Source organism: Schistocerca americana, chromosome 1 (assembly GCF_021461395.2).
Source record: "Schistocerca americana isolate TAMUIC-IGC-003095 chromosome 1, iqSchAmer2.1, whole genome shotgun sequence".
Classification (NCBI taxonomy): Eukaryota; Metazoa; Arthropoda; class Insecta; order Orthoptera; family Acrididae; genus Schistocerca; species Schistocerca americana.
In genome coordinates, this window is record NC_060119.1 from 1,123,209,591 (window position 1) to 1,123,758,851 (window position 549,261).

General features: G+C 40.2%; 1 protein-coding gene across 1 annotated transcript; it reads right to left on the bottom strand.

Annotated features, from left to right (window-relative positions):
• Positions 1–20,556: 20,556 nt before the first annotated feature.
• On the bottom strand, positions 20,557–425,179 carry LOC124551018 (serine/threonine-protein phosphatase 6 regulatory ankyrin repeat subunit C-like). The gene is made up of 23 exons (XM_047125868.1): positions 425,095–425,179; positions 360,461–360,549; positions 322,362–322,562; positions 317,583–317,882; positions 296,037–296,090; positions 272,711–272,827; positions 255,728–256,036; positions 229,093–229,194; positions 217,317–217,418; positions 217,148–217,228; positions 201,300–201,398; positions 172,382–172,483; positions 167,954–168,064; positions 164,545–164,643; positions 149,635–149,733; positions 134,690–134,791; positions 105,618–105,728; positions 101,278–101,376; positions 91,546–91,965; positions 81,026–81,316; positions 75,929–76,219; positions 45,384–45,485; positions 20,557–21,251 (listed from the first exon to the last, which is right to left on the bottom strand). The coding sequence occupies exons 2-23, from the start codon at positions 360,521–360,523 to the stop codon at positions 20,793–20,795; spliced, it is 3,714 nt and encodes a 1,237-aa protein (XP_046981824.1). The 5' UTR covers positions 360,524–360,549; positions 425,095–425,179; the 3' UTR covers positions 20,557–20,792.
• Between the last annotated feature and the right edge of the window lie 124,082 nt (positions 425,180–549,261).

Sequence of the window (549,261 nt, forward strand, 5' to 3'; positions counted from 1 at the left end):
CCCGATTATCATATTATGTCCGGCCTCTCCCTTGTGATCGACCTCACTATCCGCTTCCTCTCTGTCCACTCATTCTGTTTATTTTTACCTCAGCTCGATTTTCATTCTGCCTAACAGGATGTCGATACTCTCTCCTCATGCTGTCCTCCTCTTTTAGTACAGATTCTACACGTTCAAGATATTGCACCAATTTATCTACATTATCTCTAGGTGCAGATATAATCTTTTTCTTCCAATACCAAGGTAGCTTACTTTCTACCCCCATAACTATTTGTTCAGTTTCTACCTTAGTACTAAGGTAGGATAGAGTAGTTACCCACCTCTGTACGAATCTTTTTATCACTTCTTTCTTGGGCTCGTATTTTTCCCCAGACCAAATTGATTTAGCACATCCATTTGTTTACGCTTTTCCCAGTACACTTGAAAGAAACTTGCTTAAATTCCTGTAGCTTATTATATTTATCTGAGGCCAAGTTGCCCCAGATTCGTGCCTCCCCCATTAAGTTAGAAGTAATAAACCCGATCTTAGGCTTATCACTCCACACTTTAGGCAAGATATCCTCAAAGTCATTCCAAAATTCACGTGGATGTACACTTTTATTTGGATCAAACTTGAGAAACTGACTATGTGTGACATAAGCAGTCATGCTCACACAGTTGCTCATTCACACTGTTACTGAATTGTTTAAGATGGGTTTCCAAGCCATTGACTTTATTACATGTGCCCCAAGTGTTTCACACTTATCTTTACTTTCATTCAATTTACATTCTAATACTGCATGATTTATTTCACCATAGTTTTCCACCCCTTGGATATGTTCACGAGCCTTGACAATCTCTGATTTAACATGCACTTTAAACTGTTGGTAGTCATCAGTAACTTGTTCGATCTGTGTTGTTAATTCATGTTTTACTTTAACAATAGATTGTGTACATTCCTGTTTAACCTGATTGATTTCAATTTTTACATTATTGTTAAGCACTGCCATGTCATACTTCAAAAATTCTCTTAGATCTGAATTTTTTTATCCACTTTAGATTCTATTTCAACACACATATTACTCATTTTTTAATCTAACCCACTCATTTTTGTATCAATATCAGACCACATTTTACTTATTTTAGATTCCATCTCATCACTTAATAATGTACCCATTTTTGTCGTATTAGAATCCAACTCACTCATTTTTGTCAATAGATGTGTAACTTCAACATTTTTCACAAAATACTTACAGTGCCTCATAGCAGCTAAAATTTTGGCAGTGCATTTCTTTTATTGTCTTCTTCCTGTGTAAAAAATTTCAGGGTAGGTTTCAACATGTCTTATTGGACCATTCCCTGGTATAGATTATCATCTTTGCTGTGCCCATTGTTGTTGAGTATAACAATGACACCATTGTACCGCTCATGGGTAACTGTCTTTTTCTGCACACATTCAGTAAATAATTTTGCGAGTTTCTTTCAGGTACTTCAGCTCCATCTTTAATTATTTCTGTTGATACACCATTATGTTCCAGCACCTTCTCTTTCTTCATACCTCAAATGACATTATATACTGCATCTGAAATTACCTTTCAAACATCATTGTCATCATCTTTAATTATCTGAATTCTTTCATTTATCCAACTATGCAATCATTTCAAGAAATCTTTGAATTTTTGCAGAATGTTGTGGTTTTTGATAGCTACTATGTCATCTTAGTTCATGAACTATGATGTCTACTTAATATATTTTTATTTGCTCTTTATATTTTTGTTGCTTTCATTCATTTACCGAATCAAATTTTTGTTATGCCAGCTCAAGTCATCTCATAGACATTGTCAAATAGTTTATTGACTTCAGAATGTTCTATCATTTTTCTATTATTGTTTGCTCCAAACTCTTGCTTTTTCTTAAATAGCTCTTTTGTACATTTCAAGACTTTCTTTATATACAGTTTTTTTTTTTTTTTTTTTTTTTTTTTTTTTTTTTTTTTTTTTTTTTTTTTTGTAATTGCAACATCTATAGTGTTCCTAACTACTCTCACCGAATTATTGTACCATTTGTTTGTGTTTAAATAATCTTTATTTGCTTAGATGATGCTTTGTTGCTTAATTTAATCCAATTTACCTCCTAATAAACCCCCTTTGATATCCTGTCTGGTGAGTTCTTTTCTAGCACTGTATTCGCTTTTACTCTACAGCTCTACTTTTACTCTGCAACTTTCTAGTTTAATATCATTTGAAATTAAAAGTGATTTAGGAAAGATATGGTCTGTATGATTTCTTTATTGTTTGAAGAAATATTGTCAGTTGTATGTCCACTGATATTTGGTATTTGACAAATCAGTTTTCTGGTAGGCTTCTTATGAAAGAACTTGTTAAAGACAAATATGTTGTTTTTCTCTGCTATCAAATGTAAGATTTCCTTATGAAGACTCATTATTCAATCAGCGTCTTAGTGTGGGGACTTGACTGATTTTTATGGAATATCCTATATTTTTTTAATATAAGTCTTGTAATTCAGTCTGGTGTTCCTTATATTTTTATAAGGCTTTTTTAAAAATATTTATACTCCTCCGTGCATCATATTGTATGTTTTGATTCTAATTCTATCTGGACTTTGGTTTTCTGATCCTTAATTGTGCTACATCTCACTGTATGTCACTTAACCCTTCTAGCAGTTCCACTAAGCTATCCTTAGGAAGTTCTAAAGTTTATTGCTCCTAAATAAGAAATGGGAGAAGCTGTTGGACTTCTAAGTGCCATGTAGTTTCCAGACTCCCCCCAGTCTGTAGCTAAGCAATTTCTCAGCAGTTCCTTTATTGGAGAGAGGCACTGGCAGAAGCTAAGTTATGATAGTAGGCCATGAGTCATGCCTGGATTGCTCAGTCTGTAAGAACATTGGTCACAAAAGGCAAGGTTCCATGTTTGAATGTCAGTCCAGAACAAAGTTTTATTCTGCCCAGAAGTTTCAAGTCCATGTCATTATATACTTAGCCACATTTTATGTTGCAACACACTGGATACAAAAGTAACTTGGTGTTGTCATAAACTGGCCTGATCTGCTGTTTTTTTATACACAGTTAACCAACTTTATGCTTGTCAGATAAAAAATGTATGCAATGAAGTTGATGTGTTTGACAATATATGGACTTTGCAGCTAAGAATTTGATGGAAACAGTCACACAATTACATACAATACTTAACACTGTAAATAAGGAGTCATTTTGGCTGTGATATCATGTGCTCAATGAAATTTGCAATAAAACAAAATGATGGAAAAATGCTGATAGTAAATGAAAAGTTATATATTATTTTTCACACACTAATTTTTAAACATGTACTGCTACTGTTCTTTAGTGAACTGATGACAAATAGAAAGAATGGAAAACTCAGTTATTCGTGTTTAAAATGATCACATGATAATCATGGAGCAGCTCTCACTGTACAAAGCACATTTGTTACAAAAAGCACAAATATCCTTCAGGCTCAGTTGGCAGCCCTTATTGGCAAATAACACTGAGCAAATGGGTCATACTTTTAATTGTATGTTAGCTTTCTAAAAACCTCTCCTAACATTCATGTGGAGTTGCCTATTCTGACCACTCAGAAGGTCATTCCTATAAATGAAACACTTTGACGTTAATTAATGATTAAACCATTGGCCACATAAAAAAATGTAAGAGGAATTTTCATCTTACATTTTTTGTACATTCTTTGAGTGACATGCCCAAATAAATTAAAAGGTAATTGTGAATAACTTGTTTTTTTTAATAGATTTAAATAACTTCATTGAGAGTTATGTATTATGTTTTGCAAAGGATATTTTGGACAACATTGCTAACATATACTGGAAAAATAAAGCTTAAAATGTTAGTGATATACTTAAGGTTTTGTGATGGATGATCGAGTTATCAAATTATTTCCTTAGCAAAATTGTCAGTTGTTAAGCAATCACAAAACTTTTTGATAACTTGAGCTTATAATATTGGATTTTGACATGCAAATCCACTGAAGTAGTGTCAAATAAAGACTTTTATCAGATTGATGAACTCCCTGGAAGGGGATTCCCAGCCAACAATGCCACATAAGGGTTTCACTAGAGTTTGTAAATGTCTAGTTTTGTAAAAATATTGTTTATTTATGGGCTTCTGACCAAATTGTGTTACTTTGTCACAATTTGTAATATCAGATTGTCCATTTTCATATTTCATTAATATTATCAAAAATTAATTTGTTTTATTATAATGTCTCAGATCAAGAACCCTAGGCAAAATATGTTTTGTAAAACTTCAGACTGATTATAAATTGTAAGCCTTTATGGGATATTACTAGACACAGGGCACTGCAACATCATTTGCTACCATATGATGCTCCCTATATTCTGACACCATTACTCAAGTGCCCCTGGCCCTGTGTTTTCGAAGTTCTTTTAGCTGAATAAGAATCAATGGTACAATATGGGATACTGTCAACAAGGAGACTCAAAAAACAGAGATGAGTAGGAGCAGATGTAACTAAGAGGAAATGATCATTTATAACATATGTACACTGTGTTGGCAAACTTTTTAACAAACATTTCATAACTGTTACTGTAAAGACAGGGTTTTCAGGTCCACCAAGCTACCAAGGAATGTCTAATCCCACCCATAATGAACAACTTTAGCAATATGAAAAAAGTAATGTAGAAAATAAAATCTTTAAAAACCTAAAATTCTAGTGGTTATGATAAAACATCAACAAAGTTAACATGAGAGTGTGGTTCTAAGTTTGGTAACATTTTAATTCATTTGTGTAACAATTCATTTTTTGACAGAAATATGTTGAAGTTAAGTGTCTGTATAAGAAAGAAGATAAAGAAATGTCATCAGATTCGGTCCAATTTCCCTTTTGCTGGCATTCCTGAAAATTTTATACAAATTAATACACTTTCAGATTCTTAATTATATGATTACAAATAAATAGCAAGAAAAATTCTGACAGAATGAAAATGATTTAGGAGTAAGGGAAACCAAAAGCATTGATTTGGCACACAATAAAGGAAGGAGCACTTTGCTAGCTTTCAGAAGAAATCCTTTAACAAGCTAGTGTACAAATACATATGCTACCTCCCCATCCCCCACCTCCCCACACACATGCTCACTCCCACACACCTACATCGTGCTGACTGGACACACAATGCTGGGATTGCAGTTCAGCTGTGGTGGTAGTTGTCAGGTATAGTGGGTAGGAAGAGAAAGAGGTGAGAAGTATGAGAAGGGTTTGGGAGTGAGTAGCTGTGGCTCACAAGATGGTAACATGTTTGCAGAACAGGAAGTGGGGGAGATGCTACACACAGGCATTGGAGCCAGTGTGTTTATGTGGAACACAGTGAAGATGATGGGAAAGTTTGGACTGGGAGGGCTGGGCAGGAGAAGGGAAACTGTTGGACAAAGTGTTGGGGGAGTGGATTAGCAGAGATTGAGGCCAGGAGGATTATGAGAGCAAAAGATGTGTTGAGGGATAACACCCATCTACATTGTCCAGGAAAGGTGATGCTTAAATCATGTTCCACACCCATGAGAATCATCTTATTTATTGGGTCTATGGAATGAAAGCTAAATCTCATTTAATCTAATAGCCTACTGGTATATTCTATGATCTGTCAAATGCATTTCACTGTATAAATCACAATATCCTTTTATGTACATTAGGATGTTATGGCGTAACACCAGAAAAATGGTTCAAATCATATCCCTCTGACAGATAACAAAGGGTATCAATTTAAAAAAGTCCTTTACTGAGCAATCAGTCATCATTCAAATGGTAACTAATTACATGTGGTGTCCCACAAGGTCCCATCTTAAGGCACTTACTTACCATAGATCTGTAAGATTTCTGGATGTGAAGTTTATTTCACTTGTAGTATAGCTAACAAGGGAACCTCCCCATCACACCCCCCTCAGATTTAGTTATAAGTTGGCACAGTGGATAGGCCTTGAAAAACTGAACACAGATCAATCGAGAAAACAGGAAGAAGTTATGTGGAACTGTGAAAAAAAATAAGCAAAATATACAAACTGAGTAGTTCATGCGCAAGATAGGCAACATCAAGGGAAAGTCAAGGCTCAGGAGCGCCGTGGTCCCATGGTTAGCGTGAGCAGTTGCGGAATGAGAGGTCCTTGGTTCAAGCCTTCCTTCGAGCGACAATTTTTTTTTTTTTATTTTCAGACAATTATCAAAGTTCAGGCACTCACACATAATCAACTTCGTTCTCCAAAATTCTGGGACATGTTCAGATTTGCTTGGACATATGGAGGATTTGACAGTCTACACAAGGAAAAATCAGAAAACGTTAAAAACCGTTAAAAACATATGTTTTGACAGAGCATAGGGAAACCTCTGCGACAGTGAAACTGTTGCATTCATTTGTTGCAGTGTAGTGACACACTCTTATGTATTCATCACTTTTTTGGAAGTGATTATCACATCCACAAGAAAACCTAAATCGGGGAAGGTAAAACCCATTCGCCAAGTGTACAAGTTAGGTGGGTCGACAACATATTCCTGTCATGTGACGCACATGCCGTTACCAGTGTCGTATAGAATATATCAGACGTGTTTTCCTGTGGAGGAATCAGTTGACCTATGACCTTGCGATCAAATGTTTTTGATTCCCATTGGAGAGGCACGTCCTTTCGTCTTCTAATCGCACGGTTTTGCGGTGCGGTCGCAAAACACAGACACTAAACTTGTTACAGTCAACAGAAACGTCAATGAACGAACGGACAGATCATAACTTTGCGAAAATAAAATTTTCGCTCGAGGGAAGACTTGAACCGAGGACCTCTCGTTCGGCAGCCGCTCAAGGTAACCAAGGGACCACGGCGCTCCTGAGCTCAGTCTCGTCCTTGATGTTGCCTATCATCCACATGGACTACTCAGTTTGTATATTTTGCTTATTTTTTTCATAGTTCCACACAACTTCTTCCTGTTTTCTTGATTGATCTGTGTTCAGTTTTTCAAGGACTATCCCCTGTGCCAACTTATAACTAAATCTGAGGGGGGTGCGATGGGGAGGTTCCCTTGTAAGTAGTAGCTTTCATCATTGCAGCAGCAAACTGAAGCACACTTTTTTGTGAGCTAGTGCACTTTCTGATAAGAAGCAACATATTTCTAATTTCCTCTGTGCTTTTTAGTGCAAACTCCTGAATTTCAGATATGTTTGTGCATCTATCAGGAAAAATTGTTTTTATTAATTGTGTAGTGTATAGTACTGCTCTTGCATCACAAGAGGCATTTGTTTTTGTTTGAAGAGCCACTTACAGTTGCTAGTCTGTTCAGTAGAGTGGCAGCTTCCATCAATGCAGCAGCATGTCGAAGTATACTACACTCCTGGAAATTGAAATAAGAACACCGTGAATTCATTGTCCCAGGAAGGGGAAACTTTATTGACACATTCCTGGGGTCAGATACGTCACATGATCACACTGACAGAACCACAGGCACATAGACACAGGCAACAGAGCATGCACAATGTCGGCACTAGTACAGTGTATATCCACCTTTCGCAGCAATGCAGGCTGCTATTATCCCATGGAGACGATCGTAGAGATGCTGGATGTAGTCCTGTGGAACGGCTTGCCATGCCATTTCCACCTGGCGCCTCAGTTGGACCAGCGTTCGTGCTGGACGTGCAAACCGCGTGAGACGACGCTTCATCCAGTCCCAAACATGCTCAATGGGGGACAGATCCGGAGATCTTGCTGGCCAGGGTAGTTGACTTACACCTTCTAGAGCACGTTGGGTGGCACGGGATACATGCGGACGTGCATTGTCCTGTTGGAACAGCAAGTTCCCTTGCCGGTCTAGGAATGGTAGAACGATGGGTTCGATGACGGTTTGGATGTACCGTGCACTATTCAGTGTCCCCTCGACGATCACCAGTGGTGTACGGCCAGTGTAGGAGATCGCTCCCCACACCATGATGCCGGGTGTTGGCCCTTTGTGCCTCGGTCGTATGCAGTCCTGATTGTGGCGCTCACCTGCACGGCGCCAAACATGCATACGACCATCATTGGCACCAAGGCAGAAGCGACTCTCATCGCTGAAGACGACACGTCTCCATTCGTCCCTCCATTCACGCCTGTCGCGACACCACTGGAGGCGGGCTGCACGATGCTGGGGCGTGAGCGGAAGACGGCCTAACGGTGTGCGGGACCGTAGCCCAGCTTTATGGAGACGGTTGCGAATGGTCCTCGCCGATACCCCAGGAGCAACAGTGCCCCTAATTTGCTGGGAAGTGGCGGTGCGGTCCCCTACGGCACTGCGTAGGATCCTACGGTCTTTGCGTGCATCCGTGCGTCGCTGCGGTCCGGTCCCAGGTCGACGGGCATGTGCACTTTCCGCCGACCACTGGCGACAACATCGATGTACTGTGGAGACCTCACGCCCCACGTGTTGAGCAATTCGGCGGTACGTCCACCCGGCCTCCCGCATGCCCACTATACGCCCTCGCTCAAAGTCCGTCAACTGCACATACGGTTCACGTCCACGCTGTCGCGGCATGCTACCAGTGTTAAAGACTGCGATGGAGCTCTGTATGCCACGGCAAACTGGCTGACAATGACGGCGGCGGTGCACAAATCCTGCGCAGCTAGCGCCATTCGACGGCCAACACCACGGTTCCTGGTGTGTCTGCTGTGCCGTGCGTGTGATCATTGCTTGTACAGCCCTCTCGCAGTGTCCGTAGCAAGTATGGTGGGTCTGACACACCTGTGTCAATGTGTTCTTTTTTCCATTTCCGGGAGTGTATTTCAGTTGTGGGTAAACACAACTTCACAGAAGAGGTGACTTATTTTGAATTTCCTCTGCACACTTTAGTTTAACTGTTGGATTTCATGTGAGTTTATGTATTTATCAGGCACAGTTCCGTGTTTTAATAACTCTCTTGAGTATACTTCTTCCATCTTTAGTATGGATAGTGACTGTGATTATCAAGTTTAGGTGCAAGCTGAGTTAATGATCCCCAGCTCCAGGTGGTGCTAGTTTGTCACACAGTGGGGAGCAGACATGGGGATCCAAGAGAGATTGTAAAAAAGGCAGGTGGTTCTTTTCAGCTGTTATGTGTTTCTTCCCTCCAAAATTTTATTTTTTTGCAAATACCTTCAGTAGTCTCATTTTTATGACATGTGCAGATCACACAAAATCTTGGTTATTAACTCAAGGCTTAGCCAACTTGACTTTATTATCTATCACATTTGTTTAGTTAATGAGAAGCCATTGGTTTAATTAGTTTACCTAAAAGCTGTGCTAATTACAAACATCAGTAATTTCAGATTTTGTTAGCATTGTTAATACAAGACAAGGAACGTAATGAGGTCAAATTTTTATCTACCAAAGTTTACATTGTTTTTCTTCAAATGACAGTACTGTCCCCTTCAAATTAATTCCCTTCTGCAGTTGTACACTAGTGGAGTCTTTGTTCCCAATCTTGGTAGCGGAACTGAAAGGGTTGAACTGGTAGGGCCTTTAACATTGTGGCGATTCCTCCTGCTTTTAATTCTTCCTTTGTTGATTGTTGTCCTCAGTGTCAACATACTGTGTTGCTACACTGGCTGAAAAATGGGTTGTGTTGATTCTGACACTGACGCTATAAATTATGTAGCCGACATATGCACAGTTACGTTTTATAGTACTTCAATTTAACTGTTCACAACCTTCTAATAATACACAGTTATATGGCCAGTGCTCTATTCTTTAACTTTTGATAAGCCTCAGATAAGCCTCATTATTAGTTAGCAGGCGAAACTCCACATACCACTACAATAATTTCCTGTTGAACATCTACGAGCAGTAAAATCTAACCACAAAGTTCACAGTTCTTTAAAAAAACCAGGTATGTATGGAGTAGACACGGTCACTGTTTTTACACACAGCCTAATTGTTTAACACTTATTTCACAATTAATTTGAAGCATTGTTGTTGTTCTAACCAGCACAGGATACTTGTCTGAAACTCGACCGTGGACTGACTGGCTCATGACCAAACATCAGGCCCTTGTATATCATCACAATAATAGGTGCTGAAATAACATATTGTTTGAAGTTAAATTTACAGAAATTACAATTAAAACTTAAGTCATTAAATTAACTGAATCTATTACCTTATCAAAATTCGTCAAACATTCTGCTACATGAAAAATCTAAATATTGTTGTCTAATACTGCATAAGCTGTTAATACAAATAGTACCCAAGACTGGTGTGGTTTCTTGATTTGATTACATCTATTTTGTCACTGTCTGCTAGATAAAACAAAATAGGCCTTTCTAACACTGCAGAAATTGTAACACACACCAAATAAACGAGACTGTTTTGTCACAAATGGTCATTTTTATAACATGACAGAATATAATTTATGAAGACCAATATAAAATGGCTAATAGGCCTTCTACAAGCAAAAAGATTTATGTTAGAAAATAGTTTCATATTTCATTCATACGCTCCAGTTTCTCACGCATGAGATCAAAAAGTAGTAGTACAAAATTTTTATATAAATTTGGAATCGTCATATTCTTCCCTAATTTGTGTATGGCCCTGTTTCTTCTCCTTCCTTGTTCTAACAAACAATTTTGTCATGACTAATTCTGGAACTATTCCTGACTTTGTCAAAACTTATTCGCCGGTTAACTTCACTAACCCTGCCAGAATCACCAGTTTAGTTATCCCTGATTATTCTCCAGTTAGGCATTGTTATGTTCGTACAAACCATTTTCTGTGCTACTTCCAGAATAGAACTTAAGCAGCTGCTAGACGGGGACTATACAACTGGTCCTTACTAGTGTAGCAATCTGGCCAAAAATTTTCTGACAAAATTTCATTTTCCTTGATACACCGAGAGGATAATAGGATAATATGTAATCTTTCTTACCTGTTATTCCTGTCAGTCATTTATTTCCACTATGATAGTCTGCATCTGTGGATTTGCCTAGTAATTATAACAGTGCTGATCACTCGCAAACCCAATCAACAACATTATCAGACAGCGATTGGCATTCACTCCTTCGGCTTTACTCTGCTCAGCTTGTTTAGCCCGGTCCCCTTTTGCCTGCAGGAAAGTTTATTTCTAGATGCGATGATGATTCCTCTGACAGAGACATCACATACACCATGCATGCATTCAAAAATCAGCTTATGATTTTTTTTTACTGTGGGAGCAAACTGCTGATGTCATTGGTCCCTGGGCTTACACACTGCTTAATCTAACATAAACCAGCTTACGCTAAGGACAACACGTACATCCATGCCTGAGGGAGGATTCAAACCTCCAATGGGGGAGAGGGGGTGGTGATGGGGTGGGGGGTGGGGTGTTGGGGTGAGGGGGGGGGGGGGAGCCATGTAAACTGTGACAAGTCACCTTAGACCACATGGCTACCCTAGGTGGCTTATGATTCATTCAGAAATCAACTTACAGAGTGTGTTCAAAAACCAACAGGGATGCGCATCAGAATCAAATGAGTAATCCCCACCACCTCCCTCATAGATCTTGGCCTGCTGCACATGTGTGAATCTGGCAGTAAAATTTTTACCGGTTGCATCGAGCTGCATGCTGCAACTGCTTACACAGCCAACAGCCACATTTCTGTAGCCAGAAATGGGAGAAGGTACTACTCATATGCCACTCAACTGCGCATGCACGTGAGCTCACTCATAACTGCTAAAATTAATCTAATGTAAACAGTTGTGACATCATACTCATTGGAGGCAATTTGTTGTTATGAAGCATTGCATAGACTTCCTAAAGCCTTTGACACATTTTGCTATTGGCAAAAGTTTGTATGAGCATTGTGTTTTGTTGTTGTATATGGCATATTTCCCTTGCAATTTACGTTTTAATTTCGATTTTTTTCTTGTTCACGTTTTATTATTGCAGTATTATTCTGAGTAGCGAGATACAGTAGTATCCTATGTTAGAGTATCAATTCTTACCAGTGAAAGCCACAAAATTTTAACTGTAAACTAAAACAACAAAAAATTCATGGAATTCTAAAAAATTCCTTGGTTTTTCCTGGTTTTCTCTGGGATAAAAAAATTCTCAGGTTTTTCCCAGATCTCCCTGTTGTCCCAGGTTGTATACATTCTGCGTGAACACGTATATATATATGGATTTCCCTAGTAATTATAACAGTGCTGATCATTCGCAAACCCAATCAACAACATTATCAGACAGCGATTGGCATTCACTCCTTCGGCTTTACTCTGCTCAGCTTGTTTAGCCCGATCCCCTTTTGCCTGCAGGAAAGTTTATTTCTAGATGCGATGATGATTCCTCTGACAGAGACATCTCACATATATATATATATATATATATATATATATATATATATATATATATATATATATATATATATATATATATATATATATATATATAAAAAAACAAAGATGTGTGACTATTCTTTCTTCATATATATATATATATATATATATGAAGAAAGAATAGTGGCAAAGGTGCCATTCTCGGATCTGAATGTAGCTGATGGCACCTTTAGTGTGCTGAAACCGGTTATCCAGTAAACAGTATTTAAGCGATCTTGGCTTTTGAATTATTTCTACAACGTACAACAAGCTGAGGAAACTCAAGAACCAGCTATGGCCATGAGTTAGTAAAGAAGTGCCACACGGGGCTGAGGTAGTACACGCAACCAAAGCCCAAAGGGCAGCTTTATATGCTCAAAATGCGACTCCAAGTGAAAAACTAAACTCAGTACATTCTCAATTAAATAATCAGAGTGAAACCTTAAGTAGTCAAGTGACAAATATAGGTTTGTTAAATAACAAAGCAAAGAATTTAGTAATCCATCTCTGCCCAAACTCTTTACGTTTACAAATGTCTGCTTGTGACTGTGTCTGTGCGAATGGATATGCGTGTGTGTGCGAGTGTATACCTGCCCTTTTTTCCCCCTAAGGTAAGTCTTTCCGCTCCCGGGATTGGAATGACTCCTTACATTTACATCTACATTTACATTTATACTCCGCAAGCCACCCAACGGTGTGTGGCGGAGGGCACTTTACGTGCCACTGTCATTACCTCCCTTTCCTGTTCCAGTCGCGTATGGTTCGCGGGAAGAACGACTGTCTGAAAGCCTCCGTGCGAGCTCTAATCTCTCTAATTTTACATTCGTGATCTCCTCGGGAGGTATAAGTAGGGGGAAGCAATATATTCGATACCTCATCCAGAAACGCACCCTCTCGAAATCTGGCGAGCAAGCTACACCGCGATGCAGAGCGCCTCTCTTGCAGAGTCTGCCACTTGAGTTTATTAAACATCTCCGAAACGCTATCACGGTTACCAAATAACCCTGTGACGAAACGCGCCGCTCTTCTTTGGATCTTCTCTATCTCCTCCGTCAAACCGATCTGGTACGGATCCCACACTGATGAGCAATACTCAAGTATAGGTCAAACGAGTGTTTTGTAAGCCACCTCCTTTGTTGATGGACTACATTTTCTAAGCACTCTCCCAATGAATCTCAACCTGGTACCCGCCTTACCAACAATTAATTTTATATGATCATTTCACTTCAAATCGTTCCGCACGCATACTCCCAGATATTTTACAGAAGTAACTGCTACCAGTGTTTGTTCCGCTATCATATAATCATACAATAAAGGATCCTTCTTTCTATGTATTCGCAATACATTACATTTGTCTATGTTAAGGGTCAGTTGCCACTCCCTGCACCAAATGCCTATCCGCTGCAGATCTTCCTGCATTTCACTACAATTTTCTAATGCTGCAACTTCTCTGTATACTACAGCATCATCCGCGAAAAGCCACATGGAACTTCCGACACTATCTACTAGATCATTTATATATATTGTGAAAAGCAATGGTCCCATAACACTCCCCTGTGGCACGCCAGAGGTTACATTAACGTCTGTAGACGTCTCTCCATTGATAACAACATGCTGTGTTCTGTTTGCTAAAAACTCTTCAATCCAGCCACACAGCTGGTCTGATATTCCATAGGCTCTTACTTTGTTTATCAGGCGACAGTGAGGAACTGTATCGAACGCCTTCCGGAAGTCAAGAAAAATAGCATCTACCTGGGAGCCTGTATCTAATATTTTCTGGGTCTCATGAACAAATAAAGCGAGTTGGGTCTCACACGATCGCTGTTTCCGGAATCCATGTTGATTCCTACATAGTAGATTCTGGGTTTCCAAAAACGACATGATACTCGAGCAAAAAACATGTTCTAAAATTCTACAACAGATCGACGTCAGAGATATAGGTCAATAGTTTTGCGCATCTGCTCGACGACCCTTCTTGAAGACTGGGACTATCTGTGCTCTTTTCCAATCATTTGGAACCCTCCGTTCCTCTAGAGACTTGCGGTACACGGCTGTTAGAAGGGGGGCAAGTTCTTTCGCGTACTCTGTGTAGAATCGAATTGGTATCCCGTCAGGTCCAGTGGACTTTCCTCTATTGAGTGATTCCAGTTGCTTTTCTATTCCTTGGACACTTACTTTGATGTCAGCCATTTTTTCGTTTGTGCGAGGATTTAGAGAAGGAACTGCAGTGCGGTCTTCCTCTGTGAAACAGATTTGTAAAAAGGTGTTTAGTATTTCAGCTTTACGCGTGTCATCCTCTGTTTCAATGCCATCATCATCCCGTAGTGTCTGGATATGCTGTTTCGAGCCACTTACTGATTTAACGTAAGACCAGAACTTCCTAGGATTTTCTGTCAAGTCGGTACATAGAATTTTACTTTCGAATTCACTGAACGCTTCACGCATAGCCCTCCTTACGCTAACTTTGACATCGTTTAGCTTCTGTTTGTCTGAGAGGTTTTGGCTGCGTTTAAACTTGGAGTGGAGCTCTCTTTGCTTTCGCAGTAGTTTCCTAACTTTGTTGTTGTACCACGGTGGGTTTTTCCCGTCCCTCACAGTTTTACTCGGCACGTACCTGTCTAAAACGCATTTTACGATTGCCTTGAACTTTTTCCATAAACACTCAACATTGTCAGTGTCGGAACAGAAATTTTCGTTTTGATCTGTTAGGTAGTCTGAAATCTGCCTTCTATTACTCTTGCTAAACAGATAAACCTTCCTCCCCTTTTTTATATTCCTACTAACTTCCATATTCAGGGATGCTGCAATGGCCTTATGATCACTGATTCCCTGTTCTGTACATATAGAATCGAAAAGTTCAGGTCTGTTTGTTATCAGTAGGTCCAAGATGTTATCTCCATGAGTCGTTTCTCTGTTTAATTGCTCGAGGTAATTTTTGGATAGTGCACTCAGTATAATGCCACTCGATGCTCTGTCCCTACCACCCATCCTAAACATCCGAGTGTCCCAGTCTATATCTGGTAAATTGAAATCTCGACCTAAGACTATAACATGCTGAGAAAATTTATGTGAAATGTATTCCAAATTTTCTCTCAGTTGTTCTGCCACTAGTGCTGCTGAGTCGGGAGGTCGGTAAAAGGAGCCAATTATTAACCTAGTTCGGTTGTTGAGTGTAACCTCCACCCATAATAATTCACAGGAACTATCCACTTCTACTTCACTACAGGATAAACTACTACTAACAGCGACAAACATGCCACCACCGGTCGCATGCAATCTATCCTTTCTAAACACCGTCTGTACCTTTGTAAAAATTTCGGCAGAATTTATCTCTGGTTTAAGCCAGCTTTCTGTACCTATAACGATTTCAGCTTCGGTGCTTTCTATCAGGGCTTGAAGTTCTGGTACTTTACCAACGCAGCTTCGACAGTTGACAATTACAATACCGATTGCTGCTTGGTCCCCGCATGTCCTGACTTTGCACTGCACCCGTTGAGGCTCTTGCCCTTTCTGTACTTGCCCAAGGCCATCTAACCTCTCCCTCAAAACCCACATCCTTTCGTCTTTCCCTCTCCTTCCCTCTTAACTGATGAAGCAACGTTTGGAGACATGAGAGGCTTATGAAGCAGTATATATTCATATGACAAATGAGATTTGTAATATGTCTGAAGTTCAAATATACGTCATTACTTGATGCCAATGAAATTGGTATGTCTATTTTTATAAATAGAGAGAGTCTTAAGAAATTCCTGTACCTAGCAGCATACTTCAGAGAAGAAAGTGAAAGAGAGTTTGCAGCAGCAGGCTAACCAGCAAGGAAAGTCGGCCAAGCATGTCAAGTAAGTAATCTCGTAAAAGAAGATGAAGTTAGTATATTAACTTCACACTTAAATTGTCGTCCAAAGCTGTTAGATTATCTGTGCATAAATTATAATAGATGAGACTCAATCTGGCCATAAACAGTAGTTCATTCAGCAATCAAAGTGCAGGTAAAGTCTCTGACCTGCATATGGCTATGATTCACCTGGTCAGTCCACTACTGTGGATTCCCCTGGGTACCACCTGCACCACTCACCTTGGTCAAGTGGGAGGTTGTTCTGAGAAGTGCCAGGCAGAAAAGACTTCCCAGAGGCTAATCTAAATGCCTCCCTGGTTCATCTGATGAACAGGTTTCAGGAATTCTCTGTAACTGATAAATGTCCTGAGCCAAACGCAGTCACTTGCCCTGTTTCAGGGGATATGGAACAGATGCTTTTGGATGTCTCCAAGGGCACATGGTGCAGCCAACCATAGGTAGTGGCTCATAATGGTACTAATGACATGTCTCACTATTGATCAGAAGAGATCCTCTCTGGTTTCAGGTGGCTAATTGAAATGGTAAAGACTGCCAGTCTTGCATGCAAGATGAAGGTATAGCTCATGATCTGTAGCATCATTGACTGTAGACATTTGGTACAGAGCTGAGTGGAGTGTCTGAATCAGAGTGTCAGATGGTTCTGTGAGCATGTAGGCTGCAGACTCCTCAACCTGCACCATAAGTTGGTGGGTTTTTGGGTTCCATGTAATAGGTCACGGGTCCACTACTCACAGGAAGGAGTTACATGGATCGTAGGGGCTGTGTGGAGGGGACTGACTTGTTTTTTAGGTTAGAGTATCTTGGGAAACTACAGAAACAGTATCAGCCTAAAACAATGAAGGTCAAACACAAGACAAGGTTAGGCGTGTCAAAAATCAGCACTATAGTTGTAAATTCCTATAGTCATCTTGGGAAAGAACCAGAACACTAAGTGCTAATAAATGGCACTAGAGCTCAAATTGTTATAAGTATGGAAACCTGGCTAAAGCTGGAGAAAAGTTCAGCCAAATTTTTTACAAAGGATTTTGTTTTTATTTATTTTATTTACGCATCTAGTTCTGTAGGACCAAACTGACGAGCAAATCTCAAAGGTCATGGAATGTGTAAGTACATTAAATTAGAACATAAAAGTAATAACAGATAAAATAAAATGTTTATGAACCCAAAAAAGTCAAGCCTAAGTTTATGTAAATGCAATCAACCATATAGCATAAGAATCAGCTTAATTTTTCAAGGAACTCCTCAACAGAGTAGAAGGAGTGATCCATGAGAAAACTAACTGTGTTCAGAAAGGATGGATCAAATACAGTTGGTGGTAAGTGTTATTCCTGTCAGAAGCAATTTACCTTGTAATAAAATTGATGTAGATAGTTCCTGTGAGTTAGTATGGGTAGAGGTAATACCTGACAACTGGAATAAATTAACAATTGGTTCCTTTTACTGACCTCCTGATGCAGATGATACATTTGCTGAATAGTTCAAAGAAAATTTGTCTCTCATTTCAAATAAGTCCCCATTCACATAACATATATAACAGTTAGTGGTGACTTCAATCTACTCTTGATATGTTGGCAAAAAGACATGTTTAAAGTCAGTGGTAGGCACAAAACGTCCAAATCCATACTGAATGCTTTCTCTGAAAACTATTTTGAACAATTAGTTCAGGAGAGGTCAAATGATTGCGAAAACATACTTGACCTCTCAGCAACAAATAATCCTAGTCAAATAAGGAGCACCATGATGGATACAGAGATTAGCAACCATAGGGCCATTGTAGAAAAACTGAATAACATAACATACAAATCCACCAAAAATAAGGCAAAATATATCTAAAAAATGCCTTCCTAAGAGAAAGACTCCACTCCTTCAAATCTGACTGCTTAACTGTAGACCATATGAGGTTTAAAGTCAAAGAAATATATCAATAGCAATTGAAATATATATACCAAATAAATTAATAAGAGGTGGTACTGATCCCCGTGGTACACAAATAGGTCAGAACAGTATTGCAGAAGCAATGAAAAAAGTATGCCAAGTTTAAAAGTATGCAAAATCCCCAATATTGGTGAGGTATTATAGAGGCTCAACATTTAGTGTTTTTAATAGTTTCCACAGTGAAACTCTTCCTTTAAAATTTGGCAGAAAACCCAAAGAGATACTGATCCCATGTAAAGCATGTCAGCTGCAAGATGCAATCAATAGCTTCACTGTGCAATAGCAGTAGTAATATTACTGATTACAGTGCCACAAAAGCAGAGTTACTAAACATGGTTTTCCAAAATTCCTGCAATGAATAAGATGAAGCAAATATTACATGTTTTGAATCAAGAACAACTGTCAACATGAGGAACTTGGATGTAGATATCCTAAATATAGCAAAGCAGCTTAGATCACTTATAAATAGGAAAATCTTCTGCAGCAAAGATCACTTGGTATTTTTATTTCACAATGACTGGTTTTGACAGAATCTTGCTGTCGTCATTGGATACAATGCACCAAAGATACAGGCACTACAAAGTGAATTTATCACACTGTACAAACCAGCATACCAGTGATACAAGGCACCTAAGTGTTAGTTTACCTTCCTGCAGAATTTCGTATTCACGTCCATAACTGCCACCAACACAATGGGAACACTTCTCCTCATAAGAATGGATGCCATGTTGGCTTGTGAAGTACATAAAAAAAGACTACATAAAATACCCACTGTGCTAACTGTGTGCCCAGGACCATGGGTGATCAAGTAGAAAGTGCAGTCATGGTCCAAGGGCATCACAGGAAAAACTGAGTGATCAAGCAGCTGATGCCAGAGCTGGTGGAATATGCATGCACATTTCAATATTTAACATGTTACAGAAATACACTGGAGAATCAGTAATTGCCACTCTTACATAAGCTACACTGGAGACTCACTGCACCATGGAATTCCAGATTTATTATATGAGGCACTGGAAGTTTGACATCCACATAGATACTAACCTACAGTGGATACTGCCAGCTCTAGCTGTTGTTGTGATCCACACTATTTACTGGTGATCTAGTTATTTCTCCTGTAAGGAAGGGTGGATTTCTAGTCTGTGTGGTTATAATTTGTTTATGACATCTACGCTATGGTGTATGAATCATGGTATACTGCACTAGAATATGATGCATGCTTCGCCTGTTCACGCTAGAGCTGACAGTATTTGCCTTAAGTTAGTATCTATGTTGATGTCAAATACTCAGTGCATCACATGATATATTAATTGATCACACAAGAAATTGCAGGAAACTGGTATATTTTGTGATCTGTCAAAGGCATTTGACTATGTAAATCACAATATCCTTTTAAATAAATTATAATATTATGGTGTAACAGGAAATGCTGGAAAATGGGTCATCATGATCACTTCATAAGATGATCATGTGTCAGGAGTGCACTCTACTCTTACGTCAGTCTCGTCACTCTGCAATCAATCTGTGTGTTAGTGCCTCATTCAGTGCTAGAGGGATGCAGAAGAATGTCTTACCATGTTATCTGCAGTGTGGTTTGCTGTCCCACCTCATACTTGTTGTCCAGAAAGGAATGCATTGGTGTAAGTTCCTTATGGGTGATAGCAGTTGCACAACATGAAGATCTGCTACTCCAAATTACCTGCCAAACACGATTTTCATGAACTCAGCTGCAATGAGGATATATGTATCATCTCACTGCGACATATGAAAATATATGCTGACACAAACCTGGATTCCCTGCTTATTGTGAGTGATCACCTGAAGCACTTTGGCTATCCATACACACTTCCTGCTTATCCCTAACGACCATATGTCACTGTCCATGTCCTTATATCATAGTTTTTGTATGTCTTCTTTGAAGCTTGCAGCTTTTCATGATTGCCACATAAGGAGAATGTCACCACCACAAGGAATTGAGGCCATTTCTATCATCTTATGCTCCATCTCAACTTATGAAACTTACATTTGATTTTATGATCTGCAGCTGTATGAAATATTGTCCAAATTATTCACTGAATGGAAATTTCATGACATCAGTTGCAACTGGTATAGCTGTATTACCCAACTTTGAAATCAGCAACGTAAACATCATGTTCAAATTTATGGAATTCATGTGGCCCAGTTTCTTATGCTTCTCACAAGCACAGTTTTGCTAATTTCACAAAATTTACCAATTTTAATTAGGGTAAATTTGTAAAAATTTATGCTTTTTCTAGTTTCTTTAGTTTAATTTCACCTTTTATGTTAATTTACTGAAAAATCATGAATACCAGGTACAGAAAGAAATGAGATAGGAATTTCAAACATCATGGGATAAAATTTACCTCAAATAATGATTGCAGTACCTAGGGCATAATCTTGCTCACTACATACAACCTGTTTGTTAAATTAATGTACATTAAGAATTCATGTCTGTCTTTTTTGATTATTTACAAGAATTACATTAATTCATAAACATGAACATCAGAATGAGAATGTTAGACATAAAGATTAGTTATTTATTCAGGTGGCACTTAAATGTAATTAAAAATACAGAAACACCATGTACAGGTAAGCATACTGAAGGTAAAGAACTGCTTCCGTCCTTCAAAGGCATGCTGAACTTTTCCATTTCCCCTATACAATCACAGTCGAAATTGCATATAATCTAGTACATCATGAGTCATGTCAGCCCAAGCATAATATGCCAACTGGTAGGCAGTCTTCCCATATTTGTCTTTAGCATTAATATCTGCCCCCGCATTCACCAGAATCTCAAGCATGTCAAATACATCAGGATAGTACCAAGAATCACTGACTGCCAACATCAAGGCTGTTCTACCATCAGCATTCCTCTCATTCACTGGAACATTTGCATCTTCAAGCAAATATTTTGTGCCCATAAAATTTAATGATTGAACTGCAATGTGTAATGGGGAGAATCCCTTGTGGTCATGTGTACTTTCAGTGTGACCATTGTCTATTAGTTTCTTCAGCATTTCCACACTTGACTGTGCTGCACAGTGCAGCAATGTTGTCTCATGCTCAGGATCCCACCAGCAGTCTGACAAGGATATCCCCAAAGAAATCAAATGGTCCAATATCTGTAAATAGAATGTAAGTAAACTATTTAAGATTTCTATTTTCAGAATTAGTGATTCTTTAATAAAAAGTGAAAGCTAAAACAGCCATATGAGCAAGATTATTACAGGATTAATAACAGCTGAATGCAGGCTCTATGTAAAATATTACAAATAATTGTTTAAAAATAGCAAGATATTAAGAGATATGCTTTAAAACATTCAAAATTTATAACATAAATAAAGAAATAATTGACTAAAAGTAGGAAATTTTTTTTTTAAATTACAGCTAAATAAATAAGTGCTAGTTAATTATTTGCATTTCCACTAGATAATAATTGGGACCTCTCACTGTGACATGAAGAGAGAGTGAAAAATATGGCAACATGCTGACCATTACATCATTTCTTGTTTTTTTACATGCATGAAATGTTTTATATTTAATATCCTTAGTTCACACACACACACACACACACAGAAATTAATTTTATTCTAAATTAAATTCTTTAGAGAAGTTCACAGCAGATCAACGATTTTTATGATTGAATCTCTCTCCCTCCTGTCAATATAATGTAATTGGACGGATTAAAAAAACTATTCACCAAGTGGCAGCAGAACACACATATAAAAGAAGGTTATAATTAGGCAAGCTTTCAGAGCCAGTGCCTCCTTTTTCAGGCAGAAGGGGAAGGAAGAGGGGTGACTGAACAGAACTGGAGAGGTCTAGGAAAAGAGATAGATTTCACAAGTCACCGAAAACTGCGGGTCAAGGGAGACTTACTGGACAGGATGTTGGGGACTGCACTGGATGAGATTTGAAAATCTAAGATCTTAAAGATGAAAGACAGGGTAATATTCAAAACAGAGATTACTGCTAAAACATCATGTATGAGTTAATAAGCGTGAATAGCTAAGTGCATTGTATATAACACAGGTGGAAGGGGGGGACAGCGAAAAATAGGGAAGTAAGAAAATTAAAGATGTAGTAAACTAAAAAAGAGTAAAGACAGGAGTAGTTACTGTGAAGAAATGTTGAGACGAAAGAAATCAACGTAAATTAAGGTCAGGTGGTTGGTGAAAACAAAGACATGTTGTAGTAGCAGTTCTGACCTGCGGAGTTATGAGAAACTGGCATCTGGGGGAAGAATCCAGATGGTGTATGAGGTGAAACAGGCACTGAGGTCACGATTGTTATGTTGTAGAGCATGCTCTGCAACATGATAGTGTGTGTTGCCAGTATTTATCCTCTGCCTATGCTGATTCATCCTAACTGATAATCTGGTGGTAATCATGCTGATGTAAGAGGCTGAACAGGTTTACATAACAATTGGTATATGATGCGTCATTTCACAGGTGGTTCTCTCTTTGATAGTGTATGTTTTGTCAGTTACAGGGCTGGTATAGATGTTAGTAGAAGGGTGCATAGAGCAAGTCTTGATGCAGGGACGGCCACAGGGGTAGGAGCCATAGGGTAGGGAGATGGGTGCAGAAGGAGCATAGGGTCTGACAATAATATTGCGAAGATTGGGAGAGCAACAAAAAGCTATTGTAGGTGTAGTGGGCAAAATTTCAGACAGAATGGATGTCATTTCAGCAAAGGATTATAGAAAGTCATGGCCTTGACAGAGTAGCTGATTAATACAATGAAGACCAGGATAATACTGAATGACCAGTGTTGTGCTCCAAAGTTGTTTTTGGAGGGATCAGCAGTGATTGGATGTGATGGCCCAGGAAATCTGCTTTTGAACTAGGCTGGTGGGGTAATTATGTCCAGTGAAATCTGAGGTGAGAATGGTGGTGTATTCCTGTGAAGAGTCTGCATCTGCGCAAATACGTTTGCCTTGAATGCCAAGGCTGTATGGGATAAAATTTTTTACATGGAAAGGATGGCAAGAGTCAAAATGTAAGTACTGCTGTTTGTTAGTAGGTTTAACATGGGCAGAAGTGTGTAGCCTTCTGTGAGGATGAAATAGACATCAAGGAAAGTGGCATGGGATTCAGAATAGGACCATGTGAAATTTAGTTGGGGGGAAGGTATTCAGAAAGTCCAGAAATTTTAACAGGTCAGCCTCACCATGAGTCCATATGATAAAGCTGTCATCAATGTATCTAAACCAAACCAGGAGCTGAAGACTTATGGATCCCAGGAAAAGGTTGATATAGGAAGGAGCCATCCTGGCTCCCACAGCTGTACCCTGATCTGTTTGTATGTCTGCCCCTCAAAGGCAAAGTAGTTGTAAGTATAAAGTTGATTAAGGTGAGTAGGAAGGATCTTAGCAAGAAGGTAAGATGTGAGGGTGCACGGTTTGGATGGGGTGAGAAGTTCTATGGATTGATGTTGTAATGATCTTTAAAACATTACTACTTAGCATATCATTCTCAATGGAGAGAAGTCTTCTGAAGTAAGAGTGATTTCAGGTGTGCTGCAGGGGAGTGTCATAGGACCATTGCTATTCACAATGTATATAAATGACCTTGTGGATAACATCGGAAGTTCTCTGAGGCTTTTTACGGATGATGCTGTAGTATAACGTGATGTTGTAACAATGGAAAAATTGTATTGAAATACAGGAGGATCTGCAACAAATTGACGCTTGGTGCAGGGAATAGCAAATGAATCTCAATGTAGATAAGTGTAATGTGCTGCAAATAGATAGAAAGAAAGATCCTTTATCATTTAGCTACAATATAGCAGGTCAGCAACTGGAAGCAGTTAATTCCATAAATTATCTGAGAGTAGGCATTAGGAGTATTTAAAATGGAATGACCATATAAAATTAATCGTCAGTAAATCAGATGACAGACTGAGTTTCTTTAGAAGAATCTTAAGGAAATTCTGTCTGAAAACAAAGGAAGTAGGTTACAGTACACTTGTTCACCCACTGCTTGAATGCTGCTCACCAGTGTGGGATCCATACCAGATAGGGTTGATAGAGGAGATAGAGAAGATCCAATGGAGAGCAGCACGCTTCGTTACAGGATCATTTAGTAATCATGAAAGCATTAGGGAGATGATAGATAAACCCCAGTGGAAGACTCTGCAAGAGAGATTCTCAATAGCTTGGTATGGGCTTTTGTTGAAGTTTTGAGAACATACCTTCACTGAGGAGTCAAGCAGTGTATTGCTCCCTCCTATGTATATCTCACGAAGAGACCATGAGGATAAAATCGGAGAGATTAGAGCCCACACAGAGGCATAATGACAATATTTCTTTCCACGAACAATACGAGACTGGAATAGAGGGGAGAACCGATAGAGGTACTCAAAGTACCCTCCGCCATACACCGTTGGGTGGCTTGTGGAGTATGGATGTAGATGTAGATGTAGATAAAAGACCCCAGGAAGCACTTAATCGTATGATAAATACATGGATGCATATATGCATGGTATAGGACAGTTTATAATGATCCTGGGGTAGGCTGTTGCATTATAATGTGTTAGTCCTTGTGAGAGGCCTGAGGTTTTAAGGAGGGACTGAAGGTCACTTTGAATCACAGGGATGGGATCTTAATGGCAGATGCTGTATGTAGAGGTGTCATACAGCTGGCATAGACCATCACAAACATACTCCTTTTGGTCAAGTACCACAGTGGTAGATTCTTTGTCTGTTGTAAGGATAATGATAGAGTCATCTGCTTTTAGGGAATGTAGAGCCTTGTAGTTCTGCAGAGGACAGGTTACAACATGTTGTAGGAAACTGAGGAAGGGTTGTGAAGCAATGCTGGATGTGAGGAATTCTTTGAAGGTAGTGGTGGTGGATCAAGTTGGGATAATGGTTGGAACTGTTCAAGGCAGGGTTCAATGTCAGGTTTGCAATTGGAAAGGTTTTGGGATTTGGTTACAGTGATATTTCCAGTTGACAGTACATGTGTAGGAAAGTAGGTCCTACATGAAAGCAGCATGATCAAATGCAGGATTGGGGCTAAAATTGATACCCTTGGATAATTCAGGAGGGGAGAGTGCTTTAGATGAGAGGTTGAGGACACTGTACTGTTGTGACTGGTTCTTGCGATTATGAGTTATTATTGATATGGGTGGCAGTGGTGAAGGCTGTTGGCTGTCAAGGAAGTTGGCCAAGCCCAGTTCGTAGGAGTGGTGGTTGATGGTGTGGCTGTTTAGGGAGCTGCAGAGGGACAGGAAGGGAAACACCAATGTTCAGATAGTTTAGGAGAAGGTAGGATAGTTTTTGAGGTGGCTTTGTGGATGGTACTATCCAAGACAACATGATGAGCAGTAATTGCATGATTTTGTAGAAGGTGACATGTCTGGTGGAGTGGAAACTGGCTGATGAGGCATTTGGGTCACAGGTTAGCCAGGTAAGAGCAAGAGATTGCTGTATTTGAAACTATAAAAGAGTCTGGTGTAGAGTAGGGTTACAATAAGAAACAGTGACCTTCACTGTTAGGCCTTTTGGAGTAACGCCAAGGGACAATCAGGTTTCAAGAAACGGAATGTGGGACCTTAGTGAAAAAGCACGTTTATGAAAAGAACAGATGTGACGAGATTCATCATGGCAAGAGAGGATAGTTTGGAGTGTTAGAAATCATGGGAGTGGCAAAAGAGATAAGGTAGATAAAAGACAAAATGTGATGGACGAAAAGCAAGGGGAAAATCCAGAAAAATTAGAAAAATTTGTACGAAAATTGTGAGAATAAAAGTGGTTAACAAGGGTTAATGAGTGGGTGAGAATTTCTCGCCGTCAAAGTGGTCTAAATGATACACAAAAATGACCAGAAAAGAAAAAGAAATTGATTGGGAAAGTTGTGAAAACAGACAAAATTTTAAAAACTGGGTAAACAGAAAGAGAAAGTCATATGAGGAAATGTAAACTACTAAGCATGACAATTCTTTCTGTGCTACAAAACTGAGTGGTGGATAGTGCAAACTGTTCTCCTATAGTATTATATTTATTAATGTTACTGTGTTTTCAAACTGTGATGGTTCATTAACAACAGATTTCATAAATGAGTAAAGGTGCCTTAAAGCTGTTGTTGGCATGCCCAACCACTTAAGCAGCTGTCTACAAGAGGACCTAGAGTGTATGTAACCTATTATCCTTATCACACATGTCTGTGCAGCAAACACTTTTTCCTTAATGGCAAGTTATACCAGAATATGAATTGGTGGATGAAAATGGGTGCTGGTGGTTGACCAGAATGTTTGTCATCTTCCACAGATTCTCATCCTTCCTTGAAACACTGAAACCACTCAAATGGTGTTGCCTGACTCAGTGCACTCTCATCAAATGCCTCAGTCAGCACGTTGTGTTTCTCAGCAGCAGTTTTCTTCAACTTGAAACAGAATTTGAGGCAAATCCGTTGCCCCTTCACATAATCCATTTCACAATTTGTACAACCAATGAAACATGTTCTGACATGCGTGAACAAAGGTCACAACTGCATGCACCGAAGATGATGTGACTGTGTGTCACAGTAGCTAAGACCTGTATCTCAAGGTATCTAATGGCTTGTCCAATGCAATGAAATTCTCAGATATTCTGGGTAGCACCTCATACAGAAGGAGCAGTACCCATTGCTCAATGTCCATACACAATTCCATATAGTAAACAAGCCTTACTCAAAGAGATGATTAAAGAAAAGCTGGTAGTGGATTTCATTAAACCTAGAGAACTTTCAGGTCCAGCTTGGGCATCAACTGTAGTACTTGTAAGGAAGAAGTAACTTACACGAGAGCAGAAGCACAGGTTTTGTGTTGATTCCAGGAATCTGAAAGGTATATGTTACCAGATATCTGTCCATAGCCAAACTTTATACACTCCTTGGATTATCTTAGTTCATGCAAAATCTTCTCTATTTGTGACCTAACTATTGGCACAATCAGATGACTGTACACCCACACTACAGGGATAAAACATTATTTATTGTCCTACAGATGTACAAGTAGGACCATCTTCCTCTTGGTCCTCAGAATGCACCAGCAGCATTCCAGTGACTGACAGATACCATACTCACAAGATTAACACCCACTCATTGTCTGCTTTAGCCATGATAATATTATCATTTTCAGCAAAGACATGCAACAACATACTTAAAGACTACAAGCCATATCTGAGAGACTGTGCAGAGCAAATGTTTCCCTGTCCATATCAAAATGTCATTTTGCTGTACCTGAAGTAGCTGACATAACATGACCAATGACTCAACTATTTTTGGAGCAACTTTTACTTGCAGTTCTGAATGTTCACAAGCAACGGAAATACTGAAAACGGCTTTGATAATGACTCCTGTATCGTCTTATCCAGAGCTCTCAAAACCCTAAATCTTAGCTACTGATGCTAACAATTTTGCCATGGGGGTAGTTTTATCATAGGGAATCAATGGAGAAGAGCATCTAATTTCATTCATTTCCTCTCTTCTGAAAAGTGTCAAATGTGACTACTCAACAAGCAAAAAGGGATTACATGCACTTATCTATGGAATAAACTACAACCAGTGTTTCTTAGTTGGCTAAGAATCCACTGCAGTAACTGGTCACATTACACTGAAGTAGCAGCTCAATCTGAAGGACCTCAGCAGTACATCAACCAGTTGGGCTTTTCATTTAAGTGAGTACCAATTGAAGGTAGTTCAACAATCTGGCAAACTACACAGCAATGCTGATGCATTGGGGAGGACAGTCATAATATATTTCATAATTGGCAGGGGAGATGAATCAATAAATGTGCAAGAGGCTGACATGCAGCGTCAGTCATGGAAACAAGATCCTAAGTTTGAAGTTCTTGATGGGATACTGTACTGCTAAAGGGAACCACATCATCATACCTGAAGTCCTATAAGAACAAACATTAAAAGAATGTCATAGTATACTATTGGGTAGACACAGCTGCAAAAAAGTAACTAAAACTATAAATAGCACAAATATATTGGTGATTGAACTGGTAAGCTGATGTTTACAATTATGTTTCATGTTGTAATTCATGCATAAGAAGAATGGTATGGGCAAAACCAAAACACCTCTGCAAGAACTCCCAGAAAGAAGCACATCTTCTGAGCATGTAGATCTTGGTACTGCAGCTCTGTGATCAAAAACGAAAGTTGGAAATCATTATATCTTGATTAATTTTGGATCATTTCTCAAGATTTCTATTAATGACCCAGACCAAAGTCCTGACATTGTGGTGTGTGTGTTTGTTAAAGACTGAATTCTTAAATATAGTTCACATTGTTCTACAATTAGTAACCAAGGTTCCAATTTTACTTCTGACTTACTTCAGCAAGTTTGCAGCTTATTGAAGACTGACAATGCCAGTGCACCCATAGGGAAATGGCTGCATGGAAAGAGTTCATCAAATTCTCATCTAGATGATAAATCACTCCATTGGCAGAAAGCATGTTTCATGGGGGACCTATATACCATACTTAAGCAGTGCTTACAACATGAAGATCCACACCAGCATGCAACTCAGCCCTCATGGAATCGTCTATGACAGGCAAATGACCTTGCCATTTGACTTCATAACATCAGAAAGAGGCAGCAGCGATTTACATGTCAGGGACTTAGCCAGTAAACTGCATGAAGTATGGAAACATGTAAATGGTCAAAATCGTCAGTCATTTCTCCAGCAAGGCACTCATCATGACTGGGGAGCTGTTATACCTAAATACTGCAGTGAGACTCAGTTTATTTGTGCAATCCAGTACTGAAAAATGGTCAAGACTGAAAGTTTAAATGGCATTAGAAAGAACCTCATAAAGTCCTTTAAACCATCTTTCCAGTTGGATTAATAGTAAAATTGCCATTTCACTGCATCATAGTGCATGTGAACCATGTTGTTGTCGTCATCTTCAGTCCTGAGACTGGTTTTATGGAGCTCTCCATGCTACTCTATCCGGTGCAAGCTTCTTCATCTCCCAGTACTTACTGCAACCTACATCCTTCTGAATCTGCTTGGTGTATTCATCTCTTCATCTCCCTCTACAATTTTTACCCTCCACGCTGCTGTCCACCATATTGGAGCAAGTCAGCTACTGAACCAGATGATGAACCAGAAGAATGACCCCGAGGCAGACACTGGAAGCGGGTGACCCGCTAATGCCGAGATGTGATGTTCGATGCCGATAAGCCAGGATGCCATCAAATGAGTCAGTGTGTGGGCACAAGCAGCACTTTGACGTGGTATCTACTACACTCAAGACAATTCACAGTGTTTGTAACAGACTTGGGCTGTCATATGGTACATGTCAACGAATTCTAGCCAATGAAATGACCATGGGATGAATTACAGTGAAGTTTGTTTCTTGCCATGTGAACAATGACCAATGAGACCTCAGGATTCAGTCATTCTTTTTGAGCCACAAACAAGTATGATAGTAGCTAGTGACACTTTTAAACTTATTTTGAAATATTGTCTAATTGAGGTAAAAGAGTAATTTCAGGACATACATGAATTTGTGAATTCCCAGTTCGAGATACATGTCTGTAAATGTAAAAGTGAAAATTTGATAACTGATTTGCAATGCATTTTAAAATATTTATAACTAATGGCTGTATATTTTATGACACAGTTATCTGTTTAGCAATATCTACCTCTATATTCCAATATGGTAGTGATATGGCATGGAATTATTATAGCTGTTATGACTTCAACACCTGGTAACCTGGAAATAACTAATTCTTTTTTCTCCCTCAAATACTGTACACTTTCTAAGTTGTATACATGTGGAAGATGTTCAAACATCAATTAAACTGTCTCCCACATAGATTCATTATTCAAGATAATATTTTTGATGTGCTTATGTTAACACTGTGCTTAGTTTCAGAGGGAAATCTATTGACTAAAAGTTATACCAAAGTGAAAATTCCACTACATTATGTAATAAGAAAAACCATGTTAGATAATATATACAGGGTGGCCGATTGATCGTGACTGGGCCAAATATCTCACAAAATAAGTGTCAAATGAAAAAACTACAAAGAACAAAACTTGTCTAGCTTGAAGGGGGAAACCAGATGGCGCTATGGGTGGCCCACTAGATGGTGCTGCCATAGGTCAAATGGATATTAACTGTGCTTCTTTAAAATAGGAACCCCCATTTTTATTACATATTCATGTAGTGCATAAAGAAATCTACATCTACATCCATACTCCACAAGCCACCTGACGGTGTTTTAGTTTGACCACTTTTTTTGCTTTGTGATGGATGGTGCTGTAATAGTCACAAACATATGGCTCACAATTTTAGATGAACAGTTGGTAACAGGTAGGTTTTTTAAATTAAAATACAGAACACAGGTATGTTTGAACATTTTATTTTGGTTGTTCCAATGTGATACATGTACCTTCGTGAACTTAACATTTCTGAGAACGCATGCTGATACAGCGTGATTACCTGTAAATACCACATTAATGCAATAAATGCTCAAAATGATGTCTGTCAACCTCTATGCATTTGGCAATATGTGCAATGACATCCCTCTCAACAGTGAGTAGTTCGCCTTCCGTAATGTTCACACATGCATTGACAATGCGCCGACGCATGTTGTCAGGCGTTTTCGGTGGATCACGATAGCAAATATCCTTCAATTTTCCCCACAGAAAGAAATCCGGAGACGTCAGATCCGGTGAACATGTGGGCCATTATATGGTGCTTTAATGACCAATCCACCTGTCATGAAATATGCTATTCAATACCGCTTCAACTGCACGCGAGCTATGTGCTGGACATCCATCATGTTGGAAGTACATCGCCATTCTGTCATGCACTGAAACATCTTGTAGTAACATTGGTAGAACATTACGTAGGAAATCAGCAGACATTGCACCATTTAGATTACCATAGATAAAATGGGGGCCAATTGCCCTTCCTCCCATAATGCCGCACCATACATTAACCCGCCAAGGTCACAGATGTTTCACTTGTCACAGTCATTGTGGATTTTCTGTTGCCCAATAGTGCATATTATGCCGGTTTACATTACTGCTGTTGATGAATGATGCTTCGTCGCTAAATAGAACGTGTGCAAAAAATCTGTCATCGTCCCGTAATTTCTCTTGTGCCCAGTGGCAGAACTGTACACAATGTTCCCAGTCATTGCCATGCAATTTCTGGTGCAGAGAAATATGGTACGGGTGCAATCGATGTTGATGTAGCATTCTCAACACCGATGTTCTTGAGATTCCTGATTCTCGTGCAATTTGTCTACTACTGATGTGCGGATTAGCCGCAACAGCAGGTAAAACACCTACTTGCGCATCATCATTGGTTGCAGATCATGGTTGATGTTTCACATATGGCTGAACACTTCCTGTTTCCTTAAGTAACGTAACTATCTACATCTACATCTATACTCCGCGAGCCACCTTACGGTGTGTGGCGGAGGGTACTTATTGTACCACTATCTGATCCCCCCTTCCCTGTTGCATTCACGAATTGTGCGTGGGAAGAACGACTGCTTGTAAGTCTGGCGAATGGTCCAGACAGTTGGATGATGTCATCCAGGATACAGAGCAGCATACATAGCACTTGCCCATTGGCCATTTTGATCACAATAGCCATACATCAACACAATATCAACCTTTTCCTCAATTGGTAAACAGTCCATTTTAACACAGGTATCATGAATCAAATACCATCAGCACTGGCAGAATGTTACATTGTACCACGTACTTATAAGTTTGTGACTATTACAGCGCTGTCTATCACAAAGCAAAAAATGTGGTCCAACTAAAACATTCATATTTCTTTACTTACTACCCAAATATGTAATAAAATGGGGGTTCCTATTTAAAAAAATGCAGTTGATATCTGTTTGACCTATGGCAGTGCCGTCTAGTGGGCCAACCATAGCACCATCTGGTTTCTCCTCCAAGCTAGATTAGTTTCGTTCTTTGTAGTTTTTTCATTTGATGCTTATTTCGTGAGATATTTGGCCTGGTCACTATCAATGGACCACCCTCTCTATCTGAGCATAGTAACACCCTTACCAATCAAGATTGGAGATTCAACTTTCAAATAATGTATTTCAATATCTGTGAAATTGAATAATTTATGGGATATTTCTTTTGTAAATAAAACCACCTTCTCTTGCTGCAACTTAATTTATATTCCCCAGATGCTTTTCACCTTTTTATTACTCTAACGCATCTCCAGCGGGATGTAGAACAATGCAGTTTTGTTAGTTTTAGCTTATCAGACACTTTACATCATGTTTTTTTTATCTAAATAAGTAATTACTTACAGTTTCTTGGCATCTGTGTTTCCTCTCATCTGGTGTGGAGGTTGCATTGCACATTTATTTCCAAAAAATAAGCACAGTTTTGTACTCTGAACTTTTTCTTTCACACTGTTCACCATGTTTCTCCTTCTTCGTGGTGCACTGTTATTATTTCACCATTAGTTCTAGCTAGTTGTTTGAACACTGTCCTTTTAACAATGTAAATATTGTGACTTCATTATGTGTTTCCTCCTGTTTGGTTTTTGACACTCATGTTGCCAGCCAGGCTAATGAAGTATCTATTGAAAACTAATGTGTGTGTGTGTGTGTGTGTGTGTGTGTGTGTGTGTGTGTGTGTGTGTGTGTGACACAGAGAGAGAGAGAGAGAGAGAGAGAGAGAGAGAGAGAGAGAGAGAGAGCTGAAGAGTGTCTGTATGATTTTTTTATGATAATGACATCAACAAGGTACATAAAAATATAAAATTCTTAATTGAAAGAGAACAGAATAACTAAATTAAGTTTTTGGATATAACCATCAAACAACAAATCAATAAGCTTAAGTCTGAAAGTTACTGTAAACCCACAGAAACAGACATTCTCATTTCCCAATCCTTGAACCACCCACACTCACAAAAGAAAGCAACACTTTAACACACACTCCATAGACAACAAACTGCCATTCACCAAAGAAAACTACCAAAAAGAACTTGACGTAATAATGTGGACAGCATAAAAAATGTTTACAATAGTAGAAACAGTGTTGATAGGGATCAGGACTAAAATATGGAGTGGAACCTAGTTAGAAATAGCATCTGCAACAAACCATACAAATGGTAGCTTGGTTCCTGCTTTCATGCAGTATGATCAGCCCCACTTGCACATCTCTGTCAGGAGGGTCAATAGGGAGCTAGATCAGCTGCTTCGGGCAGCTACTTCATCAGGCATACTCATGGGAGCACTTTTTTAGGCTAAGATCAGTGTCCAATCAGCCAACATTGATTGAAATTAAGCTTAATGAGAAGTTCGGACAGGCAGGTACTAAAGAAGTTAAGATATCACAACATTCTCATAACAATACAGTGAAAAATAATGTTAGTGTGTCACAAAATCCACATAAAACCACAGTGAAAAATAATGTTAGTGCATTCCATTAGAATATTGTAAGTATATTGCATCAGAATATTGTGGTCCCAGGTTCGAATCTTGCTGCTGCTTAAATTTTGATTAATAATCAGCATTGGTAACCAAAGACTTCTGGCATAAGAAGTCACCCTCATTCTGCCAACAGCCTTGTCAAAGAGGGCAGAGGAGTGGATAGAGGTTAAGGGCACTCTCTTGTCCTAGGGGTGGGAAACTGCTCCTAAAAGTGGAAGAATCAGCAATGATCAATGGCATGAGGATGCAGAAGGCAATGGAAACTACTGCATGAAAGACACATAACATGTATCTGCAGGACATGTGGCCTGTAATTGCAGAAGTGTCATAGTGATCTCTTCATTGGCAAAAGATTCTGGAATAGTCCCTCATTCAGATCTTCGGGAGGGGACTGCCAAGGGGGAGGTTCACATGAGAAAAAGTTTGAATAATCAATGAAAGGGTAATGTTCTACAAGTCAGCATGTGGAATGTCAGAAGCTTGAATGTGGTAGGGAAACTAGAAAATATGAAAAGGGTTTTGCAAAGGCTCAATCTAGATATAGTAAGGGTCAGTGAAGTGAAGTGGAAAGATGACAAGGATTACTGGTCAGATGATTATAAGAGTATAAGGCAATATCAACAGCAGCAGAAAATGGTATAATGGGAGTAGGAGTCATTATGAATAGGAAGGTAAGGCAGAGAGTGTGTTTCTGTGAACAGTTCAGTGACAAGGTTGTTCTCATCAGAATCAACAGCAAACCAACACCGACAACAATAGTTCAGGTATACATGCCGAAGCTGCAAGTTGAAGATGAAGAAATAGAGAAAGTGTATGAGGATACCAAAAGGGTAATACAGTGTGTTAACAGGGATGAAAATCTAATAGTCATGGAGGACTGGAATGCAATTGTAGGGGATGGAGTAGAAAGTGACAGGAGAATATGGACTTGGGACAAGGAATGAGAGAGGAGAAAGACTAATTGAGTTCTGTAACAAGTTTCAGCTAGTAATAGCAAATACTCTGTTTAAGAATCACAAGAGCACTGGAAAAGACCGGGTGATATGGGAAGATTTCAGTTAGATTACATCTTGGTCAGACAGAGATTCCAAAATAAGATACTGGATTGTAAGGCATACCCAGGAGCAGATATAGATTCAGATCACAATATAGTAGTGGTGAAGAGTAGGCTGAAGTTTAAGACATTAGTTGGGAAGAATCAATTCACAAAGAAGTGGCTGAAAGGCATAGGCTCCGAATTTGAGTCTCGGTCTGGCCCACAGTTTTAATCTGCCAGGAAGTTTCATATCAGTGCACACTCCACTGCAGAGTGAAAATCTCACTCTGGAAACATCCCATAGGCTGTGGCTAAGCCATGTCTCCGCAATACACTTTCTTTCATGAGCGCTAGTTCTGCAAGGTTTGCAGGAGAGCATCTGTTAAGTTTGGAAGGTAGGAGACGAGGTACTGGTAGAAGTAAAGCTGTGAAGATGGGGTGTGAGTCGTGCTCGGGTAGTTCAAATGGTAGAGGACTTGCCCGTGAAAGGCAAAGGTCAGTGAGTTTGAGTCTCGGTCTGGCACACAGTTTTAATCTGCCAGGAAGTTTCATATCAGCACACACTCCACTGCAGAGTGAAAATCTCATTCTGGAAACATCCTCTAGGCTGTGGCTAAGCCATGTCTCCACAATATCCTTTCTTTCAGGAGTGCTAGTTCTGCAAGGATTGCAGGAGAGTATCTCTTGAGTTTGGAGGTTGGAGACGAGGTACTGGCAGAAGTAAAGCTGTGAAGATGGGGCATGAGTCATGCTTGGGTAGCTCAGTTGGTAAAGCACTTGCCCGCGAAAGGCAAAGATCCCGAGTTTGAGTCTCAGTCCAGCACACAGTTTTAATCTGCCAGGAAGTTTCATTTATTTAAGTAACTCAGGATATTCACAATACCTTTGCAATGCATATGTTCACTTATCAAATTCAAAAATAACAGTGAAGCACATGGCTACAACACAGGAAGAAAGGATGATCTTCACTATTATGGATTAAATGTCACTTTGGGACAGAAAGGGGTGACTTATGCTGCCACAAAAATCTTTCGTCATTTGCCAAATAGTATTAAAAGTCTGACATATGGCCAAACAACATTTAATAGCAAATTAAAAGAATTTCTGAATGACAACTCCTTCTACTTAATAGTTGAATTCTTAGATATGAAGTAGTAACTGTAAAAAGAAATAAAAAATAAAAATAAAAAAAATAAAATAACAAGAAAAACATAGTTAATTATTTTGTGTAAAGGAAACTTATGTTAAAGTGACATGCTCCACATCATCACAAAATGTCGTATTCATGATCTATGGAACAAGGATTAATGTATGTATGTATGTACATAATCACAAAGCTAAATGAAAAAATTAAAAGATGAAAGCACCAAACCACAGACAACAACAGAATAGAACCAAATACAAACACACCCATACCATAACAACTACACAGTATAATCAGAAAAATATGAAGGAAAACAGTAGATGCTGCACAATGACACACACACACACACACACACACACACACACACACACACACACACACACACACACACACACACACACAAATCACCAGCATTTTCAAAAGGCGTGAAATAAACATAGCATACACAATAGACAATATTATACAAAAATACATTCCAAAACTGACAAAAAACAGAGACATATACCAGAAAGCAGGTATATATCAACTATAGTGTAACAGTTGTGTTGGTAAATACATAGGACAAACAGGTGGAACATTTCATGTCATATAGAAAGAACGCATGAGAGACTGGAAGTATGAAACAAACCACATCACATTTGCAAAATACATAAGAGAACATAACCACAAACCAACTGCTAGAAAAGAAGATGTGAAAATAATTAGAGTCAACAATAAAAAACACCTCCTAACACCACAAGAAAATTACAACATATAGAAAACCAAAGCAGAAAGCAAAACCCTACTGAATGATCAAGTATACATGCGAAACAATTCATAATTTACACTAATAGGTAAAATAATAGAATACCACTCCAAAAGAGCATAATAATAATAATAATAATATCTCACAACACATTTTCACTCACTTGCCCATGAACCCTTTCCGAGAACATTTAAATCAAAACTCAAATCAATTGGTCACCAAAGCTTTCAACCACTCTCTAACAGCTATTATAATTCATATTCAATACTCTACAATTCAGACTTCCAATACCCCCCTCTCCAACAAAAAAAGAAACCAGTATGAAAACACAACAACACAAAAACATGAAAAACACAGACTCTGCAACACTCAGGATACTTAGGAGAAAACTTAAAAATGAAAATTTATCATTTCAAAAAGCAGACAAGGGGAACGCAGTAGTACTTATGGAGAAAGAACAATACATTGAAAAAATGCGAGAATTCATCTCACAAAATAATATTACACAATTAAAATCAGACCCAACAAACAGATTCTGCACAAAAGTGCAAAAAACTGTGTAAAGTATAGACATCATACTGTATAACACAGAGAAAAGAAAGCCGACACACATTAATCCTACTGCACCTGTCTTCCGAAGCCAACTAAAGATCCACAAGCCAAATCTTCCTGCTAGGCCAATACTGGACTTCAGAAAATCCCCCACTTACAAGCTTGCAGGATACATGTTAAAACTACTGTCTGAAAATTTCAAAGTGCAAGAAGACAGAACCATTAAAAACACAAAACAGCTAATACAACAAATAATAGGTACAAAAATCCCAGACACAGCAACACTCCTCACTCCTCTCACTTGATACAGAAAGAATGTATTCCAACATACCAATACCAGAAACAATATGAATCATAGACAAGAACCTGAAAATGTATAGTCAACTTCCTGATGAACAGATTAAGGAAGTATGCACATTAATAACACTCATAACAGAACAAAATTCTTCCAATTTGATACAGAATTTTATTAACAAGAAGGTAATTTACCAATCGGGTCCTTAGTTTCAGGACCCTTAGTAAATATTTTTCTAAACCACACTGAACACATCATTTTCACAAAAACAGAAGCAAAAGAATACAACATATTATATTGGTTCAGGGATATGGATGACGTCCTTTGCTTAATAGATGAACCTCAAACAAAAATTGAAAAACTACACAATAACATCAACAAGATACATATAAATATAAAATTCACAATTGAAAGAGAACATAATAATTAAATTAACTTTCTGGAAATAACAATCAGAAAACAAAACAACAAGCACATGTTTGAATTTTACTGCATACCCACAGCAACACACATTATCAGTCTGCAATCCTAGTGTATTATTTTTAACCGACAGCCATGCCAAAAACGTGACAAAACTTTTCAAAGAACACATGAAATGCTACTCAACAAGTATTGTTAAGCCTGGAGCAACAACAAAAAATGTTATTGGCATCAATATGGATGATAAATTGCTAAGAAAAAATGACTTTGTGGTGTGTATTGCGGGTTCAAACGATGTCGCAAAAAATGAAGCAGATAACTGCCTAACAGAGATAAAGAAATTCTTAGAACAAAATGAGCAATGTAATACTATTGTCTCAACATTACCACACAGATATGACTTGATGTATCACTCATGTGTCAACAAAGAAATACAAAAAACTAACATGAAAATAAAACAAATGTGTTTCTTGTTCGCAAAATGCAGCATCCTTGATATAGGCAAATTAGACAGATGCCAGCATACCAGGCATGGGATGCATTGAATTATGAAGGAAAGAACTTTATAAGTAAAATGGTAAACGAAATTTTTGAAAGCAGAGAGAAAATGAACCAAACAATTCCTTGTATGGGACCTCTGTGTACGTCAGCAGCAGATTCAAAAGTTCCATCTGCTGTTGATATTTCATCAGTGGCTCAGGACCTTTCATCAGTATTGCCCCTCCTCAGTCTTCAACTGTGAAAGACTTTTCAGCAGCTTCACCATCAGTAACAGAAGCAAACAGAAAAAGCACAAGAACCAGGAAACATACAACTGTGCAGGATTTTTGGTACCCGGCCTCAGTTCCAAGACTAAAATAAGGCAGATACCTTCAGGTAGACCTGCTATAATCTCTAATTGCAATTCACAACAAAGAAGTGCCATTGAATCAAAGAGTTTAGTAAATGACAAACTTTGCTTATTTCATCAAAATATAATGGGTCTAAGGAACAAACTGAACCAGTTGTCTGTTTGCATTTATGACAGTGTTGCAATAAACAGTGCCCATATTTTATGTTTTACTGAACATCAAGATTGAAATGCTGCAACTAGACAAGTACACCTTAGCAACTTTTTATATTAGTAGTAAAATGGACAATGGAGGAGTGATAATGTATGTTAGAAAGAATATAGTGTACAAATCTACAGACGTAAAAAAATATTGTGTTGACCAATATTTTGAGGCTTGTTGCATTGAAGTCCTTGTCAATACACTGCCTATTTATGTTATTGCTGTCTACAGAGCTCCCTCAGGAAAGGTCAGTGTATTCCTCAAGCAAGTATAATCACTTTTAACTTAATTGTATTCAAAAACCATAGAAATAATAATGCTTGGTGACTTTAATGTACATTTTCTTACCTGTAACAATGATAGAACAGAGTTTGAGAATGTAATGAATTCTTTCAATCTGAGGGCAGTTGTTGACTTTCCCACTAAGATAACAAAGGACTGTACAAGTCTGATTGACAATATTTATGTAGATAATAATAGAATCGAAAATATATTTGTAACAAAAATCTTAAATGGTCTCTCTGACCATGATTGGTAGCTGTTGGAAATACACGATGTAAGCCCTGCTAACAAGAGCAGTTCTATTAGTAGCACATATATGTTAATCAACAATGAGAATCTGGAAACTTTCACCAGGCATTTGGAGCAGTTAGATTGGGAGGCAGTGTATCAGGCTAAAAATGTAAATGACAAATTCAACCTTTTCCTAAATGAATTTGTTACTGTTTTTGAAGCTGTATTTCATAAGAAAATTTCAAAAAGCACGAACTGGAATGATTGTAAGAGACAGTGGCTCACTAATGGAATAAAAACTTCATGTAAAAAAAGTCAACGCTTTGTGTTTCACTCAGAAATTCTGATAAACCTCAGGATAGGGAACACTACAGATTCTACTGTAACATCCTAAAGAATGTTATTAAAAAATCCAAGAGTATGTTTATCAAATCCAAAATTGACAGATCAAATAATAAAATAAAAACAATCTGGAAGGTGGTAAAAATGGAGACAGGAAAAGTTTGAGAGGATACAGACAGTACCCAAGTGAGTCACAATGGAAGCATGGTAGACGAAGAGGAAATAGTTGCCAAAATCATCAACAATCATTTTCTGACAGCAGCAGATCAAAGTGGATGTAAAGGATATATGGATGAAGCCATGAACCTTCTACAAAAAGCAGTGCAGAGAAAAATTAGTCTGATGTATGTACCCCACATCACAGCAGATGAGATTTAGAAGGTGATATGCCAAATAAAAAACAAAAATTCCACTGGTGTGGACAATATATCTATCGAAGTACTGGAACATTGCCACAAATATATTCTTTAAGTTTTGTGTCACATATTTAATGAATCTCTAAATCAAGGTATTGTTCCTAATAGACTAAAATTTGCAGTTGTTAAACCACTCTTCAAAAAGGGTGATAAAGCAGAGGTTTCTAACTACCGTCCAATTTCATTGTTAACAAGTCTTTCAAAAATCCTTGAAAAACTTATGTACAATAGAATCATGGCTCACCTTAATAAATAAAACATCCTTAATAAAAATCAGTTTGGATTCCAAAAGGGTGTTCCAACTGAACAAGCTATTTTCTCATTTGTCAACCAACTTCTTGAATCCATAAACAAGAAAATGACAACAGCTGGAATCTTTTGTGATCTGTCAAAAGCAATTGACTGTGTAGATCACAAGATTCTACTAAGAAAGGCTGACCGTTATGGCTTAAAAGATAAAGCAGGGAATTGGCTTGAGTCGTATCTACATGACAGAAATCAGAAGGTAGTATTAAACATTTGTGCAAAGGCGCCTGCCAGTTCTGATTGGGGTACATTAAAATTTGGAGTGCTGCAGGGCTTGGTGCTTGGTCCCTTACTTTTCTTAATCTTTGTAAATAATCTCCCATGGTGTGTGAGCCAAGAAGCACACTTCACTCTATTTGCAGATGACACAACCATTATCATTGACATGGTACCCAACTGCAGTCTAGAGAACACTGCGATCACTATTTTCCAAGCAGTTCTAGATTGGTTCAGTGCAAATGGTCTGTCCCTCAATGTTAATAAGACTCATTCCATTCAGTTTCAAACAGTAAACAAAATATTGGAAAATGTTGAAATAAAATGTGGAGACAAAGAAATAGTGAAAGTTTTATCTTCCAAATTTCTGGGTTTACATATTGATAACAAACTAAACTGGTCTGTCCACATCACTGACCTATGTAAAAGACTGAATTCAGCACCATTTGCCATTCACTCGATTGCACCTGTTTGTGACATGGAAACAATAAAAGCTGCATATGTTGGTTATTTCCATTCACTTATGGCATGTGGCATCATATTCTGGGGAAATCAACCACAAGCAAATAAAGTCTATGTTGCACAGAAGAAATTTATCAGGATTATGAGTGGAGTGCATCTTAGATCTTCTTGCAGAAATTTATTCAAACAGCTGGGGATCCTCACCATGCCTTGTCAATACATCTTGTCACTAATGTGCTTTGTGAACAAAAATTGTGCAATTTGCAAAATGAATAGTGAGTACCATGATCACAATACAAGAAGAAAACATGATCTTCACAATGATTTTAAAAAATCTCAGCATGGTACACAAAGGAGTTCATTATTCAAGTATAAAAGTGTTCAATAAACTTCCTGTCCCTATCAAATCAGTCATTGGGGATCTTACTAAATTCAAAAGAGAGCTAAAACTTCATCTTTTGGATAACTCTTCCTATTCTTTACAGGAATTCTTTGATTATGTGTAATACTTCTTGAATTTTTGTTTAATTTCATGCATTTCTAATAGAACTGATTATGTAGATTAGCATATCACTTGTTGTCAGAATATTGTTTAGATGAATTACTTTAAATTTGTTTATGTAATTATCTATGTCATTACTGCAGTATTATTTATGCAATCATCTATGTCATTACTGTACTATTATCTATGTTGTTATCTCTATTTTTGTGTGTAATTATTTGACATGTGGATGTCCTTTTTCATGTATCTGCATATATATGTTAAATTGGTTACCTCATGATCATCTACATGTGGCTATTACTTTAATAACCTGACACATCTACATCCTAGCAATACATTCACATCAAGGATCCATGGAAGTCGAAAATAAATAAATAAAAGAATCATCGACACTCACAAAAGGAAGCAGAACATCAACACATGTTCCATAGACTTAAGAAAGTACCACTCACCAAAGAAAACTACTAACAATAACTTGAAATAATAATGCAGATAGCATAAAAATGGTTACAATAGTAAAATAATCAGAAAGCTAAACAACAAAATTAAAAGTAAAATTAAAGTAGAGAGCACCAAACCACAGACAACACCACTACACAACAGAACCAAACACAAACACTCCACACCACACCACAACAACTACGCAGAATAATCAGAAAAATATGAAAGAAAACAGTAGATGCTACACAATGACATATAAGCACAAGTGCGCGCGCACACACACACACACACACACACACACACACACACATCAAATCACCAACTTTTTCAAAAGACAGGGAATAAACATAGCATACACAACAGACAACTCTATACAAAAATACACCCAAACCCTGACAAAAAACAGACACTCATAGCAGAAAGCAGGTGTATATCAACTACAGTGTAACACTTGTGATGGTAAAAGGTAGAACACTTGATATCAGATACAAAGAACATATGAGAGCCTGGAAGTATGGAACAAACTACTCCACATTCGCAGAATACCTAAGAGAACATAACAACAAACCAACCACTAGAGAAAAAGATGTGAAAATAATTATAGTCAACAATAAAAAACACCTAACCTTGCAAGAAAAATTACGGCATATAGACAACCAAAACAGAAAGGAAAACCCTACTGAATGATCAAGTACACATGCCAAACAATTCATTGTTTACACAAATAGAGAAAATAATAGAATACCACTCCAAAAGAGGATAATAATAATAATAATATCACACAACACCTTTTCACTCACTCACTTGCCCATGAACCCCTCCCAAGAACATTTAAACCAAAACTCAAATCAGTGGATCACTAAAGCTTTCAACCTCTCTCTAACAGCTATTACATGCATATTCAACACTCTACAATTCAAACCTTTGAAAAAAAATGCTCACTCTTCAGGGAGAGGGTAAGGAGTCATTCCAATCACGGGAGCGGAAAGACTTAGCTTAGGGGGAATAAAGGACAGGTATACACTCACACACACACACACACACACACACACACATAAGTTGCAGCAAGGAAAGGCAGTTTTATTTATAAAACAAGTATTTTTGTGCATGTTGCTGAGGATAGCCACACAAACAAACTTGTTAATTTATGGAATTGTTGACATTCAATTTCAGGAGTAGTTGTTTTCCATTGAAGATTTTGCCTCTTTGCTTGTTAAATTCTGACTTTTGCCATTATATTTTTGTAGACCTGAATTTTATGTACAAGATGATTAAATCATCAATTAAGATTTTTGGATAATTTACACTAATTTTCGTTATCGCATTGGTACTTGTGAGTCAAGTATTCATAACATGCATGAATAAAATGTTTCTGTAAACTTTTACTAAATATCTAGACCTCCAAATTTTTCACAAACCAGATCTTTAGTGATACCCATAGTTCATACTGAATAGCAAAATCTAACCTAGCTATTTTTCGAATAATTGTACAGTTTCTGAAATAACAATTTGTTCATATGTCAGTCTTTAAATAGTCAGATACTACTGAAGCTTGGCAGTCTGTGCCCAGGCCCAGTCAAGTACTTGTAACACCTACGTTGAATCACCTCCCAGTCTTGGTTCATGCAATAGATATGCACAGTTTGATCATGAAAATACATGTATCAGTGTCTGCAAAAACTCAGTAATGTTGATGTCTAACATTTTCAAGTTAATGAATATTTTGACAGAATTGTGTTATGGTCGGTAGGAGGCATGAGCTGGCACTGTCATTAGAACAAACAATTTTTGAGAGTGATGACTTTAATTAAGGACTGAACTAAGTGACCTATTGCACTGTACTTTTATCTGATGGATTACTACAAGACAGTACGCAAACTCTGATGTTAGAGTAAATATGAACTTCATACTGAGCAACACTCAATTAGTTCGATTAGTGATTACCATTGATTCTTGGAAAGTGATTTATTAATTTGTGCTTCAATGAATTTATAATTTATTCAAAGAATTCTGCCACTGGACCCTTGATTGTTAGTGAGTACTGATCTAGTTTTCACACTGTTAATCTTATAAAGCTGAAAACCTGGTCATTTGCCTAACAATAGCACTTTGTGGCTAATAAATGTATACAGAAGTGAAGTAAAAATTGTGAGTTATTGAGCTAACAACATCAAGTGCTTCCTTAGATTTTCAGATTCAAGGTGATGGACTGATATACTACTGAAAAGGTGATGGAAAAGAGGTTACAAAAACCAAGCTGGTGAACTTACAAGTTAGTCCTGCTTAATTCTGCCATTTCATCTGGAAATTTGAAAATGGTTTCAGCTTGTGGACTTCTAAGCATGCGGGTTCTAGTGTTTTAAATGGCTGTTCACCACAATAATCACTTATATGTCAGGTTAGAAGTTTACATTAAATAATATACCATTTACATCATTTAAGTGTAACATAGTACAATATTGTTACATCAAGGATGCAAGCAGTTGAGGTATGTAGCATTACCGTAGGAAGAACTTGCTCTAACAAGGCTCTGATTACTTGTCGTGTGCCACAAGGCTCTGTTCTGGGTCCCTGTCTCTTTCTGCTTTTTGTTAATGACCTCCCCTGAACCCCCCTGAAACTTCTCCTGTACTATTTGATGATGATACAAATCTATTGTTCACAGTACATCAGTGCAACAAATGACTAACCAAATATCAGATAGAATGAGCAGGCTGCAGTCCAGGCTTCACAGAAATTAACTGTTGATGAATGCAAATAAAACAGCCTACATGGTTTTCTATCCATCAAAAAATCACCCTACTCAAATGGCACCAATAGTAATCGAAGTTCATGAAATTGTTCAAGTAGAAGAAACAAAAGTTTTGGGAATATGGGTAGATAACACTTTGGAGTCAGATGTACACAGGGATAAAGTACTGAATAAGCTGAACAGCCTCTGTTATTCATTTAGAATTCTCATGCAACATAGGTACATTAAAACATTGTACTTTGGTCTAGTTCATTCCATTTTAACATAGTACATCCCCTTCTGGGGATCAGCACACACAAAATCTTCATAAAGTAATGCAGAGAAGGCTATTAAAGATAATGAAGCAAGAACATCCTAGATCATCATCAAATTCAATTTTCAAAATACTTGAAAATTTTATCAGTACCAGTACCCTGTGTTTACATAGTGAAACCAATTTCATTCGTTAAAAAAAAAAAAAGCATCTCTTAACAATAAATAATGGTATACATGATCACAATACGAGAACAAATTTGAGCATTCATTTGCTGCACCAGGCACTAAGCAGGTATCAAGTTGGGTAAGGAATGATTCCAGCAGAAATAGTAAAGATATTACTGTCTATGTTCATTTTGAATAAAATTTAGGTTACCTCTTCATCTCCTGATTTTACAGCTACATGAACTGCTTTGATGCAATACTCCTGTGGAATATCCTTTAAGTTGCTTACTGCAGTCCACAGTAATTTCACTGCCTGGAATGAAAACACAGAAGGGGGAAAAGTAGAGTTGTGGTATGGAAAAGTTTTACAAAAGTCTTACCTCAATGTTTGGTTAGTAAAAAACTTATAGGAATCCGTTTATCCTTATAGTCATATTCATGTCACTGCTTTGTTGTTTATTTAATGTAAATTAAAATAAATTAAGAATTAATTTTTAATTCATGCAGCCATTTATGAATTCCTTATGAGAACTGCTCATTTAAAATTCAAATTATATCCTTGATATTATGAGAAGGATAGATTGCTACTCACCGTAAAGCTGATATATTACGTTGCAGACAGGCACAATGAAAAGACTGTTACACACTGAGCTTTTGGTCAATAACTTCTTCAAGAAGGGAAAACACACACATGCACATTAGCAGGCACCTTTCAAGCACACATGACTGCTCTCTCTGGCTGTCTGGCCAGAGTGTCTGGATGTAGTGGTCATGTCTATATGACGTGTGCCTACTTTTCTGAATGTGTTTGGGTTTTCATTTCTTTTCTGAAGAAGACTTTGCCCAAAAGCTCAGTATGCAACAGTCTTTTCATTCAGCCTGTCTATTACTCAATATGTCACTTTTGTGGCGAGTAGCAATATATCCTTTTCATAACTGCTGATATTTCAACCTGGGCTTTCCATCATTTGATATATAATATTATGATCTATAATGCATTAAAGTGTTTCTATGGTGCAGTACTTAAGTAGTAGACTACACATGCAGAGTTCTTGGGTTCAATCCCTCATCAATCTTTTTGATTCTTATCAGGACTTATACCTTCTTTCATCCAAGGTTGTGCCTGTTAATGTAAAAATTACCATGTTGCATCTTGGTTTCATCTCCTTGTTGAACTGAAGATCCAATTATAGCTGGTTGCACAAATCAGTTTAGAATTTGGAGAAAAGCAATGAAATATCAGCTCTAAAAGCACAATGCCTAGTAAATCACTACCTTTATGTTGATGACATCTTTATCTTTTACAGTACATTAAAAGTTAGAATTCCTGTAATTAATAATGAGAGTAGATCAGCACTAGTTACAATTGGTTGTTAGTATGCTTTGCAGATGTACAGTCAACTGCAATAAATGTTTCTGCCTTTTATGTATCTAGCAATTTGTTCCACATCCCTGAAGGTCCTCCTTCACAATGGGATGTATCGAACATAATGTATAAATAAATGAGTGACTCATTTAATCACTGTTAACTAGAAAATTTTGCATTGTATAGATATCTGCATAATATCTATTGGGACCAAGGAAAAAACTCCGGTCATGTGTACAAAAATTGTTGTGTGTATGCCTGCATACTGGCTATTTCTGGAGTACTAGCTACCGTGGTGGCTTAAGTGGAACAACAAAAATAATATTAGTCATTGGCACTACTTGTGCTATTAGTGAAACAAAAATTAAGCAACTAAAATTTCTAGCTCTGCAGATTGAATGGCAAGTGACATGTTAATAAATGGAACTTAGGAATGCAAGTCTTGCTAACATTAATACTTGGGACAAAATTTATTAATGTTTATTTAATTGATGCGGTCTCAGAAACTCAAAGCCTTAACCATAGTCCTCATACAGCTGAATCACAATGCAGGATTATACTCTATAAAGTATTCAGTAACAGTTGGTTTTCCTTCCTGTATCAGCCAAATGCATTGCTGATATTCCTATCTCCTTAATTTTTGTGATGACCAGTCCCACATATGATGTGACACATTCACATGGAACGTAATATTGACTCTGTTTTCAAACGTTTACATAGTCTTTAATGCTACAAAGTACATTTAAACTTTGTTGGTAGGAATAAAATGCTCAAGATGCTTTATTTCCTGAGAAACAAACTAATTTGTTTTTCTGGAGCACCACCTGGAATACACTCATGAAACAGATATGACAATACTGCAAGCTTCAAGCTCTTAAGACTGTGCAGTTAAGGAGTTTGTTGAATAAGGATGTTATAAAAACTTATAAATGTGTAGTGTAGCAGCAATTAATAGTCAAACCTAACTATAAATGGGGACACCATAATAACAATATCTCACAGGTTGGTCTAGATGGAAATTAAAAAGAGTGCCTCATTTGTTATGCTATCAATTTTCTGTTTTGTGGTACTACAAGTTCATGTCAGACAAGTAACAATGCTCAATAAAATAAGCTTCATGTTTATCTGTATGTGTATAACTAGTTTAACACAGTAACAGTCAGACTACAGGAGTCAGAAATGAATACTAGAGAACACTGTCTACTTTTTAGACTGTGAATGGAGAAGAGATAGTATAAATAGAAATGAAGGAAAAAGTTGCTGAATCTCTTCCAATCAGACAGACAGTGACATTGGGAGACAACAGTGGATCACTGGCTCTCTCTCTCTCTCTCTCTCTCTCTCTCTCTCTCTCTCTCTCTCTCTCTCTCTCTCTCAAGGAATTTTCTGGAGTCATTGGTCGCAGTTAGCGACTTGTGACTCTTATATCCACTACTAATGATTTCATCTATAATACATATAATTGTATATGTATGGTAATGCAGCATCTTGGTGAGCCAAAACATTATGACCACCTGCTTAAAAATTTGCTGGTCCACATCTCGAACAGAATACAGGAGCAGTTTTGCCTGACATGGATTCAGAAAGTCCTTGGTAGGTTTCTGGAGGTACGTGGCACCACATATATATGCACAGCCCATGTAATTCCCATACATTTTGGGTCAGTGGTTTGTGGGCACAAAGCTGGTGTCTGATATCATCCCAGAAGTTCTCATAGTATTCAGATAGTTTAAATTTTGTGGCCAAAATATCAATGTGAATTAACTATTATGCTCCTCAAGTCACTGCAGCTGACCTTGTGATATGGGCAGTTATACTGCTGGAAGAGCCACCATCATAGGGGAAGGCATCTAGCATAAAGGGAAGCAGGAGGTCCACAATAATGTTCATGTTGTCCACAGCTGCTATAGTGTCGTTGGTTACTACCAGCTGTACCATGGAAGCTGTAGCAAATTTTCCCCACAGCCATAACACTACCCCCATTGGCTTGCGTTTGTGGTGCAGTGCACATTCCAAGCAGCCATGTTACTGAATTATGGTATATCCAGGCATGACCATCAACACGGTGTAACAAAGAAAGCAATTTATCTTACCAGGTGCACATTTACACTGATCCAGGTCCAATGTTGATGACAGTATATGTACAGGAGTTGTATTTGGAAACATACAGGGGTTGCCCATTGTGGAGCCCCATGTTTAATGCTTTGGAGGCCATGCCCAAGTATAGCTTGGGTCATAAGTTTGTGTTAAAAAGATTGTGCACAAGTATAGATCAGGCCACAATTTCATTTCTGTAGGAGCCACCTATCACTCAAAAACTGAACTCATTTTGTATGACAACAATGTACAGATCATTTTGTATGACAACAATGTATGGATGTTGCTAACAGCCCCTTTACTGGTGCTGCCTTCTGTTGTCAACAACAGCAAATGTAGCAGCTGCTGTCGCAAATGTTCGAGTCAATCTGATCACACTGACATAATTTCATGCATGTACTCATGAGATTTTGCAGTTTTCTGTCATTTTGCTACTAATTCATCACATTTGCTGAGTGAGCAAAATATTTTGGAATCTCATGAGGAAGAAATTGCTCAATAACTCACGTCACACCTTTTTCTTCGGAGAATAATTATACTTTCTGTTATCATTATTTTAAACTTTCTAATCTATCAAAGAACTAAAGTAAATATGAAAACTAAATCATAAGCTATGTCCTTTTGTAGTACATATTACTACTGGAGATACATCAATTACATATTCTTGCAAGTTACCTGTCTCCAAAGAGTTAGCAATGTGTGCTGAACTGAATGCTCTGAAACATTTATGTCGGCACCAGATTTACAGAGTGAGCATGCCTCTGACTTCCATGGTCTGTGATGGGGCATTGATGTACTGCAGTTTGTCACCTACTGATAGCTTCACTAGTCTTCAATCACTTTCCATAGATGCTCACAACAGTTGCACCCAAACAGCCAGTAGCTTCACCATTTCTGGGATGTTCATTCCAAGGCACCAGGCCATAAAGATCTGCCCTTCGTCAAAGTCACTGATGTCGTTGGATTTCCATATTTGTGGCCCATGCCATCACTATAATGATTCCCACTTTGTCTTGCTCTCTTTATTTCATTTACTGTGTTACATATCTGCAAGTGCCAACAAGCAACATTCACTTTTGTGGTGGGCAGTGGTCATAATGTTCTGGCTTATGTGTATGTAGTGGAAGCAGTAAAGGTAACAACTCAACATATAGTTGAGGCATTGAGTGGTTGATAAGCATATATACAAGACTGAAAACATTGCTAAGATTTTGCATGATGCCTTCTTAACAGATAAGCAGCAAACCTACATCTACATCTATACTCTCAAAACCATCATGAGGTGTGTGTCCCATTGTACCAGTTACCAGGGTTTCATCCCATTCCATTCATGAATGGAGTGTGGGAAGAATGAGTGTTTGAATGCCATGCTGTGTGCAGTAATTATTCTAATCTTATCCTCATGATACCTATCTGAGCAATATGTAGGGGATTATAGTATATTTCTAGAGTCATCATTTAAAGCCATTCTTCAAACTTTGTTAATAGACTTTTGTTTGTTGGTTGGATGGCATGTGGATTAAAGAGACTAGACTGCATGGTTATGAGTCCCTTTTTCCTTGGTCACAAAGCACTTGAATTAAAACCATACCCCAAAAGAATCCTGTCACCTGAAATCAATAGCATAAAATGAACTGCAACCACACTGAAGGGGAAAACAAAAGAAGCAAACCAAAAGTGAAAACATTAACTAAAAAGAAAAAAGCTGTAGAAGGTGTTTAAACAATACAGCAGATGGCCTGGGCTGGCTGATCAAAAGAATATAAAAGGATGAGCCAACCATTCTGCAACACACCAGAATCTCCAGCCTAAAAACACAAGACAAGAGAAACACATATGGTGTAAAAATGAACACAATGTCGAGCAGACAGCACTAGAGGGAGTGAGGAAGAGTTAAAATGGAGGAAGGGAGAAGGCCTGGGAGAGAAGGCCACACGCCACCCTTAGTGAGTGATAAAAAAAGACCAGCCATTGTCACCTAACACCATAGGTAGTGCATCAGGAAGGTTAAAAGATTGCCACAGGGTAGATAGATTGGGATAGTTCTACAAGATATGGGCTGGTGTCAATCCAGAGCCACAGTGACACTGGAGTGGGTCCTCAAGATGGAGGAGGTGACTTGGAGTCAGCCAAGTATGGCCTTTGCAGAGCAGGCAAAGGACAACATAGTGCCTGTGAGTAGATCACATCGATGACCTCTACACATTCTTTGTCTCCTATATGGCACGTAATCTATTTGGCATACTTAGGGTGTACCATTCGATATTCCAGATTCCGAAAACTTTTGGCATAAGACCAATCGGATTCTCCAGTGCGCTGGTCTCTTGAGTCACTTTACTCATAGCCTGTTTGACCAGCCTGTCAGCAAGTTCATTTCCAAAGATTCCAATATGTCCTGGGGCCCAGATGAAGGCCACTGAACGTCCACAGTTTTTGATGGCATAAAGAGACTCCTGGATAGTCATTACGAAAGGATGGTGAGGGAAGTATTGGTCCAGAACTTGTAGGCTGCTTAAGGAATCACTATAGTTGAGGAAGGACTCATCTGTGCAGGAGTGGATAAGCACAAGAGTGTGAGAGATGGCTACCAACCCTGCAGTGAAAACACTGCAGCTGTCTGACAAGGAGTGCTATTCAGTACATCCAGCATGAGCATAAGTGACGCCAGCGTGACCATTGGCCATCGAGTCATTAGTGTAGACTATTTCTGAGCCCTGAAACTCCCTGAGAATAGACAAACATTGGTGGTGGAAGGCCTCAGGAGGAACAGTCTTTTGGGCCTTGTGACAGATCCAGATGAAGCTGTGACCATGGCATGGGCCATGGAGGTGTACATGAGTGGACCCGGAGGAAAGGTGGCAGTTAAGTGAGAAGGGACCGAACACAGACTGCAATTATAATCCTCAATGTGGGCCGCCATTGCAGTAGAAGTATCACTATGTTAGGGAAAAGAAGATGGTAATTTAGACTTTGAGACAAGCTGCAAATGTATGCGGTACAGTTTGCAAGCTGTTGTTGCCACCTGATCTGCAATGGAGGAATCCCATCTTCCACGAGTAGGCTGTACACTGGGCTCATTCAGAAAGCTCCAATCACAAGTCAAACTCCACAGTGGTGTACAGAGTCCAGCATCCACAATGCTGAGGGTGATGCTGAATGATACACCAAGCTCCCATAGTCCATACATGACTGTACAAGGGCTTTGTATAGCTGCAACAGTGTAGGGTGATCTGCACCCCTTTCAATATGGCTCAGGAATGCAAGAACATTAAGTTGTGGCCAGCACTTTTACTTAAGCTGATGAAGATGGGGAGCCAAGTTATGTGGGCATCAAAAACCTGTCCTAAAAAGTGATAAGTCCCAACTATGTTAAATAGTTGGTTATTGAGGTAAAGTTCTGGATGTGGGTGGACAGTATGATGACAACAGAAGTGCATGACATACGTCCTGGCAGCTAAAAAATGAAAGGTGAAGGTCCATGACTGAGCCTTTCATATGGCTCCTTGCAGTTGATTTTCAGCCACACCAATAGTAGATGTGCAAAAGGAAATACAAAAGTCATCATCATATACAAAGGATGATACAGAGGAGCCCAGTGCTGCTATGAGACCATTAATGGCCCCTAAAAGAGTGAGACACTCAGTGCAGAGCCCTGTGGGACCCCATTCTCGTGGATATGGGGTGACACACTGACCTGACTCTAAAGGTGTGGAATGGCAAAAAGTTCTGTATAAAAATTGGGAGCAGGCCCCAGAGAACCCACTCATGCAAAGTAGTGAGGATGTGGTGACGGCAACTGGTGTCATATGCTTTAGTCAGGCCAAAAAAGCTGATAATAAGGTGATGATCGCAGGAGAAAGCCATTCACATGGCAGGCTCTAGGTACACCAAGTTGTTAGTAGTGGAGGAACCTTGGCAAAAACTGCCCTGGGACAGAGCCAGATGCCCTGAGACTAAAGGAGCCAACACAACTGCTGGCTCACCATGCACTCAAGCAGCTTGCACAGAAAGTTAATGAGGCTAATACAATGATAACTATCCATGTCTAGCGGTTTCTTACCAGGTTTTAGCACTGGAATGATAATACTTTCTCACCACTGTGGTGGGAATTCGCCATTGCTCCAGATGTGGTTGCAGACAGGAAGGACGTGGTGCTGCTAATCCACCAACACTGGCCCAGGGAATGTTTCAGGACAATTGACAAGAGCACTGAGAAATTATATGGCTCAGGGTGGCATGTAGCAAAAGATAGGTGTTGTCGTTCCACCCACTGTTTCAGGGGATGAAAGACATGGTGGCAATTCTCAGAGGCAGTGGTTTGAGCATAATGTTTGGCAAAACACTCTCCGGTTGCATTTGGGTTGGTATATACAGCTCAATGCATGGAAATCCCAGGTATACGTGCAGGGATCTGATTTCCGTAAAGGTATCTGAGCTTACTGCAGATGTGGGAAGCAGAGGTTTTGATGTGTGCTGCTTATGACCTTGTACAGCCCACCTACAATCCCTAATGGCCACAGCAATTTCTGGCAACCACCAAGGCACTGTCTTCTACTAGGGGCAACCTGAGGAACAAGGGAGCAGATTCAGCTGCAGAAACAATGGTTGTAGTAACATCCTTGATCACTGCTTCAAAGTTACCAAACAATGGAGTTCCAATGGTAGCAGAGGTGAAAGCATCCAGATGAGTGACGCGGGGAAAGGGACAGGAAAAGTGGAAAGTGGTCACTACCACACAGGTCGTCATAGAGGTAGAAGACCAGGACTGAGATCAATGGCCGGGTACCTGCCATGCATCACACTGAAATGAGTGGGGACACCTGTGTTTACAAGGCAAAGATTGTGTTGAGTTAGTAGATTCTTGAGATCTTTATCATAGACGGTAATCTTGGTTCCACTCCACAAAGGGTTATGGGTGTTAAAATCACCCAGAAATAGAAAAGGTGGGGCGAGCTGGGAAACTAGTGCAGCCAGTACATGATCCGGCATTCCACCATCTGGAGGAAGGTAGATGTTGCAGATGGTAATTTCCTGTGTTCCTCTCACCACAACAGCCACAGCTACTAAAATTATTTTAAGGGGCACAGGCTCACTATAGACAGGAATAAGGACATATAGACATACTCCACCTGATGTCCTGCTACAGTCAGAATGATTTTTGTAACACCCCCCAATAGCCACAAAGGGTTGGAGGTCCACACTGCTGGAATCAAGGCTTCCTGAAAGGCAGTGCAAAAAGCAGGTGTATATGCCTGTGAGTTGTCATAACTCAGCCAGGTGAGGGAAAAAACCACCACAAGTCCACTGGAGAGTAATGGTTTCTAAAATCTGGGAAGGCATGAAGAGACCAAGGAGGCAGTTTATACCTCAGCAGTGCGATACCAGTGTTGTCAGGGGGCAATGACCAAAAGGGTACATGGTGACCCCCCTCCCCCCCCCCCCCCCCCCAACCACCACCATAAGGGACTGGCTACTGTGGCGGATATATGGTGTGAAATGATCCTCTATTATTGTGAGTGTAGGATATGACAGTGCACAATGGATATAAAGGATGCACAATGTAAGAAGTCCTTGCCCAAAAGGCTGGATTACAGGTGTAATTACAGTTCCATTACAATAATAGATGCAAAAGGTTTCAGTGCACAATGGGTCCATGATGCACAACATATGGCATCCTTCCCCAAATGGCCTGTACATCTGAAAAATTTTGAAAATGTGGAGATCAAATCCTAAAATGGGACCATAGGACTTGAGGCTGAAAAAGCTGAAACTCCTTTTAGTTACCTCTTATAACAGGCAGGAATACCTTGGGCCTATACTAACCTTCATTCCTGCAGGGGGAGTTAAAAGACTTTCTCAGGATAGTTTACATCTATCTTTAAGAGTCTTCCAGTTTAGTTCCTTCAATACCTTTGTAACAGTCATCCAGTTTAGTTCCTTCAGTACCTTTGCAACGATCTCCCATGGATCAAACAAACCTGTGACCATTCATGCTACCCTTCTCTGTATGTGTTCAATATCCCCCGTTAGCTCTAATTGGTATAGGTCCCATAGGCTTGAGCAGTATTCTAAAACTGGTTACATGAGTGATTTGTAAGCACTCTCCTTTGCAGAATGAGTGCTCTTTCTCAGTATTATACCAATAAATGATGTCTGCCACTTGCTTTACCCATGACTGAGCCATTGTGATCATTCCATTTCATAACCCTAGAAAGTGTTACACCCAGGGGTATTTGTATGAGTTGGCTGATTACAACAGTAACTCATTGATATTATAGTCATAGATAATACATTTTTTTTTCATTTTGTGAAGTGCACAGTTATAAATTTCTGAACATTTATAGCAAGCTGCCAATCTTTGCACAACTGTGAAATCTTATGAAGATCTGACTGAATATAAATGCAGCTTCTTTCAGATACTGTTTCATTATAGATAACTGCATCACCTGGAAGATCATTAATATATAACATGAGCACCAAGGATCCCCAACACATTTCCCTGGGGCTCACCTGAAGTTACTTCTACAACTGATGATGGCTCCCCATCCAAGATAACATGCCGTGTCCTCAATCCAATCTCAAATTTCACTTGATACCCGTATGATGATACTTTTGACAATAAGCATAGGTGTGGTAATGAGTCAAATGCTTTTCAGAAATCAAGAAATACTGCATCTACCTGGCTGCCTTGATCCAAAGCTTTCAATATGTTGTGAGAAAAGAGCGAGTTGGGTTTCACATGATCGATGTTTTTGGAATCCATGCAGGATGGTAATGAGGAGGTTATTCCAGCATTCCAGTGGTGATGTGTCTGTGTGTTGGGAAGGGGGGGGGGGAGGTTTGTTCCCCATACATTGTCTTTCCTTCATTTAAGACTGCCAATTTGAAACCTTTGACCTAGTCCTGCTTGGTTTGTGACTCTTAAGCACACACTGTTGTCACAGTGTAATTTCTGTCACATCTGCAATCCAGATAGCATTATAAGAAGCAAGGACTATCATACCTACCATTGACAGTATTTACGTGTCAAGACTGAGCTTTATTCACACTGCTGCTGGCATAGCTTTGTAACATAATTGCTACTGACCATGCACTTAGTGTTCACTGTATGGAAATGTTGTAGGTTCACAAAGAGAGCAGTGATTTTCATTGGGTACTTTTGCTGTTCTTGTTTGCAAGTAACATGACTCAGTCACAAGATGCAAATAGCCAAACAAATGAATTCATACACAAATGTATGACTTTCTTTGCAACCTTAAAGACAATCCCAGAAGAGATGAAACATAATCAAGTATACTGACTGCAACAGGAAAAGATCTACATTTACATGGATACTCTGTAAATCATATTTATGTCTCTGGCAGAGAGTTCATTGAACCACATTCACAATTCCCTAATATTCCAATCTTGTATAGTGGGCAAAAATAACAACCACCTATATCTTTCTGTATCATTTCTGATTTCCCTTATTTTATCATGGTGATCATTTCTCCGTGTATAGCATGGCATCAAAAAAATATTTTTGCATTCAGAGGAGAAAGTTGGTGATTGGAATTTTATGAGAAGATTGCTCTGCAATGAAAAACGCCTTTGTTTTAATGATGTCTATCACAAATCCTGTATCATTTCAGTGACACTCTCTCCCCTATTTTGTGATAATACAAAATGTGTTGTCCTTCTTTGAAATTTTGGCTCGCCTTCCCCACAATATTATCTATGTGGTCTTTCCAACTGAAGTTGTTCATAATTTTAACACCCAAGTACTTAGTTGAATTGACAGCCTTGAGAATTGTACTGTTTTTTGAGTAATCGAATTCCAATGGATTTCTTTTCGAACTCATATGGATCACCTCACACTTTTCGTTATTTAGCGTCAACTGCCACCTGCCACACCACACAGCAATCTTTTCTAAATTGCTTTGCAACTGATACGGGTCTTCGGATGACCTTACTAGACGGTAAATTACAGCATCATCTGCAAACAACCTAAGAGAACTGCTCAGATTGTCACCCAGGTCATTTATATAGATCAGGAACAGTAGAGGTCCCAGGATGCTTCCCTGGGGAACACCTGATATCACTTCAGTTTTACTTGATGATTTGCCGACTATTACTACGAACTGCGACCTTCCTGACAGGAATCACGAATCCAGTTGCACAACTGAGACGATACCCCAAAGACTCGCAGCTTGATTAGACATAGCTTGTGAGGAATGGTGTCAAAAGCTTTCCGGAAATCTAGAAATACGGAATCAACTTGAGATCCCCTGTCAATAGCGGCCATTACTTCGTGCAAATAAAGAGCTAGCTGCATTCCACAAGAACGGTGTTTTCTGAAACCATGCTGATTATGTATCAATAGAGTGTTCCCTTCGAGGTGATTCGTAATGTTTTAATACAGTATATGCTCCAAAACCCTACTGCAAATCGACGTCAATGATATAGGTCTGTAGTTCGATGGATTACTCCTACTACCCTTCTTAAGCACTGGTGCGACCTGTGCAATTTTCCAATCTGTAGGTACAGATGTATCGGTGAGCGAGCGGTTGTATGTGATTGCTAAGTAGGGTGCTATTGTATCAGCGTAATCTGAAAGGAACCTAATTGTTATACAATCTGGACCTCTAAGAAACTCATGCTAGCAGCTGTTTGTGTTTCAAATTCTGGAATATTCCATTCATCTTCCCTGGTGAAGGAATTTCGGAAAACTGTGTTCAATAACTCTGCTTTAGCGGCACAGTCATCGGTAACAGTACCATCGGCACTGCGCAGAGAGGGTATTGACTGCGTCTTGCCGCTTGTGTACTTTACATACGACCAGAATTTCTTCGGATTTTCTACCAAATTTCGAGACAATGTTTTGTTGTGGAACCTATTAAAGGCATCTCGCATTGAAGTCCGTGCCAAATTTTACGCGTCTGTAAATTTTAGCAAATCTTCGGGATTTCGCGTTCTTCTGAACTTCACATGCTTTTTCCGTTGCCTCTGCAACAGCGTTTGGACCTGTATTGTGTACCATTGGGGATCAGTTCCATCTCTTACCAATTTATGAGGTATGAATCTCTCAGTTGCTGTTGCTACTATATCTTTGAATTTGAGCCACATCTCGTCTACATTTGCATAGTCAGTTCAGAAGGAATGGAGATTGTCTCTTAGGAAGGCTTCTAGTGACACTTTATCCACTTTTTTAAATAAAATTATTTTGCGTTTGTTTCTGGTGGATTTGGAAGAAATGGTATTGAGCCTAGCTACAACGACCTTGTGATCACTAATCCCTGTATGCTCTCTATTAGCTCTGGACTGTTTGTGGCTAATAGGTCAAGTGTGCTTTCGCAACCATTTACAATTCACGTGAGTTCGTGGACTAACTGCTCGAAATACTTTTTGGAGAAAGCATTTAGGACAATTTCGGAAGATGTTTTCTGCCTACCACCGGCTTTGAACAAGGTTTTTTGCCAACATATCGAGGGAAGGTTGAAGTCCCCACCAACTATAACCGTATGAGTGGGGTATTTATTTGTTACGAGACTCAAATTTTCTCTGAACTGTTCAGCAACTATATCATCGGAGTCTGGGTGTCGGTAGAAGGAGCCAATTATTAACTTAGTTCGGCTGTTAAGTATAACCTCCACCCACACCAATTCGCACGGAGTATCTACTTTGACTTCACTACAAGATAAACCACTACTGACAGACACAAACACTCCACCACCAATTCTGCCTAATCTATGTTTCCTGAACACCGTCTGAGACTTCATAAAAATTTCTGCAGAACTTATTTCAGGCTTTAGCCAGCTTTCTGTACCTATAACGATTTCAGCTTCTGTGCTTTCTATTAGTACTTGAAGCTCAGGGACTTTCCCAGCACATTAGATTGGTTACATTTTCTAAGTGTCCAGCCAATAAAATGCAGTCTTTTATTAGACTTCCCCACAAAATCTTCTATGTGTTCCTTCCAATTTAAGTTGTTCATAATTGTAATTCCTAGGTATTTAGTTGAATTTACAGCTTTTAGATTTGACTGATTTATTGTGTAAGCAAAGTTTAACGGATTCCTTTTAGCACTCATGTGGGTGTCCTCACACTTTTCATTGTTTGAGGTCAATTGCAATTTTCACACCATACAAATATCTTTTCTAAATCATTTTGAAATTTGTTTTGATCTTCTGATTACTTTACTAGTCAATAAATGACAGCGTCATCTGAAAACAACCTAAGACGGTTCCTCACATTGTCTCCCAAATCGTTTATATACATAAGGAACAGCAAAGGGCCTATAACACTACCTTGGGGAACTCCAGAAATCACTTCTGTTTTACTCAATGGCTTCCCGTCAATTACTACAAACTATGACCTCTCTGGCAGGAAATCACAAAACCAGTCACATAACTGAGTTGATATTCCATAATAACGCAATTTCACTACAAGTGGCTTGTGTGGTACAGAGTCAAAAGCCTTCCAGAAATCCAGAAAAACACAAACAATTTGAAATCCCTTGTCAATAGCACTCGACACTTCATGTGAGTGAAGAGCTAGTTGTGTTTTACAAGAACGATGTTTTCTAAATCCGTGTTGACTGTGTGTCGAATAGACCATTTTCTTCAAAGTAATTCGTAATGTTCGAACACAATATATGTCCCAAAATAATGCTGCATATTGACATTAATAACATGGGCCTGTAATTTAGTGGATTACTCCTACTACCTTTCTTGAATATTGGTGTGACCTGTGCAACTTTCCAGATATGGTGTATTACGATGAAATTTATGGAGAATATGTATGGAAGCATAGGGAATGGAAAGTTGTAATAAGGAAACAAAGTTTTGACCACCAAAGAAAGACATTAGTTGCAGAAGATCCTCAATTTATTTGGGAAATTTCAAAAATGATGTTGGTCATCATATTTTACTGGAATTTTATGTTCAGAATGAGTGTCCCACAAAGGAAGAATTCTACAATGTTGTAGCAACTAGGGAAACTTGACCAAGAAAAATGTACATCAGGAAATAAAATCATTGTCACCACATTATTATTTTGATGCAGTGGTGTCCAATCAAAATCACATAGGAAGCACATCAGGATTTTAAGGGCAGGTACCAACTGCAAAGTATATATGGTCTTATTGTCTGTATGCAGCTTCATCCTAATGCAGCTTCATCAAAAGTGCAAAGCTAATATTTACATTACGTTTGAACTTGTCCACTAAGCAGGAAATATGGGCCATGAGGTTGTGTAACACCCCTCTTACAACTATCAATACAAGCCATCAGAAAATATGTGGGTGCTAGTGAAAGGAAATATCACATACAGAAATTGCACATTAAGAATTAAAGAATCAAAGAATTTACTTGAGGAAGTCATTGGCAATATTGCTGTGGAAGGTGGTTAATTAGTGTATGCCACACTGAAAATTCACAAGGAAGTGCCTTTCTGAAGGATGGAATATGAGAAAATTTAATTGTTGTCATTGCTTCAAATGACTTTGAATACCTGATCTTTGAATACACTTACTTCTGCAGAACAGGACAGTAGAAAAATAAAGTTACATTAACTGCTTTGTTTCTTGTTCTTAATCTTTGTCAAAGGTGGGTAAATCCAAGAAAAGTGAAACCAAAACTCAAAATTTTGAAATGCAATAGTTTTTGTTCTCCGGTACATGAATTTGAAAGTCAGAACATTTAATTTCTGAAATTGTACAATACTTTAGATCATAGTGGCGTATAGGTTATATTTTTATTCTTCATTGCAAAATGTCTCTCATTGTTTCAGATAAATTATTTAGACATCTCCAAAAAATTCAAATAATAATGGAAAGACATTTTACATTACACAAACAAATGAACAAAACAAAACTAGGAACTAATTTATTATTACATCCATAACAAATTAATTGTAAGAGTTTGCCTCAGATTCTTAATTTTATATTTAATGAAACAAAAATGATTATGTTTTTGTATTTAGCTATGACAGATAAAATTTCAGTGAAAAAAACATTTTAAAATGCATCACAGTGGCCAGATATGCTGTTACAGACATAATACTAGATTTTTGTCAGATGGAACAAGAAATTCCAAAACTTTTTCAAAAATACATCTACCTCATTCACGAACTATGGAAATTTAAAGAAGTAACTCTTGCCTCTTTCCTCAGATGAATTCATCAGCTGGTAGTGGTGGAATGATGACAAAACAGGAAGATAGTTAATGTTGTTGTAGGATGAGCAAATTGGACAATTTTTTTTTTATTTGTCTGTCTCAGTTGCATTGATCAAATTCTGCCGCAGTGATTACTGGTTTCAGGCTAACACACCTTTACTCAAACCACACACCTCACTGTTAACCACAATTATACATACAATATGATCCAAAAACACACGAACAACTTCTATACAGCAAAGTATACTGTGGGCAACAAGTACCCTCACTGACCTTAGCTTACGTGCCTGTTGCAACTGACTGACACTGTATGGTTCCATAGATGATGGTTTCAAAATGTTGCAGAACAATTTACCAATGTTTCTTATTCACTGTTTTATCAAAAATAAGCAACATTCCTTCCTAAAAATGTAAAACGCTGAAAATAGTTTGGATAGCATTTGTGTTCTGCAGATTAGTTTTAGTCCAAACTTCACTGTTGCTTATCAGGAGGATGTGTAGAGTGCACACTGGAGTAATCAACAAATCATTATTTACACATCAGTTGCTTACACAGTTACTGATCCAGTTTTACGTATCAGTATATCTGATTACCTGCAACATGCTAAGCTACCTGTTCATGCTTTTATCGATAAAATACTTCAGAACTGAAAAGCTAAATTCCCTAATCTTAAATTGATGGAAATATTCTCTGACGGAGCTAGTCAACATTTCAAACAGCGGAACACATTGCCCAATGTAACTCTCAGCAAACATGTTTGTGATCTTGTGTTAAATTCAAATTTATTTTGTTTTTCCCATGGAAAAAGAGATGTTGATGGCATTGGATAAATGCTGATGCACCTTGTGTGGCAGTGCATGAAAGCTAAACACCCTCTCATTACTGACTGATCACCTTTAGTACAATGTGCAAAATACATAAGTGATAAAATTCATATAATAGCAGTTTCAGCAGAGGTGGTCAAAATCTATGCTGACTAGTTTTTGCAGTGTTTGAGTGATTTCAGATTGCTTTCAAACATTCATCAAGTCCACAGTGTCCACATAATTAGGAAGCATACAGTTAAAACAGGTTTGTTGTCTGAGATAATTGGCACACACTTCCATTTAACCCTATTAAGACCAGAGTGTTCACAAAGAACCTCTCCTAACTTCTTAGGTAACCAGTTGTAATGATGAAAACTTTTCCATTTTTTGCTCAATGAGTTATTGTTGAACTAGAATTTGAATGAGAACATTTGCATAAATTTGTTGGGCAAACTGGCTGTGAAGAATGTGGAAAAAAAGAAAAAGTGTTTATTTAAATTTCTTAAGGATAGGGAATAAAACAAAGATACTAATGATGTCGACTTGTCCCAAGTGGTGTGTACATTACAAGATCCTGATGAAATAAAACAACCCTTTTGTTTTACAGTCCTGTTCTGAAAGTTCTGTAATTCCAATGGCATCTAATAAGTGATTTCGCGTAATACATTAAATCTCACAAAATTTATTATTCCATTTGTTTACTAGTAGGTCATGCTTGTCCAATATATGTTCACTAACTTTTGTGTTTACAAATGAAGCCATAATTAAGAAAAATAATGTAAGTATTGTTATCATTCAGTATTTTATATAATATGATGTATATGATGTAATAGACCTAGATGCAAGACCTGTCCCATACATCCTCCTACCACAATCTACTCCAGTCCGGTCACTAACATCACCTATCCCATCAAAGACAACCATTTTGCACTTTTCCTAATTTTCACACGAATTTGGGTGTATTTTTATGTAATTTTTTGGACGTAAGTCTACTTTCTTACGTAATTTTTCATATTTTTGCACCACCATGGGACCTTCCTCCGTCCATCTGCAACAATACAGAAATGTTTCCTTATCCCTGGCCAAATCCCAGTCCTACATACTGTTCTTGTGTTGTTGCTTGGCTCATGAAATGCCCCCTAATGGCCTTACCATCAAATTACCCATTTCTGGTTGCCACCCCTCCTTCCACAATGATCTCCACCTGTTCATATTCTGCCAATCCTTAGCCCTCACCAACATAGTCCTGCAAAACTATATCAACCAAGCCCAATCCCCCCTGCAGTACCTTCTCTCCATCCACAAAATTCTCCTGTTATGTAATCCCAAATTCCTGGAACTAATAACACACACTGAAACTCTTCCCCTGCACAAACTTGAGCAACATGCACAACGCCACCTCAAAAAGCTCTCCATCCTGCTCACTTCCTACTCCTGCCTCGGAGTACCACTGTCCACCACTTCTACAACAACCTCCAAACCTCCCCCACGCCCCCTCATAGCTGACAGACCCTGTCTTGCAGACCTACTACACTTACCCCACCCTCCAAATCTCCCTCCCACCACCACACAGAACCCAAAACCTAATCAGACCCACAAGACAGTCATGAACCTTTCCTCCAGAAGCCTTTGTCCCACAGAAATATCAGTCCTTTCCAAAGGCCTCACCTTTTGCCCCAATCCCAAATTCAACCATGCAGGACTAGCTAAAGACCTTTTCTCCTTCTCCCGGTCCCTGCAGTGGAAACACTTTTTCGCCATCAACCCATCCAATCAGACTCAACCAGAGACCAATATTGAACATTGGCTAAGTCAGTTCACTGCTCCATCCTACAGTGATCCACCTCCACTGCCTCCAAACCACCCCCTGTTAACTTTCCAGAATTTCTTATCCTTGAACCTTGCCTCAACATCATTCCCCAAATCCCTCAACATGCATACTAACCTTACATCCGCAGAAAGAACTGCAGTTCACCATCTAAAAACTGATCCCAATCTTATAATCCTACCTGCAGACAAAGGCTCCACCACTGTTGTTTTGAACGGCAAGGATTATGTGGCAGAAGGACTCTGTCAGCCGTCAGATACTTCCACCTACAAACCATGCCACAGTGATCACATTCCAGCAATTCAGCATGATATCCAGTCACTACTCAAATCCTTAGGCCCATCCCAGAACCACTCCTCAGAGTCCATCTCTCTACTTACCCCTACCACTCCCCACACTCCCACCTTCTAAATGCTTCCTAAAGTCCATAAACCCAACCACCCAGGACGCCCCATTGTGGCCAGTTACTGTGCCCCCACTGAGAGAATCTCTGCTCTCGTAGACTAACACCTTCAACGTATTACCCAGAACCTATCCTCCTATATAAAAGATACCAACCGTTTCCTTGACCGACTCTCCACAGTCCCTATCCCTTTACCACACGGTGCCCTGCTCATCACTATTGATGCCACCTCCCTGTACACTAACATTCCTAATGCCCATGGCCTTACTGCTATCGAACACCACCTTTCCAGACGCCCTATAGATTCCAAACCAACAACCTCCTTCCTAGTCTTCAAGACCAACTCTATCCTCACCCACAATTACTTCTCCTTTGAAGGCATTACCTACAAACAAATCCACGGTATGGCTATAGGCACCCGCATGGCACCATCCTATGCTAACCTATTCATGGACCATCTAGGAAAATCCTTCCTAAAATCCCAGAATCCTAAAACCCTCACCTGGTTCAGATTCAAAATGGTTCAAATGGCTCTGAGCACTATGAGACTTAACATCTGAGGTCACCAGTCCCCTAGAAATTAGAACTACTTAAACCTAACTAACCTAAGGGTTTCACACACATCCATGCTCGAGGCAGGATTTGAACCTGCTACCATAGAGATCGCGCGGTTCCAGACTGTAGTGCCTAGAACGAATCAGCCACCCCGGCTGGCTGGTCCAGATTCATTGATGACATTTTTGCTATATGGATTGAAGGTGAGGACACCTTATTCACATTCCTCCAGAACCTCAACACTTTCTCCCCAATTTGCTTCACCTAGTCCTACTCAACTCAACAAGCCACCTTCCTAGATGTTGACCTCCACCTCAGAGATGGCTACATCAGTACCTCCATCCATATCAAACCTACTAACCACCAGCAATACCTCCATTTCGACAGCTGCCACCCATTCCATACCAAGAAGTCCCTTCCATACAGCCTAGCCACTCTTGCTTGTCACATCTGCAGTAACGAGCAGTCCTTCTCTAAATATACTGGGGTCTAGGGTCTCACTGAAGTCTTCACTGACCATAATTATCCTCCCATCCTTGTACAAAAACAAATCTCTCGTGCCTTATCTTTCCAGTCTCCCACCATCTCCCAAAGTTCCACAGTCCGGCCACAGAGGGGCATTCCCCTCATAACTCAGCACCATCCAGGACTAGAGCAACTGAATTACATACTCTGTCAGGGTTTCAATTACCTCTCATCGTGCCCTGAAATAGAAATGTCCTACCCACTATCCTTCCCACCCCTCCTACCGTGGTATTCCGCCATCCACCGAACCTACACAATATACTCATCCATCCATACACAACCCCTGATCCCAATCCCTTACCGCATGGCTCATACCCCTGTAATAGACCTAGATGCAAGACCTGTCCCATTCATCCTCCTACCACAATCTACTCCAGTCCAGTCACTAATATCACCTATCCCATCAAAGGCAGGGCTACCTGTGAAACCAGTCATGTGATTTACAAGCTAAGCTGCAACCACTGTGCTGCATTCTATGTAGGCATGAAAACCAACAAGCTGTCTGTCCGCATAAACGGCCACTGACAAACTGTGGCCAAAAAATAAGTGGACCAACCTGTTGCTGAACACGCTCCCAAACATGATACCCCTCATCTCAATTACTGCTTCAACGCCTGTGCCATCTGGATCCTTCCCATTAATACCACCTTTTCTGAATTGCACAGGTGGGAACTTTCCCTGCAGTACATCCTACATTCCCGTAACCCTCCTGGCCTCAACCTTCGTTAGTCACTGTCCTCACCCATCCAGCCCCCTCCTTGTTCCCATTCCAGCATTACACAGCCGTCATTTCACCGCCACACCCAGTCTTTTAATTTATTTTTATTTCTCTCCTTTCTGCTACTTACCCCCCCACCCCCCCCCACCCCCGACACACACACCTTCTCTCCTGCCCTCCGTCTAAACTGCAACACTTCACTGTCCACCACTCCCACCGTACTATCACTCCCCCTCCCCGCCCCAGCCTCCTCCTTACCACCACCCAGTCAACACGCCCATCATGCACTGGTGCTGCTGATCGCAGTGTGGTTTCAGCTCTCTGAGACTGCAGATGTGTGTGCAAGTTGTGTTTGCTTGAGTGTGTGTGTGCGTGTGTGTATGTGTGTCTACTGCTGTGGCCTGAGCTCCCAGCTGATGCACATTGACAGTGCAGAAAGACACGTATATAGCTTCTTTTCTATGTTAACTTTGTAGATTCTTACTTAAATTGCATGTGAGTTTCATATAGGAGGTGTAAGTTTGAGTTTTAGTTACTGTAATCGTAAATTCAGGCAGATTGTAGTGCAGTTGTTAGGCATTTGTACAGGTTAGTTCATACATTCTTTGCGTGTTTCCCTTGCGTTACCTAGGCACGGACTCGTGTTTCAGTAACTGTTGTTCAACATCGATTAGAATGGACAGGGACTGTGATTGCTGTGTTCGGATGAGGGCTGAGTTGGCATCCCTTTGCTCACAGCTGCAGGTGGCGCTGACTTCAGTCACACAGATTGAGGCTGTTGGCAATGGGCACCACTGTGGGGAGCTGGACTTGGGTATCACGGGGATGTCAACCTCGTCCCATCTGTCCCCAGATCGGTCTGCCACTGTGGTTGCCCCGGTTGCTGCCCGCAGTGGGGCTCCGAGCCCTCGCCTGTGGTTGATTGGGAGGTCATACCAAGGCGTGGCAGGCAGCGAAAGATGTCCCCGGAGGCTGATCAGAAAGCCTCCCCATGCATCTGACAAACATGTTTCAGGTACTGTCTCTGGCTGAGCCAGTTGCAGCTGCCTGCCCGGTTTAAGAGGATGATTCTCAGCCTTCAAGGTCTGGGCAATCGCAGAGGGTGGGCTTATTGGTAGTTGGGAGCTCCAATGTTAGGCGTGTAATGGGGCCCCTTAGGGATATGGCGGCTAAGGAGGGGAAGAAATCCAGTGTGCACTCTGTGTGCATTCTGGGTGTAGTCATCCCTGATGTGGAAAGGATCCTTCCGGATGCCATGAAGAGCACAGGGTGCAGCCAGCTACCGGTGGTGGCCCATGTCGGCACTAATGACGTGTGTCACTTTGGATCTGAGGAAATTCTCTCTGGGTTCCAGCGGCTATCTGATTTGGTGAAGGCTGCCGGTCTTGCTTACGAGATGAAGGCAGAGCTCACCATCTGCAGCATCATTGACAGAAACGGCTGTGGACCTTTGGTGCAGAGCCGGGTGGAGGGTCTGAATCAGAGGTTCAGACGGTTTTGCAACCGGGTTGGCTGCAGATTCCATGACTTGTACCATAGGATGGTGGGGTTTTGGGTTCCGCTGAATAGGTCAGGATTTCACTACACTCAGCTGGCAGCTACATGGGTAGCGGAAGCTGTGTGGCATGGACTGGGCAGTTTTTTAGGTTAGAAGGCCTCGGAAAAGTACGGGGTGGGCTGCAATCTCAAAGGGTGCATGGCAAATACAGGACGTGCTTGGATCAAGGAACAGTCAGAATTGTAGTTGAAAATTGTTGTAGTTGTGCTGGGAAAGTCCCTGAGCTTCAACCGCTAATAGAAAGCACAGAAGCTGAAATTGTTATAGGTACAGAAAGCTGGCTAAAGCCTGAAATAAGTTCTGCAGAAATTTTTATGAAGTCTCAGACGGTGTTCAGGAAAGACAGATTAGGCAGAATTGGTGGTGGAGTGTTTGTGTCTGTCAGTAGTGGTTTATCTTGTAGTGAAGTCGAAGTAGATACTCCGTGCAAATTGGTATGGGTGGAGGTTATACTTAAAAGCCGAACTAAGCTAATAATTGGCTCTTTCTACCAACCCCAAGTTACTGAACAGTTCAGAGAAAATTTGAGTCTCATAACAAATAAATACCCCACTCATATGGTTATAGTTGGTGGGGACTTCAACCTTCTCTCAATATGTTGGCAAAAATACTTGTTCAAAACGGGTGGTAGGCAGAAAACATCTTCCGAGGTTGTCCTAAATGCTTTCTCCAAAAATTATTTTGACCAGTTAGTCCACGAACTGAGAGATTCATACCTCATAAATTGGTAAGAGATGGAACTGATCCCCCATGGTACAAAATACAGGTCCAAATGCTGTTGCAGAGGCAATGGAAAAATCATGAGAAGTTCAGAAGAGCACGAAATTCCAAAGATTGGCTAAAAATTTACAGACGCGTGAAATTTGGCACGGACTTCAATGCGAGATGCCTTTAATAGGTTCCACAATGAAACATTGTCTCGAAATTTGGTAGAAAATCTGAAGAAATTCTGGTTGTATGTAAAGTACACAAGCAGCAAGTCACAGTCAATACCTTCACTGCACAGTGCCGATGGTACTGTTACCGACGACTGTGCCGCTAAAGCGGAGTTATTGAATGCAGTTTTCCGAAATTCCTTCACCAGGGAAGACGAATGAAATATTCCAGAATTTGAAACATGAACAGCTGCTAGCATGAGTTTCTTAGAAGTAGATCGCTTGATATGGGCAAGTCTTCAGGTCCAGATTGTATACCGATTAGGTTCCTTTCAGATTACGCTGATACAATAGCTCCCTACTTAGCAATCATATACAACCACTCGCTCACCAATAGATCTGTACCTACAGATTGGAAAATTGCACAGGTCACACCAGTGTTTAAGAAGAGCAGTAGGAGTAATCCATCGAACTACAGACCTATATCATTGACGTCGATTTGCAGTAGGGTTTTGGAGCATATACTGTATTCAAACATTATGAATCACCTCGAAGGGAATGATCTATTGATATGTAATCAGCATGGTTTCAGAAAACATCGTTCTTGTGCAACGCAGCTAGCTCTTTATTTGCACGAAGTAATTGCAGCTATCAACAGGGGATCTCAAGTTGATTCCGTATTTCTAGATTTCCAGAAAGCTTTTGACACTGTTCCTCACAAGTGACTTCTTCCTCACAAGTGACTTCTAATCAAGCTGCGGGCCTATGGGGTATTGTCTCAGTTGTGCGACTGGATTCGTGATTTCCTGTTAGGAAGGTCGCAGTTCGTAGTAATAGACGGCAAATCATCGAGTAAAACTGAAGTGATATCAGGTGTTCCCCAGAGAAGCGTCCTGGGACCTCTGCTGTTCCTGATCTATATAAATGACCTGGGTGACAATCTGAGCAGTTCTCTTAGGTTGTTTGCAGATGATGCTGTAATTTACCATCTAGTAAGGTCATCCGAAGACCAGTATCAGTTGCAAAGCGATTTAGAAAAGATTGTGGTATGATGTGGCAGGTGGGAGTTGACACTAAATAACGAAAAGTGTGAGGCGATCCACATGAGTTCCAAAAGAAATCCATTGGAATTCGATTACTCGATAAATAGTACAATTCTCAAGGCTGTCAATTCAACTAAGTACCTGGGTGTTAAAATTATGAACAACTTCAGTTGGAAAGGCCAAATAGATAATATTGTGGGGAAGGCAAGCCAAAGGTTGCGTTTCATTGGCACGAAACTTAGAAGATGCAACAAGTCCACTAAAGAGACAGCTTACACTACAATCGTTCATCCTCTGTTAGAATATTGCTGCGCGGTGTGGGATCCTTATCAGGTGGGATTGACGGAGGACATCGAAAGGGTGCAAAAAAGGGCAGCTCATTTTGTATTATCACGTAATAGGGGAGAGAGTGTGGCAGATAGGATACGTTGGGATGGAAGTCATTAAAGCAAAGATGTTTTTCGTCACGGTGAGATCTATTTACAAAATTTGTCACCAACTTTCTCTTCTGAATGCGAAAATATTTTGTTGAGCCCAAACTACATAGGTAGAAATGATCATCAAAATAAAATAAGAGAAATCAGAGCTCGAACAGAAAGGTTTAGGTGTTCGTTTTCACTGCACGCTGTTCGGGAGTGGAATGGTAGAGATAGTATGATTGTGGTTTAATGAACCCTCTGCCAAGCACTAAAATGTGAATTGCACAGTAATCATGTAGATGTAGATGTAGACAAAGGCTTGACGGCCAAAAGCTATGAGTGTGTGAATCTTTTTAGTGTGCCTATCGCGACTCAGTATCTCCACTATATGGTGAATAGCAACTTTCCTTCTCTGGTATTGATATAAAACAAGGAAAACTTGATAGCTTCGGGTATTATCTTTTGATGAGCTGTAGTACAGAAGCGTGAGCGCACACTTGCACATGCACGCACACACACACATACACACACACACACACACACACACACACACACACACACACACACAAAATCTCTCTCTCTCTCTCTCTCTCTCTCTCTCTCTCTCTCTCACACACACACACACACACACACTTACATTAATGCTTCTACATTGTGCCACTTAAACTGATGCTATTTAGTGGCAGGTGGGCTAGTAGTGGGAAGGGGGAGGGGGGGGGGGTAATGTGGGAGGGGCTAGGTGGAGTGAGAAGGGAGGCAGGGAGAGGGACTGGGGGTGAGTTGCCAGCAGCCCACAGGGAGGCTTGTTTGTTGGCTACAAATGTGGAAGTGAGGGGTAGCGGGTATAGTTGCGGCAGCCAATGGGAAGCAGCACACACTGAGGGCAATGTGGGGTTGTGAGTTTGGAGGGTGTGACAGGACATAAGAAGGGGAATCTGTTTGGCAAAGGATGCAGGGACAGTGGGTAACCTAAGACTGAGGCCAGGAAAGTTACAGGAATGGAGGATGTGTTTAAGAGTGACTCCCATCTGCATAGTTCAGAGAAGGTGGTTGTGGAGCGAAGGATCCAAATGGCTTGGGCTGTGAATCAGCCATTGAAATTGGTCATGTTGTGCTCAGCTTCATGTCATGGCAATAAGTGGTCAACTCTGTTCTTGACAACAGTTTTGCAGTGACCAGTCATCCTGGTGGCAGCTGGATGGTAGCCATACCAAAATAAAAGACTGTGCAGTGTTTGCAGCAGAGCTGATACATCACATGGCTGATTTTCCAGGTGGCCCTGCCTCTGATGGGGTAGGCTAAACCTGTAAGAGGACTTGAGGAGAACGGACTGCGTGGGGGGACTGGGTAGGTCTTGCACTTTGACCTACTACAGGGATATGATTCCTGTGGCAAGGGGTTTGGAGTGGGAGTGCTGTAGCAATGGACTAAGGTGTTGTGTAAGTAGAGTGGGTGACAGATCACCAGTTTAGGAGGGTTGGGAAGGATCTTGGATAGGATGTCCCTCATTTCATGGCAGGATCAGAGACAGTCAAAGAACCTGGTGAAGGATATGGTTCATCTGTTACAGTCAAGGGTGATATTGAGTGATGAGGGTGCCACTCCTTTTTAGCTGATTCTTGGGGGTAGTGGGAGGATTGAGGGTGTGTAGGATTACATAATGGGACATCTGTTTGTGGTTTGGGGGATATTGCCTGTCTATGAAGGTCTTTGTGAGGGCTTCAGCAAATTGGGCAAGGGTATTCTCATCACTGCAGATAAGTCATGCATGGTTGGCTATACTGTGCTTTTCCTTTGAAGGGAAGGTTTACATACATAATTCACATCTCATCCACGGGCACCTGCATGGCACCCTCCTATGTTAATCTGTTTATAGGCTATCAATAGGAAACCCTCATAGCCTCCCAAAACTCCCAATCCCTATCTGCTTCAGGTTCATTAATGATATCTTCATGATCTGGACTCAGGGCCAAGAGACCCTGTCCAGATTTCTCCACAATCTTGGCACACTTTCTCCCATCCACTTCCACTGGTCATCCTCCACCTAATGTGCCACCTTTCCTGGATGTTGACTTCCATCTCATTTATGGATCCATCGACACCTCCATCCACATTAAACACGTCAACCATCAACAGTACCTGTATTTTGATAGCTGCCATCACTTCCACACCAAAAAATCCATCCCACACAGTCTCACTACCCAGGGATGATGTATCAGCAGTTACAAGAACTCCCATGCCCAATATGCTGAAGACCTCACAAAAGAATTCAAAATCAGGCAACAGCCCCCCCCCCCCCCCCTACACCGCCCCAAACAGATTTTGCTTGCCACATCCTCACATACACCTAGCCCTCACACCACCCCCTAAGATTAAGCTACAAAGAAGTGTCCCCCTCATCACCCAGTATCACACTGTACTGGAAGAACTGAACCTATTCTTCATTAGGGCTTTGATTATCTCTCATCCTGCCCTGAAATGAGGGTCATAGTACTCAAGATCCCCCCCCCCCCCCCCCTGTGCTCCCGCCCCCTAAAGTTGTGTTCCGTCATCCACAAAACCTATAAAACATCTTTGTGCATCCCTATACCACTCCCTCTTCCAACCCCTTGTCACATGAATCATATCCCTTGCCCAATCCACCCACCCAGCACCTCCCACTCCAATCCAGTCACAGACTTATCCTAGCCCATCAGAGGCCAGGTCTCCTATGAAAGCAGCATATCTTATACAAAGTCTGCCACAAACACTGCACAGCCTTTTATTTTGGTATGACTACCAAGGAGCTGTCCACCAGGATGAAAGACCACTGACTAACTGTTGCCAAGAACAATGTTGATCCCCCGTTGGCACAACATACAGCTGAGCCCACATCCTCAGTTTCAGTGGCTGCTTCACAAGCTGAGTTATCTGGATCCTACTCTCCACCACCAGCTTCTCTGAACTACACAGATGGGTGTCATCTTTACAACACATCCTCCACTCCATAATCATCCTGGCCTTAATCTCAGGTAACCCACTACCCCCACATCCTCCATCCAACAATTTTCCCTTCCTCCATCCTGTCGTCCCAATTCATGTCATCACATCACCATTAGTGTGTGCCACTTCCCACTAGCCCCTACAACTATACCTGCCACCCCTCCCTCCATTCCTAGCAGGCAAACTGGCCTACCTGTAAGCCACTAGCCAGACATCTGCAGTCCATATCCCTGCCTCCCTCTGCTGTAACACACCCTACCCAACACTACTCCCACGACAAGCAGCCCATCTGCCACTAAATAACATCAATCTAGCCAGCACTAGGTAGGGGCATAGGCATTTGTGTGTGTGTGTGTGTGTGTGTGTGTGTGTGTGTGTGTGTGTGTTTTACTGTATTGTAGCTTATCAAAAAGATAATTCTGAAAGCTAGAAGTTTCCCTTCTTTTATATGTGCCTATCAACATCTCAATACTTCTGATTTCAGTCAGATGGATGTGTTATGTCTTTAACAATAAAATGTTACATCCATAATGCTTAATTGTCTTATTATATATTAATAATGGTATATCTGTTTAATGCCTGATATATTTTCATAAATGCTGTCCCTTGCACTTTTTTAATGACAAATGAACACAGCTTACTTCATTAAGCTTTGTATTTTGCTCAGATTAAGGTCTACCTATAAAAATTATAGCTTTTGGGTTTTTATTTTCATATTAACACTTCACTTTCAGTTGTACAAATTTTACATCTGTAACAATGGGATTACTCAGCTGTAAACAGTTTCTTCTCCCTAATCCTTTCCATATCATCTTTCCATTGCCTCTCTTCCCACAAAAGTTTATCAGAATGAGGAAAAACAGCTGCCTGGTATACAGTATCTATGTGATCACCTTTGATGATGTTATTACAGCTGTGAGGAGTAGAATTACATATTTTCTGCTATGTAACAAGGTTAAAACTAACTCGCAGAGCTAATAAATGTTTTAGTGTAGTCATAATCAAAACTGAAGTAGCTTTGTAGAACAGTAATAGTGTGTTCTGCTACAGTGTACTTTAAAATTCACATGAGAATACATTAGTATGGAAAGACTCAAGAATCAATCTGTGACTGGTGTTTAGTACAGTATTTACAAACTTATTCTTGACATATTGTTTCATAGCCATAATAAATTTTTAGTATGAAGTTATTGTCCACTGTAGGTTGCAAAATCTATATTGCAATGTGCTATCAACCAGTGCAGAAATCATATCATTTTCATCCAAGTGCCTCATATCATATTGAATTTATATGTGTGAGACACCATTGTTTAATTACATAGTTTGTCGGATTCAGATGGATGACATATGTGGGACGTTTGGCTGAAGGCTTCCAACTTTTGATGACTGAAGTGTATGGTGACAAAATGATTGTATGAGGTGTGCAGAAAAGGGGCAGGAGTGTCTTCTATACAGCACCTCCAGCAACAAGATTCTTTACTCAGTAGTACAGCGAAGGAAATATATACATGCATATACACCTGTATGATTACATTATCTTGGTCAACTACACTGCACCAGCACTATAGCCTGACTGGAGAGAAGAGTTATTATACAAAGTATGTGCATGGAAAATCCAGGTGCAAGCCCCGTCCTACGCACCCATATTCCACTTCAGTCCAGTCACAGAATTATCCTACCCTATCAGAGGTTGGGCCACCTGTAAAAGCAGTCATATCACATACCAGCTCTGCTCTAATTTTGGCATGGCCTCTTAAGTAACAATGTCCACCTGAAAAAGTCTCCTCCACCAAACTGTCGTCAAGAGCAAAGCTGACCACTTGGTGATAAATACCCTGCTGGGTGCAACATGCTAGACTTCAGCAGTTGCTTCATGACCTGTGCCATCAGGATTCCCCTTCACCTCCCTCTTTCCCTCTTCCTAACCCCCCTCCCTCCCCTACCCCCAATTACCAGCTGAACTAAATAAATGGAAGTTGTTCTTACAACATCCCACAATGCTCCTCCATATCACTGAGCAGCATACACATCTGCCCCTGCCTTTGCCAGAGTGTGCACACTGATGAAACTTCCCAAACCCTTTGCACTTGCTGCCAATGCTTCCAGCACCCTTCCTTCAATACTGTTTCCCCCCTCCTGACCTCCTTTCTTCCTTAGAGCCTCCACCCAATACAAACCTTCGTTGTAGTGCTGATACAATGTAGTCGGCTGTGACAATTTAGCCATGAACAGTTATGTGTGTGTATGAATATTCTGGATTATTTAGCTTTGAAGAAGGACATAAACCAAAAGCTTAGCAACATTTTCAGTCTTGTTTATGTGCCTACTGACCACTTAATGCCTCAGTATATGGTGAGTTGTTAACTTTACTCCTTCCATAATGGTACCTCATTCTCACAACTTACTTTATTTTACCCTTTGTTAAAAACAGTAGCGCAGATTAAATTGTCTGATTTTGCCATTAATCTCAGGAAGGGAAAGTGCAACATGTGGGGGTCCCAAAATACAGGTACTGAGACTGCTCCTATCCTTGCCCTTTGAATGACTTTAAAGCATGCTCCAAAAACTGTAAGATTTGCTGATGAGTTAAGCACATTAATCAAGGATCCATCTGAACCTTACCAGATACAGCACAAATGATAACTGAAAAGGCATACAATTAGTTCACAGCAAACACTGTAAGCCTTTATCTCACATATATCGACATTACTAAGTTCCAAGAAAACACCCAAACCCACTGCCACCGTAAGTAGACATTGATATTCATATACTAAATGAAACAGTGTCTGTGTAATATCTTGGCATCTTAATTAATTTACATAGTTTCATAAAACACACTGCATCATTCAGTTCATATCATACTTAGTTTAGAATGTACTTAATTCAATATCAGTTAAAATCATACCTTAAAAGTGATAAAAAAATGCACCATCTGTCACCTGTCCCCCACGTTAGAATTCCGGTTTGTGTTCATTATTACAGTCACATCAGAAGAAATGCAAATATGACTTAATTAGAAATGGATCAGGACCTATTACTATAACCCTGTGTGTAAAACTTGGATATGCACTGCAGCATCAGGCCACCAGTGTGCTAAACTTCGTATATTATGCAAACAGCATCTGTCTGTGGCAGCCACCAGAGGCTGCCTGCTGTGGGCCACATTACTTGTGCACGCATCTCTGCATCTGCCATGCTGTCTACCAGAGCCCTCATCTTTATAATCACTGAACAGCAGGCTCTCACTCTCATATGATATTCATACTTGTTGTCAACATCTGCTTGTATCAGTATCTGGATTGTTTCTGTGTTTGTGTTTCTGGATGAAGAATGAACTCTGTTTCACTGGGGCCATGCTGTTGTTTGTGTCTTACAATACAATAAAAGAGTCTTTCTTTGGTGAGACTTGTGTAGTTTGAACTTACACCATGACTGCCATGATCCATTGCTTCTTCCAGGGCTGTCTTCCCAGAGTGATTTTTCACATTTATACTCGCGCCTTTCCTCAGCAGTAAATTGACTGCATTACTGCTACCAACAGCAAGCATCAGTGGAGTTTGGCCATCGCTGTCCTGTTCATCAATGCTTGCTGCCTTTTTCAGTAACAGCTCCAGACCTTCCACACTGTGTGCCTTGGCTGCCCAGTGCAGGGGTGTTCGACCAGTGACATCCTTCAATGTGACATCTGCTCCAGCCGCAACCAAGGCCTCCACTACCTGAAAATGATTTTCATTTAATTCTTACCCTGAATACATCAACTGAAGTACCACAAGTTTCATAATAATTTAAAGTCAACTGATAAGTTAAACATGTGAACATTCCTCTTTCCCTCAAGTTCACAACATGTTATTAGAATTAGCACTTGTAGACACAGTGAAAATTTTTGACGATGTCAACTGGAATACATTTTTTGAAATTCTGAAGCTAGCAAAATAAAATGCAAGATGCAGAAGATTATCTACAAGTTGTACAGAAACCAGACTGTAGTTGAAACAGACAAAGGATATGAGAGGGAGACAGTAGCTGAGAAGTGAGTGAGACAAGGCTATAGCCCATACCACATGCTGTTAAAACTGTACATTCAGCAAGTAGTAAAGGAAATCAAATAAAATTAATGAATTAACTATCTGCATAGATGAATTAGAGTCTTCAAACCCAGCTGACATAATCTGCCTCTCTGAACATCATGTGACCACTGGTATAGAACTTTTAAGTGTTACAGGGTTTAGGTTAGCATCTCACTATTGTAGATCAGAAATGGAGAAAGGAGGAGTTGCCACATTCATCAGGAACTGTCATAAATTTAAGAACATAGACATTCATAAATTTTGCCTAGAACAGCATATGGAAGCATGTGCAACAGAATTAGATTTTCACAAAAAATCTTTCATAATATTAAGTGTATATCGAGCACCTGCAGGTAACTTTAATCTGTTTGTAAACCACCTTGAAGCTGTACTGGCCCATTTAACAACCAAAAACAAAGAAATAGTGGTTGCTGGTGATTTCAATGTAGATTTCCTTAAAGACTCTCCCAATAAGAACCTATTTGAGTTAGTAACACTATCATTTCAACTTAATTCCCACAGTAAAGTTCTCCACTAGGATAACCACTTGCTCACAAACAGCCATTGATAATATCTTTATAGGAAAGTCAAATGAACAAAATTATATTACAAAACCAATAGTCAATGGCCTCTCAGACCATGACATGCAGTTCCTTCTGTTAAATGTTAATACTGAACAGGATATAAAATCTGTTAAATCTGAGCTCAAGAGGGTAATCAGTAAGCCAAAAATTGATTATTTTAGGACACTCCTCAGAGACATTCACTGGACTGATGTTTACAGTGCTCATGGCATGAATGAAAAATATAACATTTTTGCTAATAAAGTGCTTACCTTATTTGAACACTGCTTTCCCCCAAAACTTACCAAGGTTAGAGCAAAGTCTACAAAGAAGCCATGGATTACTCGAGGAATAGGGGTATCTTGTAAAACAAAAAGAAAACTGTATCTGTCAATCCGAAACATTTCCAATGTTGATGCTATAGCACATTATAAGAAATACTGCAAAATATTAAAGACTGTAATACGGATGTCAAAGCAAATATATTACAAGGAAAAGATAGTCATATCAGATAACAAAATAAAGACAATATGGGATATAGTGAAGGAGGAGACCGGTAGAACCAGACATGAAGAGGAACAAATAGCATTAAGAGTAAATGATGCATTGGTGACAGATGTGTATAGTGTTGCAGAACTTTTTAACAAACATTTTATAACTGTTACTGAAAAGATGGGGTTGTCAGGTTCGGTAGATGCTGCTATGGATTACCTTAGACCAGACATTTCAAGTAACTTCCATAATATGAATTTGACCCTCACTACCCCAACAGAAATAATGTCCATCATAAAATCTTTAAAATCAAAAACATCTAGTGGGTATGATGAAATATCAACAAAGTTAATTAAAGAATGTGATTCTGAGCTAAGTAACATATTAAGCTATCTGTGTAACCAGTCGTTTATCAGTGGAATATTTCCCGAATGGCTGAAATATGCTGAAGTTAAGCCACTGTTTAAGAAGGGAGATAAAGAAATAGCATCAAATTTCCGTCCAATTTCACTGTTGCCAGCATTCTCAAAAATTTTCGAAAAAGTAATGTACAGTCGTCTTTATAACCATCTTATCTCAAATAACATACTGTCAAAGTCACGGTTTGGATTTCTAAAAGGTTCTGATATTGAGAAGGCTATCTACACTTACAGTGAAAATGTACTTAATTCATTAGACAAAAAATTGCAGGCAACTGGTATATTTTGTGATCTGTCAAAGGCATTTGACTGTGTAAATCACAATATCCTTTTAAGTAAACTAGAATATTATAGTGTAACAGGAAATGCTGCAAAATGGTTCAAATCTTATATCTCTGGCAGGAAACAAAGGGTGTTATTAGGAAAGAGACATGTATCAAGCTATCAGGCATCATCCAACTGGGAACTAATTACATGTGGGGTCCCACAAGGTTCCATTTTGGGGCCCTTACTTTTTCTTGTGTATATCAATGACCTTTCATCAGTAACATTACCAGATGCCAAGTTTGTTTTGTTTGCTGATGATACAAACATTGCAATAAATAGCAAATCAAGTGTAGTCTTAGAAAGATCCGCCAATAAAATATTTGTAGACATTAATCACTGGTTCCTAGCCAATTCTTTGTCACTAAACTTTGAAAAAACACACTACATGCAGTTCAGAACTTGTAAGGGGTGTCCCAAGAGTATATGTCTAACATATGATGACAAGAAGATAGAAGAAGTGGACGGTGTTAAATTCTTGGGATTACAGCTTGATAATAAATTCAACTGGGAGGAGCACACCACAGAACTGCTGAAGCGTCTTAACAAATCTCTGTTTGCAATGCGAATTTTGTCAGACATAGGGGATATAAAAATGAAAAAGCTGGCATACTATGCTTACTTTCATTCCATAATGTCATATGGGATTATTTTCTGGGGTAATTCATCAAGCCAAGCTAAAGTTTTCTGGGCACAAAAACGTGCAGTAAGAATTATATGTGGTGTGAACTCAAGAACATCCTGCAGAAGCCTGTTTAGGGAACTAGGGATACTAACTACAGCTTCCCAATATATTTATTCCTTAATGAAATTTGTCATTAAAAATATATCACTTTTTCAAACCAACAGCTCAATTCATGGAATCAATACTAGAAATAAGAATAATCTTCACAAGGATTTAAAGTCACTTAGTCTTGTACAAAAAGGTGTGCATTATTCAGGAACACACATTTTCAATAACTTGCCAGCAGCCATAAAAAGCTTAACAACCAATGAAATTCAGTTTAAGAGAAGCCTAAAGGATTTATTGGTGGCCAACTCCTTCTACTCCATTGATGAATTTCTGAGGAAAACCAACTGATTTGTATATAAGTACAACATAACTTCTGCACAATTTCAGTGCAGTAATGTGTTCACTGAAAATTTGTGTGTGTGTGTGTGTGTGTGTGTGTGTGTGTGTGTGTGTGTGTGTAAGTATAATCTAACTTCTGCACCATTTCAGTGCAGTAATGTGTTCATTGTAAATAAGTATTACAGTAGTTGTATTACATGTTTCTTACCTTATAAATAAATATAAAACTTTTTTATTTTAAATTCAGTGCAATAGTATTTGTAAAATGACTCTTAGTGTTCATTAAAAAATGACGATCATTCCACTTGGGACCTGTGGAATGGTACATTAGCTTATTTGTTTTAGTTTAAATATTTGTCATGTATTGTTGTTTTTCTGACATGTTCCACATCCTGGAGGACCTCCTCACTACGGATCAATTGGAATGAAAGTAAATCTAATCTAATCTAATCTAATCAAAGAGAAATCTGGAATCAGAATCAAAATTCAAGGAGAAGGAAAAAAAAATTAAGGGTTGCCAATGACTTTGTAATCCTATCAGAGATGGCAAAGGTCTTGGAAGATCTTTGAATGGAACAGATTGTGTTTTGGGAAAAGGATATAAGATGAATGTCACAAAAGGTAAAATGAGGGTAATGGAGTGTAGTGAAATCAAGTTAGGTAACCTTGAGGAAGATAAATTAGGAAATAAGACACTAAAGGTAGCAGAGAAGCTTTGTTATTCAGGCACAAAAATAACTGACAATGGCAGAAAAAGAGAGACTATATAATGAAATATCATTAAAGACAAAGATAACTATTTTACCATCTTAGTGCAGGGCTAAGTGTTTCAAAGTATTTCTGAAAGTATTTATCTGGAAACTTTTATATCAAAGTGAAATATAGGTGACTAGCAGTCCAGACAAAAAGGGAACTGAAGGTTTTGAAATGTGGTGCTACAGGATAACGACAAACATTAGATGGCTAGATCAGATAGCTACTGAAGAAATATTGAAACAAACTGGGGAAGTGATAATGTTAAGGAAAACTTGATCGTAAGAAGGGATTGTTGGATAACACATAGTGAGGCATCATGGAATAGTCAATTTGGTTATGAAGAGAAGTAAACCAGCCTCCAGACTGAAGACCACAACAACAACAAATATTTAGATATTTACATTTACAAGACAATATACCATGCAATAAGTGTGAGTATGATAACAGAAATTTCTGGATGGAGTATTCCTAGAACCCTGTGTGTAATGCTTGGGCCACTGGCATACTACAATTTGTAAACTGCACTGTCCATCCACCACATGACTCCTGGACACCATACAGCATTTTCTGTGCCATTTCCAGAGCCCTCCTCTTTATAAGCACAGTGCAGCAACCGATCACTCTCATACTGTGTTGTCACTTATTGTCAGAAACTGCTTGTATCAGTGCCTGGATTGTTTCTATGTTTGTGTCCACATTCTCAAGTGTTGTTTACTTGCACATGGATGAAGAACAAACTCTGGTTCACTGTGGCCATGCTGTTGCCTCAGTCTTACAGTACAATACAAGAGTCTTTTTCTTTGGTGAGAATTGTGTAGTTTAAACTTACACCATGACTGCCGTGATCCATTGCTTCTTCCAGCACTGTCTTCCCAGAGTGATTTTTCACACTAATACTCACACCTTTCCTCAGCAGTAAATTGACTGCAGTACTGCTACCAACAGCAAGCATCAGTGGAGTTTGGCCATCACTGTCCTGTTCATCAATGCTTGCTGCCTTTTTCAGTAACAGTTCCAGACCTTCCACATTGTGTGCCTCAGCTGCCAAGTGCAGGGGTGTTCGACCAGTGACATCCTTCGATGTGACGTCTGCTCCAGCTGCAGTCAAGACCTCCATTACCTAAAAGGGTCTTTCTTTTAGATTTACTTTCATTTAATTCTTATCCTCAATACATCAACAGAAGAATCAAAACCTTCATAATAATTTTAAATCAACTGATAAGTTAAACATGCAATTACTACTTTTCCCCTCAAGTTCACAACATGTTATTCGATTTAGCACTTTTAGACCTGGAAAAAGCTTTTGGCAATGTTGACTGGAGTACACTCTTTGAAATTCTGAAACTATCAAAATAAAATACCGAGTACAGAAGATTATCTACAAGCAGTATAGAAACCATGCTGCAGTTGAAACAGTCAAAGGAAATAAGAGGAAGTGAGTAGTTGAGGAGTGAGTAAGACAAGATTGTAGCATATTACCGAGGCTGTTGAAGCTGTTCATTCAGCAAGCAATGAAGAAAATCAAAGACAATCTTGAGAAGGTTTGCTGATGGCATTGTTATTCTATAACATATGGCAAAGGCCATGGAAGATCATTAAATGGAATGGAAAGCATCTTGGGAAAAGGGTATAAGATGGATAATAACAAAAGTAAAACAACAGTAATGGAATGTAGTAAAATAATGTCAGGTGGTGCTGAGGGAGATAGATTAGGAAATGAGACACAAAAGGTAGTAGAGAAGCTTTGCTATTTGGGCACCAAATTAACTGACAATGGGAGAAGAATAGAGGATATAAAATGCAATGTCAATAAAGAAAAAGATAAATATTTTAACATTCTAATGTAAGTGTCAGTCTAAGTTCATGAAGTATTTTCTGAAAGCATTTATCTAGAAAACTTTACATCAAAGTGAAATGTACGTGATTAGCAATCCAGACAAAAATGTGTTGCTGCAGAAGAATTGCTGGAGATTAGATAGGTAGATGTGATAACTACTGAAGAGGTACTGAAGCAAATTGAGGAAGTAATAATGTTATGGAAAACTTGACTGAAAGAATAGATGATGCACAGACAGGGGCACCATGGAATAGCCAATGTGGTTAGGGACAGAAATAAATCAGTCTTCAGAGTGAAGACCACAACAAAATCAAATATTTAGATATTTACATTTACAATTCAATGTATCATGTAACAACTGGTAGTGTAACAGAAATATCTGGATGGAGTACTGTTATAACCTTGTATGTAATACTTGGTTACACATTCTGGCAAAAAGCCACTGGTCCGAAAAACTGAATATTCCAATGATGGAAACTGTGTGGGCTGTCTGTCAGAGGCCACCTGCTGGAGCCACAATATTAGTGCACACAGCACGACATCTGTCATGCTGCCTACTGGAGCCCTCCTCTTCACAAGTGTAGTGCAGCAGGCATTCACTCTCATATTGTGTTCATACATATTGTCAGCAACTTCTTGTATCAGTACCTTGATTGTTTCTATGTCTGTTGTACATGTTCTCAATTGTTGTTTGCTTGTATGTGGAAGAAGAATAAACTTTGTTTCATTGTGGCCATGCTGTTGTTTGTGCCTTACAGTAGGGTACAGTTGGTGGCAAGTATGGTGTTCACTTCCATGTGTTCAGTCTATTTGGTTGTTCCTTCAATTCTTCTGTCCATGGTGGTAGTGCTCTGATCTCTCTTCGACCATCAGCAGCTTCTTATGGTTGCAGTTACAAACTTGTGAGCCACACTGACAGTGGGGCTTCCACACTGTTGGTATATCTGCCACCCTTTCCTCCTTATGAAAATGCAGCCAATTACTGGGAGGTGTACAAGATGTGGCTTCAGGAACTCTTCCTTGCTTTTAATGTCACTGATGCAAACATGTGTAAGGTTTTGTTCCCTTCTTGGACTTCTCTTCAGATTTAGTTGTTGTGACAGCTAGCCACCCTCCAGGGTACTGTGCTGCTTTTGCTCATCAAAACGCATAAATTATCACTGTAAACACTGCATGCCATTGCAGTGCATCTAGAGTTCTATCATTATCATTAACAGCCCAACCAGTCCTACCAGGCTTGGGTGGCCGAACACCATGGCATCAGCCACAAATGTCAGGTTGTTATTGATGCTCATCATGGTCCAATTAAAGAGAAGTACTTACTATCTTCAGCAGTGGACAGGTTGAGGTAAGCGTCTGAAAATATGTTCTTCTAAAGAACACAAACAACATAAGTGACATTTAGAGAACCAGCATTTGAGGCTGACTGCAGTACAATTTTACTACCACCAACTTACATTTCGCGGAAAGACCACATGAGATAAGAGAGATTAGGGCTCGTACAGAGGCATATAGGCAGTCATTTTTCCCTCGTTCTGTTTGGGAGTGCAACAGGGTGTTGTGGTACAAGGTACCCTCCGCCATGCACCGTATGGTGGATTGCGGAGTATGTATGTAGATGTAGATGTAGAGGTGACATACATGTCCCTAACTGTGTGTGTGTGTGTGTGTGTGTGTGTGTGTGTGTGTGTGTGTGTGTGTCCATCCCTGTTACGTGCCTGATCACTGAGTTACTACAGGTGAATAATGAGTGTTGGACAGGTCGCGTGCTACTGTGACCAGCTGTGTCCTCGTGCCATGGCAACGGCTGTGGGTCCGCCACTGCTGCCTCAGTCTCTTCCTATGGTGTACCAGCCTTGTGAGGCATCTCTGCTGTTGGGGTGGACCCACCCTCCTTGTGGATGTATTTACTTATGGATTTCATGTATCAGGTGCATTTATTCCACAAACATGTCTATACCATGATCTTCCTGTATCATCAACCAATGCATTTCAATTATGCAACCCATTTTATTTACAGTTAATTGATGCCAGTACATAGCTATTGTATCTTCTCATGAGACTAACATTTTACTTTGTCTAAATGATATTACATGGACTGTATAATAGGAGTCTCTGGAATGTGTATAGAAGTTAAAGACCTACCATTTATTTAAGTAAAATGCTACTGAATTACTTTTTTTGGACTTCAGTGCAAAAATTGATGGCATTTATTTTAAAAGCCCCTGTTGAGTTTACTTACAGCAGTTTCATTAATTAACTGTTCAACATACAGGTTGGTTTTGGTTCAAGTCCGTAAGTATAATAATGATTTAGAAAACTGGCTGAGACAAAATAAAAGCTGACATCACAAAAGCCTTTAATCAATATTTGTATTGAGAATCAACTGTCAATATATTATTTTTTTGAAGAGGTCATTGGAGGATATTCTACAGAAGCTACAAATATTTTTTTCTTTCTTTCATTTACAGGTGCACAGGACTAATTTGTGTACATTTTCTTCACAAATCTTACTTTTAGATATTAGTATTCAGTCTTTTGACTGGTTTGATGTAGACCACCGAAATTCCTCTCCTGTGCTAACCTCTGCATCTAAGAGTAGCACTTACATCCTGTCTGCTGCCAGTAGCTGAGTAGTCAGTGCAACAGAATGTCAATCCTAAAGGCCCGGGTTCGATTCCCGGCTGGCTCGGAGATTTTCTGCACTCAGGAACTAGGCATTGCATTGTCCTAATCATCATCATTTCATCCCCATTGATGTGCATGTCACCGAAGTGGTGTCAAATCGAAAGGCTTGCACCTACCGAACGGTCTACCTGATGGGAGGCCCCAAGTCACACGACATTTACATGTTATGCTTATCCATTACAGATATTTTAGAACCATGACTGTATATTGAATGTAAATAAGCTATACAGAACTGCAACCAGTAACTTTTTTGAATAATTATGTTTTATTCCGTGAACCGGTTTTCGAACCTTTTCAGGTTCATCTTCAGATGGTTTCAGGAAGTTACATCATTGCTGGTAGTTGCATAATGCTGGGTGCTGGCTCTAAGGCAGAAAGATGGGTCACACTTTAATGTATCACCATGACTATAGCTTATCTGTCGATATGGATGTAAATTTTGTTTTTACTTACTGTGACAGTAAAGGTGGCTTTTTTCGGTGTTTGTCCGTTTGTCTGCCTCCACTTTGGTGTCCTGATCACAGTGTCCACATCCATAGCGACCTATTCAATATCCTCATAAACTTTCTCTATATCTTAACTGAACTATAATTGTTGGCACTGGTTTTCTGCCTATTCTGATGAGAACAACCCTATCATTGAAATGTTCACAGTAGCTTACTCTATGCCCTACTTTTCTATTCATAAAGAATCCTACTTCTATCATACAATTTTATTCTCGATTAATATTACCCTACATTCATCTGATCAGAAACCCTTGCCTTCTTTCCATTTCACTTCACTGATCCTCACTATATCTAGATTGAGTTTTTGCATTTTCTAGCTTTCCTACCATATTTAAACTTCTGATATCCCATGCTCCAGCTCACAGAATGTTATCTCATCATTGGTTATTCCACCTTTTTCCCACCGTTACCTTCCCCTTGACAGTCCCCTCTCAGAGATCCAAATGGGGGACTAATATGGAGTCTTTCTCCAAAGGAAAGGTCATCATGACACTTTTTAAATTATCAGGCCATATAGATACACATTGTGTGTCTTTAATGCAGTGATTGCCTTCTGTATCCACATGTTGTTGATTATTGCTGATCCTTCTGCCTTTTAGGAGCAGTTTCCCTTCCCATGGGCAAGAGATTGCTCTGAAACTCTGTCCAATCATCTGCCCTCATTGACAAGGCCATTGCCGGAACGAGGTTTACTTCTTATGCTGGAAGGCTTCAGCTGCCACTATCAATGATTTTTATTCAAAATTTAAGTAGTGGCTGGGTTTGAACTTGGGACAGAGTACTTTTGATAACTAGTCAAAAATGATACCCCTATACCATGGATCACTTGCCTTTATTAATCCCGTAAGCTTCACATTCCATTAAGTACTGATCTATGAAGTTTGTCCTGTAGAGATGAAATTTCAACACTCCCTTCATTTAGGATCTTAGTGCTAGGCCTATTTCAATTTTCCTGCCTGAAACAGGGTGTTGATATTTAATTTCTCAGAGAAATATTTAAGTTTTGCTAGTTTCTCAAAAATCCTATTTCTAAAAAGGTCAGATTGGCCTGCATGTTGGTTTGAGTTCTTCGTAATCCAATACACTGCTTCATCTGCTGTTGCTTCTCCTTGTTTCCATCATGCATAGTCACTGAAGGTATCTGGGAAATGCATTTCTGCATTCCAATAATTATGAGTAAGCCCTCTTCTATTGCTTTTTTTCTTTTCATTTCTTTCAGTCTTTCTATTATACTGTTGTTGGATTCTCTTCATATATATACTCCATCTTCACTTCTCATCCTCTACTTTCCTTCTATTTTTAGATCTGGGCCAAACGTCTTTCAATAACAATGGAATTAACAATGATTGCTGATATTCACACTGGCAATGTGTTACTTAGCAATACTTTGTTTTCTTTTTATTTAAAATTTCATTCCTCAGAAATTATTTTCACCATCAGCTATGCCAAACTTTTGTTTCAACAGAAATACACTTGTTCTTGTTGAATTTTTAGGTTTCCCTAAATTAATTAAATGAACATATTATTAACTAAATGTTCCATCATCACTGAGCCCAGAAACTTATCCATTTTGTCACCTACACAGTTTTCAGTAACAACTGAGAAAGAATAATATTCTTCAATTTTGTTTGTTTCCGATGAGTTTATTTCATGATTTTGTGGTAATTCTGCATTGTACTGTTCTCTAATATTATTCTCCATCTGTAGTATGTGGTTTTCAGCCATAACTTATTGTTTGCAGCTAAAATACCACACAATTAGATTTTTTAGACACAAACGCCATGTACCACACAATTTCTTTAAATGAATTTACAATTATTTTCCTTTGCTCCTTCATCTAACTGTCTGTCTTTCACAAAAGTCAATTTCTGTTAGACACATGAGGGTGTCTCAAAACTGTAACCACAACTTCATATTCTGCATGTATTGTTACTAAAAAAACTACAAATGATAGCCATTTCCTCAAAGTTAGCATCTAGTGTTCTGTCTTTTCTGGTATATTTCAGCTCAAAACTTTCAGTTAATAATTCCCAGAAATTGTAATCAGTTTTGTTGTTGTTACCATGCTCCATGTACTTCTACATTAATTATTTGTGTTTTTTGTATTTTATACTTCACTGAATTTATGTGATGTTCATCCAGTAGGACCTTCTTCTGAGCATATTGTCCACTTGTGTTATCTTAACTAGATCCCCACAATTTCCATGAAGTGGGTTCCAACAGAACTTGATAGCTTGAGCTTGCTTCAGAGAGTTGTCGCATAGTTCCAGCTGCTTAAATTTGTGCCATCTAATAAAATATTCTACATTTCCTGTGCTAATGTTTTAGGTTACATGCACTAGTATAGTTGGTTACCCCTATGTTATTACTTCACACTATTAAGTGGGAATAGTCCCATAAACTGCTGCGAGGACATAACGAAAGCCTCAGTTTGACAAGTAACAACAATATTTACAAATCATCTCCTAACTAACCAGCATAACGTAGAAAATGATGACAAAAGATCTTACAGAGGAAAGGAATTCTTGCAGATATAACTTGATTTTTATGTTTCATTTTGCCACCACTGGTACAGGGGGAAGTCTCATAACACATCTTCTTTGGTCATCTTCCTACTGTTAAAGACTTGATAATGATTTGTTAATTTAAGTACACAAAACTGCCACAACCAGTTTCAGATCTCTTCATATTTACTGACTGACAACTTTATCCTTTTGAAGATTAGCCCCCCCCCCTCCCCCTCCCCTCCTCTCTATTAAGCCCCCAGCCCCCCTGTCTCTGTGCTCATCTCATCTCCTCTTCCCCTCCCTTTCTCTGCTTTCTCTGCCCATCCCCTCCTCCCCTCTCTCTGTCCATCTTCTCCTTCTCCCACTCTTCCATCTCCTCCTGTCCCCTCTCTCATCCACTTCCTCTTCCACCTCTCTCTGTCCATCTCTTCCTGCCCCCTCTCACTGTCCATATCCACCTTATCTCTGACCATCTCCTCCACCCCTTTCTGTCAATCCACCTCCTCGTCCCCCTTCTTTGTCCATCACCCCATTACCACCCCATCTCCACCCAAATGGGAGAGTGGTGGTTTTCACCTTCACAGTATTTCTTTCCTTATAGTAAGTAACAGGTGTACCAATTCTGGCTGAATTTGATTCAGGGACTTAGGAGGAGTTGTTCAACATAACACACATGTGGTATATATTGCACACATGATTGTCAGATTCTCTTCTGTTTTACACCATATGATGCCACAGAGAATGCTAAATTTATCTGTAGTATTTGGCAATATGGCTTGATCTTATGTCCTGAAATACATTGACAAAATTCTTAGTTCAATGCAGTGCTCAGTGACACAATGAAGAGCACAGATAAGAGACAAGTTGCACTCATACTTTTTAAGGTATTGCAAGTCAAATCAATAAAGGATATAAATACCAAAAGCTTGTTTTTGGACACTTTTATGTCACCCCTTCTCATCCACACCCTGACCCCTAGTGGTAGTGCAGGGTTTCCCTCCCACAGTGTTTCTATAAAAATAATAAGCCACATAACTAACAAATTTAGTTGAAATTGTCCAAGATATTCCTTTTCATTCCTGCACCTATGGAATGTAAATGGTTCTTAATCCTATAGTGCTTTTTCCAAGATAGTAAGTAACCAGTACTCCCCAAATTCTTTTAAGAATCAAACTTCCTGGTATAAAACAGCTTCAAACTTCTGATCTATTTACCAATGAGTTAATGTGCTACATATATTCCATGTTATGCTTGTAAGCAAAAAAAAAAAAAAAAGTTTAGAAAATGTTTAAAATTATGTTTAAAGTGCATTGGAAGTCACTAAGGGCTCTTGTTATCAAACACTGCATGAATATAGTCTGGATAAATTGTGTTCCATTTTAAGGAAGTGGAGGTCGTTCATGCCTCTCATGCCAATAAGACATGTCGAAACCTACCTTGAAATATTTTACACAGGAAGAAGACAATGAAAGAAATACACTGCCAAAAGTTTAGCTGCTAAGAGGCACTGCAAATATTTTGTGAAGTTACACATTTTTGCCATGCAAAGAACAGCTTATAACAGCAGATTGCACAGCTCTGTCCGCCCAGCATGAGACTCAGCGAATCACTCCTGCAGCACTGCGTAGCCATGGACCACTCAGAAGTGCCCAGACAGAGGCTGCGGGAGAGGGATGGAAATTATATAAAGTTGGCATCCATCGGGGATCAATCAGGCACCAAGATCACCTGAAGATGGCAAGAAGTCGCCTTGTCAAAATATCACGCCTTTTGGACGGCGCTACCCGGCCGAATACCCGAGAAATTTTCAAGATTTCTGTGTGCTGGGAAAACCTCAGATCACATACAGTGATTCTCACTTATGTGGTAACATTTTGGCAGTCAAACACAGACTGTTAGTTACATTATGTTTATTTTTTGACTACATAGACTCCTGGCTTCTGACTGACTTACGTTTTGTGCACCACACTTATTTATAGATGCACATAATATGGAAAATTACAATTTGTTGAAATACAGAGCTATTACATTTCATATATTAACATGAAAATCAGGAAAAATAAAAAGGAACATAAACAAAATGACAGTAACATAATTTTGTTTAAATGACAGTACAAATAGAAAGTGGGGAAATCATTGGTACTACAGTTCATAGTGAAAGGGGTTTCCCAAAATTTGCTAGAAATTCTTTGGGAAGTGAAAATTTCTAATTGAAATAATTAACAATCTAGCAAGAAATTTTAGTGAAAATTTGCATTTTTTTAAAAAGATAAATCAGGCTGTAAAACTATGGTACTGAATTTTGGAAAGCAATTAGATTTTATGACTGCAGCATCCTAAAAATAAAAATTTTATATACAAATAACTTTTGAAGTACAAAGTTTTCGTAAACAGTAAAATGTTTGTTGAAAAGAGGAGAATGAGGGTATTCTAATAAAGTATAATGAGAAGCAGAGAATGAAGGTTTTCAAATAAGCTATATCACATTAGAAAATTACAACTTTTTGCTCATAAAATATTTTTACCTTCATATGGTTTGCATGTATAGTATTTCTTTCAAAAAAATATTTCTGGTGATCTAAATATGCCATCATCATCAGTAAAGATGAAATTACAAAGTGAATGATAAAGGTTTATGAATTCCAGCATGAATAAGATCCTGGATATCTTTAGTAGCTATTGTATATGTATTATTAACAAAGCAAGATGAGAAAAAAGAATACTGATATCAGGAGTGGTATAAAAACAAGTCAGATAGTCCCACCTTCCCCTATTACAGCTCTTGAATGAAAAATATTTCCCATTATCTTTCTTTCTTTCTTTGGTATTTAAGATCTCTATTGTAACACATCTCAAAACTGCTCTCATTCAGAGAATACATTTATACATTATTCAGCTTCTCCTTAAATATTATTACTGAGAAATATGCTGAAGTTATGCTGAAGAGAAGATATGCTGAACAGAAGGCAGTCATCCAGAAGAACTCAGCTGTTGGATAAATTCCTTCTTCAGAGTGCTAATAAAATGCACACACACATAGTGGCTGATCTTTCCTGGCATGGCAGCTTGACTGAACAGTGTCCTTGGCCGACTTGAGTGGTGGGAGCATAGAAGATACACAAGTTGGGAGACGAACAACTGCAGGAGAGAAAGTTAAGGGTGTTAGGAAAGATTGTGTTGATATGTAACATGTACATACACACAAAGCAAATTGATGGTGCCATTACAGAGGGGCAAGAGGCCAGCCCAGAGAGGCAAGACACCAGCCCAGAGAGCTGCTGGGAAAAGGATTAGGATAAAATTGCAGGGAAAACTATAGGATTCAGTGTGAGATGAAAGTATAAGGAAGAGATAATTTCACTGAGGCAGATAAATAAAAACAAATCATGAGGACTGAGGGTGGCATGAAGGTAGATAAATGAAGTGACGACAGGAGTAGGAGAGGAGATACATGAATAGCTAGAAATAGTACAGATTGTGGCTAGTAGATTTTCAGGAATGAAGAATATGTCACAAATATTGTTCAAATATCCAAAATTCAGAAAGTCAGAGGTGTATGAGTTGATATCACACTGACCAGTTGTGGAGCAAGCTGCACAGCATAATGTGATTCAGACTCTATGTGTAGGTGCTTGTTATCTGTTTGAAGTCAATTTTCAGTGACTGCTTAGAAATTTTATCTACCTTTCCTAAACTGCTCTCAGTTTCCCTACAGTACCTATCCTTATTTACATAACAGTTGTTGTTCTACAAATTAATTTTAATTTCATAAAATTATACTTATATCAAAAACTACTAGTACTGACTGTACCTTCACATCGCCGACACTAGCTGCGGTGTGCAGAGGCATTTTCCCATTGTTGTCCATTGTAGTGGGACTTGCTCCTTCTGTCAACAATATCTCTACTTCACCGTGTGTAGAGTGCGATTTACTACCGCGCTCCACAAGCATTGCTAGTGCTGTCTGTCCTTCCACATTCCTCTCATCTACAGACACCAGATTCCTCTTTAGGATATGCTCTATGCTGATCAGTCTATTTCTACGACTTCTAGCAGCAAAGTGTAGAACAGTATTTCCATGGCTGTCACAGCCCCATGTTGATGGCCACTTTTCCACAAGATAATCAATGGCTGTAGTGTCCCCAAATTGCGAAGCCTTATGTATGATTTGCTGACCATCTTTATCACTTGCTATTAAATTAGCTCCAGCATCAAGCAGTAATTGTGCAGCCTACAATAAACAGAAGTTTTTAACATTAATACATTTTCATTTATTGATTTTCTTTAACTGGTAGACTTTAGTTTAATTACATTAGTTGAATGCAAAGACACAGTAAAATTTCATGATTTAATCCAGAAATCTGGGTTTAATCCCTCCCGTGTGCATTAGAGAAACATTCCAATCCTGCAGATAATATTTTTACAAATTACCAATCTGACGATACAAGGAATTTTTGTCTAGATCTAAGAATATCTGATCATTCTGCTTTGTATATAGAGTGCCAAAAATCAGAATCCTATATGACAAGGAATTTTAGTAGAGAAATAAATAAATTCAAACAGACAGTGAAATCTCTTTTAATAAAAGACTGCTTTTATACCATCCAGGAATATCTGGAATCAAAATTGTCTTAGTGCATGATAACGTATCAAAGCTGAATGTTGTTAAGTCAATTTTGTCACATCATGTAACAATTCTCTGTAAAGCTGTAACTTTAAGTAACATAATTTGTAGGTAATGTAAAATAATCATTCTTCTGTGTTCTTGTTTACTGTTTTAGAGTCCTGTAAACTGTATATTTGTATTAACTTATCCAATATCAGTTGTACAAGCCATTGTACTGATTTGATCTACGGGACAAATAAATAATAAATAAAATAAATAAATAAATAAATAGAGAATATTTAGATTTTGTTTTGTGATACGTTAAGTGTCATAACCTAGCCTGTAGAACATGGTGCTTCATACTACACAACCTCTGTTAAATTTTTAGATTTTTTTTTTTTTAATATGTCTTCAATGAAACATTCCTCACAAAATCTTATCAAAAAAAGTAAAGAATAAAGTGAATTGGATTACACCAGGAATAAGAGTTTCTAGTGCCAGAAAAAAGCAATTACATAATAAGCTTAAAGTAAATAGAAACCCAAATTTTGTAATTTATGCTAACCACCACAAGACTAACTTTAAGAAAGTTCTGTTGTGTAATACCTCAACCCTTTTTGGGATCCTGTACCCTATTTCAGTCTCATCTCCACACTCCCGAAGGGGGATATATGTAATATTAGTAATTTACATGTACGTATTTGAACTGTTGATTTGACATTGTCTACATTGTGTCTCACCAATACATAGAATGAAGGAATCATGTTTCTGGTTATATGGATTCAAATACACTGAAGATTCTCCACTTAGTAATTTACACTAATTTGAACTATTATTTTGACATTGTTTACATTGGGCCTCACCAGTATATAGAATGAAGGAAACCTATTGGATTAAAAACTAATGTACCATCATAATTTACACACAATACAAACTACAGGCATGGTAGGAATAAAATTGCTATTGTAATTATGGAGTAATTAACAATGAATGTTCTGACATTTCAAGTTATTGAGAGATAGATATTTTAAATTGTTCATTCTCCTAATATATGACATGATGATTTTCAGTCAGAATCAAACATGCTCATGTTCTAGTTGGTGTTAGTTTATAGAACTGTACTTATGACTATATAGAAATGTAAAACTTTACTCGTAAAAAATTTAATTGATTGAATCTAGGCCTTTCATTCAATAAAATTAATCGCTCTGTTTGTCTGTAAATAATAGGATAATTCGCCTTTTAATTAGTATAGTAATATATACTGTTGCAATGATAAAACATGTAATGTATAGTCTTAATAGAAACAAATTCTTTCCTGTCTTTTTATGAAATTATTCACTATTATTCCATGTAATTTTCTATGTAATTTGGGAAGATGTATGTAAAAACTTTAATTGTTATGTATGCAAAATTCAGTATGTAACAATAACAGTAGTTGTTTAAAATCATATAAATAGAGGCAATTTGTACACTGCCATAAGTCAGTCTTGCGTCAGTCATACGTAAGTCCGTCTTGGAGCAAATTTTATATTAACAGCATGTAGTCAGATTTTGTACATTCGCCACCAAACATCTAGCATGCAAAGTAAAATTCTTTGTGAACAGGAATTACTGAAACTTATTTAAACCATTACATTATTCCCACGTGGTGATGCAGTAACATCAAGATGAACCTACGGCAGCGTCTAGAAGCAGCACCCCGGATTACACAAGATACGTATATTTTTTTTGGTGGAGGATATCCATAATAAGATGTGGTGTACTGAACATTGTTTTTCTTGTGTTAAGCAATGATACACATCCAAAACTTCACCACAAAACAACTTGAAAATTTTCTTATAAAAATGACATTATATCTAAAAATCAGTTTGGTTTCCAAAGAGGAAAAAGCACAATAAACGCCATCAGAGAATTCACAGAAAACCTAAGTACCCCACTGGACCAGGACAAAAAGGTTTCAGGAATATTATCTGAACTAATAAAAGTCTTCGATTCAGTGAACCACTCATCACTACTGTACAAACTTAAGAGCTCCAATACGAAGGATACTGCATTACAGTAGCTCAATTCTTAGGGCATGTGATAGAAATGAAACAAAGAGTTGTTTCAACATCAGATTCAGTCATCTAGTACTCCGAATGGAAAACAGTTTCCCAAGGGGTCCCACAGGGTTCAGTACTGGGTCCATACTGATCGTGTTGTATGTCAATGATTTACCATTGAATATCAATGCTCATTCAGTCTTGTTCACAAATGGCACCTCAGCACTGATAGAAAAGGACACAATTGAAAAAATTGCACACTCTGTACAAAATCCTGGTTCCATAAAAATGGAATAAAACTGAATGTCACCAAGACCCAGATAATGCAGTTTGTCTCTGAACCAGAGACAGAAATGGGCCCTGTAAAAATTGCTTTATAATACTCAACTGATGACAGAAGGAAGCCAAAAGTCTTAACAGGAAGACACATACAGACTTATTGTAAAATAAATTAAAATCCCTAGCTTTGTGATGTTTACTTTATCTGGTGCCACTAATATCAACACAAAAAGACTGTCTATCATAGTTACTCTGAGTCAGTTATTCAGCATGAGATAATATTCTGGGGAAATTCTACAAAGAGCACAAGGCTATTAATTATTCTGAAGAAAATCATTAGAAACATGTTTGTTGCCCATAAAATGAGTCATGTCACCCATTATCGAAGAAATTAAAAATACTAACCATTCCTTCATTGCACATTCTCGAAATTTTGATTTTTGTACATAATAACCAATATAAACTTGAAAAGTATTGCTTTAACCGCAGGTATGGTAATCACCAGAAGGAGAACTTCAAACTTCCCTCACATTACTTTAAACTTTATGCTGAGACACAAGTTTATATGAGGCTGCAATATGTAACAGACTACAAGGTAGGAAAACATTAAACATGGACACTGATTCTTTGAAAATATTACTTCATAACATTTTAGTAGAAAAATGTTACTATATTATTGAAGAATTCATGGAAGACAGTTGCACAGTTTGAACAATAGTAAGCTATAGACTACTAATCAATAAACTGTAAATATATAACAAATATTGTAGTGTTATATGTATTTTTATTAGATGCACTTGCTTAATTGTTAATACCGGTATATAATTCATAACTTTCTAAAAACAATGTAAAAAGATCTTTTGTAAATCATTATATTTATTTCAAACTTGACATGTCTTCTGTGCGGCACATCTAATGACCTGCACACGGTATGCAATGATTCTAATAAGCCACATTTCATATATAGTTCAGATCATGATCTTATTTCAAATTATAGTACAAGTTCAACAAGCAGCTTACAGTGAGTTCTTTCTTACATCCCTTTAATTTATACCTCTTTCTTCTTTCTTGCATTTTGGGAAGTTTCATCTCTCTTCTTTTGGTGAACAACTGACATGACATGACAGGAAGATATTTGTTCACACAAAGATGACGAATTTATATTCTTGAAATATGTGATGAATAAAATAAACAACATGTGAGGATGTAACTCACATTTCTAAAGAAAGAGATTAATCGACACTGCAGGTTATGTATTAACATTAGCTTTGTGCATTCTTTATGAGCTATTGTTTAGCACAACACTGGAGTAATGATGATTATGAAAGTGCAAATGGGCTAAATCAGAATGGATGGGAGAAGTATGTAAAGTTATAAAGAAAGATTTGGCTGAAGGACACATCTAAGAATCACAAAGGAAGATAAATGCAATTTAGCAGCACGTTCACATTGAAAATATTGTATTATTTGAAAATAATTTTATTTCTTATTGCATGCAATTTCATATCAGTGAACCATACTAAACGTTTGCTGTAAAGTAAACCACTCACTGAGCAATAGAAACATTGAGTTGCCAACATGCAAACAAAAAAGAACAAACATGCTAGCTTTCAAATAAATCCTTTAACAAGCTATCACAGTCCACAATTCTGTTATTAAGTTCTGCTTGTTGAACAAATTTAGTACCCACAAACATAATAGCTAAGTGAGTACATCAACAATATTATGAAAGGGACAGATTGCCACTCACTATAAAGATGACATGTTGAGCTGCTGAAAGGCACAATGAAGAGACTGTTACTCACTGAGTTTTTGGCCAGAGCCATCTTCAGAAAAGAAAGGAAGAGAAAAGAAAGGAAGAGACACACACATTTACACAAGCAGGTGTACGTCATGCACACATGACTGTTATCTCTGGCCTCTCTGCTCAGATTGCAACTGTTGTACTGCATAATATGAGTAATCTGTAGTGGTGCAGGAAAGAGGGAGGGATAGCAGGGTACAGGCAGGTGGAGAGAAGAGCACTGTCTGGTGGAGGGGGATCTTGAGTGGAAAAGGAGAGAATCAGAAGAGAGGAAAAGACTTGTTGCTGCACTGAGAGACAGCAGCAAAGAATGGTGGTGCAAACTGGGGAGAGGTGATAGGATAGAGGTGGCGGAAACTGTTGGGTGGAGGGTATGGGGTCAGTACGTTATAATAGGTTGAAGCCAGTATAATTTCAGGAGAAACAATATGTTGTAAGGATAACTCTCATTTATGCAATTCTGAAAAGATGGTGGTGGATGAGAGGATCAAATGGCCTGGGTTATGAAGCAATCATTAAAATCAAGCATGTTATGTGACAGAACTGGAGTAGGAAGTGCTGTGTGCATGGATTGTGCAGGTCTTGCACCTTGGTCTTCCATAAGGATATGATCCCTGTGGCAAGTGGTTGGGATTGGGACTTCTGTAAGGGATGGACCAGGATGTTGTGTAAGTTGAGTGGGCAATGTAACATCACTTTAGGAGGGGTGGAAGGATCTTGGGAAGGATGTCCTTCATTTCAGGGCATCATGATAGATAATCAAAGCCCTGACAAAGGATGTGGTTCACTTTTTCCAGTCTCGGATAGTATTTGGTGATGAAAGGGCACTCCTTTGTAGCTGATTATTGGGAATCATTGGAGAACTGGGTGTGTGTAGGGATTAGATTAGATTAATTATTCATTCCATAGACCCACAAAAGAGGGGATCCTCCAGGGTGTGGAACATGTCAGATAAACACATTACAAAAATGTAATTATGGAAACTTGAGTTTCATTAATTTTAATGATCCTCAGTCAATAAACAGTAAAATTGTGTACATGTATTTAGAGGTTTAATACTTACATCTGCTTTCATTAAATCCATCATTCACACAGTAGCTAGTTACTTGGCTATTACAACCAAGTATTGTCAAAAATTAAAGTAAATTATTCATTTCAATTATCCTCAGCTAAGAACAGTCAAATTATGTGCAAGGTTTAAAATTAAACTTCCACTGTTTACAGACTTAAGACTTACATTTGATTTCCATACATCCATCATTCACACAGTAGGTAGTTACTTGGCTGTTACAACCACGTATTGTCAAAACTTAAAGTATAATATATTTTCATTACAATGGTCTACTGCACTTGTTGAGAAATTCACGGATGGAATAGGAGTTGGCCACCAAAAATTCTTTTAAACTATGTTTAAATTGTGCCTTGTCTGAAACTAAACTCTTCATGGTTGCTGGTAACATATTGAAAATATGCATTGCTGAATACTGGACTCCTTTCTGGGCAAGAGTAAGTGATTTTAAATCTTTATGTATATTGTTCTTATTCCTAGTATTGATACTGTGTACTAAGCAGTTAGTTGGAAAAAGAGATGTGTTATTTACAACAAACTTCATTAAGTAATATATATACTGGGAAGCTGTGGTTGGTATGCCCAATTCTTTGAATAGTTTTTGACATGATGTTCTTGGATTTACACTACACATTACTCTTATACGTTTCTGTACTCTAAAAATTTTTTCTCGGTTTGTGGAGTTACCCTAAAATATGATACCAGATGACGTAATGGAGTGAAAATAAGCAAAATATGTCACTTTTTTATATTTACATCTCCTATGTCTGACATCATTCTCATTTCAAACACAGACTTGTTTAGGTGCTTTAGCAGAAATTCACGGATGGAATAGGAGTTGGCCACCAAAAATTCTTTTAAACTATGTTTAAATTGTGCCTTGTCTGAAACTAAACTCTTCATGGTTGCTGGTAACATATTGAAAATATGCATTGCTGAATACTGGACTCCTTTCTGGGCAAGAGTAAGTGATTTTAAATCTTTATGTATATTGTTCTTATTCCTAGTATTGATACTGTGTACTAAGCAGTTAGTTGGAAAAAGAGATGTGTTATTTACAACAAACTTCATTAAGTAATATATATACTGGGAAGCTGTGGTTGGTATGCCCAATTCTTTGAATAGTTTTTGACATGATGTTCTTGGATTTACACTACACATTACTCTTATACGTTTCTGTACTCTAAAAATTTTTTCTCGGTTTGTGGAGTTACCCTAAAATATGATACCAGATGACGTAATGGAGTGAAAATAAGCAAAATATGTCACTTTTTTATATTTACATCTCCTATGTCTGACATCATTCTCATTTCAAACACAGACTTGTTTAGGTGCTTTAGCAGTTCATTAGTACATTGCTCCCAACTCAATTTATTATCAAGTTGCAATTCCAAGAATTTTACACTCTCAACTTCTCCTATTCTCATGTCATCATATTTTATACACACTCTAGAAGGAAATACAATACAATACAATACAATACAATCTCTTGGAAGTTCTGAACTGCATATTGTGGGTCTTTTCAAAGTTTAATGACAGTGAATTGCTGCCCTTTCTAAATTTATATTTGATTTAATATTTATTGCAATGTTTGTATCATCTGCAAATAAGACAAACTTGGCATCTGGTAATGTAACAGATGACAGGTCATTAATATACACAAGAAAAAGTAGTGGATCTAGTATGGAACCTTGGGGTAAACCACATCTAATTTTTTTTTTTCCCAGTCAGATTATGTCTGATTGCCTACTGCTGAAGTGTTATGTAATGACACACTTTGTTTTCCATTAGTAAGATATGACTGAAACCATTTTGCAGCACTACCAGTGATGCCATATTATTTTAATTTACTTAAAAGATGCTGTGATTCACACAGTCAAAAGCCTTTGACAGTCACTGAACATGCCAGTTGCCTCTGATTTGTTGTTTAATGAATTAAGGACATTTTCACTGTAAGTGTAAATAGCTTTCACAATATCAGAACCCTTAAGAAACCCAAATTGTGACTTTGACAATATGTTATTCTCACTAAGGTGCTTAAGAAGATGCTTGATTATAACCTTTTCAAAGATTTTTGAAAACTCTGGCAAAAGTGAGATCAGTTGGTAATTTGATGGCATTTTTTTGTTCCCTTTCTTGTGGAGAGGTATAACTTTAACATATTTAAGCCAGTCTGGGAATGCTCCTGTGATAAGTGATTGATTACACAAATAACTTAAGACATGACTAAGCTCACATGAACACTCTTTTATTAACTTTGTTGATATGTTATCATAACCACTAGAATGCTTTGATTTCAAGGACTTTATGATGGATTCTATTTCTTTGGGTGAAGTAAGTGTCAATTCAATTTTACTGAGATTGCTCGTGTGCACTGGTCTCAGATATTCCATTGCATTATTTACTGAACCTGGCAACCTCATGCTATCAGTAACAGAGACAAAATACTTGTTTAAAGTATGGCATGGGAAATTTGTTTGCGGACTATGTCTGGGGGATAGGGCCTGTTTGTGAAGATCATTGGTGGTGGAGGGGGGGGGGGGTTGGTTCACACTTTAGGCACCTATGTTTTAGCCATAGGGAGGGATACTTTTCTGAACTAGTGCAGAAAGATGGGGCAGGGTTCTGCTGTGGCAGGGATGGGGTTGGGGAAACAGTAAATGACATTGGAAATGGGCAAATGAAGGCATAAGGTGGTTGTGAGTGGAGATGGAGAACAGACTTGTCTTGTTTGTCACTTTCCAGTCCCTGCATGCTCCATCAGACAGCACTCCTTTCTGTCCCTCCCCCTCCCCTCACCCAGTACCTTTCTACCCCTTCCCCTTACTTGCCCTACTCCAGACTGCTGCTTTCACTCAATGCTACAGTTGCAGTCTGGCTAGAGTGACTGAAGATAGCAGTCATATGTGCATGAGGTGTGTCTGCTTGTGTAACTGTGTATCAGCTGAGATATTTCACTGTGTGATTTTCACATCTTTGGCTACCAGAAGAATGACATGCGTGGACACCAGTTTCAGTCAGATGAGGAACTGCAAGAGTGCATGCAGTTATGGATCCATCAGTGGCTGACCACATTCTATGAAACAGAAATTGAATGTCTCATCTCTCAGTGGGATGAATGTCTTAACACAAGTGACGATTACTTTTGAATGGAACCATTCCATAGACCCATTGTACCAGATGCTCGTTTTTTATTTACCTGCACCTCCTATATTTGCGTGCGAATAGGACTGAATAAAACATAGTTCCAACGTGAAATTAAACAATGGAAACTCCAGGTTGGAATATAGGTAAAGGATAGACTGCTAATCACAACAAAGATGACCCACTGACTTGGGGACAGGCACAAAAAAAAACACTGTTACACATTATAGCTTTTGGCCAAAGTCTTTTTCAGCAAAGAAAACACACATTCACACAAGTAAGTACACTTAATGCACACATGCTACCAATGATAGCTCTGAGCAGTTGGTACCAGTCATGTGTGCATGAGGTGTGCTTACTTGGGTGAATGTGTGTGTTTTCTTTGCTGAAGAAAGCTTTGGCCAAAGGCTATAATGTATAGCAGTCTTTTTGCTGTGACTCTAACTCAAGGGGTCATCTTTACGGTGAGTGTGGCAATCTATCCATTACCTAATTTAGTTCAAAGTTGCTAGTGACTATTGTGCTTACATAGTCTCCTAAAAACAGTAAATATGGACAGTGTCTAGTAACATAGACTGATAAAGATAACATAGTACCTGCATAAAGCAGTGTTTAGATATCATGTGTAATGGAGTTGCACCATTCACATCCATGGAATTAACATCAGCTCCAGCACTGAGTAGAATTTCTATGAGCTGAAACAAGAGAATTATATTATGAGTTGTTCTAAATTGCAAGTAGTAAGTATTATTACTACAAAGTTTACAACAAAATTTAGATTTACTACCACACACTTTAATAAATACAAATAAGCATATGTATGTGCAATCACATAGTTCACAGAATACAAATGGAAGGCAATAAACAACAGCTTGTAATTTACGTGACTGACTTCTGTTTTTCAAGTCTTGCAATGGGCTTTGAAATTAAAATAATGTTTTCTTATAGTAATGAAAGGTGACAGTTAAGAAGCATTTAGTCAGAAGTGTCCCCATCGGTCATCAATATCAGCCTGTAATACACAATTCTGTTACCATCAGTCTGATGAAAATTCAGAACAGGCATGTTTTGTTGAATACGAGAGTTGTCCACACCATGCATCAGGGGCACTCCATGAATCAGGGGCTAAATGAATAGGTCAATAAAGTGAGATGGAAAGAGTGTAGAAAACTAGACATGTTACAGTTCTCAATGCAGCTGAGCATTACTCATCAGATACATTGCTGGCTGACAGTCAATCTGCACTATTTGAAAATAACTACACCAGTATTTTTCATGTTGCAAGAAGAACTGGAATAAGTATAAATACTTCTGTACTCTTTTTACAATTAGTCCCATGTTTTCTGAGAAGTACAGACACACTATGGTGGATGTGGGACCTATTTTTAAAAAAAAATGGCTCTGAGCACTATGGGACTTAACGTCTGAGGTCATCAGTCCCCTAGAACTTAGAACTAATTAAACCTAACTAACCTAAGGACATGACACACATCCATGCTCAAAGCAGGATTCGAACCTGCGACCATAGGAGTCGCGCGGTTCCGGACTGAAGCGCCTAGAACCGTTCGGCCACCACGGCTGGTGGACCTATTTCACTGTGGCTCATAATTCCAGGCAATGAACTGATAATGAGTGTCGGGATATTAATGCTAAAGCTGCTTATCTCAGACACTGTTTTGCCAGACAATCTTTGTGATACTATACTGCTGGCCATCAAATTTTCAACAGCAGGAACATTAGTCAATATTGAAATTTTACTTTTTGTGCATACATAATATAGTATGAAGAAAATATTATTAAATGTGTAGTTGATTTGGAGGTATACAGCATGCAAAATGTAATACTCAGGTGCAAACATTTAATTCATTATGGTTGTGGAAACTGTGATGGGAAGATTTCCAGAAATCTCCATCTACATCCATACTCCGCAAGCCACCAGACGGTGTGTGACGGAGGGTACCTTGAGTACCTCTATCGGTTCTCCCTTCTATTCCAGTCTCGTATTGTTCGTGGAAAGAAGGATTGTTGGTATGCTTCTGTGTCAGCTCTAATTTCTCTGATTTTATCCTCATGGGCTCTTCGCGAGATATACGTAGGAGGGAGCAATATATTGCTTGACTCTTCGGTGAAGGTATGTTCTCGAAACTTCAACAAAAGCCCGTACCAAGCTACTGAGTGTCTCTCCTGCAGAGGCTTCCACTGGAGTTTATCTATCATCTCCGTAACGCTTTCACAATTACTAAATGAAGTGCGCTGCTCTCTGTTTGATCTTCTCTATCTCTTCTATCAACCCTATCTGGTACGGATCCGACACTGCTGAGCAGTATTCAAGCAGTAGGCAAACAAGCATACTGTAACCTACTTCCTTTGTTTTCGGATCGCATTTCCTTAGGATTCTTCCAATGAGTCTCAGTCTGGCATCTGCTTTACCAACGATCAACTTTATATGATCATTCCATTTTAAATTACTCCTAATGCGTACTCCCAGATAATTTATGGAAGTAACTGCATCCAGTTGCCGACCTGCTATATTGTAGCTAAATGATAAGGGATCTATCTTTCTATGTATTCGCAGCACATTACACTTGTCTACATTGAGATTCAATTGCCATTCCCTGCACCATCCGTCAATTCGGTGCAGATCCTCCTACATTTCAGTACAATTTTCCAATGTTACAACCTCTCGATATACCACAGCATCATCTGCAAAAAGCCTCAGTGAACTTCCGATGTCATTCATAAGGTCATTTACGTATATTGTGAATAGCAACGGTCCTAAGACCCTCCCCTGAGGCACACCTGAAATCCCTCTTACTTTGGAAGACTTCTCTCCACTGAGAATGACATCCAGTTGATTTTTGGGATGCTTCAATTTTTATCTTATGACAATGACTTTTGTTACCTAGCAATTCATCAGACAGTTCATAGTTTTTAGTGGATGTAACATTATGAGGGTTTTTGTGTGGCTGTTGTAAGACAGGAAAAAATGTAAGGTGCAAGCACTGGTGTGGCGAGGTATCTGGAATTATTTATATCAGAAGGTCAACTTGTGTGTATTTGTGTGTGTGTGTGGGGGGGGGGGGGGGGGGGGGGGGGGTATTGGTGTGTGTGTGTGTGTGTGTGTGTGTGTGTGTGTGTGTGTGTGTGTGTGTGTGTGTGTGTCTAGGGCCTCCAGTTGGATAGACAGGTCACCTGGTACAAGCTGACAACACTTCAGCAACTTGATTGTTGTGTGTCGATGAGGACAAAAGGATGGTGAAGACAACACAACACCCAGTTCCCAAATGGAAAAAATCTTTAGCCTGGCTGGGAATCAAATTGGACACTTCATATGGCATTCCGCCATGCTGACCACTCAGTTATGGATGTGGACCTAAGGTCAACTTAAAGACTGTGTAATCAACATAACTGGAAAACATAAACCATATTTTCAAAATTGATTTGTGCACCAGGATTAAAACTAAGAATGTAATTAAATTTAAGTAATTCCTGGTGCAAGCTGCACATTCACTGTTGACTGGTTTCATTTTTTCTGTCTTGCCACAGCTACACAATGATGTACACAATGCCACAAACAATCACTAAAAACTGAGTATGATCTGATGACAAGTTTGTAGGTGACCTGAAACCAGTCACTGTAAAATGAAAACTGAGCCATCACAAAAGGCAACTCTTCGTGGTCATTTCTGAAAACCTCTATCATATAGTGTTACCACCTATGACAGCACAAGTGGTTCTAACCTGTCTGAGGACCAAGTCAAAATGAGCTTGGCTGGCAGATAGAGTTAAGTCATTTCATGGTACTTCAACTCTATGCCGGAGTTCATTGTTCACAATGGCTAGCAAGTGATCTAATGCCAGTCTCTCAGCAAACCATGACTAGACATTTTCAGTGGATGAAACATCTGGAGGACAGGTTGTACAGTGCAATAGCTGAACATCCCCTGTATTGAGGTAGACCAGGACAGCATGGGCAACATGTAGTCCTGCATTATCTTGTTAAAAAATAATGTTTTGACAACCTCGAAGAGAGGGCACAGCCACAGCCACAACAAATCAGAAATGTAAAGGCAGATGTTCAAATTACTAGCTATGAGAATGAGATGAAATTTTGTTGTGTATCCAATGGCACCCATGCCATCAACTTAGTTTCCGGGTCAAATGGTAATGACAAATGCAGTCTGGTAAAGTTTGTTCTCCTCTGAACCTCCACACATGGGTATGACCATTGTGGTGCTGCACACCAAACCAGACTTCTAGTGTTGTCACTAGGCATACCATTGCTGATATGCCTCTCTCTGCCACTCCATGAGCTGAAGCTGCAACAATGGCTGCCATGCTGTTAGTCGGCAGTGCTTCAGATGTCATCACACTGTTGGTGAAGATACTTGTCTTGCTGCAACCAAGCCCACTTCCTGACTCTAGGGACATGACCTGTCTTTAAAAACCTGCATGGGCAACTGAAGAATGCACCTGTCCTCTCAGGCACTAGTTATGTGCCTGCTCGAGTATGTAGTACACTTAATACCTATTTAACATTTGTTGCATCCCATCATCATGGTGTTGCTGTTTTAATGGCAAGCTGTGTACTTTACAGGAATCTGCTTCTGCATTAAGTCTATGACTGAGTGTAATATATCACAAGTTAATAAACTGTTGAAATGAAATGAAATGATATGATCTTATGGCATCGGTGGCCGGGAGAGTGCACCTGTGGAAATTTGGCCACTGTACTGAATCCCTTTCCAGTTGATGCTACATAGGGTGACTTGTACATCAAACATAATGAAATGATGATGAGGATAACACAACACAGAGACTGTGAAAGGAGAAAATCTCTGACCCAACTGTGTGCCGATCCCATACCTGCTCCATGACAGGCAGACATGCTGACCACTCAGCCAAGGGGGCAGACAAAAAGCTATTAATCTCATACCTTACAGTTTCCTGTCTTTGCTGCACAATGAAGTGGTGTTATGCCATTATGATCTTTAAGATTCACATTGGCTCCAGCTTGTAGAAGCCTTTCAGCAAACTTTGGAACATCCTGCAACAGACCATTCCTATATTATTCATTGTCAGAGTCATGTGAAAAAAGAATGTGAAAAGAATTGTGGGACACTACAATTACAATAAATGAATTAATTTGATTATAGTACCATCCAAGGCATTCTGTCAGCTGCAGACTTTTTCACATTTTGCCAAGCTATTAACTCCAGTAAAATAAATTTCATGGGCGTAAATGAAGTATTTCATCACATTTCAAGCACAATAAAAGTGGAGTCTCTTAATCCCCGTGTTCTCTGAAAAGACATGCCAGGTTTGTAAAGGGGCTGTCCATATGTGTTCTGCCTACAGATCATTATTTGATTATAAGGCTTGGTGGTAGCATTTTACATTGAACAAGAACATCAGCCGCAATGAAGAGAGTATCAGGTCAATGAAAATCCAAACAGTGTCATTCAGCACCCAGCCCATCTTCCTTAGTTAACAGAGTAGTATAATGCATCTGACAAGGACGTATGCAACCAAGAAAAATGAAGAAGGATTGGCCCTCTTTCATCACTTTTGTATAATTAGCTTCATGTTCCATGAACCTTTTTTATGATTAATTGCAATGATGTGGATGAATCATTTTATGGTTTTATTACACATTCATTTGTAAATATGGCTATATGTCAGCCATTTACAAGGTTTTTTACCTTCCTGATGTAATTAGTATATCACATATACCACCTTTTACGTATTATGCAAATAAAAATTCTTCCTTGGAATAGGAATCACTGAGGGAAACTTCATTCGTGTTTCTCAAATTTAAATTTGCTATCTGCCAGGTATCATATATCATGGGGTAGGTGATAAACATTTTGGTGGCACCAATGTGCATCCCTTTCTTGGCTAAAGTTAACCTTGATACTGAGTAACATCAACCATTTCTCCTGGTGTTGCAACTGTATACATAATTCTTCCTGTAATATGTTATTTACAACAAACATCATATACTGTGAAGCAATAGTCCTTAAACAGATGTCTATGAGGCGATCAGGAGTGAGTAACACATATTATTCTTAAAGCGCCCTTTCGAGCAATGAATACTTTATTTCTTAACGATGAGTCCCAAAGGGCATTATTGAATGAAAGTAGCACAAGTGTGTAATTTATTTCATTGACCAAATTTTCTATTGGTGCTTGGCAGAACATGATAATAATATTAAAAAGGGAACAACTTCCTATTTTTTGCAGAGCATTAGGAACTGTTTCCCTTTTTAACATTGTAATTTATTCATTTGTCCCTCATTAAGATTTGCAATGACTTGTAGTGCAACTGTTGCTGAACAGAAGTGTTTCGGAAGTTCAACAGCGTATTTTTACATTTTAAATTCTCATCAATAGAGACATCTCAAAATTGCGAAGTTTCCACCCTAGCTGTTTTAAATGAATTTATATATAGTTTGAGAAGTTTGCAGACTCACCAGCAGATGTCAGCAATACAGTAATGAGGTTTCCACTTAATAACAGGTTGTCCTTTATGAGAACACATGACCCATCAGTGCTCTGGGTAGAGATCTGTGGTGCAGACATCTCTTTAACTACTTCATGAGGTCTTGATGAAAGTCATCTGTCATCAAGGCAATGTGCACCCATGCATGCAAGTGTCACTGTCATGGCAAAAATAAATGAACTAAGATACAAATTGTTGTCACATCCACCTTATTTGCCTAATTTGACTCCATGAGACTTTCATCTCTTCCCTGATCTCAAAACTGTTACTTCAGTGGATGGGGAGCTCTTCAAATGGAAAACTGACAGCTTAAGTTGACACATATTATACAGTCCTGGAGGAACCTAATTTTCAAGATGAGATCAAGGCACTGGAACATTGCTAGACTAAATGCATTGGTGTACAGTATGACTACATTGAAAAATAAAAAGTTATCACTGAGGTGAGTTTTCCCTTTCTATTTAATCCAAGAACATTTCAAATTACCTGTACCCTCATAATTTCTTCATTTTAGTGAAACATTCATTCTCTACAAATTATCCCCTAAATGTATGCAGTTCTTTTACAGTTTATGTCACTTTACAACAAAATGCCTAACATTTTAGGCTGTTTATCAGCAAGGCAAGTGTATGTTCTGTAAATTCCTTCTTCTTGAGTGTTTAATAATACCATTTTTTCATTCACTATTAGTTTGTTGTACATGAGACCAACTATATACATTGCTCAAAGTTTCTGTTATACACTTTTCACGAGGTTTGTATATGTCAAAACTAGTTAAGATATTTGTGATACATGCAAACTGAACAGGAAACTGGCTATACTCATTTCATATCTAGGCATTAACACAGAATACTGATGAGGTGGGCTTGAAATATTTTCATTTATAGTGCATTTTTCTTTCTATGTCAAGCTCATCTTTCCACTGATTGCCTGTGAACTTTTAGTCTATAATTTGCAATAGTGGAAGTGCAGTAAAATATGAAGTGGTGGGCATGTTAATTAATAAACACTTACACACAGCATTTGTTATTTCTGGGCAATTTATTCCCCCAAAATATATAACCCTTGATAATGCCAAATGCTAATCACCAACATATTCTTGAAACACATATGCCACTGATAATAATGGTTCACAGCTTATTTACAAATCAGTGTATGATTCAAACATCAAGACATAATTTTGTTCATCCACCATTGATATTACTATTTTAACATAGTTATCTTGAGAATTCTAATAGTATTTCCATGCAGTACACTTCACTTATCAACATAGTCCAAGTTCCCAACTGACTCCAACTGTAGCTCCACTGAAATTCCTCCACAAATACTGGCTATTTACAGTGTCACCCTGTGGTGGGAATTTGAGATTACATCTTAATTAATCAATAAGTTTTGTATTACAGGCCATTAAACTATTGATTTCTCAGAATCATGAACAATTGGTCTACAAAGTTAGCTAAGTTGTTGGTTCTTATGTTTCAATTTTGATGGAAGTATTTTTATTTGGTAACGATATTGTGATTTCTTCAAATCCTGATATCTTCTGAATCAATGACACCACAATGTTTTGGGTTGGATGCAGTATGTATGCAATAATAAGAATGTAAAACCCTTTACCAAATGTTGATAAATTCTTGTACCCTTATGGTGCAGTCATGTTTTTATATTTGTGGGAACAAGATAATGAAGAGAGTCTGTAGCATGTTAAATGGTTGGGTTAAACATGCTTCATTGCAGGTTCTAGTACAGATGCTATAGTACATCATTATTAATGAATTAGTAGTCAGTATAGTGCCTATTTTAATTAGCATTTTCACAAAATTGCAACTGAATCATCTGTTTCCACTGATTTGGATAGAAATCAGCCAGTTGTTGGTTATGCTAAAGACACCTGCTCTGAGAAGTTCATTCATTTACATGTTTTGATAAATTACATCAAAAGCCTTGGATATGGTAGGCATGTCCCAGTAATACTTACTCCATTGTCCAACTTAACAATTTAACAAATGGCAGTGTCAGCTGAGAAACTTATTTTGAAACCATGTTGTGCTGTGGACAGGAATTGATATTTAACTGAGAACTCTGACAACCTATTAGAGAAAGTATTTTCTTGTGTGTTTTGGAATGCAAAAAGTATTCCAATAAGTATATAATTGGTTCCATTCCTCTGGGGAAGTTCCTGTTGTAAAAGAACTTTCAAACAAATGGAAAGTGTCTGATCAATAAAGTAATCACTCCTCCTAGTAATGTATTATTTTACACTGTTAATTTTTAGCAGAATATTTTGAGTTAAAATTTGTAACCCTGTAAAATATTTCTTGAACATTACTGGAAGAATAAAGAGAGAAGCTGGTTTTGATGTTTGAAGTTTCTAGTAACATATGGCTTGATATTATTTGAGTATTTCATTCCACTAACTAAATGTTCATATGTGTCAATATGTATTAAAAGGTCAATAATTCCTTTTTGATTAGTTTTATTTCTCCATTAGGATCCAACTGCAAGTTCCAATTTTTATGAACTATCATTGTCTTGTGGCAACGGCCTTGCTGCAGTGGATACACTGGTTTCCGTGAGATCACCGAAGTTAAGCACAGTGCCACCTGCTGTTGCCGTTTTTCGGGGTGCACTCAGCCTCATGATGCCAACCGAGGAGCTATTCGACCAAATAGTAGCGGCTTCAGTCAAGAATACCATCATAACAGCTGGGAGAGCAGTGTGCTGACCCCACACCCCTCTTATCCGCATCCTCCACTGAGGGTCCCCCCAACCCCCTCATTGTCTTTCAGTGGGCATAGGCATCCACATTTGGATGTCTGTGCGGTTGAGTGTGTGTGTGTGAGATAATGTGTTTACTTTTGCTAGAAAAAGAGCAAATTTTCGAAAGCTGGTGTCAATACTGTTTCTTGTTATATGTTTCTGTGTTCCATGTATTGGTCTACTTATAGATGAGTGGCTGTCCATCTCTAATTTTATGTATTTCTCCATCCTGGAAATTCCATAATTGTTACACACTGTCTGTTTTCTGTTTTATTATATTCGATACAGATTTCACCTTGTAATTGGCAGTTCTGATATAGTTATTTAATGTTTTATTTACCTCTTTTACAACATATCTGAAGTATAGTTTTTAACTTAAATTCAGAAGATGCATCTTTCAGTTCAGTTAAAATAAATATAAATATTTAGTCTTATGGGTGCTAGAGCTTTTCAAACCACAGATCACTTATTTTGGGAAACTTGGAGAACTGTCCAGCTTTTGCAGAAACAACAAGCAATGTGGAGGAAAATAAGTTTTGAGAAACAGAGTGATACCTGCCCTCTACCACTTTCCTACCTTTCATCTGATTTATTACCATGACGACATCAGATGTCCACGGTAAATGATAACAGCAAAACATTTGCAGGATAATTATTTATTGAAATCCTTGACCACTGTTTCAGAGTATCTAAATATACCTTCATCAGAAGCAAAAATACACTAAAATCACATCCTGCAGTGGAGGTGCATAAAACAATCATGCCAAACGCGCCGTCAGTTGCTGCTTCAGCCATATTTAAAATTTTGAAACATCAGATGTGCTTATGACATTGATAAAAGAACTAGGGGCACAAATTTTGAAAAGTACTCTATCCTTTTCAATGAAATACTGTATTTAAAAGGCAATGAATAAGATAACATAGTGGGTTCAACTTCCATGAATACTCTTTCTCATCAAAGGCTCCAACAAATGATAAAAGGTTGTATACATTCCCAAGTCTGTCATTATGAAAGTAGCTGAAGACCCATCTAGAGGATTAAACCCAGTACTAACCTAACAAATGAAAATGCTTATGACCCTTGAAAGTGGGCATCTACAAGCAGCATGAGGAACAGAAGTGGTAATATTGAACTATGTAAAATAAAATCATCATAACTTTGGAATGGTTTGCATTAGAGTGTTCAAACTGCATGGTTGGCTAAGGGGTATGATGAGAATTAGTGTGCACATGTATGGTCTGGTTTAGTTACGAAGTCCACTTTCATTTTGATGGGTTTGCCAATAAGCAAAATCGGTGCTTTTGGGGGACGGAGAATCTGCATTTCGTGATCAAGAAGTCTCTTCACACTGAACAGGTGACTGTGTGGAGTGCAATGTGCAGTCATAGAATAATCAATGTGATATTCCTTGATGGCACAGTGACTACCAAACAGTACATGAAGGTTTTGGAAGATGATTTTGTCCCCATTATCCAAAGTGACTCTGATTTCAACAAAAAGTGGTTCATACACAATGGAGCTCAGCCCTATCGAAGCAGGAGAGTGTTCGATGTCATGGAGAAGCACTTTGGGGACCACATTCTGGCTCTGGGGTACCTAGAGGCCACTGGCATGACCCTCGATTGCCCAACATATTTTCCACATCTGAACATGCACAACACCTTTTTGTGGGGCTGTATTAAAGACAAGGTGTACAGAAATAGCCTCCACACCATTGCTGAGTGGAAAAAAGCCATTCAGGAGGTCATCGACATAATTGAGTTCCAAAACATCAGCAGGTCATGCAGAATTTTCCTATTTGTCTGTGCCACATCATCACCAATGAGGGCAGGCATAATCTAAATCCGAATATGTGTAGCAATGTATCCATGTTGAATAAAGTGTGTGTACAACATAGTTTTTAACTAATTTATGTTTGTTTCATATAGTTCAATAATTGTCACCCTGTAGTTTGAAAGTGTGTGGCTTGTAGTTTTAGGACAGCCATGGGAAAATGGAAATGACATTGAATGAATAATGGATAAATGATCGAAATTCATATTCAAAAGACAGGAGTACACAAAAATTAACTCTGACAGTGTATAAAAAATTTTAGAGATGGAACTGAAGAATCAAAATTTGGCAAGGACACAGGGGGACTCATCTGAACTTTATGAGGAACACAGCCAGGCTGAATTTTCTAAATCAGAGTAAATTTATCAATTAAGAATGGACAGCTGGGTTTAATGATACTTTATAGTGATGATTCGTTATGGATGGGACTGCAGATTGAAATAAAAGAAGAGGCTGCTTCAGAAAGGAAAAGCCAAAAAAGTGTGAGAGGTTCGTGCCAACAGTTTGGGGAAAGTTGTTGTTGTTGTGGTCTTCAGTCCTGAGACTGGTTTAGATTAGATTAGATTAGATTAATACTAGTTCCATGGATCATGAATACGATATTTCGTAATGATGTGGAATGAGTCAAATTTTCCAATACATGACATAATTAAGTTAATTTAACAACATACTTAAGTTAATATAACAACATTTTTTATTTTTTGTGTTTTTTATTTTTTTATTTTTTTTATAATTTTTTTTGTTTTTTTTTTCTTACTTTATATCTAAAAATTCCTCTATGGAGTAGAAGGAGTTGTCATTCAGAAATTCTTCTAATTTCTTCTTAAATACTTGTTGGTTACCTGTCAGACTTTTGATACTATTTGGTAAGTGACCAAAGACTTTAGTGGCAGTATAATTCACCCCTTTCTGTGCCAAAGTTAGATTTAATCTTGAATAGTGAAGTTCATCCTTTCTCCTAGTATTGTAGTTATGCACACTGCTATTACTTTTGAATTGGGTTTGGTTGTTAATAACAAATTTCATAAGAGAGTATATATACTGAGAAGCTACTGTGAATATCCCTAGATCCTTAAATAAATGTCTGCAGGATGATCTTGGGTGGACACCAGCTATTATTCTGATTACATGCTTTCGTGCAATAAATACTTTATTCCTCAGTGATGAATTACCCCAAAATATGATGCCATATGAAAGCAATGAGTGAAAAGAGGCATAGTAAGCTATTTTACTAAGATGTTTATCACCAAAATTTGCAATGACCCTTATTGCATAAGTAGCTGAACTCAAACGTTTCAGCAGATCATCAATGTGTTTCTTCCAATTTAATCTCTCATCAATGGACACACCTAAAAATTTGGAATATTCTACCTTAGCTATATGCTTCTGATTAAGGTCTATATTTATTAATGGCATCATACCATTCACTGTACGGAACTGTATGTACTGTGTCTTATCAAAATTCAGTGAGAGTCCATTTACAAGGAACCACTTAGTAATTTTCTGAAAGACAGTATTCACAATTTCATCAGTTAATTCTTGTTTGTCAGGTGTGATTACTATACTTGTATCATCAGCAAAGAGAACTAACTTTGCCTCTTCATGAATACAGAATGGCAAGTCATTAATATATATTAAGAACAACAAAGGACCCAAGACTGACCCATGTGGAACCCCATTCTTGATAGTTCCCCAGTTTGAGGAATGTGCTAATCTTTGCATATTATGAGAACTGCTTATTTCAACTTTCTGCACTCTTCCAGTTAGGTACAAATTAAACCATTTGTGCACTGTCCCACTCATGTCGCAATACTTGAGATTGTCTAGCAAAATTTCATGATCTACACAATCAAAAGCCTTTTGAGAGATCACAAAAAATCCCAATGGGTGGTGTTCGGATATTCAGATCATTCAAAATTTGATTGGTGAAAGCATATATGGCATTTTCTGTTGAAAAACCTTTCTGGAAACCAAACTGACATTTTTTTAGTACTTCATTTTTACAGAAATGTGAAGCTACTCTTGAATACATTACTTTCTCAAAAATTTTGGATAAAGCTGTTAGAAGGGAGATTGGACAGTAATTGTTGACGTCAGATCCATCCCCCTTTTAATGCAAAGGTATAACAATAGCATATTTCAGTCTATCAGGGAAAATGCCCTGTTCCAGAGAGCTATTACACAGGTGGCTGAGAATCTTACCTATCTGTTGAGAACAAGCTGGAAATGCCATCAATTCCATGTGCGTTTTTGCTTTTAAGCAAGTTTATTATTTTTCTAATTTCAGAGGGAGAAGTGGGTGAGATTTCAATTGTATCAAATTGCATAGGTATGGCCTCTTCCATTAACAGCCTAGCATCTTCTAATGACCACCAGGATCCTACTATATCCACAACATTTAGAAAATGATTATTAAAAATATTTTCAACTTCTGACTTTTTGTTCGTAAAGTTTTCGTTCAATTTGATGGTAATACTGTCTTCCTGTGCTCTTGGTTGACCTGTTTCTCTTTTAATAATATTCCAAATTGTTTTAATTTTATTATCAGAGTTGCTGATTTCAGACATGATACACATACTTCTGAATTTTTTAATAACTTTTCTTAATATAACACAGTAGTTTTTATAATGTTTGATAGTTTCTGGGTCACTACTCTTTCTTGCTGTCAGGTACATTTCCCTTTTCTGGTTACAAGATATTTTTATACCCTTAGTAAGCCATGGTTTTTTACAATGTTTCTTACGAGTATATTTAACTATTTTCTTCGGGAAGCAGTTTTCAAATGCATTTACAAAAATGTCATGAAATAAATTATATTTTAAATTGACATCAGGTTCATGGTAAACCTCATCCCAGTCTAACTGCTGTAGGCTTTCCCTGAAATTTGCAATTGTTAAAACGTTGACGGAACGTACTACTTTGGAGGACTGTTTAGTATTGCTGAATGGAGCTATGTCATATATTGTACCTAGCCGTGCACCATGATCAGAAAGACCATTCTCAACAGGCTGAGCATTTATCTGGTTAAACTTATCTTGGTCTATAAAGAAGTTATCTATCAGTGAGCTGGTATCCTTTACCACCCGAGTAGGAAAATCAATAACGAGTGTCAAATTGAAAGAACCGAGTAATACTTCAAGGTCATTTTTCCTATTAACCTCTTTCAGAGAATCTACATTGAAGTCCCCACAAATAATAATTTGCTTTCCCCTGTCTGACAGATAGCACAACAAGGAGTCCAAATTTTTCAGAAATAGATGAAAATTTCCTGATGGGGACCTATATACTGTTACAATTATAAATGTGCCTTTATTTAATTTAAGCTCACAGGCACATGCTTCTATATGTTTCTCTACACAAAACTTTTTTGTTTCTATACTTTTTGCACAATGATAACTTTTGACATATATGGCAACTCCTCCTTTCTCCATATTTTCTCTCATTACATGTGCAGAGAGCTTATATCCACTTACATTTACCTTATCCATATCAGTAACAATGTGATGCTCAGACAGGCATAGTATATCTATTTCATCCTCAGCTTCTAAATCTTCTAAACAGACCGGACGCTCATCTATTTTATTCTTTAAACTCCCAATATTTCGATGAAATATACTTACATTATTTTTAATTATACTTTTATGAGAACCTTTCCTTATTCAAACATTTGCAGTACTCTCCTGTCTGAGTTTCTCATTGTGCTTAGGCCTAGTTCCTATACCAGCGTTCACACGGTGCTCAGACAGGCAGATTATGTCAACTGTGTTGGGTGACTTTAATTCATCAATGTAATTACCTAGGACTGAGATACAGGTTGGTGGAGATAAAATTTCTGGTGATTGGTGAAAATTTATAATTGACTGCTGTGATTGGTGATCCAATGTGCTAGAATTGTGCTGTTTAATTTCTTTCCTAAACTCAAGATTTGTTTCAATCCTGACCTCTAGTGGAACTTGACATCTTTCTGTCTTACCTATCCTAAAAAAGGTGCTGCTCCAACACCTGTAACCACTGGCATTTTACCTTTCATGGCAGTGCCTCCCCCCTTTAAATTTCCTGCTATTACCCCAGCCAGTTTCCCCTTCCCTTTCCTGTTGAGATGTAGGCCGTGTCTGGTATAGTCCCACCTACTGAGAGAATCAACAGGAACCACACCAATATGAGCCCTCACACCCGACCCAAGCAGCCGTTCCAACTCCAAATTAACTCTCCCAACAGAAGAGTTCAAATGAGGCCGGTCATGGCGTCTCAGGACAGATACAAATTCAACATTGGTGTGTCTCGATGCCGACGCAATCTTTACCAGGTCATACTCTATACTGTACCCAGGATCTCTGTCGATGCTGTTCCCTGGCCCTCCCACAATAACCACAGTGTCTTCCCTGGTGAATCCTTTACAGAGTGAACCTAAATCCTCTGTCACCTGATCCAGACTAGCACTTGGTTTGAAAAAATTTGTGACCTGGTATTCTGGTCCTAATTCCTCCTGCAGAAGGTGGCCTACACCTCTGGCATGAGAACTGCCTAACAACAAAACTTTCTTCCTTTTCGATGACTTTCCTACATTCTTTTTCAATTTCCTCTTGAAAGTTTGTTGTGTCCTGTCTACACCTACCTCTGCTTGAGGCTCATCAGTTTCTAACTGAAGCAATAGGTCAAACTTATTTTTGACATTCACCACAAAACTGTCAGACTTAGTTCTAGGCCTGTTCCTTCTGTTACCCGTTGCCACTTCCCACCTCTCTTTGCCCTTCTCCCTCCTTAACCTGTCCAGATCTTCCCTAGCCTGATCTAGCTCAGCCTGAAGGGCAGCAATTTTCCCCTCCTGTTCCACTATCTTCCTATCTCTGCTGCAAATCCTACATAACCACTGATGAGCCTGATCCACTTTCCTGACACCCACGCCACTGCATTCCCCCCAGTAAAAAAACTACTGCATCTATCACACCAAACCCCGGAACTAACAATTCTATGGCAAGTCAGGCACTTCTCACTCATGGCAAAAATAATACTTTAGCTAGAATAAAGCAATTAAATTACCGAAAATCAAACAAGACGTTACAAGAATTAAGCCTATTCACAAATGTATATAAGCAAGTTTCTGATATAAAGTTACGCTGTTTTCCTGAAATCTGTATTAAAACAATGAAGTTATATGCTATTTACGATAGTTTACTTATTTGTTACCGAGAAACTAGTTAAATTACCGTGAAACAAGAAACAAACACGTTTACAAAATTTAAGCCTAAGCGTGACTTCGCAAAGTTACGATCTTTTCGTGTTTTCTGAAAAAATACGTAAAGAAAAGTCAAACCTTTAACGGCAAGACTCAACCATACACTAATGCACGTATTTAATTCGTTGTTGACGTTAAACTAAATTATATTCCTGTCTAAATCACTTAACTTCCTGGAAATAGTTTCTGGCATCACTTACTCGGCGGCCATCTTGGAACAGCATATGATGCAGCTCTCCATGCTACCCTATCCTGTGCAAACTTCTTCATCTCCCAGTACCTACTGCAACCTACATCCTCCTGAATCTGCTTGGTGTATTCATCTCTTGGTCTCCCTCTACGATTTTTACCCTCCATGCTGCCCTCCAATACTAAATTGGTGATCCCTCGATGCCTCAGAACATGTCCTACCCTTTTTCTAGTCAAGTTGTGCCACAAACTTCTTTTTTCCCCAATCCTATTCAATACCTTTTGGTTAGTTATGTGATCTACCCATCTGATCTTCAGCATTCTTCTGTAGCATCACATTTCGAAAGCTTCTATTCTCTTCTTGACTAAACTATTTATCGTCCATGTTTCACTTCCATACATGGCTACACTCCATACAAGTACTTTAACAAAAGAATTCCTGACATTTAAATCTATAGTCAATGTTAACAAATTTCTCTTCTTCAGAAACACTTTCCTTGCCATTGCCAGTCTACATTTTATATCCTCTCCACTAAGACCATCATCAGTTATTTTGCTCCCCAAATAGCAAAACTCCATTACTACTTTAAGTGTCTCATTTCCTAATCTAATTCCCTCAGCATCACCCGACTTAATTCGACTACATTCCATTATCCTCGTTTCGCTTTTGTTGATGTTCATCTTATATCCTCCTTTCAAGACACTGTCCATTCCATTCAACTGCTCTTCCAAGTCTTTTGCTGTCTCTGACATAATTACAATGTCATCAGTGAACCTCAAAATTTTTATTTCTTCTCCATGGATTTTAATACCAACTCTGAATTTTTCTTTTGTTTCTTTTACTGCTTGCTTAATATACAGATTGAATAATATCGGGGAGAGGCTACAACCCTGTCTCACTTCCTTCCAAACCACTGCTTCCCTTTCATGCCCCTCAACTCTTATAACTGCCATCTGGTTTCTGTACAAATTGTAAATAGCCTTTCGCTCCCTGTATTTTACCCCTGCCACCTTTAGAATTTGAAAGAGAGTATTCCAGTCAACATTGTCAAAAGCTTTCTCTAAGTCTACAAATGCTAGAAACGTAGGTTTGCCTTTCCTTAATCTTTCTTTTAAGATAAGTTGTAAGGTCAGTACTGCCTCACATGTTCCAATATTTCTACGGAATCCAAACTGATCTTCCCTGAGGTCAGCTTCCACCACTTTTTCCATTCGTCTGTAAGGAATTCATGTTAGTATTTTGCAGCTGTGACTTATTAAACTGATAGTTCGGTAATTTTCACATCTGTCGACACCTGCTTTCTTTGGGATTGGAATTACCATATTCTTCTTGAAGTCTGAGGGTATTTCGCCTGTCTCTTACATCTTGCTCACCAGATGGTAGAGTTTTGTCAGGACTGGCTCTCCCAAGGCCGTCAGTAGTTCTAATGGTATGTTGTCTACTCCCGGGGCCTTGTTTCGACTCATGTCTTTCAGAGCTATGTCAAACTCTACAGGCAGTATTGTATCTCCCATTTCATCTTCATCTACATCCTCTTCCATTTCCATAATATTGTCCTCAAGTATGTCACCCTTGTATAGACCCTCTATATACTCCTTCCACCTTTCTGCTTTCCCTTCTTTGCTTAGAACTGGGTTTCCATCTGAGCTCTTGATATTCATACAAGTGGTTCTCTTTTCTCCAACAGTCTCTTTAATTTTCCTGTAGGCAGTATCTATCTTACCCCTAGTGAGATAAGCCTCTACATCCTTACATTTGTCCTCTAGCCACCCCTGCTCAGCCATTTTGCACTTCCTGTTGATCTCATTTTTGAGACGTTTGTATTCCTTTTTGCCTGCTCCATTTACTGCATTTTTATATTTTCTCCTTTCATCAATTAAACTCAATATTTTTTCTGTTACCCAAGGATTTCTACTAGCCCTCATTTTTTTACCTGCTTGATCCTCTGCTGCCTTCACTACTTCATCCTTCAGAGCTACCCATTCTTCTTCTACTGTATTTCTTCCCCCCACTCCTGTCAATTGTTCCCTTTATTTTACAGCTGCCATTGCTGACTTTAGCCCATAACAAGAGGTACTCATCAGCATTTAACTTCTTCTTCCTTCTCGTAGTCAAAACAAATGGCGTGCTTGGAACAAGAGTACCATAAGGCTGTTTAGCCAACGGTCCTGTAGTCTCAGAAATACTCCAAGTCTTCCAAGCCAAAATGTTTGCATCTGGAAATGCTTCAAGGCCACCATAACCTGCTTGATTGCCCCATACAGCAAGTGTCAGCCAGGTACTGCCTCCAAACACTGTTTGTACATCACAGGTAAAGTTTACATGGAGTCCACGGAAAACATTTTGACCTCCAATCAATTGCTGTTTATTAAACTGCCCAGCCAAGTCAATACCAATCGCCTTCAACCTGCGTTACACAGGTACACTGCGCCGCCAGTGACGACGGTAACCACGTCGCAGAGGCATTGCTGTGGCACACTTTATTGTCTATAATAAATCATACAATCACCATTGATCTTTATTTTACAGTTGCCATTGCCAACTTTAGCCCATAAAAAGAGGTACTCATCAGCATTTAACTTCTTCTTTCTTCTCGTAGTCGAAACAAATGGCATGCTTGGAACAAGAGTACCATAAGGCTGTTTAGCCAACAGTCCTGTAGTCTCAGCTATACTCCATACTCCCTGAAACTCTGTACAACCTCTGGTTTAGTCAGTTTATCCAGGTCCCATGTCCTTAAATTCCCACCTTTTTGCAGTTTCTTCAGTTTTAATCTACAGTTCATAACCAATAGATTGTGGTCAGAGTCCACATCTGCCCCTGGAAATGTCTTACAATTTAAAACCTGGTTCCCAAATCTCTGTCTTACCATCATATGATCTATCTGATACCTTCTAGTATCTCCAGGATTCTTCCATGTATACAACCTTCTTTCATGATTCTTGAACCAAGTATTAGCTATGATTAAGTTATGTGGGGAAAGTTATGATTGACAATAACACTGATTTCTTCCCCACCTTTGTGATATCAGGTAAATTTTATTTCAGTAGATTTGTATTAGCTCTGTTCTCAAGTTATCTTCTATTTCATGTGAAATTTAATTGATTGTGACAAATCAGCAGCATACTCCTCTGTGATGTGGACCTGTACAGTGCTGACAATCATTTTAGCCAATGGTCAATGACCGTGAGAAGATGGGGTCCATATTGTCAAAAGCTTTGTTATGATGTATTACAATAATTAAAATCAAACACTTTATGACTGAGCCTGCAATTAATATAATAAAAATATTGAACCTCTATTAAGAACTGATTGATGGCATGTATCGTCCTTTCACAATGACTATGTTTGTATTGAAAACTGCAAGAGAGCAATTTATCAACACATCAGATGGCCAATACAATTTGATCTGAGAAGTTTTATTAGCAAAGAAATGCAAGGGAATTACATGGTTTTTTTTAAATTTCAAGAATATTAAATAATTATGTTCTGGAACCCGAAAGCTTTGGAATTAATTAAAATGAATGTACTAAATATAATTCATGCAGTATTATTTACAGACATTGCTAAACTTTGAGAATATAATGTTTAATGCTAGGCATCTGTGTTCTGGTAGATTCTGACAGAAAGTAAATAATTTGGGGGTAAAGATAACAACTCAATAAATATGGGGATGGATGGTTGATGATTCAGAGAAAGGCAGCAATGGTACATGATAGAAATGTGGGTGTTTCCCCTTCCTCTGTTCTCTCACCTCCCACCAATCAACTCCTCCATGTCACTGTCATCTAGCACTACACGGACTTACAAGCCCTGATGCCTTTGTGTTCAATTCCTGTGCCATGCACCTGCTGTCTCTCCCTCTCACAACACCAGTTTTTTCGAGCTACACATCTACATCATCAATTCCTGTAATCTTCCTGGTTTTAATCTCCCCTGACTCCATGCCCAACATTCACCTCCACCCACCCAAGGACCCTAACCTCACTCATTCTGCACCCACATCCTATTCCTCAGTTTCCCCTTCCTTTTTTCTGTCACCTCTTCCAATCCGCTTCTCCATGTCATCCCCATCAGGCACTGCACAAATTCACTGGTGCCAGTGCCCCTGTGTCAAATTCTTATCCCTTGCACCAGCTTCCTATCCCTCCCCCAATTCCTATTTCACAGCCCTGCTGTTTCATTCTGAACCATCAGCTACCCTTCAACAACCCACTCTTTCACTCACCACCTTCCTCCAACTGACACAACCCCTCATCCCAGTCAAGCTGGAGAACTGCAGTCCTGACATTGTGTGTTGTAGCTGTGTTGATGTGTGTGTGTGTGTGTTTCATGAGCCTCTTGACAGTTCAGTGTCTTACGATTTGGCAAGTTGTTACCTTTATTCCAAGTTTGGTTATACAACTGAAAATAATTAACCTTGTTCTCAACTCATCAGCTGAACTTGGATATTTATGAAAAGATTACTTTGAAGCTAAAAAGAGAGCTAATATTTTCTTATAAGAATAATGGAAAATAAACTCTCTTATGAAACATTTCCAGAGATGTGGTGGTTCATTGACCTTCCTTGAAGTGCAGGGCCCATTAATCAATAAACACTGCATTAAGCACCAACACCAAAAAGAGGAATGCTGCATCATGTCTGGCTAGTACAGGACACCAATGAAGAGAGCAGGAGAAAAAGAAAAATCATCCATCAAGGACAAATCAAGATGTCAGTGGATCCTGAGGAAATTCTTGCAGCCACAGGAATTGTCCAGGTCCTGAATTAATGTAGGTTTTCAGTGGATTCTGAAGAAATCTCCAGGAAATTTGCAGATCCTGGATTAATGCACAGGTCAGCAGACATTGTCAATTCAGGAACTGAATTGCAACTCTATGTGGATTGGATACTCACCTACAAGTGTGGATAAAAATCATATTTTCTTTACTGATTACGAGCTTGAGCTCATTATTTAGTAATCTTCAGATATAAAATCACAGAAGATTTCATATAAGAAGTGAACCGCAAAAAATACATTCAGTACTTGAATCTCCATTATGCGATATGTAACATCATTAGGCCCTACACATCATCACTTTTTTTTATAGCTAAGTCACCATATTTAAATTTAAAAAAAATTCTATAGGCATAACAGGGAAATATTAAAATGTGACACAATAAAAAATGCAAGAAATGTGGTGAGTAATATGAAATACCTTACCTAAGATGAAACTTTAGTTGGTAATGTAAATCGACAATGTTAATCACTGATCAAATATTGCTACAGTGCCTATTTTGCAAAATATATGTACAAATGAGCACCAGCAATGATACTTGCAATGTCCATGGGTGGATGAATGAATCTAACATTCATATCTTGGGCAAGTAAGTGTCTGTGTGACAGCTGTGTAGCGTCATGGCTACATGAAAACTGCCAACCAGATAATGCTACCATCCAACTAATTTAATACAGGAAGGGAAAAAAGCATAAAGTGAAGGTTTCATGAGGAATGTTGGATGTTTTATAATCATTATTATTATTATTTATTTGTAAAAACTTTATTTTATCAAATGCCTACTCTGTTTTATCCTTCAATGTACAAAAAGTATTGCATAACAGGTACTTTTTAGCTGCCTTTTTAAATAAGTGTATTTTTGCAATTTCTTTCATCTCTTTTGGTAATTTATTTTACAGTTTTATTCCTTGGTAGAGAATGTTGTTTTGAGGTTTATGTTTATTTTTTCTTGGTAAATGTAAGTTGAGTTTATCTCTTGTTGCATGGTCATGAACAGAGCTGTTTGTGCAGTAATTACCAATGTTATATTTGATGTGTACAGCTGACTGGAGCAGTTAAAATCCCTAGTGTTTTGAAGAGATCTTTACAATGACTAGTTTTTTGGGTATTATTATTATGGCTCTTTTCTGGAGCTTGAAAATTGTGTTCATATTTTGTGTGTTTGTTCCCCAAAAAAGAATGCCATAACTAATAACTGAGTGTAGATATGAATATGTAACTAAAAGACACTGTATATTACACACTGATGATAGGATTCTAAGGGCATAACATGCTGATGACATTCTATTTGCAAGTACCTTTGTGCGTTCACACCACTTCAACTGCGAATCAATATTCATTCCCAGAAATTTTGCTTTTGTTACACACTCTATAGAGGTGCATCTACATTTAATTTAACATAGTCATTTTACCTCTTCAAACTGAAATTCATGGCATTAGTTTTCTTTATTTTCAATGTCACTTTATCGCTCATTGACCAACCACAAACTTCCGTGAGAGTTTCATTTTCTTTCTTGGCAAGGAGTTCTCTTGTTTTCTCAGTGACTATAATATTGCTGTTACCAGCAAAGAGAATTATTTTCACCATGAGCAACACTACTGGGAAAGTCATTGATGCATATCAGGAACAGTATTGGTCATAATATGCTACCTTGCAGAACCTCTATATTGATGTATTTTGATTCTGATAAGTGTTTTACTAAACGTTTAGATCTATTTGAAGTATGTGTTATCTCTACTCTTTGTACCCTATCTGTTAGGTATGATCTAAACCAGTCATTAGCTACCCCTCTTATTCCTAATACCTCTAATTTATTTAATAGGATCTTGTGGTTGACTGTTTCAAATGCCTTAGGAAGATCCAAAAATATGCCTGTCACAATCATTTTTATCAAGAGCATGAAGTACAACTTTCATGAATTCTATTATGATTGACTCCATATTTTGCCAAACTGTGATCTGCTTAAAAGATTGTATTTATTCAGGTAATTCATTAATCTGTCTTTCATAATTGCTTGTATTATTTTTGAGAATGATGACAGCAGGGAAATGGGCCAGTAATTTTCCATGTCTTCTGCATTACCTTTCTTAAGCAAAGGTACAACTCTTGCCTGTTTTAACTTCTCTGGAAATGTCCCTGATGTGAAGGATTCATTTATTATATTTGTTAAGGGGTCTTGTATAATCCCTATGCATTATTTCAGTACACATATTGGTACTTCATCTCAGCCTATTGACTTCTTATTTTTTAGTCTTTAACTTCATTCTCAGCGGTTGGAACTAACATCATTGTATTTAGTGCAACATTATTTGCAGATGTTATATTTGTTTTGGGGAATTGTTGCTGTAACTTCTCAGCAATATTTGAAAAATGCTCATTTATGTTGTGGTTCATTTATTACCTTATCCCCCTCCATTAGCAGTATGTTATTCTGCATTTGTTTGCCTCTCCCCATTTCCTTTTTTATAACATCCCAAAATGTTTTGCCTTTGTTCTCTGCATTATATATTATTTTGTCATTGAATGTCTTTTTTTCAGCAATCAGCAGCTTCCTATAGATCTTTTTGTATCTATGATAGAAATTTAAGAATTCTGGATCATTGTGGACCTTTTTCATGGAACTGAGGTGTTTAAGTGTTTGGGAGGACTTCTTAATACCTGCTTTTATCCATCTGTTTTTGTGATAAGTTGATACAGAGATGCTTACTTTTGGAAATGCCTTTTCATAGTTCAATTTAAACAATGTGGAGAATTTAGAGAATTTCATATTCACATTGGTTTGCTTATACACTACATCCCAGCTTTGTTTTTCTAGCTCTTTTGAAAAATCTTTTATTCTGATTTCTGATAGATGTAGTTTGTAGGCTTGTAGTTCAGGGAATGATTCAATGCCTGATTTTATTGTTGTTATTTGACAGAGATGATCTGATAGTCCAAGATCTTTTACAGCTATGTCACATTTTTCCCTGTCCATATTTGTGGCCACACGGTCAATTACTGATGCAGTCATTGTGGTAACCCTTGTTGCACTATTGACCAATAGGGACATGTCAAAACTTTGAAGGATGTTTATGAAAGTGCTGCTGGACTCATTTATGATATTAGTGTTGATGTTAATGTCCCCACACAGAATTATGTTGACCTTTGTACTTGAGACTTTATCTAGAACTTCCGTTAATTTATTGAAAAAAGTGTCCACATTGCCACTGGGAGATCTATACACACATAAAATGACTAATTTCTTGGTGATATCAAGCCCTATTAATTCAATAGCTGATATTTCAAAGTGTTTGACTTCATTTACTGTACTGAGGTCATGTCTTGATTTGAACTGTGTTCCTTTTCTGATATAAATGCATGATCATCTACCCCTTGAAGTAGTTCTGCAGTAAGAGTTTGCCTTTTCATACAATGACAATACTACATGTTGGATTTGTGTGTCTCTACACCAGTGCTCAGTAATACAAACTCCTGTGCAGTTCAAAGATTGGAGCTCAACTTCTAATAGTTGTATTTTATTTTTTATTGACTGCATGTTTTGATGGAGGATTGTTAAGTTTGTGGAATGCCCCATGTTACTCTTTCCAATGGTTTGTTTTTCTTTGTGACATCTGGTATATGTGATATTTGAAGTGTTAAAATCTGTTCGAAAATGGTTCAAATGGCTCTGAGCACTATGGGACTTAACTTCTGAGGTCATCAGTCCCCTAGAACGTAGAACTACTTAAACCTAACTAACCTGCCTGAGGCAGGATTCGAACCTGCGACCATAGTGGTCACGCATTTCCAGACTGTAGCACCTAGAACCACTTGGCCACTCCAGCCGGCTAAAACTCTGTCTTGTGAGGGACTGTTTGAGTATTTTTTAAACTGCTGGAGATACTCTTTAGGCAGGGGAACCTGTTGTCTGGATTTATTCTAAGAAAGACCTACTTTTCCTACCTATGACAAAAGGTATTTGACCATGAGTGGCCAGAGATCCACCCCCTATACTTTCATGAATCAGCTGTACCAATCTTCCCTTCCCAGTCCTGCTTAGGTGTAGGCCATGCCTAGTGAAACCCCATCAACTGATAGTCCCGATGGGCACCAGAGAAACATAAGCAAAGTTGGGTGTCCTCAGAGCCATCCATAACCCCACATTGATTCACCTCACAGCTCCATCAAGGTTTGGTCGACCATGATGCTGGAACAGCTCAACATAGTTTACATTTGTGCCATGAGTCAGGGAAGATATCTTGTCCAGGTCACCACCTATGTCATATGCCCCATCCCTGTCCAAACTGTTTCCCACCCCACCCACTATCACTACATGGTCCTCTTTTGTAAATTCCTTACATAAAGACCCTAGGTCCTCTATCACATGAGTTAGCCCTGCATCTGGCTTGAAGATACTGGTGGCCTGGTACACTGCCCCTAAACTTTCCTGTAACTAAGGGTCTACACGTCGCCCATGGCTACTCCCTAGCAACAGCACTTTCTTCTTCCTAAGACTTTGTACATTCCTAGGCTTCTTGGCCTCAGTTGAAGTGTGCTGCACATTTCCTACTCCACATTCTACCTAGGGCTCTTCTCACTTAACTCTGGCAATGGTAGATACCTGTTTTTGGTGTTGATGTTAAAACTGTCAGATCACGTTCCCTTTCTCCCTGTCCTCCTACCAGCTGCCAGTTCCCAGCCTTCCTCCTCCCCCCTGTTTATTTTCTAACTTTTGCAGGTCACATACTAGCCATTGCTTTATGTTCAAAAAAGTGATTTTATACCTTTTGTTACTGATCAAGGGGAAGATTGGGTTGCCTGTGGAAACCGAGTTCCTGATTGTAGTCATTTGAGTGTATTTAAATATATGCAGAGAGTTTATTTAATTTGTGATAGGCAAGAAAAAGGCCAATAATTAGTTTTAGGTGGACCATTGTGAAGGAGGAATATCTGAAGTTACCGTATTTACTCGAATCTAAGCCGTACTTTTTTCCCAGTTTTTGTAATCCAAAAACCTGCCTGCGGCTTAGAATCGAGTGCAAAGTAAGCAGAAGTTCTGAAAAATGTTGGTAGGTGCCGCCACAACTAACTTCTGCCGTCGAATATATGTAGCGCTACACAGGCATGCTTTGCAGGCACAAAGATAAATACTGGCGCCAAAACCTCTGCGTCGGTAAATAAATTAAAAAAAAAAGGTGGAAGACGAGATTTTTTTCTCCACCGCGAGTTTGGACCACTGCATTTTCATACATTATCCAACAAAGTAAATACAAATTCCGTATTGTTCATCTTCGAAAGTAGCATCATTTCAATGTACTACGAAAATCCGACTGGCAAGACTGTTTGGGATGTTTGTCAATATGGCCAACTCTACTTTCTGAATTTTTTCCTACCTTTGAGAAGAGATGGTTGCTAATAGGAACTTTTATGAATTGTGAATCACATGCAGTATTCTCTTCACCATAAGAATAATATGAATATAAACATTTTGCCATGCATTCTTTTCTGCTGCTATCTCATTTAAACCCTGTCTGTCTAATAAACTACAAAACTAGAGTGAGACAACAGCAAACGCGGACGAATATATATAGCGTGTCATGTTTATATTCGTATTATTCTTATGCCTAATAGTGATACAATCAGAAATGAAGCATGGCAATTGACTAGATTTTTAAATCTAAGATGACTCTAATTTCTGTGCAGAATGTAACGTACTAAAGAGGCGTCTGCAAAGATTTTCAAACAGAGAAAAATTTTTGCTAAACTCTCATTCAGAACATCTTCTATCACACGCAGTCTATTATTTGGTGCTTGTTGATCATTATCAAACAAACCATCAGTGCAAGTAACAACAAATAGCAGTCTCTTGCCATTGTTTCGCTAATGAGACGATTCCTCTCTTTTTTTTTAATTGTAAGTAGCAGTAGCGTGCACAAAAGTGAGCCATGCCGTGAGCGGCGACAGGTCGTAAACACACATCATCAGAATGTGACAAACAATGCGTGATACGGTACAATAATGCATTTTCAGCTTAGAGTGACATAAACACCTATAACAAAGAGATCGGCACTTATCAGATCAAAGAAAAGTAAGCAATCAATTCAAACCACACAAAGCACATGAAAAAGGAAGGATACCCGTATAAATAAGGACGGAGCGCCTGACGCAAAGCAATGGCTACCTGGTAAAGCTTAACTGTTAAGTTTACGACTTGAACCAAACTACTGTAGCTGTATCGTCATTCGTTCAACCTAAATTTTGTCTCATATTACAATGGACCAACTTGGTTTCGATTTGGAGGTGCGGCCTAAAACTTTTCTCTCCCCTTGAATTTCGAGTCTCAAATCTCAGGTGCAGCTTAGATTCGAGGCAGAAAACTGGGAAACAATATATGCAGCTAAAGATGCAAACACCAGATGGAACCAGTTTTTTGCTTCATTCAATTATTATTATGATGTTACATGTCCTGTTAGTAAAAGGCTTGTCAAATAGCAACAAAAAAAGAAAAGCTGGGTGACTGAAGAAGTAATCCGTGCCAGAAATAATCTGAGATTGTGTTATGACCTCTCCAAACAAAAAAATACTGAGGCCTACAACACACTATATAAAATAAAAAAGAAAGAGTACTGTAGTTTTATCAGAGAAACTAAAGCATCATTCATCAGGATGTCTATAGATAAGGGAAAGAACTACTCAAAAGGTTTATGGTCGTTCATTAATGAAGAGAGAGGAAAAGTAACAAATCGGGCAAGTATTGGAGAACTGGCAACTGCATGATGCAATTAATAAATGGGGCTGCTGCCACTGTATTATGAAGTCTTGGTACAAATAGGTAGAGGTCAATGCTGCTTCACTGGGGTCACAGTGAACCAAGAAAATAATAGCTTTTGTATAACTTGCAACATTTGTAACTGATATTTATATGAGATATCCAGTGTACCATGCATAGTGTCTCTTAGGGCAGATGACAAATCTTATTTTTATTGAAATAATAAATAAGTTGTATCATAATACTCATAGATATTGCATGACATAGGTCTGAAAATGTATGGAGGGTTCTCACTCATGAGGGAATAAAATATCTCTAATGGGTTGGTTGGTTGATTTTGGGGAGGGGACCAAACAGTGAGGTCATTAGCCCCATTGGATTACAAAGGAACCATACCAGCATTTGCATGAAGTGATTCAGGGAAATCATGGAAAACCTAAATCAGGAAGGCTGGACACAGGTTTGAACTGTCATCCTTCCAAATGCAATTAGAGTGTATTATATCTCTGCTTTGTGGCTGGAGTGGGTACTAGCATGGTACCAATGTTGTGTTCACATACCTATTGGTTAATTAAGCAATTTTCCACCACTTGTTTCTCTTTTATATGGAAAAGCTGATAATGATTGTACATTGAAAGAAAATGTTATGAAATTATAAAGTTTCATATTCTTCCTATCTCAGATATCTCGCTGTCAGAAGATATCTTGTCAGCAAGTGATTGTGCCCTTTTTACAACCAAGAAATGTAAAGAAAGGATTTATCAAATTACAAGTATTTGATTAATGGTGAATGTTAGAAATGTCACTGTTAAATAGTTATTGTGACTGGATGAACAACAAGTTTTTGCACTCAATGTATGTTGGATGCAGAGCGAAAAGTATTATACCACCTACAATTGACACTGGCGATCTATTTATTTAGACACATTGTCAGTATAAGTGATAAAATTCATTGTACCTTGGTGAAAGCAAATGTGCAAAAAATTATATTCGAAGAATCTGAGCATGATATGCATACACTTACATACTGGTAATAGAATGTAAGAAATGTAAAACTTTTGTTTATTATAATTACAAAGAGGTAGAAAAAACTGAGCACATGCTGTGCATTTATCCATTGTGTTGTCACTAAGCTGTAACATTCATTCCTATTGCATTACTAAAAGGGAAACAAACACTGGGGCATACTGTGCATATCCTCCTCTCACTGCTCTATTTTTTCCTACCCCTCTCTCTATCCACCTCATCCTGCTCCTCACTTTGTCCATCTCATCCCTCCCCTCTCTCTCCCTCTGCCAGTCTCTTCCTATGCCCTCTCTTTGTCCACCTCCTTTGTCTCTCTGTCCACCTCACCCTCCTACCTCTATCAGTCCACTCCCTCCTCCCTCTCTCTCTGCCCATCTCCTCCTCCTCCATCACTCTGTCCATACCTACCTCCCCCTCCCTTTGTCCATCACCTCCTCTCTGTCTCCACCTCTCCTCCTGCCATCATTCTCCCAATCCATCCCATTCATCCTGTCATCAATATCCTTATCTGTCCATCATATTCTTGTCCCTCTCTCCCTATCCTTACCACATGTGTGCCCATCTCTTACACCCATGCTTTTCTGTCCATCCGCTCCTCCATTGTCTACGTACTCCTGCACAACTCTCTATGTCCAGTTCCCCTATCCCTGAGCAACCCCTCCTACCTGTTCACAAAGCAGGAGCAAAACAGTACATTGTTGCCAATATCTCTGCTGCTATTGATACTAGTAGGTTATAAACTGCACAGTGGTTTTCTTGTGGTGTTTGCTGTTTGTGTGCCAAATTTGGTTGAAATTGATCAAGTGGTTTGGGAGGAAATCATGGACAGCTTTACACATACTTCTAGATAGATTAAAAAACATTGGAAAGTCCAGGATGGAATGTAACAATATTATGAAAAGGAAAGTTTCTACTCGCCATATAGTGGAGATGCTGAGTCGCAGATAGGCAAAACAAAAAGACTGTCACAAATAAAGCTTTCGGCCCATAAAGCCTTCATCAGAAATAGACAACAGACACACACACACCCTTCTGTCTCAGGGAACTGTAGCCACACTGCAGTGTAGTCACATTGCATTGTCTCAGGGAACTGTAGCCGCACAACATTGTGGCTACAGTTCACTGAGACAGCAGTCATGTGTGTGTGTGTGTGTGTGTGTGTGTGTGTGTGTGTGTGTGTGTGTGAGAGTTGCATTTGGGTGCGTGAGTGTGTGTTTGTGTTTGTTTGTGTGTGTGTGTGTGTGTGTGTGTGTGTGTGTGTTAGTTGCATTTGGGTGCATGACTGTGTGTTTGTGTTTGTGTGTGTGTGTGTGTGTGTGTGTGTGTGTGTGTGTGTATATGCATGCATGCATGTGTAGGTGTTGTCTATTTTCGACAAAGGCCATACAGGCTGGAAACTTCATTTGTGATAGTCTTTTTGGTGTGTCTATCTGCGACTTATCATCCATGCCATATGGTCAGTAGCAGATTACCTTTTCATAATACTTTTACAAAAACATTGGCCACACAGTGTACAGAGATTTGAATGCTGTATTGTAAAGAAATTTAAAATATTGATTTTGATGAATTAAGAAATGTTACACTATGCACCAATATGCACCAACGCTAATTTAAAGAAAAATACTGCAAACTTAGGCCAAGAAGAAGCCAGTGCAATATTCTGAATAACAAACATCTGATGTTATAGGATGAGGCTCATTTTTACTGTCTACAGGCTCATTTACAAGGTAGCAGAACACATCCACAAAAACATCAGTTATACATTAGGTATATTGGTGTCAAAAATGTATCTGAAAATGTGCACAGTAAAAAGGAAAGTTATGAAAATAAAGCTAGTAAATCTAAAAAGTGAAAAGATATACAAGCAAGAAAATTCTCGAACAAGCTTTATTGCTTGTAGTTGTAGCAGTACTGAAGCAAGAGCTACAAAACATTTAACACTGGTAAAAAACATTTAACACTGGTAGAGAACATACAGGAATTGTATGATATAGAAAAGCAAAGAAATTATATAGCTAGGCAAATATCTTCAAACAGAAGTGTCTCAGCATCAAGACTTCAATTAAGTAAAAGCGGGTACAATGGCTAAGTTCCATGTATCATTGTACACAGCTATAAACCAAAGACTACTGTTAGATTTGTACACAATGTTACCTTTGCCTGCTCAAAAACAGAAAAATTTTGATGCTGTAAGAATAATAAGTGGTTAAAGGGAAGACACATAGTTATGTTACTCAGGAGAAACACAACTGTTTAGTCTAGAGTCTGGAAAAACCAACAATCAAATGACAGCAAGAAACACTGAAAAAGAGAAAAGAAGAAGAAGTAGAAGAAGAAGAAAAAAGAAAAAAAAGATGCACCACGAAGGAATTATTCAAATTGGATGGAAATTGGTAGATGTAATGTACATACGAGGGGGGACCCAAAAGAAACCCGATTGTTGTCATAAAAAATTTATTGATGAACCTTTTTACAAAATTACTTCAGTCACCTTCAAAATACTCTCCATTACATGAAATGCACTTGTCAAGTCTCTTTTCCCACCATTGGAAGCATGTTTGGAACCCTTCAAGTTTGATACTGTCCAGTGCCCTTTGCGAAGCTGTTTTTACCACCTCCACATCGTCATAACACTTCCCTTTTAGCATTTTTTTCATCTGTGGAAATAGGAAAAAGTTGCACAGGGCTAGGTCTGACGAATACAGAGCATGGGGAATGACAGACCACCTCTGAGATGCCAAACAGTGGGTCACTCGTAAGGCCATGTGTGCTGGAGCGTTGTGATGCAGGAACCAGTCACCTGATTGCCAAAGTTCCGGGCATTTCCTCCTCACATCCTCTCGCAGACGCCTTAAAACATCCACGTAAAAGTGCTTGTTAACAGTCTGGCTAGGGGGTACAAATTCCTGATGCACAATTTCACGACCATCAAAAAAGATAGTGATCATTGTCTTCACATTTGACCTCACTTGCCTCGCTTTTTTTTGGTGTGGGAGAGTTGGGAGTCCTCCACTGGCTTGATGCTTGCTTGGTTTCTGGGTCATACCTGTAACACCAACTCTCATCCCCTGTAATTACTTTGTTCAAGAAGTTTGGATCACATGCAATCTCTGTTTTCAATTCCTGACACACATTCATGCGGATGGTTTTTTGCTCCTGTATGAGAAGGTGTGGAACAAATTTAGCAGCAACACGTCTTGTGTGCAAATCTTCACTCAAAATCTGCTGGCATGAGCTCCAACTGATTCCTGTCTCTGCTGAAATTTGGTCGATCGTTTGGCTACGATCCTTGTTGATCTTTTGGCGGACCTTTTCAATGTTCTCCTCATTTAGCAATGTTGAAGGGCGTCCAGAACGAGCTTGGTCTTCAACACACGTCTCACCACGTTTAAAGCACCCAAACCACTCGGAAACCTGTGTGCGGCTCATAGTGTCCTCCTGGAAAGCTTCCTGAAGCGTTTGGTGTGTCTCCATTGCAGTTTTTTTAAGCAGGAAACAAAATTTCACACACACTCTTTGTTCTTTTAAAGTTGGCATAACGACTTCGCAGAGGTAATCCGCCAACAGTCTGAGAAACACAATACCACACTTGCACATTCAGCTCTACACTGACGCTGTCTGCACAGCTGTCTCATGAAGGTCTCAACTAACACCATATAGTGTGAGAACCCTGCACTACGTCTACGAGTGGCAGCGCCCTCGGAGTCCAGTTTCTTTTGGGTCCCCCCTCGTATACAGACAAATAAATGATCACAGTTTCAGAAGAACTGTTTTATTTATTGAAGAGCAAGAGCTTCACAAATTGAGCAAATTAATAATTTGTTACTACTGCCATTTTATGTTAGATTTCTCTCATCACATTTTGTAATAGTTCCTTTCACCAAATAGCGGAAATGCTGAGTTGCAGATAGGCACAACAAAAAGACTGTCACAAATAATGTTTTGGCCAACAAGGACTTTGCCAAAAATAGATGACTGACAGACACACACACACACACACACACACACACACACACACACACACACACACATGTGACTGCAGTCTCTGGCAGTGTGTGTGTGTGTGTGTGTGTGTGTGTGTGTGTTTTGTCTATTTTCGACAAAGGCTTTGTTGGCCGAAAGCTTATTTGTGACAGTCTTTTTGTTGTGCCTATCTGCGACTCAGCATCTCCACTATACGATGAGTAGCAACTTTCCTTTTCATAGTACTGTTAATGTTCCATCCTGGATTTTCCATTGTTTGAGTCCTTTCATCAAATATTTGTATGACATAACTTTCCCACTTAATAGAAGGCTAGTGCTACTTCCACTGAGCATTTTCTCTCTTTTCTATGTAGAGGAATTTCTAGTTATGAATGCCAGCATTTAGACCATTTTTTTTAATGTGTGCTGTAACTAGTGTTTTATTCTAATTCTATTTTATTAGTTATTTGAATGTGTGTTATATATTCTTTATAACTGCATGTGGGTTTGTGTTGTGTTTACATTTCATGTGCATAATGAAATGAAATGAATAGTTAATACTTGTACTTTCATGTAATTATATTACCTCTGATTCAACAACCTTATAAACATTCAATAGAAAAGTTAGTTTTGGACAGTAATTCATGCTTCATCTTGTTACATCATATTTTTATATGCTTTCTTTCCCTGAGAGATATGTATGACCTCCTGATTAACAGGAGAATAGTTCAATTGACACAGAGTTTCCTCTCTGTGCCAGGTAGTGGAATTCCTAGTTATGCAATGCGAGCCAGCATTTATGGCATTTTTTAAAATTTGTGTCTGTATTGCTAACACTTCAAAGTAATGATTTTATTTTAGTGTTCTTGAAATGTGTGTCATATGTAGGGATTTAATAAATTCCATATCACATATCCGATATAATTAAACAATTAACAAACATTTTTTTCTGTTATGTAATTACAGTACCTTGGTATTCACAGGTCTACTTGACACAATGTTGAGCAGTGATACTCCACATTCATCTACAATATTTGGATCAGCACCAGCATCCAGTAGCACTTCCAAGGCCTAAAATATGAAGAGATACAAGTAAATAATAGAATCACATCCATTCACTCACATATTGTCATCATGAAGGAGAACCTGAGGGACATGAAAAAAAATCAAAGATATATATACTGTAAGGGTATAAACTTCAGTGACATTTTACTACTCAAATGAGTACATACGATACTGGTTGCCAGATCAGGAAATTTGAATAATGCTGATGATTGCAACAAAGTATGGTGTGCTGGTGTATGTGAATGGGTGTGTACCTTGTTAAACTGGAGACCAGGTGTCAAGACATCATTATAAAATTGCCACGGAAGAAATGTGTGACTTGTATTATGACATTACAATGAAGTGTCAGTGCTGACAAGACTCTGATAGCTTTTTCTGGTAAGCAATTGCCAGTCAGCATGAATGGGATACGTCCTATCTAGGACAATAGCTGTTGGATTGGGAAGGTGCATTTGGAATTGGAGAGCAATGGTTAACAGATTAGATACTCCCAGGAATGGACACTAATATGAACCAATTCCACAGCAAATGGTGTTGGTCAAGAGTTACAAAATTACACCTATATGCAAAAGATATGAATTATGGGATGCACTGCTTAAAATACAAATAAAACTAGCACACTGATTTCACCATATCATTGGGATGAGTGCAACAAGACCAAGATGTTATCTGTAACCTAATACTCTGAACTCTGCAACCAATGTAATTGAAATTTGTGTTATTTTTAACATTTGTACGTATATTGTGTAATGAAACATGATAAGGACATATGCAGTAAATCAGTTGATAACCAAAAATGTTATCCACATGATAACCAAAAATGTTATCCACAAGCTGCATACAAGACTACATTGTACCAAGCACACCATGATTGCTGGGTCACTTTTCATTGAAGAGTGGTGCATGAATTGGACTTAATTCCGCTGACTGTGAGTGAACACCAACTACAACAACATGGTTGAAATGTCATTGGACAGCATTTATTAGACAATGTTAGACATGTAAACACATACTGCATAGATGCAAGATATCCTGACACCACTCAATCTCAGAATATATGACATCACACTATCATACTGCACACACATGCTTGCTAGACTATTACAAACAAAAGCAGTTACACAACATTAAGATAAAATGACTTAACATATCCCATCAGGCCAAAAAGTTTAGAAACTGGAGTAATAAAAAATAGAGAAAAGTTAAGGTAATGGTTTTATTGCTTCTTATGTTCTACATACTGGCTGCGCACTTTAACTCGAACCCTCAGTAGAGGATGCAAGGAACAAAAGCTTGCACTCAGCCCATAGCACACTGGCTGCTGTGACAAGCCACACCTCCTTCTTCTAGAGTAGCCAGTTCATAGCTTATGACAGAAACAAACATGTAATTGATTAATACAGTGTATAAGTGAAACAAAAGTGGATGATGAGCTGCTAAAAGGACCAGCTACAGCTTCTTTTCTTGTTGATGTAAATAATATTAACAATCACTATGCACAATGCCACACGACTCGACACTAGATTCCCAATGGCTACTTATTGGTACGGCACCCTATACTTTTAGACAGTTAATGCTGGCAAAGAGAGTAAACATTCTGAAGTGGCACTAACTCAGCTAACTTCCACTGAGAGGTGTCAAGTTAAAATGTGCAATCTATAATCTCCTCCCATTTGAGTACAATGTACAGGACATGTAAAATTGTCAGAAAAACCCTTCTTTTGGATGATGTCTGATTAGCAAGTCACATTAGCTTGAATGTCAGTTATCTTGTCTGAGAGTTGACCACTCATGAATTTCTGCACTTTGTCATTTTGTGGCAGGTTCATATTGGCAACACCAAGTCTCATCACCTGTGATAATTTTTTTCTGGAAAAGGACTGTTCATGTTTTGCATTTCAATCAAGTTGTGACAGGTATCCACATATTGTTGCTTTTGTTTGGGAGTCAATGTACGTGGCACAACTTTGTAGACATTTTCTCTTCTCCAAACCATTCATTGGACACTTGATTTAGAGATGTTGCTCCATTGCAATTTGTACACAACACTGTTCACACTCTACAGCTGCACATCTACTACTTAACACTGCCTGCTCACACCTGCCTGGTCAAATGCACATTTATTGTTTACAGTTGTTAGTTCAAATAGCCACTGTAGTTACTTGCCACTTATATACCAGAAATAAAATCAGTCTTAGAACTTTTTGGAGGGATAGTCCAGAGTATTGCTGAAATGATTAGCAATGAGATACATCAATAATTAGTGTAAGCAACACTTTCACAATTAATTCAGGCTGTAGCTCAAAGCTCTGAAATCAATCACAAATGATGACCTTGTGACATTAAATACAAATTGTAATATTTCATTAGATAGTTGACAGTAACCATACAATAATCTCAAGCAATATACTTTAGATTTTAAATGAAATGTGATTACTTACATTAACTTTTATTAAAATTCTGTTTATTTCTCACCCAAAGGCACACAGTGTGCGGCACCAAAATATTCAGTGCACTGAGATACTTCATTCGAATCATATGATCTTTAGTATTAAATGTACACATAAGTATGTGATTTTGCAATCATGGCATAAGAAGCCACTGGAAGAGATGGAGTAACACAGACAAATAGGAGCAGACAGCTGCACCCTGGGGAGTGGGTATTTTTGAAGAGAGCAGTCTTAAGTAGAGGGTCAAGAAGTTTTTTGGAATAGGTCTTTGGGAGCAGATGTGCTGTGGTGCTCTCTTGTCACTAGAGAGTTTGAGAAAGCTGTTTGATGGTGATAAACCTTGTTAGATTTATTCATAGCAATATGAATTGCAGTATTCAGTAATGAATCCATGTAGCCTATTCAGTGATCTTTACCATTGGCTTGCAATGCTTCTGCAATGTCTGGTATGCTGAATCATGGATAAAGGCATAAGGCCTCACCTGTATAACAGCCACTTCTGATGAACAGTCTTGTGTCTGCTTACATTTACTGGTTATTACTTAAGGAGTACTCTGCAGATATTCTGTCTGTGCTTCAGTGGTGTTCACACTTGTCCACTTCATGTACTTCTGCTCCTTGTCACAGGGGCCATTGCGTGCACTGGAGTTTACTATGGTCTCAAGCTCCTAATCTACAGGGATGATGAGAAACAAGAAAGTCTGTATGGTTGGTGAAAAGCAACAAGAGCAACTGTCCCAGTTTTTCTTTAATTGTTGAAAGAAAACTAGTACTATATTTATTTATAAAGACGTCAGCATTAATTCCGAGCATTCAAGATAACTTCTCAGGAAGCACAATTCTCATAATTTCTAATTTATACTGGGTGTTTTATGTCAAGTTAATTCCTAGGTGACAATTTTTGGCATTTGAGGAAATGTAAGATATGCTCTCTGCCTATTATGATAATGATAATAATAATAATTTTATTGTCTTTAAGCTGTGAAAGAAGGTTGTATACATGGAAGAACCCTGGAGATACTAAAAGGTTTCATATAGATTATGTAATGGTAAGACAGAGATTTAGGAACCAAATTTTAAATTGTAAGACATTTCCAGGGGCATATATGGACTCTGACCACAATCTATTGGTTATGAACTGTAGATTAAAACTGAAGAAACTGCAAAGAGGTGGGAATTAAAGGAGATGGGACCTGGATGAACTGAAAGAACCAGAGGTTGTACAGAGTTTCAGGGAGAACATAAGGGAACAACTGACAGGAATGGGGGAAAGAAATACAGTAGAAGAAGAATGGGTAGCTTTGAGGAATGAAATAGTGAAGGCAGCAGAGGATCAAGTAGGTAAAAAGACGAGGGCTAGTAGAAATCCTTGGGTAACAGAAGAGATACTGAATTTAATTGATGAAAGGAGAAAATACAAAAATGCAGTAAGTGAAGCAGGCAAAAAGGAATACAAACATCTCAAAAATGAGATCGACAGGAAGTGCAAAATGGCTAAGCAGGGATGGCTAGAGGACAAATGTAAGTATGTAGAGACTTATCTCACAAGGGGTAAGATAGATGCTGCCTACAGGAAAATTAAAAGAGACCTTTGGAGAAAAGAGAACCACTTGCATGAAGATCAAGTGCTCAGATGGAAACCCAGTTCTAAGCATAGAAGGGAAAGCAGAAAGGTGGAAGGAGTATATAGAAGGTCTATACAGGGGCGATGTTCTTGAGGACAATATTATGGAAATGGAAGAGGAGGTAGATGAAGGTGAAATGGGAGATATGATACTGCGTGAAGAGTTTGACAGACCACTAAAAGACCTAAGTCAAAACAAGGCCCCGGGAGTAGACAACATTCCATTAGAACTACTGACAGCCTTGGGGGAGCCAGGCCTAACAAAACTCTACCATCTGGTGAGCAAGATGTATGAGACAGGCGAAATTCCCTCAGACTTCAAGAAGAATATAGTAATTCCAATCCCAAAGAAAGCAGGTATTGACAGATGTGAAAATTACCAGACTATCAGTTTAATAAGTCACAGCTGCAAAATACTAATGCGAATTCTTTACAGATGAATGAAAAAACTGATAGAAGCTGACCTCGGGGAAGATCAGTTTGGATTCCGTAGAAATGTTGGAACACGTGAGGCAATATTGACCCTACGACTTATCTTAGAAGAAAGATTAAGGAAAGGCAAACCTACATTTCTAGCATTTGTAGACTTAGAGAAATCTTTTGACAATGTTGAATGGAATACTCTCTTTCAAATACTGGAGGTGGCAGGGATAAAATACAGGGAGCAAAAGGCTATTTACAATTTGTACAGAAAGCAGATGGCAGTTATAAGAGTCGAGGAACATGAAAGGGAAGCAGTGGTTGGGAAAGGAGTGAGACAGGGTTGTAGCCTCTCCCCGATGCTATTCAATCTGTATATTGAGCAAGCAGTAAAGGAAACAAAAGAAAAGTTCGGAGTAGGTATTAAAATCCATGGAGAAGAAATAAAAACTTCGAGGTTTTGCCGATGACATTGTAATTCTGTCAGAGACAACAAAGGACTTGGAAGAGCAGTTGAACGGAATGAACAGTGTCTTGAAAGGAGGGTTTAAGATGAACATCAACAAAAGCAAAACGAGGATAATGGAATGTAGTCGAATTTAGTCGGGTGATGCTGAGGAAATTGGATTAGGAAATGAGACACTCAAAGTTGTAAAGGAGTTTTGCTATTTGGGGAGCAAAATAACTGATGATGGTCAAAGTAGAGAGGATATAAAATGTAGACTGGCAATGGCAAGGAAAGCGTTTCTGAAGGAGAGAAATTTGTTAACATCGAGTATAGATTTAAGTGTCAGGAAGTCGTTTGTGAAAGTATTTGTATGGAGTGTGGCCATGTATGGAAGTGAAAATGGACGATAAATAGTTTAGACAAGAAGAGAATAGAAGCTTTCGAAATGTGGTGCTACAGAAGAATGATGAGGAGGTATTGAATAGAATTGGGGAGAAGAGGAGATTGTGGCACAACTTGACTTGAAGAAGGGATTGGTTAGTAGGGCATGTTCTGAGGCATCAAGGGATCACCAATTTGGTATTGGAGGGCAGTGTGGAGGGTAAAAATTGTAGAGGGAGACCAAGAGATGAATACACTAAGCAGATTCAGAAGGATGTAGGCTGCAGTAGGTACTGGGAGATGAAGAAGCTTGCACAGGATGGACAGCTGCATCAAACCAATCTCAGGACTGAAGACCACAACAACAACAAGCCATTACAGCAATAGACAAAATCATACACATAATATGATACAGTACATGCTATAAAAGAACAGAATTGTTATTAATGTTACAGTTTAATATCACAGGTCATGAAATCCTTTATATTGTAGAATTGGTTTAAAACTAACCAGTCATAAAGTGTTTTTTTGTATTGTTGCTCTGGTAAATTTTGTATAGTTTGTGGAAGTTTGTTAAATAATTTGTGGCCCATACGTTCATAACTGTTAACTGATTTTGACAGTATGTGGTAGGGCGTATAGATACAGATGTTTGTTCCAGTGTTGTAACAATGTATATCTGTCCTGCGTTTTACTTTAGGTAAGTTATTTTTTGTGTAGATTAAAACATAATAAATATATAGGTTTATTACTGTCATGATTTTTTGTTGAGTAAACAAAGGTTTACAATGGGCCTTGTATGGTGAGCCTGTCATTATCCTAATAGCTTTCTTTTGCAGCAATAGTATATCATGCACACAAGTGGAGTTTCCCCATAAAATAATACCATAGGATATGATGCTTTGGAAAAATGAGTAGTAAGACACTCTAACATAATTTTTAGGTACACAGTGCATTAATCGCCTTAACAAATATATTACCCTAGACAATTTACCACTAATATACTTAATATGTGGATTCCAAGAGAGTTTATCATCCAAATATACCCCCAAAAATTTAACACAACTAGGATCATCTGATGGAAACTTGTCTTTTAAACTAAATACCATATGCTGGGTTTTGCTTTCATTAAGCAAGAACCCATTTGCCTTAAACCAGACTGAAGCTTGCTAAATTGTCTCTGTAACACATGTTTTAAGGCTATTAAGATCATTACTGCTGTTCAGAAACGTTGTATCATCAGCATAGAGTACTGTTCTGGATTTAATAAATGATGGCAGGTAATTTATCATTATTAGGAATAGGAAAGGGCCCAGCACTGATCCCTGCAGAACACCTACCTTAACTTGTTCTATACTGGACATTTCTTTCCCAACACTGATGGCTTGCTTGTGGTTTTGTAAATATGATCTTAATAGCTTAAGGTTGTTACCTTTAACACCATAAAAGTCCATTTTTTTGAGTAGTAGTGTATGGTCTACACAGCAAAGGCTTTGCTTAGGTCACAAAAAGTCACTTCAGCAAAACATTTATCTTCAAGTACTTGATGGATGTATTTTACAACATTGTCTATGGCATCAATGGTTGACAGGTTTTTCCTAAAGCTGTACTGTAATCCACTTATTAATCCTATGTTATCAAAGTAAACAGATAATTGTTGGTAAATTATGGATTCTAGAACTTCTGAAAAAACTGGAACTATGGACATTGGCCTGTAACTTGAGACAGAATTTTTATCTCCTTTTTTATGTACTGGAACTACCCTAGACAGTTTAAGCTCATCAGGGAAAAAACCCTCCAGTATACACTTGTTTATACAATATGTTAGGGGGTAAACTATACAGTCTATTACTTTCTTCAGCATGTTAAAAGACAGGTCATATATATATCTACACTGCTTCACTATTCTTAACACAAAAGCAGGTGAGACCTCAGAGAAATTGAAAGTACTTGTGTTTGTTGATGACCTAGCAACATATTTTGACAGTAACTGTGATGAGTTGATTTCAAGTTTAATTATAGCACTTCCTACTTCCTCAACTGATTTAATAAAAAAGTCATTAAATTCCTGGGGAGAGATACTAATTTTGTCACTTCTTTTATCTTTGGCGACACTATTTATTAGTGTCCATGCTGCTTTGCACTTATTGGTGGATTTCTCAATTCTTCTGAGATTGTGTGCTTGTTTGGCTTACACAATTGCTTTTTTGTATTCATTCCTAGATCTAACATAGGCTAATTTAGCATCGTTGGTTTTCAGATTTCTAACAATATTGTACAACAACATAACTTGATTTTTCATAGTAGACAGCTGTTTTGTATACCATGTATTTTGTCTATTTGGAACTTTTGGTTTTAGGACTCTGTTAGTTACTTTGCATTTCTTTATTGGAATGCAGTCATCAGAGTGTCCCAAAAATGCTTTAAGAAACCTATCAAATAGTACCTTTGCTGGTAGATAATTGCTTTGAGTATAATGTGCGTCATCATAACACAGGCCAAACTGATCTCTGTTAGAAAGGGACATACGAAACCCATCAATTTTCACATCTGTGACTGGTCTAGTGACCACAACTTCTGGGACAGGCTTATTTACGTTACTCTTATCAAGAGGGAACCTACTTGTATAATTTAAAGATACTGAATCATGATTAGAATATGGAAATACTGTCACACAACATGATTCTTCTGTTGTTTTAAAAGTTACAAAAATATTGTCAAGACATGCATGTTCTCTTGTAGGCTTGTTATTGACTGAATGTAAGTTGCACTGTCTTAGTAGGTTTTGGAGTTCAATGACAGTACGTTTTTGTGTTGTAACATCGAAATCAACATTCACATCTCCACCTGTCACAATATCATAATGTATCCATCTAGTATCTGTAAGTACATGTAACAGCAGGTCCAGTGTTTCTAAAAATACATTGTTTATACCTTTAGGTGACCTGTACAGGGAAATTACAACTAACTTAAAACAGTCTATTACTATACTAGCAGCTTCAGAGTTTTGTTCATCACACAGAAAATCTAGATCCAATCTATTGACTGTGCCACTAAGTGACTTGTTAATATAGATTGCCACACCACCTCTTAAATGCAATTTTCTTCACTAGCTACTGGCTAGATTATAATTGTCAAATTTAATAAATGTAAGTTCACTCTCACTAGCCCAGTGTTCACTTAAACAAAAGATATCAAACTTATTTTTGAATCCAAAGTCATTGACAATAAATTATTTATCCCTTACTCCTTCAATGTTAAGATAACAGATTATAAAATCAAACCTGCCTTTCTTTCCTAAGATGGCTATTATCACACGGATCACTACGGATGCCAGCGACATCACGGTGGGGGCAGAGTTGTAACAACGAAAGGGCGACATGGTTTCTCCCCTTCATTTCTTCTCCAAGAAACTATTTACGACTAATAGACAATATTCTGCATTCAACAGAGAGCTCCTTGCTGTTTACAAGGCAATCAAACATTTCCGCCCTGACATCGAGGGACGTTGGTTTTTGTCCTCACCAATCACAAACCACTGGCAGGAGCATTCTGCAACCCACCTGAGGACCCACCCCTTGACATTACCACCACTTTGATGTGGTTTCTCAATTCACAATGGACGTCCATTACATCAAGGGTGCAGATAACATCACTGCAGATTTCTTCTCACGGATCAGTGCTGTTTCCCGCATCATTGGTCTTTCCTATCTGGCCTTCCTCCGAGCTTCTCATGAAGATTCTCAGGCTCTCCTATGAGTCCCACAAACACCACTTTTTTTTTCCACAAACACTAAATTTCTTGGTGTTTCCGATGAGGTGTAGTGTGATTCTTTGGCCGGCACACTACGCCCTTTGCTCCCACCCAGGCTGTGCCAACAGGTTTTCGACACCCTGCATAACCTAGCCCACCCGGGCATTCAAGCCACCACACATCTTGTGTCAGAACATTTTGTTTGGAAAAATGTCAAATGGGACTGTCAAACCTGGGCATGCAGCTGCGCAGCTTGCCAGCACAACAAGATCAGCTGCCACACCTCCCCACCTATGGGCAAGTTCGACATTCCTGCAGGACAATTCCGTCACGTACATATTGATCTGATTGGGCCTCTTCTTCCTTCAGAGGGCCATAGATATATCTTATCAACTATAGACCATTTGTCTCACTGGATCAAGGCTGCCGCTCTCCCTAACATTATTTCCAAGACGGTAGCCAAGGGTTTCATTGGCTCGTGGATTACTCGTTTCAGGTGCTCGACCACTATCACTACCAATCAGGGTCGACAGTTCGAATCCTCCCTTTTCACCATCCTCTGCAATATCTAGAGTATTAAAAAAATACACCCACAAAGCAATGGGTTGGTGGAGAGATGGCACCACACCCTCAAGATGGCCCTTCAATGCCATGGCCGTCTCTAGTCGGAAGCTCTCCCGTGGGTGCTACTTGGTCTACGCTCGACCTATAAACCTGACCTACAGGGGACTATATCCGAATTTGTTTTCGGCAAGAATCTGGTCCTACCGGGGCAACTTATTCTTCCCCATGTTAGTGAGGATCTTCACCCCTCACCATATTTCCCATAAACGCGTATTGCCTGCTCCTGGCTTAATAAAGTTTGATGCCAAAATGTGATTATCATCAGTCACATCTTGCAGCAGAGACAACAGAATCTACCACCATCTGAGGATGTCAAACAGTTGCACTGATGAAATATTGTGGAAGTTGCACTACATGATCTGGTGGAAAACTCAAGACGTGTATTTTCAACAGATCTGCCTGTGTCCAATACCAGAGTTATTTATGGATCTGACCCATGACACAGTTCTAAATCAACTAGCAGTCAGTTAATAAATAATCTTTAAATGAATCAAATGAAATTTTTGAGGTTTTACCTAAAAATGCGCACACATTTTCAACAAAGGCATTTGCGTCCGCCCATCAGTCACTCACCGCCCGAGACTTACGTTTCCACCGCACTCTCCGACTGCTCCCACGTCATGCTGCATGATGATGTGGTTAGGCAGCCTCTTCAACCTCCTTATCTTCGCCTCTACAAGGTGCTGAATTGGGGGGGATATGACTTTTGATATCACGATTAAAGATTGCACATAGACAGTTTCTCTGCATGGTTTGAAACTGGCTTTCATTGATCCTGATAGTCTCACACCGCCACAGTTGGACTCTGCAGAGGATCCATCCTTGATCGATAATGAAGATGTGCTCCCATCAGCCTCACTGCACACCTCTTCCACTGAAGACCGTTCGCCACCGCACTAAGTGAATGATGTTTCTATAGTGATGTTCAATGACCAAGTGCTCATTCTTTTGACAGATACGGAAGTCCTGCCATCGGACGGTCCCTTACACGTCAAAATTGCACACAACCTCACACTCCCGCGTGAATGTGACCGAGCATCTCTATGTGCTTTCATTTCTACAGACAGCTTGATCTACTTAAGGGCCACACATGAGTCCACCACGTTGTCGACTGCCCACCAACTTACTCCCGGGCCGGCCGCCATCTCATCTGGTCATGGTGACTGACTGACTACAAAGTGGACCTGCCTCTCACCGCTCCGCCTGCACAACCCACCTCGTTCGAGATGGACGTACCTGTGCACACAATTTTCAATGACATTGATGCCCGCATCCCCTCACCTTTCGACATCTGTAGTACTCTGTACTGCGGAGACTGGAAGGGGGGGGGGGGGGGGGGAGGCTGTGTGGCATCAATAGTTCATATCAACCATGAAATATAATTTCTGTGAACCTGTGAACTCTAAGTGCTCTGTTGAGCCTCCATTTAACTTTACTTTAGTCAGTTCTTTGTTATACCTCATTCTGTGTGGATGCACTGTCAAGTGTAAATATATATGAGCTACGACATATATGGCAGTTAAGTTTTCTATATTCCGATTACCTATCCTGTTCTCATAACTGCATTCACCTGATTCACATGACCAGAAGCCCTGTTCCACCTGCCACTGAACTTCAATAATTCCTACTGTATCTAACTGTAACTTATCCATTTGCCTTTTGAAATTTTCTAACCTACCTGTATGATTAAGGGATCTAACATTCCATGCTCCACTCCATAGAAATCCAGTTATGTTTCTCCTGATGGCAACATCCACCCGGGGATGCAAACGGGGGACTATTTTAGCTCTGGAATATTTTACCCAAGAGAATGCCATTATCATTTAACCTTACAGTACAGCTGTATGCCCTAACCATACGTACAGCTGCATGCCCTTAGGAAAATTTATGGCTGTAGTTTCCCCTTGCTTTCAGCCGTTCACAGTACCAGCACAGTAAGGCCATTTTGGTTGATGTTACAAGGTCAGTTCAGTCAGTCATCCAGGCTGTTGCCCCTGCAGCTGCTGTAAAGGCTGTTGCCCCTCTTCATGAACTGCATGTTTGTCTGGCCTCTCAACAAATACCCCTTCATTGTATTTGCACCAACAGTACAGGAATCTGTATTGCTGAGTCACACAAGCCACCCCACTGAAAGCAAGGTCTATGGTTCATGGTGGAGGCAATCAGTATAGTGGTAGATAAGCTGTATTCCATATTAACAATTATCTAATTACTACAGTTGTAGATAACTGATAATATGTGATACAGATTACATTTTTATGATACTTTTGTCACATGTTAATGTATAATTACTCATTCCACATCTGTGAAGTTTCTCCTTTTGTAGGTGATCTATGAAACACAATGAATAAGTGAATGAATGAATGGCCACAGCATCTTATTGTGGAGTTATTATTTAGTACAGCTTAGTAAACAGATTATGATAACAGCAGCTATCTCTTAAGGTGTAGCTTAGTTCATTCAATGAATCCTGAAGCCTTCCTAATACACTCCTGGAAATGGAAAAAAGAACACATTGACACCGGTGTGTCAGACCCACCATACTTGCTCCGGACACTGCGAGAGGGCTGTACAAGCAATGATCACACGCACGGCACAGCGGACACACCAAGAACCGCGGTGTTGGCCGTCGAATGGCGCTAGCTGCGCAGCATTTGTGCACCGCCGCCGTCAGTGTCAGCCAGTTTGCCGTGGCATACGGAGCTCCATCGCAGTCTTTAACACTGGTAGCATGCCGCGACAGCGTGGACGTGAACCGTATGTGCAGTTGACGGACTTTGAGCGAGGGCGTATAGTGGGCATGCGGGAGGCCGGGTGGACGTACCGCCGAATTGCTCAACACGTGGGGCGTGAGGTCTCCACAGTACATTGATGTTGTCGCCAGTGGTCGGCGGAAGGTGCACGTGCCCGTCGACCTGGGACCGGACCGCAGCGACGCACGGATGCACGCCAAGACCTTAGGATACTACGCAGTGCCGTAGGGGACCACACCGCCACTTCCCAGCAAATTAGGGACACTGTTGCTCCTGGGGTATCGGCGAGGACCATTCGCAACCGTCTCCATGAAGCTGGGCTACGGTCCCGCACACCGTTAGGCCGTCTTCCGCTCACGCCCCAACATCGTGCAGCCCGCCTCCAGTGGTGTCGCGACAGGCGTGAATGGAGGGACGAATGGAGACGTGTCGTCTTCAGCGATGAGAGTCGCTTCTGCCGTGGTGCCAATGATGGTCGTATGCGTGTTTGGCGCTGTGCAGGTGAGCGCCACAATCAGGACTGCATACGACTGGGGCACAGAGGGCTAACACCCGGCATCATGGTGTGGGGAGCGATCTCCTACACTGGCCGTACACCACTGGTGATCGTCGAGGGGACACTGAATAGTGCACGGTACATCCAAACCGTCATCGAACCCATCGTTCTACCATTCCTAGACCGGCAAGGGAATTTGCTGTTCCAACAGGACAATGCACGTCCGCATGTATCCCGTGCCACCCAACGTGCTCTAGAAGGTGTAAGTCAACTACCCTGGCCAGCAAGATCTCCGGATCTGTCCCCCATTGAGCATGTTTGGGACTGGATGAAGCGTCGTCTCACGCGGTCTGCACGTCCAGCACGAACGCTGGTCCAACTGAGGCGCCAGGTGGAAATGGCATGGCAAGCCGTTCCACAGGACTACATCCAGCATCTCCACGATCGTCTCCATGGGAGAATAGCAGCCTGCATTGCTGCGAAAGGTGGATATACACTGTACTAGTGCCGACATTGTGCATGCTCTGTTGCCTGTGTCTATGTGCCTGTGGTTCTGTCACTGTGATCATGTGATGTATCTGACCCCAGGAATGTGTCAATAAAGTTTCCCCTTCCTGGGACAATGAATTCACGGTGTTCTTATTTCAATTTCCAGGAGTGTATATAAGACTTTAGGAAGAAAATGTATGAATGGAAGACTGAATGACAAATTTTAATTCAGTCTCCTACTGATTTCTGTAAGACTCCAGAACTGGTTTTATTCATACACAGCATTTCTGAAGTAAGGCAGAGCAAAGACACATATATAAACATAGGGAACAATCTGTAATGGTACTTGAATTATGTAACCATTATGGTACCTCATCTGAACCTCTCGATACCAGTAATATTCTACTGTATTTCTGTAAAGTATTTAACATATTTCTGAGACAACATTCAGATTTGATTTCACTTTTGATACATCGATAGGTTTATATTGCAATGATATTATTCTTATGTGTATTCTTTCTTTTGTCAGTATGATCTTTGATGTACTTGTAACTCTGATTTTTGGGCGCATAAGCAATTATTAGTTAGTTTTTGACTTGTTAGAGAGTCGGACCTTGAGAAAGTCTAAGTGTTGGATGTCATGTTGGTAAGACGCATAACGTAGTCAGCTTATAAAATGTGAACTTTAACAGTGACTGTGAGGAAGATGTTTTCAAGTATGTTTTGTATTGTCAAGTGATGTTTTGTGTTTACGTGATATTGTAATTAAAAGGAAGTGTAACTTAAATTCGGAGTGCTGATTGCTTATTTTTACATCATCATTGTCCTGCAAAAGTGTAACCTTGAAGAATGTTTTGTGAAGTGCATCTACATTTTGAATATAGCAGAATAAAACTTAGACCTCTTTGCATCTGAGCTTGGAATCATAACCACCTAGATTTTCAACGATTGAGCCATGATAATACAACGAGACCAGCGTGGGAAACACAAAAAGATGAGTGCCTAGTTTTTTGATTTTACATGAAATGACTTTATTAACTGTGCTCTAATGACACCTGCCACATAATATGACTGTTGTTGCCCAAAAAGGCAGTATTTAGCAGCGTGAGCAACACCACAATCGTTATTAAAATTTTGACCTTTGTTGTGGTAGGGTTGTTAGAAATCATAACCAAGGTCTACAGCAGAGAGATGACAGAAATCAAGTACTAGAAGTACACTATAAGAATACTGTATAATCATAAATACAAAAAGCATGTAATATAGCAGAATATTTTCATACCTATTGGTGTAATAAAAAGCTAATTATACACCTTGGTACAATAATCTATTATTAGAAAAAATAAGGCTGTAAAATTATGTGTAGCACAATTTGACATTATTTGTAGGATACAGTATGAGAAATAATACCTCAAAGTTTCTATTATCAACTGCTTTTTGAAGTGGTGAACAACCATGGGCATCTTTCAAATTCACATTTGCTCCAGCATCAACCAATAACTTGATTATCTGGAAATAATAACATAGTTTCAGCTATGCAGGCATTTGAATGGAGAGAGAGAGAGAGAGAGAGAGAGAGAGAGAGAGAGAGAGACCACAGAAGAGATGGATGCGGCAGGAGAGAGGTGGAACTGAGTGTGTGTGAGAGTGAGGGGGAGTTGGGTGGCAGGGGTAGGGAGGCAGGAGGAGGGAGGGGGAAAGAGTGGGAGGAAAGGGGCAGGGATGGGGAGGTGGGAGAGAATGAGGAAGGAGGGAAAGGGAGTTGGGAGAGAGGAAGGAGGGAGGGAGAATATTAAAATAAAAATAAAAGTTCTCATTAATATTTTCACGTGTTTCTTACCAATAAGATATCAGTGTGAGCACAATGTTGCAGAGAGGCTATTCTCTCTTTTGATCTTCTGACGAAGCGCCAGTTTATCACAGTCCATCTCCTTATATTGGTAGCAAGTATTTAAATCTCACAATGTCTGCTCCACTATAGATTAACAGCTGATTGTCCTAATACATGTATTGCTATGAAAGAGAGGACAGAGTTCCCAAAAACTTTGCACTGACACTTTGATCATACACTGCACAAAACCCGTGAAGATGTTACTGCACTAAGACATTGTGAAAACGTTGTTAGATGCTAACTAACTAGCTAAAGTTTTACATGCTTGGTTCACATTTCCGGTGGCAAATGAAATGCTATTACAGGTACTCACAAAGGCAACAGTAACCTTGCTGTTCTACAGACCTAATATAAAACTTTATCATTGTCTGCTTATGCAAGTGCATAAAGGAGAAGATCTTGACCATGGTGTAAACATCACCAACATTGAACGAGATGTCACAGACAGCATATAGGTAGATATTGGCTATCCAGTGCCTTCTTAAGCTGATATCCTCACCACCTCCTACTCAACATTTTTAGGTAAAACCTCAAAAATTTCATTTGATTTATTTAAAGATTATTTATTAACTGATTGCTGGTTGATTTAGAACTGTATCATGGGTCAAATACATAAATAACTCTGGTATTTGGACACAGACAGACCTGTTGAAAAGACACATCTTGGGTTTTCCACCAGATCATGTAGTGCAACTTCCACAATATTTCATCAGCGCAACTGTTTCACATCTTCAGATGATAGTAGCTGCTTTTGTCTCTGCTGCAAGATGTGACTGATGATAATCACATTTTGGCATCGAACTTTATTAAGCCAGGAGCAGGTAATATACATGTATGGGAAGAGACTTGTGTTTGGAGGAAAGTGACAAAGCAGTGGCAGCTGATCAGAGGCCAGGCCATCTCACTTTTCTGTGTTGAAGTAGTAGCAGCAAAAATGGTTCTTAAAATAGACCTTAACGTGCTTTTGTCAGCAAGCGTGAAAGACGTTAGCTTGTATTATTCATTCCAAACTACTGTACCAGACTGCAAGTGAAAGTTTGAAAGCTTAAACCAAGGCAGATGAAGGCTGAAGCATGTTCTATGGAGGCTAGGCACATTCCAGGCCACCAGTTAGTACTCAGTCATCATGGTAACCATGACTTCACTACTAGGAGTGGATGAGGGGGTACAGGTTGTTGTAGCTGTCACACTGTGCACTTCTGCCATGTGGGGGGCCAGTAGCTGTGATTCTGCCTCACTGGGTTTCTCTTACATTCATTGTGCTATGTGCAGTGAACATGGATGAAGCCCAGCCTTGTACAAGTCCTGATGTAACACATTCAAGTGAAGAAATCATTACTTCCTTTCAAGAGCTTTCATTTCCAAGGAAATGTGAAACTAGGTTACATTAAATTTTGAAGAAAAGACATCCAACCCCAGCATTACATTCACAAAGATAAGTTTAAAACATTTTTATTACAAAGTTCATGGTATGAGTAGCACAAGTTGTTATGTGCTGCCCCTTTGACAATGTGAAAACTCTGTCTAGAGGTTTAGCATGGCATGCTTTTTCTAAAGATCATCTAAGGAGTTTTATTTCCCATAAGGAACTATCCAAACAAGTGTTTAGTATATCAGAGCTGCTTAATGAACATCACAAACCGATAAAAATCAGACACAACAGTAAAGTGAAAGCTAACAGAGACATCATGAAAATTCTAAGTGACTTCACAGTCTTTTGTGGAAGCAAGAGCTAGCTTTCAGAGAGAAAGAGGATTGCCTGAATACCAGAAATTTCAGAGCAGTTTTTAAACTTGTGCTATACAGAAACAAAGATTTGATAGCACGCTGGAAGCAAATGTGTGATTTCCAGCAACTTTCAAAACCTATACAAAAAGAACTGATTGAAAGTATAAATAAATAGATTTGTGGATATATACATTCAGGTTTGGATAGAATATCATTTTATGTCTGCACTGTGCATGAAGCAACAGAAATTTCAGACAAGTCGCAATGCATTATTGTTGTGAGACTAGTGGACTCCATTGGTGACATTCAAGAACATTTTTTGGTTTTCATGATGTTACCCAAGCTAGAACTGCTGCTGCTTTATTCACTGTACAGAGTGACGAGTTGCAGAATTGTGATATGAAGAACAAACTGGTAGCCCAAACATATGATCATTCTTACTTTCTGGTGACAGAGCTAAGATTTGCCCCCCTCCCCGAAAGCTCTTTTTACTCACATTTTTGCACATTGTTTGAATTTAGTTTTGCAACAGAGTTGTTCTTGTGTAACACTGTTAAGGATTTTTTCTCCACCATTCATGGTATTCCTGCTTTCTTCCTCTACTCTTCCAAAAGCACAGCAATTCTGGACGTTATTGTTGGTCAACACACTCGTTCAAACAGGGAAACAAGGTGGAACTGTAACATCAGAACAATGTCTGCCATTCACGAAAACCATCCAGGGCTAATTGAGGTTTTAAATATAATCATTAACAGTCCAGTTTCTAGAGCAATGACTACAAGAGAAGAATTTGGTTTCAAAAATAGCCTCATAGACTGATTTCATTTTTCTTCTCTGTGTTTTCTAAAGCATATTTTTAAACACTGAACTGCTTTTCAACATTCTTCAGAAAAAAGACCAGTGCTGCACAGTTTTGCAAAAATACTGTCTCAGAGTGCATAGCTTATATGAGAAACTTAGGAACTGAAGATAAATTGGTCAATTTTATAAATTCCTCAAAACTCTCTACTAATTCGCAAGCTAAAGTTTCCATGAATAGAGCTGAAATGATGGATGAATACATTGGCAATCCATTGATGTCAAAATACAAATGATGTACTTCAAGGTATTGGATAATATTGTAATTCAATCGGAAATAAGACTCTTGCATTATGATAAACTCTGTAGACAGTGCAGATCATTATTTCAAATGTATAGAGTGTCCTTCAGTCACTCACATTTGCATGTAGAACTGAAGAATGTATTTTCTTCCCAGTATAAAGAAATATTTCACTCCATCAGTTTGGGAGAGGTCATCAAAAATAATTGAGAATGAAATGGACCAAATTCTCCCAGAAGCTTTCATATTATTTAGTTTAATTGCTACCATTCCTGAAACAAGTGATTTAGCTGATAGGAAGTTTCTTGCTTGTACCACAACTGAAAAACCAGTAATGCGAATACTTGAAACCCAAGACACATAGCATGATGATACCATCAAAAGATTTGGGAAGAAGCAAGCAGTGTCAGATAAACCAATAGCAGCAGAATCACCACAATCATCAGCAGAGCTGTCATCATCAGCAACAGCATCCAGAACAACAGACCCCATAATACTACCTCAAGGCAATGAAAATGCGTGTGAGGAAAACATACAAGGGTCATTAGCCGCAGCAGCTAACAAAGAAGGGCAGTCACCAAGTCGGGGAGCACAGGAGCCACAAGCAACAGCAACCACACAGAAGAGGTACCTGAAGCCTGGGAGATCAACAGCAGAAGCAGCTTCCAATCAAGACAGATGCCTGAGAACTAGGAGACCTGCTACACTAAGTGAGGATTTTTTATGGTACCGAGTAAGCAGAAAGAGAACATGGAAAAAGATGTAAGTAAAACTGTCCATCTTAAATACCAGTGTGACGATAGTGAGAGGAATATAAACACCGGACAAAGATACGATCCAGGTTTAATGACACAAACTGAAAAAAATCACTGCATAGTACCAGAAGCAAAGGGAGCAAGTGAAGTGCTTAGTATATTACAGGTAGGGGAACTATTACATTTAAAGCCAACTGTTAGAATACTTCACCAAAATGTTCAATACATAAACAATAAAACAGAGGAACTAGAGGTAATATTACAGGAGTATAGGCCAAACATTCTAGTAGTTACAGAACATGGGCTAAAAGAAAATCACATAGGAATGTACAACTTGAAGAATTATGTGAAAGTAGCCAGTTTTTGCAGAACTTCCTATAAAGGTGGTGGGGTTGCCATTTTTTCTAACTATAAATCAACTAAAGCCATAAATATAACAAAATATGCTATATGATTGAGCTTTGAAGCTACAGCACTGGAAACTAAAATTGCTGGTAATTTATGTTGTGTATTAGGTTTGTATCAATCACCAAATGGTATAATTAAAATCTTCTTTGAACAGCTGGAAGATATAATCCAACACCTCTCAAAAACATGCCGTATTTACTCGAATCTAAGCCGCACTTTTTTTCCGGTTTTTGTAATCCAAAAAACCTCCTGCGGCTTAGAATCGAGTGAAAAGCAAGCGGAAGTTCTGAAAAATGTTGGTAGGTGCCGCCACAACTAACTTATGCCGTCGAATATATGTAGCGCTACACAGGCATGCTTTGTAGGCACAAAGACAAATTCTGGTGCCAAAACCTCTGTGTCAGTAAATAAATTTTTTTTAAAAAAAAGTGGAAGACGAGCTTTTTTCTCCACCCCGAGTTTCGACCACTGCATTTTCATACATTATCCGATGAAGTAAATACAAATTCTATATTGTTTGTTCAACTTCAAATGTAGCAGCATTTCAATGTACTACAAAAATCTGACTGGCAAGACTGTTTGGGATGTTCATCAATATGGCCAACTCTACGTTCTGAATTTTTTCCTACCTGTGAGAAGATATGGTTGCTAATAGGAACTTGATGAATTGTGAATCACATGCAGTATTCTCTTCACCATATGAATAATATGAGTATAAACATCTTGCCATGTATTCTTTCATGTTTGCTGCTGTCTCATTTAAATCGTGCCTGCCTAATAAACTATGAAACTAGAGTGAGACAACAGCAAACGCGGAAGAATATACTCGTAGGTATCATGTCATGTTTATATTCGTATTACTCTTATATCTAATAGTGATACAGTCAGAAATGAAGCACGGCAACTGACTAGATTTTTAAATCTACGATGACTCTAATTTCTGTGCAGAATGTAATGTACTAAAGAGGCGCCTGCAAAGATTTTCAAACGGAGAAAAATTTTAGCTACACTCTCGTTCAGAACATCTTCTATCATACACAGTCTATTATATGGTTCTTGTTGATCATTATCAAATAAAGCAGCAGTGCAAGTAACAACAAATAGCAGTCTCTTGCCATTGTTTCGCTAATGAGACGATTCCTCTCTCTTTTTTTTTTTTTTATTGCAAGGCGGTAGCGCGCACAAAAGCAAGCCATGCCGTGAGCGGCGACAGGCTGTAAACACGCACTATCAGAATGCGACAAACAATGCATGACACAGTGCAGTAATGCATTTTCGCTTAGAGTGATGTAAACACCTATAACAAAGAATACGACACTTATCAGATCAAAGCAAAATAAGCAATTGATTCAAACGAGACGAAGCACGTGAAAAAGGAAGGGTACCCGTATAAATACGGACGGAGCGCCTGACGCATAGCAATAGCTACCTGGTAAAGCTTAACTGCTAAGCTTACGACTAGAACCAAACTACTGTAGCTGTATAGTCAATCATTCGACCTAAATTGTGTCTCATATTACAATGGACCAACTTTGTTTCGATTTGGAGGTGCGGCCTAAAACTTTTCTCTCCCCTTGAATTTCGAGTCTCAAATCTCAGGTGCAGCTTAGATTCGAGGCAGAAAACTGGGAAACAATATATGCAGCTAAAGATGCAAACACCAGATGGAACCAGTTTTTTGCTTCATTCAATTATTATTATGATGTTACATGTCCTGTTAGTAAAAGGCTTGTCAAATAGCAACAAAAAAAGAAAAGCTGGGTGACTGAAGAAGTAATCCATGCCAGAAATAATCTGAGATTGTGTTATGACCTCTCCAAACAAAAAAATACTGAGGCCTACAACACACTATATAAAATAAAAAAGAAAGAGTACTGTAGTTTTATCAGAGAAACTAAAGCATCATTCATCAGGATGTCTATAGATAAGGGAAAGAACTACTCAAAAGGTTTATGGTCGTTCATTAATGAAGAGAGAGGAAAAGTAACAAATCGGGCAGAGGACATCTGCCCACTGATGAGTGGGAAAAGCAACACAAACCCTCTAGAAGTAGCCAATACTTTTAACAGATATTATATTACTGTAGCAGACGAATTAATAAGTCAAAATAAAACAAATGCAGTAAGTAAATTGTTAAACCCCCCCACATACAAATCATACTATGGTTTTCATACCTACAACAGATGCAGAAGTGTCAAACCTAATAAAACAACTTAAAATTAAACATTCATCTGGCTTGGATGGTGTCACATCACATCTCATAAAGGAATGCAGAGAATGTATATTAAAACCATTGACATACATGCTGAATGCTGCGATAGAAGAACGTATATTTCCAGATTCACTGAAAGTAAGTAAAGTGAAGCCAATATTTAAGAAAGGGAACAGGGATGAATTAGGAAATTACAGGCCAATATCATTGATCTCAACATTTGCTAAAATCTATGAAATGATAATAAAGAATAGAATTGTAAGTTTTATAACAAAGATCAGTATAGTGCATTCACCGCAACATGGTTTCAGAGAAGGTAAGTCAACAAAAACAGCATCAACAGGTATAACTGAGCACATTCTTAATTTACTTGATAGGCAACAAAAGAGTTGTGGGATTTTTATGGACCTATCTAAGGCACTTGATTGTGTGAACCACTCAAAATTAATGATGAAATTATATCAGTATGGAATTAGAGGAAAATGCTATGACATACTTAAATCATACATTACAAATAGGAAACAATGCACAGAAATCAGACATACTAGTGGGGGAAATACAACAAACTACAGATCAGAATTACAAACAGTTAAACACGGTGTGCCGCAGAGGTCTATGCTTGGGCCAATACTATTTATACTCTACGTAAATGACTTCCCTAGCTATATAAATCACAAACTTATAATGTATGCTGATGACACAACAATCATTTGCACAGCTGACACAAAGGAGGAGCTTGAGAAGGAAGCACTCCTGACTATCAAAAATGCAAATAAATATTTAACACAAAACACCTGTTTATGAATCAGTCTAAAACAATGAATGTAGTATTTCAGACCAAGCATAGTGAAAATTATAATATAAATGTTAGTATAAATGGAAAGACTATTAAAGAAGTAACCAGCACAAATTTTCTAGGAACTATAACAGATAAACATTTGGCATGGGGGGAGCACATAGATGCACTGTGTAAAAAGATAAATGAACAGATCTTCGTCATGCATAAAACAGCTAAGACTGTGGATGATAAAGTCGTCAGATCAATGTATCATGGACTTGTCTTCCCACATTTGTCTTATTCAGTTCATATATGGGGAAGTGCACAAGCTGGCTACCTAAAAAGAATATTCACAATTCAGAAAAGGGCAGTGAGATGCATTGCAAAAATACCACCAAGACAGACCTGTAGGCAAGCTTTTGTACACTGCAGTATTATGACAGTATATTCACTGTACATATACCAAAGCATAATGGCGGTAAGGTCAAGTGATGAACACCTCCTAAATAAAGATGTACACAAACACAGTACAAGAGGAAATGAAAATTACTACATGATAAACAGAAATCTAAAACTGTCTATGACTGCCCCAGAAGAAGCACGCAAAAGGTTTTTTAATAAACTCCCCAAAATCATTAAAAAAGAAACAGACCTAAAATGTTTTAAAAATCATTTGAAACTCTATCTCACAGAGAAGTGTATATAGAGTTTGAGTGACTACTAAGATGGTGTTTAAATATGTTATATCATTTCTGAAATGTACCTTTAAAAATTATCATTTCTGTATGTTGTTTGGATGTGTGTGTACATATAATGTGAAACATGTAATACCTTTGTATGATTATGGACTGTTTCTGTTTAATTATTTGTTTCATTTATAAGTAATGAAATCAAGTTTGATGTTAATAGCCTATTGTATGACACACCCAATATTCTCAGCTGGATTCTCAGGTGGAGTCCATGGGTAAAGAATAAATAAATAAATAAATAAATTGAGTTAACTTGTTTTCAAGTAACAATGCTGAAACACCCACTTTACTAGTATGTTTCTAATACAAGTGTTGCTGTTATTATTATTATTATTATTATTATTATTATTATTATTACCAGTAATAGTTGTAGTGGTAGTCATTGCCACTGTCATCATCACCTTAGTAGTGATAGTAGTAGTAGTAGTAGTAGTAGTAATGGTCATTTTGAATGCTAGGTATGTGTACATTAAAAGGGAAGGAAAAGAGATTGACCAATGTATTTCCTGGCTTCTCTAGAATTTAGGTCCATAATCCAATACTGTTGGGAAACACTGATTGAAATTCTGAAGGAAGGAAGAATAAAATACAGTGAAATGAAAGTTACAAATCATACAGAAGGCAGACAACAGTCATAAGAACTGAAAGGCATGAAAGGCAGGCAGTTAACTGAGAAGAAGTGTTACTCAAACCATGTATTAGACAAGCAGTAAAAGAAACAAATCAGAAATTTAGAAAAGGAATTAAAGTTCAGAGAGAGCAAAAAAAACTTTAAACTTCACCAGTGATATTGTGTGTCTGTCAGAGACAGCAAGGAACATGAAACTTCAATTAAATGGTATAGATAGTGTACTGAAAATAGGTTACAAGATGAACATTAGCAGAGTAAATCAAAGGTAATGAAAGGTAGCTGAATTGTGGCAAATAATTTGGAGAGAATTAGATTAGGAAATGGAACATTGAAAGTTGTAGTTGAGTTTTACTATTTGGGGAGTGAAATAACTGATGATGACAAAAGTAAGAACGTGCACTCTTACAAATACTATAACATCTAATATAAACTTAAAGTATCAAGAAGACTTTTCTGGAAGTGTTTCACAGGAATGTAGTCTTGTATGGAAATGAAATATTGATTGTACACAGTAAAAACAAGAAGCGTATAGAAGCTTTTGAAATCAAACAATGGAAAATCCAGGATAAAATAATGACAATATTATAAAAAGGATGGATTGCTACTCATGCTCCTCTACATAAAGAGTAACAATGTATCCTTTACATAATGTTGAAGCTTTTGAAATTTGATACTGAAGAAGAATGCTGAAAGTCAGGTAGATAGATTAAACAACTAATGAAACATTCTGAACTGAACTAGACAAAAGAAATTTATGGCACAGCAACACCAAAAGAAGGTCAGCTGTCAGGAAACACCCTGCACTATGTGTCTATGTACACAAAATGAATATTCATTGATAAGCGTTGTTATTCCTGATGAGACCAAAACATATGACTGGACAGATAAATAATTAATGAATGGACAAGCTAAATTTTGTTGCAAGTAGTTCATGAGCCTCTATGTGCAACTGGATGAATAATAAATTTTAAATTGAGAAGCCACTGTTTATAGGACCTTCAAAATGTCTGTTTGGATTTTTTAAGTGTTAGCTGCAGTCTAGTGACCAACTCATCTGTCACATTTGACCAGAAAGAATTCAGTCACAAGGTCAAATAAATGAAGGCAAGAATGTTCACTACTCACAGAATTTCAAATTTCAACAAAACAGAGTTTATTTCAAATAAAGTAACATTTATCACAGTTAATAATGACTGTCTGCATGAGGGATTAAATGAAATGTAACAATATGTTATGTTCATATAAAGATCCAAAAAACAAATGAAACTAAATAAGTTCCTTTAGCATAAGTCTTAACTTAAGTTCCACAGTTGCTAACTAACTAAATTCTGACTGCAGAACACTCTAAATCAACTGCAGAAAAGTTTTTAAACTTCAGGCTAGATCACCTAACCCAACTTGCATGAATATCACAATGCCACAATGTAACCAGTTCGCTTGACAGGAAATCTGCTGTCACAAGGTTGAAAATATTTCCGAGTGTTTTCTATCAATACACACAAATACCACAAATCCACAAACAAATACTTAAAAATATTCTGCTTTGCTTATGTGGCAACTTACTACTGCACATACATACTTTCTGTTCCAACTCTCAACCCCGACTGACTACCAAAGAGTAAGCCCCATGCCAAAATGGGCACCACTATTTAAACCCTTGCATTTACATGAGTCAAGCACACACATTTCTGATTTTCAATATACACTTAAAACTATAAAGATAATGTTATAACATATATTATATATGAACTTTCACATAAATTTGCTCAGTTTTCTAGTGCTGTTCTAAGTTTTCCTCTGACTTAGACAGTTTGTTCATAAATAATGACTTTGTTAATGTAAATGCTACTTAGCATTGTTGTGTTACCAATAAATATAAACAGTTAAAAATAAGTAGATCCCTAACTAAGTTTATGTAGCTATGCAGCCATTACTTTCAATATTTTATATCTTATACTTGTGAAAATTTAGGTTTTTAGGCATGGATGTTATCCAAAATAGATATTTATAAAAAAAAATCTACTATGACAGTTCAATAGGACTCACAGATATCTATCCATAGATATTTTGATTGTAAAAATTGCTTAAGGCATTATCAAGATATTTAATTTTTAAACTTCAAGTTTCGAAATGTTGTGCAAAGAGGTACACTGCTCAGAATAACGTCAAATTTGAGCAGAGTTTTATTGATGCAGGGGGAAACATCATGGGAAAAAAATTATCAAAAATTTGACCAATATATGGCACTGTAAGCATCAGAATATGCACACGAACAGACACACAGCACATAGTTGTTCCTGAGTTTGTATCCAAGATGCCCAACATGACTGTCTCCATTAATGATCATGTTATGCTGGCAAAGCTCTTTTGCAAGAATGGTGAATGTGCACCAGTAGCCCTGAGAAGTTCCAGACACTCGAGGGTATGAAAAAAGACATTGGTCCAATGTCTCCTATGGGTCTGGACAAAACAATTACAAAATATGAAAAGACAGGTTCTTTTGAAGTGCAGTTTGGCAGTGGGAGGAAAGCAGTTGATCTTACATCTGTTGAATATGTGGCTACAGCACTGCAGGAGGGGTGGAATGGTGGTGTGCAAACATGCAATGTACAGGTAATAGCCCAAATGCTGGACATGACTGTGATTATGGAGCATAAAATCTTACAAAACATTCTTCATAGCATTCAGTTATATAGTTTAAAGAAGAAAACAATTGTTGCAGCAATTTACAGGTCACCATCTGGAGATACTGAAGAATTTGGAAGAAATGCTCAACATTTTCTCAAATGAGAACTCTACCATAATTCTTTGTGGTGACTTTAATATTAATCTATTGGTCCAGAGTCCAGTAAAAAACAAGTTTTTAGACATACTAAAAAGCTTCAACATGTTTCCCCACATATCAGCTCCAACTAGAACAACAGATTCCAGTGAAAGTCTAATAGGTAACATCTTCTCAAATGTGGACACACATGAAGTTGCAGTTACAAATGTGAATATAGGATTATCATATCATAATGCACTAACCTTTAATCTCACTGCAACTCCCAAGGAGGAGGAAAATAAAAAGGAATACAAACAATTTTTCTCCAGTGAAAATTGTAATCAATTCAAAAATAATTTAAAAAATGCAGTTTGGTCAGAGGTCCTGGCACAAACAAACACAAATGATGCTTACAATATATTTGCTTCCACTTTTATGACATACTTTGAAATGTGTTTCCCAAAAAAGCTTTTGAGTTATAGATCATCTGGATCCAAAGGGACCTGGATTACACCCGGAATTAAAAAGTCAAGTGAAACCATGAAATTACTAAGACACATGTCATGATCAGCAGTTTGTTGAGTATGTGAGGATATACAAAAAGACTTACCGCAAAGTAATAGCAAAAGCAAAATTATTAAGTAATGATAGATTAATAAGACAGGCTAGTAACAAGTCCAGAATGATGTGGAAAATGGTAAGAAAAGAAACTGGGGGTCAAACTAAAGAACAGGAAATCAATCTTAAAAATAATGAAAATATTCCCATAGAAAAAGATGCCATGGCAAACTATGTAAACAATTATTTTGTAAATATTCCCCTTACTTTAAGTAGTAAATTTAAGCAACAACCAACAGTGACAACTCCAATGGTAAATACCAGCATGATGACAATCCCAACAGATGAGCATGAAGTTCTAAAAGTCATTAAATGCTTGAAATCCAAAATGTCCTCTGGGTTGGATGATGTATCTGTATCAATAATTAAGAAAATTGCTCCATGTGTTGTCAAACCTATAGTGCACATAGCAAACTTGTCCCTTAGTGAAGGGATATTTCCGGACAAACTTAAAATCTCTAAAGTGATACCTCTATATAAAAATGGTGACAGACATAAAATAGAAAATTACCAACCTATACCTCTCCTCCCGGCCTTCTCCAAAATACTTGAGGAATTAATGAAAATCAGGGTTACAAAATATCTAGAAAAACATAAACTAATAAATAACAGTCAACATGGCTTTTGAGCAGGGCACAGTACAGAAACAGCCATATTGGACTACACAACAGTAAGAAATTTGGAGTAAGAAATTTGGAGTCAAATAAACAGGTTGATGGAATTAATCTAGATTTATCCAAAGCCTTCGATACTGTGAACCATGTAATATTACTAGAGAAACTTGAAGCAATAGGCATCAGGGGTACTGTTAAAAAATGGTTTGAATCTTATCTGCAAAACAGGTCACAAGTTGTTGAGCTGAGGTCATCCAACAATTTTCACAATTTTAAACTCATATCTGAACCAAAACAAATCGAAATAGGTGTTCCACAGGGCAGCATTCTGGGCCCATTGTTATTTCTAATTTATATCGATGATATACAGGCTCCAGACAGCTCAGCCAAAATTCTACTATTTGCAGATGACACGAGTATCATAATTAGTGATATAAAAGAATCATTGTGTACTACAGCAGAGAAAATGCTCTCATACATACAGTCATGGTTTTATTCAAATAAGCTGACATTAAATACAAAGAAAACAAACTTTATACAGTATGGAAGTAAGTGTCAAGGAGAAAATATGTGCCTTATGCTGGATAGCAAACAAATAGAAAAAGTGTGCACCACAAAGTTTCTGGGAATGCGAATTGACCAAGATTTAAACTGGAACGAACACAGTGTATATCTTACTCAGAAACTTAGCTCAGCATGGTTTGCCTTAAGAATAATATCCAAGGTATGCAGCAAAGAATGTATTAGAGCAGTGTATTTCAGTTATTTCCAATCAGTTGCAAGCTATGGCATAAGTTTTTGGGGAAAAACCAGGTCAAGACTAAATGACATTTTTATTATGCAAAAAAGAGCTGTTCATATCATGACACACAGCCCACCACAAACTCACTGTAGACCCTTATTCAGACAGCTAAAGATACTTACAATATCATCAATATATATTTTTAAATGCCTGGAAATGATAAGTAATAATAACTGCGATCTCCAAACCAACTCAAGCTACCATAATCACAATACAAGGCATTGTAAAGACTTCCACATTCCCTATGTAGCAAAAACTAGAAGTCAGAAACATGTTAGCCACTTAGGAATAAAGCTTTTAAATGCACTTCCATCTCAAATTAAAGAATTGAAAGGCAAAAATAATTTCAAGCATGAAGTAAAAAAATACTTGATGGAAAAATGCTACTACAGTGTAAATGAATACCTGTCACAGACTGTGGATTGAAACCTGTAGCCTACTTATTTTTTAAAAATTCAGACTAATTTAATGATGTTTTCAACTTTGTAATTATGATACTTAGGAATAATCTGTTAAATATCCGTAATACATTTTGTGTATATCCGTAATACATTTTGTGTATAAGGCATAGTTCATGATCTAAAATTGTTTATCATCAGCACGTACTTTTGTTTTTTGGGTAATAAGTCTTGTACACTACTTATGTACTATGTGTATGTAATTTGTTTGCTGTTTGTATATGTTTGTCAAATTATTATGTGTATGTGTTGTTATGTGTTACGTGTAATCAAATCCTATATCACACGTGTGATCTATTGGATGCTAAATAAATAAATAAATCAATATCCATACAAAATAATTCATGTTGAGGAGTAACTTTTGTTGACCTCCCAGCAAGTTGTTGGTCCTGAAATAGCAATGGAATTAAGTGTAAATGTTTTCAAACTTCACTGTTTAATAAGCTAAAGAATGTGATTTATTTCAGTTCACATTGTCATCTTCATGTCCACACTGTTTTTCCAGTTCTGCCTTAAGAATTAAAAACTGTACAAAATTAGATTAATTAGAAACACTAAATCTGTATAGAACATATAACTTTCTCTTCTAAGAGAAATTTGCTCAGAGAGAGAGAGAAAAATTATGAGAAGATATATTTGTGTACAGAGGACTGAAAAGAAAATAATTATTAAGTTAATGTCACAATGTTGTAAGGGGAAACCTTTGACAGTTACTTCCCAATTCATTAACTAGACAATTTTCACAGCACCTCTTAACAACAGCAATTTAGATGCAGTGTTTACTACCACAGACCAATAAAGACAATGCAGTACCTGTGTAAAGTGACGTTTATCAGTTATGAGGAGTGGAGTTGCACCATTCACATCCACCGCATGAACATTGGCTCCAGCACTGAGTAAAATTTTCACATGCTGGAAGAAGAAGTATGCAGTCAGTCATTTCTGGATGGCCAGTAGTAAGTCATAATGTTACAAAGTCTGGTGCAAAATGTGCACCAGTTACTAAACATTTTACTTATTGTGTGTATTTTCATCTACATCTAGTGAATAAACTTATGATGTATACAGTACAATGACAAGAAAACAAATCTGAGAAAAGAGAAAAATAAGAAAAACGCAAATGATTTTCTAATCCTTCAATATAACATATTCAGATCGGTAACAAAAAGATGAAGATGAAATGGGAGATACGATACTGCGTGAAGAGTTTGACAGAGCACTGAAAGACCTGAGTCAAAACAAGGCCCCGGGAGTAGACAGCGTTCCATTAGAACTACTGATGGCCTTGGGAGATCCAGTCCTGAGAAAACTCTACCACCTGGTGAGCAATATGTATGAGACAGGCGAAATAACCTCAGACTTGAAGAAGAATATGGTAATTCCAAGCCCAAAGAAAGCAGGTGTTGACAGATGTGAAAATTACCGAACTATCAGTTTAATAAGTCACAGCTGCAAAATACTAACGCAAATTCTTTACAGATGAATGGAAAAACTGGTAGAAGCCGACCTCAGGGAAGATCAGTTTGGATTCCGTAGAAATATTGGAACACGTGAGGCAGTACTGACCTTACGACTTATCTTAGGGAAAGGTTAAGGAAAGGCAAACCTATGTTTCTAGCATTTGTAAACTTAGAGAAAGCTTTTGAAAATGTTGACTGGAATACTCTCTTTCAAATTCTAAAGGTGGCAGGGGTAAAATACAGGGAGCGAAAGGCTATTTACAATTTGTACAGAAACCAGATGGCAGTTATAAGAGTCGAGGGGCATGAAAGGGAAGCAGTGGTTGGGAAGGGAGTGAGACAGGGTTGTAGCCTCTCCCCGATGTTATTCAATCTGTATATTAAGCAAGCAGTAAAGGAAACAAAAGAAAAATTCGGAGTAGGTATTAAAATCCATGGAGAAGAAATAAAATCTTTGAGGTTCGCCGATGACATTGTAATTCTATCAGAGACAGCAAAGGACTTGGAAGAGCAGTTGAACGGAATGGACAATGTCTTGAAAGGAGGATATAAAATGAACATCAACAAAGCAAAATGAGAATAATGGAATGTAGTCGAATTAAGTCGGGTGATGCTGAGGGAATTAGATTAGGAAATGAGACTATTAAAGTACTAAAGGAGTTTTGCTATTTGGGGAGCAAAATAACTGATGATGGTCGAAGTAGAGAAGATATAAAACATAGACTGGCAATGGCAAGGAAAGCATTTCTGAAGAAGAGAAATTTGTTAACATCGAGTATAGATTTAAGTGTCAGGAAGTCGTTTCTGAAAGTATTTATATGGAGTGTAGCCATGTATGGAAGTGAAACATGGACGATAAATAGTTTGGACAAGAAGAGAATAGAAGCTTTTGAAATGTGGTGCTACAGAAGAATGCTGAAGATTAGATGGGTAGATCACATAACTAATGATGAAGTATTGAATAGAATTGGGGAGAAGAGGAGTATGTGGCACAACTTAACAAAAAGAAGGGACCGGTTAGTAGGACATGTTCTGAGGCATCAAGGGATCACAAATTTAGCATTGGAGGGCAGCATGGAGGGTAAAAATCGTAGAGGGAGACCAAGAGATGAATACACTAAGCAGATTCAGAAGGATGTGGGTTGCAGTAAGTACTGGGAGATGAAGAAGCTTGCACAGGATAGGGTAGCATCAAACCAATCTCAGGACTGAAGACCACAACAACAACAAACAAAAAGTACAGCATTAAGATTATGAATTGGCAACTTCAAAGTAATACCTAATTAATCACCATAATGTATAGCCTTAGGAGATGCAACCAGGATGCCACCTGAGTTACCAATATAATATCTGATGGAGTACTCTTCTGTAATATGTCTGATGGTATGACTTTCTCCAGTCATACTGAGGTGATGCTAGCTTGCTACTTTTCTGAGCACCACACTTGACATGGAGGACTCTGATTCTATTCGGCATGCAACATATCTTGCATGAGAAGTTGAATTCCAAAGGATAGTGGGTGACATTTTCCTAAAATGGTGCAGACCATTATCAATGCCAAGCAGTGCTGAGATGAAAGCTTTCTTGTTACCTGTTCCATTTTAGTTGGTTGTCTTCTGCTTCACAGCTGATTATTATTGGTATTTCCAATATCTAAGTGGATTCGTGGTTCTTTGAACTCCTATATCTTTTTATATTCCTGTATAAGGCCATTTGCTATGATAAATTTTTGGTGACAGAAAAGGCAAGTCTCAAAGCAGAGGACAAAGTATTGAGTCAGATACTCCCCTTGCAATATTACACAATTTTAGGATTATTCCATTCCATCTCTTCAGTTCATGATAAATGTTTCTGAAATTACAATATCCTATTCAACATAACTCTAAAGGTCTTTGGCTTCACACTATGTAAGGCTCTTTTGGCTCCAGACAGTGTACATTGGCTTACACTAACAGAACAAGTTAATAATAGTCATCATACAACCTCTGAATCATTTGACTCCTGACTAAGATACACATGGTACACAATAGTATGCAAAAATGGCCCTTATTCAGGCAGCTTGACTAGAAATCTTTGTAAATACAAATAAGAAATAACTACAAACACAATGACACACATACATACACACACACACACACACACACACACACACACACACACACACACACACACACATACACACAAATGCATTGATTAGCATGTCTTGCAATACTTGGGACAGTAAAACTTGATGCTATTGTCATATAGTAATGAAAAGTAAAAGATAATTAGTATTAGGTCAGAAGAATGAGCTTTACAAAGTATGGTTTGCTTATTCTGGTCATATCCAATCTTTCCTTTTGCTTCAATAAAATGACAACTCCGTGCAAACAATTGCTAATGAGTGTCACATTTTTCGCAGCCATTCTTTATGTCCCAGACAAAATTTATCCAGACAATTTCTAGACAAATTTTAGGGTTCTATAAACACTATACTTTCTAAGTTTGTGCTTCTTACTAAAAAATATTACTTTGTGGTGTCAACAGGTCACATCGACCACACAAATTACAGTCTTTGGAATATTAACTGCTCTGATGAGCCGCCATGTTTAATTCAGTCTGCCTTTGTACTTCATGCAGTGTTCATGTGTATCAGTCTTTATGGTAAAATATATGTGTATATAGAAAACTTGGGAACTGTTTATTACATATATTATGATCCATATCCAGAATCCCATAGCTTATTATAATGTTGCACAGGTTAGTACAAAGCAATTTTATACCTTTGAATCTCCTCTTTTTGTTGCGTAATGTAATGGTGTTCTGCCATTATGATCTGCCACATTCACACTGGCTCCAGCTTGTAAGAGCCTTTCTGCAAATTTTGTAATGTCCTGCAATAGATCATACATATGTTGCTCTTTGTCAAAGAATAAGAAAAGAGAAATTGAAAATAAAGTAAGTTTGCATTACTATTCAAACAGGGGTTGTGTTATAGTACCTTCTATGATTTTCTGTCTTCACATGTTACAGGCAGTTACATTCCTTACAATAAATTTCATGCAAGTATGTAAAGTATTAATAACATTTTAAAGCAGTAAGTGGAGGCTCTACATTCCCTGGTTAGGTCATAAAGCTGCATGTCTACTTTTGTAAAGGAGTTATGAATATATACTGTAGCTATCAGAGTTTTATTATTTAATTTTTGGTCCAATAACACAGCACGCATTAATACCTTGACTTTTTTTTATGTATATTGTATAGTCCACATTTGACATAGTGGTGTAAGCATTGTATGATGTAACTACCACAGCCAGGTTTTATGTATCTGAGGATGGCATTACAACATACTGCTGAAGCTAGTAATCCAGTAATTATGTTAACACAATGATCTCAACAAATAAATTGGTTTTCAAAAGAAGACTACAATACAAAATTATAGATTGCCTCCAGCAGTGAATGATCATGTCAGGTAGCCATAACATATTAAAATATGAGAGAAAAGAGACAGCAGCTCCAGAACAGAAAAAATATGAAAACATGTGGGTGATTCAAACAGAAAGTGCAGAAAAAACATAAAAAAAGGAAAGGAAAAAAGATTGGATGAATCTAGAAGAGAACTGGAAAATTTTCAATATTTTAGCCTTGGAAGAAAGCATGTTGAATAATGAACACTTAAGGTTATAGTAAGATGCTCTGTCTTACAGGTTATAAGACTCATTTACAGAAGCAGCAGAAAACTTTTAAAAAAACTTAGTTATATCTGTCCCTCTGTTCTGTTGAGATTTGAAAACCTGAGAGCTTAAAGCTGGATGACAGTGTAACATGCGAGACAGAGATTACTACTAAACCATCATGCACGAGTTAATAAAATTGAAAAGCTAAGTGCATTGTATGTTACAGAGGAGGGAGGGGGATGTGAAAAATAGACCAGATCAGAAAATGAAAGATGTAGAAAACTAAAATGGAGTGTAGGAAGGAGTAGTTATTGTGTAGAAATGGTGAGACCAAAAGAATTAACATAAATTAGTACAGATGGGTGGTAAGAACTGAGGACATGTAGCACCATCTCCCACCTGGGAGTTGTGAGAAACTGGTGTCTGCGGGGAAAATCCAGATAATGTGTGCGGTGAAACAGTCGCCAATGTCATTACTGTCATGTTCTATAGCATGCTCTGCAACCCACAGAACAAAGACGTCCTCCTATACCAAAGATACCAACCATTTTATAGATCATCTGAAATCCGTGCCCACCCCATTACCATCACACACCTTGCTTGTCATCATTGATGCCACCTCCCCTCTGTACCAGCATCCCCCACATACATGGTCTTCAGCTGCTGAACATTTCCACAGTAGACGCCCACCTGATTCAAACCTACGAGATCCTTCCTGCTCTCCTTAATCAACTTTATATTTACCAACAATTACTTCACCTTTTAGGGGCAGACATACAAACAGATCAGGGGTATGGCCATGGGAACCAGAATGGCTCCTTCCTATGCCAACCTTTTCATGCATTGCTTGAAGGAAGCTTTCCTGGGATCCATAACCCTTCATCCCCTGGTTTGGTTTAGATACATTGATGACATCTTTCCATGTGGACTCAAGCTGAGGGTGACTTTTTAAAATTCCTGGGATCTCTAAATACCTTCTTCCAATTTAATTTCACATGGTCCTATTCTTAATCCCATGCCACTTTCCTTGATTTTGACCTCATCTTCACTGAAGGTGATGTTGACCTCATCTTCACCGAAGGTGATGTTGACCTCATCTACACCAAAGGCCAGCTACACAGTTCTGTGCACATTAATCTTAATAACAAACAACAGTACTTCTATTCTGACAGTTGTCATCCTTTTCAGGTCAAACATTCCCTCCCATACAGCCTTGGCATTTGAGACAAACATATTTATTCAGGTGCAGACTCTTTACAGCAATACACCACCACTCTCATCTCAGCCTTCACTGGACATAATCATCCCAATAGCCTAGTACAAAAGCAGATGTTTTGGGCCACCACATCCAATCCTGGTACTGCTAATACCACAAAAAATAAAAAATAAAAACATTCAGAGCACACCACTTGTCACACAGTACTATCCTGGTCTAGAATGTATTAATCAGCTACTTTGACAAGGCCATGACTTTCTAAACTCACGCCCTGAAATGAGATTTATTCTGTCTGAGATATTGCCTACAATACCTAGAATAGCTTTTTATCGCCCTCCCAATCTCTGCAATATCATTGTAAGACACTATGCTTCTTCTGAACCCATCTCCCTATCCTATGGTTCCTACTACTGTGCCCCCCTCCCCCCTCCCCTGCAAGACTTGCCCTATGAACCCTCCTGCCACCACCTATTCCAGCCCTGTAACTAACACAACATATTCTATCAAAGGGAGAGCCACCTGTGAAATGACACATCATATACCAGCTGTTATGAAAACACTGTTCAGCACTTTACATAGGCATGACTACCACCTAATTATCAGTCAGGATGAATGAGCATGCTGTACAACATGAGTCATGACCTTGGTGCCTGTTTCAGCACACTCACCATCTGGATTCTTCCCCCAGGCACCAGTTTCTCACAACTATGCTGGTGGGGAATGGAAGTACAACATGTCCTTGATCTGACCTTAATTAATGTTAATTCCTTCTATCTCAGCACTTCTTCACAGTACTCATTTCTTCACTCCATTTCAGTTTTCTGAATCTTGCTTTTTCTGACCTGTCTACTTTTCACCATCCCTTCCCACCTCTGTGGGAATGCACTTAGCTTTTACTCTTACTGACATTTTCATGGTATTTTAGTAGTAATCTTTGTCTTGCATATTACCCTGTCTTCCACTTTTAAGCTCTCAGGTTTTCAAATCTTGACTGGTGCAATCTCCAACAATCAGTCTTCCCTTTTCATCCTGTCCAGTAAGTCTCCCCCGACCCAGGGTTCTGGATAACTTTTCTGAACTGCAACCCTTCCCCTAAACCTCTGCAGTCCTTTTCTTTCACCCCACTTCCTTCCCCTTACACTCTTCTGCCAGAAGAAGGAGCCACTGGCTCCAAAAGCTGGTACAAGCTAAACCTTTTTGTGTGCGCGTTCTCCTGCCGCTGCTTGTTGAGTAGATTTTTGTATCCATTCATTTACATTATATTGTCAATAATTATTTATTTTTGTTAAAATATTTACACAGAAAGACTACTAAAAAAGCCTTTGGGCTAGGTCTTCTCCTGAAACATACACACACACACACACACACACACACACATTCATGCAAACATAGCACACACACACGACCACTGTCTTTGGCTCCCGAAGCCAGTGTGTGTGTGTGTGTGTGTGTGTGTGTGTGTGTGTGTGTGTGTGTGTGTGTGTGTGAGAGAGAGAGAGAGAGAGAGAGAGAGAGAGAGAGAGAGAGAGAGAGAGAGAGAGAGATAGAGAGAGAGAGAGAGAGAGAGAGCTGTATTTTCATGAATGTGTGTGTGTGTGTGTGTGTGTGTGTGTGTGTGTGTGCAAGTTTTTGGGGAGTAGCGAACTACCCTTTTCATAATATTGTTGTTATTTCAACCTGGATTGTGCATTGTTTGGTTTTGTCTTCAAAGAAAGGTATCTCAGAAACAATAATTCCATCAACTAAAAAAAGGACATGTTTCTGCTTGTCATGTCATTGCACACAGATGTAAATAACAGCCTACACAACTGTTATCTTTCATAGCCAAAGATGACTTCAACTGTCCAAAATTAGGAATAGTTTTGATGTTATAAGAACACTTATTGATTAAAAATGGTAATCACTGACAAATCACAGCCAAGAGAAATACAGACAGGCTAGATTATGGGAAAATCAGCAATGAAATGAAAGCAACAGACACATTAGCTATAGTCAATAATTGATGCTTCATATCCTCATATCATCTTTTGATATTATTTCTTTCATGGAAGGATGTGTAAGACTTTCTGTGTAACAGAAGAATAATTTGATTGCCTCCGAGTGTTTCCATTCTCTACCATGTAATGGAATACCTCGTTATGAATGCCAGCAATTATGGCACTTTTTATTTATGTCTGCATCTGATAGTATTTCCAGGTAGACATTTATTTCATTGTTGTTCAAATGTGTTTTAAGTGTAGACATTTAACAGATTCCATTCTCATATCTGATGTAATTAATCAATTTATCACATTTTTTCTATTATGTATTTACAGTACCCTGACATCTGCACATCTATCTGATAGTGTGTGGAGCGATGATACTCCACAATCATCTACAATATTTGGATCAGCACCAGCATCCAGCAGCATTTCCAGCACCTGAAACATAAATAAACACAGATAAATAATATGACCATTCATGCAAACTGAATTATGTTCGCTACACAATGTTTAAAGCTTATAAATTCAAATATAGATGAACAAGTAGATTCTTCTGGTCATAAAACCATCTTCAGCTTGCAAATTATGATTTATTAGCCTCACAATGCACATAATTTAAATCATCTGATTCAGGTAAAGGAGAAACATCAAAAATTTTGTAGTAGAACTTGAACAATTAGAAACTAATGGAAAGAACAGAATCCTAATAATTATAGTTCCATTTTTTCATCTCCCATGTATTCTTCTACCTAACAGTGGCATTTCTTCTGCAGAATCTGCTGCAGTCTACTTTTGAGAATATCTCGCTTCATATGAAGTATGTTTTGCCTCTTAATTTATAATATACTTTAACCTTCAGATCTTGTGGATTCTGTATGTAGAATTTCAATTTGTCTGTGGGAAACATAAAATTATCTTTCTTTTTCATGTTGTTTGTGTGGCTCCTGAAATAATTTTTGTTTGCTGTGTAAGAAGATGATAATTTCATAAATGTATAGGGAGGGAATAGTTAGGATTTGTGGTTTCCAAAATAACAAACAGCAAGATTCTTTTTGCTGTGCTAATTATTTCTAAATTTTATAAAAAATCAGCTTTGGTGAGTGTTGGGGTGAACATTCTTGATGAGGAAAGTGTAACATAAATGTTTGACATATAAACAGAATTTTCTATACCCCTTTGGCAAAAATGTTTGTAATTTCGAAGTCCACCTCAGCGTTTTGATATTCTAATATGTTACTGCAGACTATGGACAAATCTGTTCAGTAAAAAAAACACATACTATCATTATATCATGATAATGCACAACAATGAGTACTGCTCTATATTAGAAGTAATGGGAAGAGGTAATGCTTGCAAACACAGTTGATAAGTAAGAGTTAACTTTTTTATATCAAAGCAGACTTACAAAATCTGATTTTAAAGTTTTTCGCAATTTTTTTACTGCCACAGCACAATAAATAGGGGGCATTTTACAAGCACTTCTTAAAAATTACTTGATTATTGGGATTTGTAGACATTATATGCATAATGGTGCTTCCTGTTGAAACATTCAAGCGGTGTCCTGGAGACATTTTCGCTGGTGGCTCTGAAGTCCAACAGGCGGCTTGGCATCCACAAGCGAGGCAAATATGAGTCACTCCAGCAGGAGGGCTAGTCATAAGCTCATGTCTGCATGATTGTTTTGCAGCTAAGTCATTTAGCCATACTTGGTTATGCATCTTGCTTTTTCACTGAGTAATGTGCACCAGAGCAGACAGGAGTGCTCCATACGATGCAGATGTCTTAACCACCACAGGCAACGTTGCTTGAGCATGGCAGTGATACTCTGTTGTTTTGCAGTTTTCAGAGCCATATCATTTGCCACATGAACCTTCCATGATATTCCCAAGATGCTCCATAAGCACTGCAGGCAAAAGGTGTTGAGCTTTTGTTCATGTTTGGCATTCGACATCCAAGTCTCAGCTCCATACAGGAAAAAACTCAGCACACATAATGGTACACAAGTACTTTCGTTGACAATGTAAGATGTTTGTTGTCCCATGCTTGTGTGCGAAACTTTCCGAAAGCAATGACAGCCTTTCCTATTCTTGCATTTATCTCGTCATCCGGGGAGAGAGCTTCTGTCAGATAGCAGAATTTGTCGACTACCTTCAGCAAGGAGCCATCCAGTTTCATGCCAGTTAGATCAGTGTATCCCTGTGCCATGACAACCGTCTTCTTTACATTTATAGACATGGAGAGGAGGTTGCATGCAGTAGAGAATTCATCCACAAGCTCATGAAGATCATCTTGAGTATGTGCTACAAATGTAGCATCGTCAGCAAATAAAAGGCTATTTACAAGCAAGTCTTCTTGGAAGCACTTGGATCTGGGTAGAGAAATGATGTAGAGCTTCCCATCAACTCTGGTATACAGATGAAAGCCCAGGTTAGTTTCACCAAAAGTGAATGCTGACAAAAAATATTGAACAGAGTGGGAGCCAATATGCAGCTTTGACGAACCCCTCTTTTCACAGCAAACAAGTCAGATGTGATTCTGACAAAGACCACAGCAACTTCCATATCTCCGTGAAAAGCCTTGATCATCTTTAGGAGCTTTGGAGAACATCTTGGTCATCAAGATGGCGGCTAGTGTTAAAGTAAATCGTGTATCTCCGCGAAAACAAGTAAAATTCGGTGGAAAAAAGAAATCGTGTATGAGTTGTAAGGACGAGATATCAAAGCTAAATGAACGTATAAAAAGTCTACAATTCATAATCGTTACTCTAAAACAGGATATAAAAGAACTTCAATCGGGAAAATATGGGAAGCAAGAAGACATGCTCCACAGGAAAATGGGAATCAGTGACTGAAGAAAACTCTATCCAGGAAGATAAATCTCAAAGAAGCAGTGTAACTTTAATACAACAAAACAGTGTGCAAAAATCGAATGTAGTAAATCATGGAATACAGCCATCTCAAGAAAAACTGTTGCAAGGAACTGAAAGTAAACAAAAATGTGTGCAAACAAACAACTCTAGCATGGTAGCAGAAAAGCATGTAAACAGATCAAACTTTCCTCGAAATCGCGAACCTCCAAACATACTGGTAGTGAAAAGTAAACTGTCAAATTCTCAAAGAAAGTTATTGACTGATTCTAATATCGTGTGCAAAAACAGATTAAGTGTGCTATCAGAAAAAACGAACAGACAAAGTGAAGCAAATATACAAATGAAAGTTTCGGAACCGAAAACAACAAACGAAAACAGTCAACATAAAAAACAAGATGCTGGCATTATTTATTTATTTTCTGATAGTCATGGAAAAGGACTGGCACAGATCATGAACGAAAAACTAATAAATGAAAGTGTTATTGGATTTGTGAAGCCAGGTGCTCCACTGTGAGAAGTTACTCAGCATATTGACACACACAGTAACCATGGAAGTTGTAACTCTTGCATTATTTTAGCTGGCGCAAACAATGTCTACAAGAACAAGGCAAAATTCGCTTTGCGATCTTTAAGGGAAACATTGGCAAAAGTTATGGACATGAAAGTGTTCGTAATAAGCATCCCTATCAGACATGACCTCATCAAAACATCGTGTGTGAATGCAGAAATCGAAGCAACTAACCGAAAGTTCGAGAAAATATGCAAGCTCTTCAGCAATGTGACAGATATTAATGCAGACAGTCAAAAAAGAGAAGATTTCACTACCCATGGTTTCTATAGAAACATGAAAGGGAAAGTAGCACTGTGCGATGCAATCATGGAACAATTAAACCGAAATCAACCAGGCTTAGTGCAGCCTCCAATTGTAGCAGCAGCAGCAATGGAATCACCAATTTCAAATGAAGAGCATATTACTCCAATGACTTCAGGAAGTGTTGAAGTGGAAAGAAGAGGATCCCCATCTACCCTAGTTGCAGTTCCTCAAATTACAACTCCAAAAATTACAGCAGAAACGCCATCACACTACAAGTCAACTCGCCCAACACGAAACAGGAAAGAACCACAACGTTTTTTATGGCAAGTGATTCCAGAGAAATGTTGATTTCATCTTCTAAAACATCACTCTGGGAAGAAAACTTCAACTGTAAAAGTGTTAAAAATGATATGTCATGTGCAGCTGTCAAACATAAGGTAGGCCTAAACAACCTAGTAAATAAGTCATCGTCGAAATTTATGCTCCTGCACCAAAATGTACAATGCTTATCAAATAAAGTTAGTGAGATAGAAATATTGTTATCAGATGAACTAAAAGAAGTGTCAGTTATATGTGTTAGTGAGCACTGGTTATCAGAAAATATGTTACATCACACAAGGATAGAGGGCTTTACCCTTTCATCTTTTTTTTGCAGGTAAACCTCCATGCATGGAGGAACATGCATATATGTTAGAGAGGATGTCAAATACGATAATTTAAAGTTCGCTAACCAGCTAGGGGAAGAGCAAAACTTTGAAATTTCTGCTACACAACTGACAAATTTAAATATAATTGTTATTTGCATATATAGAAGCCCAGATGGAAACGTAACTACTTTCATTGAAAATCTTGAGAAGTCACTTAACAGTATAAAAATAGTTAGTAAAACAACCATCATATGTGGTGACTTTAATATAGATTTCAACAAGAACTCAAAAGACAGATTAAACCTTGAGGCCTTATTAAAAACCTACAATATACATACAACTACCAAATCCCCCACCAGAGTCACCAAATCGTCAAGCAGTGCTATAGATCAGATACTAATAAATACAGATAAATATTTATACAAATCTGGAAATATGAATACAGGTTTCAGTGATCATTATGCACAGTTTATTGAATTCCCAGTAGAGACTGCAGGAAATACTGAACAACAAACGACAAGAAGAGGTAGAAATTTTAGCAAGCACAACCTAGAACACTTCAGGCACTTACTAAAAAAAGAAACATGGAATGATATAGAAAACTATGAGGACACATGTAAAAAGTTTGACATGTTCATGGAAATATTCTTCCATTATTTCAATATTTCTTTTCCAGTTAAAAACCAAACGTTAAAAACTAGAAAAAGAAATGTTACATGGTTGACAAAAGGCATTAAAATATCATGTGCTGAAAAGAGGAGACTTTATGAAATCTCATAAACACAAAATGTTACAGAAGAATTTCTGGTGTATTTCAAGAATTATAAGAGAGTGCTTCACAAAGTCATAAAAGAAGCTAAAAAAACAACAAATGATTACCATATAAAAATGAAAGCCATGTGGAAGATAGTCAGAGAACAAGTAGGAAATGAGACCTCCCAAAATGTAAATCTCCAGGTAATTCAAGATGGCAAAAAAATTACAAATCCAGAAGAAGTAGCCAATGCTTTTAATACATACTTTGCAAATATTAGTGAAAAATTGCTCTCTGGCATAAAATCTTCAAATAAAAATCCTGCTACAACACCATCAAATCAAAATAGAAACTGCAACTCCCTATTTCTTTCTCCAACCAACCCTAAGGAAATTATACTATCAATTAGAGAGTTAAAAACAAAATTTTCAACAGGTGTGGATGAGATTCCAGATTATGTCTTTAAAAATGTGGGTGACCCCATTGCAATACCATTAGCCCACATTTTCAACAGTTCATTAACAAATGGAGTCTTTCCTTCCTGCTTAAAGACAGTGAAACTGAAACCACTGTTCAAAAAGGGTAAGAAAGAAGACATAGCCAATTATAGACCTATTGCCTTGCTATCTACACTTCCGAAAATACTAGAAAAAAATTTTCATAAGAGGTTGCTAGATTTTCTAGAAAAGTGCAAAATATTATCCACAACCCAACATGGCTTCCGGAAAGGCCGATCAACAGAAACAGCAATATATGAATTTCTGGGTGAATTACTTGAAAAAATTGATAGTGGACAAAAAGTAACTGGCATATGTCTTGATCTGTCTAAGGCTTTCGACATCATAGAGCACACCCTATTGCTGCAGAAGCTTGAAAGAATTGGTATCAGAGGTATGCCTAACAACTGGCTTAGATCACACCTTACTGACCGCAAGCAAGGAGTAGAAATAAATTTTCACAAAGAAAATAAATCAACAAGACACTATTCTGATTATAAAGCAGTAAAATACGGAGTACCGCAGGGCTCGGTACTGGGCCCCATCCTATTTTTGATATATATAAATGACCTAACATCAACCAACCAGTACCATAGCACTATCCAGTTTGCAGATGACAAAATCATATTATTCAGTGGGGAGACTGCAGAGATACTACAGACAAGACTGTCTGTAACAAATGTTGTAAACTGGTTCAACCAAAACAAACTAATAATTAGTAAAAGTAAAACAGTAGCATTAAATTTTCATAATGTCAAGAGAAACACTGAAGAGGATATAAGAATTCAGATGTCAGACACAGATATTGCAAGTGTGCCTAATACAAAATTTCTGGGGGTCTGGCTACAGGATAATTGTAGATGGGAAACTCACATTGGCAACATATTAAAGAAGCTAAGTACCATGTGTTATTTAATGAGAGTGCTAGAAAACTGCTGTCATAAGGACTGTCTAATGACAGTTTACTATTCTAATATACATTCTGTCCTAAAATATGGGATCACTTTCTGGGGTAACTCGCCATCCTGCCTAAAACTCTTCAGGATGCAAAAAAGAATAGTGAGAATCATGGCTGGAATAAGAAGGAACAAACCATGTAGACCATTATTTAAAAGGATGGGGATTCTTCCCCTTCCATGTATTTTCCTATTTGAAAGTGCAATGTTTATAAAGAAATATACAATAACAAATCCTAGTATCCTCGCCAAAAATGAAAATGTTCATCATCATAATACAAGGCAGAAAACTGACTTTCATGTACTCATACAAAAACCAGTTTGTGCCAAAAAGGAACATTACACCATGGAAAAATTATCTACAATAAATTGCCAAGAGAAATTAAAGTAAAGACTGATTTAAAAAATTTTAAAGCAGCATTAAAAGAATATCTGTTGACACATTGCTTTTATAGCGTGGAAGAGTTCCTCCAAAAACCTTGAGAGTCTATGTGATGATTATGCAAATACTGTAACCATTAATACTGTCCTATAAATACATTCAGATGTAATTCTCAAGTTTATAATGGGGTTCAAGTATAAGTTGTATACCGACTTGCCCAGTATATGAAGTAAAATTCTGTGAATGTAATTCTCTAGTGTACATGTCAATTCATAGTGTAGAAGAGTTCCTCAAAAATCCTTGGGGCTTAAGTGAGGATCATGCAAATACTGTAATCATTAATATTGGCTTATACATGTTTTCAGTTGTAAACTTCAAGTTTCTAATGTGGTTTAATTATAACTTACACATTGACTTGCCCAGTATATTAAGTGCTGTAAAATTTTGTGAACATAATTTTCTAGTTTCTAAAGTGTTTTAATTGTAAGATATACTTTGACCTGTCCAATATCTGATGTGCTGTACTGTACATGTAAGATTTACTGGACCAATAAATACAATACAATACAATACAATACCCTATCTTCAAAAATACTGCATACAGTCCTTCTCTGCTAACTGTGTCGAAAGCCTTGTTTAGTTTGATAAAGGCAATGAACAGAGGGGCTTTTCCTGAATTTTCTAGAGTGTGAAGATCATATTAACTGTAGATCATTGGGGATGAAACCCACATTGTTCATCAGGGTATATGCACTCGGCAAGCTTCTAAGTCTGCCCAACAACACACGGGCAAATGTTTTTCCAGGTATCCTCAGAAATGAGATTGCACAGTGATAGTAGTAATCGCCGTGATCACCTTTACCTTTGAATAAAGTATTAATATTGGCACCATGCATGTCTTGCAGCACAGTACCCTCAGCCCAACATTTCAGTAAGAGGTTGAAAAGCAGTGGAAAAACTGGCACAAGTTTTATAATTTTTATGGAGATGTTGTCTTTGCCAGGGCACTTCCCACATTTGAGCTGTACAATTGCTTTTTGAAGCTCCTCTATAGTAGGCGTGGCATCCAAGTCATGATAAGGTGTCATCTGAGGAATTTCATCCATTGCATTTGGACTAATGTTGATGGGATGTGAATAGAGGCTGAAGTAATGTTCTACCCAATGGTGTAATTGGCAATACGTACAATTTTTATAAGTAATAAGTTAGTGTATTTGAGATAAATACTGGTAGCTGCCACAAACTATGAGACAGTAACAATAATTTCATCATTTTCCAAAGATGCTATCTTGAAGACCTTCAGTAACTTAAAATGAGTGTAGATAACAATATTCAAAATGAAGCAGTTGCTAAGTACATCATCAGTAATTGCTGATAAACTTCTATGAACTAATTATCTTATTCAAAATACATACAATGCAGTAAAACTACCAGAAAAACTGCAAACAGTTGGTGCCTACTTATTTATATTCTACTGCTTAAGTACTATGACCATCTTAGTTTCTATTGGTATCAAACGAAAATTCAACTGAGAAAATTAATAACTTATTAGACAGGATTTCTGTCTACTATTTACCTTCAGGAAGCAAAATATGTAGTACTACCAATAGACATAGAAGTAGGAAAGAGAATTTTCCAGCTTTCGGAATGAATAGTTCCTTCCCTGATGAAGAACCTAATAGTACTGAAACCTGGGAGGGGTCTTACTTCTATATGGTTTTTTGCTGTAAGAAAAGCGGCTCATTTACAGTAAGAATTATCATTTATCATGTAACCAACAGGAACAATCAATCCACGAATCCAGACAATTAGATAATTTTCAGAAGGAATAACTAAACCATATATTTTTAGTTTTGCTGTGAATTTATGGAGTGTCTCAATTTATTACTTTACTAGCTGACAAACTTGGCATTGCCCAGGTATTCATTTTTTCCATTTTTCTAGTAGAAGCCAAAACAAAAAATGAACTGTGTTTGTAGTGTAATATCCCAGCCAGACTCTGTATGCTGGGCACAATTGCTTCACATGTCTACAATACGATTTTGTAAATGTTTCTATAGAAATGTATATTTACCATATGAAAGCTCTGGCAGGTCGATAGAAACACAAACAGACACATACATACACACAAAATTCAAGCTTTCGCAACAAACTGTTGCCTCATCAGGAAAGAGGGAAGGAGAGGGAAAGACGAAAGGAAGTGAGTTTTAAGGGAGAGGGTAAGGAGTCATTCCAATCCCGGGAGCGGAAAGACTTACCTTAGGGGGAAAAAGGGACGGGTATACACTCGCACACACACACATATCCATCCACACATATACAGACACAAGCAGACATATTTAAAGACCAAATAAATATATCTTTCCCGCGTGGATTGTTTCCCTCTATTATATTTGTATAGAAATGCCTATTCATACCTCTAAAGATTGCTTTTGTTTTCACCTACAGCCATTTGCACTTCGCAGTTGAAAGCTGTCAAGAGTGCAGGCAGGTGTCAGGGATTTCCTTAAGTTGACTCAACTGTAGAAGTGTCTTACTGGTGTTATAACTTCAAGTTGAACAAATATATTTTAAGGAAGACGCAATACATGAAAGCCACAGATCAAGTAAACAGAGTCAGACGTGTGTACACTTTAACAGTCAAATCATAACTGAGTCCAAGTCTAGCGGCCGCTGGCTGGCTGGCCACTTAGGTGACGCCGCTGCTGCATGACTGGCCGACAACGCCGCATGTAGAGGATGCGCGTAACTGCGCGGCAGCAATTTGAAAGATCAGCGAGTCACAACACTTTTCCCCCCTTTGAAGTTTTTTCACAGGTCTTGATGAAGGTGGCCTGTAGATTGCTAATGTCCATAGGTGTTGTTTGACTGGCTGTGAAGTCTTGAGGAGGAGGCTTCCCGGAAGTGTCCCCGATGATAACGGGTCGAGATGACAGGAGACATGGGGTTCAAATCTGCTGGGGACCCGTGCACCAATCTGCCCATTGCAGCAAGTCCAGTTTTTATAACAGGAGACGTGGGTGATGTAGCTGCGTCTGTAGGAGAAGGAGACGAGTAGAGTTGCTCCGACAGATGATGGTCATCTGGTTCCTGCATGGGCATGTCTCCTGGTGGCGTCAGTTCTTGTGCTGGCACAGATATAATGGTGAGAGGACTGCGTTGTGAGTAATGAGAGATTCCAGTATCCTGAGCATCAGGTAGAGCCAAAGGTAGTGTAGCGCATCCAGAACAGGTGTTGCCGGCACACGAGGCCAAAGCTGGTCCGAATGACGCACTGCAAAACCCGTGTCCATCTGGATTTCATACAGGCATTGCCCACGGTGTCATAAGATGCGGCCAGGACTCCATTTTGGCCACCTGCCATATCCCCGTACCCATACAAGGTCATCGGTGTTGAACCGGCAAAGCGAAGGCACCCGCGGCCATGAGGTGGAAGGCCACAGAAGATGAAGTAGCGTGTGGGGCTGTTGGCCATGAAAGAGCTCAGCCGGGCTGTGGTCGCCCATGGGGGTGAAACGGTAAGAAGCCAGAAATTGGAGAAGCACATCATCAGCAGCAGAAGAAGTCAGGAGTTTCGTCATTTGAGCCTTAAATGTGCGGACCAGTCGTTCAGCCTCACCGTTTGACTGTGGATGGAACAGAGGGGCCGTGACATGCATGACGCCGTGACAGGCACAAAAATTCACAAAATCGGAAGAGGCAAATTGTGGACCATTATCAGTAACAAGAGTAGAGGGAAGGCCTTCCAAAGAGAAAATGCGAGCTAGAGCATTGGTGGTTCCCGCAGTGGTAGGCGACGTGCAATGGACAATGAAAGGAAAGTCAGAGTAGGCGTCAATAACAAGAAGCCAATAAGTACCTAAAAAAGGTCCCACAAAGTCAGCATGAATATGCTCCCAGGGCTTCTCAGGCGAAGGCCATGGAGACAAAGATGACTTCAGGGTGGCGGCCTGTGATGCACAAGGGCTGCGGGCAGCGACCATGTGTGCGATTTCAGAGTCGATGCCGGGCCAGTACACATGACAGCACGCCAGAGATTTGTGCGAGAGACACCCCAGTGCCCTAGGTGAAGGAGGCGCAAGACCAAAGAATGCAAAGATGCAGGTACCACAACACGCAGGGAAGCATTTTCGGTGGGAAGGAGGATAACACCATCCCTAGCCGTGAGGCAGTAACGCAAAGCGTAGTAGTTCCGCAACGGATCAGAAGTCTTAGCAGACAGACGATCTGGCCAACCCTTCTGAATACAACGTAAAACCTGGGAGAGGGTAGGATCAGAACCTGTGGCAGCCGCCAGCCGGCCCCCGGTGATGGGGAACCCGTCCACAATCTGCTGCTCATTAACATCCAGGTGGAAACACAAAAGTTTGTCCCTATCGAATGCCAGATCAGGACCCATGGGAAGGCAAGACAGTGCATCAACATTCACATGTTGAGCCATCGGCCGGAAATGAATCTCATAATTGAAATGAGACAATTAAAGAGCCCAGCGCTGGAGGCGGTGTGCAGCCTTGTCGGGAAGTGACGTTGATGGATGAAACAAGGAAACAAGTGGTTTGTGAAACGTAACAAGATGAAATTTGGATCCATAAAGAAAACACCAAACTTATGAAGAGCATAAATAATGGACAAAGTTTCTTTTTCAATTTTAGAATACTTTTGTTGGGCATCCGTGAGCATTTTGGAGGCATAAGCAATGGGTTGTTCAGAACCGTCAGAAAAACGGTGCGCAAGGACTGCACTGACCCCGTATTGAGAGGCGTCCATGGCAAGAACAAGATGTTGGCCAGGTCGATAAGTAGCCAGGCACTGGGCCTGTTTCAGCACAGTCTCCAATTTCTGGAGCCGCATCGCATGACGCGGACCAGTGAAAAGGCACATTTTTATGCAACAGGCGATGCAACGGCTGAGCCACCAAAGGAGCAGATGGTAAAAACTTGTGATAGTATACTATTTTCCCCAAGAAGGCCTGCAGTTCCTTAACAGATGTAGGGCAAGGAAGGGCATCGATTGCAGTGACAGTTTGCTGAACCAGACAAATACCATCCCAAGAGAGTTGAAACCCCAAGTACGTGATAGATACCTGAAAAAATTTTGATTTCTGAAGATTACACTTAAGACCGGCAGTCTGTAAGACATGAAAAAGTGTGCGCAGATTTTGAAGATGTTCATCAGTGGTGGAGCCAGTGACAACAATGTCGTCCTGGTAATTTATACACCCGGGGACAGTGAGCAATAATTGTTCCAAGAATCGCTGAAAGAGAGCAGGGGTGCTGGCAACCCGAATGGCAATTGTTGGTATTGACAGAGGCCGAAAAGCGTGTTAAGGACCAGAAACTGCTGGGAAGCAGCGCCGAGAGGAAGTCAAAGATAAGCTTCTGACAGGTCAAGTTTAAAAAAATACTGGCCTCCAGCAAGTTTAGCGAACAATTCTTCAGGTTGAGGCATAGGGTAAGTGTCGATAAGGCATTGAGCATTTACAGTGGCTTTGAAATTGCCACAGAGACAAATATCACCATCTGGCTTAGCAATCACAGCGACAGGAGAGGACCACTCACTGGAAGTGACAGGAAGCAAGACCCCTGATGCAGTGAGACGATCCAGCTCCCAGTTGACCTGATCACGAAGGGCCACAGGAATGGGCCAAGCCCGAAAAAATTCAGGCCGAGCAGTGGGTTTGAGCGTGATATGAGCTTCAAAGTCATTTGCATGGCCTAACCCAGGAGAAAAAAGGGACAAAAATGTCGTTGACAAGGAATCCAATTGAGTAGAAGGAATAGTATCAGAGACGATATTGACAGCGTCATCTATGGAGAACCCAAAAACGCGAAAGGTTTCGAAACCAAAAAGATTCTCCACGTTACTATGGTCGACCACAAATATGGGAACAGTGCGAACGACAGATTTGTAAGATACCTCAGCATCAAATTGTCCCAAGAGAGAAATCTTCTTTTTATTGTAAGTCTGTAATTATCCTAGTGACAGGTGACAGGATTGGAGAAGCCAACTGAAGATACGTCTGAGAATTGATGATAGTGGCAGCAAAACCAGTATCCACCTGAATGCAAACATCTCGACCAAGTATTTGGACAGTGAGGAATAACTTCCCTGAAAGGGAAGAAGTACAATTGACAGACAATATAGCATCAGAATCAGCGTCATGTTCATGAACATCATGTATATGGGCGGATTTGCACATGGATGACACATGACCCTTTTTTTGCATTTGTGAAACACGGCCCAACGTTGTGGACAATCTTCTTGTGAATGTTTCGTAAAACACCATGGACATGAAGGAAGTTGCTGTGGATTTTGCTGCAGTTTCTTAGAGGTTTGTTTACGGTTAGGCCGACACTGCGCTTGGGAGCATACTGCAGCCACACCATCCGGCGGGGACACGCCACACGCTTCGTCAACATCGCACAGAGGTTGTATTTCCCCAACATCACCCCATGCCTCTATTTGCGCTCCAGCAGCGCGAGAAATTTCAAAAGACTGAGCGATGGATAGGACTTCATCTAGAGTCGGATTTGCGAACCGAAGGGCATGTTGCCTAACTTCTTTGTCGGGCGCCGATCGGATAATAGCATCCCATACCATGGAATCAGCGTAGGATTCTTCATGAACTTCAGTAACAAATTGACACTTTCTACTGAGGCCGTGAAGTTCATCAGCCCACGTGCGATAGGATTGATTCGGTTGTTTTTGACAACGATAAAAGGCAACACGAGAGGCTACGATATGCATTTGCTTTTGAAAATAGATGGACAGAAGTGAGCACATTTCAGCAAAGGACAAAGACACAGGATCTTTTGAAGGAGCCAATTGCAACAACAACTGATAGATTTGAGGTGAAATCCATGAAAGGAACAGAGACTTACATGTTTGTTCGTCCGCGACATGAAATGCTAAGAAGTGCTGTCGAAGACATTTTTCGTAATCAGACCAGTCTTCTGCCGTCTCATCGTAAGGAGGAAAATGGGGTAGAGACAACAACGAGAGATGCCCCGCATTTGATGACATGACGAAATCACGAATCGCATTTGTGAGAAGCGTTTGCTGTTCTATAAGACCTTGCAATAGTTGCTCTAATGTAGCCGTGGAAACATGTGGGTCAATGATGGAAAAGAAAAATCACTACCTCGTTGCCAATTGTTATAACTTCAAGTTGAACAAATATATTTCAAGGAAGATGCAATACATGGAAGTCACAGATCAAGTAAACAGAGTAAGACGTGTGTACACTTCAACAGTCAAATCATAACTGAGTCCGAGTCTAGTGGCCGCTGGCTGGCTGGCCGCTTAGGTGGTGCTGCTGCTGCATGGCTGGCAGACAGCACCATATGCAGAGGACATTCGTAACTGCACGGCGGCACTTTGAAAGATTGGCGAGTCACAATAACTAGTAAAGAATAAATATATTAAAACTTCATGCATGAAGCGGTACGTTTTCATGCATCTCAGTGTTTATGATGCTATATCTCTTGAACTATGTGTCATACAATGATATGTTTACACAAGCACATTTAGCAGCATATGTGGACACTGTCTGCAATTTGTGTTGCACACAGAGTTAGTAGCAAAGAAGTAATAAATTTAAACGTCATGCACAATGTGGCAGTTTTTCAGGTATCTCAGTGTTTATGACATGATATTGCCTGAACTATATGTGGTACCATGATAAAATTTTGTAGGTGCATTCACTGGTATATGTGGTTACTGTCTGCAAAATGTATTGCAAATAGAGTTAGTAGAACAGAAGTAATAAATTTAAATGTCATGCATGATGCACCAGTTTTCACACATCTCACAAATTATAATGTTGTATCTCCCCAACTATGATAGGTAGATGGTTCTTACTCAACAGGGTTTCTTGCATGACAGTAAGGGATATGTCTACCAAGTTTGGTTGAAATATGTCTAGTGGTTTAAGAGGAGATGTGGGACATACATGCACACACACACACACACACACACACACACACACACACACACACACACATACATTTTATAATATGTATGGGCGTCGCTTGAGAGATTGCTGAAGATCTTTGCACCAGTGTATAGAACTCTGTATAGACCTTATACAAGGAAGCAAGTTCTACATGAAAATTATTTTCTCAGTTTTATTGCATTTGTGGAAACCATTATTCAAATGAAACTGATTTTAATTTTAAAAATGTGCATATGGTATGGTTTGGCCATGAGTGCTCTTTCAAGGAGTACAACAACCTGGTGCACGTCTTTTTTATTTGTTGACACTTTGGTAACTTGCATGTGGGCCATTCCGTGCCAAGTGGTCTAATATCGAAAAATGTTCCCACATGACCATCATGGATTTTGATGAAATTTTGTATGAAGATTCACACATGTTCTCAATGAACACTGGTAAAGTTTCAGTTTCAGAAATTCAATACTTTCGGAGATACAATCACTTGTTTAAGACCATAGCACAGCTTTCTATAGTGCGTCCTTGAATTTTCAGCAACTTTGAGATGAGATATCTGTGTAAGCATTTGTATGAAAGAAACAAAACGTGGCCATCTTATACAACTTTTAGAGCTCTTTAAAGTAAAATATTAAGAAAAGGATTTCTGAGCAATTTTCATATAGATAATTTGAAGCAAAGTTGGGCAAAAAAATAGCTGTTTAAAAAAAATGTGAACTTTAGTTTTTTTATATCTCCAAAAGTAATTGTGGGATGTACATGAAATTTTGCACACCATAACTCACCAACACAAGGTCTTATATTATAAAATTTCATTCTCCTATTGCTTTCCATTATTTCACAAATCTAGGGTTAAGTTGCGATTTTTCAAAAAGTGCTAAAAATGGTGATTTTTAGTCAAATTTTTCAAAAAAGTGTTTCCTCCAAACTCTTCTAAACTATGGTCATTAGAAAGAACATATTCTAAACTATCTAGAAAAGTGGATTTGGTTTTGCAATGCAAGCATATAAGGCCCTAAAAAGTAGCATCATCAAAAAGGCGCACTGGAAGTTTGAACACATTTTTCTGGTACTCAAATTAGTGCCTTGAATAATTGAAATAAGAAGATCTGGTAAATAGGCAATGAGACTGTCAGAAAAACTTGAAAACTATGAGAAGTAGCCCTTCTGCTTTTATCGTAAGTGCTCATCTGCATAAAACTCTTCTCATTTGTAAAAAAATAAGAATAAAAGATATAAAAAGAATTCAATGAATAACAGCTTCATATTTTTTGTACTTCTCAAAATTGTAAATACTTACAAGTGGAAAATGAAGACCTAATTTTTGGATTCAATTGTATAAAACATTTTTCCAAAAAAGAATCGGTTTGCTTGAATCATGCATCAAGTGATGTAAATTTTCCAATAAATATTGCAGAGATTTTAATACCTATGTGTTGTAACCTGTGAATTTTTGTCTTAAAGTTATTAGGGAAACATGTGAAATTGGTTGGTTAAACATCTAAGAGTTTTAATTTTGTATTTAATCACACTTAAATGTAGCCTACTACCTTGGTAAATACATAACCACTAGTTTCACAGAGAAAATTCACAAGATTCACTGTTTATAGAAAATATAATGGCAACAATTACTTTAACAATCAGACTGTTTCATTATTGTGAGCCTTGTTTGAACAATCAATATTTCAGTGGTGTGTTTGCAGCATAGTGAGTGGGTTCTCTTGACTGAGTGTGGCTTGTTAAGTGATTCCTAAGACCATCAAAGTTTGCAATCTAATTTACAAAAAATTGTTTTGATTGTGTCTTTTATAGCATATATCGTTTATTAGATTTTTTCATTGGTATTATACATTGTGTATAATTTCATTCAGTAGCAATTTGTCTGAAATTTAAGCAGATTATAATTTGCACTTAGAGGCCAAATACATTATTTAGTTACTGATTAGAGATGGATGCAGAAGGGAGCAGCATACCTTCCTGCTCAATTTGGCAAGGACATAGTGGAACAAAGTGTCATGTCACTTTCTTTCTCAAAAAAGTAGCTTTAAAATGGTTTGCGGATTTTAGTGATGAGGAAAAAGAGTTGTTGGTCCGAAATTCTGAAGCAAAGCTGGCCAACACCTCTCAAGGTTGCCTACACCATGAAGCCCTGTTATTGGCACAATATGAGAGGTTACAAAAAAAATGCTTCAATCCCTTTGTGAAGGTGAATCATAATGTTAAGGCAGGAATTCGCACTCTTGATACAGAAACAGCTAATAAGGCTTCTGATATGTTGAAGAAGCAGCTTGTTAATAACATAAAACCAGATCAGAAAATTTGTCCGGCTTGCAGGACTACCTTAAATAAACACTTGGACGAAGCTTTATCAGCCTCATCATCACATTCTGATGAGGACTTTACACCAAGAAGAATTAAATAGTAGCTTATTGTCTATTGGTATTTCACCCCTGAAGAGAACAGTAAGCTACAGAGATAAGCCCCAATATGTGAAGAAGAAAATTTGAAAGGCTCAAAATGTGATTAAAAACAGAATTGTAAATGCAATGGGAGTAGACCGACAAATTGAAGATGCTAGTGAAATTAAGGAATGTGGAAACTGTGCCGACTATGCACATTTGCTGACTGAACTGAAAGCCAAGAAGCAGAATGCAATTCATAAAGAACAGATGCAAATTTTAACCTTGGCACCTGTAAGTTGGACAGTCAGACAAACAGCAGCTCAGTACAGCGTGTCCGAAAGAATGGTGAAGAATGCTCGGAAGCTTAAGGCAGAGAATGGCATTCTGGCACTTCCTGAAAACAGGCAAAGCAGGAAATTACCAGCAGAAGTTGCTAGTAGAATGCGAAATTTTTTTGAAGATGATGAGTATAGTAGGGTGTGCCCTGGAAAAAAAGCTAGTATTTCAGTTAGACTTTTAGATAGAAAGACATATATGCAGAAAAGATTGTTACTTTGCAATTTACGGGAAATGTATGTTATCTATAAGAATATAAATGGTCCAGAAATAGGGTTCTCAAAGTTTTGTGAACTTAGACCCAAATGGTGTGTAACAGTAGGATCAGCTAGAACGCATGCAGTTTGCATCTGTGCAATTCACCAAAATGTTAAGCTTATGCTTAGCGGAGCTGGTATACGTGAAAATTATAAGGAGATTCTCTGCAAGGCAGTTTGCAGTTTGAACTCTAAACAGTGCATGCTACATCGCTGTGAAAGTTGTCCTGGGCCCGAAGCTATAGCATCTGAAATTGCTAGCTATTTCCTAGATCATGAGCCACAGGAAGTTATTGTGTTTAAGCAATGGATAAATACCGAGCGGGCCACACTGGTCACGAAGCAAATGGTAGTGGATGAATTTATTGAAGATGTAAAAAATAAAATATGGAGTCTGTCATGCCATCATTACATTGCCAAGCATCAAAGCTTGCATCTTAAAGGCCTTAAATGTCATCTGAAAGATGAAGAGCTTGTTGTCCTAATGGATTTTGCAGAAAATTATTCTTTTATCATTCAGGATGCAGTGCAAGGCTTCCACTGGGACAATAGTCAAGCAGCAATTCATCCATTTGTTATCTACTTTCGTCAAAATGAGAAAGTAGAATCTTTTAAGTTTTTTATCAAGGAGCTCATCAAATATATAAAAGCATGGTTTGCACAGATATCCCACATTCATTATTTCAATGATGGCTTCAGTGCTCAATATAAAAATTTCAAGAATTTCCTAAATTTGTGCTATCATAAGAGTGATTTTGGAATGACAGTCGAATGGAATTTTTTTGCTGCTAGTCACGGGAAATCACTTTGTGATGGGATTGGAGGTACAACAAAGCGGTTAGTAGCAAGAGCAAGCTTGCAACGACCACTTAATGGACAAATTCTTACTCCCCTAGATCTGTTTCACTTCTGCTCTGAAAGCATTACTGGAATTAAATTTGTTTTCGTCAGTAAAGATGAAATTGAAAAAATATTGTCACAAGAAGAGAGGTTTAAACTTGGATAAACTGTAGCAGGCACTAGAGAAAATCATCACTTTTTACCTATTGATGAAACAACAATTCAGGTCAGCAGAGTTTCAAATGATATTTCATCTTATCTAGCTAAAATGGGTCACAGTAATGAAGGAGTCATATTAATGTCTGCTCTCCAACCAGGACAATATGTTGCATGCATCTATGAAAACATGTGGTGGATTGGGAATATCTGTGAGACCTCCACATAGCAAAGGGATGCATTAATAAACTTTATGCACCCACATGGTACACCAAATTCATTTTATTGGCCACCAAGAAGTGACAAGTGCTGGGTTCCAGAACACCATATTATTGAAGTTATTCTAGCTCCATCAGTAAATTTGTCTGGCCGGCAATACACCATTCCTCTTGATATTCATCAGAAAATTAATGTAGCATATCAAAAATTGAAATAGGTTAGAGGAAACAATCTAAGGAACCCAAGAGTGCCTTCTAATTTTACACAGGGCACTTAAATAATTTTACTATCAGGCTTGGGAACCTGTGTAAAGAAACCCTTATCAGGCTTGGGATCCTGTGATAAAGAAATCCACCCATGGCTGTTGATGCTAAGCTATCGGGCGTGGCCCCTATGGCAATGGGAATGCTGGTTTTCTCAGGTGAAATGAAACTAGCAGTGGTTAAGCCACCATGGACCATAGCAACTCATTTATACACTTCTTTTCCATCAGTAAGCTGGTGTTGTTCATTAAACAGCAACTAATAATTAGATGATTATGCAAATAAATTTTACGATTTACATTCATTCTTAATAATAATTTTGTGTGTGTGTGTGTGTGTGTGTGTGTGTGTGTGTGTGTGTGTGTGTGTGTGTGTGTTCGTGCAAGAGATAGAGAGAGACAGAGAGAGAGAGAGAGAGAGAGAGAGAGAGAGAGAGAGAGAGAGAGAGAGGGGGGGGGGGGGTGACAATTAAGAAATAACATTGTTTCTATTTTTATTCTTTTGCTATTTGGACTTAAGCTAAGTCCTATTCATCAGGACTTCTTATTTCACTTATCCCAGACATTAATAAACATGTATAAGGCAAAATAAAAGATTTCAGGTATAATTTGAGTGCCAGAAAAATGTGTTCAAACTTCCAGTGCACCTTTTTGATGATGCTACTTTTTAGGGCCTTATATGCTTGCATTGCAAAACCAAATCCACTTTTTTAGATAGTTTAGACTATGCTCTTTCTAATGACCATAGTTTAGAGGAGTTTGGAGAAAACACTTTTTTGAAAAATTTGACTAAAAATCACCATTTTTAGCACTTCTTGAAAAATTGTCAACTTTACCCTAGATTTGTGAAATAATGGAAAGCAATAGGAGAATGAAATTTTATAATATAAGACCTTGTGTTGGTTAGTTATGGTGTGCAAAATTTCATGTAGGGCCTACATCCCACAATTACTTTTGGAGATATAAAAAAACTAAAGTTCGCATTTTTTTTAAACAGCTAATTTTTTGCCCAACTTTGCTTCAAATTATCTATATGAAAATTGCTCAGAAATCCTTTTCTTAATATTTTACTTTAAAGAGCTCTAAAAGTTGTATAAGATGACCAAGTTTTGTTTCTTCCATGCAAATACTTACAGAGATATCTCATCTCAAAGTTGCTGAAAATTCAAGGACGCACTATAGAAAGCTGTGCTATGGTCTTAAACAAGTGACTGTATCTCCGAAAGTATTGAATTTCTGAAACTGAAACTTTACCAGTATTCATTGAGAACATGTGTGAATGTTCATACAAAATTTCATCAAAATCCTTGGGGGTCATGTGGGAGCGTCTAGACCACTTGGCGTGGAATGACCCATGTCAATAATGATGAAATGATGATAAGGACAACACAACAGCCAGTTTTTGAGCAGAGAAAATCTCTGACCTGACTGGGAATCAAATTCAGCCCCTGCATGGAATTCAGTCATGCTGATCACTGTAATGGAGCTTGCCTCCTAGGAATTCTTGTATATCAGTTGTCAATTTCATAAAAATTTTTGCCAGATTTGGGTTAATTTTCACACTACTGTTCTGATAATATATTTTTATTTTCCATATTGATTCATTTTGCAATCTTGATCTTAAACTATAAAAATTAGCTGTCACAAGTGTCAACTTAAATGATCCAGTAACTACTTTACAGCAAAGATAATATTTTTATGATTTTTATGTTTCAGTTTTCATAAAACAAAATTTTTGTTTCTATTTATGTTTTTTCAATTTTATTATCAACAATAAAGTAAATATTGTAAAAAAGACAGGATGCTGCTATTTTTCAGTCAGAAAGAATTTGCAATCTTTTTCAGGAATTCTTTAGCCACATAAATTTTCATGTAAATAATTATTCCTAGAAAACATTATGTAAATTATATCTGAAAAGCAGTTTCATTTAAGAGACTTACTAATTTGAACCAAATCCTGTTCCATAAGGTACTAGAAACTATGTTCATAATATATAATGTAATTTTGGCACCAAGCATATCAGATAGCATCAGAGGTGGATTTTATTATTGGTAATAAATACTCTAATCCAGAATGATAGTTTCACTCTGCAGTGGAGTGTGTGCTGATATGAAACTTCCTGGCAGATTAAAACTGTGTGCCGGACTGAGACTCGGACTCGGGACCTTTACCTTTCATGGGCAAGTGCTCTGCTCTACCAACTGAGCTACCCAAGGATAACTCCTGCCACCGTTGGATAAGCAGCTGCCAGCAGAAAGTCGTATACTCCTAGCTCACTTATTTGTTACATAGTTTAATTCTTAATCTCTTTGCATGTTTTTGGTACTTGCATTGTTTAATTCATAAATTTCGGGCATATTATAGTATTTGAGAGTTGTAGCATCGCATTTTAGTACCTGAATGGTGTAAATTAGCATAGTCGTCTGTCTTCTGTTTTTGTTTTGAACGGCCAGTGTCGGTTGGTCAGAGCCAGTGTGCTCCCTGCCGCCGTTAGATAAGCAGCTGCCAGCAGAAAGTCGTATACTCCTAGCTCACTTATTTGTTGCATAGTTTAATTCTTAATTTCTTTGCGTGTTTTTGGTACTTGCATTGTTTAATTCATAAATTTTGGACGTATTATAGTATTTGAGAGTTGTAGCATCGCGTTTTAGTACCTGAATAGTGTAAAATCACGTAGTCTCCTTCCGCCGCCGAGCTGTGTGCCAGCAGTGCGCAAGTAGCAGCATTACTGCATTTACTAGGCAATCTTGTATTTTAATAACCGTTTAAATTTTGTGTCGATTTGTTTGTGCTCTCTGTAGATTAGTTCAGACGTTCTATGCACAGCAGTTTTTAGCATGGATAGGTACTGCAACTGCTGTGTTCGGATGCAGGCTGAGTTGGCATCCCTTCACTCCCAGCTTCAGGCAGTGTTGGCTTCGGTCACACAGCTTGAGGCTGTTGCCAATGGGCATCACTGTGGGGGTCCGGATGGGGGTTTGTCGGGGACGGCCAGCTCGTCCCACGCATCCCCCGATCGGACTACGACTGTGGCTGCCCGGGATACTGTTCACATTGAGGCTGATCCCTCATCTGTGGTAGAGTGGGAGGTCGTCTCGAGGTGTGGCAGGGGGTGAAAGACATTCTGGAGGGCTGAACGGAAGGCCTCTAAAGTTTGTCTGACGAACCGGTTTCAGGCTCTGTCTCAGGCTGATACTGATCTTCGGCCGGAAATGGCTCCTTGTCCTGTTCCAGAGGTTGCCCCTCAGTCTGCAAGATCCGGGCGGTCGCAGAGGGTGGGCTTACTGGTAGTTGGGAGCTCCAGTGTCAGGCATGTAATGGGGCACCTTAGGGATATAGCAGCAAGAGAGGGGAAGAAAACCAATGTGCACTCCGTGTGCATACCGGGGGGAGTCATTCCAGATGTGGAAAGGGTCCTTCCGGATCCCATGAAGGGTACAGGGTGCACCCATCTGCAGGCGGTCGCTCGTGTCGGCACCAATGATGTGTGTCGCTATGGATCGGAGGAAATCCTCTCTGGCTTCCGGCAGCTATCTGATTTGGTGAAGACTGCCAGTCTCGCTAGCGGGATGAAAGCAGAGCTCACCATCTGCAGCATCATCGACAGGACTGACAGCGGACCTTTGGTACAGAGCCGAGTGGAGGGTCTGAATCAGAGGCTGAGACGATTCTGCGACCACGTGGGCTGCAGATTCCTTGACTTGCGCCATAGGGTGGTGGGGTTTCGGGTTCCGCTGGATGGGTCAGGAGTCCACTACACGCAGCAAGCGGCTACACGGGTAGCAGGGGTTGTGTGGTGTGGACTGGGTGGTTTTTTTAGGTTAGATGGCATCGGGCAAGTACAGAAAGGGCAACAGCCTCAAAAGGTGCGGGGCAAAGTCAGGACATGCGGGGACCAAGCAGCAATCGGTATTGTAATTGTAAACTGTCGAAGCTGCATTGGTAAAGTACCGGAACTTCAAGCGCTGATAGAAAGCACTGAAGCTGAAATTTGTTATAGGTACAGAAGCTGGATGAAGCCAGAGATAAATTCTGCCGAAATTTTTACAAAGGCACAGACGGTGTTTAGAAAGGATAGATTGCATGCGACCGGTGGTGGCATGTTTGTCGCTGTTAGTAGTAGTTTATCCTGTAGTGAAGTAGAAGTGGATAGTTCCTGTGAATTATTATGGGTGGAGGGTACACTCAACAACCAAGCTAGGTTAATAATTGGCTCCTTTTACCGACCTCCCAACTCAGCAGCATTAGTGGCAGTACAACTGAGAGAAAATTTGGAATACATTTCACATAAATTTTCTCAGCATGTTATAGTCTTAGGTGGAGATTTCAATTTACCAGATATAGACTGGGACACTCAGATGTTTAGGACAGGTGGTAGGGACAGAGCATCGAGTGACATTATACTGAGTGCACTATCCAAAAATTACCTCGAGCAATTAAACAGAGAACCGACTCGTGGAGATAACATCTTGGACCTACTGATAACAAACAGACCCAAACTTTTCAACTCTGTAAGTGCAGAACAGGGAATCAGTGACCATATGGCCATTGCAGCATCCCTGAATATGGAAGTTAATAGGAATATAAAAAAAGGGAGGAAGGTTTATCTGTTTAGCAAGAGTAATAGAAGGCAGATTTCAGACTACCTAAAAGATCAAAACGAAAATTTCTGTTCCGACACTGACAATGTTGAGTGTTTATGGAAAAAGTTCAAAGCAATCATAAAATGCATTTTAGACAGGTACGTGCCAAGTAAAACTGTGAGGGACAGGAAAAACCCACCGTGGTTCAACAACCAAGTTACGAAACTACTGCGAAAGCAAAGAGAGCTTCACTCCAAGTTTAAATCCAGCCAAAACCTCTCAGAGAAACAGAAGCTAAATGATGTCAAAGTTAGCGTAAGGAGGGCTATGCATGAAGTGTTCAGTGAATTCGAAAGTAAAATTCTATGTACCGACTTGACAGAAAATTCTAGAAAGTTCTGGTCTTATGTTAAATCAGTAAGTGGCTTGAAACAGTATATCCAGACACTCCGGGATGATGATGGCATTGAAACAGAGGATGACACACGTAAAGCTGAAATACTAAACACCTTTTTCCAAAGCTGTTTCACAGAGGAAGACCGCACTGCAGTTCCTTCTCTAAATCCTCGCACAAACGAAAAAATGGCTGACATCGAAATAAGTGTCCAAGGAATAGAAAAGCAACTGGAATCACTCAACAGAGGAAAGTCCACTGGACCTGACGGGATACCAATTTGATTCTACACAGAGTATGCGAAAGAACTTGCCCCCCTTCTACCAGCCGTGTATCGCAAGTCTCTAGAGGAACGGAATGTTCCAAATGATTGGAAAAGAGCACAGGTAATCCCAGTCTTCAAGAAGGGTTGTCGAGCAGATGCGCAAAACTATAGACCTATATCTCTGACATCGATCTGTCGTAGAATTTTAGAACATGTTTTTTGCTCGAGTATCATGTCGCTTTTGGAAACCCAGAATCTACTCTGTAGGAATCAACATGGATTCCGGAAACAGCAATCGTGTGAGACCCAACTCGTTTTATTTGTTCATGAGACCCAGAAAATATTAGATACAGGCTCCCAGGTAGATGCTATTTTCCTTGACTTCCGAAAGGCGTTCGATACAGTTCCGCACTGTCGCCTGATAAACAAAGTAAGAGCCTACGGAATATCAGACCAGCTGGATGGCTGTATTGAAGAATTTTTAGCAAACAGAACACAGCATGTTGTTATCAATGGAGAGACGTCCACAGACATTAAAGTAACCTCTGGCATGCCACAGGGGAGCGTTATGGGACCATTGCTTTTCACAATATATATAAATGACCTAGCAGATAGTGTCGGAAGTTCCATGCGGTTTTTCGTGGATGATGCTGTAGTATACAGAGAAGTTGCAGCATTAGAAAATTGTAGCAAAATGCAGGAAGATCTGCAGCAGATAGGCACTTGGTGCAGGGAGTGGCAACTGACCCTTAACATAGACAAATGTAATGTATTGCGAATACATAGAAAGAAGGATCCTTTGTTGTATGATTACATGATAGTGGAACAAACACTGGCAGCAGTTACTTCTGTAAAATATCTGGGAGTATGCGTGCGGAACGATTTGAAGTGGAATGATCATATAAAATTAATTGTTGGTAAGGCGGGTACGAGGTTGAGATTCATTGGGAGAGTCCTTAGAAAATGTAGTCCATCAAAAAAGGAGGCGGCTTACAAAACACTTGTTCGACCTATACTTGAGTATTGCTCATCCGTGTGGGATCTGTACCAGATCAGGTTGATGGAGGAGATAGAGAAGATCCAAAGAAGAGTGGCGTGTTTTGTCACAGAGTTATTTGATAACCGTGATAGCGTTACGGAGATATTTAGCAAACTCAAGTGGCAGACTCTGCAAGAGAGGCACTCTGCATTGCGGTGTAGCTTGTTCACCGGGTTTTGAGAGGGTGCGTTTCTGGATGAGGTATCAAATATATTGCTTCCCCCTACTTATACCTCCCGAAGAGATCACGAATGTAAAATTATAGAGATTTGAGCGCGCACGGAGGCTTTCAGATAGTCGTTCTTCCCGCGAACCATACGCGACTGAAACAGAAAAGGGAGGTAATCACAGTGGCACGTAAAGTGCCCTCCGCCACACACCATTGGGTGGCTTGCGGAGTATAAATGTAGGTGTAGATGCAGATGATCCATCCTCACAGCTTCAATTCTGCCAGTACCTCATCTACCTTCCAAACTTCACAGAAGCTCTTCAGTGAACCTAGCAGAACTAGCACTCCAGGAATAAAGGATATTGTGGAGTCAGGATTAGCTACAGCCTGGGGGATGTTTCCAGATTGAAATTTTCACTCTGCAGTGGAGTGTGCACTGATATGAAACTTCCTGACAGATTAAAACTGTGTGCCGGACCTAGACTCAAACTCTGGACTTTTACTTTTCATGGGCAAGTGCTCTACCAACTGAGCTGCCCAAGCATGTCTGAAGACCCGTCCTCATTGATTCATTTCTGCCAGTCCCTTGTCTCCTACCACCCAAACTTCACAGGAGTGGTAGTTCTGCTGAGTTCACAGGAGAGCTTCTGTGTAGTTTGGAAGGTAGGAGATGAGGTACTGGTAGAACTGAAGCTGTGAGGAGAGGTCGTGAGTCATGCTTGGGTAGCTCAGTTGGTAGAGCACTTGCCCGCAAAAGGCAAAGGTCCTGAGTTTGTGTCTTGGTCCAGCACACAATTTTAATCTGTCAGGAAGTTTCAATACTATCATGTTGCAAATGTAGTGGGAAGTGGATTTAGGGACTCCAGCTCCTTTGTAGAGGACTCTGCAAGATCCAGAGATATCTATTTTATACAGCATTCTTACAGTTCGCTGCTGCAGAATGAATACTTCCATTATATCAGCTGCAATCACCTAGAACGTCAATCAGTAAGTTATCAGAGAGTGAACATATGTAAAATTTCAGTGCCCTGGTCCAAATAATGAGAGTTACTTCTAAGTACTAGACACAGTAATATCATCTTCTAGTTACATAAAAAAAAAAGGAAAGGCAATCACATACCAACAGCTGACTTATGTGTGGGGCATAGAAACTTGCTACAGAAAACTATTCACACTAGCATTTGAGTTCTTACTCTTTCTCTTCCTATTCATTTAATCTGCACAATTTATTGACTTCATTTGAGATTGTTATTTAGTTAGACCTGAAGGAATTTTACACTTGGTTTTCCATTTAGTGTTCAACAGTTCATCTTATTTCTATTATGAGCAGGTTTATTTTATGTGTGTCACATTGTGTACTATGAGTCTTTCTCAGATTAAGAAAACTTATTTGTGTAAACCAGACATACACCAGTTCAGTTATCATCCGAGTTGTGTCAAGTATGCCATTATCTGTACCTCTGACACATATGCTTGCATCATCAGCAAACATTAAAGCTTTTGAAGATACTTTTGAAGTCATTGGGAAATCAATTACAAGGATTAAGAAGAGGAGCAGATGCAACACAACATATTGTGGGACTTATAACTATTATGCTTCCACATGCTGCATGTGGCACAGTGTGACACTCTGCTTTCTGTTATGAAGCAAAGGCTATAAATGCAAAACGCATGCTATTAATGCCATAATGTTTTACTTTCCCAGGTACAATTGCATGACTTAACTAAAATAATCTGTGCAATGCATGAAATATACCAACAAACAGTTTTGTTGTTCAGCTCCACTAAACAATAAGATCTATTTGTAGGTAATTATTTGCAAACATCACACTGTCAGACAATCAGCAAGTTATGCTTTGAAAAATAAGACAGCACTCTAATGAAGATCAGTTCTTCAAAAATGTTTGAAGAGAGTAGGAGAATTTGTCTGGCAGAGATAACTGACAAAGAGGGCAATGCAGTGAGGAGTGATCCCTAGCTGCTGAACTTGTGTACAACCACTCATATTACCACCATGGTCACAGTCACATCCACAGGAGCACCATGTGAATAATTTATGAACCACTGAATCAGAGCATCAGTTGTTTTTTATCTGAATTTCTTGATATGTCAGCAGGCCAGTTGCAAACTTTGCAAACAGAGCATTATGGAGTGGAAGAAGATGTACAGAACATAACAGAGCATTTAGGGGACCTAGAATTGAAAATGAAGAAAAATGTAGAACAGCATGTGGCTGAACAGACAAAGAAAGCTAAAGGAGACTGAAGCAGGCAATGTAATGACAAGTTTGCCAGGCATTTGAAGGTAATGTGTGTAATTAGGCCCTGGCCTGTACCATGTCTAGAGGAGGATGCCTTTCATTACAAAAAGTGAGAATTATATTTGACCTAGCATGTTGAAAAGCAAAGTGGTAGTTAAAAGCATATTCATTTTCATGAATAATTATCAAGGTGCATTTGCTTATCAATTCTAGCTTACAGACCATTTCACTAAAATAATAATCGCAATCTTTAAGTAACATAACAGTTAACTTAAACCGTCTGTTAATATATAGCTCAGCCCACCCCACAAATCCTTAAGGTTAGCTGGATAATAGGAGCTGTGGAAGATGATATCCTTTAGTTCATTCTTTGATGATCTCTCCAATACCTTGAAACAAGTTACCTTGTAAGGAAGGGCAAAGGTGAATAAGACAAATACAGATGGACAAAATACCAGATTGCAATAACATAAAGTCTAGAACTGGGGATTGTAGAAACCAGTCACTCAAACAAATCTAAAAGGACACTAATACTTTAAATTTTATAAAAACAAAAAACATGAATTATAGCAAAAACAGTGTATCTAATGATGAAATGAAACCAGTACACTATATTGCTCTGTTTCTTCTTCTTCTGCTTTTACGGCCTCATTGGACCACTTCAGTCAATCATTTCTGGTCCTCTTCTTTGGTATTTTCCCCTTCCGAGTGGCCCAGCATCTCTTCATTCGTTCCGAGGCTTTTCGTCGTTCCTTATCTGTAAATAACCTTTTCATTGTATGTCATTTGTCAATTTTTGGTTTAAATCTTATTTCTGTGTTCCTCAACTTCTTTAAATTTGGCGTTTTGTTCTGCAAATCATCCAGAGTTATTTCCAGTTCTTCCTTATCCTCTCTTATTTCCTTAAGCCATCCTCCTTGTTGTTTCAAATTCCAGAGTTTCTCAATAATTTTCCTTGATAATCTGGTTTCTGGTGTCCTCAGAATGTGACCACAAAAAGAGATCCTTTTCTTGCTCTGTTTATAATGTAATTTTTGGATATTCTTTACTTTAGTTATGGTATATTCAATATTTACATACTACAGACTCTGATGATTAATTAAAAGGTGCATGTAGACATCAGTTTCAGCAGACCATTAGTAGGAAAAACAATGACAACAATATGTGTAGTATTTTCATTTTGATGCAGTAAGACAAATCATACCTCACAGCGCATATCAGCAACAGCTCTATGAAGTGCTGTACAACCATGGTCATCTTTGAAATTCACATTTGCCCCAGAATCAATCAACAATTTGAAGATCTGAAAATAGCAAACACAGTCATGTAGAGTGAGAATATTCATAAAATCATAATAAAAACAAAACTTATTACCAACTTGAAAGTTCAGCTAACAAACAAAAATGAGTAACAGTAATAAAAACAGCTAACTCAAAAGTGAATTCAAATAATTCATCAGTAGTCATTTTGTATACTGATTTCTATGCTGGATCCACAGATTCTTGCTGTTACTGTGAGGGACTATGTACATGGCTGAGTAAATATGTATTCTTGTAGTGCACAGATTACTGCATCCACTAAGAACTATGAGCAGGTGCATTTACAAGACCTGAATTCTGCAATGGCACATAGACAGAAGTTGAAAACTGTCTCTTTTAAAGTAGCACTTTTTTCTTTAAATTAATTTGTTAATTACAATCATATAAAGCCTGTGAAAGATAACAGGTAATTCCCTTTACTAACTATCTAAGAAAACTAACACTGATGATGCAATCAAAAGTTTTGGAGACAGAAAAGCAAAAAAGCAGTGTCAAACATTTCTTCTATAAGACAAATGGGAAAGATAAAGCACAATAAGAAAATAGTACAACAATAAGGATGTAGGGAAAAGAAAACTTATCTCTCTCTGTAGCCACAATTTTGAGTGATTTATTCTTCTTTCCAACGCTTGCATAAATCACTTTTTATTTTTCCCATCTAATACTTGTCTTTTTATCTTGACAAAAATTATTGAAGATCTTAAAAGCTAAATATTCAAATACATCATTAAAGCAGCGTGTTTCTGTATATATTTTTGCAACTTGAGAAAGTCATAATTATTTTTAACATTTATTTTTCATATTTAACAGTGAAAAATCAACTAAATTGCATTTTGTTATTATTACCACTTTTGGGATGGACCAAAGTCTCAATCAGCCACTGTCGAGTTGTACAATCATGTAGTTTTGCAGGTACATTCGTAGTATATGTAGATACTGTCCACAAAATTTGGTGAGAACAGAGTAGGTAGTAAAAAAGTAATAAATTAAAGTGCCATGCTTGACTTCATTTTGAAAGTGTTAACTAAATTTTGGCACACTAGGCTAGCATCTGATGATGCCTAATGAGCTGAAACAACATTAGAAGCCAAAAAAATTTGGTGAAAAAAAATGCAATGCTATTTCTTTACATTTCACCTTTCAATATTAAGTTATTCATCCAAGAAGCACTGGAATAATGTGTTAACTAAATTTATCTTTCACTTTTAAATTCCATTATTTGTCACAATATCATAAAGATGAAGCTTTTAGATATTGCTTTCTTGAGTTACTGTGTATCTTGACTTATACCACATATTTAAGGTTCCTCTTTCGATAGATTTTTAGAATATCTTATGTGAGCTACTGAGCAGGTACTTTCTTACAGATTTGTACACTATGAAAAGAATAATATGAGCTAAACATATGTGGAGTCTTTAATATGCCTGTAAGTGAACAGAATGAAAAATCTTTTTATATGCAAAGTACATAGAATTATGTCTGTGTAATAAGCTTATCAGTATGTTGATCTTCTGTGGCTGTTACACAGCCATGGTCCACAAATGTATAATGAGTGAAGAAAAAATTTGCAAAACAATACACAGGTAACTTGTGTGGCAGATTTTTATTAATTATAACATGCAATTGTTCTTCCTTATGAGGTGAGTGGAATCTGAGATGGGTGAACTAAACTTATTAAATATTTTTATATGAATTTTCTTTTGCTTGTGTTTATTTTTGTTTATGAGACAATTTTTTTTTTTTTTTTTTACAACAGTAACTTTGTCACTTAGAACAGATAACCAAGGCTCCTTAACATAAGCATCAAATGTGATTGTGAAATAAGATATATGTTGTGTAGCAGCAGTCGACTCAGCATGAGTCGAGCACCACCTATGTGAGGACGAACTTCATGGATTTGTTATTCTAGAGTGTACTTTTCAGCCAAGTTTTGTATGTCATCACTATTTCTCACTGCAAGGATTTTGTAAGGGAAAGTGTATATAAGTAAAAAGTGTGGACTGCTAGTACCCAACAATCACTCTTCCCTCCTCATCCCATCTGGTAAGTCTCCCCTGACCCACAGTTCTGTGTGACTTTCCCAAAATCTACCGCTTTTCCTAGACCTCCCCAGTCTTTTTCCTTCACCCCTCTTCCTTCCCCTTCAATCTTTCCACCTGAAGATGGAGCCACAGGCTCCAAAAGCTTGTCTAATTATGACTTTCTTTTCACTTGGTGAGTAGATTTTTTTATCTATCCAATTCAACAATGTATACTGTTGGATTCCTTTATAATTTACAGAGATTTTCAATTTGTTGGTTATTGTTGCAGAGAGTTGCCAGGTGCCACTCCCCCCTCCTCCTTTTTTTTCACAAACAGTGTTAAACTTGTAAGTGTTACTCCACATTGATCCTTTGTTCCACCTACTTACTAGATTTCATGGTTAACTATACAGTTAAAACTGAAGAACATAGTGAGCATAGCCTTTACATTTGATCATACTTGTCCTGTTTTTTTAGTCTTGGTGATCCAAAATGCTTCCATTGGGATGATTGCTCCTTAGTTTCAATGACATATCCATAAGCCTACATTCCATGGGCTGTTATGACACATTTCACATTAGTTCTGCATCATTGTTTACTTCATGTAGCTATTGCCAAACAACTTGCAAGCTCCACTGTTTAGCTCAAAATTCAACAATTTTAGAACAAATACCCAAAACATCCACAAATATTTTTTGGAATGAGCCAACTGATATTTAAACACCATCAGTGATAACACTGACTGTGATTTTCTGACTGTTCATAATCGTTACTTTCAATTTTCCAGAGTTTAACCTGTTGCTGGTGCAATGGTGAGCCAAAGGCACAGTTAAATGTCTTTTCTGTATTCTTTAAAACAGTAATACCATTCACAAAACCAGATTTAATCACAGCAAACTTACCAAAGGTAATCATTAACATGATATAGGACATGTCAAAGTATTAACAAATTTAGATCAATTTAAAATAAGCTAATTCGTATACACATATATTTACAGACTTCTAGTTAGAGACAATCATTAGATTTACTCCTGGTATACAATACTTTTTTTACAAATAACTTATTAAATAATGTAATGGCACATTGTCCACTCATATCTCACTATCAGTCACTGCACACACTATACAACATTATTTCATAACACTTCACTCACTACACACACACACACACACACACACACACACACACACACTGGTGATCTGTTCAATGCACTTTATTCCATTCTTGTAGCAAAATGTAATTATTTCTCTGATCCATTTAACACAACATAAATAATAGCCAATACTAACAACACACAAGTAGTCTTTTAGACAGGTGACAACAGACTAAACATTTGATGTGGCTAACAATGTACAACCACATTTTAGTCATGTTTACCAACACAACAATGAGAAAACTGCACAAATCCTGCTAATACAGAAAAATAATGTCTATTTGTTGCAACAAAGTAGATACATAACAGATTTCACTTATATTTCCTCATTAAGTTGTAGTGGTTCATCTATTTAAACTCTCTTGTTCTCATCTCACTTCACAATAAATACAACAAATGTGCAGCTGAGCTCTTGCACGATTTCTGTAGGTACAACAATAGTTTAGTTATGGAATTTACAGCAATCAGAAGAATGAAGAGTGGTACAGTATTTCAGTAGATGTGTGAGTAAATAAAAATTATCAATATGAATAAAGTTTTAAAACTACACTCATTTAACATGTAAACTACATATGGGTTGGGAACTTGGTGAAATACTTACACATGATTTTTTCAGATAACATGCTAGTGGTTTCATGGTATAATGATTTTATTTATGCAGCATTTCTGCTGCAAGGTGAATGTATACACACAAAAATATGTAGCTGCCATGGAAACATGTATGTCATTTCCTTGTTTATGGGTCATGTAGAGGGGTCCTATTTTACCCAATCGGCAATTTAAAAAACTTGCCTCGTACATGTATCTTGATCCTCTCTCTATGATTCATACTTGTGGCAAGGATACTCACTTCTCTTTCTTCCAGAACCTCAATACCTATTTTCAAATCTTTTTCACCTGGTCATTCTCAGCTCAGTGGACCAACTTACTAAATACTGATTCAACTTACTAAATACTGATTAATATCTGTTTCATAGACTTATAAAAAATCTTTCCATATCAAACACACTAACTACAAGTAATACCTACCACAGAGCCTTGGCAACCCTAAGTAGTGCATCTGCATTGGAAAGCAGGAGTTACCCGAATATACTGACACTTTTCCCAAATCTTTACAGACAGACAATAGCTTGCCCATTTGTCCCCATGAACCAGAGACCTTGTAGCAGCAGTGTGGCTTGCTTGCAGCAGAGACACAGATAGCTGTACCACAGGTGCAACCATGTCAATGAGGTTTCTGTAGAAGAGAGGCCAGACTAACATTTCACATCTGAATAGGAGTAGCAAAATAGTCAGTAGCTTCAAGATCAACACTATGTGTGACTAGTTGATCTAGCCTTATAACATTAGCAAACATGACCTTGCTATGCTGCTGCTGTGAATAGCTGAAAGCAACAAGAAACTACAGCCATTATATTTCGTGAGGACAGGCAGCTCTACTATATGCTTTACTAATTATAACAACATTTTGGGCATATTTTCACATTTGGTACTCCAGGCAGAGACAACTCAGAAGGCTGTCATAGTAGAAATCCTTGGATAACACAAAAGTATTATATTGATAAAAGAAGGCCTAAAAATACAGCAAATGAACCAGGCAAAAGTAAACACAAACATCGGAAAATGAGACAAAAAGGGCAAAACAGCTTATGAGAAATCTCTACAGGATAAATGCAAAGCTGTAAAAACATCCATAACTGTGGTGAAAGTAGCTGCCACATAAAAAAAAGACCTTTGGAGGAAAGAGAAGCAGTGCATGAATATCAAGAGCTCATACTGAATGAAACTAAGCAAAGATGGGAAGGATGAAAGTTGGATGGAAAATACAGATGTGCTATACAAATCAAATTATCTTAAAAACAATATTCTGAAAAGGAAGGAGAAGTAGAGACAGATGAAATGCAAAATGTGATAATGCAAGAATTTCACAGAAAACAGTAAGACCCAAGTTGAAACAAGAATTGTGGGGTAGATGACAGTCCCTCAGAATTAATGAGATCCCAGGGAGGATATATTGTGACATAAGTATTCCACCTGGCATGCAAGACAGATAAGATATGCAGTGAGCAAAGTCAGTTAGGATTCTAGAGAACACATCAAACAATATTGACTCCATGAGTTATCTTGCAAGACAGACCGAAGAGACAAACCTATGTTTCTAGCATTTATATATTTAGGGATAGCTTACTAAAAATCTGCCTGGAATGTTTTCTTTGAAATTCTGGAGCTAGCAGGGATAAAATCTACATCTACATTTGCATATAAACTCTGCAAACAACTATATGGTGCATGGCTTCTTGTACCATTACTAGTCATTTCCTTTTCTGTTCTATTTGCAAATGGAATAAAGGAAAAACAACTGTCTCTATCCCTCTCCAAAAGCCCTAATTTCTCTTATATTGTCCTCATGGCCCTTGTACAGTTTATACATTGGCAGCAGTAGAATCATTGTGCAGTCAGCTACAGGGGCTGGGTGTCTAAATAGTCACACATTGAGCTTTTGGCCAATGTCTTCTTCAGGAAATAAAAGAAAACACACACAAATCCATACATGCAAGCACACCTCACCCACACCTGACCACTATCTCTAGCAACTCCAGCCACAATGCAACTGTCACTTTTAGCGAAAGCAGCAGTCCATGATGAATGGACAAGGCTGCCAAGTGCAATGATGGGAGGCTGAGGGGAATGAGAGTGGGGGGGGGGGGGGGGGAGTGGGGGGGGGGGGGGGGAGGGGAGTGGGACAGGGGAGTGGAAAAAGGCAGAAGCAGAGAATGGGACATTTGATGGGTGCACTGGCAGAGAGTGGCACACAGTGAGGGTGAGGGCATGTGAACTGAGAGGAGCTGATATGGTGAAGAGGGTGCAAATCATTGGGTGGAGGGTGTGAGAACAGCAGGTTATTGTAGGCTAAGGCTGGGGTGATTTTGGGAACAGAGAATGTGTTGTAAGGATAGCTCCCATCTGCACAGTGCAGAAAACTCATGTTGGAGGAGAAGATCCAAACAGCCCAGGTTGTGAAGTACCCATTGAAATCAAATATATTATGTTCAGCTGCATGTTGTGCCACAGTGTGGTCCACTTTATTCTTGGCCACTCATCCCAGTGGTCACCTGGTTGGTAGTCATACCAATACAAAAGGCTGTCACAATGACTGAAGCAGAGCAGGTAAATGATATGGCTGATTTCACAGGTGGCTTGGACTCTGATTGGGAAGGATGAGCCTGTGACAGGACTGGAAAAGGAAGTGCTGGATGGGTGGATTGGGTAGGTCTTGCACCTGGGCCTTCCACGAGGACATGGATGGGTGGGAAGGATCTCCAGTAGGATGTCCCACATTTCGGGATATGGTGGTAGATACTCAAAGCTCTGACAGAGGGTGTGGCTCAGTTGTCCCAATCCAGGGTGATATTGGGTGACAACCGGGACACTACTTCGCAGCTGGTTCTAAGGGGTGTGGGACGACTGGAGGTGTATGGGGATATGGCAGGGGGGATAGTGCTGTCTCTTAAGAGCTTTGTGAGGTCTTTAGCACACTGGGAAGGGAGTTCTTCTGGTTCTGAGACAAATTTGAGAACAACAACTTCCTTGGATGACATTAAATTCAAAAATTTTGCTACAAATGCTTCAGAAACTTACTGTTAAAATTTTGACAGTAGAGAAAATGTCTGACTTCACTCTCTGCACTTTGACTGGTAAATGTTCATCACAAAAACTCAAAACTATTGCCTAGCCTTTAAAACCCCCATCTGTACTCCACCAGTACTCTGCTACCAAAGAAACTGCTTCCTATGTGTACAGATTGAATAATATCCCTGATAATATTCAGAACGTATACTGACAAATCAATGAAGGAAACCAAGAAGTGATTTGGAACCAGACATAAGGTGCTGGGAATAAAAAAGTAACAAACTGTGAGGTTTTACAGTGACACTGTTATTCTGTCACAGACAGAAAAGACTTGAAGGATCAGTTGAAAGGAACTTACAATGTCTTGAAGAGAGGTAATAAGATGAACATTAGCATAGGTAATGGAATATAGTCAAATCAAATCAAGTGCTCCCGAGGGAATTGGATTTGAAAATGAGACACTGAGAGGAGTAGATGAGTGTTCCTATTTCGGTAGCAAAATAACTGACAATACTGAAGGAGAGATGAGTTAAAATGTCAGCTGGCAATAACAAGAAAAGGTTTCCTGCAAAAGAGAAATATGCTAATACGAAATATAAATTTAAGTGCTACCAATTTTTTTATGAAAGAATTTGTTTGGATTGTAGCTTTCATCACATGGGAAATGTGTGCAACAGGCAGTATAGACAAGATGAAAATGGAAATTTTTGAAATTTTGTGCTACAGTAGAACACAGAATATTGTATGGTTAGATTTGATAATTAATGCAAAGGTACTTATTGGTATCAGGGAAGAAAATAAATTTATGGTAGAAGTTGACTAACAGAAGTTTCAGCTGGAAAGGGGGGGGGGGGAGGGGGGGGGGGGCAGCAAGCCAGTTCATATTTCATATGGATGTAGGTTGCAATGCAGAGATGAAGACATTTGCACTGGATGGACTAGCAAGAGGAGCTGGCAGCCCTGCAGCCAGGTGACTAGCGAGCAGCCCTGCAGCCAGGTGACTAGCGCAAGTTTTGGTGTTCTCGTAAAGATAGGTCATTTTAGATTTTAATAACATTTAGTTTAGTACTGATTACATGGTAAACAGATGCATTAGTGTGCTTTTTAAGTGTACCATTAAGGGCTTTAATTTTCTTTATGTAATATAGTAGAAAATGTGAAAAGATCATACAGTCGAGTTATAGCCGTATTTTCTGTTTACATTTTGCTGCAGCAAATCTATAGAATTTCATTTAATTGTTTTTTGCTTTCTCCAGCAATTTAACTGTAGCACACCTCTTCATTATTTAACTCACATTTCTGGAAAGTAGCATAAAGTTTTAGTGGTTGTTTCATAAATTTTGCACTGTTGTTTTTGTTTACATATAGGCCAATTTTGTGGAATCATATTCTCACGTTTATCATTTAACTGACTTATTCTTAAGAAACTATTATGTTTATCATAAGTCTTGTCACAAGTGGGGCACTTTTCGGGTTCTTCCTTTATTGAAACATTGGAGGTTACACTTCCCTACAGCTTAGGTCTTTGTGGCAAACGAATCTGCTCCAGTCCTGAATCCCTGAACCATTACACCAATAACCCGAAAACAGCTTTCGCATTCCACAACTACCCTCCCGACCTGGTACAGAAGCAAATAACCAGAGCCACTTCCTCATTCCCTCACACCCACAACCTCCCACAGAAAAACCCCAAAAGTGCCCCACTTGTGATAGGATACTTTTTGGGACTGGATCAGACTCTGAATGTGGCTCTCCAGCAGGGATACGACTTCCTCAAATCCTGCCCTGAAATGAGATCCATCCTTCATGAAATCCTCCCCACTCCACCTTCAGTGACTTTCCGCTGTCCACCTAACCTTTGTAACCTCTTGGTTCATCCCTATGAAATCCCCAAACCACCTTCCCTACCCTCTGGCTCCTACCCTTGTAACTGCCCCCGGTGTAAAACCTGTCCCATGCACCCTCCCACCACCACCTACTCCAGTCCTGTAACCCGGAAGGTGTACACAATCAAAGGCAGAGCCACGTGTGAAAGCACCCACGTGATTTACCAACTGACATGCCTACACTCTGAAGTCTTCTATGTGGGAATGACCAGCAACAAACTGTCCATTCACATGAATGGACACAGGCAGACAGTGTTTGCTGGTAATGAGGATCACCCTGTGGCTAAACATGCCTTGGTGCACGGCCAGCACATCTTGGCACAGTGTTACACTGTCCGGGTTATCTGGATACTGCCCACTGATGCCAACCTATCAGAACTCCGGAGATGCGAACTTGCCCTTCAATATATTCTCTCTTCCTATTACCCACCAGGCCTCAACCTCCACTAATTTCAAGTTGCCACCCCTCGTACCTCACCTGTCATTCAACAACATCTTTGCCTCTATACTTCCGCCTCGACTGAGATCTCTGCCCAACCTCTTTGTATTTACATATGTCTGCTTGCGTCTGTATATGTGCGGATGGATATATGTGTGTGTGTGTGTGTGTGTGTGTCTGTGTGTGTGTGTATGTGTGTGTGAGTGTATACCTGTCCTTTTTTCCCTCTAAGGTAAGTCTTTCCGCTCCTGGGATTGGAATGACTCCTTACGCTCTCCCTTAAAACCCACATCCTTTTGTCTTTCCCTCTCCTGTCCTCTTTCCTGATGAAACAACCTTGGGTTGCGAAAGCTTGAAATTTGTGTGTGTGCTTCTGTGTTTTTTATTATGTCTATCATTGACAAAGGCCTTAATGGTCGAAAGGTATAATTGTGTGAATCTTTTTGTTGTGCCTATCATGACCCAGCATCTCCAATGTACAGTGAGTAGCAACTTTCCTTCTCTAACATTGTTAAACTCTAACTTCTACACCATTTCAATGCAGTAATGTGTTCATTGTAAATAAGTATTGTAGTAGCTCTATTATATGTTTATTGCCTTATAAATAAAAACACCTTTTTTTTTAATTTTAAATTCAGTGCATTAATGCAATCTTAGTAAATGAGTGTTGTAAAATGATTCTTTCATATAATGTTAAAAAAAAAAGAAAATGAAGATCATTCCACTTGGGACCTGTGGAAGGTACATTAGCTTATCTGTCTGAGTTGTAAATATTTGTCATGTATTATTGTTTTTCTGACATGTTCTACATCCTGATGGGCCTCTGCACTACGGATAAATTGGAATGAAAGTAAAGCTAATCTAATCTAATCAATGACAGCAACATCACACCGATCTTTGGACTGAAGACAACAATGACACAAATCTTTAAACAAATACCCATTGGAATTCCAAACTGTAAATGTGAAGAAACTGTCAGCCATTGGTTGGCACTCATCTTACTCATCTGAGTCAATCACCATTACTAATCACCAGCCAGTAGACATCCACTGTTAGTTGAAGGCCTTCTATAGACTATTATAAGACTTACAATCTTCAACAATATAAATTCATGGGGCTCCCACACGCCAACTTATTGTCTTATTTCTTGGAATCTAACAAACAACACCATTGGTCCATCTAGTATCCATTCCCCTGGATTCCCCTGGTCACATATCACTCTCATCTCTATTTTATTTTCATTACAGTCATAAGCACCCTCCCACTCATGTTTGTTCCCTGATCCATTTGTTAGTTTTCCTGTCTCAGCTAGTATCAAATTTCTAGCATGGACCTCTATATTGTTCACTGTGCAGTTACTAGTTTTTGAATGGTTTTCACATTAAACGTCAACCCCTTACTGCCATAAGTCAACAGTGGTAACACACAGTGATAAAAAATTTTCCTTTTTTGAAACATCAGAGGTTACACTTTGAAAGCTACATTTACAATACCAACAAAAACATGAAGCACCCTAAATACATAGCTGAATATCAATGTAAGTTTGTAGACATACATAACATCAGTGAGTCTCTAAATGATTACAGCTGGAATGATCCATGACAAGTAAATCAGCCACCAGAGTGTATTAGAGTTGGTCATATTTAGTGTTTTTACTAGGCCTGGTAGGGTATTTAAGGGGCATGAACAACATCAGATGTTGAGTGACCTCTGTGAAGTGCATGGAGATGCTGCATGCTTATGTGAGATAGCATAATCAGCACCCAATAGATTTTTAAAGGGAGCTCATTGTGGGCCTCCATTTGGCCTGCTAATCAGATCATGCAATATCCATATTTGGAGGCATTTGGATGTGACAGTAGCCTAGTTTTGGGCCGTTTGGAAATGTGATGGTAGGCGTATTTGTTTTCAAGTTTCTGGATGACTATATTTGACCACTAAAAAGGAGAATCATCATATTTTGCACCAAACAATGCTTTGCAACACCTTTGTGTCTAAACCTGATAACAAGTACTGAACTACCAGGAAGATTACTTGTCAACTCATACCACTGGTGGACACTAGCAGCAGCCAGTGTAGTCTGCTGTTAATACCAAAACACAAATCACTGTATCTGGGTGGTGCTGTGACCAGGAAGCGTGGACTGCTGATGAATGGTGTTGCATTGTTAGTTGGTTGGTTGATTGATTTGGGGGAAGGGACCAAACAGCGGGATCATTGGTCCCATTGGATTAGGGAAGGATGAGGAAGGAAGTTAGCCATGCCCTTTCAAAGGAAACATTCCGGCATTTGCCTGAAGTGATTTCAGGGAAACCATGGAAAACATAATTCAAAATGGCTGGACACGGGTTTGAGCTGTCATCCTCCTGAGTGAGAGTCCAGATGCTAACCACTGCACCACCTCACTCAGTGTCTTGTACTGTGTTCAGCAATGAATTACAGTTCTGTAATATACTGAATGAGCATAACCTGTGAGTATGGCAGCAACCTGAGCAGAGATCTCATTCCTTCAATGTTTTGAAGAGGCACAGTAGTGCTGTTCCTAGCATCATGGTATGGGGAGACATCAAGATGACTTCATATCAGAACTGGTAGTGACTGACAGAACTCTGTTGCCACAATAGTAGGTCATGGACATCCTCCATCCTTAAGTGTTACCTCTCATGCACCAGTATTGTGGTGACAGTTTTCAACAGGACCATATTATCCACATATGGCACATGTCTCTGTGAACTATCTCCATGGTGTTGAGGTAGCCCCTTGGCCAGTAAGCTCCACAGATCTGTCCCAACTAGAATGTTGGTGAGACTACCTTGGATGTCAACTCCTTTCTAGTGCCAACAGTTAGGATATCAAAGACCAGTTACAACAGTTGTAGACCACCTTTGTTTCCTCAGGGGAGGATACAACAGCATTATCACACCCTTACCAACTAAATGCACCTAGGCCAGAGGAGGTGCAGTATCACACCTGTAAGTGGGCTCATACTGCCAAGCTCTTTGTAAATTACATTCGATATTGTAATCAGTGAAGTGGCATCACACATCCTCTCAACCCACGATGTTTCATTTCATTTTCTCCTTCCCTTCTGGATGCTTCACTTTTTTTATATCATGCAGTGTAGTTTAACAATATAATGGAAGGAAACATTCCACGTGGGAAAAATTATATATAAAAACAAAGATGAGGTGACTTACCGAACAAAAGCGCTGGCAGGTCGATAGACACACAAACAAACACAAACATACACACAAAATTCAAGCTTTCGCAACAGACTGTTGCCTCATCAGGAAAGAGGGAAGGAGAGGGGAAGATGAAAGGAAGTGGGTTTTAAGGGAGAGGGTAAGGAGTCATTCCAATCCCGGGAGCGGAAAGACTTACCTTAGGGGGAAAAAAGGACAGGTATACACTCGCACACACGCACATATCCATCCACACATACAGACACAAGCAGACATATTTAAAGACAAAGAGTTTGGGCAGAGATGTCAGTATCCAGATAACCCGGACGGTGTAACACTGTGCCAAGATGTGCTGGCCGTGCACCAAGGCATGTTTAGCCACAGGGTGATCCTCATTACCAGCAAACACTGTCTGCCTGTGTCCATTCATGTGAATGTATCACAGTGTAGGCAGGTCAGTTGGTAAATCACGTGGGTGCTTTCACACGTGTCTCTGCCTCTGATCGTGTACACCTTCCGGGTTACAGGACTGGAGTAGGTGGTGGTGGGAGGGTGCATGGGACAGGTTTTGCATCGGGGGGCGGTTACAAGGATAGGAGCCAGAGGGTAGGGAAGGTGGTTTGGGGATTTCATAGGGATGAACTAACAGGTTACGAAGGTTAGGTGGACGGCGGAAAGACACTCTTGGCGGAGTGGGGAGGATTTCATGAAGGATGGATCTCATTTCAGGGCAGGATTTGAGGAAGTCGTATCCCTGCTGGAGAGCCACATTCAGAGTCTGGTCCAGTCCCGGAAAGTATCCTGTCACAAGTGGGGCACTTTTGTGGTTCTTCTGTGGGGGATTCTGGGTTTGAGGGGACGAGGAAGTGGCTCTGGTTATTTGCTTCTGTACCAGGTCGGGAGGGTAGTTGCGGGATGCGAAAGCTGTTTTCAGGTTGTTGGTGTAATGATTCAGGGATTCCGGACTGGAGCAGATTCGTTTGCCACGAAGACCTAGGCTGTAGGGAAGGAACCGTTTGATGTGGAATGGGTGGCAGCTGTCATAATGGAGGTACTGTTGCTTGTTGGTGGGTTTGATGTGGACGGACGTGTGAAGTTGGCCATTGGACAGGTGGAGGTCAACGTCAAGGAAAGTGGCATGGGATTTGGAGTAGGACCAGGTGAAACTGATGGAACCAAAGGAGTTGAGGTTGGAGAGGAAATTCTGGAGTTCTTCTTCACTGTGAGTCCAGATCATGAAGATGTCATCAATAAATCTGTACCAAACTTTGGGTTGGCAGACTTGGGTAACCAAGAAGGCTTCCTCTAAGCGACCCATGAATAGGTTGGCGTACGAGGGGGCCATCCTGGTGCCCATGCTTGTTCCCTTTAATTGTTGGTATGTCTGGCCCTCAAAAGTGAAGAAGTTGTGAGTCAGGATGAAGCTGGCTAAGGTGATGAGGAAAGAGGTTTTAGGTAGGGTGGCAGGTGATCGGCATGAAAGGAAATGCTCCATCACAGCGAGGCCCTGGACGTGCGGAATATTTGTGTATAAGGACGTGGCATCAATGGTTACAAGGATGGTTTCCGGGGGTAACAGATTGGGTAAGGATTCCAGGCGTTCAAGGAAGTGGTTGGTGTCCTTGATGAAGGATGGGAGACTGCATGTAATGCGTTGAAGGTGTTGATCTACATAGGCAGAGATACGTTCTGTGGGGGCTTGGTAACCAGCTACAATGGGGCGGCCGGGATGATTGGGTTTGTGGATTTTAGGAAGAAGGTAGAAGGTAGGGGTGCGGGGTGTCGGTGGGGTCAGGAGGTTGATGGAGTCAGGTGAAAGGTTTTGCAGGGGGGCTAAGGTTCTGAGGATTCCTTGAAGCTCCGCCTGGACATCGGGAATGGGGTTACCTTGGCAAACTTTGTATGTGGTGTTGTCTGAAAGCTGACGCAGTCCCTCAGCCACATACTCCCGACGATCAAGTACCACGGTCGTGGAACCCTTGTCCGCCGGAAGAACGACGATGGATCGGTCAGCCTTCAGATCACGGATAGCCTGGGCTTCAGCAGTGGTGATGTTGGGTGTAGGATTAAGGTTTTTTAAGAAGGATTGAGATGCAAGGCTGGAAGTCAGAAATTCCTGGAAGGTTTGGAGAGGGTGATTTTGAGGAAGAGGAGGTGGGTCCCGCTGTGACGGAGGACGGAACTGTTCCAGGCAGGGTTCAATTTGGATGGTGTCTTGAGGAGTCGGATCATTAGGAGTAGGATTAGGATCATTTTTCTTCGTGGCAAAGTGATACTTCCAGCAGAGAGTACGAGTGTAGGACAGTAAATCTTTGACGAGGGCTGTTTGGTTGAATCTGGGAGTGGGGCTGAAGGTGAGGCCTTTGGATAGGACAGAGGTTTCGGATTGGGAGAGAGGTTTGGAGGAAAGGTTAACTACTGAATTAGGGTGTTGTGGTTCCAGATTGTGTTGATAGGAATTTTGAGGTTTTGGAGGGAGTGGAGCTGGAAGTGGGAGATTGAGTAGATGGGAGAGACTGGGTTTGTGTGCAATGAGAGGAGGTTGAGGTTTGCTGGAAAGGTTGTGAAGGGTGAGTGAGTTGCCTTTCCGGAGGTGGGAAACCAGGAGATTGGATAGTTTTTTGAGGTGGAGGGTGGCATGCTGTTCTAATTTACGGTTGGCCTGTAGGAGGATGCTCTGAACAGCCGGTGTGGATGTGGGGGAGGAAAGATTAAGGACTTTTATTAAGGATAGGAGTTGACGGGTGTGTTCATTGGCTGAGTTGATGTGTAGGTGAAGGATTAGGTGGGTGAGGGCAATGGATTGTTCAGTTTGGAACTGGTATAGGGACTGATGGAAGGAAGGGTTGCAGCCAGAGATGGGAACTTTGAGTGTGAGGCCTTTGGGGGTAATGCCAAATGTCAGACAAGCCTGAGAAAATAAAATATGCGAGCGTAATCTGGCTAGGCATGTTTGCGGAGGGAATGTAAATAAAACTTAATGGGGTCATTGTTGGGGTGTTGTGAGGGTGACATGGTATTAGAAGGTGGAAAGTGTAACATGAGGTGAAATGAAAATGAAAATAAAAATATATGGGGAGAGATAAAGGTGAACCGGAAAGAAACTGGAGATCTGGAATGAAAAAAGGCGAAAAGGTGTTGGTTACAGCTGGGCTATGTTGGACTTGGGTTGGTAGACAACGATGTGCATAAAGGTTAGGTGGTTGTGTTGCCGCCAAAACAAATTCATTCCAAGCCATTTCCCCTTTGCTCTTGATTTCTTTTCCTGTCAGTCCAGTTATTGTCTTCAGGTACTTACATAAAAACTATAGCAATTATTTAGCTTTATGGATTCTTGCTGCTTCCTATTAGATGTGTTCATTACACATTTATTGTCTTCCTATATTTAATTTCTTATACTGCCTATTACAAATTTGCTTACCTTTGGAGACCTAAGTGCCTCAAACAAAGGAGATTCCCCCGACAATTCATAATATACAGGTCCGCCTGCTTCATAGCACCCCTGAAAAAAAAATAAACACAGTACTAAAGTACTACATTCTAATGTTATCAAATAGACTGATTATACAATACTCAGAAGATGAACTTACCAAACATCTTATAGTGTGGCCTTTTTCTGTTGATGGCGAGTCTCTGTTAAAACTCTGTCTGCCATTTACATCTGCACCTTCAGCAATCATTCTATTTGTTTGCTAGAAAATGACAGATATCATTAACAAAATTCATTATTAATATATTAACTTTTTATTTAATCCTGCAGAGAATTCTTTGTCAAACTTAAGTGGCAAACATTCCATACTTTTCTGTATTATCACAAAGGAATTTGTTAGACAAGGTGTAATGCATTGCTGAACATCAGTAAATAACCTTCAATTATGAGCACAATACAGAAAAATGAGATTAGGCATTAATGTAATTATCTTGTCCTACAATCTCCACACATGACGATGTCACTATCAATGAAAGGGGTAACCAGAGTAATTAGGTGCTTCTAGACTCCCAGAAAGTTCTACAATATTTCGATAATATATCTGATGAGGTTTGCAAATGAATAAAAATTTTCTGACAGGCAGAATTTAGCATGTTGTACTTGTTGGAGAGTCATCTGGAGACACTGAGAAGTATCTGCCATGCCCTTGGGATGTGTAATAGGATTGATAGTGTTTGTGAAATTCTTTCAATTCATAAGGAGGCAGGGGTAAAATACAGGGAGCAAAAGGCTATTTACAATTTGTACAGAAACCAGACAGCAGTTATAAGAGTTGAGAGGCATGAAAGAGAAGCAGTGGTTCAGAAGGGAGTGAGACAGGGTTGTAGCCTATCCCCAATGTTATTCAATCTGTATATTGAGCAAGCAGTAAAGGAAACAAAAGAAAAATTTGGAGTGGGAATTAAAATCCACAGAGAAGAAATAAAAACTTTGAGGTTTGCTGATGACATTATAATTCTGTCAGAGACAGCAAAGGACCTGGAAGAGCAGTTGAATGGAATGGACAGTGTCTTGAAAGGAGGATGTAAGATGAACATCAACAAAAGCAAAACGAGGATAATGGAATGTAGTTGAATTAAAGCAGGTGATGCTGAGGGAATTAGATTAGGAAATGAGACACTTAAAGTAGTAAATGAGTTTTGTTATTTAGGGAGCAAAATAACTGATGATGGTCAAAGTAGAGAGGATATAAAATGTAGACTGGCAATAGCAAGGAAAGCGTTTCTGAAGAAGAGAAGTTTGTTAACCTCGAGTATAATTTAAGTGTCAGGAAGTTGTTTCTGAAAGTATTTGTATGGAGTGTAACCTTGAATGGAAGTGAAACGTGGATGATAAATAGTTTAGACAAGAAGAGAATACAAGTTTTCGAAATGTGGTGCTACAGAAGAATGCTGAAGATTAGATGGGTAGATCACATAACTAATGAGGAGGTATTGAATAGAATTGGGGAGAAGAGAAATTTGTGGTATAACTTCACTAAAAGAAGGGATCAGTTGGTAGTACATGTTTGGAGTCATCAAGGGATCACCAATTTAGTACTGGAGGGCAGTGTGGAGGGTAAAAATCGTAGAGGAAGACCAAGAGATGAATACACTAAGCAGATTCAGAAGGATGTAGGTTGCAGTAGGTACCGGGAGATGAAGAAACTTGCACAGGATAGAGTATCATGGAGAGCTGCATCAAACCAATCTCTGGACTGAACACCACAACAACAACAACTGTTTGTGACATACACTGATGGGAAAAAAATCACAACACCAAAAATAATTAATCCAGAGTAATGAAATTTTGGGAATACATTTGTTTAGGTAACATATTTAAGTGATTAACATCGCAAGATCACAGGTTGATGTAAGCATGACATAAGCTATTGCAAAAGTGAAATGCTGGATCATTAATAACTGATGTAACTGCCAGAATGTTGAATGCAATCAAACAACTGTGCATGGACTGTGTTGTACACATGCCAGATGTCTGTCTGTGGTACCAGACATAAGTTTGTGAGATGAAGTTCCATGCCTGTTGCACTTGGTCAGACAATACACGGACGGGTAATGCTGTTTGTGGATGATGCTGCAATTGACGTCCGATGATGTCCAATATGTGCTCAATTGGACACAGATCTGGTGATTGAGCAAGCCAAGGCAAAATACCAAAACTCTGTAGACCACGTTGGGTTACAACAGTGGTATGTGAGTGAGCATTATCCTGTTGGAAAATACCTCCTGGAATGCTGTTCATATATGGCAGCATAACAGGTCGAATCACCAGACTGATGTACAGTTTTGCAGTCAGGGTGCATGGGGTAACCACAAGAGTGCTCCTGCTGTCATACAGAATCACACCACAGATCATAAATGTAGTGGTTAATAAAAAAAAATGGGAGAAGAGAGACCGTGAAAAAGGGAAAGAATGAAAGAAATGCAGATCGGACTTTGTATTACGGAAAAGCTATCGGACTTCGTTATTCGGAAAAGCTATTGTTGGGGTGGTCCTTGTGGCGTTTTTGAGCAAAAGTTAAACCAATTTTCACTACAAAAGTTATTGAAAAGAAACAGAGAATAACAGAATGTAACTGACAGGGGGAAATGGCGTAGCTTAAGAGTTCATTCTTTACCAGGTTAACATGTCTTCTTTCTGGCGGCGTCCACGTCTTCAAAAATCTCCTTCATTTCAGCGTGAAAAAATCTGCTCCGAAATCTTGTAATAGTCCAGGGATCACTAATTTATACCAATTAAAATCATCTTGATACTGTATGCAATTTAATTCACTTTGCTACTTCCATCCACCGAATTTCTTAATAACTTCCACAATGTCTACACATTACAATCAGATCAAGATTAGCCATTAAGTTTTTACGTCAGCATCCGATCACGCCTGCCTTAAGCTACGGCTATCAAGAGACAATTGAAACGGAATAAAAAAACAAAAAAAGTTAACAATTTTGGTAGTTTCTCTGCCGTCGAGCGCTCATACCGCTGCGACGAGATATTTTTTATCTGAGGGAACGAGTGTAGCGCGGCGAAATTCAAAGCCCCGCTACATCGCCCCCTCGACTGTCACGCTAAAACATTTAGCGTGGCAGGCTAGCAAACCTAAAAGTCAATACATGTAATTTTCATTGGAAAGGCCACGTGCATCCATAGGGGATAATCTTAACCAACACTTACTTTCTAAACCTATATACTAAATACAATTATTACAGTTTGGATCCTTTTTTACACAATTAATATATATATATACATACAGTTTGTTTGAACAAGCTGTTCACCAGAGCAGTTAATGTTGTGTGCTCCCAGCGTTGGTTTCCCAATGCACATCTGGCAGCACGTAGTCTTTGCGCATGCGCAGTAGCATCACTGAATTTCGCGTGCGGCAGTTTCAAAATCGCTGTGTTATGACAGTCTTCAACAGTATTCACTCTCACATAGTGTTCATTACAAGTTGTTATTCCAGCATAAATGGCGTGTTAAGTTCGGTGACACCATAAGATTGAGCGTGTGCGTGATCTGAAGCAACGTCCATGTCTTCTGTTACGACACAACACTCCAGGTCCTTGTGCGTTTTCATGACTATTGTTCCCGGGGCATATATGGTCGATGTAGTTTTTAGCCTCCACATCGCCTACGACAGGTGCTGAGTTTATTGTCTCCAAGCATCTGAAGGCCGGCCAGGAACAACGGCGTCGATGTTCGCAAAGGTAGGTGTTTCACCACATTGTTTACACTTGCCAACAAACGTTCATTTGCAGTGTGAAAATCCTCATTATCGTCAAAGTAAACTGCAGTTTATATCGATTTATAAACAGTTAGTTGATTTATGCGCCATAAGTTTCACAAACAACACAAAATTCGTCGTTTATAACGTTCACTGTTTAGCACAGTTTGCATCACTTTTTGCCACATTTACATTTTAACAGTTCACTTTGTCCAAGCATGTTTACATCGTTAATTATGAAAGCTTACATTTCGTGGTCATGTTTCAAAATGTTGACAATATGCAAAGTCTTAACACATATACAAATACATATAAATTTACAAGAATATACACGTGAAATATTTACGCTAAAAAAAATTATACTAAGTCCCATTGGCTTTCTTTTATTGGGGTTTATGGTCATTTTGATTTTCTTTATTAAGGTTTTGACGTGCCAAGGGATATAAGACTTAATGTTTAAAAGCACGGGCTTTCCTTTATTTATTATTTATTTCTTTTCTTTGATTCCATATCTTGGCTGGCTAGTGGTTGACCAGGCTTGTAATGCCATCAATATTCAGTTTTCTTCATGTCTTTTTATTCATACCTGAAAGTTTACTGTCACACAATATATTCTTACATTCCATAAACAAACAATACCCAGCTGCAGTATGTGGTAGGATAATGGAGAAAGAAAGAAAGATAGATAGACTGGAAGAAACTATTCACTACCTATAAACTACCAAATCCTACAGCTAATACATAAAAAAAGAGAATATAATACATTGTAACGTTTGCATCACCTTCAAGGGGTGTGTGAAAGGAGGTGCTTCCAATTTACCAAATCATGGGTAAATGTAAGTGTCCTTACGTCAAGTCTGTGTAGTGTAACATCATGACAGATTCTCTGTTTGTGTTCTGACTGTTCATATGACTTAGTGTATTATACCTTAACAAATCCTTGCATGAGTGAATCGCATGTCCCCTCAGTGCTTCCTCAATATCTCCACTTCTTGTGGATACCGTCTATACAAATGGAAAATGTATCTCAGAGATTGTCTCTCTCATAATGTGTATTATATGGTAACATATCAAATTTCCTCTCAAGAGTTCAACCATGAACTTTCTTCGACTTTAGTGAAGGTTAAATATCATGTATGTAGTATATATATATATATATATATATATATATATATATATATATATATATATATATCATTTTTATCTATAAATTATAAACAAAGAACATATTATTATAATTGACAGCAAAATGTCTCTTTCTCACTGTCCGTTGCTCGACGTCGGCTGCACGGATGGTCACTGCTCCTTTGCACTTACCTTGCATAGCCTAAAAAGTCAAATGTCTTCAACGTAGATGTAATTTTGTCATCTGTTCGCTTAAGTGGAGGTGTTGTACGAGTCGCAAAACGGCCTTAATAACTCTCCTATCTTTTGCTTCCTCAGGGTTTTCTGTCATATGTAATTAGAATAAAGGCTAACATGGCACTAAATTTCACTTTCGTAAAAAAAAAATTTTTATACAAATGTATTCACATGAGGGCTGTGTAAAAACTATATTTCAACTTAAGTTCCTTAAAATATCATTCTCCTGTCTGAACACGAACTATAAATGTTTTCTTCCACACAATGGCGTAACAAAACTTAACGAAAGGTTACTAAGTTACACTTCTGAAATAAATTAAAGCTAATGTGTTTCCAAGTTACATTCTTATTACACTTCTTTCCACAGCTGTAATCATCGTTATGTTCACTCTGCTTTTCTTGCATTCATTCCTTTTCAAGGGCACTGAAAATAGATTCACATTTAACGTCTTGTACTCACGTGTTCTAACTCATCACAAACGTTTTCTTTCAAACTGAAATTCTTATGTAATCTTAAAGATATAAACTGTTTACTCACTTCTCCATGTAGCACAATATTACCAAAACATTCTCACTCATTCCTTACTCACATATTCATCATAATATATATATATATATATATATATATATATATATATATATATATATATATCCTTATACATTAAACATATTCCTCATCAAACATTAATATATCACATACGTGGGGCCATTTGGCACTTCCATTCTCATAAAACTCCAATAATATTTTCCTCAAATAATCTCTTGTCTCCAACCACTTCACAGTAACTTACCTTCTTATATTAACTTAAATATTAACTCATTCATACTGATCATTCATTCTTACATCCTCATTCATTCTGCTACATACCTATGTCATTACTGATGTCAATAGCTATTATTTCCTCTCATTATAGTGCCTTGAAATAACTAACTAGTTGTTGATTCACCTTATAATTTACAATTAACAACCAATGTAACCTGCATAGACCTCATTCCTATATGAATATCTTTTCTCATTCAGCAAGTGTACTCACCTGGGTTTACCTTCTCTTCATAATTATGTGTGCAAGTGTAACTGCAGTATATAATTTCCATAAATGAATGTTTGTGTTCTTAGGCTGTATAACTTAATGTTCGTGTATTCAATACAAATATTTATGATCTCGTTTTCACAGCAACTTGCTCATGTTCAACTTAGTTATCATTATATTATGTTGTTTTAGTGCACAAAGGGTTTCAAATGTCTGTGGGGATGCAGCCCCCTCGGCTTGTGAGATAACGGGTATTCTAGGGAGTAACAACCTGGGTGAGGTATGCTTGCTATTCTGAAAGGACCTGAATATAATAGCTGCCATTTTCTGTTCAGTTGTTTTAATTTTGTAGACTTGGGATGTGAACGCAAAAGAACAAGGTCATCAACCTCATAGGTTTGTTAATTCCTGTTCTGCTGTCATTTTGTCATCGTACCTGAGGAAACAAACCGTCTCAGCCGTTGCGCTCTTACAACACCCCACGACCGTAGCACGAGCGCTTAGCTCGGTCGTCGACTGTTTTCCGTCGTCTGCTGTGTTTGGCCGGGTTCATTGACCAGCTCCACTATGTTTACATTCCGGCCGGTTGGCGCCCACGCGTCAGCTGATGGCGCGCCGCAATTGTTATTGCTACTTCGTGGCGGGGAGTGCATAACTGTACCGGGGAACGGCGGCGGTTTCCGTGGAGGGTTATGATTTGTCATGCGTGAATTTTGTGTGTTCCACATATTCTGTCGGTGATTGTTGGGATTGGTATTGTTTTGGTGGTAATTATGTCTGTTATATGTCATGTTCCTGTCAAAGTAGCCCGGGTTGTACCGGTTATTCTCACGTCTCCTATTGTTGTTGTTGTACTGTCTGTAATTTTCATTTTGCTTGTAGTTACCATTTTGATATGGGTGATAATTATTGTTATTATTCCTATTCCACGAATTTCTGCGGTTGTTCCTACCGTCATACACGTTTCCATTTGAGTATGTTTCGCGCGCAGGCACCGTATTGTGTCGCGGCGCGGACGGATGGTTCCACCAACCACCGTCACTACGGTTCCTTTGGGGTGGGTGCTGGTTTTGGTTACTAATATGAATAAAATTTGAATGGCGTGAATCGCCTCTGTAAACTACGTCCATTTGATCTAAGAAGTTTAAGAAAGTCTTAACGTCATTCTCCGGTACTCCTATTAATCTGTCTCGGTATGGAAAGGGTAAGTGGCTCTTTAAAGTGTCGATTATCGCTGACAAGTCGGCTGGTTTGGACCAGTACAGTGTCTTGTCTAAGTACCTCTCAAAGTATTGTCTTAATGTCTCTTTTTTAGGGTCATAGGTCTCGGGGTTGCACACTTCTCTCCTTAGACTCTGTTGCTCATTCTCGGACCAGAATTCGTCCAAGAAGGCTTGTTCGAACTGTTCAAACGTAAGGCACCGCCGTTTCATAGCGGCACCCCACTTAGCTGCTCGTCCTCTCATGAGATTGGTGACGTATCTGATTTTATCGACTTCTGACCAACTACGTGGAAAAACACCGTCAAATGATCTAATAAACACAATAGGGTGGACTTTGTGCTTGTCCTCACTGGAAAATGTCTGGAAATACCCATGTCTTACAAACGTGTCATCGGCCATGCCGGTAACGTAATATTGCTCGTTCGGTGGAAAAGAAAGCGGCACATTGTAATTTTGATTTGAAATAGGTGATTCCACAATAGGTGGTGTTCTGTCTGTGTCATTAGCCATGGTTTTAGCTGTTTTGTCGTTTCCTGACGATGCGTTTGCACCTATCGCCAAACACGGCACAACATTGTCTCGTAATTTTGTCACTTCGTCTTGTATGTGTTTTGTCTCGTCTTTAACATGTGTCTTTGTTTTTGAAAGTATGTTCTGTGTAATTGTTTCAAGTTTTTTGTCCAGGTAGTCGTCACACAATTTACATTCATGTACAATTCTCTCGGCCATGTTTGTGTCGTTGTTTAGTGACGCGAGGTCCGCTCGATCTTCTAACTTTTCTATCTTTTCTTTGAGGTGGGTCTGTTCAAGAACTACCATTGTAAGTTGTTGGGTAATATTTCCCACTTCTTCAGTCAGCTTTTCTTGGGTGGAGCTAGCTGAAGTGTGGGCCTGAGCTAACTCTTCCACACGGGTGTTCACTTCCTGCTGTACATTAACTATTTGAGTTAACTGATTCTCACATCGGGTGATATTGTTTTTTGTTTCGTGTGTGAATGTAACCAAAGTTTCTTCCTGTTTAGTGACTCGGTCGGACAATGTCTCAAATCGCTGGCTGAGCTGTTGAGTGGTGTTATTTAATTCTGTCATCTGTTTTGTCGTCCGTTCAAAATTTTCGGTCATAGTATGGTTTAATATGTCAATTTTCTGACTAACGTCTCGTTTCATGTCTGCAAATAACTCTAATAGTCGGTCCAGTTTGTCAGTTTCCTGTGTCCGATTTGTGTCACATTGCTGAATTTGTCTCATATTCGGTTCTGACATTGATGTTAACAATGGTGCTGACGGTCTAGCCTCGCGTCCATTCCACATTTCGTCATTTAAAGTCGCCATCTGTGTATTATCACAAATGTTGCGAGTTTGAGGCAAAATCATTGCATTGATCTGTGAACTGGTCCATGGAGGGAAACGCGGACTTTCTTGTTGGTTGAACGATGAATCTAGTTCACTTAACTCATCTGCCGAAACTATCTCTACCTTACCACGTTCCATTGTAATAGGATGTATAATAGTAAGTCAAAAAGGGAATAATATAAGTCTGATTAATAAAGATTTGACTCAAATTTAGGTTGAAATATTTTCTCGTCAATGTAAATGATTGCTCTATTGCAAACAATGGTTGAGAAAGATGCAGCAGGGCGGACAAAATTTTTCGTAACAAATGACTGTTTGGCGGTCAAATTCACGATCTTCATATGCTACAACAATACTATAATTAAGACAAACTACAATAGAGATAGATAATTTTGTAAAAATCTAGAAGAAAACTACAGGATGTGTGGAAAAGGAAAAATGGATTCTGCAGTTGGCTATTGATTGTTTGAATGAAACATAATTGTGTGACTCACCATTAAATTTTCTGTCCTGCAACGGCTGGTCAATCACTTCTGCGTAAATCGTATTCGTCAAAATATGGATTTTCTTAATACATCTCCATCGGATAATCACCAAAAGGTCTCAAAATAACAGTTTTGCATCAATATATGCCATGAAAAGAAAAACAGATTGAATTAGTTACAAAAATTCTTTACAATATTGTGCTATCATTTGCTTAGGTACAATAAAGTTGGTGTTTTCGTTACCCTTTAAACTTCAGGATTTTATTCTCTGTTGGGAAAAATACAAATTAAAGTTTCAAATTTGCTCAAAAACGACACATCCGAAAATTGCGTCCAGTCGCGGGAGCCAGTTGTAGTTGTTAATAAAAAAAATGGGAGAAGAGAGACCGTGAAAAAGGGAAAGAATGAAAGAAATGCAGATCGGACTTTGTATTACGGAAAAGCTATCGGACTTCGTTATTCGGAAAAGCTATTGTTGGGGTGGTCCTTGTGGCGTTTTTGAGCAAAAGTTAAACCAATTTTCACTACAAAAGTTATTGAAAAGAAACAGAGAATAACAGAATGTAACTGACAGGGGGAAATGGCGTAGCTTAGAGTTCATTCTTTACCAGGTTAACATGTCTTCTTTCTGGCGGCGTCCACGTCTTCAAAAATCTCCTTCATTTCAGCGTGAAAAAATCTGCTCCGAAATCTTGTAATAGTCCAGGGATCACTAATTTATACCAATTAAAATCATCTTGATACTGTATGCAATTTAATTCACTTTGCTACTTCCATCCACCGAATTTCTTAATAACTTCCACAATGTCTACACATTACAATCAGATCAAGATTAGCCATTAAGTTTTTACGTCAGCATCCGATCACGCCTGCCTTAAGCTACGGCTATCAAGAGACAATTGAAACGGAATAAAAAAACAAAAAAAGTTAACAATTTTGGTAGTTTCTCTGCCGTCGAGCGCTCATACCGCTGCGACGAGATATTTTTTATCTGAGGGAACGAGTGTAGCGCGGCGAAATTCAAAGCCCCGCTACATAACTCCAGGTGTCAGTCGAATGTGTCTAGGGTGCAGACAAGTTGGTTGCTGGCCCTCAACTGGTCTTCTTCTAACCAACATACAATAATCACTGGCTCTGAGGAAGAAACAGTTTTCATCAGAAAACACAACAGATCTCCGTGATGCCCTCCAATGAGCTCTCACTTGACACCACTGAAGTCACAAATGGCAGTGGTTTGGGTTCAGTGGAATGCACACCACAGGGCATCTGCCGCGGAGCTGCCCTTGAAGAAACCGATTTGTAACAGTTCATTGTGTCACTGTGGTCACAACCTCTGCTCAAATTGCTCTGCAGTTCCAATATGATGTGCCACATCCCCACACTGAATACAAAAGTTGCCCTCTAGGTACTGACATATGGCAGCACAGAGCCTGGTGTACTTGCAACTGTACATTCTCATGACCACCAATGCCAGGAGTCACGTATAGTGACTACATTCATGGCAAGTCTTCCTGCAATATCACAGAAGGTACATCCAGCTTCTCATAGCCCTGAATTAAATGTATCTATTTGTGTTGTTATAGCAACTGCTGACAAAGCCACTGGTTTTTTATATATCATCAATACATATTGTGTATAGCCCTTCTGATGTATGTAATAAGTTTCTTCCTGTAAATTTCCATATGGTTCAGTTTTCAGTTGCAGTACCACAGAAATCCATTGCAGCCTTGTAAAACAGTTCAGATTTACAGCTACAGAAATTCCACACTAGAACAAGCTGGGCAACTGATCACATACAATATGAATCAAATAAATCAAACAACATGTGCAAACCCTTTCTGGCATCACAAGATGCAAAATTATGGTATTCAATTTCATTCCTTGAAAGGAACATACCCTATTGTAGAAATTCAAAGAAATAGGCACATTATGCTTTACTTAGATTAATAAAGCACATCTCCAAAGTAATTCTTAGAATATGAATTTGAGACAACAAAAGGCATTGCTTAAATTGCATACAGATATAAGCAACTGCACTGCTGAGAGGTTTCACTCAAATGTCAACATAAACATTTAAAGCCAACAATGATAACATTGTTAACTGATTCATCACATCTGAAGATGGCAGTCCATTGGCAGAGCTAGCAAAGTGAACTTTGTAATTACTAAGTGATCTTGATGTGAGAAATTACAATATAAACATGCATACCTCCCTTGGGCAGTACACCAATTCTTTAAAAAAAAAAACATATAGGATCAGTTGGTGAGCAGATTTTCAAAAAAATCTTAACGTGCTGCTAGGATGATAAAAAGATAATTTATGTGTCATATGACAAACAGGGCATAAAAAAATTGTGTCGATGATTACTGAGAAATCCTTTGGCTTGGTGGTTCAGTAGGTAGGTGCCAGACTACAAAGTGAAAGGCCAAAGACTTGATACACAGTTGGTCATGGAATTATTTCTGTCACTAATTGTTTCCAGCACCTGTGGTAATGATTTGTTAGTGTGAAAAATGGCAATTTAAGCATTAATTCAAAGGTCACATTTAATGGCATGTTCGGCCTTATTTGGTCAGACAAGTCAGTCCAAGATTTGAATGAAGGCAAGAACATACCATCACCAATAAGACCACGCCTAGATAAGCCCTGTTGTGTTAAAACCGACCTTCAGATTGAGGATAACTTTATTTAACTTACAATTACCTCATAGTCATCATTCCTGACTGCAATGTGGAGAATCTTAGTGAGACTGTCTTTCTCCAGGCATGATGTTTCAGCTCCTGATTTTATTAATGCCTGCACTTCCTGGAACAAATTGCAAAGAACTGAATAACACATAAAATTTTAAGAAGAAAGGAAATATTCGTAGATTGCATGTGTGTTACCATTGTATGCACAAGTGCATTGAAACTTTCGGATAACCTTAAACAGTTTTTGTGCAGACTGAGTTAAAGCAAGTAATACACTGTACAAGTATATCATGTGTTTCATTTCATTATTCTTTCTTAGTTATGGAATGTAATGGAGGTATTACATTTCAGAAAATGTTATGCTGGATATTTTTCCATGTGTTGTTGTTGATGAGCCATACTAATACAACAATAGATTGTGAGTAATGGTCCCAAGTTCCTGAGATAAGGTAAATTGGAAGAGGGATAACCAAATAACATACAAAATCTAAATAATATGCAAATCTAAAATAATATACAAAATCTAAAGGGCTTTCAATGTTCAATCAATTGTGTTCGAATAACTTTATCAATTAGTTGTTTATGATATTTGTATAACATAGTTCCCCTTACTGGTGCTTCTCATTGAGCTCAAAAGTTAGTAAAATTATGACAATGAATTTGTGTAGGTTTTGTCATCTTTATTTATGAGAGACAACATCTTCACATATGTCTAGAAGCTCAATTTATGCTTACAGGACAGCAGCTCCTTATGGGAGAACCCTGGTGTGTGTGTGTTATTGGTTATCAGCATTAGACTGGTGCCTGCAGGTATTTTCAAGCCTTGAGAAGGAAACCCTAATCCTAGAGTTACTTTGTAGCAATGCGAGAGACAAAAAGTTGCAGAAACACAACACAAATTTATCTCACAGTTTCAGTTCCCTGCTATCATGGTGAGGAGGGTGTGAGAGTATTTTAAAATGCCCATACTACAGAAATGAACAGTGAAACAGAAAGGCAATTTGAATGAAAATACAACAATCCTCATAAAAATGCTTAGTAAAATTAAGGGAATTAATGTGAAAATTTGTGTCCATGATCTAGTATCTTTAATTAGTAATCAAAATGCCCCTAGTCCTGGGTTTGAACTCCACCACCACTTAAAACTTGAATAAAAATTATCACTAATTGTGGCTGAAGACTTCTGGCAACAGCAATCAACCTCATTTAGCCTACAGCCTTGTCGGAGAGGGCAGACAGAGTTTCAGGGCACTGTCTTGCACTCTTTGCACTTGGTGACAGTGGTGGGGAGGAGGGGGGGGGGAGGGGACTGACCCTAAAGGTGGAAGAATCAGCAATTATCAACAGCATGAGAATGCAGAAAACCACCGAATTAAAGACATGTAATGTGTATCACAGGACTTGTAGCCTGTAATTGAAAAAGTGCCATGATGCTCTCTCCACTGGCAAAAGACCTGGTCTAGTCCCCCATTTGGATCTCTGGGAGGGGACTGCCAAGGGGGATCATACCATGAGAAAAAGATTAAATAACCAATGAAAGGATAACATTCTATGGCTTGGAGCATGGAATGTCAGAAGTGTGAACATGGAGAGGAATCTAGAATATCTGACAAGGAAAATGCTAATGCTCACTCTAGATGTAGTTAGTTTCAGTGAAGTGAAATGGAAATATGACAAGGATTTCTGGCCATATGAGTATAGGGTAATATCACCAGCAGCAGGAAATGGTATAAATTGAGTAGGATTCATCATGAATAGGAAGGTAGGGCAGAGAATGAGTTACTGTGAAAAGTTCAGTGATAGGGTTGTTCTCGTCTAAATCGACAGCAAAGCAAAATCGACAACAGTAGTTCACATATACATGCTGATGTCACATATCGAAGATGAGGAGATAGAGGAAGTATATGAAGATACTGAACAGGTAGTTCAGTACATAAAGGGAGATGAAAATTTAATTATCATGCAGGACTGGAATGTGGTTGTAAGGGAAGGAGTAGAACAAAGGGCTACAGGAGAATATGGGCTTGCTACTACGAATGAAAGAGGAGAATGACTAATTGAGTTCAGATAGTAATTGCAAATACTCTGTTCAAGAATCACAATAGAAGGAGGTACACCTGGAAAAGGTCAGGAGATTCAGGAAGATTTCAGTTAGATTAAATCATGGTCAGGCTGAGTTTCTGAAATTATATAGTGGGTTGTAAAGTGTACACAAGAGCAGATATAAACTCAGGTCACAAGTAAGTAGGGATAAAGAATAGACTGAAGTTTAAGAAACTAGTAAGGAAGAATCAGTGTGCAAGGAAATGGGATATGCAAGTACTAAAGAATAAAGAAATATGCAGGATGTTCTTGGAGGCTACAGATACTGAGATAAGGAACAGATCAGAAGGCAGTTCAGTTGAAGAGGAATTGACATCTCTAAAATGAGCAGTCACAGAAATTGGAAAGAAAAAAATATTGGAAAGAAAAAAATAGATACAAAGAAGTTAGCTGCAAAGAAACCATGGGTAACAGAAGAAATTCTTCAGTTGATGGATGAAAGACAGAAGTACAAAAATGTTCAGGGAAATTCATGGATACTGGTCACTTAGCGATGAAATAAACAGAAAGCGCAGGGAAGCTAAGGCAAAATGGCTGCATGAAAAATATGAAGAAGTCAAAAACAAAATGACTGTTGGAAGGACTGACTCAGCATATAAAAAAGTAAAAACAACTTTTGTTGAAATCAAAAGCATGGATGGTAACACTAAGAGTGCAACAGGAAATCCACTGTTAAATGCAGAGGAGGGAGTGGATAGGTTGAAAGAGGACATTGAATACCTCTATAAAGTGGAATATTTGTCTGATGTGATAGAAGAAGAAACAGGAATTGATTTAGAAGAAGCAGAGGATTCATTATTAGAATCAGAATTTAAGAGTGTTTTGGAGAACTTATGATCAAATAGGGCAGAAGGGATAGATACCATTCCATCAGAATTTTTAAAATCATTGGGAGAAGTGGAAACAAAATGACTATTCACTTTGGTGTGTAGAATGTTTGAAGCTGGCAATATACCATCACACATTTGGTACAATATCACCAGCACCATTCCAAAGGCTGCAGAGCTGACAAATGCAAGAATTATCACACAGTCAGCTTAACAGCTCATGCATCTAAGTTGCTGACAACAATGATATACAAAAGAATGGAAAAGAAAACTGAGGATGTGTTAGATCACAAACAGTTTGGTTTTAGGAAAGGCAAATGCACCACAAAGGCAATTCTGATGCCATGGTTGATGATGGAAGCAAGACTAAAAAAAAAGTCCAGAAACATTCATAGGATTTGTTACCCTGGAAAAAATATTTGATAATGTCAAATGGTGCAAGATGTTCAAAATTCTGAGGAAAATAGTGGTAAGCTATAGGGAGAGATGGGTAATATACAACATATAAAACAGCCAAGAGGGAATAATAAGAGTGGAAGACCAAGAATGAAGTGCTCAGATTAAAAAGAGTGTACAACAGAGATAAAGTCTATTGCCCCTACTGTTCAATCTCTACATCGAAGAACCAATGATGCAAATAAATGATAGGTTCAAGAGAGGAATTAAAATTTGGGGTGGAAGGATATCAATGATACAGTTCACTGATGAGATTGCTATCCTCAGTGAAAGTGAAGAACAATTACATCATCTGCTGAATGGAATCAAGAGTATAATGAGCACAGAATAGGGAATGAGAGTAAATCAAAGAAAGACAAAAGTAATGAGAAGCAGCAGAAATGAGAACAGTGAGAAAATTAATATCAAGACTGGTGATTATGAAGTAGATGAAGTTAAGGAATTCTGCTACCTAGGCAGCAAGATAACCAATTATGGATGGAGCAAGGAGGACATCAAAAGCAGACTAGCACTGGTGAAAATGGGCACTCCTGGGCATGAGAAGTCTACTAGTATCAAACATAGGCCTTAATTTGAGGAAGACATTTTTGAGATTGTTCATATGGAGAACAGCATTGTAAAGAGCAAAACACCGACTGTGGGGAAACCAGAACAGAAGATAATCGAAGCATTTGAGATGTGGTGCTACAGACAAATGTTGAAAAGTAAGGAATGAGAGGGTTCTGCACAGAACCTAAGAGGAAAGGAATATATGGAAAACACTGACAAGAAGAAGGGACAAGATGGTAGGACATCTGTTAAGACATCAGAGAATAACTTCCATGGTATCAGAGGAAGTTGCCGAGGGTAAAAACCGTAGAGGAAGGCAGAGCCTGGAATACATCCAGCAAATAATTAAGGATGTAGGTTACAAGTGCTACTCTGTGCTGAAGAGGTCGGCTCAGGAGAGGAATTTGTGGTGGGCTGTGTGAAACCAGTCAGAATACTGATGACAGGGGGAAAAACAGGCTCCCTTTTGTATTAGACTGGGAGCACACACACTATACACTATATCTGACAATTCTGGAATACTCAATAAATGAACACTCAATACAGGAATACTCAATACTCAAGTAGCTTATTATACTTACCATGAGAGCAAATAGTTATTGTAGACAGCAACATAAGGATGGTGGTGTGGCAGTTTACATTAGTGAGAATCTCAAGTACAAGAAAATAAGCTATCTAGACCAGTACAACAAAGAAGGCTTGATTGAAGTGACAGGCATTGAGGTCCACACCAAAGAGTGTAGAGAGGTTATGAGAAAACATAAAGTTATTGGGATTTATCATCCACCAAAGGCAGATGTAGTTAGCTTCATAGACATATTTAGTAGAGTAGTGGGACGTTGTGGTCCCAGTGACCTAACTATACTCGGTGATCTGAATATTGAGGCAAAATCTTCCAGTTTGCGTAATATGAGGTTAATAGATACTCTTAACCCATATAATCTCATAAATGTAGTAAATAGTGATACCAGGGTAACAAAGTCCACATCTAGCAGAATTGATTACGTTATACTATGTAAATATATTAAAGACAGTGTTAGGTGCTGGAATATGGATTTTCACTACTCTGACCACAAAAGCCAGCTTGTTGTAGAGTATGTAAACACAAGCATCCCAAAAATGACAAAAGTTATCGAAAATAAAAGAATCCTAAAAGAGGGTAACATCCTTGCCCTAAGAAATAAATTAGCTATAGAGGACTTGGATCTGGTTTACCAGACTGAAGGATCTGAAAACAAATGGGCCAAATTATATGATACTATGCTAAGACACTTTGACAGATGCTGCCCTGTTAAGAAAATACAAAGAGTGTTCACCCATAACCAAAGTGCAAAAACCAACAGACTGATACTGCCAGCAAATATGATAAAACTCAGGCAAGACTTCCAGCACCTGTATGTGTTACACAAGTCAACAAACCTGCAGGTTTTTAAGGTCAAGAACAATGAAGACAAGAAAATCTTTAAGAAAGAGCTTTCAAATCTAAGAAAACAGATATACAGCAGTGAAATAGCTCAATCAGACAATATAGCCAAGACCTCATGGAGAATTGTAAATCAATTTCGCAAAGCCACACTGAAGCCAGAAACTGAAATTGTAAATATAAGACATGAAGGAAACACAATTAAAGATGCTAGTAAAGTCTGCAATGTTTTCAATAAATACTTTATATCTGCAGCTGTTAGTCCAGTTAATATCACAATTGTGAGTAGTGAGGTAAAGCTCTGCCCCTTTGAAGAGCCACCTTTTGAATTCAAACAAGTAAGTGAAAAAGAAATAGTTAAACCAATGCATAAAAAAGGATCCAAGGAAGAGGTTTCAAATTTCAGGCCCATATCATTAATACCTGTCTTCAGCAAAGTATTTGAAGTTGTGCTGCTGACACAACTTAGTGACTACTTCTCGAAAAATAAGTTCCTAACAGAGACACAACATGGATTCCGAAAAGATCATAGTACTAAGCCTTTGACTTGGTAAACCATGAGTTACTTTTAAGTAAACTTGAGTCATACAATGTAAATGCTGCATCCATGCAATTGCTGGCTACATATTTATTTAACCGCAAGCAGTGTACAAAGCTGACTTACAAAATCAATAATCAGATCATTAATTTCCAGTCCAAATATGAGACAGTCACACGAGGTGTACCCCAAGGCTCAATTTTGGGCCCTTTCCTTTCCCTAGTGTACATAAATGACATAGAGCAACCTTTCAACTCCCAATTGGTAACATATGCAGACAATACCTCACTGTTATTTCTTGGTAAACAAAATGATGAGTTAACGTAGGTAGCAACTGAGGGTCTACGTCAAATAACTACTTATTTCCAAGACCAAGGTTTGAAAGTTAATATAAGTAAATCTCAGTTATTGCCATTTAAACTTACAAACTCACACCAAACCTCTATCAGTAACATAGGTGGAATTGAAGAAGTGGACACAGAAGGCTGCATATATCTAGGTATTCACCTAGATGAAAATCTGAGATGGGTAAACCATAACAAATTTTTATGCAATAAAAGCAGCAGTTCATTACATCTAATCACCCAGTTATCAAAAGTAGTCCCACATCAGACATTAAAAACAATTTATTATGGAACCATTTTTGCACAGATTAATTACGGGATACAGATATGGGGTTGTGCTGCTGACATAGATATGAACAGAATATTAACCTTACAGAAAAGAGCAATCAGAATCATCCATGGATTAGGTGTATGAATAGCTTTTTCTTTATTTGAGCTACAGAGGAAAGCCATGTTGACTCATCTCAAATTCACCAAGAGTTTCGCCATGGAACTGTTAGAGTGGAGATGAGTGCAAATTCAAAATTTATAAGAGATGTCATGGAAGTGATCCACAAAGCTCTGAGAGACATTGAGGAATAAACTGAAAACAAACCAGGTGATAGAATGGAAAAAGGAAGGCCTGTATGAAGGGCCAAGAAATGGAAAACAGCAGGTAGTAAATGCATCAAATGTGATCGGCCATTTACCTGGAATGTAGTAGAAAGCTGTGAGTTGACTGTGCAAAAGTGCTGTGGTTTATATATTTATTGTTCCCCTGTTTATTACCTTCGTTTACATTTTCTGCAATCTTTCAGTTATATTCATAATATCATGACTGATGTAACAATATTTAGAATCATTTCAAAACTAATACTAAATTACTGCACATATTCGTGATATTTCACGTTCATTTTAAATAATGTAAACAGGCAGAATAGTCTTAAGTTTACTTACAGTATAAATTAGCTAGCTATTTACTTAAGTTTTTGTTGACTAATGTGGAGCTACATGATATAAACACTATGAGGACTAAGAGACCAGGTGCTGACAAGGGTGACTACTACAGAACTACAAGTTTAATAAGTCATGATTGCAAAATATTGATTTAAATTACTTACAGAAAAATGGAAGCACTGATAGAAGCTGACCTTAGGGAAAATCAGTTTATGTTCTGGACATGCAAGAGCTTACTGACCCTACGACTTGTCATAGAAGACAGGTTGAAGAAAGGCAAATGTTGTTTCTAGAATTTGTAGATTAAGAATAAGCTTTTGATAATGTGTACTGGAATACACTCTTTGAAATTTTATGGTAACAGGGATAAAATACAGGAACCAAAAGTTTATTTGCAACTCATATAGGATTTAGATTGCAGTTAATAAGTTTCAAATGACATGAAAGGTATATTTGAGAAGGGAGTCAGACAGGGTTGCAGCATATCCCTAATGTTATTCAAACTGTACGTTGAGCAAGCAGTAAAGGAAACAAAGGAGAAATTTCAAAAGGGAATTAAAGTTCATGGAGAAGAAATAAAAACTTTAAGGTTTGCTGATGATGCTGTAATTCTGTCTGAGATGGTAAAAGAATGGAGTAGACAGTGTCTTAGAAGAGATCATAAGATGAAGATCAACAGAATTAATCGAGTCTATTCCAGGCAGTGAGTACACATAATAGCAAACCTCACACCACCTGAAGGAGATGGCTGTGTCAGTAGTCAAAATATTCTACATAAGATGGAAACAACTTGGCAGAACTTCCGGAAGCACAACAGTATTAAATGCTTTCTACAGAATTAATATCATTCTCACAGCAAAATTGTGATGTCTTGATCCTTGGAATAGCTGTGTTATGACAATTACCAGATAGTTTTTGTAATCAATTCATTTCATAATTAAACTGGCTGAATAGCAGAACATTATATAAATATAACATCTCAAGTGAATTACAGTCAATCCAATATCAGTGTGACATACTTATAAGCATAGTTAGTAGGTCTCCACACAAGGACAAATCAGAAAGGCTTTACCCCTATTTTTTTAGCCAAATTACAGCTGTAAATGCAAAGTCAACATATCCATTTCCAATGTTGTACATTTCTTGGTTCACACAAGCCTTGCCTCCTGGTAGCTCTGCTGAACGACACTGCTGTCAGTTGTTAAAGATTGTGGTTGTGCTTCACACATCCACAGCATTAGTGCAATGAAGTGTGATTCATTTTCTATGGAGCAAGGGATGAATTCCCATGAACATCTATAGGTAAAAACAGCCCACATATGGGGGAAACTGTCTCGCTTTTAGAACTGTGATGTTGTGGTGGCCTTGAAGTCTTGCATGACAGTGAGCAGTCGAGGAGGCTGCATTCGTTGCTGATTGACAACAACCTTTCCCACGTGGATGCAATGGTGGAAACAGATCAGCATGTGCACATCACAGGCATTTCCCAGGAGCTTGACATATCATATGGGAGTGCAGTGATTCACAGGCAATGATGAATCCAAGACAGCAGTTCGACGATGGTTCCATAGTCAGCCAGATGAATTCTACCACAGGTGCATCTCAAATTTAGTGCTGTGATGGGACGATTGTGTGAACTTTTGTGGAGACTATGAGGGTAAATAGTGTAAGGTACAAAGCATAGAATGTATATTTGTCTTTACCTTTATGTACCTTATTTTGGCTAGTAAAAAGTAGGGAAAATACTTTCTGATTTGTTTATTTATTGTATTTTTTTGCATGGAGACACCAACTGATGACTTTTGCAAACGTCATAGCATTTTTTTACAAGTTTAGTACAGTCATATATACATATGTGATTACATATACATGATACAAATGTACCATTGTACCTAATAAGGCACAATATTGGGTGTTACATCATACCTATTACAAATAGTCAGAGTTTACACACACACACACACACACACACATATATATATATATATATATATATATATATATATATATATATAAAAAAACAAAGATGATGTGACTTACCAAACGAAAGCGCTGGCACGTCGATAGACACACAAACAAACACAAACATACACACAAAATTCAAGCTTTCGCAACAAACTGTTGCCTCATCAGGAAAGAGGGAAGGAGAGGGAAAGACGAAAGGAAGTGGGTTTTAAGGAATAACCCGTCCTTTTTCCCCCTAAGGTAAGTCTTTCCGCTCCCGGGATTGGAATGACTCCTTACCCTCTCCCTTAAAACCCACTTCCTTTCGTCTTTCCCTCTCCTTCCCTCTTTCCTGATGAGGCAACAGTTTGTTGCGAAAGCTTGAATTTTGTGTGTATGTTTGTCTTTGTTTGTGTGTCTATCGACGTGCCAGCGCTTTCGTTTGGTAAGTCACATCATCTTTGTTTTTAGATATATTTTTCCCATGTGGAATGTTTCCCTCTATATATATATATATATATATATATATATATATATATATATATATATATATATATATACAAACAGACACAAACATACACACGAAATTCAAGCTTTCGCAACAAACTGTTGCCTCATCAGGAAAGAGGGAAGCGGAAAGAGGGAGCAGAAAGACTTACCTTAGGGGGAAAAAAGGACAGGTATACACTCGCACACACATGCATATCCATCCGCACATACACAGACACAAGCAGACATTTGTAAAGGCAAAGAGTTTGGGCAGAGATGTCAGTCGAGGCGGAAGTACAGAGGCAAAGATGTTGTTGAAAGACAGGTGAGGTATGAGCAGCGGCAAATTGAAATTAGCGGAGATTGAGGCCTGGCGGATAACAAGAAGAGAGGATATAATGAAGAGCAAGTTCCCATCTCCTGAGTTCTGACAGGTTGGTGTTAGTGGGAAGTATCCAGATAACTCGGATGGTGTAACACTGTGCCAAGATGTGCTGGCCGTGCACCAAGGCATGTTTAGCCACAGGGTGATCCTCATTACCAGCAAACACTGTCTGCCTGTGTCCATTCATGTGAATGGACAGTTTGTTGCTGGTCATTCCCACATAGAAGACTTCAGAGTGTAGGCATGTCAGTTGGTAAATCACGTGGGTGCTTTCACACGTGGCTCTGCCTTTGATCTTGTACACCTTCCGGGTTACAGGACTGGAGTAGGTGGTGGTGGGAGGGTGCATGGGACAGGTTTTACACCGGGGGCAGTTACAAGGGTAGGGGCCAGAGGGTAGAGATGGTGATTTGGGTATTTCATGGGGATGAACTAAGAGGTTACGAAGGTTAGGTGGATGGCGGAAAGTCACTATAGGTGGAATGGGGAGGATTTCATGAAGGATGGATCTCTTTTTAGGGTAGGATTTGAGGAAGTCGTATCCGTGCTGGAGAGCCACATTCAGAGTCTGATCCAGTCCCGGAATGTATCCTGTCACAAGTGGGGCACTTTTGGGGTTCTTCTGTGGGAGGTTCTGGGTTTGAGGAGATAAGGAAGTGGTTCTGGTTATTTGCTTCTGTACCAGGTCGAGAGGGTAGTTGCGGGATGCGAAAGCTGTTGTCAGGTTGTTGGTGTAATGGTTCAGGGATTCCGGACTGGACCAGATTCGTTTGCCATGAAGACCTAGGCTGTTGGGAAGGGACCGTTTGATGTGGAATGGGTTTCAGCTGTCGTAATGGAGGTACTGTTGTTTGTTGGTGGGTTTGATGTGGACGGACGTGTGAAGCTGGCCATTGGACAGGTGGAGGTCAACATCAAGGAAAGTGGCATGGGATTTGGAGTAGGACCAGGTGAATCTGATGAAACCAAAGGAGTTGAGGTTGGAGAGGAAATTCTGGAGTTCTTCCTCACTGTGAGTCCAGATCATGAAGATGTCATCAATAAATCTGTACCAAACTTTGGGTTGACAGGCCTGGGTGACCAAGAAGGCTTTCTCTAAGTGACCCATGAATAGGTTGGTGTACGAGGGGGCCATCCTGGTACCCATGGCTGTTCCCTTTAATTGTTGGTATGTCTGGCCTTCGAAAGTGAAGAAGTTGTGGGTCAGGATGAAGCTGGCTAAGGAAATGAGGAAAGAGGTTTTAGGTAGGGTGGCAAGTGATTGGTGTGAAAGGAAGTGCTCCATCGCAACGAGGCCCTGCACTGTTCCGACCCGGTGTTTCTTCAAAATGTGGGCGATTTTTCCCAAGAGTGTGCCTGTATATGGAATAAACGCAGTGCCTACCTCCTCCCTCGTGATTTCATCCATCTCCACAGGTTGTGCTGTAGTGTTTGGGTGGAGAGCACGTTGAATCTGCCACTCTGAGTAGCCATTTTTTCGAAATACAATTCTCAGATGTTCCAATTCCTGGGGTAGACTCTCTGCGTAAGATAGTGCACGCCCTATGTACTAGAGTTTTATGTACCCCATTCCTCTGTGAAGGGTGGTGGCAGCTGTCTGCGTGCAAATACAGATCAGTGTGCATTGTCTTCCGATACACCCCATGACCTAGGGTGCCATCAGCCCTTCTCTTGACCAAGACGTCAAGGAAAGGTAATTTACCCCCCGTTTCAGTCTCCATAGAGAATTTGATGTTGGGGTGTATGGAGTTTAGATGTGTAAGGAAGTCAAGGAATTTTTCCATACCATGTGGCCAGATGACGAACGTGTCATCCACGTAACAGAAAAAGCAAGTAGGTTTCCGTTCGGATGACAACAGGGTTTCCTCCTCGAAGTTCTCCATGTACAAATGGATATTTTGATTATCAAATACGCCGGGAGAAACTCAAGAATCACATCATACACCTTTACGGGGAGGAGATGTACCGCAGCATGAAGAAATTTGAAAAGTTGCCGCACCATAGATGTCGTTTGCTAAGTACTCTTGCCTTTCTAAAGAGATGTCATTCCGAGAATGTTGTTCCAAATTTTGCTAAGGTTATGCATCACATCGATTCTGCAGCAGCTAAGAGAATCAAGAAACGAGCCAGCCTCGCATTGGTATGTGAGAGAGTGCAATTATCCCGCTGGAGCCTTGAGTTTATCTCACAGGAATTACTCAAACTACATTTGCAACTGGCTAGTAATTTCACTTCTTTTTCCTGGGATTGGATTGATGGTGTCACCTGGGTTGCAGCTGATTCCGTCCATAAGAAGGCAATGGGACATCAAACAGCTAAGTTCTCACGTCTCCTTGAGAAACCATCTCTGCAGGTTCTGTGCAAGACTGTCATCAATTTGAGTGGCGTGGTGTTGAGTGATGATGCGGTCTCGGTTTTGCAGAAAGGTCTCAACTTCGCTCCCACCCCCAAGTTCACTCCGGTCGCAGAAATTGTTAGTGCAGTTGAACAGGTTGCAGCTCAGCTTCCGCCTGAATCAGCTGAGGAAATACGTCGTGAAACTTGTCATGCGTTGACAAAATCCAATCCGATGAAGTCAAATATCACCCGTAAAGAGAGGGCAACCATTCGTGATCTGAGGAAGCGCTCTGAAATTGTTGTCTTACCAGCTGACAAAGGCAATGCTACAGTTGTTGTCTCCCATAAGGACTACACTGATAAGGTGCAGAGCCTGCTAAATGACGATTCCTACCGGAAGATCAGCGTTGACCCTACAAAGAAGGTGGAGAACAAGACGAGGTTGCTTCACAAGGATGCAAATTTACCGGAGGGTGACGCTAAGAAATTGTTACCCCAAGGTCCGGTACCACCTAGACTATATGGACTCCCAAAGGTTCACAAAGAGGGGGTACCATTATGCCCCATTGTCAGCAACATCAGGGCACCTACATATTTGTTGGCCAAATACCTGACGGGAATATTAAGTCCTTATGTGGGTAAATGCCCTGATCACATCCGTAATTCCGTGGATTTTGTTAAACGCCTTGATAGCTTCAGGTTGGATGAGTCAGATATCATGGTGAGTTTTGATGTCGTTTCCTTGTTTACGAGGGTACCCCTGCGAGAGTCACTAGAATTGATTGGTCAGAAGTTTGACGAGAAGACCACTGAACTTTTTAGGCATGTCTTGACTTCCGCGTATTTTCTTTTTAATGGAGAATACTACGAACAAACGGAGGGAGTCGCCACGGGTAGCCCACTCTCACTGGTGGTAGCGAATTTGTACATGGAGAACTTCGAGGAGGAAGCCCTGTCGTTATCCGAATGGAAACCTACTTGCTTTTTCCGTTACGTGGATGACACGTTCATCATCTGGTCACATGGTATGGATAAACTCCTTGACTTCCTTACACATCTAAACTCCATACACCCCAACATCAAATTCACTATGGAGACTGAAACAGAGGGTGAATTACCTTTCCTTGACGTTAAGCAGATTCAGAAGGATGTAGGTTGCAGTAGGTACTGGGAGATGAAGAAGCTTGCACAGGATAGAGTAGCATGGAGAGCTGCATCAGACCAGTCTCAGGACTGAAGACCACAACAACAACAACGATGTCTTGGTCAAGAGAAGGGCGACGGCACCCTAGGTCATGGGGTGTATCGGAAGACAACGCACACTGATCTGTATTTGCAAGCAGACAGCTGCCACCACCCTTCACAGAGGAATGGGGTACTTAAAACTCTAGTACATAGGGTGCGCACTATCTCTGATGCAGAGAGTCTACCCCAGGAATTGGAACATCTGAGAACTGTATTTCGAAAAATGGCTCCTCAGAGTGGCAGATTCAATGTGCTCTTCGCCCAACCACTACAGCACAACCTGTGGAGATGGATGAAATCATGAGGGAGGAGGTAGGCACTGTGTTTATTCCATATACAGGCGCACTCTTGGGAAAAATCGCCCGCATTTTGAAGAAACACCGGGTCGGAACTGTGTTTTGTCTTCCGAATAAAACTCGTGCACTGGTGGGGAGCGCCAAAGATGACCTCGGTTTGAGGAAGGCCGGTGTGTACCAGATTCCGTGTCAATGTGGCAATTTGTATATTGGTCAGACAATGTGTACCGTCGAGGATCGATGCCATGAACACCAGAGGCACACTCGGCTGATGTACCCGAGCAAGTCGGCGGTCGCTGAACATTGTTTGTTGGAAAATCACGCTATAGAGTATGAATGCAAGAGTATTCTGGTACAGATGTCGAGATACTGGGACAGTGTTGTTAGAGAGGCAATCGAAATTCGCACCAATGATGACCTCATAAACCGACTGTGGCTATAATGTTAGCAAGGCTTGGGAACCAGTGGTTGGGTTAATCAAGAGTTAATCGAGCAAACGTATAGTTGTGACGACCACGGCGGACAGAGCCATCACTCCGGCTTCATCTCAGATGCCGTCGCAATCTGTTCCACCGTGCGACCATGGTGCAGGGTGCAGACAGCGGAGGAAGTGCACCACCCAGTTCCCTCTGAGCAGCCATAGCGTACGGATCTCCGTGCTGGCACATTCACAGGAGCTCAGTCCATCAGTTCACCTGATGATGGCGACATGTATGATCGCGAAATATTGTGCCCGTTGGACACTGTAGACCGGCAGTACACCCATGGATATTTTGATTATCAAATATGCCGGGAGAAACTCAAGAATCACTAGAAATAAGATATCTTCATGAGATGATTTGAATACTAATGTCTTCATCAGAATGCCTATGAAAGCTTTGATTTCATTTTTGTCAGTATCTCCATAAATGGACTGATTAACAGCTGTCTGCAACTGTACTATTATTATACTCAGTTCCACATTTGTATGTAAAACTATTTGATCTAACATGTAGTCATCAAATACACTCTCACATATTTGATATGTAGTAGGCATGTGTCCCACATTTCTACTTTTACCTGTTAGTTCAGCCATTCCTCCTTTCAAAATGTTGTGCTATGATGTTTTTCTGACAGTCTCACAACTTTCCCACTTGCAGTTATTTGTGCCATAAAAATACTGTATTTGCAGTGGGGAATTATGTGTGGTACAGATCACACCAGGCTCTTCTTACAACAAAGCAATTTCTTCACTAGTCAAGGAGCCTACAATTTATTCCAGTGCTACTCCACTTGATCTGAGAGGCCAGTGTTTTGGGATAAGGGTTAAATTGCAATTAGTACATTATTCCTGAAGCCTTAAGGTATTCCACCTGTCTCATATATCTTACACACCAAGTGCAAATAAAGGGCTAGTTGCATTACACAAGAAGGGTATTTTCTGAATCTGTGCTGACTATGTGTCAATAGACCATTATCTTTGAGGTAATTCATAATGTTCAAACACAGTACGTCCTCCAAAATCACTCTGCAAAAACATCAGTGATACAGTTCAGCAATTCATCAGATTATTCCCATTTCCTTTCTTGAGTATTGGTGTGATATCTGCAACTTTCTTGTCTGTTGATACAGATCTTTTGTCATATGAATGGTTGTGTGTGATTGCTAAGTATGGAGCTATTGTATCAGCTTACTCTGAAAGAAACCTAGTTGGCATATAAATCTTGAGTGGAAGACTTGCCTTTGTTAAGTGTTTTAAGCTGTTCTGCTACACTAAGCATATCTAATTTTAAATTACTCACGTTGACATCTGTTCTTGATTCAAATTATAGAATATTTACTTCATCTTCTTTGGTGAAGGAATTTCAGAAAGCTATGTTCAGTAGCTGTGCATGTCGTCGTTAACATTACCACTGGTATCAAGCAGTGGAGGTATTGACTGTGTCTTGCCACTGGTGTACTTTACATATGACCATAATCTCCCTGAATTTTCTGCCAGATGTCAAGACAGAATTTCAGTATGTAGGCTATTAAAGGCATTCTGAACTGAACTGCTTGCTAAGTTTTGAGCTTCACTAAAATATTACCAATTTTGCAAAAAATTTTAAATTTGGCTTGCTTTTTTTGTTGCCTCTGAAACAGTGTCCTGACCTGTTTTGTGTATCATGGGAATCAATGTCATATTTTATTATTTCCTACCTTTTTGTAATTTCTTCAGTTTCAGTCTGCAGTTTATACCCAACACATTATGGTCAGAGTCCCATATCTGCCCCATGAAATGTCTTATAGTTTAAAATCTGGTTACAAAATCTCTGTCTAGCTATTATATAATCAATCTGAAACCTTCCATTGTCCCCATGTCTCTTCCACATATACATTCTTCTTTCATGATTCTTAAACTAAGTTGCAGCAATGACTAAATTATGCTCTGTGCAAAATACTATATGAGGTAACTGTCCCTTATTGGGATGTAGCCACAAGACTACCAAACTTTTCAGTCTGTATAATTGTAGTTACACCATGGACACAAGAAGCTTTTGGCCAAGTAGGACCATCAATCTAATTACACAAGTAACAGTTATAAAGAAACAAAGCACAATTCCTGTTGAATGAAGCAGGTCTTCTCTTTAACAATACAAGCACCAGATTTTCTTGAAATTCTGCTCACAATAGATGTCTTTATAAAATGTACTAATCTGGCAAACTTTGGAACTACATCATGGTTCCACAAACTTAAAAAGCATAAAGAGCCCAAAAGCCTTGCTCTCAAATTACTTATTTTTTAGTCCACTTAAAAAATGTAATTTATAACTGTAATAGTTATATGAGGATGAACAAGCAAACTGACAGGTACTTTACCTATGATGTGTAATCACACTGAAGGTGCTGGACATCTGAGCAGCATGACGATGATGACTGAATATGAGAGTTATTGTCTTTCAAGCTTTCTGGCAGATCTATTACAAGCAAGACTTTGTGGGTTTGCCACTGCATAATAATAAATAATTCTTACAACATATCTTTGAATGAACTGTTTTGCAACTTCTGATGGTCATGGTAGTTGCTGCAGCAAGATATGACCTGTCTCAAAGAAATGTTTTGTGACTATTGTACTGTTTTCATTGGCAAACTTGGGCCTGTATTTTCAGAAGAGTTACGAATGTAAAGTTATTATAACTTTCTGGCAGATTAAAACTTTGTGCCAGACCGAGACTTGAACATGGGACCTTTGCCTTTTGTGGGCGGTAGAGTACTTGCCTACGAAAGGCTAAGGTCCCGATTTCGAGTCTCAGTCCAGCACACAGTTTTAATCTGCCAGGAAGTTTCATATCAGTGCACACTGTGCTGCAGAATGAAAATCTCATTATGAAATCATTGTTTTTCTAGAATACGGAGATTTTTTCACTTTGTGGTCTTACCATTCATTGCTATAGGAAAAATCATTTAAATTTGTGTCAAATTTAAAAATATTACAGATGATTTTATTGGAAAACATTTCCAATGTACCTCATTGATAGCCGTAAGCACTGAATGGTGATGTACATCTAAATCAGTATTTGAGTCAATACTTTCTTTAGGGAACTGTACCTTAGCTCTGCCTGGGTGATCAATTTGTAATTAAGTTGTGAATTTTGTGAATCGTGTATTGTGTTTTATTCATCTCATGACATACATTTGCAATCGATTTGGTTATCCACTGAGTAATAACACTTCAGTGTCAGTACCTCATAGCTTTCTTTTAAGTGAACCTAAATTCATCTGCATCAACTTGTTCCCTTTTAATTTATTACAAATTTTCATTCCCATGTATTGAGGTCCCTGGGCATAGTCTGAGGCGGTGGGTGTGGAGCATAAAATTTTCTTTGTTTCTGGAATCATGTGAATGGACAAAATGGTTTCCCTCAAATAACTCATGTCTGGTGTACAAAAACATAATATATATGTATAAGGATGGCAGAGTTAATATTTTAAGTTTTCTAAATAATGGTCGACATGGTTCTTTGTGATTTGCAGTGCACATATTTTGTGTGATTTTTTTCTGTTTTTGTAGTATCCGTACTATTTTTGTAGATATACCCCAAAAAACAATAGCATACCTAATAATGGATTCGAAGTAGCTTGTATATGCTACTTTTCATGTGTCCATGTCAGTTGAAGTTGACAATATTTGCACTGCAAATGCAAAGCTGCTCAGTTTGTTTGCCAGGTATTCAATGTGTGCCTGCCAGGTCAAACTTTTATCTACATTTAATCCTAAGAATTTGACTGAGTCAACTTCTTTTATACCCTGGTTGTTGTGTACAATCTTAATCTGCTCACATTTTGACTGTTTGATTCTGAACTACATCATGTGAGTCTTAGATGTGTAATAACAAGATGAATATTGTCATGTAAAGCTGTATTTTATTCTTTTAACTGCTCCAGTAATATAAAAATAACTTTGTACCAACTTTCATGCAGACTGGTACTAACATCTTGAATAAAACAAACATGGTTGCAACTGATAATGAGCAATACAAAGTCTGGAAGAAGACTGACAAACACTAGTTACAGTAGCCTCTATCACAGGCTTATTTTTGTCATAAAACAACTGAGATTTGTTCCATGCATCGTTAATTCTTAAACAATATTACACTTAAAATTAAAAATTGTACTTTTACATAAGGAACTGAAAAATGTCCTACCACAAATGGAAATTCCATTTACATGCTTTAAACTGTAGATGAACATGATTTTCTGTATAAAATTCCATCCAATTGTTAGCAATTAATTAAAAAAATATTAAATTTATCTTTACTTACAAAATTGATTTTCAAGCTAACATTAATGCTGAAACCTGCTGCAGTATTGAATATCATTCATCTACCAATTCTAGGATAAACAAATTACAAAATCAATTTTGGGAATAACATGCAATTTTTTTTTCAATGAAAGTAAATACATGTGAAATGATGAACTGAAAGTAAAAAACTTGATCATTAAGCAATTATAAATTCATATCTAAGTGGAAACAAAATATACGGAATAGCATAGATTGCTGTTCTCCACAAAGATGAAGTATTGCATTGCTGACAGGCACAACAAAAGACTGATACACATGCAACTACTGGCCAAAGCCTTCAGCACAAAAGGAAACATACATACATTCAAACGAGCAAGCACACTTCATGCACACACAGCCACAGACACTGGCAGCTCAGACCAGAATGCATGTGTCAAGTGAATAGCTATCTGAAGTGGGGCAGGGAAGGGGGAGGAATAGCAGGATATGGGCGTGGGGAGGGGGGGTGGAGGGGGGGGGGGGGAGAAGAGCACTGTCTGGCAGGCTTGCAGGGACTAAAGACTGCCAGATGCAGCATCAGGAGGTGGGGTGTGGTGAAAAAAAAGTGAGAAAAAAAGGAAGAAAGTGGAAAAGGAGAGGAGAGGAAAAGGAGGAGAGCAGAAAAGAAGATGAGAGGAAAAGGAGGAGACTGGAAATGAAGAAGAGATGAAAGGAGGAGGGTGGAAAAGGAGAGGTGTGGAAAAGTAGAGGAATGGAAAAGGAGGGGAACAGGGAAGGGAAAAGAGAGACAGGTACATTAGCAGAGAGTGGTACACAAAGAGTGTGAGGAAATATGAGAGGGTAGGAGGGGATAGGATGAGAGGGAGCATAGTGTTGGGTGGAGGGTGTGGTGGTAGTAGGTTACCATAGGTTGAGACTGGGATAATTTTGTAAGTGGAGAATGTATTGTAAAGATAACTCCCACCTGTGAAGTTCACAACAGCTAGTGGTGGAGGGGCAAATCCAGGTGGCCTGGGTTGTGAAGTACCCATTGAAATCAACCATGTTATGTTCTGCAGCAAGTTGTGCCACAAGATGATCTAATTTGTTTTTCACCACAGTTTCGTGGTGGCTGTTCATCCTAGTGGACAGCTGGTTGGTAGCCATACCAATATAAAAGCTGTTCAATGGTTGCAAATGAGCTGGTAAGCAACATGGCTGCTTTCACAGGTGTCCCAGCCTTAAATGGTGTAAGATAAGTCTGTGGCAGAACTGGACTATGAAGTGCTGGGTGGGCCATTTGGACAGGTCTTGCACCTAGGTCTTCCACAAGGCTATGATCACTGTGGCAAGGGGTTGGGATTGGGAGAGGCATAGGGATGGATTAGGGTGGGGTTAAGGCTTGGTGGATGATGGAACACCACTTTAGGAGGGGTGGGAAGGATCTTGGGTAGGATGTCCAAGTGATCACATAGCAATGTGTTGTGCATGGACAAGATCACTGATACCGAAGGGCTTGGAAGTCAGAGTGTGTGCGGTGTGGAAGTCATTGAGGACACACATGAAATAAGAGAAAGAATGGACACTGAAAAGAGTAATGCTTTATACATAGTTACAAAGGCAAAAAATAAACAATGGAAGCTGCAGGTTGGAATAACAACAGTATAAGGAATATGATAGATTGCTACTCACTGTAAACATGAAATGTTGAGTTGCAGACAGACACAATAAAAACAATCATGCATGAAGCTATTAGCCATAGCCTTCCTCAGCAAATAAAACATACACACGTTCACACACACAAGCACACCTCACGCACACTTGGCTGCCCCTACCGACAGCTCCAACTGAAATGAGAGTGCCACATGAATAGCAATCTGGGGTGGAGCAGGGAAGGGCAAAGATAGCAGGGTATTGGAGGGGGGAGGATGGGGAGGGGAGGGGGGGGGGAGAAGAGTACTGTCTGGTGAGGCATGCAGGGACTAGAGGCTTCCCACAACCAATCCATTTCCCTCATCACCCCTGTGACACACCGCATACCAACTTCTACACGCTTCCCAAAATTCACAAACTCAACAACCCTAGCTCCCCCATTGTAGCTGAATATTGTGCCCCCACAGAAAGGATTTTCGCCCTGATTGACCAATACTTCAAACCAGTTACTCATAATCTAGCCTCCCATCTCAAAGATACCAACCACTTCTTTCACCAACTCTCCATCATTACAGCTCCTTCACCTCCTAGTTTCTTACTGGTCACTGTTGGCGCCACTTACCTATGCACCAACATCCCTCATGCCCATAGCCTTCTCCCAATTGAACACTACCTCTCACATCGCCCTAAACGCATTACCTCATTCCTAATTTTCCTAACTCACTTTATCCTAACACATAACTGCTTTTCCTTTGAAGGGAAAGTGTACAAACAAATCCACAGCACAGCCATGGGCATGTGCATGGCACTGTCCTATACTAACTTGTTTATGGGCCATCTAGATGTAACCTTCCTAGCCTCCCAGGCCCCAAAACCTTTGGCCTGGTTTAGGTTCATTGTTGATATATTCAGATCTGGACTCCAGACCAAGACACTCTATCCTCTTTCCTTCACAACCTCAACACCTTCTCTCCCATCCACCTAATCTGGTGTGCCTCAGCCAAGCATGCCATCTTCCTAGATGTTGATCTCCTCTTCTCTGATGGTTCACCAGCTGTTGTGGCTGAGCAGTTCTAGGCGCTTCAGTCCGGAACCGCGCTACTGCTATGGTTGCAGGTTCGAATACTGCCTCGGACATGGATGTGTGTGATGTCCTTAGGTTAGTTAGGTTTAATTATTTCTTAGTCTAGGGGACTGATGACCTCAGATGTTAAGTCCCATAGTGCTTAGAGCCATTTGAACCATTTTTCTGATCGCTCCATCCACACCTCTGTCCACATTAAACCCACCACCCACCAATAGTACCTACATTATGACAGCTGCCACTCCTTCCACATCAAAAAGTCACTCCCATGCAGCCATGCTGCCTGGGAATGGTGTATCTGCAGTGACAAGAACTTCCTTTCCCGTTATCACCAAGGCCTTCACAATCAGGCCTACCCCTCAGAACTAGTTCACAAAAACATTTCTTGTCCCATTCCCCCGCATGCCCCCAATCCTCCTATCACCGCCAAGAGGCACATACAAAAGTGTGCTCCATTCATCACCCAGTACCACCATGATGAACGGCCACCTGCAAACTGTGGCCAAAAGCAAGATACAGCACCCTGTGGGCACAACATGCTGTACAATATAACACGCATGATTTCAATGGCTGCTTCAAAACCCAGGTCTTCTGGAAACTCCCATCCACCACCAGCTTTTCTGAACTACGCAGATGGTAGTTATCCTTAAAATACATTCTCCACTCCAAAAATTATCCCAGCCTCAAACTACAGTAACATGCTGCCTCCAAGCCTTCTGCCCAACACTTTCCACCCCTCATCTTATCACCTTCTTCCCTCTCACATTTCCTCATCCTCTTTTTATGCCACTCTCGACCATTGAACCTGTCTGTCTAACTTCAATGTTAATTAATTGGGAAACAGCGCAACACATTGAATTTTTTCATAACAATTATTTCTCAGCATAACATACCCTGTAAAGTGTGTACAAGCTTTCAGACTCTTTCTGACCACCTCGAATATGTATGTAGTAGAAACATTTTTATTACATGTTTGTACATATTATACTGCCCCCTCCCCCATGAACCATGGACCTCAACGTTGGTGGGAGATTTGCGTGCCTCAGCAATACAGATAGCTATACTGTAGGTGCTGCCACAAGGGAGGGGTATCTGTTGAGAGGCCAAACAAACATGTGGTTCATGAAGAGGGGCAGTACCGTAGTTGCAGTGTCAACAGTCTGGATGATTGACTGATCTGGCCTTGTAACACTAACCAAAACAGCTTTGCTGTGGTGGTACTGTGAAAGAGGGCTGAAAGCAAGGGGAAACTACAGCCATAATTTTTTGCAAGGACATGCAGCTTTACTGTATAGTTAAATGATGATGGCACCCTCTTGGGTAAAATATTCTGGAAGTAAAATAGTCCCCCATTTGGATCTCTGGGTGGGGACGATATCATTATCAGGAGAAGCAAAACTGGTATTCTACAGATCATAACCTGGAACATCAGATCCCTTAATTGGGCAGGTAGGTTAGAAAATTTAAAAACGGAAATGGATAGGTTGAGGCTAAATATAGTGATAATTAATGAAGTTTGGTGGCATGAGGAACAAAACTTCTGGTCAGATGAATACAGGGTTATAAATACAAAATCAAATAGGGGTAATGCAGGAGTTGGTTTAATAATGAATAAAAAAATAGTAGCACAGATAAGCTACTATAAACAGCATAGTGAACACATTATTGTTGCCAAGATAGATATGGAGCCCATGCCTAACACAGTAGTACAAGTTTACATGCCAACTATCTGCACAGATAATGAAGAGATTGAAGACATTTATGGTGTGGTAAAAGAAATTATACAGGTAGTGAAGGGAGACAAAAAGTTAATAGTCATGGGAGACTGGAATTCAATAGTATGAAAAGGAAGAGAAGGGAAAGTAGTAGGTGAATATGGACTAGGGGTAAGGAATGAAAGAGTAAGCTGCCTGGTAGAATATCACACAGAGCATAACCTAAGCATAGCTAACACTTGGTTTAAGAATCGTTAAAGAAGGTTACATATGTGGAAAAGGCCTGGAGATACTGGAAGGTTTAAGATAGATTATATGATGGTAAGATAGAAATTTAGGAACCAGGTTTTAAATTGTAAGACATTTCCAGGTGTAGATGTGGACTCCAACCACAATTTATTGGTTATGAACAGTAGATTAAATCTGAAGATACTGCAAAAAGGTAGGAATTTAAGGAGATAGGACCTGGATAAACTGAAAGAACCAGAGGTTGTAGAGAGTTTCAGAGAGAGCATTAGGGATGAATTGACAAGAACAGAGAGAAGAAATACAATAGAAGAAGTAGCTTTGAGAGATGAAATAATGAAGGCAGCACAGAAATCAAGTAGGTAAAGAGACAAGGGCGAGTATAAATCCTTGGGTAACAGAAGATATACTGAATTTATCATGAAAGGACAAAAACATAAAAAATGTAGTAAATGAAGCAGGTGAAAAGGAATACAAACTCCACAAAAATGAGATTGACAGCAAGTGCAAATTGGCTAAGCAGAAATGGCTTGAGGACAAATGCAATGATGTAGAGGCATATATCACTAGGGGTAAGATAGATGCTGCTGATAGGAAAATTAATGAGGCCTTTGGAGAAAAGAGAACGACCAGTACGAATATCAGGAGCACAGATGGAAAATCTGTTCTAAGCAAAGAAGGGAAACCAGAAAGATGGAAGGAGTATATGTACTTGAGGGCAATATTATGGAAACAGAAGAGGATGGAGAAGAAGATGAAGATGAAATGGGAGATACGATATTGCGTGAAGAATTTGACAGAGCACTGAAAGACCTAAGTAGAAACAAGGCCGCAGGAGTAGACAACATTCTGTTGTTGTTGTTGTTGTTGTTGTGGTCTTCAGTCCTGAGACTAGTTTGATGCAGCTCTCCATGCTACTCTATCCTGTGCAAGCTTCTTCATCTCCCAGTACCTACTGCAGCCTACATCCTTCTGACTCTGCTTAGTGTATTCATCTCTTGGTCTCCCTCCACAGTTTTACCCTCCACGCTGCCCTCCAGTACCAAATTTGTGATCCCTTGATGCCTCAGAACATGTCCTACCAACCAATCCCTTCATCTAGTCAAGTTGTGCCACAAACTCCTCTTCTCCCTAATTCTATTCAATACCTCCTCATTAGTTATGTGATCTACCCATCTAATCTTCAGCATTCTTCTGTAGCACCATATTTCGAAAGCTTCTATTCACTTCTTGTCTAAACTATTTATCGTCCATGTTTCACTTCCATACATGCCTACACTCCATACAAATACTTTCAGAGACAACTTCCTGACACTTAAATCTATACTCGATGTTAACAAATTTCTCTTCTTCGGAAATGCTTTCCTTGCCATTGCCAGTCTACATTTTATATCCTCTCTACTTCGACCATCAACAGTTATTTTGCTCCCCAAATAGCAAAACTCCTTTACTACTTTAAGTGTCTCATTTCCTAATCTAATTCCCTCAGCATCACCCGATTTAATTTGACAATATTCCATTATCCTCATTTTGCTTCTGTTGATGTTCATCTTATACCCTCCTTTCAAGACACTGTCCATTCTATTCAACTGCTCTTCCAAGTCCTTTGCTGTCTCTGACAACATTCTGTTAGAACCACTGATACTCTTGCAAGAGCCAGCCATGACAAAACTCTACCATCTGGTGAGCAAGATGTATGAGACAGGCAAAATACCCTCAGACTTCAAGAACAGTATAATAAATTCAATTCCAAAAAAAGCAGGTGCTGACAAGTGTGAAAATTATCAAACTCTCAGCTTAATAAGTCACAGTTGCAAAATAGTTTGGATTCTGTAGAAATGATGGAACACATGAGGCAATACTGACCCTACAACTTATCTTAGAAGGTAAGGCAAACCTACATTTCTAGCACTTGTAGACGTAGAGAAAGATTTTGACAATGTTGACTGGAATACTCTCTTTCAAATTCTGAAGGTGGCAGGGGTCAAATACAGGGAACAAAAGGCTATTTACAATTTTTACAGATGGCAGTTACAAGAGCTGAAGGGCATGAAAAAGGAAGCAGTGGTTCAGAAGGGAGTGAGACAGGGTTGTAGCCTGTCCCCAATGTTATTCAGTCTGTATATTGAGCAAGCAGTAAAGGAAACAAAAGGAGAATTTGGAGTAAGAATTAAAATCCATGGAGAAGGAATAAAAACTACAAGGTTGGCTGATGACACTGTAACGCTGTCAGAGACAGCAAAAGACCTGGAAGAGCAGTTGAATGGAATGGAAAGTGTCTTGAAAGAAAGGTATAAGATGAGCATCAACAAAAGCAAAACAAGGATAATGGAATGTAGTCGAATTAAATCTCGTGATGCTGAGAGAATTAGTTTAGGAAATGAGACACTTAAGGTAGTAGGTGAGTTTTACTATTTGGGAAACAAAATAACTCATGATGGTCAAAGTAAAGAGGATATATAATGTAGACTGGCTGTGGCAAGGAAAGCATTTCTGAAGAAGAGAAATTTGTTAACACTGAATACAGATTTAAGTATCAGGAAGTCTTTTCTGAAAGTATTTGAATGGAGCGTACACATGTATGGAAGTGAAACGTAGATGATAAACAGTTTAGACAAGAATAGAATAGAAGCTTTCAGAATGTGGTGCTACAGAAGAATACTGACGATTATATGGGTAGATCACGTGACTGATGAGGAGGTACTGAATAGGATGGGGAGAAGAGGAATTTGTGGAATGAGTTGACTAGAAGAAGGGATCAGTTCGATTAACAGTTTAGTACTGAAGGAAGGTGTGAGGGAGACCAAGAGTTGAATAACCTAAGCAGATTCAGAAGGATTTAGGTTGCAGTACTTACTCATAGATGAAGAAGCTTGTGCAGGATAGAAAAGCATGGAGAGCTGCATCAAACCAGTCTCTGGACTGAAGACCACAACAACAAAACAACAATAATAACATATATTATAGTCACCTTTGTGAAAGAATGTATGAAAATAATGTTAAGGCCTGAATACAAAACTACAGATAAATGTACCATATGTTTTCATATATCTGCACTGTAGTCACCTGAGGTACAAAGTTTCTAAGTAACTTACAGACTTGAATACAAATCTAGAGACAAATGAATAAAAAACAACTATCAATTTTACCAATTTGGAATTTTATTGTAATATATAGCCTAATTAATTTAAGTTGTCCCGTCCTATACTACAAAGAGTCTCTCTGAACATATATAGTCACATGGGATAAAATAAAAATCAATCAATCACACAAACACTTGTTTTGAAATATGACACTTGAGGAATAGTGGACATACTATGAAAAACAAAATACTTACATAAGAACATTGCTTCTCTAATGCAATGTACAAAGCTGTCCTTCCTTCTGAATCACGTGATTTGGCATCTGCACCAGCTTCCAGCAAGAGTCGCATTATGTGATGCATGTCCCAATGAAAGCGGAAAGCTGAGAGCGCTCTATGTATTGGTGTCTGTCCTTTCTTATCAACAGAATGTGTGAAATCTTTACATTTTTTCCATAAGAAGTCAAAATTTTCTCTATTGCCAAGTGTTCTGTGAAGTGTAGTCCTTCCAAGCACATCCTTTCTTGAAAGATCAGCTCCAGCACTAAGAAGCAGCTTTATGACCTGCAAAAGGTAGATATATTGATTTAATTTAATTCACACTGCATTAAAAACAAACAAAACAAACAACGACATATGGCACTACTTACAAGAACCTCAAACATCCCTGGTAGCAACTCATAATATACATTTAAAGTCCAAGTCAGCCATAGAATATTTTACAAAACTAGGGTTTATTGCACTAGACAAATAAAAATGTGACACAGGCAGATTTTTAGATCTATCAAAGACCATTGATATCTATATCTACATCTATACTCTGCAAAGAACCATGAGATTCATGGCAGAGAGTACATCCCGCCGTACCAGTTATTAGGGTTTCTTCCTGTTCCATTTGCATATGGAATGCAGAAAGATAGATTGAATATCTCTGTGCATGCAGTAACTATTCTAATCCTCATGATCCCTATGTGAGCAATACATAGGTGGTTGAAGTATATTTCTAGAGTATTCATTTAAAACTGGTTCTTGAAACTTTATTAATTGACCTTCTCAGGATAGTTTATGTGTATCTTCAAGAGTCTGCCAGTTTAGTTCCTTCAGTATCTCTGTGATACTCTCCTATGGATTAAACAAACCTGTGACCATTCGTGATGCTCCTCTCTATAAACATTCAGCATCCCCTGTTAGTCCTATCTGGTATGGGTCCCACACACTTGAGCAATATTCTAGAACTGGTCGCACAAGTGATTTGTAAGCAATCTCCTTTCTATCAATAAACTGAAGGCTGCCACCTGCTTTACCCATGATGGAACCTATGTGATCTTTCCATTTAATATCAATACAAAGTGTTACACCCAGTTATTTGTACGAGTTGGCCAATTCCAACAGTGACTCATTCATTTTATAGTCACAGAATGCTAGGTTTTTTGATTTGGAGAAGTGAAAAATTTTACATTTCTCAACATTTAGATCAAGCTGCCAATCTCTGCTCTACTTTGAAATCTTATCAAGATCTAACTGAATATTTATGCAGCTGCTTTCAGACAGTACTACATTATAGATAACTGTATCATCTGCAAAAAGTTTGATTTTACTATTAATATTGTCTGCAAGATCATTAATATGCAATATGAATAACAAAGGTCCCAACACACTTCCAAAGGGACACCTGAAGTTACTTCTACATCTAACAATGACTCTCCATCAGAGATAACATGTTGTTCCTCCCCACCAAATAGTCCTCAATCCAGTCACAAATTTCACAGGATACCCCATCTGATTGTACTTTTGACAATAAATGTAGGTGTGGCACTGAGCCTAATGCTTTTTGAAAATCAAGAAACATTGCATCTTCCTGGTTGTCTTGATCCAAAGCTTTTAGTATGTCATGCAGAAAAGTGAGAGTTGCATTTCACATGATTGATGTTTTCTAAATCCACGCTGGCTGGCATTGAGGAGGTCATTCTGTTCAAAATACCTCATTCTGTTCAAAATACCTCACTATGTTTGAGCCCAGAATATGTACTAAGATTCTATAACAAAACTGATGTCAAGGATACGGATGGTAGTTCTGTGGATCACTTCTATCATCTTTCTTGTAGACAGGGGTGACCTGTGCCTTCTTCCAAGAAGTGGGCACAGTTTTTGTTTGAGGGAGCTATAATAGATTATAGTTAGAAGAGGTGTTAACTCATCAAAAAATTCAGCGCAAAATCTGACAGAGAACCCATCAGAGCCAGGAGCTTTGTTCACCGCAAAATTCTACTAGGATTTCCAACTACAACACTCGAATTTTTAGCCCAGTTAGATGTTATTTTATTAAGGGAAAGACATGCGCAATTCAGTGACCAGAAAATTTATGTTAATGTTGTTCTAAGATACAGTATCAATAATTTTAAGTGTAAATATTATGGAGCATATTTAAACACTTGCAAAATAGTAAAAATGTTAAACAACGAAAATTAACATATGTAATTCCATCATAAGGGTAGTTTCTGACAAAACTGTATTTACCTAGTTCTGTTGCTGCAATTAACAGTTCCTTGTCATTAATAACAATATTATCACTGAAGAGTTCTGCTTTTAATTGAGCCATGATGACCAGAAAACACATGCTTGGAGACACCTTTGACAGCGGTAAGATACCAACCTGACAGTCATTCACCATACAACGTGATATCCGGGAGTGACAGCCTGAGATGCCATTTCATTTCACAAGAGAATCCCTCTGGTTATCATCTGTGACACCCTTACACCACAATGGAACATTCACATCTGTATCAATATGGATACTCTGCAAATCAAATTTAAGTGCCTGGCAGGGGGTTCATCAAACCACCTTCACAATTCTCTATTGTACCAATCTTGTATAGTGCATGGACAGAACAAACACCTATATCCTTTGTGTACTAGCTCTAATTTCCCTTATTATATCATGGTGATCGTTTCTCCCTATGTAGGTCTGTGTCAAAATATTATAACATTCGGAGGACAAAGTTGGTGATTGGAATTTCGAAAGAAGATTGCGCCACAACGAAGAATGCCTTTGTTTTAATTATGTCCATCCCACATCCTGTATCATTTCAGTGACACTCTCTCCCCTGTTTCACAATAATACAAAATGTGCTGCCCTTCTTTGAACTTTTTCGATGTACTCCAACAATCCTATCTCATAAGGAACCCACACCTTGCAGCAGTATTCTAAATGAAGACGGACAAGCATAGTGTAGGCAGTCTCCTTAGTAGATCTGTTATCTTTTCTAAGTGTCCTGCCAATAAAATGCAGTCTTTGGCAAACCTTCCCTACAACATTTTCTATGTGCTCCTTCCAATTTACGTCGTTCATAATTGTAATTCATAGGTATTTAGTTGAATTAACAGCCTTTAGATTTGCTTGATTTATCATGTAGCCAAAGTTTAATGTATTCCTTTCAGCACTCATGTGGATGACCTTACACTTTTCATTATTTATGGTCAATTGCCAATTTTTTCACCTTACAGATATCTTTTCTAAATGGTTTTGAAATTTGTTTTGCTCTTCTCATGTGAATATTAGTCAATAAACGACAGCATCATCTGCAAACAACCTAAGACAGCTGCTCAGATTGTCTCCCAAATCATTTATATAGATAAAGAACAGCAATGGGCCTATAACACTGCCTTGGGGAATGTCAGAAATCACTCCTGTTTCACTCTATGACTTTCCATCAATTACTACGAACTGTGACCTCTCTCGCAGGAAATCACGAATCCAGTCACATAACTGAGACTATATTCCATAAGCATGCAATTTCACTGCAAGCTGCTTGTGTGGTACAGTGTCAAAAGCCTTCCGGAAATAAATAAATATAGAATCAATCAGAAATCCCTTTTCAACAACACTCAACACTTCACGTGAGTAAAGAGCTAGTTGTATTTCACAAGAACAACGTTTTCTAAATCCATGTTGATTGTGTGTCAACATTGCATTACTTCAAGGTAATTCATAATGTTCAAACCCAATATACATTCCAAAGTCCTACTGAATGTCGACATTAATGATGTGGGCCTGTAATTTAGAGGATTACTCCTAGTAGCTTTCTTGAATATTGATGTGACCTGTGTAACTTTCCAGTCTTTGGGTATGGATCTTGCAGTGAATGAACGGTTGTACATGATTGTTAAGTATGGAACTATTTCATCAGCATACTCTGAAAGGAACCTAACTGGTATACGGTTGCGTCTGTCTTGGCCAGCTGTTGCTGTCTGACTCATCAATGGTGTTCTACAATCGGTTCCATTCCCTTCATGACAACCCACGCTAGGCTTACATTCCTTAAAGTTAACACCCGCCCAAACATGGCAAGAGTTTCTATTGGTTGTCTTTGTGCTTGTCAAACCCTATCTTGGCTAGCAAGGTCGCTGGACATATCTCCAATTGAGAACATTTGGAGCATTATGGGCAGGGCCCTCCAAACAGCTTGGAACTTTGATGATATAACACACCAAATGGACAGAATCTGGCATGATATCCTTAGAAGGACATCCTAAATTCAGTCAATCAATATTATCCCCAATAACTGCTTGCATGCGGGCCAGAGGTGGGCCGACATGTTACTGACTTGTTCAATTTGTGAAGCTCATTCTCTTGAATAAATCATCCAATTTTCAGGAAACAGTAATCATTTGTTTGTCTGTACATGTAGCTAATACTGACTGATTTTCATCCGATTCAGATAAATGCTTCATCGCGAATCTTTTATAAACATATAGTGCATGTTGAAAAGTGCTGTACACTTTTCTGGATGGTGGCTAATGACATATTCACAAAATAAAGATCATTTGTTCACTGCCATGTGTTCAATGTACAGGTATTGTTATTCCTTTCAAATCAGTTCATGGTGCCTCCCATAAATGTTGTAAGTGAATAGATACAATCCAAGTTCTATTAGTGATAGCCATCTCATTGCAAGATAGCTGACCCTAGCATAGGCAGATAATGTCATATTTTTCTTTAGGAAGAGAAGACCCTACAGAGATTGACATTTTATTTTTATAGCTTTCTGGTAATCTTTCTATATCTAATCATAATGTTTTGTTGAGGTGACATGAAGAGTAACTATACTTTTCAGATGCATAGGCCCATATAAGCTTTAAGAAATTGCATAGTATACAGCTAGGATGATTCTATCCTGTCCTAAAAATAGCCTCTCTGTCTAAAAGCTTGTTGCCTCAAAATAATGCTCCACATGAAATCAGTGGATGAAAATAAGCAAAATAAGCACTGCTGCTGACTGAATAGTGTGACAATTTTAAAGATAATTCCTTTATTTTGCAGCATATTGTGATTGTAAATGAGAAAAAAAGTGCAAGTTAAGGTTAAAAATAGCTAGAAAGTTAAAAAGGACCAAGAAGATCCTCCAGCTTAGAGATAGTCTTGGGAACATAGTATTTTTAAGCCAAGTGCATGGACTCAATATAATGTTACCTCTGGGGTTTTGCGGAGGGGGGGGGGGGGGGGGGGGGACTCAACAGCAGTAGTTACAAGCTGAACCCTAACCTCCACCCTCAACTACCCAACTAACAAGGGCAATGGCGATGCTCAACAGACTGGAGCACTGGGGCACAGTCTGTAGCAATCGTGTATGAGTGTTATAGATGCATCACTCCTTGTACAATTGCAACACAAATGATGTGGTCTAAGTCAGAATGTTTCTGAAGTCACAGGCCAAGAAACTAAATGGGTACCAAATTCTTTCAGTACTGTGCTTCAGTAACAGACACACAACATAGAGGTTTTGACAATGTAAAGCAGCCAATAGCAAGGGTTTAGAACCCCCTTGTGAAATCCGAGAGAGTACTAATAAGACTAAAAAATTAACTAGAGCATTATTGCAAACTGTGTCTATTTCAGTATTTGTTTCATCCTGATTAATACTGATCAGTGACACCTTGAGTTGCTGGTATACGACTTTGTTTGTTCTCCACAGTTCCCAACAAGAATAAGAGGACAACAGAGATTGCTCATTTATTTCTGAAACACAACTACCTTTCATGGAATAGATACAGGTGCTGTACTAAATGGCTTGTCTGCCTCCAATGATGAAATTACTGTAATACATCATCTCCAACAACTATGGGAAAGGAAAAGAAAATTTACAAGAAAACTTCATAAACAACAATGCTGTATTGTTTCATATTATTGAAACTCCTCCTCCACAATTTAATTTATGGAACACAATGTGTAAATGAATACATGAATAAATTCACAAATACTGGAATTCTACCAAAGAAATTTTTCAGTAGTTACAGGCGGTCTCATCAGCTGTTACTGATGTTACTGTAGACTGGAAACATCTGTAATACAGTGTGGCACTGATGAGGTCGACACCAGCATCGATATGCGTTCGTCTTTGAACTCTGAGCATCGTCTTTGGACTCTGAGCATTGCCTTTGGGCGGTTCTGCCATGTTCAGCTCTTTGTGAGCCTTGCAGTTTTTTAGGTGAATAAATGAACTACTGCTAAGTGGGTGTTGTTTGGTGTAACCAACCCGAACATTCACCTCACTGGTGACCCTGAGTTGTAACGTCTTCCATTTTCGTCGTTTTACTGTGTCCGCAAACTCCGCGTCGATTATTTTTGCATGTATTACATCGACACAGCATTTGAACAATGGCTTCGGCCCAGCGCCTAACGCCGGATTTTGTGATCGACATGTATCATGTTGCGGGCGATATACACCTGCCGGGACCGCAACACGATGCCTGTCACTCGATGATTCCACTGATTTTGCCGGACGTTTTTGATCCTGCAACAATAAGTGAGGTTAGGAGTTCGCATGACTCTGGCTATCAAACGCCTTTGTTCCTGCCACATGTGCCCTCCCTCATCGACTGTGCAGTTACCTCTCACGGTTCTCCATGCAGTGCAGGACCAATGCCGATTTCTGCAAATGCTTCATTGGACAACCTACTGCTGCCAGGACAACGATTTGTCACCCCGCAATCCTTGCAGTACCATGCGGATACCCACCACATGGCCGGAACTGCTTCGTTCACAGGTCTACCTCCTCAGCATCCGACCACACCTGCGCCTGCCTCGGTTCAGCAACAGCACATGCCTTCCTACTTCGATACCTTGGCCTGGAACAGGAACAATAACTTGTTATCTGTGCCTGACCTCCACCTCAGTGTTTTCTGCCACGACATTCACCTTATCCGCACACCGTTTTGAGTGGAGTGACTATGAAAAGTGAACATTCACACATTCCGCCCCATGTCCGACATCATTTCCCACACTGTGCTTCTGGACAGCCCGCACCTCCGCAGCCTCCCTGCAACACAGGTGGCCCTGGCTCTGATCATACGTCGAGCTTTCTGCGGAGTAACACGTGTTCTCAAACTTCATCTGTCGCCCCTGCACCAGCTCCAGTCGACCTTATGGCACCATTCTTTGCACATCTCGGTGCCTCATCCATGTTGGTCTTCCGCGATGCATCAATCTGAACACACCCGCAACATGTTGAGCTTCCGCAACCGAAATTGACACATTACGGTGTCTCATCCACATCGGCCTTCCACGTCATGACAGATTGCGCTTAACCACAACTTGTCACCTTCACGCTTCCACCCGAACAGCCGTCATTGCCACGTCCCCTGGAGGCACACTCTCCTGGAATAATACAGCAACAGCAGCTCGATTCAGGCAGTGCCCCAATGAATTCAACTCAACCTGTTCTTCCGAACATTCTACAATGCTTACTGACACTGCCACCGTTTAATCCCGACAGAGCAACAACCTGGTTCAAAATTGTGGATGAAGTGTTCGACCATTACAAACTCGACGAGTCAACCAGGTTTCTGTGCCTCATCACCCACCTGCACGACCAGGAGGACTTGATTGCTGACCTGGTCGACACCCCGGACTCATCTACCCGGTACACTCTAGCCAAAAAGACAGTTCTACATCGGCTTGCATGCTCAACTGAGGCAGCAATACGGCAAGTGCTCCACATCGAGCAAGTAGGCAATGACAAACCTTCCTAGCTCTGGAGACTGCTACATGCCCTGGCCAGCGCCGATATATTCTCTGACACAGCTCTCCTTGCCATCTGGTCAGATAAACTATCTCCTCACATCTGCTTTGCTCTGGCTCAAAGGTCTCCTGAACCTGAAGAGCAAAGAATGACAATTGCTGACAAGCTACATGATGCATCACTGCTCTATTTCGCCAGCCACTGCCTACCTGACAAGTCTCAAGTTCAGCCTCATCGCCCTGCAGTGGGACGCGGCCTGGGCCGTACTGTGCCGACCGTTCCGCTCGCTCCAGGAAGCAGTAAACAAGCAACTGGGACATCACCGGCTCCGCCCACAGTCACGTTCCCCCCCTGCAACTGAACCTGCTGCAGCGACCGAACCTTGGCCACCACCACTGGCAATGAACTTTCCACAGGAAAAGCAACCACACTTCCCGTACTGTTACTTCCACACACAGTTTGGTGAGGCAGCACGGAACTGCAGACCACCCTGCTACTTCCCAAATGCCAATCGCAGGTAGGTCCAGGTGCCGCTTACTGCACACAACATGACAGGCACCCCCCAGTGCTACATTCTGTCCGGGAACGACTGGATAATTGTGGATGACTTTACATTAAAGACATTTCTTCGGGATACCTTTTCCTAGTGGAGACAGGCGCCGATGTCTCGCTGCTGCCTACGTCCTTAGCATCATCAAACATCTGCTATCATCATACTTCACTGCAAGCCGTGAATTCAACTAAACTATAATGCTCGGGTTCAACTTCCCACATCGTCTCACTCTCCACAAACTGCAAACTCGAGTAGACTTTTTTAGTGTGTGAAATTTACAAACCTATACTAGACATGACTTCTTGCGACACCACAAACTTTCACCGGACCTAGTCTGAAACACCATGTTTCATCATCCGTCCAAGACTCACTTCCCCTGTGCTCCATCGAGCAACCCTCCCTCCGTGACACATCGGTCCGGGCTCATCTCATCTGTACATGCTCGTCTCTGTCGACAACGTTACAAGAAATGATACACAAGTGCCTCGTCAAGCTTGAACACATTGCTCGCCTACACAAGGAAAACTTTGAGCCCTCCCTCCGGCTCCTCGAAACACAGCTCCAGCTCTCCGATGCAGCGATGGAATTACAGACACTACAGCGAGGACAAAGAAGGTCAGTAAGTGCGCCGAATCTGCTTGCAAGCCCAGCAATCAAGCCTCCATGTGTTTACCTCCCACTACCCCTTGCAACTGTGCTATCAAGACTGCCATAATGTGTACTGACAGTTCCGCAGGGCCACGCCCTCCTAACACGGCAGCATTTGACACACGGCCGGACACAAGTGCGCATGCGTGATGAGCATCACGTGTTCCCGAACTGACGGCATTTCACCCGCGACCATGCTGACACAGCCGCGCCCTCGGACAATGGATTACTAATGGCTCATGAGCTCTACCGAGCTCACCTGACCATGGTGCCACTGCTTTGGGCCAGCAGCCATCTTGTCGCGTTGACTTCTGGGACATTTCGCCACCTCGGCTCCCGTTGGATCCGCCGAGTGGCTCCGAACACCACGAGCACGCCTCGCCCGCCCTGCCTGCCACACATTGTAAACAAACCGTGTCTCCAGATTCGACAGCAACATTTCTGTTGTCACCAATGGCACGGTTCACAAGCTTTGCCTCACACCAGGCCTTCCGATCTCCAGTAAACCACGTCGACTTTGTCCCGAGTGCCTCTCCGACCTTAAAAAGCATATTTCTGAACTACTAAGCTCTGGCGTCATTGAACCCTCTGCCAGTAGCTGGTCTACGCCCATACATATGACATGCAAGAAAGACGGGTCCTGGCACATGAGCGGAGACTATCATCGACTAAACACATGAACAATTATGGACACCTAACCCACATCCAACATTGCCGACTTCACTAGTTCCCTCGCAGGTGCGATCACGTTCTCTGTCACTGATTGCAAACAGGCCTACCACCAGATCCCCATGGCATCTGAAGACATCGAGAAGACAGCAATCACCACCCTAATTGGGTTATTTCAGTTTTGATTCATGCCCTTCGGTCTGAAAAACGCAACCCAGACTTGGCAACACTTCATCAATGAAGTGCTATTCGAACTAAAATTCTGCTTTGCTTATATTGATGAAATTCTTGTGTTCAGCTCCACCGTCAAGGACAACATCTGACATGTGTGAACTGTTATGAACACTCTCGTGGCAGCAGGCATCGAGATCAACCAGGACAAATTGCAGCTACATCAATCCACTGTCACTTTTCTTGGTTTTCGGGTCTCTGCCGACGGCATTTCACCATCCCCTGAGAAAGTACAAACAATACTAAAACTACCCAGACCTTCATCACTCAAAGGGCTCCGGCGCTTTCTGGGGCGGTTAATTATTATCATCGACATCTACCTCGGGCTGTGGAGATTCAGGCTCCACTGACAGATGCCTTGGAAGGCACCATCACTTCTGGATCTCGGCCCGTTCCATGGACCCCTGCTATGACTGACTCTTTCACTGCCCTCTAAAATCTTCTTGCTGAGGCCTGCACCATCACACATCCTCATCCCATTGCGCAGCTTTTCATCACCACAGATGCGAGTGATACTGCCATCGGCGCTGTCCTTAGCCAGACAATCGACAGCCAACTTCGCCTCTGCAGTTCTTCTCGCGCAAGCTCACCAATGCACAACGGAAATATTCCGATTTGACAAGGAGTTGCTCGTGGTCTAGGAAGAGATCAAGCATTTTAAGACTGATGTTGAAGGACGTCCTTTCTATGTGTTAACGGACCACAAACCCCTGGCTGCGGCCATTACAAACCCGCCAGCTAACACGCCTCCTCACCGCTTCAGATACATGGACTTCATATCTCAGTTCACCATCCATGTCAGACACATAAAGGGTGCTGACAATATAGTTGCTGATTTCCTTTCACATGTCGACGCCGACATTCATATTGACATTGTCGGCCCTCTCTCCCCCTCTAACGGCTTTCGTTATGTTCTCTTGTCTATCAATTGAACAATTCGCTGGGTTGAGGCTGTCCCCTTCCCCAATATTACGTCAGAAACTGTTGCTCGAGCTTTCGTCGAGTCATGGGTATCGTGTTTTGGATATCCAGCTATCATCACGACTGACCAAGGCAGACAATTTGAGTCGGCCCTGTTCAATGATATTTGTAATATTTGCGCCATCCGGCACATCCATACCACAGCATATCACCCGCAAAGTAATGGGCTAGTCGAGCACTGGCACAGCACTTTCAAGGTGGCTCTTCAATGCCACGACTCTCTATGGATGGAGGCTCTTCCCCCTGTGCTTCTCGGCATTCGTGTGATCTATAAGGAAGACCTCAAAGGCACAATAGCCGAGTTCATATAAGGCCAGAACATTGTTCTCCCTGGCGAACTAGTGAGCTCTTCCACTTCTCTCCCTCAGTCTGACTTACCTTCCTTCGTGGACCATGTCAGATGCCACTTCATCAACCTCCATATCCCTCCGCCCGCCAGCCATTCCCGCCCTAAGGTTCACGTCCCAAAACCTCTGGACAATTGTATGTCATAATCTGAGATGACACTGTCTGTGCTCCCCTCCAACCTCCATATACCGGCCCGTACAGAGTTCTCCGGCGCTCAGTCAACACCTATGACATCCAGATGAAAAATTCAGCTGTTACAGCTTCTCTCAACAGACTTGAGCCTGCTCATGTTGAGCCTCCTTCTACCCACCTTTAGGCCACGACCACGCACTCACTGTCGTGACTCACGACGCTCTGACCACTCCCTCCACGTCGGACTTACACACTCGATCGAGTGACTTCCAGCTCCAATCATCGAGCTCTTCTCTGACCTCACCCTCTACTCCTTTCTCACGCAACCCATCGAATGACCACGTCGAGCTTACCTATGATCACGCCCTCACTGCTGGGCCCTTCGCCGATCCATTCGACCTCTCCACCATCACGTGCCTCGCTCTGTTGAGGTTTCTCACGCCCCCCACATCTTGAATGTGCCCTCGCTCGAGGTGTTTGTGTCTGTCCCCCTGGACATAATCCATGACATCTCAACAATAATGCACGATTATACACTGTTTTTTGTGTGTTTCTCTTCACCCAGTGCTCATGACAAAACCTCCACCATTCCCTGCCACCTGGTGAAATGTGTTCCCCTCCCACCCAATGACGACCTGGACATGCTTTGTGTGTTTGCCACGCCCACCAGAGACATCTTCATCTTGGCTCCGTTCCACCCGCAAACCGCTGGCCTACCTGTCGTTGCACGACAAGCATGCCCAGTACGACATTTGGTTCGCTTCAATGTCTTCAAGGTTTGGTGGCCGAACCTTCCTTCATGACATCTACCCACACAGCTCCCTGACAACACTGTCAAGCTGACCATGGTCTGGCTTCTGGCCTGTCAAGAGTACTCCGTACTGCAGGGGTGGGGGGAGTGGGGGAGGGGGGGGGGCTATGTGGCGCCGATGAGGTCAACACTAGCATCGATATGCATTCGTCTTTGAACTCTGAGCATCGTCTTTGGAATCTGAGCATTGTCTTTGAGCGGTTCCGCCATGTTCAGTTCATTGTGAGCCTTGCACGTGTTTAGGTGAATAAATGAACTACTGCTAAATAGGTGTTGTTTGGTGTAATCAACCTGAACATTGACCTCAACAATATTAATTGGTTATAGTGACAGAATGGTGCATCAAGAAGCAGTAGTAGTCAATTTCCATGATAGTGTTATTGACCATAAGCATTTCTGAGCGACTGATTTTTTATTGCTCCAGTTTCATCACAAAGCACCAACAATACAATTGATATTAGACAGGTCAAAATGAGGATACTGTTATATTTAGAATGAGTAAAGACAAGTGAGAGTAAGTAGATATATATTTTTATAATCTATATTTATCAGTAAGTGTTGAGAGCCATATGAAAATAAAGATGTGGTAATACATGTTATTGTTGTCACTGTTATTTTGTCTTCAGTCCAAAGACTGATTTGGTGCAGTACTCCATGCCGTTCTATCCTGTGCAAGTCTCTTCATCTCTGAATAACAACTGCAACCTACATCCTTCTGAATCTGTTTACTGTATTCAGCTCTTTGTCTTCCTCTATGACTTTTACCCAACACTCAACTCCAATACTAAATTGGTGATCCTCTGATATACTAGGATGTATCCTACTAACCAATTCCTTCTTTTAGTCAATTTGCACATAAATGTCTTGTATCCACAATTCTATTTAGTATCATGTCATTAGTTACATGATGTACCTATATAATCTTCAGCATACTTCTGTAGCAACACATTTCAAAAGCTTCAATTCACTTCTTGATTAAACTGTTTATAGCCAATGTTTCATTTCCATACATAGCTATACTCCAGACACAAGTACCTTCAGAAAAGACGAAAGTGTTGGTATGTTGATAGACACACAAACAAACACAAACACACACACAAAATTCAAGCTTTCGCAACCAACGGTTGTTTCATCAAGAAAGAGGGAAGGAGGGGAAAGACGAAAGGATGTGGGTTTTAAGGGAGAGGGTAAGGAGTCATTCCAATCCCGGGAGCAGAAAGACTTACCTTAGGGGGAAAAAAGGACAGGTATACACTCGTGCACACACACATATCCATCCGCACATATACAGACACTAGCAGATATATGTAAAGGCAAAGAATTTTTTGTATGGTGGATTATGGTAAAAATGAGAAGGTGAATACAAAGTGAAACTACTTGCACAAACAGAAAGAGAAAGTAAGATGACAGAAAAGATTTTGAAATGCAACAGTGACAATAACAAACATAATCGTTGGGTTCAAATTAATGATATGAATATAATAGAGGGAAACATTCCACGTGGAAAAAATATATCTAAAAACAAAGATGATGTAACTTACCAAACGAAAGTGTTGGGATGTTGATAGACATACAAACAAACACAAACACACACACAAAATTCAAGCTTTCGCAAACAATGGTTGCTTCCTCAGGAAAGAGGGAGGGAGGGGAAAGACAAAAGGATGTGGGTTTTCAGGGAGAGGGTGAGGAGTCATTCCAATCCCGGGAGCGGAAAGACTTACCTTAGGGGGAAAAAAGGATGGGTATACACTCGCACACACACATATCCATCCACACATATACAGACACAAGCAGACATATACAGAGGCAAAGAGTTTGGGCAGAGATGTCGGTCAAGGGGAAGTGCAGAGGCAAAGATGTTGTTGAATGACAGGTGAGGTATGAGTGGCGGCAACTTGAAATTAGCGGAGATTGAGGCCTGGTGGATAACGGGAAGAGAGGATATATTGAAGAGCAAGTTCCCATCTCCGGAGTTCGGATAGGTTGGTGTTAGTGGGAAGTATCCAGATAACCCGGACGGTGTAACACTGTGCCAAGATGTGCTGGCCGTGCACCAAGGCATGTTTAGCCACAGGGTGATCCTCATTACCAACAAACACTATCTGCCTGTGCCCATTCATGCGAATGGACAGTTTGTTGCTGGTCATTCCCACATAGAATGCGTCACAGTGTAGGCAGGTCAGTTGGTAAATCACGTGGGTACTTTCACACGTGGCTCTGCATTTGATCGTGTACACCTTCCGGGTCACAGGACTGGAGTAGGTGGTGGTGGGAGGGTGCATTGGACAGGTTTTACACCGGGGGCGGTTACAAGGGTAGGGGCCAGAGGGTAGGGAAGGTGATTTGGGTATTTCATAGGGATGAACTAAGAGGTTACGAAGGTTAGGTGAACGGCGGAAAGACACTCTTGGTGGAGTGCGGAGGATTTCATGAAGGATGGATCTCATTTCAGGGCAGGATTTGAGGAAGTCGTATCCCTGCTGGAGAGTCACATTCAGAGTCTGCTCCAGTCCCGGAAAGAATCCTGTCACAAGTGGGGCACTTTTGTGGTTCTTCTGTGGGAGGTTCTGGGTTTGAGGAGATAAGGAAGTGGCTCTGGTTATTTGCTTCTATACCAGGTCGGGAGGGTAGTTGCGGGATGCGAAAGCTGTTGTCAGGTTGTTGGTGTAATGGTTCAGGGATTCCGGACTGGAGCAGATTCGTTTGCCATGAAGACATAGGCTGTAGGGAAGGGGCCGTATGATGTGGAATGGGTGGCAGCTGTCATAATGGAGGTACTGTTGTTTGCTGGTGGGTTTGATGTGGACGGACGTGTGAAGCTGGCCATTGGACAGGTGGAGGTCAACGTCAAGGAAAGTGGCATGGGATTTGGAGTGGGACCAGGTGAATCTGATGGAACCAAAGGAGTTGAGGTTGGAGACGAAATTCTGGAGTTCTTCTTCACTGTGAGTCCAGATCATGAAGATGTCATCAATAAATCTGTACCAAACTTTGGGTTTTCAGGCTTGGGTAACCAAGAAGGCTTCCTCTAAGCGACCCATGAATAGGTTGGCATACGAGGGGGCCATCCTGGTACCAATGGCTGTTCCCTTTAATTGTTGGTATGTCTGGCATTCGAAATTGAAGAAGTTGTGGGTCAGGATGAAGCTGGCTAAGGTAATGAGGAAAGAGGTTTTAGGTAGGGTGGCAGGTGATCGGCGTGAAAGGAAGTGCTCCATCGCAGCGAGTCCCTGGACGTGCGGGATATTTGTGTATAAGGAAGTGGCATCAATGGTTACAAGAATGGTTTCCGGGGGTAATGGATTGGGTAAGGATTCCAGGCGTTCGAGAAAGTGGTTGGTGTCTTTGATGAAGGATGGGAGACTGCATGTAATGGGTTGAAGGTGTTGATCTACGTAGGCAGAGATACGTTCTGTGGGGGCTTGGTAACCATCTACAATGGGGCGGCCGGGATGATTGGGTTTGTGAATTTTAGGAAGAAGGTAGAAGGTAGGGGTGCAGGGTGTCAGTGGGGTCAGGAGGTTGATGGAGTCAGGTGAAAGGTTTTGTAGGGGGCCTAAGGTTCTGAGGATTCCTTGAAGCTCCGCCTGGACATCAGGAATGGGATTACCTTGGCAAACTTTGTATGTGGTGTTGTCTGAAAGCTGACGCAGTCCCTCAGCCACATACTCCCGACAATCAAGTACCACGGTCGTGGAACCCTTGTCCGCCGGAAGAATGACGATGGACCAGTCAGCCTTCAGATCACGGGTAGCCTGGGCTTCAGCAGTGGTGATGTTGGGAGTAGGATTAAGGTTTCTTAAGAAGGATTGTGAGGCAAGGCTGGAAGTCAGAAATTCCTGGAGGGTTTGGAGAGGGTGATTTTGAGGAAGAGGAGGTGGGTCCCGCTGTGACGGAGGATGGAACTGTTCCAGGCAGGGTTAAATTTGGATAGTGTCTTGGGGAGTTTGATCATTAGGAGTAGGATTAGGATCATTTTTCTTCGTGGCAAAGTGATACTTCCAGCAGAGAGTACGAGTGTAGGACAGTAAATCTTTGACGAGATCTGTTTGGTTGAATCTGGGAGTGGGGCTGAAAGTGAGGCCAACCGCCCCCGGTGTAAAACCTGTCCCATGCACCCTCCCACCACCACCTACTCCAGTCCTGTAACCCGGAAGGTGTACACAATCAAAGGCAGAGCCACGTGTGAAAGCACCTACGTGATTTACCAACTGACCTGCCTACACTAATGTTCTGCAGAACACCAACCGAAAATTCAGTAAATGATGCTTTTGGAATATACTAAAATTGCTTCATCAAGGTATGGGGAAGGAAAGGGAAAGGCATTTCACAGTAGAAATCATGTCCACAGAATTAATAAAAAGCAACAGTGGGTTATATTCTTACTTTCTAGCACAAAAGTGTGAACACATCCACTGATATATACTTGAAAAGCATCATGCATGTAACAAGTACTGTGTAGAACCTTATTTTATTTATTGTCATCAGTTCAACACTGACTACTGTAAATGATGTAGCTGACAGTTGCACAGTTACATTTCACAGTTCTTTACTTTCAGTGTTCACAACCCCTCCCCCCCTCCCAATGTCCCAATGTTACACAGTTATATGGCCAGTTCACTATTGGTAAACGTTGATAAGCCTCATTAGCAGGTTTTAGGCAAACATCAGCATACTGCTACAATAGTTTGCTGTTGAACATCTATCAGCAGTGAAAACCTAACCACACGGTTCACAGTTCTTGCATAGTAATAAGGTACGTGTGACACTATTTCTCAAATAACTTGAACAAACATTGTCATTACTTGATCTAACACATGGCCTATTTGTATTATACTACTTACACTGTTAAACTGATGCATTGTTGTTAAGTACTTCCCGTTTGAAAAACAGCTGTGGGCTGACTGTGTTGGGGCCAAAAATCCATCCTTCATATATCCTCTCAATAATAGACACTGCAACTATACATTATTCGATGTTTAAGTTACAGAAATTACAATTAAAACTTAATTAATTCAATTAACTGAATACGAGGTTTGGCTGAAAAGGAATGCCTTCACCTTCATAACTGCTCAACAGTTGGCAGCATTGGTATGCGGCAGGTACTGGCTTGTTCTGTAGTGCATTGTTGGGCAAGTAAGTTGAAATATGTTGAGGCAGGAAATTCTGACTTGCATGACAAACAAACAGTTGGACATGCTGTGACAGCAACCACTGAGTTTCACAAGCAAAATATTGACAGATTGATTCAGGACAATTGTCATACTACTCAGAGAGAAATTGCAAGCACAATTGGCATTTCACAACAATGGGTAGTCACATTATTGCTTTGCTTGGCTATCAGAAGATCTGTGCACTATGGGTACTCCAGATGCTGACTCCTGAAATGAAAGCACACAGACTTGAAATCTGCCAGGAACTCCTCTTGCATCCAAAATGATTGTGACGCCTTTCTCCATTCATTTGTGACAGAAGACAAAACGTGGATACACCTTTATGATCTGGACATAAAACTTCAGTTTATGGAATACTGACATTTTGGAAAAATCATGGCCACAGTGTCCGGTGATGCAGATGGTGTTATCCATGTTGATTTTCTTGATCGTGGAACAACAATAAATTCAGAGCATTACATCACAATGCTCAAACTCTGAAACAATGGCTAATAAGGGTCTAAAAGGAAAAGGGAAATGTTTTCCTGCAGCATGACAACGCCAAACCACACACTTCATGTGCCACCTCAGCAGAAATTCAGAGGCTGAATCTCACCACCATACAGTATCCTCCATACAGTCCAGATTTATCACCATCTCATTTCCATCTGTTCCTGATAGAACTGTGAGACTGTGGTTGCAGAAAAAGAGTGTCAACTTCTTCCGTGATGGATTCAGAAAACTTGTTCATCACTGCCAAAGTAAATATTGGTAATTAAAGATAATATTCTAAGGATTATTTCTGCGTTTGATTTATTACAATATTCCCATCCAAACCCAATTAACAAAGGTGAAGGCACTACTTTTCATTCAACCCTCGTACATGGAAAAACTCCTCCATTTTTAATAGTTCCTTCTACCAAAAAGGTTAGGCCAAATTATTTGTTTAAATAATGAAATTAACAGATATAGTTATACAAACAATACATTTGACAAACCTGGTAAGTTTTTTAGATGTAATTAATGGCTGGCTTTGCCAATATATTTTCAAATACACCCAAAAAGAGACTTTAAGAATCCTAGTAGTTTTTCTTCCAAATATTTATAATTATTACAGAATTTATATTTGTTTATAAGCACACGCACGGGCCGGATGATCCATTTGTTGTGGGTACCTTCCCACTATGGTATCCTCTATAATGATGAAGTTGATGCATTAGCCAAACAAGCGGCAACCTTAGGCACCGTCCTGGATCTGCACCTTCCTTATACAGACTACTTATGTGAAGTCAAGGATCACGCAAGATAACAATGGCAGGAAATGTGGAACGTTTCTCAACAGACAAAAGGAGGTTATTACGCAGTGCTACAACCTCGGATTCCTTCACAGCCATGGTTCATGAGGACACATCTGGACCGATCCATGATTTCTACCATCATAAGACTCCGCTTCAATCATGCCTCTTTCCCACAACATCTACATCGGATCAACGTTTACAGTTCACCAGCATGTGAGTGTGATTCTGAGTCAGAAGCTGATGTCAACCACATCTTATTTATGTGCCCCAAATTTGACCGTGAACAGTTGGTCTTTCTGAAGACATTGTTGAGTATGGGCTACCATCTTCCTCAATCAGCTTCTTCGTTTTTGTGTACTAAAGACGTTTGTCTATATAAAGTGATAGTTAACTTCATCAAGAGTACTGGTTACAATCTGTAGGTTTTTATGGTGTACATAAATTATAAATATGTTTTGCTGATGAAGATATTTCAGAATTGGTGTGAATTGCAAGCCAAGATACTTTTAATTATTTTCGAATTCAATTCAATTCAATTCAATTTTTAAAACATTATGTACAAAACTGTAACAGTTAAGCTTTTTATTCTTGTAAATATGCATTTCTGTATTTGTTTATTCAATTATGTGTACATTGTCACTATGTGTTGCCGATGGCTAAATTGAGTACACACTCAAAGGCCAAATAAAAAAAAAAAAAAAATAATAAATAAATAAAAAAAAAAATAAAGAAAAGTAAAAAATAGAATCTAAGTCACGAAACAATTACTGATTTCTATAACAAAGGTATTAACTAGAAATAGTCAAAATAAATTAGGAAATTAATTACCTACACAAAACTAAGCACAAAATTAAACCTGGTAATATATTCCTTAAGACTGGGGGCCAACTTTTCTCTTTTATGGAAATGCAGATTATACTCATGAACGTTAATGGTAATTGGGCAAAAAAGAAAAGAAAATGAACTTAAGGAGGCAAATGGCAAAACAAGAGAGTAAGTAAAGAAATCGCAGCTTGCTTCATCACAAGAGCATAATTCAATTATTGTTAACACATGGTTTAAGAACCATGAAAGAAGATCATATACATGGAAGAGACTTGGAGACATTGGAAGGTTGAAGATTGATTATATAACGCAAAGACAGATACTTTGGAACCAGATTTTAAACTGTTTCCAGAGATTTTGGAACCAGTTTTTCAACTGCTTCCAGTGGTAGATGTGACCTCTGACCACAGTTTATTGCTTATGAACTGCAGATTAAAACTGAAAAAATTGCAAAAATGAAGGAAAGTAAGGAGATGGGACCTGGATAAGTTGAAAGAACCAGACATTGTTGAGAGTTTCGGAGGGAGTATTAGGCAATGGTTGGCTAGGACAGGGAACAGAAATGCAGTAGAAGATGAATGGGTAGTTTTTCTACAAGATGGCAGCTCGTACAGAAGTTTTAGTGGCACCATAAAAAATGCTTATATTACAAATATAAAGTAAATTGTATGTAGTGGAAGACTTTTAAATGGTATCAGACTATGTTCAGTGAGCCATAAATGGATTTATTCAAAGTGCATCTCACTTTTGATGAAACAAACATAAAATGTGCCTGTGGTGTAATTGACTGCTGTTTGCAAATGGTGTATTTACCAAAATATGATATTTTACATGAAGGAAACGTTGTTTCTATATTAGAATAGGACTTATTGTAAGCAAAACAATACATAAATAATCTTGAGATAGTGATAAGTGAAGTCAAACAAGAACAAAAGTGGAAAATGAGCTGTTTTTAGGCCTAAAAAATGCTGGTGTGTGGTCCAAAATGAAAAACATTTTGAACTGAAAGCAACAAATAAATATGATCCGCTAGTTGAAAATGAAGTTACAATCAACCAGGGAAATAAGAAAAATGACTTCATATCTCCAAGAAGTAGCACAAAGAAGCAAGAAAATACTAAACATTTGTGAAATCTTTCACCAAGTGGGAAAATAAGAAAGGCAATGTTTACACAATTGCAAGTAGCTACGGAAAAGGTTTAGCAGGTATTATGGCCACTATGCAAACAAAACTAAAAGTAACTTGTTTTACCCATCCTGGCACACCCCTTCATGAAGTTCTAAAAGACTGTGAAACAAGAGTAACAAGAGGTTCCAACTGTGTTATTACTGGGTGAAGAAACGACGTATATAAGAATGAAAGTGTAAATGCAACCAGTGCTAAAGAGAGTCTTTAGGAAAACTTGTACATTCTGTTGTATATGTCGTAAGCATTCCACACAGGCATGACCTGATAGTTGCTTCATGTGTCAACAGAGAAATCATCAACACAAACAGAAAATTTTGGAATATATGTAGCATTTTCTGTAATGGTACATTTTTTGAAGCAACAAGCTCATTGAGAGAATATTTCACATTTATTTATTTATTTATTTCGTGTTCCATAGAAATATATGGGAACATATCCCTGGATATAGAACGAGTCAAGGTTTTTTACAGATTATTGTTTTGTGCACAGATACATTGATCTTATTATTAAATTAAAGAAACTGTGAAGTTAGCATATAACCTTACATATTAGTTAAGATACAGGACATCTGAAAGAATATACAGTCATACATAAATTTGGGTATTGTTCTTAAGTTATACAGGCGTCATATACAGACATGAATAAATTTGGGTATTGTAGTAAGTTACACTGTACTTACAGAGTATGATTAATTAATTGTAGAGGCCACACAGTAAGGTTTAAGCACAAACAAGAGATTCTATGCATTTTTGCTAAGAAATTCATCAATACTGTAACAAGATTCATCTAAAAGGAACTGCTTCAGATTTTCTTTAAACTGTGGCATGTTTCCAACCAGTTCTTTAATGTGCGGTGGGAGGGCATTAAAATGTTGGTGCCACTGTATAAAACCCCCTTTGGGAAAATGCTTTTCATTTTTCGCTCATAATGGATATCCAGTTTCCTTCGGATGTTATAACTGTGGTATGAGCTATCAATTTTGAATAAGTTGCTATTTTTTTTAAACAAAGCACATCAGGGAAAAAATATAATGGGCAGGTGTTGTAAGGATTTGTAGAGCTCTAAACAGATCCCTGCATGAGTGCCTAGGATGTACTCCACATATAATTCTTATTGCTCGCTTCTGTACATGGAACACTTTTCTTGCTATTGCTTGATTTCCCCAAAATATTATACCATAAGCCATAAGTTGATGAAAATAGCCAAAATATGCAGGTTTTATTGTGCTCATTTCCCTAGTGTCTGAAGTTATTCTTAAGGCAAACGTTGCTGAGCTTAGCCTTTTGCACATAGCATGGCCTGGACAGAAACAACCTTGGTAAACAAATTCTGTGCAAAGAAATTTTGGAAAAAAATTAGCAGCACACAAGAACAGGTACATAGACCTATACCACTATAAAGATTCTCTTAGAGCCCCGCTTGCATTTACACTTTTGTTCTTGTGTACATCATTTCCTCCCCCAATAATAACACATTTGGAACCTTTTGTTACTGTTGTCTCTCAGAGTTCTACAACTTCATGTAGAGGTGTACCAAGATGGGTAAAACAAGTTGTGGTGATGTTCCCTGTTTTATCTCTTCGTTGATTGTTCACGGTGTCAATGCACTGGCTGAAAAATTAAGGGGGTGGAAGTGCAACTACTGTCTACTGTAAATGATGTAGCCGACAGAAGCACAGTTGTGTTTCACAGTCTTTTACTTTCGCTGTTCACAACCATCCCAATATTACATGTTATATGTGGCCAGTGCCCTATTGTTCTCACTTCTCATAAGCCTCATTAATAGTTAGCAGGCAAACATTCACATACTGCTACAATAGTTTCCTGTTGAACATCAACGAGCAATAAAAACATAAGCACATAATTCACACTTCTTTCGGAAAAATCAGGTATGCTTGGAACAGACACTGTCATTGGTTTAACACACAGCCTATTGGTGTAACACTTATTTCACTGTTAAGTTGATGCATTGTTGTCATTCTAAACAACACAGGATCTTCTTTTGAAACTCGGCCATGGACTGAATGCCTCAGGACCAAAAATCGGGCCCTTATATATCCTCACAATAAAAGGTGCCAAAATTACACACTGTTTAAAGTTAAATTCACAGAAATTACAATTAAAACCTAGTTCATTAAATTAGCTGAGTACATTGAAACATTAGTTCTTTTTAACAGTTTCTTCTACTGCAAGAATTAGGACGAATTATTTGTTTAAATCAAGAAATTATCATATATAGTTATGCAAACAATACTTTTGAGAAAACCGTTAGTTACTTTGGAATTAATTAACATGTTTTCGAATTGAGCCAAATAGATACTTTAAGATTACTAGCATTTCGTCTTCCAAATGTTTACAATTATTACAGAATGTATATTTGTTGACAAGTCAACAATAGAATTTAAGTTACGAAACAACTTCTGATTTCACCCTATAATTATAGGTACTAACTAGGAATAGTCTAAATAAATTAGAAAACCAATGACATACCTAAAACTAAGCGCAAAGTTAGATCAGGTGTTAAATTCTTTAAAACTGAGGGCCAACCTTTCTCTTATATGATAATGCAGATTATATTCACATATGTTAATGATAATTAGTTAAAAGTGCAAAAGTGAATTTAAGGAGGCAGATGGCAGAGCAAGAGGGGAAGTAAAGACAACCCAGCTTGTTTTGTCACATCACCCTCGCATTGGATTGACCAGATAGATATTGCAAATAGCTAACTGGGCAGTTCAATGACCACAAGTGACCCCAGACAGTGGGTTAAAAATCTACAAACAAAAAATATTACATAAGCAATCTTATCAAAAACTACAGTACATATGTTTTCTTTTTTTTTCAAATTTCTACTTATATGAACTGGCCATATGAAAACTCCCACCTAAAATATTTACATACAGTGTATTGTACATTTGCACAAAATATCCACAAGTTATACTTCTAACAAAAAATTAGGCATCTTCATCATTTGTGATGTCCGTTCTGGGTAAGCGAAGATTACATTTAAAGATACATACAATTTGATACAAGTCCTGTCTTGCTTCAAACAATACATCCTCATGGGTTGCAACAGACAGAAAATTTTACTTGCTCAATGTTTATTAATTTTCACCAGCACTTTCACACTTTTAATGAGCTTTTACACACTTTCTCACAAGTTATCCATGCCATCAACAGGTCCAAGTGGCAGTTAGTAAGGAAATGCACTGCTATCTTGGAGGTGGTACTCCTCCACCACAGTACACGAAAAAATCAGACAAAACATCCTACTTTAGTACGCTTACTTTTACTTCTAACTTAAGTCTAACAACAAATATGTTTAACGCTAATGTCAAATGATAGTCATTACATCAAAATAAATACATTTCATAGTTCTTATAACATTCTAATAATTAGCACTGACATTGACTGTAGTATAAAAGGTGATGATTAAAAAAAATTTGAAATCAAGTATACATTACACCACAAAACATTACCTTTAAGTCATAACTATCTGAAACTGGTTAAATTAGAAATATTTGGGTTCCTTTTCCATTTGCAAAATAGTAAAAACTCAAGATGTGCAGTAGCATAGATTTACTAATCGTTGCTGTTGTGGTCTTCAGTCCTGAGGCTGGTTTGATGCAGCTCTGCATGCTACTCTATCCTGTGCAAGCTTCTTCATCTCCCAGGACCTACTGCAGCCTACATCCTTCTGAATCTGCTTAGTGTATTCATGTCTTGGTCTCCCTCTACGATTTTTACCCTCCACACTGCCCTCCAATACTAAATTGGTAATCCCTTGATACCTCAGAACATGTCCCACCAACCGATCCCTCCTTCTAGTCAAGTTGTGCCACAAACTCCTCTTCTCCCCAATCCTATTCAGTAATACCTCATTAGTTATGTGATCTACCCATTTAATCTTCAGCATTCTTCTGTAGCACCACATTTCAAAAGCTTCTATTCTCTTCTTGTCCAAACTATTTATTGTCCATGTTTCACTTCCATACATGGCTACACTCTGTACAAATACTTTCAGAAACGAATTCCTGACTCTTAAATCTATACTCGATGTTTAAAAATTTCTCTTCTTCAGAAATGCTTTCCTTGCCAATGACAGTCTACATTTTATATCCTCTCTACTTCGAGCATCATTAGTTATTTTGCTTCCCAAATAGCAAAACTCCTTTACTACTTTAACTGTCTCATTTCCTAATCTAATTTCCTCAGCATCACCCGACTCAATTTGACTACATTCCATTATCCTTGTTTTGCTTTTGTTGATGTTCATCTAATATCCTCTTTTCAAGACACTGCCCATTCCATTCAGCTGCTCTTCCAAGTCCTTTGCTGTCTCTGACAGAATTACAATGTCATCGGCAAACCTTAAAGTTTTTATTTCTTCTCCATGGATTTTAATACCTATTCCGAATTTTTCTTTTGTTTCCTTTACTGCTAGCTCAATATACAGATTGAATAACATCGGGGAGAGGCTACAACCCTGTCTCACTCCCTTTCCAACGACCGCTTCCCTATCATGTCCCTCGACTCTTATAACTGCCATCTTGTTTCTGTACAAATTGCAAACAGCCTTTCGCTCCCGGTATTTCACCCCTGCCACCTTCAGAATTTGAAAGAGAGTATTCCAATCAACATTGCCAAAAGCTTTCTCTAAGAATACAAATGCTAGAAACATAGGTTTGCCTTTCCTTAACTTATTTTCTACGATAAGTCGTAGGGTCAGTATTGCCTCACATGTTACAATATTTCTACGGAATCCAAACTGATCTTCCCTGATGTCAGCTACTACAAGTTTTTCCATTTGTCTGTAAAGAATTCACGTTAGTATTTTGCAGCTGTGACTTATTAAACTGGTAGTTCGGTAATTTTCACATCTGTCGACACCTGCTTTCTTTGGGGTTGGAATTATTATATTCTTCTTGAAGTCTGAGGGTATTTTGCCTGTCTCATACATCTTGCTCACCAGGTGGTAGGGTTTTGTCAGGGCTGGCTCTCCCAAGGCTATCAGTAGTTCTAATGGAATGTTGTCTACTCCCGGGGCCTTGTTTCGACTCAGGTCTTTCAGTGCTTTGTCAAACTCTTCACGCAGTATCATATCTCCCATTTCATCTTCATCTACATCCTCTTCCATTTCCATAATATTGTCCTCAAGTACATAGCCCTTGTATAGACCCTCTATACACTCCTTCCACCTTTCTGCTTTCCCTTCTTTGCTTAGAACTGGTTTTCCATCTGAGCTCTTGATATTCATACAAGTGGTTCTCTTTTCTCCAAAGGTCTCTTTAATTTTCCTGTAGGCAGTATCTGTCTTACCCCTAGTGAGATAAGCCTCTACAGCCTTACATTTGTCCTCTAGCCATCCCTGCCTAGCCATTTTACACATCCTGTCGATCTCATTTTTGAGACGTTTGTATTCCTTTTGTCTGCTTCATCTACTGCATTTTTATATTTTCTCCTTTCATCAATTAAATTCAATATCTCTTCTGTTACCCATGGATTTCTTCTATCCCTTGCCTCTTTACCTACTTGATCCGCTGCTGCTTTCACTACTTCATCCCTCAGAGCTACCCATTCTTCTTTTACTGTATTTCTTTCCCCCATTCGTGACAATTGGTCCCTTATGCTCTCCCTGAAACTCCGTACAACCTCTGGTTTAGTCAGTTTATCCAGGTCCCACTCCTTAAATTACCATCTTTTTGCAGTTTCTTCAGTTTTAATCTACAGTTCACGTACAGTAGATTGTAGTCGTAGTCCACATCTGCCCCTGGAAATGTCTTACAATTTAAAACCTGGTCCCTAAATCTCTGTCTTACTATTATATAATCTATCTGATATCTTCTAGTATCTCCAAGATTCTTCCATGTAAATAACCTTCTTCTATGATTCTTGAATCAAGTATTAGCTATGATTAAGTTATGCTCTGTGCAAAATTCTACCAGACAGCTTCCTCTTTCATTTCTTACACCCAATCCATATTCACCTACTATGTTTCCTTCTCTCCCTTTTCCTACTACCAAATTCCAGTCACCCATGACTATTAAATTTTCGTCTCCCTTCACTACCTGAAAAAATTCTTTTATTTCATCATACATTTCTTCAATTTCTTCGTCATCTGCAGAGCTAGTTGGCATATAAACTTGTACTACTACTGTAGTAGGCATGGGCTTCATGTCTATCTTGCCCATGATAATGCGTGCACTATGCTGTTTGTTGTGGCTTACCCACGCTCCTATTTTTTTATTCATTATTAAACCTACTCCTGCATTACCCCTATTTGATTTTATATTTATAACCCTGTATTCACCTGACCAAAAGTCTTGTTCCTCCTGCCACCGAACTTCACTAATTCCCACTATATCCAACTTAAACCTATCCATTTCCCTTTTTAAATTTTCTAACCTACCTGCCTGATTAAGGGATCTGACATTCCACCCTCTGATCCATAGAAAGCCAGTTTTCTTTCTCCTGATAACGACGTCCTCCTGAGTAGTCCCCACCCAGAGATCCGAATGGGGGACTATTTTACCTCCAGAATATTTTACCCAAGAAGACGCCTCCATCATTTATCCATACAGTAAAGCTGCATGTCCTCGGGAAAAATTATGGCCATAGTTTCCCCTTGGTTTCAGCCGTTCGCAGTACCAGCACAGCAAGGCCGTTTTGGTTAGTGTTACAAGGCCAGATCAGTCAATCATCCAGACTGTTGCCCCTGCAGCTACTGAAAAGGCTGCTGCCCCTCTTCAGGAACCATACGTTTGTCTGGCCTCTCAACATATTTCCCTCCTTTTGTGGTTGCACCTAAGGTATGGCTATCTGTATCGCTGAGGCACGCAAGCCTCCCCACCAACGGCAAGGTCTATGGTTCATGGGGGGGAAGTACTAATTGTTATGTTATGAAAAAAAGTAGGCACTATCACATAACTTAATTACTATTCAAATCAAGATTACAGGGATGGAAGTTGTACCAAATCATTTCCGTGTTTCTCTACTCAACTCTGAGCACTACTCTCATTCAACCAGAAAATTAAATCCTCACAAAATCACAAAATGGTACCAAATAGGTGACCTGTCAGAATATTCACATCACTCTAGCACCACAGTTACCAGTTAATCAGCAAAATTATTCATTGCAGTATTACCACCTCAATCTCATAATTCCTCAGAACGCAAATATAAGTTTTCAGGTAACCTGTAGATCTCACGATGCAGCATTATATAACTTGCACCTCACTAAAATACTGCTCTTTCTGTTAAGCTCTCATTCCCTGCTGCAGTGTCTTGAATTGCATAATATATAACAATATATACTAACTGGGAATAGTCAAAATAAATTAGAAAATCAATTACACATGTAAAACTAAGCACAAAATTAGATCAGGTGTTAAATTGTTTAAAACTGAGGGCCAACCTTCCTCTTATATGAAAATGCAGATTATACTCGCATATGTTAATGATAATTAGTTAAAAGTGCAAAAATGAATTTAAAGAAGCAGATGGCAAACCAAGAACGGAAGTAAAAATATCACAGCTTGCTTTCTCACAAAGTTACTTTCAGTTTAGTTTGCATAGTGGCCATAATACCTGCTAAAACTTTTCTGTGGCTAGTTGGAAATATCTAAACATCACCTTTCTTATTTTTCTCACACTTGGCGAAAGATTTCTTGAATGTTTAATATTTTCTGACTTCTTTGAGGTACTTCTTGGAGATGTGAAATCATTTTTCTTAGTTCCCTGGTTGACTGTATCTTCATTTTTATCTAGCGGATCATATTTGTTCGTTGTTTTCAGTTCAAAACATTTTTCATTTTGTTTCAAATGCCAGTTTAAAATATGGTTCCAAAATATCTGTCTTAGTGTTATATAATCAATCTTCAACCTTCCAGTGTCTCCAAGTCTCTTCCAAGTATATGATCTTCTTTCATGATTCTTAAACCATGTGTTAGCAATAATTGAATTATGCTCTTGTAAGGAAGCAAGCTGCGATCTCTTTACTTTCTCTCTTGTTTTGCCATCTGCCTCCTTAAGTTCTTTTTATTTTATTTTTTGCCTAATTACCATTAACATGCATGAGTATAATCTGCATTTCCATAAAAGAGAAAGATTGGCCTTCAGTCTTAAGGAATACAGTACCAGGTCTAATTTATTTTCACTATTTCTAGTTAATACCTTTGTCATAGGATGAAATCAGTAATTGTTTCATGACTTAGCTTCTATTGTTGACTTATAAACAAATATAAATTCAGTAATAATTACAAACAATTGGAAGAAGAACTATTAGGACTCTTAAAGTATTTATTTGGCTTTATTCAAAAACATATTAGCAAAGCCAGCCCTTAATTCCAAAATAATTACCAGGTTTGTCAAAAGTATTGTTTGTATAACTATATCTGTTAACTTCATTATTTAAACAAATAATTTGGCCTAACCTTTGTGGTAGAAAAAACTATTAAAAAAGGAGTTTTTTGATGTATTCATTAATTGAATGAGTTAAGTTTTAATTGTAATTTCTGTAACTTAAACATCGAATAATGTATAGTTTCTGTGCCTGTTATTGTGAGGATATATAAAGGACAGATTTTTGGTCGCAAGACAGTCAGTCCACAGCCAATTTTCAGACAGAAAGTATGTAACAACAATGCATCAACTTAACAGTGGAATTAGTGTAACACAAATCGGTCGTGTGTTGGATCAAGTAATGACAATTCAAGTTATTCGAGAAATAGTGTCACATGTACCTTATTATTCTGTAAGAACTGTGAACTGTGTGGTTAGGCTTTAACTGTTCATAGATGTTCCAAAGCACACTATTGTAGCAGTATGCTGATGTCTGCCTGCGACCTATTAATGATGCTTATCTACATTTACAAATAGGGAAATGGCCATATAACTGTGTAATATTGGGGGGGGGGGGGGGGGGGGGTTGTGAACAGTGAAAGTAAAGAACTGTGAAATGAAACTGTGCAACTGTTGGCTACATCATTTACAGTAGTCAGTGCTGAACTTCCACCCCCATTTTTAAGCCAGTATACTAATGCAGAATATCAACCCAGAGGACTATTGAAAAAGGAATAAAGCACACAAATGTCACACTCTTTCATTCCTTTCCCATTCACCGCTGCCATCCATATTCACCTAATATTTTTCCTTTTATTCCTTTTCCTACTATCAATTTCCATCACAATTCAGTTTTTGTCTTCCTGAACTATCTCAATAATTTCTTCTATCACATCACACATTTCTTCAATCTCTTCATCATCTGCAGAGGCTGTTGGCATATGAAGTTGTCTTACTTTGGTAGTTGTAGGCTTCATGTCTATCTTGGCTATGATAATGCATTCACTGTCCTGTTCATAGTAGTTCCCTGTATTCCTATTTTATTATTCGTTATTAAACCAACTCCCACATTACCCATACTTGACTTTGTATTTATAACACTGTCTTCACCTTTGTATTTGACCTGCACTGAACTTCACTAATTTCCACTTTATCTACCAGTAACCTATCAACTTCTCTTTTTAAATTTTCTAACCTACCTGCCGAATTAATGGATCTAACATTCCATGCGACAATCTATAGAATGCCAGTTTTGTTTCTGCTGCTGATGATGATATCATCTTGAGTAGTCCCAATCCAGATACTCAAATGGGTGAGTATTTTACCTGTGGAATATTTTACCAGAGAGGACAATGTTATCATTTAACCATACAGTAGAGTATAGTCTATTCACCGAGAGCTGGGACGAAACATAAACAGTGTCACATGAGCAACTACACTCGTTTCCAGAGAAAGTATTCAGTGTTCACGTGATACATAGGGGTGTGGAAAATCCATGGTGCACGCTTTGCAGCTGGTGGCGTTTCGCTGGCTGTCGAGCTGTCACAGTGGACCGTGAGAAACCTGGGCAACAATGTACAAAAAATATTTAACAATAATGTTAAAATAATGTTAAACTGAGTTCATTCTGTTGAAGCAGATTTATTTTCATTCAGGTTGCTAACAAAATGCTCCATTCAAACACAATTAATTGTTAATTTTAATAACAATACCAGTAATAATAATGATAAAGGACGAATCAAGGTTCACTCTGTTGAACTTGAACTGTTTTCATTGAGGTTTATAACAAACCACTCCTCTCTCTCCTCTATAATGCAGTCTAATTTCCACATTTGAGTTTCCACTTTTTCTATGACATGGAGGATGCATTTGTTCCAATTCTCTGCAGTCACTGTTCCTACTGCTTCTTCTAGCAGTACTTTAACTTCCGGCATTTTGTATGTTTTGTTTTTCGCTGCAACATAGCCTTTGATTCTGGCCCACACTACCTTGATGGCGTTTAATTCACAGCGATACAGAGGAATTCTGAGAACAGATTTCCCTGCACTCTTCACCATTTCATCTATTGTGTATTTGTTGTGTGCTGTTCTGTGATTTTTAACTATATCTAAAAATTCTTTTTTCAACATACCGTCTTCGAAATCGATGTTTTTAGATTTTAGCCACTCTGTTATTTCGTGCTTATTGGAATTCGCATTGGAAACTTTTTCTTTTCTCCGAGGATGGTATGGCGCATTATCAAGAACAATAACTGCATTTTCCTGAAGCCAAGGAAGAACATCTTGAAACCACTTCTCGAAGGTTTCGGCACACATCTCCTCATGATAATCACCACTTTTCTTGGGTTTGGAAGTCCACAAACATCCTTCAATGAACCCTGCTTTGCCAGCTGTTGTGGCCGTGCGGTTGTAGGCACTTCAGTCTGGAACTGCGTGACCGCTACGGTCGCAAGTTCAAATCCTGCCTCGGGCATGGATGTGTGTGATGTCATTAGGTTCGTTAGGTTTAAGTAGTTCTAAGTTCTAGGGGACTGATGACCTCAGATGTTAAGTCCCATAGTGCTCAGAGCCATTTGAACCTCTTTTGAACCCTGCTTTGCTGCCAATGTGTGCAATAATCAGACATTTCCCTTTACCTGATGGGCCCTTGCTTCTGGTGGATAATCCGGACAGAAACGCTTGTTTTGAGGAATTTATAGTGTCATCTACCCAGACGTAACTTCGGGTATGTCCTGCATTCACCCATGTCTCGTCCAAATAGTAAATGGGTCTGCCTTCATCTCTCAACAGTTTAATGGTTCGAAGATAACGCCGCTTCCATAAAATTTTGTCATCCCTGTCTATTAGCATGCTATTGCGCCCATGCCAGACATATTTGAAATTCATTTCTCTCAATAACTTATAAAATGTAGTTCTCCAAAAATTGCCCAACTCTGCATCTACGTTCATGACTGCAAGCACTTTGTCAATTGTTGGCAATTCATTACAAAAAAAAAAAAATTCATGTGCTTTCCTTCGTATCGCATTTCTATCGAAGTCATCAACACTTTCAGAAAGTTTCTGTTGTAATTTTCCTTTCTTGGGAGACTTCAAAGAGTGTTTGGCCTTGTACTCACTTATAACATGATACACTGAAGAACGTCCAACACCTGTAGCTGCAGCTGTTTTTGAAACAATGTCACTCATCGACTGCTCTGGGTGTACCAGTTCCGTTTTATGCACATTAAGCACCATGTGCTTCTCAGAAGAACTTAATGATTTCTTCTTTGCTTGCTTCTTTGGTGGACTCAGAACTGACACATCGACCTCGCTTGCTGAATCCGTGGGTGACATAATGAGGACAGCTGTATGTGATGCTAATGAAATAAGTGAATATATAAAATAAGAAACCATGTGATGCTATTGGATGCGCACATAAACAGTGAATGCTCAGCGTGACTGCAAACACATATACTTACTCCAATAATCAACAACTAATCTTTCGAGCATCTTTACAGATGAACTTAAGATATCCTAAAATCGCCACAATGCATCACTCATAAAGGACAAATGGTTGCACCCATCACATTCAAACAAACTACAAAATTAAATTCTAACCTTTCTGAAACTTTTCTCACTTACACCCCACAAAAAAATTTAAAGGGGAAAAGTTTGTCACTTACTATATTTTGGATGACGATTTGGTAAAAGTTCTGCATCAGATGTGAGATTTTAATTTATTACTTCACTATCGCTGACTCTATTGGGCAGAAAATTTGCAGACATCATCAACATATAGTACTGAAGCCAATTATAAAATTATTTTACTGTGTGACACACAGTTTAGGAAATATGGCGTGATAAATATAGAGTAACGTGAAAAAACAACTTTTCCTGAAAGCTTAGATATTTCTCTTTTTCAGTGACAATAAATTTTAATGTAATGTAAAAAAAGGTGTCAGAAGGTAGTTCTTGGATCACTTTATCATGTTCAGGTGCCAAATTATAAAAAAAAACCGACTTTCATTTTTTAATTTCTGACGCCCCTGCCTTGTACACCCCTCGACAGCTACGCTGTGGTCATGCGCCTTGCCATGTTTACAGTACGTTTCTTGTTTTGGTGAATGGAGTATGTATTCTCTTGGGAAAAATTACAATTATAGTTTCATCTTGCTTTCAGCTGTTCACATTACCAGCATGGCAAGGCCATTTTGGTTGATGTCACAAGGCCAGATCAGTCAATCATCCAGATTGAAATATACTTGCAAATACTGAAAATACTGAAAAATACTGAACAGGCTGCTGCTCCTCTTCAGGAACCATACATTTATTTAGTCTGTCAATAGATACCTCTCCATTGTGATTGTACCTATGGTATGGCAATCTGTGTTGCTGAGGCATGCAAGTCACCCCACTGATGACAAGGCCCATGGTTCATTGGGTGGAGGCAGTAACACATAGTGTCTGAGAAATAGTAAGCAAACTAAAATTAAGTACCTATTCCTACAATTAATTTTTAAGTAATATTTATCATTATTAGAGTGGTAATTTGTGTGCTGAGAAACTAAAGATGTTGTATTCATTGATAAGTCAAGGCACATGATGTGGCCCTCAGAAGAATTATGTGGACGTAGTAAATGACTAGGAAATCTTATTAACTGTAGTGTAAAATGGCATCTATGAAATTCAATAAATGTGTTCCAGTGGTGTGGGATTTAATTCCATATTTTGGAATCAGACCACTAGTTTTAGTCAAGGGAAAAAATAAATGCGGGTGTTTATAAAAAGATTTTAGATAATAGCAGACTTCAATTTCTGAGGCAACCATTTGGAAATTAGATATTTTCTCCATCAGCACAATAACCCTATTGTCCATGAAACTTTATTTTGATTCAATTTTATTTTGATTCAAAGAAAACCAGGGTGACTTGTGCAAACAAGCTGCTCAAAGCCTGAACTGGAAACTCATCAAAGAATCTGTCTGGACACATTCAAGCATCATTTGCATGGTAAATTTCTCCTAATACCTGATTACAATTATTCATCATGCTTCAGAAACAGTGGAAATAAATTCTGCCTGCAGTGTACTCAAGTGTAGCCTTACTGAAGTTAAGATGGCAACAAATAAAATGAGTTTCTACACACTACTCATTACATTTCAAATACATGACAGTGGATGTGTACACACTTTTGTCCTAAAATGTAAGAAAATGACCCATTGTTGCTCTGTATTAATTCTGTGGACATGGTTTCTACTGTAAAATGACTTTCTCTTTCCTTCCCCTTACCTAGATGAAGCAATTTTAATATATTCCAAAAGGAACATTTACTGAATTTTCTGTCGGTGCTTCACAGAAAACTAGGAAGTGTTTTTCCTTTTTAATATTAAATTCTCAAAGTTTGTGATTCAGCAGTAATTCTAAATTTTAAATTAGTGTGTCTGTGATGTACACTCTAGTTGTTCCTGGCTTGAAGACTAGTGAGTCAATGCTGATCTTGTTTGAAACAAAATAGCCACAAATGAAGAAGAAGATGATGGTGATAGTTCAGGAGAGGCAGAGTGTACCAAAAACAGCATTCACTAATTTCAAAAATATACAATTCCTAAAACGAAGTACTTCTTCATTCTGATTGGTGTATCTTCAATACAAGTCAGCTAGTCAACTTACACTTAATAAAATTATCACCACACCATTTATTAAATTGTGTTCTATGGAACCCTGGGGCACTGTGGAAAGCGCTGAAGGGTTCCACAAAACTTACAAGCCCTTCTTTCTTAATATAATTAAGTAACTTAAAACAAAAAAATGCACATGTCTATGAAATTAAAAAATAGAATAACAATCAACTCTCACTTTCACTTACTAATTTGGACACACTGTATGAATGCAACACCAAATGTAAATAAGGCTGTATTTATCATTGACAATATTGTAACTTTGCAGAGGAGAAATTCAACAATGAGGGAATGACTACATAAGGCTTGATTGTAGCATGTCCTTCAAATAATCACAGTTGTCTGTCTCACAGTGCACCCATATCCAACAATATAACTCTGTTTTCTATCATCAGAAATTTGAGCCACATTATGCTTTGTAACATTAAAAGTCGACATAGTCATAAGAATGCTTTTGACAGATCACAAAACCATGAATTTCATAAAATCTAGGCCACTAAATAATAATTTACTCAAAATAATAAGTAAGGAAGTGGGAAGTGTACATACATCTCTTCTTTTACATACTGACTTCTGATTGTTATCTTGAGGAAAGATATTACACCACATCCCTGAGCAGAGGGACAAGCTGTGTGATTTCTTTCTAAAAGACAGTTTCAAACTGAATAGTCAGTTATGTAATAGAAGCAGACTGCTTCAAATTACCTAAGAGACATTTTGGTACATGCTCCAATGAGTGACTGCTTCCCAACAATAAAAGGCTTTTTAGGAGAGATTGCGGTCGAAGTAGGAGAGATTTCTGTCGATAGTATGAAGTAGGATAGATGTCACACACACACACACACACACACACACACACACACAGAGAGAGAGAGAGAGAGAGAGAGAGAGAGAGAGAGAGAGAGAGAGAGCAATTATTACCTTTGGGCACATGGACCCAACTGCCAGCATCTATGCTTGGGGAGGCAGTGGTCATGTATATTTGTGTGTGTGTGTGTGTGTGTGTGTGTGTGTGTGTGTGTGTGTGTGTGTGTCTGTGTCTAATTCTGGCAAATGTCTTAGTCTGATAGCTTAATAATATCCTACAATCTACTTTTAAACGTGCCAGTCTGCTATTCAAAGCCTGTTTTATGTGGTGAGTAGCAAAATTGTTCTAATTCATATTGTTGTTGCTCCATCATGGAATTTCCATTATTAGGGAAATCTGTAGAAATTATTCAGCTCCAAAAAAATCTCAATGAAGCTTTTAATTACTATTTTTCAACTGAAAAGCAGATTAAATATCAAAATAAATTGTTGATTTAAAACTCCATTTATTATCAATGCACAACCTTCGGCCACTTCAACATTACTGAACTGGCACCTACTCTACCATTGGATGAAAAACTTAAGTACCATGAGTGGAATTCTGGTGCAGTTTAACAAAAGTTAGGCTTAGCATATTTTCGTGTGTCCAACCCAGGATAAACTACCATTTTTTTAAATGTCCAACCCAAGACATTTTTTTTAAAATTACTCAAAAGTCTTGCTAGTTTACTGAAACATTAAACTTTATTTATTGACTTGTTTTTTCATTAGATATGACTCTTTTCAGAAATGGTTCATGAACAATGTAGGCTGAACAACCACTTTCTAAAATAAATCTATCTACACTTTAAACTTTTCTCAACACATTTTCATCCCCCTTCCTCTTCACACCACAAAAATTACTTAGACTGTTATTAGCAGTATAACAAACCAACTTTCCTTCAAGTTTGTATTTTTTTATGTGGTCGAAAAGCTACTGAATCAAAATTTGAACTGTTTCACTTGGCACTTCATCAAACTTTAGAAGTTTAACTTGAATTCCCTCCTCCATACTGAAAATCTTAGAACACTCACAACAAGTCTGACTTCACTTCTTTTCAGATACCCACTGTAACTGTGAGATAATTAATTTTTTTCCAAAGAACATCACACATTGTCAAATATAAATGGTGAAATAATGTTAACAATAACAGTCTTGGTTTTGGTTCTAGCAGATGAAAAATTTGGGTCATATAACTTTTCCACAAGTTTAGATGTGCAGTCTGATGTTTCAAAACCAAGTGAATGTCTAATAGTGTGGATATGAAAATGCAGCTTCTTTAGCAACACACTCCAGATGATAATTCCCATCTATGACTTTAAAAATATATCTTATGTTTGGTGAAGTAGTAGCAATAATAGCACTCCTATGTTTGTTTTCATCTTCTCTTTAATATCAGCCTTCCCACAGAAAATTCTCCAGTACACAGTGTCCAATAAACATTTTCATTGTTACTGTCATTGCATAGACTAATAAAAATGTATTCCTATTGCAGGTTAACATAAAACCACGCTCTTTTGCCCACTGCTAAACAATGAACCAAAAAACGAATAGAGAGAAATTGATCAAAGATGTGTAGATGAGTTACTTTACACATGAAAACACCATGTACACATTGCCACCGTTGTGTGCCAAATGACTAATAGTAAGTGAAAATTTGTAGCGGAACTGGTAGCCGTGCCTTACCGTCGATGTAAGTACTTGGTCCAAGGTCAGCTGACAGAGACACAGCCATAAGAGAACATTACAGAATGCTATGCTGAATGCATTGGCCTAAAATTTTAAGATACTCCTAACCAGTCATAAAATTCTCAAACCCTGGACATTTCTGCCACCCTGGACATTACCCTGAACAGCACTAAAACACCAGGACTGTCCAGGCTAATTCTGAATGTATGGTAAGCCTACAAAAGGTTGTGATGGTATTTCTGCTATTTGAAGCTGTATATTTGTGTGAAATACAGTTCTGAGCTTACATGTCAACAAAAAATAATTACAATATACAGGGTGTACATAAAGTCTGGGAACACTTTCAATTATTTATTGCAGAAGAACTAAACATTGTACAGATGCCATACATATTGTATTTTGAAGAGAAACTCTGAAAGTTTTTTTTATGAACATTTGATATGCGAACCATGAGCAACCTGGCAGACGTCAATATGGTAATCGAATTCTTGGCATACGTTGTGACGAAGCAAGCTGGGATAATTTTGATTCCCCTCTTGTTTTGTCATTTGCCTCCTTAAAATTAATTTTTTTTCATTTGGACTTAATTATCATTAACATACATGAGTATAAACTGTATTTTCATAAAAGAGAAAGATTGGCTCTTAATTATAAAGAATATAACACCAAACCCAATTTTGTCCTTAGTTTTATGTATGTAATTGACTTTCTAATTTATTTTGACTGTCACTGGTTAATATCTTTCATTATAGGGCAAAATAGGTAATTGTTTCGTAAGTTAAATTCTATTGCTGACATATGAACAAATGTAAATTCTGTAATAATTGTAAACATCTGGAAGGCGAAATGCTAGTGATCTTAAAGTATTTGTTTGGTTCTATTCGAAACCATGTTAGCAAAGCCAGCCCATAATTAATTCCAAAATAACTAACAGTTTTGTCAAAGGTATTGTTTGCATAATGATATTTGTTAATTTCATGATTTAAACAAATAATTCGGCCAAACTTTTGTAGTAGAAAAAACTGTTAAAAAGACTCAATATTTTATGTATTCAGTTAATTTAATAAGTTAACTTTTAATTGTAATTTCTGTAAATTAAATTTTGAACAGTGAGTAGTTTCAGCATCTATTAATGTGAGGATATATTTTTGGTCACGAGACAGTCAGTCCATGACTGGATTTCAGACGAGAACAACAACAATGCATCGACTTAACAGTGAAATAAGTGTTACACCAACAGGCCATGTGTTAAAGTAATGGCAGTGACTGTTCAATTTATCTGAAGGACTGTGAACTATGTGGTTATGTTATTACTGCTCGTAGATGTTCAACAGTAAACTATTGTACAGTATGTGGAAGTTCACCTGCAAACTATTAATGAGGCTTATGGAATGATAAGCAATAGTGCACTGGTCATACATATATAACTGTGTGTTATTGGGGGGTTGTGCAAAGTGAAAGTAAACTATGGTGAAACACAAATGCGTACCTGTCGGCTATATTATTTACAGTAGTCAGTGTCCAAATTACGAACTCCATGTTTCAGCCAATGTAGCAATGCAGTATGTTGACATGGAGGACAACGAACGAAGAAATAAATCAGACAGAATTGCTACACCGTCCCAGCATGGCATTGTTGACTGTGGCAGTCACTTCCCATATTCTCTCCCAGAGTTCTGCTACAACACGCAGTAAAGGCGATACATACACCAGATCTTTAATGTGTCCCCACAGAAAAAAGTCACACGGAGTGAGATCTGGTGATCGGGGATGCCATTTCATGAAACAGCTGTCACCTTCTGTAGCACGGTCACTCCATCGATGCAGCAGCTCCGTGTTCAGGTACCCACAAACTTCACAATGAAAATGGGATGGAGCCCCATCCTTCTGAAAGATGAACATACAGTCCAATAGCATTTGAGGCATCAGCCTTTGCAAGTCCAAGTAGGAATATCCAGTGACAGTGCTCTCAGCGAAAAAGAATGGCCCACTCAGTTTTTGACACGACAAGGCACAAAAAAACATTTATCTTTGGGGAATCAAGCTCAATTTCAATGTATTCGTGTGGATGCTTTGTACCCAAGATTCGACAATTATGCCTGTTCATTTTCCCATTAGTGTGGAAAGTGGCTTCATCCCTAAAAATTAAGTGATCAACAATGCCATCCCCATCCTCATTCAATTGTTGCAACTGCAAACAAAAGTCGAAACACTTGTCTTTTTCTTCATCATTGAGCTTCTGTACTGGTTCCAATTTGAATGGTTTCATAGACAGTTTCTATCACAGGACTTCCCACACTGTCATTGGAGCCATTTTGTGTTCACAGGATGCACACTGCACCAATTTCTTTGGACTCCATATGAATGTCTCTCGTACACGCTCCACATTCACTTCAATTACACTGGGATGTCCGCTTCTCTTTGCCAGGCACAAGCAACCTATTGTAACGAATTTGTTGTGCCAGTGGTAAATGGCCTTCCTTGTTGGTGGCTTCTTATCGTACTTGGTTCCAAACATCCATTATCAGCTGTAGCACCCTTGTTTTTTGTCAAACTCCAACACACAGAAGGCTCGCTCTGCACCTGAACTCGCCATGTTTGTGACTAGTGCTGACTATCGGCAAATTACCAAACTACGCTGTCGCGGTATACATGAAAAAAACTTACAGGGTTTCTCTTCAAAATGACATATGTATAATATCTGTACAATGTTTGGTTCTTGTGCAACAAATAACTGAAAGTGTTCCCGGACTTTATGTACACCCTGTATTTGATGCTGAACAACTGAGAATTCAACTTTCATGCATGAAGCTTAATAATAAGTATATTTGTGAAAATAAGATTCAGTACCATTCATCTCATCATAACTTAAATTTAAAAGTCTTATTTGATTAAGTCATTTTCAATTAAAGTTATTTTAAGAAAGTTTGGATTAATTCTGAAATTACTTTCTGAAGCAAACAATCGTTATTTGAAACAATTGTCTTTTTTGTGGCAAATAATTTGTTTACAGGATGTTGCATTAAAATGTATTATGGGAACAAATTAGGAGTTAAAAAATAAAAGTAGGCATTAAAGGGGTTCCACTTGTCAAAAAGAGTAAGAAAGAGTAGCATAAGGTCTACAGTTCCCCTAATAATGTAATTAAAATTAACATAACTGTTTTCACTCTTACCTGGTTGACATAATCTTCACAAGTGAACCAGCTGCTATGTATGACAGGATCTCTCTGAAAGAAAATAATTGTAACTTATCAAAAAATATATTCTGTAGTCATTTTAGTAAAAACAGTATTTCTTAATAACAAGTAAGCAATAAGAATAACTTGAAATATAGACAACTGCAATTCAATCCTTGCAGGGTCCTCTTCTGAATTCTTACTCTCACTTCCCAGTACATTTATACTTTAGTGGCATTTACACCCAGTATCAAATGCAACCTTTGTCTGATGATAATTATTTACTAAAATCAACACTGAAAAATCAGGAACAGAATAACAACAATAAGAAAAGATAATTTAAATGGACAGATAAAAAATCTACTCACCAAGTGGTGGTAGGATTTAACTTTTACAAGCTTTCAGAGCCAGTGGCTGCTTCTTCTGGCAGAAGAGTTGAGGGGAAGGAGCAGGGGTGAAGGAAAAGGAGTGGAGAGGTTTAGGAAAAGGGTACAGTTTAGAAAATTCACCCAGAACCCCAGGGTCATGGGAGACTTATCATCCAGTAAGTCTCTCCTCACCTGGGGTTCTAGGTGATTCTTTTAAACTTACCGTCCGATAAGTCTCCCCTGACCTGGGGTTCTTCCTGTAGTGGGTGTGATATGCTTTTTTCCAAGACATGTTCACAGTTTTTTGTGTGAGGGATCTACAATAGATTATAGTAGGAAGAGGGCTAACAACAAATTCAGAATAGAATCTGACAGAGATTCCATCAGGCCCTGGAGCTTTCTAAAATTTTAATGATTTCCACTGTTTCTCAACACCACTGACATTAATACTGCTGGGTTTTCCTTTGTAAAGGAACATTTGAAAATGGAGTTAAGCATTTGAACTTTTGCTTTTCTCCCCTGAATTTCAGTCCCTCTCTCATTTGCTAGGGACTGGACACTAACTTTGGTGCCACTAACAGCATGTACATATGACCAGAATTTCCTTGGGTTTTGTGAAATATCATTTCACAATATTCTGCAACAGTAGTTATCAAAGGCATCATGCATTGATCTCTTGACAGCCAAATGCATTTCATTCAGCATCTCTCTATCTATAGCTCTATGCTTTGTTTTACACGTACTATGTAGTAATCTCTGTTTCCTTAGAAGTTTCTCTACAGTGAATGTATAACATGGAGGTTCCCTCCTATTACAAACTGTTCTACTGGGTACATGTCTGCCCAGTGCATTATCAACTATTCTTCTAAACTCGAACCATAGTTGCTCTACATACTCCTGCCCTGTGCTGAAAGTTTCAAGTTCCTCATTAAAATATGACACTACTAATTTTTGAACTAGTTTACTAAATGTATATATCTTTCTGCTTGTTTTAGTTTTCATTTGTACTTTGTTAATCATTGTTGCCACAGCCACATTATGGTCACTGATACCAATTTCGATGTGGACATCCTGAAAGAGGTCAGGTCTATTTGTTGCCAACAGATCAAAGATATTGTCATCATGAGTGGGATTTATAACTATCTGTTCTAGGTAGTTTCCAGACAAGACATTTACTAATGTTTCACAGGCTGTCTTACCATGCCCACCACTAACAAAACTATAACTTTCCCAATTAATGTTTGGATGATGAAAGCCTCCACTGATCATTACAATATGATTGGGGAACTTACATACAAGTGAAGTGAGGTTTTCTCTGAAGTTTGGTTACACCAGGATATGAGTCTGGTGGGCAATATAAGGATTCAGTTATCATTTAATGCCCACCCCTGATACTGAGTCTTGTCAAAACTATCTCATCTGCAGCTTCAACTGTTATCTCAATTGATTTGAGTTTCTTTTCTACTGTGACAAATACACCACCTCCGTTTCCCATTTACCTATCCTTACAATATACACTCAGATTTTTGCCAAAAATCTCACTGATATCAATTTCAGATTTCAACCAGCTTTTTGTAATAGTATTATGTGAGCTTCACCGCTTTTCATGACACTTCCAGCTCTGCATCTTAGACAAGCAGCAATTTTTGCTGATGTGTGTAGTAGGGATTCAAATGAGGTGATGGGTGAGAGGTGGAGGAGGGTGGTTGGAGCTGTAGCAATTTAAGGGTAGGGGAAGATGCAGGGTGCAGCACTGGGAGGCTGTGCTGGAGGAAATGGAGTGGGTGGAGAAAAGACAAAGGAAGAGGAGAAAAGTAAAGATGGGGAAAGTATTATACAGTTACAGTGGTAGGTTAGAAGGCATATGTAGGGATGGAATGGCAGCAAGGAAATGGATAGAAAGGTGGAAACAAGGACTAGTGAAGGCCGAGGCCAGGGGGATTATGAGAATAAAGGATATTGAAGAAAAACCATTTTTACATTTTTAAATGTTTAAAAGCAAAGCTGTTATTTACTGGCTGACTAGTTTCAGACATTGCCCATTTTCCAAGCCACATATCTTGTATTTCGGCTATGTTTGGTGTGGACATTTCTACTTGTGTCACTACACTTAAATGTATCTCAGATCTTCATTATCCAGCATGATGTGATGTGCATGGCTTGTGAAAATGGACAAAGCCTGAAACTAGTCAGCCAGTTAATAAATAGCAGCTTTTCTGTTAGACATTTGAAAATTTCTTTTCTCCAATATTTGAGAGCTGCAAGATGCAACATATTGAAAATTTTTAACAAAGGATATGTTGCTGGCAGAGTTCCACCTACGTAATTCAGTATAGCTGGTGTTAATGGGAAGATTCCTTACATCCCAGGTTGTGAATTGGTTGTTGAAGTCATGCCTGTCATGTTTGGTGGAATACTCAGCAACTGGGAGGTCCAGCTGCCTCTTGGCCATCATTTGGTAGTGGCCCCTCAGGTGGAGAAACACCTTATTAGTAGTCATGCCCACATACAGTGTATCCCAATGACTGCATCTAAGTTGCTAGACAACATGACTGCTTTCACAGATGGCCCTGCCTTTGGTGGGGTAGGAGACACCTGTTACATGACTGGATTTGGTGGTAGTGGGAGAATGTATGAGACAAATCTTGCATTTATGTCTATTGCAGCGATATGATCCATGGGGCAAGGGATAGGGAGCAGAGATGGAACACAAACAGACAAAGATATTGTGTAGGTTGGGTGAAATTGGAATAAAATGGAGAGGGTAGTGAGGAGTAAATTTCTCGTTTCAGGATGTGATGAGATATAATACTTAAAACCCTGGCAGATGGTACTGATCAAGAGGGAGGTGTTCCTTTGTGGCCATACAGTGGTTATGTGGGGGGATGGTAGGTGACTGAGGAAACATGACACAGGAGATCTGTTGCTGGAGGGGAGGGAGGATTATTTCAATCTGTGAAGACCATAGAGAGACACTTGGTGTATCTGGAGAGGGAGAGCTTGTCACTGCAAGTGTGATGACCACAGGGAGCTAGGCTGTATAGAAGGAACTTCTTGGAGTGGAATGGGTGGCTTCTCTTGAAGTGTAGGTATTGTGAGTAGGTAGATTTGATGTAGACAGGGATACTAATGTAGCCATCCTTGAAATATAGGTTGACAGTGAGGAAGGTTGTTGATTGACTATGGATGACCACATGAAGCAAATGGGGGAGAGGGGGTTGGGTTTCTGGAGGAGTGTGGATAAGATGTCCTTATCCTCCGTCCAGATCATGAAATTATCATCTGTGAATCTGGACCATGTGACGGGGTGTCACATTTTTTCAACACACCTCATCTGTACTTTTTTTATAAAATTCTTCTGTCTGTATGACAAGTTTACAAGCATTTTTATCCTCCACTATGGATCCTTGCTCCATCTATCTACAATGATATAGAAAAGTTTTCCTATCCCTAGCTGGAACCCAGTGCCACATAGGGTTCCAGCATTGTTGCCTAGCTCATGGGACTGCCCCATCATGCACCCCCCCCCCCCCCCCCAAAACCAACAGTAGAAGTCCCTTGATACCCCTTCCTGACCATCACTGGTTGCAACCTGTCCTTCCACAATGTAGTATAGCCTTCACCAGCCTAGGCCTGCAGAACCACATAAATCAGGTCCAAACCTCCTTGCACTATCTGTGCTCTATCTGTAAAATCCTTCTGCTCAATAATCCAAAATTTCTGCATCCCAACTCCATACTGAAATCCTTGCCCTCCAGCAAATACAGTGGCATGCACAATCCCACCCCAAAAAGCAATCCAATCTATGATCCTGCCTTGGACTACCTCTATCAATCATGAATATATGAGCTTTCTTTAAATATCCCCTGCATCCCCTCATAGCCACCAAACCCTCCCATGCAGGCCTACTACATTTTTCACACCCTTGGAAACTCTCTCCTGTGTCACTACAGACTGAGTGCCAAACAGAAACACAGTGGAGTTATGAACTGTCCTCTAACAGCCTCAATTCCACAGATATATGAGTCCATTTCAAAGGGCTTACCATTTGCTATATTCTCAAATTCCATTATGTTGGATTTGTTTAAGATCTTCTCTCCTTCTAGCAGACCCTACAGAGGAAACACTTTTTGCCACCTATCAACCCATTCAACTGTGCCTAGCTGACTTTATCAAAACCAATGCTGAACATTACCTTCCTCAGTTTATTCCTCCATTTAACCATGATCCATCCCAAATGCCCTCAAAATATCCTCTATTTGATATTCAGAATCTCTTAATCTCAAACTTAACTCACCATCATTTCCCAAACACCTCAATGTTGGAACCAAGCTCACATCCACAGAAAGAACCACAATCTACAACCAGAAACCTGATCTAGACCTTAAAATCCTATCTGCCAACAAATGTTCCAACACTATGGTTATTAACTGCAGGATTACCTGGAGGAGGGACTCCACCAGCTGTCAGACATGTCCATTTACAAGCCCTGTCACAGGAGGCCCATTTTAAAAATCTAGCAAGATCTCCAGTCCTTCCACAAATCAACAGGTTTGTCACAGAACTTCTCCCATGAGTCAGTTTCCTTCCTCAACCCCCATTACTCCCTTCTCCCTTCTGCTTGCTTCCACAAGTACATAAACCCAACAGTCCAGGACAACCCATTGTGACTGATTGCTGCACCCCACAAAGAGGCTCTTTGTCCTTGTGGACCAACACCTGCAGCCTCTTACCCATAATGTACCCTCCAATATAAAAGACACTAACTGTTTCATCTACCAATTATTCAGAGATCATGTTCCTTTACAACCTGACACCCTGCTTGTCACTGTCGATGTCAGCTTCTTCTACACTAGCATCCTCAATGCCCATGGCCTTACTGGGGGGCACACACATGGCACCATCAAATATCAGCTCATTCATGGACTATCTAGAGCAATTTTTCCCAATCTGCCAGACTCCCAAATCCCTCTCATGGTTCAGATTCATTGAGGACATTGTCATGGACTGGACCAATGGTGAGGGTATCCTATCCACTTTCCCCCGTAACCTGAGCATCTTCTTCCCCATTTTCTTCACCGGATCCAACTCGGCCCAGTATGGCACCTTCCTCACTGCTGATCTGCATCTTGAGAGTGGCTGCATCAGTACCTCTCTTTGCATCAAACCTACCAACTACTGGCAATACCTCCACTTCTACAGCAGCCACCCATTCCACACCAACAAGTAGCTACCCTACAGCCTGTTCACCCATGGTTGTCACATCTACAGTGATGAGTAGTCTCTCTCCAAATACATCAAGGCTCTCATTAGCCTCCCCCCCAGAAACAGATTGTCTGTGTCATGTTTCCCCAGTCATCTATCACCACCCACACGTTCACTGCACAGCCACAAAGAAACACCCCTTGACACCCCTTGTGGCTCAGTACCACCTAGCACTGATGCAACTACATCACTTTCTATGCTAGAGTTTTGAATACCTTTGGTTGTGCTATGAAATGACGAATTGAGAAATATCCTCACCACCATCCGTAGCACAGTAGTATTCTGTCATCCAACCTAAACTCTGTCCAAACAGGTCTTGGCAGACCTAATGGCACTGACAGCCACCTTGTCATCCTCAGCCTACAGGCATCACTGGATCCAGATACGGAAGTGTGTGAGGTCAGCACACCACTCTTGCAGCTGATGTCAGTTTTCGTGACCACAGCCGCTACTTCTCAATCAAGAAACTCCTTCATTTGGCTCACAAGGGATGAGTGGACCTCACTTGCCAACAGTGCTCAGCAGACCACAAATTCACCCATCCAAGTAAAGTGCTTAACTTTGGTGGCAGGAACCGGTGAACTACTGTGACAAGGCCATTGGCTTCTGTCACCCACCCAACCTACACATCTCTTTTTCCATCAAAGTTAGAGTCACCTTATAATTCTCACCCCACAACCAAGAAGAAGAGTTACATTGGTAAGGGAAATTATTTGAGAATGTAGATATGTGGACTCAATTGTCCAGTGCCAGAATAACAAGCACACAATTAATAATTCACAACTCTGTAAATATAACTATTATGGCCCAGTAAATTTTATTCACACTTGGGCATTAGATTTTTCATGAACTAATAGCTGCAGGCTCAGAAAAAAAATTGTTACCATTAGTAGCTATATGGATGAGATTCATAAAATGGTTGATAATTGTCCATCAGCAAGTGATTAGTCTGGAAAGTATTACAAGTACTTACAGAAACTGGTAGCTTTGCTTGGTCAACTGTGAAAATGGTAATTATTACTTTTAAAATAACACACATAAACATTTCCAATTAATGTAATTATTATTAACTAAGCATTAACAATGCTTACATAAGCAATGCACAAGGCAGAAGAGAGTAAAACCAGCTGCAACAGAAGAAGAAAAGAATGTTTCACATCAAGCGATGAACAACTTACAAATATTCAGAGATAACATTTTGTTTATTTTTATCACAGTTACTGATGTATAAAAGGTCATTTACTTACAGATTCCTAATACCATTCATAATAAAAAAAAAAACACTCATGTTCAGAAAAAAACAGTACATTTTGAATGATGAGAGACAGGATGTTCATATTCACAAGATGTGTACATTAGTATGTTGTGCAGAAATGATTAGAATTTCAGCCATCTTGGTTCAGTATATGTCCTGTTGCCTAATAGGCACATGAACCACCATGGGCCCTGATGATTTGTTCCATGCATGATGGCACTGGCTAGTATAAGGTGTGAATGGTTTTCTGTAGTGTAGCCATCCATGCTGCATTTACCTAGTTCCAAAGTTCATGTGTGATGGTTGGCATTGAGTCACAGCACTGCACCTGTCATTTCACCATATCTCACATATTTTTGATTGGTGACAAGTCTGTGATCTGGTGGGCCAGAGAAAAAGGCTGACATCCTGTGAAACCAAGAACGTGCGTGTTCATATAGCTACATGTGGTGGTGCATTGTCTTCCTGAGAAATGGTGTCTGGGGTGTTGCGCATAAAGATAGTGGCTGCAGGCCACAGGATGCCATTCATGTAGGTCACACTGTCCACAGTTCCCTGGACATGCACCAACTGTGATTTGAGGTTGTATCCAATAGCACCCCACATTGTAAGGACTTCAGTTGGTGCTGTATGCCTTGTGGAAATGCAGTCACTGTGATAACATCCCCCTAGCTGCAGTGAAACAAAATGCAGCCATCATTTTCAAAGAAATAGAACCTGAATTCATACAAAAACACTATCTGTTGCCATTCTTGTCCACAGGGACATCATTCCATACACCAATGCCATCTAGCATGTTTCTGCACATTTATCAAAGGTAGGCAGGGAAGTGGATAGTGTACACGTAACACATGCCATAATAAACAGTGATGGACTGTCACCCCTGATGGCATACAACGTGGTACACCGTTGTGCCAAAGTTAAGGAGGATGCAGATCTGTCATAAAATGCCATTTGGATGAGGTGTCGGTCTTCTCTGGGGGTGGTCTGGGTAGTGCGACGTACCCATCTCATCGTGTTGTACAGCCTTCCTTGAACCACTCTGCACGCATCCATTGTACTGCCAAAAGACTTCATCCCACATGATCAGCATTTCCCCAGATGGATGCATCACATTCTCTCATGCCAATAATTCACCCTCTTTCAAACTCACTAATATGATAGTACAGTTCACACATGCATCTGCGAAGCGTCCTGCATGTCTGCTCATGTCACATTGATCCTGTACCTTTAGTTTATTGTGACAACAAGAGCTGTAGGCACATTTTACAGTAGGTGGTGTTGCAGCACAATATTGATGTTGACCTTGAATCAATGGGTCGACACAGTTCAAATGCCAATCATTTCTGCAAAACGTACTAATGTACGTGTTCTGTTAATATGAACATCCTATCTCTAGTCATTCAAGGTGTATATAGGTTGATGCATTATTTCAACCTGTGAAAGCAGTCATGCGATTTACCAACTTAGCTGTGACTAATGTGTTGCCTTCTATATGAGCATAACCACTAACAAGCTGTCTGTCTGCACGAAGGGACACTGTCAAAATGTGGCCAGGAGACAACTGGACCTCCCACTTGTCAAATATGCTGCCCAACACAATGTGCTGGAGCAGTTTGTCAAGGTTGCTTCACACCCTGTGCCATCCGGATTCTTCCCCCTAAAACCAGCTTTTCTGAACTGCACATGTGGGAACACTTCCTACAACAAACCCTTTGTTCCTGCAGTTCCCTCAGCCTCAATCATTACTAGTTCTTGTCCTCCACCTGGACATCCCCTTCCATGCTCTCACTCCATCCCTACACATGCCTTCTAACAAGCTAGAACATCTGCATAGTCCTTTCCCCTTCTCTACTTGTCTCCCACATCCTGCACATGCATCTTCCCCTCACTCCCAACCTACTATCCTTCCCTCTTCCCAATCCACACCACTTCCACACCCTCACCAACCGCTGCAGCAGACATCACTACTTCCTTCAGAGATGGTTGCTGTCACTCTTAATGCCTGGAGAAGAGAGTGGTGGTGGTGGTGGTGGTGGTGGTGGTGGTGTGTGTGTGTGTGTGTGTGTGTGTGTGTGTGTGTGTGTGTGTGAGAGAGAGAGAGAGAGAGAGAGAGAGAGAGAGAGAGGGGGGGGGGGGGGGGGGGGAGAGAGAGAGAGAGAGAGAGAGAGAGAGAGAGAGAGAGAGAGAGAGAGAGAGAGTTATGGATGTATGAATGTCTGTGTGTTTTATTTCATCATTTGCTGTTTTATTTCATCAATTCCTGTGTGGTGGTCGGGATAGATGTTTGTCAGTCAACAGACAAGGTCAGCCTATAGGCTTTTGTGCTGTACATGTCCCTTCATGTTTCCACTTCACTATCACATCGGAAAGAGTGAATGTTTGGGAGTGTGGAAATCTCAACCACAGATACAAGTGACACCCAATCACCTGGCCATGTTCAAAATCCTTGAGTTCCGCGGAGTGCCCCACTGTGCTCTCTCACAGTGTCTAATGACTACTGAAGTCCCTGATATGGAGTACGTGGCAGTAGGTGGCAGCGCAATGCACCTAATATGAAAAACAAATGTTTTTGGGGATGTCCAGGTACTTTTGATCACATAGTGTATAAGTTGTTGCTTATGTCACTAAATCAGTGAGATTTGGCTGTTTTTACATTTATTTCGTGACCATTCATGTTTCTTGATCATTTACTAACGCTTGGAATGAAAAAATATAATAACTATCTTGTTAACTAAGTCTCACTGCTACAGGTGCTGGAGTTGCTCCATCTCTAAAGGTAACAACTTTTACAGCAGTGAGTGTCACTACTGTATGTGTTAAACTGTGGTATTGTGTTGTCATGAGTGTGTCTCTCAGGAAATAATCTTTGTAGATCTTTTGTACTCTGTTTCAAATAAATAATCATAGCAGGTTATGGGCTCAAGCCTCATGTGAACAGCTGCAAAGTATTTACCTTTGCTCATGAATAAATTTTTGTAAAATAACATTTAATTGTCCATTGCTTTTGAGTTTGATGAAAATGCCAACCAGTGTTGGTGACTACAAAGTACAGGTGGATAAACTCAAACACTTGAAGACTGGGCAAAATGGAAATGGCATGTGTGGATGCTGTTACAAGTGTGTGCACTTCAAGACATTCTTAATGGTATGTACAAGTGTTCTGAATTGGTGGAAGGTGCAATCACAGAAGTAACAGTGGCACATCAGCAATGGTTTGAAAAGCAAGTCCAAAGTGGCAATTTTATCAGAAAGTGCACTAGGAAAATCTGTTGCTGAGCTCATGTTGGCGTGCACCCACAAAAGAGAAATTTTAGGTAAGTTACATGCACAATTTGAATGCAGCAATGCACAATGATCAAACATGATGAATAAATTCAAAATGATGACAGAGGGGCATCAGCACACACATTCTGATCTTGCAGAAGCTTTTCATGGATTTGAACAATGAATTGTAGAAGCATGAGAAAAATGTTTTGTCCAAAAGAATTCTAAATTTTTGAATTTTATCCACACTAAAATTAATTTGAAATGGTTGAATTTTACACAGACTAGATGAAGAATATGACAAGTTTAAAGACCAATGGGTCATTATTCAAACCAAAAATCAAAGTGTGAACCATTTGATTGAAAAATTGGGCACAACAGGATTATGTAACCAAAATACATTTGAATGAACTATGATTGTTGCACGCAGTGCCTCTAAGAAGAAAATTTAGCTAATTCATAGCAGAAAGTTGGTGACCTGTCACACAATCCTCTTACCAGTGTGACTCAATTTTTCTTGATATTCTCTATCTTAGAGCAGCTGGCCTCATGTTTGTGTGTCCTCTCCTTTTTATGGTCTATCCATCATCTCAGTGGTCTCCCCTGCAACCTTTTCCCTTCGACATTGCCTTGCATTATCATCTTCTCCATGTTATCCTCCATTGTTGAACTATATGACCAAAGAACTGCAGTAATCACTGGAAGCCAGTACTGGACAACCTTGTCTCCTCCATGAGTTCTTGAAACATTGATTTTTTGGTCCATTTGATCATCCAGCAACATCCTATGTGTCCACATCTTGCAAATCTTGAAAATTCAAAACGAAAATTTCCTAGTCATAAATGTGGGCATGTAGGCCATTGGGCAACAGAGTGTCCAATGAAAAGACTGTTAATACCATTCACATCAATTAGTCTGAAAAGAATGTTGCATTTTTGTCATATGTTTTTAATAACTCAGCCAATAACTGTGTAGAAGTCAGCATTTGGCACTGTGGCAGTGGTGTCACATATCATATCACTGAGAATAAACAATATTTTGTATGATGTACAAAATTCATTGTTCCTGATAAGGTTTAATTTGGGAAAATCTGTGAAAGCATGTTGACTCATGGACAGGGAACTGTGAAATTCAAATGCCAGAAAAAATATCAAATTGAAAGATGTGCTTTATGTTGCTGAAGCAAGTGCTCACTTGTTCTCCAAAAAAGTGGCTGCACAAGAAAATATTTCCATGCGACTTGATAACAAAACTGTCAAAAATGAAGACAAAGTGACTGGGGAAATAATGATAACTAGTAAAGTCAGCAGTGATCTTTGTCTTCTAGACATATGTGTCGTTAAACAAGCACGACCAGTTCAAGTGAATTTGGTGACATTGTCAGTCATGATACAAGTTTACCATGAGAGAATTAGTTCTCAACAACATGAAAAGCATTTTAAGCAGATAAATATCATGTGAATAGGTGCAAAGAAGAATTATGCAATGTATATGCACTGGGAAAAATTCATTGGTTACCTTTCAGTTATTGAATGACTCAACTAATGGTTACTGGTATACAAATCCATGCCTACATAAGTGGATCTATGTCTACAGAGTCTCTCATTAAAGCTCGCTACTGTGTATGATTTAAAGATGATTTCAGCAAGTTTTGAAACATTTTCTTTCTGAAGCAGAAGAGTGAAGACAAGACCATTCTGCAACAGTTCTTAAATGAGGCTATGACAGTAATGGTATCAAACAATTTATGTGTGAAAGAGGAAAGAAGATGGATAACAAGAAAGTATTGGAATAGTTGGCAAACAGAGGCATAGAGCACTGCATTACTTCATCCTACACACCACAGCAAAAATGTATTGCAGAAGGAGAAAAATGCACTGTTGTGCAGTGTGCTCATTATAGTTTGAACCCTAGAAAATTGCCAAGAGAACTGTGGGTAGAAGCATGCAATACTCTTATATACCTATTGAATCACATTGGGAAATCCTCTATTGAAAACCGTGATCAACCTGAGTCACCAAAGAATCTTTGGAACAGCATGTTATGAGCATGTGAACAAGAATTTGTGTTCAATGTTTGATGACAAGACTGTGCATTGACTACTGGTTGGGTATGGAGTCTTGATTCTGTATCAGAGGAAAGTTGTATTAAATCACAATGTAAAATTAAGGCTGAAGTTGAATGCAATCTGCACACCAGCATTACTGAATTTGAATCTGCTCATGGTGAAACTGTTTGACAGAGTAAATCTAATCAGACTTCTGAAGGGAAAAGGGAGAAGAAAATGTCAGCCATGACAAGGGTACAAAAGGATAAGTGAAGAGGAAGAAGATACTTATATGACACCAAATTCTGGAGGTAGTCAAGATTTAAGTAAGGAATGAAAAAGGAAACCCAAAAAGAAGAAACCAGAATGGTTGACTGGTGGAAATTGTATGTACATGGCTGGAACTCATCAGGGACAAGGATCCAACTCGGATACAGATATTTTGTGGTCTAGCAATGAAAATCAGTGGCTGGAGGACATTCATAAGAAGTGAAGCCCCTGAAAGAGAATAACACTTGGGTATTAGTTGAGCATCCAAGTGGTGCACAGAGTTTGCAGAATTGATGAATCTTACACAAGGAAACTGCATCAAATGGGAAAGTTCACTTCAAGGGTAGACTTACGGCCAAAGGACTCATACAGAAGCAGGGAACTGAATCTGAAGAAATATTCGCTGTGTTGCAATTTATAATAGTATTTGAACCCTGTTGGCAGTGGCTGCACCAGAGGACATTATGTTCAAGCAGTTTGATATCAAAAGAACTTTTCTAAATGATACACTTGAAGAAGATGTAATCATGGAACAACCTGAAGATATTGAAGAAGATACTGGATGTGTATGTTTACTGAATTTTGTCTGTATAGTCTCAAACAGCACCACATTTTTGGGACAAATATTTCATAGATTTAATGATGAAAGCTTGGACCTGCCAGGTTAGCTGAGGGCATTAATGTGCTGCTTCCTAGACTCGGGTAGGCGCGGCGGTCCTGGATCAAATCCGCCCGGTGGTTTAATGACGAGAGCTGGTGTGCCGGCCAGCCTGATGTGGTTATTAGGTGGTTTTCAGTCCCACTAGGTGAATACTGGGCTGGTCCCCATGTCCCACTTCAGTTACACAACTTGCAGACATTTTAAAAATGTTCACATTATTTCAACAGCTGGGGTACACTAATTCCATCCCGGGGCGGAGGTTATGAGGTGGTGACAGGAAGGGCATCTGGACACCCTCTGACACTAACATTGCCAAATCCATAGCAACAAAGCTGACCCCTTGAAGAATACGATGGATTATGGAATTACTTACAAGAAAAAAGAAGGTTTAAAGGTTTGTTCATGCCAATTATGCTTTTGATAAGGACAGAAGACATTTAACGACAGACGTCATTGCAACTCTTAGCCATAAAGCTGTATCAGGCGACTGTGACAACATGCTCTATGGAAGCAGAAATAGTATCAGCAAGTCAAAGAGCAAAAGAGTTCGTCTGGCCAAAAATGTTGTTGTATCAACTGATTGGAATTTAGAAACAAGTCAGTCTTCATATGCTCTATGTTAACAATGCAACTACAATTAAGCTGTCTTAAAAACCCAACATATCGTTCAAAATCGAAGGATAAAGAAGTCTGTCACTTCTACGTCAGGGAAACATTTTTGGATGGGGACCTTGTATTAGAGCACTTTAATAAGTCCAACCAGTGAGCTAATTTGCTAACCAAGTCATGGGAGAGGGTCCAACTTGAGATGCTGCTTGAAAAAACTGAAGTGCAGAAGATTAAATCCATGTGTAATTCAATACTCAGTTTTATATTTTTCTTTGGAGGAAAGAAAAATACAAAGTGAATTGTCATACTCCTATATTGTGAATTTTCATATCGTTGTTATGCAAGTGCAATGGAATCTAAGGACTGCTAAAACTAAATGTGGTTGGTACTATGTTGCACTGAGTGTATCTCTGATAAGCTAAGCATTGTAAATCTTTTGTAGTCTATTTTAAATAAATAATATTAACAATTATCAATAATATAAAAAGAATATATTTCTACTCATCACATAGAGGAGGCACTGAGTGGGAGACAGACAAATGGGAAACAGACCAGTAACTATTATAAGCTACCAGACTAAGTCCTTCATCAGCTATTAATGAAATAAAACACAGACACATTCAAACATCCATAACTCTCTCTCTCTCTCACTCACTGACACACACACACACACACACACACACACACACACACACACACACACACTGAAGGGAGTAATGATGTCTGCTGCAGCAGTTGGTGAGGGTGTGGAAGTGGTGTGGATTGGGAAGAGGGAAGGATAGTAGGTTAGGGGTGGGGGGAAGATGCATGTGCAGCATGTGGGAGTGTGTAGAGACATGGTAGGGGAAAAATGGGTTGCTAGTTGAAGCATTGAGTTGCTGTGCTAGAGAGGTAATGTGTGTGTGTGTGTGTGTGTGTGTGTGTGTGTGTAAGGGGGGGGCGAGGTGAGAGGAGACAAGTAGAGAAGGGGAAAGGACTATGCAGATGTTATAACATTTTAGAAGGCATGTGTAGGGACGGAGTGAGAGCATGGAAGGGGATGTCCAGGTGAAGGACAAAGACTAGTAAAGGTTGAGGCTGAGGGAACTGCAGGAACAAAGGGTTTGTTGTAGGAAGTGTTCCCACATGTGCAGTTCAGAAAAGCTGGTTTTAGGGGGAAGAATCAAGATGGCACAGGGGGTGAAGCAACCTTGACAAACTGTTCCAGCACATTGTGTTGGGCAGCTTATTTGTCAAGTGGGAAGTCCAGTTGTCTCCTGGCCACATTCTGGCAGCAGACAGATAGCTTGTTAATGGTTATGCTCATATAGAAGGCAACACATTAGTCACAGATAAGTTGGTAAATTGCATGACTGCTTTCACAGGTTGAAATAATGCATCAACCTATATACACCTTGAATGACTAGAGATAGGATGTTCATATTAACAGAACACGTACATTAGTACGTTCTGCAGAAATGATTGGCATTTGAACCATGTCGACCCGTTGGTTCAAGGTCAACATCAATATCGTGCTGCAACACCACCTACTATAAAATGTGCCTACAGCTCTTGTTGTCACAATAAACTAAAGGTACAGGATCAATGTGACATGAGCAGACATGCAGGATGCTTCACAGATGCATGTGTGAACTGCACTATCTCCTCAGTGAGTTTGAAAGAGGGTGCATTTTTGGCATGAGAGAATGTGATGCATCCATCTGGGGAAATGCTGATCATGTGGGATGAAGTCTTTTGGCAGTACAATGGATGTGTGTAGAGTGGTCCAAGGAAGGCTGTAGAACACGATGAGATGGGTACGTCGCACTACCCAGACCTCCCCCAGAGAAGAGCGACAGCTCATCCGAATGGCATTGTATGACAGGTCTGCATCCTCCTTAACTTTGGCACAACAGTGAACCACATTGTATGCTATCAGGGGTGACAGCCCATCACTGTTTATTATGGCATGTGTTACGTGTACACTATCCACTTCTCTGCCTACCTTTAACAAATGTGCAGAAGCATGCTAGATGGCATTGGTGTATGAAATGATGTCACTGTGGGCAGGAATGGCAACAGATAGTGTTTTTGTATGAATCCAGGTTCTATTTCTTTGAAAATGATGGCTGCATTTTGTTTCACTGAAGCTTGGGGGATGTTATCACAGTGACTGCATTTGCACAAGGCATACAGCACCAACTGATGACATTACAATTTGGGGTGCTATTGGGCACAACCACAAATCACAGTTGGTGCATGTCCAGGGTACTGTGGACAGTGTGACCTACATGAATGACATCCTGCGACTTGTACCCACACTCTTTATGCACAACACCCCAGACACCATTTCTCAGCAAGACAATGCATGACCACATGTAGCTACATGAACATGCACCTTCTTGGTGTCACAGGATGTCAGCCTTTTGCTCTGGCCTGCCAGATCACAGACTTGTCACCAATCAAAAATGTGTGAGATATGGTGAAATGACAGGTGCAGTGCTGTGACCCAATGCCAACCATCACAGATGAGCTTTGGATCAAGGTGAATGGAGCATGAATGACTACACCACAGAAAGCCATTCACACCTTATACTAGCCAGTGCCATCATGCTTGGAACAAATCATCAGGGCCCATGGTGGTTCATGTGCCTATTGGCAACAGGGCATATGCTGAAACCAAGGTGACTGAAATTCTAATCATTTCTGCACAACATACTAATGTACACATCTTGTGAATATGAACATCCTGTCTCTCATCATTCAAAATGTACTGTTTTTTTCTGAACATGAGTATTTTTTTTATTATGAATGGTATTAGGAATCCGTAAGTAAATGACCTTTTTTACATCAGTAACTGTGATATAAATAAAATTTTATCTCTGAATATTTGTAAGTTGTTCATCACTTGATGTGAGACATTCCTTTCTTCTTCTTTTGCAGCTATTTTTACTCTCTTCTGCCTTGGTCACTGCTTAGTTAATAATAATTACATTAATTGGAAATGGTTACGTGTGTTATTTTAAAAGTAATAATTACCATTTTCACAGTTGACCAAGCAAAGCTACCAGTTTCTGTAAGTACTTGTAATGCTCTCCAGACTAATGGCTTGCTGATGGACAATTATCAACCATTTTATGCATCTCATCCAGATACCTACTAATTGTAACAATTTTTTTTCTGAGCCTGCAGCTATTATTTCATTAAAAATCTGATGCCCAAGTGTGAATAAAATTTAATGGGCCATAATAACTATATTTACTGAGTTGTGAATTAGTAATTGTGTGCCTGTTATCCTGGCAGTGGTCAATTGAGTTCACATATCTACATTCTCAAATAATTTCCCTTACCAATGTAACTCTTCTTCTTGGTTGGAGGGTGAGAATTATAAGGTGACTCTGCATTTGATGGAACAGAAGATGTGTAGGTTGGGTGGGTGACAGAAGCCAATGGCCTTGCCACAGTGGTACACTGGTTCCTGCCACCAAAGTTAAGCACTGTACTTGGATGGGTGAACGTGTGGTCTGCTGAGCACTGTTGGCAAGCGAGGTCCACTCATCCCTTGTGAGCCAAATGAAGGAGTTTCTTGATTGAGAAGTAGCAGCTGTGGTCACGAAAACTGACATCAGCTGCAAGAGTGGTGTGCTGACCTCACACACTTCCGTATCTGGATCCAGTGATGCCTGTAGGCTGAGGATGACAAGGTGGCTGTCAGTGCCATTAGGTCTTCAAAGACCTGTTTGGACAGAGTTTAGGTTGGATGACAGAATACTACTGTGCTACGGATGGTGGTGAGGATATTTCTCAATTCATCATTTCATACCACAACCAAAGGTATTCAAAACTCTAGCATAGAAAGTGATTTAGTTGCATCAGTGGTAGGTGGTACTGAGCCATAAGGGATGCTTCTTTGTGGCTGTGCAGTGAATGTGTGGGTGGTGATAGATGACTGGAGAAACATGACACAGACAATCTGTTTCTGGGAGGGAGGCTAATGAGAGCCTTGATGTATTTGGAGAGAGACTACTCATCACTGCAGATGTGACAACCATGGGTGGATAGGCTCTATGGTAGGTACTTCTTGGTGTGGAGTGGGTGGGTGCTGTAGAAGTGGAGGTACTGCTTGTAGTTGGTAGGCTTGATGCAAAGAGAGGTACTGATGGAGCCATTCTCAAGATGCAGATCAGCACTGAGGAAGGTGCCATACTGGGCTGAGAAGGATCACGTGAACAAATGGGGAAGAAGATGTTGAGGTTATGGGGGAAATTGGATAGGGTATCCTCACCGTTGGTCCAGTCCTTGAAGATGTCTTCAATGAATCTGAACCATGAGGGGGATTTGGGAGTCTGGCTGATGGGGAAGAATTGCTCTAGATAGTCCAAGAATGAGTTGGCATAGAATGGTGGCATCATGTGTGTGCCCACCGGTAAGGCCGTGGGCATTGAGGATGCTAGTGTAGAAGAAGCTGACATCAACAGTGACAAGCAGGGTGTCAGGTGGTAAAGGAACATGATCTCTGAATAATTGGTAGATGAAACAGTTAGTTTCTTTTATATTGGAGGGTACATTATGGGTAAGAGGCTGCAGGTGTTGGTCCACAAGGACAAAGAGTCTCTTTGTGGGGTGCAGCAACCAGACACAATGGGTCTCCTGGACTGTTGGATTTATGTACTTTAGGAGGCAAGTAGAAGGGAGAAGGGAGTGGTGGGGTTGAGGAAGGAAACTGACTCATGGGAGAAGTCCTGTGACAGACCTGTTGATTTGCGGATGGACTGGAGATCTTGCTAGATTTCTAAAATGGGGCTCCTGTGGCACAGTTTGTAAATGGACATGTCTGACAGCTGGTGGAGTCCCTCCTCCAGGTAATCCAGCAGTTAATAACCATAGTGTTGGAACATTTGTTGGCAGATAGGATTTTAAGGTCTAGATCAGGTTTCCGGTGGTAGATTGTGGTTCTTTCTGTGGATGTGAGATTTGCTCCAACATTGAAGTGTTTGGGGAATAATGGTTAGTTAAGTTTGAGATTAGGAAATTCTGAAAATCAAACAGAGGATATTTTTTGGGAGCATTCAGGATGGATCATGGTTAAATGGAGGAATAAATTGAGAAAGGTAATGTTCAGCATTGGTTTTGGATAAAGTCAGATAGGCATGGTTGAATGGGTTGATAGGTGGTGAAAAGTGTTTCCTCTGTAGGGGCTGGTAGAAGGTGAGAAGATCTTAAACAAGTCCAACATAATTCCCTCAGCTGGAAAAATCATGACTACAGTGATCTGGGATGCAGATGGTGTTATCGATGTTGATTTCCTTGATCGTGGAACGACAATAAATTCAGCGCTTTACATGACAATGCTGCAAACTCTGAAACGATGGCTAACAAAGGTCCAAAAGGAAAGGGGAAATATTTTCCTGCAGCATGACAATGCCAAACCACACACTTCACGTGCGACCACAGCAGAACTTCAGAGTCTGAATTTCACCATTGTACAGCATCCTCCATACAGTCCAGATTTAGCACTATCTGACTTCAGTCTGTCTTGATAATGAAAGACAATCTGCAGGGGCATCATTATACTTCTGATGAAGAAACTGAGATAACTATGAGACTGTGGTTGCGGAAACAGTGTTGACTATTTCCGTGACGGCTTCAGAAAACTGGTTTACCGTTGGCAAAAATGTATCAAATTGGCTGGTGATTATGTGGAAAAGTGAATATTGCTAATTATAGATCATATTCTAAGGATTATTTCTGCATTTGATTTATTAAAATTTTCCCATCCAAACCCAATTAATGAAAGTGGAGGCATTATTTTTCATTCAACCCTCCTATTAAAGGGATGTGATACTTTTTTTGTAAATCAAACTTAGTATGATATATAATTATTCAAAAATGGAAAAGGAAACTATGATACTTACCCTTGGTAAACCAGGTGATTATTAATTAAAAATGACTGTCTTAACATGAATGATGGTACACATTATGTTGTGTAGAGAAATGAAATTGAATTCAGTGTCATGAGACATTAATTTTGGTAATGATAATAATTCATCAAAAGTTGAAGGTTATAGAGGGATTATAATTAGTTAAGTAAGTTATTTTACATGACATCATTGATCATTGTGAGTGGGGGATCTGTAGTGTAACAGTTGTTCCACCTCTTCCTCACAATCAGATAAATGATATTCATGTAAAATGTTTAGGTAGTTAACATGTACATAATTTTCCACTGAGTGCACTTTGATTTTTGTTTGTGCAGAGATGATGGACAGCGATGATCAAGATGCACGTCCTCCTTCTGCCATCCAGTTTTTCCAGCATTTCTTTGACATTTGTCATATAAAAACAACATATCTAACTTCTCCTTATTGGTTTACTGTCTGTGTGCAAGGAAAGTTGAAGATGAAATGACCTGCCAAAAGTCAACACAGGTTCTGCTAGTTTTGCAGTGCAGATAAGTAAATAGCTCAAAGGCTTGATACAATGACTTGACCTGGTGTGAGTTTCTTTGCCTTTCAATTTTGGAATATTTCTTGGATTCTCTTGTGAAGAGTTTCAAGGTTAAAATTAACAAGCATATATTCAAGGATGTCATTAAAAAAAGTATGTCATTCTATTTAAAAAATTATACATGCTTCAATATCTCAATGAATACAAGAGTTAACATTCTTCATCACACAACAAAAGTACCTGCCCCTTAGGTTATTATCATTTGCTGAAAACATCATTTTGATATCTCAAACTGCTTATGAAAGAAAAAGGATGGTATGCCTTAAGTGACTTAAGCTGAATAGTTTCCTCTGGCAAACAGTTACATGTTGCTGATCACCTCAAAATGAATGACTATAATGTGGAAGCAAAATATGTAGCACTGCTAAAAACAATTACAGAAGTGACAATATTAACCTAGTTTTCAAAGCTATTACATTTTTTGCCTCTTGAAGGCAGGTACTGGTCAGCAGTTTAGTCTTGTAATGTGTTAGTTTTCTTGAATGAATTTTCATTCTGACACAATCACTTCTACATATGTGTTTAGAAAGTAAGTTTACTTAATTAATGATTTACTATCAAATAAATAAATAACTGAAAATTTTATTATTATTATTATTATTATTATTTGCCTTTACATATGTCTGCTTGTGTCTGTATATGTACGGATGGATATGTGTGTGTGTGCGAGTGTATACCTGGCCCTTTTTCCCCTTAAGGTAAGTCTTTCTGCTCCCGGGATTGGAATGACTCCTTACCCTCTCCCTTAAAACCCATATCCTTTCGTCTTTCCCTCTCTGTGGGTTGCGAAAGCTTGAATATTGTGTGTGCGTTTGTGTTTGTTAGTGTCTCTATCAACATACCAATGCTTTCGTTTGGTAAGTTACATCATCTTTGTTTTTAGATATATTTTTCACATGTGGAAAGTTTCCCTCTATTATATTAATATTATTATTAATATTATTAGCAGAAAGACATGTATGAAATAGAAGTCTACAAGAGAGTACTTTCTCTGGACTGAAAGGAAAAAGATGAAAAGATTCAATACATTTTACTCTAGAGTAAATCTTGGCAGAAATAAGAGCATTAATTATTATTTGATTAGTTACAATAGACAGATCTCATCAATCAACAAAAACTCACAATGAAAGTACACCTATGCGTTTCTAGATTCAATTATTTGAACAACAAAGTGGGAGAAACCCTAGAAATATCAAACATGGCATTATGAGAGTAAAATAAAATGTATTACAAAGTAAACATAACACACACATCACTATTAGTGAAATGTATATATACAGTGATTAACTGCAGATGGATAACAATAGCAATGTACCTCATTCCGTGGGAAGTCTGCTGTCAACATCAGTGGTGTTTGTCCATTCTTGTCTAGGCAGTCAACAGGCAGCCAGCCCCCTTGTAAGATGCATTCCACCATCTTTGGAAATGAAAATTCAGCTGCATGATGGAGAAAAGTTCTGCCTCGAATATCCACAGCATCCATGGGAATTCCTGACTGCTGGAGGAACTTGAAGGTCTCCACTGACTCAGTGCGCGCAGAGAGATGCAGTGCTGTCTCCTCCAAGGCATTTGTAGCCAGTATATTGGCACCAGCTGAGATCAGGAACTGCAGCACCTAAGTGACAAGAATATGTTTCAAAACATCATCTCTACATCTGACTATGGATAAATATTATGGATAAAAAAATTTCATTTTGAGTTTATCCATTTGTCTACCTTCATGCAAAGTCTGACCTTATACATACATGATTACAGTATATGCATGGTGCGCTCCATAAATCTCCCAGAAAATTGAAACAAAATAAGATTTTCTTCAAACAGTTAAAAGTTACCTTAGACCAAGGTCAGAGAAACCAGTGGACTAAAGCTGAACCATCAGTCTTTCTTTAGTCTGGATTATTTAAGTGTGACTGTTTTTGCACATAAAATCTGAAAATGGGTGATTGCTTTAGCATGTAAAACCCAAATTGTGCACACACAATGGTGCCATTAGCTGAGCATTAACTTCAGCCCAATTAAAATCTTTTGCAAAAGGAGTTAACTGATATGCACAGTTTACCTGGGTGTTGGGGGCAATTCATTGTTCAAACCTAGCTTACTGTACTGTAACATAGCTACAGTAGGACGGATGTTCATATAGCTATACAAATTGCTGCTGGTCCAGGCTAAACCGTAAACTTTTTACTCCATGTTCCTAGCTCAAACAGGATCTGAACACCAAGCACCCCTCACCCCCAAGAAAATCCCCCAAACTACAATCATGCGCAAGGTCTTTCCACACATATTTGTTACAGTGATTCCATGATGCAACATTAAAAGTTTTAATCTGATCCCACTTAAAGTTAATGTAATATAAAGAAATACAAATGATAAAATATGTTTTTTAGCAAAACATTTATCAAGTCCAAAATCAATCAATTTCAAAATTTGGCACCTTAGAGCCAATCAGCAAAGAAAGAGTTTTCTCACTTTATCCAGAGAGTTGCTGTTATATTAATGTACAGAAAGTTACTGATGTACATTAATATATCAGTAACTCTCAATAGAACATTAGACACAGGCAAAACATTTTCTTTTATGATTATATAAATCTTTTAGTCACTGACAAAACAGCAACACTTGCGTGGGAGAAAACAAAGACAAGACTAGAGCCAATTTACATTTAGTCAGCACATGCTTAAGTACCAGTCAACACCATAGATTTCACTGAAAAGAGGAAAAACAATGTTTTAAAATGAATTTAGATAATAGTTTCATACAATATGTCACAAACACAAACTTTTTGGGGATGAATGTTGACTGTCAGAATGGAATGAACACTGCTCTATACTCTGGCTTTACTGCAGAAAATTTCCTTAGCATGTCAGTTCACTGTCATTCTATCATTATAGTGCAATGTTCAACACTTTTTGATATGTACATTCAATAGCTGACTATGGAAGAATTTTTGTGGATCAGATGCAGAATATGTGCAAACTATATTCAACCTACAAAAAAGGAAACATAAAGTTGCAGATCTCTCCTCGATAAAGGATCAGTATCTTTCTAATTGCATTTAACAAGAAATACAAACATTTAAATAAAGAATGTAAGGAAAAACTTGTGAAAATTGTGAAAATGAAATAACACATGGGACAAGTACATCACTGTATAAGTTGCAAGAGCTGACATCAGAACTTTGCTACCACAAGATGCATGGTGTAAAGTGAGTAATGTATAAATTGGAATACTGTGTGCCATTTCACATGTTAAAGTGTAAAGTCAAGACAGAAACTATTGTGTTCTGAAAGATGTAATGAAAATGGTCTTGGCAAAACATTAATGAAGAAGGACTGCAAAGTTGAAATTCATGTAACACTTTTAGAAGAGTTACATGCTTGAAATTATAAATGCAACAAATTCAAACAACAAAACATTAAATGTGAAAACAAAAGAAGCAGTGATCTGGTGAATCGCTAAAAGTGGTATTGTGTGTGCAAAGTGTGAGGCAAAATTTCACTTTCAATGTGCAAAGGCAGACTCCTCATTGAAAGGAAATGAAAGCACTCCATCTTCAGGCCACAAGTGGCCCATCGGGACCATCTGACTGCCGTGTCATCCTCAGCTAAGAATGCAGATAGGAGGGGCGTATGGTCAGCACACTGCTCACCCAGTCATTATGATGGCTTTCTGTGACCGGAGCCGCTACTATTCGGTCAAGTAGCTCCTCAATTGGCATTATGAGGCTGAGTGCACCCCGAATAAGGAAATGAGATCTTCACAAAAATATGGAAGTGTAATATGTGTACTGAAATATTAAACAGACCCACAATATTCCACTAACAAACAGTTTGACGTGCTTAGTCATGACAATAGCTCTGTAGATTGTAGTGAACATACGCAAATAGTGTGTGTTGCAGAAACACTTCTTGGAAACATTGCTACTTGTAAACCTCAGTGTGATGACATTGAAATTTCACATGGTGTCCAATGGCCAGCTTCACACGTCCGTCCACATCAGACCCACCAACAAGCAACAGTACCTCCATTATGACAGCTGCCACCCATTCCACATCAAACGGTCTCTTCCCTACAGCCTAGGTCTTCGTGGCAAACGAATCTGCTCCAGTCCGGAATCCCTGAACCATTACACCAACAACCTGAGAGCAGCTTTCACATCCCGCAACTACCTTCCTGACCTGGTACAGAAGCAAATAACCAGAGCCACTTCTTCATCCCCTCAAACCCAGAACCTCCCACAGAAGAACCACAAAAGTGCCCCAATTGTGACAGGATACTTTCCGGGACTGGAGCAGACTCTGAATGTGGCTCTCCAGCAGGGATACGACTTCCTCAAATCCTGCCCTGAAATGAGATCCATCCTTCATGAAATCCTCCCCACTCCACCAAGAGTGTCTTTCCGCTGTGCACCTAACCTTCGTAACCTCTTAGTTCATCCCTATGAAATACCCAAATCACCTTCCCTACCCTCTGGCCCCTACCCTTGTAACCGCCCCCGGTGTAAAACCTGTCCAATGCACCCTCCCACCACCACCTACTCCAGTCCTGTAACCCAGAAGGAGTACACGATCAAAGGCAGAGCCACGTGTGAAAGCACCCACGTGATTTACCAACTGACCTGCCTACACTGTGAAGCTTTCTATGTGGGAATGACCAGCAACAAACTGTCCATTCGCATTAATGGACACAGGCAGACAGTGTTTGTTGGTAATGAGGATCACCCTGTGGCTAAACATGCCTTGGTGCACGGCCAACACATCTTGGCACAGAGTTACACCGTCCGGGTTATCTGGATACTTCCCACTAACACCAACCTGTCAGAACTCCGGAGATGGGAACTTGCCCTTCAGTATATCCTCTCTTCTCGTTATCTGCCAGACCTCAACCTCCGCTAATTTCAAGTTGCCGCCGCTCATACCTCACCTGTCTTTCAACAACATCTTTGCCTCTTTACTTCCGCCTCGACTGACATCTCTGCCCAAACTCTTTGTCTTTACAAATGTCTGCTTGTGTCTGTGTATGTGCGGATGGATATGTGTGTGTGTGCGAGTGTATACCCGTCCTTTTTTTCCCCCCTAAGGTAAGTCTTTCCGCTACCGGGATTGGAATGACTCCTTACCCTCTCCTTTAAAACCCACATCCTTTCGTCTTTCCCTCTCCTTCCCTCTTTCCTGACGAAGCAACCGTTGGTTGCGAAAGCTAGAATTTTGTGTGTATGTATGATGTCTGTTTGTGTTTCTTTCGACCTGCCGGCGCTTTCGTATGGTAAGTCACATCATCTTTGTTTTTAAATAAAATAAGTATATCCTTAGCCACAACACAAGAAACATCACTAATATCCAAGTGTCTCACTACGGATCAATTGGAATGAAAGTAAATCTAATCTAAAATCTAATCTAATCTAATCTCAGTGTCAAACAGTTTTGCATTAGGAAAGTGTTTCACATATAACAGTTGAATTATTCAACAGCTTATCTAGTGAGCTGAACATAAGAGTATGTTTAAATACAACCTTAAGTCATTTCTGGTGGAACAGTGTTTTTACTCAGTAAAAAAAAAAAAATTAAATTATAAATAGCAGCCTTGTAAATGGAATATGTAATTATGGTTAAATTCAGATAGTGTTCTCTCTCTCTCTCTCTCCCCTTCCTTCTCTCTCTCTCTCTCTCTCTCTCTCTCTCTCTCTCTCTGCCTTCTTTTTTCTCAAATTTGACTTCTCTTATATTCAATACACTATTTAATGAATCAAATGGACCAAATAAATGAAATATGAGACATTTACTTGGTCTCATGCAAGGCTCAATTCACCAATAAACTAGGATCTTTATATTAAAATGAAATATTTAACATGGTAATGAAAACTGGCACTGGATAAATAAAACATTACTATTAAAACTCTTATAACTACACATTCAATGTAGCAAATTTAAAAAATAATGATTTATTTTAGTCAGCAATATTTTTGCCCACAAAATTTAAATTACCTTGTATATGTAGTTATGGTGACTAACAAAATGTGGCTGCTGAAAATACTAAAGTAAGAAACAGAGAGCTCTAACAGACTATGATGTACAACATTATTGATGCAACTCACTTCCAAGGCTCCGTGTGATGCTGCAGTCAAAAGAGCCGTATGTCCATGCTTGTCACGGATTTCAATTGGAACATGGAGATCATTCAGAAGATATCTGACAACTTCCACTTTATTACAGCCAGCTGCATGTAACAGCAGTGGCTCATTATTATAGCCCTTTGCATTTGGATTGCCACCTTTTGATATGAGTTCTTTCAGTGCCTGTGCATAAAAAATAAAGCAAGTAAAAAATTCCTTACATGAATCGTATGTAAATATTAGTCAGAAATTTCTTTGCAAAAATATGCAACAGAACTGAGTTTACATGGATAGAATTACATAAAACCGATTTTTTTTAATGGATTAATGGATTTATTGAAGGGTGTTTCAATAACTGATTTACATCTCTGCAAGCAGTACATTGTGCATGGTGGAGGGTGCCTTGCACCACTATTAATCATTCTCATTTCTGTTCCACTTGCAATGGAGTGAGGGAAAAATGACCATCCATACACCTCAGTAGGAGCCCTAATTTCTCTTATCTTGTCTTCATGGTCCTTACACAAAACATATGTTCTACAGTCTTTCTCAATAGTATACTGTGAAAAGAAACATGTCTCCTCTCCAAGGATTCCCATTTGAGTTCACAAAGCTTCTACATAATACTTGCATGTTGACTGAACCTTTCACTAACAAATCTAGCAGCAGTTTCTGAACTGCTTTGCAGTCTTTCTTTAATACAACCGAACGGGAATCCCAAACACTCAAGTGGTACTCAGGAATGGGTCACTCTAGCATTCTATACCGTCTTCCTTATGGGTGAGTTATACTTTCCTAGAATCATCCCAATAAACTGTAATCCGCCATTCACCTTCTCTACTACTGACCTTTCATACTCATTCTATTTCAGTAGCCAATAGCAAAATTGTAACCTTCCACCATGTGAGTATTTCCACCCACATGGAGCCAGCTAGAACCAGTTCTGTCAATTCCAGCCAGCAACTGATGTTTCCTTACCATTTGGACATCACAGCTGTACTCCAGCGATCAGTGCTCTTAGCCTAAGTGTTCTGTGCTATGGAAAAGTCATGCTGCTCACAAGATAGAACTCTGATTATGTACTTTGTTTCCAAGAGAGACTTTTCAATGGTCAAGAGAATATAACCTATGCTCTCAAGAGTCTATCTTCATTTCATTGAAGAACAACTACTTGTGACAAACTTTTCCTCCACATTACTAAGAAGAATTTCTGGAAAACAATTATTTTCTTTTGTTTTACTGCATCAGAAACAGCAGACTGTTTGTTTTTAAAGTTTACTTGCTCGAATAAACAGAGTTTAATTACATCCGTTTGTGATCTTTTGGAAGTATTCTGAGTGAAGAATACTTCACTAGCAATATGGAATCTGCCTGCTACCCTCCCTCCATGGTTCACAGGCTATCGTGTGAGTATATGGCAAGGACAGTTTCAAATGATCAATGTTTTCTAAATCCATGCTGAGGTATGGACAGAAGCTTTTCTATATCAAGGTAGTTTATTATACCTGAACTCAGAATCTCCTCAAGAATTCTGCAGAAGTTAAGAATATTGGTCTGTATTTTTGAGGGTCTGTTCTGTTCACATCAGCAGGAGTTTTTTCCATTCACTTGGGACATTGTGCTGGTCATGAGATTCATGATTTATTTATTTATTTGTTTTTATTTGGTATGCATATTCCATAGATCCGTACATGCGAGTGATTCGCCTGGATGTGGAACATGTCAATACAATTGTACAAATACAATTAATGCTACAGAATAGTAATATAATACAATGATATAGATATTAATAAGTATAACTTTTTCTCATTTACTAGCTGTCATTTAACTAGTATAGCAATTCTCAATATAACATTATAACTATAACATTACCACTATAACCTTAACATAATATTGTATCATCCATCTAATAACTAAGAGACTAAATACATCTATTATTAAGGGAGGGCATTACTACTGGAAAAGAATTCATCTAATGAGTACAGTTGATGGTCAAGCAAGTATTTTTTTAACATACCTTTGAACAGCATTTCATTTTCTCTTGTTCATTTAATATAATTAGGCAATGCATTAAAAGTCTTTATAGCAGCAGACTTTACTCCCTTCTGTACAAGCGTTAAATTTTTTAGTTCAACATGTAGATCATCTTTACCTCTAGTATTGTAGTTATGGTATGAACAATTTGTTTCATACGGAGCATAGTCTTTATTAACTACATTCATCAGAGAGTATATGTACTGACATGTTGTGGTCAGAATACCTAACTGTGTAAAAAGTTTTCTACATGAGGTTCGTGGAGGAACCCCGCACATGATTCTGACTGCTCTCTTCTGAGCAGTTAAGATTTTTTTTGAGGCTGGTGAATTACCCCAGAATATTATGCAGTAACTCATTAATGAGTGAAAGTACCCAAAGTAAGCTGATTTTAAAATGTTGATGTCCCCAAAATGAGTAATGATTCTTAGAGCAAAAGTTGCTGATGAAAGCCTTTTTAGAGTAAGGGACACATGCTGTTCCCAGTTGAGCCTACTGTCAATGTGAACCCCCAGGAATTTAGTGGATTGCACCTGTTCTAGTTCCTGGTTGTCATGAGCAATTACTATATTTTCTAGAGTTTTATTTTTTGTGTGGAACTGTATAAAATTAGTTTTTTTTAATATTAACTGAAAGAGAATTAATTGAAAACCAAGTTGTAACTTCTCTGAGTATATCATTAACATCAGTCTCCAGATCAGCAGTAGACTTACCATCTACAACAATGCTTGTATCATCAGCAAACATTGTGAATTCACAATTTTTACTAATGGACAGGGGTTAATCATTAACATATATTAAAAACAGAAAGGGTCCAAGGACAGATCCCTGGGAAACTCCATACTGAATTTTGCCCCATTCAGAATCCACTAGATTAGAAGATCCTTTTTTGCAGCCATTTAGCACCACCTTTTGTTTCCTGTCTTCAAGATATGATTTTAGCCAGTTACCTATAGGCCCTTTGATTCCGTAATGATAGGCCTTCTCCAAGAGTACCTTGTGGTTTACGCAATCAAAGGCCTTGGAAATATCACAGAAGACACCAACTGGTGACTTCTTACTATTAATAGACTCCAAGACATCATTTGTGAGTGAATATATGGCACACTCTGTGGAAACCCCTTTTTGAAAACCAAACTGTCTGTGGTTAATAATATTAAGTTTATCAAGATGTGCCACAATCCTGTTATACACTGCCTTTTCAAGAACCCTTGAAAATGTTGTTAAGGGAGAGACAGGACGATAATTTTTGACATCTGTAGCATCGCCAGACTTGAAAAGAGGTCTCACAATGGCATATTTCATTCTCTCTGGAACAACTCCCTCATAAAGAGATATGTTGCAAATGTGAGCAAGTACCACACTTACATCATTACTGCAGGCTTTCAACAGTTTACTAGAAATGTTATCTATACCTGAAGATCCTTTACTTTTCAATGAGTGAATTATTTTTTTTATTTCATTAACAGTTATGGGTGTTACATTTATATCATTAAAACATTGTGGGAGGTTAAGTTTCAGAATATCTGCACCTTCCCTTAGGTCACCACTGCAATCTATTTGAGAGGTGACACTTAGAAAGTGGTTGTTAAATGTGTCTGCTATCTGTTGCCTATCAGTTATTTCCAAATTCTTAATTTTTAGGACAGCAGTTTTTTCATTGTCAGATGGTGCAGTACCTGTTTCCCTCTTTATTACATTCCAAATCGTTCTGATTTTATTATTTGAACAGTTAATTTCAGATTGTATGCACATACTTTTAGAGTCTTTAATGACTTTAGTTAAGATTTTGCAGTATGTCCTATAATATTTCATCCTGAGGGGATTATTGGATTGTCTGGATATTAAATACAGTTCTCTTTTTCTCTGGCATGATATTTTTATGCCCTTGGTGAGCCATGGTTTTTTGCTTGATTGCCTGTTCTGTAGTCTACAGACCTTTTTTGGTAAGACATTTTCAAATGTACCTGATAATTCATCAGTAAATAAATTATATTTTGTATTAACATCATTTGCAAGATAAGCATACCTCCAATCAGTCTCCCGAATGCATAATTTGAATTTTTGGATATTTTCCTCATTCATATTTCTAATGGTTTTCCACTGTGCACTAGCTTTGTTCTGATTTGTATTAAAGTTGTCAATTGTGAGTATTTGCCCACCATGATCAGAGAGACCATTTATGACTTTTTCAACTTTGATGTGATTAGTTTTACTCATATCTACAAAAATATTGTCTATCAGAGTGCTGGAAGTGGCAGTAGTTCTTGTGGGAAAACTGACAGTGGAGACAAGGTTATAGGTATGCATTAAATTTGCAAACTCTGTCTTAGAAGATGAGCTTTCTAGGAAATCTATATTAAAATCTCCAGTCACTATAATGTCCCTATTTTTTCTTGTGAGATACAATAGCACAAAATCTAATTGTTTCGTGAATACTTTAAAATTACCAGATGGAGCCCTGTATACTGCTACGATTACCAGTTTCTTGTTAGCTTCTACTATTTCTGTGACACATGCCTCAAAGTCTTTCTCTACACAATATTTCTCTACATCTATTGTATTAAAGGACAGGCTGTTTTTCACATAAATAACTGCCCCACCTTTGCACATATGCTTTCTACAAAAAGAGGTAGCTAAAACATAGTTTGGTATATTGAGCATTTCGATGCCATAAGTGACATGGTGTTCTGTCAGACAGAGAATATGAGCACAATTTGCGCCTGTTGGTTCATCAATATTTACAATAAATTTGTCTAACTTACAGAGCAGGCTTTGAATATTTTGGTGAAAAATTTTGAGCTTAATTTTAATTACATGATTGGTTGTGGTGCTGCCACTATTGGGACTGAGTTTTATTTATTTTGACATACCAGTATTACAGGAACAGTTTTCTGCAGGGAAGAGGGAGCTGTTGTGCTGGTAACACCCACATTTGTTGTTATTAACTACATTACTTACATTCTGATTGGAACCTTCCCCCTTCTGCCCCAGTACCATAAAAAATCCCCATTTGCAGCTGAGGGCTTTCTTGATCTCAGGCACATCCTATGTGGAGCAGCTGCAGTCACTACTGTGCTCCTTTTTGCCATAGAGGATGGATCTCCTGTTGGTGAGGTTTCTACACTGCCAGCTTGTACACTTGATCCTGTGGGGGCTGGTGTTGCTGTTTCTGCTATTGATGACTGTTCTTCCTCCTTAAATGCTGCTGCTTTACAAGTTGGCAGTGGACTAATGTTTCCCACCTGAGTTGTAACTGCTGGTGCTGTCTTGGTTTTGTATAAAAGACCTGTTTGCGTTGATTCACAAACAGGTGCTGCTGCATATGAAGTCTTCCCTTCAGCTGTTCCATTAGGTTTGACGGAGTATTTTGATGACACTGTCTGTATTTCTTCCAATGGTACAGTTTCAATGGGCACAGGTGCTTTTAGAATGATTGGAGGAGTGGTGTTTTCAAATAGTTTGAATGTTTCTGCTAATAGTGCTTTAGCGAGTACACGTTTTCCTAGCTGGTTCCTGTGCATTCCATTTTGAGTAAAATGGTTTCTCTCTTCGGAATTACTGTCCAAAAACTTCACGTCCTTGAATGCTTTGCATACCTTTTGAAACATTCTGTTTGTGAATTTGATTTCATTATTTACACATGAACTGTTTATTAGGTCATGTCTATGTGGGATGCTAACGACGATTGTTTTTCTTGGTGAGATTCTTTCCAGTGCATTTCGCAATGCTGTGATTGCATTTTTTGACGCATTTTTATAAACATCATTAGCTCCAGCAATGATTACACAAACATCGTTTGGTTGAGGGCTTAAATCTTTAATTATTTGCTGGAAAGGAGCCCCGGGTTTTACTGTGGCAGTAACGGAAAATTTAGATTGCATATTCGTAAGAATAGTGGCTAAATCTCGTCCATGGCTGTCTGCAAAGATACAAACTTCTGGTTTTGTCTCATCTTCTCTCAATAATTTCATTTGTCGGTGTTTCTCTTGTGCAATGGGCGCAAACGAGTTTTTCGTAACTATAGATGCAATATTGAAGAATACTCTCTGTAAAAGCAAACTGAGACTCCATTCACACTTCATGATTTACTTGTTTTCAACTCTTTCAGTTGCTTCTTAATTCCAGAGATGCCTATTTCTATGTCTCTCATATGGGAGTCTGTGTGAATCAAATGGTGGTGAGCCTGTAGCCTACTATCCTCCTGGATGAATGATTTATTTTCTTTTTCTTTTTTACATGAAATTTAAACATCAGCTGCCCTTTTGCTCCCTTCTATTGCCATACCAGGTTGGTCGATTGCCTTCAGTCTGCTTAGTGTTTTTAAGTAGGGCAGAATTTTCTTAGATTCTCAGTAAGATCTTTTGCTAAGCTATGATGGTGGAAGTAGATGTATGCTTCAGACATTGATCTTTTTATAGATGCATAAAGTTCTACTAATTTTTGCCTGTCAACACTTCCATGTTCTTTTTTGAACCAAAAGTGCAACACTCTCTGCTTCCTCAGAATTTTCTAAAATTGGTTATTAAACCACAGAGGGTCTTTTCCAGTGTTAATCCATTTACACAGCACACACTTTCCAGAGTGTGATTTACAATCAGTATAAATCCTGACCATAAATCCTTTGCTTCCAATATATTGGAACTGAATGATGTGCATCCATTGTCTGAGTAGGATACTAACAACTGCTTGACTGCCATTTTCAGCCTAAAACCTCTCCTAGCCTACTTGATGGATTTATTAACTTCAGCAACCATTGTCACTATGATGACATCATGATGACTAATACCTTTCTCTATACTGACCATGTTGATAACAGCAGGTTTGTTTGTAGCTGCAAGGTCTAAAATATTTCCACTCTATATGGGTTGTTGAACAAGATGCTCATGACAGTTTTCAGAAAATGTGTTCAGAACTACTTCACAACACTTTCCGTCTGTACCACCTGCAGTAAATCCGTAGACATCCCAGTCTATACCCAGTAGGGCACAGTCTCCTTCAACTAATACTGCATGATCAGGGTATTCCCACGTTACTGAGCATAGACTTTCTTTGAATAATTCTACAACTGTTTCAACAGAATCGGGTGGCCATTAAAAACATCTGATGATTTACATTAGTTGCCCCAGGTTTATTATTCACTTACAGAAAACTTTGCAGGCTCGGTTTCAACCTCTACAGACAAAATTTTGAATAACCATTCCTCCTCTTATGTCATCTAACTTGCCTTTTCAATGTATGTTCAATACCTCAGCAAATATTTCTGAGCTACTTGCTTCAGGTTTCATGCAGCTTTCTTTTCTGAATTAATTCATGTGTGACAGCTTTGTTAGAAATACTTCAACTATTTACTCTTAAAATTTTGACATTCAAAGTGTCTTTACTTCATACATAATCTGATTTCACTATCTGCACATCGAATGGCAAGTCTTCATCAAAGAACTTCAAACTATCACCTAGTCCAAAAAAATCCTAGTGCAGTCCACAAGAACTCTGCTGCCTGAGTAGGTGCTTCCTCTGTGTAGTGTATCCGCAACCTATCAAGGGTAGTCCTACAATTTTCCACAGATGAGACCCTCCCAAGTAGGTGCTTCCTCTGTGTAGTGTACCCTTAACCTATCGAGGGGAGTCCCACAATTCTCCACCTCATAACACAGGTCCATAAGTCTGCAGCCAAGCCCATTACAGAATAAAAGTAACTTCTAGATGAGACCCTCCAAATGGCTCCAAACCAAAGGACCTCAATCAACTTTGGGTACAATATTACAAATTGTAAGCTCTGAGGGGTGCTCAATACCTTACCCAATCATCATCATCATCATCATCACACTGTGTAATGGAGCATGTTGTAAACAAACAAACAAAAGGGCCAAGATTAAATACGGCAATTAAATGAAGTATCATGTTCTGCTGTACATTTCTCACCAAAAATCAAACCTTTCACAGTTTAATATTGATTATTGTTCAATCCGAAAACAAACCTAGGTACAGTAGCCAAGATGAAACATTACTGTGCCAAATTATTACTGTTTACCCAGAGCTTGCAGTTGGCATTTCAGATGTCAATAAGATGAAACTCAGCAACTATAGTCTGATTACAATTACTTGATAGTTGATACTTCATCTGTTGGAGATGGTTTCCTCCAATCAGAATGCTCAACATCATGGCCAAATTATTTGCTGCTGCCGGACTGCCTAGACAATTGGTCAGTTAACTTCCAATTCCTTGCTCAACATTCTTTCTTGACATGTTTGGATCCTGAGTCACACATACACACAAACAAACAAACACACACACACACACACACACACAACACACACACACACACACACACACACACACATACACACACACCCATACACTACACACACACAATAATGCTAATAAAATACCCACATTTCCCACACAACACTAATCAAACACTACTGGATACTTCCACGCAAGATGTGATTCATAGTCACATATACAGTTACAATCACAGAAACCCGCTTACATTAGATAAGCTTCGCACAACATGGTGTGAATGATAGCAAGAAATTACAATTTGCTTTCAACACTGAAACTGAATTTTTTCCATTTTGTTTGCTTGTAGAGGTTAGCTTTAATCACCGTGAACAAAGCAATCAGGATTTTAGTTCTACATCAGGTTGTTGAGCACTATTTTCTTGGAAGACATGAGTTTAAATTCAGGGCAATAAAATGTTTTGTCTGATGCATTTCAGTCACTGGACACTTAAAAGCAGCTGTCATCAGGGCATTTCATATTCCTAACATACATCGCGGCAGCCACTTCCAACACTGCTTCACCTTACACATTAAAAGCATTTGCAAAGTGGTCCACTGTGCTTATGTGTCACCTATAACTGAGCAGTAGTCAGCAGTTGATGTAGCAACACTGTAGTGGCAAGTGACAGATGTCAACTATCAAGGAATTTGGACTATAGATGAAATACTATATCCTGTAGTCTGTTTTTCACCAAAAATTACAATTGTCCTTTTGCAGTATGCCACGACGAAAGACTCTCAGTTGGTATGATGTCATTTGTTACAAACCAAACCAGCAGCCTAAGTTTAATTTTGACGTCACCTTGGCCTAAAAGGTAAAAAGCTAATTGGATTTAGCTGCTTTGGGGGTCATTTCTAACCAGTATGTGGCTGCTCAAAAATGTTCAACAAATGATGAAAGAGCTTTTGCAATAACTAATGCCAAGATGTTTTACACTGTTTGACTGATATATTCTGATTAAACACCATTTTGAGGCAGACACTACTTTTGCCTCACAGTTCTAATTATGCTTAATCTCATCACACATCAGAATTCTTGGTACTGTGTTACATGCTGTAACATGGGTTGAAACACACAATCCCCATTGCAATCCAATGGCTGACCAGCATGATTGACATGAAAGTGAAAATATGGCACACTGTAAACTTTAAAACACTTGTCAGAAATATCATTTGTCACAAATCAGTAATGTTTTGCTGATGGTCAACCCACAGTGGTTGGGACTCATTCAGCCAGTATGGCACAATGTGTATCTCATGGTTCTGCACAGACTCAATGGTTTCCAAACTCAAACACTCTTGACACTTCAGCAGTACTTGACAATTGATTTGGCCTACCATCAATTGGGAGAGGGTGAAATCTGGTGCCAGTACATAGTCTACTCCTTGTGAATAGCACCAAGGTGGCTGCCAAGCTTACTGTCCCCATCTGATAGATGAATCACCATCAACAATGTCACATGCCCTCACTTCAGGAGGCACTGTAGCAAGGTTTGGTATGTAAACCAGGACGTTGACACAAAGTCTGGTAATCAGGAACGTTATGCCACCCACTCTGCATCCCTTATCACCAGGATTTGAAGCGGCTTACCCCAGGGTTGAGCACCATCGCACAAGCCTGCATTAGCGACCTTCGCCATGGAGGCAGGTTCATCCTGGCCCTTGTGTAAGAGTAATGAACATAATTTGCACAATCAACAATTGCAGAAAGGAACAATGTAATCTTGACAGTAGAGTGCAATGATACATTATTTTCTCAAAATCAAGCAGTAGAAACAGTGTCTTAAAGTGTAAATGTAAAAATGATTTTATGCGGACCCATCAACTGTGATGTGTACATGAGTTCCAACAAGAAGCAGTTGCTGAGTGATGGCATGCAAGCATGCCAAGAACAGAGATGGAGCAGCCACATCAAAGAGTAGTGGGTGGTAACATGAATCCACACACCACTTCAGCAAAAGATGCAAAGAAGTTGGACAGCATAAAAGAACCACACTGAAAGTTGACTACAGTGACCTCATGGAGCAAGTTGAGAGCAATGGTGGCACTGATTTTGGCATCTATTGGTTAAAACTTGAACACACACAGTGACACCACCTGGCCACAGCCCAGTGAACAACAACAACCACAACTCCACTCAACACCCAACCATCGAGCTGTGAGCAGTGTGCTGACCAACACAACAGCATCGGGTGTTGCACAGCGCCAGCTAGCAGCACACCAGGTGAGTTGTAAACAAAGACACGCAACCACATTAAAGGTCAAATATTGCAACTTGTGCTACCATCAGTGGGTGAGTGAAGATGATCTGCTTTAATACAGAAAACTATGAACGTTATTTTCAACATTTTTCAAAATTTTGCTCTGAATTATAGTATATTGGTAAATGCACATTTACAGCAATAGACGAATAGCTAGCAGATGCAGTTCAGATGTGCTATAGCAATAAGTGTAAAGTTACAGGTTCATATGTTTTATTAAGTTATGCTGAGTATCTTATCTCAAGGTTTTACGCCACATTTTGACTGATGAAGTCAGTGTTTTATTTTGGTAGCTTGTACTTCTTACTGTATTTAATGATGACAATTTTTTGTCAATTTGAGTTAATTGGAGTGAAACAGTTAATTATTATTTAACTTATTGCTAATTATGAAGAGTTTGAGTTACCAAAGGTTCATTAATGGTAACTGTCAGTGGATTGTAATTAATTACAATATCTTCTGAGCCAGAGCAAGAGGCTGGGGATGTAGTATCCAGTAAAATGCAAAGAGTGCAGGGACGAGAAGATGATTCAGGGATTACCAAACAACCACAGATGGCACTTCCCTGGAGCACTCCTGTTGATAACCCTTGTCTCTGATGAACACTCGTCATCGAGTGGGGTCCTGTTGCTTAAGCGGTCTTCAAGTCACTGACAGATCTGTGATCTGTGAACTTATTCCATATGCTCATACCTTACTTAACAACCTACCATTGGGCAATGTGCCAAACACTTTCCAGAAATAGAGAAATATGGATCCATCTGTCACCCTTCGCCCATAGTTAACAGTATATCAGGTGAGAAAAGGGCAAGCTGAGTTTCACACGAGCAAAGTTTTCTAAATCCATGCCAATTGACGGACATAAGATTCTCGGTCTGAAGAATTTTTTTTTTTTAATATTCAACTGAGAATGCAATCAAGGATTCTGCAGAAAACCAATGTTAGAGATATTGGTCTGTATTTTGCAAACCTGTTTGTTTGCCCTTCTTATATACAGGAGTCACCTGCACTTTATTCCAGTCGCTTGGGACTTTGTGCTGGGTGAGAGATTCTGATAAATGCAAGCTAAGTAAGTGGCCAATGCTGCAAGCTATCTCTGAAAAACTGAAATGGGATCCTACGTGGACCTTGTGACTGATTTGTTTTCAACTCTTTCAGTTGTTTCTCTGTGCTGGGAATGCTTATTACTATGTCATCCATATGGGAGTCTGTTCCATGGTCAAATGACACTGTGTTTATATGATTCCCTAAAACACCAATAAAACCAGCATGAGTTAAGCCAGATCTGAATGAGGAACATTTACAGTCAATATTGAAGAGATTTATGATCCAGATTTCTCAAGAAAACACAAGGACATCAGAAGAAAGAGAAGAGAGGGGTCATGAGAAAATGAAGATAAGAGGCCATGAGGAAAGAAAGACATCATGGAGAAGATGTTAGGAGAAAGTGAAGAGAAGGGGGCACAGGAAAATAAAGAAACCAAAGACAACATAGAGCAAAAATTGTGAGAACAGGGAGATCTGAGGAGAGGGTTACAGGAATTTAATGAAAAAGTGAAAAGGGGCTTAGATGAAAGAGATAGCAAAATGCACCTGACTACAGATCAACTCAACAAAAATATGGGCAAGATGGGAGAAGAGGTAGCCTGAAAGGTGGAGCAAGGTATTAAGGGAGTTAAAATTGAATTAGAGGGGAAGATCCAAGAAGTGCAGACACATCATGATCAAGAGATCAAAGAAGTAAAACAATGTCATATGGTCATTGATGAGCTAGGAAACAGACAAAAAGGACCTGGCAATAAACTTAAAAAGGGGGTAGAAGTGTAGAGGCAAGAAGGTTGCAGATGATATTAAGCAGTTGCAGGATGGCATTCACCATCTGGAGGGTAAAACTGAAGAGATCAGTAAGAAGATGGTGAGAAAAGGTACTATTACACAGGTAAACAGTGATAACAGGCATAACCAAACTAACTAAGGGCTGAAGTATAAATCAAAGGGGATACTGCACCCAAGGATATTTACTGAGTGATTAAGAAGGGTTTTCCCAATACATTTTAGAGATGAAGATTAAATTCAGTTTGCAAATAGGCGGAATTAAGGATAATGCTTTCACTTGAGGGGTTAAGAAGAAAGAAGAACTTAGTAATTACAACAAATTTGAGGGAGAATTCCTGAAGAAGTACTGTCCTACAAGTCATCAATGGGCAATGTTTGAAGATTTACTACATTGCAAATCTCTTGAGGGAATTTGCTGACCATTTAATGGGAGCTGAACAAGATGTTGGAAAAACTGTTAAATGATGGATGACATAATGATATCTGCAATAAGGAGCAGTTGAGCCAAAGGATGCAAGAAAACCTGTCTGGGAGCCTGATTAAGAACCGAGATACATTAATGGACGTATTGGAGCAGTTACAATCCATTTAACTACAGAAAAACAACCAAACAAACAGATAAAACCAATGACATCAATTTAACACCCCACTAAGTTACAGGGAAGGGGCAGTGGTCATGGATATAGGAACCATGGTAATGGCTGTCAATTTCACAATGATAACTGGAGACAAGATGATTCAAGAAATTATGGGAGGAGAGAAGACAGACAAATGGACCATGAGGAAAAAATTGAAGATGTTTGGAGTACAGGAAACTAAACTGCACTCTAGATGCAACCTGGTTGGGAATGGGGCCTACTAGGACCAACATTAACCTTATTAAACATGTCAATGGTGAGGATCTGAGAGGAGATTTAATGGAGCAAAATGAGCAAATGTCCAAAGAACCCATATTGCCTATGGCTGGAATCAGAATGTGTGGACTGAATATTGATGCCCGAGTAGACAAAAAATATGAAGCATGTCCTCTAATCCAGAAGCAATATGAAAAAATACTGAATGCAAATATCAGTTTATCAAGTTTTCCAGGAATGGTGAGAGAGTTGTGAAGACTGTAGGTGCCAAGTGCAAACCCATTAAAGAACAAGTGTTGGTTACCTTTAAAGTAGAGGGAGAAGAATATGAGGCAACCATTTTAGTAGTGCAATATATGAACGTGTCAGTTGTTTTGGGTATAGGCTGGTTGAATGAAGTGGAAGCAGTCCTAAGTTTTGATGAAGGCACTGTTGAAGTAAAAGGGAGAAAAAGAGAAAATATGAAGTTAGCTCTTATAGAAGAAATGAAGCAGAAGAAGAGTAAGGATTTAAGTGGGTGAGCTTATGTTCTGAAAAGGAGCCTATAGTAGGACAAGATAAAGAGCTGGAGGAAGAAGGTGTGCTGATTTCTATGAGCGGTTGGTGCAAAAAGATCTACATAGGAAAGATATGATAGGCAAGAAAGTGGAAGGGATGACATACTTGGATGAAGAGGTTTGGAGGAAATTAGCTACAATATTACATAAGCATTGTAATGTTTTCTCTCAGAAGCCAGACATCATGAGAGGACTGAAGATAAAGGACCATGAGCCATTCAATATTAAACAATATTCTACTCTCCAGGAAAAAAGGGAAGCAGTTGAAGAAGAAATACAGAGGATGATGGACCTTGGGTTTATAAAAAGATCCAACAGACAGTATAACAGTCCCCCTTTTGCAGTAGATAAAAAGGTTGGTACAGTAAGGATGGTGTTGGATACATGCATGGTGAACAGAATCTTTGAATTAGTGTAGGACAGAGCAGAGATAATAGAAGATTTGATTCAAAAATTTCAGTGAGCAAAAATATTCTGCAGTATTGACTTCACTGTTGGATATTGGCAAATACCTCTTGCCCCAGAATCTCGCCGGTAGACTGACTTTACATATGCCGGCAACAGTTACCATTTCAAGGTTATGCCATTTGGCCTTACTGTGTCCATCTTTGAGTTTATCAGAGCACTGGATTCTAGGGGAAGACTTACTTAAGAAATTCCCTGTCTACATGGATGATGTACCAACTGCAAGCAAGTCATGGGATGAACGTTTGCAGAAAGTATATGTAATCCTAGAAGCATTTGAGAAGACAGGGGTGCTGGCACATCTGGATAACCAGAATCTGATAAATCACAGATAAAATTCTTAGGTCACATAATTTAAGAAGAAGGTATTTACCCAGATCTGAGTAAGTTGGGGGCTATTAGGCAATTTCCTGTTCCAAATAGTAGGAGGCAATATAGGGCATTTTTTGGTGTCTGTGAATTCTATAGAAAATTCATCAAGGATCCTGTAATCAGTGTGTTTAGGTGCAGATAGATCACATTATGGATTTGGCATGCAGCTGTATCAAGTGGAGAAAGATAGGGATACCAAAGTGGTGAAAACCATAGCCATTGGTAGCAGAGGTTTAAATGCATGAGAAAGGAAATATTCTATTACCGAATGGGAAGCACTAGCAATTCTATGGGGCTTCAAACAATGCAGTTACTATTTGGCAGGAGGACATGTGAAGGTAGTTTCTGGCCACAAAGCCCTGGCATTTTTAACCACCAGAAAACTGAGGCAGAGTTGATTAACAAGGTGGGCACTGGTGTTAAAAGACTATGACTTTGAAGTGCTATACAAACCCAGTAAAACCAATGTAATACCTGATGCATTATTGAGACTATCAACTGATTCATGGGGGATAGCAGAGAACAGCCAATAGGTTGCAGAAATAGGGATGAAACTAATGTAAGGAGTGCAACATGAAGAAAATGTAAAAAGGTACTATCCACATTAAGGTAGTGGTGACACAGCTGATGAAGTAGATTCAGAATAGTCATAGGGAATCAGCAACTCTTTTGGTGGTATAGCAGGTGGCAACCGGTACTCTCCCAGCTGGGTGATATTTTACTTCCTGTTTTAGCTTCCACTCCTTTCCCAACTTTCCTATCCTCATATTTAATAAAATTGTGAAAATTATTAAGTAGACTAAGCAGTGGTTGTCCAAATATTTCATTTATGAACAGTTTAGCAAAACATGTGGTACCTTCATGATACTATCATGAAGTCAATGTTAAGTTTGTAATTGAGACAGCAAAGAGCCCATAATTTATGTAATTGTTCAAAATCAGACTATAAGAACAGTACTGCCAGAAAGAATAGAGGTAAATGCCAGATCTGAAGGAAACCTCTACCAAAATTTTGAGGAAAACTTATTAGTTTCAGTAGAGAATTATATAAACTTGTAAATTTGTTTCATGAGTCACGAAAGGACAGAGGAGCAGTAATGAAAGTGGAAAAAAGATAACAGCTGATGGTTGTGACAAACAGGAAAAACATGTAAAATCGCATATAGATGAAGAGCTACTTGTTTATATGAATAATAAGAAGTGTAGGGATGTTTTATGTAATAATGGGTAGAGAAGTTATGGAGTGTAGAAGCATTTTTGTGTATTTATTGAAATTATTAAGGCCAAATAGATGTCGAAGTGGTATCTAAGTGAATGGAGGATGATACTGAGTTTTAGAGAGCTATATGTAATGGAGATTTATGTGAGTTGAAGGGTGTATTGAATATGGGATATTTAATATTTTAAGATCTAATGAGTGAATAATGTCATTTATTTTCAAACAAGTAGTCGTATTTTATGTACATGTATTCTAAGTGATGCTGAGAAAAGTACAGTGGTAATAAATAGAGGATCACTCATGAAAAGCAAAGGAATGAGAATCTAGTTACATAATTAGCTGTTGAGGTTGATAACTCACACTTTTGGATTGAGTTTCAAAATAATAGAATACTGGCATCATTTAATGAACAATGTGTACTGATGTTTCAAATTTTTAACTATATGCCAACATTATAAAAAGTACATCCAGTCTTATTTGCAATACAATCACAACTGTTCAAATAAAGAAACATAATCTATTACAGGATGAGTAATCATTTCTTCTAAAACTTATAGCAACATTTGTTGAAAATTTATTTCTGAAGGATGTAACAGGAATTAAAGCATTGTCAATTACTTGTATAGTTTGCTGTATTAAAATTATGTTTTGCCAAATAGGTTTCATGTTAATACTTTGTTATGGATAAGAATAAAACAGCCATTAATATGTGGAATTTTCTCCACATCTTTCATGTGTGATGCTGGTGGTGAGGTGAAATAGTGATAATAATAAGGATGGCAAAAGCTCTGTTGAAAGGACAGCCACTAAAGTAGCAACGGAAATAGGTTAAGTGAAATACTGGTGATTTTATGGATAACAAAAGCCCTGCTGAAAGGATAGCACATGAAGTGGATAGCTGAGATGGGTTAAACAGGTTTTTTTTGCACTGTGCTATGCCAAAAGTAACAGAGACAATTATGTGTGTAATGGCCCACACAAACTGCTGAAAGAGGTAATTCTTTATCATTAACTGCAAAACAAACTTGTGTAGAATATTTATTACAACTTTTGTTGAGGGAGAATTTCTATGTACGAGGGTTATTCGAAAAGTAAGGTCCGATTGATTGCCAAATTGAAACCACAGTGAACATCAGAAATGTTTTACTTGTAACAATTAGCTACACCTTTCAGCTACTTCTCTACGTAGTCGCCGTTCTGACTTAGACTTTTGTCATAGCGTTGTACCAACTTTTCAATAGCCTCATCATAGAAGGCAGCCGCCAGTGCTTTCCGCCAATTCTCCACGCTGGCCTACACCTCGTTGTCTGTGTCAAAATGTTGTCTTCAAAGACAGCGGTTCATGTGACCAGAGATGCGGCTGAGAATTGTCGTGAAGACGAAACAGCACGACAGTTATGTAATGTTGGCTGCATAGCTTCAGGCGAAATTTCTCACCAGGCCCTCGTACTTGGCGGCAGACACTGTTTTCTAGACATCTTTACGCACTCACTGCGAGCTCAGAAATGAGAAGAGCGACGTGATGCTAACTGGGGTTATACTAGAGACACTACCCAACACATCTGTGCAAAGCTTTATCGGATTTTCATAGTCGTTTCCATTTCGCGACCGATCGGACCTTACTTTTGGAATAACCCTCGTAATTTTAATGGAAAACAAATTGTGTACAACTTTTACTATTTTTCACTAAGATATGTTAAATTTTTTATAATATGTTTGCAGAGGCAGTGTATTAATGTAATCAAAGGAATTTATTTAGGATGCTTTATAATATCACTGTTTGTCCTTAAGTTTAATGTTCTTTACTCTTTTTGTAATCTGTAACAACTTCTTCTAATTTTTTGTTTGCCTACTGGTTCAAAGAAGTCTTTTAGGGGTTTACGACCCCTTACTCAACAATTAACACATTTTTGCCCCACATAGGTCAATGGTAGGCAAAATCGATTGTCAAGTGCTGCTAGTGTTGCATAGTGAAGTGTGAAGAGTTTTTGAGTTGGGGCAATTGAGACTGGGAACAGCCATGAAATACATGTTGTGTCGTACCGGCCGAGTGAATCCTACTGCTTTGAATTGACCCTCAGCAAAACATTACCAATGCATGACAAATGATATTTCTAACAAGTGTTTTAAAAGTTATAGTGTGCTATATTTTCATGTCAATGTCAACTATGCTGGCCACCCATTGGATTGTAGTGAGGATAGTGTGTGTTAACCATTGTTACAGAATGTGACATAAGACCAAGAATTCTGACCTGTGATGAGATTGACCATAATTAGAAGTGTGACATAAAAGTCATTGTGTTGAACATCATGAGAAGATGCATCCTCATTAGAAATGGCTGCCAAATGAGCTAAACCTGGTCAGCATTTATCTGCTGGGACACAGTCACATCAAAATTAAAGTTAGGATGCTATTTTTGTTTGCAACAAACCATGTCATATTGACTGGGAGTGCTCCAGATGACACCCAGTGACTGGGAAAAGCATTCTTCACCACTTCTGCCAGCCATCCATATAAACTGAGGATGGCTCAGAACCCAAGCAACAGTGTCATTGGCATCAAAGTGTGTTACAATTTGAAGATGACTGCACCCCACTCCCTCACAGACACAGGCAGGGCTTGCTCCAGATCTTGGATGAGGTTCTCCAGCAGACATACTGAGAACACACTGAACTTCTATCTGGCACTGTAAACTGTTTTTCTAAGGGTCTCAATAAGGCTAGCCATAACTAAAAAATCTCCCACCCCATCTGTTCCTGTGTGCCTGCTCTGACCCAATTGAAGGTTATGCCACTTGTCCATTCACAAGGTGAATGGGCATGACCAGCCAGCAAGGCCCCACAGTAAGTCAACATCTCAAGTGACACTAGCATAACACAACCTGCTACTAGCACTGAGGTGGTACAGTTCCCTGTGTCAGGTATGCTGGGAGGTTCCTGGCCAGTAGAGCCCAAGGGCAAGACAGGCTGTACCCTAAGTATCCCATGTGATGTGATAGTTTCTCTGCCACTGCTACACCCCAAGGCAGAAGCCTGTAGATATCTGATTTTGTCCAACAGTGTCTTTGGCTGTTCATAAATGCAGTTAGCTCTTCTTGTGTCCACACAAAGCATGCACACTCCCTATCCATCCTATTACTAAATTCGAATGAAACCAACAGGTTAAAATATGCCTTGTTGTCATTCAGACAAGAATTTGCACTACCAAACTTGTTAAAACACAAATGCAAGCTTCAAGAAAAAACTGACCCTGTCACTGACATGAGTTCACTCTTTGCTTGTAGACACAAATGATCTACTCACCTGATGGTTCACAAATGGAAGCTGGTGCCTGAGTAGTGTCTACAATTGACACTGATTGTTCAAAACAAACCTCCCTCCTTAACATCCAACAGCCTTCACCACTGCCTCCCAGACCAAGAATAACCCATAATCCCAAGAACTAGTCATAACTGTACAGTGTCCTTAACCTCTCATCTAAAGCACTCTTTCCTCCTGAATTATCTGCATTATCTAGGGGCCTCACTTTCAGCCCTAAACCTGCATTTCATCATGCCACTTTGGTGAAGGACCTCCTTTCCTTCACCCATAATATCTATTAGAAATATCACTTTGCAACCCAACCCCAAAACCTTTCCAACAGCAAACCTGACATTGAACCTGCCTTGAACAGTTCAGACCTTGATCCGAACTTCATCCACCATCACTGCCTCAAAATCATCCCATACAAACCATCCAAGAATTCCTCACATCCAGCATTGCCTCACAACCCTTTCTCAAGATTCCATCCCTGTGATTCAAACCGACATGCTGTCTGTCCTTAATACCTCAGGCTCCTCACAAGAACTAACACCTCAATCCATAGAACTTCTCACCCCACCCAAACCAAGCATGCCCATCTTTTACCTTCTTCCTAAGATCCACAAACCCAATCATCCAGGTCATCCTATAGTTGCTGGCTTCAAAGCACCCACCGAATGTATATCTGCCTTAATTGATCAACACCTGCAACATGTACCATAAAAACTCTCATCCTACATCAAAGGTACCAACCATTTTCTAGATCATCTGAAATCCATGCCTGTCCCACTCCCACCACACACCTTGCTCTTATCACCACTGATGCCACCTCCCTCTATACCATCCCCCATGTACATATCAGGCTGCTGCTGAACATTTCTTCAGTCAGTGTCCACCTGATTCCAAACCTATGAAATCCCTCCTACTCAACTTAATCAATTTTGTACTTACCAACAGCCACTTCACCTTTGAGGGGCAGACATATAAACTGATCAGGGGTATAGCCTTGGGAATCAGGATGGCTCCTTCCTATGCCAATTGTTTAATGGGTCACTTGGAAGGGACTTTCCTGGGATCCATAAGTCTTCAGCCCCTGGTTTAGACACACTGATCATATCTTTACCATATGGACTCGTGGTGAGGCTGACCTGCTAAAATTCCTGGAATCTCTGAATATCTTTTTCCAAATTAAATTTCACACAGTCCTATTCCAAATCCCATGCCACTTTCCTTGACGTTGATCTCATCCTCACCAAAGGTCACCTACACACTTCTGTCCACATTAAACCTACCCACAAACAAAAGTACTTACATTTTGACTGTTGCCATCCTTTTCATGTCAAACTTTCCCTCCCATACAGCCTTGCCATCTGAGACAAATAAATTTGTTGAAATGCAGACTCTTTACAGCAATACACCACCATTCTCACCTCAGCCTTCACTGCATGTAATTACCCCACCGGCCTAGTTAAAAAGCAGGTTTCCCAGGCCATGACATCCAATCCTGGTACTGCTGATCCCCCCACACAACAGCTTCAGAGCACACCATTGGTGACTCAGTATGATCCTGATCTGGAATATGTTAATCAGCTACATCAACAGGGCTGTGATTTCCTAAAATAATGCTCTGAAATGAGATCAACTCTGTCTGAAATTTTGCCCATCACACCTAGAATAGCTTTCCACTGGCCTCCCAATCTCCACAATATTCCTGTCAGACCCTAAGCTCCTTCTGCACCCATCTCCCTACCCTATGGCTCCTACCACTGTGACTGTCCCCGCTGCAAGACTTGGCCTTTGCACCCTACAACCACCACCTATAATAGCCCTATAACTGGCAAAACATATAGTATCAAAGGAAGAGCCACAAGTGAAACGACACGTCATATACCAGCTATTATATAAACACTGTTCAGCCTTCTACATTGGCATGACTACCACCAAATTATCAATTAGGATGAATAGGCATAGGCAGAAGGTATATACTGGCAACTTGCAATATCGTGTTGCAGAGCAGGCTCTACAACATGACACTCGTGACCTCGGCACCTGTTTCACCACCTGCGCCATCTGGATTCTTCCCCAGACACCAGTTTCTCAGAGCTTCACAAGTGGGAACTTGCACTACAACATGTGCTTGGATTTTGCCACCCACCTGCCCTTAGTTTATATTAATTTCTTCTGTCTCAGCTTCTCTTCACTGTAGCTACTTTTTGCTTCACTTCATTTTAGTTTTCTACACCTTTCATTGTCTTTCCCGCCTATTTTTCAACACCCCTGACCACCTCTGTTACGTATAATGCATTCAGCTTCTCACTCTTATTAACTTGTGTGTGATGTTTTAGTGGTAATCTCCATCTTGCATATTAGCCTGTCTTCCACCTTTAAGCTCTCAGGTTTTCAAATCTCATCCAGTGCAATTCCCAACAATCAGTCTTGCCTTCTCATCCCATACAGTAAGTCTCCCCTGACCTGAGGTTCTGTGTGACTTTTCCAAAATCTACTCCTTTCCCTAGACCTCTCCAGTTCTTTTCCTTCACTCTTCTCCTTCCCATTCAACCCTTCTGCCTGAAGAAGGTGCCACTGGCTCTAAAAGCTTGCCAATCAGAACAGTCTTTTATGTGTGTGTTCTGCAGCTGCTTGGTGAGTAGATTTTTTATCTTTTCAATTAAATAATTTTATCAAATGATAGTGGTGATGCAGATGGCATACATCTACAGTACGAAGTTACTAGAACATGAGAATTTTGCCTCTTAAATACACCAAATGCAAGGTATTTAAAAATTAAACTACAAAGGAAGCACAAAACATGTAAGTAACTAAGTCCTTTCTACTTAGAAGTTAGCAATATAATACACAAATAATATACAGTCCTGGTGGTTCATGAAACAAGACTGCAATTGACAAATGATTAATCATGAATTTGTTCCACACATCCTACATGAAGGTGGACTTTGTAAGGATATGAACCCTTAGCATCATTTAGAGAGACAGGTGTGTGTGTGTGTGTGTGTGTGTGTGTGTGCGCGCGCGCGCGAGCGCGTGTGTGTTTCATTCTAGTTTCTAGAAGGGTAACTCCAAAAATCTTCAAGTTTTCTTTCTTTTGTTCTTGCCTATCGACACTTTTTGGTGAGTGGTCTCCTTTAATCCAAAAGTATCTGCATTCTAGAAGAACTTTCCTACAATATACATATGCAAATGGACAAGTGCAAGTAGGACTCACATTCTGAGGATTCCAACTTAATTATGTATATAGATCATTCATATATAGGTTCTAATGAGTGGATGTGCAAGTACCAAAATACGTTACATAAATGGCCATATCTTTTGACTACACTGACTTAGAAACTTAAATGTTTGGCATCACCAAGGGATCACAGACCTTAGAACTTGAAATAAATTTGGACTTGATACCTCTACTTGTTCCTGGAGAAAATGGGTCTTAACAGATAGACAACAAAGCAATCTTATTAGGTCTTATAATTAAGTGTTCCCCTGAGACATTTAAGTCTCTTTCTATTATCTATGATAATAACCAAAGCAGACAAAATGAATTAAAATTTGTGCTGCAACCGGGTCTTCTTGCTTGCTAGGTAGAAATGCACTCAGCTTAGGTAGTTCATGCAGCAATGTTGACCATCATATTGCAGTGGTGTAATGGTTAGCATTTCTACCTAGCAAGCAAAAAAGACCCGGGTTTGAGTCCCGGCTACAGCACAAATTTTAATTCATTTCATCTGCTTCGATCATACTCTTATTAGGGTTCCACTTTTACTGAATGAGATATGAAATCCTAAATTCCAATGATTTATTATTATTAATGTTGATTCCATTATGCTGTGAGTTCCACAGTTTCCTTAAATCAAGGGGCAGTGGTCTGTATCTGGTGGTTCTCACATGCCCAGTTTGGACAACCAGTGTGGGCTGCAGGTGCCACCTTGCTGACAGGTGGCCAGATGCAAACTTTGAAAGAATAGGCAAAAGAAGATGTTATGATGACTTTAACTGAAAGTAATTTTAATGTGATGATTTTTCAGTTAGTTCTCTTCTGTAAGAACTCATGTACCAAGTAGAGCTCATTTAAGCTTCATGGTGATAATAATAAGAAACAATGAATATTATTCTCAGTTTCCTCATTGAAATTATTGGTACATTGAAAGACTTATTAAATTTTATTGTCAACTGGAAGTCAACTAACTGAGCAAGGTTCAAGAATGGGGGAATTAACTGAGTTTAGTTTGTAAATATGGCCTGAAACACAAGTCAAGTTGCAAACATTTAAATAGGTAGTTATAGTTCTAAAGTAATACACAAAATATGAACCCTCAAATTGTTCAAAGACATAGACTAAGTTAGGCATATACATAGAAGGTAAAACAACTTTTGGTATGTGCATAAATATTTAATTGGTGTTAAACTTCTATAAATTATTTGTTCTCATCAATACTAAATTTTATATAGTAGCATTAAATGGAAGGATACTGCTCTGAAAAAGCTGTAGCTCCTTCAGTTGCAATCAATATCACTGCTTATTTCCTGCTGCTATTTAATATCCACATGGCTGCTCATATACTTACAACTGTTTACTATAGCACTGCTACTAGTCATGCAATTACCAGGAAACTTAAAGACTTGAATCTAGATAAGCATTGATTTATTTATTTATTTTTCATCCATAGAACAATGTACATTGTATGGATGTTGTCAAATGTTTGTACAATATTTATTATTAATATAAACATTCCTCTTATAGTATTTTAGTTAGTTCTACTTTTCTAATCATATCACAAAATTGTTACATAGTGCAATGTTTGTGAACATTAAGTTACAATCTACAATTATTTTAAATATTCAATTGCAGTGTAGTAGCTATTATTTAGTAAATACTTTTTAAGGCTTTGGCTAAAGGTGTGTGGATCATTTGCATCTTTTATTTCTTGTAGCAGTCTGTTGTACAATAATATACCACAGTATAATAGACTATTTTTATTTTCTGATTTATTTCTTCTGTTTAGATGTAAATACTGTCTGGATTTGGTTCCATGGTCATGTATTGTGCTTGTGGTTATCACATATAATAGTCAGTAATAACACACTTCAAATATCATAAATGCTTTTATTAGTCATGAAGCAAGAAGAACAAAACATGAACGAACACAAGTTGTGCACCAAGAGAGAATATAGAACAAAACTGCCAGTGCAGAGCACAGCAGAGGGAAGCTTCCTCACTTGAACTCATAATCATCGTGCCAGCACGGTGGTTGAAGACAGCGGCCAGCATGAGAAGTAGGCAAGTCAGAAACCACGCTCCAATAGTTCTGTGCGGCCAACTGCTGCATGGGTGGCAGAACGTCGCTCGATGTCGGGTGTGATGTCGGGAGGTGGAGTGGTAATGACGTCAGGCTGTTTGGAAGCCTCAGAATGCAGGTCAGAGAGGGACCACACCGGTTTCAAGTAGTTAACGGACACTGTCTGTGGTTGTCCATTTAGATGAATTATGAATGTATTCATGTCGCAACACAACATGTGGTGAGGGCTCGAATAAGGTGGTTTCAAGGCCACAAGGAGTCATCACGCAGCATCACAAATGCACATGATGCAAGGTCCTTGTGGACGAACACTGGTGGTGTGGAATGTGAGCATGGCAGGAGGGTGCACAGGAGAGCAACATGTGAATGAACCTGTTCAACAAGGGCTGAAAGATCTATAGTATCAGCTGACGGTGCATCCTCCATGAACTCTGCTGGGAGGAGGAAGGGTTCTCTGTACAGAGTCTCAGCCAGCAAAGCATTCAAGTCCTCTTTATGGGCCGAGCAGATGGCAAGCAAGACCTAAGGAAGGGCCTTGGACCATAACCCACCATGGCACATAAGCACGGCCTTGAGGGTTTTGTGCCACCATTCGACCAGGCCATTCACCTGTGAGTGGTAGGCCATGGTGTGGAATTTAGCGACACCACAGAGCTCACACAGTCAAGCAAAGAGCACGGATTTGAACTGTCATCTCTGATCAGTCGTGAGGGAAAGAGGACAGCTGAACCTCGCGACCCACATGGATACGAAAGAGTGAGTGATGGTCTCGGCTGTAATGTCGATGAGAGGGACTGCCTCAACCCAGCAAGTTATGCGGTCGACGATTGATAATACATATCTGTACTCCTCGGAAGTGGACATGGCGAAGACAACCTCTTGGAACATTGAACTTGCCTAATGGAGGTTGAGCATGCCTGTCGAGCTTGCTACGCTGGCATGGGACGCACACACGGGTCCAAGTGCGACAGTCATGCTTCATGCCGGGCCAGATGAAGTGTTCAGTAACCAGCCTTGTCGTGACCCACATTCCAGGCTGGGCCAACTTGTGCAAAGTCCCCAGGCCGAAGAGTGGAGGATACCAAGGGGTGAGGAGTGCCCGTAGAGGTCACAAAGGACTGGGGTTTTCAACCCTTGCAGGACATGAGGTTGAACAGCGAGCGATGACTCATTGTCCGAGCCTAATCACTGTATATCGATGTCTTCGGTCTGAAGTTGGGCAAGCTCATCCTAGTTCAACGGAGTGGTTAGCACACAGATGTGAAATAGGTAGTCTGTCACAACATTCTCCATGCCATGAATATAGCAAGCGTCGGAAGAGTGCTGACAGATACAGTCCATGTGGCGGAAACGTCTTGGTGGAAGGTCCTTAGCCAGGTTACGAATAGCGTCCATGAGAGGCTTGTGATCTGAGTAGATCATGAAGGTTGCCCCTCGAGGTCACTATGGAATGGAAGTGTTTAATCACCTCATACACTGCGAGAAGCTCATGGTCGAAAGCCAACCACTTACACGCTTACACTAGCTCTTAGTCAGTTTCTTGGAAAAGAACAGCAGTTGGGTGGAGTTGGTGGTATGATGATGTAAAACAGCACCAACATCTGAGTCCCTGGTATCAGTCGTGGTCAAAACACGGACCTCAGGGTAAGGGTGGGTGAGTGTGATGACTTTGGCGAGGGCAGTTTGAAGATTACCAAATGCGTTGAGCAATGGGTTTGGTCCAGTCCAACTTCTGTTTCCCTGTGGTGTTTCTACCAGAGAGGGCGTCAGTGAGGGCCAATTGGATAGAGGCAGCCTGAGGTATATGGTGGCAGTGAAAATTTTGCCTTACCCAGAAAACAACAGAGTTGAGCATAATCTTCAGGAAGTGTGAGATCAAGTGTAGATTTGATAGGAGAATCCGTCAGTCAGAGGTCGTCAGCAGAGACAGTATGGTCTAGGAACGTAACTTATGTGGAACAGAGTTGAAATTTATCACGGTTGATCACTATGCCATTGGCAGCTAGGGCCGAATGGATTGCATTGATGTGGACTTGATGCTCCTCAGCAGAGGGGGCAAAGATCAGTATGTAAGTGTAAGCAAATGGCAGGGGTAGCAAAGTGGAATTAATGAACCGCTGCCATGTCTGCGCAACATTTTTCAATCCATAAGGCATTTAACAGTACTCAAATAGGTCAAAAGGTGTGATGATGCCCATCTTCAGAATATCAGGCAGGTGCTTAGGGGTTTGATGGTATCCCTTCAAACAATCTAAGACAGAGAAGAACTTAGAACCATGTAGTAATTGCGTGAAACCCTGGATATGAGGAATGGTATAGTTGTTAATAATTGTGTGACCATTAAGGAACCTGTAGTCCCCTCACATGCGTAATGAGCTGTCCTTTTTAGGAACAAGGTGGGTAGGTGCAGACCAGCTACTATCAAAGGGGCGGATCATACCTGAAGCCAACAAATCCTGAATGATTTCTTTTGGATGCAGAAGTTTGGAAGTGTTAAGGCACCTAGCCTTATAACGTACAGGTGGACCGTCTGTAGGGCGAGTCCTATGACAAATGCCATTACTGATGGCCAGTACCCATAATGGGAGACCAGTGAGGGGGCAAAAGGAGGTCCAGATGCAAAGAGGGTTCATTGACCTCGCTGGGTTGGGGCGGTGTGGTCGGGGCGTCAGCTATAGTCGATGAAGGAAGGCATGTCACAAAAGACATGCAATGCGATGAATCCCAAGTAGCATGAATAGGTGTGTCTTCGAGATCCACCTACGGTGATGTGGAAATGGCAGCAGTCGGTGGAATGCTCAACACAGGAGCAATGTGGTGAGAAGTCACAGTAGATATGTGTGTTGGGTCACCTCATTGAAGTTCTGCAGATAGGCGATGTGTCGTATGCCATGTGTGTGACAATTCAGCAGAGGCAGAGGCAATGCAGGTGCGTAACGCATCATGCTGGGTGTAGAGTTTGTCGATTTGTGATCATGCATCCAACAGTCAGAGAGCAGTGTAGTAATGCGCTCAAGCAGAGATGCACAAGTGGAAAGCATTGCCAAGGAAGCGGAGAATAAAGTCGTGCTGAACTCATTTGAGCACGGAACAGTAGAATCAGATGTGTGGCGGAGTGCAGCGGCCTGCAGGTCAGGTGAAAGTTCGTAATGGTGTAGGAAGTCCAACCCAATCACAGGTTCATCCACATCAGTGACATGGAGAGTCCAAGGGAAGGTGTGGACTGGTGAGAGGCAAAGTGACATCTTGCTGGAGCCAAGGACCACAATAGGAGAGTGATTTGCAGCAATAAAAGCGAGGTCAGCAGGGGAAAGCACGTTGCCGGGGTGCTTGGCCAGGATAATGCTGAAGTCATTGCCAGTGTCAACAAGAAAGAGGGTGCCCGATAACAAGCCAGTGGCATAGAGGTGTCGTGCCACTGGAGCGAGTGGTGTGGTGTTGAACGGTAGGCACCGTGAAGGACCACGGTGAGAAAAGGCAGCACCTAAACGTGCCTGCTGGAATTCTTTGGGTAGGTGCAAGGCGTGCGACAGTTGCGTGAGGTGTCCCTGTGTGCAGCTTGGTACCAGCATAACAGGTAGGCTTGGAGATGAAGTGGTGTGGAGTGGGAGTGCGCCGCAGCTGGCTGCGTCAATTCTGGTGGCCGCTTGGGCTGTTGTTCGGGCGAGGTTGGCTGCCGTCTGGAGGCCACAGGCAGTACCTCGTGTAAGCCACTAGGTGGCAGCTCCTGGCAGGCAGCTGAGGAGCTGAGGCGAACACACTGGCCTCTGCAGGCCAGGCGTGGAACTGAAGGTGCAGGCATGCCAACTGACGGTGATTGAGATGTTGTGCATGACAGTTAGTGTCGGTGACGAATGATAGCGTAAGCTCAATCAGCCATGCGTAAATGAACCTTGAGTGGGTCAGCAACATGAGACATCAGATGAATCTGTAGATCCAACGGCATTTTGACCATCAACAATGTCCAAAGTATGGCATCAGGTAATACATGAGCATCAATTAACACACATAGGTGCCACCAAAGCTATGAAGGTGTGTGCTCATTGAGGTGCTTGTTGTGAATAATGTGGTGGATAGCTTCTGCCAGGGTGCAGGAAAGGTGCTTGATAAGCAGTGCTTTCACCGTCAAATATTTGTGTGAGGTGGGGAATGAGAGAAGAAGGTCATTGATGAGGTCTCGATGAGCATGGTCATGACCTACCAGGCAGACAAAACGTGCATCATCATCCGAAATACCATGGATATCCAGTAGATAATCCAGTTATGCGAACCTACTCTTTGGGTTATCTTTTTGCAAAGCAGGCAGCTTAGAAAACCTGCCAGGTAACACATGTTGAGGCAGCACCAGCAGACAAAGATTTGAGTGAGCAGAGCAGGACACCTCTGACACCTGAAGTGTAGCAGTGGTGGATGGTGCATCACCTGAGGTCTGCGTGGGGGGTCAGTTGCACAGGAGTGAACAGGTGCAAAAGGTGGCACAGTATGTCCCAACTGCAGGCCTGATGATGAACACAGTACGGGTGTAACAGCCAGTGCCGCTGCAACCGCGGGTGGAAGGCGGTCGCGATGCAGACACAGGGAGGCTGACCCAGTAACTGGCACATGTGGAATGGCTGGTGCAATTATGAAAGGGGGCAGAAGGTGATTGTGGTGTAAAAATGGAGTGCCGGCTGTGGAAACTGGCACGGTTGAGGCGACCGGCATTGCTGAGATGGCGTGCGGGAGGGATATTGTGACACTAGGTATATAAGAATGTGCAACCCCGTGCATAGGAATGTTTGAATCACAGTTCTTGAACGTTGTCAGCATATCAAACCAAATCAAAGGAGTCTGCATAGCTGAGGGGTAAACCAAAACATCCTTAACAGGGTTATCGGCCACGATGTCACAAGGTGGCATGTAGTGGCCATTGGTGCATAGTCGCACTTGATGGTGGCCATGTTGAGCCAGTTAAGGTTAAGTGTCCACCGGCATTGCCGGGCGTAGGTAGTTGTTCACTTTTAACCAAATGCATATTAGGTACACTTGAACAATCATGGTCACAAGCACAGTTAATAGGAAGCATAGCACTAGTGCCAAAAAACACTGGTAGATCCATTGTTCCGAAGACAATGTGGGCTGGCACACAAAGTCATTTTTTTAATGATGAAGAGAAGCAGAAACTAACACACAAACATACGATGATGATGTTGGCGTCACCACTGTGGTTATCACGTGTTGTAGGTTGGTAATAACACATTTTAAATATCATTCATGCATTTCTTAGTCATGAAGCAAGAAGAACAAAACATGGTTGAACACATGTTGCACATGGAGAGAGAACATAGAACATAAATTGTCCAAAGATTATACAGTCAAAGATATGGCGCACTATGCCGAAGGAGTCACATGCTATTTGTGGTGCACAGATTAAAATTTTTCTTATGTACATGATGTTTTGATAGATTTATTCACATGGAACTGTCAAATTTCTAGCTTTTTGAATAAACCTTTACAGTGTGCCCTGTTACAGCTATTTGTTACTAATCGTACAGCTGTTTTCTGTAGCTTGAAAATAGTTCGTATGTTCCCAGCACTTATTCTCCAAAACATTTGCCCATAACTGAGGATTGAATACATATATCCAAAGTAGGCAACTTTGAGGCATGAAATGCTGTACACAGGTGCAAAGATTCACAGGCTATAACATGCTGAGGATAGCTTCTTTGCCAAAATTCTCACATGTTCTGTCCACGTATTTTGAAGCAGAAGTTGCCAATTTGTAAAGTTTTAAATTTTATTTTGAATTTAAAGGATTCTGATTTTCTGGAAGTTCCTGAAGGTATCTTTACCAAAATATAGAATCCTACTCTAAACTTGAGCTAATGAATCAAAGCCTATATAGAAAATGTTCTGTCTTTTATAAAGACTATGTAAATCACATTTCATCTGGACTAATTTTTAATATTAGCAAAAAACACCCTTAAGCAGAAAACACACCTAAATGAGAGCATCACTGTTCTCGTAAAAACCACATAATCTTTGAAAAGGCACCTGCAAGATATACTGCCATCTGATATAAATAGTATTATTATAAAAATGTTCAAATGTGTGTGAATTCTTAAAGGACCAAACTGCTGAGGTCATTGGTCCCTCGACTTACACACTACTTACACTATCTTATGCTAAGAACAACACACACACACCCATGCCTGAGGGAGGACTTGAACCTCCAGTGGGAGGGTAGTATTATTACTGCTCACTTTTGCTGATAGAATATTTTGTCTACTTTGGCTGCATTCCCTCAGAGGATAATTCTGTAAGATAACGTAAAGTGAAAGAATTCTGTTCCTTAAGGAAGTTCTTATGTTGTGTGCCACTGAGTCACAATATCCCTTTTAAGTAGCTGAAAGATTCTTTTACATTTACATTTATACTCTGCAAGCCACGCAACGGTGTGTGGCGGAGGGCACTTTACGTGCCACACTGTCTGAAAGCCTCTGTGCACGCTCGAATCTCTCTAATTTTACATTTGTGATGTCCTCGGGAGGTATAAGTAGGGGGAAGCAATATATTCGATACCTCATCCAGAAACGCACCCTCTCAAAACCTGGCAAGCAAGCTACACCACGTTGCACAGCGCCTCTCTTGCAGAGTCTGCCACTTGAGTTTGCTAAACATCTCCATAACGCTATCACGGTTACCAAATAACCCTGTGACTAAACGCGCCGCTCTTCTTTGGATCTTCTCTATCTCCCCCGTCAACCCGATCTGATACAGATCCCACACTGATGAGCAATACTCAAGAATGAGTGTTTTGTAAGCCAAGTAGTAAGTTAGTAAAAAGAGCAGACCCAGTATTGGGCCTTATGTTTTTCCTCATCTTACGTTCACCCGTTATGTGTTTAATTTTAAACATGCAATATAGATGCCATTCTGACTTTTCATTTTTGTTATGAGCACAAATTTCCATACATGAAAGACAGATGCCACTAATGGCACAACTTTTTAGCCTCAAAGTAGAATTTTATGGCTGACATACTCAAAGGCCTTGGCAAAGTGACTGAAAATACAGTTTAATTTTTCCACAAATTCATTTGTGAGATCATGCATTGCTTTCTCTGTAGAAAGCTCTTAACAGATAAAAATAGAGAGGAAAGTAGCAAGTCATGCTGAGAAAAATGAGACAGTAAACTAAACAGATTTTAACATTTTTAACTGATGGAATGTCTGAACTTGGTCTGTAATTAGAGGTGATTTTATTATCTCTCTTTCTATAAACTGGTATCAGTACAGGTAATTTAGATCACCAAGGAAAATATGCTCAAGCCATTGGCTGATTATGGAGAGGCTCACATCCCAACATAAGTTATTAACCTGTTAACATAACGATGTTTTTTTCTTTTCTTTTCAAATTATGATACAAAAATAATACATTTTTATAAATGAAAACATTCTGTAATGAATGACATTACATAAAGACATATATAGATAGCTTTTAAAGCTCAAAATAATGACATAAAATTTTGAAGACCACAAATAATAAAATCACGAGTATACTTGTGCAATGGATTTCGATTAAAATATCCTGAAACTTGAAGTCATATTTTAGTTTCTGTGTAGCTATGATTTCTTACTGTGTATTTTACAACGGTTTCCTGTGAATATTAATCAAGATAGCACTTAAATCTCAAAACAATGAGTTACAAAATTTTGAAGTTCACAAATAATAAAATTCTGAGTATACTCGTACACTGGACTTTGACTAAAATATCCTGACTGACCACGCATTTCACAATGGTTTTCTGTGGGGACAAATCTTGGAGGAACTGGCTGAAGCACAGTGTGTGTATTAACCTCATACACTGGCAAGCATTTGTTATTGCTACTCAACTGGTGAACTGTTGACACTTTCAGTCTCTAACAAAGTAACATCACAGTAACTTTCACTTTCTGGACCGCTAAATTCAATGTCAAACTCAGGATCATTACAGTCATCTATTTTGAAAGCATTGCCTGAACAAAAATACATTTGAGAGGCTGAAAATTTACATTTTGTTGTTGAGTACCCAAAGTTGCACACAGGAAAGATAATAACTAGTGGCAACCACCTACGCCAAAACTCAACAGCTATGCAACAAATGTAGTATCAGGTGGTCTCTGGTGGCTGAACACTTAACTACCAGTGCTGAAATGGATACAGGCAGGCTTTTATTTTTTTTGAAAGTATAGTCTTAAGTTTTCCAAGTATACTTGAGATTTTAAGTTTCTGTCAAAGAATAAAAACAAGATAATTAAGGGCTTTATGTTAAGGGGTTAATGCTCTACCATAGTCAAGAGAATGACTAGTCCCTATGGACATGATTTTCTGAATCATTTTCAAATGGTCAGCTTTCAGGAACTTAATCAAAACTGTATGAAAAGGAGAACCCACTAGAAAAACTGTAAAAATACCACAAGATATATAACTTGCTACCACTTATCTTCAGAAAGCAAAATTCAATTAGTGCTAGTTGTTATATTCAATAGAAATCAACTGGAACTATTAATTTCTTCCTCAAATAGATTGCAGGGATAGGTTTGGGAAGATTGAGAAGGAGATGCATGTCAGTCAGTCCTAAGGTTGTCCACCTGTTGTGAGACCACTGGGTTTGAATGGTTCAAATGGTTCTAAGCACTACGGGACTTAACATCTGAGGTCATCAGCCCCCTAGACTTAGAACTACTTAAACCTAACTAACCTAAGAACATCACACACATCCATGCCCGAGGCAGGATTCGAACTTGCGACCGTAGCAACAGCGCCGTTCCGGACTGAAGCGCCTAGAACTGCTCGACCACCACGGCCGGCGAGGCCACTGGGAACAAACATTAAGAGGAAGGACTAAGGGACAGTAGAAGGTTTGAGTGGCCTACTTCTCCTTCCTAACCTTGCAGATCCAAAAGACAGACTTTTTTTATTGTTAAATGTTTCTGGTGGCAAAACTGGAGTTTTGCCTTCTAAACATAAGTACTGGCCAACTGTTCTGTTTCCTTGTATTTTTTCAGTGTAACTATAGTATCTATCTTTGAGTGTTTAGCAGAAGGTTCAATTTTTCTGCCACAGTGCTAAAATAATCACTGCAACTGGTGGCAAATGAATTCAATGTGGCTTGTGGACATGAAGATTGCTTTCAGTTAGTTAATTCAATAAAATCTTCTTGGGTTTCTTGCTGAATCAATTCACAGCTTGTCCTTGAAATTCTGGAAGGCATTAATGGCTTGACTGCCATTCAACCTTGTGTTTATGAGGCCAGCACACAAAACACAGTATGTCATTCTCTTCTAGATGCTTCCAATTTAAACAATAGAAAATCTAAGTCGGAATATCAACAATATACGGAAAAGATAGATTGATACTCACCATAAAGATGACACGTTAAGATGCAGACAGGCAAAATGAAAAGATACTTACACTTTGGCTATTGGCCAAAACATTCTTTAGAAAAGAAAACACACACATTTTTATTCATTAAAGCAATTGGGGGAGGGGGAGGGGCAGGGGGGGAGTGTGGAAAAGGAGAGAAGCAGAAAGACTGTAGGTGTATTGGTGGAATAGATGGCTGTGTAACCTGTGGTGCTGGAATGGGAACAGGGAAGGGGACAGGTGGCTAAAGGACAATGACTTATGAAGGATGAGGCCAGGACGGTTATGGGAATGCAGGATATATTACAGGGAGAGTTCCCACCAGTGAAATTCAGAAAAGTTGGTGTTGGTAGGAAGGATCCAGATGGGAGATGCTGTGAAGCAGTCATTGAAGAATATGTTACCTAGACAAATGTAGCCCTGAAATTTCTTTACTCTACATTAATTATTTTTTAGTGTTGCAATTGTTTCTGCCATTAGTATTTTTACTTAATGTCTGTAGGTATCTTTATATGTCTATAACGGCTATTGTATTTCCCTGGAAATAAAATGGAAGGTTAATTTCTTTATATGCTCTGCATTCTTGGCTACTTCACAAAGGATACATAAAATGAACATTAAATGTAAACAAATTAACTTTTGTGTAAAATAGGCATCCGTACGCTTATTATTTTTACCATGCTCCACACTCTTAAAGATCTATGTTATACATTCTTGATTACTACATTAAAGATACATAAAATAAGCACTAAATGTAAATGGATTAAATTTTGTGTAAAATATGTATCTGTATACTTATTGTTTCTACTAATCTTCCACACCAATAAGGATCTCCCGACTTTGTATGCAATGAATAAACTACATAAGTAATCTAATTTAATCTAAATTCCATGCTGAAAGAATAAATCAGAGTCAATTCATCAATCACACCCATATGTCATAGCGTTTTGGGCACTTAGTGTCCTTCTTCAGAAGGTTATACCTATTACATTATTTGTGAGTGTCAGCAGTAAGATACATGCACCAAAATGCTGTGGTTATGTGGTTCACAGTGCTTGTACAAAAATGGTATAAAGAAGCCAAACAACGAGCGCAGACACCATGGTACAACTAAGATATTAAAATCGCACCTATATGTAACATCTCTTCCTCTTAAGTGACAGTCTAGGCTCTGCCTTTACATACTTCACTGAGTACTTCAGCCAGATTTGCCACAAGATGCTAAGAGTTACATGAATTTCACATTAGTTTGAGGAGTATCATCTGCAGTATTGTGGACTGTTAAAGATATCGTGTGTATGAAGCATAAAACTGTGAATATTTAGAACCGGTTAAATCCCAGTTCCAACCAAAAAAACTGGTTTTGTAGGAAATGCTTTTTTAGGTTTGGACACAAAAATGGACATACAAGCAGCAAAATTCATGTCATAGTAAAGTTATTATATAATACTGAGGCTTTGAAATGTAAATACACTTCAGTGAACAGGTGTGTATCACTGCTGTAAGAAAACCAACACCCTGAAAAACATATCAAACACATTGGTGTTTTCACTGTGGCTAATGAAAATCATATTAATTATGCAAAAAGAGGTGAAACTGCATTTCATGTATAAAATGTATTGCCAGATTTCATTTTCACTGCACTAAAAATGATCCCCATATGAAGGGAAGCAATCAGTTTTTCATGACTGGAAATGTGGCCAGTGCTGCACTATAAATGTGACTGGAACAATGAACAGAAGAAAACAGTGCCATTAACAGTGTAAAATTGTTGCTTTTGGATGATGTAATGATTGCAAACATGTCTATTTGTACAGAATTTGTTCATCTGAAGGAATAGTTAACAAAGTTATCAATGTAGAAGAAGTAAATAATCTAAAACCTTCAGTTTGTGAATATTAAGTGGCTGAATAAAAGTCTGGGTATATGTAAATTCTGTGGCTGCTTGTGGCCAGGGAAATGAAAAACTAAAGAATAACTGTTTAGCAAGCAGCAATAGTGTACATATCTGTATGTTGACACAGAGACACCCTCAAAGTAAAGTTGTAAAAGCCCCAACAGAAAGTAGGTGATAAAGCAGCAGGGAAACATTCCCAGAAGATGCACTTGATTTTAACCATCTGCAATATATGCAGAATGCTGTAATGAGATAATATCAATGGACAACGCATTAGTCACCTCCTCAAAAGAGCACAGTGGTCACTTTGGAGTAATTTATATGGTCTCATATAACCTTCAACTGCTGACATGATGGCAGTGAAGTAGTATGTGCAGATGTGCAGTGTAGGATGATGGGTCCACTTGTGGACATGATAAAATGCACATGACCACACCATGAATGAGGTTGCCGATTTTGTTGGTGTATCAACATGGGATGCCTGACATGTTTACAAAGAACTGAGTAGTACTTGCATTTACATAATTAATAACATACATTTTAATTTGTTGTTAGTATTCTCTATGGAAGTAAACTGACTCATCCACATCTCAGAAGGCTCCTTCATGATGGAGTTTATGGAACACTGTGTGAATGAATTACTGAAGACAAACTGCTATGTGACAATTTTGCCAAGGATGTAGTACGCATTTTCATTTACTGGATGTGTGTGTGTGTGTGTGTGTGTGTGTGTGTGTGTGTGTGTGTGTGTGTCTGTGTGTGTGTGTGTGTGTGTGTGTGTGTGTGTGTGGGAGGGAGGGGGGGTCCAGGAAGGAGGGGGGGTCCAGGAAAGAGGGGGGGGGGGGGGGAGTTCTGCCAGCATACAATTAGGTTAGAAACAATGCTATTTCAATTACTGAAATGGTAAGCATCATTTATCTAAGCATGACTGCTTATTGTTTGTGATTTCATAATTCTAATGTAGCAAACAAGCCTAATAGCTATTTATGTGACATCAAAACATGTGCCTTTATTTGTATATATGTCACAAGTGGTACTGTGGCTGTGCTCCTTTCAAAGATATACTTTGGCTCTCCTGAAGGCATCAATAAATGCCTCTGTTGTTGGGGTGTCATCATGACTGCAGCAGCCAGTGTAGCAGATGAATTAAAGCAGAAGCTCTTTATAAGTCCAGCTAGTTCATTTATTGCAAATTTGGAAACTATTGCTGTCTTTTCTTCCTTTCAAAGGGGCAACCTGCCTTCATACTCAATATTTACATAGCTATATGTAATATGAATAAGTGTGCTGGTCGTGTGAAAGGTGTTCTAATTTGTGTGAAAAATTGCAACTACTGCTATATTTTCTTTCTTTGAAAGTCAGGACTTGTCAACTACATAGTAGTTATTTATGTAGTGGTATGTATTACAAAAAGTACTTCTGCAGAAACTGCCCCAATGGCAAATGAATGTGCTGGTTGTGTGAATTATGTCCTAATTTGTCCAAAAAATTACAATTTTGCTGCCAGGAAAGTAAACTTCTTCCTTTGCTCTTGAAAGTAACTGAAACAACTAGAAAAAACACCCGCAGAAATACATGTGCACGAGTACCGGAAAATATTACATCTTCATTTGTCAATCTGAAGATGTTCTTGGTTGGAAAACAAGTCTTTCAAAACACTAGCTTGTAAATTTTCTTTTATAGGCAGCTGAGAGTGCAACTAAGTCACCTTTTAATGTTTTCTCCCAAGTGCCAGTATTTTTTCATGTTTCTTGTTCTGGCAATGAGTGGTAGTTTGTTCTTATCTGATAATCAACATGTTTTGAATACTCACTCACATTTCCATGTTTCATGCTTAATCTGTAAATTATTGACAATGACAAGTCCTAAAAGCTCTCAGAAAACATGAAGGTGAATAATAAAATTTTTGCAGGTGGCAGGGCACAAACCTTATTTGCTGCACTTGCAATTCAACTTTCTCACCCACTATCGAGGGGGTTAAGCTTGTAACTTTGTCCTGTGGCATACATCTCATGAAACCTTTAAATGCCAATAACTCATTGTCTAACATTTAATATCAATAAATTGTATGTTTTTGAGAGAGCCTGAGCATGCTAGTTTTTTGGAACATTTTTTATAAAACATAAGTTATAATGTGGTTACAATATAAAACACACCAAATATGTTCTTAACAAATTCCAGTATGCCACCACGCAGGTGCTACATCCAAAGTACGGCTTTGAAAGGAGAACAGCCACAGTACCTCTCTTAACATATATACAAATAAAGGCATGTCATCCAAACCACAAAAATCTCTTGTTACTCACATCAACATTTCCATGATAGACTGCTGATGCCAGGTCTCTGTCACATTGCGCCTGCCAATCCATTTTCTCTTTTTTGCAGAGGCAGCTTCCTAAGCAAAAACAGTGAAATTTATAAAAAAAAACAGCTGCCATATGCATGAAGCTCACACTGAAAAATAGTAAAAAATAACATATACACTCCAAAATTACAGTGATATTTATATACAATTAAAATGCTGTTTCCAATTTATCATAAGGCAGAATGTTTGGAAAGTACTGATTTGCCAGTATTTCAATCCCTTCAATTAGATTCAAAGTATTCTAAAATCTGTGTAGGTTATCATCTTAATTTTTAGGCCCTGCAACTGTGATCTTGCTACATATGGGGCTATTTTTCACAAAGTAGTAACATTTCTGACAGAAATGCTTGTTAGTTGTTTCTATGACAAATGGTAAATATATCATGCTTAGAGAATTGTGCGAATGCGTTTTTGTTTGCTAGTGATGGTGACATGACATTTGGGAATTAGAAGCACTTACAAGGCAAGATGATGCTGAGTGTAAATTGCGAGTATGTTAGTTCTGTAATAAATGCATCACAAATAATGAAGAATGCTTAATGTGTAAAAAAAAATTGATTTATGTCGTGATGATATGTGTATGGCATGCTTTATTGTCAAAAAAGTTTCTGAGGGAGGAATTGGACAGACAGAAAATTGCACAAATGAAATCGCAAATGGAGCAAATACATTGTTGTTTAAATCTTGAGAGCTGACATCAGAATTATGCTGCTGCATTATGCATGCAGTAAAAGGCATGATGAGCATAAATTGTAATACTGTATATCATTTCACATGTGCAGATGAGAAGCGAAGACAAAAAATATGCTATTGTGTAAGATGTTATGAATAAGATCTTGGCAAAATGATAAAGAAGAAGGACTGCAAAGTCAAAATTATTGCCACACTTTTAGAAGTGTTACAAGCTTTAAATTATAAATGTGATGAACTCAAACAACAAAACAGTAAATGTGAAAATAAAAGAAACAGTGATGTGGTATTAGATATTGATAGGCCTAATATAGACCTTTGGAAACAAATGTGATTGTGTCTGCAAAAAATACGGGAAACATAAAAGTGATACTGTGTGCAAAGTGTGATACAAAATTTCACTTTCGATGTGCAAAGGAAAACTCCTCATTGAAAGGAAATGAGAACTTCATAAAAATTTGGAAGTGTAATGTGGTGTCACTGCCAGACACCACACTTGATAGGTGGTAGCCTTTAAATCGGCCGCGGTCTGTTAGTATACATCGGACCTGCGTGTTGCCACTATCTGTGATTGCTGACCGAGCGCCGCCACACGGCAGGTCTAGTCTAGAGAGACTCCCTAGCACTCACCCCAGTTGTACAGCTGACTTTGCTAGTGATGGTTCACTGTCTACAGATGCTCTCAATTGCAGAGACAACAGTTTAGCATAGACTTCAGCTACGTCATTTGCTACGACCTAGCATGGCGCCATATTCAGTTACTATAATTACTTCAAGAATGTATTCTGAACAGATAATATTGTGAACCATGTACCATCAAGAGCGACGTTCATCATTAATGGATTAAAGTTAAGTATCAAACTAATTATGTCTGCTTTCTGAATTCTCATTCCTTGTCATGTTCCAGACATCACATCAGTATAGTTCTTCCCTCCTCACGCTAGCCTGCTTGAGCTAAAACGCATTTTGGCCTCCACTCGTAACACGGTGTTGGCTCTTCAGCTAACACAAAATTGGCGATGAGCAGTAACAATGGTGTTCTTAACTATACTGACATATGTCGTTGAGACTGCCCTGATTTCGTTGTGTAATGGCTTCGCCACAATCTCCAGATGTACTGTCCGAATTTTATCGCTTACAGAATTATCAGACGCAGGCATTACTGGATGCCCTTGGACAGCTCATCCAGGGTCAACGTGAAATGCAAAATGATGCGGCAGCCGCTGCTCCACCACTAACGCAGCCACAACACGCAGTTGCACCGACCTTCAGGCCTTTTGATGCTGCACTGGAAAGCTGGACGGAGTGGTCATGCCGATTTGGATTCCATCTCGCCGCCTACACAATTCAAGATAACGAGCAGCAGCCTTTTCTTTTGTCGTTCATCGGTGTGCAAACCTACCGTGTGATAGTCAAATTATTTCCCCGATGAGATGTAGTAACTCTGTCCTATGAAGAAATTTTGTCTGCATTAGCTGCATATTTCAATCAGTCAATGTAGTTGCGAAACAGTATACCTACTTTTGCACAAAACGTACGGCAGGTCAGACTAATCGGGAGTGGGTTGCAAACTTGCAAGGCCTTACTAGGGATTGTGCTTTTGAGTGTCAATGTGGACTCCCATATTCAGATACTATGGTACGTGATGCAATTGCACAGAACATTTCTGACGTTAATATAAGGGAACAGATTTTGCACCTAGTCAATCCCTCCCTTCAACAAATAATGGACGTATTGGATCGGCAGGACACGCTTGAGTTTGCTCAGGAATCATTTGAAACTTTGCCAGCCGTGTGTCAGGTTAACTGGCCCGCCGGGCAAGCTGCACGGAGCAGTAAACAGCCCTCGCGCCCGGCTGCACCGCTGCCGCCAGGCTATCAGCCACGTGTGCCGCGCCGGCAAGCAAATGCAGTGCTCAAATCATGCCCGCGGTGTGCTACTAAACACTCTTGTGAGAATTGCCCGTCACGCCAAGCTATTTTCTTTTACTGTAATAAAAAAGGACATGTTCAGAGGGTTTGCCAGAAAAAGCAAAGATCGAAAACTCAAAACCATTCCAGGCCCTTTGCTTCACGCCAGAATCGGAATTGAACCCAGGATACTCAGGCTCACGAAACTTCGCCCATGGAAATTCATGTCGTTCATTCCACTCCATCCAGTGCCACTCTCTCTAACAGTGACTGTGTTCGTCCCACAAATAGTGTGTGTCGACATCACCGGAACTCCCATCACATCACAAGTGATTTTGTACCAGTGTCAGTTCATGTTGCACAAGATAGTCGCTCTTGTCGTCAGTAGGACAATAAACTTTTTGTAGACTTGGACATTAATGGCAAAGTGATACCATTCCAGCTCAGTACCGGAGCTGCAGTTTCACTGATCAATCAAGACACGTACAAACAGCTGGGCACACCTCCGTTGCATGCCGCAAATGTTACATTAACTAGCTATTCAGGTCAAGAGATCCCTGTGTTAGGACAGTGCAGCCTTCTTGCAACATACAAAGGACAAACAAAACTTGTGTCATTTTACGTCCTTCGTTCTTCTTCTGCAGTGAACTTGTTTGGTTTCGATTCATTTCAGTTGTTTAACTTGTTTATAGTAAATCAGGTCCTATCAGTGAACCAGACTGTGCCTTCAGACAATGTTTTCCTCGTCTATGTGAAGAATTTTTGCACCGGACCTCGGTAGCGCTAAGAATTATAAAACACATTTGGAACTGAAAGTAAATGCACAACCCAAATTTTTCAGAGTGCGCAATGTTCCCCATGCATTGCGTGATGAGGTTGCAAAAACATTACACGATTTGGAATCATAAGGTGTAATTGAGCGTGTGCAGGCTTCTCTCTGGGCATCACCCTTAGTGATTTTGCCGAAACCTTCGGGAAAATTGAGACTTCAAGGCAACAGTGAATCCACAACTCGCGATTGCAACTTTTCCTTTACCCAGCCCGGAAGATCTTTTTTGACAAACTGTGCCCAGGCACATATTTTTCGAAGTTGGACCTAGCAGATGCGTACCTGCAAATACCGGTGGATGAAGAATCCCAGCGCGTTTTGCTGGTTAACACGCATCTTGGTTTGTATCAATTCAAATGACTGCCATTCGGGTGTGTATACGCTCCTGCATTGTTTCAGCAATATCTACAAACTGTTTGTGCGTCAGTCCCTACTGCAGTAAACTACCAGGACGATATTGTGATCTCCGGAAAGATGGAAGAAGAACATTTAGCCAATCTCAAACATTATTTCAGGTCTTGCGACAAAATGGTCTTCACTTACGGAAGGACAAATGTGTGTTTTTTGCTCGTGACTTGCCATACCTGGGCCATGTACTCAATACCCAAGGCATACATCCCAGTCACACGCACCTCCGTGCCATACAAGACTTGCCTTCGCTGCAGAATTTGAAGCAGCTACAGAGTGTGCTGGGAAAAATCAACTATTATCACAGATATGTGCTACATGCCTCTTCCATTTCAGCTCCACTTCATCACTTATGCCGTAAAGGTGTTCCGTTCATCTGGACGACAGAATGCGAAGGCACCTTTCACCGGTTGAAATCAGTGTTGTTTTCCAATACTTGCCTTACACCATTCGACCCCTAGAAGCCCCTTTTGTTGATGGTGGATGCATTGGATTTCGGGATTGGTGCTGTGCTTGTGCACAAAGATGGCTCGCACAATCGCCCTATTGCCTTTGCGTCGAAATTGCTCTCATCTGTGCAAAGAAATTGTTCACAGATCGAGAAAGAAGCACTGGCTCTCGTATTTGGTGTTACAAAGTTTCATGACTTCTTGTATGGTCTTCACTTTACCATAATCACAGACCACAAACCATTGATATCGCTTTTTCATCTGAATAAGCCTGTTCTTCCACGAACAGTGCAGAAATTCATTCGCTGAACTATTTTCCTCTCACAGTACTGCTATGATATCTTGTATCGGTCCACTGCTAAGCACGGAAACGCCGATGCATTGTCCCGTTTGCCTGTTGCTGAGGATAGGGCATTCGATTCCTCCGAACTTGCTTGCATGTTCATAGATTCGGAAACCGATGACGTGGTCGAATCGTTTCCGATTGATTTTCGTGGTGTAGCTAGCTCTTGCATGACTCCTGTCTGACATAAATTCTCAACTTATTCACACAGCACTAACATAGTTCCCCTTGTCCATTATCTTCATTACCTGCAGCATTTCACCAATTCCTGAAGGAGTTCAAGAATGATGCACATCTGCACTGAAGAAATCATTGACCATCTCATCTCAGTTATATATATAATTAATAGTGTGTGAATAAGTTGAGAATTTGGATCCGGCAGGAGTTGTGCTAGGGTAGCCCACATAGCTACAATGACCACTGTGTCCACATGGTTCAGTAACCTGCTAGTAAGCAGGAAACTTGGGTTTGAAGCCTGCCCTGGCACAAGTTTTCGACTTTCCCCACACAGATTTCAGTCAATGTCTGCTTGCAGCCAATGTCTCTAAGTCCTTTGTGTCTTAATTCATAATGGCTGCTAGATCAAGAATTGTGTCTGTCCTTTCAGACATGTCTAACAGAGCAGGCACCACACACACACACACACACACACACACACACACATGTACATTGAATTTAACTGATGAAAGGAGAAAATATAAAAATGCACCAAATGAAGCAGGAAAAGGGAACACAAATATCTAAAAAATGACATTTATAGGAAGTGCAAAATGGCTAATCAGGAATGGCTAGAGGACAAATGTAAGGATATAGAAGCATATATCACTAGCAGAAAAATAGATACTGCCTAAAGGACAATTAAAGCAATATTTGGGGAAAAGAGTAGTACGTATATGAATATTAAAAGCTCAGATGGAAAACCAGTCCTAAGCAAAGAAGGGAAAGCTTAAAGGTGGAATGAGTATACAGAGGGTATATACAAGGGAAATGAATTGCAGGCAGTATTATAGAAATGGAAGAGGACACACACAAAGAGGAGATGGGAGACATGATAGTGTGAGAAGAATTCGAAAGAGCACTGAAACACCTAAGTGGAAACAAGGCCCCAAAACACTCTGTCAGACCTATTGACATCCTTGGGAAAGCCAGCCATGATAAAACTATTCCATCTAGTGTGCATGATATTTGAGACAGTTGAAATACCCTCAAACTTCAAGAAGAATGTAGTAATCACAATTCCAAGCAAAGCAGGTGCTGGCAGGTGTGAATATTATTGAACTATCAGTTTAATAATTCATAGGTGCATAATACTAACACCAATTCTTTACAGACGAATGGAAAAACTGATAGAATCCAACCTCAGGGAATATCAGTTTGGATTCTGTAGAAATGTGGGCACACATGTGGCAATACAGACATTACAACCTATCTTAGAAGATAGTTTAAGGAAAGGCAAACCTAAGATTTATACTTAGAGAAAGCTTTCCACATCATAGCCTGGAATACTCTCTTTGGAATTCTGGAGGCAGCAGAAGTAAAATACAGTGAGTGAAAGGCTATTTACAGCTTGTGCTGAAACCAGATGGTACTTATAAGAGTCGAAGTGCATGGAAAGGAAGCTGTGATTGAAAAGGAAGTGAGACAAGCTTGTAGCCTATCCCTGATGTTATTCAATTTGTACATTGAGCAAGCAGTAAAGGAAACCAAAGAAAAATGTGGAGAAGGAAGTAAAGTTCAGGGATAAGAAATAAAAACTTTGAGGTTTGGCAGTTACAATGTAACTGTGTCAGATACAGAAAAGGACTTGGAAGAGCAGTTGAGCAGAATGGACATTGTCTTAAAAGATGTGCATAAGATAAATATCAACAAAAGCAAAACAAGGATAATTGAATGTAGTCAAATTAAATCAGGTGATATTGAGGGAATCAGATTAAGAAACTTAAAGCAGTAGATGAGTTTTACCGTTTGAGCAATAAAATAACTGATGATGACTGATGTAGAGAGTATACAAAATTATTACAGGCAATGACAAGAAAAACATTTCTGAAGAAGAGAAATATATTAACTCTGAATACATATCTAAGTGTTACGAAGTTTTATCTGAAAGTATTTGTACAGAGTGTAGTCATGTATGGATGTGAAACATGGACAATAAACAGATAGGACAAGAAGAGAATACAAACTTTTGAAATGTGTTGCTATGTAACGATGCTGGAGATTAAATGGGTTTATTAAATAACTAATAAAGAGGTACTAAATCAAATTGGAGATGCAGTGTTGTTGAATATTGACAGTGGCGCAAGAATATTGACCACTACATAGGTACTGCCCAGCAAAGTGGTATCGAGAGGCATTAATGAGATGTTGGGAAGAAGCCGTGCCTCCTTTAGTTTTGAGGCACCACTGCCATACCTCTACCCTGAAACAGCATCACCAGAGGCCAGGAGAACAGTTCTGTTTGGGGTCAGATCCTGCCCACTTCCAGGAAGTTCCTTTCAGAGTAACATTGTTGTGCTGCCTATTCCCTGTGACACAGCCAGTGTCAGTTGTCAGCGAGAGAAGAGACTTCCATCTGCCTATGTAGCAACGCTATCATAACTGTGTCAACAAGTGTCTACAAACTTGTGTGTTTCCTAGTGACTGTAGTAAAGCCACAGTACAACCATTCTGAGCTAGTAAAAATTTGTCACTCAGTAGCTGTGGTTCACTTCGTGTGTTCTGAACCACAAATCCACATGTGCCATTTCATAGCTATAGCCGAGTCTGGTGAGCAGAGATAAGTTTTGTTGCAATTAATAAAGTATTACTTATTCAGAGCATTCTAATTAACTGGTTTATTACTAGCCACCTCAGTGTCCAAGAAGTTCGACACAAAAAGCGATGCTGAGGATGCAGCTCATAATTAGCTCACTGTGTAGCTGCTTCTTTCTTGCAGCAGTGCTGTTCCTGTTTTTGTATGTTAATGCAGGTAAAATGTGAAGTTGCTTACCAAGCCTTCCAACACTCATTTGAAAACATTGAAAAAATGTATTTGGTTATTATCAAAGTTACGAAACATTGTGGAAATCTTTCCACATATTAGCCTGTCACTCCTACTATTCATTTTTATGATATTTTCTTTTACATCTCATGGGTTTGCAAATAATTATCACAGTCTCTTCAAAATCCATGTTGACAAATGATATCCACAACATAAAAAGTGGAGTTACTGTCATCCTTCGTAAGCATACATAACTATTAAGAGGTGACATGGCACTGATAGAAACTTTTTGTCATTGTGAAAAAAAATCACATGTGCACACTAGCACTAAGTAAAATATACCACTATTTGTATATCTAACCTCAAAAAATCCTGTTGTAATAACACAGATCTGCAAAAAAATATTTTTTGAAACTTGTTTGAAATTTGATAACTGACTTTCATGCACTTTTCAGCACTGATTTCAAAATTGCAATCCATTTTTTTCTATGATGTCAGGTTTTCTCACAAAAAAGGGAGTATTTTTTGGGTATAATAACAAAATTTCAGCAGTTTATCACATTTTTTTCCAACGTTATAAAATTTTATTTTATTTATAAATCATGTTCTAAACTACATTTGCAGTACACTTCCATTTCTCTGTAAACTCATAAGTCCTTATAATAATGCTTTCGCTTTCTGTTGAAGTTTCTTTTATTGCTTTTCTGGATGTAGACTCGTTGAGGATCATCTCTTTTTATCATCCAGCAGTAGTCCGCTATTATGTTGATGTTCCATCTGCCTTGATATCTTCTTTCCATTCCTTTTTTGTCTTGGTGGAATCTTTCGCCCTGCTCTTCACTTACATCATCAAGGTTTGCACAGAAGTAGTCAAGATGTGAGTGGAAAAAATGAACTTTAATGCTCATGTTACAGCCCAGCTTCTTAAAGTTGTCAAGCATGTCTGCGACAATTGTCTTGTAGTTCGGATCTCTTTTGTTTCCTAGGAAACCGGTAACAGCTCATTTAAGAGATGTCCATGCTGCTTTTTCTTTTATCTCCATTTTGTCCACAAAGTTGGGATCCGTCATTAGTTTTCTAATGTCTGGTCCGACAAAGATTCCTTCCTTTAGCTTTGCCTCAGATAAACCAGGAAACTGTCCACATGGACATCTGAAACACTCCCCTTCTTTTGGTAAAGCCTTAACAAATTGTTTCATCAGCCCCACCTTATTGTGAACTGGTGGAAGTAAAACTTTTTTACGATCTACAAGGCTTTTCCTCTCAACATTTTTAACCCCTACCTGTAAGGTTTTTCTGAAGGGCCAAGCTTTTTTTTTTAATGTTATGTTACTTTCTGTATCTACTGTCCCGTTCACAGAGAAAGCAAGGGAATTTTGTATAGCCATTTTGTTGACCAAGCAGCATTGAAAACACTTTTAAATCACCACATAGTGTCCATTTGTGGTCTGAATAGCAGAGTTTGCTTAAAACCAGAAGCAATCTGGCGAGTTTATACATCCTCTGGTAGCCATTGTCCATTGTCCGTAAAACAACTACACAACACAAGAAAACTGTCACTACTTTAAAGCAACCGCAACAAAAACACGTGAACTGCACAGAGTGAAAAGGTACTGTGAACTGAAGGACAATAGCAGAAGCTCACTGCTTGGTGATGGCGGGGGAAGGGGCAGTGCGACAGACAGGCACTGGCATGAAAATACTGCTGGTTTCTCCTAATTACTCCTTATTTTACTTATATCTGGTATAAAAATGGCTAAATAGCATTTATGGAGATCTCAAAAACCAAACTTCAAACTCACTAGAGTGCTGAAATATCGAAAAAAAGCTGAAACTAGACAAGCAGCTTGTGAAATAACTGTACGTGATGGAATTTTTTCACTATTTTCCCCTACATCAGCACTGAAAACACTATAAAAATCACTTAATAAATTTGAAACAATTTTTATATTGCAGACATGTGTAATTAATCTGATGCATATTTCAGATGCTGACTGCTTAATTCTTTCCATTGCCACTGAAGTTCCTCTACAAGTGATAAAATGGTTACTAGTACATAATGATACATCTTTTAAACGCAAACCACAATAGAAAGTACTCACTGTTATGTACATCACAGTGATTCCCAGAGTAGGCTTATGGATGTAGAGGTAGCAGTACAGAAATAGTAGGGTGAGTAGATTAGCTCCAGTCTTTGTCGTTATCATATTTTTAGGCCTACAGAAGCAGCCAGCTATGGCTGTTTGTGCCTACTCACATGTAACATGGCTCGTTCCACAACCCTGAAGGTTGTCCTTCATGATAGAATTTATGGAACATCCTCTGTGAATGAATAAAAATAAATAAATAAATACGAGGGGCATTTTAAAAGTTCATGCAAAGTCTGAGAGATGGCACCACCGGCGCGTATCGAGGTCATGTTTAGTTAGTAGCATCTTTGGAAAGAACGCACACCAAGTTTCAGCCATATTGGTCTATTTCTTCGTGTTTGGCATTCGTGTGAATCAAGGAAGTCGAGTGATTGTCAAAAAATGGACGAAGAAGAATTTCGTGTGGTGATTAAACACAGCATAAAGAGAAGCTTGATAAACATTATGGTGCCATGCACCTTCGATTAGAACAGTTTATAAGTGGTTTCAAAATTTTCGGAGTGGCCATATGGGCACAAGTTACACTGAACGTTCTGGACCCCCTGTGGAGGTTATGACTCCAGAAATCATTGATAAAATCCATGACATGGTGATGGATGACAGAAGAGTTAATGTGTGTGAGATTCCGCAAGATGGGTTCCGCGATTCACACTTGACCAAAAACGGAATTTTGTGAAGTGTTGCAAGGATGGTTTGCAGCTGTTAAGGAAGAATACGCAGGACTTTAAGCGCCGTTTCGTCACTGTGAATGAAACATGAATACATTACTATACTCCTGAGACCAAACAACAGTCTAAACAATGGATTACATAGGGAGAATCTGCACCAAACAAGGCGAAAACCAGTCCTTCAGCCGGAAAGGTTATGGCGACTGTCTTTTGGGATCTGCAAGGGATAATCCTCATCGACTTTCTGGAAAAAGGTAAAACTATTACAGGTGCATATTATTCATCGTTATTGGACCGTTTGAAAACCGAGCTGCAAGAAAAACGCCGGCGATTGGATCGCGAAAACGTCCTTTTCCATCACAACAATGCACCAGCACACACCTCAGCAGTTTTGGTTGCAAAATTAATGTAAATAGGATTCCAACTCGCTTCACATCCCCCGTATTCTCCAGACTTGGCTCCCTCGGACTACTATTTGTTCCCCAACTTGAAGAAATGGCTGGCAGGGCAAAGATTTTGTTCAAATGAGGAGGTGATTACAGCAACTAATGGCTGTTTTGCAGACTTAGACAATTCCTATTATTCGGAAGGGATCAACAAATTAGAACAGCATTTGACAAAGTGTATAAGTCTAAAAGGAGACTATGTCGAAAAATAAAAAAGGTTCACCCCAAACACATAAGTAGTTTTTATTTTTGCACGGACTTCTCAAACACGCCTCGTACACACATCATAAAGAGTTTTACATCACCCCGGTAACCCAGGACTCCTGAAGACAGACGTTGACTGTGGATATTGTATCACAGACACAGTCTCTTTGACTGTTCCAGAGATTTCACTATACCCGCCCAAAGACGTAAACAACCACGCTGTAAGGTGGTACAACATGCAATGAGTGGTTTTCATGAGCAATAAAAAGGTCTGAAATGATGTTTATGTTGATTTCTATTCCAGTTTTCTGTACAGGTTCCGGAACCGAGCTGATGGAAAACATTTTTTGATGTGTGTAGATCGTCATTATTGTGCAAGTAGAGGCCAACAGCTTCATGCAAAACATTTCAAATAAGCTGCACAGCTGGATTGCTAATGGCAATAGCTACTCCGTTACTGAGAAACGAAGACATGATTTTAATCGACAAGAACAAAGTGACGATCAAAGACGTAGTTTCAAATGAATATCAACTGTATTATACAGGAAGATTGATTCCAATCGAGTGGTTCACTTTCACAAAAAAATTGGGCTCTACCGCATCTGCAATTGCTTCTACTGCCAACGTGTTACTAATGCTAGTATGGACACAAGAAAGACAGTCTACCACAGTTATTTTGAATCTGTTATTCGGTATGGGATAATTTTTTGGGTTAACTCTAGAAGCAGTACAAGGTTACTAATTCTTCAGACGAAAATCATTATAAACATGTGTGCTCCCCACAAAAATGAGTCATGTCAACAATTGTTCAAGAAATTAAAAATACTAACAATTACTTCATTTTTGAAATTTTGATTTTTGTATATAATAATCAACTTAATCTCGAAAAGTTCCGTTTTAAGCTTAGCTATGGTAATCGTCACAATGAAAACTTCAAATTTCCCTGACATCACTTAAAGCTTTATGCTCAGACACCACTGTACATGAGGCTAAAAATATAAAACAAATTAAAAGGAAGAAACATATTAACAATGTACCTTGGTTCGCTGAAAAGTTTACTTCAAAATATTTTAATGGAGAAATGTTACTACACCACTGAAGAATTCATGGAAGACAATAAAAATCCATAGCTAATATTGCAGTGTCGTCTGTATACAACAAAGGAAATTGGTAAACTGTTATTTTATAGTAAATATTGTAGTGTAGTATTTATTGGCATTATTCTTAAAATAGTCTAAAAAGAATTTCTGTAAATCATTATACATTATATTTTTGGTAAACTTGACGTGTCTCCTGTACAACAGTTCATATGATCTGTACAATGTATGTAATGAGACTAATAAATCACACTTACATTTACAATGCAGAAGTCATGAAAGAATTGCAGTCGACAACCCTAATCCCATTATTATGAGTAAGTCACCGCCTATTCAGACATCCTTGATGTTATTTAGTATTGGCTTCGACATCGTTACCTTAAGCGGTCGCGCGGGGTGTTCAGAACACTCCAATCATCCTTATGGATGAATCATTACATACTGTATAGGAGTATAACGTCTTATTCTTTCGTACATTTCTAGGATGTAATATGAAAGCTTTGAATGACAATAGAATCTACAACGGAAGCGCAAGTTCCACGAAAATACGCAACAATGTGCCTTGGGGTGTTGTAGGCACCCCGCGCGACTCTTTATGTTGCGAGAAAGCGTACAGTTGTGTTCCGTAGCAGCTGCTTGTATTTTGTCGCTCGTTACAGTTAAAACAGCTATGGATCGTTACGAAATAGAACAAGACAGAGTGCAGAAGCTTCTGGAAAAGGTACTAGACGAAAATTTTGAAAGAGGAGAAGAGGAAGAGGATAAACAGACAGTTGTGAAGTTCTCTCTCATCACAGTGACACGGAAAAGGAAGATGAAGACAATCTGGAACTGGAACCGCAAGTAAGTGCAGCAGATAATTTTTTCATTGGAAAGGATAAGGTTACAAAATGGAAGAAAAGTTGTCCTATTCGTAACGTAAGAACTAGAAGTGTACACCTCATTATTCATCTCCCCAAAATCTGTGAAAACTGCTGTGGACTGTTTTTCGATATTTATAAATGACGTAATAATTAGAACGATTACATCGTGCACAGATATTTACATCCAACACATTGCATCAAATTTCACAAGAGACCTTGATGCCAAACCAATAAATGAGGAAGAAATCGAATCTCTTCTGGGTCTGTTGATATTGGCTGGGCATTACAAGCGGGACACCAAAACCTGAAAGACTTATGGGACACAAATGGTTTTGGAATTGCAGTATTTCATGCAACAATGAGTTGACAGCGCTTTCGTTTCTTATTGCATTGATTGAGATTCGATGATATTCGAGACAGATCACAGCTGCGTTCAGAGAAGTATTTGAATTATTCGTGTCAAACTGGGTCAGTAATTATACTGTGTTTGAATATACGACAATGGATGAACAACTGGTTGCATTTTAGACGCAAATGCAGTTTCCTACCGTATATACCAAGCAAGTCTGCGAAGTATGGTTTGAAAATTTTCACCTTATGTGACGCAAGAACATTGTATACTTTGGGGATGGAACTCTATGTTAGGAAATAGCCAGAGGGCCCCTTTGCACTGTCAAACTTGCCTAAGGAGATAGTAAACAGACTTGTACGGCCTATCGAAGGTACAGGACGCAATGTGACACTAGACAACTGGTTTTGTTCCATACCACTGGCTGAAGAGCTCCTGAAAAAGAAACTTACAGTAGTAGGAACTCTTAGAAAGAATACGAGGTAGCTGCCTCCAGACTTTGTTCGCACGAGAGGTCGTGAAGTTGGAAGCAGCATTTTTGGATTCAGAAAGGATATCACCATAGTTTGCCAAAGAAGGGCAAAAACGTTATTCTCCTTTCATCTTTGCATTATGACGGTACCATTGACACCAATAGTGCGGAGGAAAATAAACCAGAACTTATAACAATGCACAATAAGACCAAAACAGGTGTGGACACAATAGATGAAATGTGCACTACTTATTCAGCCTCATGAAAAACTAGGCTCTGGCCACTTGCCCTATTTTTCCTAATGATTGACACTGCTTGCATTAACGTCTTCATCATCATCATCATCATCATCATCATCATTTAAGACTGATTATGCCTTTCAGCGTTCAGTCTGGAGCATAGCCCCCCTTATACAGTTCCTCCATGATCCCCTATTCAGTGCTAACATTGGTGCCTCTTCTGATGTTAAACCTATTACTTCAAAATCATTCTTAACCGAATCCAGGTACCTTCTCCTCGGTCTGCCCCGACTCCTCCTACCCTCTACTGCTGAATCCATGAGTCTCTTGGGTAACCTTGCTTCTCCCATGCGTGTAACATGACCCCACCATCTAAGCCTGTTCGCCCTGACTGCTACATCTATACAGTTCATTCCCAGTTTTTCTTTGATTTCCTCATTGTGGACACCCTCCTGCCATTGTTCCCATCTACTAGTACCTGCAATCATCCTAGCTACTTTCGTATCCGTAACCTCAACCTTGTTGATAAGGTAACCTGAATCCACCCAGCTTTCGCTCCCATACAACAAAGTTGGTCGAAAGATTGAACGGTGAACAGATAACTTAGTCTTGGTACTGACTTCCTTCTTGCAGAAGAGAGTAGATCGTAGCTGAGCACTCACTGCATTAGCTTTGATACACCTCGCTTCCAGTTCTTTCACTATGTTGCCATCCTGTGAGAATATGCATCCTAAGTACTTGAAACTGTCCACCTGTTCTAACTTTGTTCCTCCTATTTGGCACTCAATCCGTTTATATTTCTTTCCCACTGACATTACTTTCGTTTTGGAGATGCTAATCTTCATACCATAGTCCTTACATTTCTGATCTAGCTCTGAAATATTACTTTGCAAACTTTCAATCGAATCTGCCATCACAACTAAGTCATCCGCATATGCAAGACTGCTTATTTTGTGTTCACATATCTTAATCTCACCCAGCCAGTCTATTGTTTTCAACATATGATCCATAAATAATATGAACAACAGTGGAGACAGGTTGCAGCCTTGTCTTACCCCTGAAACTACTCTGAACCATGAACTCAATCTACCATCAACTCTAACTGCTGCCTGACTATCCATGTAAAGACCTTTAATTGCTTGCAAAAGTTTGCCTCCTATTCCATAATCTTGTAGAACAGACAATAACTTCCTCCTAGGAACCCGGTCATATGCCTTTTCTAGATCTATAAAGCATAGATACAATTCCCTGTTCCACTCATAACACTTCTCCATTATTTGCCGTAAGCTAAAGATCTGGTCCTGACAACCTCTAAGAGGCCTAAACCCACACTGATTTTCATCCAATTGGTCCTCAACTAATACTCGCACTTTCCTTTCAACAATACCTGAGAAGATTTTACCCACAACGCTGATTAAAGAGATACCTCTATAGTTGTTACAATCTTTTCTGTTTCCATGTTTAAAGATTGGTGTTATTACTGCTTTTGTCCAGTCTGATGGAACCTGTCCCGACTCCCAGACCATTTCAATTATCCTGTGTAGCCATTTAAGACCTGACATTCCACTGTATTTGATGAGTTCCGACTTAATTTCATCCACCCCAGCCGCTTTATTGCACTGCAATCTATTGACCATTTTTTCCACTTCCTCAAATGTGATCCTATTTCCATCATCATTCCTATCCCATTCTACCTCGAAATCTGAAACATTACTGATCGCATTTTCACCTACATTGAGCAACTCTTCAAAATATTCCCTCCATCTGCCCAAGGCATCCACAGGATTCACCAGCAGTTTTCCTGACCTGTCCAAAATACTTGTCATTTCCTTCTTACCTCCCTTTCGAAGACTGCTAATTACACTCCAGAATGGTTTTCCAGCAGCTTGACCCATAGTCTCCAACCTGTTTCCAAAGTCTTCCCACGATTTCTTCTTGGATGCTGCAATTATCTGTTTGGCTTTGTTTCTTTCTTCAACATAACTTTCTCTGTCTACCTGGGTTCTGGTTTGTAGCCATTTTTGATACGCCTTCTTTTTCCTTTTACAGGCTGCCTTGAGTGTATCATTCCACCAAGCTGTTTGCTTCATCCTACTTTTACACACTACTGTTCCAAGACATTCTTTAGCCACTTCTAGTACTGTGTCCCTGTACCTTGTCCATTCCTTTTCCAATGACTGTAATTGACTACATTCAACTAACTGGTACCTTTCTGAGATCGCTGTTATGTACTTGTGCCTGATTTCCTTATCCTGAAGTTTCTCCACTCTTATCCTCCTACAAATGGACCTGACCTCCTGCACTTTCGGCCTCACAATCCCAATTTCACTGCAGATTAAATAATGATCAGTGTCATCAAAGAATCCCCTGAATACACGTGTGTCCCTCACAGCCTTCCTGAATTCCTGATCTGTTATTATATAGTCAATGACAGATCTGGTTCCCCTGCCTTCCCAAGTATACCGGTGAATGTTCTTATGTTTAAAAAAGGAGTTTGTGATTACTAAGCCCATACTGGCACAGAAATCCAAGAGTTGTTTCCCGTTCCTGTTGGCCTCCATATCCTCTCCAAATTTACCCATAACCTTTTCATACCCTTCTGTTCGATTTCCAATCCTGGCGTTAAAATCACCCATGAGCAGAACACTGTCCTTGTCCTTTACTCTAACAACTACATCACTGAGTGCCTCATAAAAACTATCCATATTATCTTGATCTGTCCCTTCACAATGCGAATATACTGACACAATCCTAATTTTCTTGCTAGACACTGTCAAATCTATCCACATCAGTCGTTCGTTTACATACCTTATTGCAACTACGCTGGGTTCCATTTCTTTCCTGATGTAAAGCCCTACACCCCATTGTGCTATTCCAGCTTTGACTCCTGACAGGTAGACCTTGTATTCACCCACTTCAAAAAAATGGTTCAAATGGCTCTGAGCGCTATGGGACTCAACTGCTGAGGTCATGAGTCCCCTAGAACTTAGAACTAGTTAAACCTAACTAACCTAAGGACATCACAAACATCCATGCCCGAGGCAGGATTCGAACCTGCGACCGTAGCGGTCTTGCGGTTCCAGACTGCAGCGCCTTTAACCGCACGGCCACTTCGGCCGGCTCACCCACTTCCTCTTCTTTCTCACCCCTTACCCGAATGTCACTAACAGCTAAAACGTCCAGCCCCATCTTACTTGCAGCCTCTGCCAGCTCTACCTTCTTCCCAGAGTAGCCCCCATTGATATTAATAGCGCCCCATCTCATTACCATTTGTTTGCCAAGTCGTATCTTTGGAGTCCCTGGTTTGTCAGTTAGAGGTGGGACTCCGTCACCTCCAAAGGTCCGAGGCATTTTGCTCTGATTGTTGCCAGCATCATACTTAAAGTACCAGGGAAGCAGGTTGCTAGCCTTACTTGCCCCGAGTCCCATTGGGTTTTACCCCTAACGGCTGAGGGACTAACCGGTGGATTTGGTAGTCTTTGCCGTATGAGCACAAAGGTGACCACGACTCAGAATATGTCCGAGATGCCCAGCCTTATTCCAAAGTAACTGGTGTCCCGACTGTCGGGACCACTTACTTGGCCACTCATACGTTGCCCGTGGTTCATGAACTAGGACATGACTACAGGAACCCACACCATGAACTCCTTCATCATATATGCAAATAATAACAATGAGAGGATTTCTCGAAGAATGTTTTCACGTGATGTCGGAAAGTCATTAGTAAATCCCATAGTGTGCAAGAGAGCAGCCACTCACTCCCTGCCTAAACAAGTTAGACAGAAAGCCGTAAAAATGGCGGGAACTGAAGACATCAACAATGCACCACCTTCTGAACAAAGAATACTTAAGCCCAGGCACTGCATAGTTTGTCCTCGGAGTAAAGATATAAAAGTTAAATCTCAATGTGCTCGATGTCTGAAAGTTACGTGTGTAAAGCACATGAGAAATCTGTGTTAAATGTGTTACGATAACGCATCCCTTGCAGACAGTGATAGTGACTTGATTTCATAAAATGTTTGTATGAGTTGACTGAACAAATGTTTAATTATATGTATAATGTCTTATACCAATAATACAGTATGAAGAATAACAGAAATAAATAATTAAACAAAATATTGTAATAAAATGGGAATTATTGCATATGTTTCAAATAATCCAATTTAATACTAAAGTAATATTAAATAAAACGATAATTTACTGGGAGGTAACATTCTAAATAGGCATTTGTGAAGTAAAGATATTCATATCAGTGATATGCTGCACAACAACGTCATTATAGCCACTTTTATTTGGGGTGTTAGCAACACGTTACGAAAAGCCGCGCAACCGCATAATCACAGCATTCGACTCACCAAATGTCGCCTATATACTCGTATCTTCTTGTTGACGATTGGAACTACCGTATTCCCCTCCTGCTGCGTTCCGTGGCACCAACAATCATTATTCGTATACAACGACAATGCCTACCTGACACTCCTTTCAAGCAAACACTTTTGACATCGCTTACAAATACACTCCTGGAAATTGAAATAAGAACACCGTGAATTCATTGTCCCAGGAAGGGGAAACTTTATTGACACATTCCTGGGGTCAGATACATCACATGATCACACTGACAGAACCACAGGGACATAGACACAGGCAACAGAGCATGCACAATGTCGGCACTAGTACAGTGTATATCCACCTTTCGCAGCAATGCAGGCTGCTATCCTCCCGTGGAGACGATCGTAGAGATGCTGGATGTAGTCCTGTGGAACGGCTTGCCATGCCATTTCCACCTGGCGCCTCAGTTGGACCAGCGTTCGTGCTGGACGTGCAGACCGCGTGAGACGACGCTTCATCCAGTCCCAAACATGCTCAATGGGGGACAGATCCGGAGATCTTGCTGGCCAGGGTAGTTGACTTACACCTTCTAGAGCACGTTGGGTGGCACGGGATACATGCGGACGTGCATTGTCCTGTTGGAACAGTAAGTTCCCTTGCCGGTCTAGGAATGGTAGAACGATGGGTTCGATGACGGTTTGGATGTACCGTGCACTATTCAGTGTCCCCTCGACGATCACCAGTGGTGTACAGCCAGTGTAGGAGATCGCTCCCCACACCATGATGCCGGGTGTTGGCCCTGTGTGCCTCGGTCGTATGCAGTCCTGATTGTGGCGCCCAGCTGCACGGCGCCAAACACGCATACGACCATCATTGGCACCAAGGCAGAAGCGACTCTCATCGCTGAAGACGACACGTCTCCATTCGTCCCTCCATTCACGCCTGTCGCGACACCACTGGAGGCGGGCTGCACGATGTTGGGACGTGAGCGGAAGACGGCCTAACGGTGTGCGGGACCGTAGCCCAGCTTCATGGAGACAGTTGCGAATGGTCCTCGCCGATACCCCAGGAGCAACAGTGTCCCTAATTTGCTGGGAAGTGGCGGTGCAGTCCCCTGTGGCACTGCGTAGGATCCTACGGTCTTGGCGTGCATCCGTGCGTCGCTGCGGTCCGGTCCCAGGTCGACGGGCACGTGCACCTTCCGCCGACCACTGGCGACAACATCGATGTACTGTGGAGATCTCACGCCCCACGTGTTGAGCAACTCGGCGGTACGTCCACCCGGCCTCCCGCATGCCCACTATACGCCCTCGCTCAAAGTCCGTCAACTGCACATACGGTTCACGTCCACGCTGTCGCGGCATGCTACCAGTGTTAAAGACTGCGATGGAGCTCCGTATGCCACGGCAAACTGGCTGACACTGACGGCGGCGGTGCACAAATGCTGCGCAGCTAGCGCCATTCGACGGCCAACACCGCGGTTCCTGGTGTGTCCGCTGTGCCGTGCGTGTGATCATTGCTTGTACAGCCCTCTCGCAGTGTCCGGAGCAAGTATGGTGGGTCTGACACACCGATGTCAATGTGTTCTTTTTTCCATTTCCAGGAGTGTATATGGTGAGTGTTTCAGTTCATAGTTATTGACTTACTAGGAACACCTTAGCGAACCGCAGTGGCCGTTTTGTGAAACTTTTTTATTGTATATTTCAGTCTCTGGTCACACAAGTGATAACTTTACCAGATTTGGCCTACCATCAACTCAACAGCAGATGATCTGAATATGTTACATAATAAAGTGACAAAACCGGTACGATACACTTGAGTGAATGACGCTGAGATATACAATAAAAATTCAATAATTTTGGCTGTTTAACTTTATAAATAAAAACATCACAATCCAAGCTACACTGAAGCGCCAAAAAACTGGTAAAAGCATGCGTATTTACATACAGAGAAATGTAAACAGGTAGAATACAGCTCTGCAGTCGGCAGCGCCTATATAAGACAAGTGTCTGGGGCAGTTGTTAGGTTGGTTACTGCTGCTATAATGGGAGGTTATCAAGATTTAAGTGAGGTTCAACGTGGTGTTATAGTCGGCGCATGAGCGATGAGACACAACATCACTGAGGTAGCGATGAAGTGGGGATTTTCCCGTACAACCATTTCACGAGTGTACTGTGAATATCAGAAATCTGGTAACACATCAAATCTCTGACATCGCTGCGGCCAGAAAAAGATCATGCAAGAATGGGGCCAATAGCGACTGAAGACAATCGTTCAACGTGACAGAAAAGCAACCATTCAGTAAATTTCTCCAGATTTCAATGCTGGGCCATCAACAAGTGTCAGTGTGTGAACAATTAAACGAAACATCATCAATTGGGCTTTCGGAGCCGAAAGCCCACTCGTGTACCCTTCATGACTGCATGACACAAAGCTTTACGACTCACTTGGGCCTGTCAACACCGACGTTGGACTGTTGATGACTGGAAACATATTGCCAGGTCAGACGAGTCTCGTTTCAAATTGTATTGGGCAGATGGTCGTGTACAGGTATCGAGACAACCTCTTGAATCAAATGGTTCAAATGGCTCTGAGCACTATGGGACTTAACATCTATGGTCATCAGTCCCCTAGAACTTAGAACTACTTAAACCTAACTAACCTAAGGACAGCACACAACACACAGTCATCACGAGGCAGAGAAAATCCCTGACCCCGCCGGGAATCGAACCCGGGCGCGGGAAGCGAGAACGCTACCGCACGACCACGAGCTGCGGACCCTCATGAATCCACGGCACGTCAGCAGGGGACTGGTCAAGCTAGGGGAGGCTCTGTAATGGTGTTGGGCGTGGACTGATATGAGGCCCCTGATACATCTATATACGACTATGACTGGTGACATGTACGTAAGCATCCTGTCTGATCAGCTACCTCCATCCACGACCATTATGCGTTCCGACGGACTTGGGCAATTCCAGCAGGACAATGTGACACCCCACACGTCCAGAATTGTTACAGAGCATCTCCAGGAACTCTCTTCTGAGTTTAAACACTTCCGCTGGCTACCATACTCCCCAGACATGAACATTACTGAGCATATCTGCAACGTGCTGTTGAGAAGAGATCTCCATCCCCTCATACTCTTACGGACTTATGGACAGTCCTGCACGATTCGTGGTGTCAGTTCTCTTCAGCACTACTTCAGACATTCGTAGAGTCCATGTCACGTCGTGTTGTGGCACTTTTATTTATTTATTTATTTATTTATTACACTTCACACATTCGTAGAGTCCATGTCACGTAGTGTTGCGGCACTTTTATTTACTTATTTATTTAGTTATTATCATTCCAATGATCACATTTGTGATATAGGATTTGTCAGGATACATTTCAGCAACTATATAATAGCTTTATAAAAAAAATTTCTATGCTGAATTCATACGAATCTTTCTTATGTTTTATACAATATATAACTAATAAGTGTTTTTATAACATAATTTCTTATGTGCTTGGCAGACCTATTTCTTGATGTTGTGATTTCATTTGTCACATTTATCATATATTCTTATACAGTTGAGCAGAGCTATTCACTTATACTGTAGTGATATCTGTTAAGCATGTGGTTCTTAATCTTCTTATGTGCTTGACAGACATATTGATTCATGTAATTTCATTTGTCACATTAATTTAAACATATATTCTTATACAGTTGCGCAGAGATATTCACTTACACTGTAATAACATTTGTCAAGCATGTGATTCTTTATAACAGTCTCAAATGTATCACTATTTTCCAGCTCTTTGATGGGTTTTGGTATTGCATTAAAAAGTTTGATGCCTTGATTACATACATGTTTCTGACTTCGGGTCCTTGTTACAGAGATCTTTACATTGCTGTGTATCGTACTTAAGGTAGTCTGTATTGGTTTTCATGTTTTCCTGATTTCATTTGATCACTAACAGACATTTCAGAATGTATAATGATGGAATTGTTAAAATTTTCAATGCTTTAAAAAGGGGCCTACAATGTGTTTGAGGCGGGCTCCGGGTCATTATCCGAATAGCGCGCTTTTGTAATTTGAAACTCTCATTTAGACGACAATTTGTTTTTCCCCAGAATATTATCGTATAGGATGCGATGGACTGAAAATAGCCAAAATATACCGATCTGGTACAGTCATTACTACAAACTCTTGAAATTATTCTACGTACAAAATATGCTGAATTTAGTTTTAGTGCAAAGCTTACCACATGGTCCTTCCAGTTTATTTTCTCATCAATGTGCATACCTAGGAATTTTGCACACTGTACTCTTTCAAGTTGTTTGCCCTCCATGGTGGGATTTAGGTCGTAATGTTCGCTTATTTTTCCATATTGCACGTAATTAGTTTTCTTTCTTTCTTTTTTTTTGCATTCAGTGTTAGTTTGTTTGCAGTAAACCATTTTTGTATATCTTGTATGACATGATCCACAGTTCTGTGCAATGACTGCTTCATATCACTAACTATTAAACTAGTATCATCAGCAAATAACATGATTCTAGCTTTTCTCTCTGACACATGAATATCATTAATGTGACGTTCGACGCCATTTATTATGGCATAGGTTACGTGCGCATCGTTCACTTCTCTGCCTTCCTCTGACGAACGTGCAGAAACATGACAGATGGCAATACTACAGGGTGTTACAAAAAGGTAGGGCCAAATTTTCAGGAAACATTCCTCACACACAAATAAAGAAAAGATGTTATCTGGACATGTGTCCGGAAACGCTTAATTTCCATGTTAGAGCTCATTTTAGTTTCGTCAGTATGTACTGTACTTTCTCGATTCACCGCCAGTTGGCCCAATTGAAGGAAGGTAATGTTGACTTCGGTGCTTGTGTTGGCATGCGACTCATTGCTCTACAGTACTAGCATCAAGCACATCAGTACGTAGCATCAAAAGGTTAGTGTTCATCACGAACGTGGTTTTGCAGTCAGTGCAATGTTTACAAATGCGGAGTTGGCAGATGCCCATTTGACGTATGGATTAGCACGGGGCAATAGCCGTGGCGCGGTACGCTTGTATCGAGACAGATTTCCAGAACGAAGGTGTCCCGACAGGAAGACGTTCGAAGCAATTGATCGGCGTCTTAGGGAGCACGGAACATTCCAGCCTATGACTCGCGACTGGGGAAGACCTAGAACGACGAGGACACCTGCAATGGACGAGGCAATTCTTCGTGCAGTTGACGATAACCCTAATGTCAGCGTCAGAAAAGTTGCTACTGTACAAGGTAACGTTGACCACGTCACTGTATGGAGACTGCTACTGGAGAACCAGTTGTTTCCGTACCATGCACAGCGTGTGCAGGCACTATCAGCAGCTGATTGGCCTCCACGGGTACACTTCTGCGAATGGTTCATCCAACAATGTGTCAATCCTCATTTCAGTGCAAATGTTCTCTTTACGGATGAGGCTTCATTCCAACGTGATCAAATTGTACATTTTCACAATCAACATGTGTGGGCTGACGAGAATCCGCACGCAATTGTGCAATCACGTCATCAACACAGATTTTCTGTGAACGTTTCGGCAGGCATTGTTGGTGATGTCTTGATTGGGCCCCATGTTCTTCCACCTACGCTCAATGGAGCACCTTATCATGATTTCATACGGGATACTCTACCTGTGCTGCTAGAACATGTGCCTTTACAAGTACGACACAACATGTGGTTCATGCACGATGGAGCTCCTCCACATTTCAGTCGAAGTGTTCGTACGCTTCTCAACAACAGATTCGGTGACCGATGGATTGGGAGAGGCGGACCAATTCCATGGCCTCCACGCTCTCCTGACCTCAACCCTCTTGACTTTCATTTATGGGGGCATTTGAAAGCTCTTGTCTACGCAACCCCGGTACCAAATGTAGAGACTCTTCGTGCTCGTATTGAAGACGGCTGTGATACAATACGCCATTCTCCAGGGCTGCATCAGCGCATCAGGGATTCCATGCGACGGAGGATGGATGCATGTATCCTCGCAAACGGAGGACATTTTGAACATTTCCTGTAACAAAGTGTTTGAAGTCACGCTGGTACGTTCTGTTGCTGTGTGTTTCCATTCCATGATTAATGTGATTTGAAGAGAAGTAATAAAATGAGCTCTAACATGGAAAGTAAGCGTTCCCGGACACATGTCCACATAACATATTTTCTTTCTTTGTGTGTGAGGAATGTTTCCTGAAAGTTTGGCCGTACCTTTTTGTAATACCCTGTATATGCAACGACGTCACTTAGGACAGGAATAGCATGTGATAGTGTTTCTGGACGAACCAGGTTCTGTCTGTTTGAAAATAATGGCCGCATTTTCTTTCACCTTAGACAGGGGGAGCAGCACCATAGTGCCTGCATTTGCAGAAGACTTACACTGCCCAATGAAGGCCTTATGGTGTGGGGGGGCTATTGGGTACAAACAAAAATCACAGTTGGTGCGTGACCAGGGCACTGTGACCAGTGTGACCTACATGAATGACATCCTGCGATACGTAGCCATAACCTTTCTGCAGAACACACCAGATGCCGCTTTTCAACAAGACAATGCAAGACCGCATGTTGCTGCACGAACACTTCTTGATGTCACAGGATGTCTGCCTTTTGCCCTGGCCCTCCAGATCACCAACTTGTCGCCAATCGAAAATGTGTGGGATATGGTGATACGAGGGTGGTGTACTGTGACTGATGCCAACCACCACAGCTGAACTTTGGGACCAGGTAAATACAGCATGGATGGCTTTATCAAGGACGCCGTTCGTGCCTTATCACTTTGATGCCATCACGAACAGAACAAGTTATCAGAGCCTATGGCGAATCATGAGCCTACTGGGCAGCAGGACACATGCTGAACCGAGGTGACTGATATGCTAATCATTTCTGCAGAACATAATAGTGTACATGTCCTGTGAATATGAACGTCCTGTCCCTAGTCGTTCTAGGTGTTCTGTTTTTTTCTGAACGTGAGTGTAATTACTTATACTAAATTGTGTACACAATATATGGATTAGCATCTGATCATAAATTATGAAGCAAAAGATATTTCATTACATACATGTTTTATGTAATGCCGATCGGGTAGTATACCGAAAAGCTACCTTGGGCAATATTGAACAGTGCATAAAGTATCTATCACTATGTCCCATTACAGTTCGATTCTTCCATTCGCAAACTATGTTTCTATACTGCGTGAGAGACTAGTTCTCTTCCCCAATTCAATCAGTCGTCTAAAGGAACCGAGAGTGGCCTCAGAACCCAGGTGGCAGAACTCATTCATTCAGATATGAGCTAGAATTTGCAGCCGGTTGTAGCCACTGCACCCAATATCTGTCGGCAGAGCCCCTCCACAACCCCTGAGTACTCACTGATTTTCATTCACAATCTGTCTGCTATTTCTCTGAGGGGCTTGATCATCGACTTAATGTTGGAGGTCCAACCACCAGTACACCCACACTCCACTCTTGTTTGGACTTCGTAAAAAGACCGGTCACAGGGTCAAAAGACAAGATGCCCATTACTGGCTCAGATATGCTCTCAATTTTGGGCAGCGTATTGCGCTTAAATAGGTGGAAAAATCCATTACTGTTTGATTACAACACTTATGATGTCACCGGAAACTGCCTTAATCGCACAATTGCAATGATCGTTAGAAAATTTATAAAAACGATGGAATTAAAGGATTAATAAAATACGAAAACAGTTGTGAAGGGATTTACGAATACGTATCACAATACAGAGAAAAGTACTCAGCTACAGCGACGAGTTCCTGTACAGAATAAAAGGAGCGTGTCACAAAGAAAGCTTTCGTCTTGGATTTGAATAGTTGGGGCTTATCACTCAATTTTTTGTCAGTTCTGCTGGAAGCCTACAGAAAACGAAGCCTGCTGAACATATACGTCTTTCTGTGCAATACTTAACGAAGTGGTATCTAAGTGGATATCGTCTTTCTGTCTACTGGTCACTGAATTAATGCTGCAGTCAATTTCTTCCGATCGAATCAGTACTGTCAACGACAAAGGCTATGATGAAATATACGCACAGCAATGGCAGACTTTTAGAAGTACGAGACTCCTAATCAAAGGCCTATACGAAGTTCGCGGACTGACACGGCATATCAGTCTGACAGCCCTTTTCTGGGCTGAGGTCATTCTAGGCGAGTGCACAGAGTGGTCCCAAAATATAACAGCGCACGAGATAAGAGAGTGGAAGCAAGCAAAGTAAACATGATTTCGTGTTTCAGTGTCACAGACGGCGGAGACCTCTCTTATGCATCATTAAAATAAATAAGTAAATAAAAAATAAAAAAAGGCGCACTGTGAAGGAATTATCCGAATAGGACGGAAATCGGTGGATGTGATGTGCATATACAGACAAACAAATTATTACAATTTCAGAGAAATTGGATGACTTATCCAAGAGAAAGAGCTGCACAAGCTGAGCAAGTCAATAATGCGTTGGTCTACTTCTGACCCTTGTGCTTGGCATTGATTGATAAAGTTGCTCGATGTCCTGCAGAGAGGTAGTGACAAATTCTGTCCAACTGGCGGGTTAGATTATCAAAATCTCGAGCTGGTCGCAAGGTCCTGCCCATAATGCTCCAAACGTTCTCAGATGGCGAGAGATCCGACGACCTTGTTGGCAAGTTAGCGTTTGGCAAGCCCTGTGTGGGCTGGTATTACCTTGTGCTGAAATCGAAACCCAGGATGGCATGCCATGAAGGACAACAAAACGGTGTATAGAATACTGTCAACATACCGCTCTGCTGTAGTTGCTGCGGATGAAAATCAGAGGAGTCCTGCTATGAAAAGAGATTGCACCCCAGACCATCACTCCTGATTAACGGGCCGTCTGATGGGCGATAGTCAGGTTGATATCCCACCACTGTCTCCAGACACGTCTTCGGCCTGGAACCTCATTTGTTAGAGTAGAATTGCCTTCAGAGATGAGTCCCACTTCAAAATGAGCCCTAACGACCAGCGAAGACGTATCTGGAGGCGCTCCAGACAGCAGTGGGATACCAACCTGTCTGTCGCCCACTTCCAGAAGTGACAGTCCGGGGTGCCATTTATTTTCACAGCAGGACCCCTTTGGATGTCATCCGTGGCACCGTTACAGCAAAGAGTACGTCGACGATATTCTATGCCCCATTACGTTGCCCTTCATGGCAAGCCATCCTTGGCTTTGGGTTTCATTTTAGCAAGTTAATTCCCCCCCCTCCTCCCACACATGGCGAGAGTTTCTACCGATTGTCCGATTGTATGCGTGCTTGCCGAACATTTCCTTGATTAGCTGGGTCACCAGATCTCTCCCCAACTGAGAACGTTTGGAGCATTATCTACATCTACATCTACATGGATACTCTGCAAATCACATTTAAGTGCCCGGCAGAGGATTCATCGAACCACCTTCACAATTCTCTATTATTCCAATCTTGTATAGCGCTCGGAAAGAATGAACACCTATGCCTTTCAGTACGAGCTCTGATTTCCCTTGTGTAGGTCGGTGTCAACAAAATATTGTCGCATTCGGAGGAGAAAGTTGGTGATTGGAATTTCGTGAGAAGATTCGTCGCAACGAAAATCGCCTTTCTTTTAATGATTGCCAGCCCAGATCCTGGATTATTTCTGTGACGCTCTCTCCCATATTTCGCGATAATACAAAACGTGCTGCCTTTCTTTGAACTTTTTTGATGTACTCCGTCAGTCCTACCTGGTAAGGATCCCACACCGCGCAGCAGTATTCTAAAAGAGGACGGACAAGAGTAGTGTAGGCAGTCTCCTTAGTAGGTCTGTTAGATTTTCTAAGTGTCCTGCCAATAAAACGCAGCCTTTGGTTAGCTTTCCCCACAAAATTTTCTATGTGTTCATTCCAATTTCAGTTGTTCGTAATTGTAATACCTAGATATTTAGTTGAATTTACGGCTTTTAGATTAGACTGATTTATCGTGTAACCGAAGTTTAACGAGTTCCTTTTAGCACTCATGTGGATGACCTCACATTTTTCGTTATTTAGGGTCACTTATGATGACTTTATTAGTCGATAAACGAAAGCGTCATCTGCAAACAACCCAAGACGGCTCCTCAGATTGTCTCCCAAATCGTTTATATAGATAAGGAACAGCAAAGGGCCTATAACACTACCTTGGGGAACGCCTGAAATCACTTCTGTTTCACTCTATGACTTTCCGTCAATTACTACGAACTGTGACCTCTCTGACAGGAAATCGCAAATCCAGTCATTTAACTGAGACGATATTCCATAAGCACGCAATTTTACTACGAGCCGCTTGTGTGGTACAGTGTCAAAAGCCTTCTGGAAATCCAGGAATACGGAATCGATTTGAAATCCCTTGCCAATAGCACTCAGAACTTCATGTGAATAAAAAGCTAGTTGTGTTTCACAGGAACGATGTTTTCTAAACCCCTGTTGACTGTGTGTCAATAGACCGTTTCCTTCGAAGTAATTCATAATGTTCGAACACAATATATGTTCTAAAATCCTGCTGCATATCGACGTTAACGTTATGGGCCTGTAATTTAGTGGATTACTCCTACTACCTTTCTTGAATATTGGTGTGACCTGTGCAACTTTCCAGTCTTTGGGTACGGATATTTCGTCGAGCGAACGGTTGTATATGGTTGTTAAGTATGGAGCTAATGCATCAGCATACTCCGAAAGGAACCTAATTGGTATCCAGTCTGGACCAGAAGACTTGCTTTTATTAAGTGATTTGAGCTGCTTCACTACTCCGACGTTACTCATGTTGGCAGTTGTTCTCGATTCGAATTCTGGAATATTTACTTCGTCTTCTTTTGTGAAGGCATTTCGGAAGGCTGTGTTTAGTAAATCTGCTTTGGCAGCACTGTCTTCGGTAGTGTCTCCATTGTTATCGCGCAGGGCTATCCAACTAGCTCGGGTTTTTGACGAGCTAACGTGCCAGTTGGACAGGATTTGCTACTATAATCCCCATGAGGATACCCAACAACTCTGCCGGCCGAAGTGGCCGTGCGGTTAAAGGCGCTGCAGTCTGGAACCGCAAGACCGCTGCGGTCGCAGGTTCGAATCCTGCCTCGGGCATGGATGTTTGTGATGTCCTTAGGTTAGTTAGGTTTAACTAGTTCTAAGTTCTAGGGGGCTAATGACCTCAGCAGTTGAGTCCCATAGTGCTCAGAGCCATTTGAACCATTTTTGAACCCAACAACTCTATCAATCAATGCCTAGCCGAATAACTCCATGCATAGGGCTCAGAGGTGGACCAATGTGTTATTGACTAGTTCAGTTTGTAAAGCTCTTTCTCTTGAATAAATTATCCATTTTTTTCCGAAACTGTAATCATTTGTTTGTCTGTACAGTTACGTCACATCTAGCGATATCGTCCCATTCACATCATTTCTTTGTGATGCACCTTTTTTTTCCCAGTTTCCGCCCACGATATTGAAAGCCTTGCATTTATACTGAGTCCTAAGAATTTAAAATGGTCGACCTGACTGACTGACCATGTGAGACAGTAAAATTTTGCCTCTACAAGAGTTCTGTGTCACAAACTGTATGCAGTTAGGCATTAATTCGTTGTCTAAAAGTCACATGCTGATGTTGGTGACTATCTTGCTAGCTACATAATTTATGTTACATTCCACATATTTCACAATAACATTTACGGCATTTGCTAAAAGAAATTCTTTTTAGTCATCTGTCATATTTAATAGCAGATCATTGATGTATTTATATGAAAAAAGCAGCAGTCTCACAACAGAACCCTGTGGCACTCCCCACTTTACATGACGCCCCTCACATAAAAATCTTCCCTATTCGCTGAAATTATAGTATAACATTCTGCGTTCTACATTCCAGATATGAAGTGAACCATTGTTGAGCGTCCTCTAGTCTCACAATGTTTCAATACATTCGCAAGAACCCATGGGTCACACAAGCAAATACTACTACTACTGCTACTACTACGACGCGCTCAGGCCCAGTGGACCGCACGCATCTACAACTTTCCTCCTCCACTGTATTCTGTCCATTGCTGCTATCCGCCATCCGTTCACATCTATTGACACTTGTTTTAAATCTCCATGGAGTCCATCTCTCCAACGCTTCTTGGGTCTCCCTGGCTGTCTCTTTCCTGTAGGTGTGAAATCCAGGAGCTTCCGAGGCCATCTGTGATCCTCCATCTGGGCCACACGGACGGCCCACTGCATTCGTTTGGCTTTGACAGTTCCTGCTATGTTGGGCTGCTGGTGCAGTTCCTCAAGCTCTTGGTTGTATCTGATCCTACATTCCCCTGTATCTGCATGCAGAACAATACTTTTGTTAAATGAAAGAAAATACCTTCTGTCCACAACTTGTTGTTTAACGTTGTTAGTGCCTCATAAAGAGAAGCGTAACAATTCCAGCTCTTCAAGTTGCTACTCCCGACTGAAGCATTGTTAAGCGCGCGCCACTTGCGATTATGGTGAGGAAAGACCAAGGTCACACACTGCCTGCGGAAGCAGGCTGCGGGGTTCTCATCCTAGGGTGGAAGAAAATCAGTCTGATTACTTTATTGTCGCACCTCGCATGGTCACAGATCTTCACAATCTCACTTAAAATTTCGTCATAACAAAGGAGTCTTTATTCTTAAATAATGTAATAATTATACAGCTTCCTGTTGCGTGTTTCCTGTATCTGCATGTGATATAACTGTTTCGGAACACCAGCTTTCAAGAGTTCTGCGTATTTACCTTCACAAGTAAAATTTTGATTTACTTTCCAACTAACGATAAGAAGTGATTGTTGAATGTTTTACACTAAACTTCCGTTCACACACAAGAGAGGTGTAATATATGTAGCATGAACTGCCAATACTGGCCCACTGACTACATTAACAAAGATACGGCCGATATTTGCCGTTAGGTCTTCGCCACTCGTGTTGCTCATGCACACGACACTTCACTCTCACTGTGCCATTCACGTCTCTGACAGAGGACATACCGTAGCGCGAAGGTAGCATGTACGTTACATCACTCAGCGAAAGGGGGAGGTGTGTACATTTATATACAAGTAGCACGATAAATGATGATGGTTATAGTGACACTGATTACAACTGACGTTCAGGAACCATTGAATTTCAGTCATTTTGGTACAAGAAAATCCAGGTGGAACTCCACTTTAAGACAAGAACAATATCGCAACGTTGCTATGGTACATAATCAAGGGTAGCTATACATTTTGTTGATGACTTTCGTTTGGCAAAAACTGTTTTTCTTCGACTGCGCTACAAAATAGTTTTCAGCTTCATATCGCACAATACGAGCAGCATTGCTGTGAAGAGAGGAATTATTGTTTAAACAAGCCAGTATTCGGGGATGTTGTTTGGCAGGTTGTTCTAAGATATGAACTTGAGAATGAGTTTTACATGGAAAGTGAACGAAGGAATAGTTCTGAGGCATTGCCTTCTGCTGATTCTCCGTTATCGAGATCCTGACAGCCATAAAATGGAAAGAAAGGATTGTTTGGTGTAGGAAATTCCAGTACGAGAAATATGATGACAGCTCGGAGGCAAACAGCATCAAAATGGGGCAAGGTATCCAATCCACAAGCTGTGTATCCTGGTAGATATCGTTCGTTAGACGGAAGATGTCATACCGGGGGCAACTGAGAGTGTGGGATGCACTTAGTGGTGGATCGTTGCTCGTATTGGTGCCAATGACCACCATCATCTGCTGCGTGGGACAATTCTGGCACCTTCTGAGAGTTGGTGGTAATGGTCAAATCAGACAGTTTTACTCGTGAGATCTACAGCGAAGAGATGACTGGGACCATCTGGTCCGGATCTGGCTCGAAGGGCTGAAGACGCTTCATTGGTGACAAAGTTGGGTGACGAATTCTTTACATGGGTTACAGGACAGAGACTTTTAGTTGTGCTCTGGGTAGATCAGGTCTGCACTATACAATGTAAATGTACGTTGGCTGGCCCATTATACGTGGAATGCATATACTCTTTCAATTATTTTTTATTTGAGAACGTATAATTTCGAGTCCACCAAATGAATACCTATCTGTGAGAAAGTAATAATTCTATAAGACAGTACAGCAATAACGGACAGTAAAAATATTAAAATAATAATAGCTCACAGCCAAAGTGTTCGCCTCAAAGTCACAGACTTATCATTCGCCAAATGAAAACAGTCACCTTCACATAATAGTACTCGGAGCTGACACTGAAACCAAAGGTAGAAAGCAGGGAGAATTTCGACAACATGTGGAAATTATATGACTGACAGATTAGATTACTGAGGAGATCGACTGCTTTTAATACAGGCAAAAATATTGGATCTAGTGCAGTCAAAAGTGAATTTGACTGCAAGCTTTCACGCACAATTAAAAACCGGCATAAGTGTTACCACAGCCCGTCTGATTGGGACATAGACCTACCAGTTGTAGATTGATTACAAACTTTCTAAACTGATAGCATGAAATACGGAGATTATATGACAGTAGCTGAAGATAATTCTGAGTTATCTTGTATCGAGTGGGGAAATTGCTTATGTATTACCGATAGTAAAAACAAACAATCTTGTGAAATAACACAGGGCGTCTTTTTTTATTATTTATTTATGTATCAGGTTCCGTCAGCCCGTGGAGGCCAAAGTTACTAGGTCATGAAACGAATCAGTAGATTTTTTACTGAATGCTGACTAGAAATTGTATAAAAAAAAGAAACTAAAGAATTAATAAGTCAAGAAAAAAATGTTGAGAGAGTATGCGAATAAATAATACATTACAGAGAAAAGTAAGTTCTCAACTACTGCGAAGAGTTCTTGTATAAAACAGGAACGTGTCACTATGAAGCATTCCAATTTAGAGTTGAAGAAATGGGGTTTATCAATCATTTTTTTCAGTTCTGTTGCAAGGATACTGAAAATGAAACTTGCTGAAGAGTGCACACCTTTCCTCACAATGTTGAAGGAAGTGTTATCAACATGCAAATTGTTCTTCCGTCTAGAGTTCACTGAATGAAAATTCCAGATTCTTCTGAATGAGTTAGTTTTCTCAGCAACAAATACGAAGATGGAGTGTATGTACAGAGATGTCAGAGTTAGAATTCCGAGACACCTGAACAACGTCAAGAGATAAAATGTGTCGACCACCTCTTTTGGCTCTCCTCGCTACAAACAAACCCAACCTTTCAAAGAGCGACATCAAAGAAGAAAAAATTGGCGACCAAAATGTGTCTGTAGCGAAGATGGTCACTCAAGTCATAAAGCGAGAAAGCTAGGAAATTATTTGTGCTTGTTGAAGTGAAAGTCAACCCTTAATTTCTTACTTAAAAGTCAAAAGTTGAGATAAATAAATATCACATAAACTATGAAAAGATGTTAAAGGGTACCAGTACGATTCAGAGACCCTAAAGACCACATTATAGGTGGTATGTTAAAATTGTGAAATACTCCTGAGAAATTTGGGAAAACAGAAATTTTGACACTCACCTTACAAAGAAGGACGTTACGTTTTCTGACAGAACAAGCTTAGTTTAGTAAGGGCTATATGTGAAACCGACGACAGTTTCCATAGTCTGACTTTGGCAAACGGAACGTTCGTATCCCAACTAGCATATAGTGTTTGCTAACTATGTTATTATTAACAGGAACGATTGTCTGGAAATGGAGAATGCCATACTGTACTTCCAGTTGTCTTACTGTATGACAGTTCTCCTTAGATGTGAATAAGTCTATAATTATAAAAAAAAATTCAGGGTGTATGGAAACAAATTCTCAGGCGAATTATAGGGTTTGCAAATAACAGCTGGAGCTGATGACGTGTAAGTAAATACACAAATGGACCTAAAACATGGCATTAGATTTTGATACGAGCAAGTCAAATGAAAACCTTTATCTTTGTTAAGAACAGTATGTAAAATATTTAGTGTCTCTTTTAGCAAAATCACGTAGCAAACTTCCCACTACCATGAAAAATTGTGTTGTCTTGTAGTTGTTAGCAGTAGAACATGGGGAAAGTACTTGGGTTCGCGCAGACTACACTGATAATCGCTGCTGTGGCTGATGGGAGCAACTGTACTTCAACCTTTTGCTATAAACGCTATTCCATTTGAGTTGTGATTCTATTTAAAAATAATTATTTATTTTACACCACTTTTGGTACACAGGACAACCTAACAACACAAAACTGTAGTGAATATACGTATGTTTTGATAGCCGATTTGCAATGAAAAAATGAAAAGAGAAAAAAAGACTAACTACTCCTATGTGTATCGATACTTTTGACAAGTGTTATATTTCACTGCCTCGGTTACAGTCACCAACTACTCCCTATCTAGTATTAAAGTTGAGATATTTCTTTGTAAGTGCACCGCGCGACCAGAACGAGTAATTCATTCGGTTGGCTGATAGAGATGATCTTCTGACCATGACATGTTTCAAGTGCCTTTCATTGCATGATGTCAGATTGGCCCATTGTAAATAGGTTGGGCAAGCTTTCTTCTGTACATGTTGTCTTATGAATAAATGTGAAGACGTCGTGATGGATGAAGGCTGATGTCAAATATTTATTGGTTTAAATGACGCCATGACCTGCCTCGAACTGAAAATGAAAGTTCGAACGTCACTCTCCACTCGTGTAGGATCAAAAAAATCTGCTGGAAATCTAGTTTTCACGTTGTAAGTCATCGCTGCAGCGGTCGTGTTATATTGTGGAATCACGTAAGTACAGAGACGTATTAAAATTTTTGGTAAGTTGTCGACGCAGTTATCTGAAAGATGGACTGTTAATGCTGACTTGATTTTACTGTAGGAACGTCCTTCAGTGGAACCGCCTCTTGCCAACGTGTAAACCTGCCGATCATTACGAGGGTTGACTGAAAAGTAAAGCTCCCACCTTCGTCACTCTTCAAAAGTTGGCAGCATTGGTATGCGGAGGGTACGGTTGTGTTGTTACAGTGTGAAGTATGGAACCCTGCGCAGATGGTCGGTCAATGCGATTTAAGCAACGTGCAGTCAGTGAATTCTTGACAGCAGAAGGTGTCACCCCAAAGGAGATTCATCAGAGAAAGAAAGCACTTTATGGTGATTGTGTTGATGTGACAACTGTGCGTCGTTGGGCGAGTAAGTTTAAAGATGTTGAGGCGGGAACATCTGACCTGCGTAACAAACAAAGAGTTGGACGTCCTGTGACAGCAACCACCGAGTTTCACAAGCAAAATGTTGGCGGAGTAATCCAGGACGATCGTCGTATCACTCAGAGAGAAATTGCAAGCACAATCGGCATTTCACATGATCGTGTGGGTCACATTATTGCTTGGCTATTGGAAGTTATGAGCACGATGCGTACCCCGGATGCTGACTCCTGAAATGAAAGTGCACAGACTTGAAATTTGCCAAGAACTCCTCTCGCGTTACAAGAAAGAAGGTGACGCCTTTCTCCATTCAATTGTGACGGGAGACAAAATGTGGGAACACCATTATGACCCGGAGATGTTGTAAGAGAGAACTGTATTTTCACATTTTTCTGACAATCGCTGCTGTGGTATTTTCACAGCCCTACGCTATATTTCCCTGCTGGAGTCGTTTTGAGGGTGGGTTTGCAATGAAAACACGCATGTAATGGAAAGAGTAAAACTTGAATAACGTTTGCGATTTTTACGTACTCAAGATCACGTCGTGATCACCAGTTGTTGTTCACCATTCTTGTTTCATAGAACTACATAACAACAAAACACTGTGGTGTACCACCATGTACAAAACTACAATGATTGCCCATATGTTTTGACAGTCACATTGCAGTGGATACGAAAGACCAAGGCTGCAATGTGTAATTACATTTTTACCAGAGTTTAGATTTGACTTTATCCGTTTCAGCCACAGAGTCGTGCAGGGCTTCCAGTTGACTCAGACCTAAAGTCCGTTACGAAATAGAGTACTTGTACTAACAGAGTAATAAATTTTGTCTCAAGGAATGCCGAAATAGCCAGACAGCATGTTAGTACAGGATGACCATCGGAATCAATCAACTCATACAAATATTTTCGTATAACAATTTGTTAGGATATGATCTCATTGGCTGAGTCACAAAACCAGGTGGAGGACTTCAGTTCATCAGTAATATGCTGGGAAAATACTGATGTACACAGGTGAGCATACAGTACTAATCACTGGCATGGAAATTTCACGGCTTTACTGATGACAAGGTCAGATGCATTCGTAACGAATTCTAGAATATTACTCATTTGTGAGGCAGTCATAGCAAATATGACTAACAGGAGATACTGATCGTATAGAAAGAAGGGCAACACGAATGGTCACAGTTTCTTTGAGTCACAGGATAGCGTCATGGAAATTTTCAGAAACCTGAACTGGCTGACGATCAAAGGGATGCGCCATTTGTCCTGTGAAAGCCTACGTACAAAGTTTCGAGATGCAGTATTAGGTTAGACGCAGTATTATGTAGGAATCTAGGAATATATCGCAGTTCCCTGCATATCACTTCCAGAGGGACCGCGAAGACGAGATTAAATTAATCACAGAGTGCACGTACTGTGAAATTTTGTTGCCGGTGGACCATGTGATTAATTACTGTTGTATTTGTATGTATTCGGGATTTGAGCCAATTGTGTTGTGAAGATTCCGTGTTTTTTTCTGCAGCATTTGCCTCAAATAAAAAAAAAAAGTTTTTTGAGCTGGATATTACTTTGGCCCTTCCTCTCCCAACTCCTCACTCTCGCCGTTACTTATGTCTTTCATTTTTGCATGAATGCATAATTGTAGCCGGAAAAATGAAAATAAATTTACTGCAGAATATTTTCTCTGTTTCAAACTTCAAGCATATGATTTCTTGCTGAAACCTCCCCTGCATCCGCGCCATACAGCAGACATCATATGTTCACAGATATATTTGCCAGACAGTGTGGCCAAGCGGTTCTAGGCGCTTCAGTCTGGAACCGCGTGACCGCTACGGTCGCAGGTTCGAATTCTGCCTCGGGCATGGATGTGTGTGATGCCCTTAGGTTAGTTTGGTTTAAGTAATTCTTAGTTCTGGGGGACTGATGATCTCAGATGTTAAGTCCCATAGTGCTCAGAGCCATAGATATATTTGCAAAGAAGTAGCCTAATCGAGTAATTCTCACTGATCAGATCTCTGCACCTGGCTTGTCCGCTCATAATGTAATATTGATGACTTACGCATTGTAGGGCTGTTAGTGGCACCAAAGTCAGTGTCCAGTTCCTAGCGAATAAGACAGGAACTGAAATTAAGTGTAGTAAAGCGAAAGATCCATTTTCAAATGTTACTTCACAAAGGAAAACCCAGGAGATTTGCCCCAGTTTAATCCTTGTACCTCTGAAAAGATGAATGAAAGAAGTAATAGTGTCAGTGGCGCTGAGAAATAGCTGAAATCGTTAAAACTGAACAAGTCCCAAAGCCCGATAAAATCCCTGTCAGATTTTATACTGAATTTGCGACTGTGTTAGCCCCTCTTCTAACAATAATCTGTCGTAGAGCCCTCGAATAAAAAAGCCGTGGTCAGTTCTTGAAAAAAAAAAAAAAGCACAAATCACACTGGTCTACAAGAAGAGTGGTAGAAGTGATCCACAAAACTACCGTCCAATATCCTTGACATCGACTTCTTGTAGAGACCTAGAACAAATTCTGAGCTCAAATATAATGAGGTATCTCGAACAGAATGATCTCCTCAATACAAACCAAGATGGATTGCGAAAACATCGATCATGTGAAACCCAACTTGCACTTTTCTCACATGACATACTGACAGCTTTGGATTAAGGCATTCAGGTATCAAGTGAAATCTGTGACTGGATTGAAGACTTTGTGGTAGGCAGGGCGCAGTATGTTATCTTGGATGGAGACTCACCGTCAGATGTAGAAGGAACTTCAGGTGTATCCCAGGGAAATATGTTGGGACCCATGCTGTTCGTGTTGTATACTAATGACCTTGCAGGCAATATTAGTAGTAACATCAGACTTTGGATTATACAATTATCTATAATGAAGTACTATCTGAAGGAAGTTGCATAAGGAAGTAGTATCTGAAGGAAGTTACATAAATATTCAGTTAGATCTTAATCAGGTTTCAACATGGTGCAAAGATTAGCAACTTGCTTTAAATGTTCAGAAACGCAAAACAGTGCACTTCACAAAACGAAGAAACGTAGTATCCTATGACTAGCAAAGCTGGCATACTATGCTTACTTTCATTCCATAATGTCACATGGGATTATTTTTTGGGGTAATTCATCAAGCCAAGCTAAAGTTTTCCGGGCACAAAAACGTGCAGTAAGAGTTATATGTGGTGTGAACTCAAGAACATCTTGCAGAAGCCTGTTTAGGGAACTAGGGAAACTAACTACTAGTTCCCACTATATTTATTTCAAAATGAAATTTGTCATTAAAAATATATCGCTTTTTCAAACCAACTGCTCAATTCATGGAATCAATACTAGAAATAAGAATAATCTTCACAAGGATTTAAAGTCACTTAGTCTTGTACAAAAAGGCGTGCATTATTCAGGAACACACATTTTCAATAACTTGCCAGCAGAAATAAAAAGATTAACAACCAATGAAATTCAGTTTAAGAGAAGGCTAAACGATTTATTGTTGGCCAACTCCTTCTATTCCATTGATGAATTTCTCAGTAAAACCAACTGATATTATATATATATATATATATATATATATATATATATAACTTCTGCACAATTTCAGTGCAGTAATGTGGTCATTATAAATATGTGTTGGTGTGTGTGTGTGTGTGTGTGTGTGTGTGTGTGTGTGTGAGTGCGTGTGTGAGTGCGTGTGTAAGTACAATCTAACTTCTGCACCATTTCAGTGCAGTAATGTGTTCATTGTAAATAAGTATTATAGTAGTTGTTTTACACGTTTATTACCTTATAAATACATAAAAAACTTTTTTTTTTAAATTCATTGCATTAGTATTTGTAAAATGACTCTTTCATATAGTGTTCATTAAAAAATAACAATCATTCCACTTGGGACCTGTGGAATGGTACATTAGCTTATTTGCTTTAGTTGTAAGTATTTGTCATATATTGGTGTTTTTCTGACATATTCTACATCCTGGAGGACCTCCTCACTACGGATCAATTGGAATGAAAGTAAATCTAATCTAATCTAAACTATAATGTCAATGAGTCACTGCTGGAATCAGACAACTCATACAAATACCTGGGGGAACACTGTAGGGATATGAAATGGAATGATCACACAGGCTCTATCTTGGGTAAAGCAGGTGGTAGAATTAACGTCTGTTTATTGGTAGATTACTAGGGAAGTGCAATCAGTCTACAAAGGAGATTGCTTACAAATCACTCATGCGACCAATCCTAGAATACTGTGCAACTGTTGTTTGACCTTTACCAAATTGGCCTAACAGAGCATATTGAACGTATACAGAGCAGAGCAACACGAATGTTCTCAGGTGTGTTCAATCCGTGGGAGAGTGTTACAGAGATACCAAAGGCACTGCACTGAAAGTCTCTAGAAGATGGACGTAAACTACACCGAGAAAATCTGTTAACAAAGTTACGAGAACTGGCTTTAAATTATGATAAGAATATACAGGGTTATTCTAAATGATGGATCAATTTTCAAAAAATCGTAAGTATTGAAGTACAAATCCAAAATGAACAAACTTTATACCGATGAAAAGAGTAAGTTTCAAAATTTTGGTGAGCGGCAGCGGGCGGGCGCTGATGGTCTCAGAAGCGGCCGGTGGAGCGCGGCAATAGGGCTGTCATTCCGTTTCACTGACAGTTGTGAGATGGCAACTGTGGAGCACAAGGTTTTCTGCGTTCTTGAGGTCGCGAAAAGTGAGTCGCAGGTTGCAGTGCAGGGGGCATTTCGTACCATATTCGCAATTCAAAGCGTTAGCCATTGGTTTAAGCAATTTAAACGGACTGGGAGTGTGTGCAGAGGAAAAAGCACAGGCCGACCGCGTGTGTCAGAATATGACGTCCGACGGATTCAAGAAAGTTTTGTGCGCCGTCCCAGTAAGTCTACCAATAGAGCCAGTTGAGAACTTGGAATACCCCAACCAACTGTATGGAGAGTCCTGAGACGGCGTTTGCTGTAAAAGCCCTATCGATTACAACTTGTGCAGGCTCTCAACCTCAATGACAAAGAAAAGCGGCTCGCATTTTGTGGTTATGTGCTAGCAAAGATGGAGGATGATGCATTTCTACAGCGTGTAATTTTTAGCAATGAAGCGATGTTCCACCTTAGTGGAGAAGTCAACAGACACTATGTTCATATATGGGGTTTGGAAAATCCACAATCACCATTGCAATACGAAAGACTCTCACTGAAGACCAAAGTGTTCTGTCCCGTATCCTGTACAAAGGTTTATGAACCATTTTTCTTTATGGAAAGAACTGTAACGGGAATCACATACCTGGACATGTTGGAATAATGGCTGTTCTCTCAAGTTATGGATGATTCCCAGGACTTCATTTTCCAACAGGATGGAGCTCCGCCCCATTGGCACCGTCACAGGGAACTTGAGGACCTGGCTCTGCACTTCTGGCCACCGAGATCTCCTGATCTCACACCCTGCGACTATTTCTTATGGGGTTATGTGAAGGAAGCTGTTCACGTCCCGCCACTACTAACCACTCTGAACGATCTGCAGAACCGGATCACTGCTGCCATGCACTCAGTAACAGCAGATACGCTTTCGCGTGTGTGGGACGAGTTTGGCTACCGCGTCGATGTTTGCCGTGTAGCCAACGGTGGCCACATTGAACGTTTATCACATTTATAATTATTCAATAATTATTGAAAACTAATTAATTACAAATTGTTACAAATTATTAAATTTATTAAATTGATATCAAACATTATGAAAAGAAACATTGAAACTTCCTCTTTTCATTGGTATAAAGCTTGTTCATTTTGGATTTGTACTTGAATAAATACGATGTTTTGAAAATGGTCCACCCCGTATTTAAAAGAAGCAGATAAAAATTCGTCTGACACCTCCCTAAGAGAAAGTCTCCACTCCTTCCAATCTGATTATGAAAGCACAGGCCAGATGTGGTTTAAATTCAAAGAAACAGAATCGACAGCATTTAAGAGGAATACACGAAATCAATGTCGTTGTTGTTGTGGTCTTCAGTCCTGAGACTGGTTTGATGCTGCTCTCCATGCTACTCTATCCTGCGCAAGCTTCTTGATCTCCCTCATCTACTGCAATCTACATCCTTCTGAATCTGCTTGGTGTATTCATCTCTTGGTCTCCCTATACGATTTTTACCCTCCACGCTGCCCTCCAATACTAAATTGGTGATCCCTTGATGCCTCAGAACATGTCCTATCAACCGATCCCTTCTTCTAGTCAAGTTGTGCCACAAACTCCTCTTCTCCCCAATCCTATTCAACACCTCCTCATTAGTTATTTGATCTACCCATCTAATCTTCAGCATTCTTCAGTAGCACCACATTTCGAAAGCTTCTATTCTCTTCTTGTCTAAACTATTTATCGTCCATGTTTCACTTCCAAACATGGCTACACTCCATACAAATACTTTCAGAAACGACTTCCTGACACTTAAATCTATACTCGATGTTAACAAATTTCTCTTCTTCATAAACGCTTTCCTTGCCATTGCCAGTCTACATTTTATATCCTCTCTACTTCGACCATCATCAGTTATTTTTCTCCCCAAATAGCAAAACTCCTTTACTACTTTAAGTGTCTCATTTCCTAATCTAATACCCTCAACATCACCCAACTTAATTCGACTACATTCCATCGTCCTCGTTTTGCTTTTGTTGATGTTCATCTTATACCCTTCTTTCAAGACACTGTCCATTCCGTTCAACAGCTCTTCCAAGTCCTTTGCTGTCTCTGACAGAAGTACAATGTCATCGGCGAACCTCAAAGTTTTTATTTCTACTCCATGGATTTTAATACCTACTCCGAATTTTTCTTTTGTTTCCTTTACTGCTTGCTCAATATACAGATTGAATAAAAGCGGGGAGAGGCTACAACCCTGTCTCACTCCCTTCCCAACCACTGCTTCCCTTTCATGTCCCTCAACTCTTATAACTGCAATTTGGATTCTATACCAATTGTAAATACCCTTTCGCTTCCTGTATTTTACCCCTGCCACCTTCAGAATTTGAAAGAGAGTATTCCAGTCAACATTGTCAAAAGCTTTCTCTAAGTCTACAAATGCTAGAAAAGTAGGTTTGCCTTTCCTTAATCTAGCTTCTAAGATAAGCCGTAGGGTCAGTATTGCCTCCAATATTTCTATGGAATCCAAACTGATCTTCCCCAAGATCGGCTTCTTCTAGTTTTTCCATTCGTCTCTAAGGAATTCGCGTTATTATAAAAGTATGTGTACAATGTCGGTGCCGCTAAAACTTAGAAATGAGTCCCAGGACGATCAAGGGAGTTACATGGTGTCATAGCCTTCTATCACCATCCATGAAGAAGGTTCTCGTTTTTACCTGAATGGCGTGCTTTTGAAGATATAAGGGCTGAGAAGTTTCGTCTTCTAGAAATTACTAGAACATTCCAGAACATTCGTGGGTATTCAAGAACTTTCCAGGACATTCTAGAGTATTCGGAAACATTCCACGACATTCCAGTATGTTGCGGAATGTTCCACAATGATCCGAGATGTTCTGGAATGTTCGGGAATAGTCTGGGACATTCGGGCAGATTCCAGCATGTTCGGGAACGTCCTGGAACATCACAGATCATAGTGGAACATTCCAGAACACTGTCGAATGTTTTGTAATGTTCTGGAACATTGTGGACCGTTCGAAGCCTTTTTGGTATCTTCAGTTGAAACTTCCGGACTGAGAGGCCGTGGTCGATGTATAAAATTTCCACCTAAGTTTCGTCTCCATCTGCGGGAGACATCTTCTGAGGTCGTCCGGCTACTGCCACTGAGAGTCTTTTTTTTTTTTTTTACTTTATTGTTATTTTAAAGCCTGTACAACAGGCAGGCTGTCAGCAGCACACTACACTGCTCTTCAGCCACAGAATATACAAGCAGCAAAAACAGGAGAAGACACATAAGTGACAGAACGGTGGGCAGTAAAACAGGAGACACATAGAGACAAACACGGAGCCGTTCACACTCGTCGATAATCCACACTGCTAACTGATGAGACGACGCACAAACACTGAAGATGACGATGATGGCACTGGTGAACGAGGGAGTGTGACCACTGAGAGTCCAGGTACTCTCGCATTTATAGAGCGCATAGGGGGCACCACGATTCGTCACGTGATGCCAGCGGTATGCCTATCTTTGAAAGGCGTCATCATTCTCGATTAGGAGTAATCGATTGTCATTCTGTGGCGCAACGTCGACACCCATATTTTGTCTAACTTTAAAACTTCCACTTTTCTATTAAAATTTGTATGGTGTTTGTGAATCTCTATTGCTTCTCTATACATGCACGCATGATAATGCGATGTTCGTTCTAGAACGCTTGTCTCATTAAATTTAATTTCTTGGTTCCCATCTCGAAAAACATGCTCAGCTACGGCCGATTTTTCGATGTGTCCTAAGCGACAGTTTCTTTTATGTTCGGCTAAGCGGGTGTTTGCACTTCTTTTCGTTGTTGCAATATATACTTGTCCACAACTGCATGGAATTTTGTATACCCCTGGTGTTACTAGGGGGTGTCGGGCGTCTTTTGCAGTTCTTAAATATGCCTTAATCTTTTTGGTGGGTCTGAAGATTGTTTCGATCCCATACTTGGCCAGAACTTTCCCGATACGGTCCGTGACTTTATTAATTAACGGTAGGAAAACTTTTCCAGTAGGTGACCGTTGTTGCTCTACACTTCTGGCTTCTTTTCTTCTTTGATGGAGGGCTCGATCAATTTCCTTGCTGGTATATCCGTTTTTCATGAAGGCTAACCGTAAGTGATTTAGTTCATCTTGTAAGTAAACCAGCTCGCAGATTCGAAGATCACCATAAAGAAATTGGCAACAGCTGGGCTGAGAGGGCTTCCCATCGCCACCCCGTCGATCTGTTCGTAAAACTCGTAGTTATACTGGAAATAAGCTGTCGTCAGGCAGCGTTTAAGTAAAGCCGTTACGTCAGTCGTAAAAATATTTTCTATATATGAAATAGCTTCGTTTACAGGCACCATGGTAAAAGAGGACTTCTTTCCATGTCACTCCAATCAACACTAACATAGATGAAATCGATTATGTTTTTTTTTCCATCCAGGGACAAATGTATCACAACATGGGAGCATTACTACCACTACCCAAGGAAGACTATACATTTCTGCAGCTATATTTAATCGGAAATGAAGAAAAAGAAATTGATCAACGCTGCACAAACACCAGCGGATTGAGACGAGTAGTAGCCGGGGATGTACAGAGGATCTTACACAAATACTATCAACTGATTCACTTATTCAAACCAGTACTAGGCCAAATGATTTCTGATGACTATAAAGTTATTATTCGAGCCGACAAGAGACCACATGGAGAACATGAACGTCGATTTATTGCGTGTCAGATAGACGAAGTCGCCATCGTAATTGAGGACAACGAAAACACAAGCCATGATATAATTGTACAAGAAGCAGAGGACTACAATGCATTGCAGAGAAACACCGTTCTTATGATGCCCTCCAATATCTATTAATATCTCTGCATGGAGAAGACGGATATCATTTTAATGTGAAACAAATGCAACCTGATACATGCATAGAAACAAACAGAAAGGTCACTTCGAAGGAGTTCGCTGCTTAATGATCAGAGGCAATGAAACATATAATCACATTCTCAACAGTCGCCATCTATTGCAACAAATCCTGGTAGATATGTATGCAGAAATAAAAGTGGAATGGGTGCGTTACATAAGACTGAATCAGAAGAAACTATCCACAAATAATACATCCACCTTCGAGACGCAATCATATATGATGGAAACATCAACAACATTGGAACAATGGTAATATTACCCTCACCATACATAAGAAGTCCAGTACACATTACCAATACACTCAAGATGCCACAATGTACAACAGAAAATATTGACTACCTAACCTCATAACATTCACATGCAACTCATCATGGACAGAAATCAAAGAACAACTAAGTGTAGCGGCACTACTGTTTGGGACAGAAAAAGTCAGTTTTGGTGCAATATTTCTGAGCACGCAAGTTACAGCCCGGCGCGGGCCCGTTTACAGTGAGTTACGCTCACCAGTAGATGCGAAATAAAATAGAGGCCACAGGGGCGTAGAACCACCAGAAAAAGCACACACAGCAGCTTGTGTGGTGCATGTAACAGGCAGAAGGGGCTCACTGGCCAACATAAATGTTATGAGTACGTGACATGGAGTGGAACATTTATCAAAACAGCATTCAAGTGTGACAGCTCTCCTGGATGGCGGGGCATGTCACACCACTGGTTAAACGCAGCAGCAGATGGGGCTCCAGAGTTCCAGTCCACGGCGAGTTGCTGGTTCGACCCTCTGAGGCCAACACGGGGTCTGCAGCCGGCCAGCGGCGGGTCACGCCACAGCTCGCTACGGTAGGCAGTCTTGTTGGCTCCCAACACACGCCGGAGGCATCCTGAGGCGAGGGCCACAGATTCGGATGTCAGATTGCAAACGCTTGTTGTTGCCTGCGATCTGAACCACGACAGTGAAGAAGCGTGCAGCGAGCCACCTGCGGCTCCTGGCGAGTGGCGCTGAGGCGGCAGGGAAAGGCTGCTGAGTCAAGTGCCGGCGCATCCTGACGTCGCGGCCGTACAAGGCTGACACACAGCAGTGCGTGCACGGGTCGCTGAGGCAGCCATTCCACGCCAAGCAGTTTCACAGTGAGCAATGTGGTGTCCTCAGCATTGCGGGACCTGGTGCCAGAGACCGAGGGAAATGCAGCACTGTTTTTGGAAACAATAAATCACTTGGAAAGCTTGGATGAGTCTTCATATGGTGTCTTCTACCTCTTCCTGTTACATTTGGTGTTGCTGTTACATTCGGTGTCAGAAGTTGCTACTACATAAGATACAGACAAGACCCATGCATCGACACGACATAATAGCCCGAGTTTTCTGACAAAAACAAATGAGATTTACTGAAGTCATCACAAAATACCACATCTTTCGAATCGTTAGATGCTAGGTGTACACAATCGAATGTCAAAACTGGTGGCGGCCTCACTCACACAATCTCATATGACTACCCGAGAGTACATTCCACAGATATCTACAAAACCATCCAAGATGAACTTTCCAATCTACAAGAAGATCCGGAGCTGTACAATATAGTAGTGAAAAACATGATTCACAGACCATGTGGGCCATTAAACCCCAATTCGCCATGTATGAGTGATGGAAAATGTACAGATAAATACCCAAAACCATATATGGACAACATACAAACCGGAGTTGATAGCTACCCCAAATATAAAAGACGATCACCGGAAAACAATGGATTCACAGCAAAAATACGAATACGTGGCAGCGACGAACTGGAAATATGTAATCAGTGGGTATCACCGTATAACACACTACTTTCCAAAATGTTCCAAGCACACATAAAAGTAGAATATTGCAGTTCAGTTAAACCTATCAAATATGCCTGTAAGTATATGAACAAGGCAGTGACATGAGCGTATTTCACATAGGCGCAGGCAGGGAACAACACACAGACAGAAAAATACACTCCTGGAAATTGAAATAAGAACACCGTGAATTCATTTTCCCAGGAAGGGGAAACTTTATTGACACATTCCTGGGGTCAGATACATCACATGATCACACTGACAGAACCACAGGCACATAGACACAGGCAACAGAGCATGCACAATGTCGGCACTAGTACAGTGTATATCCACCTTTCGCAGCAATGCAGGCTGCTATTCTCCCATGGAGACGATCGTAGAGATGCTGGATGTAGTCCTGTGGAACGGCTTGCCATGCCATTTCCACCAGGCGCCTCAGTTGGACCAGCGTTCGTGCTGGACGTGCAGACCGCGTGAGACGACGCTTCATCGAGTCCCAAACATGCTCAATGGGGGACAGATCCGGAGATCTTGCTGGCCAGGGTAGTTGACTTACACCTTCTAGAGCACGTTGGGTGGCACGGGATACATGCGGATGTGCATTGTCCTGTTGGAACAGCAAGTTCCCTTGCCGGTCTAGGAATGGTAGAACGATGGGTTCGATGACGGTTTGGATGTACCGTGCACTATTCAGTGTCCCCTCGACGATCACCAGTGGTGTACGGCCAGTGTAGGAGATCGCTCCCCACACCATGATGCCGGGTGTTGGCCCTGTGTGCCTCGGTCGTATGCAGTCCTGATTGTGGCGCTCACCTGCACGGCGCCAAACACGCATACGACCATCATTGGCACCAAGGCAGTAGCGACTCTCATCGCTGAAGACGACACGTCTCCATTCGTCCCTCCAGTCACGCCTGTCGCGACACCACTGGAGGCGGGCTGCACGATGTTGGGGCGTGAGCGGAAGACGGCCTAACGGTGTGCGGGACCGTAGCCCAGCTTCATGGAGACGGTTGCGAATGGTCCTCGCCGATACCCCAGGAGCAACAGTGTCCCTAATTTGCTGGGAAGTGGCGGTGCGGTCCCCTACGGCACTGTGTAGGATCCTACGATCTTGGCGTGCATCCGTGCGTCGCTGCGGTCCGGTCCCAGGTCGACGGGCACGTGCACCTTCCGCCGACCACTGGCGACAACATCGATGTACTGTGGAGACCTCACGTCCCACGTGTTGAGCAGTTCGGCGGTACGTCCACCCGGCCTCCCGCATGCCCACTATACGCCCTCGCTCAAAGTCCGTCAACTGCACATACGGTTCACGTCCACGCTGTCGCGGCATGCTACCAGTGTTAAAGACTGCGATGGAGCTCCGTATGCCACGGCAAACTGGCTGACACTGACGGCGGCGGTGTACAAAAGCTGCGCAGCTGGCGCCATTCGACGGCCAACACCGCGGTTCCTGGTGTGTCCGCTGTGCCGTGCGTGTGATCATTGCTTGTACAGCCCTCTCGCAGTGTCCGGAGCAAGTATGGTGGGTCTGACACACCGGTGTCAATGTGTTCTTTTTTCCATTTCCAGGAGTGTATGAGGAAAACAAGTAATTCCATCAGAAGATCACCCAGGAATCATGAAAACTGGTGCACTAAGCCGACTATACATTGTACAACCGAACAGCGTCGAATGTTGCTATCTTCAGAAGTAGCTACACGAAATACACGGACCAACACGTTTCACGAATATCAAGACTGTTGACGATTAGCTATGCCAGACGTACAGAGAGGCATGTCAGCGCTTAGGACTACAGGGAAACGACAACCACTGGGAATTAACACTACAAGAAGCCTCACTCACACCCTCAGCTGAACAATTGGGAGACTTGTTCGCCATAATTCTAACAGCATGTAACCCATCGAGTCCAAAACATCTATGGGATGTCTTCGAAGAGAGTACCAAATCCGACACGGTCATCCTGAACTAACAATCGAATTCAACGACATCTTCAGTGAAACACTCATTCGTCCAGAAGATAAATGTTTAGCAATAAACAATCAGGCTTTAGTACAACTTGGGATGCAAGCACCATAAAAAGATACTATCAGTGTGCTAAACTTCGCAATTACAAAGGAAAAAGCCAGGACATCAACGAACTATTTCAATACATTGCTCACAACAGACCACTTCCTAGCGACAATGAAAAGGAAATTTAGAACGTTATCATGGACTGGATCGACAGCAACACTGGCCGAATTATTTACTTGGACGCATTAGGCGGCACCGGGAAAACGTTTCTAACAAGTGTTTTGTTGCGGAAATACGTGCTAAACAACATCAGCACTGGCATCATCCGGCAACACTTATGGAAGGAAGACGAATTGCTCATTTCGCCCTACAACTAGCGTTGAATACATCCGATGGACAATTCCCGGTATGTAGAATCTGAAGATCATATAGACGGGGTGAACTTCTAAGGCAAGCTAAAATTATCTTCTGGTACAAACGCACAATGGCACATAAAAAAATCACTCGAAGACATGGACATAACATTACAAAACTTGCGGGGAAACTCTTAAGTGATGGGAGGAGCACTACTCATACTCTGAGGTGATTTTCGACAAACACTTCCAGTAATCCCTAAGTCAACGGCCACCAGAGATCAGTGCATGCTCTAAAAAATCGCATCTCTGGCCACACATACAAATACTGTGACTAACAAAAAAATATGACAGTTGAACAGCACATTCTAACATTCTGCGTGGTGTCTGTTAGTTCTAAGTCGTGACTCCCTACCACTTTCGCGCAACGACACTCTGAGCATGTTTTTTAGGGAATTGACTAGTTTGAACCTGGGACCTGTTGCTGGTAAGGAGACGCCAGACCACACATGACATGTAGAGTTCAGAAGAGTTCAGTGAGACTAGCGATGATATAATCAAATACTTAATGATTTCAGCGTCAGCTCCACTGCACTCCCTGTAAAAGAATCTTAATACTAACTAAATTTAGTGGAAGGGGTTCAAGGCTTTCCTATTTTTTAGTTAGCTGGTAAAATAACGTCGAAAAAGCAGTTAAGTTTACAATTGGATTTTTATTCTACTCACAAAACATTGTTTATAAATTGCACTATTGATAAAAGGAAATATTTTAATACAGAATGATAAAAACCAACAGTGTCCAACAACAATGTGAACGAATATTCCCTGAATGGGTTTCCAAGTTCTACAATGGATCGAAGGATGATCTATGCCATATCACATCTATAATCTAGGTTTAAGTTAAGTTTCATAAAAGAGAAAACTATCAAAATGGTCTACAGTGACACTCAATTATCTTTAATTACTTGTTTAACTTGTCGTAAATTACAGTGGCTGATGTGGCTTCTCAATAATTATATAACAGAAAAATATCGCATGTCAGATTTTAACTTCAAGTAGCCAATGTGAATACCATGAGCTTTAATTGACGATCGACACTAGTATTACGCAAGAAAGGGGATGTAACAGATGAGACTTCTGCAGTTCTGAGTGAAGCGTTATGCGCTCTTATGCGGCATCGCGTGCGTTCTTTACCTTGTCGTTGGTTAGTCAGTGTTAGGGGGAGGCGGGCGGCGCAGCTCCACACAACTCTCCATCTCGGAAGCAAGTCTTTCTAACTTCTCCTTACTACAATTTACCGAAGTTGGTTTAAGAAAAGCTATCTGGTTGTGTTTTCAACTGACCAATCGGGGTCTCAATGTTAACCTTAAGCTCCGCCTACAAAAATTCTGTCTATCCAATGAGAAACGTTATACTTTTCATGGTGGGGCAATGTTTTTAACGTTTGCAACGTAACAGAGACGCGAAAAGGTCTCACGCTAAAACTTGCAGCTGGTGTGGCCCTTTTAGTGTTATCGTAAGATCTATACTGTTCTTCTGGAGGGCTCTATCTTTTAACATGGGCTGTGGGGTGGTCTTGGCGGTCGGCCTGCCATGTGGGTGTCCGTCCCTTATCGTAGGGCCTTCTTGCTTAACACGGTTCTGCTCTCGGCTTTTGTTCTCGTTTCTCCCCTCGGAACTGCGTCTGTTTCACGGTGGGAAGGTATGACATGCATTTAGGCGTTCTTGTATTAGTCTTTGGTATTCCATTTGCTCACTCGTTGATCGTATTACTTTGGTTAATTTAATGTCAGGATTTATTCGGAGCTATGTGACATACTGCCGGATTTGCTATCATGTAAGTGTTTTCATGGAAGGCTGCCACCTTACAACATTTTGATCAACAACTTTCACAAATAGGTGAAGGCATATATTCCACTTCATACAACCCAAGAGTGATTTCTGCAACACAGTCACTGCTCGAAACGAACTTATAGATCAAACTTATCCAAACATTATTCATAACTATATCAATCCAGGCTGGCTATTTCAAAGGGCAATTCTGGTAACTAAAAATAATATTGTCGACGATATTAACTTTAATATTCAAAAGAAAATTCGCGACGACGAGATAATATACAAATCAATCGACACTATGGTAAACGTTGAATAAAGTGTGAATTTACCAACAAAATTTCAAAACTGTTTGCAAGTACCAGGAGTACCCTCGACTTAAAATTGGATCTCCGCTCATACTACTCAGAAATCTCAACTCACCAACACTATGTAAGGGAACAGGGATGATCGTCAAACAGTTATCCAATAACATCGTGGAAGCCGAACTTATGACTGTAAAGTACAAAGAACACACACTATTTATCGCCAGAACACCACTGATCTCTACTGAACTGTTATTCCACCTTAGAAGACTGAAATCTCCAATTAAATTAGCCTACAGTTTTACAATTAACAAAGCGCAAGGACAACCTTTAAAATATTGCCGCATCGACCTCAATGAATCCTGCTTCTCTCACGATAAACTGTTAGTAGTTTGATCTTGAGTAGTACATTTGACAAATTTGTGCATATATACCAGGGATAACAAACTGAAAAATGATGTTTATAAAAAAGTATTGTACATAGTTAGAACATGTTTTCAACAAAAGTTTTTTACCCCTTATACCCTAAAGTTTTTCCTTTTATTCCGACTACCACACAATCTCATATCAGCTCCCTGAATGAAGACGGGTACCCCAGCTAGTGAATTAATAAGAGATGGTGCTGATCCTCCATGAAGGCTTTTGACAATGTATCACACAAGTGGCTCGTAGTGAAATTGCGTGCTTATAATATCGTCTCAGTTATGTGACTGGATTTGTGATTTCCTGTCAGAGAGGTCACAGTTCGTAGTAAATGACGGAAAGTCGTCGAGTAAAAGAGATGTGATTTCTGGCGTTCCCGAGGGTAGTGTTATAGGCACTTTTCTGTTCTTTATCTACACTACTGGCCATTAAAATTGCTACGTACTACATACGCGAAATTTAACCGGCAGGAAGAGGATGCCGTGATGTGCAAATAATTAGCTTTTCAGAGCATTCACACAAGGTTGGCTCCGGTGGCGACACCTACAACGTTCTGACATGAGGAAAGTTTCCAACCAATTTCTCATACACAAACAGCAGTTGACCGGCGTTGCCTTGTGAAACGTTGTGATGCCTCGTGTAAAAAGGAGAAATGCGTACCATCACGTTTCCGACTTTGATAAAGGTCGGATTGTAGCCTATCGCGATTGCGGTTTATCGTGTCGCGACATTTCTGCTCGCGTTGGTCGAGATCCAATGACTGTTAGCAGAATATGGAATCGGTGGATGCAGGGTGGTAATACGGAACGCCGTGCTGGATCCCAACGTCCTCGTATCACTAGCAGTTGAAATGACAGGCATCTTATCCGCATGGCTGTAACGGATCGAGCAGCCACGTCTCGATGCCTGAGTCAACAGATGGGGACGTTTGCAAGACAACAACCATCTACACGAACAGTTCGACGACGTTTGCAGCAGCATCGACTATCAGCTCGGAGACGATGGCTGCGGTTAACCTTGACGCTGCATCACAGACAGGAGCGCCTGCGATGGTGTACTCAACGACGAACCTGGGTGCACGAATGGCAAAACGTCAGGCTCTTTTTACAGCATCATGATGGTCGCATCCGTGTTTGGCGACATCGTGGTGAACGCACATTGGAAGCGTGTATTCGTCAGCGCCATACTGGCGTATCACCCGGCGTGATGGTACGGGGTGCCACTGGTTACACGTCTCGGACACCTCTTGTTCGTATTGACGTCACTTTGAACATTGGACGTTACAATTCAGATGTGTTACGACCCGTGGCTCTACCCTTCATTCGATCGCTGCGAAACCCTACATTTCAGCAGGATAATGCACGACCGCATGTTGCAGGTACTGTACGGGCCTTTCTGGATACAGAAAGTGTTCGATTGCTGCCCTGGCCAGCACATTCTCCGGATCTCTCACCAACTCAAAACGTCTGGTCAATGGTGGCCGAGCAACTGGCTTGTCACTATACGCCAGCCACTACTCTTGATGAACTGTGGTATCGTGTTGAAGCTGCATGGGCAGCTGTACCTGTACACGCCATCCAATCTCTGTTTGACTCAATGCCCAGGCGTATCAAGGCTGTTATTACGGCCAGAGGTGGTTGTTCTGGCTACTGATTTCTCAGGATCTATGCGCCCAAATTGCGTGAAAATGTAACCACATGTCAGTTCTAGTATAATATATTTGTCCAACGAATACCCGTTTATCATCTGCATTTCATCTTTGTATAGCAATTTTAATGGCCATTAGTGTATATAAACGATTTTGGAGACAATCTGAGCACCAGTCTTCGGTTGTTCGCAGATGACGCTGTCATTTATCGACTAATAAAGTCATCAGAAGACCAAAACAAACTGCAAAACGATTTAGAAATGATATCTGAATGGTGCGAAAAGTGGCAGTTGACCCTAAATATGGAAAAGTGTGAGGTCACCCACATGAGTGCTAATAGGAACTCATTAAACTTCGGTTACACGATAAATCAGTCTAATCTAAAAGCCGTATTTCATCTAAATACCTTGGTATTACAATTAAAACAACTTAAATTGCAAGGAACACATAGAAAATGTTGTGGGGGAAGGCTAACCAAAGACTGCGTTTTATTGGCAGTACACTTAGAAAATGTAACAGACCTACTAAGGAGACTGCCTACACTACTGCTGGGCGGTGTGGGATCCTTACCAGATATGAGTGACGGACTACACCGAAAATGTCCAAAGAAAGGCAGCACGTTTTGTATTATTGCGAAATATGGTAGAGAGTGTTACAGAAATGATACAGGATTTGGGCGGGACATCATTAATAGAAAGGCGTTTTTCGTTGCGACGGAATCTTCTCACGAAATTCCAATCAACAACTTTCTCCACCGAATGCGAAAATAAGTTGTTGACATCAACATACGTAGGGAGGAACGATCACCAAGATAAAATAAGGGAAATCAGAGCTCGTACGGAAAGATAGAGGTGTTCATTCTTTCCGCGTGGTATACGAGTTTGGAATAATAGAGAATTGTGAAGGTGGTTCGATGAACCCTCTGCCAGGCACTTAAATGTGATTTGCAGAGCATCCATGTAGATGTAGATGTAGGTATAGGTGATACACATAACAAGTGAGAAGCAAAGAAAAAAGAATGGCAAATTTTAAAGCACGCAAAATCCCCAAGATTGGGGACGTTTAACAGAAACTCGAAACGTAGCACGTAGTTCAATGCCAGATGCTTTTAATAGTTTATTCACCGAAATTCTGTGTCGAAGTCTGGCAGAAAGCCCAAAGAGATTCTGATCGTATGGAAAGTACACTAGTGACAAGACACAACCAATATCTTCATTGTGTAATAACAGTGGCGACGTTACTGCTGACAGTGTCACTAAAGTAGTTACTAAACACGATTTTCCGAAATCCCTTTACAAAATAAGACGAATAAGTCTTCCAGAATCCGAATCAAGAATAGCTACCAACACGTGTAACTTAGAAGTGGATACACTGCATGTAGCTAAGCAGTTGAAAACATTTCAGAAAGGCAAGGCCTCTGGTCTAGATTTATACAAGTCAGGTTCCTTTCAGAGTGTTCTGATACAATAGGTTCATACTTAGCAACAGCTCCCACGTAGATAGATCCGAACCCTATGACTGCAAAGTTGCACAAGAAAAAAAAAAAAAAAAAAAAAGGAGTAACCCGCTGAATTACAGGGCTATAACCCTGCTGACCTCTGGTCACGTGACGTCCAACTTCCTGCGCGCGACTGGGAGGCCTCTGGCAAAATGCTCCCGCACTTTCAGTCATTTTCACCGAGTATTTAGTCTGTTGTATTACTTTATCTATCTCGTCCTTAAGTTTTGTAGAGCAGTGTATAAATAGCACCCAACCGCTGATAATCTTTGCACCTACAAACCAGTACGCACCCGAGTTAGTCTGTTAGAAATACAAAACTCAAGTATGATCAGCTGCCTTTCGGAAAAATCTACGAAGGTAAAGAGTAAGTATACCTACATCTACAGCTGAACTTGGATCTAAGTCAGAATTGCGCCTCATCGATATCTTTACTTGATCGACTCACAAGGGCGAAAACCATCGATTCCCTTAAAGAATCGGTGGTTGGTGCAAACGAAGCGCTTTTTATGCATCCGGTAACCTTTAATACGGGGCTCCAGGATACAGAGCAAAAGATCAGTTTGCTACTCCATCCACTACTACCCAAAATAACGGAACTTTTGACCATTCTCTTACCTCCAGCATCTTCCCAACAGCCCGGAATTAGGGAACCATAAAACCATTATCCAAAAAGTAATCTACCAAATACCCTCTGGGTACAGGCCGAATTGCATTCTACCACAATCATCAACGGCTTTACATTATATAGTTCACGATCCGCTAACTAATTACTTAACCTCAAATAACCCTTTAGGTCAATAACAGTAGTGTTTCCGGAAAAGTCGGAGCACGACGACTGCTCTTATAAAAGTAACTGAAGAATTGAAACAGGCTGCGGACAAACAAGAGGCTACTATTACGTGCTTTTTACATTTCAACAAAGCTTCAGACACTGTCCACTTTGATATTCAACTTCCTAAACTCACAAGTCAAAATGTTTCTCCTAGTGCTGTATAAAGGTCCCATTTATAACTTACGGTCCGCCAATAGTGTGTAATCATCGAAACGAAAAGGTCACAAAAGCAGAATGTAGCATTAGACGTCCCACAAGGATCAAAATTGAGTCTATTACTTTTCTCATAATATGTTAGTGATGTATTAACTATTTCTCCCACTGCAAATATCACTTACACGCTGAAGGTTTTCAGTTATACCCAAGTGCGTCCAACAAACCTGTGCACATTCATCCACTATGTAAATGCTAACTTACTTGTCTTATCAGAGTTGGTGCAGAAGACAGGTTTGGACCTTAACCCAAGTAAAATGCAAGTAATCTTATATGGTCACAAAAACTTATAATCTCTGAGTTGAGAGACCTTAATCCTAAATTGTACAGAAATAACTTTTTCTTCTTTTGCTACAAAACTTGCGGATAATTCTGAATCATCACTTAGAATGGATTGAACAAACATCTGTAGTCTGTAAGAAGGTGACATCGCCACTCCATTCACTAGAGAAATATAAAAAAAAGTATCTTCTCCTAAGCTTAAAAAGAAACATGTAGAAATACTAATACTCCCTTTACTTGATTATGCTGATCCAAGGACTTTCGTATGAGAGCTGAAATCGGTTGGGCTTGTGGATGAACGATTGTGTGCAATACTCTTATGGGTGCACTATTTTGAGAATATCACTCCCGCCTATATACAATTACGTGCCGATAAGCACGCAGACAATCATACCCTGTGTTCGCTGTATCGTTTTCTTAATCATTGCACTCCCTCTTATTCATATCAGTGGCGGGTACAAATGGGAGGCGCGCTGGGCGTCCGCCGCCCCCCCCCCTGCCCCCCCCCCCCCCCCCCCCCCCCTCTTACAGGGCCCCCGCATTACCACCCGCACCGATCGCGCCAGTCGCCAGTCAGCCCGCACGCTATTCGTTCGTTTCTTTCGTCAGTCGATGCGCCTGAATCGAATTATCGAGTAGTTGTACCTTCCCTAGCACGCGCGTAGCGTCATCGTATTTTATGCGTTTCTGTATGGCACATAGATAGCTAACACATGGAGGAGGATCGACTTAATGGCTTAGCTCTGTTGAACACTCTCCCTGACATTGATTGTCCTATTGACGATGTAATTAACCAATTTGCCAGAAAGAATAGGCGCATAGAATTCGTCATTTAAGGAATAGAACTACGACGGTCACTCCAAAAGAAATGCACACTATTTCTGTAAAAATACAGTTTTCATTCTGCATGTGTGGAATTTTTACAGTGTGTAGATTCATCCTTCCCGCCTGTTTTCAAACTTAGTTCAACCTTTTCCCGTGAGTGGGGCCGTCATAGCATGTCTTCAAGATGGCTGCTACACTTGACGTTCGTCAGAAGTAACGTGCTGCCATAGAATTCCTGTGCTGTGACAACGAGACAGTGGGAAACATACACAAGAGGTTGAAAAAGGAGCCGGCCGCCGTGGCCGTGCGGTTCTAGGCACTTCATTCCGGAACCGCGTGACTGCTACGGTTGCAGGTTCGAATCCTGCTTCGGGCATGGATGTGTGTGATGTCCTTAGGTTAGTTAGGTTTAAGTAGTTCTAAGTTCTAGGGGACTGATGACCTCAGATGTTGAGTCCCATACTGCTCAGATCCATTTGAACCATTTTTTTGAAAAAGGTGTATGGAGATGCTGCTGTCGATCGCAGTACAGTTAGTCAGTGGGCAAGCAGTTTACGTGATGAAAGCAGGCATGGCAATATTGAGGATTTTTCTCGGAGCGGCAGGCCTCGTACTGCATCCACTCCATACAGTGCAGAGAGTTAACGAATTGGTGACTGCTGACAGACACATCACAGTGAACGAATTTTCACGCTACGTTGGGATGGGGGAAGGAAGTGTTTGCGTTAAAAAAGGTTTGTGCCAGGTGGGTTCCCAGGATGTTGACAGTGGCTCACAAAGAAACAAGAAAAACGGTATGCAGCGAACTTTTGGAACAGTACGAGAATGGTGGAGATGAATTTCTTGGAAGAATTGTGACACGTGGTGAAACATGGCTCCATCATTTTTCACCAGAGACGAAGAGGAAATCAATGGAGTAGCATCATGCAAATTCACCCAATGAAAAAAAAAAAAAAATTCAAAACCACACCTTCTGCTGGAAAAGTTATGGCTATGGTGTTTTTCGATTCCGAAGAACTCTTGCTTGTGGACATCATGGCAAGTGGAACCACCATAAATTCTGATGCATATGTGACGACACAGAAGAAACTTCAAGCTCGAGTGAGTCGTGTTCGACCACATTGACAAAAGCAGAATGTTTTGCTGTTGCACAACAATGCACGGCCACATGTCAGTCAAAAAACCATGGAAGCGATCACAAAACTCGGATGGACAACACTGAAACACCGCCTTACAGTCCTGACCTGGCTCCATGTGACTATCATCTCTTTGGGAAGTTGAAAGACTCTCTTCGTGGAAGAAGGTTTGAAGATGATGACTCCCTTCTGCACGCTGCCAAACAGTGGCTCCAACAGGTTGGTCCAGAATATCACAATGCGGGTATAAAGGTGCTGGTTCCAAGATGGCGTAAGGCAGTTGAGAGGGATGGAAATTATATGGAGAAATGAAAATATTGTTCCTAAAGGATGTATCTACACACTGTAAACCTTTCAGACATGTAGAATAAAATATGGAGTTAAAAAAGAATAGTGTGCATTTCTTTTGGAGTGACCCTCGTACAATTGTAACTTTTTTATATCATAAGATGGCACTGTGTTGTATATGTGTATAATCGGTTGCTTTAACTTTGCAAGTGACTTGATTATTTTTTTGTTACAGTAAAAGTAAAGGTAGCTTAAGACGTCTTTAGTGCCCCGTCCTTGAGGTCTTTCTGTATCTGCCACTGATTCATTTCAACTCCTGCGCTGCCTTCCGAACAGAACAGCAGAAACTTTCAACAAAGCGAAGTCCTCTTTGAATTACTACATATTCTGTTATTATCTTAACAGCCATTGTTATTGTCATGCTAGTCTTCTCTTTCATTATCCCTTCCATTTCTAAAGAATGCGCTAAATTAATGGTATTATCGTTATTCCTAATCTCTTCTGTTATTACGGATGTCAATTATTATCACTGAGAATATTCTGTGATATCTTTTTGGTCCGTGTTGCTCCCGGGCCCATTTATGGTGAGCGAAGTGTTAACGTGCCATGTTGCCTGCGCTGCAGCCTGTGGCAGCAGGAGCAGCGTGGGCATGGCGGATATCGTCGTCCGCTGCCCGGCAGCCGTGTAAACGGCGCCGGCACACGGTTGTCGGTAGTTACCTCGTATGAGAGATTTCATACGTGCCCAGCGCCGGCTAAAAGTGGTCCCCTCTGCTACAGCAGGCTGACGTTGACGGCCAACCAAGCTAGCCACCGGAACAGCGGCTACGGGGCATTACTGGCTTTCACATCTGGAGGCATTTGGTGTTTATTGTTGTATTCTCCAAAGATTTTCATCTACATCTATCTACGTGATTACTCTGCCATTCACAATAAAGTGCCTGGCAGAGGGTTCAATGAACCACCTTCAAGCTGTCTCTCTACCGTTCCACTCTCGAACGGCACGCGGGAAAAAAGAGCACTTAATTTTTTCTGTGCGGGCACTGATTTCTCTTATTTTATCGTGATGATCATTTCTCCCTGTGTAGGTGGGTGGCAACAGAATGTTTTCGCAATCGGAGGAGAAAACCGGTGATTGGAATTTCATGAGAAGATCCCGTCGCAACGAAAAATGCCTTTGTTTTAATGATTGCCACTCCAATTCACGTATCATGTCTGTGCCGCTATTTCCCCTATTTCGCGATAATACAAAACGAGCTGCCTTTCTTTGTACTTTTTCGATGTCATCCGTCAGTCCCACCTGATGCGGATCCCACATCGCACACCAATACTCCAGAATAGGGCGGACAAGCGTGATGTAAGCAGTCCCTTTAGTAGACCTGTTGCACCTTCTAAGTGTTCTGCCAATAAATCGCAGTCTTTGGTTTGCTCTACTCACAATATTATCTATATGATCGTTCCAATTTAGGTTGGTTGTAATTGTAATCCCTAAGTATTTAGGTGAATTTACAGCCTTCAGATTTGTGTGCCTTACCGCGTAATCGAAATTTAGCTGATTTCTTTTAATACTCATGTGAATAAATTCACATTTTTCCTTTTTCAGGGTCAATTGCCACTTTTCGCACCACGCACATATCTTATCTAAATCATTTTGCAAGTCGTTTTGATCATCTGATGACTTTACAAGACGGTAAATGACAGCATCATCTGAAAATAATCCAAGCCGGCTACTCAGATTGTCTCCTATGTCGTTAATATAGATCAAGAACAATAGAGGGCCTGTAACACCTCCTTGGGGAACGCCGGATATTACTTTTGTTTTCTTTTCCGTGAAATTATTGTTGTTTTTTATAATGGTGTACGTTGAAACATTTAACAAATCAATATTACTTGAAACGAAAGAATGGACACCAGATCCAGCTGAACTCGAACCAATTAGCAGCTTGATGCAAAAGCCAGATCGGTATACGTCGTGTTTTAGTCGGGTAATTCCGTCCTCAAACGGTTCTGACGACGATTAAGTAGTGAAACTGTAGCTGGGAGTCCTACAAATTATTTCCGAAATAAAAAAGGACTAAAAAAAGCTAATAAATATGTGTCTTCTCATCCTAGAACATCCCATGGATACCGTTCAGCACAGGGTATCCATCACCATAAACTACAGTTCCGTTACCATCCCATACTGTATCAGAACACTCTTTACTCTCGTCAATTAATTCAATTTGTAAATTAAATATTTAACGTTTATTCTTAAATGTTATTTTGCATTTGAGATTTCGTCAGTTACGATACTGTACATTAATACATACTTCTTTGGTTCTTAAATATCTTTCAAATGATAATACACTGAGGTGACAAAAGTCACGGGATAGCGATATGAACATAATATACAGATGGCGGAAGTGTCGCGTGCACAAGGTATAAAAGGGCAGCGCATTGGTGGCGCTGTCATTTGGATCCACGTAATTCATGTGGAAAGGTTTCCGATGTGATTATGCACGACGGGAATTAATAGACTTTGAACGCGGAATGGTAGTTGGAGCTGGACGCATGGGACATTCTGTTTCATGAATCGTTAGGGAATTCAATATTCCGAGATCCACCGTGTCAAGAACCTGCCGAGAATACCATATGTCAGGTATTACCTCTCACGACGGACAATGCAATAGCTGACAGCCTCCACTTAACGATCATGAGCAGCAGATTTTGCTTAAAATTTTCAGTGCAACAGGCAAGCAACACTGTGTGAAATAACCACAGAAATCAATGTGGGGCGTATGACGAATGTGTCCGTTAGGGCAGTGTGGCGAAATTTGGGGTTAATAGGCTATGGCAGCAGACGAACGAAGCGAGTGCCTTTGCTACGACATCGCCTGCAGCGCCTCTCCTGGGATCGTGACAATTTGACCCTAGCGGCCTAGGCGACTGGAAACCCGTGGCCTGGTCAGTTCTGTGTCAAACTTTAGGAATACCTACTTGAACAAGTCCGATTATCCTGAGTGCTGCTGTCGGTACAGCCTACCAGGTATTCTCAGCACCAGCTATCGCGTCGTTTACACGGCAGCTGTTGTTAACGTTAAAAGTGGCTAACCAGCGGCCGACAAGTGTGATACGACCTATAGGAACAGGTGCTCGCTACCTCTTGCATTCGCCTGCTCACCTGGTCGATGGAAGTCTTGTTGCGCTACCTACGTAAGTTCCGCGCAGAACACATGCAAGTTGCCGGAGAAGGACGCGGAGGACTGGGGAGTGGGGGAAGGGAGTTAATTTATAAGTTGTAACCTTCCGCTCATATAAAGTGGTTCTCGGGACTTCTGTAGGCGTTCACAGCTCGAACAGTGTCCAGTAATGATCTACTGAGAGTTCCTTAATGTGAAACAAGTAAAATGATGCTTTCCCCAGCAAACTACTACTTTTAGAAATATACGTTTCATCCACCTCTCCTTGAAATAAGATACTTTATTTGTAATAAATGAAGTGCAGATCTCATCCTAAATGACCAGACACAGCTCAACACTTCCCCTCTCCTAAACATCATATAATCATCTTTGTTGTTCATTACTTCCCACAGTCTCTCTTCCAACATATTCCCATTTTCCTGTATTTATTAAGTTGTATTGCTTTGTTGAAGTTGTCTTCGTATTCCACATATACTGTAGTTTCAATAGTTAAGGCTTTCTTTTATCTGGTACTTGTATTACTGTCCATGTTTAACACCCCTTGTATTTGGCTCATCAAATTCTGTTCATATTTTACTTCGCTCACTTATTTAATGAAAGCTGTTACACAACCACTGCTTTGATTATAATGTTAATGTTAAAATGCAGTACCACCACACTTTCAAAATGTAGATTCCCTCAAACACCTCCATTTTCCTATTTCCTCCATTTATTTCTGTTTATCTTATTTATATTACTTAAGTTCCTTATGTATTCTGTAGTTACATTGATAACTGTCTCTTTAATTGGTTGTGTATCACTCTCCATGTTTCATACCTCCTGATGCAGCCTTGTCTATTTTATTTTATTAGTTTTGTTTATTAATAGAAACTGTTATGTAAGCATGCTATTCCTATTTTGTGCTAAAGGTTTTCCTGTCTACTCCATTGTTATTTATGTACTGTTCAGTTTTTACTTTTTCATTGCTAAGATGTTACTTACTATATATATGTTATTCTAGATGTGTTTACTTCTCTTCCAACGTTGTTTGCTAACATTTAACTTCTTTGGTGATAATACTCAGAAAATGTCTGAAGATGGCCTAGTAAGCCGAAAACCGGTTAACAATAAAAGTAATATTGTAGAACAAAGGCAAACTGGTGCTTTTCATTTATTATAATGTTGTTCTACCCAGAACCGGCGGAAGATTCTGTTAATACTTTATTTGTCTCTAACAAAGCTGGCAGTCCTTGTCACGGTTCATTTATAACCGAAAAAGTATGTGAGTGAAACCACTCAAACCATTAGAGTGACTGAATAACATTCACAAAACTAACTTGATGGAAAAGACTAGTTTCACTTTCATTCCACTCAAGACACAACTACAGAATGGCCAGTCTGTTGTTAAAACCAGTAGGTTGTCCCATCACAATAAAAATTTGGTAGTATGAAATCATCCAGACACAGACAGAATAACGTTAGTAAACCAAAAGTTAGGACGTAAATGATTCCTCGTGAGTAACGCTGCATTTACGTGCAGCGTTGCAGCGCAGGGAGTGTACCGTGCTAGTAGCAGTCTGCTCATACCTCCACACAAGACTGCAAAACCCTTCAGCTCTCAGGAAAAGGAAAAAAGCATTGCGTCAGTGGATTGCAAAGAATGGTCAACCAGTTGCAAAATGCAGGTTTATTAATCCTTGAACTTGGTTTCGACATTTTTAAAACTGTCTTCTTCAGACTGTACTTTATGTAGAATCATCTATATACAATGGGAGCCATTGACTCTGGATGACACGCACACTAGACAGAATCAACGACTCCAACTGAATATATATAATATGTGATTCTGTGTACTGTATCTTCTAAAAAATACAGTTCTAAACTGTGGAAACCATAAACCTATATTTTGAACTGGTTAGCTGTTATTTCCAATCCACTAAAGCTCTTGCTTGCACGTCTGCTGAAGCGTAGCCATGTTCAAACTCATAGAAAAATATTTTCTAATCGGGCGTTTTTCTTCCAAGAAAATGACTTATAAGTCGGTATTAAGCAGGTTTTAAACAGGGTCTGAAATGGAACGTTTTTTACGACTACTTACAAGTCGCCATTCGTCTTCCAATATATTAAAAACACTCATACCCCAATGTCTAGGCCCCCGTACAAACTATCGTTAGGGCGCCCTTGGTAACATTGTACTCATTTTTCCGTGGACATTGTACGTCTGTATTTCAAATCAATATTATTACTCTGTGCTGCTTCGACAGCTGCGTGTTTAGGCTACACATATATGTTAGCTTCGTCTTTTTAAACTTATTTAATTCATTCCAGTGTAAGACTATGACTTCATTAAACATGTAAAACGTGATTAAAAAAATTGAGAACAACATATAAATTTCCCTTTCGATCAACAACATCATCATAAGTACATACTCGCCGAATACGAACTGCATATGTGAAATCAAGAATTAACTCCAGACGCTGTTATGAGCTTGGACGCTACCTCGAGACGTCAAACCAATGTAATACGCAAGAGAGTTACCGGTACTTTCGTAGATCCAAGTTTTGTTGTTGTCCACATTAAACAAACATTTTATACGTTACAAACTAGAATCAATGTTGTCTAATTCGATCTATTGCGTCACCAACGCGAAATAGTTCATAGTCATTTCAACACTGTCAAAAATCTATGGGCAGTGACCGCTCCATACCACATTAACGTTAAAAGTTGAGCAAAATTCCTTGTCGTGATACGCATGATACATGAATCTCTTGTTGTGTACCTTTTTTAATAAAATCCTGACTATAAAATCGCTTATAGCGGCAAAAGTGCCAAATTAACCTTCTTTGTACATCACTGGCCCCGTTATCTATTGCTCCTCTTAAAACCACTCACTCGCAATTAACAAGAACTAAGCTGCTTAAGAAGAACACAGCATTTAATTTGGCTTATTACGATTCTGCTGCAGCCTCTATGCACACATTCGCTTACATTCACTGAAAACACACATCCTTTCGCATGCGTATTGCACGTATTAAATGCACGAAACGCTTTGAAGTTACAGTTGCTCCGTATACTCACCAGATATCGCTGCTGTCCAGGCGTAGTCTGCTGTTTCGCGAGCAAGGCACGATGGGAAAGAGCATGCGCAGTGCACGTCGGCCTATGTGACCTCGTTCACAGTCGTCAGCTGTGTTCCGTCGCCGCGCAGGTGGCATTTGCGCGATGTTGAGTATTCCGAGTTCTCGGAAGTGTTGCACTGTACGTTGAAATATGATCGATACGGGATGTAATCTCAAATATCGCGCATTTGTGTTGTATGTGGAAGCATAGTACGCTGCGCTAATCTGTTCTAACGTTCCAAGAAATAACTCGTGTTAAGCAGCGTCGCTTATTCTATCTGTACAAATTATTTCCGCATCCGCAACTTCTCGCAGTTAGACATCTTTTTACCACTTAAGACATACTGATTTGATTCCCCGTTTTAACTACAAAATATCTCTGAATTTTGTGGTCAAAGTTCCAACGCTTAACATGACATATTTAACATGTGACAAAATTGATTTAGTGAGGGTTTTTCCTCTTATATTGTAAAATGAGTGAGAAACACACGTACGGGATAACCGTAACACAGTGTTTCAGAATATTGAGCGAACAATAGTATTGTTTGCAGAATCGTATTGGTGAATATACACGGATAACAGCACTACGGTACGTGATGTAGAGGTCTGTCCAAAAAAATTCGGAAGTTCGCCCACAAATTTTTTCCGTGCATTTACTTTACTTATTGTGCATGATCTACTCCGAAATACTCTCCTCCACATAGCTCCCAACGCCGTTTCCACTTCCGGACCGAGCGAGGTGGCGCAGTGGTTAGCACACTGGACTCGCATTCGGGAGGACGACGGTTCAATCCCGTCTCCGGCCATCCTGATTTAGGTTTTCCGTGATTTCCCTAAATCGTTTCAGGCGAATGCCGAGATGGTTCCTTTGAAAGGGCACGGCCGATTTCCTTCCCAATCCTTCCCTAACCCGAGCTTGCGCTCCGTCTCTAATGACCTCGTTGTCGACGGGACGTTAAACACTAACCACCACCACCACCATCCACTTCCGGAAGCAGTCTTGGTACGTCTGTTGCTGGATGGCGCGAAGCGCCGTTTGCGAATTTCCTTTTATCTCGTGTATCGTTGCAAATCTTCGACCTTTCAACGGAGTTTTTAACTTTGGAAATACAGAAAAGTCCGCAGGGGCCAGGTCTGGAGAGTACGGAGGGTTAGGCAGTACAGTGAATTCGTTTTGTATGCAATAGTCACGCACCATCAGCGACGAATGAGCAGGTACGTTATCGTGATGCAAGAGCCGTGAATTGTCTCGCCCCATTTCAGCCCATTTCCTTTTCACACAATTTCATGACGTGATCCAAATGAAATTATACACTCCTCTGCAATCGCTCGGACAGTCAGTCTTCGATTGGGATGCACAATTTCGTCGATATTCCTGACATCAGCGTCGTCGGTAAATGTCGAAGGGCGTCCTAAACGAGGGTCGTCTTTCACATCCATCCGCCCATTTTTAAACCATGTGAACCGCTCGTAAAACCCAGTACGACTGAAGCACTCGTCACCGTAGGCTTCCTGCATTATTTGGCGAGTCTCTGTAAAGGTTTTCTTGGGTTTCATTCAAAATTTAGTGCAGAAGCGTTACTCCTCGAACTCTGCCATGTCAAAATTCGCGAACTGTGCGACATAACGTTCTACTCAATACAGCACAGAACAATAACTAACAGATATACAACAATGAAACTTCCGGCATTTACTCATTAAACGCAGGCATGTGCAGGGATGTCAACCGCATTTTGGTCGAGCACATCATTGGCGCCAAATTACGAATGTTGCGGAATTTTTTGAGCAGACCTCGTACACAGAAGGAGGTACTAACAAATAGAATCAAAACTTCACAGGCGTACCGATAATAACGTCAAATCCGTTCGTAAGCACGTGAATCTGGAAGAATTGTGTTCATAAAACTCTGCTGAAAAAAGCTATTGCAATGAATCAATAAAGACTTGGTGAATGAAGATGTTTTCTGTTCTGAACACCAAGCACCATGTATGATACAGCATTCAGCCGGCGACTATACACAAGCTGATACATGTTATATTTAAATATTTACGAAGACTGGGAAGAAACTATTGACGTTACGTACAGTGCAACACAGACTGAAAACAGCTAGAGGCGTAATTTGCTTCTGTTCAGTAACAATAAGTGTGTCTGATGTATACCAGAAAGATTTTATACTTTGTTGCCGACTTAGCACAACCTGGAGCACCTCCGAAGATGTCCAACGTAGCTTTGGATGAAACGTCAGGGTAGAAGAGTTCCATGGACCACGGCCATACAACCCGGAAGAATTCTCGGCAGCTGAAAAATCTGGTCGTGGTTCAAATGGCTCTGAGAACTATGGGACTTAACTTCTGAGGTCATCAGTCCCTTAGAACTTAGAACTACTTAAACCTAACTAACCTAAAGACATCACACACATCCATGCCCGAGGCAGGATTCGAAACTGCGACTATAGCGGTCGCGTGGTTCCAAACTGTAGCGCCTAGAACCGCTCGGCCACCACGGCCGGCCATCTGGTCGCGAAAGCCTTCATTGTATCATTAAACAACCATCCTCATAACCAACAAGTTTGAGGCGCTATATTCCACAGAAATTGAACTATTGAGACACGCTTCACTTGTTGACAAATCTGCTGCGTGCCCTTGAAGAGGAGTGTAATGACACATTCCGACGCAGAGACATACGATACCCTAAAGGCTGCGCCAAAGATTAAATTGAGGGGGATGTAGAATATAATCTCTGTAATGTTCATATTGGATTCTCTTTTGTTTCACACTCCAAGAAGGAGTTAAGAGACACTTTAGATTGTTACCTTGTAGAGGATGGACGTAATTTTTTGTGTGTGCGGAAAGGCAGCCATCTTGTTAGTATTTATGGTTTGTGCGACGAGCAGAGCAAGTCTTACTGTGTTGTGAATAAAAAATAGTGAGATGTATCTAAGTTTTACGAGAATTATTTAAAGCGACGTAGCATTGTATTCCATGGTTTCCACCGTCTTCGTGAAGTGAACCGATGGCGACTCAGGAAGATACACACGGTCAACAAAGAGAAGAACATGGATGGCGACTAATGAATTCATATTGTGGCAGAAGGACGAATTCTACGTCTAAGGTGAGAACTTAGAATTAAAAAATGTAATTAATCGGAATGGTGAATTATATTACAGGCAAATTTCACGCAGCACTGAATTTGTCCGCATTCAAGCCGGTCAATACAGTCCTTAAAAAAAGCCTTTCAAAAATTCTAATGTTACAGTTCCATATCCATAATTTTTTCCTCTTTTCAAAAAATCAATAAATTTAATTTTTTTATTTATTTCGCCACAGGAGGCAAACAGAATAAGGGTCTATTAATCGTCAATTGTACGGCGAATAATGGTACCCCCCAGAGAAATAAGAGTAATGGATGAGATGGATCAGATAGTGCAAGCTATTCCCCGCAGCCACCGAGGGAACAGGGTGGAATCAAATGCAGATTGTGGTGCATGTTGGGACAATTAATGATGCCTGTCGTGTGGGGCTGACGTAATACTTGGATCATTCCAGAGCCTAGCAGACAATTTTGAGAAAACCTTCCTTGTTCACGGAATTTCAGCGAAGCTCACAATCTTCAGCAGCCTCACTCGACTGATCGTAGTCTCATGTTTAAGAATAGAGTGGACTACTTGAAACAGTGACTTTGAAGATTTTGTGACAAGCTTGGCAACAAGTTCCAGGACTTGTACTATAGGATTGAGAACTGCACGGTTCCCCTATATGGCTCATATGTGCTCTAGTCACTGAAGACTACTATCCAGATAGCTGACTGAGTGTGGGTCGCAAAAAAGGGTTTATTTTTTATTTTTTAAAAAAATAAAAAACCTAGTGTAAACTGCCGAAGCATTCACAAGAAAATACCAGAGCATGAAGTCCTTCGCAAAAGTATGGAGCTCACACAATACAAGGCACCGAAAGTTAGCAACCTGAAATTTATAGTACTGAAGTTTTTGGGGTAAACCTAAGTGTATATCGACAGGATAATCCAATGGAAAACACTGTATGTCTCACGGTAGATAAGAAATTGAAATTAGATAGAAGCGACTTGCGAGTATGTTCGGCCAAGACTCAGTATCAAAGTTAGGCGTAAACATATAACTGTCTTTCTATCGACCACCGTACTTACTCATGGATGTAACTAAAACTTTAGAGGAAACTCTAATTCACTAATACATGCGTTATTCAACATTCTTTCCTCATCAGAAGACACTTTAATCACCCAACAATCAACTGGGATAATTACAGTTTCGCATGTGTTGAGCGTGACAAGTCACTTCCTAGAACAGATACTTCGGAAGCTCATTCATAATGAAAGTACATTTGATTTACTGGAAAAATAGACCCTACCGGTACCTCAGTGATGATGTCCAGACTGTAACTGGTATCTGTGACCATAAGACAAATTAAGCAGACATATTACCAGAGTATAAAGGGCAACTAAAAGAAGTAGAAAGTTTTATATATTCAGTTAACAATATCAAGAGGCAGTACTGTAACTTTTAATTCTTGACAGCAGCATGTAGAGAGTCTTGCTCTGAAACGAAACTTTTAATAGGCGGAAATCAGCATGGGACTATAGGTAGAGAAATTCTAAATGAAATACACTGACTGTGAAGAGAGCAGTGTGTGAAGCCTTCAATGACTATCGTAGCAAAATCTTATCGAAAGATCCTCCACAAAACCCGAAGAAATTCTGGCAATTTGCAAAGACAATCAGGGGCATCAAAGTTAGTGAACAGACTCCCTTGAATGACACAGGAGCTGAAATTGAGGATAACAGATCCAAATCAGGAATGGTGAACTCTAATTTCAAATGGTCCTTTGCAATGGAAAATCTGTGTATATTGTCCCAGTTTGATTCCCTCACGATTGCGAAGATAATCGATATACACTCATGTTCAGAAAAAAACAGATCACCTCGAACGACTAGAGATAGGACGTTCGTATTCACAGGACAATCAAAACCTTGACGGTTTATACAGACTGACATCACGGAATTCCATATTACTTCGTTCCTCTCACATTGCAAAATAAAGTTTTATACGGCTTTTAGCTTTTAGCATCGAAATTCGTAAAATCAGTTCGTCAGTAGTGTTTTTTATCAAGTTGCTTACATCATGGAGATTACTAGATGGAAAATGTTCCTATCATGTTTTTGTGGAACTAGATACTTGCCACGAGTGAGAAACTATCTGTTTATTCTTTGGAGAAACATCTCTGACTTACTGATTTTTGTTGATATGTAGTACTGTGACGAGAAATAAAGTTTATTGTGTCTGTCATTACTAAATTTCCATGACAGAACATTTTTTGCTGCCGAAACCTGAGACAGAGCTAGCCGAAAGGGAAGGACAGAACCACAAAGACGAGCTGGATGACAAAGAAAGGCACGCATCTATCCTGCAACGCAGAAAAATACAACTACAACATCGTAATAGTTTCGGAGTATTATGCAGGCTCTACCGCAGTAGTAAAATAATTTGATGCTCAGAATATAAGTGTGATACGGCGTATCGTTTGCGTGCTTCCGTTGCTGTTTAAGAATAAACGTTGTTTCGCTCGAAACAGTAATACGCACTATTCCAAAATGCTACTGGGAAGCGCATATAATTAGTGCTGCCATCAGACGGTTGTTCATTGTATTACTCAGGCTAGCGATCTTCAGATATTGTCTATTGAAATGTCGTGTGACGAGGGCCTCCCGTCGGGTAGACCGTTCGCCTGGTGCAAGTCTTTCGATTTGACGCCACTTCGGCGACATGCGCGTCGATTGGGATGAAATGATGATTATTAGGACAACACAACACCCAGTTCCTAGTCACGAGCCGTCAAATAACGTGAGGAATTGGATATGCAGATAACAGTTGGGAAGCACAATTACATGGCCTAAAGAGGAAACTTCCGAGAGAAAGAGCTGTCATAATGTGCTTCGTCGCCAAAGTTGAAAAGTTGTCAGGCACTGCGGAACTCGCAGATTGTAAGTACCGTACTATAAAGAGAGACTACAAGACGTTTTGTAGGACTCACCAAACTAGATGAGGGGATCCATGACCTGTTAGACAATGACGAATACGAGCCCGACGTTCGAAAATGCGAAGAGTATATTGGCGCTGTGAAACGCGCTGCCGCACGTGGGTGCACACGAAATCTAAAAGACCAATCCAAGAAGGCACTAGAGTGCAAGAACCATTCTGCGTCTTTTGTGAATCTCGCGGTAATTGGGCGCAGGACTGTATGAACACCACGTGTGTCAGTGATCGAATAGATAAACTGAAACTGACAAAGAAATGTTTTCTTTGTTTTAAACGTAGGCATATAGTTTCAGATTATAGGAAGAAGTGAAATGCTCGAAGTGCGATGTCCAGACAACTGGATCATAAGTTAATTTGTGATGAAGGAAGGGGTACTAAGACTCCTGCGGCTCAGGCAAAATTAATTCGGTGGGAAAAATACTGTTGGTCCCCACGGGTTCACGTACTTCCAGACGACGCAAGTACCGTATGCTTCTCAGGGCCTACAGGATTGAGTAGGACACTTCGATGTGTGCTGGATGCGGGAAGTCGATAAAGCTTCACACCAAAGTCGCTGACTGACAATTTGAAACTCCAGACTATAGATCGACGAGAATTAACTATTTGTTCATTTGAATCAAAGTCTACACCCTCACGCCACCGCAAACTTGTTCAGTTTAATATGAAGGGGCTTTGGAAACATTCTTCGATGTCACCCTTTGCTTTTGAAAGTCTTCACATGAATTCACACCATCCACCTATTCCACGATATGTAAAGAGTTTATCGTACGCCCAAAAGATTGTGCTAGCAGATCCTGAAACCAGCTCAACGGAAGGTATTCCCTGTAGATCCTCATAGGAGGCAATTTTTACTGGAAAATAGTGAAAGGCGGTTCACCAATATGGATTTCTGAATCCTTAGTGTTAGTTCCTTCCATATTTTCCTGGGTACTTAGTGGGGACAAGTCAGGAGTCATTGTGCATGCAACTGTGATAAATTTTGTTCATTCTGACTCATCTCCTCTGCCTCAGCTAACGACTTCAAACGCTTTTGGGACTTACAGACTAGAGGGATTACTACCAATCAAGATAGATACGTGAGCAAAAAGGATGAGACTTCTTGAGGAATTCAGAGCTTCTTTCTGTATGAAGGACCAACGAGCCGTGGTCCCAGTTCCCAAAAGACAGGCTACAACTCTACCAAGTAACAGACTGACTGCACATTTCGACGTCCAGAAAACTTTAAGCAAAAGTACTAAGACTCATGCTAGACTACATTATGATGTGGAAAGTAGAGGACGTTCCTACTCAGCTCTTAGGGAAGGCATTGTTTTACCTCCATCATCATACAGTGACTAAATAGAGGAGAGTCTCTGACGCACCATCTCACGAAAGCAATACACCTTCTCTGAATGAGGTACTAGAAGTAGGACTGAATCTCTAGCTGAAATCGTAGAGATTGTACTATGATTCAGACTACATTTTACTGCTACAGTCTGTGAAAAAGCTTACAGGCGTTTCTTCAACTGGTCGTGGATGAATAAAGCAAAGAATTGACCAGATTCTTCTGGTTCAGAACTAACTGGAACAAAACGGGAGATTTTCAAATGACGAACGACATAGTATACTACCACTTCACCAGACTCCACTTCGGCCTGACTTGCAGCCCATTTCTACCCTCTGCAGCTCTGACAAGGGGGAGGCCTCAGACACGGCCAACCGATTCAGCTCAAATTTGGCAGGTCGCTTGTGTACAACCTAAAACGAAGGAATCTAGGATATTTTGGGTCAACACCCCCGCAATTTTGAGGAAATCACCCTTAAAGGTTACGACGAGCAATCGACTCAAAATTGGCGGGATCGATAGATAATTGTAAATAGAGCATTTTTCATCATCAGATATAGGGTCCGAAAATGCATACTTTTTCAGAAATCGAGGTAAGAAACTTTTACTACTGCCGCTTCTGTACCCAAATGGTAAACGCTTTTTGCCGACAGCACAGATAGCGCAACGGCCAAGGTAATTGGCTGGAACTCGGAGAAACGTAGCGGATGCTGTTCTTTTCGTTTGTATTTTTCGATATCTCAACTGATAGGGATAGGAGGGTTAATAAGGTCAGTATCACTATCATTCCTTATTGATATACTTACCTTATTAACCCTCCTATCCCTATCAATTGAGATATGGAAAAATACAAACGAAAAGAATAACATCCGCTACGTTTCTTCGAGATTAGAACCCGGGTTTTCCGATTCCCAGCCAATTACCTTGGCCTTGCGCTATCGGCGCTGTCGGCGAAAGGCGTTTACCATGTGGGTAGAGAAGCGGCAGTTGCAAAAGTTTCTTTCCTTGATTTCTGGAAAATTTTGCTTTTGCGGACCCCATACCTAATGATGAAAAATTCTCTATTTACAATTCTCTATCGATCCCTCCAATTTTGAGTCGATTGCTCGTCATAACATTTAGGGGTGATTTTCTCAAAATTGCGGGGGTGTTGACCCAAAATATCTTAAAGTCTTTTGTTTTAGGTTGTACACAAGTGACCTGCCAAACTTGAGCCGAATCGGTTGGCCGTGTCTGAGAGAACATGCCAACAGGTGTATGACATTATTTCCCACCATGACGCCTCTTATATACGCAGGAACACATACGTGGACGACTTCGCACTCGCAGTAGAAAGTGATAATTTGGCGATCACCATATACTATTAACTTGTTGCCCTAATGAGACTGAGAGGTGGCAGGCCACTCTCTCACTTAAACAACACTGGCTGTCAGATTCATATTCATATTTTAGATCATGATCTCGGTGTTCCCCAGTACTACATTCGGCATGTGGTTTATGACTTTCTGTGTGAGGAAACTGTTTGCAGGATGTTCATATAACTGCGTGTATAGTCTGTGGAGAACTTGTAGCCGAGGGGCCACAGTGGAGGCGATGGAGAACAGGGATAAAGATGGATTGTGGCCCATAAGTACTGTTTCTAGCGACGTGGCTGTGCGAGTGATTGTGGGAAGCAGAGGGATTTTGGGCCGTGGCACTTCCCCCTTCTTACTTTGGGTGGGAGTAGGAGGGCGCCAGTTCACAAAACATTTTACCTGGGCTGGTGACAGACCATCGCGAAGGCGGCCAGTTGGCAGAAAGTGAAAGGATGAATCCATTTAAGAGAAACAGCTGCAATCTGAGCTTTAGTGCAAATGGTAGGATGGTCATAAAACTCCAAGCATTCTCATGTTAGAGGCTGGAATGATACAGACCGAGTGGGTGGTGCATGTGTTTAGTGGACTGTCACTCCCGTGATGCCAGGGCGTCGCCAGGTTCTTTTGGCAAGCGGAAAAACACATTTCATGAGCACGACAGTTTCGAAGCCTTCTTTCAGAGCCGGCCGGAGTGGCCGAGCGGTTCTAGGCGCTACAGTCTGGAACCGCGCGACCACTACGGTCGCAGATTCGAATCCTGCCCCGGGCATGGATGTTTGTGATGTCCTTAGGTTAGTTGGATTTAATTAGTTCTAAGTTCTAGGGGACTGATGACCTCAGCAGTTAAGTCCCATAGTGCTCAGAGCCACTTGAACCATTTGAACCTTCTTTCAGAAAATGGAAATGGTTGGTCTGGAAATAAGAGATCTCTCAATAAATAAGGGACTGAGGTCCCATCTAGGCACACTTTTTTTTCTGAAACATGGCCATGATTACTGTGAGAACGACGCCTTCCTAGTCTAAAATCTTCTTTTTTCAGACAAGAGACATTTTGAGTCCCTGGTTGGCTCCTCTCAGGGAATCAGTGATCATAAAGCGGTTACTGCATCGATGATTTCAGGCGTAAATAGAAATATAAAAAAAGGTTGGAAGATTTTACTGTTTAACGAAAGTGACAAAAATCAGATTACAGAGTACCTGACGGCTCAACACAAAAGTTTTGTCTCAAATACAGATAGTGTTGAGAATCAGTGGACAAAGTTCAAAACCATCGTACACTGTGCATTAGATGAGTATGTACCAAGCAAGATCGTAAGAGATGGAAAACAGCCACTGTGGTACGACAACCGAGTTAGAAAACTGCTGCGGAAGCAAAGGGAACTTCACAGCAAACATAAACATAGGTGTAGCCTTGCAGACAAACAAAAATTACGCGAAGCGAAATGTAGTGTGAGGAGGGCTATGCGAGAGGCGTTCAATGAATTCGAAAGTAAAGATCTATGTACTGACTTAGCAGAAAATCGTAAGAAATTTTGGTCTTATGTCAAAGCCGTAGGTGGATCAAAACAAAATGTCCAGACAGTCCGTTGTAGTGGGACGAAATTAAACGTCACCCATCCACCAAGTCAGCCCAGTTTGCAGGTGACTATAAGTTTAAGTTAGTTTTTGTTTATGTGTTTTCTTATTATTTGTAATAAATGTGAATTATCTAAAAGTTTTGTATTTTTTTTATGTGTTTCATGTACGGAGAGATCGGCGCAACGAACGGGGACAGCATCTTCGTTGCCGCGACCAGAGAGGAAATTGCTGGCCGCTATACGTCGCGGGTCGACAGCCAAGGAGCAACAGAAGATCCTGGAACCGAGTTGTTGCGTCGTGTTTCTAAAAAATTAAAAATGAATTTTTATACTCTTTTTGTACAACAATGACATCATGTAGATCTTAATCTTATTGAAATGTTAGTCACTGTCTGTCAACGCTCAAGTTCACATCTGTATGTGTAGGAAGCTAATAAAATAGTGTATGCTACTAAAATTGAAACACGTGTCTTGAAGATTTATTTATGAAGAGTTATGTGAACGGATTAATAATATATTTGACAAGATTATTGATTCAGACAGCGTTGGCCGCAACTTTGAATCTAAAAAGTTTGTTTAATGTGTGATTCTGATATCGATTAGATCCAGATAACGTGTGTCGATATAATTTTCTGAGGAGAAACAAACGAAATTTAAATTCGAAAAAGTTACGAAAACCAATTGGCCCAAGTGATGTAATTCTTTGTACACGACTTAACTGATGTTTTACAGTTTCGTTCAAGAACCATTCTATGACAATTTAAAAAGAATATGAATCATTTTTGAAGTGGGTTGTAACTGACGTAGGTGACGAAGTCTGCACATGGTCATATATCAAACGAAAACCTAAATAAAACGTCGTTACACCGCACCGTGGCGACCTTAGAAACAGGACTTGTGTGCAACTAAGGCACACAGGTACGAAACAAAGCATCAAGAGTCCTTCGGAAGTCAACGCGAGTTTTCGTGGAGCCTTCACCAGCCAGCGGCGACTTCGCGGGTGTGGGCATCTGACGGAGTGCAGCCAAGCAGTACGGTCACGCAGTTGTTCCACGAGAAGGCGCGTCTGTTGGGCAGCAGCTGAACGCTGCAAAACCCGACAACCTTTTTTCTCCTTAAACTAACAGGCCCAGTACGTCAGCTGCGGGGCGTTCCTCCGGCTGGTATTAGAGGTGTTGCTGAGGGCTTCGCCTGTCTACGGCGGTGCCGGGCGTGGTTGCAGCTAGCGACGTTTCCGGTGTTCGACTCAGCGTCCTGCCGGTTGCGGAAGCGGGGTCGCAGCATCTCAGCGGCTGCATCGACGGCTGTTACATCTGCAGCCCATAGCAGCACACTAATCATCGAGAACTACAAATTACAATATTAGTGTCCGGTGAGTTTGTTTCAAGTTGGAAGTGGAGTGTTGTACATAGGAAGTGTGCTTTTATAGGATTGTTGATTACAAGTCTGCGTGTGTAAATAGTTAATATCTTACAATAATGTCGGGAAGTGAAATGTCAGACGAAGAGCAATCTATGTCCGATAGGAGCATGAGATCCCTTTTTAGGGCGATAGCTAAATTAAAACAATCTAACGGGGATTTCCTAGCTGAATTAAAACAGTCTAACGAAGAATCTACTGCTAGATTAAAAGAGGAATTAAAACAGTCTAACGAAGAATCTATGGCTAGATTAAAACAGTCTAACGAAGAATCTATGGCTAGATTAAAACAGTCTAACGAAGAATCTATGGCTAGATTAAAACAGTCTAATGAGGAATCTACTGCTAGATTGAAACAGGAACTAAAACAGGAATTAAAACAGTCTAACGAGGAATCTACTGCTAGACTTAAAGGGGAGCTAACAAAATCAACAGACAGGTTGCAGGAATATCTTAATGAAACCAGTCGAGAATTAAGTGATAAAATAGAGTCTTCTAAAGTTGAAATGCAGGAAAAATTAGTAGGACTTAGTAATAAGATTGCTGATAATTGTAAAAGGTTAGAAGAACATATCCAGGAATCGCGCGAGGAAAAAGCTCGCATGCGACACGATATTACTGACTTATCCGAGAGACTAGATAGTGTCAATATCTTAGTTGTAAATGAAATACAGAAAAATAACGATATGTTACGAGATGAATTTTCTATGCAAACAGAAACTGTTCGCAGAGAATTATTGAAATCTATTAAAGAGGTCTCTACCAAACCTGTAGAGATTTCTTCAATAGATAATGTAGAATTAGAGACATTAACTCATCAAGTAGAAAAGGACCATACCGAAATCGAAAACATGAAATTTTTAATTACTGAGATATGCAGCAATCTTGAGACTGCCAAAGATAGTAATATTGACGAAGGTACAGAGCGTTCACATCGTGAACACAGTGAAGAATCGATATTAGCTAATCGCGTATCCAATACAGAAATGCGGATACAGGAAATTACGAAACGGTTATCGGAATTAGATAATAACGAGGACATTTCAGGTAGCAGAGGTAATAACATAATCAGAGACAACAGTCGCATCGAATTTGCTAGCACGGATGGCAACAATATGAATAAGGCAGTCACGGCAAGCCAATCCGATGCAACTCCGTCTCTGCCAGCTAAACAAAATCCGACTATTTCTCTCGCAGAATGTCTGGATGACATAACAACAAATTCAAATGTAGCAAGTCGATTTCCTGTATTCAAACCAGGAGGCGAACTGCACCCTATAATCTTTATAAAAGCTTTTGAAACATCATTATCTCCTAAATGGAGTAATGAAAAACGCATTCAATTTGTAATAGGACATTTAGAAGCAGAAGCTGCGGAATGGGCAGTACTGCATAGAAATGAATTCAGGGATTGGGATGATTTTGTTAAGCAGTTTAAACAAAATTATTGGTCGAGAGGAAAACAACAACACTTAACTTTAGAGTTGTTAGACCCTCCTCCATATTCTAAACGGTGGAGAGGTTATAGGAATTATTTCGAATGGAATTTAAACCGTGCTAAATTAATTGAAAGTCATCTAATGCGAGTACTAATTAGTGGATTACCGTATTACATAAAGGAAAGAAAAATGTTATTCTACGAATTATACAAAACCTTAATAATGGGGACGAAACAGTTAACACCCGGGGTGTGTGGTTATATTTTAACGACTTGTTGTATTGGAAAGCACAGAGGGAACACCAGAGATGGAAAATCTGCATTCCGAAAACTGTTGTGGACGAGTTAATTACTTATATTCATGAAGGTTACGGGCATTTTGGAATTCATAAATGTATTAAACATCTAATGAAGTATTATTATTTCAAAAATATGTCCCGTATTGTGAGAAGTATTATTAGGGCTTGTGAAACCTGTCAAAAGGTTAAAGTTAATAACAAATCCAAGCGTTATAAATTATATGCTGTAATTCCTCGAGGTTTGTGGGATCTACTATCATTAGATTTTTTCGGCCCTCTGCCTCGGAGTTCAGGAGGATTAACATATGTGTTTGTTGTAATGGAATGTTGGTCCAAACATGTGAAACTATATACTTTGAAACGAGCGAATACAGCAAGCGTTATACGCTGCCTCACCCGAAATTACTTTGTTAACTGGGGCATTCCTAAACGACTTATGTCTGACAACGGTAGTGCCTTTATTAGTCAAAGATTTCAAGATATGATAAGACAATATGGAATCAAACATATCTTAATTTCGAAATATCACCCTCAAAGTAATTTAGTAGAAAGAGTCATGAAAGAATTAGGACGATTATGTAGAACTTATTGTGCACATAAGCATACTCGGTGGGCCAAACTAATGCCTGAATTCGAAAAGATATTAAATGAATTGCCTCACCTAACGACGGGATTATCACCTATAGAAATTTTAGGCAAACGAATTATAGGTGAGCCTTTACTAGCTGCTTTACCTTGGCCACCAGTAAATGAGATACAACAAGATATTCCAGACGAAAAAGTTTGCGAACAGATTGTACAAAATGCCGAACGGAGAATTAAAAGTTATAATCAACAGGCTATAGAACCCTCATTTCAGGTAGGAGATCTTGTGTTAGTACGATCTCATCCTAAAAGTTCTAAGATCGGTAAGGAATGTAGAAAATTCTTCTTGATCTTTGAAGGTCCATATGTTGTACATAAGATTGTACATCCCAAAGCATTACTTCTTATGGAACCTTCATCAGGTGTAATTAAAGGATTATATAGTGTTGATCAAATGAAACTCTTCATTCCTAAATAAGTTAATATTTAGTATATGTTACACACGGAAGAGCGTTCATAGTTTATTCATGTGGAGTTTTCGTGATAGTTGCGTATTATTTTAAAGAATAGAACAGAAAGCTTAGACAAGTGTCCTACAATAATCTACTGGTACTTCAAAAAGAGAAAGATAACCCAAAGGGGGATTTATATGGAAGAAATTTTGCTCTTAGGTCAAAAGGAATTTTGCATATTTCAAATTTACTCGGATAGTAGGAACCAAAGGGGATGGTTAACAGTTTTAGGGACCATGGGCGTCCAGAGCTATATGGCTCACGAGAACATAGCAGAGTGCCTTTAATAGAGGTTTGCAATAGTGTTAATATAGAACACACCAAACGGGGCTCTCTCGCTTGTTTCTCCTAAATAAATGGCCATTACCCAACAAGGTGTCCGAAGGTAAAGAAAGCCGTGCCGAGATTCTAAAGAGAGTTTTGCTTGATTTCTTCTTGACCTCAGGCATAAATAAGGTATTAGGGAAGAGAATGACGTAAAGTAAATAGTACTATTAGTTATTGTGAGAAACTTATTAGTAATATACATTCTTGAAAAGAATAACTCTAGTAAATAAATGAAACTGAAATTAATCTATCACAATTTGAACGCTCTGTCCTAATGTACAACGTTAAAGAACGTACTAAATTAGTATTTATTAGCAACTATTAACTGAAGAGGAGCAATCTCCCTATATTCGGTTACGAATTACCATAAGAGCACAATTAAGAGTAAATGACAAATAGTCACAACGGTATCGTGTTAAAAGGATTAAATCTATCTAATAGCAAGGACTTGAGGTTACGTAAAATGTGAGGAAAATGTATTAACAGTTAAATATTGTATATTGAACAGTTTTAATTCCGGTTAAAACCTGACAAACTGAGCTTGTGGGTGGGGTATGTAGTGGGACGAAATTAAACGTCACCCATCCACCAAGTCAGCCCAGTTTGCAGGTGACTATAAGTTTAAGTTAGTTTTTGTTTATGTGTTTTCTTATTATTTGTAATAAATGTGAATTATCTAAAAGTTTTGTATTTTTTTTATGTGTTTCATGTACGGAGAGATCGGCGCAACGAACGGGGACAGCATCTTCGTTGCCGCGACCAGAGAGGAAATTGCTGGCCGCTATACGTCGCGGGTCGACAGCCAAGGAGCAACAGAAGATCCTGGAACCGAGTTGTTGCGTCGTGTTTCTAAAAAATTAAAAATGAATTTTTATACTCTTTTTGTACAACAATGACATCATGTAGATCTTAATCTTATTGAAATGTTAGTCACTGTCTGTCAACGCTCAAGTTCACATCTGTATGTGTAGGAAGCTAATAAAATAGTGTATGCTACTAAAATTGAAACACGTGTCTTGAAGATTTATTTATGAAGAGTTATGTGAACGGATTAATAATATATTTGACAAGATTATTGATTCAGACAGCGTTGGCCGCAACTTTGAATCTAAAAAGTTTGTTTAATGTGTGATTCTGATATCGATTAGATCCAGATAACGTGTGTCGATATAATTTTCTGAGGAGAAACAAACGAAATTTAAATTCGAAAAAGTTACGAAAACCAATTGGCCCAAGTGATGTAATTCTTTGCACACGACTTAACTGATGTTTTACAGTTTCGTTCAAGAACCATTCTATGACAATTTAAAAAGAATATGAATCATTTTTGAAGTGGGTTGTAACTGACGTAGGTGACGAAGTCTGCACATGGTCATATATCAAACGAAAGCCTAAGGCGTCGTTACACCACACCGTGACCAAAATGTTACTGAAACAGAGGATGACAGACTAATGGTAAAATACCAGTGGTTACAGGTGTTGGAGCAGCACCTTTTTTAGGATAGGTAAGACAGAAAGATGTCAAGTTCTACGAGAGGTCAGGATTGAAACAAATCTTCAGTTTAGGAAAGAAATTAAACAGCACAATTCTAGCACATTGGATCACCAATCACAGCTATCAATTATAAATTTTCACCAATCACCAGAAATTTTATCTCCACCAAGTTGTATCTCAGTCCTAGGTAATTGCATTGATGAATTAAAGTCACCCAACCCAGTTGACATAATCTGCCTCTCTGAACAACATGTGACCACTGGTATAGGAACTAAGCCTAAGCACAATGAGAAACTCAGACAGGAGAGTACTGCAAATGTTAGAATAAGGAAAGGTTCTCATAAAAGTATAATTAAAAATAATGTAAGTATATTTCATCAAAATATTGCGAGTTTAAAGAATAAAGTAGATGAGCTTCTGGTTTGTTTAGAAGATTTAGAAGCTGAGAATGAAATAGATATACTATGCCTGTCTGAGCATCACATTGTTACTGATATGGATAAGGTAAATGTAAGTGGATATAAGCTCTCTGCACATGTAATGAGAGAAAATATGGAGAAAGGAGGAGTTGCCATATATGTCAAAAGTTATCATTGTGCAAAAAGTATAGAAACAAAAAAGTTTTGTGTAGAGAAACATATAGAAGCATGTGCCTGTGAGCTTAAATTAAATAAAGACACATTTATAATTGTAACTGTATATAGGTCGCCATCAGGAAATTTTCATCTATTTCTGAAAAATTTGGACTCCTTGTTGTGCTATCTGTCAGACAGGGGGAAGCAAATTATTATTTGTGGGGACTTCAATGTAGATTCTCTGAAAGAGGGTAATAGGAAAAATGACCTTGAAGTATTACTCGGTTCTTTCAATTTGACACCCGTTATTGATTTTCCTACTCGGGTGGTAAAGGATAGCAGCTCACTGATAGATAACTTCTTTATAGGCCAAGATAAGTTTAACCAGATAAATGCTCAGCCTGTTGAGAATGGTCTTTCTGATCATGGTGCACAGCTAGTTACAATATATGACATAGCTCCATTCAGCAATACTAAACAGTCCTCCAAAGTAGTACGTTCAGTCAACGATTTAACAATTGCAAATTTCAAGGAAAGCCTACAGCAGTTAGACTGGGATGAGGTGTACCGTGAACCTGATGCCAATTTAAAATATAATTTATTTCATGACATTTTTGTAAATGCATTTGAAAACTGCTTCCCCAAGAAAATAGTTAAATATACTCGTAAGAAACCTTGTAACAAACCATGGCTTACTAAGGGTATAAAAATATCTTGTAACTGGAAAAGGGAAATGTATCTGACAGCAAGAAAGAGTAGTGACCCAGAAACTATCAAACATTATAAAAACTACTGTGTTATATTAAGAAAAGTTATTAAAAAATCCAGGAGTATGTGTATCATGTCTGAAATCAGCAACTCTGATAATAAAATTAAAACAATTTGGAATATTATTAAAAGAGAAACAGGTCAACCAAGAGCAGAGGAAGACAGTATTACCATCAAATTGAATGAAAACTTTACGAACAAAAAGTCAGAAGTTGAAAATATTGTTAATAATCATTTTCTAAATGTTGTGGATATAGTAGGATCCAGGTGTTCATTAGAAGATGCTAGGCTGTTAATGGAAGAGGCCATACCTATGCAATTTGATACAATTGAAATCTCACCCACTTCTCCCTCTGAAATTAGGAAAATAATAAACTTGCTTAAAAGCAAAAACTCACATGGAATTGATGGCATTTCCAGCAAAATACTAAAAGCTTGTTCTCAACAGATAAGTAAGATTCTCAGCCACCTGTGTAATAGCTCTCTGGAACAGGGCATTTTCCCTGGTAGACTGAAATATGCTATTGTTATACCTTTGCATAAAAAGGAGGATAGATCTGATGTCAACAATTACTGTCCAATCTCCCTTCTAACAGCTTTATCCAAAATTTTTGAGAAAGTAATGTATTCAAGAGTAGCTTCACATATCTGTAAAAATGAAGTACTAACAAAATGTCAGTTTGGTTTCCAGAAAGGTTTTTCAACAGAAAAACCATATATACTTTCACCAGTCAAATTTTGAATGATCTGAATAACCGAACACCACCCATTGGGATTTTTTGTGATCTCTCAAAGGCTTTTGATTGTGTAAATCATGAAATTCTGCTAGACAAGCTCAAGTATTGTGGCATGAGTGGGACAGTGCACAAATGGTTTAATTCATACCTAACTGGAAGAATGCAGAAAGTTGAAATAAGTAGTTCTCGTAACATGCAAAGATCAGCACATTCCTCAAACTGGGGAACTATCAAGAATGGGGTTCCACAAGGGTCAGTCTTGGGTCCTTTGTTGTTCTTATTATATATTAATGACTTGCCATTCTATATTCATGAAGAGGCAAAGTTAGTTCTCTTTGCTGATGATACAAGTATAGTAATCACACCTGAGAAACAAGAATTAACTGATGAAATTGTCAATACTGTCTTTCAGAAAATTACTAAGTGGTTCCTTGTAAACCGACTCTCACTGAATTTTGATAAGACACAGTACATACAGTTCCGTACAGTGAATGGTATGATGCCATTAATAAATATAGACCTTAATCAGAAGCATATAGCTAAGGTAGAATATTCCAAATTTTTAGGTATGTCCATTGACGAGAGATTAAATTAGAAGAAACACATTGATGATCTGCTGAAACGTTTGAGTTCAGCTACTTATGCAATAAGGGTCATTGCAAATTTTGGTGATAAACATCTTAGTAAATTAGCTTACTACGCCTATTTTCACTCATTGCTTTCATATGGCATCATATTTTGGGGTAATTCATCACTGAGGAATAAAGTATTTATTGCACAAAAGCGTGTAATCAGAATAATAGCTGGAGTCCACCCAAGATCATCCTGCAGACATTTATGTAAGGATCTAGGGATATTCACAGTAGCTTCTCAGTATATATACTCTCTTATGAAATTTGTTATTAACAACCAAACCCAATTCAAAAATAATAGCAGTGTGCATAACTACAATACTAGGAGAAATTATGATCTTCACTATTCAAGATAAAATTTAACTTTGGCACAGAAAGGGGTGAATTATACTGGCACTAAAGTCTTTGGTCACTTACCAAATAGTATCAAAAGTCTGACAGATAGCCAACAAGTATTTAAGAAGAAATTAAAAGAATTTCTGAATGACAACTCCTTCTACTCCATAGAGGAATTTTTAGATATAAATTAAGAAAAAAAATAAGAAAAAAAATATAAAAAAATAAATAAATAAAAAAATAAAGAAAAACAAAAAAACACAAAAAATAAAGTTGTTATATTAACTCAAGTATGTTGTTAAATTAACCTAATTATGTCATGTATTGGAAAATTCGACTCGTTCCACATCATTACGAAATATCGTATTCATGATCCATGGAACTAGTATTAATCTAATCTAATCTAATCTAATCTAGGCCGAAATACTAAATGTCTTTTTCCAAAGCTGTTTCATAGAGGAAGACTGCACTGCAGCTCCTTCTCTAGATTGTCGCACAGATGACAAAATGGTGGACATCAAAATAGATGACTGAGGGACAGAAAAACAATTAAAATCGTTGAAAAGAGGAAAGGTCGCTCTACCTGATGGGATACCAGTTCGCTTTTACACAGAGAACGCGAAGGAACTTGCCACCCTTCTTGCAGCGGTGTACCGTAGGTCTTTAGAAGAACGTAGCGTTCCAAAGGGCACATGTCATCCCCGTTTTCAAGAAGGGACGTCGAACAGATGTTCAGAACTATAGACCTATACCTCTAACGTCAATCTGTTGTAGAATTTTGGAACACGTATTGCGTTCGAGTATCTGGACTTTTCTGGAGGCTAGGAATCTACTCTGTAGAAATCACCATGGGTTTCGAAAAAGACGATCGTGTGAAACCCAGCTCGCACTGTTCTTCCACGAGACTCAGGGGGCCATAGACACGGGTTCCCAGGTAGATGCCGTGTTTCTTGACTCCCGCAAGGCGTTTGATACAATTTCCCACAGTCGTTTAATGAACAAAGTAAGAGCATATGGACTATCAGACCAATTGTGTGATTGGATTGAAGAGTTCCTAGATAACAGAGCGCAGCATGTCATACTCAGTAGAGAGAATTCTTCCGAAGTAAGAGTGGTTTCAGGTGTGCCGCAGGGCAGTGTCGTAGGACCGTTGCTGTTCACAATATACATAAATGACCTTGTGGATAACATCGGAAGTTCACTGAGGCTTTTTGCGGATGATGCTGTAACTTATTGAGAGGTTGTAACAATGGAAAATTGTACTGAAATGCAGAAGGATCTGCAACGAATTGACGCATGGTGCAGGGAGTGGCAATTGAATCTCAATGTAGACAAGTGTAATGTGCTGCGAATACATAGAAAGAAAGATTCTTTATCATTTAAATACAATATAGCAAAATGGTTCAAATGGCTCTGAGCACAATGGGACTTAACATCTGAGGTCATCAGTCCCCTAGAACTTAGAACTACTTAAACCTAACTAACCTAAGGACATCACACACATCCATGCCCGAGGCAGGATTCGAACCTGCGACCGTAGCGGTCGCGCGGTTCCAGACTGAAGCGCCTAGAACTGCTCGGCCACACCGGCCGGCACAATATAGCAGGTCAGCAACTGGAAGCAGTTAATTCCATAAATTATCTGGGAGTAGGCATCAGGAGTGATTTAAAAGCATCGGTAAAGCAGATGCCATACTGAGATTCATTGGAAGAACCTGAGGAAATGCAATCCGAAAACAAAGGAAGTAGATTACAGCACACTTGTTCGGCCACTGCTTGAATACTGTTCACCGGTGTGGGATCTGTACCAGATAGGGTTGATAGAAGAGATAAAGAAGATCCAACGGAGAGCAGCGCGCTTCGTTACAGGATCATTTAGTAATCGCGAAAGCGTTACGGAGATGATAGATAAACTCCAGTGGAAGACTTTGCAGGAGAGACGCTCAGTTGCTCGGTACGGGCTTTTGTTGAAGTTTCGAGAACGTACCTCCACCGAGGAGTCAAGCAGTATATTGCTCCCTCCTACGTGTATTTCGCGAAGAGACCATGAGGATAAAATCAGGGAGATCAGAGCCCACACAGAGGCATAACGACAATCTTCCTTTCCACGAAAAATACGAGACTGGAATAGAAGGGAGAACCGATAGAGGTACTCGAAGTACCCTCCGCCATAAGCCGTCAGGTGGCTTGTGGAGTATGGATGTAGATATAGCTGTAGACATGCAAAACAAATTCTTGCTCCCTCAGCGTGGGAACCCCGGTGCTGTGTCTGGATTGGCTACCAGGCCAACAGAACGGTCAATAGGGGAGATTCAGTGAGTAGAGGACAGTTCGTGGGTTGTACAATGTGGAGGCTGTTGTTTTTGCCAATTCGGCTCCCATACCGAAGTTTGGTGGAAAGTGATTGTGGTTCTTTGCCTTTCATCTGCTGGCCCTCCCCTGGTGTATAACGTCAGGTTATTCACTAGTGAGTGAGACTTGGTGGTCTTCAACTTGTGGGGAACTAAGAGCCAGTGGCAGGTTCCAACTGTACTGACAGTGGCACTGAATATCATCTCGGACATATCGTGTGTCATGAGAGTGAACCTAATAGTCCTGTGTCAGTCGTCTGGTGTTTGACAATTCCAGCATGCATCGTCGTGCCTGGGAGTCAGATTGGTTCGGCCAGACCATCAAATGAGTGCACCTCACACTGAAGTCTGCCGGGACTTTAGGGCTCTGATAGGGAAGTTTCCCGCGTTCTAATAATCAGAAATGAAGTAAACGTTTCACAGGAGGAGCTAATGAAATAACTGTACTAGCGGTAGTGCACTACATCTCACAGATAAGCGTCCGGCAATTACACTGCGATTCCAGTATGTTTGTAGGTGGCATTGCCACAATACTGCATCGACGTAAGTATCATCCATTCCACGTGTCACTTGATCAAGAACCGAGTTCCATAATCGGGTAGTGTTTTGTGAATGGGCACGCCAACAAATGCGAACGACCCCCACGCTCTTTGCCGAGGTACTATTTTCTAATGAGTCTACATTCACAAACAAAGATAGCGTCAGCTGTTGTAACATGCATTACTGCAGTGTAGACAATCCCTACTTGGTCAGTTAACGTATAGTGTGGTATCATGTTTCCGTGATTTCCCTAAATCGTTTCAGGCAAATGCCGGGATGGTTCCTTTGAAAGGGCACGGCCGATTTCCTTCCCCATCCTTCCCTAACCCGAGCTTGCGCTCCGTCTCTAATGACCTCGTTGTCGACGGGACGTTAAACACCACTAACCTAACCTAATCTGTGGTATCATGGGGGAAAAACTCATTGGTCCATACTTTATCGAAGGTACGTTGAATCGACTCAAATAACGAACGTTTTTGGAACAGGAATACTCTTTTTTCTGATAAGCACTACTGCAAGATGTTGCCTTGGACGAGCTACAAAGTATGTGGTTTCAGCGTGATGGATGCCCAGCGCATTATGCAACTGAAGCACGGGAGCTATTAGTCCGTGTTTACTGTGGTCGTTGGATCAGCAGAGGGCCAGTTAATAGGCAATCCCAATCCCAATGCCAAAGAAAGCAGGTGTTGACAGATGTGAAAATTACCGAACTATCAGTTTAATAAGACACAACTGCAAAATACTAACGCGAATTCTTTACAGACGAATGGAAAAACCGATAGAAGCCGACCTCGGGGAAGATAGGTTTGGATTCCGTAGAAATGTTGGAACGCGTGAGGCAATACTGACCCTACGACTTATCTTAGAAGAAAGATTAAGGAAAGGCAAACCTACGTTTCTAGCATTTGTAGACGTAGAGAAAGCTTTTGACAATGTTAACTGGAATACTCTCTTTCAAATTCTGAAGGTGGCAGGGGTAAAATACAGAGATCGAAAGGCTATTTACAATTTGGACAGAAAGCAGATGGCAGTTATAAGAGTCGAGGGACATGAAAGGGAAGCAGTGGTTGGGAAGGGAGTGAGACAGGGTTGTAGTCTCTCCCCGATGTCATTCAATCTGTATATTGAGCAGGCAATAAAGGAAACAAAAGAAAAGTTCGGAGTAGGTATTAAAATCCATGGAGAAGAAATAAAAACTTTGAGGTTCGCCGATGACATTGTAATTCTGTCAGAGACAGCAAAGGACTTGGACGAGCTGTTGAACGGAATGGATAGTGTCTTGAAGGGAGGATATAAGATGAACATCAACAATAGCAAAACGAGGACAATGGAATGTAGTCGAATTAAGTTGGGTGATGTTGAGGGTATTAGATTAGGAAATGAGACACTTAAAGTAGTAAAGGAGTTTTGCTATTTGGGGAGAAAAATAACTGATGATGGTCGAAGTAGAGAGGATATAAAATGTAGACTGGCAATGGCAAGGAAAGCGTTTGTGAAGAAGAGAAATTTGTTAACATCGAGTATTGATTTAAGTGTCAGGAAGTCGTTTCTGAAAGTAGTTGTATGGAGTGTAGCCATGTATGGAAGTGAAACGTGGACGATAAATAGCTTAGAGGTGCTGAATAGAATTGGGGAGAAGAGGAGCTTGTGGCACAACTTGACTAGAAGAAGGGATTGGTTGGTAGGACATGTTCTGAGACATCGAGGGATCACCAATTTAGTATTGGAGGGCAGCGTGGAGGGTATAAATCGTAGAGGGAGACGAAGAGATGAATACACTAAGCAGATTCAGAAGGATGTAGGCTGCAGTAGGTACTGGGAGATGAAGAAGCTTGCACAGGATAGAGTAGCATGGAGAGCTGCATCAAACCAGTCTCAGGACTGAAGACCACAACAACAACAACATGACTATTTAATATTCTTCTCCATTCACTATCTGAATAATTTCTTTTATCTCATGATACTTTTCATCAATCTCTTCGTCATCTGCAGAGCTAGTTGGCATGTAAACTTGTACTACTGTGACAGGCGTGGGCTTCGTGTCTATCTTGGCCACAATAATGCGTTCACTGCACTGTTTGTAGTAGCTTACCCGCACTCCTGTTTTATTATTCATTATTATATCTACTCCAGCATTACCTCTATTTGATTTGTATTTATAACCCTGTATTCACCTGACCAGAAGTCTTGTTCCTCCTGCCACCAGACCTCACTAATTCCCACTATATCTAACGTTAACCTATCCATGTCCCTTTTTTAATTTTCTAACCTACCTGCCCGATTAAGGGATCTGACATTCCACGCTCCGATCCGTAGAACGCCAGTTTTCTTTCTCCTGATAACGACGTCCTCCTGAGTAGTCCCCGCCCGGAGATCCGAATGGGGGACTATTTTACCTCCGGAATATTTTACCCAAGAGGACGCCATCATCATTTAACCATACAGTAAAGCTGCATGCCCTCGGGAAAAATAATACTACAGCCATGGATGTAATACTAATTATCGTAAATCTAGTCAAGTACAAGAACAGTAAACCTCCACTGTGCCGTGCACACTATTTACTGTGTGTCTTTCTTTGTTTTCTCCTCTCATCTTATGAATCATCGATTTCTCATCAGTCACACAAACTTTCAGCCAGTTATCACAGTCCTATGAAACATTCACGTTTTCTGGCCTTATGCTGCACCTTTACATCGTTGGAATCTGTGGACGACCATTCCAAAAACAAAAGAAAACGTACATATTTAACGTGTAGTCATTGTTATCAAATGTGTGTACCAAAATATTTACTTAGCCTCAGATTGATATAAATCTTCATAACTTGTCCATGCACTTACGTGATTGAGTTTCGTGATTCGTTAGAATGATTTTGAATCCCTTCTAACGGTGTCTTTCTTGATGTATCCTCCTTGTCGTGTCCTTAATCTCTTTGAATTAGTCCTCCTTCACTCATACTGGCGTCAGCTACATCTACATGTACACCCATACTCCGCAATCCACCAGACGGTGTGTGGCGGAGGGTACCCTCAGTGCCTCTATCGGTTCTCCCTTCTATTCCAGTCTCGTATTGTTCGTGGAAAGAAGAATTGTCGGTATGCTTCTGTGTGGGCTCTAATCTCTCTGATTTTATCTTTATGGTCTCTTCGCGAGATATACGTAGGAGGGAGCAATATACTGCTTGACTCTTCGGTGAAGGTATCTTCTCGAAACTTTAACAAAAGCCCGTACCGAGCTACCGAGCGTCTCTCCTGCAGAGTCTTCCACTGAAGTTTATCTATCAACTCCGTAACGCTTTCGTGATTACTAAATGATCCTGTAACGAAGCGCGCTGCTCTCCGTTGGATCTCCTCTATCTCTTCTATCAACCCTATCTGGTACGGACCCCACACTGCTGAGCTGTATTCAAGCAGTGGGAGAACAAGGGTATTGTAACCTACTTCCTTTGTTTTCGGATTGCATTTCCTTAGGATTCTTCCAATGAATCTCAGTCTAGCATCTGCTTTACCGGCGATTAACTTTATATGATCATTCCATTTTAAATCACTCCTAATGCGGACTCCCAGATAACTTATGGAATTAACTGCTTCCAGTTGCTGACCTGCTATATTGTAGCTAAATGATAAGGGATCTATCTTTCTGTGTATTCGCAGCACATTGCACTTGTCTACATTGAGATTAAATTGCCATTCCCTGCACCATGCATCAATTCGCTGCAGATCCTCCTGCATTTCAGTACAATTTTCCATTGTTACAACCTCTCGATATATTACAGAATCATCCGCAAAAAGCCTCAGTGAACTTCCGATGTCATTACCAAGGTCATTTATGTATATTGTGAATAGCAACGGTCCTATGACACTCCCCTGCGGCACACCTGAAACCACTCTTACTTCGGAAGACTTTTCTCCATTGAGGATGACATGCTGCGTTCTGTTATCTAGGAACTCTTCAATCCAATCACACAATTGGTCTGATATTCCATATGCTTTACTTTGTTCATTAAACGACTGTGGGGAACTGTATCGAACGCCTTCAACATAACACTGTATAAACGAAACATGTATTAAGAAAGTGGCACCTTAGTTAAATTAACGTTCCGTGTCTTTGAACTGTGGTTGTCGACTGGTGGGCGTCCAACTCTCAGGTGTTCACTTCACGCAATCGCCGTTTCAGGTTGAACCTTCTGATCCCCACCTTCCTGCACCTTCCGTGCTCCTTAAACAAAAATGTGAACTAAATGTCCCCAACTTCCTGCTAGTATGGATGTAGGTATCCCGCGGTGAACACCCTAAATACAAATATCATTACCCAATTTTATAGTCCTCTCGCCCTTGGCCTTGACAAAAATACACATTTGCCTTCCTCAAAAACCCGCCGTCCAAATGCTTCCATGGCATAGACACCAAGCACTCTGTATCAGTGCAGGTATACCATGCTTATACCCTAAATAGATTCATAACCCCTCCTTAATCACCTTCATTCAAACGCTCCATGGTGTGGATGTCAAATGCTCTACACTAAATTATTCCACGTTTCCTACCATCTACGACCAACGAATAAAACGTGGACTGTGCAGAACTCATGATACCTTGAGCAGCAGAAACTTTCCCACATCGTATACTATTCTCTTAAGAGGTGCCAGTTTTCTTAACACACTATGATCCTCAGTTATCCCTCGGACTCGCGCTTCCATATTGGAATCCCCGTAATACATATGTGTATGTCCCTTTTACGGTCCGCGTTCGCGCCCCTACATTGCAACAAATCCAATACCACTTCCTTCATTCTCATCACCGTTCTTAAAATCGAGACCAGCTGTTTTTGGAGAGAAAATCAGTCATAACCTCCCACACTAACGCTATGACATGACGAAGCATTTTTACAGAAAAACAAAATTAATCGTTACTTGACACTGTTCACATGGTTCAAATGGCTCTGAGCACTATGGGACTTAACATCTGAGGTCATCAGTCCCCTAGAACTTAGAACTACTTAAACCTAACTAGCCTAAGGACATCACACGCATCCATACCCCAGGCAGGATTCGAACCTGCGACCGTAGCAGTTGCGCGGTTCTGGACTGAAGCGCCTAGAACCGGTCGGCCACTGCGGTCGGCTTGACTCTGTTATAAAGAATTCTGTACATAAAATTTTTATCTTATCACGAAGTTCGATGTAAAAAACAAAAATATACTGGTATCCCACAACTAACCACTCGTTAAAATTGGTATCACCTTATTCCTAACACTCCTACCCACATACACAAAATAGTTACCAACCACGTGTATATCAATTTGTTTTCTATCTCTTTCCTTGTCTCCCATATTCTAGACTGTTCATTATTCATCTTCGTACAAATGCCTGCAATGATGTAAGATTGGTGCTTCCTTTTCTTTAGTTTCTTCGTTTGAGGAGGACTCCCAATCACTGCCGTTCTTATCCTTCGCACCATGACCTTCCATGTAACTTTGCTAACGGCTCACTGCCCTCTCTGCTATGTAAACTGGCATGCAGAAATGACTCTCTTCATATTTCCTAGTACGTCGGCATAGCTCAGTCCAGTTTCTTCTGTGCGTGTCCTTACAAATGTTCCCGCATCTGTCGCCAGTCATTCCTGTGTCTGATGTCCCACATGAGCCGGCCGGTGTGACCGTGCGGTTCTAGGCGCTTCAGTCTGGAATCGCGTGACCGCTACGGTCGCAGGTTCGAGTTCTGCCTCGGGCATGGATGTGTGTGATGTCCTTAGGTTAGTTAGGTTTAAGTAGTTCTAAGTTCTAGGGGACTGATGACCTCAGATATTAAGTCCCATAGTGCTCAGAGCCATTTGAAAAATTATTGTCACACATGATTGTTATCCCTTGGATTTGGTGGTATGGTCTACACAATTTTCACCTAATACCTATTCCGGTCTGCCTCTTGCCATGTTGCTTCAAACAGTTACTGATTGTTTGGCTGGTAGGAATTCCCTGCTCCTCTATTAGATGGTTAAGGATTAAATGGAACTCCCCTCCTGGCACTCTATTCCTTTTGTACCTTCTGTTGTTATCCCATCACGGTGGTCCACAAAAGTTATTGTGATAATTATTATTCTCTTGTTATATCCTATTCTTGTGTGCTAGACTCTTGTCAAATGTAAATTCTAAATCACACAACACATTCTTAAACGCCTCCAGATATTGGCCACATTTACCCGCCAATACTTGTAGCTATCTAATTGGCAGATATGTGTAGCAGAATCTGATGATTTCCCTAGCGCTAAAGAGCACTTCTAGACACAGGTGCTTTCGCAGTAATGTGTCAGAAAACTGCTCCTCTGTCGTGACGCTTCCAAATCTCTGCATATTGCTATCTCTTTCTCTTCGCCAATAAATAATGAGTAATGTCTCCCCAAACTCTCTGTAAGACGTGCAGGTTCGTGTGAACTCATCTTTACCGCCATCTCCTCCCGCACAGAACCGTGAACGCGCAAAGGCACCGACTGGCCGCCGTGTCATCCTCAGGCCCAAGGCGTCACAGGATGCGCATATGGAGGGGCATGTGGTCAGCATACCTCTCTCCCGGTCGTAGGTCAGTTTCAGAGACCGGAGCCGTTACTTCCCAATCAAGTAGCTCCTCAGTTTGCCTCACAAGGGCTGAGTGCACCCCGCTTGCCAACAGCGCTCGGCAGACCGGATGGTCACCCATCCAAGTGCTAGCCCAGACCGACAGCGCTTAACTTCGGTGATGTGACGGGAACCGGTGTTACCACTGCGTCAGGGCCGTTGGCTCTTTACCGCCATGCCACCTTCTAAATGTTCACACAAGGAGTAGGGGCGGCGATGGTGGCAATGACAAATCAAATGGAGGTATCCATGAAGCGAATTTCCATCGTCCTTGTACATCTTGAATTTACATACAGAAAGGAAGTGTTTTACATCAAATTCCTCTCCCTCTCTGGCGTATATACCAGATGCTATTCTCTTTCTCCTATCTTAAATTCGTTGCAAACCCCTTATTGCCTGTTGTCATGTTACACTTTCATTTCTACATCTACATACACACTCCTCAAGCCACCATACCGTGGAGGGTAGAGTGTTCCCTGTACCACTAACGGTCGTTGGCTTTCCTGTTCCATTCGAAAATAAAGCGAGGGAAAAACGACTGTCTATATGCTCCCATATGAACCCTAATTTCTCGTATCTTATCTTCATGATGCTTATGTATTGGTGGCAGTTCAATCGTTCTGCATCAGATTTAAATGCCAATTTCCTAAATTGTCTCAGTATTGTTCCTCGAAAAGAATGTCCCCTTCCTTTCCGGTATTCCCATTTCAGTTCCTGAAACATCTCTGTAATTCTTGCATGTTGCTCGCACTCACTGGCAACAAATCCAGCAGCCCACCTCTGAAATGCTTCGATGTCTTCTTTTACTCTGACCTTGTGCAAATACCAAACACTCGAGCAGTACTCAAGAATAGATCCCACTAGCGTCCTAAATGCGGTTTCTTTTACAGATGAACCACACATTCCCAAAATTCTCCCAGTAAACTGAAGTCGGGCTCTCGCATTCCCTAGCGCAATCCTCACATGTTTATTCCATTTCATATCGCTTTGCAACGCTATGCTATGATATTTAAACGACATGACTGAGTCAAGCAGGACATTACTAATGCTAATGCTGTATCTGAAAACTAAGGGTTTGAGTTTCCTACTCATCCGCATTGACGTACACTTTTTCTACATTTGGAGCTAGCTGCCACACATCACACCAACTAGAAATTTTTCCCAAGTCATCTTATATCCTCCTACAATCACTCAACTTCGACACCTTTCTGAACACCACAGTACCATCAGCAAACAACAACAGATTGCTGCCAATTCTGTCTGCCATATATTATATGTGAATGGACATAACAGCGCTCCTAACACACTCCCCTGGGGCATATTGTCTCTGGTGAACACTAGCCATCGAGGGCAGTGTACTGGGTTCTGTTACTTACGGAGTTTTCGAGTCACTCACATATTCAGGAACCTATTCCATATGTTCGTACCTTCTTTAACAGTCTCCAGTGGGACACTGTTGTCAAATGCTTTTCAGAAATCTAAAAATATGGAATCTGCCTGTTGCCCTTCATCCACACTTCCCGGTATACCAAGTGAGAAAAGGGCAAGCTGAGTTCCACACGAGCGATGCCTTCTACACTGAAACGCCAAAGAAACTGGTATAGGCATTCGTATTCAAACAATATGGCACAATACCGCGCTGCTGTCGGCAACGCCTATATAAGACAACAAGTTTCTAGCGCAGTTATTACACTACTGGCCATTAAAATTGCTACACCAAGAAGAAATGCAGGTGATAAACGGGTATTCATTGGACAAATATATTATACTAGAACTGACATGTGTTTACATTTTCACACAATTTGGGTGGATAGGTCCTGAGAAATCAGTACCCAGAACAACCATCTCTGGCCGTAATGACGGCCTTGATACGCCTGTGCATTGAGTCAAACACAGCTTGGATGGCGTGTATAGGTACAGCTGCCCATGCAGCTTCAACACGATACCACAGTTCACCAAGAGTAGTGACTGGCGTATTGTGACGAGCCAGTTGCTCGGCCACCATTAACCAGACGTTTTCAATTGGTGAGAGATCTGGAGAATGTGCTGGCCACGGCAGCAGTCGAACATTTTCCGTATCCAGAAAGGCCCGTACAGGACCTGCAACAGGCGGTCGTGCATTATCCAGCTGAAATGCAGGGTTTCGCAGGGATCGAATTAATGGTAGAGCCACGGGTCGTAACACATCTTAAGTGTAACGCCCACTGTTCAAAGTGCCGTCAATGCGAACAAGAGGTGACCGAGACATGTAACCAATGGCACCCCATACCATCACGCCGGGTGATTCGCGAGTATGGCGATGACGAATACACGCCTCCAATGTGCGCTCACCGCGATGTCGCCAAACACGGATGCGACCATCGTGATGCTGTAAACTGAACCTCGATTCATCCGAAAAAATGACGTTTTGCCATTCGTGCACCCAAGTTCGTCGTTGAGTACACCGACCACCTGTCTGTGATGCAGCGTCAAGGGTAACCGCAGCCACGGTCTCCGAGCTCATAGTCGATGCTGCTGCAAACGTCGTCGAACTGGTCGTGCAGATGATTGTTGCCTTGCAAACATCCCGGTCGGTTGACTCAGAGATCGAGACGTGGCTGCACGATCCGTTACAGCCATGCGGATAAGATGCCTGTCATCTCGACTGCTAGTGATATGAGGCCGTTGGGATCCAGCACGGCGTTCCGTATTACCCTCCTGAATCCACCGATTCCATATTCTGCTAACAGTCATTGGATATCGACCAACGCGAGCAGCAATGTCGCGATACGATAAACCGCAATCGAGATAGGCTACAATCCGACCTTTATGAAAGTCGGAAACGTGATGGTACGCATTTTTCCTCCTTACACGAGGCATCACAACGTTTCACCAGGCAACGCCGGTCAACTGCTGTTTGTGTATGAGAAATCGGTTGGAAACTTTCCTCATGTCAGCACGTTGTAGGTGTCGCCACCGGCGCCAACCTTGTGTAAATGCTCTGAAAAGCTACTCATTTGCATATCACAGCATCTTCTTCCTGTCGGTTAAATTTCGCGTCTGTAGCAAGTCATCTTCGTGGTGTAGCAATTTTAATGGCCAGTAGTGTAGATCGGTTACTGCTGCTACAGTGGCAGGTCATCAAGATTTAAGAGAGTTTGAAAGTGGTGTTGTAGTCGGCGCACGAGAGATGGGACACAGCATGTCCGAGGTAGCGATGAAGTGGGGTTTTTCCCGTACAACCGTTTCACGAATGTAGTGTGAATATCAGGAATCCGGTAGAACATCACATCTCCGACATCGCAGCGACCGGTGAAAGATCCTGCAAGAACGGGACCAACGACGACGGAAGAGAATCGTTCGACATAACAGAAGTGCAACTCTTCCGCAAATTGCTGCAGATTTCATTGCTGGGCCATCAACAAGTGTCAGTGTGCGAACCATTCAGGGAAATATGGTCGATAAGGGCTTTCGGAGCTGAAGGCCCACTCGTGACCCTTGATGACTGTACGACACAAAGCTTTACTCCTCCCCTGGGGCCGTCAACACTGACATTGGACTGTTGATGACTGGGAACATGTTACCTGGTCGGACAAGTCTCGTTTCAAATTGTATCGAGTGGATGAACTTGTACGAGTATGGAGACAACCTCATAAATCCATGGACCCTGCATGTTAGCGGGGACTGTTCAAGCTGGTGGAGACTCAGTAATGGTGTGGGGCGTGTGCAGTTGGAGTGATATGGGACCCCTGATGTGTCCTGATACGACTCTGATGGGTGACACGTACGTAAGCATCTTGTCTGATCACCTGCATCCATTATGTCCATTGTGCATTCCGACGGACTTGGACAATTCCAGCAGAAAAATATGACACCCCACACGTCCAGAATTGCTACAGAGTGGCTCCAGGAACACTCTTCTGAGTTTAAACACTTCCGCTGGCCACCAAACTCCCCAGACATGAAGATTATTGAGTATGTCTGGGGTGCCTTGCAAAGTCCTGTTCTGAAGAGCTCTCCACCCCGTCGTACTCTTATGGATAAATGGACAGCACTGCAGTAGTCATGGTCTCAATTCTCTCCAGCACTACTTCAGACATTATGTGAATCCACGCCACATCGTGTTGCGTCACTTCTGCGTTTCGAGGGGGCCTGCACGACATTAGGCCAGTGTACCAGTTTTGGCTCTTCATTGTATTTACAACGATAGTAATTTACTGATGCACAGTATAGGTACTTTACGTAATTAAATAATATTGACATAAGAACGGGAGTCAGGATTCTAGTATAAACATAGAACCGAATGCCCATTCATGTGAATGTATGTTCCTCTATTCGTAAGGCGAACTAGATATAGCGCAATCAATCTGTAGAATTTAAGGCTTGTTCTTACTTTGTGTTTCTACTAAAAGGTAGAAGTTTTCTTTGAAGGGTTGCATTGAAAGTTAACATTTCTTGGAAAGTAACCAGAAATTTATAATTTCGTGTGTTGTATTAGTTCGATTCGCACTGCTTTTTTGTCACCGACTGAAAAGTATCTGTGCAATGTTTTGCATATTCGGTATTTGCCCTGTTGTCAACTGTGAAAAAGGTTATATGGGTTTTGGTAGCATCAACTATTACTTGTTTTGTAAAAAAATAGATTAGAGAACCAGTACTAAATTTTCTTATAAGAATGGAATAAAATGTATCAAATTTTTAGGAATGTTAAATATTGCTTTCGGTGAGTCTCTTATGAGTATACCAAGAGCATACAAGTGGTATAAACATTACAAAGCAGGCCATAAAGGGCAGCAGTTTTACAAGAATAGATGAGATTAAAAATGCACAGTTAAGATACCTATGAACTATCCCGAGGAAACAGTCCCTAAAGTGTTTTGGGAATTGGAAAAAGCAATGGCATGTGAAACTGTCTATAACGTTGGGTCTCCTTCCTAAATTATTAGTTTTCCTTCGCGGCGATTTCAGTAAACCATGCGGCTTGTTTTCGCGTTCCTTCCTCATGCGTGCTATTGTGGCGAGGCTGACGTTTGCATATACTGCAGCCCTTTGATTGGGACTGGTAACATTATGCAACAGTTCTTTTTGTGTCGCCTCCTTAACACACGCTGTAATAACGTTATAGACGATCGAGCGCTCGTTACTCTGCAAACACCTCTTCTTCTTCGTATTCTGCACATTTTCTTGCAATGCAGGGCGATTATCCATCACTTCCGGATACTGAAGTATATCTGTGAGTACACAAAGTCAACTGACTGACACTGGCAACTAATATCCCACTAACGTATATCACTGCACGCCAAACTACACCGCTAGACAGGTAACGGGCAACTGATTTTTGGGTGGCCCTGTAGGCCAGTGGCAGGGTTCTTCCGGGAAAGGCCACTTCCCCCACCAAAAGCGCTGCTCGCTCTTGAGTTTACAGACAGACTATACCATAGACGCAGAAAGGTTTGCCTAAGCAAAACAGTAAAGGGGACTCCACACCAACCGAGAGGAGACCTTGCTAAACGTAAGACCAGCGCTTGAAAACAAACACTTGACTGATATAACTGGCCCTATAGCTCATCACTAGAAAATTTACTTACTGTAGGAGAGGTGCGGGATTCGATTCGTGGGTGAAAGAAATTTGTCTGTGTAGAAGAATGATTGTCCCTATCCAAAACAATACGCACAAGGGCCAAGGCATATTAATTATCTATTGAAGGTGCAGCAACATATGACAGCTAATTTATTAACAACACATAATTCATCAGTTTGTGCTTCGCACTTGGCAGTATCTTTGATTGCAATAAAAAACAATGAATTTAATCAATATCGTAAATGATGTTCCTTTAAATCTACGAGGGTAATCCCAAAAGTAAGGTCTCCTATTTTTTTTATAAGTATATAAGCCTGTTTATTTCTACAATGGTTGACATCAGTTTACAGCTATTTTTCGACATAATCACCATTTCTGTCGATGCATTTTTGTAGACGCTGTGGCAGTTTCTGTATGCCCATGTCATACCAGCTCGCCACCACGCTGTTCAGAAAGTTATGAACCTCTTCTTTCACCTCGTCGTCGGAGCTGAATCGCTTTCTGGACAAATGTTCTTTTAACTTAGGGAACAGGTGATAGTCACTGGTCCCCAAGTCAGGACTATAGGGTGGGTGGGTGATTATGTTCCACTGAAACTGTTTCAGGAGAGCAATGGTTGGCCGAGCGATGGGTGGGCCAGCGTTGTCATGGAGATTGTGTACACCCTTGCTCAACATTCCTCTTCTCCGGTTCTGAATTATCTGTTTGAATTTTTTCAGAATCTGACAGTACCTGTCAGACATCATCCAGAGCGATCGGCCGATCTCCACGCATGCTTTGCTCAACCTTCAACACTGTCTCCTCAGATATTGACGGTCTCCCGCTCGTGAATTTCGGTCCGACCAGCTGCGAACTCCCCACACCACTTATGAACATTTTTGACATCCATGCACGACTCACCATATACTTCCGTCAATTGGCGATGGACTTCAATCGGCGCAGTGCCCCTTTGTGTTCAAAAACCGAATAACTGTGCGCAATTCGCACTTGGCGGTAACACCCAACGGGAGCTCCATTCTCAACGGCTGCCAAGCCAACACTGAGCGCCTCAGCGCGGCGTGCGCATGTTTGCACACAGCGCGTGAAGCACTCTTCATAACAGTGTGACCAACTGCCACACAAACAGAGTTCTGTACTTATAAAAAATAGGAGACCTTACTTTTGGGATTACCCTCGTATGTTGTAGACTGACAGATCTTAATAACTGCATTAATCATAATACAAATATTCAAATGCATGTCCGGCTTGTTGGAAGCACTGATGTAAGTCTCTCCGTACTAGCATGGGGAACTCCTAACATTTCTGCGGGCGATCTTGCTGGCCATCGAATGCAACTACCACGACCTCTCCACCATTCGGGTAGACATTTTTGAGAGCCCTGTACAATACTGGGGTGGTGCACCATCGCGCTGAAACCAGTGCCACATAGCTGAGTGAAGTGGGATATCTTCTAGGAGAGGTCCCAGATTCCGCTCACTCTGTAGGAATTGCAAATGCAGCCGACAGTCATTCTGGGAGCCACATAAACTCGTCTATTGATGTGATCTCCTAGAATGCCACACCATACGTTAAGATCCCAGTGCGCTTGTATGTGATGTGGTCATAACCAGTGAGGATTTGCAACAGCCCAGTAATGTTGATTGTGTCTATTGACAGTGGTGTTCATTCGCGAAATAGCATTCATCTTCCAATAAACTCTGCCTGATGAAATTCAGGTTTAATGCTGCTTTATACACGAGACGTCTGCAGAACGATACCCGATTTTGGAAAACGTTTCCATATAGCTGTTGGTGTAGATGCAGCTTAAATGGATGCTATTTTCGTTCCTCCAGAATCCTTTGTATCGAAGACCTCGATATCCCCCAGGTTCGCGGCAGCTCTTCTTTGTTCTAATTACGACAAGAAATAGGTATTACTCGGTGAGATCAAGTGATTTTCATATTTTAATAATAATGACCATAATAGCATTACTATTATTTATTATTATTATTACTATTACAGGTACAAATAATACTGAAACCTAAATGCAATAGTACGATAACACATTCGCTTATACTAAATTGTACCTAAGCGCTATTTACACTTAAGCTATGCTTACAGAGCATGGGATGTGCTCCAAAATACTCAGTAACGTTCCGCGCAACATCGGATGCGTCATGGATTGGTATTTCCATAGCGCATTGTACATGGAAAGCTCCCTCGGGTTCTTAAACGTATCTCTGTATGTCTAAAGCATGCGCGAAAGGTAGACGTCGCGTTGGAAAATGTTGTGAATACAGCCTTCGGGTCTTAACTGCACCGAGCGAGGTGGCGCAGTGGTTTGTACACTTGACTCGCATTCGGGAGGACGACGGTTCAATCCCGTCTCCGGCCATTCTGATTTAGGTTTTCCGTGATTTCCCTAAATCGCTTCAGGCAAATGCCGGGATGGTTCCTTTGAAAGGGCACGGCCGATTTCCTTCCCCATCCTTCCCTCACCCGAGCTTGCGCTCCGTCTCTAATGACCTCGTTGTCGACGGGACGTTAAACACTAATTTCCTCCTCCTCCTCCTCTTAACTGCAACCGAGGTGCGTCTCCCCATGGATCAGTATCATATCGCATAATTCTAGATATGATAAAGGACTACATTTACAAAGTAGGCAAACCTCAGGCTGTAATGTCTGACAATGCTGCTTATGTTACTGGTTTGCAGATGGAAACAGTTCCTCGGGGAATGGGGAATCAATCAGGTATTAATATTAATGCTCCACCCAGAAGAAAGTCTGGTGAAGATAATTTTTAAGGAATTCGTTAGATTTATAAGCACCTACATATCTAATCAGCGCTCTATGTGGGCGGATTATGTGTTAATCTTCGAGAAGATTCGTAATAATCTACTGCAAAACGCGACTGGGAACTCACCAGCTGATGTGTTAATAGGTGGGGAGGAAAGAAACGAATGGATTGTTCCATTATCTCTCTTACCAAAGGCATAAAATCCAAAGAACAGAGATTGAAATGTGCTCAAGATAGCAAATTAAAATATGACCGTGGTGTGAGGTATGCGCTATCTTTCAATGTAAATGATTAAGTGTTGGTAAAGACTTACCCAAAGTCATCTATTATGAACCATAGAAACAAGAAGTGCCAACTGCTACATGGAGGGCTATGTAGGATAATAAGAATACCACACAAGTGAAGCTACCTGTTAGCAGACACCAAGAAAATTAATCTAACGGGTTTGAATCCCTGCAAAGACTTAAATATACACAGTAGTTGTAAGTTGCACATTGTAGATATAAGTTTAGAGTAGTAAGTGTCTTATCAATCATTTGCATATGGTATTTGTATTGTGTTTAGGTTATAAGTGTGTGTTACTTGGCCATCAGCCTGGACTCAACATTTGCAGGTAAAGGAAGAGCTGCCTTCAGCGGTGTATTGTACAGTAATGTGCCAAAGGAAAGTCTGCCTGACAGACAAGACCTACTACAGGTCAAATTAAATACTTTATGTAAATGTAATATAAAGTGTCTCAGCAGGAAATAATATTGTTCATTTGAATGTTTATATGTCAATCTGTTATATACGAGGGTCGTTCAATAAATAATGCCTCACATTTTTTAAAAAGCCATTAATACATAGACAAACGTCCTTGTTGGTGCTTCACATTTGATGTTTGTTCCGTGCGCCCGTGAAGTTTAGAACCGTTCTGCTAGATGACAGAGCCGTAGTACAGCGTCAAAATGGCGTCTACGACACACGTTACAAGCAGCGTGGCGTTATTGAATTCTAGTGTGCATACATCCATAAGCCTTTGTGTGCAGTGCATGGCGATGCTGCAGTTAATGGGAATGCAGTTGGGCTATGGGTAAAGAAAGTTACAGCCTCAGGAAAGGCAGAAACAGAGCTCCATGATCAGCCACGCTCGGGACGTCCTACTACAGCCACTGCTCTAGACTTGCTGAATCGTGCGGATGCCTTTATTCGTGCCGCAGACACATTTTAGTGATAGATGGTGTTGCGCAGCGATATCGATGTTGACCTTGAACCCGCAGGCCGACATAGTTAAAATGCTAATCTGCAGAACATACTAATGTACATGTCCTGTGAATATGAATGTTCTGCCTGTAGTCGTTCAATGTGCTCAATTTTTTCTGAACATGATATATATATATATGAATGCCACATAGGCAGAGACAATCGGAATTTCAAACTCATACGTAGAGATATTTTGTACCGTAGTACCCAGACATGTTCTGTGCATTGCACTAGAGTAAAACCGTGTAGGAAAGGCATACTTCTATGGATATGGTGTCTGTTCTTTCGGACATGTCCGAAAGAATAGACACCATTGATGACCTGCAGCCGTCTACAACGAAATTAGAATTATATTAACACCTTCAGCTGCCGACAGGCGTTGATATATATCAACGGGGACAGGTGAAAATGTGTGCCGCGACCGGGACTCGGTATCAACGGAGACAGGTGAAAATGTGTGCCGCGACCGGGACTCGAATCCGGGATTTCCTGCTTACATGGCAGATGCTCTATCTATCTGAGCCACCGAGTGCAAAGAGGATAATGCGAGTGCAAGGACTATCTCGCGCACGTCTCCTGCAAGACTCATGTTCGAGAGAACAGACACCATATGCATATAAGTATATAGTTCAGGCAAAACCGGCCATGACGTTCTTCTTCTGTGCGGATGCACACATGTTCCCCGAACTCTTACGGGACTTGGTAAGAATGTCTTCCACGAGTAAATAGTGTGTTGGGGTGGGACACTACGAATGTAGTGTGTGGACATACAAGGTGAGAATGTGAGTCTCGCGGGAGGCGTGCACGAGATAGTCCCTGCAGTCGCACTATCCTCTGTGACCTCGGTGGCTTAGATGGATAGAGCGTCTACCATGTAAGCAGAAGATTCCGGGTTCGAGTCCCGGTTGGGGCACACATTTTCACCTGTCCCCGTTGCTATATATCAACGTCTGTCGGCAGTTGAAGGTACACTCCTGGAAATTGAAATAAGAACACCGTGAATTCATTGTCCCAGGAAGGGGAAACTTTATTGACACATTCCTGGGGTCAGACACATCACATGATCACACTGACAGAACCACAGGCACATAGACACTGGCAACAGAGCATGCACAATGTCGGCACTAGTACAGTGTATATCCACCTTTCGCAGCAATGCAGGCTGCTATTCTCCCATGGAGACGATCGTAGAGATGCTGGATGTAGTCCTGTGGAACGGCTTGCCATGCCATTTCCACCTGGCGCCTCAGTTGGACCAGCGTTCGTGCTGGACGTGCAGACTGCGTGAGACGACGCTTCATCCAGTCCCAAACATGCTCAATGGGGGACAGATCCGGAGATCTTGCTGGCCAGGGTAGTTGACTTACACCTTCTAGAACACGTTGGGTGGCACGGGATACATGCGGACGTGCATTGTCCTGTTGGAACAGCAAGTTCCCTTGCCGGTCTAGGAATGGTAGAACGATGAGTTCGATGACGGTTTGGATGTACCGTGCACTATTCAGTGTCCCCTCGACGATCACCAGTGGTGTACGGCCAGTGTAGGAGATCGCTCCCCACACCATGATGCCGGGCGTTGGCCCTGTGTGCCTCGGTCGTATGCAGTCCTGATTGTGGCGCTCACCTGCGCGGCGCCAAACACGCATACGACCATCATTGGCACCAAGGCAGAAGCGACTCTCATCGCTGAAGACGACACGTCTCCATTCGTCCCTCCATTCACGCCTGTCGCGACACCACTGGAGGCGGGCTGCACGATGTTGGGGCGTGAGCGGAAGACGGCCTAACGGTGTGCGGGACCGTAGCCCAGCTTCATGGAGACGGTTGCGAATGGTCCTCGCCGATACCCCAGGAGCAACAGTGTCCCTAATTTGCTGGGAAGTGGCGGTGCGGTCCCCTACGGCACTGCGTAGGATCCTACGGTCTTGGCGTGCATCCGTGCGTCGCTGCGGTCCGGTCGCAGGTCGACGGGCACGTGCACCTTCCGCCGACCACTGGCGACAACATCGATGTACTGTGGAGACCTCACGCCCCACGTGTTGAGCAATTCGGCGGTACGTCCACCCGGCCTCCCGCATGCCCACTATACGCCCTCGCTCAAAGTCCGTCAACTGCACATACGGTTCACGTCCACGCTGTCGCGGCATGCTACCAGTGTTAAAGACAGCGATGGAGCTCCGTATGCCACGGCAAACTGGCTGACGCTGACGGCGGCGGTGCACAAATGCTGAGCAGCTAGCGCCATTCGACGGCCAACACCGCGGTTCCTGGTGTGTCCGCTGTGCCGTGCGTGTGATCATTGCTTGTACAGCCCTCTCGCAGTGTCCGGAGCAAGTATGGTGGGTCTGACACACCGGTGTCAATGTGTTCTTTTTTCCATTTCCAGGAGTGTATTAATATAAATCTAATGTCGTATAGGAAAGGTGTGTGCCTTCTGCATGCCTAGCTTCATATGGAATTTTGTTTTCGTGGGTGAATAGACATGATTCTTTAGATTCCAGATGTGCGTGTGTTGTTGTAATAGGGGACAGACATTGCCGTAATAACGAAGTAATCTCTGAATGGATTTAACTCCTGACAGTAATTATATTTATTATTTGACTATATTGTGAAGTCAGGCTAGGGTCTGTAGCCACGAGGCAGCGTTCCTGTAATTCGCTATTTGACATGCGTAAATAAGGAAATGAAGCATGTATATCAAAGCAAAAATTACAGACCTGTGCATATTATGTTTTGAAAGATAATGTTATCGTCCATGACACGAGTAGAAGTACACGTTATCCGCAGACTGGTTATTAACAAGAAATTTAAATCAAAAGTGTGTTAATGACTTAAAACTGTGATAGGGAATGTGTATGTAATGAAGAATGAATACTTCTTGGTAGAAAACAGTGCAATACTGAACCTTATGTGTAAAAACCAAGCTGTTTATTAAATAATTGCGTGCAGAACCTCTGTGAAACTGGCAGTGAAAGCTGTATAGGCAATATTTACGTACGGATAAGTTGACGTCAGTGTGTTTGAAACTGTTAACAATCACCCGTAGACAAGAACCCCGTATCTCGCTAACCGTCGCCTACGCGGCGCAGACAATGTACGATGTTGAATCGCAACAATGACGCGGTAGCCAAAGTTCGCCTACGTCGTCAGAGACTTCATACGACGGAGAAGATCTTAGAAAAATTTAAGATATTTGCTTTGTATGATTCCAAAGACGAACTCTTTGAATAAATACCGTAAACTCTCATGCTTGTAGCAAAAATAATTATGCATTCACGTTTGACTATGTATTTATACATAGCTCTAAAATGTTTGTATAATAGCTCTCACTGAATCAGATTTTTTCCAAATGCTAGACAAAAGTAATATCTGAGCAAATTGGGAGTGGAGATAGGTCCTATCCTGGTTTTTCGAGACTTTGTCGCAATGAACCGCTCCCTAACGGAAGGGCCTCAAAGTTTCCAACGGGTCAAGCTAAGAAATCTTCACTCCAAACAAAAGTAGTTTATAAGAAAAGCTGCAAAATTCTGTACTTTCAAGCAGCCTTAAAAAGTAGATGCGTGTTAGTTGCAAAATTGACATACATAATAACCAAGGATGGTGAGTAATTGAGTAAAAGTAATTGAATTGCATGTAATGACTACTTGTGATGTAACGTTTCCTCGTAATCCATATATTTTAGAAAATGTACATTGTACTTGTAATTTACTTATTCCTTTAGAACAGCGATCGTTACAAAATTCGAATCGTTACTTTGTAACAATCGTTAGGTCGTTCCCTTTTGCATGAGTCTCGCAGGTGACGAAAGATGTCACCTCTATATTCTCTGGTGCAATCTTCATTCGTTTAATGTTAAAGCTGTATGACAAGAGCGAAGTCAGGATTTGTTTTTCTGTTTGTTTCTTGCTATGATATACAGGGTGTCCAGCGAAATAGAAAAGATTGTGAGGTGAGAGTGTTTCCGTTTCCTTACTTTAGGAATTATTTTGATTTAGATGGTGCACAAAGCAAAGAAAATGTGACCGTAAAATGTAAATTTTTGAAGTCTGCCTGGGTACGACGTCGAACTTAAGGAAGTCTATACAAGTAAGCAACTAAAATCAATTATTCAAAATGGCAGTCACATTCGCATTATTTATTTTGCCGCCAATCGGTTTCAAACCGCAGTGGGGTCATATTCAGGGCAGTTTACACCAACCGTGCACTGGCAGGGTGACAACTCCAGCGAATGGTGTAAATTGCCCTGAAGATGACCCCATCGCAGGTTGAAACTAGTTGACGGCAAAATAAATAATACGATTGTGACTGTCATTTTGAATAATTGATTATAAGTAAATTAATCGCTTTTATCTACACACAACTACGTTGTCTAAAAATTTAAGCAACTAAAACTTGAAAATGTATTATATACTATTGAAGTTACAAATTGAAACCCATGTACAGTCTATTGCCTAGTGATACGACAGTTTTCCAAGAATACTTCTCTAACCTAAGTAAACAATGTAACTGTAAATGGTGCAAATACGACAAATGGCAAAATATAACCATTTCACGAATAATCGCACAATCTTTGTTTCCACTGCAGAGGACTGATTCAACAAAGTTAACTGAAATGGATCAATCCCTCAGCGAGGAAAGAAGAGAAAGCATGATCTTCAAACTGGAAGTATGGGTGCAAAGAAAACACAATCTACATTTCCCTTCACAAATAGCGCCACCAGCCAAAGCAATGTCAACAAACTGATTTTAGATCTTGTCTGCTATTTTGTTCAGCCCTTTTCGATGCTAGAAGAAGAGTCGTTTATAAATTTAGTAAAGGGTTTGGCACCAAATTTTAGTAGGGATTTTCTTGGGGTTACCGTGCACTGGCTCAATGCGCTGGCTCAATGACGAGACGCTAGGTAGAAAATCTGCTATTCTTGCTATAAAAACGTTTGTAGGACGCCATACATACGATGTTCTGGCTGCTACTAGTGAGAGCATGTATCGCGATTTTAATATTCAAACAACGACAGCAGTTTCGTCAAAGCTTTCATGCAAGTTAATGTAATGCATTTTTTGTTTGAGTTTTCCAACATGTGAGTTCTATTTTACTTTTACAATTACCAGCTTTCCAGTTATTTCTCTTAAGGATATTTGGCATGAAACCTGGTGAAAGTGAAGTTGAGGCATCAGATGAATCAGAAAAGATGGAGTTCGTTCAAGTAGCACCCATTCCTGACGAGAGAGTGAATCAATTCCAGTATAACTTGCTGCCTCGTCAGCCATGTGCTGCGCATTCGCTTAATCTGATAGCTGTAAAGGTAAACAGGAATTCTCTTCTTTATAAATTAATTGTTTTTTCCCGACATTCCGTTGCGTTTCACATGCTTATACAATATTCATTGTAGGACAGCCAAAAAGAGGAGGATGATCCTCATTTTAAGAAGGTAGCAAGAGCAACATTTGCCTGTTGCAAAGCTCTATGGAATAAACAAAGGAGTACTGTAATTGCTGATTCCGTCCACACCATGATCCATAAGTTGCTTGTGACTCGTACTGCTACAAGATGGAACAGCACATACGAAAGTAAAACCCTCTAACGGTAAGGTTGGGGTTGGATGCGACCCTAGCGAGTCTGTTTTGTTTATAACTCCCCCTCCCTTTTCTGAGAGCTCTGTGGTTCCAGCTACCCTAGCAGCCAGTCGTCCCGAGAACGCCGAGGAGGCCACGTCAGCCTTGTGAGTGACCTGCAGCTATCCTCTCTATCCGAAACCTACATTACCCGCGCTCGGGTTGGATCCGACCACACCTTACTGTTTACGTCACACTTATTAGTTTCTTTTGTGGGGAGGATTCAACCCCATATTGATGTTTACATTACATCTAAGTTTTGTTTTCTCTTCTAGTATCTTACTAAAATGGCGCATCAACTCCTTAGAACTCCCGAGGAGATATACATCGACAATATCGATGCAGAAAACTGTTCAGAAACCACCTATTACATTATGTGTACAAAGACATTTAGTATTGAGAACTTTATATTTAGAAACTGCTGACACTATAATTTTTTCTACAAGTAGTAAGAGATATTTCTCATTTAGTTCCTATCTGTAGAATTTCTAAAGCACTCAAGTTTCTAATTGATAACTGAATCTATTGATTTTTACTATGTTTTCAATAATTTTATAGAGAATATTTATATTAAGGTATTTTTTTGTAATCAAATTCCTATTTCTTTCCAAAGTACTTTGTATTCTTACTTATTGACTAATAAAACTTGATATAACAAATATTATGTACATTTAATTGATAATAAAACTTTTTCCCATTATTCATTTTTTATTTTACCCTGAAAAATCGATATTTGGAGGGTGGGGTCTGATCCAACCACACTTTACCGTTTATGTCAGGAAACTTCACCTTACCGTTAGAGGGTTAAATGCCTGGTGTCTGCGGCCTAGATGCAGCAGATGGCCTCATGGACAGCATTGGGCTAGCATGCTTTTGACTGGTAGATGTGGTATTTCCCCCCTCCCCCCCCCCCATGAACCATGGACCTTGCCATTGGTGGGGAGGCTTGCGTGCCTCAGCGATACAGATAGCCGTACCGTAGGTGCAACCACAATGGAGGGGTATCTGTTGAGAGGCCAGACAAACGTGTGGTTCCTGAAGAGGGGCAGCAGCCTTTTCAGTAGTTGCAAGGGCAACAGTCTGGATGATTGACTGATCTGGCCTTGTAACAATAACCAATACGGCCTTGCTGTGCTGGTACTGCGAACGGCTGAAAGCAAGGGGAAACTACAGCCGTAATTTTTCCCGAGGGCATGCAGCTTTACTGTATGATTACATGATGATGGCGTCCTCTTGGGTAAAATATTCCGGAGGTAAAATAGTCCCGTATTCGGATCTCCGGGCGGGGACTACTTAAGAGGATATCGTTATGAGGAGAAAGAAAACTGGCGTTCTACGGATCGGAGCGTGGAATGTCAGATCCCTTAATCGGGCAGGTAGGTTAGTAAATTTAAAAAGGGAAATGGATAGGTTGAAGTTAGATATAGTGGGAATTAGTGAAGTTCGGTGGCAGGAGAAACAAGACTTCTGGTCAGGTGACTACAGGGTTATAAACACAAAATCAAATAGGGGTAATGCAGGAGTAGGTTTAATAATGAATAGGAAAATAGGAATGCGGGTAAGCTACTACAAACAGCATAGTGAACGCATTATTGTGGCCAAGACAGATACGAAGCCCACACCTACTACAGTAGTACAAGTTTATATGCCAACTAGCTCTGCAGATGACGAAGAAATTGAAGAAATGTATGATGAAATAAAAGAAATTATTCAGATTGTGAAGGGAGACGAAAATTTAATAGTCATGGGTGACTGGAATTCGAGTGTAGGAAAAGGGAGAGAAGGAAACATAGTAGGTGAATATGGATTGGGGGACAGAAATGAAAGAGGAAGCCGCCTTGTAGAATTTTGCACAGAGCGCAACATAATCATAACTAACACTTGGTTTAAGAATCATGAAAGAAGGTTGTATACATGGAAGAACCCTGGAGATACTAAAAGGTATCAGATAGATTATATAATGGCAAGACAGAGATTTAGGAACCAGGTTTTAAATTGTAAGACATTTCCAGGGGCAGATGTGGACTCTGACCACAATCTATTGGTTATGACCTGTAGATTAAAACTGAAGAAACTGCAAAAATATGGGAATTTAAGGAGATGGGACCTGGATAAACTAAAAGAATCAGAGGTTGTACAGGGAGAGCATAAGGGAGCAATTGACAGGAATGGGGGAAATAAATACAGTAGAAGAAGAATGGGTAGCTTTGAGGGATGAAGTAGTGAAGGCAGCAGAGGATCAAGTAGGTAAAAAGACGAGGGCTAGTAGAAATCCTTGGGTAACAGAAGAAATACTGAATTTAATTGATGAAAGGAGAAAATATAAAAATGCAGTAAGTGAAACAGGCAAAAAGGAAAACAAACGTCTCAAAAATGAGATCGACAGGAAGTGCAAAATGGCTAAGCAGGGATGGCTAGAGGACAAATGTAAGGATGTAGAGGCCTATCTCACTAGGGGTAAGATAGATACCGCCTACAGGAAAATTAAAGAGACATGTGGAGATAAGAGAACGAGTTGTATGAATATCAATAGCTCAGATGGAAACCCAGTTCTAAGCAAAGAAGGGAAAGCAGAAAGGTGGAAGGAGTATATAGAGGGTCTATACAAGGGCGATGTACTTGAGGACAATATTATGGAAATGGAAGAGGATGTAGATGAAGATGAAATGGGAGATATGATACTGCGTGAAGAATTTGACAGAGCACTGAAAGACCTGAGTCGAAACAAGGCCCCCGGAGTAGACAATATTCCATTGGAACTACTGACGGCCGTGGGAGAGCCAGTCCTGACAAAACTCTACCATCTGGTGAGCAAGATGTAAGAAACAGGCGAAATACCCTCAGACTTCAAGAAGAATATAATAATTCCAATCCCAAAGAAAGCAGCTGTTGACAGATGTGAAAATTACCGAACTATCAGCTTAATAAGTCACAGCTGCAAAATACTAACACGAATTCTTTACAGATGAATGGAAAAACTAGTAGAAGCCAACCTCGGGGAAGATCAGTTTGGATTCTGTAGAAACACTGGAACACGTGAGGCAATACTGACCTTACGACTTATCTTAGAAGAAAGATTAAGGAAAGGCAAACCTACGTTTCTAGCATTTATAGACTTAGAGAAAGCTTTTGACAATGTTGACTGGAATACTCTCTTTCAAATTCTAAAGGTGGCAGGGGTAAAATACAGGGAGCGAAAGGCTATTTACAATTTGTACAGAAACAAGATGGCAGTTATAAGAGTCGAGGGACATGAAAGGGAAGCAGTGGTTGGGAATGGAGTAAGACAGGGTTGTAGCCTCTCCCCGATGTTGTTCAATCTGTATATTGAGCAAGCAGTAAAGGAAACAAAAGAAAAATTCGGAGTAGGTATTAAAATTCATGGAGAAGAAATAAAAACTTTGAGGTTCGCCGATGACATTGTAATTCTGTCAGAGACAGCAAAGGACTTGGAAGAGCAGTTGAATGGAATGGACAGTGTCTTGAAAGGAGGATATAAGATGAACATCAACAAAAGCAAAACAAGGATAATGGAATGTAGTCTAATTAAGCCGGGTGATGCTGCGGGAATTAGATTAGGAAATGAGGCACTTAAAGTAGTAAAGGAGTTTTGCTATTTGGGGAGCAAAATAACTGATGATGGTCGAAGTAGAGAGGATATAAAATGTAGGCTGGCAATGGCAAGGAAAGCGTTTCTGACGAAGAGAAATTTGTTAACATCCAGTATTGATTTAAGTGTCAGGAAGTCATTTCTGAAAGTATTCGTATGGAGTGTAGCCATGTATGGAAGTGAAACATGGACGATAAATAGTCTGGACAAGAAGAGAATAGAAGCTTTCGAAATGTGGTGCTACAGAAGAATGCTGAAGATTAGATAGGTAGATCACATAACTAATGAGGAAGTATTGAATAGGATTGGGGAGAAGAGAAGTTTGTGGCACAACTTGACCAGAAGAAGGGATCGGCTGGTAGGACATGTTCTGAGGCATCAAGGGATCACCAATTTAGTATTGGAGGGCAGCGTGGAAGGTAAAAATCGTAGAGGGAGACCAAGAGATGAATACACAAAGCAGATTCAGAAGGATGTAGGTTGCAGTAGGTACTGGGAGATGAAAAAGCTTGCACAGGATAGAGTAGCATGGAGAGCTGCATCAAACCAGTCTCAGGACTGAAGATCACAACAACAACAACATGTGGTATTTCTGAATGAATGTATTGTGGTAAGTTTTAAACGTATTACAGTTATAAAATAGGGTAACGTTAGGTTAACAGGACCTTTTTTACATTTTAATTTTTTGCATTTTTATTTGTTTCACGACAAGTAAATGTTTATCACATCACTGATTTAGCTGGTATGTAAGGAATGTTTGAATAATATATAAAGAACGTAGTCTAAAAGTTAACAAAAACAGAGACCAAACTGTAACATACCCATAGTTGGAAGTGGTCCACTTAACCCCCTTGCAGGAGGTTATAGAGTCGTTGTCGTAACATGTTACACATTCAGAAACAAACTCACATCAACGCAGCCAATCGCTGCACCCTATGGAATACAGTACAGTGAGATACAAACTATAATTTATACGAGAATCGTAGAATCGCAACAGCGTACATCCTCCAAAGGGCTAATAAATAGCTAAGACAACATGAAAGTCACTTAAATCATAATTAAAATACTATATATTTTCATACCAAGCTGATTTTAATTTAACGGTTTAGGTAATTTTAATACATCAGTCTCTTGCACAAAACTTCTTTTATGTGTTTGCATAAATTTCATTGTTCCAGCCATATACTGGGTGTCACTTCTAAGAGTCGTGAGGCACATTTTCTCTGTTGTTCCCACAGATATTTGCATATTTCGTTTTTGCAACGTGTAGCTGGAGTCAATCCAAACAAATACAGCTCATCGCGTCTTTTATACGACCCCTAGTGTCGATAGAAAGCATCGGTTTGTTTCCTGTTGTAACGAAAATGTTTTTTTTTTTTTTAAAGAAGAGTTTTACGCTTTCATACGATAGTGCGGTCCCAAATTAGCCTAGTGCAATATTTGTTTCATCGATATGAATTAACATTTCCGCCAGGGTAGCCGAGAGCGCTAATGCGCTGTTTCCTGGACTCGGGTAGGCGTGCCGGCACCGGGTTAAATCCGCCAGGCGGATTAACGGTGAGTGCCGGTATGCTGGCCAGCCTGGATGTGGTTTTTAGGCGGTTTTCCACATCCCTCTAGCTGAATACCAAGCTAGGCCCCCCGTTCCGTCTCAGTTACACGATTCACAGACATGTGAAATCGTTAACACTATTTCCTAGCTTACACTAGATGCAGACATCTGGGGTACACTAATTGCATCCCTGGGGATTTGACGTCGTCACCCCGAACCCCCAGGGACGCAATTAGTTAACAGGAAGGGTATCCAGCTACCCTCTGCAACTAACACCGCCAAATTTCATAGTAACAAAGTCGACCCCGCATTGAAGTGGGACAAAGGCCCAAAGAAAATGATGATGATATGAATTAAGAGGGACAGCAAACACGAATAATAACCAGAAGTTGAGGAGTGACTGAACAGCACTGCTGTTGCAAGGCGCTAGCAGTCAGCGTGAGCCAAGGTGGTGCTGTCACTGCTGCAATACTGTTATACATTGTGTTTTACTGACCCTGTTAACTCCTACTGATAAAACAAATGTCGCACTAGGCTAATTCCGGACCACTTATCGAATGAGCACTTAAAATTCCGCCTTAAAAATCGTTTTGTTTGTAACTAGAGAAACAGACACTTTCCTACGACACCAAGCATCGAAAGAAAGATGTAATGAGTAGTATTTGTTTGGGCTGACGCCAGCTACACATTTCAAAAACTAAATTACAAGTATCTGCGAAACATCAGAGAAAATGTCTCTGCTGACTCTTAGGCAAGGTGCCCTGGGTATATGAAATTGACACCTGAAATACATCTTTTAGGATCTGAAAAAAACTTAGCAACATAATATCAGCAAGTTGGTAGACTTTTTGCCATTGACAGCCACAGTCAAAAAATTTCCGGGAGTGTACACTATTCTTTCTTCGTTTCAAGAAATACTTGGTTAGCTTAGGTTAGGTTGCTGCTAAGTTTCCTTAGGCAACAGATCAGATCCATCAGCCTCTTCTGATTTCTCCAAGTCAAATACCTTTCTTTTTAAATTTTTATTCCTTTCATTGTTAGACTATTTTCCTATAGGCTTATGACATTTCTTTACTTTGTTTTTGTTCTGTTAATCTAGATTCTTCATTACGACTGTTTCGATGATATTGTATGTCAGAATCATTGATTTAATTTTCATAATTTGTTTTATTCCTAGAAGAGAGACTCTGGGATAAGGGAGACTTCTTCTGGAGATGTTGCCTTACTCCTTTTGCCATTGGCCTTAAGATCTCCAAAATGCTCAGGAATGTTCAAATCTGCAATTATGAACTTTTCAGAATCAACAGTGGAAATAGGTGGTGAATATATTCTTTGGGAAAACAAGTTGGCAAAAGTCAATTAGTCAAATAAACTGACTGATAATCTTCATGCCCATCAATATCTGAGTTCAGTTATTCACTACTACATGCCTTAAACTGATGCTTATGTGTTAGTGATCGAAAGGATTATGCTCTGCCCAGCAGTCCATCAACGTCACAGGCTGCGACTGATAACACTGTGATTGCCACCAGGAAAAAGTGCTGCATTATGGAATTTCTTGAAAGAAACAAAACTCCCAGACCAAGATGACGTAGCTTGGCTTGTGTGAGGTATCAGGGTAAATAAAATAATACAATTGTTTTCTTCATATGATGCTGCTGGAACACTTGTGTAGTTTTCGTTATTGTCGAGAATCATGAGTTCAGGGTGTTTTTTCTGGTCCTTTCATGTTTGACTGATGTAGAACTGGTAAAAACAATTCACTGTTTATACAAAGTATGGCTCCAACACTAGAGTAATGTGGGATACTGTGCCAATGCGATCATTAAAGTGCACATTAGGAAACACAAGCAATGTGGGTACAGGGTTAGTTATTCCAAACATTGTCACAAGTGAACCTCTTCCAGCAAGCATAGGTAGTCCATCCAGTCTGCAGCCAGACGGACACAATTCTTTCAGTGGCTTCTGCACAGAGGTCGCTGCTGTCTCGTCCAGACGGCACATTTCTTGCAGTTCAAACCTGTATTTTTCTTGAAGGAAAAATCTTATAATTATATAACACTTCGACATTTGCATCTGTATAGTTAATGGCCGTTCGTATACTTGTCGGTTCTGTCAAATGTCATGAAAGTCTGAGTTTAATGAATAACCTGAGTCACTCCACTCCAGCTATATTCTCTTTCCCAGTTCTCTGGTACACATTTTCCAGCCTCCTTAGCAAATCCATATGCAAGAATTCTTACAGTCTTTTGGTCACAATGAATATTGTGTGCAGAATTACTATAGTGGGATACAATTTTACCACCTTTATGAAAAAATTTAAATGTTCATTTGACAGCCTAAAATTGTTGTTGTCAGATTCTACAGGGCGGTCCAAAAGTCCGGAAACACCCTCGTAAAATTCAAATGGAGTAGCAAACAAGGAAAAAGAGTCCCTACACACCAGGAACGGGAAGGGGGAAACTTTATAGGCTATGCCACCAACATGGCGGCCATCTTGAAAGCCGCCATCTTGGATTCATCTCCAAAATTTCAAATGGGAATGTGGTCATGTGACATACCAAACAGAAAGAGAATTTCACCAGAAAAACAATGCCATTGTTATTTTAAACATAGCTTTATTTATTCTTGGGTTATAGCCAATTACTTGCGGCAGCAGTGGGGCGCTCGGCAGCATGTGTGTTATGTCCTGAAGAGACATTACGCCGATGTTACATAGTCCCATGATACCAACAGTCATAGGAATGGCTCGATATGTTGTCCATTATGTTGGATTGTTAATGCTATCCTCAAAACCCAGTCCTGATGAACTTTGACCAACACATCTGTCTGAATTTGGCCTCACGCGCCAACAATGCGCTGTTTTAGATGATGCAAATCCGTATTTTCACAGAATAAACCAATGCTTTGACATGACCACAAAGATAAAAATCCAAAGGAGTCAAATTGGTGAACGTGGTGACCACTCCACAGCACCCCTACGACCAATCCACTTTTGAGGGAACTGCACAAACAGGTATGCTCGCACATTGTGCCTATAATGTGGTGGGACTTCATCATGCTGGAAGAATTCCAGATATGTCCCATCCTCCACTAACAACGAGGGAAACACTTCTTCATCCAATAACCTCAGATAACCGTTGGCTATTAATGTACCATCAATAAAAAAGGTCCAACGACTTTGGTACCCCACACACCACACCAGACCATCACTTTTTGTGAGTCGGCCGTTTTGGAAGCATCAATCCAATGCGGATTTGTGTCGGACCAGTATCTGTGATTCTGCTTGTTCACTTCGCCATTGATAAAGATATTGGCTTCATCACTGAACAGCAGCTGATAGGGGAAACATGGGTTTATCTGTAGCTGCTGTGTCACCCATTCTGCGAACTGTATCCGACGGTCTGGGTGATCCTCGTTCAGGTGTCGGAGCAACTGAATTTGGTACAGGTGCCATTTGCGCTGAGATAAAATTCGCAGTATGGAGGTACGGCTAACCCCATATTCTCGTGACAGGCGACGAGTACTCCGTTGCGGACTCTTGCTAAATCATGCCAACACGCTCACTGTTGTTGCTTCACCGGTGGCGGATTTTGGTCTTCCAGCCTTAGGTTTATCTGTGACAGAACCTGTTGCTCGGAATTTGGCCAGAAGTTTGGCAACTGCGCTATGAGTGATGGGCTGCCTGGTTGGGTGGCAACTGTTGAAATCCTCAGCAACGACCTGTCTGCTTCTTTCTCCTGGTATCAAGATGATTTCAATGCGTTATTCATGTGTTAAGGACATTTTGTAACCTGCAAATAAGGAAACAACGATTAAAACGGTACCATGAGTAAATGATACCTAACAGTTAAACACATGTAACATATCAGGCATGGAATAGTCACTTTGCACCGTTTCAGACTCCATTTTATGACTTCCCAGTACGTAATACTCACGCTGCCGAGCGTCCCACTGCTGCCGCAAGTAATTGGCTATAACCCGAGAATGAATATAGCTATATTTAAAATAACAACGGCATTGTTTTTCTGGTGAAATTCTTTATCTGTTCGATATGTCACATGACCACATTCCCATTTGAAAATTTTAGAGTTGAATCCAAGATGGCGGCTTTCAAGATGGCCGCCATGTTGGTGGCATAGCCTACAAAGTTTCCCCCTTCCCGGTCCTCGTGTGTAGGGACTCTTTTTCCTTGTTTGCTACTCCATTTGGATTTTATGAGGGTGTTTCTGGACTTTCGGACCACCCTGTAGAATAAAGGCCTTTTTTGTATTTGCTTTAAGCGTTGGCCTGTGAATGCTCATGCTTCTTTCTAATTTCCATAACGAAACTTTCATGGGTATGTTGACTAACTTCGTCTTCCAGCAACTCAATGATTATCTATCTTATCCTTGGCATTATGAACCCTGTAATTCATGGTATGCCTTATTCTAATGCTTAATAATGGTTCTATTGGTATGTGTCAGTGAGTACAGGAGTAGGTACAATGCATATTTTTAGTGAAAAAATATCAAACTACCGACCCGTGTCACAGTTAAGTTCCTTCTCAAAAATTCTAGAAAAACTCTTCTACGACAGGCTTTTAAGTTTCATAAATAAATATGCACCTCTTACAGTACAACAACATGGTTTTAGAAAGTCTAAATCTACACAGACAGCAATTTTTGAATTCTTAGACTGCATTTTAAAATCCCTTGATCAACTTAAATTACCTGCAGGTATTTTTCTAGATCTATCAAAAGCCTTCGATGTCCTGGACCATAACATTCTGGTCGAAAAATTAGAAAGACGAGGAGTAAGAGGTGTAGCACATAGCTGGTTGTGTTCACACCTAAAAAACCGCAGGCAGAAAGTATCACTTCAGTATGAATTCAACAAAATGAATAAATCAAGAAACAACTCCTTTCTTTCTAGGGAATTACCAATAAAATACGGTGTGCTGCAGGACTCAATCTTAGGTCCACTACTCTTCTTGATTTATGTGGGCGACTTAGTCGAATATATGAGTCCCACAAAAACTATCCTGTTTGCGAATGACACCAGTATATTTCTCACTGGATCCAGTCCAGAAACTTTGCGGTCCACAGCAGAAAGTTCTATGAAAAGACTTTCTGAGTTGTTCACAAAAAATAAACTCTTTATAAATACTGAAAAAAGTGTGTGTGTCGATTTTCATTTAATTCCTCTGACTAATCATATGTCTATTCAAGCCCAATTAAAAACATGATCCCCTAGAAAATGTGTCACAAAATTCTTGGGTCTTTGGGTTCAGCAGGACTTAAAGTGGGACACACATATACATAACTTGTGTAGAAAACTATCATCTGTGTGCTGTGGCCTAAGAATTTTAAAGGCTACAACAAGAAAAACAACAGTACTGCAGGCATACTACGCACAGTTCCACTCACTAATCAGATCTGGGATCATTTTCTGGGGGTACTCAACTCACAGTGTAAAGGTTTTTAGAATGCAAAAAAGAGCTTTAAGAATAATTTGTGGCCTTAAAAAGATGGAGTCCTGTAAATCCCACTTTACTGAGCTCGGTGTCCTAAATGTTCCAAGTTTATTCATTTATGAAACTATCATGTTCACTAGGGACTACCTCCTGAAAACAGGCAAACTGCTACAGAACAGAAGTATACACAACTATAGTACCAGCAGGGAATCAATTATACATCAAAAATATCACAGAACAACCATCTATCAGAGGAGCATAATTAACATTGGTATAATACTACACAATAAGATACCAGAGGAAATAAAAAAATACTACTCATCCCATATTTAGAGCTAAACTAAAGGCATTTCTAATAAAGCACTGTTTCTATTCTGTCAGAGAATTTCTGAATAAGTAACAAAATTAATTGTAGTAGGTACCTAATTTTAATTGCTAATACTATGTATTGTTGTAACTTATCTTTGACCTGTCCAATATCAATTGCACAATTTGGGCTATATGATAAAACTGGACCAATAAAAAATCAAATCAAATCAAATATTAACTCTTCAGTGGCTAATAACACCACAGCTACCAATTTTATCTACGGAAACATCATTTGAGGTGATGAAGGTTTGTTAACTTAAGGTAACAAAATTTTCTAATCACTAAAATTCCTGTGTTTGTTCATTTTTAATAGAGTCATTCAGTTAACGTCCACATTCAGTCAACACTTTATCATAAAACATAGAAAATTAAAACATTGGTATGTTGTGATAGTAATGAATTTTATTTTCAAAGTTTTCGTTTCAGATCATGAAGTCTAGTGCAGGGACACTGATGATTTTGCAAGCTGAATAAAATATGTATATGGGATACTTACTTCCTAATATTAAATGTTCGGTGTGACAACTTGCTAGAAAAAGGTAATGACAGTTCCATATTATACTGCAGACATATGGCAAGATCGTTAATGGAAGGTGTATGTAGAAGATTCGGCCCTCTCATGCTACATAACAACCTAATCATAGTAGCAGATTTGATACCAGCATTAAAATTTCCCTGGCTGGAAGGACATGAGAAGGAAGAAACTGTTTCTTAATGGAAGAACTGCTTACAACGTGTAGGATAGATAGAGTATGGTGAAACATTTTCTCAGAAAAATGAAAAAAAAAACTTTGAAGGAAGTGATTCATTGTTTCTTCAGCAACACACCCTGGAGACTGGATGAGGCAGCTTCATACCTCTCCAGTAGTTCAACTAATGTGAAATTTCTCATGCAGTATAATTTATTAAGACGATTATTTTTAAAATTAAATGCAGGGATACCCTCTATTGCACCTGTGCAGCGTCTCTTTAGTGTATGCAAAGAGATTCTTTCAACCAAGAGGACCAGGCCTAGTGGTAAAAATTTTGAAATGCAGCTGTTTTGCAAAATCAATAGCAATCTAAAATTGTGAATGCACTCTGAATATGTTCGTAGTATTTGTATTCATTCTTGTTTCATCCTGAGCCTTTTAAACAAAGAAATATATATCGTTCTATTAACTGTTGTGTTCGGTGACTTTTTCATGTATGATGATCCTCCCTTCTTCCTATAGCAGCGATGGTTGTCACAATGCCCATTTTTTCCCATTCAGACCACTAATCATCAAGGTACGTGGTGAGGGGATTGACTTTTCCTTTGGGCAGAGTAGAATCGGCAAGTGAATGACGCTTGCTGAACAATTTACCAGTCGTTAGATGTAAGAGCAGGAACTGGCTAAGGCAATAGCGAAGTGGCCACGAATGGAATGGAGTAGGGGGTGTTGGAGTCTTTTGTTCTGTAAGTTAATACATATATTCTTTTATTGTATTTGATGTTTGCTCTGTGCAGCCCTTCTATTGTTAATTTTCTTTTTCAAGTTAGGTTGTTGATCCACCCTACTGAAAAGTAACTATATTTGTAATTACAGTTATACCAAGTACTTTCTGAAAATGTAGTTTGTAACTGTAATGAGTATATATTTTTCCAAGTAACTGTAACTGAATAGAATTACTATTTTTGAGTACTTTTGCCAACACTAATGGTAACCAGCAGCAGCAAATACTAATTTATAAGTTTCAAAAACTTTAATTGTAACCTGTAAGAAGGTACATATGATGAAATGGCATGCAAATTTTCATAAACTGAACCTTCACGAACGAACTACATAGGTCTTATGTGTAAAAGTCTGTGAGCAATGATTGTAGCCTGAAATACAGTGAATGTGAAGAGAAAGCGTGAGATACTATTTATGTGATGTAGGTGTTATAAAAACAGCAACGCCAGTGGAACATACAGTATTCAAATGTGTGCATGGCCATTCCAGGGGGCAATATAGCACCCCCTTATGTGTTTGTCAGAAATTTTTGTATTTTTACGAATTAATGAACTGAGTGACTTTAAGGGGAGGTTTACTATCTTTGGCTCGAAAAAAGCATATAATTTGAGACTTTTTTCCTCCGGAAGATCAGTGTCAAATTTGTTCGAAATTTTTATTGATATTTCCTCTACAAACTGGAATTTTTTAAACCGGAAATGTCAAAGAGCAAAGGCGGAAGAGCCGCTGGAACGAAACAAAATTTCGATGTAGACCTCCACTCGCGGTATGTCACATGTCAGCCTGTAACACTTCGGTTTAATCTTCTGACTTATCCTGCTCGATCGGGATCTGATAGCAGCCCAAATAGATAATAATTAATGTGACCGTGTATCTAATGGGGCTGGCAATCGGATTGGACTGCTACGGAGATGTTACATTCCATTTTGTCCTTCTCAAATGCTGTAATAAAGAAATGTCTGGTGCCAAGAAGAACGACAACACAGCTTCATTAATCAATGACCTATATTCATCACAAAAACACAAAGTAAGGAGACAGCCACTGCCTTCGTCGTACAGAATTAATAACGGCTAATCTCAGCACAGGCCCTTTAGTTATTCATTATCGTCACACGCAATTTCAATCATTGTAATCCAACACTACAAACCAATACTGCAATCCAATACTGCAATCCAAATGATGCCAGCGCGGTAGACGCGTAATTACAAATATCGGCACAAAAATATCTCTAAATCACACTAGTAATTATACTTTTTCACTTTCCCGAATATTCCTAACACAAAGGGGTTAAACCACGGCGATGGCCACTCCCTTTGTCGGTACGGTCTTGCATTCCAGCAACAGACTCCACCCGGCTCGGCCCGCAGCGCGTACCACACTCTGTCTCAACACTCGCTCTCGCTCTCGCAACCCGACACACACTATCGATTGTTTGTCCTGTCGACCTGTGCTGTCGCAAAACTTATAGTAAGGGCCTACGGACCCCTTACATCCCCGCCCTCGACAACTTCTTTGAAGCTACAGGCGTAAAAGAATTGGCTAGGGAATTAGACATCACTACATATGAACAAAACACCCAGTGCAAATAAGTAATGAAATTACAATCACCAAGAAAATCCTTGACTCCGGTAGTGGGCTGCCTCTACAGTAATATTCTACAAAAAGTTATTACGTCTCAAAAATATGGCATTGTCCAAAATAACACACAACCACAATCCTACATACTTAACATAGCATGGTAAATATTTTTTATAAACTTATCTTACCAAAAATTTCCAAAAACTCTGCACTTTCAAGGGTTTGTACGAGTCATTAACTACATATCTGTTATAACTTGCTATAGCAAAGACAAGAAAAGAAACTAGTTGAATGCCAGCTACCCCTTTGGTATGCCATCCTTTCAGCGGGATTCGTGCCGTCCATACTACTATCACTCTAATTTATAACTCACTTGTCCAACACTTATAAAAGTTAAGGAAGAAATTCACAAATTATTGCTACAGCAAAGACAAGAAAACAAACTAGGTGAATGCCAGCTACCCCTTTGGTATGCCGTCCTTTCAGCGGGGTTCGTGCCATCCATACTACTACCACACTAACTTATAACTCCCTTCCAAACGCATATAAAAGTTAAGGAAGAAAAAATCACAACTTATTTAAATATTTAACACAAGCAAATTGAAATTGAGACAAAATATGACATTTATACATTGAATGCCAGCTACCCCTTTGGTATGCCGTCCTTTCAGCGGGGTTTGTGCCGCCCATACTACTATCACTCTAATTTATAACTCACTTGGCCAACACTTATAAAAGTTAAGGGAGAAATTCACAACTTATTGCTACAGCAAAGACAAGAAAACAAACTAGGTGAATGCCAGCTACCCCTTTGGTATGCCGTCCTTTCAGCGGGGTTTGTGCCGTCCATACTATTACCACACTAACTTATAACTCCCTTCCCAACGCATATAAAAGTTAAGGAAGAAAAAATCACAACTTATTTAAATCTTTAACACAAGCAAATTGAAAATGAGACAAAATATGACATTTATACATTGAATGCCAGCTACCCCTTTGGTATGCCGTCCTTTCAGCGGGGTTCGTGCCGTCCATACTACTACCACACTAACTTATAACTCCCTTCCCAACGCATACAAAAGTTAAGGAAGAAAAAAATCACAACTTATTTAAATCTTTAACACAAGCAAATTGAAATTGAGTCAAAATATGACATTTATACATTGAATGCCAGCTACCCCTTTGGTATGCCGTCCTTTCAGCGGGGTTTGTGCCGTCCATACTACTGTCACTCTAATTTATAACTCACTTGGCCAACACACATAAAAGTTAAGGAAGAAATTCACAACTTATTCATTACAGATTCCATAAATTTAAATGCTACATTGTATCGCTAAGCATGTCTTACACAATTATTTGCAACACTACAACTAATGTGGTCACCCAATGAAAAATTTTAAACTACTGATCATTTTATTTTGCCAAACATTACTGCCATATGTGAATTGTTATCAAGAAAGCTTAGATGAGAGGTACAATATTTCCTGTTATATTCACATTAATTCAAATCCACTATATGGATATTTGTCATTCATTACTCACTGCCAGAATCCTGCTTCTAAAGCTTGACCTACATATAACCATAATTGACTCTGATAGCTAATTGGACATATGAATTACTAATTATTCATTAGTTACACTTTGTTTTATCAGCATACTTCAGATAAACATGTATACCTACAAATAACTTGCAAACAGATGTTGCTCATGTGCTAAATGACATACTTCAATATTTCAAACATCTCATACTCCATACTCTTCATTACACATAACTTAACACCAACTTCAACTGCAAATACATATATATCTTCAACCTATATCAATCCTCCATATACTTCAATACTTCAAACATCTCATACTCAATATACATCATTATTTCACATCATTTATTCGAACAACTATCTGCTCATGTATTTGTTTCTTTATATGTTCATCTATTTACAAGCTGATACACTACTTCAATTTTCTTACCACAGTTGACCTTTTCATGTCTCATAAAGCAACTCTATAAGATTACACAAAATCTTGTTTGACCAATTAGCTTCCCACGACATTTTGTGTACATTAGCTTTTTTATCTGGTTCTCATTTTATTACCTCTGGCACTATTCACTTTGTAATGTACTCACACTAAACTGAGCTTTCAACTTATTGATTCTTTGACACCTCACACACTACATCAACAGTAACTACTTATCCTTATTTTAAGTCAACTATAAATTTACTACATGGTTCCTGACTGAATTACTTGGATGACCACTACCAATCCTAACTACTACTCACTAACTTTCTTAACCTAAGGATAGAGAAAGATGGTAGAGGAGTGACACTTGAAATTAGAAATAAAGTCTCACCCAGCTGGGAGTGTACCAGTCGCCACTTGGTATACCAGCAAAAGAGTTGCTAGCTCCCTACACCTAACTTTCTTCAATTCGTACCTCTTGATCCCTTTGTCTATCACCTCTTCTCTCATAATTCCCGTCATTATCATCATCATCATCTCTCCCATGATTGTGGCGAAACTGTTGACCATTGCCATGGTTCCTGTACCTATGGCCACCACCTCTTCCTCTATAATTTGATGAATTACCAAAATGATTCCTTGGGTCATTACTTCCCCCTCGGTTTTGATCATTAGCCTGATTGTGTTCCTGTGATCGAACAGATTCCAACTGTTCCAGTATTTACATCAAGGCCTCCCTATCTTTAATTAGGCTCCCGGATACAGTTTCCTGCATTCTCCGGCTCATTCTTCTTTTTATTGCTGATATCATTACGTCATCACTCAGGGGTTGTTCCAAGGTCTCGTTCAATTCCCACAAATGTTCGGCAAACTCTCTCAACGTTCCTCTCCATGTATTAAGTGACTTGCGGTGGAGTAGGTCCTCAATTGCTGCACACTGATGACTTTTGGACCAGTATTTCTTCAAGAATTCCTCTTCAAACTGATCATAACTAGTAGTCCCTTCCTTTTTCCTGACTCCCCAAGTGAAGGCCTCACCTTCCATTCTATCTATTGCAAATTGAATCTTGTCTGAGTCTTTAAGATGTGCTGGGAAAACTCCTTTTATCCACTTCATAAATATCATTGGGTGCAACCCTCCTTTCGGTCTAAATTTCTGCCCTGTATTATTTTGGACGTACCGATTATCACTGCTCATCAAGGTAACGACTTTACCTTCCGCAACGGTTAAAGTGGCATTGCTAATTCGTTTATCAATTTCTTCTGTCTTGCTCTCCAATTGCTGCACTCCCTGTTGTAATTGCCTGACCTCCATTGCAACCCTCTTGTTATCCTCCTCTCGTTGCACGGTTATAGCATTTCTCAGATTGACAGCCAGTTGGTTTTGCCTATCTCCTATCCCCTTAACCGCATCATCGCATTGTTTCTGCATTTGTGTCACCTCGGCGATTCGATGATTGCAATTTGTTTCCACTTCGTTGATTCTTTCTCCCAATTCGGCTTTCGTTTCTTCAATATCGTCTTCCATCTTTTTTGTTAACTTTCCTTCCATCTTCTCCACGTCTCCCTGGACTTGGTCTATGCTCTTCTGTAGCTTCCTCTCTCTCTCGTCGACGTCCATCTTCAGTCGCTCTTGTAATGCCTGCATTTCCTTCTTCGGACTACATTCCATCTTCATCTGCGATGTTTTGATCTCTTGTGCTATAGTTTCTTGTAAATCTTCCCTTAATGATTTTCGTAAATCTTCTTTTAGTGATGCATTGTTTTCTCGTAAACTTTTCTCTACTGATTTGTGGAATTTTTCTTCCCTCTCTCGTAAATCTTCCTTTAGTGATGCGTTGTTTTCTTTTAGCAAGGCTGCCAACATCGACTGTATATCTGCACCCTCTGAAACTGGCTTATTTCTCATCGTGTGTTCCTGTGTCTTGGGATAACTGGTTGAATGTGCTAATGGGCTATCTAATGACACTCCATAATCACTGATTCCTGAATCATCTCTGTCTTCCTGTCCTATCCCTTTCCTTTCAACTACTGCCTCACAAACCTGCTTATCTTCAGTAGACATGTTTGTTTATTTTTAATGCACAGGTAAGTAATATAGAATAACCTCTAGTAACCCAAAACACTCCTAATTACCATGAAACTAATCAAACAGTACCTGAAGTATTTCTCAATTAATCCCTAAATTGATACAATATGCAGGAGCATCGAACATAACAACTCTCAAAACCTAATCACTTCAAATATCAATTTTCACATACACAGCTTATGTAAAATGTTTTAAATAAGATAAATCATATCATTCACAAAATCTATACATATAAAATCCCCCAAAAACAATAAGCATATCTGTATAATTATCATTTAGACCGCGCAGTATGCATAAATAAGTATGCTCAATTTCAGAGTATTTTTCGCAAACTTTTCGGAAATTACTGCGATTGGGCACTTTTCCTAACACGCAATTCAGTTTACAAACGTTTATTTACCGCGAAAACTGCACATTGCAATTTAATGTTATGTCAACCAGTCGTCTCCACTCACCAACCGACGTTACCACGAGTCGCGATGTTTTGACGTTTGAAGTGGGCGTGGCGCTGTACTGCCGCCGGAACTGCGTGAAGTCGCGCTGCTCGCTGTGGCTGGACGTCGTAGTTCTCCGTCGGCCGCTTCGTGGCGTTGCAGGCGGGCGTAGTTTGTAGTTCGGCTGCTAGATGTCGGGACGGCGCTCGGTGTAGTGCGTCTGTGCTTGAACTACTCTTTGCACAGGTAGTTGGGATGACGTGTGAAATCACCTCGCAGATTGAAGCTCTTTGGCGCAACTTCTACACGTGTCTGCGTGACGTCACTCAATAATTGCGTCGCCACACGAATTGTCGTCCACATAACAGATTATGGGTCCACAAGAAGCTGTCTGAATTTCACTATTCAAAAACACAATTTCAGTCACAATATTACTATTAAACACTTCTTTAAATCTTTCGTGACGAATTCTTGGCTCGTTTTGCTATTTTAATGTTCACACGTGACTTTCTTTGGTGTTCACTTTTCACAGTTTCTCGTGCGGATTTACGCGTTTGCACATTATAACACAGCTTATTGACACTATTATTCTCATCTAAAATGGCAAGAAAAAGTTTAGTCACTATCGTAAGGTGCTATTACTTCGTATTGTTCAAAATGCACTGTTTCTTGTCGCGATTTGAAAGTTTATGCTCTGTCTCGATCCAACATTGGAAAATTTTTTCTCATGTTAAATAAGATAATATTACTTATTGTTCTTTATGCTTCGTCCGAAAATTGCACTTGTCCTTTCACGGTAAGCCAAGGGTGTAACACTCCGGTTTAATCTTCTGACTTATACCGCTCAATCGGGATCTGATAGCAGCCCAAATAGATAATAATTAATGTGACCGTGTACCTAATGGGGCTGGCAATCGGATTGGACTGCTATGGAGATGTTACATTCCATTTTGTCCTTCTCAAGTGCTGTAATAAAGAAATGTCTGGTGCCAAGAAGAACGACAACACAGCTTCATTAATCAATGACCTATATTCATCACAAAAACACAAAGTAAGGAGACAGCCACTGCCTTCGTCGTACAGAATTAATAACGACTAATCTCAGCACAGGCCCTTTAGTTATTCATTATCGTCACACGCAATTTCAATCATTGTAATCCAACACTACAATCCAACACTGCAATCCAAATTATGCCGGCGCGGTAGACGCGAAATTACAAATATCGGCACAAAAATATCTCTAAATCACACTAGTAATTATACTTTTTCACTTTCCCGAATATTCCTAACACAAAGGGGTTAAACCACGGCGATGGCCACTCCCTTTGTCGGTACGGTCTTGCATTCCAGCAACAGACCTCCACCCGGCTCGGCCCGCAACCCGACACACACTATCGATTGTTTGTCCTGTCGACCTGTGCTGTCGCAAAACTTATAGTAAGGGCCTACGGACCCCTTCCAAGCCGGATCGTCTGAAATGAAAATTGAGTTGATGTTAGCGAAGTATATAAGATTCTTTAGGAGTTGTACCTCGTTTAAGTTATTTGGACCATAGGAAACAAAATGGCGGCCATTTGAAAAAAAATAGGGTTTTCCCTTCGATTTTTCCACTTCGTCAGCCAAGAATAAATATTTATAGTTGATGACTCGGAATAAAAGTGGTACAACTCCTAGACAGTTTAGGTAGCTTCGTCGGAAACAAAGAATCATACCAATCGGTTCAGTAGATCTGAAGTTACCATACCAAGCGATAAAAAAGTCATTTCGAGAAAAACTCGTTCGAAGATTTGACTACATATAAATGCAATATTATGCAACTTAAGTTCAATCTGCTATTCCGGGTCCATAAATTTGTGCTTCGTCTTTCTCATGGAGGGGGTTCTGCCTGATCTGGACCATCCTGCGCTGCGCCAGAGCCGCTCGTACGGCCGGTGACAAGCGGTTTTCGGCCGCCTGAATCCGGTTGTCGTCCGAATGCTTGGCGAACTGCGTCGAAGAGAGTCCCAGGGTGACGTCCAATCGTTGTCATGGTCTTCAGAATTGCTGAATACCCTTCGTTGAAGCTGCTCAGTGCCAGGAAAGTTGCAATCTCCACAGTCTTCGCACCAGAAGGCAAATGGTTGGGGGCTACCTTCCAAATACACACGTTCAACCTTTCACTTGAATTTTATGTGTTTCCTCCCAAGCACCGGTACAATAACTCGTCCTCCGAAATAAAAACACCAGTGTGTGAAAAAGGTCGATTTCAGGCAGGTGCATTTTTTTGTTCAACCGCGAATAACAAGCATTTCCGTTCCGTATTCGGAAAAACCGTTTCAGCGGTGGATTCTAAACACTTTTATTGATCCAAAAATGCAATTTAAAAAGTCGATTTTTTGAACCAAAAGGTAGTAAACCTCTCCGCAATAAAGGAAACTCTGTGTAATGTAATTACTAGTGAAAAATAAACTCAATGGACATGGAAGATAAGATCGTTAATGCTACGAAATATTAGTTTGGAGAGAACCAGTGACAACAGAGACTTGATATAATATTCTATGAAACAGTATATTTATATGTGTTACTCTTACAATTCATCGTCTCTCTAATTAACATTCTTTCTCCGCAACTCTTTCTCTGACTCCTACGTTCTTATAAGATGCATCTTCCAGGTCTGTACGACTGTATAATGTATTATTAATTGCGAAATAGATTTTTAACTTAAACTGTTATTTAATGCTTTCATTTCGTGGTTGTAATGGCCCTGTGACAAGTGACGAAGAATTTACAGCAGTTCTAGCACGTCACGGATTGTGCGGCTGATCCCAGCGCAGGTTCGAGTCCTCCCTCGGGCATGGGTGTGTTTGTCCTTAGGATAATTTAGGTTAAGTAGTGTGTCTTAGGCTGAATGTGAAGAAAACGAAAATTATGGCAACTACACCTACCAATTCGTCAGATATAGCAGGAGAAACCATGGAGGTAGTGACCACATTCAGTTATCTCGGTTCCCAGATCTCTGATGATGGCGACTGCAGCCATGAAATCCAGAGACGCCTGTTGCTCGGTAGACAGGCGATGTCAAACCTTGACAAGGTTTTAATGTCCAGAGATACAACTCTAGCAACAAAGATCCGTATTGTGAGGGCTATGGTCTTTCCAGTTGTGATGTGTGGATGTGAGACCTGGACCATTAGAAAGGCTGAACGGCGAAGAATTGACTCCTTCGAATTGTGGTGTTGGAGAAAACTTCTTAGAGTTCCATGGACTGCAAAGAGAACCAACAGATCAATACTGGATCAAATAAAACCAGATTTCTCCCTGGAAGGTCTAACGTTAAAACAAAAGCTGACCTACTTTGGACACACAATGCGAAGGCATGCCTCGCTCGAAAAAACCTTAATGCTGGGGAAGATTGAAGGAACCAGGAGAAGAGGACGTCAGAGGATGAGATGGATCGATGGCATCACAGAAGCAATGGGTTCCAACCTGGAAGGTCTACGGGAGAAAGTGCAAGACAGGAAAAAGTGGCGTGATTTGGTTCATGGGGTCACGAAGAGTCGGAACCGACTAAACGAATAGAGAGAGAGAGAGAGAGAGAGAGAGAGAGAGAGAGAGAGAGAGAGTGTAATCTTAGGGGCTGATGGCCTTAGCAGTTAAGTCCCATAAAATTTCACATACACATTAGTTCTAGCACGCTAAGGTAACATTCCGAGCACAGCGACAGCGACAGTTGACAGCGACAGGCGACAGGGAGAAGTGTCGCCCGGCCACAGCGACACTACTCGTTTCTATTGTTTCTTATGTGAGCAGGTTCGCAGGGCGCGGCAACTGTCGCTCTGCATGTCACGCCTGTGCCTGTAGCGCACGCGGTGGGCGACACTGCTGCTCCCAGACCAGTAGTCGCGTGTCGCCGAGCCTAAATATGGATTTTACTCGCGAAGAAGACGAGAAACTGACCAATTTGGTCTGTGTCAACCCCCAGCTATATGACGTCAAATTAGATGCATACAAAAATACACTTGTGAAGGACAATATATGGAAAGATGTAGGGAAGGAGCTCAATAAAAACAGTGAGTATTATTTATTTATCTACACATTTTATTTGCCAAGTACTCGCATTTGTATAAGTATGTACAAGCGTGATATATAATCAAATTATTTTCTTAAATAAAAAATATATACATATCGTTATGTATGTTTCTTGTAAATAGTATTCAAATTAACTATGTAAGTTCAATGAAGATCAATTACCATTATTTACAGCATTATTCTGCCATGGTACTCCGCCCTGTGTACTACAAAATAACCATTTAAGCTTGTCCCTCACCACACATCCAAAACTGTCTGTACAACCTCCGTTATGCACCAATTATATCATACTTCTTGACTGAGTCAGCGTTTCACATTGATAGAAGGGAATCGGTTGATCTTCAAGATAAGCATCTCACAGAATAGTATGTAGGCAACAACCTGTTATAATCAGGTCATCAACTGATTCTGGTAAAATTGCAACTGGTGTATAAAACACTCTAAATACTTGAGACAATAACTCGAAGGAATTTTCTACTACTCGACGAGCATGACACAAACGGTAGTTAAAAATTCCTTTTTCCCGATCCAATAGTGCAACTCTTCGAGAGTATGGCTTCATCACGTAATTACTAAGTGCAAATGCTTCATCGCCGATTATGAAGTGCGGCATTAAAATACCAGTGTTGGGAAGGCATTTAGATGCAGGAAAATTGAAATTGTTTGTGGATATCTTTTTCCCCATCTCGGATTTTTGAAAAATACGGCTCTCAACTTCTTTGCCATAAGAACCAACATCTACAACAATGAATTTGTAAACTTTACAGACATTCTCCTGCGAACCTTGCAGAACTAGCACTCCTGAAAGAAAGGATATTGCAGAGACATGGCTTAGTCACAGCATGGGGAATGTTTCCAGAAGGGGATTTTCACTCTGCAGCGGAGTGTGCGCTGACATGAAACTTCCTGGCAGATTAAAACTGTGTGCCGGACCGAGACTCGAACTCGGGACCTTTGTCTTCCGCGCGCAAGTGCTCTACCAACTGAGCTACCCAAGCACGACTCACGCCCCGTCCTCACAGCTTTACTTCTGCCAGTATCTCGTCTCCTCCCTTCCAAACTTTACAGAAATTCTCCTGCGAACCTTGAAGAACTAACACTCCTGAAAGAAAGGATATTACGGACACATAGCTTAACCACAGCCTGGGGAATGTTTCCAGAATGAGATTTTCACTCTGCAGCGGAGTGTGCGCTGATATGAAATTTCCTGGCAGACCAAAACTGTGTGCCGGACCGAGACTCGAACACGGAACCTTTGCCTTTCGCGGCCAAGTACTCTACCAACTGAGCTACCCAAGCACAACTCGCAGGAAAACTTCTGTAAAGTTTGGAAGGTAGGAGGCGAGATATTGGCAGAAGTAAAGGTGTGAGGAGGGGGCGTGAGTCGTGCTTGGGTAGCTCAGTTGGTAAATCGCTTGCCCACGAAAGGTAAAGGTCCCGAGTTCGAGTCTCGGTCCAGCACACAGTTTTAATCTGCCAGGAAGTTTCATATCAGCGCACACTCCGCTGCAGAGTGAAAATCTCATTCTAAAGTAAAATTGTTTTTTATTTAATCTGCAGTAAGGTCTAAATTTTTCTCCATCACTTCGTAAATGTTTTTCTAACATGTAGAAACCTTTCTTGCGTCGTTCCTTGAACATCGTGTTAACAGGGCGTCTCCTCTTTATATATTGGCACAAAAACAAATCATTAGCTTCCTCCTCTTCAGTAAATTTAACGCACAGTTTCATTAGTCGGCATGTTTTCGCAGAGAAGCGTCGTCTTCGAATTCGAACGACACACTGTAGAGTCTGTCGCTGGGTACGGCAACAATATGTCGCTGTCATGAGCGACACCTGTCTCTGTCGCCTCTCTCTGTCGACTGTCGCTGCGCTCGGAATGTTACCTTTTAACACGCCTGTTTCACAGGAGCTTGCGGACCTCGAGAAGATTTTATTTACACTGAAACAAGTAGGTGTGAAATTGCATTTTTTACTGGTTTGGTTACGAACCAACAATGACGTAAATTCAAGTCATGTTATAAACGAAAGGTGTGGGACAGTGCACTGTTAAACCATTATGATTAGAAATATTTACAATGATAGTCAGTGGCACAGTATATTATTTCACTAATTATTACATTATATAGAGTTTCTTAATTAAAGTCAGTCAGTTCATTAATCGTAACAAATATAAAAATGTTAGTGACAAATACTACGTACTGTCAAACCATTACAGGGAGAAATATTTACTATGGTAATCAGTGGCACAGTATATTTTGTGGTGCGAAAATAGGTACTTTAGGTAGACGTAGCTACGGACGCTTATCGTCATGAGGTTGTTTTTTTCTTGGTCATTGCTTATAACAGCATTTACATGATGCAATCGCAATAACTAGATGCAAGGCTCTAGTAAACTATTAAAGTAAATGTGACTTAGACCCGTATTATAGTATACGACACAAACGAAAGCGAAGGGCTCAGAATTCATGCAATACCTTACGAGCTAATTTTCAAATAACACTTGGGTTCAATGATTTTTAGAGTAGTATGCTGTCGAATGAATTTTGGCTTACATTACCGGCCACATAACGTTTTCAGTGGCAGAGTGCAACTGAAGTTAAATTGTGGCAAGTTGAGGAATGATGCGATGGAAGCAGACATTTGATGTGGGGACGGATCCGTGGAATATTCCCAAATGTAACAGTATTATTGAATATTAATTACTACTGGCTAAACCAGAAAATTATTCTGCTAGTGAAGGTGTAAGTAGGCTGTTTAGGTTTTTATGTTGGTAACGTAGCGCTCTATATGAAAATCACTGACTGTGCTGTGTGAAGGGTGTGGGTGGCATTGTTGGAATTTGCTATAGTAGTGTTGGGCAGTCGGATGTTAACAGCGCGTAGCGTTGCGCAGTTGGAGGTGAGGCGCCAGCAGTGGTGGATGTGGGGAGAGAGATGGCGGAGTTTTGAGAGTGGATGATCTGGACGTGTGACCATCAGAGACAGTAAATTTTTAAGACTGGATGTCATGAGCTGCTATACATATTATGACTTTTGAACACTATTAAGGTATATACATTGTTTGTTCTCTATCAAAATCTTTCATTTGCTAACTATGCCTATCAGTAGTTAGTGCCTTCAGTAGTTAGAATCTTTTATTTAGCTCGCAGTATTGGCACTCGCTGTATTGCAGTAGTTCGAGTAATGAAGATTTTTGTGAGGTAAGAAGTCATGAAAGGTATTGGTTATTGTTAGTCAGGGCCATACTTTTGTAGGCATTACTGAAAGTCAGATTGCGTTGCGCTAAAAATATTGTGTGTCAGTTTAATGAATGTCTGAGTACGTTCAGTTTTGCTCAGCTGTTTGAAAATCAAATAACATAAGATGTTTATCAGCACAGTAATTCATTAATTTTTCTATGGATGCGTTTCAAAGGCATACGCAAAGGAGAGTCAATATGGACGAAAAAAAATTATTTTATTTCTTCGGTTTTTTTTCAACTCTATAGCAACTCGGAAGGGGTTGTGATAAATACCGTTGCCATCAGAGCGTGCGCGGGGTAAATCATTGCATTAATAAACGGACTTGAAGAGGCTTTCAAATTAGAGCCAGGGAAGCACAAGACCAATTTAAGCGCCAATACAAGTTAATTGTCTGATTAACGAAGTAGGCGAGCGAAAGGGAGGTTTCTAGACAGAATCACTAACGAGCGAGAGATTGCATATTATAAGCATCCAGACATTAAACAGTAAATATTGTTGAACTTCCAAAACTTACGTAGCATCATCATTTGTCTAGCAGAGAAAGAAGGCACTAGCATAAAGTGGGTGACTGCAGATAATACCTTATCGGCACATCACTCCTGGGAAATAAAGGAATCATTCACCGGACAGGACGTGAAAAATTTTATAAAGACGGAGCCAAAGCATAAAACATCGGGTATCGGTGGCGTACCTGTGAAATTATACGACAAATACTGGGACACACACTGACGAGCCAAAACATTATGACCACCTGCTTAATAGCTTGATTTTCCACTTTTGGAACGAAATACAGCTGTAACTCTGCGTATCAGGGAGCCGACAGTTTGTTGGTAAGTTTATGCCGATATGTGGCAATACATGCCTACGCATAGGTCACGTTGTTGTTGTTGTTGTTGTGGTCTTCAGTCCTGAGACTGGTTTGATGCAGCTCTCCATGCTACTCTATCCTGTGCAAGCTTCTTCATCTCCCAGTACTTACTGCAGAGTACTACTTCGGAATCCGGTCTCCCTCTACGATTTTTACCCTCCACGCTGCCCTCCAGTACCAAATTAGTGATCCCTTGATGCCTCAGAACACGTCCTACCAACCGATCCCTTCATCTAGTCAAGTTGTGCCACAAACTCCTCTTCTCCCCAATTCTATTCAGTACCTCCTCATTAGTTATGTGATCTATACATCTAATCTTCAGCATTCTTCTGTAGCACCACATTTCGAAAGCTTCTATTCTCTTCTTGTCCAAACTACTTATCGTCCATGCTTCACTTCCATACATGGCTACACTCAATGCAAGTATTTTCAGAAAAGTCTTCCTGACACTTAAATCTATGCTCGATGTTAACAAATTACTCTTCTTCAGAAACGCTTTCCTTGCCATTGCCAGTCTACATTTTATATCCTCTCTACTTCGACCATCATTAGTTATTTTGCTCCCCAAATAGCAAGACTTGTTTACTACTTTAAGTGTCACATTTCCGAATCTAATTCCCTCAGCATCGCCCGATTTAATTCGACTACATTCCATTATCCTCGTTTTGCTTTTGTTGATGTTGATCTTATATCCTCCTTTCAAGACACTGTCCATTTCGTTCAGCTGCTCTTCCAAGTCCTTTGCTGTCTCTGACAGAATTACAATGTCATCGGCGAACCTCAAAGTTTTTATTTCTTCTCCATGGATTTTAATTCCTAATCCGAATTTTTCTTTTGTTTCCTTTACTGCTTGCTCAATATACAGATTGAATAACATCGGGGATAGGCTACAACCCTGTCTCACTCCCTTCCCAACCACTGCTTCCCTTTCATTTCCATCGACTCTTATAACTGCCATCTTGTTTTTGTACAAATTGTAAATGGCCTTTCGCTCCCTGTATTTTACCCCTGCCACCTTCAGAATTTGAAAGAGAGTATTCCAGTGAACGTTGTCAAAAGCTTTCTCTAAGTCTACAAATGCTAGTAACGTAGGTTTGCCTTTCCTTAATCTATTTTCTAAGATAAGTCGGAGGGTCAGTATTGCCTCACGTGCTCTAACATTTCTACGGAATCCAAACTGATCTTCCCCGAAGTTGGCTTCTACCAGTTTTTCCATTCGTCTGTAAAGAATTCGTGTTAGTATTTTGCAGCCGTGGCTTATTAAACTGATAGTTCGGTAATTTTCACATCTGTCAACACTTGCTTTTTTTGGGATTGGAATTATTATATTATTCTTGAAGTCTGAGGGTATTTCGTCTGTCTCATACATCTTGCTCACCAGATGGTAGAGTTTTGTCAGGACTGGCTCTCCCAAGGCTGTCAGTAGTTCTAATGGAATGTTGTCTACTTCCGGGGGCGTAAATAACGGGACGCTGATCTGCGTACGCGGTGATGCCGCCCTATAGAGAGCCAGATCGATTCCGTAGGAATTACATCAGGTGAATTTGCTGGCCAAGACATTAAAGTGAGTTCACTATAAGGCTCCTGAAACCGCTGTAGCACGGTTCTGGCTCCGAGACGCGGATAGTTATACTGGTGAAAGATGGCATCGTAGTCGGGAAAGACATCAAGCATGAAGGGATGCTGGTGGTTCGCAGCTGTCAGCGTGTCTTCGATTACTACCGCAGGTCCCATGCGAGCGCAGGAGAGTATCTCTCATAGCATATTATTGGTACCACCAGCTTGCGTTCGTGGTGCGTTGCACGTTTCGAGCCGACGTTCACCTCGTTGACGGCTTTTATGGAGACGACCGAGCCGACACGTTTCCGTTGATCGACAGTCGAATCCCGATGGTCCTGTGCTCACTACATTCATAATTAACGATGTCGTTGGGGTAACGTGTGAATACGTAAGGGTGGTCTGCTGTGGAGCTGTGTGTTCAACAATGTACGATGTGTTCCGAAACACTTGTGCGTGCACCTGCATTGACCTTTTTTGGCAGAAACGCCACAGATCACCATCTATCTTGCTCTACAGAGCTGACAAGCCTACTTTCTTTGACGAGTCGTGGACGTCCAATCATTTGGCGCCTAGAGGTCGTTTCACTGCCCTTCTGCCTCTTTTCGTAGACGCTAATGACAGGAGCACATGAACATTCGACCATCTTCGTCGCTTTCTAAATACTCGTTCATAGGCACTGCGTAATAATAATCTCCCTTTGTCGAAGTCGCTTATCTCAATGGATTTCCCCATTTGCAGCCCGTATCTTCGCTAGCATGATATCCCGTTCGTATCTGCTCCGCTTACATACTTTTGCTATCGTGTCATGCACCCGCAGCGTCACCAGAAGGCATCAAACGTCACTGTGGACAGTGGTCATTATGTTTTGGCTCGTCAGCGTAAAAGGAGACAAACTAACCGAAATATTTAATGAATTACAGCAGGCGAGACCAGTTGGTCTTGGGTTGGCGAAGGACTGACACGTAATTAGTCGCCAGCCACTACGGTTGATGAGCTCCAGCACGGAGAGTTGAACTGGAGTGATGCACCTGCATTTGTCATGAAAGCTTAGTTTGACTTGATGGCCAATCTGGTTAGAGCCGTTGTTGTTTCCGGTAGGGACAGTTCTGTGTACTATATTATACACGCTGCACAGTCCCAAATCACCTGCAAAGATAATTGTGTAATTTTCATCTTACGCTGTAAACACACAATAAGTAAAATGCCATTATTTGATATCTTATGCAGCGTTTCAGTTTTAATGGCATGCTGATTACAGAAAACCGTCTTACGATAGATCCCACTAAAGATGAGCTGGAAAGAAAAACAGTACTCATGGTTGCAATGTCTGCGCCCTGGGCCATAAGAATGTAATGGAACACAAAATCGAATTGTACGTTAGTTCCTCAGTGAATGAAAAACGCAACGTATACGATTGCATTAGACAACTGGGAATACATCTGGGCACGAAACTGACAATAAATCCACACGTAGGGCACTTCAGTATTAAACTATAAAAGTTATCTTCCGTAATACGCAAATTAAAATCCTGTATCAGTAATCATCTACTACCGTCTTCCCACTACTCCTTCTTTCTTTCCCACTAGACATATGGAAATATCCTTTTGGACAGCAATACTGGCTCATAAAAAGTGTCTTTATGGCGAAAAAGGCACTGACCACAAAAGCAGGCATTATAAAATGAAAATCATGTCGGCCACGTCAAAAAGAATTAAAGATATCAACGTTATCTTTTCGGGATATTAAGGTCTATTTCTTTTCAATGAAAATTTCATTATGTACTTTACCTTGCAGGAATACTGTCCGCAGTTAAAATTCAAGGAATAGAAATTATATACATTTCATTAAGCAAAGGACAAAATAGCTACCAATATACTGACGAGAGTTGTACAGCTACAATTAATTACTATTCATGGAGAGAGATTTACCTCACAAGTATTTTAAGAAGTGCTCAGAACTCGCTAAACAATATTGGGTGTGCAAGGTCTTGTACATAAAGCTTTTTATCTTGGCTGTAAACGTTTTGACAGAAGAACAAAATGCTTTCAGACCGGGTCTATCATGCATGGATTGTGTTTCGTCTATAAACTAGCTAATATAAAAGTAAAGAATATTGCTGTTATGGATTATGAAAAGATCTTCGACCACGTGGTGAGTTCAAAGTTGTGGGAAATTTTAGGAAAGTATGGCATTCCTCGGCGTTTAATAAGTTCGATACGGCGTTTGTATGCTAACAAGAATACCAAGGTACGTGTCGGCTCAAGTATTCGTACAGGAATGATTCGAATAACAGTAGGAGTTGATAGGGCCGTCCTTTGTCGTCACACTTTTTAACTTACATATGAATGATACAGAAGAATGTTGGAAATTAGGAGGACTGATTAAGATAAGAAATGAAAAATTTCTCTGTAGAACCGGCGAAGAAAGCAACATGTGAGAAACACTGACAAGTAGAAGAGGCAGGATAACAGATGAGTGTTAACATGTCAGGCAATAACGCCTATAGTACTATAGGGAGCTATAGAGGGTAAAAACTGTCGTGGAAGACAGAGACTGGAATATATCGAACAAATAATTGACGACATCGGCTGCAATGCCAACTCTTGAGATGAAAAGGTTTTCGCAGGAGAGGAGTTCATGGCGACCGCATCAAATCAGTCAGAACACTGATGACTCAAAAAAATAAAAAGCAAATAAATAAATGACATTGTCAGTAAATGGTAGAACCAAATGGAAGACTTCATTCACCCAAGCAGTCAATCTTCCCACGTTCCATACACACCAGTTAGCACTTACACAACATACCATATGATACCAAGTTAAGCACCGTCTGTCAAGCCATTCACAGTGGTTTGCAAACAACGTGTGTAGTTGTAGATGTAAATCTTAATGCAAAAAGTTGCAAGATTGACAGTGTCCACATCAGTCTTTATTGAATGATGGCAAATAAAGATACTCTATCTGCCTGAACGCCTTAAAGTTTATAAACTATTAGTGATACACGAATGTTATGCAGATTTAGAAGTAAGAGTAACTTCCAGTCGGTTTAGTCAAAGGAGAGTTGTTTCTCCAATAAGGAAACTACTGTGATAAGATTAAAGAGATACCGCCGCTCTTCCGTGTCTTTTGATGTCATCAGAAAAGTTTCAGATCCAGTCAACGCTGCGATAAAATCAAGTATATAATATCTGATGTAGATTAAAGTGTTTAGTTTAATTGTGAAGCCAATCGACGCTTTTCAGTTTCTTTCTTATTGCTCAAACTGTGATATTTGAAAGCCGCTGTATCTACCGATCTTCCCGGTATTCTGTTTAAGGAAATGAGCCACTTCCCCCAACCAAACGACATTCTGAAAAACTACACCGTTATAAATACCATCTTCTGATTCTTTTGTTATCGCTATAAACTTTTCAGATCTAGTGCATAGTAAGAGTTGGTGTAATGGACAGCGGGTTCCACCTTATAGTGTTTAACGGAGAGCACTATTTTTTTTTTTTAAAGAAATCTTATGGGACTTAACTGCTAAGGTCATCAGTCCCTAAGCTTACACACTATTTAACCTAAATTATCCTAAGGACAAACACACACACCCACGCCCGAGGGAGGACTCGAACCTCCGCCGGGACCAGCGGCACAGTCCATGACCGCAGCGCCTTATGCTCGGTTTACACTAGCAAGTTATTGCAGCAATTTACTTGTGTGGAGGAGCTTGCGAGTGTAAACATATCGCCAAGTCGACTTGCGACTACAGCAATTCATTGCGGAAGTGACTTGCTGCACGTTTTCCGCTTCCAGTGTGAACACCGCGCAAGAAGTATCTGCAAGTAACTTGCAGCTTTTAGGATTTATTTCTATTTCCTGCAAGTAGGAATCGCAAGTTATAGTAAGTATGCCGTCTGCATAACACTCGTATTTAAAATTTTACTTAATGTTGTGACTTAATTTTATGCAAACATCTTACGTATTATATGCAAACAAATTTCAGAAATGGAGGAGAAATGGGAATGGATGAAGCAGGATACAGAACATTTTATTGAAGCCGTGGAGAGCTACCTCGAAATATGGAACGTACATAACTGGGACTTTAAGGATAGAATGAAGAAGATGAAATGAAATCTCGTCGATGTTCGACACATCTGTGAAAGAAATACAAAGAAAGTATCGTAACTTGAAAACACAACTCCTTTGCCACCTGCATCCACTCGCTTGTTGTTTTAGGAGTCTAGAAAAAGATGGTGTGTAATTCTTACATGTTCTATTTTATTTGCTTGTCACTTTCCATTTTATGAGCATTAGAAAAGAAAAAAAACTTTTTATAAGCATTTTCTGTAAAATGCAGTTTATTTCAATAAAAATTTAATTTCATTGTGTGTTTTCACATAACTTCAAATAATATTCCCTTTTCAAGACGTCAAAAATGGCTCTACACACATCGGGTACGATCAAAGAAATTGTACTGATGGGAATATGAAACAAGTACATTAGGGACTTGTATGAGTCTCCTACAAAGAAAAGTTTTCAAAATTCAAACTTTTTTTGGTTGTATGTTTCACATGAACAAATGGAACGGCCTATTTAATTCGTAGCTCACCTGTAGCTATAAATCGTAGAGTGACTAGCAAACGTTGCTTTGCTGAAATAGCAGTACGGAAGTTTGTGTCTCGTTTTGATATGACGGTCGCTATTAACGTCAACAAACACTCCAGATCATTAGAGGACATTCTACAAAAGTTTTCAAAAGTATCCATGCGCTCCATACTAAGTTCTTGCAAAAGGTTATTATAGGCAGCATTTTACGATCTTCTCATTATCCACTCTCTAACCCAAATACTTCTCTTTTTCTTTTTCACGTTTTTCATTACAGTTACGAGAGCTGCAGCATATCTCACCCGCCTACTTGTCATTTTAAACTTAGGCTGACACTCGTAACGGTACTGAAAGCATATGTAAACAGTATCAGCAAGTTTTTGATGCAAGTTTCTTGCCAAAGAACTTGCGGAAGAATCTTGCTTAGTTCTTGCGCTGCTGTCTAAACACAGCTGCAAGTGGCTCGCAATAACTTCTGCAAGCGACTTGCTAGTGTAAACCCAGCTTTAGACCCCTCGGCTAATCCCGTGCGGCCCCTTCCTTGTTCCACTCGCGAATGGTGGGACGGAAGAACGGCTGTGTGTAAATCCACAGTCCACTTGCGAGCTCTTATTTATCTGATTTGCTTCATCGTGGTCATTTCGTGAGATAGATGTCGGGAAATGTCATATAATGGACATGCCACGTAAGCTCCCGGAATTTCAACACCAAATCTCTTCGTGGTTCACAACGCCTCTCTTGCAACGTATGCCATTGGAGTTTTGCTAAACATCTACATAACGCTTTCGTGCTTGCTAAGAATCCCGTGACTGAACGCTCCACTTTTAATTGGATCTTGTCTGTTCCTTCCGTTAATCCAACCTGGTAAAAGTTCCAGACTGATGAGAAATACTCAAGAATTGGCCAGTCATGTTTTTGTAAACCACTTTCAAACGGCGATAATGTGATGAACGACACGCCCTACCATCTTACCAAATAACATTGCCGGAAAAAATGCAACATTATCAAGGACTGCGTTCAGTGGCACCAGGATGTATCGTCTACATACTGAGGGGCTGTAGTGCTATTGATTCATTTGTCACCGCCATTGGAGGTCGGAAGGCGCTCAGGAGACCTGTCCTGGGCTCTGTGCATCCCCTGTTTTAACTGTGCATCTACATCTTCATGATTACTCTGCAACCTCACAATTAAGCGCCAGTCTCTAGAGGGTTCATATAACCATCTTCAAGCAATTTGTTTACCGTTCCACCCTCGAATGAGGAGCACTTAAATTTCTACGTGAGAGCTCTGATTTCTCTTATTTTATTGTGACGATCATTTCTCCTTATGTAGGTGGGCGCTAATAAAATATCCCCGCAATCTGAGGAAAATGTTGGCGATTGAAATTTCGCGAGAATATCCTGCCGCTACGAAAAATGTCTTTGTTTAAATGACTGCAACCCTAATTCACGCTCCGTTATTCACAGTAAGTGCCTGGCAGAGGGTTCAAATGAACCACCTTCAAGCTGTCTCTCTACCATTCCACTCTCGAACGACGCGCGGGAAAAACGAGGACTTAAATTTTTTGTGCGAGCCCTGATTTCTCTTATTTTATTGTGATGATCACTTTTCCGTATGTAGGTAAGTGACAACAGAATTTTTTCGCAGTTGGAGGAGAAAACTGGGGATTGATATGTCATGAGAAGATGAAAGGTAACTTGTTTGGACCATTTAATTGATTGAGAATGTTGGCAAAATTCAGTGTACTAACAACATTTATTTTACCAAACATCTACATCTACATCCATACGCCGCAAGCCACCTGACGGTGGGTGGCGGAGGGTACCTTGTGTACCTCTATCTGTTCTCCCTTCTATTCCAGTCGGTTCAATCCCGCGTCCGGCCATCCTGATTTAGGTTTTCCGTGATTTCCCTAGATCACTCCAGGCAAACGCCGGGATGGTTCCTTTGAAAGGGCACGGCCGACTTCCTTCCCCATCCTTCCCTAATCCGAGCTTGTGCTCCGTCTCTAATGACCTCGTTGTCGACGGGACGTTAAACACCAATATCCTCCTCCTCCTCCTATTCCAGTCTCGTATTGTTCGTGGAAAAAAGGATTGTTCGTATGCTTCTGTGTGGGCTCTAATCTCTCTGATTTTATCCTCATGGCCTCTTCTCGAGATATACGTAAGAGGGAGCAATATACTGCTTGACTCTTCGGTGAAGGTATGTTCTCGAAACTTTAACAAAAGCCCGTACCGAGCTACTGAGCGTCTCTCCTGCAGAGTCTTCCACTGGAGTTTATCTATCATCTCCGTAACGCTTTCGCGATTACTAAATGATCCGGTAACGAAGCGCGCTGCTCTCCGTTGGATCTTCTCTGTCTCTTCTATCAACCCCATGTGGTACGGATCCCACACTGCTGAGCAGTATTCAAGCAGTGGGCGAACAAGTGTACTGTAACCTACTTCCTTTGTTTTCGGATTGAATTTCCTTAGGATTCTTCCAACGAATCTCAGTCTGGCATCTGCTTTACCGACGATCAACTTTATATGATCATTCCATTTTAAATCACGCCTAATGCGTACTCCCAGATAATTTATGGAATTAACTGCTTCCAGTTGCTGACCTGCTATATTGTAGCTAAATGATAAGGGATCTTTCTTTCTATGTATTCGCAGCACATTACACTTGTCTACATTCAGATTAAATTGCCATTCCCTGCACCATGCGTAAATTCGCTGCAGATCCTCCTGCATTTCAATACAATTTTCCATTGTTACAACTCTCGATATATTACAGAATCATCCGTAAAAAGCCTCAGTGAACTTCCGATGTCATCCACAAGGTCATTTATGTATATTGTGAATAGCAACGGTCCTATGACACTCCCCTGCGGTACACCTGAAATCACTCTTACTTCGGAAGACTTCTCTCCATTGAGAATGACATGCCCCGTTCTGTTATCTAGGAACTCTTCAATCCAATCACACAATTGGTCTGATAGTCCATATGCTCTCACTTTGTTCATTAAACGGCTGTGGGAAACCGTATCGAACGCCTTGCGGAAGTCAAGAAACACGACATCTACCTGTGAACCCGTGTCTATGGCCCTCTGAGTCTCGCGGACGAATAGCGCGAGCTGGGTTTCACACGACCGTTTTTTTCGAAACCCATGCTGATTCCTACAGAGTAGATTTCTAGTCTCCAGAAAAGTCATTATACTCGAACATAATACGTGTTCCAAAATTCTACAACTGATCGACGTTAGAGATATAGGTCTATAGTTCTGCACATCTGTTCGTCGTCCCTTCTTGAAAACGGAAATGACCTGTGCCCTTTTCCAATCCTTTGGAACGCTACGCTCTTCTAGAGACCTACGGTACACCGCTGCAAGAAGGGGGGCAAGTTCCTTCGCGTACTCTGTGTAAAATCGAACTGGTATCCCATCAGGTCCAGCGGCCTTTCCTCTTTTGAGCGATTTTAATTGTTTCTCTATCCCTCTGTTGTCTATTTCGATATCTACCATTTTGTCATCTGTGCGACAATCTAGAGAAATGTCTTCCTCTGTGAAACAGCTTTGGAAAAAGACATTTAGTATTTCGGCCTTTAGTCTGTTATCTTCTGTTTCAGTACCATTTTGGTCACAGAGTGTCTGGACATTTTGTTTTGATCGAACTACCGCTTTGACATAAGGCCAAAATTTGTTATGATTTTCTGCCAAGTCAGTACATAGGACTTTACTTTCGAATTCATTGAACGCCTCTCGCATAGCCCTCCTCACACTACATTTCGCTTCGCGTAATTTTTGTTTGTCTGCAAGGCTTTGGCTATTTTTATGTTTGCTGTGAAGTTCCCTTTGCCTCCGCAGCAGTTTTCTAACTCGGTTGTCGTACCACAGTGGCTGTTTTCCATCTCTTACGATCTTGCTTGGCACATACTCATCTAATGCACAGTGTACGATGGTTTTGAACTTTGTCCTCTGATTCTCAACACTATCTGTATTTGAGACAAAACTTTTGTGTTGAGCCGTCAGGTACTCTGTAATCTGCTTTTTGTCACTTTTGCTAAACAGAAAAATCTTCCTACCTTTTTTAATATTTGTATTTACGGCTGAAAGCATCGACGCAGTAACCGCTTCATGATCGCTGATTCCCTGTTCTGCGTTAACTGTTTCAAATAGTTCGGGTCTGTTTGTCACCAGAAGGTCTAATATATTATCGCTACGAGTCGGTTCTCTGTTTAACTGCTCAAGGTAGTTTTCAGATAAAGCACTTAAAAAAATTTCACTGGATTCTTTGTCCCTGCCACCCGTTATGAACGTTTAAGTCTCCCAGTCTGTATCCGGCAAATTAAAATCTCCACCGAGAACTATAATGGTGGGGAAATCTACTCGAAATATTTTCCAAATTATCCTTCAGGTGCTCAGCCACAACAGCTGCTGAGCCAGGGGGCCTATAGAGACATCCAATTACCATGTTTGAGCCTGCTTTAACCGTGACCTTCACCCAAATTATTTCACATTTCGGATCTCCGTCAATTTCCTTCGATACTATTGTACTTCTTATCGCTATAATCACGCCTCCCCCTTCTCTGTCCAGCCTGTCTCTGCGGTATACATTCCAATCTGAGTTTAGGATTTCATTACTGTTTACGTCTGGTTTCAGCCAACTTTCTGTCCCTAGTACTATATGGGCATTGTGACCGCTTATTGAAGAGAGCAGTTCTGGGACCTTTCTATAGACGCTCCTGCAGTTTACTATTAGCACATTAATATTGTTATTCCCTGTTGCATTTTGCCTACTCCTACCTTGCCGCGTCTCAGGAGGCGTCTTGTTGGGCCTAGGGAGGGAATTCTCTAACCTAAAAAAACCCACATGTGTACTCCACACGTACTCCGCTACCCTTGTAGCCCCTTCCGGCATGTAGTGCACGCCTGACCTATTCAGGGGGACCCTACATTTCTCCACCCGACAGCGGAGTTCGAGAAACTTGCACCCCAGATATCCGCAGAATCGTCTGAGCCTCTGATTTAAGCCTTCTACTCGGCTCCAAACCAGAGGACCGCGATCGGTTCTGGGAACGATACTACAAATAGTTAGCTCTGATTCCACCCCGCGAGCGAGGCTTTCCGCCTTCACCAATTCCTCCAACCGCCTGTACGAACTGAGGATGACCTCTGAACCCATACGGCAGGAGTCATTGGTGCCGACATGAGCAAAAATTTGCAGTCAGGTGCACCCAGTGCTCTCTATCGCCGCCGGCAGGGCCTCCTCCACATCTCGGATGAGACGCCCCGGAACATTGGCCTTCTTCCCCGATCTTTCCGCTATTTGCCTAAGGGGCTCCATCAGCCGCCTAACGTTGGAGCTCCCAATAACTAATAATCCCCTCTCCCCGTGTGCCTGCTCGGACCTTGCTGAAGGTGCTAAACAAGTGATAGCTTTAATTCCCTAAACAACTAAGAGATGATTAAACACTCCACTGGGTGGCGACTTGTTGGAAAAGACAGTTTAACTAGGTGATCAGTGAGTCAATACTCTGGCCCTAAAAATGTGAATAACGCAAGCTGAATTGATCTGACGCTGAGCAGACTTTGATATATCAAATATACTGAAGTTGCTCTACATAGGTGCAGCTGAGAGCAAGTGGCGATTGAGATCTGTATGCCCTGACAGTGCTGGAGTGGCAGTACGTTATCGTGTTTTTTTTAATTGTTCTGTATTTCAACAACTACATGATACATGATAACCCACCACCTAATAGATTAGTGGGTCCTAATTTATACTAATGATTACAAGTACTGCAGCATTTGTTAATTAGTTACCCTGTTTACTTTGTGTGGCGACGTGACTTGCAGCTGGCGAGATGTGTGTGGTAGAGGAGGTGAAACGTGGAGGCGGCACCTGTGAATTGATCGCGGTTACGAAAGAAATACAAAAATCTCACGGTCTAGCGATCAGGCAGACGGATCGTAATTTACTCTCTATCAGAGCCCTGAAGTCACAGTAGATTTCAGTGTGTGACACACCCATTCTCTGGTCGTACCAAGGACGAATTTGGCTCACTTATATTACAGAGCACACAAGGATACCAAACGCTAAGACTGGTAAACCAAGAACGAATAAGTGGACCCTCAGCAAGCGAGTAGTTCGAGACATTTGAAGTCTAACTGTCGAAACAGTAAGAACTTCACCACAGGCTCCCCAGTCTAAACTATTCACAAGTGAAGTCAGTCTCAGGTCAGGCGCCAAGTAGCACCCACACATGCCAGAGCTTCGACCAGAAGTGCTTACCAGACCAAAGTCCCACACCTAAGTGCTTCCCACTTGTCTGAAAAAAAAATCCGTTTTCCCACAAAGTGCACGAACGATACTGCTTTCTCACTGTAAATCTCCGCTCCCACGCGACAACACAAACTCATGTCGAACCAGGTCAGGAGTTAAGAAACCTGTGCCTCTAACAAAAAAAAAAAAAAAAAAAAAAAAAAAAAACGTTACTGGTGTTTATTTTAAGTTTTCGCAGGGGGGGGGGGGAAGATGATTTTCTCAAAAGTAATGTCTCTTCCCACGGCAATAAGCGAACAGACACAATATCAAAGATCTTTACCGAAATTGCCTGTGCCTTGGAGCTTGTTAGCCCTAGCTATGAGGTGTAATAAAGATACAATTTCTAAATGTTTCTCAGGTGCCAGAGTTTTCTTATACAACAGGGGTGGGCGAGGGAAGTGGCTCACTGGCCTTCTTGCAATATCAGTGAACATGACAACACATGAATTTTTATTACTTCTGCCTCTGCACAAATGTCTGGTTTACAACTCCCCTGTGTGGACACATTTCTTTAGACTGTCGTACCCGCCCCGGCTTCTGCTGGTGCCGCAGCAGGTACCGCGGCATTGTTCTGCTGGAGCGCTGTCCCGACGAGGGACTGTCCTGTCTGCCATGTAGAGTGCGGACCTGTCCGATAAGATTTACGAAGGGATGAGTTCGCCACCAGTTGCCTTCAACTCCCAACAAGTCGTTTCTACAAGCTAAGACTCATAAAAATACCTCATGCTTTTAGTGCTCTACCAGGCTCCATCAAAGTCTGCTCCGGCCATTAACTTTCTGGAGTCTTGCTCAAGGTGCGTCAGGTTGTAATAAAATCTTTAATAATTTTCCATATGCGAATTATAGCTGAGAGAGTAGCTTGCCCTCTTTCAAAGATTCCATCGCAACGAAAAACGCCTTTGTTTTAATGATTGCCACTCCAATTCATGTATCATGTCTATGGCACTACCTCCTCTATTTCGCGATAATGCTAATTGAGCCACCCTTCTTTTAACTTTTTCGATGTCATCGGTCAGTCCTACCTAATGCGGATCCCACACCACACAGCAATACTCGAGAATAGGGACCGACAAGTGTGGTGTAAGCAGTCTCTTTAGTAGATCTGTTGCACTTTCTAAGTGTTCTGCCAATGAATCGCAGTCTTTGGTTTGCTCTACCTACACATTATCTATGTGATTGTTCCAATGTAGGTCATTTATAATGATAATCCCTAAGTGTTTAGTTGAACTTACTGCCTTCAGATTTGTGTGAATTATCGTGTAATCCAAGTTTAGCGAATTTCTTTTAGCACTCACGTGAATAACTTCACACTTTTCTTTATTCAGGGTCAATTTCCAACTTTTTGCACCATACAGATACCTTATCTAAACCATTTCGAAATTCGTTTTGGTCATCTGATGACTTTACAGGATGGTAAATGACAGCATCATCTGCAAACAATCTATGACATCTACTCAGATTGTCTCCTATGGCCGGCCGCGGTGGCCGTGCGGTTCTAGGCGCTCCAGTCCGGAGCCGCGCTGCTGCCACGGTCGGAGATTCGAATCCTGCCTCGGGCATGGGTGTGTGTGATGTTCTTAGGTTAGTTAGGTTTAAGTAGTTCTAAGTTCTAGGGGACTGATGACCACAGCAGTTGAGTCCCATAGTGCTCAGAGCCATTTTTTTTTGTCTCCTATGCCGTTAATATAGATTAGGAACAATAGAGGGCCTATAACACTTCCTTGGGGAAGCCGGATATTACTTCTGTTTTACTCAGTGACATTGCGTCTATTACTACGAACTGTGACCTTTCTGACAGGAAATCACGAATCCAGTCGCATAACTGAGGTGATACTCCGTAGGCACGCAGTTTGGTTAGAAGACGCTTGTGAGGAACGGTGTCGAAAGCCTTCTGGAAATCTAAAAATATGGAATCAATTTGACATCCCCTGTCGATAGCACTCATTAATTCATGAGTGTAAAGAGCTAGTTGTGCTTCACAAGAACGATATATTCTGAATCCGTGCTGACTATGTGTCAGTCGTTATAATATAAAAGGAAATGTCCTTCTTTGAACTTTTTCGATGTCCTCCGTCAGTCTCATCAGATGCGGATCCCAGACTGTACAGCAGTACTCCAGAGTGGGAAGGACAAGCGTGGTGCGAGCGGCCTCTTTAGTAGTCCTATTACATTTTCTAAGTATTCTGCCAATAAACCGCAGTCTTTAGTTTGCTTTACACACAACATTATCTGTGTGATAGTTACAGTTTAAGTTATTCGTAAGTGTAATTTCTAAGTATTTAGTTGAATTTACAGCCCTTATATTTCGGTGATTTATCGTGTAACCGAAATTTAGCGGATTTCTTTTAGTATTCATGTCGATGACTTCCTACTTTTCACTATTTAGGGTCAAATTCCACTTTTTGCGGCATACATATACGCTATTGGCCATTAAAATTTCTACACCAAGAAGCAATGCAGATGATAAACGGGTATTCATTGGGAAAATATATTATACTAGAACTGACATATGATTACATTTTCACGCAATTTGGGTGCATAGATCCTGAAAAATGAGTGCCCAGAACAACCACCTCTGGCCATAATAACGCCCTTGATACACCTAGGCATTGAGTCAAACAGAGCTTGGCTGAGCGGTCTGGGCGCTGTAGTTATGGACTGTGCGGCTGGTCCCGGCGGAGGTTCGAGTCCTCCCTCGGGCATGGGTGTGTGTGCTTGTCCTTAGGCTAATTTACGTTAAGTCTCATAAGATTTCAGCCGCATGTGAACATTTTGAAACAGAGATTGGATTGCGTGTACAGGTACAGCTGCCCATGCAGATTCAACACGACACCACAGTTCATCAGGAGTATTGTGACGAGCCAGTTGCACGGCCACCGTTGACCAGACGTTTTCAGTTGGTGAGAGATCTGGAGAATGTGCTGGCCAGGGTAGCAGTCGAACATTTTCTGTACCCAGAAAGCCCAGTACAGGACCTGCAACATGCGGTCGTGCATTATCCTGCTGAATTGTAGGGTTTTGCAGGGATCGAATTAAGGGTAGAGCCACGGTTCGTAACACATCTGAAATGTAACGTCCACCGTTCAAAGTGCCGTCAATGCGAACAAGAGGTGACCAAGACGTGTAACCAATGGTACCCCAGTGTGGCGATGACGAATACACGCTTCCAATGTGCGCTCACCGCGATGTCGCCAAACACGGATGCGACCATCATGATGCTGTAAACAGAACCTCGATTCATCCGAAAAAATGACGTTTTGCCATTCGTGCACCCAGGTTCGTCGTTGAGTACACCATCGCAGGCGCTCCTTTCTGTGATGCAGCGTCAAGGGTAACCGCAGCCACGGTCACCGAGCTCATAGTCCATGCTGCTACAAACGTCGTCGAACTGTTCGTGCAGATGATTGTTGTCTTGCAAACATCCTCGTCGGTTAACTCAGAGATCGAGACGTGGCTGCACGATCCGTTACAGCCATGAGGATAAGATGCCTGTCATCTCGACTGCTAGTGATACGAGGCCGTTGGGATCCAGCACGGCGTTCCGTATTACCCTCCTGAACCCACCAATTCCATATTCTGCTAACAGTCATTGGATCTCGACCAACGCGATTAGCAATGTCGCGATACGATAAACCGCAATCGCGAAAAGCTACAATCCGACCTTTATCAGAGTCGGAACCGTAATGGTACGCATTTCTCCTCCTTACACGAGGCATCACAACAACGTTTCACCAGGCAACGCCGGTCAACTGCTGTTTGTGTATGAGGAATCGGTTGGAAACTTTCCTCATGTCAGCTCGTTGTAGGTGTCGCCACTGGCGCCAACCTTGTGTGAATGCTCTGAAAAGCTAATCATTTGCATATCACAGCATCTTCTTTCTGTCTGTTAAATTTCGCGTCTGTAGCACCTCATCTTTGTGGTGTAGCGATTTTAATGGCCAGTAGTGTACCGTGTCCCAATTGTTTTGCAGTTTGTTTTGATCATCCGATGACTTTATAAGACGGTAAATGACAGCTTCATCTGCAAAAGATGTAAGTGGGTTGCTCAGATTGTCTCCTAAATCGTCCATGTAGATCACGAAAGCTCTTGCTTGGGGAACGCCTGATGTTACTTCTGTTTTAGTCGAAGCTTTTCCGTCAGTTACTACGAACTGTAACATTTCTGAAGGAACTCACAACTCCAGTCGCAAAACTAATACCTTACTCCATTGGCACGTAAATTGATTAGAAGTCGCTTGTGGGGAACGATGTCAAAAACATCATGGAAATCTAAAAATACGGAATCAATTTGACGTCCGCTGTAAATGGCTATCAATAGCACCCATTACTTGGTGAGAATAAACAACTAATTGTGTTTCACAAGAACGACATTTTGTGAATCCGTGCTCACTACTTCTCAATATATCGTTTTCTTCCACGTATTCATAATGTTCGAATACAGTACCAATTCCAAAATCCTACTGAAGATCGACGTTAGTAATATACACACATCAAAGAAAGTTTTGCATCATCTCGGTTCCGAGAGTTCCGGAACCTGTACAGAAAAATGGAATAGAGATCAATATAAACATCATTTTCGCCCTTTTTCTTGCTCATGAAAACCACACATTGCATGTTGTACCACCCTGCAGCGAGATCTTCAGAGGTGGTGGTCCAGACTGCTGTACACACCGTTACCTCTAATACCCAGTATCACGTCCTCTTGCATCGATTCATGCCTGTATTCGTCGTGGCATACTATCCACAAGTTCATCAAGGCACTGTTGGTCCAGATTGTCCCACTCTTCAACGCCGATTCGGCGTAGATCCCCCAGAGTGGTTGAGGGTCACGTCGTCCATAAATAACCCTTTTCAATCTATCCCAGGCATGTTCGATAGAGTTCATGTCTGGAGAACATGCTGGCCTCCCTAGTCGAGCGACGTTGTTATCCTGAAGGAAGTCATTCACAAGATGTGCACGATGGGGGCGCGAATCGTCGTCCATGAAGGCGAATGCCTCGCCAGTATGCTGCCGATATGGTTGCACTATCGGTAGGAGGATGGCATTCACGTATCGTACAGCCGTTACGGTGCCTTCCATGACCACCAGCGGCGTACGGCGGCCCCACACAATGCCACCCCAAAGCAGTAGGGTCCTCCACCTTCCTGCACTCTCTGGACAGTGTGTCTAAGGCGTTCAGCCTGATCGGTTGCCTCCAAACCGACGATTGTCTGGTTGAAGGCATATGTGACACTCATCGTTGATGCCAATCCTGAGCGGTCCATTTGGCATATTGTTGGGCCCATCTGTACCGCGCTGCATGCTATCGTGTTTGCAAAGATAGACCTCGCCATGGACGTCGTAGTTGCGCATCATGCAACCGATTGTGCAGAGTTTGAGTCGTAACACGACGTCCTGTGGCTGCACGAAACACATCATTCAACATGGCGGCGTTACCGGCAGCGTTCCTCCGAGCCATAATCCGTAGGTAGCGGTCATCCACTGCAGTAGTATCCCTTGGGCGGCCTGAGCGAGGCATGTCATCAACAGTTCCTGTCTCTCTGTATCTGCTCCATGTCCGAAAAACATCGCTTTGGTTCACTCCGAGATGCCTGGACACTTCCCATGTTGAGAGCCCTTCCTGGCACAAGGTAACAATGCGGACGCGATCGAACCGCAGTATTGACTGTCTAGGCATGGTTAAACTACAGACAACACTGAGCTGTGAACCTCATTCTTGGTGGAATAACTGGAACTGATCGGCTGTCGGACCCCACCGTCTAATAGGCGCTGCTCATGCATGGTTGTTTACGTCTTTGGGTGGGTTAAGTGACATCTCTGAACAGTCAGAGGGACTGTGTATGTGATACAATATCCACAGTCAACGTCTATCTTCTGGAGTTCTGAGAACCAGGGTGATGCAAAACTTTCTTTTGATGTGTGTAGATTTGTAATTCATTGGATTACTGTCACTTCCTTTCTTGGGACTTGGTGTGACTTGTGCAGCTTTCAAGTCTTAAGGTATGGATTTTTCAATGAGCGAGCGGTTGTGTATGTTTTCTAAATATGGAGCTATTGTATCAGCATAGGAACCTGACTGGCATACTATCTGGACCGGAGGCTTTGCCTTTGTTAAGTGATTGAAGCTGTTTCGTTACACCGAGGATATCCGCTTGTAAGCTAGTCATGTTGGCAGTTGTTCTAGGTTCGAGTTCTGGAATATTTACTTCGTCTTCTTTGGTGAAGGAGTTTCGGAAAACTGTGTTTATTAACCCTGCTTCAGTGGCACTGTCATCAGAAACACGGACATTGTTATCGCGAGACTGGGATATCTTGCTGGCCAAGACAGTAAATGTGCTGCGTTTAGAAGTGAACAATATTTTCATGATTCATTCTAGGGTAAAACCATGCCCCACCGCTCAGTATGTAATCTTGTTGAATAATATTATAAATTTGCAAGGGGGCGCATCGTGGACTTGCGAGAACCCGGACGGACGTGTGGACGGACTGCCGAACATGCTTTGCTAGATCGACGCCCGTGCGGGCAGCCGATGGCCGACCAGACATCATTTAGGGACGACATCCGGCCTATTGATACAGCTACTGTGTCATCAGCGACCACTGGGAATCGTCTGCTTCCATTAGGCTTGAGATCACGTGTGCGTCTGATCAGGCTACTATCGACACCACGACACTGCCAAACATAGCTGCCTTGGCGTTGTGAAGGAACTGACTTTGTCAGTTGGCTTCAGTAATGAGAGTAGGTTCCTTCTGTGTGCGAGTGATGATCGTACACTTGTATGGCGTATACCTGGTGAGCTGCCTATTCCAGAGAACATTCACCCGCGAACCGCAGGTACCATCGCAGGCTTCATGGTGTGGGAGCCCATCAATTCTAACTCGCCCTCACATTTGTTGTTTATGCAGCTTAAAAAAACGAATTCCCACTACATTGCACAGGCTGTCATCCCCATGCTACCGCCACTTCTTAGGCAGGAAAAATGTGCTTTTTCCAGCAGACCAATGCCCGTCTACATTCGGCTGCTGCGACACAACACGCTCTACGTGGCGTACAACTGCCTTGGGCAGAAAGATATCCACACGTTTCGTCAATTGAACACGTTTGGGACACGATAATGTGGGAACTTCCTCGTTCTTTAAGGGCTATAAGAACCATCGCCGAATTGCAACAAAAGGCGCCATGCCATTCGGCACACTTATGACCGTCTGCATGAGAGAATGCAACACTCCTTTGCCGCCAGAGGAGGGTACACTGTGTACAGATGTGGCTGGTTTGGGCGCCCTTTCGAGACACATGTCCGTTTCATTTGGTCTGAATTTGTTGTAATATATTCCTACAATGATGAATTTTAGTAGAGGACCTTGTCCCTCAGGAGTTTCACTTTCCTCGTGAGGGGTATACAGGGTGGTCCATTGATCGTGACCGGGCCAAATACCTCGCGAAATAAGCATCAAACGAAAAAACTACAAAGAACGAAACTTGTCTAGCTTGAAGGGTGAAACCAGATGGCACTATGGTTGGCCCGCTACATGGCGCTGTCATAGGTCAAACGGATATCAACTGCGTTAGTTTGAATAGGAACCCCCATTTTTATTACATATTCGTGTTGTACGTAAAGAAATATGCATGTTTTAGTTGGACTATTTTTTTCGCATTGTGATAGATGGTGCTGTAATAGTCACAAACATATGGCTCACAGTTTTAGACGAACAGTTGGTGACAGGTAGGTTTTTTAAATTAAAGTACAGAACGTAGGTACGTTTGAACATTTTATTTCGGTTGTTCCAACGTGATACACGTACCTTTGTGAACTTATCGTTTCTGAGAACGCACGCTCTTACAGAGTGATTACCTGTAAATACCACATTTATTGCAATAAATGCTCAAAATGATGTCCGTCAACCTCAATACATTTGGCAATACGTGTAACGACATTCCTCTGAACAGCAAGTAGTTCGCCTTCCGTAATGTTCGGACATGCATTGACAATGCGCTGACGCATGTTGTCAGGCGTTGTCAGTTATTCTCGATAGCAAATATCCTTCATCTTTCCCCATAGAAAGATCTGGTGAACGTGTATGGTGCTTCGAAGACCAATCCAACTGTCATGAAATATGCTGTTCAACACCGCTTCAACCGCACGCGAGCTATGTGCCGGACATCCAAAATGTTGGAAGTACATTGCCATTCTGTCATGAAGTGAAACATTTTGTAGTAACATCTGTAGAACATTACGTAGGAAATCAGCATACATTGCACCTTTCAGATTGCCATCGATGAAACGGGGGCCAATTATCCTTCCTCCCATAGTGCCGCACCATACATTAACCAGCCAAGGTCACTGATGTTCCACTTGTCGCAGCCATCGTGGATTTTCCGTTGCCCAGTAGTGCATATATGCCGGTTTAGGTTACTGTTGTTGGTGAATGACGCTTCATCGCTAAGTAGAACGAGAGCAAAAAACCTGTCATCGTCCCGTAATGGTACGGGTGCAATCGATGTTGATGTAGCATTCTCAACACCGACGTTTTTGAGATACCCGATTCTCGCGCAATTTGTCTGCTGCTAATGTGCGGATTAGCCGCGACAGCAGCTAAAACACCTAGTTGGGCATCATCATTTGTTGCAGGTCGTGGTTGACGTTTCACATGTGGCTGAACACTTCCTGTTTCCTTAAATAACGTAATTATCCGGCGCACTACACGAATATGTAATAAAAATGGGGGTTACTATTTAAAAAAAACGCAGTTGATATCCGTATGACCTATGGCAGCGCCATCTAGCGGGACATCCATAGCGCCAACTGGTTTACCCCTTCAAGCTAGACGAGTTTCGTTCTTGGTAGTTTTTTCGTTTGATGCTTATTTCGTGAGATATTTGGTCCGGTCACTATCAATGGACCATTCTGTATACAGGGTGTAAACGGTAACTGTTTTTAACGTACCAAACTGCTATAGGGAAACAATTTCATGTGAACAGAGTTTATGCTAAATAAGTAATCTGTGTCCATATTTGTGTCAGAATGGAATGATGAAACACTCACGTTACAACGCGTCTTCTGTACAAAAAACAGTATATGGAAAATTTTGGTTGATGATACTACAGTAATTATCAGTCTACAAAATATTTCAGAAGTGTCTTGAATTTAACTAGCTGTACGTGTACTGGAAGTTGTATGGCATTCGACTTTAAGAAAAATCATAGTATCTCTGTACACTATGGCAGTTGCACTGACTCCTTACAACTGGGATCTGTTCTGAAGTCTGTGCTATGCAAGCTTAATTTAAGTTTTATTATTAAATTTCCTATTGCTTAAGAATGTTTTATCGTTTAATTAATTAGCCGGACTGCACTGATTTAGTCATGATTGAACTGTTCTGCATCGTAGTGAATATAAAATACCGTATTCTTTAGCTGCTGTCAAAGACGTGTTTCTGAGAAGTCCTACCTCTAAAAGCTGGCTTTGCAGTATGTCCCCAGACCACTACATTATCGCTGAACTAAAATGGTAGCAAGATGGCAGCAGCTCCACTTCGAAACTAATAAATCCACTGAAAATTACTTTTTCCAAAATCACTCCACCTGGAAACAGCTCGACAGTAAGAACTTACTTAATCACTCCAGTGAAAGTTTCTGAAGGGGGTTCAGATGAGGTCTTTTGTGTTTTTGGCGGCTAAGCACTTACGCACTATTATGCATATTTACTCATGCGAAATGTACATTTACTTACAACTTCCACAAAACGCATACCTTGTCCTCACAAATATTTAAACAGCTCTAAACACTTCTTTGCATACGAAGGTCCATCTGTCTTTAATGACCGTGATACCGAGGGAATGTTAATACCAGTCTTCCTTCATTCCTTGTTTTTTATTTTATAGGAAAGTCCATCAATAATTAGTGATTCAGATAAACAGATCGTCATGTCAGGCGTGAGGTCAGTCGTTTGACGGCGCGTTTCGGCGCGGGCCCGCCCGTTGCCGGCACGCCGTAAGGCACGGAGGCTCGCACTGGGGCGTATCGCTTCTAGTCGGGCGTGTCGCGGCCGTCCTCACAAGGGGAAGTGAAGCGTCTCTTATAGCCTCTCCTTCCCAAGTGGCTCTTTCCGCCTTCCCGTGGTGCCAGACGTTAAGCTTGGCATTCTGCCTTGCGACAAAAGGGAGAGCTGCGACCCAACCCGATGCGAAAGCGAAGGGTGCGTGGCACAGGGGGAGCTGTGTATAGGAACCAACATCAGTCCCTCTCTGTTCGCAGGGCACAGACCAGCAGGTGCTCTGCGTGCCGGCGACCTCGTTTGTCGGCGTGGGATCGCGGCGCGAGTCGGCAAGGGTGCTTCGCCGCACCCCTGGGTAACCGGGGCGTGTTCTGCCAAACCCAGGAGGTGGTGACATCGCCTGGGCTAGGTTAGATGGGTCCACACCGCTGAACGACTGGGTGACCGACCCACCACCTGAGTAGGAGTGGGTCCTTGTCCGAGAGGTGGAAGCTGGGGCTAGTAGGCGGCGAAGGACGAGAGGTGCATCCGCCTCTCCGGAGTGCGGGGTGCACTTGCCGAGGAGCGTCGGGTGAAATCGACGATGACGGAGCCACCGATGGGGACCAGTGCGCTGGCAACGGCGCGCTGAACCCTGCAGTTCGAAGAGTACCCTTGGCCTTGGGGCGAGGCCGGTGGGCGAGCTGCCTCATGTCCCCCCCCATGCCAGAGGAGTCGGTCCAGGGTAAGAGACGGTCCCCCATCTTTTATCACTCGTTTATTCATGATGGTGACAATTGAAACGAGTGATTTGTGTGCGTCGAAACGCGCTTCTACTGCGCCTGATCCCTCTCCCCAGGACGAGCTGGGACAGGCAGAGGGTGAAACAGTGACACAGAGGCACGCCAGAATTTCACTGCTCTTAGAGCAAAATGTGAAAAATGGTAATATAAGCCAGGCGGCTCTGTCTATCATCAAAAGTGAACTTACAGCATGGGCCATTGCTCATGCAAAACTTGAAGGTCGGGTGGAAGAGTTACAGAAGGAAAACAGGAGATTGCGGAACCAACCGGTCAAGATCTGGGCGGCGATGGCTGCGCAAGCGCCAACCAAGCCACACACAACTAAAGAAACGACAGACAAAGTAGCCAAGAGAACAGACACTGCGGTCTTTCTCAGGACCCTGCCTGGGCAAGACACCAGTGTGAAGAAAATTCAGGAGCTATTTACGAAAACAATCAACCCAGCAAAAGACAAAATTAGAATAAAGAGGATTAAACCAAGTAAAAATTCGGTAATTGTGGAGGTAGCTTCGGAGGAGGACAAAGACAAGTTACTAAACAACCAAAAACTAAATTCAGTAGTAAAGTGTGAACCTCCAAAGAAGAGAAATCCCCTAGTAATCCTCTACGATGTGCCCACCATAATGACCAATGAGGAACTTACAGACACAACAAGAGAGCAAAACTTTGATGACGTAAATGAGGAGGAATTTAGAAACAGTTTTAAATTAAGATTCAAGACGGGACCTTGGGGGCGTGATGTTGTTCATCACGTTGCCGAGGTCATGGCACAAATGTGGAGAAAGATCACGGCAATGGGGAGATTGTACGTTGGCTTCCTTTCGGTCAACGTCAGGGATTAAATCGTGGTACCTCGCTGCCATAGCTGTGGTGACTTGGACCGCATTCTAAGGCTTTGCACCAGTGAGTCGGCTTGTACGAAGTGTGGCACAAACTGACATAACCGCAAAGACTGCAAAGCAGCCGCGATCTGCGTTCCCTGCAAAAGCCGCGGAAAAAAAGTCATGTGGAGCCACGGGACGTAATTGTCCTACATATCGAATGCTAGAGCAACGATTGATCTCTAGAATCGATTATGGCTGATCACAGCTCACAAAACAGGATGCCAAAGCGCAAATCCTCGAGCAAGAGGAGGCGGGACGCTATGAGGGCAACCAGATTTAAGAACTTCTCGATGGCGCTGTCGGGCGCCACTAAGACAGAAGTAAAGACAAGGCCATCCAAACAGAGCCTTACATGATTGACAGCAGTATGCAGACAGTTCTTCCCGCAATGGCATAGATCCCGTCCCTCAACGCCGGGGAACGAAGCCGATAGTCCATCTGAAGCGGCAAGAGCATCCTATGACTGTAACAATCCCAACAGGAAATCAATCTAAAGAAACTCAACCTATTGAAGACAATGCAGTCACAAGCACAAGTCTAAAGTCCACAACACAGGGCACTCCAGTGGTCAGATTGCCACCTGTGGACCCGGTAAGAGTGTACCCCAATATCGAGCACACCATGCAACCGGCTAGGCTGGAAGAGCCGATTACCCTGGCCACTGCCTTACGACATGTGGTCCGTGTAGGACATGAAGAGGGTAGGAAGGTAACCTTCTCGGTAATGGAGGCTGTGGACAGAATTCAGGTAAAGTCAGTGAATCTCCCCACTGATTTCGGAGCCCTGCGGGACCTGCTGAAGAAAGTCTTTGAGAGACGTGGTGAGAAGTTCGACCTCCAGGACATTTACGAACAGGCTGTACTGGCAAATGGACGAATTGCTTTCGACTGGAGTAAGACCTGGCCAGACGACCACATGCACACATACTTCCCATGACGACTGAAATAACAATTGGACAATTAAACACGCACAACAGCCGACTTGATATGCAGGGGCTCCGTGAAGAGGTGGAGGAGAGGAGACTGGATGTGCTCTGCCTACAGGAGCCGTACTCCCAAGCTGGAAAAATAGCTTTCGCTGCCGCAACATGGCAAATTGTCAGCAGGGGGGAGGAGCCAAGAGCGGCGATAGCAGTTACAAATAAACTTCTGAGGGTCACCACGCCCTCACAATTTACAACTAGCCACTGCAACGTCGTGGAGCTTCAGTCCCCAGTGGGAGTAATTATCCTCATAAACACGTACTTCCAATACGGAGACGAGATTGAGCAGCATTTAGAACATCTGGCGAGAGTTATCACGGCGTTGCGGGGACGGAAGATAGTCATAACAGCCGACATTAATGCAAAATCCCCCCTGTGGTACAGCGGCACCAGAGATACAAACGGAGATAAAGTGGAAGAGTTTATCATAGCATCACAGCTCGTGGTGGCCAACAAGCCGGGCAATCCTCCTACCTACGCAGCAGGAGGAGGACAGGGCACGCACATAGACGTAACCCTAACATCTCACAACGCAGCAAATCTCATACAGAGCTGGAAAGTCTTGAGCAATGCCACCACGAGTGACCATAACTTAATAACTTTCACTTTAGGTGAAAGGGAGTGTCGCTGGACCATGGGGTGGGAAGTACAATTTAATTATAACAAAGCGGATTGGGAACGCCTAGCAAGGGAGTGCAACATTCCTGCCTTACCGAGAGGTGACGTACACCAAGACATAGACGTGGACGAAAGAGCTGAGGAACTGGTAGGCGCAGTACACAGAGCGGTGAGGGCCGCTGTACCAACCAGGAGGAAGGCCATGGCGGCCTCATCGTCACCATGGTCGGCCGAATTAGAAAAATTACGTCAATCTGTCAGGAGGCTAAGGAGGAACTACCAGCGCAGTGTCGTCTGGCTGGAAAGGCAAAGATGGCAGTTGCAATATAGGGAGGCCAAGCAGAGATTTCAGAAGGAACTACGCGAAGTAAGAATGTGTAGCTAGGAGAGCTACGTGTTGGACCAGCTGGCCTTAGACCCGTGGGGCCTACCCTATAAATTAGTGAGGGAAAAAATCCGCTCTCCCCTGGAGCTATCAACAGTCAGGCAGGGGGACAGGATGACGGAATCTTGGCAGGAGGCTGCAGAGGTCCTTCTCTGGTCCCTGCTGCCTGACGACAATGCGGATGGGGAAACCGTAAGCCAGCAGCAACTGCGAGATGTAGACCTAGAAGAATACAACAACGACACGGCAGTCTACCGCTTCTCGGAAGAGGAGGTGGCTGCACAAATAAGATCCCTAAAAAGAAGGAAAGCACCAGGACCAGACGGCTTTGTGGCTGAGGTGGTGCAATTTCTGGCACCCCAGCTAATCGCGCCGCTAACTCACCTCTTTAACGAGTGCCTCAGACAAAGGAAGTTCCCCAAGAGGTGGAAAACCGCGAACGTGGTCATAATACAAAAGGGACCAGAAAAAGACCCGGACGAAGTCAAATCATACAGGCCAATTTACCTATTGGGCCTGTTCGGGAAGCTTTTGGAAAAACTGCTGGCTGACAGATTGACGGCTCACCGGGTGCTGTGCGGGATGAGCGACAGGCAGTTCGGCTTCAGGCCGGGGCGGTCGGCATCTGATGCTATCGCTCTGGCGGCTGAGGTCTGTGGCCCAACCCCGCATAAGTACGTCGTTGGCATCATGGTGGATATCAGTGGCGCCTTCGGCAACCTGTGGTGGCCTTCGCTCTTCTTCTGTCTGCGGGAGAAAGAGTGTCCAGGGCCGCTATATGAGTGTCTGAGGAGCTACTGTGAGGATCGGGAGGTATGGCTATCATCCCCTAGCGGGAGAATTGGGAAAGTAATTATCAAAGGGCGTCCCCAAGGCTCTGTTCTGGGACCACTTTTCTGGGACATCCATATGGAACCATTGATAGACAGACTACAGCAAAGTGAAGAAGTGCTAGAGGTGATAGCGTACGCAGATGACCACCTCCTACTGGTCGGCGGACGCAGCCGAGAAGATTTTTGAGGAGACCAGTTCATCACTGGCCGAACCGAAATCCTGGCGACCAAGGTAATCAAGAACGAGCGAATCCGTAGAGAGTGTAAATCGGTCTGTTCGTGACAATCCTGACCTCAGCATTTGTAAGCGTGCAAGTTCTTCAAATGTGGGTAGATCATCACTGCACCGATCTCTGCAAAAAGACCTTCAACTTCACCCTTACAAAATCCAATTGGTGCAAGAATTAAGGCCTCAGTATGCTAGGCGTAAGTTGAAGTTCGTGACTGTGTACCCTTCGTTTAACAACGTCTTGTTTTCTGACGAGGCTCATTTTCAACTTACGGCCACGTCAATAAGCGCAATTAACGCTACTGGAGTGCAACGGATCCTGAACAGTAGCATGAGGAACTACTTCATTCGTCAGAAGTTAGTGTACTGGCTGCGAAGTCGACAAGAGGAATAATTGGTCCCTGAATTCTGAATGTTGCGTGACGTTGTTACCTGACATTTTGGCGCCTTAATTGCAAATATTTTCTTGTTGGAACCAAAGAAAATGGTTTCAGCAGGACAGAGCCACAGCACACTCGTCCAGTGAGTCTGTACTGCGAGTTCTTGAAATTTTCCCAGGCAAGTTGATCTCAAGGAGGGGTGACGTAAACTGGCCTCCATGCAGTCAAGATTTGAACTCCATGGATGTTTTCTTATAGGGATATGCCAAATCTACAGTGTATGTAAATAATTAGACTTCTCTGGAGCAATTTAAAGAAAATATCCGTCGCGAAATGGCAGCCATCCCAGTGTTTACACGCCAAGCCGCCGTGGAAAATTTTGCTCATGTTTAAATGAGTGCCGTAGGTGTGCTGGATTGAATTTAAATGTCTTTATTTTTAAGAAATAAATTCCTGAAACACACATTTCAATAATAAGCAAAAATTGTGTCGATAGACTTCAACCTCTGTTTTATTTTGACACATCAAATACAAACTTTCTCTTGAGACACTCTGTAAAACCAGGCCGCAGTCCGAGTTCATCTGCCAGACAACGTGCGGCGGGACGTGGTTCGAGTCTCTTCAAATTGCTAGACTATGTGACCAAAAGTACCCTGACACCATTTCATATTAGTTGCATTGTGCAGCCATATACTGCCAGCTACTCCATATCAGCGAACTCAGTAGTCATTTGACATCGAGAGAGAGCAGAATGGAGCGCTCAGCGGAACTCACGGACTTCGAACGTGGTCAGGTGATTGGGTGTCACTTGTCATACTTCTGTACGCGAGATTTCCACACTCTTAAACATCACTAGGTCCACTGTTTCCGATGTCATAATGAAGTGGAAGCGAAAGGGACACGTACAGCACAAAAGCGTACAGGCCGACCTCGTCTGTTGACCGACAGCTGAAGAGGGTTGTAATGTGTAACAGGCAGACATCTAACCAGATCATCACACAGGAATTCCAAACTGCATCAGGATCCACTGCAAGTACTATGACACTTAGGCGGGAAGTGAGAAAACTTGGATTTCATGGTCGAGCAGCTGCTCATAAGCCACACGTCACGTCCGTAAAAGCCAAACGACGCCTCGCTTGGTGTAAGAAGCGTAAACATTGGACGATTGAGAAGTGGAAAAACGTTGTCTGGAGTGATGGATCACGCTACAGAATGTTACGATCAGATATCAGGGTGTAGGTATGGCGAATGACCGGTGAACGTCATCTGCCAGCGTGTGTAGTGCCAACAGTAAAATTTGGAGGCTGTGGTTGTGTGGTGTGGCTGTGTTTTTCATGGAGGGGGCTTGCACTCCTTGTTGTTTTGCATGGCACTACAGCAGAACAGGACTACATTGATGTCTTAAGCACCTTCTTTCTTCCTACTGTTGAAGAGAAATTCGAGGATGGCGACTGCCTCTTTCAACACGATCGAGCACTTGTTCGTAATGCACAGCCTCTGGCGGAGCGGTTACACGAGAGTAACATCCCTGTAATGGACTGGCCCGCACAGAATCCTGACCTGAATCCTATAGAACATCTTTGGGATGTTTTGGAACGTCGACTTCGTGCCAGGCCTCACCATCCGACATCGATACCCCTCCTCAGTGCAGCACTCCGTGAAGAATGGGCTGCCATTCCCCAAGAAACCATCTGGCATCTTATTGAAAGTATGCCTGCGAGAGTGGAAGCTGTCATCAATGGTAAGGGTGGGCCAACACCATATTGAATTCCAGCATTACCGATGGAGCGCGCCACGGACTTGTAAGTCATTTTCAGCCAGGTGATCGGATACTTTTGGTCACATAGTATATCACATGCACACAGTTCAATCATCTACCTCGATAAGCTTTTTGTCTGCTCGTTGTTCCTTCACTCTGTTTTAGCAGGTGCTATCTAGGTGATGCAAAGCAGCCTTAAGGAAATCACCACCAAATACCTTGCAGATAGAGGCCTTACAACTCTAGTTAAAAATCAGTTTGCAAAAGTTTATGATAAATATCGAGCGCTCGGGTTCTATCTTCTAGTAGCAAGATGTCTGAAGTTCTATTGACTATTTATTGCCACTAAGGCTCATGAAATTACGTCTGCACTAATAATATCTCTGCAGGTTTATAGTTATGAAGATGTGGTACATATAGTCACACGAAAGCAGGCAGAATTTTGCCCATTCGATCAGAAATAATTCATTTTCTAAACTGCCACTGATCCACAACATTACGCGAGGCAAACGTTCGGTTGATTCAGTTGTCTGCATTTACAGAAGTGCTCGCCATACTATTATGTCACGATTGCAAAACATGCCACGCGGATCTTCAGAGTTCGACCAGAATATTTAACACGTAGTCATCTTTCACAGATACCAACGGCCTTGCCGCAGTGGTACCACCGGTTCCCATTAGCTCACAGAAATTAAGCGCTATCGGTCTGGCCTAGCATTCGGATGGGTGACCATGCGGTCTGCCGAGCGCTGTTGGCAAGCGGGGTGCAATCAGCCCGGTGAGGCAAACAGAGGACCTACTTGATTGAGAAGTAGCGGCTCCGGTCTCGTAAAGTGACATTCGACCGGGAGAGCGGTGTGCTGACCACGTGCCCCTCCATATCCGCATCCAGTGACACCTGTGGGCTAAGGATGACACGGCGGCTGGTGGGTACCGTTGGGCCTTCATAGCCTGTTCGTGCGGAGTTTAGTATCTTTCACACAGAAGCACAAAAAATTACTAAACGTTCACTAAAATGCTTCCCACTTAAGCTGCTTTCTGTTAGCGATAACCGAACCGAATTTACGTCTCTAATTCTTCGTTTTACGTTGTATTTGAGAAGAGCAATCTAACGTGATACGTTCGGCATAATGGTTCGGAAGCGAGTCCCCTGGGCAGCGTCTTCGTACAAATAGAACCCCTCACTCCGCGCCGAAAGCTCCCAGTTCTGATTGTCTGTTATCTGGCTGACCAATCAGAATAGTCTTTCTAGATGATTTTTGCAGCTCTCTTACACAATCACAATTAAGAAAGTAATTTTGTGAGCAAAACTTCAAATACATTTAATTATAAACCAAATAAAATGTGAAATAATTCCAAAATTAAAGGAGTCACTTATTCCCTTCCTGACTGCTTTTCTGGCAACCTTTTCCAAAAGCGTGCTCACTCAGACATATGTCATATGACTCGTGGCTCTTCCCAGGAATTTTCGCACCGTTTTGACTTCATACAGATCTCCATATTTCGAATTTTGATATGTTCGTCATTCACTCTCTCAGACACTCCCACGCACTCACATAACAAAATATAACTGAATATTAATTTAAAACGTTTCAATGTTACGTCAAATAAATTTAATTGATTTTTTATGAGCTGAACTTTTCATAATAGCTCCATATGATTCTGAAAGTTAATCAGTTGCCGTTACTAGATCAGTTTTGATATACCATGAAGGTTTTTGTGGTTTTTAGGTAAATTTTTCTGTTTTCGAAACTATGATAAGTAAAGAAATTTTGACGACATTATTTTAGCAGTGACAAAAAACCATGTGCAATGTTTGAACGAAGTGGAAGAATAACTAGTGTAGTTTATTTAGATTCATAGGCAGTGTAAATATTCGTAGCGTTCTACTGTCAGGCTTAGACACTGTCAAAGGCGGCAGCTGCTGGATCGGAGGCTCCCAAGTTTCCATATCTCACTGCACCTAGCACGAGTAACCTCCCCCTCACTTATCAACCTTAATGACAGTGAAAAATTAAGCCGCGTGTACCTAATGGAAATTTGGGAAAAGCAATCGTCACCGAAGTTAATCTGTCGGTAAAGAGGGAGGAAAGGGTTACATCTAAATTAAAGGAAAAATGCAAATGAAATTGGTGGAAATTAATTTTGAAAAGGGGTAAAGTTAATAAAGAAAGTAAATGTGCAGTCGTTACGTTAACAATTAACTGGCGTTAATTAGATATTTGAGACTTGGGGAAAATTACGGTCGCCAGTCCCATGGACAACTACTATACTAACTGAAAATGAAAAATTAATTCACATATATTTAGCACTAAAAGCGTGGCAACTGAAGGTTGGCACGTGTTGTGTGAAAACTGAATGTTTGTCAGAAGTAATAAATTTCGCTACACTCCGACTTAATTTAGCAAAAGAATTAATAAAACCGGAAAATTGAAAGTTAGTTTAGTGTCTGAAATTAATAGTGAACTTTGTTTCTGAAGCACTACGAAATTCAATAAAATAAGGTTAGTCTTGGGCTACCTCAACAATCATTTCAAAAGCTACTTGAATCTATGCAATTTACAAATAAGAGATTTAACTTTGAACTTGAATTAAATGATTCTGAACAATTAACAATAGTAAAATTTAGTACGTACCAAGCCGAGCTGCAGTCACAGGTAAGCTAAAATATGGTAACAAAATTCGCACACTTAATTTCTGCTTGTGTAATCTAAATATTGCAGCCAGCTATGAATACTTTAACAGAACTTTGAAATTAAAGCAGTGAAATGGAATGATATTACTTTAATGCTGGCGTTTGAATTTCAACGACACTCGGGTACATTTCGGAAAAGGAAGGGACCTTGCTTGGTAATGCAACTGGGACAATGAGCAACAAAGGTTCATGCTAAGTTGCTGTATTTTTGTGATGCAACAGTTTGAACAGCTGAGGTCTGCCATACAGTTCTAAAACTTTACGTGCTTTTAGTCTTCCTTGTTGGCTGATTGAAGGTTTGCAGTCGTCGATCGGGGAGGTGGCGACAGTCACTCATTGTCGGTCGTCGCTGTTGCAGAAGCTGGATGTTGGCGCGCCTTCTTCTCGACACGGTCACCAGGCGAAACGGGCTCTTGACGTGTGCCATCTAATGCTTCCCGTCCGCGACACCGTGCCAGAAACTATCATAGCAAGTCGAGCGCAATTACATGCTGCCAAACCCCGAAAGCGCGGCAACTCGCGGGAGCGTCACTCAACACACCTGCTCCACCCCCCTACTCCAGCCAGACTCAGCGTAAAAATACAAATAATATTTACAGAACAAACCAATTATACATCGACATAAATGGATAAATATATTTATACAGATAGTAAAACAATTACAATATATAAAGACACAGAAATGTCATATCTTCAGGTAACAAAATAAGGAAAAAAATTATAGTACAATAGATGGAAATCGGAGGATATGCATTTCCGGCGTTACACACGGAATAACTTGCTAGGTTACAAATGCACCCGCTGATACCACAGGTCAGCAGACGTCGCCACTTCCGTACTGCCGCACTCGGATGGCAACGACCTGAGGGTGGAACTGCCTTTAGTAAGCTTCGGCAGTTTGACTGGCTCCCGTCTTAACAGTCGCATCCCGGTCGTCGGCATCCGCTCCAGAAGTTTCCAGGTGACACAGATGGACGGATTTACCGCAAATTCAATGCTGGGCCGCTGCATTTAAGCCCCCAGGTACAGCTCATCGTCATCCTCACCTCTTGGTCCTACCATGGGGTCCAACCCTTGTCAATAGTCGCCGTACTTCGTTTTCCGTCTCCGGGCTGTGTCAAGAGCGACAGCCGTCTGACTGGCTGAGCTAGGGACCGCCAGCACTTGTTGTCGCCCCCAGGGTCCAGGCAGAGCCGAGAGTTCTGCAAGCCCAGCAACGGCCGCTGCCCGCCGCCGCTCTTCAGCAGCTGTTCCGTGTTCACCACCCGGTTAGTCCTGCTAGCCTCGGCTGCCTAGCCCTGGCTACCACCTGGCTCGTCACTGTCCTCCGTCTGATGTCTGCCTGCTGCGGATTCACTGATCTAAGTTAACCCTTAGAGTCCCAGGTGCGGTCTCACAGATCGCTAGCGTCTATTGTTACCTTCGACCATAAATATAATAGACTGGCCCTGACGTCATTTTCGTGGCTCCAACATCTCTGGGATAAAGTCACGTGAATGTTGGCAAAGCATGGTTGTTTCGTGTTGCGCTTATGGCTGTACTGAGTGTTTTGCCGGGGGAAATGGCATTACATTTCACGTGTGTTTCCATGATAGTGCAGATGCGTTTATTGAAATCTGCTGAAGTGAGTTTTATATGTTTTTTACACTTGAAATAGAGTATCACGCAAATTAAAGTGTTGAAAGTGATGCCTGTAAAGTCAGCCTCATATTACATTTCGGAAAGTATCTGAGATAATCCGGTTACTGAAGTAAGTATAACTGTTTCTCGTTCCTACTCATAGCTTTCCTAAGGATGAAAACCGAAGGCAGCTTTGGATACAGGCCCTGAAACGGAAAAACTTTAAGCCATCTGCACATAAGCGCCTTTTTGTATATACAAGTGAGATTAAAATAAGGTAAGAGTACCTATAGTCGAAACATGAAGAGAATTTTTTGCTACCTTCTAATACTAGTAAATAAATGTAGGCTCCAAAATTATTTTCTGAAACTTCAAAGTCTCACCTTTCATCTAAAATACCATTTTTTAAAAACTGATTGTTAAAACTTTTGTAAAAATAGTAGGAACTGAATCTTTGAAGTGCACCTAAAATTGATACTCTAAAATGGACCTGCTCCTAAAGTCGGCAATTTTGGCACCTACAGTTGACATAATTCCCATATCCGATTTTCTTTTATAAGTGAATAGAGCTCAAAACGCGGCGAATCCAATATTTAAAGTTTTGACACGAGCCCACTCTTGCTGTTTAAAAGAATTTTAACGACATTTTACTTTAATTGGTAGTTTGTAGTGTAACACTTCTGACACTAAATGTAACTGTATTTTCTCTTTTGATGCTAGTCCATTGTCAGGATGAGCATTACTGCAAAGGGCATTTGATTCTAAAGCATTATGTTAGGGTGAAAATACTAAATAAATTAATTTTTCTCTCTTAACAACATGTGGGAAGGGTGGGTTCTTCCTTGGCTCGGGTATGAGGTAGAATGAAACAGCATTTTTACATAAGATAACTTTTATTGAAAGTTTTGTACAACTGTTTCCTTACTGGATGTTCTGGCTCAGAGAGCGGCAGCTGTGTCGTTTGCGAAGCCTCCAGCTGCTGCAGCGGCGGCGTCTGATTACGCCTGGCGGTGTGTATCTCGTGTCGCCGTCTCGCCCAGTTGACTGGAGACGCGCATCGTGCCGTGGCCCGTTTAATTATTGAGAACGAAGTCGAGAATCGGATGGTGATATCTTGGATATGGCGTCCCAGTGTTTCTCTTCTCTAAGCGGCCGCGTGTGTCAGTGTTGTGCGTCGGCCAGCGGAGCGGCGCGGCGGGGGAAGGCCAGTGTCCCGGACTCCAACAACGGACTCCAGCTTGCCAGTCTTCGACTGTCAGATCTTCATCCCAACTCACAGATGACTGCTGATGTGAGGCCGTCTCTTTCCCGTCCTCACAAGTCACCCGGGTACGTAAAAATCAGACTTCAAATACCTTTTAACTTCTGTCTTCTGGCGCCGAGGCTTCTGCTTGCTATTCCATTACAGCGGCGGTGCGTCTGTGCATGATGTAGTCTCTTCTCGCATGACGGTCTTCAGCGCCGAAACTGACTGAAAACTACTGCTACCCTTCTTCACTTCTTCGTCTTCTTCGTCTGTCAGGCTCACTGCGTCTTGCGTATTTATTCACTTCAGTTTACTGGAGGTGAACGACTTCACGGTCATTGCCTCTTCCGTCACGTTGAAAAGCTTCTCAAAGAATCTTCTTAACGTCGGTCATTGGCTCTTGGAATGTAGGCGAGGGCCTTTGAACACACGTGACAATTGAGAAACACGTGAGCCGGTCGGGCGAAGCCCTGACGGCTGAATCGACAGCTTCCGCTTATGTGGGGAGGGCGATGGCTTCTCCTGAGCCTGCTATGCTGACTTGCAAGCGCCGGCCGTTGCCACTGCTGCTTTGTCCGCTGTTTCACAGTGTGTAATTCTTCTAAACTAAACTAAGTTCTTCATTTATTTTCTAATTTCTACTTCACATTGCTTTCACTAAATTATTTACCTATCTTAAGTACCACTCAACAATAGTAAATTTGGTCCCGCTGCCCACCAGAGGGGCGTTCGATGTATTTGTTAGATTTAATAAATGGTACTGTGAACAAATCCAGGTCAAATGTAGTTCTGACATAATTTTTCGCAAATAAAAAAAGTAATTTTTGTTGGAAGCGTTTGGCAGTCAATTGAGAAATGTGGGTAAAATACGATACAAACATAGGATGGCACACCGCTGATTTGAAATCCCGCCACGTTTTGCCAACAGTCACGTGGTTTATGTTGGAGCCACACCAGCCCTATAGCTTCTGCACAGCAAGGCCAGTCTACTAGTATCTATGGTCGAAGATCGTTACTCTGTTTCTAATGCATAGGAACAGGATGGGAGATTACAGCGCTGTCTAGTTGATCTTTGCTGAAGCTGCCGTGGCTTCCTTTGTCAGTAGCCACTTGAATGCGACGTGCACCTGTACTGTTACTTCTTCTTTCATGGTAACGGTCCCTGAGACCGCACCTGGCACTTTGTGTCACGGACTCAGCAGCCAGGTATTCGTCTACTGTTTGTGTTACGGACCCTGCCTTTGAGAATACTGTTCTAAAATGGTTTGAGGACAGTTTAGGAAGCGATGTTTCAGATAGTGCCAACTAAATTGAAAACGAAGGTAATTAGGAATATGAACAATACAAAAGTACATACGAATTTGTTTGGTCACCTGTGAAATCCTTGGATGAAACAATTGATCATAGTGATGAAGACAGAAGTGTAGAGACTCAATCTCTATCGAAAACTCCTGTCAGAAATATATTTGGTCGAAACAAACATAGCTGGTCGACGAAGCCTGTTGCAACGCTGGACAATAGAATTATTTTTCCGCATGTTGGACACGAGTGGGAGGAATGCGTTTGTCCTTCACCAGTTCCTACCAAGACGATACCCCAGTGAGCCGCTTTAATTTTTTGAAGAGGCTTGCACAATCTTTGGTGGCACCACAGATAAAAAACGAGTCGACAACTATCACATAGCCCGTGAACTTCCATCATCCGCACCATATTTTTGGGTGTAGCAGAACCAAGAGCAGAAGTTGCTAGAGAAAGACTGCAAAAACGCAAAACTTGCTGCACCTGTGACCGAAAAATGAAGAGAAAAAGCCTTGCATTTGCCGTTGTTTCAAGAATCCAATTTAACTTGAACTCTCTGCAAAAATTTCCAGCCAGTTTAAAGAACACCTCTGAGAAGAAAAATCAAAATGTGAAAATTACTAGTGTAATTTTCATTTTTTGGTTGTTTTATGGGAGTTTTTCATGCTTTTATTATTACATGTACAATAAACAATAGAAATGTAGCGAAATGAAACATTTAGAATGGAGGGTATTTGAGCGTCCATGGCATTAGCATAATCATGTAATATATTGTTCATTTTGTGCAGTTTTCTGTTCGAATGCGTTTTTTCGCAAAAATAAACTTTAAAATTTATTTGAATATATTTTATGTGTGGTGTTAATGTAACCTTTTACATAAAAACTGAACGATCTAAATGAAATTGCTGAATGCAATTTTGATGACTATTTAAATACAGCGGTATGTCACACAGCACCTCGGACAGAGTGTGACAAAAAATGACTTGGGAAGGTAACAGTTAATAGTTTTGGCAACAGACTGGCTGCCTACATCATCTGAAACCTCACCCACCTCCAGCGGAGATCCACTCGCCCATGCCTACCCAAAGCAACGATCCATTAAACGAGGGTGAGTCAAATAAAAACCTTAAATTTGTAATAACAAATCGAAATTTCACGCCGTTATCCTGTAAGGTCCCCCCCCCCATGAACCATGGACCTTGCCGTTGGTGGGGAGGCTTGCGTGCCTCAGCGATACAGATTGCCGTACCGTAGGTGCAACCACAACGGAGGGGTATCTGTTGAGAGGCCAGACAAACATGTGGTTCCTGAAGAGGGGCAGCAGCCTTTTCAGTAGTTGCAGGGGCAACAGTCTGGATGATTGACTGATCTGGCCTTGTAACATTAACCAAAACGGCCTTGCTGTGCTGGTACTGCGAACGGCTGAAAGCAAGGGGAAACTACAGCCGTAATTTTTCCCGAGGACATGCAGCTTTACTGTATGATTAAATGATGATGGCGTCCTCTTGGGTAAAATATTCCGGAGGTAAAATAGTCCCCCATTCGGATCTCCGGGCGGGGACTACTCAAGAGGACGTCGTTATCAGGAGAAAGAAAACTGGCATTCTACGGATCGGAGCGTGGAATGTCAGATCCCTTAATCGGGCAGGTAGGTTAGATAATTTAAAAAGGGAAATGGATAGCTTAAAGTTAGATATAGTGGGAATTAGTGAAGTTCGATGGCAGGAGGAACAAGACTTTTGGTCAGGTGATTACAGGGTTATAAATACAAAATCAAATAAGGGTAATGCAGGAGTAGGTTTAATAATGAATAAAAAAAATAGGAGTACGGGTTAGCTACTACAAACAGCATAGTGAACGCATTATTGTGGCGAAGATAGACACAAAGCCCATGCCTACTACAGTAGTACAAGTTTATATGCCAACTAGCTCTGCAGATGATGAAGAAATTGATGAAATGTATGACGAGATAAAAGAAATTATTCAGGTAGTGAAGGGAGACGAAAATTTAATAGTCATGGGTGACTGTAATTCGTCAGTAGGAAAAGGGAGAGAAGGAAACATAGTAGGTGAATATGGATTGGGGGGAAGAAATGAAAGAGGAAGCCCCCTTGTAGAATTTTGCACAGAGCATAACTTAATCATAGCTAACACTTGGTTCAAGAATCATGAAAGAAGGTTGTATACCTGGAAGAATCCTGGAGATACTAAAAGGTATCAGATAGATTACATAATGGTAAGACAGAGATTTAGGGACCAGGTTTTAAATTGTAAGACATTTCCAGAGGCAGATGTGGATTCTGACCACAATCTATTGGTTATGAACTGCAGATTGAAACTGAAGAAACTGCAAAAAGGCGGGAATTTAAGGAGATGGGACTTGGATAAACTGAAAGAACCAGAGGTTGTAGAGAGTTTCAGGGAGAGCATAAGGGAACAATTGACAGGAATGGGGGAAAGAAATACAGTAGAAGAAGAATGGGTAGCTCTGAGGGATGAAGTAGTGAAGGCAGCAGAGGATCAAGTAGGTAAAAAGACGAGGGCTAATAGAAATCCTTGGGTAACAGAAGAAATATTGAATTTAATTGATGAAAGGAGAAAATATAAAAATGCAGTAAATGAAGCAGGAAAAAAGGAATATAAACGTCTCAAAAATGAGATTGACAGGAAGTGCAAAATGGCTAAGCAGGGATGGCTAGAGTACAAATGTAAGGATGTAGAGGCTTGTCTCACTAGGGGTAAGATAGATACTGCCTACAGGAAAATTAAAGAGACCTTTGGAGAGAAGAGAACCACTTGTATGAATATCAAGAGCTCAGATGGCAACCCAGTTCTAAGCAAAGAAAGGAAGGCAGAAAGGTGGAAGGAGTATATAGAGGGTTTATACAAGGGCGATGTACTTGAGGACAATATTATGGAAATGGAAGAGGATGTAGATGAAGATGAAATGGGAGATAAGATACTGCGTGAAGAGTTTGACAGAGCACTGAAAGACCTGAGTCGAAACAAGGCCCCGGGAGTAGACAACATTCCATTAGAACTACTGATGGCCTTGGGAGAGCCAGTCATGACAAAACTCTACCGTCTGGTGAGAAAGATGTATGAGACAGGCGAAATACCCACAGACTTCAAGAAGAATATAATAATTCCAATCCCAAAGAAAGCAGGTGTTGACAGATGTGAAAATTACAGATCAGTTTAATAAGTCACAGCTGCAAAATACTAACGCGAATTATTTACAGACGAATGGAAAACTGGTAGAAGCGGACCTCGGGGAGGATCAGTTTGGATTCCGTAGAAATGTTGGAACACGTGAAAGGTGGCTACACTGAGCCACAGCGCCAGAGATTGCGCCAAAGAGTATTATTCAGCCGCCTCCACTGGCAGTGCTTGGGGAGAACTGGTAGTAGTCAGTGCTTGTTGAGATGTGCTAGTGAAAAGCGCTTGCTGTGATGTGGTAGTGAAGAGTGCTTGTCGAGAGGTCGTGGTGGAGAGTTCTTGTTGAGATGTGGTAGTAGCAAGTCGGTGTGGAGATATATTGTAATGATTAGAGTGATTTTCGTCAATATATGAAGGTAAAAAAAAAAATTTTCCTTTTCTTTTTATTATCTCAATGTCTTAAATAATGCAGCATTACAGGTTCAGTCAACAAAGCATCTGGCTTGTGTTCTTGTATTAGAGTGTAATTCTGTTTTCCTTACGCAATTATAGTATTTCTATTTTTTAATTACTTCAGTATAAATGATATTTAAAATTTCTTGTCTTAGTGAAGAAGAACCGTGCCAGACGTGTACGTTGAATCACACTTCCACACACAGAACAGCTACACTTGTGCTTTGTTGGCTTCGTAGGTTTGATAGTTGCTGGGGACTTAATTAATTAATTGTGTTAACGAAAATTTTCTTTCATTCTTTGTTGTTATTCTATGCAGTCAGATTGCGTACAAATACTAGTCAGGGCCAACCGATTACGAGACAGCGTAATCGGTCATACAGCTACTAAAAAAATTTAAAAATTATTTACAAACCTAATAATTAAGCCCCCATGCACACGTGAGGCAATACTAACCTTACGACTTATCTTAGAAGAAAGATTAAGAAAAGGCAAACCTACGTTTCTAGCATTTGTAGACTTAGAGAAAGCTTTTGACAACGTTAACTGGAATACTCTCTTTCAAATTCTGAAGGTGGCAGGGGTAAAATACAGGGAGCGAAAGGCTATTTACAATTTGTACAGAAACCAGATGGCAGTTATAAGAGTCGAGGGGCATGAAAGGGAAGCAATGGTTGGGAAAGGAGTGAGACAGGGTTGTAGCCTCTCCCCGATGTTATTCAATCTGTATATTGAGCAAGCAGTAAAGGAAACAAAAGAAAAATTCGGAGTAGGTATTAAAATTCATGGAGAAGAAGTAAAAACTTTGAGGTTTGCCGATGACATTGTAATTCTGTCAGAGACAGCAAAGGACTTGGAAGAGCAATTGAAAGGAATGGACAGTGTCTTGAAAGGAGGATATAAGATGAACATCAACAAAAGCAAAACGAGGATAATGGAATGTAGTCAAATTAAATCGGGTGATGCTGAGGGGATTAGATTAGGAAATGAGACACTTAAAGTAGTAAAGGAGTTTTGCTATTTAGGGAGTAAAATAACTGATGATGGTCGAAGTAGAGAGGATATAGAATGTAGACTGGCAATGGCAAGGAAAGCGTTTCTGAAGAAGAGAAATTTGTTAACATCGAGTATAGATTTAAGTGTCAGGAAGTAGTTTCTGAAAGTATTTGTATGGAGTGTAGCCATGTATGGAAGTGAAACATGGACGATAACCAGTTTGGACAAGAAGAGAATAGAAGCTTTCGAAATGTGGTGCTACAGAAGAATGCTGAAGATAAGGTGGGTAGATCACGTAACTAATGAGGAGGTATTGAATAGGATTGGGGAGAAGAGAAGTTTGTGGCACAACTTGACTAGAAGAAGGGATCGGTTGGTAGGACATGTTTTGAGGCATCAAGGGATCACAAATTTAGCATTGGAGAGCAGCGTGGAGGATAAAAATCGTAGAGGGAGACCAAGAGATCAATATACTAAGCAGATTCAGAAGGATGTAGGTTGCAGTAGGTACTGGGAGATGAAGAAGCTTGCACAGGATAGAGTAGCACGGAGAGCTTCATCAAACCAGTCTCAGGACTGAAGACCACAACAACAACATCCTGTAAGGTGGTAAGCGTGCTGTAAACAGCGTGCAGAATGGCCTGTAGGTGGTAGCATAGTTCAGATGCACACATACCGTCGCAGTATCAGCATAAAGATGGCCGCCCCACTTGTGACTTGCACCAGAGACGAACAGCGTTCTATCATTCGGTTTTTGCGTAGTGAAGGTGTGAAACCTATTGAAATTCATCGTCGAATGAAGGTTCAGTACGGTGATGCATGTTTGTCACAGCAGCAAGTCTACGAATGGAGTAGGAAGTTCGAAAATGGTGTGACTTCAGTGGAAGATGCTCCTCGTGCAGGTCAGGCACAACGAGTTGTGACTCCACATAACATTGCAGCAGTTGAAGCCATAGTGAAGGAAAACCACCGTGTGACACTGAATGACACTGCAGCATGTTTAAAGATTAGTCATGGATCAGCACACCACATTGTGCATGACGTGCTCCAGTTTCACAAAGTGTCTGCAAGATGGGAGCCACGGGAGCTGACTACTAAAATGAGAGAACGACGTGTTGATGCTTGTGAAGAACTTCTTCGGCGCTTTGAACGAGAAGGTGATGGCTTCCTTGCAAGAATCGTTACTGGGGATGAAACCTGGGTTCACTTCCACCAACCGGAAACGAAGAGAACGAGCAATGAATGGCGCCATTCCTCATCACCAAAACCAAAGAAGTTTCGAACAGAACCATCATCAGGGAAAATTATGTTGACTCTCTTTTGGGACGAAAAAGGCGTCATTTTGGAGCATTACACGTCCAGAGGGACCACTGTCACCAGTGCATCATACACAGATCCCCTAAAAAATCATCTGGGGCCTGCAATCGAATCAAGGCGACGTGGATTGCTGTCAGCGGGTGTCCTTTTGCAACATAACAACGCAAAGCCCCACACTGCCCGTACAACAGTTGCAACAATTACAGACCTGCATCTTGAGTGTCTTCCTCATGCACCATACTCACCAGACCTTGCCCCAAGTGATTTCCATATTTTGGACCACTCAAAGACGCAATGGTAGGAAAGAAGTTCCGTTGTGATGAAAAGGTACACCACGCGGTGCATGAGTGGTTGAGCGGACTACCAAAAGAATTTTTTTCTAAAGGAATTTATGCACTTTGTAAGCGCTGGATGACTTGCATTGAGAGTAGGGGAGATTATGTTGAAAAGTGATACCGCTTTGTACCACTTCTGCACGATAAATAATATTTAAAAAAATATTTAAGGTTTTCATTTGACTCACCCTCGTAGCAACCCAGAGACTGGAAAGTTGCACAGGTCACACCAATACCCAAGAAAGAAAACAGAAGTAATCCACTGAATTACAGACCCATATCACTAACGTCGATTTACAGTAGGATTGTGGGACACACACTGTGCTCGATCATTACGAGTCACCTCAAAGAATACTATTTACTGACAAATAGCCAACAAGGATTCAGAAAACATCGTTCGTGTGAAACACAACCACCTCTTTATTCTCGTTAAGTAATGACTGCTATCGCCAGGGGACGTCGAACTGATTCCTTTTTTTTTTTTTAATTTCCAGAAGGCTTTTCACACCTTTCCTCATAAGCGACTTCTAATTAAACTGCGTGCCTATGGATTCTCAGTTGTATGTCTGGATTCGTGATTTCCTGTCAGAAAGGTCACAGTACGTAATAACAGACGGAAAGTCATCACGCAAAAGAGAAGTTATATCTGGCGTCCCATGAAGATGTGTTATAGGCCTTCTGTTCCTTATCTTGATTTTTCTTCGGACTTGCTTCTATTATCAACCGCAATGTCAGAACTGTCACTCTGCCGCCTTCACCTTTCGTATTGTAAAAGTGATTCCAAAGTGATCGCCATCTAACAGATCCTCAATTTTCTTTTTCCTTCTTCAGCACATTATTCTTGTCAGTTAGTTGGATGCTGAGTTGCTAAACTGATTGTGTGATAATTCTCGAATTTGTAGGCTCTTGCAATCTTGGAAATTTTGTGGAGGATGTTATTCGGAAAGTGTGCTGGTACATCGTCAGTCTCATACGTTCTACTCTCCAACATGGATAATCGCATATTTTAGAAATTCTGAGGAAATGTTATCGATCCCTTCTGCCTCATATGATTTTAAATTCTCCAAAGCTCTTCTAAATTTTGATTCTAATACTGGATATCATGACTTTTTCCTATTGACTCTTGTTTCTTCTTTTATCACCTCATCAGGTAAGTCTTCCTCTTGTAGAAGCCTTCAATGTACTCTTTTCACCTGCCCGCTCTCTCCTGTGCATATAACAGACGAATTCTCACTGCACTCTTAATCTTACCGCTCTTGTTTTCAGTTTCGCCGATGACTGTTTTAACTTTTCTATATGCTGAGAAACTCCTTCCAACAATAATTTCTTTTTAAATTTCTTCACATTTTTATTTAACCATTTCGCCTTAGCTTCCCTGCGCTTCCTATTTATTTCATTCATAAGAGACTTGTATTTTTATATTCCTGAATTTCCCAGAATGTTTTCGTACTTCCTTCTTTGTTCGATTAACTGAAGTATTTCTCCTGCGTCTTTCCACTTCAACTTACCTAGGCCTCCCTGCTCGACCATTGCGGATTTCGATGAAACTGTATGTGAATATTCGCTCATGTCCCCAATGAACATTGGTACGTTTTAACTTTCGTCGAAACAATACTGGCTGAGATAGAGTCACTTGTTTGACTCCATGCGCGACTTCACGCAGATCGAGCGTGAATTTCTGGAGACTTTGAGCTGTTACATCTCGAGCAATATTTCGTCAAAAGAAATGAAATTTGGTCACTTTGTACGACTTCATGTGTTCTCTTAACAATAATAATGAAAAGAATGTTATGAGGCATATTCAGCCAGAAAAGTTTAGACAAAGTTTCTCGAAAAAATCGGCTCCCGCCAAAATTTGAAAGTTTGGCTTTTTGTATCTAAGGGACTAAATGCACGACGAATTCTCATGTTGGTATGTAGTAATCTAACAACACTAAGATCTCAGGTACAAAGTTTCATTCATGTACCACTTAACAATACTGAATAAACGAAGTGCAAAACTGAAGTTTTCGTAAAAAGATTTAAAAATGTGGTATTTTCGACCTGATTTTGTAGAAAATTGTATTCAATAAAACTTTCCAAAGAGAGCTCATTAGAAAGATCATGGTTTTAACTGTTAAAAAATGTATTTGATTATACATCTACATCTACGTCTACGTGATTACTCTGCTATTCACTAGTAAGCGCCTGGCAGAGGGTTCAATGAACCACCTTCAAGCTGTATCTCTCTACCGTTCCACTCTCGAACGGCGCGCGGGAAAAACGAGCACTTAAATTTTTCTGTGCGAGCACTGATTTCTCTTATTTTATCGTGATGATCATTTTTTTCCTATGTAGATGGGTTTTCAAGAAATCAAACGGAATGAATGCAACTCCTCCGTAACTAGCCCTGAACCTCCAGTGTATTGTCTGCGGACTGAGGGTTTGCCCGAAAATTCCACAAGCCACTGTACAGAAGGCGGTGAAATGAACTTCGTAGCCGGCCGGGGTGGCCGAGCGGTTCTCGGCGCTACAGTCTGGAACCGCGCGACCGCGTCCGCTACGGTCGCAGGTTCGAATCCTGCCTCGGGCATGGATGTATGTGATGTCCTTAGGTTAGTTAGGTTTAAGTAGTTCTATGTTCTGGGGGACTGATGGCTTCAGAAGTTAAGTCCCATAGTGCTCTGAGCCATTTGAACCATTTTTTTGAACTTCGTACCTTTATTAGCGAACTGCTTCCTTAGCTTCTCCGGCATGCATGGGGAAGAAAATATATTGGTTACATGCCTCTGTATGCAATCTAATCTTTTCGTATCGCATTCCACGCGCATTTATTCGATGGCGACTGCGAAATACAAGTTATCTAGATTTTAAGTTTGCGGAAAAGTGTTTCTGAGAACGATATCGCCTTTACTGGAAAGGTTACAGTTGTCGTACGTACTCCGAGGATTTCCTCTACACTTTCTCATGGACTATACCGATATTTTATGATGCTATCAGTGCGTCTCTGATTTCGCTCGATTTCTGTAATCAGGACAATTTGATAAAGACTGCAAACATTGGAACAGTGCTCTAGAATTGTTTCCAGTATGATTCTGTATTCGATTTGCTTTACAGGTGCACCGCACCTTCCCAGGATCGTTTTAGCAAAGTCATGTCTCGCTGTTTTCCTTCATTAACTCTGATTTTACGTGTTCATCACATTTCGTATCACTTCTTCCTATTAACTCTAAATATTTTTATCATGACACTTGTCGCAGATGTTCACTACTAACCATTATCTTCGGTCTCTTAGTTTTGACCATTATTTTGTGATTTAAAGAAAGCTGGCTATGATTACACCAAGCAGAAATTTGGTCCAAATTTTACGATGCCAGCAGTGCGTCTCTGATTTCGCTCAATTTCTGTAACCAGAGCTATTTGATAAAGATTGCAAACATTGGAACATGCTCTAGAATTGTCTCCAGTATGATTTTGTATTCGATTTCCTTTACAGGTGCACCGAACCTTTTCAGGATCGTTTTAACAAAGTCATCTCTCGCTATTTTCCTCCATTAACTCTGATTTTACGTGCTCATCACATTTCGCATCACTTCTTCCTATTAACTCTTTTTTTTTCATGACACGTGTTGCAGATGTTAGCTACTAACCACTATCTTCCGTCTCTTAGTTTTGACCATTATTTTGTGATTTAAAGATATCTAGCAATGATTACACCAAGCAGAAGTTTGGTCCAAACGTTTCTGCATTTCCTTACGATCGTTCAACGACAATACTTCCAACGGCGATACTTCCTTGCAAACAGCAACATCGTCAGTTAACGATCTTACAGCTCGACTGACCCTAACTGACGAGCCGTTGAGGTACACTGGTGTGCGAACCTTCAGGACGAAAGCAGTTTTTGCGTGATTTGTCACTGCCAAGTTACATAGATCGATGAAACTTGGTCCACACTTAGACAGAACTGCTGCATCGGAATACTGAAAGTAACAGAAAGAAATACGCAACGAGACACATAGAAATTACAGTTTTCTTCAAAGACAATAATCACACTGAAGTGACAATAGCGTTGACCAGTGAGTGTATCGTTATCAAAAATTATGCCTCCCAACAAAACAAGACGTGGACCACCAAAACGACCTTGTTCGACAATATTCGTGGGTGCATTACCTATTTCCACTTCGCCTCATATGAGGGTGCGTCAGTCATTGTCGAGCACGGTCGGTTTGGTGGTCCAGGTGTTCCGATATTGGGATGCATAGGGCGTACTGATCGACATTATTGTGTCACTGTACTCCTTGTTGCTTGGTAGTGAGACATCATGCGAAAGCTGCTTTCGTCCCTAGGTTCCGCACACCTGTATACATTCAAAATGGGGAAGATACACTACTGGCCATTAAAATTACTACACCAAGAAGAAATGCAGATGATAAACGGGTATTCATTGGACAAATATATTATACTAGAACTGACATGTGATTACATTTTCACGCAATTTGGGTGCATAAATCTTGAGAAATCAGTACCAAGAACAACCACCTCTGGCCGTAATAACGACCTTGATACGCGGGGCATTGAGTCAAACACAGCTTGGATGGCGTGTACAGGTACACCTGCCCATGCAGTTTCAACACGATATTACAGTTCATCAAGAGTAGTGACTGGCGTATTGTGATGAGCCAGTTGCTCGGCCACCATTGATCAGACGTTTTCAGTTGGTGAGAGATCTGGAGAATCTGCTGGCCAGGGCAGCAGTCGAATATTTTCTGTGTCCAGAAAGGCCCGTACAGGACCTGCAACATGCGGTCGTGCATTATCCTGCTGAAATGTAGGGTTTCGCAGGGATCGAATGAAGGGTAGAGCCACGGGTCGTAACACTTCTGAAATGTAACGTCCACTGTTCAAAGGCCGTCAATGCGAACAAGAGGTGACCGAGACGTGTAACCAATGGCACCTCATACCATCACGCCGGGTGATACGCCAGTATGGCGATGACGAATGCACGCTTCCAATGTGCGTTCACTGCGATGTCTCCAAACACGGATGCGACCATCATGTTGCTGTAAACAGAAGCTCGATTCATCCGAATAAATGACGTTTTGCCATTCGTGCACCCAGGTTCGTCGTCGAGTACACCATCGCAGCCGCTCCTCTCTGTGATGCTCAAATGGTTCAAATGGCTCTGAGCACTATGCGACTCAGCTTCTGAGGTCATCAGTCGCCTAGAACTTAGAACTAATTAAACCTAACTAACCTAAGGACGTCACACACATCCATGCCCGAGGCAGGATTCGAACCTGCGACCGTAGCGGTCTCTCGGTTCCAGACTGTAGCGCCCAGAACCGTACGGCCACTCCGGCCGGCTCTGTGATGCAGCGTCAAGCGTACCCGCAACCATAGTCTCCGAGCTGATAGTCAAAGCTGCCGCAAACGTCGTCGAACTGTTCACGCAGATGGTTGTTGTCTTACAAACGTCCCCACCTGTTGACTCAGGGATCGAAACGTGGCTGCAAGATCCGTTACAGCCATGCGGATAAGATGCCTGTCATCTCGACTGCTAGTGATACGAGGCCGTTCGGATCCAGAACGGCGTTCCGTATTGCCCTCCTCAACCCACCGATTCCATATTCCACTAACAGTCATCGGATCGCGATCAACGTGAGCAGCAATGTCGCTATACGATAAACCGCAATCGCGATAGGCTACAATCCGACCTTTATCAAAGTCGGAAACGTGATGGTACGCATTTCTCCTCCTTACACGAGGCATCACATCAACGTTTCACCAGGCAACGCCGGTCAACTGCTGTTTGTGTATGAGAAATCGGTTGGAAACTTTCCTCATGTCAGCGCCAGCCTTGTGTGAATGCTTTGAAAAGCTAATCATTTGCATATCACAGCATCTTCTTCCTGTCGGTTAAATTTCGCGTCTGTAGCACGTCATCTTCGTGGTGTACCAATTTAAATGGTCAGTAGTGTAGATTCCGCCTGTAGGGGACTTAAAGTGACCTTTGGAGAAGGGAGAAGTATTACAAAGGGAACGAAGGTGAAGACAATACTATGGAAAATAAATGGTACCCTTCACCACACTGAGTGGATGGTCCAGTTATTTTGTCCAACCCATAGAATTAAGTCTGTAGTCTGTAGTCTGTAGTGAAACAGGCAAAAAGGAATACAAACGTGTCAAAAATGAGATCGACAGGAAGTGCAAAATGGCTAAGCAGGGATTGCTAGAGGACAAATGTAAGGATGTAGAGGCCTATCTCACTAGGGGTAAGATAGATACCCCCTACAGGAAAATTAAAGAGACCTTTGGAGATAAGAGAACGACTGGTATGAATATCAAGACCTCAGATGGAAACCCAGTTCTAAGCAAAGAAGGGAAAGCAGATAGGTGGAAGGAGTATATAGAGGGTCTATACAAGGGCGATGTACTTGAGGACAATATTATGGAAATGGAAGAGGATGTAGATGAAGATGAAATGGGAGATACGATACTGCGTGAAGAGTTTGACAGAGCACTGAAAGACCTGAGTCGAAACAAGGCCCCCGGAGTAGACAATATTCCATTGGAACTACTGACGGCCGTGGGAGAGCCAGTCCTGACAAAACTCTACCATCTGGTGAGCAAGATGTATGAAACAGGCGAAATACCCTCAGACTTCAAGAAGAATATAATAATTCCAATCCCAAAGAAAGCAGGTGTTGACAGATATGAAAATTACCGAACTATCAGCTTAATAAGTCACAGCTGCAAAATACTAACACGAATTCTTTACAGACGAATGGAAAAACTAGTAGAAGCCCACCTCGGGGAAGATCAGTTTGGATTCCGTAGAAACACTGGAACACGTGAGGGAATACTGACCTTACGACTTATCTTAGAAGAAAGATTAAGGAAAGGCAAACCTACGTTTCTAGCATTTGTAGACTTAGAGAAAGCTTTTGACAATGTTGACTGGAATACTCTCTTTCAAATTCTGAAGGTGGCAGGGGTAAAATACAGGGAGCGAAAGGCTATTTACAATTTGTACAGAAACCAGATGGCAGTTATAAGAGTCGAGGGACATGAAAGGGAAGCAGTTGTTGGGAAGGGAGTAAGACAGGGTTTTAGCCTCTCCCCGATGTTGTTCAATCTGTATATTGAGCAAGCAGTAAAGGAAACAAAAGAAAAATTCGGGGTAGGTATTAAAATTCATGGAGAAGAAATAAAAACTTTGAGGTTCGCCGATGACATTGTAATTCTGTCAGAGACAGCAAAGGACTTGGAAGAGCAATTGAATGGAATGGACAGTGTCTTGAAAGGAGGATATAAGATGAACATCAACAAAAGCAAAACAAGGATAATGGAATGTAGTCTAATTAAGTCGGGTGATGCTGAGGGAATTAGATTAGGAAATGAGGCACTTAAAGTAGTAAAGGAGTTTTGCTATTTGGGGAGCAAAATAACTGATGATGGTCGAAGTAGAGAGGATATAAAATGTAGACTGGCAATGGCAAGGAAAGCGTTTCTGAAGAAGAGAAATTTGTTAACATCCAGTATTGATTTAAGTGTCAGGAAGTCATTTCTGAAAGTATTCGTATGGATTGTAGCCATGTATGGAAGTGAAACATGGACGATAAATAGTTTGGACAAGAAGAGAATAGAAGCTTTCGAAATGTGGTGCTACAGAAGAATGCTGAAGATTAGATGGGTAGATCACATAACTAATGAGGAGGTATTGAATAGGATTGGGGAGAAGAGAAGTTTGTGGCACAACTTGACCAGAAGAAGGGATCGGTTGGTAGGACATGTTCTGAGGCATCAAGGGATCACCAATCTAGTATTGGAGGGCAGCGTGGAGGGTAAAAATCGTAGAGGGAGACCAAGAGATGAATACACTAAGCAGATTCAGAAGGATGTAGGTTGCAGTAGGTACTGGGAGATGAAAAAGCTTGCACAGGATAGAGTGGCATGGAGAGCTGCATCAAACCAGTCTCAGGACTGAAGACCACAACAACAACAACATAGAATTAAGTGCTGTACAAATGAACTGTAATACCAGCTTGTCCATCCATAGTAATTCACTGGCAATATGCAGAATCTTTCGAATCATTGGTGGATGCTCGGGATGTTAAGCTGGTTCAGCTTATCACACGGATTCTATGCTTAAGCCCAACACTTCATGCGGCATTACCTTATCCTTATCAAGAAACACGAGCTGCGATCGTTCTTCAATATGTTTAAAGTAAAAGGCACATTGATTTCAACACTAATTCCTCTACACTAATCTAATTCTGTAATTTTTAAGCAAGTAAATTGAATGGAATTAAACTGGCGAGTAATTGCAGATGGTTTTGCGATATCAAATAATTCCATCACATAAATCAGCAGCAGAGCTTATCTAAGATCTTGTTCTGAGGGGAAAAATCATGACAAATGTCAAATACATGCCAAAAGATTTCACATCTCGGCGTTTATTGACTCTGGCAATCATGTGTCGACTTCGCGTTGTGCGTCACTTAACTGCGCTTTATAGCCTTTTTAAACCACGTTTTCTTCTGCAGTAGCATGTCATAGGTCTTCTTTCACTCTTCTGTTCTAGGATCTGCAAAGTGTTCGTGTTCCCTTGGGCCTTTTCATGACACTTGTGACTCGGATGCATTCAGTTTGGCAGGTAACGTGTCCTGTCCATCGAAGTCTCGTTGCAGTCTCTTTGTGGACAATGTCATATTGTCGCACTTGTCAGAAGAGGAGAAAAAACCGAAACTGTAAGACAAATTTTTGAGAAGTAAGACAGTAATTGTCCGAACGTTTACGTTTAAGCCAATATTTAGCAGTGTACTTAATACCGTGCAGATAAGAGCCGATAAAAAGAATAACAAAGGAGAAGTAATACGAGGGACATTTCATAAATAATGCGCAAGCTGGTATTGCTGTGGACTGTTTGATGCAGCAACAATGAAAATTATGCCAGATGTAGATGGGAGTTTGAGGAAGAAGCACGTGTTTTTGTTTTTTTCACTGTGTACTGCAATTGGCGAGAGGTAGAAATTGAGCCTGCAGGGGTCCCCGTACGCTTAATATAATTATTAGTATTATTATTAAACCCAGTCTATACAATTCTTGACAGATCAACATAGTTTATATAATCTTTGACCAAAATTTGGCATCTTCCAGTGCATTTTCCGTTGGATGGTCAATGTCATCTTCCATGTAGGTGGCTGGACACAGTTTGTACTGAGGCATATGTTGAACAGTCTGTTTTTCGCCGTAGTCACATTGGGTTTTCTTTTCTTCAATGTATCCCCATTTTTCTATATGGTTCAAATGGCTCTGAGCACTATGGGACTTAACATCTGAGGTCATCAGTCCCCTAGTTAAACCTAACTAACCTAAGGATATCACACACATCCATGCCCGAGGCAGGATTCGAACCTGCGACCGTAGTAGTCGCGCGGTTCCGGACTGAAGCGCCTAGAACCGCTCGGCCACAGCGGCTGGCTCCCATTTTTTCGTATTAACACGTGATCCGCTCACTCCTGACCTCAGCCTATTCAGGAACTTCCAGACTAGCCTATTCTCATCATGATCAGGGGGTAAATAATCTGAAAATCTTTTCAAACCAGGAGGGTGGGATGTCGCAGCCCTCCATAACTGAAGCCTGGCTTCTTCATCGATGGTTGTTAGTTTCTTCGATGTTCTTAGGAAACTCGCTGTGGGTATGGTTGTTGCCCTTGCATGGGTCCGTTTTCCCTGCTCCAGTTTCGTTCTTTCCCTGTTTGCTGCTGTATCTCTTCGAACAGGAGGTGGTGTAATTCCTGCAAGGTGGCAGGGCCATTCGACTGGAGCTGACTTCAAGCAGCCTGTTATAATCATCATGTGTCGTTTGGGGCAATATACCCTATTTGGCATGTGTTGACTTACACCAAACACGACAGACATACTCTGCAGTGGAGTGGCATAATGTCATTGCAGAAGTTGGGATGGTTTCAGCTTGACTGCCCCACTGTGATCCGGCCAGGTTTCTCAGTGGGCTGTTCCTGGTGGAGACTCTAGAACTGAAATTCATGCAGTATTACCTGAAAGTTAGAGATCTCTCAAGTGTTATTCCTAGGTCTTTTGGAGTGCCACACTGTTCCAATTCAACCCTTGACCATTCTATCTTCAACTTGCGGGTGGTTTCCCTATTTCTCAGATGGAAAGCAGACATTTGTGTCTTTGATGGGTTTATTTTAAGCTGGTTTATTCTGTAGTATTTTGACAAATCTTCAGGAGCACTCTTTAGGGTGATTTCTATTGGATCAAAGTTTGTGCTTTGTGTTGCCAGAGCGAGATCATCAGCATACAAGAAATTCCTGCAGTTGGGGACTATGGGTTGGTCGTTAGTATACATACTGAACAGAACTGGAGCCAACACACTTTGCTGGGGAAGGCCATTTTTCTGTAGTCTCCATCGCCTACGCTGTCCTTGGTCGACGAGGAATCTTCCGTTCTGCTGAGATCCTTGGTTAGGTTGTAGACCTTGTTTAATAGTAACTGGTGGTTGGCGGTGTCGTACGCTGCTGTCACGTCCACGAATAGCACTCCTGTCACCCTAACGGCTTCAAAA

Excerpts from the sequence above, each read along its gene's own strand:
- LOC124551018 (XM_047125868.1), bottom strand. The coding sequence starts at position 360,523 with ATGGATTGGCAGGCGCAATGTGACAGAGACCTGGCATCAGCAGTCTAT. Across the intron at positions 217,229-217,316 it reads GCCACACTATAAGATGTTTG|GGGTGCTATGAAGCAGGCGG; the intron begins GTAAGTTCATCT and ends TTTTTTTTTCAG. Across the intron at positions 101,377-105,617 it reads CAAAGACAGGAAACTGTAAG|CTCATAGAAATTCTACTCAG; the intron begins GTATGAGATTAA and ends CTCTTGTTTCAG.